The 561,348-nt window shown below is 58.1% G+C and overlaps 8 protein-coding genes across 14 annotated transcripts; 4 read left to right on the top strand and 4 right to left on the bottom strand.

Annotated features, from left to right (window-relative positions):
• Positions 1-1,199: 1,199 nt before the first annotated feature.
• ADAMTSL2 (ADAMTS like 2) lies at positions 1,200-35,989 on the top strand. Its single transcript, XM_082620941.1, has 19 exons — positions 1,200-1,374; positions 3,093-3,183; positions 3,743-3,885; positions 4,706-4,781; positions 5,920-6,022; positions 6,538-6,683; positions 6,817-6,940; positions 9,979-10,059; positions 12,422-12,597; positions 17,596-17,944; positions 19,367-19,739; positions 24,840-24,937; positions 28,817-28,943; positions 30,202-30,415; positions 30,573-30,728; positions 31,147-31,317; positions 32,024-32,200; positions 34,449-34,593; positions 35,368-35,989. Exons 2-19 carry the CDS (start codon positions 3,094-3,096, stop codon positions 35,484-35,486), a joined length of 2,868 nt encoding a protein of 955 aa, XP_082477067.1. The 5' UTR covers positions 1,200-1,374; position 3,093; the 3' UTR covers positions 35,487-35,989.
• A 3,122-nt stretch (positions 35,990-39,111) lies between these two features.
• On the bottom strand, positions 39,112-40,414 carry FAM163B (family with sequence similarity 163 member B; the record flags this gene model as incomplete). The annotated part of the gene is made up of 2 exons (XM_082627457.1): positions 39,112-39,617; positions 40,322-40,414. The coding sequence occupies 2 exons, from the start codon at positions 40,412-40,414 to the stop codon at positions 39,219-39,221; spliced, it is 492 nt and encodes a 163-aa protein (XP_082483583.1). The 3' UTR covers positions 39,112-39,218.
• Positions 40,415-90,060: 49,646 nt separating this feature from the next.
• Positions 90,061-111,333, top strand: DBH (dopamine beta-hydroxylase; the record flags this gene model as incomplete). Its single annotated transcript, XM_082627551.1, has 12 exons — positions 90,061-90,378; positions 92,672-92,818; positions 94,113-94,370; positions 95,340-95,516; positions 96,147-96,249; positions 100,130-100,296; positions 103,475-103,618; positions 104,071-104,109; positions 104,650-104,709; positions 108,620-108,747; positions 109,218-109,377; positions 110,343-111,333. The coding sequence occupies 12 exons, from the start codon at positions 90,061-90,063 to the stop codon at positions 110,472-110,474; spliced, it is 1,833 nt and encodes a 610-aa protein (XP_082483677.1). The 3' UTR covers positions 110,475-111,333.
• Positions 111,334-116,195: 4,862 nt separating this feature from the next.
• On the bottom strand, positions 116,196-179,491 carry SARDH (sarcosine dehydrogenase). Of its 2 annotated transcripts, XM_082612216.1 has the most exons (22): positions 179,407-179,490; positions 178,697-178,868; positions 177,750-178,108; positions 176,425-176,603; positions 174,788-174,967; positions 173,963-174,086; positions 173,671-173,771; positions 165,480-165,584; positions 164,176-164,305; positions 160,290-160,376; positions 159,881-159,971; positions 155,658-155,799; positions 153,112-153,195; positions 150,834-150,947; positions 145,453-145,591; positions 143,822-143,935; positions 139,266-139,413; positions 135,546-135,639; positions 123,519-123,681; positions 122,778-122,946; positions 119,989-120,124; positions 116,196-117,557 (listed from the first exon to the last, which is right to left on the bottom strand). In XM_082612216.1, exons 3-22 carry the CDS (start codon positions 178,078-178,080, stop codon positions 117,432-117,434), a joined length of 2,757 nt encoding a protein of 918 aa, XP_082468342.1. In that variant the 5' UTR covers positions 178,081-178,108; positions 178,697-178,868; positions 179,407-179,490; the 3' UTR covers positions 116,196-117,431. The 2 variants fall into 2 exon arrangements, with proteins under 2 accessions (XP_082468342.1, XP_082468343.1); XM_082612217.1 differs by lacking the exon at positions 123,519-123,681 and having other exon boundaries at positions 179,407-179,491.
• Positions 179,492-191,673: 12,182 nt separating this feature from the next.
• VAV2 (vav guanine nucleotide exchange factor 2) lies at positions 191,674-367,857 on the bottom strand. 5 transcript variants are annotated; one of them, XM_082614302.1, is made up of 28 exons: positions 367,123-367,857; positions 327,916-328,032; positions 272,248-272,306; positions 249,926-249,994; positions 232,343-232,445; positions 229,473-229,571; positions 227,106-227,174; positions 225,991-226,091; positions 221,473-221,572; positions 220,519-220,614; positions 219,744-219,812; positions 218,134-218,220; positions 215,517-215,602; positions 214,691-214,823; positions 212,634-212,743; positions 211,414-211,515; positions 210,939-211,027; positions 208,373-208,389; positions 207,483-207,504; positions 206,136-206,263; positions 204,750-204,824; positions 203,218-203,270; positions 201,799-201,915; positions 199,165-199,252; positions 197,945-198,068; positions 197,055-197,141; positions 195,859-196,013; positions 191,674-191,867 (listed from the first exon to the last, which is right to left on the bottom strand). In XM_082614302.1, the coding sequence occupies exons 1-28, from the start codon at positions 367,324-367,326 to the stop codon at positions 191,820-191,822; spliced, it is 2,607 nt and encodes an 868-aa protein (XP_082470428.1). In that variant the 5' UTR covers positions 367,327-367,857; the 3' UTR covers positions 191,674-191,819. The 5 variants fall into 5 exon arrangements, with proteins under 5 accessions (XP_082470428.1, XP_082470425.1, XP_082470424.1 ...); XM_082614299.1 differs by lacking the exon at positions 197,055-197,141; XM_082614298.1 differs by lacking the exon at positions 197,055-197,141 and having other exon boundaries at positions 195,859-196,016.
• Positions 367,858-383,917: 16,060 nt separating this feature from the next.
• Positions 383,918-388,009, top strand: BRD3OS (BRD3 opposite strand). Of its 2 annotated transcripts, none has more exons than XM_082628911.1 (3): positions 383,918-384,005; positions 384,307-384,351; positions 384,690-388,009. In XM_082628911.1, the coding sequence occupies exon 3, from the start codon at positions 385,298-385,300 to the stop codon at positions 385,550-385,552; it is 255 nt and encodes an 84-aa protein (XP_082485037.1). In that variant the 5' UTR covers positions 383,918-384,005; positions 384,307-384,351; positions 384,690-385,297; the 3' UTR covers positions 385,553-388,009. The 2 variants fall into 2 exon arrangements, with proteins under 2 accessions (XP_082485037.1, XP_082485038.1); XM_082628912.1 differs by having other exon boundaries at positions 383,925-384,010.
• Positions 388,010-388,136: 127 nt separating this feature from the next.
• Positions 388,137-423,657, bottom strand: BRD3 (bromodomain containing 3). The gene is made up of 12 exons (XM_082628784.1): positions 423,557-423,657; positions 408,663-408,988; positions 407,675-407,812; positions 406,949-407,096; positions 405,991-406,205; positions 403,823-404,194; positions 401,403-401,531; positions 399,135-399,326; positions 397,748-397,977; positions 394,510-394,802; positions 393,264-393,392; positions 388,137-391,497 (listed from the first exon to the last, which is right to left on the bottom strand). The coding sequence occupies exons 2-12, from the start codon at positions 408,873-408,875 to the stop codon at positions 391,382-391,384; spliced, it is 2,175 nt and encodes a 724-aa protein (XP_082484910.1). The 5' UTR covers positions 408,876-408,988; positions 423,557-423,657; the 3' UTR covers positions 388,137-391,381.
• Positions 423,658-453,176: 29,519 nt separating this feature from the next.
• WDR5 (WD repeat domain 5) lies at positions 453,177-471,111 on the top strand. Its single transcript, XM_082622681.1, has 15 exons — positions 453,177-453,346; positions 454,026-454,079; positions 455,849-456,024; positions 456,700-456,808; positions 457,016-457,089; positions 457,740-457,829; positions 458,035-458,124; positions 458,258-458,341; positions 461,943-461,998; positions 465,982-466,028; positions 468,161-468,236; positions 468,860-468,893; positions 469,157-469,231; positions 469,681-469,768; positions 470,724-471,111. Exons 3-15 carry the CDS (start codon positions 455,944-455,946, stop codon positions 470,822-470,824), a joined length of 1,005 nt encoding a protein of 334 aa, XP_082478807.1. The 5' UTR covers positions 453,177-453,346; positions 454,026-454,079; positions 455,849-455,943; the 3' UTR covers positions 470,825-471,111.
• The last annotated feature ends 90,237 nt before the right edge of the window (positions 471,112-561,348 follow it).

Here is a 561,348-nt window from a genome sequence, read left to right on the forward strand (position 1 = left end):
CCTAGCTCTCAGCACAGAGGGAGAGCCCGGTGCAGGGCAGCAGGCGTTGCTGGTTTCAGGATCATCTCTGGTTGCTCTCCTCCCCGACCGCTCCTGTTGGTGGCAGAATCTTCCCAGGGGTGGAATGATTCTCAGTCGCCCAGGGAGGCCACTGGCGGAGCTTGCCACAGTTCCTTCCGGCAGGGAGGGTGCAGGGAGGGGGCGGGCTTTCCAGGCGCCGCTGGGAGCCAGCTGCAGCGCAGAGGCAGGGGGATGGATGAAATGGCTCAGGGCCACCCCACTTCCACCCCCCCACCGCGTGGACGTGCTGGGAGGGTGGGCTCCAGGGAGCCTGGTGTGCGGGGCGGGTGGCTGGCGTTGTTTCCGGGGCACCTTGCAACGTCTGGGGTCCTCCCCGGGCGCCCCGGGCCGGAGTGCGTGCCGCCGGCTCCACGCTCTGACTCAGCAGGAACACAGGCTGGAGCCCCACGCCGGCCTGCCAGGGGCTGCCCGGCTGGCCCGCGCCCAGCCAGGCTGGTGCTGAACATCTGTGGAGCTCCGCGCACCTCCCCCCACTGGCTCTGGCCGTCCTCGCCGTCTGGCCCGCAGGCCGCGGGCACTTCTGTCTCTTCCCCGGAACCCTCGGCTGAGCCTCGCTGAGTCTCCCTCAGTCCCTCCGCCTGCTCAGGCCTCCGTTTCTCAGGAGAATCTCTCCAAGGCTGGCTGGGTGACCTCAGAGCATGCTGTCCCCTCTCGACCTCAGTCTTTCCGTCCGTAAAACGGAGCTATCGGATTGGATGCCTCAAACATCCCAGACTCCATTCTGGGGAGTGGCAGAGACTGGGCCCCCCTCTGGAAGCAGAAATCCGACGGACCAAGCCTGCAGCTCGGCTTTGCCGCCGCCAACCTCCCCTGTGACCCCGGGCCAGTGGGCACTCCGTCTGGACACCCGGACTCGCAGTCCCACGTTCTGGACCTGGGAAGGCGGCCTCCCTGCTCGTGGCCGCGGCAGCAGTCAGCAGGCAGCTGGGCCGGCCTGGCCGGGCTCCAGAGGCGCGGAGCGGGTTAAAGTGTGCGCCAGGCCGGCCGGCGGGCGGCGGGAGGGGGGAGCAGCCTGGTGGGAAGTGTGAGTTCCTCCCTGTCTGCCTGACAGCTATAAAGGCCGCCGCGCCGCGGAGCTGCCACTGGGCTGCGCGCCTCCCGGGAACCCCCTCTCGTGGGTGCTCTTTGAAGTGGAGGAGGGAGGCGGCGAGGGGGAGGAGGAGGAAGGGAGAGAGGCCCAGCCCGCAGCCCCCTGCGCCCCGAGGCTCCCCCGCACCGCGCACCTGGCGCCGCCTGCCCGCAGCGGAGGCTCGGCCCCTTTCTTCCGAGGACAACCTGCTGACCCCCGGCCAGGTAGGCCTCCTCCCCACCGTCTCGCTTCCCACCGCAGCCCTGCCAGGGCACGAGATGCAGCCCCAAGTGCATGCATGGCATCCCGGGCCCCTCGGGGGAGCCGTTATGTAACAGGAGCAGGGCTGGTGGGGAGGGGTCCAGACCCTCCGAGCGCGGGCGCGGGGGGCCCCTCAGCTCCTAGCCTACCGCGCCTGAAGCCCTTGTTTGCACGGCAAGTCTCTCCCGCCGGCCGGTGGCTGTTTTTGGACCCCAGGGAGGGATGGATCCCGCGTGAGCCGGGCCTGGCCTGCAGCCAGCGGCGTCTGGGAGCCTTAATGAAAACCAAGTGTGCAGCCGCTCAGCACCTGTCTTCAGCCTGCAGGCAGGAGCCGGGGCACAGACTAGCCAATGGGACGCCGAGGGGCCTCTGTGCCTGCAGGAGGCTGGGGGTGCGGATGGAGGCCGGCGGGGGAGGGGCGGCAGCCGGCTGGAGCGGTGGCGGGCCGGCGGCCGGGAGGTGCGGATCTCACGGGCTCTGGCTCCAGGCTCTGGGGTGTACTCTGTGGCCTCGCCTGGGGCAGAGAGAGGGCAGAGACATTCTTGGGGTGTGAGGGTGTCATTGGCCCGACTCTTGAAAATGTGCAGGTGCTGGAGCTGCGCGGAGAAGGGGGCAGATGTGGACTTGGTTTCAGGGCCGGCAGGCGTGGGGGAGGGGGGCTTTCCTGCCTTCTTTCCCTGGAATGAGTCCCTGAGTTTGCTCTGGGGGCTGGGGGCTGGTCGGCCACCTGGCTGTGTTGCTTTGGGCAAGTTGGCTCCCCTCTCTGGTTCCAGGCTCTAGGGGGATGGGCTTGATGGCTTCGGAAACTCCTCCAACCCTCTGGCCAGTGACACTCAGGACCTGAGACAAACCCTGGACAGAGGCCACTGTAGGCCCCACTCCTCCCTCTCAGGGACAGACAGGGGAGGCTGAGGGCCCAGGAGGCTGCAGACTCCCCTCGATTTGACCCCTGGCACGGAGGTCCAGTAGTGTTTGGGGCTGAGGGTGCCGACTTCTTGGGAGACAGCCCTGTGGTCGTAGGCCACCCTCACCCGAACACTCCAGAGGCACAAGCTGTGTGTCTTCTCTTGGGAAGGAGGGGGCACAGATGCCTGGGCTCTGCCCAGCGTGGGGTCCCTCAGGGCGGGGGGAAGCTGTGTCCAGGGAGGGAGAGGGCCTGGCAGAGTCTGTGGCATCCATGGCCCCCTCCAGCAGCTCCATGTAGCCGATGGGAAGGATCGTTCTCCCACGTGGCCAGCAAGTGCTGAACAGATAAAAATCCCAAGGTGCTCTTGCTTGGGTGGGGTCTACCTGCCAAGGTAACGGATCGACCCTCAGCTCCTTCATCCAATGGAGGCAGCCTGGGCCTATAGGTGTCCCTGGGTTTCTCTCCAGGCGTTCTCCAGACAGCTCAGTTATTCAGAGGCAAAGCGTGGCCCATGTCCCCAAATGCCCTCAGATCAGGTGGTACAGGCTTAGCGTGCACACCACCACCCTAGTGTCTCAAGCCCGTGCAGGCATCTCTATAATCATTCATCGAGCCCTCCCAACAGGGCCACCAGGCCGCCACTACCAACCAATCCCAGATAACCTCAGGCCTCAGCACTGGGTGGGCTCCGGGAGCTTTTCCCCAAAGCAGACTCCAGTCAGCTGCAAGAGGAGCTGGACCTGGCCTGGCAGTGACTGTGCCCTTACTTCCTAGGATGGATGGCAGATGGCAGCCTTCACGCTGGGCCTGGTCCCTACTGGCTCTGGCACTTGTGGCTGGGGGTGCATCGTCCACAGGGGCCATGGTGAGTGGGGAGCACGATGCTTCGCCCAGGTGGGCTGACGCTGAGGTCTGGGTGGCAGACATGAGGCGGGGGTCCGGGGGTCCTGGAGTGCCTTCCCAGAGCCCCTCCCACTCCCAAGAACGTGCCTGACAAGCCAGTCAGACCAGCCCCTGAGTGCAGGGCTCCGGCCACTCCAGAGTCCTCGCCGATTCGGCAGGACAGGGGCTGAGTGCTCACCTTCTGAGAGAAGCCCTGGAGTGTGGCGTGTAGACGGGCAGGTTTGGGTCCTGCAGAACCCAGGCCAGGCCCCAGCCTGCTCGGGGGAAAGAAAGGATGGTTCAGTTCAGCCTCAGGGTCCCGCCAAGCTCCCAGGATATTCCAGATCCCCAGATCGAGTAGGACCTGAGGCCCACAGCTCCCTGGGAGGTCCCCCAGAGACCGCCCGCCCTGGAGATCTGAGCCCAGGCTTCGAGCAACCCACCCAGGGGGCTGTGTCCTCCTGTCCAGGGCATGGGGACGGCAGGCCCGTCCGGCCAGGTGCTCCAGCCTCCTTCTAACTGTCGTGGGGCCTCTCACCCAGGACAATAGCCCAACATCCAACAGCCTGGAGGCGGGCACCGATGCCACCGCCTACTGGTGGGGAGAGTGGACCAAGTGGACGGCGTGTTCCCGCAGCTGCGGGGCTGGGGTGACGTCCCAGGAGCGGCACTGCCTGCAGCAGAGGTGCGGGGCTTGAGCACGTGGCCCTGAGGGGCTGACGTGAAAGTGGGGCCGCCTGCACGGGAAAGGGAGGCCTGGGAGGTGGGGGCTGGGTCTCGGGCTGGGAGGGGTCTTCAGTTTGAGGCTGCACAGGCCAGGTGAGCAAGTTAGTCTTTTCATTGGCCTCCTTTGGGGACGTGGCTTCTGTTGGGTTCTAGGCAACAGTGTCCTGGGGTTCATCCTGCTCCATTTCTAGGGCTCTTTCAATGAGGGGTCAGGCCCAGCCTGGGCTTCTCTTCTGAAGACCTGAGTTGAATAAACATGGGGAAAGCATAAGGTGCAGTGGTTACTGTTGGCCAGACCTGGGTTCAAATCTTGCCTCGGTTACTTCCTCGCTGTGTGACCTTGGGCAAGTCACTTAACCTCTCTGAGCATCGGTTTCCTCACCTGTGGAGTGGAGATAATGCTCAAGCCCACCTGACATTTCTGAGAATACAAGAGACAGTGTGTGTATGCACGGCAGCACAGGGCCCATACATGGTAAATGTTGTTACTTTATTACTAACTCTGTGTCCTAAGACCCTCTGCTGCGTGCTGGGGATAGAGAGGTGAATTGGATCTCACCCCTCCCCCTAAGAAGGGGCTAAGAATCACCCTCAAACTACCTGAATACCTGTGACATGAGAGGGCTCTGGTGCAGCAGCGGGGCTTGAGTGAGGAGGAAGGAGGCCTCGCTCAGAGGCATCAGAGCAGGCTCGGGGGCGGGCAGGGTGGTAGACGGCAGCCCAGAGGCCGCCCAGGGGCAGGAGCAGGGTCAGGGCTGCAGCCCGTGTCCTCCCGCCAGGAGGACGTCTGTCATGGGCGCTGGGAACCGGACCTGCACGGGTACGTCCAGGAGGTACCAGCTCTGCCGAGTGCAGGTGAGGCTCCGCCAGCCGGGACCCCCTCCCCCTCCCCCTTCTCTGGCAGGTCTCAGGGCAGCTTGCTGGTGGCCTCGGGCCCTCTGGACACTCTGTCCTGGGCCTGCCACTTACACCCTGTTGAAGAGAAGGGTGGTGAGGGCCCCCGGGCTCAGAACTCCCCCTTCCTGCATCAAGTCAAATCTGTGGTGCCCACCGCGGGCTGCGGGCACCTGAGGGGAAAAGGACCCACTTCTGCTGGTGGAGCTCCAGCACGACCCCAACACAGGCACACGCGGCCCCTGCGCTCAGCGTCACCCTGCTCGCGGTTCTCCCCGGGGGACTGAAGTCACCGGCCGCCGCCCCTGTGTGCCCGCCTCTGCTCTCTGCACCCTCAGCACCCAACCTTCTGTGTCAGTCGCGTGCCGCACCAAGGTGGCCGGGTCTGGGCAGGAGGTGCCGACTCTGGCTCAGCCTCCGGTCACCTCTCGATGGGGCCAAAGCCAGTCTGCACCGGACCCCCGGGACGGGGAGCAGGGCAGAGAGATGATGCTGGGCGTCCCCATGTCCCTGCGTCCAAGTGTCTGTGTGCCTGTGTGGGCACGCGTGGGGAGCTAGGGGCTGGAGGGAGGCGAGTGGCCACGGCCTCTGTGCTGGCCTCACCGGTCAGCTGCCCTCCTGACGCGAGCTCGGGAGGGAGCCCTGGCCCAGTTCGGCTTTTGGCTGCGGCGTGAGCAGCTGGGCCCCGCACAGGCCCCTCCCCTCTGCCCCATGGGCTCCTCTTCTACGAAGTCAAGCCCATGCAGTCAGTGCCCGTGTCCCAGGCACCGTGGCTACGGCTGCGGACACGCAGATGGGCCTCTGCCCGAGGACACGGGGAGAGTGGGGACCCCGCGCGAGCACAGCCGAGGCTGGTGTCCCTGCTGCTCCATGTGCAGCCGGGGAGAAGGCCAGGGCGGTGGGGCTGAAAGGATCCAGCCCAGAGCACGGGGAGGGCCAGCACACGTGGGTGCCGGAGGCCTGGTCCTCCCTCCCTCCTTCCAGAGAGCCCGGGAGACCGAGAGCAAGGAGGAGAGCCACTTCCTGCTCTGCCTGGACAAAAATGCTTTTGTCGGGCGGTCCCTCCCAGAGCCTCCCGCCCTGTCTTCCCGCTTCCCAGGAGTGTCCGCCGGACGGGAGGAGCTTCCGCGAGGAGCAGTGCATCTCCTTCAACTCCCGTGTGTACAACGGGCGGACGCACCAGTGGAAGCCGCTCTATCCCGGTACTGTGGCCCGGGGCCACCCAGCAGGGAATTCTCTGGCAGGATCTATGCCTGATGGTCACCTCCTCGGGACTGTGGGAGGGAAGGTGCTCATCCAGTGGGCAGGCAGGAGGGGAAACAGGCCCAGAGAGGGGGGGATCTTGTCGAAGGTCCTAAGTAGTTCGGGCGGCAGCGTAAATGACTTGGCCTCTCCCGCTCACCGGTAAGTGCAGGGTCCCCACAACCAGCAGCCCAGGGCCATCAAGTCGGCTCAGACCTCCTGCAGAGGGGACACTGCCCCCCCACTCACAGGGCGGCAGAGGCTGGACTTCCAGAGCCTGGGCTGGGCCAGATCACCTGCATCTTGGTCCGTTTCTGCCACTGAGACCCCAGGCAAGTTCATTCCACTCTCCAGTCCTCCGTTTCCCCGTCTGTGCCATGAGAGAAGTGCTGCCCCAGTGCGGGGGAGGGGAAGTCCCTGACTCTGGCCGCCCCCCCCCCAACCGGCCGCCCTGAGACCCTGTGTCCCCCATCAGATGACTACGTGCACATCTCCAGCAAGCCGTGCGACCTGCACTGCACCACCGTGGACGGCCAGCGGCAGCTCATGGTCCCCGCCCGCGACGGCACGTCCTGCAAGCTGGCCGACCTGCGAGGGGTCTGCGTGTCTGGAAAATGTGAGGTTGTTCAACATTGTAGCAGAAGTACAGCCGGTCTCCTAGCGCCGGCCGCCCACCTGTCCGCCCAGGCAGTGGCGGCCCCGGGGCCCGGGCCTCAGCGCCCTCCCAGCAGCCTCTCCGCCTCCCTCCCTGCAGCCCATCGGCTGTGACGGCGTGCTCTTCTCTACCCACACGCCGGACAAGTGCGGCGTCTGCCAGGGGGACGGAAGCAGCTGCACCCACGTGACAGGCAACTACCGCAAGGGCAACGCCCACCTGGGTAAGGGCCCCTGCTGCTCTGGGTCCAGGGCCTGGGGGATCCTGCCGCCGGCTGCTAAGTGACCGTGCAGGGTCCTTCCCCTCCTGGGCCCCCCGATCCCCCACCCAGGCCCAGCAGGGCTGGCCAGTGGCTCTGTAAGGCCCCCATTGGCTATAGGAAGAGGAGCAGCTCTGTGTTGAGTGCCTGCTGGATACCAGGTGCCGCAGTGCTCACAGAGCTTGGAGACCACATTTGACCTAAGCGCAGCCTTCGGGGAGATGTTAATACCATTTTTAAAAGGGGGAAACTGAGGCACGCGTTCCATCCTCACCGCTGATATGAGATGGAGGTCTGGGCACACAGATTCTGGGGCCTAAGCTCTCAAACCCGAGTTTCAAGGACTGAAGGGGTGCCCAGGCTCCCGCCAGCTCCGGGCCGACCGCAGCGCAGAGCCAGCCCCTTTCTCCCCCAGGCAGCGGCTTGTCAGTTTTCGCGGCTGTGCCCATTTGGCTTCATGGTTTTTTTTTTTTTTTTGCGGTATGTGGCATGGGCCTCTCACTGCTGTGGCCTCTCCCATGGTGGAGCACAGGCTCCGGATGCGCAGGCTCAGTGGCCATGGCTCACGGGCCCAGCAGCTCCGAAGCACGTGGGATCTTCCCAGACCGGGGCACGAACCAGTGTCCCCTGCATCGGCAGGCGGACTTTGAACCACTGCACCACCAGGGAAGCCCCTTGGCTTCCTGTTTGCATGCAGCTCTGGTCCAGCCCTCCTGGGGGTTGGGGGAGGGGTGGGCAGGGGTCTGTGCCTGTGATAGGACTTTGCACTTCTAGAAGGATGTTGCTTATAATATTCAGTCTTGAACTGAATACATTTCTGGGTCTCAGTTAATGCTTGTGGGATTAAACTGGGTTATCACAGCCTCCAGACTGGGAAAGGTAGGGCAGCTTGAAACCCATTTAACAGATGGGCAAATTGAGGCCCAGGGTGGGAATTGCCGGCTCGAGGTCCCCCAGTGAGGCCAGGCGCGTCTGGACTAGAGCCAACCCCTTGAGAGCCCCCAAGGACCTGGCTGTCGGGACCCCACGTGTCTTGGAGGTGGAGGGGATGGACAATTTCGTAGTTAGAGTTATAGGGCTTGGACTAGGGACCCAGGGATGGACATGCCGACTGAGCAGAGGCAGGGTAAGGAAGGGAGGGGTGTCCTTAGCGGAAGCCCAGCAGGACAGGGGTCTGAAGAAGGCATGGCGAGCACAGTGGGCAGAGGCCGCTTTCTTCAGAGGCCTCGCTATGGGAGGGGCACGGGAAAGAGACATCGCGCCTTTCCTCCCTTCCTTTCACAGACCTGCTTTTGGGGCCTTCTGCCAGATCCTGGGGCGTGGAGCTGGCAGAGGCAGGTTTCAGAGGGTGCGTCTCTATCTGAGCACCTCCTGGGTGCCAGGCGCTGCAGTAAGGTTCATGCCCGCCTGGAGCTGTCAGCTTGGGGGCCCGGGGCTGACCCTTAACCAAGCCCACCTATAATTCTACCAAGTGCACTGCACGGGGCCAAGTGCAGCACGGTTAACTGGCTCCCAGCTCTTGACTCCGGGCAGGGACTACGACTGTTGTCATTTTACAGATGTGGAAACAGAGAGGTTAAGAAACTAGGTTAAAGTCACATAACCAGAAGAGGCAGAGGTGGGTGTGAACCCAGACAGCCTGCTCCCGGGTCTGTGGTCCTAAGCACTGACCCACATGCTCCCCTGGTAGATGTGTGCGAGGTAGCTATGGTGAAGAATCTCGGAGCTGGGCACTAATATAAAAATTAACACATATAAACCTTCATTTAAGTAAATGATATTTAAGCAAAGTCATCATTTCCTAATCGTTTTACCTCTATAACTCTTGTGTCTGTCAGCTGGAAATACTAGGGCAGCAGGTAAACAACTGTGTCCCTTTTCCCGACTCTGCACCCAGCGACACAAGCTGGCAGCTTGACATCGGCCACAGTGGGTGGAAGCGTTTGTACTCCGGAAATCGGCCAATACAGCAGGTCACAGCTGCTCCTGCCCTCTTGCGAAGAGAGCCAATGGTTAAGCATTTAGGGGCACCCCGCTGGCCGGAAGGACCAGCTCAGGGTCTTCAGGGGGCCGTAAAGGGGGGCGGCCGGCAGGAGCGGCTCACCTGGCAGGCAGGCCCACGTGCCCCTCGGGTGACTTGAGCATCGGCCCCAGCAAACCTGATTCGAGAACCCCCTTGCCATCTTCTCCCGGAAGGCTTTTCATTCTGAGGGCTTTAAAAAATCTCCCTCCTTCTCCCAGCAAACCCTCTACCACCTGCTGGCAGCACGGTCCCTTCTTCAGACCTCCGCCCCCCAAGACCCTTGGTCCCTTTGTTGGGGGCTCTGTGAGGGTCTCCGTGGCTGCCGCCCCACCTGACTGGGGCCTTCGATGACAGGCCCTGAGCTGGGGCCTCGTACTTTCTCGTTTACACCTTTGAAAGTAGCAAGCCTTTAAAGTCAACATGGTATGACAACGTGAGTTTCTAAAATAACACCAGTGATGGCGCCCTCAGGGCCAGGCTCTGTGCTACCCAGAGTCTCCTCCGTCATCTAGAGTGGGGGCTGTCATCCCTGTACAGGCGAGAAAACTGAGGCCCGAGTGCTCCAGCAGCCTGCTCAGGGTCACCTTGGCGATAGTGGCAGAACAGGACCCAAGTATGTTGACTCCAGCAGACTTACGGTCCCTGTGGCCTGTGGTGTGCCTCAGGAGGAACAGGGCAGGTACCAGGGAGTATCACCCTCAAGCCTTGGTAGGAAAGTGTCTCGGAAGCGGGGAATGCTGGGGCCGTGCCGGAGCGGCGGGTCAGCTGTCCCGTGGCAGGGCGTGTTCCGCCAGGTCTTGGACTTGCCTCTGGAGCCCCAGGTGCACAGCTCTGGCAGGGGGGAGGGGCTGCCCTTAGACACTGCCCCTCACACACCAGGAGTGCAGGAGGGTGGTGACTGCCGTCCAGCGTTGCCTTTGCAATCGAGAGGCAGTGGCCACAGCCGGCCTGCCGCTCACCGTTGTTCTGTGTCCCCCAGGTTACTCTCTGGTGACCCACATCCCGGCCGGCGCCCGAGACATCCAGATTGTAGAGCGGAAGAAGTCTGCGGACGTCCTAGGTGTGTATGTGGGGCCTGGGTGGCTTCACAAGGGCTTATGGTTTTGCATGGGGTGAAATGTGTGGGTTATGTGTCGACAGGGGACACTTGACCTTGGGTCCCTTCTTGCAGGAGAGGGATGGCCCCAGAAGCCAGAGCTTGACCTGGGTGGGTGCATATGTGTAGCATGTGGCGGCCGGGGGGGGCGGTCGTAGGGAAGCTGACCTCACCCCCATGTGTGCAGTGGTCTTGCACTCAGAGTTGCTTAATAATGGAGGGGGTCATGACTCAAGTAGTGAGTTCCCTGTCCCTGGAGGGCCAGGCACCGGCAAAAGCTGGAGGTGCTGGCGGCGGCCTCTCTGCTCCCCCCGCTGCCCCCCAGGTCCGAGGAGTGAGACTCGGGGGCTGAGAAGGTTGAGGCACAGCGAGAAGGAGCAGGTGGCCAGTCTGAGGCCAAGGGTGGCGAGAAGCAGGGCTGCGAGTCAAACTCCCGTCTGGGGCCCTCGAGGTGATGTTTTGGCCACTGGACTGTGTCTGGTGGGAAGCTGGATTCAGTAGGGGTCCTTGACTTGAGGATTCTGGAGTCATGTGCATGGTGGCTGAGGTGGTGAGGCCCCATGTTGGTGACAATTTCTGGAAAGGCTCCCTGTGTAGTGGGAAGTTGGCGGGGCAACGCACCTTGTCTGCACCCCCGGGGGAGCCCCTTCTGGCCGAGGAGGGCAGGTACTGACATCTGTGAGCCGATCTGCGCAGGGCAGGTGGGGGACCCGGGCAGGGCTCACCTCCCTCCCTCTCAGGGCAGCTTCTCGGGGACCAGGGCTGGTGGGGCGCGATCACCCTTCTAAGGGGACGCTGGGGTGGAGGGTGGGTCTTTGCTAAAGGTCCTCAAGGTTGAACCCAGCACGGGCTCTCAGCCCTTCAGGCCCCGGGGGCCCCAGTGCCTGGGGCCCTGAGCTCCAGCCCCCAGCCGGCGGGTCTGCACGCTCCAGGCCCCAGCCCCTGCGGCCCGAGCACGGGGGCCAGGCCTCTGCCAGGCCGGTTGCTCTGTGGCCCGCTGGGAGGGTGGTGAGGCCAGGAAACACCGTGTTCCCAGAGCTGGCTGCAAAGCCATGGTTCTTGAAACAGACGCGTGGAAATACCAAGGGCGGCCTCGGAGCACTGGGAAAGCCGCAGGAAGGAAGGTCATTACTGTCAGGAAACAGGTTTTGGACTCGGGCCGGGGATTTAACCCTGTGCACAGACCCAGCCCGTCTGCGTCCCCCTCGCCCAGCTCCCGCTCTTATCCCCGTTAGTTTTCGACATCGCCACACGGAGGGTGTTTTTCCAGCAGACGCGTCCTGCTTGCTGTGTCTGCCTGATAATAAATTAACCGCCCGTCTCCTCTGCTTGGAGTTGCATCAGGAGTTTTGGAAGCTGAACTCTTCCCCACCTTCGGGCCAGTTCCTGGAACGGGCTCTAAAGAAACCCTCTGGAAGACACACTGTCCCTGAGGTGGAGCCCCGCCCCCCGGCCCCGGGGCCCGCAGGGAGGGCCAGCCATCCCGCCTCTGGACAGATGTCCCAGCCCATTGCGGGGGGTTGCATGTGCGTTCCCGCTGTCTGGGTGTCATTGTGCTCCAGTTCTGGGACTGGATTTCCTTCTGAAGTCCTTGGTTCCAAGTGTCCACCGGCACCCTGCCTCAGAGAGAGGCTGACTGGCAGCCACACCGGGGAGAGTGGGCCGATCCGGCAAACGGTCAGCCGGGTCCCCCGGTCTGGGCGGCAGAATGTCATGCTCCCAGCAAGAGCACGGAACTGGTCAGCTTGGGGTCAGGTAGGGCCTGCTGGGGCCGCTGGGACAGGGCTGCCGTGTTGCTCTGCGTGGGCCCTGGCGGGGCACTACGGTCCCCTCCCCATGTCGGGGGAGGGGAAGCTGGAGGTGCCAAGTCACCCCGGCTCACACGGGGAAGTCTGTAGCAGAGCCAGGCAGGGCGGCCCGGCCCCAACCTGGCGGACACCAGCTGTCCAGCGTGTGTCTCGACCTGGCCGCTTGGTCCCGCTCTTCATCACCTCTCAGCCCCAACCCCTTCGGAGGCGGCCGGAATGGCAGGACCAAGTGGGCCCCGGGCCAGCCATCCTCAGTCATCCAGACAAGCCCTTCCTTGTTTATTTTAGGCTGATAGGAAGGAGGACCCACATCTCCCTGGCCAGGGCCACACGCCGTGTGCAAACAGAGCGTCCCACTCCCACGACGTGGAGTTTCCTGTCTTTGGGTGTTTGGAGGGGGTCACAGGGATCCACAGGCTGGCCAGAGGCCCCGAGTGCGAGGTCCTGCTCCCCGCCTGCCCCTCCATCCCCGCTCCGGCCGCTCCGGCTCAGGTGACCAGGCAGCTGTGCCCTTTCAGCCCTTGCAGATGAAGCCGGCTACTACTTCTTCAACGGCAACTTCAAGGTGGACAGCCCCAAGAACTTCAACATCGCCGGCACCGTGGTCAAGTACCGGCGGCCCATGGACGTGTACGAGACGGGAATCGAGTACATCGTGGCGCAGGGGCCCACCAACCAGGGCCTGAACGTCATGGTGCGTGGGCCGCGGCTCCGGGGCTTCCCCAGAAGCCGGCAGCAGGCGGGGGCTTCCGGGCCAGCGCCCCCGCGCATCTCGGGGTGGGGGCCTCATCCCTTCAGTCCCTCGTTCACTCACTGAGTCTCTCCCTCAACCCAGCCCTCACTCAGATTTTCATTCCTTCACTAGTCTCCCATTTACTCATTAATTCGTATACCTGTTCACTTGCTCACCCAAGCAGCTGCCTGCTCACACTCTCATTTGTGTGACCCTCTCCCTCCCTCCCTCCCTCCCTCCTTCCTTCCTGCCTTCCTTCCCCCTGTTAGCACCCCTGGAGGATGTGCACAGCAGGAGGTCCTGTGCAGGGCATCGGGAACTGTGTGGGGAGGTGAGGACAGAAGGCTGGCTGGGGTCCAGGGATGCAGGACCCACTCCCCACTCCACAGGTGGGGGTTCAAGCCCCCCACGGAGTTCCCTACCCTCGGCCCCATGGACACTGTGGCATTCCTGCCAGGTCCTCGATGCTGAGGGACCATGGCAGTGCTCGTCACGGCTGTCCCCCTGATGCTGCACCCAGGATGCTCATGGCTTCTGGGGGGAGTGCATGGGGCGTGAGCAGAGGGCAAGAGAGTTTGGCTTGTTATGGCCAGCTTGCCGGGACTTTTCCCATGGCTACTGTCTAGAAATGAATGGCATTGCCGCTTGGTGCCCCAGATCTGAAAATGCAGAGGAATTATCACTGAAATCAGGTGATGTCAAGAGGCTCTTGGAGGCCTGTCGGCTTTCATGGGAGCTGAGGGACACGGTGGGGACAGAGCCCACCCACCTGACCAATGCCAGAGGCTGGCCCATGGCAGGCGGCAAAGACGTTCTATCTCACCCGGTTGTTTCGTGCCCCTCCCAGGGTGGGCGTCCCGTAGTGTGCATTAACAGGTGATCCAGAGACCTTCACATGTTATGTCTCCTCCACTGATCCGACCACGCGTGTCTTCTCCAGACCTCCTCATCCCCGATCTTAAAGTCTTTTCTATCCAGGCTCATGGCCAACCGGCCAGGCCAAGTGCACTGCCCATGAGTCAGTATTTATTCTCACTTAGGGCCACTCTGCCTTCCAAACGCATTGGGTGACCACCTTACATGTACTGCCTGAAGCCCTCTGGGAGGATTTTCCTTCACAGCCACTTTTCAGGGCTACGCTGAATCAGATCCCGTTTTCAGCTCGCGCCCCGGACCAAGCTGACCCAGCTCAGGGTCAAGTTGTGCCATTGTGCTCCGCTCCGTCCTCATCCTAAGGGTACTCCGTGGAGCCGCAGCTGTGAGCTAAGACAGGGATGCTGGCACAAGAGTCTTGGATGCTGGGAGATTGGGTCACCTGCTGATGAGCTTTCTGTCTCTCTAGCCCGGGATTGCTGCTGGGCCCTCCTGACCCCGAAACTTAACGGAGTTGAGAGGCCTCATGTTATAATGTTTGGCTCTGCTGTGTGGGTCACTTGATGTCCTGTGGTCAAAGGGTCATCTCTAGTAGGGCCTGATAGCACACCAGGAGCTTTTATCAAATAACGTCTATTTATTTTAGGCGATATGGCCTTCCTCTAGGATACTAGGGGTCTACGTTATCATTTTCTTAGCAAAGTTTGCCAGAAACTCCACAGTCCATCTTTCCCCACCACAGACACCTTTATTACTGCAGGGGCTGCTGGGTATTACAGCCCAGGTGGTGGGCTGCTTACACCACAGCCTGGACCTCCTGCAGAGCCCTTTCTCCTCAGGACCCCACTCAAGGCAAATCCAGTATATGGACTGGACCAATATTCCCTGATGTGGAATATGTTGTGTCCAAAGTTCATCATGACTGGGGGTATGAGATACGATAAGTTTGCCTTTATTTTCAAGGAGATGTCTTGTCCTGCCCTAGACTACTGGACCCTGAGATTTTCACTGACGTGGGGCCAGTCTTCACAGGGGTTAATCTCCGATCCTCTGGAATACGTATATTTTACCAAGGCCTCCAGTGCCCCTTCCTGCTTATCAGGTCTGATAAACATGATGTTGTCAGTGTAGAGGACCAATGTCACGTTCTGTAGGATGGTCCAGCCCCGTTTGTACTGTGTTATGATGGGAAGTGGGAGAGTCACCATACCCCTGGGTCAGAGCTGCTTCTGCTTCTTCTTCCTGATGGAGGTAGAAAAGAATTTGCCAGATGGATGGCCACATATGGTTAATGTGAGGGCAGGTTAATCTGCTCTAGAAAAGATGCCACATCAGTCCCAAAGCTGCAACTGGGGCTACTGCTCGGTTGAGCTTGCAGGAAGTCACTGTCCCCCTCCTGGATCTGTCTTGCTTTTTTGTTTGTTTGTTTTTTGCGGTACGTGGGCCTCTCACTGTTGTGGCCTCTCCCGTCGTGGAGCACAGGCTCCGGACGCGCAGGCTCAGTGGCCATGGCTCACGGGCCCAGCCGCTCCGCGGCATGTGGGATCTTCCCGCACTGGGGCACGAACCCGTGTCCCCTGCGTCGGCAGGCGGACTCTCAACCACTGCGCCACCAGGGAAGCCCCTGTCTTGCTTTTGTAGGGGCCAAACTGTTGAATTAAATGGGGGCTATGATGGGATCAGCACCCCTGCATCCTTTAGGTCTTTGAGCGGCACTAACCTCTGTGTTTTCCCCCCAGGATGCAATATGGTTTCTGATTTACTCCCCGCCCAGGTCAAGGAGCCAACAGGAGAGTTCTGCTGACTCCCAGTTATGTGTTTGGGGGCTGGGTGAGCCTTGGATCAGGCAGATAGACTGTCAACCAGACCTGGGCCTTGTTTGGGTCATTACTTGTCATCACGTGCTCTCACCGTAATGGGGACCGTAATGATGCTTTGGGTCCCTGGTTAACAATGACAGCTTGAACCCTGGTCCCACAATGTCTACCCGTTTCTCCACTGAGCAGCTCGCCAAGTAAATAGCTGTGGGCTCTTCTGTGGGGGAATCATGACCATATTGACTAGTTCGGGAATCCTTCTTCCCGGGGACCTGGCTGTTCCATCCTTCAGCAGATTCTGGGTCTAAAAAGTGGTCCAGGAAACTGGGCAGGGACTGTGACTTGCATGTGGCAGCTGCCCTCTGCTTTGTGACCATCCACTCCGATTTCTTCTGATCAGACCGATTGAGAAGAACCCTTTCTGGGCCCGTGCATTTGTCCCCTAGGAGCCCCGTGTTCTGTTAGCCGCGTCCAAAGGTGGCTCAAGCTCCCTGGCTACCGTGTCACCCGTGTTGCTTGTTACAGTACCCAGCCCCCGTGCTCTGATTGCCATGGACAGCTCAGCTCTGTACTAGCACCTTCTGCCACCGGCCCTGGCCTATGAGGACACCCAGCCCCATCCCTCTAGGGGCCCCTCTGAGTGATGCTGCTGACTCTTCACCGTCACGCTTCCTTTCACTGTGGCGGCCGGAACGTCCTCCAGGTGATTCTGCAGAAAATAGTCACCTGGCGGCTTTTCCAGCCTTTTCCTCCCTCTTCCGTCGTCTGCTGTGGTGGTGCCAGCACGGGTCCTCCCCTTACTGTGTCGGCCTCACCTTCTCCGGGGCACTCGCGAGCGTGGTCCCTCCTCCATCCTGAGCCAGGGCTCCCATAGGAGAGACTCCCCCACATCCAGGCTCGGCTTCTGCTGTCTGCCGTGGCTGGTTCTGCAGGGTCATTGCCGATGGCCCCTTCTCCCCCGAGCAGCCCCGGGGCCCCCCTGAGTAGGTGAAGAGGGCACTTAACGTGAGCCATCAGCCAGGTGGCCCGGGGAGGAGGTGGGCAAGGCCCTCAGGGAGGTAGAGGTCTCCGTACCGTCTTCAGGCGAGGGCCAGGTGCTGGCCTTAACAGCGAGGAATGGCCACTTTTTAGGCTCAAAGATTCAGGGGAATCTGAGATTTCACAGGTTTTAAGCAGATTGACTCAGACCCCCACGCCCCAAGTCTCCTCCCGGTTGGGCTCTTGGTGAGGTGAAGCCAACATGCCCCGGCTCTCTGACTTTCTTCTACCTTTTCTGGCCCTGCTGGAGGACATGCGAGTCTCTGTGTGACACCTAGGAGGCCCTCTGGCTTGGCCTTAGGTTGGAGGTTTGGTGGTGATGTCACCCTAGCCTTTCACTGTCTATCTCCAAAGCGCCACATTCCGAAGACCTTTCTCCTTTCTCAAGGTGCACCCCAAAGGTGCACCCCAAGCCCAGCCAACTTCCAACACTTGAGACATGGCACCCAAAGCGCATTTTCTTCCTCTGATGTCTCATTCCAGCCTGACCCCTGGGGGGGGGTCTCAGGGGTCCACGTACCACCAGGGAGGGCTCGCGTCACCCCTGCTGGTGGGGGATCCCGCTCCAAACTCCCATTTAAGAGCTGCTTCCTGGGGCTTCTGACACCAGCTGACTTAGGCGGCGTCCCTCAAAAAACCCACGAGCACTCAGTCGGGGGAGCAGGACAGGCAGGGGGAAAAGCTGGGGGGCGACGCAGTCTCGACAGAAACCTCAGCCCATCCCCCAGTCAGCTCGGATGCTGGGATGGTCCTCAGGGGCCTGGGCCCTGGTACTTCCGCTTGGCTGGCAGTGGGGGCCTCCGGGGGGAAGGTGGTGGGGACAGTGCACTCTTACTACTTGGGATTTCTGGCACGTGGTGATAGTAAAATGCAGGTTGGGTTTTAATTGGTTTGATTACCTTTAAGACGTTCTCTGCACCCCGCGCACCCTTCGCTCCCTGTGCCTGGGGTGGACGGCTCCCTCCCGGGCCGTGTTCGCCCGTCTTTGGACATGGACTGCCCTGGGGGCCACGCATAGCCTTGCGTGGCTGTTGCAGCGTTCTTCGGTCAAGGGTGAGTCCCTGGGAAGGACTCGGCTGCAGGCCGCAGCAGGAAACCCTTCTGCAGCTCAGGGACAAGAGTCTTCTGTCCTCAGGGGGCTTGTGGGCAGTGGCCTCAGCAGCCACTCAGGCTGGTGGGGAAGGGGCTGGGGTGAGGGAGGGCCGGGATCCCACCTCTTCTCCCCCCCCAGGTGTGGAACCAGAACGGCAAAAGCCCCTCCATCACCTTTGAGTACACGCTGCTGGAGCCGCCGCATGCCCACCGCATCCAGCCCATCTACTACAGCTTCTCGGAGCCCACCTCAGACAGCACGGAGAGCCAGGAGCTGGACGGGGCTGGGCTGGTGGGCTTCCTTCAGCACAACGGCTCCCTCTACGGCCAGGCCTCCTCGGAGCAGCTGGGCCTGGACAACCGACTGTTCGGCCACCGGGGCCCGGGGATCGAGCTGGGTCTGAGCAAAGGCCAGGAGACCAACGAGGTGTGCGCGCAGGCCAGCGGCAGGGCCTGCGAGGGGCCCCCCAGGGGCAAGGGCTTCCGAGGTAACCAGGAGGAGGGGCGGGGTGGGGCGGGGCTTCCTAGGGAGAGGGGCCTCGGGTGAAGGGTCTTCAGAACCCGGCACCTGCAGAAGAGGGTGACAGAGGTGCCGGTTCCGTGCAGGCTGACCGGGCAGGCCTAGGGCCAGCCCTTAGCAGACACCCTCTGCACATACCTTCTTCCAGGTGGGTATGGTTATCCCCACTTGACAGGTGGGGAGACTGAGGCTTAGAGAGAGAGGTCTTGCCCACGTCACACAGTCCACCACAGAGGAGCTCGGGGCAAATCCAGGATGGTCTGACCCCATAGCCCGTTCTCTCGCTCATTCGGTGGAGACAGACAGACAGCATAGCGTACGAGGTGTGACCAGAGCCCTGGAAGGGAATGATGGGCAGCTGAGGGGCACAGGGAGGACCTCGAGGTCTTGGAGAGGGTGACCCCTGACCTGAGGGCTCCAGAGCAAGTAAGGGTTAGCCAGGGGAGGGTATAGGAAAGGGGCGGGGGTGAGGGGACCAGCAAGGGCCAGCCTGGCGGGACAGGCTCCAGGGGAAGCCGCAGGAGGTGCAGCTGAAGATGCAGCGGTGGGTCACAGTCCCTGACCCCATGCTGGCAGCTTGGCTGTGCTCCTGAGTGCTGTGGAGTGACTCGTCGGGGCTGGGGTGGACCATTGGCCCTGCTGAGGGGTGGAGGGTAGAGCAGACTTGAGAAGAATCCCCTCACTGACTTGGGGGGCAAGTTTCCAAGACCCTCAGAGTCTTCAAGTAGGAAACACTTTAGAGGCGGTATTCGTTCCCTGGGGCTGCTGCAGCAAACTACCACCAACTGGGCGGCTTAAAACCTCAGAAACATATTCTCTCCCCGTTCTGGAGGCCAGAAGTCTATGGAATAAAATCAAGGTGTCAGCAGGGCTGTGCTCCCTCTGGAGGCTCCAGGGGAGGGTCTTTCCCGCCGCTTCCAGCTCCTGGTGGCTCAGGCATCCCTTGGCTTGTAGCCGCATCGCTGCAGACTCTGCTCTGTCTTCACACGGCTTCTCCTCTGCGTCCGTGTGTGTCTGCGTGTTCTCTTCTTAAAAGGACAGCAGGCGTTGCAGTTAGGGTCCGTGACGATCTCATCTAGAGATCTGTGTGTCTGTGAAGGTCTTATTTCCACATAAGCTCACATTCTGAGGTTTGGGGCAGATGTGAATTTTGGGGAAACCCTATTCAACCCGCGGCAGAGGTCAAGCAGGCTCCCCAACAAGAGGTTGTCCAGGCCGGCTCGCGAGCCTCTGCTGGATGATCTGTGCCCGCTCATCGGGCGGAAACCTGCCTCTGGACGCTTCCCGGTTCAGGTCTTTGCTGCAGCCCCCCTGCTCCGCCCCTGCCTAGGGCAGCCCTTGCCCCTCCAGGAGGGGGCACCGGAGGTTGAGCCCCCCATCTCCCCCATAGACGGCAACGCCACCGGGACGGCTCTCGCGGGAGACCAGGATGACCAAGAGGCCGACGCCCGTTTTACCTCCCAGGAGCTCCTCTCAGCCAACGCCATCTCCGACCAGCTCCTGGACACGGGCTCCGACTCCAAGGAGGTCCCCCTCAATGAGACCAGCAACAGCATCTTTGCACAGGGCGCCCCGAGGGGCTCCCTGGCCGACAGCCTCTACGTCGAGTACGAGGAGAACGAGGGAGCCGGTGCTTACCTGCTCAACGGGTCCTACCTGGAGCTCAGCACTGACAGAGTGGCCAACACCTCCTCCGAGGCCCCATTCCCCAACGCCAGTGCCAGCCTCCCCGCCTTGGCTGGGAACAGGACGCAGAAGGCCAGGTAGGAGGCGACTCCCCAGTCCTCTCTGGGGGCTGCCGGGTGAGGGCCGGGACGGAGGTAGGTGGGAGAGAGCCGCCCCTGCCCAGGGCCCCCCCGCCTCACCCCACGGATCTGAGCAGGGGGTCAGAGGCCTGGGTTTTAGCATCTTTTCCACAAGTTAGGTCCACGGGCTAAAGCTGGTGCCGAGTGCCCATGTGTGATGTGATTCCGGGAACCGGGGGGCAGAGGGGGAGGAGGTGAACAGTTCTGAGCACTTGGGGCTAAGTGTTCCGTGTGCACAGAGACATGTTCTCATCACAGCCAGCCTTAGCGTTAGGGAGGGGTATTGGGCTCAGAGAGGTAGGTAAGCGATGTCCTTGGGGCTCAGAGACTGGAGGCTTGGGGTCCTTAGGTTCTCAGTCTGGAGACTCACTGCACACATGGTCGTTGTGCATAAGGTGGGACAGCTCTCGCGGGAGACCATAACGTTCCCCGAAGGTGGGGTGGCTCAGGACAACCTTCCCTGCTGGCCAGGGAGGAGACTGGGGGACGGCTCAGTGGGGTCCCCAGCCAGGGGCCAGGCCCCGAGTCAGGCACTAGCAACAAGGCCTTCTGCTGTGGGGCTGGAGCTGCCCTGGGACGGGCCGTGGGAGAGAGTCCAGAGCGAAGGACATGCTGGGGTGGCCTGGACAGTCACACCTGGGGACACTTGAGTCGTGGCTGGCCCTGGAGGAGTCTGAGGCCAGGAGCCTCCCTGGGTTGGGGTCAGCTGGGAGCAGGGTGGCTCCAGGCCTCCACTATCCCTACTAGAGGACAAGTCCCTGGGCCGATGATGACTCCCCTGTTCTCCAGGCTAACAGGGCAGCAAGGCTGGTTTAAACAGACCGAGTCAGGCTCAGCACCCCTGCTGGCGAGCGGGTACTGGAGGCAGGAACAAGCCCATTGTTTTTTTGTTTTGTTTTTTGCGGTACGCGGGCCTCTCACCTCTGTGGCCTCTCCCGTTGCCGAGCACAGGCTCCGGACGCGCAGGCTCAGCGGCCATGGCTCACAGGCCCAGCCGCTCTGCGGCATGTGGGATCCTCCTGGACTGGGGCATGGACCCGTGTCCCCTGCGTCGGCAGGCGGACTCTCAACCACAGCGCCACCAGGGAAGCCCGTTTTTTTTTTTGTTTGTTTTTTTAAAATTAATTAATTTTTAAATGTTGGGCTGCGTTGGGTCTTCGTTGCTGTGCATGGACTTTCTCTAGCTGCGGCGAGCGGGGGCTACTCTTCGTTGCGGTGCACGGACTTCTCATTGCGGTGGCTTCTCTTGTTGCGGAGCACAGGCTCTAAGCGCACGGGCTTCAGTAGTTGTGGCTCACGGGCTCTAGAGCGCGGGCTCAGTAGTTGTGGCTCGCGGGCTCTAGAGCGCGGGCTCAATAGTTGTGGCGCACGGGCTTAGTTGCCCTGTGGCATGTGGGATTTTCCTGGACCAGGGATCGAACCCGTGTCCCCTGAATTGGCAGGCGGATTCTTAACCACTGTGTCACCAGGGAAGTCCAAGTGCACTGGGTTTTATTTTATCTTGTTTTCTGAGGACCCACCCAAACCCCTTGGCTTTAGACACCAAGCCAGTGGAACCCTAGCCAGGGCTGAGGATGCAGAGGTGGGCATCCTTGGGGAATTGAGTTTGATGGAAGATTTGGAGTTCACTCTTGAGGTGAGGCGAGTGGAGGCGACTCTCTCACCCTTCCCCGGGGACGAGAGCAGGGAAGCTGGGCCCCTGAGCCCACAGGAGGTGCCCCCCTCTTTCTCAAGCTGTTTTCCGAGGTCCCCATGAGATACCCGGGGCACATCCGGGGCAAGTCTGAGGCTCTGGGTGGAATTCTTTGCAAAGGTGGACAGAGTGGGAGGTCTGGAGCCTTCTGTGGTGGCCCTTCTTCCCACAGGGTCCATCTAGGCCATCTGCTTGCCTGACCCGGGTTCAGGATGCAGGGAGAGGGCCTCGGGGGTGTGTGGCATCCAGCGGCTGGAAGGGCGAGACAGGCTCTGAGCCTGAGAGGGGCGTTCAGAATCAGCCGGCACTTGCTTGGGTGATCCGGGGCCAGTTACTTAGGGCTCTTCTCACCCCCAGGGCTGTCCAGAGGATTGAATTCTATCTGGTGCTGAAGCGCTGAAGGCACCTAGTGAGGACCCAGTAAATGGGAAAGATCATTAATACACGGAGCCTCCGGGGTGGGGAAGGGGCCCTCCTGGGACCATGACGCAGTGTGAAGAAGGCTGGCTACCTGATGGTCAGCACCCCTCTATGAATGGGTTTATCAGGGTGGCACACAGGCTGCTGTTTAATTTGGCTTAAGGCATGGAAAGTGCCACTGGGTCCCCATGCCCTCCCCGCCCCGTCCCCATGGGACCTGGACCCATCGGTGACCCTCTCTGGTCCTCAGTTCCCCGTTCCTGAGCGAGAGGCTTGTCAGACGATGCTTCAGGGCCCGCGGCTCGGGCACTCAAGGATTCTTAGGCCAGGTCATGGCACAAGCTTTTGGGTCCTTAGGTCACATTTTAAAGAATGTCTCCTGTCCCATCCCAGTTGACTCCCACCCCACCCCTGGGCCCGAAGGGGAATGATTGGGTTTCCGGTGCCATGGGGGATGCTGGAACCAGTACAATGATGGTCAGCACTCAGAAAGTCCTGCCGTGGTGAGATGGGCGGCTCCCCCACCGGCTGCTTCAAAGGATACCTCAGACCAGAGACCAAAGATGGTCTTTGGAGATAAAGGGCTGAGGGAGGTGGTGGGGTGGGGGGGTGGGTGGGGAAACCGCCAGGCCAAAATAGCCCTGTCGCAGCGAGTTGTCCAAACACAGGAAGTCGCGTCTGCTCAGAGAGGGTGAAATCAAAGGGGCAGCCCAGAAAGGAAAGGTTATTTTCACCTTCTCAGAACAGCCCAGAACAATCAAGGGACGCCCCGACACCAGACGCTGGCGTTGGGAAAAATCGTCTGAGACACAGAGACACAGGGTCCCTCTCTCAGCCCGGATCGGGGGTGGCGGGGAAGCAAAGCACTTTATGAGCCTTTTATAAACAAACGTGGCGGTCCTGGGGAAACGGTCGAGACGCGGGGTCTGAAGCATCCCAGGGCTGAGACGGTCCGAGCCTTTCAGATCAGAGGGCACTATCTTCCATCCAGATGGAGGCGGGTGGAGGGTTGGTGGTTTCAGCGATTTCCTGGGTGTTTTTCTCCCCAGGGCCCCACTTCCGAGAACAGAGTCTTTTAGGCGTTGCATTGTTGTGCAAATACACGTTTCGAGAGGCAGGAGGGGCGTCTATGCGGTGCTCCCCGAGCAATGCCATGTGGGCAGTCCCCCCAGAAATACCTTTGGTGCTTAAAACCCAAAGGGTTATTTTGAACTGCTTGCTGTCTCTCCAGAATGAGTCACGCTGCCTGCTGGCCCAGGAGGGTGTAATTAGATAAAGATGGCACGGCTTCTCCATGGGTGGGGTGGCCGGGCAGGGGCTGGATCTTTTCATCCCCTTTTGTTCTTGGGGAGAATTTAAAGCTGTTGAAAGGAGGGTGGGGACCCAATCAGCACATTTCAGAATCAGGCTCTTCCTCCCCAGGGAGGTTCCACGGGTCCCGTGTTCTGAGATGCTTGGGTCTTGGGTGGGTGGAGCGCCCCATCTTAAAGTTCCCGCTCACTTTTAAGGAGGAGAGAGGGAGGACCTTCCCCTTACCCCGTATGCGTGGAAAGGCTGGGGCAGGCTCCTGGTGGTGAAGCCACCAGGTGAGGGGTCCCAGCCGCCCGCCTGTGGCTGGCTGCCCTCGGCTTTCCCCTCCCTGTCCTCATCTCTCTCCTTCCTTCCTGGGTTAATGTAGCCACATCAGTAAATTCGTTACTTAAGGTCCGTGGGTAGACTATTTCCTGGTTCTCAGAGCATGATGTGTCTTCAGGGCAACATTTATGCAAAAGTAAAATGTAAGAGCCATTCTCATCCACTTGTGAAATTCCAGAAGTTGGAAGACAAACAGTAAACTCCCAGTTGAATCCAAACCAATGTCTCTATCACAGAATTGACTGGAAATCCTTTTAGAATGGATGCCCTGCACCCCTCGTCTTAGCCTGGCCTCCGGGGTGACAGAAAGCCCCACGGAAAGGACCTGCGAGTGTGCTCTGTGAAAGGGTCTTAGCTTAGGGTGGTCTTCAGCCAGCCCCTCTGGGCAGGAAGGGAAGTGGTGCTGGGCGGTGGGGTCTCAGGGGTGTGCCGTCCCCCCGGGCCATGGCACCACGTCCCCTTTGCCGGCTCTGGGGGTGGCAGGGTTCCATGGGCCGCATTCAAACTCAGCCGTCTGCATCTCAGAGCAGATGCCCGGGCTCTGGGAGCTGCCGCCACCTCCCTCTGCCCCTGACGAGTCCAAAACGAGCCTGCACGTTGGATACGGAGGTTGGGCCCCAGCACACCGACTGGTTCAAAGAAGCAAACAGTCCTAACAATAGTTGGCTGGGACGTCTGAGTTCTGGCCAAGAATCCTAGCCCGTCTCTGGCGGGGACCCAGCCCGGCGTTCCCTTGCACAGCAGCCCTTGCAGACCTGGGCAGAGGCGTCTGGAGGGGACGCGGCCACTCCCCCGTCTGCAGCTGAGCTTTTCTATTTTGATCATCGGAGGCCCAATGGCTAGTGTGCCCCATTCAGTCAGAATCCCAGCTGAGGGAGGCCGTGGGAGAGAATTCTGGCACCTTCTCAGCACGCCAGGTGCTTCTGCGGTCCCTTCCCGGGGAGAGGGCAGGAGGAATCTGCATGACCCTGCTAGAGGGTGACAGCGAGAAGGCTGTGTGTGTGGAAGGAGAAACTGCGACGCTGGGGAGCCCCAGCTCCTTCACCCCCAGCCCCCGAAGGTGCTCTGACAGCTGCAGGGCAGTGAGCTCAGGCAGTCATCGAGAGGGAAAATGCCACCATCCGTTCCGTCCTACGACCCGCCGCCCCGTGGGTGCTGCTTCCCTTTTCTCTGTTCTAGACGGTGGGCACTGGGACCCCGACAGGTGGCGATTCTGCCTGGAGCTCAGGACAGGTACACAACCACGCCCCATGGACGAGACCACACCCTCCCATGAAACTCACCCCCTTCTCTGCTTCACCTGCTTCCAGGACCAGGCCCAAGACGCGCAAGCAAGGCGTGAGTCCCGCGGACATGTACCGGTGGAAGCTCTCGTCCCACGAGCCCTGCAGTTCCACCTGTACCACAGGTACCCGTGACGGGTGCCGACGGGCGGCACCCGCTGCGCCCACCTGCCCGGTGCGTGCGCGGCCGGGCTTAGGGGGCCACGCACTGGCTTGTAGCCCCACGTTGCCCACAGGGAGCTTACCTAGCAGTTTCCCGACCCACGAGGCAGCGCGATGAGGTGGCAGTTTGGATGTCCCTGTGCTTACGAGGTGCTGGACCACGGTAAGGTCCAGCCGCTTGGGGGCCATGCAGCCCCCCAAAGGCTCCTTCGTCATTCTCCATATCATACCTTGTTAGAACAAACATCCTTCTGGTTAAAAAGTAAGAAATCTCAGGTGGTGAGGAGGACTTTACTCTTGCTTACAGCAAATGTAGGAGGGGGAAATAGACCCACGTGGTCTATGGCAGAGGGAACTGTTGGGATTGTAGGACCTCATCCAGGGAGGAAGCAGGAGAGGAATGGAGACCCCCGGGGTTGCCTGGACAGAGAGACACATGGGGTTAGTAAGTGTCAAGCTGGAGTTTGAACCTATGTCTGCTCACATGGCTGGATGCCACCACAGCAAGCTTCTGGCTTGCAGCCCAGGGCCTGGGGCTCCATCTGCTGCCAGCTCTGGTCCCCTCCCCTGGGGACTGCTGCAAGGTCAGATGCCAGACCCAGGCCCAGGACCTGTGGCAAATGTAGGGAGACCCTGGGTGCCACCTTATCTATACCTGCAACTGCGTGTTTGGGTTTGGGCAAGACTGGAGTTGCTGCCACTCAAAATGTATGATGCCCCCGACCCTGCCCTTGCACTCCCACCCCAGCTGGCCAGAGCTTTGGATGTCCCCTGCATGCTCTGGCCAGTGCGGAAGGATTAGCAAGCCAGTGACTGGACCCTGGGCAACCGGTGGTCTGGGCGTGGTCACACCTCCTGCAGCCCTGGTTGGCATCTCAGGAGAAGGGCCCGAGGGAGGAGCTGGGGAGGTGGCCCTGCAGGGCTCTGAGTGGACCACAGGCCTCCGTCTTGGGCTGGAATCTGGGGCCCCCTCCTTTTACATGCCCCTCCCCCAGCAGGGCATGGGACAGGCTGAGTTTGGCCCCCTGATATCCTGGAGGGCGAGAGGCGGGCTCTGTGGGGTATGTGGTGAACGCTTGGGATGTGCTATTTGGCCCACCACACCCCATGCCCTTGGCAAATTGCTTAATCTCTCCACGACTCCACTTTCTACCTGTAAAATGGGATGTCCGCCTTTCCAAACGTGGTTCCAGGGCTAGACACGAAGCGACAAGTAAGTTGTCATGGCCAAAGCTCAACAAGCGGGCGCCACGGCCAGCACCGCTGCTGCTGGTTTCGGGAGAGAACAGGGATGAGCGCTGGGATGGGTGTTGGAGGAGCCTGCTTTGAGGGCCTGCTCCCCAGGCGCAGGGTCCTGTTCTGAACTGGGAGCCCCGATGTCATCCCTGGGACCCCACGCATGCCAGGACTGTCATAGAACGCGTGACTGGGGGCGTCTCCTGTTCCTCCCGGACACATCGCTGCCCGGGGAGGTGACATGGCTTGAGTTCCCTCCAGGATGAAGCAGCCTCTGTGGCGAGGGGTCTGAGCCTGGCCCTGGGTGACAGATGGTCCCCAGGGAGGTCACGGCACCATTTCTCAATACCCACAGAGTGGCCGGGCAGTGTATGGGCAGACCTGCCCTGGCTGGCCCGAGGAGCAAAGCAGGACGAAAGAAGAAAGGACGCGAGAAAGACAGGTTTGGGCTCTGCTGAAAGGACGTGCTCTCCTCTGGACGAGCCTGTCCGGGACTGGCGTGAGCGGCCCCGACGCGGAGTGAGCTCCCCGTCACCGCAGAGGCACCAAGCTGGGCACAGGGGGCGCTCGGCAGAAGTGGTGGTGGAGTCGGGTCCCTGCTGAACGGGACCTCCGCACGCTCTGTGGCCGGCTCTTCTCCAAATCCCACTGTACCGGGTGCTGAGGCTGGGCCGGTGTTGGGGTGGTTTACAGACCGTCCGTGGCCCACGGTGTCTGTGCAAACATCCACAGTGTCGCCGGCACACAGCAGCTCTCCTGTGTCCGTGGCAGCAAGCAATCTTTCCTTTCCTTAAAGACACTCCTGGGAGCGGTAGAAATGTAGGTGAATTGGTTTGGACTCTTAGCTTGAGCCTCAGGTGATGATTTCCAGCTGTTCTTGGCACCTCCTGGGCGCAGGCTGAGGGGAGTGGGGCGGGCGGGCCCCGAGCTCACGCACCTCAGGCAGAGCAGGCCCCCCTAGTGCACTGTCGGGCTTCTCTGCGCCTTTGATTTAGAGGAAGGGCTCGGTTTGAAAGGGCTCAGTAAGAAGGTTTGAAAAGCACAGCATTCGAGACTGATGTAGGGAGGTGGGTGTCCAGACGACTGGTGCTCTGACTCCCCTGCATCCCTGGGGGGTTCCCACTGTGGGGATGAACAGCAAGCCGAGGCCCAGAGAGTCTGACAGCACTCACGTCACCCCCACCCCACCAGCGAGAGACTGGGCTGGGACCAGAATTCCCGTCTCTCTTGATCAGGACCTGCTGTGTTTCCACTCGTTGACGAGGAGGGAATGAATAATCAGGCACTTGCTGAGGGGCTGCGAGTCCCTAAACTTGGACCTCCCTGGGCCCCAGAGCTGGTGTCTCTGAGGCCTGGAACATTCTGAGCAGACCTGGCCAGGAAGCCAGTCTCCCCCTCAGCGACGGCTAAAGACGACACAGCCCAGCACTGGCAGAGAGGCACCAGTGATTGCAACCTGGCTCGTCCCTTACGGAAAAAAGAAAAAATCCCCATGTGGGCTGCTTCCCAGGCTGTTTCAATCCGTCCAGGGCTGGGGCTTGGAGAGGCAGGAGCCGCCGGCTCTCAGACACGCGCCGCTGGGAAGGGAGCGCAAGGTGGCTGGGGCCCTTGGTTTACGGGGAAATCGATTTCCCTCTGGGGGAAGGGTGACCCCAGTGAGGAGGGTTCCGTTCCCTCCATCATTCAGGAAGGGTGGGTCCCTCTCTCTCTCTCTCTCTCTCCCCCTCCCTTTCTCTCTCTCTCTCTCTCTCTCTCTCTCTCACACACACACACACACACACACACACCCCAGTAATAACAACCACCACAAACCCTAACCTCACCTGGGGACTTCACCAACGTCAACCCAATGCTAACACTCTCCCTGAGTCATCCTGGCTCTTTGGCAGGGACCCACCCACTGCGTAGCGACTTTGGCCCATGTGCCAGCTCGGTACTGAGCACGGGGTGCAGGGGAGGAAGACCAGAGAAGCAGAAGGTGGAGCTGGGGGTCAAGGAATTAATCATTTTAGTTGAGGGCTGGCCCTTTACATACTGTCCCCCGATGGGATTTATAGAGTACCAGGTATTTAATCACAATGATGATTAAAGAAAGTTTAAGGACTAGGGCATGCCATGGGAGGGCAGGGAGGATCTGAAGATCCAATATAACATCTGAGGAGTCTGGAAAGGGCTGGAGTGGTTAGATTATCCATCCATCCACCAATCCATCCATCCATCCATGGATGGGTAGTTGTTGAATGAATGGAAATGAGCGACACTTGGCTGGCTTTGCCTCTGTGCCTCTGTGAGGGCCAATCTGAGTTTATTCAAAACCCAGGGTTTGTGACACATAAACTGGGTGCCCAGCCTGGGCTGGATGGGGTGAGGGTGTAAAAAGAAGAGGTCAGGCCACGGGACGTGGAGGGGGAGAGAGTTCAGATCCACAAAGCCGTCCTCGCTGGGCTCCACCTGCAGACCTGTCAGCTGGTAACTGTCACTATCCCCGATTTAAACCGGGAAGCGCTGAGCGGTCGGCTGACTCGCCCATGGTCACATGGCCTGTCTGCCGGTCTCCAAGGTGCTCACAATTGGCTCACCTGGCCCTTCCCTTGTCCTGAACCCAGGGGTCATGTCGACGTACGCCATGTGCGTCCGCTATGATGGCATCGAGGTGGACGACAGCTACTGCGACGCCCTGACCCGGCCTGAGCCCGTCCAGGAGTTCTGTGCAGGGAGGGAGTGCCAGCCCAGGTACCTGCCACCCAGGCCCCGAGCCGGGTGTGTGTGGGGGGCGGGAGGCGGGGGCCTGGGGCTCTGCTTTGCCCCTGCCTGCGGGAGGGGCGGGAGTCTGCACCTTGCTCCGTCACCCAGGCGGGCCGCAGGTCTGCGAGGGGGACTGCACCGGCCTCCTGTCGGTCCCTGCGTCATTTCCCACGTTTTGCGGTAAAATCTGTCACTAGGCCTTGTACACAGTTGGCGCTCAATCAGTGACTCCCACCGCAGCTTGAGAACCATTCTGAACATGACTCTTTGCTCCCGCCGCCCCCAGGTCTACTCGGTGCATCTAGAATTTTAAGAAGCCCAAAGGGATTATTCCCGAAAGTTCAGGCTGATGGGTGTCCGGGCTGCGGGGGAGGCCCCGTCTTCCCAGCCCCCCAGGCCTCCTGTGCTGCCTCACAGGTGGTCCGAGGCTGAGCCCCAAGCACGTCCTCTTTCGGGTCATGATCATGATGGTCCCAAGATGAGCCCAAGGGTGGCCGGCCTTGGAGGCCAAGTGGATGCTGCTCTGACGCAGCTTCACACCCTCTTGTCTTCTGGCCTCTGCTCCGTCCCGGGGCCTCTGCTCCACCCTGGGGCCTCTGCTCCACCCTGGGGCCTCTGCTCCGTCCCGGGGCCTCTGCTCCGTCCCGAGGCCTCTGCTCCGTCCCGGGGCCTCTGCTCCACCCTGGGGCCTCTGCTCCGTCCCGAGGCCTCTGCTCCGTCCTGGGGCCGCTGCTCCCTGTGCGTTTGCTCCTTTGTGAGAAGCTGGGCGTGCGGCCATGGGGGGTCTGCTCTTCCCCTCAGAGAGAGCCCCCATGGTGGGGCTCGGGGCTCCAGGACACTGAGGCAGGATCCCCAGTTGGAGGAAGAAGGGTGCAGTGGCAGGAGGGGAAGGCACTCGGGGAGGGGGGAACAGCGCCCGCAAAGGAACAAGGCCGGGCCTTTGTTTCCCTCAAGTGGCTGGAGGTGGTCTGGAGGTGAGAGCAGGTGGAGGCTACGAGGGCTCCTGGGCAGGCCGGCCGGCCAAGCGCAGGCTCGGGTGCCCACTCACCACCCTACCCGGGTGTTTTCTACAGCAGGGGAGGTGGGGGTCGTCACGGCAACAGCTTCCCTATGGGGCCTGGCCCGCTTCCTGTCCGACAGCCCGTGGTGGATCTGGACCCCACGAGGGAAGGAGGAGCTGGGCCGTGGGGTCCCGGCCAGCGGGAGGAGGGCGGGGTCGCTGAAGGCCGTGCCCGTCCCGAGGCAGGTGGGAGACTAGCAGCTGGAGCGAGTGCTCGCGCACCTGCGGCGAGGGCTACCAGTTCCGCATCGTGCGCTGCTGGAAGATGCTCTCGCCCGGCTTCGACAGCTCCGTGTACAGTGACCTGTGCGAGGCGGCCGAAGCCGTGCGGCCCGAGGAGCGCAAGACGTGCCGGAACCCGGCCTGCGGGCCGCAGTGGGAGATGTCTGAGTGGTCAGAGGTGCGCATGCGCACCGGGCCGGGCTGGGAGGTGGGGGGGTCGGGGGGTTGGGGCGTTGGGTGGGGTCGGGGGCTTGGGGCACTGGGGGCCGGGCGCAGGGCCCTTGCGCCGCTGCTCGGGCAGCCGCGGCCCCGCCCTCACCCCGGCTTCCCCGCAGTGCACGGCCAAGTGTGGGGAACGCAGCGTGGTGACCAGGGACATCCGCTGCTCGGAGGATGAGACACTGTGTGACCCCAGCACCAGGCCTGTGGGGGAGAAGGACTGCACGGGGCCCCCTTGCGACCGCCAGTGGACAGTCTCCGACTGGGGGCCGGTGAGGGCGGGCGGGCAGGGGGGGCGGTGCTCGGAGGGTGTCCCCGCGCGGTTATGAGGAATCAAAACCTTTATCCCAAAACAAGTGGTCACATCCCGATGCCCTTTTGTAAGCCCCCTGTCTGTCTGTGTGTCTCTCTCTCTTGCCTCTTGCCTGGATGAGACATTCAGATGCTCACTGGGGTCCCCTCTGTGTGCTGGGTGTACGGATGAGCTTTTCAGGTGTCTCAGGCGTGCTTTTCTCTGTGTGTTTTTCATTGAGCGTGCAATCCTTCTGTAATTAGAACAGAAAATGTTATTTAAAGCATGGTTACCATGGCAACTCCTCCCCCTCCCCCCAGCTGTTCTTCTCTCTTGGGAATGATGTTTGGGGGACCTGGGAGGGGGCTCAGCCTCTAACCCCGGGTGTCCCCTTGCAGTGCAGTGGAAGCTGCGGGCAGGGCCGCATGATCAGACACGTGTACTGCAAGACCAGCGACGGACGGGTGGTGCCCGAGTCTCAGTGCCAGATGGAGACCAAGCCTCTGGCCATCCACCCCTGCGGGGACAAGAACTGCCCCGCCCACTGGCTGGCCCAGGACTGGGAGCGGGTGAGTGCCCCGAGCCCGAGCCGGGTGGCAGGGCCCCCTCCGTCTGGGAGAGCATTTGGCCGAGAGCCAGGCGGCCAGAATGACGGACTGGTCAAACGAGGAACTAATTGGAAATTAGGACGACACAATTCACTAAACATTAATTTGAAACAGAAAAAAACAAAAAAGTAAGAAAACAGCTTAAAACTTCCCAAATCTAAATAGCAAATGTTCAACGAGGCATGCAGGGCTGGTATAGTTCCCACGACCCCATGTTCCTGAAAGATGGAAACCCAGGGTTGGGGGTCCTTCGGCTGTACTTGCTCTTGGCTGGTGGGCCCTGTACATCCCTTTGTTCTCACGACCCCTAGACCTGTCAAGGTCACCAACTTAACCATTTCAGACAAATTGTTCTCAACCACATTGCTTTCAACTGCTTGTTTCCGGCAGATCACTATTAGCTAAATCATCTGAAGTCAAATTGTCATTAACCATTTTGTTTCACAACATATGGTTTTATGCTAAATTGCTTGTCATCAAATCTGTTTGGGGCCACGTGGTTACCGACCGGAGAGTTCTCAGCCAACTTGCTATTGATCTAAGCGTTTTCACCCACTTGCTATTGACCGAGACGTTATCACTGGCCTGGCTCTGGGCTCTGTGCTCTGGTCCTCCTGGCCTCTGGCCCTTGACCCCTGACCCGGCCCCGTCTGTCCCCCTGCCTCAGTGCAACACCACCTGTGGCCGAGGTGTGAAAAAGAGGCTGGTACTGTGCATGGAGCTGGCCAACGGGAAGCCGCAGACGCGCAGTGGCCCCGAGTGTGGCCTGGCCAAGAAGCCCCCAGAGGAGAGCACATGCTTCGAGAGGCCCTGCTTCAAGTGGTACACCAGCCCCTGGTCTGAGGTAAGCGCCTGGCTGGCCCCCGCTGAGGCCACCTGAGGCCAGGCCTGAGTTCTGGTCCTGCCAAAGTGCCTCCTCTCCCACCCCAGGTGCCCCTCACGTCCCCGCTCTCGGCCTCCGTCAGGGCTTTTCACCCCTGGAAAGATTGTCAGTGCTACCAAGTCAGCTGGTGCAAAAGCCACCTCCTCCAGGAAGTCCTCTCAGGTCTCACCTCTGGGATCCCTGCCATGTTCGTCCTGGGCCTTTTTTGGGCCCAGGTCACTTCCGGCCTTGCACTGTAGCCTTTCAGTCGTGCATTTGACAGCACGTGTGCCTGACACCCAACACGGGGCAGACAGATCCCAGGTGGGTACTGGGACCGTGTGGGGCTGACTCAGATATGGCCTCAGTCCCGGGAGCCAGAGTCAAGGCAGGAGGGACACAGGGTTAGAGAGGCAGAGGGGATGGCAGGACATGTGCACTGTGGGCAGAGGGAAGCCAGAGGAATGGCCGCCGCCGCCCTGACACAGGCCTGGCCCCTCCACGGCCCTGCGGGCTCCTCGGCCTCAGGCTGGCGGGTGGCTTGGAGCCGAGATCTCTCTGTTCTCTACAGCCGGCAGAACCCTCACCTCCCAGGCCCCGAGGCCCCTGTGGGTGGGCCGGTCCCAGCACTTTGCCAGACGGGCTCCTTTCCTCCGCCCAGCAGCACCACAGGAGGGGGCTCCTCTTCCCATCCCACGGGGGAAGAAACTCAAGTTCAGAGAGAGAGCTGACCCCCAGCTCCTGGGGCGTGAGCAGACATTGGACGCTGCTCCGGGCTGGCTGAGAGATCTGCAGAGTGAAGGGAGGCCCTGAACCAGCCCACATCCCAACGAGAGCAGGGCAGGGCGGGCCTTGAGGCGCGGGGGGCCGGCCTGAGGAGGGGGAGCAGCCCTGGTCCGCAGACCCCACCCCGCCCCAGTTCCCTGGCCGAGCAAAGGGGGTCCATTAACTTCTGCTTTTTCTCTTCCGGCCCCTTTCCTGTGGGGGCCTCCTGGCGGGATCCCAGGGCGCCCGTGGGCTTGTTAGCATCCTTCAAGCCTTTCTTACAGCACAGGGGCGGCCATGCCTAGACTTGGGTTTTTACTGATTCGTACCGTCTCCCCGATGTCTCCTTAGCACCGTCAGTCCTGCGCCCCAAGTCCCCTCTGCCCTTAAGTGTTGCTGTAGCTCCCAGGAGGGAGCAAGTGGGGAGGCCCACAGTGGTCTTTGCACAGGAGCCTGGGAGCATTGGGGGAGGGGCACCCCTGTGTGGCCCCGATGATGGTGGGTGGGCAAGGGGTGACCGGCCCGTGGGAATGTGGACCTCTGTCATTTTGTCCCTCGTTGGGGTGGTGTCTGCTTCCCCTGTGGCTGCTCCTTCCCGGGATAGGGGCTTAGTAAGGGTGCATCCTCCCAGCTGTCCCATCTACTCAGGTGCAGAGGTGTGTTCTCTCTGGGGCCGAGGGACAGCCAGAGGTTCCTCAGGGCACCCATCCAAGGCTGACTGTTATCTGTGCTTGGTGCCTCCAGACTGGGCCAGCCCCCCAAGCCGGGAGCGGGCATCGGGCAGGCAGCCCTCCCTGTGCCTCTGCGAACAGAACCAGAGGGTGGGCCCAGGGCCAGGGCCTCCCACCCCAGACCCCACTCAGGAAACCGAGGGCTCGGGTCCCAGACGTGCCTGGGTGACGTGGGGTCACCCACATCAGGGGCAGCCAGAGAGAGCCACCGCCTGTAGGATCTTGGCAGGAGGACGGCAGGGTAACTGGAGTCAGCAGATGGCCCTGGTGTTTTGGGTAGCTCAGCGGGGTTTTCCAAGGGGAACATCTGGACCGGGAGCCGAGGGTGAGGCGGTGGCTTTGGAAGATACATTTAATTTGTCCACTACAAACACAGCTTTTTATTGGAGTGGGAAACCGGCGCTCTCCCTGGGCCGTGGCCCCATGTGTCCTGAGCATTCTGTAGCACAGGACCCAGGAAAGCTAGAACCAAAGGACCCACCCAGTGGGGGGTGGGGGAGGATAGTTGAAAGAGGAGAGGGCCACACCCTCACGGTGCAGATGGGGAAACTGAGCAGCACCGGGGGAGGGGGGGACGAGCATCAGCATCTCCTGGCTGCCAGCCAGTGCCCTTCCGTGTGTCGCGTGTCGGTTGAGACTCAGCAACCAGGTGAGGGGATGGGGTCCCCCCACCTCTGGCCAGAACCCTCGCCCCGCCGGTGGGGGCTTTGGCCATGCCATCTCTCCCCGATCAGTGCACCAAGACCTGCGGGGTGGGAGTGCGGATGCGAGACGTGAAGTGCTACCAAGGGACCGACATTGTCCGAGGCTGCGACCCGCTGGTGAAGCCCGTCGGCAGACAGGCCTGTGACCTGCAGCCTTGCCCCACAGAGCCCCCAGGTGAGGGGGGAGAGGCTGAGGGCGGAGCAGGGGCTTTCCAGGGAGAGCAGAGCAGGGAGAGTTGAGCCAGGGCCTGCGGGATGAGCAGGCATCGGTCAGGGTGACCGGGAGGGTCTAGTGGCTACAGAGACCAATGCATGTCGGGGAGTGAAGGTTCCCTCCTGGAGTGGCTGAGTGCAGGCTGGGAGGTGAGGGTGGGAAGGACGCCAGGTGAGAGCTGACTGGAGCTTGGGGTCCCCAGGAGCCATTGCCAAGACCTGCACTTTGGAAAGAGCATCCGGCTTCAGAAGATGGGAGGGCAGCTGTGGGGCAGGGGACCAGGGATCCAGGAAGACTCAGCCAGAGCACCCTAGAGCTGGGCACGCAGGAGCAGGGAGACGAGGGCCGAAGCAGGGTCTCTGGCTCGGGCACCTAGAAGATGCATGAGGGTGCTAGGCTCCGAGGGGGCACCAGGGCCAGGTGATGAGCTCTGCTTTGGACCTACTGAGTCGAGGGGGCACCTGTGGGCCTCCCGGGGATGTTCAGGCCTCCGGGGGTGATATCAGTGGCTCTTCCAAATCCTGGGCCCCGGGCATTACCCTTCCCTGCGCACCGTTCCCATCACTTGGTGGGGCCCGTGACATCCCTGCAGTGGGGCGGAGGCAGGGAAGGAGTGGCAGAGACGTAGAGCTCAAGGAGAGGAGGTGGTGGGGTGGGGCGGGCGGGGGTCCTGTCGAGTCGTCACCCCTGACCGCCTCCTGATGCCCTACGCCCCCCGCCGTGTCCCTTCCCCAGACGACAGCTGCCAGGACCAGCCGGGCACCAACTGCGCCCTGGCCATCAAGGTGAACCTCTGCGGCCACTGGTACTACAGCAAGGCATGCTGTCGCTCCTGCCGGCCCCCCCACTCCTAGGCCCGGCAGCCGCCCCTCAGAGACCGAGCACCCCATCCCTGGGGCCGCAGCAGCCCCTCCACGGACACCCTCCCTGCAGGGCGCCCCGGCTGTGAAGACGTGACACTGAGCCCCTGCTCTCTCCCCGGGCAGGAGAGCCCCTCCCCTGCCCCCCACCCCCGAGAGCGCCCGTCGGCCCTCCCAGGACAGAGCCCGGAGGACTGGCGCGTTTGTGGTTCCCACCCAGGGGCCTGGGAACGTCCTCTATCCCTCCAGGACTGTGGGGGTGAGGAGAGGGGGGTGGGCAGCCAGGGAGACGGGGCGCCTGGGATCCTGATGCTGTTTAGGTGACTCTTTCCGGAGGAATTTTAATCTCACGACGTAGCATCGCTCGCCTCCCTGATACGAAGCTCTTGGCACGGAGGGACCCACCGCACTTTACACCTGGGAAGAGGCATCTTTCTCATGGCACCATGGCTGTGTTGTCGTCCGTCAGTACTCTCTGTATGTTAATAAAGTGGTCCTATTTATGGCGGCATCGTGGGGTCTCCGGGGCTCTGCCAGGCAGGGTGGGGTGGCCGTGAGGCTTCGGGAGCCGGGGTCGCTGTCCAGCTCGCCCATTCGGAAGGATCTGCTGCGGCCTCAGGTCTGGGACCGGGTGGGGCTGGGGGCCGGGCTGCAGCGTCTCCCTGAGGAGATGACGGGAGAGCAGACAGAAGGTGACAAAAAGAGTGGGTGGCCTTCGGGGAGGGGTCTCAGGGGCATCAGGACTCGGGCGCTGGAGTCAGAACCGAGCCAATCTCACACCTCCCAACTGCTGTGGGGCTTGGGGGACAGCAGAGCCCAAGGGAGCTCCCTCACCCGAACCACGGGAGGAAGAGGTGAGGCAGGCAGGGTGGGAGGTGTGGTGTGGGCCCACATGGAGTGCTCAGGAAATAGCCATCACTACTGTTTCTGGGCCTCTTAGAAGGGCTACTTAATCTGGACTCGTGGGTGCCGGGACACAGGAGGGCTTCCCAGGGGAGGCGATGTTTAGGCTGGTCCAGCCGCAGGAGTTCTTCCAGATGAAAGCGGGGGGGGGTGGGGTGGAGTGTAGAAACGGAAAGCTTCCAGGGAGAGGGTGGGTGCGGAGGATGCTGAAAGCACCTTGGTGTGGCTGCAGCGGAGGAGGGACGATGGGGGTGTCCACCCGCCAAGGGACAGCGAGCTGGCACAGGGCCGAGGATGCCGCAGGGAGGGTCTTTGGGGACAGGGAGCAGGGAGGCGAGGGGCTACCTGACTGCTTCCCCGGGATGCAGGGCCAGCCTGTCCCCAAACTGGGACCAGAGCAGGGTCCACCACAGTGTTTAGGACAGCATCCAGGGGGCTGCAGGTGGGTGAGTGGCGCTCCAGGTTGGCTGGGGCCTGTGGGGTGAGGTCCCCCAAGGTCAGCGGCTCAGTTCCCGTAGAGGTGGGTCGCCGCACTGCAGAGGTCGGGGGCTCCCTGACGCACCGCACCGCTGTGCCCTGTCATTTCCCCCCACCCCCATCTTTTCTCTCCTTACGACCTTCCTCCCCCATCCGCCTTTCCACCAGCACTTTTTGTGTGCATCCTGTACGCCAGGGTCTGTGCCCAGTGCGTTATCAGCGCTGCCTCTTTAACCCTAAGAGCCCTGTGGAGTCGGTGTCATTGTCACCCATTGTGTTGATGCTAAGACCCAGGCCCAGAGAGGTCAGTCACTTGCCCCAGGTGGCTCAGCCTGTCACCCCCCACCCACCCTCCAGGAGCTCAGGGTTTAGGCCAGTGGTTTCCAATCGTGGAAGACTGACACATCCACCCTGGGAAAATCAAAACCAAACACGGCTGCGGCCGGGAACCTTTGGGCAGTGCCTTGACCCCTGGGGCTGGACGGGAGAGGAAGGCCGACTCTGCCCAGTGCTGGGCTGGACACGGCCCCACCCAGGAAGTGCCGGAGAGGGGTCTGGGCTCGCCTGGAATATCAGGCAGACCAAAGACAGCGCATATGGTGTCAGGAGTTTTATTGGCTCTGGATTCTGAGAGCAGGCAGCTCCCCGCAGGTCCCCACGGTGGAGCCGGGGGAGTTCGGATGGATGGGTGCGTGTTGATGTCAGATGGATCTAGGAATCTACACAGAGGCCAGAGACCAGAAAAGGAAATAGGAAACCGAACAGAACAGCCGCAGGAAGTGCCACCTCCTGACCCTCACCACCCCGCCACCCCCGCCCACCCCGCCAAGCTAATGCACCAGAAACAAACTCACGGGCTTTGACAAAGGAAGGGGAAGCTTGGGGAAGAATTCCATTAGCGAGTCCAAACTGAGGCAGGAGGAGAAAGGAAGAAGGTGGGGGGCGAAAATCGACGATGCCAAAAATAGTAAGCCTTCCTAACTCTGCTCACGTCCGGAGTCACAGCTCAACAGCACTTTGGAGAAAGAGCAAGAAGTGTGGTGTTCAGGCCGCCCACAGTTCTGGGAGAGGCACGTGCCCCAAAGGTTTGTCTTTTAGGAAAAGGTGGCTTAGCTGGGGAGCCTGGTCCGTCTCCCTGGGCAGACGGGGCTGCCCTACCAGGGTGGGGGCTGGCTCTATGGCTGGGCCCAGAGGCAGAGAGAGGCCCGGAGAGGGCAGGGGACTCTGGGGGCCATGCTGCCGAGAGGAAACGGTGCCTCTGCGTGGACGGGGCTGCGTTCCCCGCGGGCAGTGCCCCTGGGTTTGGGGCATTTCTCTAGCTGGACAGCGGGGGAGCCCCTAGCCCTGCTGCGAGCGTGCGCACGGGGCCGGAGCAGGGAAGGGGCAGCCTGAGGCCTTGCTCCCAGGTCCTTCTGAGACACTGGGCAGGTGGCAGAGCTCGGGGTCTACGCCCCGGGGCACGAAAGCAGGAGGGCTCCGCGGGGGGGCTGAGGCCCAGGAGTGGGAGGGCCCGTCCCAGGTCTCACGGGGAGTCAGTGGGTCATTTAGCCCCTGGTCCATGGCTCTGTCCGCCCTACCGCATCAGGGCTGAGGACCGGACTGGGTATTTTAGTGTGGACACTGCCGAAGCGGGGGGAGCAGCACACGGCCTCCTCCCCACTCCATTTTCACCAAAAAGCCAGTCGGGGCTGTGCATCCCAAGGGAGCTCCCCCTTCTAGGGAGATCTGCCCAGCTGGGGGCCCAGCTCAATCAACCAGTGTCTCAGCCGCGGGCCGCTTAAAGCCAGGGTGTGTGTGGGGGGGGAGGGGGAGGCCCTGTTCTGGGACGGGGTACTTGGTCCCCAGTCGCCAGGCGAGGCTTGTGCTGCAGGGCCCCTAGCATCGCGGCTACCACCCCTTCCTTGAACAAGTAGGTAGGCTGAGGCCCAGGGAGGGAGGGACATGGCCGGGTGGTGAAGCCGGAGATGGCCGACTTGCTGGGGCTGAGACGGAGGCCACCTTCCACTGCCCCCTCCCTAACGGCAGCATTGGTATCAGCGGCCTGGCGTCTGCTCCAGAGCCCTACCTCACCCTGCAGCCTGCCACCCGGATGCTACCGCTCACCGGTGCCCGCCTCTTGCCCACCTCCCTTCCAGACCCAGGCCCCGGGGGCCACCAGCCGGGGCGGCCACACTCCTTTCACTGGGTCTGATCCCCGCAGTGAGCCCCGGAGCTCCCCAACGGGCCCCCGTGGGGACGCGGACGTGAGGAAAGCTGGGCCGAACCCGGGTCCGGGCCCAGGGCCAGGCTGGGACGCCGTGGGGACCCCACCATGGTCTCAGGAGCTGTCGGCGGCCGGGGGCGCCCTCAGACGTCGGTGCTGATGCTGCGGCTCCGAGCGAAGGCCTCCCGCATGGCCGAGAGGCGGTTGGGGTTGAGGGCCTGCAGGGCCCCGAAGCTCCCGGGCGGCAGCTCCGCGTCCTCCCCGCTGGCGCTCTTGTAGGAGACGCGCTCCCCGCCGTTGCGCACGTCCTCGTCCTCCTGCAGGAAGAAGGTGGGCGGCTCGTAGTGGGAGCAGCTGCGGCAGAGGGTGCGGGCCTGCGGGGACTTCTGGCTGAAGGCGGCGGCGGTGGCGGCCGGGTAGAGCGCCGGCCCGTCGGTCAGCACGAGGCTGCGGCGCGAGTGCAGCGGGGGCAGCTGCGAGTGCACGGCGAAGTCGGGCTCCTCCTCGTCCTCCTCGGACTCCTCCTTCTTGCAGCAGTAGTACTGCGGGCAGAGGGCCACTGTGACCGCCAGCTCCCCGGCGCCCCTCGCTGCACGCGTGCGGCGCCCTGCTCAGACACCCGCGTCCCCGTCACCACCACTTACGGGAGCTCGTAATCCAGGCACCCCGGACTCCTGGGATCCCTAAGCGAGGGATCTGCTCGTTTCAGCCCCCAGCAACCAGGGGCAGGTGCAATGGCCAACTCCATTTTGCAGGTGGGGAAACTGAGGCACAGGGGGTGCAGGCAGCCTGAAAGCGGCAGGGCTGGGATTCGAGCCCAGGCAGTCTGGTCCCAATCTAGTTCCAGGGCACCAAGCCGTGCCGCCTTGCCCTATGCACGTGGCTTCCTCTCCTCTCTCAGGAAGAAAGATGCGGGGGACCTAGGACAGCCCTAGAGTGTGGGTGGGGCGGGGAGTGCACAGGGGGTGGAGTAGCACCGCCCAAGGGCTCACCCCTGCTCCCCGCTTGGCAGCTGTGTGACATCAGCCAAGGCCCTTACCCTCTCTGAGCCTCAGCGGGCTCGCCTCGCAGGGAGTCTGGGGAGCCGTCATCACTGAGCCCTCACAGGTGGCGTCCGGGGGTGCTGTCTGCCTTGCACCTTCTTGGAGACCTGACTCTTCCGCCTTCCTGGGCCCTGGCTCCCTCCCTCTGCAGGGCCCCCTCCGGGCTTCCCTCCCCCACCCCCCACCCCCAGCTCCCGGACTACCTGGAGCCGGCAGTAGCACAGAACCGCGATGATGCAGAGCAGAATCACAGTCGCCAAGATGCCCCCGGTGATGACCACAGTCCCGGCTGTCATCCGCCCCCTTCTCCATCAACAGCCTGCAACACACACCACCAGCTTCACCACATTGTCCACTCGTTGCAAAAGGAAGCTGTTCTAGGTTAGGAGGTTGAGGAAGCGCTCCGAAAGGGAAAACAAGAAATCCTACTGCGTGCAGGAGGCAGGGGCTGGGCCTGGGGGTCGGGCGGGACATCCCCCTCTGCCTCTGCCTCTGCCAGCAGTTTCCACATCTGTAGGAGATGATGCTAACAGCACACCCCCTCACCCTCGGGGCTCCGTGAAGGTTTCCTGAGCACGTATGCGAGCGCTCAGCCTAGCACACTTTCAGCCTGGGCGACAAGCTCACTCATTTAAAAATTTACCGAAATGCAGTCAGGCTGAACGTATGGTTTTGAAACCTGCTTTGTCGCTTCCCCAGCTCATCCTTATTTTTCCTTATCACTCAATTTTCTTCTGTAACGTAATTTCGAACCATATTCCGTTTTATAACATAACCGATCCCTTTTCTTTAAAATTTCAAATCGCCAGTAAAATACACGACATCAAATTTACCATCTTAACCATTTTTAAGTGTACAAGTCAGTCGTGTTAAGTATATTCACTTTGTTTGCAACCGACTTCCAGAACTTTCTCATCTTTCAAAACTGAAAACCAAACTCCTTTTTGGTGTTTAGGCTGTTGACATTAAAAAATAAATCTTAAGCCAATGTTTCCATAAATGTTTGCGTAGCTAAAAACTGAAGCCACTTGAATTACAGGACCGACTTCAATGACCTGTCCAGGATAAATTCTTAGAAGTGGGATTTCTAGGCCTAAGGATGTGCCCCTCGTAAACTACTGTGGAAAATTTCAAACACACACGAAGTAGAGAGAATGGACAATGCTGTCACCCGTGGTGCTCTTGTGAGCGCTGTCTGGCCGGGTGCTGATAAACTAGTTCTTGGAGTGAAAGCACCCTGACCTGTAGCATTTGCTGATGCTTGTGCTGTACACATTCTCACTGTGGCCCATTTCAAGTGACCAAGCTTTAATAACTGCCTTGCCATATCCCTGGACGGTTAACAATCATCTCTCAGGCACCAGTTGTTGCTGAGCACACCCTGCCTCAATTTCCATCCCCTACCTTTTTTTTTTTTTTTTTTCTGCCAGGGGAATAGCATGGCACGGGCGATTGAGTTCACTAAAGGAAATCCCAGGGTGTATTAGTTTACTCATAAATCAGTGCAGAATCTGACAGGTGAGGACCTTTAAAACACCTCCAGTCATCTCCACGATGTCTTTTTACAGTTGGTTTGCTCAAATCAGGATCCACTTTGGCTCGTTTGACGGTAGAATAGTTCCCATCCACTCTCGCCCCTCCCCGCCCCATGGTGTTTATAGAAGAAACTGGGTCATTTATCTTACAGAATTTTCCATGTACTAGAACTGGCTGCATTTCTCCCAGCACCATTTCACATGTTCCTCTATCATGGTTTTGCCCTCTAAACGGGCTTCCCATCACTTCACTTTCAGGGCCCCAGGCTGTCCTTCTTGTCGTGATGTTGAGATTGGCCAGTGGGTTCAGCTGCTGTCAGCCCAGTCTTCCCACCGTAAAATTCCCCATCAGCCTTCCACCTCGTCCTTTCGGCAGCCGCTGGAAACCATAGCCTACGTCTGTTATCTCATTAGGAATTGCAAATAGCGACTTTTCAAATGCTATCATTTCTTCTGCATGTATCAGCTCTGGTTCTTCTCTAAAGAACCTTCCCCATTACCTATCCGGTACTATTAAAAGACAGTCTGCAGAGGAAAGGCGTAGACGCTCAGTTTGTAACTTTTTCAATTTTCAAAAGAAGTTGGCGCCCCATGAGGTTTGTGGTTGTTTTACAGTTATCATTGTGATCTCACTGACTTATATACATCTGATGTGTTTTAAGCCACTGCAGTCATTATTCTTTTTGATGTTCAAATGATCCCACTGGGACTGTGGGTTTGGAAGCACCTCCAAGTTGACTCCGGTGTCATTTTCGTGGGACCCCACTAACCCTTCACAGCATGTTGCTTTTAGGCGTAAGATGTCCCAGCTTATCTCCTGGGACACCCTGGTCCTCTTGCTGGGACGCGGTTCTAGAGAACACAGTCTGGGCACCAGGGGTGCTGGCTGCTCCTGGGTTTCCAGGCTTTTCCGGTGGCCAGAGCTCAGAAAGACTTTTTTTTTTTTTTAAGGAACAGAAAAATGAACATGAGTTTATACTGATATTTCCCTTTAAAATGAGAGATGAGGGCTTCCCTGGTGGCACGGTGGTTGAGAGTCCGCCTGCCGATGCAGGGGACACGGGTTCGTGCCCCGGTCCGGGAGGATCCCACATGCCGTGGAGCGGCTGGGCCCGTGAGCCATGGCCGCTGAGCCTGCGCGTCCGGAGCCTGTGCTCCGCAACGGGAGAGGCCACAACACTGAGAGGCCCGCGTACCGCAAAAAAAAAAATTTTAAATAATAATAATAAAAATTAAAAAATAAAATAAAATTAGAGATGAAAGGGTATTTACATGTTAAAAGGTGATGTCTATGTGACTTTTACAGTGCAAATTTTATTTCCTAATAACATGCACTTCATTATTTGCTTTTTCCCATCATATATAATAATTTAAAAGTAGTGTTACCAATGTTTTTACTAACAAGTCTACTGAATGGAATTTTTTTGTGTGTGCGGTACACGGGCCTCTCACTGCTGTGGCCTCTCCCATTGCGGAGCACAGGCTCCGGTCGCGCAGGCTCAGCGGCCATGGCTCACGGGCCCAGCCGCTCCACGGCATGTGGGATCCTCCCGGACCAGGGCACGAACCCGTGTCCCCTGCATCGGCAGGCGGACCCTCAAGCACTGCACCACCAGGGAAGCCCTTTATCTGTTATTTCTTTTGTTCTTGTCCACTTAGGGATGTGTAGTAGAAAGATTGTTTCAAAGTCACTTGAAATTCTTAGTATGGTTTTCTTTCCACCACCTTGATATTCAGGTTCATTTATTCTACTTAGTTTGTACTTTCTTTAAAAAAAAAAAAATGATTTAGCTTTGCTCTTTAATTGTATAAAACATTTGGTTCCAAAGTCAAAAGCATAAAACCAGGTGCATTCAGAGGTCTTGCTTCCTCCCTGCCCACCCCCCGCAGCCACCGCCCACCCTACTCTGCCCAGAAGTAACCATTTCACTTTGTTCTGGGCTTATCCTTCCATTGCTTCTTTCTACAAATATAAGCAAATATAGATTTCCTTCTCCTCCTAAGCGAAAGTGGCATCCTATCCACACCCTCCATACCGTCCCTTTTCACCCAGTGGTCTCTCCCCAGATACATCACGTTTCCCAAGGGGCGGGATTATCCCCAGGGGCCCCTAGAGCTCGCCCCGCTGCGTAGAGGGGCCCCACTCAGTCAGGCCCTGCGGGCCGGGATTTGCGTTACTTCCCACGTCTTGCAATTACAGGAACGTGCCGTGAAGAGCTTTGTGGTGTGCACGTTTCTAAAGCTGTTGATAAGCCTTGCCAAAGACTTGCTGGAATTTGGGCCGATTTTTTCTCTTCCAGGAATGTGTGAGAAGAACTGACAGACGGGGTTTTCGTTGGGAGACTCGGGGGGGTCTGAGCGGTTGGTGGGTCAGGAGTGAGGGAGGCTGAGCCCCGCCTGGTGAGGTTGGCTGCTCAGTGGTTCCCCGCAGGCTCGTCTGCAGGGTCAAGTGGCCTGGCAGGGAGTGGCTGGGCAGGGACGCCGGAGACGCTGGTCTATAGGTGGAGGAGGACGTGGACGTGTGCTCACAAGGAGGGGGGTGGGGGCGTCTTGCGTCAGAGGCACAGCTGGGATGGGAACCCAGACCCTGAGCAGACAGACAGATGGACTGAAAGGTAGATCCAGACAGGCCCAAAGCGACGAGACAACGAGACCCAGACTCACAGACAGCTCCAAATTCAGAGAGACAGAGGTGCAGACAGGCAGATCCAGACAGCTGGACCAATAGGGCCCGGTCAGGAAGACACAGTGCAGGCCACACAGACAGAGCAGGAGCCCCAGGGACCCCTGCATTTCTGGGCGCCCTGCCGGGCAGCTCCAACCTTCCTCGGCCCCCAGGGTGGCTGAGGCCAGCTGGCCCACCAGCCCTGCCAAAGGTGCAGGCCGACCGGGGCCGGATCCAGGGAGCTGGGTGTGCAGAGGAAGCAACCAGCGGGGGACGCTGGGCAGGGCCAGGCCTGCTGTCCAGATGCGTTTCACACTCTTCACAGAGGTGAGGCAAAGCAAAGCACGCAGCTGCTGCCGGAGCGCTGCGCCTCACGCCCTCAAACCCTTCCCTCCTGGGGGCTCACAGGGACACCCCGGCTTGTCTCAGCCTGACCCTGGAGTGGCCAGAAAGCGGGCGGCGGAATGGACCCCTGACAGATCTCCCTGGTCTTCGTGGCAGCCGGGGGAGGGCAGAGCAGGCACTGGGACCCCAAATTTGCAGATGAAGAGACCAAGGTTCAGAGAAGGCCAGGGTCACTCCTGGTGATCCAGCCAAAGCCCAGCCCCCGATTCAGGGCCACTGATCCATGTGTGTCATTCTGGCTAATGGGCCCGTCGCAGCTGAAAGCCACATGTGACCCACCGCCTGCCACGGGAAATCCAGGGCCTCTCAGGCCCAGAGGGCTTCAGCAGCCTCCGTACCCCCTGCTGCTACTCCTCTGGCCGCAGCTTGCTGGGGCTGGGATGGAAAGGCACCAGCCCCCCACCCCCCCAAGCTGGGCCAGCCCTCTTCTCTCTCCCAGGAAGTGGAACTAGGACCTGGAGACTGGCCGGTCCCTGCTGGTCCCTTGACCTTGGGTAGAGACATGGGTGCTCAGGCTGCAGCCAGGGCGGCATGTGTGTGGAGGCAGGGGAGTTGGTCCAGGGGGAAGAGAGGAAGGACACAGGTGCCCAGCGAGGGGTGGTCCCAATTCATGGGATTCCATTTCCCTCCCTGAGATCCGCAGAGTGACTCTTGCTGTGAATACATCAACCTTGAGTGTGTTTCTGCCATCTGTACCCCCCAAAAGATCATTATGGCCCTACTTCATGGATGAGGGAACTCACTGGGCTTGGGAAAGGTCAAGCAGGAGGTCAAAGTGCAGGAGTTAAACTCAGTGGCCCCAACACCCCAGCCGGACGGACCCCTGGGGGCCAGCCTGGCTCTGCCCCCAGTTAGATGCAAGCGGGGGGCTTCGAATACCTCCATTTCTCTGTGCCTCAGTTTCCTCCTCTGTAAAACGGGAGAACATGGAGGATTCCACCACGCGGCAGGTGGGCTGTGCTCAGTTTGCTATTGTTAGTCTCCCTCTCTGCATCTCAACCCTCTATCAGGTCCCTGAGGGCGTGGCCGCGGAGCCTCTCCCCGGGTCTGAGACACAGATGGCCCCTTCCTCTGCCCGGCTCTGGGTGGGGGGCCTCCAGCCACAGGCAGCCTGGCGGCGCGATGGGAAGGGCGCCGGCACCGGCCAGGCGCCCAGGACTGTCAGCAGTCACAGCTCCAACACTCTTGCCCCGTCCAGCTGGAGCGTCTCAGCCTCACTCTGCAGATACACGCACGCCGACGGGCAGCAACGCCCGAGCCGGGCGCCGCTCCCGGGACCAGGCCCGGGCAGCAGACGTGCACGCACACCGCTGGCAGCTTCGCTTAGGCCCCAGCCTGACATCAGTCCACGGTCAACTCCGAACAGCCCCCGAGAGTGACATGGCCTCCCTCACCCCACCCTCCAGCCACCCCTATGCCCTTACTGTGCCCCACCCCAGGGATGCTCTTCCCTCTGCCTCTCCAGGCCTTCCCCTGCCATCAGTGCTCAGAACATGCCTTCTCCTCCGAGAAGCCTTCCTGGACTTCTTTAATGCAACTCACAGAACCTTGAAGTGCCTTTGCTGGGAGGGACTACGTCCCACCCCTCTGTTTAATGGGTGGTGTAGGGGGAAGCTGAGGCCAGTGCAGGGGTGGTGACCGTTGCGGGGGAGACATTCGTGACCTCACACAGCAAGTTAGTGGAAGAACGGCGGCCAGAGGACCCTTTCCCCAAGTCCCATACCTTGCTGCCCTGGCTGAGCTGTTGCCTCTCAGACCTCCTTCCTGTGCCTGGGGACACTGCCCAGCTGGACACTGAGGTAACCAGGCCTGAGGGGCCCTTGTCCTGCCCTCGAGGGTGGACAGGAGGGGGAGTGTCCTGCCATACACTTGCTGGTAACCCTGGGTCTCAGGCCACTCTCTGGGCCTCAGTTTCCTTCTCTGTAATATGGGTATGGGAGGATTTAGAAAACCAAGCCCTGCCAGCTCTGGACTTGAAGGATCTAGGTCTGTATCTTTAACCAGCCCTGCCTGTGAGGAGGGGTCCGGATAACTGAGATGCATGACGAAGTTTCAGAATCACGAATGTGAAAAAAATGCCAGCTGCTGGTCCAAGCAATAAATCAGGATGGCATCCCGCAAGGGGAGCAGAGAAGGGGAAGGACTACAAACATTTCGATAAACTTGCCTGGGAGCTTAGAGGGAAACCGGGCTGATCCAGTGTCCCCCTGGACACTTGTGTCCCGGGAATGGCTATGCCGAGTGCCCAGAGACCAACGGAGGGCTTTGGGGCTCAGGGGGCAGTGTTGCTTTAGGGGAACCGTGGAGGGCTTCCTGGAGGAGAAGGCTTCTGAGCCCGTCCTGGAAGGATGGCCATCTGGTGGGCCGGGCCGGGTCGGGCCGGGAGAGGAAGGAGAGGGACAGCGAGGTGCCGGCAGGTCCAGTGACAGCCTGGTGGAGGCTGCCGCCGCCGTTCCTCCTCCAGCTCCCTGGCCCCAGCCCCCGCCCCAAGTCTCCGCGCACCACCAGCCAAGACGAGCTGGCGAGGATGAGCTGAATTGTTAATCTGCCCCCCGGGACCATAAACGGTTTTAAAGCTTTATAAACGGCTTTGCTTCCCTGTCCCCGCCCCCGATTTTTACAGGGACAGGCTGTGAGATGGGGCCTCCCTGGGCACCCCCAGCCCCAGAGTCTGTGGAGGGGGGCTGGGCGGGCCACCGCCCCTTCCGAGAGTCCTGCGTCTCGTGGGGAGCCGCCGCTTTTCGAGCTCCGGTCGCCTCCTGTGGCGTGAAGATCCAGTGGGGTGGGGGGCAGGAAACACCTGGCAGCGGGGCAGACGCCGGCCCACCTGCCTCCCCCTTGCCCTCACGGAGCCCCTCCCCTGGCAGAGGGTCTGTCCTACGCCCCTCCAGCCATCCCGCCCCTTCGCCTGTTCACCTGAGATGCCTGGCGCCCCTTCTAGGAGCCAAGGAGAAGCCGAGCCGCGCAGCCTCCACACTGTCCGGGCCTCAGGCTCAACCGGTCCAGCGACTCCTAAACCCTCCAGGGACGGGAACCCGGGAAATATGCAGAGGCCCAGGCCTCAGGGGGTCTGAGTGGGGCCCCGGAACCTGCTTGCTTCACAAGCAGCCCTTCCAACCGAGCCTGGGGCAGCAGAGGTCAGAGCGGGGCTGGGGACCCAGGTTTGCTGCCTCTCGCTGCCAGGCCTTTCCGCATCCCGGTGCCTCGTCGAGGCTTATGGACAGCCAGCACGCTTTTCCTCCACAAGCATCTGTCTGGTTACCAGAGCGCTCCTGCTACCTGGGAGCCCAAGGGCCCCGTCGTCCTCAAGCGGGAGTGGCCCGGAGTTCCTGTCTAGACCTCCTCCACATTTGGTCCTAATTTCACGCTCCGCGGGCTCCCAGATTCCTGCGTTTGGTAATAAATAGACGGCGAAGTGCTCAGCATCGCTGGGGCTGGCCTCGGAGATATTATCCAGAGCCTGGCTGGGGGTGGGGTGGCGGGAGTCGGGCCCTGGGGCCCAGAGAGGCAGTTCCCAACAACACCTGGAGTGTCCTCCCTCCAAGCTCCATCTTCAGCCCAGATCAGCTCGGCCCTGAGAGCACTCGGGCCAGCCAGGTGCGGGGGACCCAGTAAGCCCGGCCTGTGCCCACCTAGGGTTCCAAGGCCGGAGGATGCCTGCAGCAGGGGGCTTGGCGCTGGCGGGTGGGCTGGATTGCTGATGTTCAGGAAAGGCTGTGGATGCCTCTGGCTGGCTTTGTGGTCTGGACCCCTCAAGGAACCCCAGAAAGAGCACAGGGGCTGTGCCATTTTGCCAGCCGTTTCTGGGGTTCACAGAATTCCAGAAGCTCCCCCCATAGCCCTGCTGAAGAGCCCCTCAGGGTGAGCAGCGAGAGAGCAGGGCCCTACCTGGGGTCCACTGCTCTGTTCCTGAATCCCAGCCCAGAGCACGGGAGGGACTCAGCGCCGACTGCGAATGAATGACCTGCCAGGGTCCTCGAGCTCTTGAAGGGTGAACCGGAATTTCCTAGTGGGGCCCTGGCAGAGCTCTCAGGGGGGCGGGGAGGGAGGCTGGGGGTGCGATGGGGGAACAGCAGGCCCCTCCTTTCTCTGGGCCTCAGCTCAGCAACATCAGGGTTAATGAGAACAACAGCATCAGTGCATGGATCTCATTTCTCCCTGTGACCGCCCCAGGGTGGAGGGTGGGACACACCCACTCTCCCAGGCCTCGTGGGAAGCAGGGCTCAGACACATCTCTTTGCTCGATTACCCCACTCACGTTTTCTAGGGGTACACTGAGGCTGGAGGAGTGAGTCAACCCACCGAGTAAGCGGAAAACCCGATTGGATGACGGTCACCCCATCTTTGTGGCCCTGCACGGCCCACCGTGGATATGGCTGGAGCCAAGCAAAGGAGCTCGCAGCTCTGTGGTCCAGGAGGGGAGGATCCAGGGCAGACCCCAGGGCCTGGTGGCTGGGGCGTGGCCAGGAAACTGGAGGGAGCAGGGCTCTGCCCCACCTGGGTGGGCCAGGGGGCTCAGCTTCCCCACTGCCAGGGGAAAGAGGGCACCTCCAGCTGGGTGGCCTTCCTGCCCCCTCTGGCATGGTCCCCAGGGAGTAGCAGGAGAAGCCCCTCCTGGCCTCCATCAGGAGCTGTGCCAAGGCTGCCCGGGGCCTCCCTGGTCCTCTGGGGCAGGGGGTGGCACCTGGGAGGGCCCTGGTCACCCTGGGGGGAGGCCTGGCCCAGAGGGGCCTTTCGGGAGGCAGGCCCTCGGAACCGGCTCCAAAATTAAATCCTCGGTTGCTGTCTGGCCCGGAGCCCCTGCCCTGCTCATCCAGAGGGGCAGAAACTCGGGGTGCACTGAGGTGTGTGGTCACACGAAGTTGGATCCCCCAGCTCCGTGGGGGCCTGGCCGGTGGTGCGGAAGTCCACAAACACGTCTCCACCCCTTCGCTGTGCAGACGGGCAGCTGTGCCCCAGAGAGGGAGCCTTGCCCAGGGTCACCCCGACCTCTGCCACAGAGCGAGAGCTGGGCACAGGCTAGCGACCTGGACCGCTTCCCTGGGTCCCAAGGTGGTGGCGGGAGGAGGGGAGGGGTGGGAGGAGGGCGAGGCCCCCCGTTGCCGGACGTTGAGCTCAGCAGCTCCCAGACCTCTCCTGTCCGCCCTCCTCGTGGTCTGAAGTAGTATGCACGGCTGTGGAGCAGCTCACGGTTCACGCCCATCTCTCCGGCCGGCCCTCCGGCTGTTGACCCCAGCACGGCACAGAGGCTGCCGGCGAATCCCAGGACCTGGGGTTCCTGCCCCGCCCTCCTGCCCATGCTGCGCCACGGGGGTTCCTGAACCGAAGTCTGGACTGGTCACCGCCTCCCTCTAACACCTTGCGTGGCTCCCCAGTGCCTCACAACAGCAACAAGCGCATCGTCCGGTCCTGAGCACCTCCTCTGTGCCAGGCGGGGCACAGCACCCTTGACCAACATCTTTAATCCCTAGGAGAGCCTGGGCAGGGTCACCATGACCGCATTTTACTGACAAGGAAACGGGGGCAGAGAGCTGCACGTGGCTCACACGATTAGGCGTGGAGCAGGGGGTGCAGCTGGGTGCGCCTCCCGAAGTCAGCGTCTTGTCTTCTCCCTCCTTCTCCCACCCCGCCCCAGCTGGCCTACGGGTGTCAGGGGCAGGGGTACACGTGCCTCCTTGCCCCCTGCCCGACTGGAAGCCCCGTGAAGGCAGGAACCTGGCTGGCGCCAGTTCTGCGGTCCTCCTGCCACCAGGGGGCAATAGAGCGCAAGGACACAGTAGTGGCTGCAAAATGCGGGCAGAGGTGAACTGAGTCGGGGTCTGTTGGGCAAGCCTGCGCTGAACAGGCCCCTTGGACGTGGGAAGGGGAGGCACGGGGCCTTGCGCCTGTGGCCCCCACCTCCCGCACTGCCTTCCCGCAGTGCGTCCTGGGCAGGTAGTGGGTGCTGCAAGCCAGGCCCGCTTTGGGGTACCCGTCAGAAGGAAGGCAGCTGGCATGCGCCATTCCGGAACTTTCTGGGCTGTGGTGGGAACTTTACGGGAGGGCGGGTTTGAGACCCCGAGGGAGCCCCAGCTCAGCTGCAGATGCTGCGGGCTTTTTCTCTCCCTTAAAATAACCACGTGCAGAAGCTGGGTGTGCAAAACCCTTTCTGATCCTTGACGTAACATTTTTCGCCGTTTTTTTCTTTTCTAACTTCCTCTTCCAAGAACTGGGCACGGCCCCTGGTACCAGCTCGGAGGTTGGAGGGCGCACAGGAGGGGGCTCCAGGCCAGGGCTTCCTGGGACCATCGGAGCTCTGTTCATTAAGCACAGACCATGTCCGGGCGCTGGGCAAGGGCTCTCCCCTGGGTGTTTCACTGCGCCCTCACGGTCACTCTCAGCACCGGCGAAGAAACAGGCGTTGGGGGTTGGGGGGCTCCGCGTCTGGAGGGGCAGGAGGGAGGAAGCACAGGCAGGACCCCATTTGGTCTCTGCCCATCCCTGCGGCTCAGCCTTGACGTCCATGAAACCCTCACGACTCAACCAGACCCAGGGGAGCAAACAGAGGCTCAGAGACTCAGCAGGGATGCCCAGGTACCAGGTGATTCAAGGACCACATGCCAGCGCAGGCTGGGCTCTTGACCCCTCGGCCACGCGGCTGCCCCGAGCATGGGAGAGTGGGCTTTTGGGGCCAGGCGTGACCATGGCTCCACCGTAAGAGGGCCTGCCTGCCGAGGGGCTTTCTTGTGTCCACAGAGCGCTGGCCACTGCCCAGGCCTGAGGGAATGACGGTAACGTGCCCCCCACCCCGCCAGACCACTAAGGCATCCAAGTGAATCGGCCATCCCACTTACACGGGGGCTTCCCACCCACTGCCACTGCCTGTCCTGGCCACTTCCCTGCCCATTCCTTTGACAAAGCTGGTGTCTGTTATGTGCCGGTGCTGACCTCAACTTCCGAGAACTCCTCTCTCTGCCAGCGGCCCCTGGGTGCCGAAGGGCCAACAGAGCAGTACCATTCTGGGTTAGGGAGACCCCCAGGCCTAACCTCAGGGCGCTGTCCCTCTGGCTGTGTGTCGCGGTCAGTAACCGTGGCTGAGACAACACCATGGCCTCAGTGCTTCATCCTGTCCTGTTCCCGCCTGCCTCCCTGCCAGAGCCTGGGCCAGGCCGGCTCCCCAGCCAGGGCCAGCCCCCTCCAGGGCCCCCATCAAATTGGAGATTCTCACCTGGGCTGCACCAGCTTCCCCGGGGCGGGGGGGGGGGCTCTGGACTGTGGGGATTCCCCTGGAAGTTTCTGCTCAGAGGTCCAGGTGGGCTGAGAATGCTCATCTCGACAGTTCCCAGGGGATGTTGAGGCTGCCGGACCAGGGACCACGCTTGGAGAACTACTGTCCCAAAGGATGGGCCCCCCAAAGCAAGTCTGGACCAGCAGTGGCTTCCAGTTGTCCCTGAATAAAGCCCACGCCCACCAGGACCAGCCCAGATGCCCCACCTCTGCTTGAGGATGGGCCGGAGGTGCGGAGGTGCACGCTGGCCTCAGGCCTGTGCTTGCCCCACGGTCCCTCGGCTTGGGATGCCCCTGGGACCATGCCCACTTCCTTCCAGGTGGCCGATTCCTTCTGATCCTAACGGCCGTGCTCAGGCCTCCCCTTCTGCAGGAAGCCTGCTCTCTCCTCTGTGCACCGGGCTGTCCCCTCCATCCCTTGCGGTTTCATCCTCAGCCGCTTTCCCGCTAGTCCCCACAATGCACCGGAAGCCCCACAAGGGCTACACCATCAGCCTCACCTTGCTGCACAGACCGTGGTAAAGAGCAGGAGCTCTATATACCCCTGTGGATTGAGTCACTGGCCAAAGCAGAGCCCCTGGGAGCTAAGCACTGGGGGAGGGGGAGGGGGCCTTTGGAGCCATTGATGAATTTACAGGAAGAAGATCAAGTTGGCTGTGAAGGGCTCATGCAAGAAGGGTGAGGGGAGGAGGGATGCTGAGCCTGTGAGCCCAGGAGACCGCAACCAAATCTGTGCCCGCTCCATGCCTGCAGTGTGACACGGGAAAGACCCCACTCGGGGTCCCATCCGTGAGAGCTGGGTGGGGACAGTGCCTGCACAGCCGGTGCTCTGCAGAGAGCGCGCACTTCGCTCCCTGTAAGCCTCGCCATCGTCCCATTTTACAGATAAGGAGACTGAGGCTCAAGGAGATACTGTCACCTGGGGCCAGGCTGGGGGCCAGGAGGTGTTTTCAGAAACGCCGGCTGCCTCTGGCATCTCACAGCGCTTGGACAAGCGCCCAGTCAATCACCAACAGCCAGTCCCACTCTAGGACCTGGACGGGCTGGGGAGACTCGGCAGCAGCCCTGTGCTCCAGGGAACAGAGGCACGTGGTGGTGAGTGTAAGGCAGCTCGGGGCAGAGGTCACGGTCAGCGCAGACTTCAGCGCTAGGGAGCAGCTGGCAGTGCCGGGTGTGTGGGGCGTGATTTCCCTATTAGAGCATAAATGCCTCCCTCTCCGGCCTCAGGACCTGCCTCTGCCCACTCTTGGCCTCTCTCTTCACCCTGCAGCCTCGCCCACAATCACTGGCCTGAGCTGCTCCAGGCCTATGACTTCTTTGCTCAGAGCAACCCCAGTGACACCCAGGGACTTGATGAAATGCAGAGTCCGGTCCCGCCCAGACCCACCGAGTCAGAAACCCTGGGAGTGGCCCAGCGAGCTGTGCTTTAGCCTCAGGCAGCCCATCAGGATCGTCCCCCAACCATGCCCCCCAGCCCACCCCAGGCGAAGGACATGAGACTCTAGGGGGTCCAGTTGTCTCCGATGTGCAGCTCAGGCTGAGCTGGGAACACAGACATCTATGGATGCAGTGCTGGCAGGCGGATCTGCCCCGAGAATCCTTACAGGGGCTGAGGGACCTGACTCGGGCTTCACCCCATAGCCCGCACGAGTCCTCAGAGCCCTGTGTGGTTGTACCCGGTGGCAGGTGAGGCAACAGCGGGATGCACCTTGCCGCAGTGCAGCTCGCAGGGGGGCAGACGCCCCCATCTCTGGCTCGCCCTGCTCAGCGGTCCAGGCAGGATGCTGCAGCCAAGTTCCCACCAATCCTGCCGGGGAGTTTCCGGGCGAGCTCTGGAGCCCAGAATTGGCCACTTCAGTCACACCCTCTGCCATCCCCGGGCTCAGGCCACCCTCAACCGTCTCATCGGAGCAGCCGTGGTTTGTTATATACGTTCCCTTGCAGAACCTTCAATGCAGCCCCTGAGGGATTCCTGCCACCCAGAGGCTTGGCTCCGATGCAGCCCGGGCTCATGCCTGGCGGTGCTGGCTCTCTCTCCCAGCCCTGGTCTATCTGCAAGTCAGAAAGATTTGGGTGTGAATCCAGGCTGTGCCAGGGTGACCATGGGCATCAGAGTCCTCATCTTCAGAGCGGGATGTTAATGCCAGTCTCCCGCCCTCCTCCTCCCCCTCCTCCCTTTTTTCCACAAGCATTTATGGAGTGCGGGATGTGCCGTGTGGAGGTCACAGCAATGAATGGGGCCGGGGTCCCTGCCTCCTCCTGGTCCTCAGGGAACAGGACTTCCGGGCAGCCTGGATGCACACCCCAGCCCAGAGCCTGGTCTGGAGATGCTGGTAGCCTCAACGGAGCCCCCGCTGACCTCCTCGCCTTTGTATTTTGATTTTTTTTCTTTTTTAAACAAAATGAGCCCATTCCATATAGACTGTGCTGAGGTTTGTCTTCCTTCAGGTCAGCACATTCGGGCCACGGCTCTCCCTGCAGACCACCCCAGCAGTGCAGCCAGCATCCCTCTGGAACGAAGCTCTGAGCGTGACTCTCCTGGTCCAGGCCCCAAACATCTGGTGTTCCGGGCCCGCTGCACTTGTCCCTGATTTGCCTTTCCAGCCTGGTTTGCTCTCCCTGCAACGCTCCCTTAAACGGGTCTGGCTAAGGTGTTTGTTCCCGGGGCCTTAAGACCACACACTTTGCATTGTCTTGCCTCTGGGCCTTTGCTGGTGCCATTCCATGGCACCTTGAACTCCCTTCCACCTCTGCTTATGAAATCCCCAGCCATCAGTCTGCACGCTCCTTGAGAAAGCCTTTCCTGACCCCCAGCCCCTGGATACGACTCCTTCTTTGGGATTTAATAGCACTCACTGTCAAAACTAGGCACCTGGCATTTATAATTTATCAACAATTCAACGCAAAAATTCACTGAGCTCCTGCTGCGTCCTGGACTCTGTTCTGGGTCCCTGCCTTTGTGGAGTTTTCAGTCTTGTTGGGGGACACAGATGGGGCGTACGGAGGGAGCATTCCGGGTGCTCGTTGGTGGGGGGTGGGGGCAGCTGGGAGAGGTGGCTCCTAGAGAGTGACCCCGGTGCTGGGACCTGAAGGATGAGAAGAGAATGACGGGAAAGAGCATCGACAGAGGAAACAGCACGTGCAAAGGCCTGGGGGCAGGCAGCGCGAGGTGGACACAGGAGTCAGAGCGTACGAGCAGGAGGAAGCACGAGGACGGGGTGCGGGGGGAGGTCAGCAGGGACCTGGCTGCGCAGCAGGCTCCGTCTGCCCCTGGCTCGGCCTTCAAGGAGCCCTGGTCCTCACGTGCCCGCCTGCTGCAGCTCGGGGGCCCTTCCTCCCTGAAACGACTCCTACATCGGCCGTCCTCACGTTTGGATGTGCATCCAGTCGCCCGGGAAGCTGGTGAAGCAGCTCTGACCAGGGGTGTGGGGCTGCTGAGACGCAACACGGTTGTGGTTGTTGTTGTTTTTTGCGGTACGCGGGCCTCTCACTGCCGTGGCCTCTCCCGTTGCGGAGCACAGGCTCCGGACGCGCAGGCTCAGCGGCCACGGCCCACGGGCCCAGCCGCTCCGCGGCACGTGGGATCTTCCCGGACCGGGGCACGAACCCGTGTCCCCTGCGTCGGCAGGCGGACTCTCAACCACTGCGCCGCCAGGGAGGCCCCGGGACACGATTTAACAAGCGCTGGGTGGTGCTGGTGCTGCCGTCCCGCGGGGCACACCTAGGGGGCAGGGCGCCAGAGCCCTTAGCTGATGCTGATGCTGCCGGACAGCTCCTGCCTTCCCGGCTTCCTGTGCGGCCTCCTCCCGTCTCCTGACCTCTAAGTGTCCAGGGCCGGGGGTCCAGGCTTCACACTCCCTCTCCGGTGCACAACCGCCCACGAGGTGACCTTCCCAGCTCTCCACACCGCTGGACAACATCCAGTTGGTAGCTCGGCCCAGACCTCGCCCTGCTCCACGACTGCCGGCCGGCCTCGGCCCCTGCACGTGCGGCGCAGGAAACCCGTCTCCTGGTGCGCCTCCTGCAGCGCCCCCATCCCAGGGAATGGCATTTACACCCTTCCAGCTGCTCAGACCCCAAACCCCCTAGTCCCCCGGGTCCCCTCTGTGGTTCTCACTTCACACCCGATCTGTCAGCAGATCCTCAGACTCCACCCGGAGTATTACCACTTCCCATGCCTCCCATGCCTCCTCCTTTTCCAGGCCCCTCCCCTCAAGCCTGGGCTGCTGCCTGAGTCCCCACCCCCACTCCCACCCCGGCCGCCTGCTCTCCACACACAGGCTTCAGGCTGGAGCTCTCCATCCTCTTCTCAAAACATCCCCGTGGGCCTGTGTCACTAAAAATAAAACACGACATCATTGCATTGCTGCATCCGCAAGGCCCACCAGCCCCGCCCAGCCCCTCTTGGACCACGTTTCCTGCCTCTCTCCCCTGCTCACACCAGGCCCACTGCAGCCTCAGGGCCTTTGCACTGCCTGTTCTCTCTGCCTGGGATGCACTTGTCTCATGGGCTCTTGTCCTCGTTCCATGCAGGTCTCTGCTCAAATGTCTCCTCCTCAGAGACCTTCTCTGACCATCTATCCAAAACAACCCCCTCCGTAACCATGGCTGCCCTTTACCCGCTGAGGCTCATCCTTCCAGGAATGTGAGTCACCGATGACAGGGGCTCCATGTGTTTTGCTCCTTGCTGTATCCTGGCGCCCAGAACAGTGGCTCATAGTAGGCACTTGGTAACTGTCAGTTGAGTGATGAATGAATAAATGAAGCCAGGGGGAAGGCATGGAAGGGTGCTGACAAGGACGGTACCTGGGACAGTTCTGCTTTTTTTTTTTTTGCGGTACACGGGCCTCCCACCGCCGCGGCCTCTCCCGTTGCGGAGCACAGGCTCCGGACGCGCAGGCCCAGCGGCGACGGCGCACGGGCCCAGCCGCTCCGCGGCATGTGGGATCCTCCCGGACTGGGGCATGAACCTGTGTCCCCTGCATCGGCAGGCGGACCCCCAACCACTGCACCACCAGAGAAGCCCATTTCTGCTTTTTAAAAACACCTCTGTGGCTGCGGGGTGGGTGAGAGGGGCCGTTCAGAGGCTGTTGTAGGCATCAGTGACAGGAGAGGGTGGGGCTGGAGAGAAGGGGAGGGGAGGGGGTGACTGGGAGGGAGCACTAACAGGACTGTGGAGGTAGCATGGGGAGGTGGAGACAGGGAGGAGTCCTGGGGACCCCGAAGCTTCTGGCCTGGGCAGCTGTGTGAGAGTTGGTGCGGTGTAACACAGGGCTGGTCTCCAGCTGCATCACCCTGGCTAAGTCACTTAACTCCTCTGTGTCCTGGTTTGCTCAGTGACAAAATGGGGGGGACACTGGGATTCCCCTCATAATTGGGAGCACTAACCCACATCATGAGGAGCAGCATTAGCTAATCAGAGTCCTGGTCAAGATGGAGGAGCAGGGCCCAGATTTATCCCACAGCCTGAAACAACTAAGCATCCAGGACAAAAATCTATGAAATAATGGCTTCCAAGGCACTGACATCAGATGATGAAGGACCATCCTCAAGAGATGGGCAAGGAATGAGGTGAGCCCAGGACTGTCCAGGCTCCCCACCTGGTGAGAGTCTCCAGGCTCCCCGCCTGGTGAGAGTCTCCAGGTTGCAGAGCAGGGGAACCCAGGTGGGGCCTGCCGGTACCCCCTGAGTTGAGGAGAGAGAGCTGAGAGTCCAAGGATGCTGAGTGGCCAGAGTGCACAGGGCAGGGTCCTGGGCAGGAGGAGCTGCACAGAGAGAAGTACAAATCTCTGCAGAGGGTCCCCTTGAGTAGTCAGCTGAGTACTGATCAGCACACGTGTGTGAAACTCCCAGAGAAAGAACTTTTTTTTTTTTTTTTTAAGAGAAAAAAACATTTGAAAGGGTTCTAGGGAACAATACTGGAAGCTCACACAGATCCGGGAATAGTTCCTGCTCCTATCAGAGAGGAAAACTTCATAATTCCTGGAGCATTGGGTAGAGAACTCAGAAGGGCTTTGGCTAAATGTGCTCTGGTCTTGCCTCCCAAAGCACAACAGCTGGGGCTGAAACAAACTGTTTCCAAGTAACAACCACACCCCAGAACAAAGCTCACAAATATATACAGGGGTCTAGCACCCAACAAGGTAAAATTCACAATGGCATCCAGTAAGAAATTACTTGGCATGCAAAGATGCAAACAAATACAATCCACAATCAAGAGAAAAATCAACTGAAACTAACCCAGAAATGGCACAGATGATAGAATTAGGAGACAAGAACATTAAAATAGTTATTATAACTGTCGCCCACATGTTGAAACACTAGAGAAGAAATTGGACACATTAAGTAGAAACATAGATGATGTTAAAAGGAACAAAACCAAATTTCTTGAGATAAAAAAGCTACAATGGCTAAGATGAAAAATACACTGGATGGGGTTAACATCAAATTAGATATTGCAGAAGAAAAGATAGGTGAACTTAAAGACAGCGATAGAAACTGTCCAAAATGAACACAGAGAGATAAAAGACAAAACACAAATAAGTAAGCAGAGCTTCAGTGAGATGTGGGAAACTTCAAGTGACCTCATATATGTGTAACTGGGACCCCCAAAGGAAGGTGGATGCAGAAAAATGAGTAGAAGTACTGGATGAAAAATTTCCAAATTGAGTGAAAACCTATGGACCTACAGATCCAAACAGTCAATGAAACACAAACACAAGAAGCACGAAGGAAACGACACCAAGGAACATTATAATCAAATTCCTTAATACCAGCGAGAAAGACAAAATCTTAGAGAAAAAGTTACATGCCATGTAGAGGAACAAAGATAAGAAGGGTGGCTGACTTTGCACTGGAAACGATGAAAGCCAGGAGACTGAAAGAAGGCACACGAAACTAGAATGTTCTATCCAGCAAAAAATCTTTGTGAAATTAAGATGAAATAAAAGACAGTATTAGTATTGTTCCCCCTTCTTGACTATGATGCCCCGGAGGGCAGGGCCCATGGCTCAGCTCCTTGCCAGGGTATGTACGTTATCTGGACCTATTACTGGAGGAGTCTTATTTTCTCACTGGGTTTGGGTCCCCAGTGGCCTTACCTGAGCAGTGGGTTGGGGAGCCATGTGGGAAGTTCTCTGCTCATGGGGGACTGGGTGGAGTCTGGCTTGTCTTGGGGGAGACCCATGTGGAGGGGACAGTGGCCCTTCAGGGGCTCTCCCTACTGAGGACCCCAATTTCTTGGACCCAGGCCCTGCCAAGTGAGCACAGGGGGAGGGGGCGTGAGGCATGTTTTGCACGACAACCTTGTGCTTTGTATTCCCCTCACTTATCCCTACAGGAGTGTAAAAGTACAAAAGAAATCTGTATGTTTTTAAAAACAACCAACCAAAAAGTATATAAATTTTAGCTGTTCACAAGGTTACAGGAAGTTTCCATGGCTACCGCTGCAAGCTGCGTGCACTGAGATGAGGAGGTGGGGCTCCACTTAACCCAGCGATTTAGGGCACTTGCCCAATTTCTGCCCAGGAACCAGGTGCCTGGCTGCTGGACTGGAGGGAAGGAGGCAAGCAGGGGGAGAGTGAGAATGTCACTGCCTCTCCCCACTCTCGACCGGCACTGATTTCAGCGGCTAATTAGAATAACACCTGGGTCTTAAGCTGAGTTTTCAGGTACAGCATCTCCCGAGCGCAAGCAGCCCTGTGGGTTAGGAAGACAGGATTGTCCCCTTATCCACATGGGGGCACAGAAGACCAGGGGCTGGATCACCCAGGCATCTACAGTCAGTGAAATGAAGGCCTGGGCTGCTGGTTAACTTGTAAACTCCCAGGACGCCTTTCTGTGTCACCACTCAGCACACCCTGGGCGGCCCTGAATTCCCGCCCCTGGAGACAGCCCAGAGCGGCTGGAGGGGCCAGGGCCAGCTCTTCCTGCTGAGTCCAGGCAGTGCCACCTCACCCCAGGGCTGTGTGTGCGGCAGGGGGCGGTGGTATATGTGTATGTGTTTGTATATGTGTACATCTGTGTGCACGTGTCTGTGTGTACACGTGTGTATCTGTGGATGCACGTATGTGTATGTGTTCTGTGTGCGTGTGCATATGTGTTGTGTCTGTGTATATGTATGTGCATGTATGTATATGGGGGTATATGTGTGTGTACATGTATATCTGTATTAATGTGTCTGTGTGTACGTGTGTATCTGTGCGCATGTGTATGTTATGTATATACATATGTGTACGCATGTGTTCGTGTGTATATGTGTCTGTGTCTGTGTGTGTGTGTGTGTGTGTGTGTGTTTGTGTGTGTGTGTTCATGGTGCTAATTGTGAATGAAGAGCAGATGAACAGGGGCAAAGGTGAATCAAGCCACCTGGTTGTTCCAAAGACAATGACTGGACCGTCCAGCGGTGGGGGAGGGGTGTGCTACCACCGCCCTCTCCGGACACACCCTTTAAGTTCCAGGGACCCGCCTGACCCTACCCTTGTGTGAGACCAGTGCAGCTCAGTTAAATCAGGCCCAGCTTCTGCCCTGCGGCTTTAGGGAGGGCCTGCAGCGGGGGTGGGGCTGGAGGAAGGTGGGGGGCAGGGGTGAAAGGGTGGGCGGACGGCCAGGGAACCCGTGGAGCGGGTGGGGCAGAGGTGGATCTAAGGTGGTGGAATCAGGGAGTCCCAGAATCTAAGCACCCACGTCCCGGAGTCCTAGAAAATCAGAACATCCGAGCAATAGATGCTTAGAATCTGAATCCTCCGAATTTTTTCTCCTCCATTCAGAAGGGACTTTGGACGTTACCTGGCCTAATCACCTGCTGGGTGAACAATAAGGGAACTTTTTTCTTCTTGAAATCACAATTCACCCAAGATGGTCAACCCGAGCAGTGGGACCTCCAACTCTCCCTAGGGAGGGAGGAGGGCAGTGCGGCCTCTGACTCCCCAACTTCCAAGCTTTCTGCTCCTCCCTGGAGCCGCCCCAGGTTCTGTCCCAAGGACAAGCCTACCTGCCTGTGCACCTTCATTCTGGGGGCAGAGGCCTCCAAGGGCAGCGGTCAGCCCCTGGTCCGTTCCCCACCCCTCACCCTCTCACTCACCTCTTCATTCATCATTCATTCATTTACGGAGCTCGACTGCCTGCTGGGTCTGCAGGCACCAAGGCTGCAGACTTGCTACGAGCCCTCTTCCCCACCTCGGCCATTGCAGCTGACTCAGAGGCTCCCTTCCAAGCTTCTGGGGGCAACTGAGCTGCCCTGGGCCGTCCTCCGTGGCCCAGGCTCCAGCAAAGCCCCTGCCCGGAGCAATCTGTTTACATCTATTTTCCTTTTTAAAAAAAATTGGGCTCAGCCATGTTTAAGTGAGTGTAGGCGTGTTGTTGAAAGGGCCCGTCTTGAAGATTAAATGATTTTTTCAAACCCGGGAGTCGCTGTCAATGAACAGTGGCAGCATTAACCCCCCGGGCCTGGCCAGGAGCCGAGGTCCGACCAAGTGAGGCCGCCAGGTCCAGAACCACCAACCAACACTTCATGTGATGATGACATTCCCACACTGCATGGAACGGAGGACGGTGGGCACTGCCTAGGACAGACCCTGCTGATGCCCGGACCCACGGGCACTGGCCACGCTCCTGCTCCGCTGGCTGATTTCCCATCTCTGGGACACTCTGAGCCCCTCCTTTCCTGAACAGGTTTGGATTGTCTGGAAGAGAGACCCGGATGGGAATATAGACGCCGTTTCTGGCTCGAAACGCGGGGTGTCTCAGGCCAGGGAGAGCCGGGCAGAGGTCACCGGCCCCCCAGCAGATGAGGTTGGCCCTCAGAACGGCACAGAAATATCCAGCCGTCCGACAAAAATCTACAAGTACCCCTACCCGGTGCCGGCCCCGAGCCAGCCCTGGGCTCCTGAGGAGCCAGAAGGACAGGTACCATTCTCGACAGGCTCCCAGGCCGTGTCCGGAGGGAGGCCGGTGGGAACGAGCCACAGAGCTGGGTGTGGACGGGCTGAGAGCGTGGGCACCTCGCGAGGTGGTGTGAGGTCAGGGATGCTTCCCTGAAGGGCAGACCTGTGCTAGCCTGGAGGGATCTTTCAGGCGGGGAGGTGAGGAGGTGGGAGGACCCCCAGGGATGAAGGGTCTCGAGTGTTCCAGAATTGGAAGGAAGCAGGGCAGGGGAGAGAGGCGAGTGATAAGGCTGGGGGTGGGGGCTGGCAGGGTCTGTTCCCTGCAGGGCCCCCTGGACCATACCAGGGGTCTGGGATCTAGCCTCAGTGGGGATGGCTTTTAAGCAGGGTCCCCAGCCACCCGTGACAACAGAAAACCCGAGTTCCAGTGCGACGACCATTCCACAGCCTCCAGCCACCAGGCCCAGAGACCCCAGAATCTAGCACCAGGTTGCATTTGTCATGCTCCGCTGGGTGTGCAGGGTCTTAGCTGGGTGATGATGAATCCTCACGACGAGAGGGGTACAACCATCCCCGTTTGTGAGGACCAGGAAACTAGGACACAGAGAGGTTTAATCACGCGCCTAAGGTCACAGGCTGGGAGGAGCCCTTGCCGGGGGCTGGGCTGAGCTGGGTCCTAACCCTTGTGCCTGTTCCGCGCACCCCGCTGGATCTGCAGCCCTGCTGGCCCCCTGTCCACCTCCCCCTACGCCCTCCTCCTCGCCCTCCCCTCCCCTCATCCTCACGTCTCATTGTACAGATGTGGACGATCCCAGGAAAAAAAGGGCAGGCAGCAAAAATCAAAACACAGCCCAGTGGTGATAAAAACCACCACAAAAGTGATCATTCAAGAACCATGTCGTAAAACAAAATATGTTTTGGAAATAGAAATCTGTTTAGTAATTAGAGGGACTGCTCGTGTGGGAAGTTCCATGAAGGTACAATTGAAGTTGAGTATATTTTTAATTTTGTAAATGGGTTTGCACTGAGCCAGGAGCCTTCTGCACCATGAGCGTTTTAACCAAACAAACCCTGAACAAGGGTAAATGCCAGAAGCTCACAAGTCGACAAAAGAGAGGCTGCTATTCTCTTCTGGTGAAATATAAGACTTGTTTTCACTGTCCTCCTTCAAACCAGAATTGGATCATCACATCTTGGGATTGGCCCTCTCAAAGCCGTGACTGGTGTTGCAGTGTTTCGAGGGGAGACCATGGCAGGAAAAGACACGTGGTTTCTCCCTCTAAATGTGGGTCCTTCTCTAAGCCAGCGGCTCTGCTGGGCTCCGGGAGCAGTGGCCGGTGGGGCGGGAGGGCCCCCTGCAAAGAAAGGCTGGGGTGATGGATTGTGTGCTCGCCTTGAACTGGAAAAGGGAGCATTTTTATTTTGTCTTAGGAGAGAGTCCCTGAATGTATGTATGGAGTGAGGGTCATTTGCCAACGCCAAGCGGAAGAATTTGGAAGACAGGATGTAAAACATGGCTCTTCAAACTGCAAGGTGAGGCCCTCGACAGTGTTCCGGATAAACTACTGATGCTTCCCTGGCTGCCTCCTTCCTCTGCTGGTTCAGACACATTCCCCGTGGTCCCCGCTGCAGCCCCAGGCTTTCCTGCCTCCTACCACGCTTGGCAAAATAATACCAGCTGACACTAGGGGACGCGTTGGCAGCAGCTGCAAACCCGTCTGGCAAGGCTGGGCCCCGGGGCGGGGGCGGGGGCTCTGCAGTGGGTCCTTCCTTTGACTGCAGCAAAATCCCCTCAGCACAGGGGGCGGAGGTGAGCCTTTTTAAGCCTGGCAGAGAGACCAGAGGATGACAGAGGGGGCCACGAGTGGGGAAACCGACTTCAATCACAGAACAGATCTGAGTGCTCAGAGCCAGTGAGACCACCAGGAAGTAGCCCAGCTGGTTCTCACAGGCAGGAGAGAGATGGGGAAAGCCGGGGCATCTTCAGTGGGTCACCGATTACCAGCCAAAGTCAACAGACGGTGCCCCTGCATCCCCGTGACAACAGAAACGCCCCATCTCTCCAACACGCCTGTTCCTCCCCACTCCATATGTGTCCCTCAGGGCTTAGCTCAAATTCCACCTCCAGGAAGCCTTCCCTGACTGCTCTGGCCCACGGGGCACCTCCCTCTGAATCTGGGACACCTGCCGCCTCGCACCCAGGTTACAATCCACCGAGAACTGCCCTTGCCTTGCCACCTCGTTCTGTTCATGACTGCGTGTCCCCCCGCCCCACCCCCCATCCCCGGCCATGAGAGCCTTCCCTGTAGGGATCACGTCACTGAACAAATCTGTAAAAACTACACAACGCAGAAAACCCGGATGACCTACATACCTGTTTACGGGTCCAGGTAAATAAATGAGAGAATGGGGCGCTGGTATGGAAAGATGCTCCAGATCAGCTGATTTTAAAAGGACAAGGGAGGAAGACAGGCAGAAGAGCCCTTGGTGATGCCCAGTGTGGCCACAGCAAATGGCTGACAGCTAACACAGGCGTGCGGGCTGCAGCTGGAAACGGGGGCTTTTACTTTGTGACAAACAAACAAAGCTGGATGTCTTGGTTTTTCTTTTACATCAGGCTTGCACTTATTTTATTTAAAAACCCTTGAATGTAGATTAAAATGAATATATATTCATTAATAATGTAAGTAGCATAGAGGAGACAGTCACCTACAATAGCTTTGCGCGGGTAGAGCCCTTTTTCTGTTTTGGTGTAGGGTACATTTTCTAGAACAGTGTGATTCAAACTTCATTGAGCAGGAGAATCACCCAGGGAGCTTTTAAAGCAGGTCTGGAGGGGGCCTGAGAATATCTGCATTCCCAGCAAGCTCCCAGGGATGTCAAGGCTGCTGGTCTGTGGAGGCCCGCTGCTCCGCATTTATGCTGTACAGGACGTGCAACTAAATACGGCCAATAACCATAAAGATAATAATAATACAGAGAAGACTATTTTCCAGGCCCAGCTGCTAGACAGGACCAGCCCGGGAGTGCCCCGAAGGGCCACCTTTGCCACTGCCATGGCGTGCATAAACCGTGGACCTGGTCGGGAAGAATCAAGATGCAGGTGGCGGTCAGGGAGCCAGAGTGGTCCCAGTGTAGGGTCTGCCTGCTTGTCAGGGGCAGCCCCCAGGCCAGCCTGTGGCCAAGCCAGGAAGTGAGCACCAGTGGGGGCTGCCCTGGGGTAGACCTGGCCCAGAAGAGAGGTTTTTGCTAGGGCTCATCACTGCATGGACTCCCCTGCCCGATCGGCTGGAACATCCTATGAGGCGGATGTTAGTCATTTTATTGTTGTTGGATGTAATATTGTTGTTTATTTTATTGTTATTGGATGTTATTGTCATTTTATTAATGAAGAACCTGGGGTCCATAGAGACCAAGTAACTTCACTAAGGACACACAGCTTGGACACAAACACAGCTCCGGTCAGCCCCAAAGGCTGTGCTCTTATCCACTTGGCCACACTGCCAACCTGTCCTCAGTAGTCAGGGGATGTGGCAGGCCAGGCTGCAGCTCCGGGAGCCTGACTTGTTCTGGGTCCACTGCCCAGGTCCCTGATCAGCCTCCACCTGGGTCTCCCAGCTGGTCCAGCCCTCTCCCACCTCTGCAACCTGGGAAAGCTGAGCTTGACATCTGCCCACTTCTCACTCTCCTGGTCCAGGCCTCCCTTGTATCCCTTCTGTCTGGATGCAGCGGTCTCCCCCAAATCCTTCCCTGCTTCCAGCCTCACCTCCTCCAAGGTCCCTCCATGTTGCACTCTGGGAGCATTCTCCAGAGGCCATATCTGGCCGAGGTCCTCCCAGGCTCTCCCTGCCTGTGGTTCCTGGGGACCTCGGAGAAAGCCCACCCACAGAGCTGGGCTTACAAGCCTTGCCTGATCTGACCCCCACCTGCTCCCCACTTCCAAGGTCCCAGGGCTCTCACCAGGATTGTTTATTTAATCCTCCAAGGCCCCCAGGGAAGAAGGGGCCACAGTCTCCACGTCACAGCCCAAGAGCCAAAGGCCCAGGGTCCCAGGGCCAGGAAGCAGCAACACTGGGCTTGGAACCCAGGCCTCCGTCTGAGTTTGGGGCTCTTGCTCACCCTCCACCCAGGACAAGCTGGCCCATCCACCTGAGAGTTTCCCCTTGCAGCACCCTCCATCCCTGGGGAGACACCAGCAAGGGGGCGGGGCCAAGGCCTGGAGGAGGGTTCACCAGCTTGAGCCTGTTCAGGGAGGGGACCTGATTCCAAAGGGAACAAAGAGCTTTGCAAAGAGAAACCAGCGCGCACTCCGTACCCAGGAGCCTCTCTGCTCAGTAGTGGAAGGAGAGGAGCTGGCAAACGCCGAAGATTCTTGGCTTCTCAGATCCCCTCTGGAGCAAAGAAGAGGGACCGACACACCGCCAGGAAAGCCAGTGCCGAGGAAAGCAGCAGAGCCAGGCTGAGAAGCCCAGCCGCCGTGGCCTCGGTGGAGCAGACCCCGGGACAGACTCCGGGTGCCAATGCCGCCGCCGGCCAGGACTCTCAAGTTTTCCCCCATATGCCAGCGGGGAAGGCAGAAGCACCCCCTTTTTTGCACATGAGGAGGCTGAGTGATTTGCCCAGGGTAGCCCGGAACCCTCTCTCTCTGCCACACAAATTGCCTTTTTACTGATGCACAGGACGTGGACTTGCTACTTTGGAGAGAGCGGCGGGGCTGGGAGCTGTGTGGAGGACAGGACGAGGGCCAGCTGCCACTCTGCCTCGCCTCCTGCCCGGTTACTGAGCCGTAATAAATCTCCCCCGCAGCTCCGCCTGCCCCCTCGCCCCTCCTGAGGGCTGTAATTATTCCTCGTGGATCCCGCTGCCATGACTCCACAGCGCAGGCCCACGTGGCAGGAGCCCAGAGCCGCTCTGCAGGAGTGGGTCCCGGGGCTGCGCCCACCCAGAACCAGCACCGGGGGTCAGCAATTTACAACCAGCCCCCAGACATGCAAGGCCGGGGTCCTCCCCGGAGTGGGAAGTGGGGCTGGTGGGACTGGGGGCTTGGGCTCACGTCAGCCCTGAGATTTCAAAACCCCGGCAAACTGTCCCAACACTGCAGCTCTTGCCAGCCTTACCCACTCCATTCGGGGCTTAGGTGAACAGAGCGGCAGTGGCCCATGGGGGACATTACATGATTCACCCCCTTGTGTCACAGATGGAAACTGAGGTCTAGAGAGGGGGAGTGACTTGTCCAAGGTCACACAGAAAGGTGGACAGAACTGGGCAGATAAGTCTCGGCTCCCCCAGCCGTGCCTACCTTTCCCCGAGCGCCCTTATTCATGTTGGACCATCGTGCTGGCATAAGCAACGCGTGTCTGGGGCTCAAAGCCTTGGAGCCTGGGGTGGGGGCTCTGGGATGGGCGCTCTCCCCTCTCCATGCTGGAGAGGCAAAGATGGAGAAGCTGCAACCCTTCCGTGTGCCAGAGCCCAGAGCAGAGCATCGGCTCCCTCCAGAAAGGCCAGCAAGGCTCCCCAGAGTCCCCCACCCTGACTCCTGTGCATCCCTGGGGCGCCAAGGCTGGGAGAGCCTGGGGATCCTTTGCAGACCCCAACCCCTTCGGGAAGCCACTTCCAAGCTTCCCAAGTGAATCCGGACCAGTCAGCCCCACTGGAAACGCAGTCAATGGGAAGACCAGAACTCAGCAGGAGTATCACCCCGTCTTTTTCATCCTGTTCTGCAGGTGCTTAACAAGCCACTACCAAATGAAAGAATGAATGGAGAAAACCCCACATTGCCTTGAGCCCCCGGGTCAGGAGCACGACAGATTTTTCACAAGTTCCCAGCACGCAAGCTTCTTTAGAAAGCTTGTGGTCAGTGCACATAGGGTTAAACAACCTCTTCCCCAGCACAGGAGGTGCTTGCACCCACCTGCTTAGGTAAGAAGAGCTCTGGTCACCTAGACTCCACCCTCAGTGCTGCCAGAAAAGGGGGAAGGTGGGAAGATGGGCATATGTGCTTGCCTGGCAAGCCTGAACTTTTGGGGGTTGGAAGTTCTCATTGCTCCTGGAAGCCCCCCAGAAGCCTGGCCTGGCCTGAGTGGAGGGGATCACTGGAGGAAGGCTGGCAAGGTGTCCCTGTTGGCATTCCTGAGCCAGCTTCCTGGGGAACGTGCAAGGGGGCACGCTGGGGCTGTGGCCTCCAGGACGCCCCCTTATCTTCGAGAAGGGTCAGTGAACTCGACCCTCAAGATTCTAGTCTCAGAGCTGCGGGGGGCTGCACGCTGGCAGGACTGCTCATGCCACGTGGTCCCTGGCCTTGGGAGTGCAAGACATGGAGTGGGGTGAAATGGCAGAGCTGGGGTGGGGGGCGTGGACAGGACGCCTCTCCTAGATTTTTGGTGTTTGGAGAGTCTTTCCGTCCCCGACTGGAAAAACCCAAATGCCAGTCTGGTGCTTCCCTCCCCCACTTAAGCTGAGATTTCAAATACACAAAGATGGGTGTGAGGCGGGTGGCAATGACAGAGGCTGGCATGTCTGAGGCCAGCTCGACCACTTACTGGCTGTGTGACCTTGGGCAAGTGACTAAACTTCCCTGAGCCTCAGTTTCCTCATCTGTCAAATAGGGCCAATGTCCCCCTCCTCACGGGCGTTGGGTGCATTGAATGGATGATACCACAGGTCCAGCACCCAGCATGGTGTCTTGCAGAAGGCAAATCTCGGTAAAGAAAGGTCTCAGCCCCCGGCAGTAGAGAGAATGGGGGCCCGGCACCCCTTGGAAACTTTCCCTCTCCAACATCCCTCCTCCCTGGCAGGGAGAGAGACGAGGCATCCCTCGGCACAGTGGGTGCCCCTGCCTTTCCCTCAGGCCCTCACCGCCCACTTCGGTCTCTGTCCACAGCCTCCTCCACAGGGGCGTACTTTGAGGGCGGCCGGAGATGGGACGGGCTTCCCGGGCTCCGGCAGCTGCCTGGGACAGGGACCTGGCGCAAGGCAGCCCAGGCAGGCTGCGGTGGACGCTCCAGACGAGGTGGGCACTGAGCCGGGGCTTCCCCGCTTGCGTCCTCTGCCGCCCACGCCCCGTGACCCGCGCGCCTGCTCGGCCCTTACCTTGAACCATGGGAACGGCGCTGCCCCGGCCGGCCGAGGACTTGGGCGCACGTGACGGGGCGGTCCGGCGTCCGTCCCAGGCCGGGCGCAGCTAGTAGCGGCCGCTCACGCCCAGGCCACGGCTGCGGCGCCTCCTGGGGCCCGGCGGGCGAGGCGGGCGCTGGAGAGGCCCCGGAGGTCCGCGGCAGGCGGCTGCGTGCCCAGGCGGGAGCCCCCTGCCAGCGCCGGCTGCGCCGCGGCTCCAGACGCCCAGGCTGGCTCCCGGCGAGCGGCACGCGCGCGACTCCAGCCCAGTCCCGGGCGCGGGGCGCGCGCGCAGGCGGGGAGGGCGCGCGCCCGAGCAGGGCGGGAAGCGCGCCGCCGGCCCCGCGCGCGCCGCCGTCGGGGGCTGCGGGGAGCGGCCCGGGAGCTGTCCCTGGTGCTGACGGCTCGTCCGCTCAGGGCCTAGGCTCGCGACCTCCCGCCGGCCTGGGGGCGACCCCACTCCCGCCCCGCGCCTCGCGGGGCTCCCGTTGCTCTTAGCCTGCTTTCCTGGCGCTCGCCGTCTCCACAGCGTTGGGATTTGGAGTCAGGCCGAAGCTGCTGTTTACCAACAGTGCAACCTTGGGGCAAATCCTTACTCAGGAAGTCTCTGGTTCTCATCTTCAAAATGAGCCTAAGAGCAGTGCCCGTAAGGTTGGTCTGAGGATGAAATTCAACGACGTCTAGGGGTTTGGCACACAATGAGTGCTTAGTAAATGCTTGCCTTTATCATGATCCCCACCCACCCACCACCACCACCATTTTCTTGTTTAGCAACCACGGAGCAAGTGAGAGAAGCGGGCAGTGCTGCTTCTGGGCTGGCCTGGCCAGTGCTGGGGGCTTGGTAGCTGCCTTTGGACCTCTTAGGGCATCCATAAGGAAAGGGAGTAGACTTCATCCTAGGGACTTCAAAGCACAGACTTAGGACCAATGGACAGAAGTGAAAGCGAGGCGGATTTGGGCTGGGTACTTTCTGATGGAAGGTCCTTCCACCTGAAATGAGCGCTCCGTGACCTCTGTCCTCACAGGCCTTCAAGAGGAGGCTGCAACCACAGGGACCCTGAACTGAGAAAGTTCTGGAATTAAAAGGGCTTTGAATCAAAACATGTTAAGCAATAAAAACCATGCCAGCACACTGAAAGCACAGTTTGAATGTTTGCTTTATTGACCCTGAAGTTCTCTATAAGAAGCTATACCCTGGCAGGAAGAACGTGTAACTTCACCCCCATACTAGAGACGAGAATACTGACAACAGACAGGGGAAAAAGTGACCTCCTGGGAGTCCCTTCCCACCTTACAGATGGGCTGAGGACAGAAGGGTAAGCAACTTGCCCAGAGCCACACCTCAGGGCCAAGGGACCAAACGGACAGACTCCAAATGTCCAGCCTGCTGTCCAGCCTGCCAGGTCCCCTGGCAAGGGTCACAGTCTACTTTTCCAGAAGTATTCAAGCTATTTTGAGTCTGGAGAGCTTCCTTATAACAAACCAGGCAAGTACCTTATTCCTCTTAACTAATGGGAAGAGCTGGTGCCTGCCCCTTGTGTCTCCGTCCCTTCCAAGCAGGATAATTAAACGTCACCTGCCTCATTTCCCAGGGGACCAGTGGTTGCGTTTGATTCATTAATTAACTGTGAGCTGTACCTGCTTCCACCAGGCACTTATCTCATGATAAACATCACTCATTGTGTGCTTAATATGTTCTAGACACAAGGCTGAACACTCGTCCTGCGTTGTTTTGTCTAGTCTTCTCAACAGTCCAGTGAGATAGATACTGTTGATACCCTGAGTTTGCAGCTGAAGACTTTAGGCTTAAGAGCAGTAGGCTGGAGATGAGCTGGACCAGTTCTCAGGCGTGTGGTCCGAACACTCTTCTTCCAGATTTTCCACGTTTTCCCCAAACTAGGAAAAAAGATGGAAACATTAATAGAAATTCCATATAAGGAGTCAGAGAAAGAGAGGGGGAGGGGGAGGGGGGGGAGAGAGAGAGAGAGGAAGAGGAAGACATGAGAGAGGTGCAAACTAGCCAGCCAATCAATGCTCTAGGAGTCGGCATAGGAATCCTTTAAATCATCATTTCCAGTCAAAATCCCCGTTATGACAACTGAGCAACTTTTTTTTTTTTTCAAGATTTCTTGGATCCTAGCAAATGTGTGCCAGGAATTTTAAAAGGAGCATCACTGCCAAACCCTCTTTACCAACCAGCTCCCAGGCCCTTCCCTGTCTTCCCATCCCTACTTTTCATTCACACTCTGCAGAATTTCACAGCTGCGGGTCTGGACACCTGCAGACCTCTGAAACTGGCTCAGGCTCTGGAGCTCTTGACCTCGTGAAGCACTGGTTTCTTTCCTGTGCTGTGGAAAGAGGTGGACTCCTGGCGCTTGTGATGACGTAATCGAGCCCATTTTATTGAATCCAGACTGAATACTTCCTCCCAACAGGTAAGGTAGATGCCTTTCTTATCTTCACTTTACAGATGGTAACAGAGGGGTGAATTGGCTCACCCATGGTCACACGACCAGCAGGAGGTGGCTGAATGGATTTCGTTTAAACGGATAACGATGTCCCATAGTCACCACCAAACTTGTTCTTTGTGTGACCAAAGTGTGGCTTGATTTTAAGCAAAAACCTCATTTCCAAAAATAAAAATGGGGTGGGGGAAATGAAGAGACACTGGTCTGACTTTATAGAAACAATTCACCATCAGATTTCCTTAAATAGCACTTTCTCCTGTGCATGAAAAAAAGGATTTGAGCTACACACAGTTCTTTCAGGTTGGCCAAAAACAAGCCTGGAGGTGGGAGGAACGTCATGGCACCACCCCACTGGTGTTCCTTCCACTACAATCTGCTTTTCAGTTGCATGGCAACTGCAGACTACAGCAGCTACTATGTCCCCGGCACCAGCATCTTTCCGCAACGCAGAGCTTCATGGGTATAACTCAAATCCAACAGATGGCCAAGTTGGGTGCAAAAATCCCAACACGTTGGATCATGCGTGGCAATGTACAAAGGTTCATTTTCCACTGATAGCAAATGGAGCTTTTGTACGTTGAGCCTGGCACAATAAAGACGGGACCTTTATGGCCACATGTTTCTTGGGGGCAAGTGTGGCTAGCCTGTAGGGGAGGGACCGTGGCTTGACCGTGGGGACTCAGCCTTCTAATCACAGCCACACAATACACACAGCCACATATAAGTTCAGGTGGAGTGCATTAAGTTCTTGAGAGCAAAGGATATTTACCCAGCTGCTATTTCTGATCCGAGTCTGGTCCTGCAGAGAGACAGAGAAGCAGAGTGCTTGGGGGGTAAAGTTTCTGCCGGGATGTGATAATAACAGCCAAGAGCCTTTCCAACTCTCTTTCTGGGAACCTTCAGGAGGGGGTGAGTTTGCCATCTCCAGACGTGTCCAAGCAGCAGCTGGTCATCACTTAAAGCAGAGACGAGAGCTTCCCTGGTGGCGCAGTGGTTGAGAGTCCGCCTGCCGATGCAGGGAACAGGGGTTCGTGCCCCGGTCCGGGAAGATCCCACATGCCACGGAGCGGCTGGGCCCGTGAGCCATGGCCGCTGAGCCTGCGCGTCCAGAGCCTGTGCTCCGCAATGGGAGAGGCCACAACAGTGAGAGGCCTGCGTACCACAAAAAAAAAAAAAAAAAGCAGAGACGAACTGGCCAAGCTGACCCCAGGAACCCTTCCAACCTTGGAAGTCCGTGAGATTTCAGAAGGGGCAGCCGATGGCTGCTCAGAGGGGGTGCCCCCTTTCCCCAGCCTCTGTTTCAGCTGCCCAGTGGATCTTGGGGCACCAAAAGGGGCACCCGGTTGAGTTTTCCAAGTTTATGGGCGCTGGGCCAAATGACAGAAGTGGCCGCTGTTTCCACCAGTGAGTACTTATGGAAATAGCCTGTACCTTTGGGCAGTTGCTAAATTAACCTTTGTTTGGTCATTGAATTGTTTTGTTCTCCCCATCTGCACTCCTAAGGGGTTCTGCCTGATTGAATGGGCTGGTGGCAGATCCACTGATGTCACTAAATCTATGTCTCCAAGCCAAGCCCATTTAGAAAACAGATTAACTAAAAAAAAAAATTGTGTGATGGGCAACACCATGACACTGTGATTATTTTGTGATGTGGGCTAGCAGAGTGTACTCACATCCTAGACTAAGGACTTTGGATTAGGTGTCATTGGGACGTGACCAGGAGAATAACAAGGCATCAAAGTGTGTGTGAGAGAGAGGGTCAGACAACCAGGCGTGCAAGGGGCCGGGAATGGGCGGGTGCGCGGTGTGTGTGCCCATGGTCAGGCACACGTAGTGGGTGGGATGATTCCAACTGCCCTGGTCGGAACAGACAGCCTGGTCTGTTTGAACAGAAATCACTGATGGTTTTTAATGACTGCAACGTTTTAAATCGTTGTGACAGCAAGCTTGATATGTCTGTTCTTTAGGAATCTTCAAGGTTGCTGGACAAGGAAACCATGGCGATGACTGAGGTGCTTGGCACAGCCAAGGGTCCCTCAGGGCTCCTTATGTGAATCTCAGGACAAGTCCTGCCAAGGGTGGGGGAGTGAGATGGGGCCCCAGGGGATTCTTATTTCCTCCATTTCAGAGATTTGTTCCTTGCTGAGAAGCTTTAGCAAGAGCTCTTGGGATCTGGTCTTCAGTTTCCCAGCCAAACCTTCCCACAAGAAGAGCAAACCCAGGCAGTGCATTCATTCATTCATCCATCCATTGACGTGCCGCACCCTGGGGAGGGGTGCAGAGACAAGGGCAGAAGCCCCTGTTATCTGGGAGCTCAGAGGTGGGGGAGGTTTCCAATGAGACAAGGTTCCCTGCATCAGGTGGAGCTGGACCCGGGACTGTACTGTGATTAGCTAACACTGAGCCCCCCTGACAGCCCTGAGAGATGAGAACTCTTCTTTTATTTGACGCATTTGACAGTAAAGATCCTGAGACTTGGAGAAGGGAATGCCTGCCTGGGCTGTGCCATGGCCAGGATCCCACTGGCCCTAAGTCCACACTGAGCATGTCCCATGCTGCTGGGGGCCCCCCGCTAATCCTGCTAAAAAATAGGAGATAGGGCTTCCCTGGTGGCGCAGTGGTTGAGAGTCTGCCTGCCGATGCAGGGGACACGGGTTCATGCCCCGGTCCGGGAAGATCCCACATGCCGCGGAGCGGCTGGGCCTGTGAGCCATGGCCGCTGAGCCTGCGCGTCCAGAGCCTGTGCTCCGCAACGGGAGAGGCCACAACAGTGAGAGGCCCGCGTACCGCAAGAAAAAAAAAAGGAGATAAAAATAAGAGATTGCCTATTTGGACTATGTGAACCTATTGTGAACGTTTCCTAAAAGGAAAGCGATCTCCTGTCACCTGCCTGCTTCTATTAGCACAGGCTGCAGAGAATGCTGAAAACTGTTCATTTTAATAAGAGATGAAGACGGAGGCCCCTGTGTGACTGACACTTACAAATGGTATGACACGACAATAAAGTCTACGTGAGGTTGGAGGCCTTTCATCCCAATAGCTAGGGAGCCGTTCCTTCCCTCAGGAGGGTCTCCGAGGTGCCATGTGAGCTTTAGCCACCCAAGCCCTACAGCAGATGACCTTCGCTGGGGCACAAAGACCGGAGACATGGACTTGGCCGTGGCTCTCCTGTCAGAATCCATTGCTGCCGCCAGCTCCCCATGGCAAGTTTGGTGGGGGATGAGGAAGGGGGAGGGTTTGGGGGAGGAGGAGGGAACAGCGAGGTTAAATGCGGGGAAGAAGAGCTGAGCACGTGTTCCGGGGTAGCGGGGCACAGGGGTGAGGGGTGGGCTGTGCCGAGCTGAGGCTCCCTCCTGCCCTGGCCTGGCCGCTGCCCCCACCACCCCCCACCTGGGGGGGCCTGGAGCGACCTAAAGAGCATCAGCTACGGTTCTGTGCTCAAGCACACTGCTGCCCAAGCCAGTCCCCACACGGTAAAATGGGGAGATATGGGTGGTGGTTTGAATTCCACTAAAGACGCTGGGAGGACACATTTCATCCTCAGCCTCCCTCGCCAGGTCCTTCTCTATCGGGCGTCTGCTCCCTTTCTTCGTGGCCCTGGTTCTCGGGCACTGTCTCATCTATGGTTCCTTCATCCTCTGCCTCTCTGTACCGGGAAGGAAGGTCCATGAGGGCTGAGCTTTGTCTCTCTAGGTCTCCGGCTCCCAACCCCAGCCATAGCGACTGTTTGTTGAATGAATGAAAGACGTTTGCACGAGAAAGCATTTGTCTGAGGCTCTGTGCTGGTCCCAGATTCTCAGCCTTCCAGACTAGGAGCAGCCAGAAGCCGAGCCTCCCTCTGCTCCTGACGCCCCACTGAGACCACTGGCCGTGATGATCCTTCTTGTTGGATGGATGAGGAAACCGAGGCAGTGAGGGGCAAGTGACTGCCGGATACGGAGCTGATGCACAGCTCAGGGGTGTGCCCAGAGCCCCCTCGTCACCAGGCTCCCCAGAGAGAAAAGGCAGAGCCCATCTCAGCCCATCTGCCCTGGGGACACTTGGACCACTGCAAGACCCCTAAGTGGAGCCTCCCACCCCACTCCCCCTGACCCCCATCCATCCCACGCACGTCTGGGCCCCTCCCCAGCAGGAATTCCCTAGCTGTTCCTCTTGGCCTCCCAGATGGAGTGCAACCTCTGCAGGGCAGGCCAGTCCCACCACCCTCCTCAGACCTTTGGCCTAGGACCACCCCCTGATTGGCTGATCCCAGGTGCCTCACTGCCATTGCCCATGCCAGTGCCTCTGCCACAGATGCTCTTTCTACCCGTCACCCTTGGACGAACTCCTACACACCCTACAAGGCCCAGCTTGAGTGATGCAGCCTCCGGGATACCAGGAGGATCACGTAACACTTTTTTTTTTTTTTTTTTTTTTTTTCTTTTTGCGGTATGCGGGCCTCTCACTGTTGTGGCCTCTCCCGTTGCGGAGCACAGGCTCCGGATGCGCAGGCCCAGCGGCCATGGCTCACGGGCCCAGCCGCTCCGCGGCATATGGGATCCTCCCAGACCGGGGCACGAACCCGTATCCCCTGCATCGGCAGGCGGACTCTCAACCACTGCGCCACCAGGGAGGCCCTCACGTAACACTTTGATCAAAATTCTAATGTCCCCTTTTCTGCAATTGTTTACCTCTCTTTGAGCAGGAGCGCCTATGCCAAGTCAGACTGACTCGTTTATTGAGTACCTACTGTGTGCAGCACAGGGACGGGTGCTGTGATGCAGGGGTGGACAGGACAGGCCCAGTCTTGTCCTCTCAGAATCTACCCCTGGGTCAGGCTCGTGGTCTGGGCTGGTCCAGAGTTTGGGTCTGGACCTGTAGATCTGGTCACACTGCCCTGGGGCAGCCCAGGGGGAAGACAAGGGCTTGGAGGTGGACAGAGCGGGCTCGACCCTGGTCCCCGGCTTCCTAAGTGGGTGAACTTGGGCCCTCCGCTCAGCCTCAGTTTCCCCATGTGCGGCTCTGAGCCACATGAGTCTGCTTACCTCCCAGGTGAGGGTGAGGCCACACCCCCCCCAGCCTGGATGCTCTGTGAGGAGAAGACTGTGGCCTTCCCAGCAGCAAGGGCTGCGCTGGGCATGAAATCCCACCTGTTCCTCCTGGTGGTCCGGCCTGGCGCCTGGGTGCTGGTCTCTGGAGCCCCAGTCCTGCCGGCTTTACCCATCCTAGTGGGGGGGTGGGACTTGGCCAGACAACTTCCTTGCCTCTGATGGAGCCTGGAGGGGACTGGCATTCCACCCTCGGCCCCGCCCAGGGCACCGCCCGCGGGCCGCCCCCTGAGCTGGGAGTGCTTCCCTCCACAGCCCTGCCTGCGGTCCTCCCTCCTCTGCCGGCTATGGAAAGGCCTTTGCACGCTTGGTCTGTCCCTTGGCAATGATGGTACCAGGAGGCTGGGGACAGGGGTCAGCATGTGCCAGGCCGTGGGAGAACATCTGGGTGCAGTAGCATGCAGTGCTGAAAACCAGGCCTTGTCTCCAAACCAGGGCCAGTGGTGCGCTGGCAGCAGGAGACATGGCAGGGAGGGAAGGGCCCGCCTCGGGCATCTACCACCGTCCTTGGTCTTCCCACCGACCCATTGTCGCTCCCAGATGGGTCAGTCTGGGGGCACGAGTTCTCTCTGTTGGTGGCTCCTGTCCCCACCGCACCCTCCTTGCCCCCTTTCTCAAAGCCTGGGGTGCAGTGTGGCTCCCAGGTGGGGGAGGGACCCTGGGGCCGCTGTCCTGGTTATGAAGCTAGAATCACCCACGAGGACGCTGCTGCCCTTGCCGACGCCTGCCGGCCTCTCCCGCTGCACAGTTTTCACCAGCCTTGCCGTTTGTGTTCTGATGAGAAGTTTGGGGTCGTCGGGCGACCTTGTGCGCTCTGAGACCCTGCCGCGTTTGTGAGACGTGCATCGCCCCTTGGAGGAGCCTGGGACGGCCGCACTCTGATGCCACCAAGCCTGCCCCTCCCTTGGGGGCTCTCACCCCGAGCATCGGGGGCTCGGCCCAGAGTGGGCCTTGCTTGGCCTGAATGTCGGTTCCCTCCCTTTTACGGGGGCGCGGCACACGGCTCACGAGGGTGGGTGAGAAAGCCGTGTGTGAGAAGTGAACACAGCTGCTGCCTGTGTGGACGCCGGCGACAGGCACCTTCCGGTCTCCCCCCAGGCGTGGTCAAGGAGGGGACATGGCAGGTGAGCAAAGGCCGAAGCCGGGGGGGGCTCTACACCCCGGGCCCTGTCTCTGTTGGGTTGCATCTCTCCATGTCATGCTGGCTCCTGGGACCCAGCGCTCTCCTTCTGGGGCCTGTTCCCTTCATCCCAGCAGTAAGAACAACAGCTCCTTCCTGCCCTCCACCTGGGGCCTCTCGCTGGGCCCCCACCTCCTCCCAAAACCCCTGTTAGTAAACCCTCCTGAGCACCCTCATCTGAGTGACCTGTCATGTCCCCTCCGGGACCCTGCCCGATGCTCCCTTCTCCCAGACACACCGGGACCCATACTGGATGTGATTAAATTGCACGATTTCTCGGCGTTAAATGACATCTCTTTGGTTGACTGTGCCTTTGCCTGCCTGCTGCCGTGGCTGAGAATCCTTTCTTACATCTGCTCATTTCGTTGGCCCATTTCTTCCATTCCTGAGTCTTTCTGTCTTCATACTGATCTGTGGGTGCTTGCTACATATTCAGGATATCAATCCTGAATCTCTCTTATGGGTGGCAAATATTTCCTCCCCACTGGTGTCCGTCTTCATCTCTCTTTATGGTCCATCATCATGCTGAAGCTGAAAGTTTTCAAGCGTAGATCTGTCGGGCTTTTTCTTTAGGGCTTCTGGGAGGCTGATAAAAGCACATGATATTTTCCCTACTATTGGCGCAATTTTGACTTTGATGCTTAGTTTTTAGCCCATTTAGGAATTTTGCAAATGTGAGCCAGAGGTTTGCTTATTTTTATTTTCATTTTGTTTTGACACATGAATAGCCAGGTGTCACCTGTTCACTATTGAAGTGAAAATCACATCCATCGTAAATCTCATTCCATACACGCAAGGGTCTGTTTCTGGACCCTTTGCTCTCCTGCTTGCCTCTCTCTTCCCCAGCATGTGACAGATACAACTTTTATGGCTCTGTGGAACCACGGTTCTCGAGAAGGGCAAAATGCCTGTCAGTGGGGCTTCCCTGGTGGCGCAGTGGTTGGGGGTCCGCCTGCCGATGCAGGGGACACAGATTCGTGCCCCGGTCCGGGAAGATCCCACATGCCGCGGAGCGGCTGGGCCCGTGAGCCATGACCGCTGAGCCTGTGCGTCTGGAGCCTGTGCTCCACAATGGGAGAGGCCACAACAGTGAGAGGCCCGCGTACCGCAAAAAAAAAAAAAAAAAAGCCTGTCAATGTTCTTTTATCTTGCTGTCAAATTTTTCTTAAGTTTTTTCCTCTTCTGAATTATGTGTATTATCAGCTTGTGAGGTTGGGAGTCCTTGGGGGACTTTAATTAAGATAGAACTGAATTACAGATTAAGTTGAAGAAACTCAACCTCTGGAGAGTGGAGCAGAATGGTAGAACCCCAGGACCAGACAGCCCGGGCTCAGTCCCAGTTCTGTCACTCCCCAGCTCTGTTCCCTTGGATAAGTTGCTTGACTTCTCTGTGCCTCAGCTTCTTCTTGTGTAAAATGAGGTAATAATCACACCAATATTGCTGGAAGCATTAGTGTAAAAAATAAAAGAGCTAAGATATGTAAAGCACATATGAAATCAGACATCATCTGTTTTAAGATAAATCATTATTGAATTTATTACTAGGAAGGAAAAAGCTGCCAGTTAAGCTGTGATATGCCCTTAATTGTAAAGTATATGTCAGTTTCAGAGAGGTTCGAATGTGGAGAATATACTTATTACAATCAATACAGGAGAATATTGTCTGTACAATGTTACAGTGTCTTCCCATCAAGGAGCCTGGTTCTTATCGTTAAATATTTACTGAGATTTTCATTTTCTATCCTTCAGTAAAAAAAAAAAAATTAAGTGCTTTTATTTTTATTTATTTATTTATTTTTAAATTAATTAATTTATTTTTTGGCTGCGTTGGGTCTTCGTTGCTGCACGCGGGCTTTCTCTAGTCGCGGCGAGTGGGGGCTACTCTTCGTTGCGGTGCGCGGGCTTCTCACTGCGGTGGCTTCCCTTGTTGCGGAGCACGGGCTCTAGGCACGCGGGCTTCAGTAGTTGCAGCACGCGGGCTCAGTAGTCGTGGCTCACGGGCTCTAGAACACAGGCTCAATAGTTGTGGCGCACGGGCTTCATTGCTCCTCAGTATGTAAGATCTTCCCGGACCAGAGCTCGAACTCGTGTCCCCTGCCTTGGCAGGTGGATTCTTAACCACTGTGCCACCAGCGAAGTCCCTCCTTCAGCTAAATTTTATAGCATTCTTCATATGAGTTCTTTAGGGTCTTCAACAATTTTTAAGAGGGTGAAGGGGTCCAGAAGCCCCAAAGTTTGAGAACCGTGGCTCTGCATTAACAGAAAGGCAGGGAGACCTTAGGATCATCTTAACAGATGTGGACAGGGCAGCTAATCACAGTCAGCATCTATTGCTGTTTGAAAAGAGAAACTTGCTCACCTAGGAAAGGGTATCTGACGACAATTGATGGCAGGCATCCTGCACTTGGGGAAATACGGAAAGTGCTCGCGGGAGCAAGCTGAGCTGTGCACCCTCGCGCGCCAGAGTCTCCGCCGCCAGGGAGGCCTGCATGACAGAAACGGAAATAAAAGACACAAATATTGAACCGCCGGAAGCTGAACTGTGACTACTCACCAACACTGGAAAATTCCACTTGACAAATCCAAGTGAACCCAATGAAGATTTATTAGGACAATTACAAGTTTAGCAAGTCGGCCAGCTACAAAATAAACGCATTTAAAAATCAATGTTTTTGTACCCATTACCATAATCCAAGTAGAGATGTGATGAAAAACTGATTCAATTTGAGGAGAGGGACAAAGGGAGCTTAATTGAACATGTGTTACTTATTTATTTTGTAAAACTAAAGCAAACATGGCATGATAAGCATACAGAAGATGTGAGTGGTGAGCCCGTGAATATCTGTGACAACATTCTCTCTATTTTTCTTATACTGGAAATACTTTAGAGTACAAAGATGACAATGGATCCCATTCCTGATGACAACAAAATTACCCGGACTTCACCGTATGCTGACTTTTATCTTCCCAACATTTCTTCTGTCCCCTGTCCTCCTTTTTCTTGGGTTAAGATTTTTATTTCGTCAGAATACACCCTTGAGTAATTCTGTCAGAAAGGAGGGTGGTGGCCAAATTTATGAGTCCTTGCATGCCTTGAATGTTTCAGTTTTGCCCCGAAAGCAGAATGCTGGATTTGGAATGGTGGACTTAATAACATCTCTCAGAATTTTGGAGGAGAGATCTGGGTCCCCTGTCATTTTGTGTTGCTTGTAGGAAAACTGGCAGTGCTCTAGCATGCTCCTCCACAGGGAAGCTTTCTCTCCCTCTCTTACACTTTTTTTTTTTTTTTTTTTTTTTTGCGTACACGGGCCTCACTGCTGTGGCCTCTCCCGTTGCGGAGCACAGGCCCCGGACGCGCAGTCTCAGAGGCCATGGCTCATAGGCCCAGCCGCTCCGCGGCATGTGAGATCCTCCCAGACCGGGGCATGAACCTGTGTCCCCTGCATCAGCAGGCGGACTCTCAACCACTGCACTACCAGGGAAGCCCCTGTAGCCACTTTTGGCGGGGGGGTCTTAGAACAATAGAAATTTATTCTCCTATGGTTTGGGGGCTAGAAGTCCGAGATCAAGATACTGGCAGGGCCGTGCTTTCTCTGAAGCTTCTGGGGGAGAACCTGTTCCATACCTTTCTTTCGGCTTCTGGAGCAGCCAGCAGTCTTTGGCATTCCTTGGTTGTATGTAGATACATCACTCCAGTCTCTGCCTGCATGGGCCCGGGGCTATCTTCCCTCTGTGTATGTGTATCTTCAAAGGATTCTCCTCTCTCTGTGTCTGTTTGTGTCTCTCTCCTCTTCTGTTTTTTTATTATATATATTATTTTATTGAAGTATAGTTTATATAAAATATTATGTAAGTTACAGGTGTACAATATAGTGATTCACAGTTTTTAAAGGTTTTACTTCATTTATAGTTATTATAAAATATTGGCTATAGTCTCCATGTTGTACAATATATCCTTGTGGCTTATTTTTTATTTTTGCGGTACGCGGGCCTCTCACCGTTGTAGCCTCTCCCGTTGCAGAGCACAGGCTTCAGACGCACAGGCTCAACGGCCATGGCTCATGGGCCCAGCCGCTCCGCGGCATGTGGGATCTTCCTGGACCGGGGCACGAACCCTTGTCCCCTGCATCGGCAGGCGGACTCTCAACCACTGCGCCACCAGGGAAGCCCCCTCTCTTACTCTTTTTCTCAATTTTTCTCTCAAGTGGAAGTGCTCACTCTCTCTCTCTCTCTCTGGGAGCCTCTTCACTCTGTTCCTGGTGCTCTTTCTGGCCGCCCCAGGTCAGCCGGCCTGTGTTCATTGGCTCCGAGTCTGAAGATGGATGTGTTTCCGTAGCTCTGGGTCATTTGGCTGTTTTCTTCCTTCCGTCCTTGCTGCTCCACTTTGGGATGTCCCTTAGGTGGCTGTGGGGCATCTGGAGCTGTCCCCCAAGTCCCCATGTTTCCCTCCTGTTTTCCATCCCTTTGCCCTTTAAGATGAATTCCTCCAGCGGTGCCTGGCCTGGTCTTCCAGCTCACCAATCTGCTCCTCATGTCTCCTTTCTGCTTTCAGCCCGTCTATGTTAAATTTCCAAGATCTCTAATTAGTTCTTTTATATCCAGGCCCATTCTTGCTTCATGACTACAATAACCCCTCTTATCTCTCTAAAGATAGTAATTATACTTATTTTAAAATCTCTCTGCTTACTCAATCAATGCCGCTTCCCAGGGAGTTGGGGTTTCTGTTTCTGAGATGAAGCCTCTGTGATGGGGTAGCTTTTCCTCACTCGCTTGGTCTGGTGGGCAGTATGCCTATTTTTACATTCGATCTGTCTGCCGCTGCTGCGTCGGTTTCTGAGCCTCTGACGGAAGATGGGGTGGTACGAGCATCCGGGCAAGGTGGGTGGGGAATTGCTCCCTTGGACTGGGGGGGGGGTCCCTGTGTTTCATCAGGAACAGTAGTTCCCTGGTCAATGTCCTGCAGTGGTGACCACTCTCTGCTTTAATCTGGGGACTCAGGGGCTCTCTGCTGCTTATCACGTGGGGGAGGAGAGGCTGGTCACGGGGCTGGTCCGCGGGCAGCAGCTCGAGGAAGCACGCTGACCATCCTCCCACCCCACCACGCGCCTTGTCTCCGTGGCTCTGAATCTGGGGCTCAAGCCTCTCAGAGCCGTCCTCTCAGAGCACCTGTTGGTGGTTTCCTCTAATTTTGTTTCTTTGCATCTTTCTGTGATTCCTACAGAATTCTGATCCCCTGAAAAGACTCAATTTTTTAAAAAAACAATTCTGTTATGAATTTTTTTCTTGTAAAAACATCTTTCTGACACTTGGTAGGATTTGGGGGTCGGGGAGTATGCATCACTTCCCATTTGACTGAAGCCTCGGAATGTTATTCAACACACCTGAAGAGCATGTTTTGCCCTGGGTACCCCGCGGCCCCCCTCCAGGGCGGGTGAGGCACCAACAGATCCTGGGTACCAAGTACCGGCTCCCAAGCTGCAGCAGCATCCCTTCGTTTTGGATGATGCTTTTGGATTGAGACTAAAGTCTGGGTCTGCTTGACATTGTGAGACCACACAACAGAAAATAATCCAACTGCTGAAACCACAGAAGTTATTGATAACTTCCAGGGCCTTCCTCTGAGCTGGGGACGATGACATCTACATCCCAAAGGAGACACCAGCTTACGTGGAGTTCCCCTTTGTCCCTCAAAGTGCTGTCCTGAAGCTTCTGTTTGTTCAAATGTAAGAAAGGTGGTTGATGTTTTGGTTTTAAAGGACACCCCTCTGTGCTGAGATGGCGTCAGTGGCAACAGAGGATCTCAGCTGGGGGTGGGGGGGTGGTAACATCAACCAGACTAGCCAAGGAGATGCCATGCGATGGGTCCCTCGACAGGCCCCTGGAACGTACATGGGACCCTCCGTGCTCCCACCATGCAGGGGGCTGTCAAATGCAGACCTGTTGTCCAGGGGTGGTAACACCCAGCCCAGCCCCAGCCCTACTGAGACATCTTGTCACTCTAGATATTGACCAAGCATCCCCCGGAAAGATGTTCCCGTCCGCACCTGCACCGGGTCACGCCACCTCCTCACCTACGTGTAGCATCATCTCTGTTCCGACGTTTAATTCGCCTGACCCCCGCCTGTTATTGGGCAAGTCTCTGCATAACTTGATCAGTGGAGAGACAATTGGATCAGGGTGTGCAGATCGCTGCCCCCCTCTTACCTCGTGAATGTCAGAGGCCCCCGGGCACCGGGACCTGCTCCTTCCAAAGTCTCATCTTTGAAAAGCAGATGGCGAGCCTCAGGCTTTATTGAATTTGCGTTTATGTATGTGATGCATTTGACTGTAGCCGGAGGGCGGCTGCCCGGCCCAATAGCGAATTTGGCCCGTCAACAAGGTTAAAACCTACTTACCTGTAAGAAACTATTTGTTCCAGGGAGGGGGTTTTGCCTTTGGTGGTTGGCTCCTGACCAGTGGCTGACAGTCTTCCTTGAGGAAAGCCTTTTGGACCTTGGGAGTGACTTCCGTGAGGAAGCCCAGCTGCCTGCCTTTAGCCCCACCATTGCAGTTCTGGGGGCTGATGCTAAGGAATCACAAGCACGAGAGCCTGAGGATGGATGTGTGTGACCCTCCATTGCACTGCTGCTCCTATCGGTTTAAATGAGAAAGCAAACAGCCCACATATTGACCAGCAGGGGGTGGGTTCAATAAGTCAGCACATAATCACACAAGGGAATATTGACAAAGGAGAGAGCCTGCGTGCCCAGCATCCTCGGAAACAGATGCTTCTGCTCTGTGCAGTCTGTGCCCCAAGCGGGACCTCAGACGTCGCTCGGCGCTCAGGCCAGGTGGAAGCTCCACTGAGCCGGGCAGGCGCCGCCCTGCAGCATCTCTCAGATCTGACCTCCAGATCTGCCCTGCCCCAAGGTGGGCGGGACCCTCTGACCTTCAGGCCGGAGTCCCCTTACTTGGCTTCAGCTTAAGGGGGGGGGCAAGTCAGAGGGTCCTGGACTGGGTGGCACCAGCTGACCCACGGTGCTGGGCGGCAGCTGGCAGAGACTGTTGGTGTCACGGGAGGTATAGCAGCCCCGAGCTTCAGGACCACGGGACGGTGTGGCCCTTGACCTCTGAACGGGGTATAGAGGGGCTGGTCATCCGAGGAGCGCCGTGGCCGGGCAGCTGAGTTGACCGCTGCCTGCTGGCTCCCTTGTCAAGGCCATCGTGCGGGCGGGCAGGGCCTGCGTGGAGCTGCCTGGAGGATCAGGAAGGCCCGCCCTCTCCTCCAGCCTCTGTGAACGCCTCCAGCCTGACCACCACTGCCTGTGGCCTTGCCTGTATCTGCCTGTCTCTAGTCTGGGGTCCTCACCTGTGACGTGGTGGTGGTCAGGGTTCTGAATGCTCGAGAATGCCCCGCACATGCAGCCTCACATCAGAGCCGGGCCGGGGCTGGGCTCAAGCACGGAGCATCTCGAAGCATCAGGACCCAGATCCCAGCAGCGTGACAGCTGTCACCTACCTGGATTGGCCAACTCTGGGCCAACAGCAGGTGGACTGACTTCCGGGTGACGTGGTGGCTGTCCTCAGAGGTGACTGGGCTTGTGGACGTGAACTAGAGGTAGGCATAGGCCTATGGAGGCGAGAGGGGCAGCCTCGGGAAGAGGTAGAATCAGCAGCCCCCCCGCCAAGGTCACAGCCAAGTGTCAGCACCGGTCCCTGGGCGCTCACCCCGCTGGGCACTGTTCCCATTCTACAGATGAGGAAAGTGAGCTTCAGAGCACACAGCTCCGTCCTGACCACACAGCAGTCAGGCTCAGGGCTCAGGCCCCTCTGGGGTGGGGAGTGGTCTGGGTGCCGCCTGAGGACCGGCCACCTTTCTGGCAGTGGCCCCTTCGGAAAAGCTAAAGACACAAAAATTGTGCACCCGCACCTGCCCCCAGGGTCCCCAAACTCAGGAAAGAGGACTGTGTCCTCATCCTTTCGGAGGATGCAGAGAGCAGAACCTGAGGATGTTCTCCTGGTAAGATTCCTCAGGGCCCCGCAGGCCTCACCCCAGGTGTGTGTCGTCACCTCCAGACACACTGGTTAGGGGTGTGTGTGTGTGAATGTATGAGTGGCTGGGGTGCAGACCTCGGATCCGAGGACAGGCAGACTGAGGCCCCAAGAGGAGTCAGGAGACCTCACTGCTGTGGCCCAGGGAGCTCTGGGACCAGTGGGGGCTCTGGCCCAGCAGCCAGGGAGGGAGTGGGCGGAGGTTGGAGCTGAGATGGCCCGGGGTGTTCTGGGCTCCTGCATGCCCCCAGCCCTTAGGCTGTGGCCACCCCACTTGATGCCCTCGGCCCTGGGCATCTCAGGTCTTGGATGTGCCATCGTAACCTCGGGGCCACCAGCTCTAATGGGCAGACACGGGAGAACATACTGGGGCGGCGGATGGATTAGCTGGGAGGGCGTGCTTCTTATACCTTCACATCACAACCAACCATGCTCAAGACAAGGGACGGAGACGTGCCCCCCGGGCATGGGGGTGGGGGCGGTCTCCATCTCCGGCAGCCCCCAGCAGCCCTTCTCAGCCCAACTTTTGCCCAGCTGTCAGCTAGAGTGCTGGATCTTTTGGGGGGTGGGTGCTGCCTGCAGCCACCCTGGGGTCACTGGGGAGCGGCCTGGCCTGGCCTGTCTGAGTCAGGTCCCCAACTGGCTTCAGTCTGGTTGCTGTGGAGCCCGCCGGAGCGGCCTCACGTGGCAGAGGCGATGGGGGCTTACAGCGTGAAGAATGACAGTGTCAGAGAGATGCGGGAAAGCGAAGGGCTTATTAAAACGCTGAAATTGCTTCCAAATAAGGTCAGCCGTCGAAGCGCCTTGGAGGAGAGCCAGGCACTGAGCAGTGAACAGTGTTTATTTCCTGACAGGGTGGCAGCGGCGCCCTGGGTGCCACCCCCCCACCCCCGCTTCTGGAGGGCACAATGCGCCCAAACACCAGAGCAGAGCCAGGCCGGGAGGGCGGGTGGGAGCAGGGGGGCAGCCCGCCCACCCCCATCCTGAGAGCGCCTGGGGCGGGGCAGCACTGGCAGTTTCCAAAGGGCGCCTGGGGTGGGCAGGTGTCTCACTGACATGGGCGGGGGCAGGACTGCTGAGTACTGCTTCCTTATTCCAGGTCGGATTGCTTGTTTTTTAAAATCCATTAATGCAAGGAACGGCACATCGTGGCAGAGGCCACCTGATTGGACCAGCTCCCTCCCACCCCTGGCTGAGCCCAGAGCCTCCACAGTTTTTCTCCCTGCTTGAATTTCTCCTCCGAGCATCCCTTCCTTCTGACTCCAGTGGAACTTCCCTGACCTTGGCTGTCTCCGGGTACAGCCCCCCTGGCTAAGAGTGCCCTCTGGGGTCCTTGATCTGGGCGCCAGGCCGGCCCTGTCCCCGACGGCACAATGCTGCCCGTCTCTGAATCTTCATCTCGTGTCTGAGGACAGTCACAGATCGGGCACCCAAGGCCGGTGGGGCTGAAATGAAACAAGTAGGTGAAGGAATGGCCGTGGACACGATTTCTATCTCCTGTTAATTACTAGCATTTGGTAATTTTCATATCTGAAGTCAGCTGAATCTGTTTTGTCAAAAGCAGGAGGAAGGCCCGCGTTCCAGCCCAGTTCTGAGCTGGAGAAAGAGAATGTCTTTTGAATCCTGTTAAAAATAAACATGTGTCCATAGCGCGCTGCTAAGAGCCACGCAGACCTTTTCTCCTCAGCTCTCGGAGCAACTGTTGATCTCACCTGCATCCAGAGGGGAACGGGCCCGAGGTCCGCCGCAGGGCTGCTGACTCCAATCCTTTGCCCTTGCTCCCAGGCCTCACACCTCTCAATCCCCAGCTCCCTGGGGGTGAAGGGAGGAGGAGGGATAAACTATTGTGTCCTCCAGCTCCTCTGTCTCCAGATGGGCTGGGGATCTGGTGGGAAAACGCTTCTGTGGGGAGGCCCAGCCGGGACTCGGCAGGGGTGGAGCGGGGTTCAGACCCAGAGCTCCGACCCTTCGGTGGTGCAGGATGAGTCCTTGGGGTCCCACTACCCCGGGAGAGATCTGGTGCTCGTTCTGTCTGTCTTCTAGCCAGAGCCACGTGGATGGCCAGGCGGCCCACCCAGAACCAGGGCTGCCATGGAGCCCAGTCACCCTCGCTATGCACCTGCTGGCTTTGTTCCCGTGCCTACCGGGAACACGGTGCCCGCCTGAGCCGCCTGTCTCACCCCCTCCCCATGGCTGCTCCCTGATTGTGGCGGGGGGTGGTGAAGGTCCATAGCACCATGGGATCTCAAATGCTACACGCCTGCTTAGGCACCACAGACGAGGAAGTTTGGGCAACATTTTAAAGAATGAGGCGGTGCCCTGTGGGGTGAGGCCTTCGGAGCCTGGTCTGGGGTCTCCCCTGGCCCATGCCCGCCTGTCTTCTGTGCAAGACAGCATTACCTAAAGGCCTTTGGGATTGATCCTGTAGCCTGACACCCCTGGTGCCCCCCCAACCATGGGAACACCGTCCTGCCAGGCTCTACCTGAGTCCCTGCCCGGGCTCCAGGAAGCGCACCTGCCACCCCAGGCTGAGGGACATCCCTGGCCTCTGTGTTGTCACTTGTGCCAAGGGTCTGAAGCTTCCGCAGCCCCAGAGGGCCTGCTCTGGTGGCCCATTATCCTTCCATATCTTTCCCCAAGCTCAGGACGGGGGGGGCCTCTGGTGGCATCCTGCGCTCATTCATGTATTCATCCGCTCATTGGCTGATTCACTCACTCAGCCCTTTATTTTGCTCCAGCTCTGTGCTGCCCTGGGGAACGGGCCCCAGTGGTGGGTGGGCAGGCAGTCCCTGCCCCGTGGAGAACAGCTATTGTGGTGTCAGCTCCATGAGTGACGTGCCCTGTAACACCTCCACCCTGTGTGCAGTCAAGGGGGCGGGTATCCCACAGCCTTCTGTAGCATCTTTCCTTCTTTGGCCCTGTTTGCAGGGCAGCCCGGCCCCTGGGAAGCAGAGACCAGCACCCACCAGGCCCAGGGGAGGGGAACGTACTCCAGATTTCATACTCATGCAGAGACACAGTCGTTCCTTCCTAAGGAACAGAGTTCAGAGCAAAAACAGAGCCTGCTGCTGCAAGCTCTGGGCTAGCCTTTGTCACTATTGGAGGATTTGTGGGTATTTGAAGACGATATTGGGAAACCAAGTTCTTGGTTTCTCCAGAGAGAAGAGGAATTGGCGGAGGAAGAAGGAAGGAAGGGAGTCAGACTCCTGGAAGGAGGAGGCCAAGTTCAGAGCAGAAGGCAATCAGGGACAACTTCCTGGAGGTGACAGCACAAGTCAAGTGCACTCTGCACAGAGAAGGACAGGAGTGAGCGGGATGCAGAGAGACGGCCACATGAGGCTCGCGGAGCTGTGAGGCCCAACGGGCCTGTGCAAAGGCTCTGTGCTGTCTGCGGGAGAAACCATGCAATTGGCTGGCTGCCCTGGGAGGGTTCAAATTCAGTCGGGGTCCACTCCAGGCTAAAGGACATTGTGGGTTTTGGAGCTTTGGAGACGGGGAAGCAGGCCTGTCCCTCACACCCCTTTCTGCAAAGTCCGTTTGCCCCAAGAATTGTGCCCTGCCATCTACCCCTCGGCAAGGCATTCATCAAGAAGTCTGCTCCCCAGCAATGTGCCCTGCTGTCTGGGGCCCCCAGAAATCCACCTGCAATCTGCCCCCACCCCCAGCAGTACACCCACTCCTTCTGGAGCAGCTGTGGCACCAGCTGGAGCCTGTGGGGAAATCGAGAGAAGACAAAAGTGGGAACAGCAGGCCACGGAGAGAATGTTTAAACACAGGGACTATTTGGGGCTCGTCTTTTATTTTTAGTTTGAAATCGGTCCACCCTCCAGTATTATATCATAGAAGCAGCTCCCTGGGCCTGCAGCAGGGAGGTCTCACTACTCACTGGTCACCCTGGAAATAACCCCTCGGCGCCTCAGTCTGCCCATCCACGGGTGGAGCAGCATGGGCCCAATCCATCAGCTCTGCGGGGACGGGCCCAGGCAGCCAGCCTGGTGGTCAGCCCAGTGCCTGGCTGGAGGCCGTCTGCAGGGAGGAGCCCCTTCCGGACACCTCTCAGAGACTATTCAGGGGGAAGGAAACCAGCCTGTCTGCTTCAATTCCCGCTGATGATGTCCATGTGTCATTAGTGCCAATTAGGAGAAGCAAGGGCAGCAAAGCGTTTGGCCTGGGGCCCGGCCTGGTGGGAGGGTCACTGGGACAATTGAATTCCCCACCAGACAAATGTGATTACCGGTGGAGCCCGGGCCCACCCCCTGTGGGGCCGAGACATAAATGGCCAGGTGGGGCGGCCAAGCTCACCCAGCCATGCAGGTCCCCAGCCCCAGCGTGCGCGAGGCGGCCTCCATGTACGGCACAGCGGTGGCCGTCTTCCTGGTCATCCTGGTGGCCGCACTGCAGGGCTCGGCACCCCCCGAGAGCCCCTTCCCCTACCGCATCCCCCTGGACCCTGAGGGGACTCTGGAGCTGTCGTGGAATGTCAGCTACGTGCAGGAGACCGTCCACTTCCAGCTCCTGGTGCGGGAGCTCAAGGCCGGCGTCCTGTTTGGGATGTCGGACCGTGGCGAGCTGGAGGACGCTGACCTGGTCGTGCTCTGGACCGACGGGGACAGTGCCTACTTTGGGGTGAGTCTTCCCTCCGCGGTGCTCCTGAACTTGCCTTTTCCTCTACACTCACCGTCCTTAACCTGGCAAAGGAAGTCTCCCTTCTGCCTCTCTGGTCACATTTATTCTGAGCATCCCTTGTGTCCCAAGCTTGGGCATCTCGGGGATGCTGATGTAAGGACAAAATGGGAAATAGATGACTTCCATGGTCCTTGACTGCACACCCCAAATGACAGAGCTCCACGTGCCCAAGGAGCACAGCCGCACACACACGAAGGACACACTCGCCACATAAACACACGTTCCCCACCGCACCTGCCCTCGGGAGGGCGGCCCCCACGTACCCACCCGCACAAACAACGCCCAGAGGTCACTTGCGGCCAAGCACGGTGGCTGGCCTGCCTGCCCACTGCCAAGGACGCGGTGCTTGTACACGTGGGTGACCTGAGCAGGTGCAGACTCCCCGGCCCCCAACCCAGGCGTGGAATGAACCGTCCGTGGAGCTAAGCCAGGACGCTGAGGGCGTGCGCCTCACTCCACGCCTCACATTCACACCCATTCTTGCCAGAAAGGGCGAAGGAGGCGGGGAGGCTTTCCTTCAAAGGAGAGAGGTTTTGGGGGCCCTCGACAAGCTGAAGGGAGGCCCTCGGGGTTGGGGGAGCCTAGCCATCTTGCCCTGAGCTGCCACCCTACAATTCTTCCACCCTGACCTCTCTGGGGACCGAACCCAACTCTCTCATGGAAACAGACGCAGGAGGGTTAAAATAGTTTTTAAGTCAGGAGGCACTTTATCTGTGAGCAGAGAGGCTCTTACTTCAATTAAGTGTGGGAATCCAGCAGGAGCACCGAGCCAGGGTCAGGATAGGGCCTCGCGTAGCTCATCTGCAGACTGGGTACAGTAATCATTCCCCACCTTCTTGGCATGTGTGGGTTCACACAAGCTGGTCTTTCTGGAACCCGGTGGCGCTCTGTCCGACCCCTGCCACAACTCTGCAGGCAGGAAGCGGCTCTGCCCACTTCCCAGGGGAGGGTGGGTGAGCCCGACCACCAGCCGGGCGGGGTGGGGCCTCCTGGGCCCCCGGGCTGTCCCACCTCTCCTACACCAGGATGCTCAGTGGCTACGGGTCACGGCCAAGAAAGACCTGGGCAGTGCGGTTCTGAGCCGGTCCCAGAGGAGCCACCAAGCCCGGGAGCAGCTTCCCCGGCTGCCAAGAGAGCAGGGGTGACTTGGTCCTCAGCACAGGCAGGATTAATTTGCACAACAAATTCCTGTGCAAACAAATGTCAGACGTGTTTTCCTCCTTTGGCAATATGTTCAACAATTACACTCTAGATTTCCAGCCGAAGGATCACAAGCTGACGTTCTGCTTCCGTTTAAAATGTGTCCTTCTGTAGTTCAGCAGTGTACCCCAGCACGAGCTTCACTGTGGTGCTTTTCTCTAGGGAAAATTTGGCCAAATCTTTTGCAGGTTTCTTTTTTGCTCAGGGAAATGAGGAAAACATGCTTTAGCCCTGAATGCAGGGTTTAAGACAATCCTAAGGCCAAGGACTGGTGGTCCCGTGTTGTTCCTGAACTGGAATAGCGGCCTGCTTGTCGGGGGCAGGGTTTCCCTCACAGCCTCCTTGCCAGGTGGACGGCTTTCCGGGCCCTGGTCTGGAGCCCCAGGGTGGCCGAGCCTTAGAGCCGGGTGCCAGGGAAACAGCTAGGGGGAGGGGAGGGCAGGGTCTGGCCAGGACCACCACCCTCGGACATCCTGGGGAAATGCAGCGGGTCCGTTTCCTCCTGGGCCTCGGTTTAACCTCTCCGGGCAAGGCTAAGACTAGGGCGAGGTGGGCAAGATGCTGTGGGGGGGGGGGCAGCGTTTCAGGCGGGCTCACTCTCAGGGGTGTGCAAGTGCGGGGTGGGACCCCCACACCCTCTCCGAGGCTCCGTGGGCTGTTAGGGTCCCTCCCTCCACAGACCAAAGGCGGTGCTTTGTCTAAGCCTCCACATTCCCAATCATGGCACCTTCTTCGTGATACAGGCTCCTGGGTCCCATGCAGAGGTCTGGGAACCTGCATGGCTAACCAGCCCCAGTGAGTCCTGGCTGGCGTTTGAGGCCGTGTGTCAAGGGCACAGAGGAAGAGAGTGGGGTGGGAGGTCAACTCCACTGTCTCAGGCAGACACCGAGCGTGGCCATGACGCCCACCCCGGGCAGAACCCCAGGAGCCCCAGGGCGAGGTGTGTCCAGGGGCTGCACCGCGGGCGGCCAACCCTGAACTCTGGCCCCACGGCTCGGCCCCTTGTGCTCCGAGCCCGCCCTTGCCTCTACAGGATGCCTGGAGTGACCAGAACGGGCAGATCCATCTGGACGCCCAGCAGGATTACCAGCTGCTGCAGGCACAGAGCACCCGGGAAGGCCTGTCCCTGCTGTTCAAGAGGCCCTTTGGCACCTGTGACCCCAAGGATTACCTCATCGAGGTGGGTGGCAGCCCGCTTGCCCAGGAGACCGTGGGCTGCACGGAGCCCTCTCGCATCCCAGGGCAGTATCCCTGGGCCAGCCGTGCACAGAGAGCGTGGATTCCAGAGGCGGCCGGGTGGGGACAAGGCAGGTTGGCAGAAACCAGCTCTGCCATCGGCGTCTGACCTGGCAAGCAAGCAGCTCTCGGTTGACACGTAGCTGACATGTTTCTAGATGTTGGTCTCGCCCCGAAGCTTTCAGACAGGGACCTGAGTGGTCTTCCTCCTGACTAGTTCTCTCTTCCTGGTCCAGCATCTTCAGTAGAATTCTGGAAAGAGCCCAGGAGGCTTGGTTTCCCAGACTGGCTCTGTGGCCAACGGGCTGTGAGGCTCAGGGCAGGTCCCCTCCTCCTCTGGGCCTCAGTTTACCTGTCTGTAAAAGGAGAAAAGGGAATTAGACGATCTGTAAGGCTCAACCTGCTCTGTCTAGGAATTCACAGCGGCAACAGATCTAAAAATCCTTAGGCTTCTCACGCTGCTCCAAGACCCTTAGGGAAAAACAAACCAGTTATCTCCTGAAGACAAAATCCTTTCCACTTTCCAATGCACCTTGACACCCAAAGTCTGTGTTATCTTTATGGCGTGTCAGTGACATGGGCTGGCCCAGTGCTACACGAGGAAACTGAGGCCAGACAGGGCAGGACTTGCCCAGGGACACGGCAGAGAGAGGACAGAGCTGGAGCCAGAAGAAGTGTCCTTCCAGAAGGAGGTCTGAGTCCTCACCCTCCTGGCTCACCTTCCCCATGGACAAGGGCAAGGGCAGGCAGAGGACCCTCTCCCAGAACTTTGCATGGCGTCTGGTGCCAACGTGTGCTCAGCTCAGAGCCTCCAGCGTGGGTGTGGGGAAGCCTCCTGCCTGGAGCTCTGAGACACCTGTGCAGAGAACAGCCCTGTCCCCAGTGACCCTGGGGGTGGTGGAGGGAACACATGTCCCAGGTGAGCCAGCCGGCCTGGTTCACAGCGACCCAGCAATGGTTAGTTGAATGGATGCTAAGCAAATGTAGATAGAAAGCATTTAGGAAGACAACATGTATTAATGGCTGGTGCAAACCGTGGGCTCTGGGGGTGGTCGGCCTTGGATTTAATCCCAGCCAGGTCCGCACAGAGCCTCAAAGCTCCCCTCCTTCAGGGAGGTGAGAAACGGGCATGTCACCAGCCAGGCGAGGGTGGGTAGGGACCTGGCGTCTCCCCGGTTACCAGAAGCCCAACTCTGGGGGTGTGAGTGGACGAGTGCCGGGCCCTGTCTCGCCTGCAGGACGGCACCGTCCACTTGGTGTATGGGATCCTGGAGGAGCCGTTCCAGTCGCTGGAGGCCATCAATGTCTCCAGCCTGCAGACGGGGCTGCAGAGGGTGCAGCTGCTGAAGCCCAACATCTCCATCCCGGCCCTGCCCTCGGACATGCGCACCATGGAGATCCGCGCCCCAGACGTCCTGGTCCCCGGCCAGGAAACCACGTACTGGTGCTACATCGCCGAGCTCCCGGACGGCTTCCCTCGGCACCACGTCGTCATGGTTTGTGGGCCCGGTCCTCATCCCAGCTCTACCTCCCACCTGGGGCCTCAGAGGTGGCCTGTCCTGGGGCGCTGTCCATGGTCCTGCTTGGACCAGTGACCTCTGTGGTGTGGACCCCAGGCAGGGTCTGAGCTTTCTGCAGCCACAGGTGTGCTCTGACCCCCCGTCACGCTGCTCACTCCCCGCCCTCCCGGGGCTGCTGCGCCCCAGCTTCCCAGCCTGGACCAAAGGCAACTGATGTCTTGATTTTTGCATCTTCCCCTGGGACTGGAGCGGCTGTCTAGCTATTTATCTGTCCATCAGGACACCCTCCTCCTTCATGAAATAACGGCTCAACTCAGAGCTCAATTGCTCTGAACACCTTCCTGCAGATATAACAGTAACGACGGTAGCTGTCGACTGTCCCCTCTTTGCCCGGCCTGGGGAAAGGGGAGGTGGTTTGCCCCCTCCATCACCGCCACACCACACACACAGTGCTGATATCATCACTCCTATTTCCATTCGAGGACGTGCAGCCCAGAGAGGTAGTGTGAGCTCCCAAAGTCACACAGCAGGAAGCGGTGGGCCTGACTCACAGCTGCACCTGCCCCCTAGGCTCAGCCTTGCCTTGGGCAGTCTCCGTGAGTCTGTGCAGCCACTGCCACGTTCACACGAGGGCTGCTGCCTTCCTGTCCCCCAACCCCCTTATCGGGAAATGACTCGCCTGGGTCCCCTTCCCTTTGCTCCTGAGCTCACCGTGAGCTTCTGGCAGATTCTGCCTGGTTCCAGGGTGGTGGCTCCACCCCCAAAACCCTGAGCCCCAGAAGCGCCCCTGGAAATCTCCTGGCTCAACCCTCCCATTTTACAGAGGGGCAAGCAGAGGCCCACGGAAGGGAGCTGCTGGGCGAGAGCCCCACCGGTGGGGGTGGGCAGGTGGGTGGGCGGGGTCTGCTGTCCCGGGTTCAGTGGATGCTCCACTCACTCCCGCAGTACGAGCCCATCGTCACCGAGGGCAATGAGGCCCTGGTGCACCACATGGAGGTCTTCCAGTGCGCAGCCGAGTTCGAGAGCGTCCCCCACTTCAGCGGGCCCTGCGACTCCAAGATGAAGCCGGAGCGGCTCAACTACTGCCGCCACGTGCTGGCTGCCTGGGCCCTGGGCGCCAAGGTGCGTGCCCTTCCCGGCATCTCCCCAGGGGGCCCCCACTTATGCATGAGAGCCTCCAAGAAGGGAGCGCTGGAGGGAGGCTGTGAGGCCCCCAGGGCAACCCAGGCCCCGAATAACCCCGTCTCCCCACCACCTGTACGTTGTTGGAATCCCATGGCTCTTTTGAGCCACGAACGCCTTCTCCAGCCTCCGTTACTTTCCTGTAAAAATGCAAGAGCCCCACGACCTAACAGTCCTCGTGGGCATCGCTCTCATTTCCCCGGTCAAGTTCCGCTGGACTTGGAGGGGTCTGTGCACAGGGTGGTCCCGGGGCTGGCCTCCCTGGGCTGTGTCCAGGGTCTTCCAGCAGCTTCCTCCACCAGCTCAGAGGAGGGGCTTGGGCGGTGGGCTCGCCTGGGGGCATGAGCGCTCCCCACTCCCTGACCCCGAGTCTAATAGGAACATTGCACGGGCTGGTAATGAGCTGCCCGTCAGGGGGAGAGTCCTAATCTGGCTGCCCCACCAATACCACTCACTGCAGCTCAGGCCCCAGCACGTGGGTGGGTACGCCCTGACCGCCCCGGGACCCCTCTCTTGACACCCCAGTCTCTCTGCCTGGCCTGACCCCACCACCCTCCCTGCTCCCTGCAGGCCTTTTACTACCCAGAGGAAGCCGGCCTTGCTTTCGGGGGCCCTGGGTCCTCCAGATTTCTCCGCCTGGAAGTTCACTACCACAACCCGCTGATGATAAAAGGTAGGGAGCTCCGAGGCGTGCTTCCAGCATTACCGTCCTCCCCTGGGGAACCCTGGGCGCGGCCATACCCAGTTAGGAAGATAGCCGGGCTGGCGGGGCTTGGCACCGCATCCCTCTCCCCGCAGGTCTAGCCTCCTTGTCACGTGGCCCACCGCGGCCTGCGTCCCTCTTGTGTCTCTTGTTCACTGCCCGTCTCCTGGGCCTGCGGTGGGCTCCCCAGGCAGAGTCTCACCGGCTGGCTCAGCCGCACAGTGGGGGCCCAGCGTCTTCACCCCTCCCCCTTCATAAACACCAGCTGCCATCAACACGACGCTGTCCCAGGTACCACCTGGGAAAGGCAGGTAGAGGTTTCTTGTGTGCCTATCTTGCAGAAGAGCAAATAAAGGCCAGTGGTAAAGGGACGCCTCCAGGGCCACGAAGCGAGTAGGAATTTAGAGCCAGGAGGTCTGGTCTGACCCGTCTCCGTGGCCTTGGTGGTGCAGCCGTGCTATGGCCGAGCCCACATCTGAACATGGCAAGCTTGGTCTGATTCTGAAGCTGTAAGGAATCACTTAGGTGTCGGGTCCTTCTGAATAAACACAGCTCACCCCTCCTCCCACACCCTTTCCTCATTGGCACCCGACAGAGCAGAAGGCTAGCATCAGGGTGTGCCAACCAACGGGGTCACAGGCAATGGAGGGAGGTCACAGGCTGGAGTGGTCCCATGTGCCGTCTCCCCTGAAAATCTAACTTCTGTGAGGCTGCTCAGACCAGGAGATGCACCCCCATCCCTGACGTCCCCTCCCCAAAGGGATGACTCTCCAGCACCCATGAGAGGTGGCTCTGCCATCCCCAGAACAGGCTGGGCCAGGACAGGGCACCTGGCAGGATGGCAGGATGCCAGCCACTCCAGAGCCAACAGGATCCCTGCCTAGAACCCAGCCTCCAATGGTTTGACCATTGGGAGGCACGGCCCCAGGACTGTCCTCAGGACAAGGGGAGTGCCTGGCTCACTGGGGGGCGTTTCTGGCTATGAACATCCCCCCTGCTTCTCAAAACCTGTCACAACAGAGCAAATGCATGCCTGGAGTGTGAATGTGTCGATGGGATTTTATTTCCATGTGTTCTGGTCAGGGTGGCAAACAGGTTCTGCTCACCGGGCTCCTCTGACTGACCCTCAGCTGCAGCCCCAGATCCCTGCTGGAAAGGTAGCTGAAGGCTGTACTGGGATTGATTAGCGATGTCTGCCCTGGGCGCTGGAGGGGTGGCTCTCGTTTGTTTTGTGCTGTTGAATTTATACTAGGCAAGCAGAAATCCACAAGAGCCCCTCCCGTGAGATGCAGGATCATGTCTCATTCCCCAATTTACCACACCAGACCTTACACCCAGAAAGGTGCAAAGGCTTTTTAGGAGGGAGACACGAGCAAAGTGCCAGAAAGTATGAAAGGAAGAGTCCACACAGCCTGGGTGGCATCATGGCAGCTGGTGACCTGGGCCTCGGGGGACCAGGAGCATTTTCACAGGGGAAGCTGACAGGTGCTTCATTCCAGATGGAGGGAGAGACTGTGCTGTTCACAGACACAGAGGTGGGAAAGGGAGACAGGCGGTCCAGCCCGGCTGCAATGTAGGGGCTGGGAAAGCGAGGTGGGGGCAGATAGCAGGGACTGCTGGATCATCCCGTGCCTGAAGGTGGAACAACCAGGGTCAGTCTTTAGGGTGATGATGCCAGTTGATACTGTATCAGAAACTGAAAACCTTTTCCTCTGTTTCACCAGCATCTTCTGCCATATATTGCCACATAGCCCTCTTCCTCTCACTCACTCTCTCTTTTTTTAAATGACATTTTTCGTTTGTGTAAGTGAGGGGCAGAAATAGTCTGAGAGATTAGACATCAGCTCCAGGCCAGGTCCCAGCCTGTGTCTCCCTAGCTGCGTGACCCTGGGTGGGTGACCCCTACCCATGCCCGTGCTTCCTGACCTCCCTCAGCTGTCCTGAGGCTGGGAAAGCTCGTGCATGTAACGCTCCCAACTGGATGTGGGCACCAGGGTGTGCTCAACTAATAGCTGCTAGCAACTTCTTCCTGGCTGCATAACTAATACTTTCTGCCACCGCTGGAATTATCTACAGCGCACCCAGAGAGGAGCATAAGTCAGCTTGGGCCTTAGCATGATACGGGATTTATTGCTCATTTAAAACCTGAAAGCAAATGGATTTTTGAAAACTCCTTAAGCATCAGGGAAGTCTGTCTCTTCCTGATTATCTGCTTGTATTTATGGATCTTTTGCCAAATATAAGGACGCTCCTGTCACTTTGCAAATCTGGAGAAGGGTCTCTTTTCTATAAATATCAAAATTCAACAATTATTTCACTATTTAATCCCCATCTGAATTTTAACCAATTGCATCTCCCTTTTTATTATGATCCTCTGATGTAATCAGCCCAGAGATACAGAGGCGGAGTTTGGACATTGCGGGAGGAGACTGGGGCAGGGAGCGGGGGAGGCAACGGCGAGACGGTGTGTCCTCAGCTCCACCTCAGGGCAGCGGAGCAGGCAGACAGCCTGGGGTCCCAGCTCGGCCACGTCCCAGCCCTGCGATCTTGAGCAGGGTCTTCAGCTCAGGTTCCGGGCCTCAGTTTCCCCGTCCATAATTGCGGGAGGATGATTCTTCAGTTACACGGGCTCCCCCGCCCAGCTCCCAGCTCTCCTGCCCATTCCGAGGGGATGGGCCACGTCCAGCCCCTACTCCTCCCCCAGGGGACCAGCCCCGAAATGCTCAGGGCCTCGCTGACCGACTCCTGGCAGGGAAAGGGATACTCGAGACCTGTGGGTGCCGGCATCCCCAGACCTCCGTCCGTCAGCTTCGTATGACCACTGGGAGGCTGCCCAGGGAGCCGTGTACTCTCCAGTTTGTCGACTACAAGAAGACCTGGCAGGTGTGGCTGGAACATGATGGGCAGAAGCACCAAATTCTTCTTTGGAAGAGGTCCTTGACTTCGAGCCCAGAGAGGGACAGCAACTTGCCTGAGAGCACACAGCACACTGTTGAGCTGATGGGACCCAGGACGGTGTGTGAGCCGGGGGGCTGTACCCTTAGTGCTGACCCTGCTCCAGGGGTCCACGCTCCTGCTTAGGTTTCTCCTGCGACGTCCTCCCAGCCTACGCAGCCCCTGGGTCAACGCTGCAGGACAGGAATCAAAGGAGGAAGGAGGATGGTCGCTGGGCCTGTGCGTCCAGAGCCTGTGCTCCGCAGCGGGAGAGGCCACAACAGTGAGAGACCCGCGTACGGCCAAAAAAAAAAAAAAAAAAAAAAGAAAGAGAAGAAAAAAAAGGAGGAAGGAGGGAGAGAGGCCACAAGAAGGATGTGCCTTAAACGCTTCTTGCTGGCTTCACCACACAGACTCACGCTCACCTGCCCGACGGGGCCAAGGCTCCTCTGTGAGGGTGGCCATGCCCTGCTCTCCGCCCAAACCTCACCGACAGGTCGTCCTGCTGGTCAGTTCCAGCTCAGAGCCCTTTGAACCAGCAGGAAGAACATCAGAGCCCTTCCCAAGCCCTCTGAGGTGTTGGCGAGCTTCCTAAACCCACTGCAGGCATCTCACCTGACCCGGTTCAACAGCACGGTTTTTGGTTTTCTTTCGTTGCCTTAATCAAGTCTTTCCAAAGCATTCACCTCGTTTTCACAGAAACAATGGCTCTTGCTTTGCACGTGGGAATGGCACAGGTGAATTGGTCCTTGTGGTAACCATGGCGTCCGCCTGGGGTAAACAGATGTGGGAACAAATGCAGGTGGGAGCAGGTGTGTGACTGGCGCCTCCTGGTTGAGGGTGGCTAGGGGCGTCCGTGTGCCAGGCGTGGGTCGGGGCGAGGGGCTCCGCTCACCTCCGTCCCTCCTCCTCCCAGGCCGGCGCGACTCCTCGGGCATCCGCCTGTACTACACAGCCACGCTGCGGCGCTTCGATGCGGGCATCATGGAGCTGGGCCTGGTGTACACGCCCGTGATGGCCATCCCCCCGCAGGAGACGGCCTTCGTCCTCACCGGCTACTGCACGGACAAGTGCACCCAGCTGGTGAGTGGGCCGGACATGGGGCTGGGCCTGGCACCGCCCTGCTTCCCCGGCTGAGGCCCCGAGGGTGGGGGCCGAGGTCGGTGGCTTGTGGCTTTGCTTTCCCCACCCGCGCCACCCCCCCCCACCTCCTCTGGATGCCGAGGGGCCTTCCCGCCGGCCGGTCTGCGTCTGCACCGTCCTCTCAGTAATAACTGGCTCCCATTTAGTCCAAACCTGAGCCAGTGTTTAAAATACGTGTTCATCCTGTGAATGAGATAGACACGCGTTCACCATGAGAAATGCAGGCAGTGCAGCTAACACCCCTTGGTCCCAGCAGCCTCTCCTCCTCCCCGAGATAGCCAGCTGCTGGATCTCTTGTGCCCCTCCGGACTTTTCCCCTACCTGTTTCTACAAGCCCTTACACGCGGCATGTTTAAAAACACACTGAATAGCGAACATCTGTCCGTGACTTGCCCTTTAACCGACGCACAGCACGGATTCAGTGGGGACTTCACTGGCGCTGGACCAGGTGAGGCCAGCAAAGTGCCTGGGGCGCAGGACACAGGGGAGCACTGGTCCCCAGGGCCACCGTGCGAGGGCAGGTGTGGCACAGGTAATGCTTAGACTCGGGAGCAGATGGAGGGACCGAGCTTCGGGAGGAACGGAAGTGACTCCCCCAGTTCTGGGCCCTCGGTTCTCCCCGGCCTCCCCCAGTCCCGGCCTGTGCTGAACTGTGCCCCCGTCACCAGTATCCAGGCTGCTGTCAACTTTCCACTGACAGGAAGAAGCCCTCAGGGAAATTCTGTGCCCACGGGAAATGTCTGTCAGGTGTATTCTAGAGGTGGAATTGCCACGCACAGGGATGTGAGCTTTAATTTGAATAAATCTGGCAAAACGCCCCCCAGAAAGCCCATTCTGGGGCTTCTTCCCCCCACAGTACCAGAGGGTGCCTGGTGCCCCAGACTTACTGACCCACCATATTATCAATGCTTAAAATATTTTCTCAATCACTTGGGAGAAAAGCATCACTGTTGTTCAATTTGAATTTCCCCATTTGTAGAAGTTGAGGATGTTTGCACCTGTTTCTTGGCCATTTGCCCTTCCTTTCTGCGAATACCTGTTCATAACGTTGTCCAGTGTTTCTAGTGGGTTGTCTGTCTTACTATTGGTAGAAACCAATAGTAAAAAGAACCAAAAGTTCTTTTTATGTGGTGGGTGTTACGGCAGGGTCTGTTGGGAATGCTGCAAACACTCTCTCCCATGTGGTACCTTTGCTTTTCACGATGACCTGCAAGGTGAGTGTTAGCATCCCCACTTCACAGATGAGGAGACTGAGGCTTGCCGGGGCCACAGTGCCTCCAGTTGCAGAGTGAGAAGTCAAACATGGGTCTCTGACGTCACACAGCAGCCTGCTCTGTGATGCGGTTTAGATGCGGATTTGTCTTCCCAGTGAATTGATTCCCTGGGATTTGTTCTTCCCGGGAGCCCCCTGAGCATCCAAGTCTTAGGCGAGCAAAGGGCCCTCGAGCTGAACAGACAGAGCTGTCAGACTGCCCTGGCCTCATCTGCATCCACGGTGGGTCAGCTCTTACCTGAGACCCGGGGTGACAAACCGTAACCACACCAGCATCTGACACTTCCCCGTGTCCCCAGAACGTGGTGACACCTTGCCGTGTGAAAGTCTCTGTGGCCTGAGCCTGGAGCTGGGGCTGCAGACTTACCGGCAAAGAGGGGCCCCAGGCCAAGTGACTGACCTTTGCCAGGGGTAGACGGGTCGTGTTGACCCGCTGACCTTGAGAATGCCTCTCACCAGCCTGGGAACGCAGACCTGCCTTCTCTCACCAGAGTCTCTAAATACTTTACAGCACAAAATAAAAATAACTCCGTTTTCTTGTCCCCCTTTAAATGGTACATTCTTTGTGAAAATCGCATTTCTGTGGACTCTCATGGAAGGGCCTCCGGCAGAGTGGGGGTCTCATCTCCATTAGCAGACCTCCGAGGGGCGTAATTTCTGCAGTCGGAAGTCCGGCCTGGTCTAGGTATCCTCACCGAAGACAAGCCAAGAAGAAGTACAGTGTTTTGGACCATAGGCCCCAGGACAGCAATCCCCCTGCACCTGTTTGTTACACAGCCACGACTCTGGGCCAGTGGTCGGCCTCTGGGGACCAGACGAGAGAAACCCAGGGCCCCATTGGTCAGCAGGTGCTCCCAGGCCTGGCCCCAATTGTCACAAATGTGGCCACAAGGTTTCCCAGTCCTCAGATCATTGCGAGGGGGCCAGAAGGTATCCATAATGACGAGGGCAGGGGACGGTAGCTGGAGGAGAACAAGATAGAAGCACAAACGTGAAATCGGGTGACCTGCAGAAGTGCAGCAGCAGCCTGGGGTCACTCAGTGACGGGGAGCGAGGGCACCAGGACCTCCCTGAGCAGCCGATGGGGTGGACGGACACGGCGGTGTGTGGTCAGGGAGATGGCCACGTCAAGGAGAAAAAGCTTGATGTGTGTAATTCATTTTAGGAAAGGTTCTATCTAAATCAAGTGAATGTTAACGCAGGGGAAACATCTGGAAAATTGCCGTCTGCCCTGGTGGTGATGTGAGGGCTGGCCTGTTTCCTCCGTGCTGCCCGCCTGCACCATGGCTGTAGTACCAGGTGACGGTGACAGCAGGGAACAGCTGCCTGGCTGTCATGCGGATGAAGAGAGGTCATGCCGAGGGCAGCTGGGGACCTGCCAGTGCTGGAGGCTGGCAGAGGCTGGACAGGACGGCCTGGCACTGCTGTCCCACGTCATCCGCCGGATGTGAGGACCCTAGAGTCTGTGGAATAAAGGCAGAATGAACCGACCAGCCTTCGGGGGCTCAAGAGAGGACCCAAAGGGAAGCCATCGGCAGCCGGACGAGCCTCGGGCTTCTCTCCAGTTGCAGCGCGCGGGCTTAGTTGCTCCACGGCATGTGGGATCTTAGTCCCCCAACCAGAGATCGAACCTGCGTCCCCTGCCTTGGAAGGCGGATTCTGAACCACTGGACCACCAGGGACGTCCCTCTACTGAGTTTTCTGAAGGGGGTTTCACCGATCCGGGAGAAGGAAGGGTCTGGGTGATGCAAACGGTCCCGGGAAGTAAACTCACATGGCCGTTCCGCGGCCCTGGGGGTGCAGACAGCCACGTGGCCAGGCCCTGACCCCCCCCCAACCCCGCAGGCTCTACCTCCTTCCGGAATCCACATCTTCGCCTCTCAACTCCACACGCACCTGACGGGCAGGAAGGTGGTCACGGTGCTGGCCCGGGACGGCCGCGAGAAGGAGGTTGTGAACAGGGACGACCACTACAGCCCGCACTTCCAGGTAGGGACCGCCACCCCGCAGCCCTTCCCCGCCCGGCCCCTCCCTGCTGGCCCGCACAAGGCATGGCTGTGGGCTGTCAGACCCTCCCTCTCCCAACGGCCATAGAAACGTCCCCATTCCGGGGCTCCCTCTCCTGGACCAGGCCCAGACACCCGAGGAGCACACACAGCCAGCCGGTTCCTCTTGCGGATTTCATCTGGGGGAGGGACTCCGGTGGGGGATTCTGGTGTGTGGCCGACTGCGGGATCTGGGGGACCCTGGCAGCTTGATGGTAACATCCATCTTAGATGACCACCTTCTTGTCATCCGTTCCTGGCCAGAGGCCAAACTTAGCCAGTCCTGGCTTCCCACAGAGGGGTCGGGGGGCTGTGTCTGCAGTACTCTGAAGTCCCCCCTCCCCCCTCTCTTCCCCTCCCCTTCCCCTCCCCTCCCCCCCACTCTGCCCACCCCAGGAGATCCGCATGTTGAAGAAAGTCGTGTCTGTCCACCCGGTGAGTGCCCGGTTAGGGACGGGGGGCCAGGAGGGCCAGGAGTGCCGTCCCCAGAGGGGAGGGACAGGAAGCAATGGGGGAGGGCAGAGGCCATGGAAGGCCCTCCAGAGCCAGGTCCATGCAGGGCAGGGGCTGGGGCTGCCCCACCGTGAGACTCACCGGGGCTGCACGGAGGGGCCGCTGAGGGGCCGGGACCAGACGGCACTTGGGGTGACAAGCATCCTCCCGCCTGATCAGCTGACCGCAGACCCGAGAGCTTTAGGGACAGATGAGGGCATGGGGGTCACGGTGGGTCCACCCAGCCCCAGGCAACCACCGGCCGGCTCTGGCCCATGTAGGAAGGGGCCACAGAGGCCGACGAGTAATCACCCCCTGGGGACACTCAGAGAGTGACCCTCACGTGTGGGGACCCAGGGCCCACTGCTGGGTTCCTCAGTAGTGGATTGACTACCGCAGTCAGACACCAGGTGGGACGGGCCCAGTGCACCTGGTACCCGATGCGGGCAGGTGCTGATGGGCCTCTGTCGGCTTGGTTCTCAGGGAGACGTGCTCATCACTTCCTGCACATACAACACGGGAGACAGGAAGCTGGCCACGGTGGTAAGTCACCTGACTTCTTGCCACCTGCTGCAGAGCACGTGGACAAGTCTTATCTCCTCTAGACCAGAGGGCAGGGCTGCCCCTCCTTCATTCGTTCAATCAACCAGTGGCTCTCAGGGTGTGGTCCCTGGACCAGCAACATCAGCACCCCCTGGGACCCTGGTAAAAAAAACCGATGGTAAACCCATTGGTCCCTCCCCAGACCTATCGAGCTGGAGCTGGAATTTGGGTGGTGACACCGGCGACCCGTGGTTTGACAAGCTCTCTGGGTTAGTTTGATGGCTGCACTAGGTAGGGCGCCACGGCAATAAATATCAGCACTAGAGCTGGTTCTGGGGAGCGGCCACAGGCGTGAGGTTGCTCCCTGCCCCCAAGGAGACAGGCCTGCCCCCAGCGACAAGCAGAGTTGGGATAAAACTAAAGACGCGGTGGAAGTGCTGGGAGCAGGGCCAAGAGAGGCGATTGTCAGACAGAGACCAAGGAGGGGGAGAGGCGGGGGCAGGGCCAGGCAGAGGGGAGGTGGGCAGGCAGGCAGAGGACAAAGGTCATTCCCACACCTTTGGTAACAAACCTGCAGCTGCTTTTCTAACAAGCTGTTAATCAGCAAAAATAAAGGGGCTACAGAAACATTCATTGTTACGCTGTCCCCTTTTGGGCTTCATGCTAAGACAACCCTGTGTAAATGTACAGTTGACTCTGCTCTGGAGGGATACGACGGGGGTTCACCTGGGCTGGACTGTGGGCAGCCCAGGAGGAGGATCTGTCCAGGGGGAGACTGTCCTCGAGGGTAGGTGTGCAGGCAGTGCCAACAGATAGGTGGTCACATGACGAATCGAACAGCTGGGGCACCTCTGAGAACAAAGGGCGACCCTGTTAACAATTACGCCGGGTCAACAGGCACAGACCAAGACCGCCCGAGCGCGCTGACCACTTGCTGACACAGTCACTGACTGTCTCGATAGCCAGCGTAGGTCCCAGGAATCATCCTGGGAATCACGAGGTTCCGAGTGGACCAGACCTGGTGTTGCATCCCAGCCTGCGCTGTCCCCTCGCCTACCCAGGAACTCTGGTCTGCACCCGGTGCTGCTCTGTCTTTTCATTCAGCTGACATTTATGGAATGTCTACTCTCTGTCCCATTTAGTTTCCTTTAAAATAGCTTTATTGAGATATAATTCACACACTGTACAATTCACCCACTTCAAGTGTGCAATTCAATGACATTTAGAATATTCGCTACGTGCAACCGTCACCGCAGTCAATTTTAGAACATTTCCTGCCCCCAAAAGAAACCCCAAATCCTTCAGCCCCATACCCTCAGCCCCAAGCAATAACGGATCTACTTTCTGTCTCTGTGGATTTACCAATTCTGGACTTTCAGATCAACGGAATGATATAACCTGTGCCCTTTTGTGACGGGCTTTTTTCACTCAGCGTCATCTTTTCAAGGCTCATCCAAGCTGTAGTGTGAATCGGTGCCTCATTCCTCTTTCTGGCTGAATAAGACTCCATCGTGTGGATGGACCACAGTTGTTTGCCATTCACGCGTGGATGGACACTGGGGTGTTTCCACCTCTTATTTAGGGTTCACACCAGTTTCCAAGGTAGGAATCCTTGTCTCTGTTTTCATGGGTGAGAAACTGAGGCTCAGAGAGGGAAGATACTTGCTGAAAGTCACACACCTGACAACTAGGGCTGAACAGGCATTTAGCCCCGGGCTGTGTGCCTGCAAATTTCCTGCCACGTGACCCCTCCCTCCATCTGGACTTAAGGTGACAACTGCTCTGGGTCGGGGGGGCCAGGAGAGCTTTGCAGGCACGCAGCTCTGCCCTAAACCCCAGCACCTTCTTCTTTTTTTTTTTTTTTTTTTTTTTTTGCGGAACGCGGGCCTCTCACTGCTGTGGCCTCTCCCGTTGCGGAGCACAGGCTCCGGACGCGCAGGCTCAGCGGCCACGGCTCACGGGCCCAGCCGCTCTGCGGCACGTGGGATCTTCCCGGACCGGGGCATGAACCCGCGTCCCCCCCATCGGCAGGCGGACTCTCAACCACTGCGCCACCAGGGAAGCCCTCCAGCACCTTCCTTATGAAACTGCAAGGGGGGGCTCAGCACATAACAACAGCCGCTAACGTGGAGCGCCTCCTAACCCTAACCCTTCTCCACGCGGAGGACTTGCTATAATGACTCAGCCTGTCTGTGCGTAGGAACGCTTGAAGCTTGGCCAGGACCCTCTGAGGCAGCTGTCCCAGGAAACAGTGAGATGGAGCAACTGGGGGCACCCAGCTGGCAGGGAGCAGGGCTGGTCCAGGCGCCAACAGTGCACGTGCTGCCTCTCGGTAGGGAGTTTATGAGCTGAACAACGCCCCAGGCAGGACTGCAGCATCTCCTACTCTGTGGGCGAGGCCACTGGGGCTGAGGGTGGCAGATGTCAGGCACCTGCTTGGCATCCAGCCAGTGAACGGTGAAGGGGAGCCCCCCAGGCCAAGCCCGGCTCCCTGCCCCACCCGACCTCATCCAGGAGAAATGGTGTCATGTCGGGGGATGTTCTGGCCACATGAGTGCTCCTGACAGCCTCAGGCCACCGCCCCACGCCCTCCTCCGGGAGGTGGCCACGTCACCAGGCGGGATGACAGCGGAAGGCAGCAGGGCCTTCCCACACTCTGACAGCCCCGGGCCTGAAATATGCCTTCCATCCCAGGGTGGAGACAAAGGGAGGGCTTCCTGAGCGGAGCCTGCAGAGGGTCGGGACTCTCTCTTTTGATGTCTGAGACAAGCAGTAGGAGGCACAGGAATCTGTGGAATTCCAGGAGGGAGGTTATCTCCGTGATCTGAGGCCAGGACAGGACAGGTGAGGAAAGGAAATGGGGGGTCAGAACCAGGGAACAATACAGGTGAAAACCCTCCCCAGAGGTGCCGCTCAGGAGCGGGGCAGCGGCTCCTGGGGAATTTCCTTTTTAAACAGTCATCCTTGAGCAGAGCTGCCCCGGCTCCTTGTCCATTGCTTGGCGTGAGCCCTCAGCTGGGCTTTTCACAGCGCTTTTGTTCTGCCATAAAGAAGCAGATGCCTTTCTTCCCTCAAACTTTCCCACCAGCCAAATAAAACCCCCCAGGCCCACTCCATGGTTCACAAAGTGCTGGGAGCCCGGGCAAAAGGCGAAGGTGGGCGGGGCCATGCACCCAAACCTGCCCCTGCCCTGCCGGGGTCTGAGCCGCTGCCAGGCGGACCTCTGCTCCCTGCAGCCTGGCCCTTCTGCTGCCGGGTTCCTCCTCTTCCTCGGTCTGGGCTCCATGTCCAGCGGCTCTGAGACCAGGGACCTGGCCAGGGGCTTAAAGCTGGTGGCACTCTGCTCCCTCCCAGGATGACAAAGCCACAGGTTTCCCTGGGTGGCTTGTGACAGCCTCTAGTCACCGGCTCCTCTTCTGGAGCCCCTGCTCCTCCCAGAGCTGAGTTCTGGAAATGACGGGTGGCCACGTGGTGTCTTCTGTGAGGGGAGGCCTCCCCTGCTGTCCCCAGTCCCCAGGCTCACACCGCAGACTGAGGGGACAGCTCCCCAGCCAAGGTTGGGAGCCTGCATCCACTCAGGCCTTGCCCTTTACCCTCCCTGGGACTCAGTTTCTGCATCCATAAAATGGGTACACTAATACCCCTCTCGGGTGCCTCTGTTGTAGTTTGATTCCTAACAACACTTACCACCAACTGAGACGAACGTACTGGCTGACGTGTTTGCTATTGGTCTCTCCTGCAAAGGCTGGGAATTCCAAGAGGGCAGGGACTTTGCTTGCTCAGAACATGGTCTGGCACCGCGTGATGAGGGAACGAATGAATGCACGAATGCAGTGAATATATGAGATGTTGAGCGGCAGCGTCCAGGAGTAAAGCGCCAGTGCTGACGGGCGTCATCTCCGTCCCGCAGGGGGGCTTTGGGATCCTGGAGGAGATGTGTGTCAACTATGTGCACTACTACCCCCTGACACAGCTGGAGCTCTGCAAGAGTGCCGTGGACCCTGGCTTCCTGCAGAAGTATTTCCACCTTGTGAACAGGTGATGGCTCCAGGGGAGCACGTCTGCTGTGTCTTCCATCCCTGGTCATGGCAGGGGAACCCCAACCCAGAAACCCCCAGGCCCTGTTAGGCAGCTGGGCGAAAGTGAGGAATCCAGGAGCAGGGGGAGCCCAAATGTGGCAACCATGTCTCCACTCTCCGTTGAGGTGTCTGTGGCAGGCATCACTAATCGATCCCCGCACTTGTTTCCTATTGAGTCTGGACTTGGCCTGAGAAGCCCCCTCCACCCAGCCCTGGAGCAGCCATTCCCAACTGATCCAAGCTGGCAGAAGAGATGAACCTATTAGCCATCGCCAGCAGGGAGTCAGGGCCAAGGCAGTATGTTAGGAGGCTGGTGGCCTGACGGCTACTCTGGGGACCCCACCCATCTACAGGGAGGCGTCACTTGCCCTGCTGGGCTCCCCTCCCCTCTGCCATACCCCACTCTGGGCTGTTTCTTCCCCCAACAAGGTTCAACAGCGAGGAAGTCTGCACCTGCCCTCAAGCCTCTGTCCCTGAGCAGTTTGCCTCTGTGCCCTGGAACTCCTTCAACCGCCAAGTGCTCAAGGCTCTGTACAGCTTTGCCCCCATCTCCATGCACTGCAACAAGTCCTCGGCTGTCCGCTTCCAGGTATGCCTGCCCTGTGTGTGTGTGTGTGTGTGTCAGGGGCACGCCAGCCACCGCCCTTGGAAACACCGTCGCCCCTTCCCAACCCCCAGCGGCAAGTTCTGCGGCTGCCCACCCCTTTGTGCCCCAGGCCCCTCAGAGGACCCCGGCATGGGTGACAGGGCTCCACCCCAAGGAGCTGGCAAGACGCACTCACACAAAACAGTTGAGTAATCTGGTGGTGACAGACGGGCCCAGACAAACAGCTGACGGTCTGCAGAGGGAGAAACTGACAGCCACCCCAGAAGGGCGCTACCCGCTCTCTGATGCCGTCACATCACGGGACTCATCTTGGTGGTATGAGCAGGCCGCCAGCAAACTCCCCCAGAGCCTAAAAATAAAGTGCTTAGGGAGGGGCAGGTGAGAAACCAAACAGTCTGAAACTGCAGGCTGGTTTCTCTCCTTATCGGAGACCCACTGGGATTCAAAGGCATCTCATTTATTCCCCGGGCCAGCCGCCTGTCTGAGGCCAGGGCTGGTGCTGAGTTAGGCGTGGAAGGCTCTGCAGCCTGCAAATCTGGAAGGCAGGTTTTCTGGAGGCATTTGGGAGCTGGATTAATCGCTAAATCAAACATTCCAAGCACCAAGGGCGGGGCTCATAATGGCGCGTCAGAGAGTCGTTTGGGGCAGACGTCTGATGCGGTTAAAATGTGCCCTTTGATGCAGCCTTGTCATGGGGCGGGGGGATCGCTAAAAAATCAGCCTGTGCCCAGGGCTTCTGATTGCTTCTCTGAATGAAGTGAGGGGTGGCCGAGGAGGCAGATGGGGGGCTAGGATGGCTTCCAGGTGAGGACCCCCAAGTAACAATGGGGGGTTGGTTTGGGACAAGGTGAGTTTAAGGGCAAGAGGTCATTGGGAAAAGTGCCTGGGGAGGTGGCCTCCGCTTCACCCCTCCAGCCTCAGTTTACCTCCTGGTCCCTTCCTTGCAGGGTGAGTGGAATCTGCAACCCCTTCCCGAGATCATCTCCAAGCTGGAAGAGCCCACCCGCCACTGCCCAGCCAGCCGGGGTCAGAGCCCCGCCGGCCCCACCATGGTCAACATCGGCGGGGGCAAAGGTTGAGCGGGTGTGGTCTCCTTGCTCCCCCCTCCACGCCATCCCTGTGGGCTCACGCCAGCTCTGCGCACCCCCCTACTCTACGAAGACCCCCATGGAGCAGCTCTGTGTGCCCAGGATGAGGGGCTGGACCAAGCCACTGCCTGAGACTAGGGTCCATTCCAGCATTCTCCCCCGGGGGAGCCCCTGCATGGCTGAGAGGGTCCCGTGACAGCTCCCTGTTGACCCACCGAGGACTGGGTGGACCGAGACCCTTGCGCACCCTTTTGACGCAGCGTAAGGATAACCTCCCTCGGAGGTCTAGAGTCCAGTGCCCCGAAAGTCCTGCCATCTCGCTGGGAGGGGCCAGCCTCCTGGGACACGAGCCATGCCTGGCCACATCACCCAAGCTGGCCCCGCGTCCCCAGCCCCGGCTGATGGCGATCTGCGTGGGCACGTGACGGGTGAGAGCGCTGCTTCAACGTGTCCCTGCAGACTGGCTCACGTGTCGCAGTGGGCGTCTTCCCAGCTGACAGAGACAGGACAAGCCATTTAGCTAGTTAGAGACTTGCCTGGGGATACTGCTCCATTGCAGGGTAAATAGATATTTTTGCCCACCTAAAGGGAAACCCTAACAGAACCTCTCACCACCACCAAAAGATGCAACAGCAAAGATCCAGGCAAGGATCTGGGCGCCGGCTCCTTGGGAAACGGAATTAATAGCCCAGGTCGCTTCTCTCTGAGGTGGGACAGGCAGCTGATGGAGCAAGCGGGCCCTGGAATCAGACCTGTGTTAGAAGTCCAGCCCCACCTCCCTGACCCTCGGTCTCCTCATCTGTAAAACGGGGCCAGTGCCATGCGGGTTACTGAGACAATAAAACTCATGCACAGGGCGGCACCCAGCGACGGCTAATACAGGGTGGTGCTGCCTGGCCAGGCACCCTGTCCTGGGCGGAGCAGAACATGCCTCATGCCTCCTGGGTCAGTCTTCACGTTCCTCCCTCTTAGCTGCCTCTGTTGAAGGCCAAGTTCAGTTCTTGGGTGGTTTCTGCCAGGAGTGACAGATTCAACTCTGTCCAGCCAGTTCAGCAAAACGCTGTACAGCCTCTAGGGGAGAGAGAGGGTGATGGATGGGCCTCCGAGTCCCCCGCCAGCCCCGCCTTACACCCCAACAGCCGTCCGCTAAGTGCTGCCTCTCCTGCCAGCCACTTCATTACAGACGGGACGAACGGGCCCAGGCACCCTGCACTGCATCATATAAATCATGGCTTCCTGCGCCGTAAGTCACAGGCCTTGATGGCTATGAAACACCAGGCCTGACAGGCTGCAGGGCGGCCAGCCCTCTGTCATCCTTAGAGCCCCGGACGACAGCGGGGAGAGAGGCCCCTCCCCTCAGGACGCAGCCCTTGGGAGGGCAGCTGGAGCTCGCCCAGCCTCTGGCCCTGGTCTTCTGGCCCAAAAAGACCCCTTCCCTCTGATCATGCCCACCTGCCAGCCCAGACAGGGGTCCCAGTCAGCCCAGAGCTGTGGGACAGGGTTCGAGGTTGACCCCCAGGCCTCACACCCACCAAGCCCCTCCTGGCCGCCATTGCTTTGTTCCCCAAACACACGGGACACACTTGTGGCACCCCAGCCTCCCCAAGGAGGGAGCTGAGGTTCACAGAGAAGCCCCTCCTCACCCGGGGCCCCTGGAGGATTAGTGGAGATCAGGAGTCACACCCAGTTCCAGAACCTTCCGCCACCCTCACTGACACCCTCTCCCCTTCACTCACTGTCGCTCTCAGGCTGCTCACTCTTTCCTCCTGGGCAGCCTGCGGTTCTCCCCCTATCCCGCCCAGATTATCGCACCTGTGTCACTGATAAGTGTACGTACCCTGGTTCTGTGCTAACCCTCCCACGAACCCACGACGGACTGTTTCTGCTCCCACGGACAGATGGGGAAGCTCAGAGATCTAAAGCTAGGTGCTGAGGTCACCCAGAGTGAGCACAGGGCCAGGAAGTGACCCCGGGCCTGTGTGACTACAAAGCCTGGGCTCGCAACCTCCATTTCCTTGCTTAAGACCCAGGCACTGTCCCTGGGCCTCGTGGGGACTAAGCAAAGACAGCTGGGGCAAATGTTTACTACCTGAAAAGAGCTGGTCAGGGCAAGGCGCTACCTTGGCCAGGTCCCTCTGAGCGCTGTCCAGGATCGCCCATCTTCTGAAGGATTGGGGCCGTGGAATGAGGGCGGTGAGGGTCCAGCAGCCTGGGTTCCCATCCCTCCCTCTGCTGTGTGGCCCTGGCCAAGTTACTTTCCTTCTCTGGGCCTCCATCTTCCCATCTGCCCATGGAGAAGGTTCCCCAGCCTCCTGGGGGCAAGAGCTGCTCAGGTGACATGCCCAGAGTCCCAGGCTGAGGTGTGCCCACGCATGCTCAGTGTTGAGAAGGCCTGGGGATGGGTGGTGGGGGCCATTCCCAGGCTGCAGGCTCCAATGGGAGCAGGTGTGCCTGCCTGAGCCGGTCCCAGGATGCTCCAGGGCTATATTGCCCGGTGGCCATTAGGCTCATGTGGCTGTTTAAGCTTAATTTTAAATGAATTAAAATGATATGAGATAAAACATTTGGGTTCTCAGTCACACTGGCCACATTTCAAACACTCAGTAGCCACGTGTGGCCATGGCTACTGTATGCGCAGCCCAGGTATAGAGCATTTCCACCAAAGTGGAAAGTTCCACTGGGCTGCGCTGCACCACGGCCAGGTCCCAGACAGCACCAGCTTAGCTGAGCTGCCTGGGGTGGGAGCCATGTGCATCCTCACATCCCAGCCTCCTTCTTGACGGGCCCAGTGGCCCGGCTCTGGACAGAGCAGCTGGACCACCGCAGGGGTGCAGCAATTGTCCACAGAGGCATTTTGGGCAGGACCAGTCTCCCAGGCTAAGGATGGTCCCTCCTGCTTCGGAAGGTCCAGCCCCTTAGCCCCAGTGCAAAGCATCAGCAGCTTCCTCCATTATGACCATCGCAGGCCTCCAAAAGCCCAGTGGGGACAGGCTCAGGACGGAGATGCTTCGATTCCCCCAACCGTCAAAGGCTCTCTCAGTCCCCGGCCCCCGGCCACCCATCCCGTGGTGCAGATGGAGAAACAGAGCCCAGGGGCGCCTGGGGGCTCCTACTCTTCTCTGCTCCATTGCAGCGAAAAACAAAGCTTCTCATTATTGCAAAGAACCCCCGTTTCGTCCCCCTCCGACCCTTCCAAAATGCCCTGAAAACCACGCAGGGTCTCCCGGGGACACGCACGACTCTATTTTCTCCCGTCTGTCTAGTCCCCCCACCCTCACCCACCCTCAAGCATACACTCCACATTTCCCTGCATTTTCAAGAGGTTCTTGGATGGAAGGCAGCCCACTGTGTCCCATGAATCCCAGGCCAGAAACTTCTGTGTTTGTGGCAGATTCCTAATAAGGACTTGGGGAGCCTTCAGCGGAAGATTCTAGACTAGATCCCAGGAAGCCCTCTCCCTGTGCTGACATCAGGGCCCAGGAGGTCTTTGCCTCTGTGTGGGGACCCTCATCCTCTGTGCCCTCCCCGGTCAGAAACCGAAGCTTTGCCCTGGGCTTCCATCCTGTCCCCTCCTCCTCTGGAGGCGAGAGGAGGGGTGGGGGGGAGGGCAGGAGGGGGGAGGCGAGAGGAGACTGTTATTTAGGGTCCACAGAGGCAGTTGCTAGGAGATGCCTGGAGAGCTCACGGGAGAGGGGAGGGGCGGCCCAGGCGGAGCCCCGTGTGGGCGGCCGAGGGGCAGTCACCCCGAGGCCCGGCCTGGCCCACAGACCCCTAGGTCCAGCGTTTCGGGGGTTAGCGTGTTTGCAGCGGGGGCCTTGGGCGATGAGCCTTTAAACTGGGGAGACCGAAGAATAAAGCTGAGAGGGAACAAAGGCAGAACCAGACCCGGCTCATGCTGGGGGTGTTCTGAGGCCTTCCAGCACTGCCACGGGCCCCTGAGCCCCTGGAGTGGCTGTCAGGTGAGGAAAACTGGCAGGTCGCCTGAAAGGCCGCCTGGCACCCCTGGCGACTGCACCCAGCCCCGTGGCCATGCTCGGCGAGGCCCCTCCCGGCCACGGCGTCCATGCCTCCCCACGGCCCACTGGATGCCCCATTGTCTCCTGCTCGTGTAGTGGGGCAAGGACCCTGGGAGGAGTGAGGGTCTTGCCAGGGTCCCAGGGGTTCCGCCTGGTGGACCCTCTTCAAGCTCACTCTGCGCAACCCTGGGCCACATGGCTCAGTGCCTTCCTCTCCAGCAGTGACCTGGGCAGGTCGTTCTGGCCACCCAAGGGAAGCGCTTTGTTCCACAGGGTGCGGATGAGCTGAGCGCTCGGCCCATCCAGGCCAGATGGTGCTTCTGTCGGGCAGGGAGGGTCCCCGGCAGGCAGAAGCTCCACTAGGGTGCCCTCAAGCGGAGGCAGGGCGAGGGAGCCCAGGGGCTGTGCCCCCACTGCCCCCTTGCAGATGGGGTGGCTGAAGCCCAGATGGGTAAACACGGCCCAGGCCACGTGGCAGGCCAGGCTCACCCCAGGACCTCAGCACGTGACGGGCTCGTCGTCCACAATCACTCAAGTGTATCCCTACCTCCTCTCCTTTGCCGAAGGCTTTTGTGGCCCCTCTTACCAGCTCTTCTGGAGGGAGGTGGGCCCCATGCCAGCTCCGTGTATATGAGGTGTCTGGGAATTGAGCAGGCTGCGAGTTGCCTGGGGATTCCACTGCCAGGGCCCTTGGTCCTCACTGAGGAAAGGGGCACCTTGTACCCGCCAGCCACACAAAGACCAGAGGCGGGGTGCCAGCGGCTCTGATGCAAATGCCCTTGCTGGGTGCAGGGGTCTGGGCCCCCTGTGGTCCCTAACAACTTGGCAGGCTGACAGACAGGAGCTAGTGAGAGAGTCGGGGCCTTCACCATCCTGGGCTCCTGCGGGAGGCTCAGAGCTCCCAGGACGGCTGGAGCCACGTGCAGGTTGAGTCTGAGGGCACGGGGGCGTGGGGGGGGCACCCTTCTCCTGTGTCTTAATATCCAGCCAAGCTCAGTACTCAGAGCCACGATGGGGGCCACAGTGCTCATTCTGTCTAGAAAAGCCTTCCAAAATAGATGCAACAGGGTGTGTCCGGAATGGGATTAGGAAGGACGGGCTGAGGTCACTGGCTCCGAGGGGAGGGTGATGTGTTCTGGCCCTGAGCGACTGGGCAGCCTGCGGAGGGCCAGGCCATGGCCTAGACCTTCCCGAGCTGCAGGATCAAGCAGGTGAGCTGGGGGGCGGCCCGTGACAGCCCCTCTCGTGTCGGTGACCCAGTGCCCTTTCCAGAGGGGCCGGAGCCATTTCTCCCCAGCAGAGGAACAAACACAAACAGGGAAGGCGAGAGTGAACGTTTGTGTTTCCAGGTTCAAGCCCTGGGGCAGGAGTCGGGCTGGAACCTGGGCCTGACCTCCCTCATCCCAGGCCTCCCCCCAAGGATGGCTGTGGAATGAACACATGCACAGGCCCCGTCCAGAGGTCCATGGCCAAACCACAGGGCCTGGGGAAGCAGCCCAGGCCATCTGGGAAGCCAGCTACCCTCCTCTCCTCCGCTGGCCCTACGGGGTCCACTCGGGTTTCCCCAGGCCCGTCTGTGAGCAGGCGGGGGCCTGCAGACGTTCCTTTGCCTGAGGCTTGGGAAAGACAGAGGTCCCCGCCCCCCAGCTTGCAGTCTGGTGAGGGGGCCAAATTATCTCTACAAAGGTCATCCGAAACCCAAACGTCTTCCCATGGTCTTGACTTTATTAGCCTGACCTGGTCCGACCCCGTCCGCAGTGGGGCTGAGTGGTGTGTGCGCCTCTGAAAGCAGCCTGGGCCCTCCAGGGACTGCCTGCACCTCAGTCACCGCGTGGCTTCCTGCCTGTGTCTGCGGGAGCCTCATCCTCCCTGTCCCCTGGGCATCTGCCACCCCTGCTCCCCACGGGGCCGGGCTCGCTGGGGCACAGCCGCGTGGTGCAGCTTTGTGGCAGCTGCCTGGGCCCTGGGCTGGCCCCCATCCTGGCAGGGAGGCAGGGTGGCAGGGTTCCTCCTGATGCACGGAGGACAGTTCTGGAAGCCCCACGAAGGGAGCAGGGCACTCACCCCCTTTCAGGGGCCTGTGCGAGGCCCATCCCCAGGGGGCCGGAAGAGTGGGAGACCAGGACCAGAGCTCAGTCCTAATCAAAGAGTAAGGACAGGAGGCACCCACCCAGCAGGAGGATTCTGCCAGGTTCTCATCCAGCAGTATGCCTTCCTCTCCAGACCTAGACAGCGAGGGGCTCTCGGGGAAACCAAGCCAGGAGAGGGAGCTTCTGCACAGATGAGGGTGGGTGCTGATCTGAGACCCCTCCCAGCCCCTGCTTCTGGCACCGCTTTCAGGGCTGGGAACTCTCAGAAGGCTTTCCCGTGTGAAGAACTGAGAGCTCAAGGCAGGAAGAGCTTGCTTTCTGGACCCACCCCCCACCCTTCCTGGGATCTGGGAACCAGACCATTCTGCTAACCTTGGCCTCAGGGACCGTGCCAGTCTGGCACGCACGCTCTATGCCTTCCCTACTGTGCCTGAGGCAGACAGTACTAATCAATCCCCACACTGTCCCCAGTTCCAGACACACCTTACAACTCTCCAAGGCTGCCTCAGGGATAGGAACCCAGGGTAAAGCTCCCTGCCTCCCTACTTTGACACGGGCCTTATCGAGTGTTTCCTAAGCGCTTTCGCAGAAGCTCTCAAGGGCTACAGGCGTGGTCCCTGAGCCTAAGGGGTTACGGGTGGCTTTTTTAGGGTGTGGGTGGACTCGAGACCACCCTTTGGTCAGTGACCACAAAACGGGCCTTCTGGGTCCTCTTTCCACCCTCTCAGTTTGCATCTGTTTGGGGGGGATGGTTCGCAGGCCTCGGCTGAGGGCAGGGGGAGCCCAAGCTCTGGCCAGGGTCCGCTGGCCTCCAGACCGGCTGAGGCCCTGCCCCTGGCCCCTCAGTAGATTCCCTTCATCCTCTTGTTGTCGGGATCGAAGGGAGACTTGAGGTGAGCCTGGGCCGGGTAGGTCACCCCCATCCTCTCCAGGGCGTACTCTCCACTCTTCACGAAGTCCAGTGAGACCTAGTAGCCGAAGAGGAGGGGCCTCGGTCACTCGTCACCCAGTGGGTGCTGGGCTCACGCTACCTGCCTCTTGGGACGGGGCCAGCTGCCTCGGCCTCACGTCCCTCCTGCGGGCAAACCCATCGCCGTGCTGAGGGTCTTCCCTGAGCCGAGGAGCTGCCCTGAGCAGGTAGATTCCGTGTCCCTGCGCACCCGAGTTGGATTTGACCACCTGGGGTCCAGCAGAGCTGAGGTCTGGTAGTCAGTGAGATTTCTCCCACAGGGCAGCACCCCTCCACCCTGGAACTGCAGGTCCCTGGGAACCGGAGCAGGACATGGACACGCAGGGCAGTGGCGGGCAGAGGCGGAGTGGGCTGGCCCAGCGCGGGATCCTGTTCTACTGGTGCAGAGAATACACCCAGGGCCGGGCCTCGTGGAGGGGTTCTGCTCGGGTTGTTAAATGACCTCTCTCTCGGCAGCACAGGGTTGGACGGAAAAAATACCCCAAACAGACGAGGCTTTTTACGTGACTGCAGTGTTGGAATGAAGCGGCTTCTAGACCAGGCTTCTGAGCCGTGGTGGGCACTGGCCGGGCTCAAAGCTCCACGCTGCCCCCACTGGGCCTAGAGGCAGGTGGCAGAGACCACTGGTGCCTTCAGACGTCTGAAGGACTGGCTTGCCCAGAGCTGGGGCGTAGTCCTTATTAATAAACACCCCGGAGGCCACCAATTCTGCCCCCACGTCCAGAGCCTTTCCTTTCAAGAGCAGTTTTCCTATTTTACGAAGGAGTCTTGGTTACCCCGCTGCTGTGCTGGTAAATGTTTAACAACCAGCTCTCAAGGGAGGGGAAAGGGTTGGGGGATGGGGGATGCCTGATTGTGGCATTTGCCCATTTCCATGGTATAAACATACTGGACATCCCTGATGGCGGGGTTGGGAAGAGGTGGACACAGTCGGCTCTTACAAGCCAGCCTGAGCCGGCCCTGGCCCTGCACTGGTCAAACCCGGGTACCCTGGGCCACCTGTCTGGGTAGGTATAAGTGTTCCTTCCTTGGTCACATTAATTAGAAAGCCAACCTGACCAAGCAGAAAAAGCAAGAATTATTGTTCTTTGAAAGAAGAGGTGGCCTGCACCCACCCCTACCCTTGCATGGGGCAAATGGACACAGAGCTTCAGCTGGGACCCGGGGCTCCATATCTGGGGTGTCAGAGAGTCCTTTGTCACCACAAAACGTCATCACCAGCCATGGCAAGCCCTTCATCACAACTGTGCTTATTAAGGCTCCACTCAGAGCAGAGAGCTGTAGACAGCCCTGTGAGGCAGGTGGGAATAATGTCCCCATTTTACAGATGAGGAAACCGAGGCTCAGAGAGACACCTTTGTCCAAGGTCGCCAGTCCAGTCCAGGGCAGAGCGCCAAAGCTACTGAGGCCGAGCCTGTGTCCTGAGCCTCCCAGCCCACTGCGGATGCAGCCTGCTCAGACAGCACCGCAGCCTGGCCCCTTCCCCCTTGGGTCTGCCAGCAGGCCTGGCCCGCCCCTGCACATCTGCCAGGGCTGGTCTGACTCTCTTCTCCTGCCCCCTCCATACTGCTGCTTCCAGGTGCCTCCCCCAACCTGGAGCCTCAGTGGGGGGAGGTGGGGGGCTGCAGCCCAGAGACTGTCGGGGCAGGGGAGGCCGGAAGGCCCAGCTGGATGGGCATCCCTGCCCCGACGTCAGAGCCTCTTGGGGCCTCTTTCTCCGCTGTCAGGGGGCTGGTGCACGACTCCAGGGAAGCAAGCAGGTGAAGCCATAAAGGTGCCACCGATGACAATGAGCTCGTCCCACCACTCGCGTCACACCACCCAGCCAGCCCGGCATGAGCTTCGCACCCCTCCCGGGGCTCAGACCCCTGGAGGCCCTCTATGGGCCCTGGCTCTGCCGTCACTCCCCTGCCAGTATGCACGGCGGCATCCGTGCTCGGTGGGGGATTATTTGGGTTTACAAATGATTGTTTCGGCAAAATGTTTAGATTTTCTCCACCCAGAACAAGCTGCCCCTTCTGTCTCATTGCCAAGTTTCCCAAATGTGACTGCGCGCATGTGTGTCTGTGTGCACGTGTGCCAGTACGTGTGCGCACATGCGGGTATATGCGTGTGTACACTGATGTGTGTGCACACAACCGTTTACACGCACACGGGCTCTCCAGCTCCAGGGAGCAGCGGGCGTTAGCCCGGCCCAGAGCCTCTTCCTGACCAGGAGAAGCTTGGAGCTTCCAAAATCAGATTCTTTCGGAGAGAAAATATGTAAAGAGCTCCGACTCTGCCCAGGAACACAGCCCCACTGGTCAGTCACCCTCACTGTGCTCTGGTCCCCGCACGCCCAGCACGCTCAAGGTGGGGGGCAGGGGTGCTGGTGCGGAGCCTGAGAGGACCTGGGGCTCCCGGTGGCAGTGCTGGGGAGTGGGACTCACCGGCCCGCCGCTGGGGTCCCGGATGTAGCCGTAGGCCAGGGTCTTGTCGATGGTGAACCCAAAGTCGGCCCTCCGGACGTGGCCCACCACCTGGCCGTTTCTCCAGATGGCCTCCAGGCCGAACATGGGCACTTTCCTGGAAGAAGCAATAGACGGCTGGGACCCCAGAGCCCCCGGAGGGGAAACTCTCATGCTTTGCCTGGTCGAGGAGAGAGGGGCCGCGCCCGCCAGACCACGGGCTCCACGCCGCAGGACTGGTCTGCTATGAGGCCCTGTGCCCAGCGCCTGGCCCCCGGGGATGCCATGGCACAGGATCCGAGCAAGTAAATGAATGAACAGAAAATACCAAAAACAGGATCTGACTTTCGTGTCTCTAGGGACAGGCCCCACAGATTTGGAAGAGGCCCATCTTGAGATTTCTTTTCCATTTGACTTCTGATCAGTTTAAAACTGTCATATGGGGCTTCCCTGGTGGCGCAGTGGTTGGAGTCCGCCTGCCGATGCAGGAGACACAGGTTCGTGCCCCGGTCCGGGAAGATCCTACATGCCGCGTAGCGGCTGGGCCCGTGAGCCATGGCTGCTGAGCCTGCGTGTCCGGAGCCTGTGCTCCGCAACGGGAGAGGCCACAACAGTGAGAGGCCTGCGTACCGCAAAAAAAAAAAATTAATAATAATTTAAAAAAAAACTGTCCCATGACTTGTTTTACTCTGATGGGTCTCCTTTTACTACAGTGCGCTGCATCATCTATTAAAAGTGCTTTTCTGTATTATACATAAGATACAATGCTCGCTGTAAAAGTTTTGAAAATTCAAAATAGAAAACCAAGAGAAGATTAAACTACAGTCACAGAAACGCCAGCACCAGATCATCTGGTGCAGATCTTGGCAGACGTGCCCCTCTTGTGAATTGCACCTGCGAGGACTGTGCTGGGCCCTGGGGAGGCAGCAAGTGCCGCGTGGCCCTGTGGGTCCCCAGGGCGGGTGCTGAGGACCATGCCCAGCGGCGAGTGGGGCACAGCTGGGCCTAGTTATGGTAACTGGAACTGGGTGAACCCTACACTGAGGAAAAGAGCCTGCACAGGGTCTGGGGTGCTGCCCAGTTCAGAGACCAGGAGGAAAAGGTCTGGGCCCCACGGGTCCAGTGGATGAAGGTGGGATGGAAGGAGGCTTTGTAAGCACGTTCTTATCTCCTTTGGTCTCACCCAGTCCTACTGGGGCGCCACGTCCATGGGAAGGGACAGCCTCAGAGAGGCCACCTGCCTCGCCCAGGGCCCCAGAGCAAAAGCAGCGGGAGTTCTCTGTGACTCCCCAGCTGGCACCCGGGCCGGGTCTCTCCTCAGGCCTGGGACCGGCCAGGCCACGGCATTGGGTGGATTCTGCAGCCCGGCAGGGAACCCACAAGTGGGGAGAGCCAGGCTGTGGCCGGTGCTGTCTGAAGTTGCGGGCGCTTCCTGGAGGGCCAGGCGTCAGAAGGCCTTGGCGGACCCCTGCTCTATCTGCACCCCAAACCAGAGCTGAGCTGCTCCCCGGGAGATGCACGAGGAATCAGGCGGAGAGGCGGCCTGATGGGAACCCAGGGAGAAGCCGCAGGACGATGACAACCCCCAGCTCTGCTCTCCCTCCGCCCCCCTCCCCTGGGCACTCTCAACACTTGCTCTGAAGGTTCCAAATCTGGGAGAAGTGGCACCCTTGACGGCTGGCTGTCAGCTCCAAATCAACGAAGCCCAGAGACGCCCGCCGCCCTGGAGACGGTTGCTATTCAGACTCCGTGTCACACCATCTATGTCTTCCAGTGCCAGCACCCGGGACCCAAGGACAATGTGGGCTCAGCTCCGAGTACGTAAGGGCGACACGCTCAAAAGCTGCCCCAGGGGAGGTGGGGGAGAGGGATCAGGCCCCTCCACAGGGCTCTCCTTCCGCCTCTGCCACGTGCCCGGGCGAGAGCTACTCTGTCCCTTGGCCCCCACGGTCTCCATCTGCAAGTGGGGCTGGTGGCCCCAGCCTGGCCCTTCCCTCCACGGTCCCCCCTCCCGGGCTGTGGGGAGGCCCTAATGAGGACACAGTGGGACGTGGCAGCACCGTGATGGGCAGCCAGCTTGAGGCCCTCGGTCTGGAGCCTCTCACAGAGCCGGCTTGGGTTGGCAGGGCCTTTCACTTTTTTTTTTTTTTTTTTGCGGTACACGGACCTCTCACTGCTGTGGCCTCTCCCGTTGTGGAGCACAGGCTCCGGACGCGCAGGCTCAGCGGCCATGGCTCACGGGCCCAGCCGCTCCGCGGCATGTGGGATCTTCCCGGACCGGGGCACGAACCCGCGTCCCCTGCATCGGCAGGCGGACTCTCAACCACTGCGCCACCAGGGAAGCCCAGGGCCTTTCACTTTTAAAAATCTGTGTTTGAGGGAATTCCCTGGTGGTCCAGTGGTTAGGACTCTGCGAACTCACTGCCGAGGGCGTGGGTTCAATCCCTGGTTGGGGAACTAAGACTGCTAGCGCATGGCGTGGCCAAAATAAAATAAAATAAAATCTGCGTCTGATGAGCGCCGCCCTCTTTACTCCCTGCTGACCAGCACCGGCCCCGGCCCTGGTGGGATCTGAGTTTGCAGCGTTGGCTCCGGAGTCAGGCCCGGCATGGATCCAGCCTCCTCACCTGTAATGGGGCTGCGGTGGGAGTTCTGGGAGAGGGTGCCTGGCCCGTGGGGAGCGTCACACCAGGCAGCTCGAGGGGAGGAACCCAGAAGCCTGCTTGTCTGCGGCAGTCACTTCTGGCAGCCCTGGCCCCAGGGGTACTCACTCGTCCACGGTGAAGCCCACCAGGCGCCGGCAGAGGCCCTTGGCCCGCTGCTTCTCCAGGGCCTCGCGCCCCAGGAAGGGGATGGTGGACTTGAGCTTGCAGGTGAAGGCCAAACCTGCTTCCAGGGGGCTGTCGTCGGGCCGCAGGTCGGCGTGCCAGTGCCGGTAGCCTGGGTGGGGAGACGACGGGGTCAGCGCCAGCAGAGGCAGACACACGCTCTTCGCGAGACACACGTGGGCACCTGCCCCAGCCCACGTGCCCACCCTAGAAACTCCGTGACCTGGGCCTCCTGGGGCGGGGGGCATCCTCGATCGTAGTAGGTCCCCTGGACGATGCCCCATCAGCACTGTGGCACCTGTGCCGTCAGGCTGGGGGCCCTGGGGAGGGGGCTGTGAGGGGCAGCACTGAGGGCCCCTTCCTGCTCCGAAGTTCTCCAGCCCTTTCTGGGAAACTTGGTGCTACATCCAAATCCAGCTCTGGCCCCCGCCCGCCCCTACCTGGGAGAGCACCCCTGCCCTCAAGAGTGCTGGTGTCAAGAGATGCCAGCACCATCCCCGGGCCTGCGTGGAGGACCTGGTTCGTGGGCAGCAAAGGGGATTTGGGGAGACGGCAACGGTTGGGGGAAGGGGGAGCACAGTGGGGCTGGAAGGATCACGGGGCCAGAGGTGGGGGTAACAGCCTCTCTGCCTCCAGTGAACGTGGCTCAGGCAGCCCACCGTGGTGTCCAGACCCTGCACACACCTTTCTCGATGCTCAGGGAGTCGATGGCCCGGTACCCGGCATTGACGAGGCCGTGCTTGGCCCCTGCTGCCACCACAGCCTGGTACACGGGCAGGCAGGACGACCTCGGGATGTGCAGCTCCCAGCCCAGCTCCCCAACGAAGGACAGCCTCATGGCCCGGACCTGGGGGACAAGTCACAGCTCAGACGTGGGCCAGGGTCAGACGACTGAGTCAAGGTCCAGCCACCACTTACTGGTGGACACTTCCTACCGTCATCATTATTAGCCGGCCCTGGGCCCAGGCCACTGGCCTCTGGCCCCAAGAAATGGGGGGTCCTGGACCTCAGGAGCACTCTGGAAATGTTTTGGTTTTTTTAATAAGTTGATTGATTGATTGATTTTTGGCTGCGTTGGGTCTTTGTTGCTGCGCACGGGCTTTCTCTAGTTGCGGCGAGCGGGGGCTACTCTTCGTTGCGGTGCACGGGCTTCTCATTGCTGTGGCTTCTCTTTGCTGTGGCTTCTCTTGTTGCAGAGCACGGGCTCTAGGCGCGCGGGCTTCAGTAGTTGTGGCACGCAGGCTCAGTAGCTGTGGCTCGCAGGCTCTACAGCACAGGCTCAGTAGCTGAGGCGCATGGGCTTAGCTGTTCCGTGGCACGTGGGATCTGCCCGGACCAGGGCTCGAACCCATGTCCTCTGCATCGGCAGGAGGATTCTTAACCACTGCGCCACCGGGGAAGTCCCTGGAAATCTTTAAAAGGAAGGGGTGTCGTTGTTGGGGGTGGGAGAAAGTGGACATGTGGTTCCCAGGCCACAGCTCTTCTCCTAAGTGACTGCAGGAATGCCCTTGGGCCTCTGTAACCAATGACTACAAACCCGGGGACTTAAAACCACAGAAATGTGCTCTCTCCCCGTTCTGGAGGCCCGAAGTCCAAAAGCAAGGTGTGGGCAGGGCCACACTCCCTCTGCAGGCCCCGGGCGCTCCTGGCTGCGGCATCCCGACCTCGGGCTCACTGTCCTCTGTGTCTGTGTCTCCTCGTCTCCATCAGGACACGCCGTTGGGATGAGCCCCACCCTAAGCCAGGATGGTCTCATCCTGAGATCCTTTGCCTTAATCACAACTGCAGAGACCCTATTTCCAAGGTCCCATTCCCAGGTCCGGGGTGGGGACTGGATGTCTCTTTTGGGGGCCACCATTCAATCACCGCAGTGACTTGGGCAAGCCTCTTGGCCTCCCTTTGGCCTCGATTTCCCTGTCTATAAGTGGGGTCAGGGGCCTGGCTTTGTCTGTCTTAGGAAGCTCTGGTGTGGGTCCACGAAGAAGAATGGTGAGTCAGCCGCACGGCTCGTGAGCTGCGGTGGATGCAATTGGCGGGTTGAGAGGCGTCGAGGGGGAACAGCCGGGCATTGGGCGAGTATCCTGATCGCCCCCTGGTCTCGTGGGCCTCGGTCAAGTGCTGGGATCTGAAGACAGACACAGGCTCTGCCCCCCCAAGGCCTCGAATCTTAGAAGGACTTAGCCAGAAGCCCAAGACAGCTTTACGGCTACCAGGCCCTGGGTGGGCACATGCTGGGGAGCAAGGACTCTGCTGGGAGGGATGGACCAGGCTGGAATCTTGAGCAGAGTTTGCTGTCTCGGATGGGCTTGCCAGGCAAGTGGAAGCTGGAGCAGATTTGGGAGGGCGGGAACAGGAGAGAAAGGCCAGCTGGTGGGGCTGGAAGGGCCTTGTCATCCGGCTGCGGACATTTGACTGTGAAAGCCACTGTCGAGGGTTGGGTCCCACAGGCCAGGAAAGGGACCATGGGCCCCCAGACTCCACGGAGGTGACAGTGCTGTTTATGGAGTGTCCACGGGCAAAGCACTTCATCGGACGCTTCTCACCCCACACGGTGATGGGGACCGCTGTGAAAAACATCCTGGGGGTGATACAGAAACAGGGTCTCCCCGCTTGGCCTGAGCACACACAGCACTGACGTGGGGACAGCTGGTCTCTGGGCATGTGTGTCCCTCACCACTGTGTACTGGCCCAGCAGCCACATGGAGGCCACAACCAGGATGGGGGGATGCCTGGCCCGGTAGCCTGACTTTTCCTGCACGGCTGGTTTGGTGGCACGTCACTCACACATCCAGCACCTGGCGGCTGCTTCCAGCCTTCGGGCAAATACTTGAACCCTCAGCGTCCCCATGTGCAAGGCCCAAGCATGGGACTGTCCAGCTCACAAAAGGGACAGGGAGGGTGCAGCAAGTCACAGAGCTCATGGAGACGGAGGGCCCCCATTATTGCTGTGAGCCCAAAGGGCTGCCCAGTGCAGCTCCTGCCAGGATAATATCTGAGCAGAAGGAGAGTGGGGGCCACTCTGCCGACCACGGAACCAGCGCCTTATAAATCTGACACTTCAATCACACTGCCACCGAGGGGCTGGATTCGGGAAGTTTTGAAAGAGCACAAATTTGCTCTGAGTTGCCATTTGCCCGGGCCTCTCAAAAAACTCAAAATTGACACAGAAAATGTACTGTTGACATTTCCCTGCTCCCCTGCCTTGTCAACGGGCTTCTAATTTTAGACAGCCCACGGAGGAGCTCAGGGCTCAAAGCCAATCTCATTTTGAACAGGAAAAAAATCATTTTTAAAGCTCACCCATTCATGGCCCCAGGATCGCCGGTCTTATCAGACATACAGCCCCCCAGTTAAGTCAGGCTCTTGAATGAATTCACGGGTGGGATGGAGCTACCCCCAGCCCCTTCCCCAGCTCCCAGGAGCCCGGCGAGGCCAGGAGGCTGGCTGGTCTCCATCACACCCCAGCACACAGACGGGCTGAATTAATACTTCCTGAGTGAAGGGGGAAAACAGGCACAGATGGACAGGCCTGTACTTTCTGGCAAAGTGAGGGGAAGGGTTTGGGGATTCCTAGGTGACTTTCTAAGTTGCCAGCATCATTGGTTCTTGAGACATCTTGTGTTTTTCTCTCCACTGAACCAGTGGAGTTGGGGGAGGTCGCATTTCTTCTGAGAGAGGACATGTACTGAAGGGAAGGGTCGAAAATAAGGACGTCTGCAACATGGGCTCAGGGTCAGCCAGACCCACGGGCTGGCCTCTCCCAGCCTCAATGACCCCATCTGATAAATGGGGTGAGCATCAAGTTCATGGGAAGCTGGTTCCTGGTACACAGTCATCTGACAGTCAACGTGGGCTTGGATGGACTTTAGGAAGCAAGCCCCAAACTGAGGCAAACTCCCCTTCAAAACAGCCCCACACTGCTCTGGGAACCATGGGCAGTGGACGGGGCCACAGAATTGTGGAAGGTCATCAGGAAGGGCCTTAAACCAGGTTTTGTTTAAACCTTTTCAGACCCCAAAGACTCCCCCGATACTGTTAGAACCAACAAACCAAGTCAGCAAGGTTGCAGGATATAAAATCAACATGCAAAACTGGCTGCCTTTCTATACCCTAACAGTGGACAATCTGAACAGGGAATTAGAAAAATATCTGTTTACAATCACATCAAAAAAAAATAAAATCCCTAGGAAGAAACCTGACTAAGGTGGTGAAAGACTTGCACGCTGAGAACTATAAAACATTGCCTAAAGAAATGAAAGTTCTTTCATTACACAAATAAATGGAAAGACATCTCATGTCCTCAAGATATCAATGCTACCCAAACGATCTACAGATTCAATACAATCTCTATCAAAATCCCAATGGCATTTTTTTGCAGAAATAGAAAAATTCACCTTAACAGTCATATGGGTGACCTCGAATAGCCAAACAATCCTGGAAAAGAACAAGGCTGAAAGACTCACTTCCTGATTTCAAAAGTTATTACAAAGCTACCACATCAAAACAGCGTGGTACAGCATAAAATCAGACAAACAAATCAACGGAATAGAAAAGAGAGCCCAGAAATAAACCCTCATGTAAATGCCCAGTGACCCTTAACAAGGGATCCAAGACTGTTCCGTGGGGAAAGGACAGTCTCTTCAACAAATAGTGATGGAAAAACTGAACTTTATCTTACACCATATATAAACATTAACTCAAACTGGATTAAAGACCTAAATTTGAGACCTCAGACTGTAAAACCCCTAGAAGAAAACATAGAGGAAATCTTCGTGACACTGGACTTGGCAGTGATTTCTCGAATATGATACAAAAAGCACAGGCAACAAAAAGCAAAAATAATTAAATGGGACTCCAGCAAACGTAAAAATTTCTGTGCATCAAAGGACACAGCCAACAGTGAGAAGGCAACCTACAGAATGGGAGAAAACATTTACAAATCATGTATCCGATAAAGGGTTAATATCCAGACTATATAAAGAACTCCTACAGCTCAGCAAAAACAAAACAACCTGATTAAGAAATGAATTAAGAACGTGAATAGACGTTTCACCAAAGATGATATACAAATGGCCAACAAGCATATGAAAAGATGGGCAATATCACTAAACATTAGGGAAATGTAAATGAAAACCACAATGAAATATGATTTCAAACCCATTAGCATGGCTCCTATTTGAAAGAAAACACAGAAAATAATCAGTGTTGGTGAGAATGTGAAGGAATTGGAACCCTTAGGGCACAGTTGGGGGGGTTGTAAAATAGTGTAACTGTTAGGAAAAACAGTATGGTGATTCCTCAAAAAATTAAAAATAGAACTACCATATGTCCAGCAATCCCACTTCTGGGTACATATGCAAAAGAACTGAAGGGTAGAGAAGGAGCTGGTCTGGTCATGTGCGTCCCGGGCAACAAGCATCCTGTTATCAGCAGACAAACTTAGCTCTGCAAATAAATGCTGGAACAGGACCTTGTGTGAGGCCCTGCCGGGAGCAATGCCCTTTTCTGCTTGGCCCAGCTGGGGTGACCACTCAGGAATCAACAGGGCTTGGCCAGTGCCCATCTTTGCAGTGGCCACTGTGCTTCTGGCCAGCTGGCCCACAAAGGAAGAAATTGCTTCTAAAGCCAGAAAGAGCCACCTGCCAGCTGGGCCCCCTGGGAGGCTCAGACTCCTGGGCTGTGGAACGGAGACCCTAGAGGACCCCTGAGTGAGAAGAGATCTTGCTGGGGTGGGGAGGCAGACCCGCCAAGCCCCAAACACCTGGGTGAACGTCCTTACTTCTATGCAGTGCTTCTCCATTCCAAATTGGCTCAAGGACCCTCTCCTTTTGGAAGGTTCTGGGTTTCAGACCCCTCCACCAGGACATGTGGGGCCCTGTAGAAAGTTCTGCGGGATGCTACGGGTCCCCAAGGGTGAGAGGATTCTCCCCTCTGCCCATCGCCTGTTTCATTCAGGCCACTAGGGTGGCAATGAGATGGTCAGCAGGGTGTGGTGTGGGGGAGTTTTCCCATCTTGAGGCTGAGCAGCGTCCCCATCAACCTGGGCTGCATCAGGCTTAAGGCTTATTTTCCCCAGAAGGACAAGGTTGGAATCCGGAACACGAGTCACGAGATGCCCCGAGCCCCAACCCGGGGCTCTGCACACAGTGCGTGGTCAGTAATGTCTGTGGTCCCACACGGGGTCACCTGCCCCAGACACAGATGGCAAGCCCAGCAAGATGAAGCTTCTAGCTACCCATTCCACAAACACCTGTGCTCAAACATCCCATGGGACCCTGGCATGCCCCCAGGCTCTGGACCCTCCATAGCACTCAGGATGCTGCCTGGTCCTCCCGGCACTCACACCTGACACAGGGCAGGTGAGGGCCAGCCACCCACCAGAGCAGGCACCACAGTGGCTGAGAGCGTGGGCTGGGGTGCCACATACCTACTGGGTTTAAATGAGTCACAAACGTTGCATCCCTGGCGACTGACATCCCTCTGAGTCTGCTTCTGCAAATCCTGGCTGACAATAGAGCTCATGACTGCCCATGGGAGCAGTCAACAGAACTGTCACTATAGAGCCCCAGGCAGGAGGCTAGCTACTCAGAGAGGTGGGTGCCCCTGGCACGCCCATTTTACAGATAAGGAAAGTGGGGCTCAGGGAGGTCGAGCCACTTGCCCAAGGCCCAGTGATGTCCTAGAAAATGTTCAACAATCAAATCTTGGGGGGCACGGGGTTGTTCTGTAGCATTTACCACTTTCTATGGCATAAATACTCCTACTACAGCTGATTGCAAGCTACCAATGGTTTAAGCACCCCTTGCTAATTTTCCTACAGATTTAACCCTCAGCTCTCACGAGCCAGTATGAGCTCTTCCCAAGACGCTCGGAGGACTCACAGTAGTAAGTCAGAGCTAGGAGTCAACACCATAAGATCCTCCCTCCCTGCCCTACACTGACTCACTGGAATATTTTTGTGGGGAGGGAATCTGTTCAGGTTTCAGTAAACTGGATTTGGGGGCTGGGTGCCATGTTGGTGCGTCAGTGAACTTCCTGCCAGCCCTCCGTGGGGAGGACTAAAATCAGGGTAGTGCTGGGTGCCCACCCCAGCTTGGATCCAAGGCCACACGAGTGCCCCAGGCAGGAGCGCCCATGTCACTCCTGTGGGATGTTTGGCCACGGGCAACATCAGAACAAGCCTGGAGTAGCCTCCCTGGGCAGACACCACAGGAAGGCTTGAGCAGATGTGCCCACAGACATGGGCCCAAGCTCTCTCAAATCACATTAGCTCGTGGTGATTTTACCTGTTTCCGGAGAGTCTGGGTGTGTATCAGCACCCCTGGCTCACTGGGCACATCGTCCAAACTCAGTCACCCCTTAAATAAGTGAGGATCTCAGGGGCTCCCGAGGCAGGGTATAGGCAGGGATCAGAGTATGTGCAGCCCCCTGCAGGGGCCTAGAGCCCTGAATCCACAGGAGAGGGAAGAAGCCAGTTGGCAGTAGGTTTAAAAGATCTTCATTTTTCAAATCCTCTGGACATCCCAAGACACCCTTGATTCCAAAAACATCCTGCAGTGGGCGTGTGCAATCTCTCCTAGGAGTCTGGTCCAGTGGGCTAGTTTAGGGTGGTGTTGGTAGTTCTGGTGAAGGTGGTCTGGTGATGGTGGTGGTGATGATAATGATGGTGATGGTGATGGGGGGGATGGTGATTGGAAACCAATTTTCAAAGATTCAGAATAAATAAAAGGTGTGATGCTCAAACCACACTTCACAAACTTGGCCGTCTCAGAGGATCAAAAAAAGAGCCACAGATTCCAAGCAGGTGGTAAATACTATGGACCACCCCCAGAAAAAGGCCCCGTCTGCACCTACAGACAACGGCAGAGGCTGCACGACCAGAACATCCTTGCAGAAAAAGGATGGGGTTCTGCCCTGGAGGAGCTTCCAGAATCTCTGAAGCACACCCCCGGGAGTCCCTCTAAGCCACCCAACCTCATTCCAGCCACACTTTGTCCTTATACTTTCATGGCAAGAAGCTGTCACTGCCCCCCACGGGACACCCCTGAATAGTGGCCTCGGCCACCATGTCTCTCAGCTACACACCACCCCCGGCTCTTTAGGACAGAGGTGAATTTGCATAAGTTGTGCAAAGCGACTTTTTAGGCGACGGCTAAAACCCAGTTGGCAAACACAGGCTCCGTGAAGGTATGGGCATCCCGCCTCTGTCTGTACAACGCGTGGGGGTGGGAGAATGTTCCATCCCAGACTAATTGAATCTGAATGGTGCCACAGCAAGGACACACACAGTCAGGAAAAGAAATTCAATTTCCTTTTGACCTGCAATTAATTTTCAGAAAAAAATCGCTTTATCACCTTGCCTAAAGATGAGCTTCTAGCCCAGCACCTTATGCTTTCAGAAGGGGTCCCCGTCCTTGGTTGAGTCAGGAAGACACCGCGTCTCCCCTGGGAACCAGGCCAGGAGCAGGCTTTCACTGGGAACCTCGCTGGCCTTGAGGACATCCGCTCAGCTGGCTGCCAAGGGGACAACTCCCGCCCCCTGCTCTTCCTCTAGGAATGCAAGGATCTTGCAAGCCTGGGGCTGGTCCAAGCATCGCAGAATTATTGCAAAACAACGGCACTGCTCCGCTGAGGATACTGCTTGGCTGGTGGCACTGCTCAGCCATGATCGCCCGCCCGTGCATTTGCCGTGAGTGCGGGTAACTGTGGGCAGCGGCGGGGTCCTGCTCACCCACCCTCGGTCAGGACCTGTGGTTCTGGGCTCTGACCCTCAGCATTCCGCGTGTCCCTCGTGACCCGGAGGCCTTCCCAATGACTCAGACACACATATTCCTCTCCTGCATCTGGTTGGCTGGCATCCAATTATCTCCCATAAAGACTTGGCCCCGAGCTCCGGGCCCAGCATCGCAACATTGATGGAAGTGGTGTCAACACATGCTGATATTATTTAGGAGAATATGAAATTCCCCCTGGATCCAGAGAGCATGCAGGATATCTGGACAGACTTACAGGATGGGCCAGAAAAGATTTTGGTCATTGTCTAAACTTTGTGCTACAGATGGGGAAACTGAGACCCAGAGAGGTGGTCCCACAGAGGCCGGGGCAGGACGAGAAGCCAGACCTGCTGGCCCCCAGCTCTGCTGGGCACTGAGGTGATGGTGCTCCCAGACCCCCGGATCCTGGGCTGACCCGGTTCCCACCCGCCCCACCTGCCTGTGAGGCCACCTCGGGTGGGGGCCAGGGCAGTGGCCAGCCCCAGGTCCCATGGCCCAAGTCCTGCTGGCAGCTGACTTCCCCATCCCTCTTGCTGGCCAGTGGATGGGAAGGCCTTTGTGCCCCTGGCTTGGACCATCTGGGAACTTGTGGCTTGGGTCACTGTGAGGTCAGCAAAAACCGTAACGTTGGCACAAAGGAGCCAGAGCCTGGCCTGTGGGGCCCTCAGGAGAAGGCACAGTTGCCAAGGCAGGACGGGATTCCTCCTGCGAACGTCTTCCTGGGACCCTCTTCACCCCCATGTCAGCTGCTGAGCAGGGGCGGCTCCTCTCACCTCCCAGGTCCTCTCTCTAACGCAGGCTGGGCTAGGGCTGCAGCGTCCTTCCCGTCCCCCAACCTCAACTAGGCTGTGAGCCTGCAGAGGGCCAGGCCCGTGTCTTCCATCCCAGAGCCCTGATCGGGCAGGCTCCTAGCCAACATGTCCAGAATTATTTCTAGGGAGAGTGCTGGGGAGCTCAGCATTGGGATAGAACCTTCAGTTTAGGAGGGATGCTGGGCTAGAACTCAGCTGGGTGTCCAAATTGGCCGCATATGAGCCGATGGGCCAAATCCCTTAGGTAGCGACTGGCCTTGGAAAGCTCTGTGCTTCTCCCTGACCCTGCCCCAAAGGCCTAGGGGACAGAAAATACCAAATGACTGCTGAACGGGCAGGAAGGCTGGGACCACGTCCCTGGGACGCCTCTGTCTCTGGGTTCTGGTTCTGAGGAACGTGTCACAGGTCAATAATCAGAGTCATAAAAGGCCCACCATCGAGGGAAGCCCGTCACAGGGCTATTCCCAGGAGAAAAAACAGCCCAACCAAATGTCCTGCTTACGGAGAGGATGACACGACGTTCAAAGTGGTTCTCAGACAGTATTTCAAGGAACAGGAAAGCTATCACAACAACTTAGTAAGAGAATAAAGCCGAATGTGCAAACTATGTATATGGGATGATCTTGCTTCTGTTTTAAAATTTACAGGCAGAGATTAGGGAAAGAAGATGGAAGGAAATACACTGTCAACCTTGGCTTTCTCTCTGGTGGAATTAGAGGGGGTTTTGTTTGTTCTTATTTTACTAATATTCCCTATTTATAGTGAAACAGCCCATCAACTCTTCAGGCAGACTCTGTGGCAGGTGAGAAAGGGAAGACTCAGAGAGGTCAAGGGTCACGCCCAAAGGGGTCATGTCAGTGGTGAGGTCTGCACCCAGGCCCTGCACACTGTGTACTGTGGTTGGAAACAGAGAAACGAGCAATAAGGTGCTTTTGACTAAACCAGTAAGCCAATTCCAGAGGAGGCGGTGCAGAGAAGCAGCCTGTGTGTATCCTGCACCCCATGTCTCCCACCCTGTGGCCCCCGACCTGTGCCTGTTACCCCAAGCAGGAGTTCATCCTGGAGTCTGGCCTCTGCTTCCACCGGCCAGAGCCCTGGCCCAGCCCGGCTCCTGGAGGCCAAGGTGCAGCCAGACGGCCGTGGGCCAGGCCTGGGGCGGCAGCCAGGCCCGGAAAGGGCCAGCCCCCATTGCAGCCCACTGTCCAAGACTAAGGCCCAGGTGCCTCGCTGGAGCGACCCTTGGCTGGCAGGGGAAGCGCTCCCCCCTGGTCTTCTCCCACACAAACCCCGGAACCGCACACGGGCTGAGCCAACGCCAAGCTCCCAGCTCCCCCTCCCACTTCACAAGTCAGAACGCTGCCCCAGACGGGGCTGGGCGCTGCACGGACCCCACGGGGGCCGAGAGGGCCAGAGCTGCAGTCGGCGCAGGCCAGATGCCACTGTGGCCTGGCGTGGAGCTGTGCCATTCTCTCAAAACGCACGCCCTCTCTGGTCCCGGCAGGCAGCTTTGTACCAAGCAGGCAGGAAGCAAGCTAGACAGAGACATCCCCAGTTTCCTGCCCCCCAGCACAGCCCCCAGAGAGGGAAGGCAGACCAGAGCCGGGCCAGCGCTCCTCAGCTCTGCAGAGCTGCTTTTATCTGGTTTCTCCTGGCAGCCTCCTTTCTGATGTCATTGAAACATTGTTTACTTACTAACGGGACCCAGATTCCTCCGACCTCCAGCCCCTCTGCAGGCCAGGATCACAAACATCCCTTAGCACTTTCCCCCCAAAACCCCCCAGAGGAACATGAAGGAAGCAGAAGGGGGGAAAGTGCCCCCAACTCCGGCTGTCTGTCCACCCACCCCCTCCTTAAGGCCACCTCCGTGTTACTGACACATATTCATGCACTTTTTATGTTTCATTAGCTGGTGGGTGGGGGCACCTGGGCAGTCCATCCAACTTCTGTGAGCTCAATTCAGGGAAACATCCGTCCTGGGGGTAACATTTCCTACATCGGGAGCTGCTGTAAGACCTCGTTCAATGCACCTGGCCGTGACTGCACCCCTGCTAACAGGGCAATCACAGAGCAGCACCTCCTCCCCCGCCATGGCAGTTCTGCCTCTGGGGACGCGTGGTCACGTCTGGACACATTTTTGGTTGTCACATCCGGGGGTGCTCCTGGCATCAAGTGGGTGAAGGCCAGGGACGCTGCTCCACACACTGCGATGCCCGGGATGCGCCCCCTACCCCGCCAGAATATCTGTTCCAAAATGTCATCGATAGTGCTGAGGCTGAGAAGCCCATGCTAGGACCTTCCACGCTGCCATGAGTGTTAAGTGGGACAGTACTCATGAGTCACATGCTTTGAACAGTGCCTGGTGCCTTGCGAGCCCTCGGCTGACAGCGGCTGAGGTTACTCTGACCGCCTGTTCCTCACCCTGCCCTCGGGAAGTCAGGGTGGAGATCATGATGCTCATTTTCCAAAAAGGACACCACGGCCCAGGAGTAGGGCCTGACCAGAGCTGGAACCGGGACCCCGGCCCCAGGGTCTCTGAGGACATTGAGCCCGCTGCAGCCCTGATACTGTCCATGGTCTCAGAAGCTTCCGGTCCTGACACCCGACCTTCTGGAGCTGGGGGATGGGCAGGGGGTGCTCCCCGGGGCCTGGCGGTGCACCCCGAGCAGCCCCTCCCCCCTCCCGCAATGCAGGGGGCTGGGAAGGGGGAACACTCCAGAGGACCAGCCGCCTCCTCAGGACATGCAGACCTCTGGAGCAGCGTAATTGCTTGGCTGGCCCCAGCGCTGTCATCTCCAAGGAGGTGCAGGAAATGCCCTGATCTGGGAGGGCATGCCCTTGCCTCTGAGGAGGGGACCCTGGGGGCAGCAGAAGCTTGGGACTGCGCCCCTCAGCGTGCACCAGACACTGGGTGGGGCACGGGTGATACCCGACTTTGACCCCCGTTCCTCGTCTGAGGCCCTAACAGCCTGTGGGCAGGACATGTGGCCCCCACTTCACAGTAGGGAACCAGGGTCCAGGGAGGTCCACAGACGTGCCCAAGGGCACACGACTCCCAAGCCCCGGGTTTGTCCCCTTGCAGCTGCTGCCCCCTACAGCCCAGGGGACAGCGGCCGGGTGGTACCTACCAGGTGCCCGGCGGCTCTCACCAGCTTGTGAGTGAAGAGCGGGAAGGCCTCATTGCTCAGGTCTGCATCGAGCACGTCCTGGAGAATGGCCCGGCTGTGAGCGAGAACAAGGGTGGTCAGTCAGTCGGTCAACAAACACCTGCCCAGCCCCGCTGGGTGCGTGGCCCGGGCTGGAGAGGCACTGGGGACACAGCAGTGAGGGGGACGAGGCCCTGTCCTCACAGAGCAGACCGCCAACAAACATGCTATTAATAAAACACACCCCAAATCCAGTCAGATGAGAAAGGCACCTTCCTCAGGAACAGTGACAGGAACAGCCAAGCCCTGGGCAGAGACAGGACTCAGAGATGAGTGCTCACAAGCTCTCCTTTCTCAGATGGGGGAACCAAGGCCTGGGGCAGTTATCTAACCAGCTAACGCCCCTCATGCCACAGGCCCCCGAGGGCAGGGCCCGCCCTCCTCACCTCTCCTGCCCTGCCGGCCCGGCAGTCTGGCTCTCAGGCTGGATGGGTTACCTGAGACCTCTCGGTGTCCATGGAAACCTTCAGTTCCTGGGCGCCGTGCCCCTTGCCTCCCTCCAGGACTTAGTTGACTCTTGCTCCCCTGCATGTTTCCACCGGGTGCCCTGGCCCCAGTTTAAACTTTTGTTATCCTTCAGGTCTGGGTGCATCTGTCACCTCCTACAAGAAGCCCTCCCTGATTCCCTGAGTCTGGGTCAGGTTCCTGCCCCCCCCACCCCACACTGCCCCCGGTCTGAGCTCACAGCCCTGATATGTCTCCTGCCAGGGTACCTCTCACACTGGTTGTATTGATACTTGCCCCCACTGAACCAGGAGCTCCGTGCCAATAGGGCCCCTATGCCTGGCACAGAGAGGGCAACTGGTAAATAGGGCTGATTGGAAATGGGCTGGCTTTGCACTGCAGGGCCAGCTCGCCATTGGCAGGAGACAGCCCCACCATTCCTGCCTCGCAGGGGTCCCAGCCAGCGCCCAGAAACGCTTCTGACGCCAATCCCCAGCCCCATGGTGCCGGGAGCTGCCCGCCCACGCCTGCCCAAGGTGCCCAGCGTGCTGCAGTGTGTCAAGATCCTTATGTAACAGCCCGGCGCCCACGTGCTGCCAGCCCCGGAGAAGCCACACCCAGTCCTTAAGAAGCCCGTCCTCTCTGCGGCCCTGGGTGGACGGGGCCAGGGCTGCTCCCTGGTCTTCCCAGCAGGGGAAGGAGGAAGGAGGCTGGAGCTGCCACCCGGGGCCAGCGTGGCCTTAGCAGTGCCAGGGGTACCCCAGCTTGGGCAGCAAGCTGGGCAGGCAGGTCTGCCAAGCACGGGCCGGGGTGCAGGAGGCTGTCCCTCTGCCAAGGGGCAGCAGGTAGCACTGGAGGGCACCGGCTCCAGTCAGAGACCAGGTTCAGGTCCTGCTTCCTTCACTCACTCCCACCCCAACCTCGCCTCGGTCCCCTCGTCCACTCCATGAAGACAGCGATGCCACCTCACGGGGCCCTTGTGAGGGGGGCAGCCGCCAGAAAGCACAAGCCAAGCACCGTGGCATTAACAACTACAATGGCGATCACTGTCCCCCGCCGGGTCTCCCCTAGTCACGTGTGGCCTCTTGAGCTTAAGTTAATTAAGGTAAAAAATTCTGTCTCACTGCCACATTTCAAGGCCTCAATGGCCACATACAGCTTAGTGGCTACTGTACTGGACCACCAATTACGGAATGTTTCCAGAAAGTTCTATCGGTCGGCAGGTCATACAGCATCTCCCATGGTCCAGGTGCCGCGCCGAATGCTTTCCACATAACAACTCAGAAAGTTTAGCCCTTATCAGTGGTGCTGGTAACATTATTATTCAAGCAAGAAACTTTGGGTTATTTTTGAAAGGGCGAGGACAATCTGGGGGAGAAAGTTAAGAAGTTACCAGCAGGAGGAGAGCTTGTCTTCCTGCCCTGGCAGCCGTCACTTGCCACCCTCCTTGAGCAGCTTCTAATGAGGCTGGAAGAGGCTGGCCTGTCTTCCCGGGGCCACACCTTGATCTGTCTGTCTGGTACACCCTCCCTCCCCTGCCCACTCACCCCCACCACCAAACCAAAAATAGCCCACTCCCTGTCCAAGGTCGCAGCGGCAATGAAGCTGTGAGGCTTCCGAGGATGGCCTTGAGCTCAGAAGGCCAGGACGCCCACCCCCATTCAGCCCAGAGATGCGGAGGTCAGGCTCACCTGGGGAGAGGAACCCCCAACACTGGACCCGTTGACCACCTGGACATGGCTCATCACTCCCTGCTCAGAATCCCTGCTTCACCTGGCCCCTGAGGCTCCTCACATCTGCCGGCCTCCTACTCCCTGGCCCAGAATCAGAGACCCCGTTAAAGCCTTTCTTCTGCTCAGTTCCCTCTCCTGGAGGAGCAGCCTCTGCACCTGTAGGCTCTTGCCTCCACTGCCCTCTGAGCACGTCTCCTGTGGCCCTGGCCTCACTGCTTTTCCTCCTGCCACAGGGCCTTTGCACCTGCTGCCTCCTCTGCCTGAAACACTGTCCCTTCAGAGAGCTCCAAGCCTTGACCCCTCATTTCCCGCAGTGTCCCCTCCAAGGGCCCCCTAATAAATATTGGTTTTCATGAGAAGCCTGAAGTCCAACACTTGATGGTTAAGGTACACAACCAGCCGTGATTCAGAGAGCACGTACCATGTGTCTGCCGTGTGTCTCTGTGCGAGATGGTGCACACGCAAGGGCCAGCTACAACTCCGCCCGGGAGGGGAGGTCTGCCAGTCCAGGACCCAGCTGGGGTGCTGCAGGCTTGGTCAGCTCCAAAGAACCAGGGAAAATGGACCCTGTGGCGGGGTCTGAGTGCACTGGCTGGGGATTCTGGCATGACCCTGGGCTGACAGGGATGTCCCGTGGACACGGCCGTGCTTCATCTAAGCATCAGCTTTGGGATAACCTGGCTGGAGGTGCACCGTCCTCTCTTCTTCACCAATAAGAATAAAAATACTTCTAACCACCTCAAAGGGCTACGATCAGGATTGGAGGAGATGTTGGCACATCCCAGGCACCTGATTGGTCGATGTTAACACTCTGTGCTTCCCCTCTTATCCCCCATCCCCCAGTCCCCTCTCCGAAGCGCAGCCAGAGGGACCTTTCCAACGTGCACAGCTGCTCAGGTGCCCCTTTGCCTAAGACCGTCCCGTGGCTCCAAGCACAAGCTAGAATCCGAGGGCTTTCCAGGAGCTGATTCCTCACGGGTGGGAACACAGCTCAGTAAACGCTCATAGAATGAATTAAGGAGTGAATGATCGTCTGTAGACCTAGGCATTGGAGGTGTGTAGGGAGAAGCAGGCGACCTCTTGGTGTAGAGCATTATATTCTGAGCCCAGGTAGCACGTGGAACCCCAGTCTGGCTCTGCCCACTTAGAGATGGCGTACAGGATTCTTAGTCTGTATCAGCTGTCCAGAGACACCCTCGTTGGCCCTTCCGTGACCACTGAATCCTCACATCCTGATTCACAGTAAGGTTCAGTCTGAGTCTTTTATTAAGGACTTTTCTGTATTCTAGTGCTTCGAAAAGCATCTTTCTGGTGTGGCCTCTCTGAGGTCGCTGGCACGCTGAGCTTACTGACCACAATGTCCCATTCTGAAGCAGTAAGTGGCTCTGCCCCGGGCCCCAGATAGAGGGCCGAGGGCCCAGGTCCCAGGTGCACCCAGGTGCCTGGCTCCCCGTCCTCTCCTCACCTGGCTGGGCCCTGAACGCTGAGCAGGCCCAGGTCCTCGGAGCTGTCGACAAGCTGGCACCGGAACCTCCCATCCTGCAGCACCGTGGTGATGTGGGACCAGTTGTGCTGGGCCACGGCCCCGCCCACGGCCAGGTAGTAGCCGTCCCCTGGAGGAGAAGCACAGGACTCAGCGCAGGACTGCGGGATGGAGGAGGCGGGGCAGAGGGCGTGGCCCAAGGCCTCCGTGGAGAAAACAAACGCTCTTTCCTTGAAAGGGAACGACAAAGGCCCAAGCGATGGGGACACTCCCGAGGGACCCTGGGTTCTCATCACCCGTAGGACGGAATGTGGGGAGGAGGGGCTGGGTGCGGGACCCCCTGAGGGCTGCACGTGCCAAGGGAGCATTTTCTGGGAGAATCTGAGGCTTTCTCCCACTTCTCAAAGGGTTTGTGATCCAAGAAAGCGTAAGAGCTCCCAACGCCCTCACGCCGTGGGGAGACTGTGAGTCCCACCTCAGCCACCAGTGCTGGGTGAGCTTGGACAAGTCTCTTTCCTTCTCTGAGCCTCAACGTCCTCACCAGCTCCCGTCTCTCTTCATATTCCCATGGCCCCCCGGTCTCTAGGATCCCTGCTGTGGCCTTATGGGGGCTGGTGCTGAGCCGGGGCTTTACAGGCAATACACCGTTGATCCTTCGAGGAGACTGACACTCGTCACCACCCTCGGGTTTCAGAAAAGGAGACTGAGGTTCAGAGTGGTCACACGGTGTGAGAAGATTGGCCTCTGTCCAGCTCTGAGTCCACGGCCTGTGGAGCATCCACTGGGCCACACTGCCACCTGGGTACTGCTGAGTGGAGGGGAGCTCACCTTGGCCCAGTGCCCCGGGAGAGCCACTGCCCCGGGGGGCTGTGACCTCAGGCAGCCGTGTGGCCCTGGACCCCTCACGCAGCCTGCCTGGGCCTCCGAAATGTCATCTGCAATTTGGGGTGAACGCACCTCATCCACTGGGATGCTGTGAGATTCAGCCACTGTGTGTGCCCTGGGCGGGCAGGCTCTCACTGACGACTCCCGCTATGACCTGGTGGAGATGGCAGGCCTGGAAGGGGCTTCGTTCCTCTCCATTTTCTATGCGCCTTTCTCCCCATCCCGTTCCCTCCCTTCCTTCCTTCCTTCCAGCAGGGCTCCCCCCATCTCAGACTGAGGGTACCCAGTCAATCCCTGACTTCCAGCCTCAGTTTCTGCATCTCTACAATGGGAATGAGGCCAGAACCCCCCTCACAAGGCTGCTGGGGGAATTGAAGGAGCTATGGCGACACCAGGAGCCCAGTTTGGGGCTCAGGAACCAGGAACCGGGATGGTTACGCCCTGGGACACTCGTCTCCCTCCCCGGGGCTCCGGTCCTGCCCAAGGGCTGCTTCTCTCAGCTTTCAGCGCCATTCACTCTGGGCCCCGCTGGGGGCCGGCCTGGCACCAGCCCCCAGCCCACTCTGGGCAGAGCTGGCGTTGTCCGTGGGAGGCGGGCAGCAGCTCTCGGGGAGGCTCCGGAGTCTGGAGAATCCTGCCTGGACGCCCTTCCGCACACTGGCCCCCGCTCCCCGAGGCTTCCACAGCAGTGGAACAGCATGTCGTGATCATAGGTGCGGGCACCTACTATAATTGAAAAAGAGACACGCCCCACTTTGCTTCTCCGGCAGGGGAGCGTGAAGCTCGTAGCAGAGCCCGGACGGGGACAGGGGACGGGGTGGGGGGGCCTGGGGCCCTGCTCCCTCCCCAGAAGCACTCGCTGGCTAGGCTCTGATGGAAGGTCCTGGAGCTGGGACCGGCCAGGCCACCACACCTGGAGGCGTGAAGCGGGGAACCCTTCGCCCCTTCCAAGCCGGGGTTCCACCAGCAGCAGCCGGGGGAAGAGCAGAAGAACCCCTGGCTTTGCCATCAGCCCCCCAAGTGGAGACCCCAGCCAGAGCCCTGGTCGTCCTCCCGCCCCGTCCAGGTGACCTCTGGAACGTCCCTGACCTCGTCCCCCCACGTTCTGTGTGCCCGTCTGCGCCCTCAGTCCTGGCTGTCCATCCAGACCCAACTCAAAGGCCAGACAAACAAGCTGATCCCCAAAGGATCCCCTGCTACCTGGGCTGGGGGCTCTTGGGACGCTGGATTGAGAACACCTCTGAGGATCGAGTCTCTAGCAGCATCCTCTGCCCCAGCGCCCGGAGCATGCTACAGCCCTGCCGAGGCCCCTCCCTGGGGGACAAGAGCGTTAACTGAAGCCACCTGGTTCCAGACAGACGGCAGCTGCTGGGCCTGGCCTCCTCTGGGCGGCTGTCTCTCATGAAAAACATCCCGAAGTGCCAGGTCCTGAGGCCAGCGGTCAGCCCAGGTCCAGGTCCAGCCCACAAGGCGGACATGGCAGGGAGGGCGGTCAGAGGGCAGGCTCCATCCAGGGCTCTGGCTCGGGCCGGGAGCTGTGCACTTTATTTTGTACTTTTCAGAATTGTCCAAATGTTTCCTACAGGTATGTACTCCTTTTGTGATATAAAATACTGTTGAAAATCACATTTAAGGTGGACAGCTGCCTTATACACAACCTTGATCACATGTGAAACGCACATCCTCTTGTCTTAATGGTGATCTGACCTAACAGGTATAAACATGCGTGCTGAATGGACATGCATGTTCATAGCAGGAACAGTACCGCTTTTTTAAGGCTGAAAATACAAAGTCCGTATGATGGTTTTCTGTGCTTAGAGGTGAAGCCGGGACCTTTAGCATGCTCCACAGACCACTGTGACTTCCTTGTCATCTGCGCACGCCCTGGCAGGTCAAGAACCCACCAAATGCAAACCTCCCCACCAGGCGGCTGTTTAACTTGAGGCAGACGCCCCCAGAGTCCAGGAGAAACATCTCTGGGGTCCATTAGCACCTCCCCTTCCCCTCCTCTCAGAGCCTGCTCTTCCCTCCCCGGCAGGCGAGTGCTCCTCCAGGGCCAGGAATCCACCAGAATCATCGGGAAGGGCACAAGAAGCTGCCCCTTGGGCCTTGGCTCAGCTTACAGAGCCCTGGTGACAACTCCCCCTCGTGATGGGGACTAGTTTCCAGGTGGGGAAACAAGCTCAGGGAGGCTGCTCCCCAGCCCTCCTGGCACCTCCAGACTCTCGCTCTCAACTCCCTGCAGCAGCTCAAGGAGGTGGGTCATTTGTCTCCACTTCACAGATGGGGAGACTGAGGCTCAGAGAGCTGGGCCCCGAGCCAGGCAGTGGCAGAGCCAGGATTTCAGGGACCTGCACACTCACTGGGGTCCCTCTGTTTTGTCTCCCCAGCTAGACTTGCTGTCTAAGGATGGCAGCTGTGGCTGGACCGGGCCTCCCCTCTCCTGGGGGGTGAAGGCCAAACAAAGTTCCCAGCGGCCCTTGTCAAAACGCCCCTCTCCGCCCAGCTCCTCACAGGCACCTCCTGCATTCTCTCCTCCACACCTTTCTAGCAGGTGGCTCCTACCCATCCTTCGAGGCTCAGGCCAGACATCACCTCCTCCAGGAAACCTTCCTCATCCTGGCTCACCTGCTTCCCATGGCCTCCCATAATCCTCGCTCTTTCCCACCCCCTCGCAATCCCACCCAGGGTTCTATCGGGCTTTTCCTGAACCTCCCTCTCCCAGTGCCCAGGCCGGACCTCGCCCCCCTCCCCCGTGACTGAGTCCCACGCAACTGAATGACCAGCAGCACTGAGCCAGGCCCGGAGCTGGGGCCACCAGGTTTCCTGAACGGGCTGACAGTGACCCTTCCCCTGACGGTACAGTGCAGCCGCATGGAGAGCACCACACTTGAATCCTTTCTCCCCTGCAAATCCAGTGTCCCAGAGGTGGCGAGGGGGCCCCTTCTTGGAGAAAGGGGATGCTTCCCACACTCTGTGAAGCTTAGCCATTGCTATTCTTCCCTGACAGAGACAGGCTGCAGCACTAGAGATTCGACTGCTCCCATGTGAACCAAGGGGTGGGTCGGGGAGTTGAACTGATGGGGGCAGATCTGGCTCAGCATAGTCAGACCTGTGCAAACAAGGAATACGAGTAATGAGCTCCCCGTCACAAGAGGCATGCAAGCAGAAGCAGAGGGCCTGCAGAGGGCAGTGTGGGTGTCAGCTTGGGCACAGAGCTGGATATTTTCTAAGGACCTGCCCCAGTCTGAGACTGAGAGTTACATGGGAACCGAGAAAGCCAATTCAGCATAGATGCTGGTGTCAGAAAGGAGCTACCTTCTCCATGAGGGAGGCATGGCCTTATCCTCAGCTCACTCTCTTCCGGGCAGGTGAGCTGAGCATGCGCACGCTGTGGCCACTCCGAAACCCCGCGGGACGGGCAGGTTCAAAGGCATAATCACTGAGCACTGGAAGCCCAGAACCGCTGCCTGAACAAAGGCTGCATTCAGCCTGAAGCGAGACCTCTGATCTCCCAGGCCCTGACCGCGGCGGGCACATGTGTGATTCCAGAGCAGCCTCGGCAGCCCTTCCCAGTGCATCCTGCGTCGGCAGCCACCTCACCGAGCGGGGCTGCGTTCAGGGCACTGCTGGATCCTCGAGGCATCTCTTACCTTCAAAGGCAGGGGCCAGTGGGGAGGTCTGGGGACTGGGAGCAAGGCGGCTGATGGTCAGGTCGCTCTCGGTGCCCCCGCGGTGGTTCAGCATGCAGGTGTACACCGTGGAGCCTGCGGACAGGACGAAGACCCCAGAATGTGGGAGCCACTTAGCAGGGTGGCCCCTCAGCTCAGGGTAACCCTTGGCCGGATGCCCTAGGGGGGCAACCTTGAAAGGCCCCTCATCTCAGTGATGCCACCACGACTGAATGACCCAGAGAGGGATGGGCAGGTCATCCAGCACTGCCATGCCCAGAGGAGGAAGGGTCAGGAGGGAGGCTTCTTTCTTCTAGAAATGCCTCGAATCCATCCCTCCCACCCACCCCACCCCCATGCTGGGACGTCTTTAAGGGCAGGATTTATATCTCATTCATTGGGTGCTCCTAGCACCATGCCTGGCATAGCAGAAGCTCCTTGAATGTCTGATGAATAAATGAATATGCAAAAGGAAGTTGATGGATGGATGGATGAGAGAATGCGGAGGTGGGGAGAGGGTGGGGGGAAAGGATGGATGGAAGGAGGGGATGGGTGGGTGGGTAGAAGCGTGTTGGCACGATGAATGGGACGCGGGGAATTAAGGGGAGGTGAGTAGCAGGTACATGTGAGGGGGTGGGCAGGTGGGCTGGCCGGATAAGTGGTGGAATGGGTTGAACTGTGTCCCCCAGAATGGTACGTTGAAGTCCTAACCCCCCAGTCCCTGTAAATGGACCTTATTTGGAAATAGGGTCTTTGCAGATGGGATCATGCTAGGATGATCAGAGGTCATCAGAGTGGGCCCTAATCCAACATGACTGGTGTCCTTAAAAGAAGAAGAAAACGCAGGGAGAAGGCTGCCGTGTGACTCAGAGGCAGAGATTGGAGCAACGTGGTTGAAAGCCATGGATGGTGGCCACGGCCAGAAGCCAGGAGGGGCAAGGGGGGATTCTACGTTCTTGGGATCACGGCCCTGAGTTTGAACTTCCAGCCCCAGACTTGTAAGACAGCACACTTAGGTTGTTTAAAGCCACCTAGTTTGTGGTACTTTGTTACAGCAGCTCTAGGAAACTAATACCGATGGGGCCGGGTGAGTTTGGGGTTGGGTGGATGGGTGGGCAAGATGGTAGAGGATTGCGTGATAAAAAAGGAGGGGAATATCCCAAATATTGCATGGGACATACTTATACTAAGAAATTATTCATTCTTTATTTAGAATTCAAATGTAACCGAACACCCTGTGTTTTTGTTTAATTCTAGAAACCCTGTTTGGGGAGAGCATTCCTAGGGGGGAAGTGGACAGGTTCCCCAGCCCCAGGAGACTGTTCTGAGGACTTGCTGCCTGGACTCCTGTCTGGAACAAAGTAAAAGTGGGGGTGGGGGCGGGGGCGGGGAGGAGGAGACAGAGGGTAGAGGGAGGGAGGAAGGTGGAGGGGGCCTGGGGCCGGGGTTCGGCCAGGAGGGCAGAGGGGTCTGGACACGGGGACCCAGGGCCAGGCCCAGGGGCGGAGCCATGAGCCAGATGAGCCCAGAGAGGACAGGGTCAGCTCGCTGTCTCGTCTCAGTGCCCGGGGCTGCACTGAAGTGGGAAAGCGTGGCCCACCTGGGCTCCGTACCTGGGGGCCGGCTGACATCGGCCGAGAAGAGCCAGTCGGCGGCCTTCCTCGCGTCCAGGCCCACCAGGTAGAACTTCCCGAAGTAGGACATGTCAAACACAGCAGCCGCCCCTCTGCAGGCCAGACACTCCTTCTTGATCTGAAAAGTTCCAGAGGTGGGGTGCTGTGTGGGCTCTGGGACCTGCCTCTTCCCCAAGACCCAGGGGCATTGGGCCCTTGGCTGCCCTCCTGCTCCGAGAGCCCCTCCTGCCTTCCTCCCCTCCATCTAGGAACACACGGTGACCATGCTTTTCAAGCACAGGGGACACTCTCCAGGGTAGACCAGAAGCCATAAAACAAGACAATAAATTCAAACGGGTTAAAATCATACAAAACATGTTCTTTGACCACAGTGGAATCAAATTAGAAATCAGTAGTGGAAGAAAAATTGGGAAATTCACAGATAAGTGAAATTAGACAACACAGTCCTAGATAACCAACGGATCAAAGAAAAAGGGAATTAGAAAACACTTGGAGATGAATGAACATGAAAACACAACATATGCAGACTGATGGGATGAAGCTAGTGCTGTGCTCACGGAAGTTCTACACCTGCTAATGCCCTCCAATCAGTAACCTAACTTCTCCACTTTGAGAAACTAGAAAAGGAGAGCAAATTAAACCCAAAGCAGGCAGAAGGCAAGGCAGGCAGAAGGAAAGACATACTAAAGATTAGAAAGGAAATAAATGAAATCTTGAAAAATAGAGAAGATCAGCAAAATTGAAAATTGTTTCTTTGAAAAGATAACAAAATTGGCAAATCACTAACTAGACTGACCAAGAAAAAACAGAGAAGACTCAAAGTACTGAAATCAGGATTGAAAGAGGGGTATCACTAACCAATTTATGGCAAATAATTATAAGGAATACTATGAGCAGCTGTCCACCAACAAATTAGACATGAAATGGAAATTCCTAGAAAGACACAAATTACTGAAGCCGACTGAAGGGGAAATAGTCTGAATCCATCTATAATAAAAAAGAGACTTAATTAGTCATTTAAAACTCCCCACAAAGAAAAGCCCAGGTCCAGATGGCTTCACTAGTGTATGTTACCAAACATTCAAAAAAGAATTAATACCAGTTCTTCACAAACTCTTTCCAAGAGGCCAGCATTACCCCTGATGCCAAAACCAAAGACCTCATAAGAAAACTACAGACCAATATCCTTCATGAATACAGATACAAAAACCTCAACAAAATACTAGCAAGCTAAATCCAACAACATATGAAAAGGATTACACACCACGATCAAGTGAGATTATCCCAGGAATGGGAGGCTGGTTTACCACCCCAAAATCAATCGACGTAATGTACCATATTAACGGGATAAAGAACAAAAACCAAATGATCATCGCAATAGATGCAGAAAAAGTATTTGACAAAATCCAACACTTGTTCATGATAAAAACTCCAAGTAAACTAGGGCTAAAAGGGAAATTCCTCAACCTGATAAAGGGCATGAACAAAATCCCACAGCTGACATACTTAATGGTGAGAGACTAAATGTCCCACGCTAAGATCAGGAACAAGACAGGGCTGTCCACCCTGCTACTTCTACTCAACACTGTACTGGAGGTCCAGGCCAGAGCAATTAGGCAAGAAAAAATAAAAGGCATCCAGACTGGAAAAGGGGAAGTAAAACTATCTCTATTTGCAGATGACGTGATCTTACATACAGAAAATCCTAAGGAACCCACTGAAAAACTATTACAACTAATAAAATAGTTCAAGAAGGTTGCAGGATATAGGGTCAATATACAACAAACAAAAAATTTTTGTATTTCTATATGCTAGCCATGAACAATTGATGAAATTAAGAAAATAATTCTATTTACATCATCAAAAAGAATTTTTAAATGCTTACACATAAATTTAACAAAAGAAGTGCAAACTTGTACTTAAAAACTAGAAAATATCTTTGAAAGAAATTAAAGACCTAAATAAATGGAAAGACCTCGCACGTTTACGAAATGAAGACTCACTATTGCTAAGATGACTGTACCCCCCAAATCGATCTACCGATTAGACAAGAGTCTACCAAAATCTCGGCTGGCTTCTTGGCAGAAGTTGACAAACTGATTCTAAAATTCATACAGAAATGCACGGCATCCAGACTATTCAAAACAATCTTGAAAAAGAAGAACAAAGCTAGAGGATTCACACTTCCTGATTTCAAAACTTACTACAAAGCTAATGTACTCAAGACAGCGTGGTGTAGCATAAGGATAGAAATACAGATCAATGGAACAGAACTGAGAGTCCAGAAATGAACCCTGACGTTTATGGTCAGTTGATTTTTCACAAGGATGCCAAGGCAACTCGATCGGGAAAAGAATAATCTTCAACAAATGGTGCCGGAACACCTGAATAGCCGCCTGCAAAAGCACAAAGTTGGACCCCTTCCTCACGCCACACACAAAGCTTCATCGGAATGAACCACAGACCTAAGTACAAGACCTAAAACTATACCATTCTGAGAAGAAAACAGAAGAGTAACTTGTTGTGACCTGGGTTAGGAAACGCCTTCTTAAATATGACACTAAAAACGCAAGGGACAAAAGAAAAACTACGTAAGCTGTACTTCATCAAAATTAAGAACTTTTGTGCTGCCGACGATATCATTAAAAAAGTGAAAAGACAACCCACAGAAGGGGAGAAAATGTTTACAAATCATAAATCTGATAAGGGACTTGTATCCAGAATGTACAGAGAATTCTTATAACTCAATAAAAAGACAAATAGCTCAATTTAAAAATGAGCAAAATATCTGGATAAACATTTCTCCAAAGAAGATATACAAATGGCTAAATATGCACATGAAAAGAGGCTCAGAGCCATTAGTCATTAGGGAAATGCAACTCAGATCTTTGAGATACCACTTCACACCCACCCGGATGGCTAGAGTCAAAAAGAGAACTGCACGTGCTCACGAGGATGGAGAAACGAGAACCTCGTCTGCCGCGGGCGGAGGTGTGAAATGGTGCAGCCACTTTGGAAAAGCCTTCGCAGATCTTCGAAACATGAAACGTGGAGCTACCACGTGGCCCGGCAATCCCACTCCTAGATATTTACCCATGAGAAATGAAAACATCTGTCTAAAAACTTGCACACACATTTTCAGAGCAGCGTTATTCATAATAGCCCAAAAGTCTAACAATGCAAATGTCCATCAACAGATGAATGGATAAATAAAAAGGGGTGTATCCATGTAATGGAATATTGTTCAGAATAAGAAGTAATGAAGTACTGACGACTTCCTAAAACATGGATGGTCCTTGAAAACATTATGCTGAGTGAAAGAAGCCAGTCACAAAAGACCACCATTGTACGAGTCCATTATGTGAAATGTCCAGATGAGGTAAAGCTACACAGACAGCAAGTAGATTAGTGGCTGCTGGAAGGTGGGGATGTAATGGGTATAGGGTTTCCTTGGGGGGAGATAAAAAGGTTCTACAATTAGATTGCAGTGATGGTTGTAGAACCCTCTGAATATACTAAAGGCATTGTATACTTAAAGTGGTTGGGTGGTATGGTATGTGAATATATCTCAATAAAGCTGCTTTTTTTAAAACAAAAAAAAAACCCCAAAAAACAAGGCAACATCTCTCATTATTTCCCTCCATACGGTACACAAACGCTTGGCTCCACTCTCAAGGTTTTCTGCCATCCAACTGTTTTTTCTGCCTGGTCTTCCCTTGCAATGTCACTCCACCGTTGCCCTAAACCCCTCACCCCATCGCTGAGCAGATGTGCCAATCCCATTGCTCTTACTGGAAAAAAAAAAATCATAACAGCAAAGCTGCCACTTAGGGAGCATTCACGGTGTGTGGGGGGCCCACACCACCTCCTCCCCACCGTGTGGTACAGACACCACTGCCCAGGAGCAGCTGTGATTAGCAACCTCATACCCGGGTGCCCTCTGAGGCCCAGGGGCAGTACGTGGGCCACTCAAGCTTACGCAGGTGGAAATGATGAGCTGTTCATCACCTGGGTCTGTCTAGTAGTGCCCCGCCCCCGAGAAGCCACTGTGCGCATCTTTGCCGGCTCTGAGTTCAGTGATGCCCCGTGGGTGGGTGGGACGGAGCGGACAGTGAGGGTATTTATACAGGGGAAACTGCAGGCTTCCCCCCGGGACAGCTGGTCATTACACGGCACCCCATGGGGTCTGCGCAGCTCCTGAGCCCCAGAGGCTGCCGTTCACCCCTCTCCAGACACCACTACTCTTTATGGAGCTCCCTTCACCCATCAGCCATGTGGTACCTTCGCTTATACTGCTGGGGCTGCAGATCAAACCCCAGAACAGCTTCCTGGGCTGACTCTCGTCTAGCCAGGCTGGGGAAGTTGCCAAGGCTGAGAACAAGTGCATGTTTCATGCTTTGGGACTGTCGAGGTGCCTTTGCGTGGGTGGGATGCAGCCACGAAGCCAAGCTGGCATCCCCGCCCAGCACCCACATCCTCAAGGGCCTGAACATCCCGCAAGCCTTGGAAGCCGCGGTGCGGAGGTGCCAGACGGGCCCCCGTTTGCTCCCCGGAGAGGCAGCCCCCAGGGACTCCTGGGCTTTCAGACGCACATGCCTCCCCTTCCATTTCAGAAGCAAACTTTGGAGGAAAGCGTGCTTCCTCGCCTTCAGGACCGGGCGCAGAACCAGTGCGCAGTAAAAATGCGGGCCTGTTCAAAATGTATTGAGAGTTTCCAGGCAGCAACAGCAGAGCTTTGCTTCTAAGCAGGGGGCCCACGTGACTGCAGGGGGCCCACGCCCAGGGAGCTTCCAAGGCCACCCGTCCCTGGGGACCCCCAGGCTGAGGCCTTGGCGCCCCCCCCAACACAGATACTGAAGGGACTTCGCTCCCTTCCCAGTCGGCCACATACACGGGGACACAGCACGTTCTGCTGGGTAACAAAACAGCTGGGCAGCTCAGAGGGGAAGCTGGCAGAGTCTTTTCTGCAGAAGCTGCCTGCGAGAACTTCCCTGTGTGATGCAGACTCAGATGGACTCACCGGAACCCCAACAGAAATGAGGAGTCGGGAATGGAAGGAGGGGCCAGGAGCCGCCAGGAGCGCCCTGAGAATCGGAGCCGCTCCAAGAGGCTCAGAGAGGTGAGGCTCCGGCCCGAGGCCACACAGCCAGACCCAGGCCTGGCTCCAGCCCCGCTCCTTGAGCAGGCCTCACTGCTGGCAAAGTCTTGGTACAGTCGGGGTGAGGGGAGGGCGGAGGAGAACATCACCGATTCCTCCACGAAACTGAGTCGGCCAAAAACGGGGGTGGGGATGGCCGGCAGAGAGGGCCAGCCCGTGGGGACACCCGCCTTTCCATCCCATCAGGGATGGGGCGTCCTACCACGTCGTGGTGGGGCGGGAAGTCGAAGGTGTACTCGTGATGCAGCAGCCTGCGGTAGACGTAGTCCTCGTGCGCCCGCTGGCTGTAGGCCCCGTAGTAGTCGTAAGGGAGCACCTGGGGCAGAAGAGGGCTCGTCACCGGTCCCGCCCCCTCCTCCCCCCACTACGCACAGCGTGGCCCGGTGCCCGCGGCCTGGCCAGCCCTGAGCCGGGTCCTGCGGACACAAAGGTCCACAGGGCAGAGCTGGTCCTGCCCTCTCCGAGCCCCGCTCTCGAGGGGCAGCGCACTGTGGACCGGGCCGGGGTGGAGGCGGGGCTCGGGCATGCCCTCCACATTGAACAGGTGACACCACACTGTCCATGGCGGTGGGGAGCGCTGGGGCCCCGGAGGGTGGAGAAGGAGTGGGGTGTGCTCGGGTAGGGAGGGACGGCGAGGGACGGGGCTGAGCGGGAAACAGAGGCGGGTTGACTGGGACCTTGGGGAACACGCCAGGGCTTCCGACTGGACACCAAGGCGCTGGGATAAGGCCCAGGGATCAGCTTGCAGAAGGAGAGGGAGGGGGAGTCGGGGCTGGGGTGGCTGCAGCAGTGACTCCAGATGCTGTTGCCATGGTGATCTGGGACTAGGTCCTGCTCGGGGCCAAGCCCTGCGCAAAGGGCCTCGCGCTTCCGGGAAGGGAGATCCTCTCTACAGATGAGGAAACCGAGGCGCCGAAAGACTGAAACTTGCCTCAGGTCACAGGAGAGTCCTGAGCGCCTGGCGTGAGCCCAGGTGGTGGGCCCCAGAGGCTGGCCCCTCAGCTACCACTTGCCTTGGCTTCTCCTGCACTCGGTCAGCCGCTCTCAGAGAGGCCCAGGACCCAACACCCCGCGCCTGGTCCTGTTCCTGCGGATGGAGCCCCTCCTCCTCCCCCACCCCTCCGTCCTAACTCTGTGGCCACTCCTGGAAAGGTGTGAACAAGCCCGCCAATTCCCGCCTACCAGCACGGCCAGCCCTGCCCAGTCTCTTGTCACTGGTGAGAGCAGAGTGTGAGATTCTGACTGAGTCAGGCCTCTTTGCTCCCCCAAGCACACCCCCTACGCCACCCAACTCCAGCTCAACCTCTGGCGTCCAGGGAGGGGCCTTTACAGGAATCTCTGTAGGAAGTCATCTCCCTGGCCCGCCAAGTGGCTCCCCTTGGCCCGAGTCCCCTGCAGGAACATCCCAGCCCACCGTAGCCTGGCCAGGGGTCAGGGACTTGGGGACGTCTCGTCACCCAGTGCCCTGGACTCCCAGGATGGCTCCCGGGTGGGGATGGCACAGCCTGCCCATCTCGGGACCAGGGGTATGTCGCCGATTCCTGCTCTGGTCTCATCGCCTTGCCCACGGATTCTGGGGGAGAGGGGCTTCCAGGGCAGACCAGGCAGGCTGCAGTGGGCTCTGCAGAGACCTGCTCAAGGAGGGGTCTACCTAGGCCCCTCCTCTCTGCTGACCCCAGAGAAGCAGAGGCAGAAGCCATCAGGAGCCCTGGCCTCCACCCACCTCACCTGACACACCCTGGACCTTGCCTTGGCACATAGCTGCTATGGAGATGGGAGATGGGTGGCACTGGAAGGGGACTGGTGAAACATAGCAACGGGAAAAGGGTTTTAGTTTGTACAAATCTGGATCAAATACTATCCCCCCTGGTTGTATTAAAGCATCCCCTCAGCATCACATCACCTGCTCCAGAGACCGCAGGCCGAGGGTCTCACAAGCAGGACGGTTTTGACTCTTTTCTCTGAGGACCCGGGTCCCTGAGAGGCACTGGGTGGGGGCTGGGCAGCCCCCAGGAGGGCACCCAGAGGCCAGGATGCCGTGAAATACCAACTTACAAGCTCACACACAGAATGCATAATTTTGTGCTAAATCCTCCTACTAGCATTCACAGATGCAGGTGCCAAAAATATATGAACAAAATGACGAGAAGATACTCTAATTTCTCCCGTAAACCTGGGGAGTCTTGTGTGCAGCCTCCCCTCTGTGGAACACCAGCTCTCCTGGCCCCTGGCCCATGTGGGCCGTGGAAGGCCGGGCACCGTGGGTGGTGAGGGATGCCTGTGGGGACATCCCACGACCTCAGGCGGACCGGCCGGGGCTCGGCTTCTCCGAAGGCCAGGTGACTCACCCGCCCCACAGCACTAAGGACAGGGAGACACACAGCCACCTCCGCTGGGGAGGACGTGGTGGGGACGGTGGGCAGGGGCCACGCGCAGGCCAGGCCGGGGGCATGGCTGCTGGGAGCCGGGGGGCCACTCACCGGAGCCGCGCCGTGGGGACTGAACCATCCCGGCCTCTCCCAGCCGTGCCGCTCCTGGAACACGCAGCCTTGTGCGAGGAGTTCCTGGTTGTGGAGGGAGAAGAGGCTCAGGCCTGGCCGGACGCACAAAGCAGGGCAGGGAGAGGAGAATCCGCCACCCAGTACCGCAGCGGGCGGCGGGCAAAGAGGTCCCGGCACTCGGAACCAGGACCCAAGCCCAGGCTCTGACTCCAACTCTGCGGCCCTCCCAGCACCCACACTGCCTGCCTCAAGAATCCCCCGTCTGTAGAATTACCTTCCCTTAGGGACCGAATTGCACCCCCAAATTCCTGTGCTGAAGCCCTAACCCCCAGTGTGGCTGTGTTTGGAGACGGGGCCTGTGAGCAAGGAATGAGGGTGAAAGGAGGCCCTCAGGGTGGGGTCCGAAGCCTTATTAGGAGGAGGAGCCCCCAGGGCTGTCCCTCTGCCAGGAGCAGACACAGCGGGATGGTGGCCGCCCGAAGCCAGGAACGAAGAGGGCCCTCACCAGGAACCGGTCAGTGGGCACCTTGACCCTGACCGCCCCGCCTCCAGAACTGTGAGAGACGAATTTGAGCCCCCCAGCCTGTGGTGTCTGTTATGGCAGCCAGAGCAGTCTGGGACACCCAAGGACCCAGCGATGCCACAGCTAAGTGTACACCCAGGAGAAATGACACCAGGGACGCAAACAAGCCTGTGCACACATGCGTTCACAACCACCCAGAGGTGGGGACAGCCCAGATGCCCATCAACTGACGAATGGATGACCAGTGGGGTCCATCCACACGATGGGATGTTATTCAGCCTTAAAAAGGAAGAACAGGGCTTCCCTGGTGGCGCAGTGGTTGAGAGTCAACCTGCCGATGCAGGGGACACGGGTTCGTGTCCTGGTCCGGGAAGATCCCACGTGCTGCGGAGCGGCTGGGCCCGTGAGCCATGGCCGCTGAGCCTGCGCGTCCGGAGCCTGTGCTCCGCAACGGGAGAGGCCGCAGCAGTGAGAGGCCCGAGTACCACAAACACACAAAAAAAAATTAGAGCAGACACAATAAAGTAATATGGTGGCAGATTTCTTTGAAAATAAATTTAGCCTGGGGGAAAAAATAATCTCCGCTCTAAGGTTTGGAAGGGGCCTGTGCCTGGGGCCAACCCAGACCAGCGCCCAGGAGGAGTGGGCTTCGGAAGCTGAGTCTGGCCGGGCATTCAAGTGCCAGGACCGATGGGCACCAGAGGCCAAGACGGCCTGCGTCTCCCTGTCCCCGTGGGCCACCACCTCGAGGGGGTGGGCGCTCCTGGTCACCTGCCAACTGGTGACCCCAGATGCGTCTTCCCGGGACGTCCAAGGGGGTGGCAACCAAGGACACAAAGCCCCTCCCCTCCAATGAGCGTGGAGACACCTCCAGCAGAGACGCTTCACCCTTCCCGGGAGGGAAAATGGAGAGCAGGCTCTTCTATTTAACAAAACACACGTCAGCCGTCAATGGCTGGGAAGTGTCACCAGGAGGGTGCTGATGAGGAAGTGGAGGCGTGGGTGAATGCAGATTCCTCCCCGGGGGCAGGGCTGCTGCACCCGCCAAGCCCCCTCCGGGCAGAGCTGTGCACATGTGAGCAACGTGTCTGAGCCCATCTTCCACCCGAGAGTCATCGAGCGAGCCCTGCGCTCCTTGGGAGGCTGCTGAGCTGCGGGGACGGTGCAGGCCCCGGGGACAGGCTGGGGGAACCCAAGCCCACGTGGGGCCCCAGATTCCCAGCTGGCCCTCTAGGCCAGGCTGGAGGACAGGGCAGCCCGGGATCCAAGGATGTCTCTGTCCTGGGGAGGTGCCGTGGGCACCAGCTCCCTCTAGGGCCCGGGCGCTGGAGCCCCAGACGAAGGAGGCTCCTTCTTCTGCTTAAATACTACCTGCTCACTGCGCCCTGCCCACCTGCCTCCCGCCCCAGCCATCCAGTCAACAAACATTCCCTGAGCACCTACCCAGAGTCAGGCTCTGCGCTCAGAGTGACTGGGGCCCAGCCCCCGTTGCCAGGGTCCTCGTAGACAGGTAAGTGAAGCATGCAGCCCAAGATGGGAGCAAGGAAGGGGGGATGGAGATGGACTTGGGGTTGGGGGGGTGGTAATGGGAGCACAGGGAAGGCACCTGGGTTGTCAGCGACCTGGGAGAGTGCCCAGGGGCAGGCCCCAGGAAAGGGCACCTGACGGTGGGTTTCATCATGTAAGTAGAAGCTTGCCAGGGAGGAAAGACATCCCAAGCAGGCCCCACAGGCAGGAGCACGTCTTCTTAGCACGCCACTGCCTGGCCCCGCCCTCCTGATGGGCGACTGCACACACCTGCCGGTGCAGCTGGCCCTCACGACCCCCCACTGTGCTCCAAGCACATTCCCTAGGTAAGTGCCCGGGAGCGAAGGGGCCAACACCTGCCCTGCAGCTGGGGGACACTGCATGCACTCTGTCACCGCACATCTGGGCCTCCCTGAGAGCGCCGGCAGCTGGCACAGATCAGGCGCTGTGGGGGGGGGCGGGCGGGGTGTGGCACCTCGTGCAGGGGGTCTGTCCTCATGTTGCGTCCAGCCAGGGGCTCGTCGTGGGGGAAGACGACTGCGTAGTTCCTGGAGTAGGACTCGTGGCTGCGCTCTCGAATCCAGCGGCCGTGGTCCGTGAGTGAGTGGTGGAAGCGCCTGTCGTGGGTGGAGGGGCCTGTCACTGCCTCGGGGACCTCGTCCCCTCCACGGGGGTCCTCCCTGTGGCTCAGGCATCAGGGGGGCTCCTGGCTCTCCATTCTCCCACCGAGGGGCCTCGGGCAGCCCGCAAATCTTGGGGAGCTCAGCCTCCTCGTCTGCAACCCCCCATAGCTGTCGGGCGCAGGGAGTGGACACCACAGGCTCAGGGCCTCAGGCTGGGGACGTGCGTGGGGTGAGCCGGGCTCCTTGCCCCCGGCCTGGGCCCCGGGCCGGACAGGCCCCGATGATCTCGTGGAAGCTAACGTGAGGGATCTTCGGAGGTCAGGGTCAGCAGATGTGATGGAGCGCCCCTTTCCCCTTGGTGCCCCTCAGTGGAGTCAAGGGGTGAAGGTGACGGCCTCTCAGGTCAGACCCCCAAGAGGCGTGGAGGAGCGGGAGAAGTCCCAGCTGTGTTGGGGGTCCCGCTCCCAGGGATGGTGTGGTCGCGATCCCTGCACGTTTGTCCCCTGGCAGCTGGGGGGACATCAGGTGCAGCCACCCCACCCATGGTGGTGTCCAACTCCGCCCGTGGGTCCCACACGATTTCCTGCTGAGCTGAGAGGCCCCTCCCCCAGCCTTCGCGAAGGGAGAACAGCCAGGGCCAACCAGCAGCCCTTCCGTCTGGTCCCCAGACTGGCCAGAGGTGCTGGGCTGCGTTACACGCTGCGCCCTGCAGCGCCCCCCCAGGAACAGCCCCCCCCAGGCGCCCAGCTCAGTGCGGCCCCCGCCCGCCCACGCCTTCACTCTCCACCTGTTGGCACCTCACGTGTCCTCTGGGGCCCACCTCCCCCCGGCTGTGTCCCCATCAGTGCTGCTGTCCTCAGGGGCCTGGCCTGAGCCTCGTCAGGGCTAGTCGGCGTGGTGCTCTGATCTGGGCAGGGGCTGGTGCTGCAGATGTGGGAATTATCATGACAGATATTATCTGTAGTGATTGCTGTCGTGTAAGGAGCCCTTTTCCAGGGCAGGCCCAGGGCTGAGGGCCACCCGCAAGAACCCCTCGTGCAGTCCTCAGAGCGGCCTCAGGTGTGGGGCTCCTGGTTTGGCTCATTCCACGTGACAGGAACCTGCTGCACTGAGCCAGGAGCTTCCAGAAAGAAGGGGGGCCATGGAGGGGTCCCAGCGGCAGCACGTGGGGCTGCGGGAGCAGGCTGGCGAGGGGCTGAGCTGGGGCGGGAGGAGGCCAGGAGACTCACCCCACTTGGCACCAGGGGCCCAGTGGCTCCTGGGATGGGACGTGGTCACCCACCCAGCCTCGCTGAGAGTGGGGCTCCTGGGGGGCTCTCAAGGGGGGGAGGTGGAGCCTCAGTTGTCCTCTCAGGCCCCCTGGGTGGCAGGGACCAGGGAGGGGGATGGGCCTGAGGCAGGGCTGGGTGACCCCTGCACAGACACACCCCGCCCCTCTAGACAGGCCCCCACCAGCCCCTCTGCTCGCCCCTATGCACACCTGTGGGTGTCAGGGGCGGGCGCACTCAGCGCAGCCCAAGCACGACAGGGGTGAGCAGCGGAAGGACCACTCCCCGTGGCCCACAAGGACCCAGCTGCCGTTTTCCACCTGCATACAAGCGGGCAGAGGGGCCTGCAGCCGGGGTCCGGCATCCAGCCACCCTCCTGACATAACAAAGAGCGACTTCTTCCCTGGTTGCCAGGACCCCAAGAGCTTTCTTTAAAAACAACGGCCCGTGCTCTGGGCCCCACCTATGCCAGGCCCTGGGGGAGGTGACGCATCCCTACCATGAGCCTCAAATGCACTCCACTGAGAGGGTGGATCATTGTTCCTATTTCACAGATGGGGAAACCAAGGTCAGAGAGGAGGAAGAACTGGCTAATTGGTGGGGGGCCGGGACAGCTGAGAACCTGTTTGGGTGTCCAAAGGGGGTGCCACCGCCACCATCCGTGAGGCAGCTGCTGTGGCCTGGAGGGCACCTGGTGCCAGGCCAGCCCCGGGAGCCTCACATGCAGGCCAGGGTCCAGACACGCCCTGGACCCGGCCCTGGGCCCCGATCACCTCCTCAGGCACCTCTCTCCCCGAGCCCGTCCTCCGCGTGTAAGACAAGGAGGTGACATGGGTCAGAGTTCTGCTCCGACCTTCCGAGTGTCTAAGCAGGGGGACAAGGCTGGCGCTCCCTCGTCCGGGTTTTTTGGCGACTCCCTGACGCAGTGCGCTCATTTCCTGGCTCCACCTCTCTTGTGGGGTCTGGGTCTCCATGCCCCGCTCAGGCCAGGGAAGCAGAACATCCCATCAGTGCTGAGAGGCCCCGGGTGCCGGTGCCACAGCTAGTCCGGTGGTGGCAGCCATCCAGTATGTGAGTGGGGATGGGGAGGGGGGCGGGTGTTGGGTGAACACGGACGCCCCACGTCAGTGACCGCTCAGGCCCGATGCCATGAGCCAGTCATCTCCTGGGTGCATTGCCCGGGCCAGAAAGGCGGGTGGCCCAGATCACAGCCCCGACCCCTACCCACTAGGCCCCAGACTCAGGGGCTCCCTCCCTGGGCCCTCTGCCTTCCAACCTGTGACGCAAGACCCCAGCCAGCCCAGGGCAGAGGCAGGAGCTCTGCCTTCCACCCACAAACCCGCCCACAAGACGCTCCCTCTAATGTCACAGCTTGTGAGAAGAGGGGGCTGAGGAGCGAGGCTCAGACCCATGCCAGGGGCCTCCACCAGCCCCGGAGGTAAGAGGCCACTCGGCGAGGCCGGTGATGCGCCCTGGTCCGTCCGATTCCAGTGCTGAGGCCTCACCCCCCGAGGGAAGCCGGATGGCAGACAGCCCTGCAGGGCTGGAGCTGGGTCCCTGCCCACTCTGGCTCGCACATGGGGTGACTTCAGACAAGATGCCTCTTGCGACGGCGCCTCTGTTTTGCTGTTTGTAGCAGGAGGGGCTTGGACTGGCCCATCCCTGAGGCCCCGTGCAGCTTTATCATTTCTGGAACATTCCTCTCTTGGGAGAGCACGTGGGCACAGACCCAGACAGACTCCAAGGTGGCGCCAGAGCGGACCACGCTGTGCCAGGCGCCATGGAGGGGGCGGCAGTGGGGGGGGATCTCAGGGTATGTCTGTCTGTCTCTGTGGGGGCCAGGCATCCCCCCCAGTGGATACAAGGTCCCCAGCGTGCCAGGCAGGCACGAGGTGAGCAAAGGAGCTGGGGTGCGCTGAGCTGAACCCGCACCACCTCCAGCCCTGCCGGGCAGCTGGGATCTCCCCAGTCACAGCGGAGCGGGCCGAACACCCACAGAGGCCCCTCCAAGCCGCTGCCTTGACTGCCACCTGCAGAGCTCGGGGTGCAGAACTGCCACCTGGGGGCCAGACCCCAGCCCCACCGATTGCCACCCTCCAGACCCTGCCTGGGGGCACCTGCATCCCTGTCCCGACTCATAGAGGTCAGTGGGCAACCAGGACGCCTCCCAACTCTGACATCAGTGCCCCCTGGGCTCTGCTCAGCTTTGTTTAGTGTTTCCGTGTGCAGACCTGATGCCGAGCGTTTTACCTACACAAACACGCTCACTGCTCCCAGCGACATTTACAGCATATACATCACACCCCAGCTTACAGAGAGGAAAGTGCTCGGCACAGGGTCTGACTGATTCCAGACACCCTGTGAGTGAAGGATGGATGCAGCTGACATCTCGCTCAGGGCTGCCTGTCTCCCAGATACGCACATGTCCTAACAATAACCACCAATTCAGCCCCATTTCCTGGGCAGCCTGTGCAGTCCCTCCTGCTCCCCGGGCCTCAGTCTCCCCATCTGCAAAGTGGGATGATATGATCCCACTGCTGATCCCAGAGCTGTCAGGCGGATCAGGCAGGACACTGGGACGAGAGGTCCTGGCAACTGTAGAGGGCCGTGGATCTGCCAAACCCAGGCACCCTGCAGCACCGCCCCCGCTGGCAGGCTTCTTCCCTTTCTTCCCTTACTGGCACCTCTTCCAAGAAGCCCTCTGGATTTCAGGGAAGGCTCCTTTCTAAATAGCCCTGGATATTTACCCCACCCCACCCCATCCTAGGGCAGCCACCTCCTGCCCACGGGTCCCAGCGGGCACTTGCCTGATGTCATAGCTATACATGTCCTTCTCCGGGCGCCCGTGGATGATCCAATGGGCCAGCTCCTGCCCACAGCCACCTCCCAGCATCATTCCTGGCAGGAGCACAGCCGCAGGTCTGCAATCCACCCCCAGGGCCCTGCACCTCAGTTCCGTGCCCCTCCCACCTCTATGGGCAGCATCAGCCCCTAAGCCCTGGATCTCACACCTGGGGTGCCACACACCTCCTAACGGGACCTCACCCTCTCCCGGCAGGCTTGTCCCATCTCCACCCCTGTCAGGGCTGCAGTGCTCCCAGGCCCAGCGCCCCAATCCAGGGGGTGGGGCTCTGAGAACTGAAGGAGAGGCCCAGTTGGCTGTCTTCACTCACAGGGATGCCAGGGAGTCGGGGACGCACTGCTGCCCACGCTTACCTGCACTGTTGAAGCCGCAGCCCAGGAAGAACCCACGGAGCTCGGGTGCCTCCCCCATCAGGGGCTTGTGGTCCGGTGTGAATGACTCTGAAAGGGAGGGGTAGGCCTGAAGCTCCCTCCCGGCCACATGCTCCTGGGTGGTGTCTCCCAAGAGGGCAGTAATTGAGGCAGGGGTGTGTAGGTGCCTGCTTCATCCAGACCCTCCCTATCAAGACCCAGCTCAATGCTGCTTCCTCCAGGAAGCCTCCCTGATTGCTCCTGCCACATTCCCCTGAGTTCCTCAGCATTTACGACCTGAACTGGGTTCTGCCTTTGGTGGGGGGCGGTCCTGGTGTGTCTCGTGACTATCACCATTCTCCTGCTGGTGAGGGGCCGCTCCCTGAGCCCCCATCACTGCACGTGGCTCCCGGTCACCGTACCATCTTCCTGCTGTGTCACTGCAGGGCACTCTTGCCCACTGGACCACGAGTACCTTGAGGGCAGGGGCTGGGCTTTGCTCACTGTGTGCGGTGTCTTGAGGCCTAGCACAGGGCCCAGCAAACAGTAGGTGCTGGATAAATGTTCACTGAGTGAATGAAGGATCATAAGTTATTTGGGAGAGGAGACCGAGTCTCTTGCTTCTGTCTGCTGCCCACGTGCCAAGAGCAGAGGCCAAGATTGGAGGGAGAGGGACCCTCGGGCATAATGATAAAGAGCTGGACTTTGCAGCCACAGTCCTGGGTTCAAACCCTGCTTTACCCCTTCCCAGCTGTGTGACCTTGGCTCAGAGGAACCTTGATTTCCTCATCTGTAAAATCAGGATCAGGTATTTACTTCACAGGGCTGTGAGTTAGTCGGCCTGCAAATAGTTGCAGCCTACCTGTTTGTGCCCAGAACTCGGCCATGGGAGGTGGCTCCGAACAAGACAAGCCCCACCCCTCGGGGAGCCGACTGGGAGAGTGCAAACGGGTAAATAAAGGGAAAAGAGAAAGCCTGGGAAGAAAACACAGTGGGATACTGGGTCTGCAGTGACCGGAGGGCTGGCTGCTCCTAACCACCCCCCTGGCGCCATCGTAACCCCGGGTCACAGAGGAGGATGCGCAGCAAGGAACTGGGGCCGCCGGTCAGGGCTGCCTGGCTCCCAGCCGGGCTCTCAGCCGCTGTGTGCCCTGGTCACAAGCGTCGTCTTTCTCCCTGCTGGTGACCGCCGACCCCGGTCTCCGATCTTCAGCAGCTGAGCTGAAGGAGGCCACCAGCCCTGGGAAGCTGGGGAGCCTTCCGAACAGCCACAGAGGAGGGTGGAAGCAGCAGAGCGGAGAGGAGGGCAGGGCCTAGGGTGAGTCCTCGGAGGCCACGGTGACACTGGTGAGCCTCCGGGGGAGGCGTCAGGAGGGGCGAGAGCCCTGTGAGGAGGCGTCAGGGGCTTCCCTGGGGACTGTGTGGAGGTCGGGCTGCAAGGGGCAAGCGGGGGGGCGGCGGGCGGCTCCCAGGACGGTGATGGGGAGGCTGCAGTTATGCTCGGGGGTGACCCGGTGAGCACTTCGGGAGTGTCGTAAATGTTTGCACAACGTTCTGAACAGCCTTACAGCAAGCCAGCAGGAGGGAAGTTTGGGGGTCAAGGTCGCCTGGATGTTAAACAAATGACTTGAGAGGATGCAGGATGCACGGGACAGGGGCCCCCACCTTGGCTCTGACCTCCCGACCTTGGAGCGAGAGGTCTCCCCGCCCCCAGCTTCCCCGGAGTCAAGGGGGCCTGGGACTTCCCTGCTCTGCTCTGGAGGCCGAGGGCCATTGACCGGCCTGTCCTCCCTGGTGAGGAAAAGTGCTGATGTCCCCACGGAGCCTCCCTCGCGGCCGGGAAACCAGACTCCACATGCATCTCCCTCCCAGTAGGGCTTCCTGGGGGCCATGACCCCCAGTCCAATTAAAGAGAGAATGCTCCCTGTGCCCCTGGGATTGCTTCGGGCCTGGGTTTCTCACTGCCAGCCCCACGCAGCCCCGGGAAGCTGCCGGGGCAGTGAGCCCTCGGCCCTCACCCCGCATCCTGTGCCCCAAGACCCTGTGGTTGGCCGGGGGACCCCAGCTGCCTCTCCCCAGAAAGCTGTCGTCTCACCAAAGGCCCTTTCATGAGCTGAACAGATTAAAGCAGTCGGGGTTGGCGGCTGTGTAGACACCGTGAGTGCCGGAACCAAGAGGGCTGGACTCCCCAGCAGTCCGCAGGCTGAGTGTCGGGACCTCCCCCCTCCCCTGGCCTGGCCTGCCCCTCACTCCCTGCTCGGCCTGTAGGAATGGCTTTGCCGGCCGGCCAGTGGCATCCTTTTGCTGGCCTGAGCCTTGTGTGGCTTCCTCACCTCACTCCGCCTGTCACCCATTTCACAGATGCGGACACCGAGGCTCAAGGAACTCAGAGCCTCAGACACAAAGTTTCCTCTTTGGGCAACTGTGTCTTTCGGAACCTCTCTCCACCCCTAGGTAGGCGCATCCTACTCGTTTCTTGCCTTTCTTGAGGATTAAAGAGATCCCGTCCGTGCAGGAGGGAGGGGGGATGCCCACGTGATTCTGCTGGAACCAGCATGGGGCGGCGTGTCTCGCCCGCCCGGAACTCTGGCCCCGCAGCCCCCCACGGCACCCTCTGGGTGGTCCACCCTGCTCCCCCCACCCCTGTACCTCCTGCCCTCAGCCCCACAGCTGAAACATCTGGGCCCCAGGGCCAGCTTGGGCCCCTCTACGCCCAGAGGCCACCGTCTGCCAGGACCCCAGGCCAGCAGCCTCACCCCTGCACCCCAGTGCCGTCACACGGGAACCTGCTGCCCCCCTGCCCCGAGCCCTCCCCGTTGGGCTCCCGCTTTAGGAGCTCCGCCCAGCCTCCCACACAGGCTCCCCCGCTGCGCTCCCCACGTGCCCGGGCACGAGGCAGGCGCTCAGCCAGCAGAAGGGGCTGGGCGGATGCTGTGTGAGCTCCTTCACACCACGTCCCCTCTGACGTTGCCCCAGGCTTGAATCCTATTCTAGAACTTTCTCCATCTGCACACAGCCTTTTAGACACTCACTCAGTGTGTTTGGGTCTCCCCCACCCTGGGGTCCCTGAGCTCCCTGGGCAACCCCAGGATGGCCCTCTCTCAGGCTCCATCGTCGAGCGGTCACCTCTCCGTGTTGAGCTGTGAGTGACCCGTGCTGGGACAAGTCACATCAGTTTGAATGTCCAAAGTCTAGCCTGGCCGGCAGGCCCTGAACAATAAACTAGTGGCCTTGGCCAAACGCGTCAGTGCTGGGGGTCCGAGTCCGCCCCGCCTGGTGTTCGATCCCCGTGAGCACCGGCCGGCCGGGCAGGGTCAGGGGCTGCACCATGCATACCCAAGGGGGGCATTGGAAGCCGAGCCACTCTGTTCTCCCCCTTTCCCTCCAGCTTCCTGCAGCTCAGCTTTCCCAGGGGCCAGAGGGGAGGCACCGGCTTGGGCCTTTCCATGCTGTGTGGGCATGCGGCCCTGCTGGCCTGGCTGCCGAGGGCAGAGGGCAAAGGGGGTGAGGCTGACCTGGAACGGGGGTCTGCAGGCCTGTGAGAACGGCATCAGGAAGGAGCTTGGCCCTCCTCTCCTTGCTCAGCCTCACCAGGCGCTGGGAGGGGGCTCATCCCATCTTACGGATGAAAACACCAAGTTCCAGGGACAAGTCAAGCAGGGACTGAGCCCGGCGGGACCTCGGGAGGGGCTCGCGCCGGGGTGGGCGGGAGGACGCCTGGCTGTGTGCCTGTGGGCGAACGTCTGCCCTCACCGAGCTCACGTCTTTTGCCCGCAGAGAAGAGCAAGCGCAGCACCCGAGGCCCAGGGCGGAGGGGTGGCCGGCGCGCGCCCGGCGCAGGCCAGCCTCAGGGGGCAGCCCACCCCCAGCTCCAGGCCCCCCCACTCACCTGGGCCGCAGACTGTGGACTTAATCCCCGTTTTCTCCAGCACGGGGACCCGGTTGATGGCGCCTTCAATGTGCTGGGTGAACACATCCCAGTCCAGGTCGAAGAGGCCAAAGGCAAACTTGTCCGACACCTGGGGAGGCGGGCAGGGAACCTGCCCTGTGACAGCGCCCCACGGGAGTGAGAGCCAGGCAGGGCCTGGCCAGCCTCTTGATCAGGTGGTGACAGCGCTGGGCTGGTCCCCTCAGTGTGTCTCCCCTCCCCCGACCCCCCAGCGGCCCGCCTGCTCCCCCTTCCCGCCCCGACCCAGGCCCACCTGCTCTGCCCTTGATTGTTGCCCTGGCCTCTGCCCAGTTGACCTGCTTCCCGCCCTCCTTCACCCCATTCACCTAAGTCAGATTGGCCCTGTGTGAGCAGACCCTGCCCACGTCTACCACCAACCCACAGCCACGCTGACCTTCCTTCGGGTCTTCGGGAAAAGAAAGCCTGATCTGACCTCAGGGCCTTCACCGCCACCTGGGGCAGCCCCTCCCCTGCCTTCTGTCTGCAGGGCTCTCTGCTCCATGTCAGTTCCTCAGGGAGCCCTGCCCGACCACAGTCCGAAGGACATCCTTCCACGCCAGTCTCGCTAGGTTTATCCTTAACCTGCTAACTTCACTCAGGGCACAGACCACCATCCCAAATTGCATTACTTCTTTGCTTATTTACTGTGCGTCTCCCCACCAGAATAGAGGCCTCTGGGGACAGGGGCTCTTATCTTGGTCTCCCTCTTTCTCCCCAAAGTTAAACAGTATCTGGCTGAAAGGACTCATTTTGCTGTTCAATGTGTAGACTAAATGCATGAGTACGGGAGCTGGGGTGGTCCGTACATGCTCGAGGGGGCTGGGGGTGCTGAGGGGGCCGCTGGCCCTGCATGAACCCCTGGAGCTGCCAGGAGAGCAGCCCAGGCCGGAGGGAGATAGATACAGCTGCAACCACGGGGGGCGGGGGAGGGCATGGGATTGTTTGTTGATGGACAGAGGGCTTCGATGCTTTCATAATCTTCTAAACTCATTATTTCACACTTTGCAGCCTCTGACGATTGATGTTTTGAGGCAAGCCCTCCACCTGCCCCGAGTCTGGATCTGCCTGTGTGCCAGGTTCTTCAGGGGTTGGAAAAAATGGGCTTGACCTTGTGGGATGGGGGACCTGCCATTTCCCAGCTAAGCACCCAGGGTCGGGGGAGCTCTGGGGGGACAGTCTCCGGAAGAAGGCTCCTCCACGCTGAGACTCAGCCCCGACCCCTCCCTCGAGCCCTGGTGTCTCACCTCCTCCCAGAAGATGGGGTTGGCCTCGTAGCCGCCCACGGACAAGGCGTCCCCTTGGAGGCGGAGGTAGATGGAGGCATCGTGGTCGCGGACATTGGGCATGTTCTGCAAGGTGGAGCACAGGGGCCTCGGGGTCAGGGTCACAGACCCAAGCTGGGCCCACGGTGCCACCTCCCCGTTGTAGGACCCTGAGGACAGGGTGGACCTGGGGCCTCGGGTCACTCAGTGGACAAACCACCCCATTGAAACCCCATAAAATAGCAGCAAAGATGGAAGGAGGGAGGGAGGGAAGAAAAAAGGCTAACCCACAGAACACAGCAGACGGGGGATCTCAACCAACACTGGAGGGTGCAGAGTGGATGGCGGAGGGCCGGTGCCTTAGCTCAGGGCTGGGGGAGGGGAGACCGTTTGCCAGCCTCTGTCCAGTCCCCTCCAAGCTGCAAAGACCTAGCCTAGGGCAACCCCAGGTCCCTCTGCAGGGGGCGGTGGGCCGAGCGTGTATGTGTGCACGCACGCATGTGTGTGAGTGTGCACGTGTGTGTGAGTGTGAGAGAGAGTATGTGCGTGTACGTGAACAGGAAGTTGGACTAGGGTCTCTTCAAAGCAATTGGACCCAGATCCGTTCCATCCCCGCCGCGCGCAGCCCAGGGCCTGGCCCTACCCTGCAGGGGCCCTGAGGTCTGTCTCTGGAGAAATGGGTCCCCAGGGGCTCCAGGCTCCAGGGAGGTGAGGAGGGGGCTGCCATCCCCCTTCAACAACAGATTGGAGAGTCTTCTGTGGAGACACTGAGTGGTCTGGGGAAGACTCCGGACGCTGACATGGAGGACCCTCACCAAAGAGAAGGGCATTCGACAGAAGGACTGGATAAGGCCAAGGACATCTTCCAGATATTAGGCTAAAACAGATTAAGGCATGGAAATCAGGAAAGGGAAAAAATAAGAAAATTAGAAGGTCAATCCTGAAGGTCTGACGTCCACCTTACAGGGGTTCCAGGAAGAGAAAATGGAGTAGAAGGAAAGTCAAAGCAAAACTCCAAGATGATTTCTCTGACTGAAAATCGTGAATCTCAGTATTGAAGGGCCCACAAGTGCCCACCAAGCCCTGGGACTGGACCAGGCCTGCACCAAGGCCACATCAGGATGGAACATCAGGTGAACAGGTGAGTCCTAAACAAAGAAACAGCATTCCTGGAGGCTGAAGACCTGGAGCAAAGTCCTCAAACTTCTGAAAGACGATTTTAAATACAGAATTCTTGACCCAGTCAATTCATCAACCGACTGTAAGAAAGAATAAAGATTTTCTTCAGACATTCACGTCCACAAAAACGTTTCCTTTCCAGTTACCCTTCTCAGTAAGTGGCCAGAGACCATGCCATGGATCCAGAGAGCAGCAGATCCAAACAGAAGATGGGTGAGGAAGGTCCCAGGGTAACAGCTGATCAGAGGCTGATGGAGAAGATCAGAAGGCAGCGGGAGGACTCCTTCAGGGGAGGGGAATGGGACTTACAGACTTTATGTGATTTCTCTGCCATGTATGAGTATGCAGAAAATATTCCTGATAGGTGTTTGACAGATCTGTTGAGATGTTTGGGGGAAAATTGTGACAGTTATGAATATAGATGCAAATAGCCTTGACAAAATACTAGGAAACTGAATCCAGCAACATAGAAAAAGGATTATATACCATGACCAAATGGGATTTATCCCGGGAATGCAAGGTTGGTTTAACATCTGAAAATCTGTGTAATATACCATTATCGATAAAGGACAAAAACCACTAATTATTTCAATAGATGCAAAAAAAAGCGTTTGACAGATAAAACACTTCCATGATAAAAACACCCAATGTCTAGGAATAGACGGGAACTTCCTGATAAAGAGGATCTGAGAAACACCCACAGCAAATGCATACTTATTTGCAGTTTTTCCTCTAAGACCAGGCCAAGAGAAGGAGGTCCACTGTCACCACTGCGATTCAACATTGTACAGGAGGTCCTGGCCAGGGCAGGAATCAGGCGAGAAAGAGTAATTAAAGGCATCCAGAGGGAAAAAAGTAAAAGTATCTCTATGTGCAGATGACATGACCTTACATAGAGAAAATCCTAACAACCCCACTAAAAACTATTATAACTTATAAAATAGTTCAACAAGGTTGCAGGATACGAGGTCAATATACAACAAACAGACAAAAACCACTGTATTTCTATATACCAGCAGTGAACAATCAAAAATGAAATTAGGAAAATAATTCGGTTTACGATATCAAAAATAATAAAATGCTTACAAATAAACTTAACAAAAGAAGTGCGAAACTTGTACTCTAAAAACTAGAAAATGTCTTCGAAAGACATTAAAGAAGATGTAAATCATGGAAAGACCTCTCAAGTTTACAAAATGAAGACTTACTATTGCTAGGATGACAGTACCCCCAAAACTGATCTACAGATTCAACACAGCTCCCACCAAAATCTCAGCTGGCTTCTTGGCAGAAGTTGACAAGCTGATCCTAAAATTCATATGGAAGTGCAAGGGACCCAGAATATTCAAAGCAATCTTAAAAGAGAAGAACAAACACGGAGGACTTACACTTCTGATTTCAAAACTTACTACAAGGTTAATATAATCAAGACAGAGTGGTACAAACATAAGGATAGACATATATAGATCAACAGAATAGAATTGAGAGTCCAGAAATAAACTCTCACACTTATGGTCAATTGATTTTCCACAAGGATGCCAAGGCAATTCAATGGGGAAAAGGATAATCTTCAGCAAATGGTGCCGGAACACATGAATAGCCGCCTGCAAAAGCATGAAGTTGGAGCTTCCCTGGTGGCGCAGTGGTTGAGAGTCTGCCTGCCGATGCAGGAGACACGGGTTCGTGCCCCGGTCCGGGAGGATCCCATGTGCCGCGAAGCGGCTGGGCCCGTGAGCCATGGTTGCTGAGCCTGCGTGTCTGGAGCCTGTGCTCCGCAACGGGAGAGGCCACAACAGTGAGAGGCCCCCGTACCGCAAAAAAAAAAAAAAAAAAGCACGAAGTTGGACCCCTTCCTCATGCCACACACAAAATTTAATTCCAAATGTATTATAAGAGCTAAGACTATAAAATTCTTAGAAGAAAATACGGGAATAAATCTCTGTGGCCTGGTTTAGGAAATGCCTTCTTAAATATGGTACCACAAGCACAAGGGACAAAAGAAAAAATTACATAGGTTGAAATTACTTCATCAAAATTAAGAACTTTTGCGCTGCCAACAATACCAACAAGAGAGTGAAAAGATAACCCACAAAATGGGTGAAAATATTTGCAATTCATAAATCTGATGAGGAATTTGTATCCAGAATATATGAACTCTTATAGTTCAATAGAATGACAATCCAATTAAAAATGAGCAAAGTATCTGAACAGAGGTTTCCCCAAAGAAGATATACATATGGCCAACAGGCACATGAAAAGACACTCAGCATCATCACCCATTAGGGAAATGCAACTCAAGCCACAAGATACCACTTCACACCCACTACGATGGCTAGAATCAAAAAGAGAGACAATAACAAATACTGCTGAGAATGTGGAGAAGTCAGAACCTTCATACGCTGTTCATGAGAATGTAAAACAGCCCACTTCCTTGGAAAACAGTCTGACAGTTCCTCCAAAAGTTAAACATAGAGTTACTCTATGACTCAGCAATTCCACTTCCACCCAAGAGAAAGGAAAACATATGTCCACACAAAACCTTGTACATGAGTGTTCACTGCAGCATTATTCACAATAGCCAAAAAGTGAAAACAACCCATATGTCCATCAACAGATGAATGTATAAATAAATTGTGGTTTACAAGAGTAAATTATTCAGCCATAAAAAGGAATGAAATTCTGCTACATGTACCCCATGGATGAACCTTGACAATGTCATGCAGAGTGAAAGAAGCCAGACATAAAGGCCACAAATGGTATGATTCCATTTCATTCAAAGTCCAAAATAGGAAAATCCATAGAGACAGAAAATAGACTAGTGACTACCTGAGTTGAGGGTGGGGTGGGAAATGGGGACTGATAATGTGTATGGGGTTTTAAGGACTAAGATAATGTTAGATAGATAGATAAACGACAGCTAGATGATAGAGATAGATAGATAGATAGATAGATATAGATAGATGATAGAGATAGATAGATGATAGAGATAGATGGATAGATGATAGAGATAGATGATAGATGATAGAGATAGATAGATGATAGATAGATAGACAGATGGATAGATAGATAGGAATAAAGAATTAGTCACAGCTACATAGGAAACTGAACAACCAGAAAAAAGCTATTAATAACTCCAGGAAACACGAAAAGTTGGACACTATTTGCTCAGGAGTTAACAATGTTCTCATTGTTATACTGACTACTGATTTAACCAATACGTGAACGGATAAACAAAACCAAAGCATTTTAGAAAGTGAGCGGAGTGGGAAGAGGCCCTCCCCCACGGGGGCCCTCAGCACTGGGGGAACTGCTTCCTCTCAACCCTGCTCTCCGGTGCCCCTGCCCTGGAGATGGACACATCTGATGCGACCCCTCCGCCCCGCCTTCGAGGACACACCGGCAGACGCCCCTCCTGCTCCTCCAGAGTCTCCCAGTCGCCTGGCTCCTCTGCAGAGCTGGGCTAAGGACATCTGCGCTGGTTGCCAGAGGTGCACGGGAAGTTCTCAGTAGCCCAGCACTTCAGGAATAACAATGGAGATATCATCGCCTCTGCTGTCACTACTGCTCTAAAAACAAAACCAACAGAATGCCAGCGCTCCACAGAGCAGGACAGCGGGGACACCTGGTGGCCAGGGGAGCCCCTGGCTTTGGTCCAGCAGGATCAGTGTCCCCATCTCCCTGCCGTGCAAGGCCCCAGCTGCCCCAGAGTGGCCAGCACAGGCTCAGCTCAGCCACAAGGCTCAGCCCCAAGGGTACCCTCACTGCTTCCTCCCTCCGGAAGCCCACCCTATAGGTGTAACGCCAATTCCACTGGTGTCTCTGCCTCCTAATCTCAGCCCGTTCCTTCCATCTGCTTCTCCTGGCCCCATCCCCATCCAAATCTTGTCAGCTGCTTCCTCCAGGAAGCCCGCCCGATGGCTCCAGCCTTCCCTGCTCTCTCCCTCTGAAGCACCAGCTGGCTGGGCCATCCCATGCCCTTAGTTATGGTCATCGTGGTCCTCACCTAATGAGCACCTGCTATGTGCCAGGCACTGTGCTCAGCCCTTCAGCCCATCACTCGGTTCCTCCCTCAGCACAGCCCTAAGAGGTAGCTACCATTTTTACCCGTTTTGCAGAGAAGGAAACTGAGGCTCAGGTGGCACCTTGACTCACCTGGCTGGGTAATGGGGGAGTTGGGATGCAGACCCTGAGCATGGGCCCTCTCCCATTGCTCTGTGCCCCAACAGAGCAGTTTCTGCAAAAGTGGGTCGAAGACAGTGGGGATGCCAGACCATGAGGGAGCATCTGGGCCACCACGTTTGACAGACGCAGAGGCCAGGCCCAGAGAGGAAAAGGACAAGGTCTCAGAGGAGCTGGGGGCAGCATTCGGCTAGGACCCAGGACTGGGATGGCTTCTCAGAACTGGGGTCCCTAGGGCAGCACAGCCCTCTGGCCACCCATAAAGAAAGATAAAGGGCATGTGGTCCAGGTGGCAAAGCCCTGAGCCCTCAGTGGCCAGCCTGGGGCCAACACCATGAGGCCCAGATCTGGGCAGTCGGTGTCCTGCTGCAAGACTGTCAACCCAGGGAGCCTCCTGAGCAGCCGAAGACAGGCCCAAGTGTCCGGGGCCTCCCAGCATGAGCCCCAGAGTCCTGACTACAGGAGCTGCCTTGGCCTAAAGGAGCTTCTTTTCTGACCCACCATGGCATCAGACCACGTGGGAGGTCAGGGTCAGAGGCCTGCTCTTCTCCCAGGTTCAGGCTGCCCAGGTGTGGCCTCAGGAGGGGCTGGCCTCCCAGACCCCCCATGTGGAGGGGAGCATGGGGAAGTTGGCCCCCAGCCCCAGATCTCCTCTTTTCTCCTACCAAAGTCTCAGAGTTTCTGGGGCTGGTGGCCCTTTCCTGGAGCGCAGCCTGGGGTTCCCAGAACACACAGGCTGCTGGGTGGGGGCACTCTTTGTGAGTAACATAAATAACCCCAACTTGGCTCTGACCTTAAAATTCAGGGTGCGGGTCCCTGGGGCCACTCTGCCCTGCTTCTCCCGGAAAGCTGCCTCAAAGCTGGGCATCATGTGCATCAGGACACAGAGAGACTGAGACCCCAGTCTTGGGCTCTGTGGATGGACACAGCCCAGCTCTGCCCCCAGCGTGTCCCCAGCTTTAGCCCAGCCCCCGAGAGCCCACTGCGGCCTGAGGGCGACCCCTGGCGGCCACGGGGGATATTTCCCACAGAGCCAGGGCCAGGGACTCTTCACACCAACAGCTGCAGTGATGCCTCTTTCCCCAGAGCCCCACCCGGAGTGCACACAGCAGCCCTCGGGAGGAATGAGCTGGATTGTATTAAACTCTCCCACGAACGGCGGAACCTTGTGTGTGTGTGTCGGGGGGCAAGAGCAGTGGAGACCCCGGCCCCGTGCCAGTTCCCCTCACCCCTCCACCACTGGGTCCACCCAGCGGCCAGCCTGGTGACCAGAGGGAAGCCAGGCTTGTGCAGGGCAGCGACGAGGCTCCCAGGACCCTCTTTGCTGGAGCCTGACCCTAAACGAGGTCAGCCTGGTCTCTCACACTCTCCCCACACCCACACCCTCAGGCCTGCGTCTCTGAACGGCCTGCAGTTCCCCGGCTGCCATGCTCTGCGTCCTCCCCTTCTCCCCCTCGTTCTTTCTCTGCCACCCTTCAGATGCCTCAGAAGACCCTTCAGACGCGGCCTCCGCCAGGGCACCTCCCTGGTCCATAGGCTGGGAGTCCCTATAGCCCCTGTGCTCGCCCCCTGGGAGCCCCTGTCAGCCTGCTTTAAAATAAATAATATCTTTACTTGTTTGTAGCCTTCCCCCAGCTCACCTGGGCAAGAACTAGGTTCTTACGCCTGTTATAGTCCCAGTTTCTAGATGAGGGCTTGGAGCACAGAGCTTATCCAGTCGATGTTTGATGCAGAGAGGGGTGGGGAGGGAGGGTTAGATGGATGAATAAACGGATGGATGACGGAGGAATGGGTGAAGGGAGAGATGGATGGGTAGAGGGGGTGATGGCTGGATGGACACATGAGAGGAAGGACGGACAGATGGATGGATGGATAAATAGATGAACCAATGGATGGATGAAGGGCTGGAGGGAGGGAGGGATCGGAGGAGGGGTGAACGGATGGAGGGACGGCAAGAGGAACAGAGGGAAGGAAAGGAGTGGAGGGATAATGGATGGAGGGAGGGAGGGAGAGAGACAAGGCTGGAGGGCAAGAGGAGTGGTCAGTGACAAGGGGACGGGAAGCCACCAGCCACCAGCACAGGAGAGGGGAGACAGAAAGGGAGGAGAGGGCTTCCCTGGTGGCGCAGTGGTTGAGAGTCCGCCTGCCGATGCAGGGGACACGGGTTTGAGCCCCAGTCTGGGAAGATCCCACATGCCACGGAGCGGCTGGGCCCGTGAGCCATGGCCGCTGAGCCTGCGCGTCCGGAGCCTGTGCTCCGCAACGGGAGAGGCCACAGCAGTGAGAGGCCCGCGTACCGCAAAAAAAAAAAAAGAAAGAAAGAAAAAAAGAAAGGGAGGAGAGGGGAGACAGAAAGGGAGGAGAGGGGAGAGGGCAGGGGGCGCACAGCTCCCCTCCCCCCTGCCGCCTCCTCTGTCAGAGGTGTCTCCAGGGCTCCCTGGGAGGTTCTGAGGGCCGGGGATCAATGTTCTCTGAGACTGGCACCCAGAGCACATCTGGGAGCATGCGAACATTCAGAGGTTCCCAGAAACACCTGGGGCACAGAACATGGCAAAAGCCAGACTGGCAGCACCACGCAGGACGGGCTTGGGCATCAATGAGAAGCCATGCTCCGAAGGCAAAGGGGGTCAGGACCCTCGGGTTATGCCTGTGCTACTTCATTTCATTCTCAGGCCTCCCAAAACCTCCAGTCCTGAGGAGTCCCATTTCACAGATGAGGCCACTGACGCTCAGGGTGATGAAGGAAGCTACAAGTGTTGGGCTTCACAGCCAGGTCCCTGCACCACCCACTTGGTGCCTGGGGCCATCTACTCACCTGGATCCCTTCAATGCGCTCGGTGACGACGTAGGCATGGTGCATGGCCACCAGCGGGACCTTGACGCCAGCCATCCGGCCCACGGCGCCTGCCCACACTCCTGCAGGCAGAGCATAGACAGCTCAGCTCTGCTGGCACCTGGCGGGGGCCAGCCAGCTGGGCGGCTCTGCAGGCCTGTCTGCCATGCCAGTGACTCCCCAGGTCACGCCTGGGCCCCCACCCCTAAGAAAGGCCAGGTTTAGGGAGCAGCCAGGGTGGCCACTCGGGAGCCCCGAAGAAACGTGTTCCCACCTGCACAGTTGACCACGCAGGGCGTCTGGATGGAGCCGTGTTCTGTCTCCACAGCCTCGACCCGCCGCACCCCAAAATCATCCGTCCGCACACTGATGCCGGTCACCGGGCAGTTCTCGATGACCTGGGAGCGAGAAGAGCTGCTTCCAAAGCCATGTGGGCGCTCTGAGCACTGACCACCTACCCTCTCCTACCGCCAGCCCAGGCGGTACCCGGGACACCTGCTTCTGCTCAGGCAGGCTTCATGTGACCCCACTTGGGAAATGGGGTGACCACAGGGTGGAAACTAACTCCACGTGTTCCTTGACTTGGAAAACTTGTCCCCCCAGACAGAGGCTTTTTTTGAAAAAAAAGAAAAGGAGGGCTCATTTGACTGATAGATGCTTGCGGTAAAAAGGTCACATACAGTGCAGTTTGGCTCCATTTGATTTACATATACATCTTTATAGAAAATTACTTGCAGTAAAACTACAATGTCAACATTGGTTACCTTGGGGTGATCTTCATTTCTTCTTTCTTGCTTATTTGTCTTTTCTAATCTTTCCTACAACTACGTGTGTATTCGAGACAAAAGAAGATAAAAATTACAAGAAGAGATTTGGGGCGGGTTCACTCTTCCAGCAGGGCCAGACCTCGGGGAAGGGAGGAGAGCTGACATGGGGGACAAACCTGAGGCCGGCCGGCCTCTGCAGGATCGGATTAGAGGCTCAGGTCCTATGTGGAGCAGAGAGAACGGCACGTGTTCTCTTGCCTTCTGGTCTTGGGGTTCTTAGGCAGGAGGGGTGGGCTGGAAGCAGGGGACCCAGGGCCGGAAGGCCATTGTACCTGCGCTCCCCGGGCAGCGGCGGCCCTGGTGAGGGCGGTACAGGTGCCGGCGGGGTCCATGGTGCCGTCATGCGGCACGTACAGGGTCCCGTAGAGGTCATCCACGTTCATCAGCGGATACAGTGCCTTGGTCTCTGCCGGGCTCAGCACGTGGGACTCCACGCCATAGGCCTTGCCCAACTGGGGGACCCAGAGGAAAGTAACTGAGCCCTCGGGGAGCAGACCCCCGTGGCCACTCTCCTCCCCGTCTGGGCCTCCAAGGGTCAGTTCGGACCCTGTGTCCCCCAGGAACCCTTAGCCGGCCACCGTGCCCCAGCGGCCCCCATCCCTCGGGCCAGCTCCGAGGAAGAGTAAGGAGCCCGGGTAGTGCTCGGAAGCAGGCTCTGGGGCCCTCCCGCCTCCCCCATCCAGCTCTAACATGAGCCATGTGACCTGGGGCAAGTTGCTAACGTCACCTGGGGGAATGGGGGTGATCATGGTTTATGTGGTTGACACCTTTAAAGAGCTTAGACCAGTCCCTGGCACATAAGGATTTACTATATAACATAAATAAAAATAATCCCCATAGGTCTGATATTTTGAGCTTCCACCAGGTTTGATGGTCAGACCAGCTCCCCAGACGAGAGACACCGCTGCAGTCCTCTGTCCCAGGCCCCGGGCTGTGACAGACCACACCCCCGACGCATTTGATTGGCCCAAGGGCAGCCAATCAACTGCCCCCAGACATACATCCATCAGGACAGGCTCCGCCCAACTAGAGATGAGCTGAGCCAATCAGATTCTCTCTCCGAGCAGTGGGATTGAAAAGCTGCAGAGACCTCAGCACCTGAGCTGAAAGGTTGCCTGGGCACCTTTGGAGCCTCCATCCCAGCTGATGAGTGAGCAAGGCGGGGGGAAGAGGTGAGGGAAGTAGGCAGAATGATGCCACCTCCTAACCCCAGAGACCCGGCCCGTTCTAATGAAGCCAGGTGCCGCTGCTTCCGCCTGGGCACCCAGAGGAACTCGGCATCCCTGTGACAAGGTACCTCTGCTACCCACACAGGCCGCTCTGCTCGCTGGGCCCTGAGCCGCTCTTCAGTTGGTGCTCAATAAGGAATGAACTGCTGGAGGAGCCAGTCTCAGCCACGCCCTGGAATTTGGGGTCCGGGCCTGGCTGCTCTGGGTGAGGAATCAACCCTCCACCCCAGCAGAGGGCCTTCCACAGCGGAAGGCTTTCTCTGCCGTCCCGCCCACAGTGGCGTTCCCTCAGCCCCGTCGGCGGTGCCGGGAGAAGGGTGCTCCTTCCTCCTGGGTAGCGCAGTTTCTCATCATTCATCCCGACTCCTGTGAGCACCGTGCCTGCTGATAACTCCCTTTTATCGGGCCTCTCCTGCCTTGAGGCTCGGCAAACGGTGCTGCGCAACACGGTCCCATTTTAAAGGTGAGTTTGCCAAGGCTCAGAGGCAACGCCGCTTGGCCCAGGTGGCCCGGCCAGCAAGGGCAGCACCAGGGCTTGAACCCAGATCTGTCGGGGCTCCTTCCCTGTGCTACGCTGCCCCACCCACCACCGGCAGGGGGGCACACACCAACACGACTGGCTCGCCCGGGCGGCAGTGCACCCAGGACATGAGTTCCCGCCCTGGCAGGGGTGCACCCACCGACATGAGCCTCTTGTACTCATCCAGACGCTGCCGGTTGGACGCGATGAACAGGCCCCCGTTCTGGATCCAGCCCGTGTGCAGCCCCGTCTCCTCCTCCAGGTCGCGGCTCACCACGCGCCTCGTGTGGGCCAGAAGCTCCACCTCCACGTCGCTGGGCCGCAGCTGCCACAGCAGGCCTGGCAGGGGGAAGGGCGGGGCGCCATCAGCCCCAGCACTGCGGTGCTGCACCCCGGCTCCTCCCAGCAGGTCAGGGCTCCTGAGGACCAGGCAGTGGGCGGGGAGCGTCTCTGCAGGCCATGGAGAGCCCCGAGAGGCTGACAAGCGGGAAGTGACAGGGTCAAACTGAGTTCCGGGACATCGCCCGTGGGCAGCTCGGAGCGTGACAATCCCCAAGGCTCCCATTTATGGAGCACCTGCTGTGTACTGAGCCCATCACCGGGGGACAGAGCAGTCCTGGGAGGCAGGCATGACCATTTTATAGTGAAATTAAGGTGGCACCAAACGGTTCTGTGCCCAGGATCACAGGACGGGTGATGATGGGGCCGGGACCCCAGCCCAGGACTGACTGAAGTCCAAAGGCAGCCTCTTCACCAGCAAAGCTGCTCCCTTCCGAGCAGAGTTTGGGGAGTGGGAGGCCAGGGGAGAGGGAGCCGTGGGGGAGAGGCTGTGTGGGCACAGCCGAGACAGGACGGTGGGTAGGCAGGGGCAGTGGCGTGCAGGGCCGGCTGTGTCAGCCCTCAAGACACGGGATGCCTGAACCTCTTCCCAGCTCCACATCCAGCGACATCACGCTCACATTGGCCAAAGTGGGAGTGTTTTCCCCACAGAGCCTGGCAAACTTAACGCAGGGTTAAGGCAGAAGGTTGGCTGCCCTGGGGACATGCACACAGTAGGTGCTTTTACTATAGGCCCGCTGGTTAGTTGGCTGAGAATCATGGTGCCCATGGAGGACCCCGCTCTGCATCACCCCTGATGGTCCCTTCCCCGTCCATCCTCTACACCCCGTGGACGGCCCTCCTCCCGGGTGGCTCCGTCCAGGGGAAGGGCTTCTGCTCTTTGAATGGACAGCTGCCTGGGCTCCCAGCTCTGGTCTCAGCTCTGCCCTCCAGGACCCCACAGTCAGCGTCTGCTCCCTCCTCCCCTCCGCAGCTCTTCAGAGACTCAGGGGGCACGCAGGCTCACCCTCAGAAGGACCCCGCATCTTTTCCCCGTGTCCTCCCCCTCCAGCTCAGCTGCCTCTAACAGGCCTCCGGGTGCCAACCCAGAGCTGGCCCCTGGCTGAGTCCAGTCCCTCCCGCCCCCGCTTGTGCCCAAGCCCCTACCCGCCGTGTGCCAGGTGGTCCCGGAGGTCAGCCGCTCCCGCTCCAGTAGCACTGCCCCACTCATGCCCAGCTTGGCCAGGTGGTAGAGGGTCTGGCAGCCCAAGCTGCCCCCACCGATGATCACTACATTGGCTGTGCTGGGCAGGGGCCGGCTTGGGCCCTGGGCACCTGCCCAGGGGTCCCGTGCCTCTTTCAGGGTCTGCTGGTAGGGCACGCTCTTCTCAGGGGTGGGCCGGGCCCCGCTGGTCAGGAGTCGCAGCCCCAGGCCCTGGGCAGGGCTCCGGCGAGGACAGGTGGCGGCCACACGCAGGGCTCGGCTCAGCAAGGCCATGGGGACTCGGCTTGAGCACCACAGGGAGCTGGGGAGAGAGTCGGGGCTGCCTGGGGCACAGAGGGCTCTGTGCAAGTGAGACCCAGGGCTCCTGCGCTGTCACCTTCTGGCCGTCCTCCTGCCACCCACCCACGTCATGTGTGCACCGTGCATTTGTCCACGTGTACTGAGGGCCTCATACGCTTCAGGCTCTGGCTGGGTCCAGGGGAGACCACGGTGGGGGCAAAAGGGGGGCAGTGTGCGTGGCGGGGAAGGGCTGCAGGGCTGCAGGGCCACAGGGTGGGTGGCGGGGAGCCTGGGGCAGGGACACCCAACCCTCCAGCCTGTACCCAACACGCCCTCTGGGGCAACTCCCGTCTCAACCCCAGACAGAAGTTATTTCTGCCACGTTGGCTCCACAGCCCTTTGGGACCCGAGGCAGAAGGTGAGCAAGGCAGTGGGGTCCAGGCCCCCTGCTCCCTTGGGTCATCTCGAATCCAGGTAGGGACTCGGAGGATGGGTGACCAGCCTCCCTCCTCCTCGGTGGCCTCCCAGTAGCCTGCAGGGCTCACCTGGCATCCCTCCCCAGTTAGAAGAGCCTCATAATTATAAGAAGAAAACTGTGACGGGGACCCACCTTCTAAGGAGACAGGACGCAGAAGAGCTGTCTCCCCAGAGGGGAGGAACACAGAGAGGAAAGGACACCTCAGAGAGGCTCCTGGGCCCACGTGTGGGATCAGCAGGAAAGGTAAGAGGGTTTTGGCTGTGGTTGAGGTACTGAGGTGGGTCCCGCACCTGCGTTAATAGCCCTGATTGACATCAATTAGCCAGTTAATTAAGACCACTTCCATTTCCAAGCATGTGCCACATGGCAAGCCGGGAACACGCGTTCTCTCTGCTCGGAAGTCAAGATGACTGTTGTCCCCATTTCACGGAGGGGGTCAGACTGAGACCCAAGGAGGCCCGCCAAGGTGACCAAGGTCACAGGGCCGCCGTGCGGCCAAGCCTGCTGGCTGTCCCGCCCCCTCCCAAACCCCCAGTCCGCAGACACCTCGGGGCCTGGTCTGGGGGAGGAGAGGCTGGGGGGCACCCGCCCTCACAGGTGGGCACTGCCCACCACACCACGTCCGCTCCTCCGCAGGCACCCGGGCTCTCAGGTCGGTCAGGGCTGCCCTGCCCTCACCACAGAGACCCCCCCCAGGGGGTAGGGGCGGAGGAGGGAGCAGGCAGCGGTGATCTGAGGGGCTTCGGGGTGGGGGGTTGGAGGCTGGGGCCGGGCACCCCAGTCCCTCTGTCAGCTCTGCCCCGCTCCAGCGGAGGTGCAGCCCGGCTCGTGTCTGCACTTACCTTTCGTCCTTGGATTTCCTGAACCTTCCAGGAGTCGCCCACAGTGAGGACCTACTGTCAGAAACTCGGCGTCACGTGGGTGCCCGGGAAGCCTTTCCAAGGCCGGGCGTCTGCCCCCCCCTCCCCCGCCCCCGGCCTCCGACCCAGACTCCTTCCTCCCTCCCCCTGCGCCAACGCGGGGGCTGCCGCGTGCCCCTTCCCGGCCCATGGCTAGTCCCGTTCTCCCACCCAGGCCGGGGGTGGAGGGGGCACGGCCCCTGCACGGGCAGCCCAGTGCCCTCCCTCCCGGGCAGCTGCTTCCACACTGATCTGCTCTTCTGCCCTCTCCAACTCTCTCCCACCCGAGTCCGCAGCCTGGCCATTCATTGCCAGGGTTCGGGGTCAGACAGACGGGCTTGGCCTCGTGCTGTTAAGCGGGGCGGCCCAGAGAAGCCCTCCCCGCAGGCGGTAGGATGACGGGGCCGGGGGTGGGGGGTATGGAGGGAAGGTCCAGGCACAGGCCTCAGCGGGAGGAGGGCTGGGAGGGTGCCCAGGCCCCCTGGCCGCCCACAAAGTGTCCCACGGTCGTGCCCAGCCAGCTCTGGGCCTGTCCCCACCCCGCCGGCCCAGGGAAGGGCCTGGGCCCTGCCCTCCCGAGGGCTGTGCCTCCGGCCGGCCACTGCCCCTTGGCCCCGAGTGGCCTGCCAGTGCCGGGCCCAGTGGCTGCAGCACTGCCGTCTCCTTCCTCCCAGCAACAGCCAAGCAGGAACCCGGGGCCAACCCTGCCCTCCCCCTGCTGGCCCCGCCCCTGGAGGCGCTGCCAGCCCCCACCCCACCCCCACCCTTGGCTGGGGCAGGATGCACCGCCCACCGCCAGGCTTCTAGGAGGCGGGCCTGGCACAGCCAAGCGGGCAGTTCTGAGGGCAGCAGCGCCGGGGCAAGTGACCTCTCCCCCTCCTCCCTAAAACAGGGGTCACAGGGTTCTGCAGGTGAACCCGTGCACCCCTGCCTGCCTGTGCCCGCCATGCTCGCCGTGCCAGAAGGGAGCTTAGCACGGCCAGGTGGGCAGAAGGTGCTGGGTCAGCAGCAGCGTCGCGCCGGGGCTGGGGCTCCTTGGTGGGTGATCCAGGGCCTTAGCACAGAGCTTCCTGTCCAGCCTCAGCTGCTCACCCCCAGGGAAGGGGCGCTCACTGCCCTCAGAGGCAGGTCAGGAAGTCTGGGTTGCCCGCGCCACCAGCCCTGGACAGCGCTCCTGACCTGTCTGCCCTCCAGAGCTCCCAAATCCTTCTGTTTCTGGGCGAGACATCCGTGAGCCTCTGGCTTTTCCACTTCACAGCGACCAGCTTCCCAGGGCAGGGATGCCTGCCTCCGTTTGACTGTTGGGGGCACCAGGGCCCAGAGAGGGGAGCCAGCTTGCCTCGGGTCACACAGCAAGCTAGTGGGGGAGCCAGACCAAGCCTGCAGTCAGACAGACGGAGTGGGGCCTCAAGCTAGGTCTAGGGCGTCTGGTTTGTGCTCAGGCAGAAGATGCCCAGAGGAGGTCTGGAACGAGTAAGTACATCCACTTCTGAAGGTGCAAAGAATCAGAACAGGTGCTGCTATAAAAGAGGACCTCCTCCTCCCACGGGGTCAAAGAAAGTATTTAAATTTCTGTCAGTGAACAAAATGGTAATGCCAGCTGCTAATACAGGGAGTGATATAGGCACGATACTGCTGTGATTAATACAAACAAATACGTGTGTTCTTATTCCCACTGAGCTGTCCAACTGTCTTGCTGCCAATTTGTCTGCCCTGTACATTTACTGAGCACCTACTGTATGCAAAGAACTGCAGGGAGACCCAGAGGCAACTAGGACCCATTCCCTGCCCTTGAGGGCCTCAGGGTCCAGGAAGAAGATGGAGGCAGGGAGGGGCGAGGCGGCCACGAGGCCGGCTGTGTTGGGGGTTGTCCTGAACAAGCTGTCCGTCTTTCCAGCAGAAACCCAGGAGGCCATCTCGGAGGAGGTGGCGGGGGGCTCTGGCCTATGTGCTGTCGCCATTGTCAGTCCCCATCATGGGGACAGAGACTGTCACTCCCCGCCCCCCGGCCCCTCTGGAGGAAGGCTGGCTCCACCAGCACAAGGCTTCCTGGGGCAGTGCTGGGGTCCAGGGCAGAGAGGACAGCAGCCTGGTCACTCAGCAGATGGCAGGCTTGGCCTTGCAGCCTGAGGCAGGGCTGCCCTCCCTGGGTGGGGTGAAGGACAGGTCAGAGGGGGCTAGGAAGGAGCATGACCTCCTCAGACCCGTAGACACGGGGTGCCCAGGCGAGGGACACAGTAGCCACTGCAGCCCCAGGACCGCAGCCAAGGCAGCCCAGACCTCCCTTTGCCCTCTGCTCAAAGACAAGCAGCTGTTGCAAAATTGTCCCAAGCAAGCGGGCAGCACAGTCCCCCTGGACTTTGGACGAGGGGTGGTGGCTGGAGGGCTGGGCTTGCCTGTGGGTCAGCGTTGTAGGATTTGTCATCGATTGGGTGCTGCTTGGGTCTGGAAGAGGGCCACAGGTCAGGAGGTGGGCAGGCTCCATCTAGGGACCCTGGACCAGGGTCCTGCTGCCAGGCTGCTGTGCCATCTGGGCTTGTCTCCCCTCTAGAAGCCTCTTTCCCCATCTGGGAAGCAGGAACTATAACCCCTGCACTGTCAGTTTCAGGGAATTTTTGTGAGTTTCTCTGCATGTTATTACGGGCCTTGAGACACCTCCTCTGGCCCAGGCTGGCCCTCTCCATAGCCCCGGCCAGCCCTCCACACCCACCTGCTGGCCAGGCTCCCAGGGCAGAGGGAGGCGTCTGCAGGCCGCCCTCTGACTGGGCAGACGTCCAGGGTGGAGTGGAGGACTGGTCAGGGGAGGAGGTTCCACCTCGGAGCTCTGCGTGTGGCCCTGCAGAGGAGGGACATTAAGTAACCAGCCAACAATACCTGGCCACATCTGACCCAGCCACACCTGGTACTGGCCCCATTTGCCCCTGAGCCTTGCCAGCAGGGCACACCTATGGGGGGGGCGGCGCAGGGGGGGCAGCAGTGTGCTGAGTGCTTCATGTGTGTCATCTCAGGGGAGGGAGGAACACTGTTGCCCATTGTAGAGATGAGAAAACCAAGACAGAACACAGCTAATGGGCACCAGACCCGGGCAATTCATGGACCAGGGAAGTTTCCAGAACAACTGTTGAGGGCTGCATTTGCACTGCCAAGATTTTATTTTTCCAATATGAGCCTTAAAAAAAAAAATGACATCAATTCCCTGCCCATGCCTTCATGAAGACAATGTTTTATTATCTGGGGCTAAGTGGTGGTCCTTCCAGAGAGGCAGGTGGGTGCCCCTCCCCCTAGACGCACATGCCGAGGGCAGGTGAGGACGACTGGGGGCTGCAGCTGCCCTGTCTCCACACACACACAGCGGGCGTGGGCAGCTGCGTGCCAGGGCATTGAAGCTCCCACTTCACTCCGTCATTTCTTTCCAACGTTATTTGTGATGGAAACAAATGTAGGAATGGAACTGGTCACTCTGGCCGCTGAGCCCGTGTGGGCGGGGCCAGCACCAAGATCCAGACAGCAGAGGAGAACGCGCCTTCCCAGGAAACACCGTCCCCTGGTGGCCACATGTGAGTATGACACCCCCGGGAACGCTGGACCCAGAGACTGGGAATGCAGCCCCCTGGACAGGGACTGTCCCCAAAAAGGGGACCTGCAGACGGGCAGGGAGGTGGACCCCCACTGGGAGTGACAGCCTGGGCTCTGTCTGGCTGTCCCGCAGTCCTCCACACGGAACACTCCCCTGGCAGGGAGCTTCCTTACTGAATACTGCCGGCTATCTCTGAGTGCTGGGTGAGTGTCCCCCTCTGCGACTGGGATGTGTCCACTTCTCCCCATAATTCTGTGTGTTTTTACTTAATGTATTTTGAGGCTATGCTGTGAAGTGTATTAACCTCCAGAACTATCACAGCTAATCGGTGTTAGTGAGCCTCCTTATCCAGTGGGGTGCCGCTGAACGTTGAACATTTGGCTCTCCAGGTGGGGAGCGCTGGCTGACTGCTGCCGTGTACATGCCCCCACCAGGGCCAATTTCAACCTGCCGATGAGAAGGACGCCGCCGATGAGAAGGACGCCACCGAATAGAGACTTGGGAAGAGGCTACACCCTCAGCTCCCATGAGCTGGCACCAGCCGGTTCCAGTGCACCCACATAGGTTTTAGGTGCATGTGTGGGTTTTCTTTTTCTAGGGAAAGGAAAAGATCAAAACTAAATTGTTAAGGAAAATAAATTCATCAACTTGTGACTAAGGAACAGGAGTCTGAGTTAACCCACAAGAGTTGTAAAACCTTCTCAGTAAAGCTCCCCACTGCCACCCCCCCTAGAGCAGGGGGAACCAGCTGCCCTAAGACAGCCATCTGAGCCAGGGCTGTAATTTTAAAACCCTGTAATCTGTGTACATTTAATACATTTGTAATTTTCTTGGAAAATTTGGAAAAATTATTTTCCAACTTGGAAAAACTTGGAAAAATTACTTTTTTAAAAAACAAATGGAGGCCACACACTTTATGTCTGAATATTTTATTTAATTTTGGCTGTGCCGTGCAGCATGAGGGATCTTAGTTCCCCAACCAGGGATCAAACTCGTGCCCCCTGCAGCAGAAGCACAGAGTCCTAACCACTGGACCACCAGGGAATTCCAAAATTACATTTTAAATAGATAATTTGAAAATGCTTAACGGAGACATAAAACTTTTTTTTTTTTTCTTTTTTTTTTTTTTTTTTTGCGTATGCGGGCCTCTCACTGCTGTGGCCTCTCCCGTTGCGGAGCACAGGCTCCGGACGCGCAGGCTCCGGATGCGCAGGCTCAGCGGCCATGGCTCACGGGCCCAGCCGCTCCGCGGCATATGGGATCCTCCCAGACCGGGGCACGAACCCGTATCCCCTGCATCGGCAGGCGGACTCTCAACCACTGCGCCACCAGGGAGGCCCGGAGACATAAAACTTTTGTTCAAGGAATCAATGTTTTGTTCCAGCCTGAAAGAAGGACTATGTGTGAAAAGAACACCTACTTCCAGCCCTCTGCTCTTGCAATGCAAGCTATCAAGGTCACAAATTTTGGTTCAAGTTCAGCTTTAGTATTAGTCGACAACTTTTGTTACGGAGTATTTTTTTTTAATTTAATTTTATTTTTGGCTGCGTTGGGTCTTCGTTGCTGCACGTGGGCTTTCTCTAGTTGCGGCGAGCGGGGGCTACTCTGCTGAGGTGCGTGAGCTTCTCATTGCGGTGGCTTCTCTTGTCGCGGAGCACGGGCTCTAGGCGTGCAGGCTTCAGTAGTTGTGGCTCAGATTAGACAGAGTCAGAGAAAGAGTAGCCCCTCCCGCACCCCAGGATCTGCAAGGCAGGGCAGTAGGCATTCCCAGACAACTCCCATAAGCACTGGAACCCAAGGAGTTTGCTTGTACTTCTCCCTCTGACCAGGCCATTTTCTCCTGGTCCTACTGTAAGAAGGTAGTCTTAGGGTAGGGGTGACGGTGTCATCCTCTGGAATGCAAACACACTGTGTGTCCGCCAGCAGCACTGGCTTCTAGGCTTGCCTTGCAAATGTCTCCCAACAGTGCTTCCTTGACCCACACCATGTCATGCTGTGGTGCCGTCTGAGCCCAGCTGCCCGATGGTCCCAAAGTTTGATTACAGGTCTAGAAGTTTCGTTTGATCGTCTGACTGGCTTGGTTATTCTTCATGGTTCCTTGGTCACTACACCCAGTTCCGATCCCTTTTAGACTGTTTTTAAGCATAATTATTTTGTAGTCTGTTTGTGGATCCGATTCAGTGGCCTGTGGTTTTTGCTACCCATTTCCCTGTGTTACCTGTGCTTTTGGACAGTGAGTGTTATGTTTCTTGGAACTTTCCCTCAGGGACTATTTGAGGCTGAAATTGAAAGCGGATTCTTCCAGAGGTGATGTGCATTTCCTTTTTCCGGGCACTCAGGAGTATCAACAACCTGTGATCCTACTTTACACTCTCAGCTCCCGGTTTTTCAGACCCGCAGGAAGTGCAAATTCAGGCGGCAACCTTCTTCGGTGCCAAATTAGAGTTACACATGGTATGTGTTTCCTAGGGCTGATGTTAACAAAGTACCACAAACAACAGCGATTTATTCTCACAGTTCTGGAGGCCAGCAGTCCAAGATCAAGGTGTCAGCAGGGCTGGCTGCTTCTAAGGGCTCTAAAGGAGGACCTGCTTCCATTTCACAGCCTGTTCTCCCTGCGTGCATGTCTGTCTCTGTGTCCAAATTTCCCGTTTATAAGGATACCAGTCATATTGGATCAGGACCCAAGCTCATTATTTCATCTCAACGTGCCTACACCTGCAAAGACCCTATTTCCAAATCCGGTCACATTCACAGGTACGGGGACTTCATCGTATCTCTTTGGGAGGGATACAGGTGGATCCATAACACGTCCTCAGGGAAGTTTTTGCTTTTCCCTCCACCCATCGTCAAGGTCCAAGAAACAGAATTTTCTCTGCCGTCCCACAATGGCTGTGGTGGCTGCAGCAGTGGCGAACTCCTAGGCATCTTGACATTTAGAGTGAGGTCCACTGGGGTCCCAGCTTTAAGAAAGAGCTCACCTATTAGATTTGGTACTTTGGTGGGGGGCTGGGCTTTGTCCCCTCTCCTCCACACCCATCCAGGCTCTATGAACTGGTACTCAAGCTCACTAGGCTGGGTCAATGCCCATAAGGAGGGAGCCAGCTGACCTCTCTGGACTCCTGCCTACACTACACTCACTTTTGGCTTCTGCGTGTTTCTTCTTCATTACCGGCTCAGTGATGAAATCAGAAACACTTTCCCACCGCTTTCGTTGTGCTTACCAGGGAGGCTGGGCAGAGTATCCAATGTACCGTTGCAGGCAGAATAATGGCCCCCCAGAGACGTCCACCTCCTAATGTCCGGCACCTGTGACCACGTTACCTCTCATGGCAAAAGAGACTTAGCAGATGTGATGACAGCGAAGGACCTTGAGATGGATTTTGTGGGCAGGACCCATCTGATCACGTGTCCTTAAAAGTGGAGAACATTTCCTAGCTGTGGTCAGAGGGAGACAGAGAGACGTGACCACAGAAGGGTCGGATATACAACCTGCTGGCTTTGAAGATGGAAGAAGGTCATGGTCCCGGGAATGCAGACGGCTTCTAGAAGCTGGAAAGGCCAGGGACAGATTCTCCCCTAAAGCCTCCAGAAAGGAACACCCCCGTGCAGCACCTTGATTTCAGCCCAGGGGGACCTGTGCGGGGCTTCTATAACCCATGGAACCCTAAGACAACGGTGTGTGCTGGTAATTTGTCATGGCAGCAACAGAAAGCCAATCCCCCTACACACCGCCGGAAACAGACACCAAGCCTTTTCTTTTCAGGCAGCATCCATCACCTCTACGTGAGCCGTGATGAAATTGGACTATTTTCTCTTCCCTACCCTCTCTCATCTCCATCCAACTTTAGTTCATTATCTGTTCTTTCTTAGTGTTTATCTTTATGCTGTTAAGTATACTGACACCTCTATTAGTTTTCAGGTTTCAACCAGGTCTTGACTTCTACCTGGAAAAGATGAGAAAACCAGTGCACCTATGCTGCCTCTCACCTCCTGTCTCTTCCTCTTCCCAGCGCTTTCCTGAAATCATTTTGACATTTGTTCTAAGGGACAGGGTTTAGAATCGTTATATTAGGTTCTGAAACCAAATCTTCACCTCGTCTGAGACATGTTCCTGCAGATAGAGGTTCAACATCCCCCCGATCCTGTGGTGCAGCTTCCCCCCTCCTCCGGCTCCACGTTGGACCCCGGTCATTTCTGTAAGCAGCGCTCCCATGCAGAACAGTCCCTGAGATGCTGAGGGTTGGAAATGGCCTACTTGCTGCCTTACATTTAGACTTTGTGAGCACGACGCCTTGGGCACACGGACAGGCTGAAGTCTAGGGCAAACCCAAGCTGTTCTCCCGGTTAAGGCACTTGATCTTTTGCTTGCCGCCCAATGGATTTTATTTTCTCTTTGAAGCCCAGGGTTAACCATTCTGTTAATTCATTCTTTTATTTCTGGAAAGCTTAAAAAACACATTGAAATATTTGTCCTGGTCCGTGATCTTGTTTTGATCCACGTGTGTTAGAGTTCCCTGGCCTGTGAGGACCTGTGGCTGACGCCACGTGTGTTAGAATCCCAGGTCCCAACCCCAGGTGGCCTGAGAGCCTAGAAGCTGCCCTGGCGTTGGCCCCCCGTAGCTGCTGTGCTCCAGGTCTCTCCTCTCTAGGATGGGCCCCCCCTCTCAAGCTCAGCCTTGCATTCTGTGTCTTCTAGGGCGTTCCCGTCAGTAGTGGTGGAGTGGCGGGCAGAGGGGTCCACGTCACCTCAGGAAATGGGTTGTTTCCTTCTTTCACCCAGGGAGTGTTTCTCAAACTCTGGACCCAAGAGGCCTCCACGGTGGCCCTGCCCAAGGGGAGTCTGCAGTTGTCAGAATCAAGGGGGCTTCCCTGGTGGCACAGTGGTTGGGGGTCTGCCTGCTAGCGCGGGGGACGCGGGTTCGGGCCCTGGTCTGGGGGGATCCCGCATGCCGCGGAGCAGCTGGGCCCGTGGGCCACAGCTACTGAGCCTGCACGTCTGGAGCTTGTGCTCCGCAACGGGAGAGGCCGCGACGGTAGGGGGCCCGCGCACCGCGATGAGGGGTGGCCCCCGCTCCCCGCAGCTGGAGAGGGCCCTCACACAGGGACGGGGACACAACACAGCCAAAAATAAAATAAATAAATTTATGAAAAAAAAAAAGAGAATCAAGGGGCAGGGCACTCAGTGCCCCTCAGAGCCCGCAGGCAGCCACCCTCAGAGACCAGGAGCGCACGGCTCCCATCTGCTTCCCAGCGTCTGGGGTAACCTTGGGCAGGCAGGCCTGTCCCTGCTGGGCCTCCACCCCGTCCACACGCAGGCCGGGGGCTTCCCACCCTTTTCCGGTCTGGACCCCTCAGCGGGTGCTGCTGGTGCCCTCCCCAAGGGCCCCCAGCCCCCATGTTCACCCGCAGCTGCCCCTCGGGCCGCCACAGCTGCCTGCTCCCCGGCCTGGAGCTTTCTCCGGGGCCGTCCAAGCTCAGGGCAGCTGAGTGCCGGCCCAGGGGCTGGTCAGCGAGGGGCTGGACCTTTCCATCCCCTATGTGTGGACACGAGAACTCGGAACTAGAGGCTGGTTCTCGGGGAGGCGGTGTGGGGACACCTGGCCTCTCGGGGGACTCAGGCCTGAGAGATTCTCAGAGAGGGGGCGGTCCCCCCATCTGGTTCTCGGGGCACCAGCTTAAGCCAGGCTCTGAGGCTCTGGGTCCTGGAGACCAGGGCTGCGGGCAACCTCCAACACTCTCCAGCTGTGTCACCTCAAACACCTGCGGTCGCCTCCTCGGTCTGTGACAAAAACTGACATCTGCTGAGCACCAGGTGTGTGCCAGGCCCTCACCACCCCAAGGTGGGTCCCGTCTGGTCCCATCTCTGCAGTAACAAGACCCAACATTCTCCAGGCTGTGCACCCAGCCCAGGTCCTGCATCCGCAGCCCCCAGTGTGGCCAGGAGTGGCCACATGCCCAAGCCCTGGGTAAGGAGAGTAAGGGGAAGTGTGTGTCAGCTTCTGCATCTGCCCACAGCCTCAGTGGCAGCAGCTCTAGCAGACACCTTGGACCACGAGGTAACTAGGAGGAAGGAAGTGCACGTGGAAGGTGAGGGGAGCCTGGCGGGGGGCGCCCAAGCCACCCTGGGCCACCACCTCTGCACTGCTTCCCCGTAAGGGAGAAATAAGTCTCTACCGTACTATTCTGATTTTCTCTACCACAGGCCACAGAGTCACCCTCCGGAGAGATTATTTTTATCTCCAACACGTATATATAAAGAAACATGCTCAGGAGGTGAAGGACATGCCCAAGTGGCAGGGCTGGGGTTTGAATCGCATCCAAACAGAAGACAGTGACACCCGCCTCTGAGAGCTGCTGGAGGGGTCACAGAGCGCTGCACAGGAAGCCCGTGACCTGGGCCAGTCTGGAGGTGCCTGGTCGGTGGCCTGGCATCATTGTCGCTCCAGACCCCCAGCGGGTGCCTGAGGCCGAGCCACCCCAAGGCCCATGTCTGACCCAGGCCACCGCCCCTTGGGCCAACAGTATCCGGACGGGGCAGACCCTTCTGGACACAGAGGAATCCAGCCAGTCCCTCCTCCCCAGCATGAAAGCCCAGCCACTCCTGCAGAAAAGAACTCAGGTTTATTTGTGGTAGAAACCGTGGTCTGAAAAAACCCTATTGGCAAATGTACAGTTTGCGTTCTGTTTGGGGTCACCACCAGCTGCGGGACCCCCAGATCCCTGACCCGCATGCGTCGGGCTCCTAAGTTTTCACAGCTAATCTCAGGCCCCAGGTCCGAAGCCCCGCCAGAGGGCGTCCCACCTCCTGCTGCAACCACCCGCATCCCAGCCTGTGCCCGGCCCTCCTCGCCTCCTGCTTCCTGCAGTGCAAAAACTAACCCACCCAAGACAAGCTTCCTAACACACAAAAACAAAGCAAAACAGTCACAAGAACCAGGTTCTAAATTAGGTTTTCTCAGTGTCCTTCGTTATCACGCCACCTTGTTTCATGATGACCTCAAATATACATTATTTTCTTGCTATTATAAAATCTCTTCCTTATTATCCACAGATATATAATGGGAGTTTTGGAGGAAATAACTACCAACTTTTTTTTCCCTTAAAAAGCAAACAAGCCAAACCAAAACCAAAACGAAACAAAACAAAACCCTAACAACATCAATAACAGAAACCAAAACTTTTCCGACAACCGTAAACAAGAAAGGCGCTGGCCGGCTGGTTTTCTCCCCTCCCATCCCGGGCTCACAGCTGGGCCAGCTGCGCCGAGGTCACGTGCAAAGTGCTGGGTGCACCCTGGCAAGGATTTGGGTCTGCTCTCTCCGTGGAAAATCCTTCCTTCCCCCGCTTTGCCCACCGCCCCCAAATACAATCCTGTGACCCTCATTTCCCAAGCCTTTGCTGGCTGCCTTGTCTCTCCTGCCTGCACACGCCCTCTCAGACCCCCTCCCCATCTCCTCCCCACGCCAGGATGCTGCTGTGTCGAGCTGAGGCTGGAGATCACAAGGCTGACCTCAGAGGAACCCCAGGGTGCAGTGTGGCCACCAGAGCCCACCCAGCAGGGGCCAGCCTTGGCAACACCCGACCACGTGCAGCTGACCGAAGGGAAAGGGGGACCCACGAAGCCCACGCTGCACCCGTAGCTTTGGCACGGATCTCAGAGGGGACAGCGTCACTGGGTCTCATGCGACATCCGGGCAGAGAGAAGAGGGTCCGGCCAAGCCAGCCAGAGGTCAAGGGCCAGGAGGCGTGAGGAGGGCGAGCTCGGGGGTGGAGCTTCCCCAAGAGCACTTACTTTGGGCTGTGGCCGCAGGCCCTGTTTCATGGGCTGCAAGAGCCCTTGGAAGGAGGACTTGCCAAGGGCTAGAACCGACATCTGTGCAAAGGCTGGGAAGACCCTCAGGGACCCCCTTGCAGGACACGGGACACCCAGAGGGCCCGCCTGCTTGGGAGCGGTGGCGGGGGGCCTTCTTCTGGAGAGGAAAGTGAGCAGCAGAGACCAAGCAAGCGGAAAACCCGTCTGCTTCCCGCCCACGTCAGGGCTGACAAACGATGTATCCACCTGGCAGCAGGACAGGACAGACACACACCAAGGACTCAGGGCAAAGGACAGTACCGACTGGGGATCAGGGTCGGCAGCTTCAAGGTTCCTAAGGCTCCCTCCCGAGAGAGCGGCCACCCTGGGGTCTCTGCACACCCCTGGTGCAGAGGGACAGGAGGAGGCCGAGGGGCTGCACAGGCCCTGGCGATGCTCTCTCCCTCTGTCCCCAAGCACAGCAGCCTGGCTCTGGTCCCTTCCACCTCCCCCTGGGAGCAGCAGGAATGCAGCAGGGCTGAGGGTCCAGAGGCTGAGCAGAAGGGACCAAGGGGAAGGTCCCCAGCCCTCCCTGGGACAGCATATGCCATTCAAACCTAAGCTCCTGCAGGCCATCTCGACAGGACAAGGGAAAGGTGAGCTCTGGCCTCAGCTGTCACCCAGAGCCTGGCTCGCGATACCACAGGCGCTCCCTCTCCTCAGCACTCTGGTGGTGGCAGCCAAGCAGGGCTGGCCCAGATTTCCTGTATGTACAAGTGGCGTACCCAGGACAGGCCACCAAGGGCAGGCTGATGGTGGGACGGGTCACATGTAGGCTTCTGAACACCCTCCCCATCCCCATGGGCTGTTGAAGACTGGAAGGTTGGCGGGCATTTCCCCTCCGAGTCTCAGAGCTGGAGACAGACTTCAGCACTGGAGCGACTCTTCCAAGAAAATCCGCGAGTCCTGTCCGCATTCTTGCTGTCACTGGATGCCCTCTTCTTCTACGTACGTTGAAGGAAACCAGCCAATCTGAGAAAGATGGCAGACTCACGTTAAGTGTGTGTGAAGGGTGAGGGCAAGTGGAGGTCTGTGGAGGTGGGTGATTCTTTAAAAGGCTGGCGTTCTAAGGCACGCCCACCCCCAAGAGAGGCCGTGGAGAAGAGGCAGAGAGCCTAGCGGAGCCGAGGCCCAGGAGTAGGGGTGACTCTGAAATGCACCAGCCCAGAGCAGTTCAAGACGACCTGCCCACCAGCTAACTGCCAGCCAGAAAAAAATTAAATCCTCTCTGGAGAAAAATAACATCATCTAGAGCCTCTACGGTGTTTTATACGCAAGCTCAGCATTTAATCAGGAACAAGTGACAGAAACTAAGAGAAAATGCAGACAGCAGAAACCAATCTACAGGTCATCCAGATACTGGGGTCATCTGTCAGGAAACGTAAGTAACTCTAACCTGTCTGTTTCAGAAAACTGATGAAAAAGCAGAAAATTTTCCCAGAGAACTGAAATCAGAAATCAAATAGAAGTCCTAGAACTGAAAAATATAATGACTGAAGTTAAGAGCAGATTAGACAAAGCAGAAAAGAAGACTAATAAACTGGAAGATAAGTCAATAAAAAGTAATGAGATGGAAAACCAGAGAAAATGGATGAAACACACATAAAACAGTAAAAATAATATGTGGGCTATGGTGAACAAGATCTACCATCCATGTGAACAGATCCCCAGGAGAAAAGAGAGAAAATAGAGCAGATACACTATCTGAAGAAATTTCCAAAACTGATGTAGGACATCAAACCACACATTCAAAAAAATCTCTGCAAATCTCAAACAGAATGAATACAGAGAAAACCATACATAGGCACAGTATAGTAAAACTGATGAAAAGCAAAGACCTTTTTCACATGGAGCCCAGTGGAGAGTAGTGCAGACACTTCCTCCAAAGGAATCACCATAAGATTGCTGATGGACTTTTCTACGGAAATGATGGAAGCCTGGTGACAATGGAATGACATCCTCGAAGGGCTGAAATAAAAGATCTGCCAGCCTAGACTTCTAAACTCAGTAAAAAATACCCTTCAGAAATGAACTCAAGGGGCTTCCCCAGTGGCGCAGTGGTTGAGAGTCCGCCTGCCGATGCAGGGGACACGGGTTCGTGCCCCGGTCCGGGAAGATCCCACTTGCCGCGGAGCAGCTGGGCCCGTGAGCCATGGCCGCTGAGCCTGCGCGTCTGGAGCCTGTGCTCCGCAATGGGAGAGGCCACAACAGTGAGAGGCCCGCGTACCGCACACACACACACACACACAAAATGAACTCAATAAAATGGCTCACAAAAAGGAAGCAGGTCTCATTGGAGAGATGACTGATTGCTGGGGTGAATGACCAAGCTGAGCAGAAAAAGCTTTTCCTTACAGTAGAATGCCCACTAATAAGTGTATAAAAAAAGATAGAAAATCATTATTCTCCACCATGATAGAAATAACTGAATAGGTAAAATTCATCAATGAATGATAAAACTAGTAGGTGAAAGTTTGATGAGGAACAGCCTGTTTATCTGATTTCAAAGTATTACCCTGCACATTACTTATTAATTACAGTAAATTCAGAGTGGAGAACCTTGGCAGACACCACCTTAACCAAGTGATCAAAGTTAATGTCACAATAATGGGGCAAACTGACATCATAAACTTCTTGAAAGGACCCTACATCACTGAAAAAGAGAAAACACCCCCATTGTGGTGTTCCCACCAAAAAAATACCACCTCAGTCTAATCATGAAGAAATATCAAAGAAACCTAAATTGAGGGATAGTCTACAAAAATAACTGGCCCATACTCTCCACATTGTCAAAGTCATGTAAGACAGAGAAAAGCTGAAGAACTGTCCCAGATTAAAGAGAGTTGAGGGTCATGGCAAGTAAATGCAATTCATGATCTAGGACCAGGGGAAAATAACTAGAGAAGACACTATTGGGACAGTTGTGAAATCTGCATATGGACTGGGGAGTAGATCATTATAGCAAAAGGAAATGTCCTTGATCTTAAGAAATACACACTACAGTTCTTTAAGGGTAAAGTGCTATGATTTCTGCAACTGATTTCCAAATGGTTTAGAGAAAAATAAGTGTACACACACACACACACTTACGAGAGAGAGAGAGAACGCAAATGAGAAACCAAATGAACAAACCATTCTTAATTGGTAAATTCGGGCATATGGGAGTTTTTGTAGGACTGCAACTTTTCTTTAAATTTGAAATTATATCAAAATAAATTACAAATATTTTATAATGAAAACATTTAAAAAAGAAAGTGAAAGAAAGATGTGTTCAGATCCAACAAAAACTGAGAATCTATAAGTAGCAGACTTGCACTAAAAATCACACTAAGAGGGACCTTCAAGCACCAGGAATGTGGTTTTGATTGTATGTGTAACAATGCAGAAAGAAATGAGGAACGCTGGGAAAGGTAAAGAGGTAAGTCTAAATGAAAATTAACTGCTTAAAACAAAAATAATGTCTTACGGGGTTAAAAAATGTCAAATTAAGAAACATGACAACACCTGCCCAAAAGTTGGAAGGAAAATGAATACAGTCAAAGGGTATCAGGTCCTTGCATTGTCTGGTAAGTAGTGCAAGTACTAATTTAAGGTGGTCTGTCAGAAGTCAAAGTGTACATTGAACCTCTAAGGTAACCACTTAAGTAACAGGAAAAGAATGTGTAACTAACAAACTAAGCAAGGGGGGTGAGAAGTGGAATAGAAAAATTGATTAATCCAAAAGTCAGAAAGAGAGGACAACAAAGAAGGAATAGATGTGAAATGCATTTAAATCTAAACAGCACAGTAATTACGTTAAATGTAAATGGACTACCTATACTAATCAAAAGGTCAAGACTGTCAGATCAGACTGGCTTGTAAAAGTCCATTTATAATAAGATTTTATCATCTAACTATCTTAAATATAAGAATACAGCAAAGCTGAAAGTAATACAAGAAAGAAGAAAGTATGCCATGCAAAACACTAATCCCCTCAAAAAGCTGGTGTCTCCCAAACAGCAGGTAAAGCAGACTTCACAACAAGAAGAACTGCGACATTTCATAACAGGGTTAAAGTATCAACAACAGGAATATCTAGCAACACTCTAAGCCAGTGGTTCTAAAACTGAACTCTGCATTGAAATCACCTGGGAAACTGGCTGACTTCATGACTGGGGTGAGGGCCCAGCTCCAGGCGCCTCTTGGCACTTTTGAGAACTAGCAGTCCCAGCCCTCTAGGTCGACTGCCTAGGACTCAGCGGCCTCACACTTCTGAAGGGCTGTCAGATGGAAAAAGGATCAGACCCAAGGGCCTCCAAGGTGGAGGCAGACCAGTTCCTTCCACCTGGCAATGGAATGGTAAGTGACGGGAGCCAAGTCTGTGGGCAGCTGCAGCCCCTGCAAAAACTGGACGTTTCCTAATCGGTGCTTTGTGGAGCCCAGGCACCCTGTCGGGTGACTGCCAATGGAACTGGTCAAAGCCAGGGGGTCCAGACAGGGTACCAGGATAAGGGGCTGTGGGGTTTCAGAATCGCAGGCTGGCTGGGGACACTGTGTGTCCCTTCCCATCTCACCAAGGTGTAAATGGGGTCTTATGGAATGGCAGGAGCCCAGTGAGGACATCCCGGCCCTACTCTCAGTTCTGCAGCCTCCCGGCCTGCAAAGAGGGTTGGACACGTGCAAGGGACTTAAAGACTGCACCCGACATCTGTCCCCTGCGTTTCCACAACGGACCGTAGAATAGGACCAAGCACAGATACGGCGTCAGACAGGCCGGGGTCCAGATCTGAGCCAGGAAGTCGCTTCCTCACTGTGACCTTGGCTCACGGAACCTGGGGACACCCAACCTCCTGGGCGCAGTCAGAGGGCACAGGGTCGGGCAAGGTGGTGCTGCGGTGCCAGCCTGCCGGAGCCCCACCTTCCCGAGCACTGCAGGGAGGCGGAGCCCCTGTGGGGCCCAGGACCCGGGGCCGGTCCCACTCACCCGGCCATTGGTCTCGCCCTTCCACCAGCCCTGGTCCCCACCAATGCGGCTGTAGATCTTCACCACATCGCCTTCTCGCAGCGAGAGCTCCCGCAGGTCCCGGGCAGCGAAGTTGTACCTGGCGACGGCCGTGCCGATGACGCGGGGCGTAAACACTGCTGGGGAAAGACGGGCGGCGTCACACAGCTGCCAGGTGGGGCCGCCAGGGCGGAGGGTCCTTCAGGCCGAGCTGGGTCTCTCCCCCGGGGCCCAGCCCTGCGCCCACAGAGGAGCCCATCGAGTGGAAAGGCTCTGGCGGGACAGACCAGGCTCCTTGGTCCCAGGGTCCCTCGCTCCTCTGTGGGCGCCCCAACCTGTGGGCACGTGGCCCATCCGAGCTCCACCGTGATGAAGTCGGAGCTTCACCGCCCCACTGGGGGCCGTCACGGGTGGCAAGCGTGCTCGTGGGGATACGAGCAGGTGTCGGTGCTCTGTCACAGCTCCCTCGGGGCCTTCCCCCATGTGCCCAGGGCCTGGGCATCACATGGCCAGTGGACAGCTGAGTGACCACTGCCCAGCTCCCAGCCTTCACTCTGACAAAGTGCCTGGAATTGGACCCCAGGGCACTGGTGCCTGACTTCCCTCATGTCCCCAACTCTAGAGCCCAAGCCAAACTGGAAAGCCGGTTGGACCAGCTTGGCCCGGGACCCAGGAGTCCCGATGGACAGATGACAATGGCCCGTGATGGGAGGGACAGCACATGCAGCTGCTGGGGAGGGCTCTGAATCTGGCAGTAGAGGGCCGTGCGGTCAAGGCCAGTCGAGACCTGTCCCCCTGCACCCAAGCCCCACAAGTCCTCCTTACTGTCGCCCAGTGGGGCCCGCCCCGGGGCTGCTCCCACCTTCACCCCGAGGGGGTCGCCCGGCTGTTTGCTGCTGCCAGACGCAAAGCTCCCGGGGAGCAACGGGGGACAGTGGCTGATGAGCTGGAGAGGGGTCATGGGGGTGAGCACGGCAGGGGTGAGGGCAGCACCAGGCCGGACTGTGTCTGCAGGAGCCGCAGCAGCCCCCCACCCCCACCCCGCTGCTCCACTCTGCACACGCCCGACCCGCCCCGCCCAGGCTGCGGGCAGCTGCGGACACTTTCAGGCCGGGGCCGGGGCCCGCCAGGCAGCTGGCGGCAGGCCAGGCCCCCCACGCCCCGAGCAGCAGCGGTACCTGGCCAGAAGGGCACGGAGGAGCCCTGAGAAGCAAGGCTGAAGCCCTGAGGACTGAGAAAAGAAAAGTTGTAGGAAGCGCAGGAAGCTGCAAAGAGGCGAGAGAGACTGTGAAAGGGGCGCCGGGGGAGCATCCACACGCTGTCCCAGGCGCGGTCACAGGCGGCGGGGATGGGGGCCCAGGCCCCGCCCAGGGCACCAGGAGGGCAGCGGGACGGCGCGGGCCTCGGGACCCACCCGGGCACGGGTGCAGCTGCCCCCGCTCCACCTCCTGCACCAGTTTCCTGGGCCACCTCCTCCCAGTGGGCGGGCTCGTGCGAGGACACAGGAAACTATTCGTGCGGATGGATCTCAGCCCCTTGCCCGGCACACAGTAGGTGCTCACTAAAGGCCCGTCGTTCCTCTCCTGGCCTGCTCTGCCCTGGTGGGACCCGAGGTCCTGGGGGCCCCTACAGCTGGAGGAAGTGGGCTGGCTGGCTCCGAGACACAGCCCTGGGCCGGATGCGAAACACTCTGGGCCCAGCCTGCCCCTCCCCCCAGCCGGCCCCCATCTGCAAACAGAGGTACTGGCTCTGGCTCCCTCGTAGCTGGGGTCCCTGGGCAGGGGCGGGGTGGGGGATGCTGGGGCACAGGGACGGACCTGAGGACAGAAGCGACCTGCCCGGTTCCCTCCCCACTCTGACCTCCAGGCAGAGGTATCAAAACTCGGAGCAGCAATTCATAGCTGGCACTCCCCACCCGTCACATGGGGCCGCCCTGGCACCCTGGCTCAGGAGGGTGCTGGGAAGGGCTGGGGGGCCTGGGCCACTGCTCCCCGGGGTGGGAATAGGGAAGGGGCTCCTGGCCGAGGTCAGTGCAGCGCACCAGAAGCCTTCCGCGCACGGGCGTTACCTGGGGACCGGCTGGAGGCCCTGGAGGCCGCGCGTTCCCGCGACTTGTAGGGGTACTTGAGCGTGGTGTCCAGCTGCTTGAAGCTCTCCTTCAGCGAGTGGTACTGGTAGTACTCTACCAACTCCTGCAAGACGCACACACTCACTGCTGCCTCCGCCTCCAGGCAGTCCTCCCAGACGCCCGGCCCTCCCTCTCCCACCTCCCCAGGTTCTCACAGGGGGCTCATCTCCTTGACCCCCGAAAACTACCCCTCCTCCTCGCTGCCCCTCCTAGCACCCAAACTGGGGGCAGGGCGGTCAGTATCGCAAACTTTTGATCCTGCGATTTCTCTCCCAAAAGTTTCTAAGGGAAGAGTCAGGGAAGAAGGCCGGGACTGATGGACACAAGTGCTCCCGGCAACACTCTTCATAATAGAGAAAAACTCGAAACGCCCACACGTCCCACACCAACACCAGGGAAGTGCCTCGAGAAACCCCAGCATATATCCACGTGACCGAATGCCACGCAGCTACAGTGGGGCAGGAAGAGGGTGGTCCCCCTGGTGAGCATTCCTTGTGTTGAGAGGTAAACTAAGAGTTGGGTCCAGTGTGGCCAGGGGCTTTGTTTGAAAAAGGAACCTATAACCCACACCTAGGCTCTACTTAGAGGTGGTGGGGACTCACCCTGAGATAAGAACATCAGGTTTGGGGGCAGACTGTGGATACTCTGTTTTACTGGGTGCATTTCTGCGGCCGCAGTGGGCAGTCTAAGAGCTCAAATGCTCCAGTTAGATGTTCTCCATGCACGGAACATGCGTAATTTAGCAAAGAAACACCAGGTCCAACTTTAAAATCATTTTAAGAAGGACTATGCCTCTCGCGGCTTTCTGGCTGGGCTGGGACAGCTGGGGGTAGGGGCGTTGGAGGCGAATGGGCTGCGTGATGCTGGCGGCCCTACTGTCCACCACGGGGTTTGGGGGACAGAAGCCTGACTCGGGGGGCCTGCGACGAGGCCTTACCTGTCCCAAGGTGCCCTACAATCCAGTTTCCCTGGATCCTTCCCACGCTGGGAAGACTCTCCTCCCCGGGGACAGGGGGACCCCTGCTGGGTTCTGCCGCTCTGCAAGCCCGGCCCGCAGGAGTGGGTGCAGGGGGCCGCTCCTCCTCGGTGTGGCCACAGTGGAGACCTGGGCCCTCCTCCCGCCTCGGGGATGGGCCGGTGGGAGCTGCGGGATCACGTACCGAGAGGCTTTCAAATTTCTTGGCTTCGGTGATGTGCACCCAGCTGTCCTTCTCCACCACCTTGATGTGTTTCACCTCGTCATTGAATCTGGGCAGAGCACACGGGAGCGCCGGTCACTACACGAGCCACACAGCCCCTGGCCCCCCAGGGGTCCAGACTTATTCTATGTCTGCTGAGCGAAGACCCCGGCCCTCGGCCCACACCTCCTGCTCCTATGGCTGCAGCCTCTCTCCCTGCCCCAGCCGGGGCCTGTCCCCCACTGCTTGTCCATCCATCCATCAGACCACCCGTCTGAAGCCCAAACTCCCAGGTCAGCCAAGGCCTCAGGCCCCGCAGCTCCACTCCTCTCCCCCATCCAGCGCCACTGTGATGTCCTGTCCCAGATTCCTCTTGTTCTCTGCACTGGGGACGTCCCCCTCCCCATTTCCCCATCACCTGGTGAGGCTTTCACAGTATGGTTTGTAAGTCAGAGGTCTGACCTTGGCCTGTGAGGCCCGAAGGGAGCAGCCTCACCCCAGCTGGCCGGAGGAGCTCTTCCTCAGACACGCCAAGCACAAGCCTGCCATGCCCTGGCACTGGCTGTCCCCTCAGCCCAGAATGCTCACCCTCCTGCCCCCCTCACGACCCTGCCTTGTGTCCAGGTCTCAGTTCAAATGTGGCCTCATTGGAGAGCGCATACCCCTTGCCTCCAAATCACAAAGACATCACAAGTAAAGAAAACGACACGTCAGTATCCCCTATGACAACAGAGGCACAAATCCTCAACACACTCTCCATGTGCACATCTATACACACCAATATATAAAGAGGACTTTACACCACGATCAAATGGGAAATTCTGGGAATGCAAGGTCGGTTTAACATCCGGAAACCAGTTAATGGAATAAACAGTTGTTAAATAAGCAAACGCCCAGCTGGCCAGCCTCCTCTCCCGTGGGGCCTTGGAGAACACCCACCACTCTGTTTCTCCTGGATTCGAAGTGAGCTGAGCGTGCTCAGCCCCACCCCAGCTCCTTGGACAAGACCCGTCTGAGCCCCACTCCAGAATCCTGCAGGCCAGGCACCCAGAAGGTGCTCCACGAATTCCTATCAGGCGAGAGACATCTCTGCCACTTCACTGCTTGGTGCTGCTCCAGTCTCTGCCACAGGCCTGCCAGCACGCCTCATGCGCCACTGATCTCCCAGGGCCCTACCGAGACTCTCACTGCGGGAGGCCCCACCTACACTGGGTCACACACCTTACGATGCTCCCACCACCCACGGCGGGTACAGCTGACCTCTGCTGGAGAGCAAGTCCTGTGTACCAGGTGGCCCAGGTTGTGTCCAGCTGACATTCACTAGACATCTGTCACTTTCAAGGCTGCAGGTGTTCTTTGGTTTTTGTATTTTAGAAAAGCCAGCGCATTTGTTTCAGGCCCAAACATTAGTGGGGCCTCTTGGAAAGCCCGTGGGGACCGTGGCAGTTTGTCCACCTAGGTGGGGGTCTCGTCCTCAGTTCTGGCTCCTCCTAGCTGCCCAGATCCCGACCCCTCCATCTCTTCCACCCCAGGGGTCCTCCAACAGCCATTCTGTACAGTGGGACCCTGCCCTGGATGACCAGGGGATGACCACCCGCAGGCCTTCTCCCAGTAATGCCAGAAGGGGATGGGGGGTACGTTCACGCACGTGCACACGTGCAGGCATGCTGGCCGGCGGCACGTGCTCAGGCCAGGACCGGCACCCTGCTGCTGGGGCACTCATGCCCTCGGCCCCCACTGGGCACAGGTGCAGAGGAAGCTGATGTAGGGGGCGGGAGAACAAAAGCTGAGATGGAAAGGTGGGAGTGGGCTGTGTGCTCAGGACCTGGGGGCGGCCCACTGAGCCCGGCTCCCGTCTGCCCCTAGCGGCCAGAGGCGCTCCTGCATCCTCTACCAAGGGGGCCTCTCTGCTCCCTCGCGTTGCTTCTGTGACTCGATACCAGAAGCACCCAGGCGGTGAGTCTGTGGCCGTCCGGTGGCCCGGTCACTGGGCCTTCCCCACCCCCCGCAGACCCGAGGGGGCCTTTCCTGGATACAGGTCACCCTGCTGGAGGCTCTTGACCCCATCAAGGTCACGGCAAACCAGAACCCTCTATTCACCGGCCTGAGACTCCTGTCCAGTGTGTGTCCTATGCCGATGGTGACCAACGACCAATCAGATTCTGTCTGTTGAAGAGGAGATAGACCCACAAGGGGGCAGAGTCTGAGCGGGAGGACCCCAGCCCAAAGGCCACGGGCTGAAGCCCTGAGCTGGCAGCAGCGTGACTGCCCGTGTTCTCCAAGGCCACCCGTGGGGCCGCTGGAAGTCCCTGACCTCTCACCATAGGCCTGTCCCCATCCCTGAGCTCCTCTCGTCCCCACCACCTGGAAAACGCCAGACCAAGCCCACGGGGCGGCTTCGGGCAAGGCTGGCGGCAGGCCGGGATCACTCACGATTGTTCTGGGCCGGGTGCATCGTGCAGACCCGCTGACGCCCTTTCATCTCAAAAGTGCCCTGGCGTGGGCAACGCATCCCAAGGCCACACCCAACAAGCCCAGAATCCGGAGGGGATGTGGGCTCCTTGGTTCAGAACGGCATGGGGGGAGGGGTCTCTCTGAGCCCCAGCCTCCACGTACTTGATGCTTATGGCAAAGCGCTCGGCCTCGGCCGGCCGCTCCCTGATTAGGTAGGTCCCGCTGGCGTGGGATTTGAGCAGGTTGTCGGTCTGCTGCCTTTCCATGTTGCCGGCAAACCTGGAGCAGAGGGGGAAACGGGGGCTGTTCACTGACACGGCTCTAATCTGCCGAAGAGCCTATTGGGACGCGAGGCCACGCCCCTGGGAGGAGGGGCGAGCAGTGGGCGGGGTCTGGAGGAGACGCGCGGGGCGGAGCATCCACGTGCCTGGCTCACAGCCCGCACAGGGAAGGTGGCTGGGGGAGAGATGAGGACCCCAAAGAGGCCCCAGCCACTCCACCGCGGCCTCCACCCTCCAGAACCTTGGGCCTGCAAGAGGCGTTCAGGGTACCAGACATTAGATCAAATTTCCTTTCCAAGTTGTCACTGTTTAATAAGCAGTGATAAACACAAACTGCTCATGTGGGGTTTTGTTTTGTGTCCTAACGTACTGGAGACCATCGGCATCTCCGTGGGTGGGTTTCCGACACACTGACTGAAAGCTTTTCTTGCCAGCTCTATGGAAATGAAGCCCACCCCGACCCCCAACCTCAAGAACAAAGCCTGACCCCATTTGCACCTCCCTGTCGGGCTGAATTGGGACTTTTGTAAACAGATTCATTAGAAAATTAAAGTTCTGTGCGTTACTCCATCAAGTGAAAATCAGAGCTTAAGTCCTCCACCCTCCACATTAGACCCAACTGCAGGGTGAACAGCGTACTGGAACAGACCCAGAGGTCTCAGAGACCCAGATGGGGCGGTGCTGGGGAGGCCAGGGACACCGAGGGTGCAGGCACATCACACCACTGGGCACAGGGGTCCCGGGGTGGCTTCAGGGATCAACCCCAAACCGAAAACCACAAGGGCAGACCCTCCCGGGGTCGAGCGGCCCACTGCTCTGGGGCTGCCACAGGGCGAGCTTCTGCAGGGCCATGGTCACTGAAGGGTAGCCATTCTTCCGGGCAGCCGGTGAGCCGGCCGGCAGAGTGATAAGAGCTGGACCCGAGGCTGACCTGCACCTGAGACTCGTACCTACCATGTCACCTCCACGTTTTACTCATCAAACAGCCCCACTGCTCTCATCAAGCCCGTATGAGCAAATACAATTATAATTTTGGCCTTAAATATACCTCCTTCTATATACTGATATTTTAGACAAGGCTCAAGTAAGATCACATTTTAAAAAGGGCTTCGTTCTCCCAAATGTTAGAACCTGATGATCTGTTTATAGACGGGGAAACAGCGGCCTCGGGGTAGAGAAGACTCCCCCGGGCTCCCAGCGATTCAGAGCTGAGGAGGGGAGAAGGGGGCCACGTGCAGCCGGGCTCAGCCGCCCTGGAGACATGAGAGAGGCAGCCTGGGGCCCCCGCTGATCCACTCACCAGGGGTATGCGGTGTAGTCCATATCCCGGGATGGCGGCCGGCTGATGGGCGGCTGGCAGGAGAGAACATTCGGGTTGGTGTATCCCCAGGACTGTCCACAGAGCGGGGCCCAGCGACGTCCTATCATCAATGACCCCGGGAGCCCAGCACTGGCTACCAGGACGTCTGTGGACTTAGGCCCAGAGCCACTGGCCTGGGAGGTCCCTGAGGGGAGCAGCCAAGACTCACCATCTCTGAGTAGAAGCTCAGTGGGTCTGACCGAATGAATGAATATATAGCATCCAACTACCAGTGCAGTGTGAGGAGGGACACAGCAACCTGAAGGCGGCTACGACTGCTCAGCAGTGGACAGGAGCACACCCTATACCTCGCGTCCTCTGCAGCAGACGGGCCGCAGCCCCAAGGACAGGCGTTGGGCCGGCAGCAGCGCGGCCTGCGGGTGGAGAGCTGCGTCTGCAGCAAAGCTTGCGGCTCTCCAGACCCCACGCTGCGCCCTCGCTGGCCTGGCCTCCCCTCACTGGGCCACAGGCTGGGTAGAGCCTCCCAGACTACCTGTCCCCTCCCCACCCCATTCACCATGCAGATGGGGAAACTGAGGGCCAGGGTTGGGAAGGGACACTCCCCCGCCTCCCCCCCCGCCGCAGGCCACCCAGTGAGTTAGTGACATTTTCTTCCTCTGCTGTCGGGTCCCTTTGACCTGCCAGCAAAGCCTGTCCTAAAATGCTTTCTCCTTCAACTGGGCAATGGCCTGTACAGAAGCAGCAGGCTGGGCAGTGGGGCCAGAGGCCGGGCAGGGCCCGGTAGGTGGACCGGGGCTCCCAGGGGGACGGGCATCTGCCTGCTGCTCCTTCGGGAGAAGTTTCACTCCCTTTTAGCTTTTTCTGGAGTGTGTGTGGGTGATGCAATTGATGGCTGACAGCTCGATGCCTTTTTTTTTTTTTTTTTTTTTTTTTTTGCGGTACGCGAGCCTCTCCCTGTTGTGGCCTCTCCCGTGCGGAGCACAGGCTCCGGACGCGCAGGCTCAGCAGCCATGGCTCATGGGCCCAGCCACTCCGCGGCATGTGGGATCTTCCCAGACCGGGGCACGAACCCGTGTCCCCTGCATCGGCAGGCGGACTCTCAACCACTGCGCCACCAGGGAAGTCCTCGATGCCTTTTGTAACAGAGCAGAACTTGCTCCACAGTGCTCAGAGGAAAGAAATGCCATATTGCCTCTTTTCTAAACATTGTAACATCTAGCTCTGAGTCCTTATGTTGGAGGGAGAAGACTTATAAAGTCCCTCCAGTTTGGAGAAAGGCAGCTGGTCTTTGGTCCATTGCACCTGCTGCAGAGATGCCCATTTTAGTGTTTTTAAAACAGCCGAGCCCTCCCAAGAGGAGGGATCCCCTGCCCCTTGGCCCTCCATCCCAGCTCCGGGGCCAGCTCACAACGGCCTGAACAAGTCCAGGGCGTCCTGAGGGAGGAGACGGCTCTCAGCACCCATGGCACCCTGGCCACCATGTTCCAGAAGCTTCCATGGGAAGTACTCACCCTTCCATCCACTGGACAGGGCTTCACAGACGAGCTAGGGAAGTAACCTGACTTCCTGGTTTGCACCAACCGACCCTGGGAGAGGACAGATGGTCAGGGCCGACGGGGCCTGGCCTGGCCAGTGGTGGGGGGAGGGGGGATCGTAGTGTGTACTCAGCTTGTCCTCAGGAGGACGAGAGTCCCTGAGAAGTCCATCACAGCATCACCTTCCTGCTGTAACCTCGGCTGACCTCATCACCGTTTGGGGCAGGAAAGGTGGGGGGCGCCCTCACTTCACAGATGAGGACACTGAGGCCCAGAGAAGTTACCCGGCTTGCTCGGTGCTGGGACTAGAGCCCCCTGTCCTGGCTGCGGTCTCCTTCTATCCACACCGGCCCTTCGCAAACCGTGAGGGGCATGTGGACCTGGGGGTCCTGATAAAACACAGCACGGCGTGGGAGGGCCTGGGGGCGACTGTTCACTCTCTCCGTTCCCTCTGCCTGGAAGACCCTCCCGGCAGCTGCTCCTCGGCCCCCACTTTCACATCAGCAAAGTGTCTCTGCAAGGCCACCCAAACCTGATGGCCCTGGTGACAGCTAGGGAGGGGAACTGGGTGGCTGGGGTCAGCGCGGGGCAGACCCTGTCCTGCAGACACCTCCTCAGCTCCTGCATCTCCAGTTACATGAGGCCGAGTCTAGTGCGGTAAGTTCATAAGTAAGTAGGTACTGACAAGGACCAGCACACAACGACGACGGCAGTAACAGTACGTGGACACTGGCGAACACACGCACCGGCATCAGCTGTAAGCAGGTCGCCCGGGTCACCCAGCCTGGGCAAGTGCCCCGGTTCCCTGTGGTACCATGTAGACCCCGTGGGCCGGGGCTTGGGAGATCTCGGGGCAGCACCGACAGCTCCCGTCTCAGGCCGTATAACCAGAACAGCAGGTTTCATGGCTCAGAACCGTAAACCATCACATGGACCTGTGTCCGCGTTTGGGCCTCCTGGGTCAGGGCGGTGGGCGGGTCTCGGTCATGCTGTCCCCGCCAGTGCTGAGCAAGGTGGTGCTGGCCTGAACTGGGGCAGGTGGGGAGCAGGGTGGGCGCGGCATGGCCTGGGCGGGGCCTGGGGGATGTGTGTGTGCAGGACACAACCCAGGCAGGAGGCAGACAGGGAAAGGGCTCGGACGCCAGGAGGAGGATCTCTTCCGTGAGGGGATGCTGCACTCCCTACCACCTCAAGGCAAACACCCCAAGACCCGGGCCCTGCTAACAGCCCACTTCTGTCGACCCCGATGGTCTCACACCCCAAACCCACCCCTGCCTGGAAATGCAGGACCCTCTGCCTCTACCCTGGGGAGTGGGGAGGGGGTAGCCGGGGGCCCGAGACCCTCCCAGGTCCAGGACCCACCTCCCACCACTGAGACTCAGGGTCGCCTCTCAGTAGCTCAATCACATCACCCGTCTGGAAGGTCAGCACCGGCTTCCCGGGGGGAGCAGGGTTGCCATGGTAATTCTGCACAGCCACCATCTTGGGACCTGCGAAGGACAGGGCAGGAGAGGGCGTGGCTCGGGGACTTGGTCCTGGTGGCAGCCCACCCCAAGCTGACCTTGACCTCCCCGGCCTTCTCAGACCTCTCAGGGCTCTTGGAAGTGGGCCACGGGCCTGTATCGCCCCTCCCTAAATTCTTCCCGTAAGGCTCCCACGTCCCTTTGTTAAATATCATAAATAAACTATTTATGAGATTAACAGATTCAGGGTATCCCTGCAGTAATAGCAACTTTTTTGTTGTTTTTTTTGCGGTACGTGGGTCTCTCACTGCTGTGGCCTCTCCCGTTGCGGAGCACAGGCTCCGGACACACAGGCTCAGCGGCCATGGCTCACGGGCCCAGCCGCTCCGCGGCATGTGGGATCTTCCCGGACCGGGGCACGAACCCGTGTCCCCTGCATCGGCAGGCGGACTCTCAACCACTGCGCCACCAGGGAAGCCCACAGCAACCTATTTTTAAAGAGCGCTTTCTGTGCCGTCATCCAAACACCTTTCGAATCTGTGACTGAGAGTCAGCAGCGTGGAGCAGAAGACGGGGCATCCATCCTGTTAGAGGTGGGGGCCGGGTCAGCGACCTGCCAAGGCCACACGGCCACTCCGGGGCAGCCCTGGGCCGCCTGAGCCCCCCCCCCCAAACTTGTAGGCCTCTCCTAGACCGTGCCCTGCGCTGACCGGCCCAGCCCTGCATGGGCCACGTCTGCCAGGCCTGGTTCCTGAAGCTGGTGCCCCAGAAGCAGCAGCATGGTCTCTGTTTTCTGTTTTCACGATTAGGTTGGACTCTGTCCACAGCTTGGGCTGCCTCACACCTGATGCTTTCAGTTCTCCTGCTACCCAACGCAGAGCAAGGGGGACATGGGGGGACGGAGGAAATGGTAAACTGACAGCAGCAGTGTCCCAAAGTCTGCTCTGCTCGGGGTCTCCGGGCTGCAGCTCAGGGCTTCTATTGGGCTGAAGGGACCCTGACTCTCTGCAGGTTGGGCCCTGTCCCCATGCCTGGCGCTGCGTCATCAAAAACTAAGGAAGCTCCCAGGGGAAGTGGCCGTGGAGGTGGGAGGGAGATGGGGCCGGAAGGCAGCACACACCCTGGGAGCCTGGAGCCAAGAACGCTAGGCAAAGGTGGCAGTCACCGTGGCCAGGCCCAGGCTCGGCTCCCAGGGTGACCGCTGACAAGGACGATACCAGAGAAGACCCAAGTCCCACAGACTCACCTGGCCCCGCTCCAGAGGTGTCCTGTGAGAGCAAGGACAGAGGATAGTGAGGAGGGAAGGCTGCCCAAGCATCCCACACCCCCTGCCCCCTACACCCAGAGAGAAGGGTCAAGGCAGGAAGTGGGGAGGAGGCCAGGGACATGTCCTGAACGCCCACAGACATTTGTGATGGTGACAACCTATTTCCCTGTGTGACACGATTCTTACTTACACCCTCCACCTCTGTACCCCTCTGCAGCCCTGGGACATCCGTCCTCTTCCCCTCCCATCCCTTACCATTAACTCCCACCTCCTCCAGGAAGCCTGCCCTGACCACCCCAGCCCAGAGCCTCCCTGCTCAAAGCTTGGGGTTTGTCGTCTCTGTCCAGGACGTGTCCTGCTGCATACACTAAATGTTCTGTCTTCCCTCCTCTTTGAGGGCATCTCTGTAGCCCAGGCAGGGCCCAGTAAGAGCCCGTTACATGCTGGTTAATTTGACTGGACCCCACGGCTGGGGAGAGACACGATGTCCACACCCCATAAGTGAATTCAGTGACTCCGCCCCCACGTCAGCTAAAGAGAGGGCTCTACGTCCATCAGGATGGGTGGCAGGTGGGCAGACGCCTGTCACAGAGCTGGGCACCCACAGCCGCCAGCAAGCCACTGGGCAGGTGGAATGGGTGGGCAGCCGGGCAGGGGGACAGCTATCAGGGCCCAGGAGGCCATGCACAGGGACCCATTTCTACTGACGACCACAAAGGAAAACAAAGGCCCCTCGTAACCAACAGGGGCTCTGCAAGCCGGCCTGGCCCCGGAAGCGTGAGGGCTGGAACGGTTGGGTCTTTCGGGCTCCAGGCACAGGGCGGCGTAGGGTGCAGGGCAGTGGGAAGGGAATGGTTTGGTGGACTCACCAGGTCTGCAGGAGAACCTGAAAAGGAAGCACATCGGGGTCAGAGCCGCTGGGCGCGCCTGAGTGTGTGAGCGAGGTGAGCTTCAAGGCCCTTCCTTTCAGACATGGATTATGGACATGTGTGCTTGGTGACCGCAAAAATCTCTCAATTACTTCTGAGCTCTGGTTTTAGGGGGCCCACGGGAGAACACACACTGGGTATCAGACCCAACGGCAAACTGGTTTTCCTGCATGAGCCAACTCTGCTTCAACGGCAGCAGCTGCCTGATCACTGGACAGAACCTGGGCTCAAAGGGAAGATTTCCACCGTTGATTAGTGGTGCCTGCCGTGGGCAAATGACAGAAGACGTGGTAGTCGTGCTACTCTATCTGTCAGCACCTCGGACATGGGACACCTCAGCTCATCAGATGGAAGGCAAACATTCCGAAGATTCTTTCCGCCTGCCCTGGGGTGACCCAAGGGGAGGACACAGCTCCAGGCTGGGCCCCAGCCATCTGACAAGCTGAGCTGCCACTCCACCACCAGCCAAAACAAGCACCGCAAGGGCTAACGTGTGGCCGATGTGACTTCAACACCGTCTAACACGCACAGTCGCAGCCTGCTTTGGGCAGACATAGGATCCGACAGACCCTGCAGGACAGAGGTTACAGGCGTCAGGCATGAGGCACGTGCCCTTGGGGGAACCACAGGCCCCTTAAAGTAAAATCAGGTGCCCACCATGGGCTCTCAGTGACACAGGGGACGCTGATGACTTCAGCTTTCGAAAGATATGCAATTGCCTAACTGGTAAAGCCTCAACTATACCTATCGTGAAAAACACAAAAACCTAAAAAGAGATGGGGGACGGGGGGCGGGGGCACTGCAAAAGAGGGAGAAGGCAGCTGATGGCTAACGGCAGCTGCTTTTGTCTGGTGTGACAAAAATCAGGATTGCTTTCATCTCCCTTACTTTTCTCTATATCTTCTATGGGAAATGGGTATTTAATAATCAGAGGGAAAAGGAAACAGAAAGATTATTTAAAAATAAGAAAACTTGGACTTCCCTGGTGGCGCAGTGGTTGAGAGTCTGCCTGCCGATGCAGGGGACACAGGTTCGTGCCCCGGTCCGGGAAGATCCCACATGCCGCGCAGCGGCTGGGCCCGTGAGCCATGGCCGCTGGGCCTGTGCGTCCGGAGCCTGTGCTCCGCAACGGGAGAGGCCACAACAGTGAGAGGCCCGCGTACCGCAAAAAAAAAAAAAAAGAAAGAAAAAAAAAGAAAACTTGACAGGAAATACACCAGAATATCACCTTTGGTTATTTCTTAATATGTTCATAATTGATCATTATTTTCTTCTTTGTTTCATTTCTCCTCTTTTTTTTCCTTTAAGTTTTTGATAAAGAAGTATGTTACTTTTAAGATCAGGAAAAAAATGTCAAAAGAAATGAACTGACCAGTCGCTTGACGCAAAGGACACATGGCCACAAGAGGGCGGTAGCCATGGTCAAAGCTGAAAAGCTGCGCTGGGGCCAGTCGGGGCCGGCAGCATCCTCTAGCCCGGAGGAGACTGGCAGGGTTGCTGAACTTCCGCCGGGCCTTGGTGGGGACGAGGGGGTCTGGGCTGACCTGTCGGACCCTCCTCCCAGATCAGGGCACTGGGCCAGTAGTCACAGTAAATGAGTAATTAACAAATTCTCCTACTCTGGGTGGTGTTGTCTCAGGTGACAAGCAGGCCTGGCATGTTTCCCTGTCTACCTGGAGCGTGGTTAACCCCCTCTGAGCACAGCTCCCCTGAGTGTGGATGTCAGCATAACAGTCCCATTTCACGGGAATGTGGGAGCATCTGGGCCCCATGAAGCAGGGCAAGCAGTGTGGTGCTTGGCGGGTGCCCCACGCCCGGATCCAGTGCTCAGCCAGCCCCTGACCGTGGCGGCTTTGAAACCCTTCAGAACCATCTCAGGCTTTCCGGCTGCCCGTCCAGCTGCTCTAGGCTGGGCCCTCCCCCAACTCATCCCCCAAACCAAGACGATTGACAGGAGCCTCAGGCTTTCCCCATCTGAGGCAAAGGGGAGCGTAGTAGGTGCCGTGCACGCACGTGAACCATCTACAAACAAGGCTGTAGCTAAAGAGGGCCAGGCCTCTCCAGGGCGGGGGAACCCAGGGGTGAGGTGTTCCTCTGTGATCGGAAACCTCCATGCAACTGCCAGGAATGTTCTGTGCCCTCTGCGGGGTGGAGACTCTAGAGGCTTACAACTGCAACGCGGCAGGGGGTGCCCAAGAGGCCGAGAGAAGCCAGCCAGTATGCAGTTAGGAGGAGGGCTTTGCCACGGAATCCCCGCTCCCGCTCCGGCTGGGCCTTTTGACACAGTGTGACCCGGGGCCGGCGTCCTCCCCTCTCTGAGCCTCTGTTTCCTCATCTGGTCCCTGCCCCATGGGGTCACCATGGCAGGAAAGGAGAATGTGGGAACACCACCAGAGCCGGCAGCTGCGAGGGACGACGGGACCCTCGGCTCGGGGTGTGTCGTGGGGCCCTGAGGACCAGCCCCCAGGGCCCGTGCCCCACGGGGAGGGCGGGGACGGGTACTCACTGATCTTGCAGGGAGGGGTCACCTCCAGGCACTCCTTGTGTGCCCCGACGCCACACTTGGTGCACAGGTAACCCTGGTAGAAGGTGCCTCTGTGCCGGGGTGGGAGGGGGGAGGGGCAGGAGGTGAGGTGGACCACCAGACCCACCTTGCCTCCTGCCCCCCGAGCATCACCCCTCAAAGCCCTGGGGCCCAGGACCCCCGCCCTGATGCGCAGTCTGGTGCTGGCCCTCCCCTTGGACGGTCCCCGGCCTGGCTTTGCCATCCCTACAGGGGGCCCTGGGCACCCACGGGGACAGTCACCTCCCCTCCCGGCTAGATCCCAAACGTCCGAGGGCCGGCTGCCTCCCACACGATGGGGTGTCTCCCCGGGTCCCTGGGGCCCAGCACGGCGTTGGCCTAGGGGTGCTTGGCGGCGATGGGGGCACAGCAGAGGGGCAGCAACAGGCTCCCTCGGGGGCCGGGAGAGGGCCCTCACCTGAGGAACATCCTACAGGCTTTGCAGTTGGTGGTCTTATCAAACGTGTACATCTGGAAGCTGTGGTGGTTGGCGTTGGCTTTGTCTGGCTTGATGTTTGACCTGATGGGAGGGAAAGCGGGCTGCGAGGGAAAGCGGGCTCCAGGTTCCCTGAGCCCCCCCAAAACGGGAGCCGCCAAACCAGCCGGGCTCCGGAACGCGGCCAGGAGTCAGGAGGCCAGGACTCAGAGCCAGGATCTGCCCCGACACCCGGGCAGACCCGAGGGGCCCTGACACCCCGGGGAGGATGAAGGGTCCGAGTGGGAGCTTTCGAGAACCTTCTGGGGTGATGGTTAAGGGCTGTATCTGGACAGGGCTTGGGTGTGGGCCGCTGCAAGCGTTTGTCGTGACTCAGCAAACCGCACCCAGGATGTCACTGTGTGCGAGCCTGAGATATAAAAATCTAAACAAATCGTGACGTCATGATGGGCACCCTCACTTGCACTGATGTCTGCAATTCACTACAAAACGTCCACTAGCAGACGGCACCAGGGCTGGGGGGACGGCACGTGACAGAGAACAGCACAAGACGTGAACGGAGGAGGCCGGGCATTTACCATGACGTTCTTTCAACTTGGATTAATACTTGAAAATTTTCATGAGAATGGTGGGGAGAAAATTACAACCCTAGAAAGCCTTGGGGCCCACCGCCTGGCTGCCATCTATTCTGATGTGTCCCACGTGGGACCCCGCTGGATCCTCCCAATAATCCCAGAACCTGGGCCCTCCCTTCATGTGCATCTCACCAGGAGGAAGAGGCCAGGGAGGTGAGTGCACCTGCCCAGAGGCCCCCCAGGACCTGCCACCCTGGCCTGAAGGTCTGATGTGGCCAGGGACCCCCATGATCACCTTTCTCTGTTGGGCTAACTGGGGCTCCTCCTAGATTTCAAGGAAAAACAGCTCTGGGGCTTTTCCCCAAAGGTGACAATCCACCGGCCTGTAAGGGCCCAGGGATCTGGGTCACCGTGAGTCCATCTGGCACCATGGCCATTCCTGGCCACTCGCTGCTCTGCCGGTCAGGTGTGGGAGGCTCGGCCCCAGGGGGAGGGCCCTCTGGCCACTGTAGATTAAAGAGCGAGGCTGCCACCCGGGGGGCAGGGGCTGGCATCCCAGGGGGGCGGGTTCCCTGGGAAAAATCCACGTAGCATACCACCCCCATGCCGCTGCCATGGCGGACTCACATGGCCATCTCAAACTGTTCCATCCACTTCCTCTTCATGTCTTCCGTCTTGCAGAAAAACTGGAAGCCTTGCTTGCCTTGAAGGTGAATTAGATAGAAGCCATAGGACCACTGTGGGAGGAGACAGGGGACACGCTTGCAACGGGCATGGCTAGGTGCACACAGGTGCACGGGCACATGTACAGGCACACTCATGCCTGGGCCTGTATGTGCACACGTGTGTATGTGTATGCAGCCTCTAACGAGATGTCTTGGGACCCATCTCCAACCCCCTCCAAGGTGCACCCTCAACTGAGGTCTCTGCTGGTTTAGCCCAGGCCACCTCTAATGACCCGCGTTGAGGTGCTTACCTGGGGCCCCTCCAGGACGCCAGCCCACCCACTTTCACTTCCTAAATGTGATGCCAAAAAAGCTCACTGGTCTGAATTAGAACAACAAAAAAAAACAAAAAAGGCAGAGGAGGCCATGGGCCTGGGGAGCTGCAGCAAAGTCGGCCCAGCCTTCCCACCCCTCAGCCACCACCAGGCCCGGCTATCGCTCGGGGCTTCTAAAGGGGCCCAGGAAGAAGAGCCTGGGAAGTCTGAGCCCATCTGTGTTAGGAAAGACGGAGGGGAAAAAGGAAAAGAGGGAAGGAGGGAGGGAAAGAAGAAAGAGAGAACAAAGGGCGGCAGAGAGAGAACAGGCAAAACGCCAGTGGCTCTGAAACCACCCAGGTCCTTAACCTCCAGGGACCGGGAGTGGGTGGGGCAGGCAGGAGGGGGGGTTTCACTTGACACCCTGTGCAGCCGGCAAATCTGTTATCATAAATACATGTCTCCTCTTAATCCAGACACTGAGGGGAGGAAGGAGGAGGACGCCAGGAACCCAGCCGGCTCAGGCCCACCCGGCTCCCCAGACCCCACTCCCAGCTCAAGGAGGAAGTGCCAGCATCGGGCCGGAGGTGAGGAAGGCAGCGAGCTCGTGAGCGTCAGGGGCTTACCATTTTCCCGTGAGACTAGGAAGCGCGGAGAGGAAAGGAAAAGGGGAGACGAGGTCATCAAGAGGCCTGGCCCAGCCCCGCGGGGGTGCCGCGACCCAGGACGCTGCCCACTGCCAAGTGCCCCAGGACGGGACCACCATGGCAGGGGCCTTCCTCCCACAGGGGCAGGTGCCGGGGTGGAACTTGGGGGGCTTCGTCTTCAGCCCTGAGCCTGGGAGGTGGCCTCAGGTCACTGCCTCTGGGGCCCCAGTGGCCTGTTTTGGACATCAGGGCTAGGCAGGTCACCCCCAATAGCTCTTCCAGGTGGTACCTGCATTCTACCTGTAAGCTCAGGAGTCCAGGCTCTTTTAGCACTTTGGTTCCTGGCACCCACACCCAGCCCAGGGCTGCACACAATAGGTACTCAAGCACTGGGTGCAGAAGCAGGACTGAACCAGAGAGCACAGCAGCCCCATCTCAGCATCCACGGCCCCACCAGCAGCATCCACGGCCCCACCCCCAGCAGCCATGGCCCCACCCCCAACAGCCATGGCCCCACCCCTAGCAGCCATGGCCCCACCCCAGGAGCCATGGCCCCACCCCAGCAGCCATGGCCCCACCCCCAGCAGCCATGGCCCCTCCCTCACCAGCCACGGCCCCACCCCCAGCAGCCACAGCCCACCGGCTGGACATCAGAGTCCCACAAGCCACAGCAAGGCCCACCCAGTGCCCTCCTCCAAAGCGGGAGGGCTGGGGAGGGGCAGGAGGGTCTGCTTGCTGCAGGGGGCCACATGGGCCAGGCGGCCAAGGTCTAAGGCTGGGCTCTCACCAGCGGCCTCAGGCCAGGCCCCTCTGCTCAGTGTCCTCACTGGGGAACTGCAGTCTGGATCGTGCCCCCCCGACCCCCGCTGGGAAAGACTCAGACAAAAGGCCAGGGGGGGTGCCGGGCCCAGCACAGAGCAGGTGGAGGCCAGCCCACCTGACCACGCTTTCTCTGGCCACCCCACAACTCCTCCCTCAGGGGGGGTCAGTGCCTGCCCCGCACCGGGCGGCCCAGCCTTAGGAGCCCCTCTGTCACCACCAGGAAGCCGGGGGCTCACCTTCTTGACATCCTTGTTGTTCATGGGGTCGTCGGTCATCTTGTGGAAAAGCAGCTCGATGATCTCCTTCAGCTCGTAGCTGTAGCCCCTCCTCTTGCACACAATGACCACCTTGTCAAACAGGAACAGGTACCTGGCCCGACAGCGTGGCCAGGGGCCCGTCAGCACAGCAAGCGCACTGGGGTCCGAGGCCGTGGGACAGCTGCGGGCACCTGGGTGGGCAGTGCGAGGGCTGCTCCCTCCCCGAGCCTGAGCCCCTCCCCCTGCCTGGTCCACTCGCTAACTCTGACCCCTCGGCCCGGTCTTGGATCCTCCACACCCCTGCCCCCGCTGGCCTTCCTCACAGCACTGGCCTCTGCCGGTCGCTGCCCATTTACACGTCCATCCTCCACTGGATTGGGAGCCGCGTGGGGCAGGGCTCATGTCTCCTGTGACCCTGGGCACGGCCCCAGGCCTTGGACGCAGCAGGTGTGTGTAGAGGACTTGCCAGCCCCCCGGGAGCTTTCGCGTCGCGGCTCGCACTCCTGCCCAGTCCTTTGGCAAACAGCTCACACGGCCGCTCCCAGGAGCCCGTGCGCTCGCAGGCCGGGCCTCTGGCTGTCCCCCAGCCCGGCCTGTCCAGTGCCGGCCACAGGCAGGGCAGCCCCACGGGCGTGGCAGCCACTGGCCGTCGCTCTCACCAGGAAGGAAGGAAGCAAGGAAAAGGGAGCAACCCAGAGCCAAGTCCACATGAGAAGCTGTTTCCAGACCCGCTGGGGAGCAGGGTGCCCTGGAGCGGCGTGTCTGACTCAGGGGTGCCACCCAGCCCGGCACCCACTCCGCTCACCTGTCTTGCTTGGTGTGGTTGACTATGGACCGGACCTTCAGTTCCCCGTCGATCTTTGGTCTCCCAAATTCCTCCAGTTTCACTTGCTGGGAAAGAAAGGGCAAGACCGTTAGCCCCGGTGCCAGAGCAAGTTCCCTACGTGGAGAGCAAGGCAGGTGGGCACGCGTCCGGGGCGGCCGTTTTCCGCAGAAACCGAAGGCGGGAGCGATGTGAGACGAGCCCCCCTGGTTCCCGGCTGGTGCTGAGGACAGAAGCGGACAGGGAGGAAGTGGGCCTGCAGACGCCGCGCCCCACAGACCCAGCCCTGCTGAGGACTCCCTCCAGCTCTGCAGCAACAAAGGGTGATTGATGGTGTGGGTCAGTTAGCAGGCCACCGTTGTTATGGAGCCAGAGCGGGGACCTGGTGGGAAACGCCAGACGCCCGACCCCGAGAAACCAAGTTAAAAAGAGAACAAACAGCGCTTATCAGATAGAGGGCGGGCAGGGCGCGGGGGTCCTGCCGGTGGTTCATCGACCACAGGAAGAGCCTTCGAGTTGAACCCCCTCTCTGGTTTGCAAGGATTTCATTTTCGTTTTCTGCCTGGTTTGCATCTCTGCTCTGCTCTGATTCAGAGAGACGTCTCTGGGCACGTTCCCTGTGCGGTCTGGGCACGTTCCCTGTGCGGTCTACGCGGACGGAACAGGAAGGAGAGGATGCCGCAAAACGCTATCAGGCCAGCCCGCCTGGCGCTACAACGGGGGCTCTCAGCAACTTCTTTCAGAGTTTTCTGCATTTTCCAGGATCTGCCTGAGCAAAACGAAGAACGCAGCGTGGGTGTCACCCAGGGTGGGACCGGCACCCTGCTTAGTGACTCAGGGCCTCTGTGTGTCATCTCCAAAGTGTGGGAAGAAAGGCACCAGCTCCACCTGCTGGGATGGGGTCCGGAAAAAACCACATGGCTGGGCAGAGCAGGGTGCCTAGCCCACAGGAACACTCCACACCTGCTCACCTGCTGTTTAACTTTTGTCATTTGATGAGCAAGAATTAGTCGTATGTAAAAACTTAAAAAAAAAAAGTCTTCGTGTCACAAAAGTAGTGCCCATCCATCCATCGTATAGCATGTTGAAAACATCCAACGCTCAACGAGGGGAAAACCAACAGCCCCAGGCCCCACCAGGCATTAACACCACTGCTAACGGGCACAGCCATCCTTAACCTCCTCTGCCCTCTGAAAGGAAAGAAAAATGGCGTCGGGTCGTAATGCTGTTCGGCGACTTCTTTTTTCTTTGCTGGACGACACATCACGATTGTTTTCACGCCACGTGCCTGTACCACAGTCCTATTTCGGCTCTTCTGACCCTGGTCGGCGAGGACCAGACAAATGGGCACCAGGTGTCAGCCTGGGCATGTGGGGCTTCCTTTGCAAAAGCTTCTGTGCTGATTTGCTTTTGACAGACACTCACCCGGACTCTAAAAGTTCAGGGACCAGAGAGTGAAAATGCATGTAAACCAGTGGGTTCTCAGCCAGGGGTGATTCTGTACCCAGGGGACATCTCGTGATGTCGGGAGTTGTATTTGGTGGCCATGACTTGGGCCCCTGAAGGGTGGGGATGCTACCAGCATCTAGTGGACAGAGTCCAGGGGTGCAGCTCAACATCCCACAATGCACGGGACAGGCCCCACAACAGAGAATGGTCCAGCCCCAAATGTCAACAGTGCCGAGGCGGAGAAACCCTGTTTAGACATTCAGCAGATCAGCGTGAGGCTGGTACTGGTTGGCACAGGCAGGGAAGTGCCCGCTTCCTGGGATGGCCCAGCCCCTCGCCCCGCAGGACACAGTGGTTCACCCAACGCCCTGAGGCTGAGCCTCTGATGGACCAGGATGAGGATAAGTTCCCATGAGGTGTCAGCCCTGCCTGCTAGAGGTCAAGGGGCAGGGGAGAACTCAAGGGCAACTCCTGGGCAGGGTGACCAAACCCTCTCTATTGTCCCTCATGGGGGCAGGAGATGTGGGTGAGCCAGGGGTCCCAGAGCGTCAGGAGCCTCACGCTCCCCCGGGCGTCGCACTGTCCTCTTGGACCCAAGAGAGTCCAGGTCCAGGCCGGGGAGGGAGGGCAGAGCAGCCAATACCGTTCCTCTCCTCGGGCCCTCAGCCAGTGGCCACCTTTGTGCACAGGGCCCCTGGGCTGGTCTCGGTGCACAGCCTGGCAGTGCAAGGTCAGCCTCCGCTCCAGAAGCTGCTCCACACTCTCGGCGGAGAGCGCTCAGCACGGCTGCACGTGCCTCCACGACCCAGACGGACGGAGCGTGTGGTTACCCTTCCGCTTATTCAATGCTGAGATTGTGAAAGTCATTTTTTTTTTTTTTTTTTTGTGGTACGCGGGCCTCTCACTGCTGTGGCCTCTCCCATTGCAGAGCACAGGCTCCGGACGCGCAGGCTCAGCGGCCATGGCTCACGGGCCCAGTCGCTCTGCAGCATGTGGGATCTTCCCGGACCGGGACACGAACCCGTGTCCCCTGCATCGGCAGGCGGACCCTCAACCACTGTGCCACCAGGGAAGCCCGTGAAAGTCATTTTTTAAAACATGCATATATGGCCGTGATTGTCTTCGCCGTCTGGGGAGCCAGCGCACTTACCAGGTTCTCTATGGAACTCTGAAACTCGCCAATTTTCTTCAGGGTCTCTTTGTCTCGTTTCACTTCGTTGATGTACATCGCCAGGTCCTGGGACACAACAGAGGTGGGGAGCGGGTCAGCAGGCCCACGCTGGGCAGGGCGTGAGGGGGCTCAGCCACGAACCCCACGGCACCGTCCAAGGGCTGGGCATCTCCAAAGCACCGTCCACTGTCCCCAGAGGTGGCTGGCCCTCGAAATGACCGCAGGGGTGAGAAGCGTCACCCCACTTGACAAACGAGGCAGAAAAGCTGCGCCCCATTGGTGGGCCAGGAAATCCCTCCTCCTAGAACAGCTTCGTTCCACCCTGTCACTCGGCCACCTTCTAGGTCGGAATAGAAGGAAAACAACCATGTCGACCTGGACCAGCCAGTTCTTGGCCCTACAGAGCCTGGGTGGAAGAAGGGCAACCCCACCGCGCAGCCCGGCTACCCACAGGCTGCAGTCTCCTGCTGGCCACCAGGGGGCACTGCCCGCCACGATCCAGAGGGCCCAGCAGGACAGGCACCCAGAGCCCAGGGTGGAGCCCCTGAGCCAGGCGGTGGGTAGGGGGTGAGAGCTGGTTCCAGCCTCCCCTCCAGTGCCTCCTGCCCGTCCACACAGGGAGCCCACTGGCCAGGCAGAATCTGAGACCCCTAGGCAGGAACATAACAAGATGGGCCTGGTGAGCCGTGCAACCACTGGGGCCTCCATGGCACAGGCCACAGAGTTCGCACAGGACTTGGACTAAGGCTCTCCAGGAGGACAGGCTGCTCAGAGAAGCTCCAGACACAGACGGCCGAGCAGTGGGGGGACAGAAGCCAGAGAGGGGGCGATCTCCCTGGGAAGGTCACTTGGCAAAGATGGAGGATGCACAGGTCGTTGCCAGGTGACAAGGACAGGTTCAGCCGGAGTCGACACACAGGTGGGAAAGAACGGAGCACCTTCAGGGGCCTGAGCGTGGCCAAGCCTGCCTGGAAGGTGGGGCGTTAGGGGTAAACATGACTGCAAAGCCAGCGCGGCTCTGGAGGCCTGCGTGCCGGGGTGAGGGTCTGGGCCTGACTCAGCAGGCAGTGGGGAGCCACAGAAGGGTTCTAAGAGGGGGAGGGACGTGAGCTGGGCTCTCCTTCTGGGTGCTGAGCTGTAAAGTGGGCTTCGATGGACAGAGGGAGGAGAGGAGAGGCGCTGTGCCTGGGTGGAGTGGGCATTTCAGAAGCAGATGCCACACACTGGGCAGCAGGCCGGGGAGGGCCAGATGGCCCAGCACTGAGTCAGGTGCCTGGATTCCGGCGACAGTCTGGCAGACAGTCAGGGAAGCAGCGAGAGGAAGGGAGGCCTGGGGGGTTGGGGTCGCTGTGGGCCAGGGGAGGCTAGAGAAGAGAAGCCTTACGGAAGCCCCTCCACCCGCCCCCTCTGCCCCTGGTGGGTCCCATCCACCGCCCTGCCCCTGCTCTGACTCTTGCCGTCCCAGGAAGATCTACGTCTCCGATCGCCAAGGTAAGGGTGTTAGCGAACCCAGGTCCAGTCAAAGAGGGCGGGCACGGCCCATGAAGCCCCAGGCTGGCCCGGCCTCTCCCCTGCCTCGGTTCACCCACCTGCATGGCCTCCAGCGCTTCTTTGAGCTGCAGCCTCTCGGGCCGGTCGGTGGAATGGCTCAGAAGTTCCTGGGGGCGGGTGAGGCGTGGGTGACCACTCAGGGGTCCCAGCCTGGGCCCGCTCCCCCCCAGGCCCCGGGTGTGCAGACAGAGCCAGGCCCTTGGGACAAAGCCCTCCGCCCCGCCCCCAGGCTCTGGTCCAGTCGCCCAACTCCGGCAGACAGACAGTGAGCCCTCCCCCAGGGGACACACGGCTTCGAGGCGAGGTGTCTCCAACTCTTGTGGATAACGGGGGGGGGGGGGGGGCGGGGCGGGGGGACATTAAGACAGCACAAAGCCAGGGGCTGAGCTAACAGGTGACCTGCTGATTCATTAAAGGGCTTTGCCTGGCACCTCACAGAAACCACTGTCCCCCGTGCAGGTCTGTCTGTCCCGAAGGACTTCCTGTTTCTGTGGCTACCAGGAAGCTCAGCGACTGGGTTAAGAGATGAGCCCCAGGAGCTCTTATTTCTGGCCTGAGGATGCTTTTCCGTCTCTCTCGGTTTTTCTTTTCTCTTACTGATTTAAATAATAATTTTCCTTGTATACTAACTGACAAATACTCATAATACATACAAATACTGCGTAGCGCCTGATACTTATTTTGCAGTTTTTAGGCGCTAAGCACAGGCTGCCTTACTCTACGTGCTTGTTCATTTGTCACCCTGACCTGTCTGTGGGCTCCACCCCACGCCCCGGGGGCTGCTGGGCCCTGACCCACTCCAGCCAGTCTCACCTTGAGGAGCAGGTGGTATTTGAGCACCCTCTGCATGGGGACCACCAGCAGGTCCTGCAGCTTAAACTTCCCGTCTTGGACCTTCAGGGTACATTCCTGGGTGTCGGGGGAGCAGCAGGTGGATTTAGAGCATCCTTGCCCGGGGACACCGGACCCCAACACTCCCATCCCCCAGCCTCGGGACGGGGGCAGACCCAAGCCCTGAACTGGGGCCCAGGTGTCTGGTCTTCCCCTGGTCCGGCTCCCAGAGACCCTCCCCAAACCAGGCGTGTGCAGAGGGGTGGGCTTCACAGCAGGCGGGCAGGAGGCTTGCTGCCCCTCACAGCCTCAGGGGTCTGCAGTGGCCACATGGGGGGTGTTCTGAGTGACGCCTGGCCTGGGGTCTACCAGAGACACTGGGGGAGGCCAGCTCACACTAAGGGGGCACCGCCCTCAGGAACCAGGCGCTCCCCACTGGTTGCCTGGACACACGAGGGCATCGGGCCTCTCCGAGGGGCGAGTCACCCCCAGCACTGCCGGAGCAAAGGGACGTGGCACCAGGAATCACCCTGGGAACCGTCTGACCGGCCAGATACAACATGGGAAGCCCAGCCTCTGGGGGGACGACAGGGCAGGGGTGGGGGGCTCCCAGCAGACGTCCGTCACCTGGGGCCCCCGTGGGGTCCCGATAGGCCAGGGTCAGGGCTCAGTCACAGCCCCCCACTCAGCCGGATCTAGTCCGGGGGTTCTGCCACAGCTGCACCCAGGCTGGGCCCTGGCCTGGGATGGTGACCTCCCCCTGCCCACTCTCAACCCCAACAAAATGCAAAGGAAAAAAAATCGTCTGCCAAAAACACCTACAAAAAACGTCCCATCACTGCCCCGTCCCCAGCTTCCCATGAAACGGGTAAGAGGCCAGGGAACTGGAAGCTCGGAAATGGCAAGGGCCAGGCCAGGCCGGGAAGCCCCAGGTACCTCGACTTTCTGTCTGAAGTCCTCCCTGCTGGCGAGAAGCTGGCTCAGCGTGCTCTGGGCATGCTCCATGCGGCTGCAGTACTCCCCGTAGATCAGGAGCCTGGACGGTGGGCACGCACACACACGCACACACACACACACACACACACGGGGTGTGAGCCCGAGCCGCCTTCATGTCAGGCTGTAAGCGCAGCAAGCAGCTCTCTCCCCGTGACAGCTCCTCACGCGTGAGCACATTTCACAGTTTTGTTCTTTCTGTGAGGCTGCTTTCCCTGCCTGCCCTGCCCAGGAGGAGGGCTGCCAGCCGTGTGGAGGGAGGGGCACCCTGCCTTCCCCGAACCCAAGGAGGCCCTCTTCTGTGGTTCTGTTTCAGGTCAGGACCGGCGATAAATACAAACAATGTGACTTCAATGCAAACCCTGCCCGAGAGCCAGCTCCCTCCGTGTGGGAGACGTCTCTTTAAGCCCACACAGCAAGGTTAACAGGAGCCTCTGCCTTGTCTGAGGATCGAGGCTGCATTACTGGGAGAATAAGCTCCAAAAACAGGGAGGTGATTGTCCTCTGCCATTCCGCATTGCTCATACCACACCTGGACACTACCCCATCCTTCATCAGTCATGAGCTGCCGGCATCTTGCCCCTTGAATTCCTCAATGGCTTCTGCTGCCCTCATCAAAAAAATTATGGGGCTTCCCTGGTGGCGCAGTGGTTGAGAGTCCGCCTGCCGATGCAGGGGACGCGGGTTTGTGCCCCGGTCCGGAAGGATCCCACATGCCGTGGAGCGGCTGGGCCCGTGAGCCGTGGCCGCTGAGCCTGTGCGTCCGGAGCCTGTGCTCCGCAACGGGAGAGGCCATGACAGTGAGAGGGCCCGCGTACCGCAAAAAAAAAAAAATTATGAATCCCTGTCTTGGCCACCAGATCCTGCAGAACCTGTAACTGCTCCTTGGAGAACCTCCGCTTCGCCCCCTCGGGCCCGCTGCTCCGGCCTCTGCCGGTTCCCCAAACAGTCAGAGCTCCTGGCTCTCCCGCGGCTTCTACTCCCCACGTGGCTCCCCCAGGTCCTCAGGCAGCCCCAGCCTGTGCTACAAGTCCCTGCCCCACATCCCCCTCCCCTTCCCTGGGCTCTCAGGCACTATCACAGCCCACGGTAAGGCTCTTGTCTGTGGACTCATTTCCTAGGGAGAGCTGAGCCTGCTTCGCTCACCATGATGTCCTTGGCCCAGAGCTCTGGAGCTGCACACAGCAGGCACTCCATAAATGCATGCAGAATCGGTAAGCCAGCGAACATCAAGGCCTTGGGGGCTGACTCAGAAATAAGAAGGGACGTGCCAGAAAAGGCGGACGCTGGGGTGGACAGTGATTTGGCAAATGAGGTCTGGTGAAATGCAGCCAGCCCCTCCCCCAAAGGGACCCCAAGAAAAGTGCCTGGACCCCCAATGCCTCGCTGGGCGGGTGACCGTCTGCAGAGCTCTCGGTGCCAGGACGCATTCTGCTTACTGCAGTTCTCCGAGGCGGAGACATCCGTCATTCCCAGAGGAAAGGAGCCCTGGGGGGAGGCCAGCCCGAGGCTGGGTGTAGAGGGTGGAGCGAGGTCTTGTTCACAGGCAAACTGGACCGTGGGGACAAGCCAGGCAGCAGAGCCCTTGCACTGGGGACGTGCAAGGTCCCAGGAGAGGGCAGGTCATCCATCTGTACCTTGGCCACGCGGCCTTGAGCTGCGTTACTGGGCCTCAGTGCCCATCCGACCCCCAGCCAAGGCACAGCACTGACGAGGTGCTGGCAAGTGTCTGCTGTGCCCGTCACCTGGGCGAGGGTCAGGTCTGACAGTCAGCTCAAGTCCACCAGCGGGGCGCCATGGGCTCACCGAGCATGGTGGCTTGCAGCCAAGTGAGAGGAAAACCTTGCTGGGGGTAGAGGGCGGGTTAGGGAGCCGGCCTGACCCCCAGACCTGATCCCCGTCCCCTTGCCCAGGCCGGCCAGCATGCCCACACCTGTGGTGCCTGGAGAAAGCTTGTCTGCTCTCCTCTGGCTGCATCTGCCACCTGCACATGGGCACTGCCTGCTCCCTCATGGCTCCCGGGAGCCCCCCAACTCGTGGCCCCTCAGAAAGCAGGCTTGAGGATCCTTGCCCGTTCAGGAGGCCACAGCTCCTTGCCTGGAGCTACAGGGCGCCTGGGGGAGGCACGTTCAGGTGATCCCAGGTGAAGGCACCTGGGAATGCAGCTGCCTGTGCAGAGTGCTGTGAGCAGAGCTGAGAATTACCTGACGGGCGATGCAGGGGACCCTCCTGCAGATGAGGGGGACACGGACCCAGGGTCCTCACCGGCCCCTGTGGTGCCTTCTACAGCTCCCAGGACCCCTCATCAGACCCCAGGAATCGGTATATATATATATTTTTTGGCTGTGTTGGGTCTTCATTGCTGCGCATGGGCTTTCTCTAGCTGCGGCAAGCGGGGGCTACTCTTCGTGCAGTGCACAGGCTTCTCATTGTGGTGGCTTCCCTTGTTGCGGAGCACGGGCTCTAGGCACGCGGGCTTCAGTAGTTGTGGCACGTAGGCTCAGTAGTTGTGGCACACAGGCTCCAGAGCGCAGGCTCAGTAGTTGTGGCTCACGGGCTTAGTTGCTCTGCGGCATGTGGGATCTAGTTCCCAGACCAGGGCTTGAACCCGTGCCCCCTGCATTGGCAGGCGGATTCTTAACCACTGCGCCACCAGGGAAGCCCCAGGAATCGTTTTTTTTTTTTGCTGTACGCGGGCCTCTCACTGTTGTGGCCTCTCCCGTTGCGGAGCACAGGCTCCGGACGCGCAGGCTCAGCGGCCATGGCTCACGGGCCCAGCCGCTCCGCGCCATCTGGGATCTTCCCGGACCGGGGCACGAACCCGCGTCCCCTGCATCAGCAGGCGGACTCTCAACCACTGCGCCACCAGGGAGGCCCAGGAATTGGTATTTTTAACAGGCTCCCAGGCGGCTTCAACAAGCAGCCAGGCAGAGGCACCAGGAAGACAGAACCTTCAGGCTCCTTCTCCAAAGATTCTACGAGGGACAGAAAACCAGGCACCATCTGCTGATGCATCCCTTGAGATTTCAGTGGCTAAAACCCACCATCTCCCAGGACCCTGCAGTGCTGGCACCTGCGAGCCCGTTACGTCATCTGGCTTTGTCCTCGTCAGCATCCCATCTTGAAGCGCCAGCTGCCGAGGCGCAAAGGGAAGAAGCAGGGCCCGGGCTCTGCGCTGGGATGGCAGAGCCATCCTGACACCTGCCCCCTCACACCTAGTTGGAAGCTTCCAGAATCCCAATCCCCCTGCCAGGCTCCAGCAGGACATTCTAGAGAACAGAAGGCTGCCTCCGTACCCCCTCCGTCAACTGGGGTGACAAACAGAGGCGCTTAAAGCAAACAATCAAATAGATGCACAGGGGCCACGTAATGTATAATTTTTTTAAAAAAAGGTCCCAGTGTTGATTCCTAATGAGTTGTCACTCTCTCCCATTGACAGTCTTGATTCTGGACCAGGGACCCCACTAACGGGCATGATCATCACAGGTGACTTTCTGGCGGGGTGGAGGCCGGCGCCCTCTCTGTGTCTAGACTCAGCCTAACCACCTGGGAGGCGCCTGGAGAAGACGGGCCGCCTCGGATTCTGATGAGAGCATCTACAACCCCTCGGGCTCCACGGACACTTGCCCCGAAGCTGCGGAGACTCGCACAGGACCAGGGCACCACTGGAAGATCCAGGGCTCTGCGCTTCTCGGTCCCAGAGCTACATCTCCCCACGTTCAGGGCTGAAGCCAGTTTATGCCAAGACGGCCACGCATCTGTGTCCAGGGCTGCCGTCCGCACCCCCGCCCGGCTGCCCAGATCCGGCCCCTACACCTGCCCGGTCACAGGAGCCTTTGCTGGGTGTGGACCAGCGTGTCGGCAGCACAGGGCTGGCCTCTGCTCACCCTCAGGGCACCAAGTGGCGCAGACGCCATCGTGGCCCCTGACCGACAGATAAAGAAGTCGGGCTGTGGTGTCGTGTGGAAGCAGCGTCATGGCCTCAGCCCTGGGGACCCAGAGCCTGGGCTCTCAGCCATGGCTCCCTGCGGCCCCTGAAGCCCCTCACTCAGGCTGGCACAGGCGGGGTGGGTGCGGTTGTAGGAGCAGGTGTTACAGGTCACCTCCCCCAGGCACAGAACTCAGGGGCAGACTCTCCCGGTGCCCGATTCCCGTGGGGTCTGCAGCACGGCAGGGGCATCGTGATTGCACGAGTGTCCTTCAGCCACCAGGACCCCCAAGAATAGAGGCAGAGGGGGCGGCTGGAGCCCCCGAGAGGCCCCTCCCATGCAGGCTGTGGCGGCAGGGAGGGCAGGCAGTTTTCTCAGTTTACAAGTGAGGACAGAGCGAGTGTGGGAGCACCGACCCCCACCTCGGGCACCACGCAGCGGTAACCTGGGTAAACTCACCCACCAGCTCTGCCCCGCCCCCACAATGGAACCGGAGAGGTGCCCGGACGCCCCAGAGGCCGCGGCCACTCACCTTTCCTTGAAGTCCAGGAAGACCTTGGCCAGCGTGCTGCCCCCCGCCATCATGGACACGTCGATGGCCCTCAGGAAGCTGTGATGCACCTTAATTAGGTCCTGGGACAAAAAGCAACCACGCGTGAGCAGGCGCAGCAGCCTGGGGGGCACGCGGGCTCTGCGATCACGCTCCTTCTGGGCTGCCGTTTCGATGGAAGGACGTCCACGTGAGCGGCCGGGCGCTGGGTGTACTTCCTCACGTACACACCGGCTGCCGTTCACTAGAAGGTGCTACCGCCATCCAGAGTCTGCACCAGGCTGTCCAGACGCACGGTGCCCGACGCCAGCCAGCATCCTCGGGACCCGCCCACTGTGTGAGGGAGTGCAGGGGCTCAGGGGCCCTGAGGGGTGAAGTCTCTCCACTGTGGAAGGGGGGCCTTGGCCCTGGGGAAGTGTGTCCACACTTCAGAGCAGAGGGGTGGCTAGCAGGCAGCACCATCCCCCGTCCAGGTTCCCAGTCCTTCCGTGGCCACGTGGGCCACTGCTCACAGCAGGATGAACTCTGGGTCGGGGGGCGCAGGGGCCGCGAAGCTCCGGGGTCTGCGTCAGCCTCACCCAGGAGGTGACCAGCGCCCACCCCTCAAGCCGTTGGCATCCCGAGGAAGAGCAGGGCCAGCGCTCCCTGACGAAGCCCACCCACACGCAGCTTCTGGCCCCGGCTCTGCTGACCACATCGAGGTGAGCCGCCCCACGCGGGATGGCCCCCCGGTGTCCGTGTTCAGACACCGCAGAGCAGTGAGAGCGCTCTGTCTGCTCAGAGATGGGGAGGGGACACACTTCCCTCCACTGATGACAAAGCCTAATGCTTCCTCCAGGGCGTGTGCGTCCCAGGCACACCGGCCAGCACAGTATTGGGCAGGGAAGCTCCCAGAAACTGTGTCCTCCGTCTCCTGAAACCAAAGTCCCCGAGCAAAGGGGGGCTGCTCACCGCCCCCCATCTGTCAGCCATGAAAACACCCTTTATCCAGGATCAACCATGCAAGCCCTGGGGACGGTCAAGTGGGAGCCCGTCTGACGTCCAAGCAGGTCAGGACCTCCAGCCCACACACGGTGAGCCAGGGATGGGACCCTTACCTCCAGGTTGATGAAGATGGCCGCCATGTCTGCTGGGCTCAGCACCAGCCTCAGAGGGGTCATGTAGTTCTGGAAGAGAGAAGCCCATCCCTGCCATCACCGCCTGAAGGATGCCAGTCACCTTTGAGGCCACAGTCGCCGGTCGGAGGGGCTCTAACAGCCTCAGAGAAAACAGGCGACTGCAGGCAGCATCCCCGTTCCCCCATCAAGGGTCCTGCGGGGCGGCCACTCAGCCCAGCACACGTGGGTGCTCCACGCTTACCGGAGAAGGGGAGACCTGCACGGGAAGTGTGGGACCGGCTGGGGGTCAGGCCTGAGGACCAGTGCGAGCACCCGCCCCGCCCGGTGGGCAAAGCTCCACAGAGGGCCCCTTGCATGTGGTGCTGGACTTCCACCCTAAGGCCAGCCAGGGTGGGCTCTGCTTTTTGAGATATTTGAGAAAGTGGGGTCCTCCCGTGAGGTGAGAGACATCACCCAAGGGAGAGCCTGAGGACCGAGAAAGCGCTGTGATTCCCACCCGACACCCATGCCTGAGCCTACGCCCATGAGTGTACCCCCAAATCTGTCATCAAGAGGCCCGCTCCAGCCCCGCAAGCGCCACAGCGGCAGTGGTGCCTCTGCCCCTGGCCTCCTGGAGGCCCCTACAGGGAACGACCAGCCACCCTCCCCTCTCCCTGCCCCTTGTCCCACAGGGTCCTGGTCCCCTGGCCCTCTCCTTGGCCGCTGTGTGCAGCAAGAGAGACCTGTCCAAACGAACAAGCACTAGTGGCTGCTGGATGCGCCCAAGCACTTCTCCCTGTGCCGTGCCGGCACGGGCCACCGTGTGACTCGGTTTCCTCACCTGACAACACGGTTAGGGGAGGATTACAAACACAGTCACCCCCAAGAGCACTCAGCACATGCACACCCCGGCTGGGCACGCCCCCAGCTCAACTCCCGACATGAACTGCGCCCGTAGACGGGCAGCACTCGCCCTCAAAGCCCACATTCCAGGGGTGGAGACGGGCCACAGTGGCCCGCTGGTTTTCTGCGACGTAACTCAGGCTACGTGAAGCCTGCAGGGCCCTGGAAGGAGCTGACCCGGGAGCTGGGACTCAAAGGAGTGGGACTGCTGGGGGCGGGGTGGGCAGCTGGGACCGTGTGTCTGCAGGAAAGCTGGTGGTCGGGGCAGGGGAGGAGCTGAAGGGTGGACACACAAGGGTTGAGTGGGGCGGGAGGAGGGGAAAGGTCAGAAGCCTGGGCCAGACCTGGGGCCAAGGGGCATCTCACGACTCCTGGCTGGAGGCTCCACCGTGCCCTAAACAGTGGGGACCTACTTAGGCAACCCCATTACGGCTACACTCGGCCCTACTCTGCAATGAAAGACTAGCCAGGAAGGGTCTATCTCAAAAACCGTGTTGGGGGCTTCCCTGGTGGCGCAGTGGTTGAGTCCACCTGCCGATGCAGGGGACACGGGTTCGTGCCCCGGTCCGGGAAGATCCCACATGCCGCGGAGCGGCTGGGCCCGTGAGCCATGGCCGCTGAGCCTGCGCGTCCGGAGCCTGTGCTCCGCAACGGGAGAGGCCACAGCAGTGAGAGGCCTGCGTACCGCAAAAAATAAAAACAAAAAACCCCCAAAAAAACCGTGTTGGTTCTTTCACGCCAGCGAGCACTGGCAGCTGGCAATGAGGATGTCCAAGTGACAGGGAAATGGCACCGAGCCAGCGACCACAGGAGGCCACGGCGCATGGCAGGAGAAGGCCCATCCGTGGTTCTCTAGGAGCTGGGCAGGCCGGCAGCGAGACAGCACTGACCAGCCATTCAGGGGAGCACACAGTCCGCCCCAGGAGCTCCAGAGACTCACGTCACTGGGCCCAACTGCGTCCCAGGTGCAGGATGCCCACAGTGGGTGGTACTGCTGTTAGCACCCCAGGGAGCAGGTATACATCAAGAGCTCCCTCAGCGCCCGGCCTGGGTGAGAGTGTATACAGAAAGCGTCTAGCTCTGGGCGAGGATGCAAACATGAAGAGCCTAGCTCAGCGCATTCAGGAGCAGAAGCCACGATGATGCCCAGTTTAGGCTGGAAGGAGCCTCCGAAACAAGCTCAGGAACAGTCCAGGGTCCGAGCTGAGGCCAAAGGGTGGGAGGTGGGACCAGGGCCAAGGGTGGCAGCTGACGAGGAAACTGGCCTGAGTGGAGCCCACAGCTTCTGTGGGGTCAGAGGGCAGAGGGCAGAAGAGAGGTGAGGGCGACCTCCTTTTCGGTGGAGGGTGCAAAACCGAGAGGGCCCCTGAGCCCCGCCTCTGTCACCACTGCCCTGAGTCCCTGCCTGGTGACAGCGTCTCCCAGGAGGCAGGGGTCCTGGGTGGACCCGGCGGCCATGCCCACCTTCTCGATGTCCTCCAGGGTCCGGTAGTACTTGGCTTCCGTCTCCTGGATCTCCAGCAGGCAGCAGTTTCTCTTGTCGTCCTCCGTCATGCCCATTTTCTAGAGGGGGCACAGGAGGTCAGCCAGGACCCCGCCGTGCCCTCCACCTGCCGCCCGCCCGGGCTCGACCGCGGGGTCACTGAGCGTGAAGGGGGCGGCGTGGGAGACAAAAGGCCCTTCCCCTCCTTTCTGCAGACGGGCAGGCTGAGGCACGGGGGAGGGGACGTGGTGTGACCCTGAGAACTGACGACAGCGCAGAGATGGGACAGAGGCTGCTGAATCTGTCTCCACCGGACTGGTCACCCCCTCCAGCACACACGGCAGGCGTCACATGCTTAAAGCGCCGACCATGTGCACAGAGACAGGGTCTGACCAGCTCCCTGAGGACCCGTGTCCACCAACTGGTCCACCCTCCCAGCTTCAGCCTCGGAGAAAGAAGCCAGTTCCCCACAGGGCTGGACTTTCCAAATGTCCACTGCCTCTGAGCAGGTTCTGAGCTAACAGCCCGTCGGCAGGGGTCACGGAGGACACGCCTCTGAGGCAGGGCCTGCCCCACCTCTGGGGCGGGACTGACCAAGAGACTGTGGCCACAGGGGCCGGGGAAGAGGCAGCAGGTGGGCTGCCTGCCGGAGGTTCTGTGGACGGTCCAGACGCTCTCCTTAAGTCCTTCAGGCTGACCGAGCAAGCAAGGCTCCGGGGAAACAGCGCTGGGACGTGGGATGTGCCATTTGGACTCCTACCTGCCCTGACGTCATCCTCCTCCTCCTCCTCCTCCAAGAAATGCCCCAGGGCCCCACGTGGGTTTGCCGGGGCCACAGTTCTCCAAAGTAACCTGCCAGGCGGGCACATCTCCCAGGCCCCCCAGGCTCCTTCCCAAAGCCCGAAGCCCCGCTCAGCCTGGGAATTCAGTGTTGAGGGCCCACAATTCCCCTACAACTGCGTGTAAGAATGTGGTGCCCAAAAGCGTCTCCCTGGGGACAGGGTCCCAAGTTCCTCCCGGAAGGCAGAGGAAGACGGTGCTGGTGGAACTGACCCCGGGCCTCCCCTCCACCCACCACTTACCTGCATGTATCTAATCTGAAAGCATGGAGAAATGAATAGGGCAAAGAACCAGTTAGCAGTGCTTATGCTTATTCAAGCAGAGCTCGGGGAAGTCAGGGAGCTCACCCACATTAGCCAACAGCCCCAGAGGTCACAGCACACCCTCTGCCCACCCGCATGTCAGCCTGGCTGGGCGGCGGGGACAGCACCGGGACCGAGCACAGGGCAGCTTCCCCACGGCCGGGCTCTGAGAGTGGCACCTGCCATCTCCTGGCTGTATCTTCCTTTAGAAACACCACTATTCCCAGTACTTTCCACTTAGACCGTTCAGATAGCTCCAGACATGACAGGGGAGGAAATAAAACCAGCTGTTTTATCTCAGAGGACCTGGCGGGTGGCAGGAGGCCCACCCTGCCTGGATGGACAGGACAGCTCGTGAGCCCAGCGCCGAGACTTGGGACACTACGCATCGCTGGGCAGGTGGGACGCTGGTTTGTCCCGAGGACACAGGCGGGCATCTCCCCCAGCCCCACAGGTCCTGCAGACGCCCCGGGTCCTGTCATGTGCCTTCAGCACCAGGGACAGCAGCGGCCTCTGGGGAGCACCCACTCGAGGGCTTCTGCAAACCAGGTGCAGACGGGGTCTCATGGGAGCTTGTACAGCCAGGGGGCAGGGGGTCCCCCCGGACAAACACACAGGCCACTACCCCCATATGCCCTCGCCTGACCCGAGGACACCCAGCTTCCAAAGGGCTTGGGGAGTCAGGCGGCGCCCATCTCACTCAGCCTGCTGGCGATGCGGGAGGCCAGCCAGCCTCTCAGGCCGGGGCAGCTAAGCAGAGCCCTCCGGCCCCCTGAGCCCACTTCCCTGGAAGGTCAGGGGCAGAGCTGCCTACTGTAAGGCTGCCTGGGGCGGGGGCGGACCTGAGCTCACAGACCCACAGCTGACTCTCCAGAGTGAGATTCCTGGTAACTGTGGGGACCGAAACCCACCTTCAGACCCTTGAGGGGCAAAATGAGAAACCCGTTCTTAGAAGCAGCATCTGGGGCTGTGAGCCACTGCCCGGCATCTCGGCATGTCTCCCGGCAGAGAGCGGGAAGGGCCTCTTTGAGAGGCCTCGTGGGGAGCTGTGTCCTACCCTTTTGTTTCTCCACCACCAGCTGGTGGCTCCCACACTGAGGGAAAAGACCGAAACCTGCTTTCAGAGAAATTTCCCCCATTTCTTTGGTGAAGGCAAATGGCATCAAAGGCCTCTATAGTGGGCAACTGGCATCGTGACCGCCCCCAGGAGTCCGGGGGTGCGAAAGGGCTGTGGTCCACGCCACCAGGTCCCCATCTCCCATCCCGGCCTGGCAAGAACCCTCCCTCCCCAGTACAGCAGCTGTGGGCAGCACACGGAGCTGCAGCCGACGCCCGTCGGAAATAAACATCCTCGCGCAGGAGAGACGCACGACTGGCTAAGGGCAGAGGGAGGCAGGCTGCCCGAGACCAGCACCGCGTCACTATCTAAGGCTCCCTGGGCAGGAAGGACTCGGGGTCCTGCACGCCCTCCGGAGGAGACTTCCAGGGCAACACGTTCGGGGAGGTGGGGTGGCAGCGGTGTCCCATCCCGATCTCCCTAGAACACTTCACAGGAAAGAAGGGACCTGGCCGACTGGCGCAGGGGATGAACCCCACGGTGGCCAGGAAGGACCGGGTGCAGCTCCCCCACCCCGCCGGTGGCTCAGACGGTGGGGTCTGCGCAGAGGCTTTAAAGGGGGGGCGGGGCAGGGAGGGCCGCGGGGGCTCACCATGGGCTGCTGCACCTCCACCTTGATGATGTCCTCATAAATGTCGTCCCCTTCATCCTCGCACGGGACGCAGTCGTAGATGTCCTCCCCCACGTCATGCTCACTGCACGGGAGGGAAGCGGGGGAGAGGGGTGGGAGGCTGAAGCCACGTCCACGAGGGGGCCCCCCGGAGGGGAGAGGCCGTTGGGGCCACCGAGAGGCCCTCCCTCTCGGCCTCAGTGTCCTGGCCCAAGGACAGGGCACCTGCTTCCCGTGGTTTCTGGTAGTTTAACCCAGGCAGCCTGGGAGTGCCTTGTGCTCTGCCTGCCGCTCTTCTGGAAGGTCCCACCATGACAAAGTCCACCTACCCCAGCCCTTTAGTAAAAGCAGGGGCACACGCTGGGGCCCGGGGGCGAGATACTGCCTTCACGGGAATCTCTGCATAGCTGATGGACAGGCATGCCCAGCTCTGGGGACCAAAGGCCCTCTCCCCGGGCCCACGCCTGGGACCTGGAGCCCCGAGTGCTCTTGGCTCAGCCCAAGGTCTCCCCAGTCCCAGCAGTCGAAGTGTGAAGGTCAAAGTGCAGAGCTCACAGGCACGTGGACATTCCCCCACCCGTCAGCAAGGAAGCAGAACAGAGCAAGACGAGGAGTTAGTGATGCGCCTTCCCGAAGGAGCAAGGAAGTTACCGCTTAACTGAACGATTCGATAAACCTTTGTTTTCAGCTCATGATCTTCCCAGCAAGTTATACCCTCTGATCTGCAAGCCTCCAGTCAAGGGACACCTCCTCCAAGAGGCCCTCTGGAATCCCCCGCCCAGTCTGTCATCCGGGACTCTCCATCTGGAGCTCTTGTACCAAGGGCATCCCTCTCACTGCATCTCCAATTATTTTATAAGTGCCTGTGGATAAGCCTGTCTCTTCCCCAAACAAAACCCAACTGCTTCCTCCCTTCTGATCCCCACTCCTGATACAAAGTAGGTGCTCAGCAAATATTTCACTGAAAGAGCCGACAGCAAGTGAGCCAACCCGACTTCTCCCTCACTTCCCACAGGCCCCGGCCCCCAGGGGTCACTCTGGCCTGGGGATCGGGGACAGGAGTCACCCTGGGCCCAGGGCAGCCAGCTCTTCAGCCTGCTGTGGGGTCCGTCCTTGGGGCAGGCTGTGCTCAGAGGCCAGCTCTCCCGGGAGGCCCACGCCAGCCCCGAGTGCCTCTCTGTGTGAGGACACATCTCATAGCCTGGCTCAAAGGAGGCCTGGCAAAGTTCTCTTCTGAAAGGCGTCAGCATGAGGTGGACCACTTCCCCTCCCCACCGCACAGAGTCCTGGAGGGGGGAGGGGAGGGAGGAGAGAGCAGAAACGATACCCAGCGGCTCTCACGAGTGGGTTTCTGGCCCCGTCCCAAACCTAGCTTTTGAATATTAGCTGTCATTCTAGAGGCTGGGGCGGGGGAGACGGATCGCCACAAACCTACTGGAGAGAATGTGTCGTATTCAAGGAAGGTCGTGGCAGCCAGTCTCCCCAGAGCCCTGGACACCTCCCCCGTGGGGCTGAGCTGCAATGGGACAGTGGGTAGATGCATCAGACCTCCCTCTGTGGGGGATGATTCCAGGGATGGGGTGAGCCAGTGTCCACCTTGATGAGACCCCCACAGGTAGCTGATGAGCAAGGGAGGGAGAGGAAGCTGCTGCTTTGGGAGTGTGTCACTTGCTGCTTTACCACCACCACTCCAGGTGTGAGGAAGCAAAAGTTGGCCTGAGGACAAAGCCGGATCACACGGGGCTCGGCCAGCTAACGGACCCCTGTAACTGTGACGTGAACACTCACTCACCCACCGACGAGCCCGTCCACAGGGATGCCAATGCACGTGTGGGCACTTGAAAAACATGTACGCTTTTCAACTTAACACACCCTTGGAGATGGAGAGCACTGAGGCCCTTTCACAGATTAGAAAACCACACACTGAGGCTCCACAGCGGCTACAGGGAGCTGTGGGGTGGTCTCGGCCCCAGCTCGTCCTTTCTCCCCTCTCCCGCCCGCCCTCCACTGCGAGACGAGTGTCTGGACGTCGGCAGTGCCGAGAACTGGGGTGCAAATCAGCACCCAGATGGTGACAGGGCTCCCAGCTCCTGTCAGAACCAATGAGAAGGCAGAGAGGGGGTTCTGTCCCCTAAGATGGGCCTTGGGAACGGTCACTCATGTTGACACAGATCACCCCCGCCTCTCCAGAGGCTGCCCCCAAAGGAAACAGTTCCCGTAGCCCTGACCACCAGATTACTGGGGGTCCAGGCAAGTACCTGCAGGGGTTCCTTCTGAAGGATGCCAGACACCCTGGATTTTTGTCGTGCAGCCAAGCGAGGCTGGTGACAAAGGCACTGTCGAGAATTCTGACAGCGTGGAACAGAAGGGAAGCCCCCGGGCTGCTCAGCGAGACACCTCGAAGGCAGATCAGCCCGCTCGTACCGTCTGAAGACAGTCATCAGCTTTGCTCTGATGGGCCGGTGGAAGGAAGTGGGGTGGGTGGGGGACCTTGACAGTTAAATATTCTACGAGCCGATGAAATGAATAAAGTGACTGAACGTGAGCCTGGAAAGGGTCCTCGAGGCCATCAGGTGCAGGGACAGCAATCTGCCGTCCCAGGAGCCCCCTTCCTCATCCCACATTTAGGGGGACATCCTAACTGACCCCAGGACTCTATCCCATCCAGCTCAGAATCTTTTCCAGCAAAGACCCCCATGCAGCCCCCACCATCATCAACTGGAATCAGGGCTCGAGATACAACTGAGCCCAAAGCTCTCTGTCGTGTGGATGGGGAAGCCGGGGTGCACGGGCGGGGAACTGGCCACATGGTCTTTCAGAAGCCACGTTCCTGCTCTGCTAGCTCCTGGCAGGTGGACCGGTCAGAATGCTTTCATTGGCTGAGGACCTGATGGCGTGGGCACTGAGGGCTCTTCAGAGAAATAGAACCGGCGATCTGTCGATCTTAGGGTGATGCAGGCACCCACCTCATTAGGACCCCAAGCAAGAGCTGTGCTTGACAGAGAGGACAGTGAAGGCTGGAGAGGTCAGAAGCTTCCCAGATAGGTGGGACTTGAAAGACACTTGGACACCAGTGTGGACTGTGGGGTCCTACGGAAGGTGCCGAGGGGCAGAGTCCCTTCTCTGCCACCCTCTTCGCTGGCACCATCCGCATTATCTAGGCATGCACCGACGTCTACATGCACCTATTGTGTCTACAGAGCACCTACTGCGTTTTGAGCGTGGGGCGGAATGCCTTAACACAGGCTTCTCATTTGGGGGATAGGATTTATGTAGATCGAGATGTACCCTTAGCTCTACCATTTTGACAAGGGGACGCCCCTGTGTAATTCACACCCCGTGACATCACAGAGCATCCTCATCTCCCCTGAAAGTCCCTCTCCTCCCTGATCGACCCCTCCCCCTCCCCTAGTAACCCGCCTCTGACTGTTCTTCACCAGAGATTCCCTTCGTCTGTTCTAGAACGTCGCATCAGCTGCATCGTCTGTTACATTCACGTCTGTGTCTGGCTTCCCCTCCTCAACATCATGCCCCTGAGATCCAGGCTGTTGCCTTCATCAGCAATTCATTCCTTTTTATTGCTGAGTCCTAATCCCACAATTTGACATCCATTCTCCTTTTGATGAACATTTGGGTTGTTTCCAAGTTCTGGTTATTGTAAATAAAAGCTGCTATGAGCACTTGCCTTTTTTTTTTTTTTGTGGACATGTGCTCTCATTTCCTTTGGAAATGAAATTCCATGAGGAGTGGACTTATTGGATCAAAGGGGAGGTGTGTGTGTTTATCTTCATCAATAACTACCAAGCATTTTTCCTAAGTGGCTGCAGCGTTTACTCCACCACCAGCAGTGTACACGAGTTACAGCTGCAGTTCTCTCCAGCTCTGGCGGGTTCCAGCCTTTTTAATCTTAGCCACTAGAGCGGGTATGTAGTGAGATAGAATTGCGGTTTTATTTTGCATTCCTGCAAAGATTAATGATGTTCACATTTTTTCTGTGTACTTATGAACATTTGTGTATCTTCCTATGAGAAAGGCTTGCTCAAGACTTTTGTCCATTTCTAAAAATTGGCTGCCTTATTCTTACTGAATTCTAGGAGTTCTTTATATATGATGGATACAAGTCTTTTGTCAGATATGTTTTTTGAACTTTTTTCCCCCAGTCTCTGGCAAGGCTACTCGTTTTCTTAATGGTGTCTTTTGATAAACATTCATTTTTCATTTTAATGAAGCTTAATTTATTGACTTTTTCTTCTATGGTGTCCTGACTCTATCCTGTGTTGCACCTACAAAATCTTTGTGCCTTGTGTAAGAAATCTCTGCTTTCCTCCAGGTTGCAAAGGACTTTCTCCTGTATCTTCTTCTAAGACCTGTATGGTTTCAGTGTTTTTGTTTAGGTCTCTAATCCATCTCAAATGGATTTTTGTGTATGGTGTGAGGTAGGGATCGAAGTTCATTTACTCATCCCCACGTGGATATCCAGATGTTTCAGAACAATTTGTTGAAAACTTTCTTTTCTCCATTGGATTGCTTGGATCTCTTTGACAAAAACCAACTGACTATATATGTGTGGGTCTGTTCTAGAATGCTCTATTCTAGCCCATCAATACATTCAGCTATCTTTATGCCAATACCACTCTGTCTCGATTAATTTAGTTTTATAGAAAGTATAAAACTAAATAGAAAGTTTTATAGAAATCAGGCAGTGTAAATCCTCTAGCTTTGTTCTTTTATAGGACTGTTTAGACTATCCGAAAGTCCATTGTATTTCCATATCAACTTTACAATCACCTTGTCAATTAAAAAAAAAAAGTCTGTTGGAATTATAATAGGAACTGTAGTGACTCTACAGTTTAATCTGGGGGAAAACTGACATCTTAACAATATCATCTTCCAACCCACAAACATAGTATACACTTTCATTTATTTAGGTCTTTAATTTCTCTCAGCAACACTTTGTAGTTTTATCAGAGGTTTTAGAATTTAGGAGGCTTGGGACTACTGTTTTTTCAATGTTTGTTTTTTTTTTTCCTGCCTTATTCTCTCTTTCTTCTCCTTCTGAGATTCCAATTATACCTGTTAGACCACTTGATATTGTCCCACACGTCTGAGGCTCTGTTCATATTTTTCAATCTCCTTTTCTCTCTGTAATTACGAGTGTATAACTTCCATCGAACTATTGAATATTTTCAAGGTCAATGACTCTTTCTTCTGCCATCTGCAGTCTTCTATTAAACTGATCCAGTGACTGTTCATTTGTTATCATGCTTTTTGGTTCTAAAATTTCCATTTGGTCCTTTTTAATAGTTTCTATTTCTCTGCTGAGGCTCCTCATCTGTTCATTGATTTGGTGCATATTTTCCTCGAAACCCATATTTATTATAAAAGCTGCTAATTGTGACTTCTAAGTCATCTCAAGGTTGGTTCCCCTCGACACTGTTTTTTTCTTGAGTATGATTCACTTGTTCCTGTTTCTTTGTAAATTTGATGATTTTTTTCATTGGACGCTGGACGTTATGAATGATTCATTACAGAGATTCAGCTCCTACTATTTCTTCTGAAAAGTAATACTTGTTCTGACAGTTAACTCGGTTGGTTGTACTTAAACTTCAAACTCTATCTTCCCTGCAGTGGGCAGCAGCTGCAATGGCTGCTAAATCCAGTTTCCAGCTGCGACATTTTTTGCTGGAGACCTTAGGGACTCTGCTGTGTGTATGAGGTTTAATGGTCAACCCAGGATTTAGGTGGATTCTATAAGCAGATTTGAGCCTGTGGGTCCCTCCCTTCCAGCATTCCCTGCCTAACTTTCTGGCTGTTCTACCACCCCCAATTTCTTTCCTCGGGCACCTCAAGCCAGTGGATTGGGGATGCGCTTGTACAAAAGACTACAAGCACTCCATCCCATCCACAGTGAGCAGCTCTTGAAGAAACAGTGGGTTCCTCCGGGCAACAGAAAGATGATACAGTCCCCCTCCCCCTCCCCCCATACTCACAGATGGAACAGGACCACAAGATGGAGACACTGGGAATACATCCCTGGTGGTTCCCCCAACACATGTCCACCACCATAATCTCAGCTGCTCTTCTTTCTCAAAATCAATAAAGACAAGGAACAGTCATTCATGCAGGATCCATTTTCACCACATTCATCTCTTCTAATGGACACAGGGCACTGAGGTTAAAAATAGGCAGGCAGAAACACCAGAGAGAGAGAGCTGTGCTCTGGCATCTGAACTTGGGACAGAAAAATCTCAAAAATGCAGACCCAATCACTTCTCTCCATTCTGCAAAATGTCTGTTATCCAGAGCCTGTTGAAAACTTGTGGGGGAGGGAGGGATAAATTGGGAGTTTGGGATTAACAGATACACACGACTATATATAAAATAAATATACACGACTATATATAAAATAGATAACCAACTAGGACCTACTGTACGGCACAGGGAACTATACTCAATATTGTAATAACCTATAAGAGGAAAGAATCTGAAAAATAGATACAGATGTATGTATAACTGAATCACTCTGCTATACACCTGAAACTAACACAACATTGTCAATCAACTATACTTAAATTAAAAAAAAAACAAAAAACAAAAAACCTTGAGTAGTGAATGGTCAGCTTCCTGCCTGTAATGTCCTAACTTTACCGCTGTCTGCAGGGCCTCCTTATAGAGCCATGAGGGCACTCATAATCCTATTCTCTAGATTTACGATTCTTTTTAATTGTGAAAATACTCCCCAACAATTATTTAATTCAGGTCAATGAACACTAAGAAATACAGGTTAATGTATATTACACAAAATTATAAAACAGTAGCATTAAAATTTCATCTTGTGCATGTTCCACATTATGGGAGAAGGGAAAATAAAAGAAAAAGCAAAGAAGTGGGGTTTTTAAAAAAATGAAAACAAAGTCATAAAAGTAAAGTTACACATATTTGTTCCACTCGGCAATTAAGATGAAAAGACTATCAGATTTGATTGGTTTAATCGATACTTATCCTAAGACCAATTCTGTGCCAGTAGGTAACTTGTGGAATCTGGGGGGACACAGAGATGACAGAGGCACCAACAGACTCTGTCCCGTGGACCTCACAGTCCAGGTGGGGAGACAGACAGGGCAGCAGTTATGGCTGAGATGCAGACCCTTCTAAACTGGAGGAGTGTCATCTGTGTGGGGTGACAAGCTCTGGTTCCCAGTAGCTCTGTCCCTTTGGCGAACATCACATGGAACTTCCACTGCTTCCCAAACTCTTAGCTAAGGCATCGCCTCCAAGTGTGAGTCTCCTGAACAGGGCAGGGGGTAGATTCCAGGTCTTAGGCATCTGCTAAAGCAAATGAGTTAATGCTGTGACCAGCTGTGCCCAGTGCATCTGACGGCCGTGGCTGTTGAATGGAGGAAAAGGAAATGACAGGTGTGGGCTCGGGAGTGGGGGAGGGGCGCAAGATGAGGTCCCCCGAGTGTCTGAAGTGCCCTGGAGTGCAGGGCGGTGACCTGGAGGTGGATCCCGTGGGGTACGGATCCTGGTCTGTTTCCTCCCTGCAACACGAGCTCGATGACCACCCAGCTCTGCCCTGGCCCTCAGAACCGGAGCCAGCCCCCAGCAACCCCTGCACACTGTCCCACGGCAGAGAGGCAAGGAGTCTGTACCCCCATCTGGGCCTGGTGCACTCACCCCAACCCCCAGCCCAACCTCCCACAGTCCTTGAAAAGGACTCCAAGGCCCTGAAAAAACCCGCAAGAGCCTCTGAGTCACCCCAGCGGGAGTCCGTCGTGGCAGGTTGTCTCGGCTGCACCCTGGTTCTTTTCCCATTATCACTCGGACCAACAGAGCCCTGTCTTGGGGTTTCAAGTTATCAGAGGCTGGGTTTCTTGGAGAAACTGCCTGTCCCCGCCGTGCTGGAGCCACCTGTGTACGTGAACCTGCTCGGTCAATGCTGGACCGCAGGGCTGGTGGGCCCCCTTCTCCTTCAGCTCAGGCCGGGGGCTCTCGTGGTGGGAACTTGACTCTCCCGAAGGTGACCCCCGTGGGGGGAAGCAGCCAGGCGAGTCCGAGATGGATTCTCAGCCCTGCCAGTGTCTGGCTCTGCAACTCTGGGCAGGAGAATCTAAGCCTCAGTCTCCGCATCTGCAAACTGAGAATAAGGCCAACCCCCCAGTAGGGTCATTGGAAGGACCAGCCTCAATGGAGACGACCAGCAGAGGCCCAGCATACAGTAGGTGTTCAATAAGTGACCGTGGCCCACCACCCCGTGGGTGAGAGGGGAGGGTCCATGAGACGATACTTAGCTCAGGGGTCCATGCTCGATAAACAGACACCGGCAGCATTAAATACCTCGGATGTTCTGAAACGCATCAGACTAGACAGGTGGGAGCCGGGTGTCAGCACTGATGTGTCCTTGGTAGGTTTCAGAGATCGCCCTTCTTTGTCCAGTTGTCCAGGAGAGACCAGAGGACGATGTGAGTGGGGGAGTCTGGGACCACGGTGGGGACGTGGATGCCTGCTCACGGATGAGTCTCCCGGCCAAGCCCATGCCACCACGAGACCTTGGCTCTCCCTTCAGCTGGACGCCACGTGGATGCCACGGCTTCCCCAGCCCCAAGCCCACGTTCCGCGACAGAGACCTCCCTGCCGGCCTGCTCTCCCCTCACCCTTTCACTCCTGCTGCTTTCCGGCAGCAGCTGCGCCGACAGATGCTAAATCCCGAAAATTATTCTGGTCCTCACAGTGGCCTGAGATCCTCCAGGAGGGCCCGAGAGCGTCCTGCTGCCCTCCAGAGACGGAGGAAAGCTCCCCTCCCGCCGAGACCCCACGGCCCGCCCCCCGCCCCAGAAGCCTCGCCTGCCCGTCCCAATTTTGGTACAGAAAGTCAGCTGCTCAGAAGAGCCCCCCGCCGCCTACGGAAAATCAAAGAAAAGCCAACAAACTCTCCACTTTCTGCCTCTGGCGAGCCTGTATGTTTATGATGGACATAAAATATCGCTGATGGATGCGATATGCATTCTGGCCCCAGGCTGTCTGATGCTGGGAGGCAGGATCCCAAATCACCGTTAAACTGTTACTAGGAAACCAAACCTGACACCTCCCAACCTCCGTCCACACCATGCAGTGCGGGCGGCAGGGAGAGGGGGCTTCAGAGGGCCCGGAGAAGCCAGCTGTCGGCTGGATGGGCTGCACGTGGGGACAGACAGACAGACAGACAGATAAGGCGCTGCTAACACTAGGGAGGTCGGCCTCACGTGCCCTCAGAGGACCCTCCCCCCAACAGTCGAGAGAGGGTCTGCGCTCCCTACAGATGGGGAAAGCAGGGCCCAGAGAGGGCAAGGTGGTCCCCCAAGGTTGTATAGCCATTTAGGGGCACACCTGGACAAAGATGTGGCTACCAGGTTCCCAGAGGGGGCCCGGCTCGCCCGGCAGTGTGCTTCCTGCCATAACTCACTCTTTTCCAGGGACTCTTTCTAAGCAGTAGAAGAGTCTTCCCACAGTGAGCCAGACTCAATCACAATGACGAGGCCCAGGGGACTGTCCTAGCCAAGCAGCAGCTGGCTCGGGGTTTCAATCCCTCCTTTGTCATGGAGAGTGTGCTGTGCGACCCGCAGGCAAATCACTTACCCACGCTGAGCCTTAATTTCCCCAACTACAAAATGGGGGCAGGGCCACCCACCTTGCAGGGTCCAGAAGGCGGAGATAACAGGGCAAAACTCAAGCACCGGGCCTGGCACTCAGGTGGACCCACTGAACGGTACCTGGAACCATGCTTGGATCCTTAATATAAGAATAGCAGATGTCCAGGGCCTTGCCATGGTGTGCAGGGCCCAGCTCAAGTTACCTGCCTTTTCTGTGCTTTGTTCCCTGCAGGATGACCCTCCTGGGGAGCTTTCCTCTGGGGCATGGGGGACAAATGCAGGAAGACAATGACAACACAGTGACAAAGATAATCCTGGTGGACGTTTTAATCTTCTGGGGAAGGGGCACCCCATTCAGCTTCTTGGAGGAGGTGACCTCTGGGCTGGGTTATGTAAGAGGAATAAGGGTCTGGCAACCAATACAGCAGCTATTATGTACATGACAGAGTTTTTTATAGTTAAATCCAAAGTGTTATGCTTATTCATTTTTTAAAGGAATATTTTTTAAGTGCCACTGTGTGTCAAATCTGCATTGAGCACATGGGAAATAATGTAAAAAGGGCCTAGTCTTTATCCTCATGGGGTCCTGGAAGTTAGTATCAGGAGAGTGATTTGGAGAGGCCTTTATTAGACAGACTTTTGGCCACAGCCCAGCTGGTCCCTGCTTTCTTCTTGAAAACAGTAAAATGAATGTGTACATCCTTCCACACTGGCCTCCCCACCCTACAGAGACTGTGTTAAATCAGACCCCAGAATCGCTGTGACAGCCTTGTCCTGAAAGGACCCGGGGTTAACTAGGTATTAAAAATTCATGTTAAGTCTGTGTCGTATCTGCGGGCCTGCATAATTTAAATATTTAGCCAGGGCACAGTGGCAACCGGGCATCTGCTCTGTGTTCATTCCAAAGGGCCCCTGTGCTCTCTCCAGCACAGAGAATGAACAAGTTTCCTTTCTGAAGTGCTGCAGGTCAGGGTTTCAAGGTCAATGAAGCCCTGGGCCCCCATAGCAGCCAGGACCTTGCAAAACTGCACAGGCCCAGGTACCAAGGGGTCGAGATGTCCCTGGAGGGCAGGGAGCCTCAGAGCCACAGGGCGTAGAGCCCGGGGCTGTCAGTTGCACCAGCTGCCTCGGTAAGCAGAAGAGGAGGAGCTACGAGCCTGTTTACGGCACAAGGTGAGGATGGGCTGCCCTCTGGCCAACCGACAGTCCTGCAGCCAGCTCTGGGACGGCGGGGGAGCATCGGGCACCTTGTCTAGGCCACAGGGGCAGGAGAGCCACTGGGCTTCACACACACGGTGACTCTGGGGCCGGCACGGCTCGCCCTCAGGTCCTGAGTAACAGACACAGCTGAGACCCAGACTCTCCCAGGACCCCAGCCCAAAATAAGGCAGTGGCCGGCCTGGTGGGGACGGGGACAGGTTTTCCTAAGTCACATTTTGGCAAGTCCTATGAACCTTCCATCCCCTTCCAGCAACACCTCCTCCAGGAAGCCCTCCAGGTGTCCTGGCCTGTCGAGGTCTGATCCCAGTGGACACTGCCTGGATAGCTCCTGTGGGGCTTAGAAGAGCTGTAAGAATGAGAACTGCAGGGCCCAGGTCACTGCAGGGCCCTACCAGACAGCCCTGGGGCAGAGAGGGCAGCCAGGCAGGTGGCCTTCTGAGTCAGACCTGCTTCAAATCCCCTCTGCCCCTCAGCCACAGGGCTCAGTGTGGGGACAGACCCCCGTGTGCTCCGTGGACGCTGGATTCATTCCCTCCACCCTGCCGGTCCCAAAGCCAGGCCAGGCCTCCCAGACTTCACATGAGGATGGAGAACCCCTCGACAGGGAGGCACACAGCTGGCGCTCGCTAAGTGCATACTGTACAAATGAAGGCCTGAACGGCCAGAGGGGAGGCAGCTGGGCCGGCAGACTGGGTGGACCTGTCCAGCAAGGACCATGGGAGAGCCGAGGCCTGCCTGTGCCTGGCTGTCACCACCTCAGCAGCCCAGAGCCAGGGTGCCCGGTCTGGGGAAGCAGGCTGCAGAGCAGGGGGGAGACCTCTGCAGCGCCCAGGGCTCAGGGGACCCTGCCCGTCCCTGTCCAGCCAGGCCCTCTACCAGCCTGAGGAGGGCGGCCACCGACACCGCCACTTTGGGGGGCTTTAGTGTCAACCCCCTTTGGGCCATGGTGGGGTCTGTGTTCTACACGAAGAGGGCTTTGTGGTTTGTTTTTAATGGGGCTGTTTCTGTGTAGTCTGCTTTCAAACTTGTCCCCTTGGAGAAGCAATCCTTTGGGAGAAACACGAGACACCCCCAAACCCAGCGACCTGTCCAGGCCTCGCACTTGGGTGTCCCCCACACGTGCAGGTCTCCTGCTCGACACTGAACTTTCATGTGAGGTGGCGTGAACGTAAGGGAACCTTCTTTGCGGCTGGGAGTGGCGGGCGGGCAGGGTCACCGGTTGGGGTGGGCATAGGCTCTCCCTCAGCTGAAGGTCACAGTCAGGCAGAGCGACAGTTGCTCGTCCTCTGCAGTAGGGGGCCGGCAGGAGGGGCCTGGCCTCTGCCCTCCCAGCAAGCAGCCCCCCACCCAACCTGTGCACTCCTACCTCACTCCCCAGGGACCAGGAAGACCAGCTCCAAGAAGATGCCCAAAGCCCCTTGAAAGCAGCTTCGACTCGGGGAAACTCCTACATTTTATGCATCTTAAAAAATTACCCCAACGATGCTAACACGGCGCCTTTAAAGCTGCGAAGTCATCTTATGATGTAATAAAGCACGCAGCTATATATTTACGGATTAATTGTATTCCCTGCCGTGTCACGATCACATTTGTTTATGCCTGAAAATCACTTCAATTCCGAGGAAAGCGAAACCGGTGTCAAGGAACGGCCTCCTCAATCGTGAATCCGTGGCTCCGTCAAGCTCGAGGCCCCCGACGTAGCATCTGGGCTGGTGCTTTCACTCCAGAGACGGGGGGAGGTGAGCCCCGAGAAGGATTGAACGGGCCCAGAGAAAGACAGAAAGCCACCATGAGAGCCACGTGCGGCCGAGACGGATGCGCCCCTGCTGTTCCTCAGCCTGCGTGATGCTCTCTCTCCAGCCGGCAAGGATAACCTTGAGGCACCCCCCCAACGCCGGGCGCCCCCCAGCACTGAAGCACACCCAGTTGGGGGGTCTCTGCAGGCCTTCTGATGCAGGCCGTGCCTTCCTTCGTATGAGGAGGGTGGTCCTCCCAGCGCGTCCCAGGGTGCTTCGTCGATTCTGATTTCTTGCAAACACCTTGCGGTGTCTCAAACCTGCCGCGCCTCTGCGGGGACAGGCCCCGGCAAGGCTGCTCCTTCCACTGGGACGCCACCCCTGCCCTTCAGCCGCTTCCCACTTGGGCTCCAAGACTCAGGGGTCACCTCTTCTGAGAAGCCTTCCCTGATTTCTGAGCTGGCATTCACCCGGCCCCACTCTGGACTCCTGTGGTGAACTGTCTCATGAGTGTCGTTTTTCTGTGTGCAAATCTGACTCCCAGCCCTGTGTGTGGGGGGGCTCCCCCAGTGCAGATGCCTAAACCCTGGCCCACCCAGGAGTCGGGCAGGTATCAGAAGGTAGGGGGGCAGCTCCAGGTTCCTGGGAGCACCTGGAAGGAAGCAAGGGGTAGCGGGAGGGACGAGCCATTAGGCAAATGCAAGGTACTAATGGTCAGGGCAGTTTAAAAACAGGCCTCTCATGTGGGGCTCAGTTTGCTTGATGAAGCATTTTTTAAGTGGCACTATTTTCTGTTAATTTTTTCAACCAGCTGCTCTATTATCTGATTATACATTATTCAAGGATCTCAAAAGTGAGCTTAGAGCTCTAGAGAACATAATCTTAGCGCAGCATCATCCATTCAAACGCAGGGGGCTCTGCGCCGGCCCCCGGAATGCTGTTCTGGATCCGAGACCCGGGCTGCCCACATGGGGCCACTAAGCCACATGTGGCTGCAAGCTCACAAACGTGGCCAGTGGACTGACCCGACTCACATTCTGCAAAAGAATGTCAGCTACTTCATTAATGATCTGTTATGTTAACGATTACATGTTGAACTAGATGATACACTGGGTTCAGTAAAAATACATTCATAAAATTCATTTCACCTGTTTCTTTTTCTCTTTCTGGTGCAGCTACTAGAAAATTAACAATCGCACAGGCGGCTCATGTTTGATTTCTCCTGGACGGCGCTGCCATGGCCATTTGGAAACTGGAGACAAAGGCCACATCCTTGGTAGACCGGGAGGATGGGAACCGCTTCCCCTGCCTGGGTGCTCAGGGTGTGCCCGCTGGGCGCTGTGCTACCGCAGTGTAGCTGAGGACCGACACTGTGTGTTACACACAGGGGAGCCGGGGTGCAGAGACTGGGTAACCCGCCAAGGCCCACGTGGTAGGACACGCCAGAGCCGAGGCTCCAGGTCTGCCCAGAGACGCCCCTGGCTGCTTTGGGAACAAGGCAGCGGCTCCTGCACGGCCCGGTCGGTGCTCCTGCTTTAGGTGGGTGGAAGGGGGCTCTCAGTGTGCGGCGGCATCTCGTGGGCTGAGGCTGCAGAGCCCTCAATGACCCGCCGGGGGGACACTGGGGGGCTGTGAAGACACGCCCGGTAGGAAGGGCACCTCTAGCGAGGATTCTGAGGGGCCCGCGCGGGAGCCACATCTCTCCTCCAGCGACGCCCACGCTCACCCCTCGCAACCCAGCACGCTCCCCGCTCCCCACTCCCGCTGCCCTGACCACGCTTTAAATTTCCAGAAAGTGCACAGCAACCAGCTGGTGGCTGAACAAATACATGACTGATGGACTGACGGAACGGAGGCGTCCTTGGGGCCATGCACAGCTGGCGGTGCCCCACTGGTGCCCAGACCCCCCACTAGGCTCGCCTTTCCCCAAACAGCTGCAGAGCGTCCGAGGTCTAGGAGGTCAGGAGGGGCCCCTGAGAAACACGAGGTGATCATCCTTTCCGACACCTGGCCAGAGCCCAAAGGAAAGAATTAGCCAGTTCTGCTGGAAATGTCACTCCCTGGCTCCCTGGCGCTGCCTGGCATCAGCTCCAGGCCAGTGCCCCGTTCCCTGCCCCAGGGAGGCCAGGGAAGAAATGACATTTCTGTTTGTGTCTTGTAAATTGCCATAATGGATAAATATGAATCCCAAGTCCGCAGAGACAGGATGTTAAGAAATCTTGATTTTCAGTAAAAGGAGAAGGGGGGAAAAAAGCATGAAAAATTTATTAACCTGGAGCCTCTGGGACCAAACCGCAACTTCAAGACTCAAATTCATTCCCCTCCCCTATTAACGTATGATTTACGTTTGCTATAACTGCAGTCAAAAGGAACTCACTGGATTAAGGAGGCTCACTCGTAATGTCGTGGAATAACATTATTGAACTGTGTGCAAAGCCACACATCCCCAGACTGGCTTCTCCATGCGAGAGGAAGTCCATCCTGTGAGAGGTCAGACACAGGCAGAATAGACCGAGGAAGGGGAAAATGGGCACCCGGGGTCGCTGGCCAACTCACCGCCCAGGACTCCTCCAAACTGAACGTGAAAGAGCCACTGGGACAGGCTAAGCGGGGGGCCTGGCTGGTGCAGAGGAAGCTGCGCAAGGGCGGCGTGGGCCCCACCCTCCTGGAACCCTCAGCCTCTGCTGACCCCTCATGCATGTCTCGGGAGGGCAGAGACCCCCAGCCTCAGCTTGGGGGTGACTCGGGAGAAATGGCAGATCAGGGCCCGACACTCAGCACTGGGCAAGGGGCTCCCCGAACCCTGGGGGGGGCGCTGACTTTGCATGGTGGGGAGGCGAGGGTACAGGCTCGGGGTAAAAGGGCAGCTCTGCCGCTCCCTCGCTGAGTGACATGAGCCAGTAGCTTCCCTCCCGAGGCCTCAGTTTCCTTATCTGTAAAGCGGGGGCCCCCCAGAGTACCCCTCCCAAGGAGACTGTGGGGCGGAGTGGGGGATAGAAGGAGATGAAGCACCAGCAGCGTCCCCCCACCACCCCCAACGTTATCGCCTGGGATGCGCTGTGAGGCCGCGGGCACGGGGTGCCAGCTGCTGGGGGCTGGGGGGGCGGTGGCATGGACATGCAGGGACTGACCTCGGGAACCTTCCAGTCTATCACAGTGCACCCCACAAACACCCCAAAGGCCAGACAGGGGTGTGGGTGCTCTGTGATGCGTGGGGTGTGAGTGAGGATGCTGTCTGGGCGGGCGGATGGACGGAGGGTGAGAGGCTTCCCAAAGTGGGGGGCACTTAGGCCCGGGCTCGGCAGACAGGGAGAGGCTCTCCAAGGCGAAAAATGCCGGGAAGGGCGGGCGGGAAGCAGTACCAGCGCGGAGCTCAGCCAGCAAGGGGGCTGCAGACGGGTGGGGACTCCTGGGGGCCTCCCTCCGGCTGTGCCTCTCTGAGCCTCGGTTTCCTCACCCCTTACGGGGGGTGGGGGAAGGTGGGCAGCCCCTCATTCAGCCCCGCACCTCGGGAGGCCCCGTGGGTTGGAGTGCACCTTTCTTGAAATGTTCCAAGTCCTCCTCTGATTCCTGGGACCGGGCAATGGCATCCAGGTAGGGAGCCCCAGGCCCCGGTTGTGACTCGTGTGGACCCTGGGCCCCATTTGCCCCCTCAGGGCGCTCTCCACCCTCGGACCCACATTGGGTTGACCAGGTGTCCTGAGGATCGCCACCATTCACACTGGGGTCAGCCCAGTTTCCGGAAGATGGGCTGGTGGCAGCTATGCCCACGGGCCAGTGAGTGTTTCACTCACAGATCACATAATGTTGGGCCGCCAGCTTGCTGCCCACATGCTGATTTTTCAATGACTCAAGTTATTTAAATGGATAGAGATCCTGCAAAGAATATCTGCCCAGGCCCCATATCCTAGAGGCAGCCTGGATGTGGGCGTGGAACAAGCTGGGGGCTTTGACACAGCAAGTGCACAGCAAATCCCGGTTCTAACTCTGATTATGATTCTTATTCTCTGTAAGATGCTGTAAGATGAAGGAGAGAGAGGCCACGAGTCTTCCCAGAAGGAACAGCCGTTTATCCGGGAACAAAGACAGGAAAGAGGTCCCCAGGGGCAGGAATCCGGGGAAGAGGGTCGTCCACCTGGCCTGAGGGCAGTGGGCCGGCCAGGTCAGGAGCCACGTGGGACCACCCTACGGCCTGGGCAAGCCCGTCATCTCCCGGGCCTCGGTCCCCCTCCTGCAGGATGGGGTGGCCCTGCCAGCTCCACCCCGCCCCCCCTTCTCCGAGCAGCAGGCCACATGACCCCACCCTCGGCCACAGCTGACCGCACAGAACCCAACCATCTCTTCTGGAAGAGCCGCCACCCAGGGATTCCTGCCAGTCCCTGGGGGGCTCCAGGACCATAAGGTGAAATGTCCGGGGAGGGGCAGCTGGACCCAGGTTGCATGAGATGGTGCAAGAAATCCTCGGAGAGAGGAATCGGGGGGACCCGGGGCAGGCAAAGACGGAGCCTTGGGAGAAGGGGAGATGCCCCAGTGGCTTCAGGTGGCCTGGCCTCGGCCCAGCCCCAGCCCGCATCAGGCCATGAGACAACCCGGAATCACCAACTGCCTTTGCCTGTAACCTGTGCTCCAGGGGCCCCAGCTTCTGGAAACTCCAGCTCTCTCCCATCCGCAGCACAGCCTCCAAGGGCCGAGCTAGGACACCTGCCCAGCCCCACTGCAGCTTCGATAGAGAAGCCCGGCAAAAGCCAGCCCTCCTCACGCCTGAGCCTGGGGAGGAGGGCCGCAGCCACGTCACCAGCAGACACGCTGGGAGCCTCCTGGAATGTGGGGTGAAGAACGGCGCATCCTTCCGGCAGGGGAGCCACACCACCACCCCCGTGGGGACGGCCCGGGCGGCCCGGGCAGACGGCCGAGACCAGCGCCCGTCGAGGGGGCCCGCGTGAAGCCCCGCTCCCCACCTCCCCCCACCACCTCCTTACTCTGCCAGTTCCTCCAGGCTGCGGTAGACGTCATCGTCATTCTCCGCGGTCTCCTCCGAGGGGAAGGGCCTGTGGGAGAGGAGACGTCAGGGGAGTGAGCAGGTCTCGGTGGCACCGCCGCCCTGGCCAGGCCCCCAGCCTGTGGTCCACCACGGGCCCCCTGGAGCGAGCGCAGGAGCAGGCGGGCTTCTATCCGTTCCCTCGTGGAAGGAAACGGGGCACACGTTACGCGGCTGTGTGATGCAGGACCGCCCAGATGGACGTGCCTAGAGTGAGGACCCCACGCCCAGCTCGGCCCCGGACACCGGAAGTCGGTCCCTCTGTCCAGGTCCCGGCATCCCTGTGGGCAAACAAGGGAACCGGGTCAGGGACAGCAGGAAGCTTCCGTCCACGTGACTATCCTGCTTCCACGCGCCAGGGGGACCCCAGACATGGGGATATGGGCTCCCCTGGGCATCCTCGGCGGGGAGCACGGGAACCTGTCTTTAGGAGACAGAGAGGGTGGGCCATGAGCCCCAAACTTATCTGGACTTGAGACCCTTATTTTCCATGAAAATCTCCCAGTTCTGTATTGGGGGGATGCCCAGGGTCCCCGCAAACTCTGTCACCCCGAAGACGCATCTGGGAGGAGTAAGAGAAGGGCCCAGGTGTCAGAAAACTTCCCGGCTGGTGTGAGGAGGGCGGCACGGCAGGGTCGTCACCTGCAGACGGGCATCTACCTGGGCAGCTCAGAATCCGTGGGAGGGGAACTCACGGGGAGGAAAAGGGGCTCCCTGGGAACGCGGGGTCTCAGGTCGCACCTGTCACTACTGCAAAGTAAACCTGGGCCTGACTGCTGGGAAAAGGGGTGGAGCCAGCCCGCGCTGCCCAGGTGCTGGGGGCCGGCCAGTACAGGTGAGGAGTGTTAGGGCGTGAGATGCAGGTGACACAGCCCTGGGCGCAGCCGGGCTCACGGGAAGGAATGCAGGCGCGGCACCAGCCCCAGCACCGCCTGCACGTGGCACGTGCTTGCGGGGAGGGTGGGTGAGCCCACCGGCTCTGTCACCCCGAACTGGGATCTCATGTGGAGACTGATATGAGATCCCAGTTCACAAACTGGAGGAAAGGGGCAGGTCCGCAAACGGAACAGCGCATTCTGGGTAAAGAAGCAATTGGGCGCTTCGCTGGTGGCGCAGTGGTTGAGAGTCCGCCTGCCGATTCAGGGGACATGGGTTCGTGCCCCGGTCCGGGAGGATCCCACATGCCGCGGAGCGGCTGGGCCCATAAGCCACAGCCGCTGAGCCTGCGTGTCCGGGCCTGTGTTCCGCAATGGGAGAGGCCACAGGGGTGAGAGGCCCGAGTACCACAAAAAAAAAAAAAAAAGAAAAAAAAAAGAAAAGAAGCGATTGGGGTGGAAATGGGAAGGGCACGTTGTCGGTGCCATACCCACACCTGCCCCCCCACGCCCACCACCAGCAGGGGGAGCCCATGCAGCAGCCCTTCAAGGAAATGGGCTTCCAACACACTCTCCGGGGCTCCCCGGGGTGCCCTGCACACCCACGTGCGAGCGTCCACTCCTGCCTCTCCCGCAGGGACCTGCAGACGAGGTGCATGGTCCCGACTAAGTTGAACCAGCCCACGCCGGGCACAGAGGCCAGCCTCCAGGAGGATGGGGCCGGAGGGGGGTGAATGCTGCCAGGAGGAGGGGGCTGCCAGCTCATTCAAAAGCAATGGGCCCAAATTAACCACCTCCATGGAGACGAAAACGCCCCTTTGGTTGAAACGAGCATCTCCCCAACTCCCAGGGCACGTGTTCTGGTAGGAAGTCTGTTACTAACGATCTCACAGGAGACCCGGCTGGCAGCCTCCTTGCTGGGGGTCAGGCTGACGTGCTCAGCAGGGCAGTCCAGTGGGGATGGACGCCTGGACCCTGCAGCTTCCACTACCAAGGCTCGGAGCCTGTGCTCCATGGGGTGGGGGCCTGGGGAGCCCACTGAACCAGCAGCTGGAGCCCTGGGTCCTGCCCAGCTCTGTCACAGAGTTGCATGGCCCTGAGTCTGAGGTCCCAAGGCAGACCCACCAGACCAGGGGTCCCCATCACCTGCGGCTTCATGGCAGTAGCTCGTGGCATGACCCAGCTTGACCTCTCCGTGGTGGGCTCCCCCTCCTCCCTGTGGCTCTCCCCCCGCTTCCTTGCATCACCATGACAATGTCATCCCCCACTGGGCATCATGTGGCAAGAAGGAAGGAGGACAGTCACAGGCAGAGCTGCAGGCCATCAGGACGCCCTGGCCCTCGGCAGACGAGGGACCCTCACCGACCCAGCCATACTTCCAGCCAGGAAATCACTCGCACGATACAGGAATCGCGCTTCCTGGGTTCCGAAGCTGACCCAGATCCCACGTGGTTGACGGGGTGCTGGAACCGAGCTCTGGTTTCTTAAAAGTCAGTCGAATGTCAGTCACCCCGACTGCCGAAAGTTCTGGCCCCCACCCTACTTATCACAGGAAATCTCAGGCCAGGCTGAGATGTGACTGCAGGACCCAGAAGTGGAGCGTTCCCCCAAAACCACTCCCTGACCAGCTTTCCACCAGTTTGACCATCTCTCAGCCTGGGTCCACTTCTGCTTAGCTCGGTGCCTGACATTAGAGAGGCATGGATGGATGGACGGACGGATGGATAGATGGATGGATGGATGGATGGATAGATGGATGGATGGATGGATTCATAGATGGATGGATGGATGGATGGATGGATGGATGGATGGATGGACGGATGGATAGATGGATGGATGGATGGATGGATGGATGGATGGATAGACAGACAGATGGGTGGGATGGAAGGATGGATGATGGATGAATGGTTGGATGGATGGACGGATGGATTGATGGATGGACAGATGGATAGATGGATGAATGGTTGGATGGATAGATGGATGGATGGATGGATAGACAGATGGGTGGGTGGGTGGATGGATGGATGGAAGGATGGATGATGGATGAATGGTTGGATGGATGGACGGATGGATTGATGGATGGACAGATGGATAGATGGATGGATGGATGGACGGATGGATAGATGGATGGATGGATGGATGGATGGACGGATGGATAGATGGATGGATGGATGGATAGACAGACAGATGGGTGGGTGGGTGTATGGATGGAAGGATGGATGATGAATGGTTGGATGGATGGACGGATGGATGGATGGACAGATGTGTGGGTGGATGGATGAATGGTTGGATAGATGGATGGATGGGTGGGTAGATGGATGGGCAAATGGACAGACGGATGGATAGATGGATGGATGGGTGGGTGGGAGAACAGGTGGGTGGGAGAGGGGTGGGAGAAGGATGGGATTTGTGGGTTGATAGACAGATGAATGAGTGAGTGGGTGGGGGCATGGGGGTGGGAGGATGGATGGGTGGCCAGGACAGGTTGGGGGGTGGATTCATTGGGGAATGGATGGGTGCACAGATACATGGATGTCAGATATTCTCAAGCTGTCCCTTCCCCCCAAAACAACAAGTGGCAGCCCCAAGTTAGATACAAGGAAGCATTTTCAAGAAGCGCTTATGAGAATCCACGCAGAGGTACCCAAGTCGGCCCTGAGCTGTGACTTTACAACACTGACCCTGACTTAACCCCGAAGAGACACATTTGCACAGAGGGCGTTTCTGGGGCCACATTCCAGCTATAACTTCAAGCCCGAGAGGGGCTGGAGCAGGTGTGACTCTGGGGTCACTTGCAACAAGGCCTGGCTCCACCCTTCTGTCTCAGGCACCGGCTGATCATCCAGACCCCACTGTGCAGCATCTACCACCCCCGCCATTAATTTCCCCCTCCCCAGCTGGACCAGACATCCAGACATTCATGGTGGACTTCATTTGTTCTTGAAGAGGAGGGGATGAGAATCAAGTATGGCAGAAAGGCACAGAAATGACCGTGGGCCAGACACCAGAGTGTGGTCATCCGGGCCCTCAGGGCGGGGGGGCCGGGGGTCAGGGCGGGGCTGGGTTCCTCTTATCCCATCAGACCCTTCCTGAGGACGCATTTCCTTGTGCTCCGCTTCTGGGAAGCCAAGTTTCCCACTCGCACCACTGAGGGAATTAAGGGGATGCCCAAGCTGGAAGCAGAAAAGCTGCCACGTGCCAAGAAATCCCCAACAGAGCCCATGCGTCAGGCTGCGTCAAATCCACCCCAGCACCCCGTCCTCCCGGGGCGGGGGGATGCGGGGCAGGGATGAGAGGCTCAAGCCACTGCTTCAAGGTCCCACCAAATTACGCCTCCCACCCCGAGGTCAATGTTAGCATCCGGCTGCTTGGCCGGCATGGCCGTGTTTGGGCAGGACAATGACAGCCCCAGTGCCAGAGGCTAGGGGGGTCCCCCGCTAGAGGAAGACGGCCCCAAAACACGGCACCCTAAGGGAGTGGCTGAGTCCAAACCCCCGAACAAAGAGCAGAGGGGGGCACAATTCTTACTCCAAACCACATCTTCCTCTCCTTCCCCCATCCATTGGGTAGTTCCTGGACACCTGATCTGAGCTGGGCTTGGGGGCTGCCATGTCACTGCTTCAGGGAGAAGGTGCAGCATGGACGCAGCTCTGGGATCAATAAATCAGGCTCTGGTCCTTGTCCACAGGACTTCTTTGAGAATCTGCTGTAAAACCATGGCCTCTGAAAAGTGCCCGCGTGCGTAGCTGTGTGTACGGCTGTGTGGGGACAGGACACGTGGTCGGGAAGGGGGCGGACCCGATGCTCCGGGGTCACGGCATGAAGGTGGCGAACACAGGTGCACGCCAGCTGGGACCCAGGAGCAGTCGATGGGGACACTGGAAGACCCTGCACGGCGGGCAGCAGGCCCGATTTATAGGACAACAACCCAGGAGCCAACGAGAGGACCCCTTGGGAGGAGGTGCCAGGTCTCCGGGTTCTGGGGGGAACTCGTCCAGCTTCACCTCTTCCCATGCTGTGCTGAGGGACTCGGGGCCTGGACACAGGGTTCCAGGGCAATGCTACCCACTTGTCGGCACTGATTTACTATTTTTCCAGGCAGCAGCTGATGAACCCCCCAGCCTGATTTTCATGTACTTCAAGCCCAGCTCCGGTGCAGCACTCAGTATGCTGACCCCTCCTGCTATCTGGGAGTGGCCCCCCTGCATTATCCAATCCAGCCCAGGGCTCCACCAGGCAGGGCTATGTGGTGGCTCCCGGGCCTGCTTCCCTGGGGGTCCCCCCACCCCAGACCAGGGAGCCCCTGGCACACAGCAGGTGCACATCTCACGACGGTGCTGTCTGCAGATGGCCTGCCAGGACAGAGGACGTTGCTTCCTAGAGCCATCTCTCTACACCCTGGCAAGGAGCCAAAACAGAGACCCCACTGCCACTGTTACCTTCATTTTCGGGGAGAACTTGTGGGGGGAACTAAGAGCCAGGCCTCTGCAGGTAATAGATCTGGGTTCAAATCCTGGCTCTGCTGCGGACTCGCTGTGTGACCCTGAGCAGGAAACTCTCCCTCTCTGAACCTCAGTTTCCCCAACTGTAGAATGGGGGCAGTAGTCATTGTTAAGATTAATGAGGGCTTCCCTGGTGGCGCAGTGGTTGAGAGTCCGCCTGCCGATGCAGGGGACGCCGGTTCATGCCGCGGAGCAGCTGGGCCCATGAGCCATGGCCGCTGGGCCTGCGTGTCCGGAGCCTGTGCTCCGCAGTGGGAGAGGCCACGGCAGTCAGAGGCCCGCGTACCACAAAAAAAAAAAAAAAAAAAAAAAAAGATTAAATGAGATAACACACACGTAAGCCTCACAGCCCAGGTCCTTGCTCCCAGCAAGTGTCCCGCATATGACAGCTTGAGTCACCTTCCCTCCCCTTCTCGGGGGCTCCCTGAGTCCACTTCCAAGTCCAGGGCCTCAGACTCAGGCAGTCCCCATGGCCTCCTGAGCAGCAGCCCCAGTGGGCCCACCCCGGGTTTCCATGACAATTAGGAAATGCCCCTCACCCGGGTGCCTCCAGCCCTGCCCCAGGCCCATGGAGTCAGCACCATGGGGTCCTCCAGCCCACCCTGCTGAGCTCTTTCTCCCCGGGGGCCTGGAAGAAGAACGGTATCCAAACAAACACTCATTCGAGAAGTAAAAAAGCTTCGGGGGCTTCCCTGGTGGCGCAGTGGTTGAGAATCCGCCTGCCGATGCAGGGGACACGGGTTCGTGTCCCGGTCTGGGAAGGTCCCACATGCCGCGGAGCGGCTGGGCCCGTGAGCCATGGCCGCTGAGCCTGTGCGTCCGGAGCCTGTGCTCCGCAACGGGAGAGGCCACGACACTGAGAGGCCCACGTACCGCAAAAAAAAAAAAAAAAAAAAAAAAAAGCTTCGGGTCCGACCACCTAGCGCCACTCAGAGAATCTAGGACACGGGGTTTATTTTTCACACTTCAGGTGAAAGCGACCGGGGCCCAAGATGGCCTTTCACTTCTCCACCCTTCACTTGGCGTGTGCAGGGAGGAAAGTGGAAATTCCACTCGCGGAGAAGCGCTCCCTGCAAAGTGACCTCCAAGGTCCGTGTTCGCCAGCAGCATCACGGAGCAGCCCCGTTGGCAGATGCCCCTGGTCCTCCTTGGCCGGCCCGGGGCGTCCGAGAGAAGGGGCAGGGCCTTGGGTTCCCACCCTGGAGGGCGAGACCAGCTCCCAGCCCCCAGAGAGCAGACTCGGCCTCAGAGTCCTGGGGGCTCCCAGCTCCCGGCACCTGTCCTGTGGGGGTGACCACCACCCAGCTTGCCCCGGACGAGGCAGTTACCAAGGATGCGGGAATCCCAGGGCTAAACCTGGGACGAGCCAGCCGCCCCAGTCGGGCGTGTGGCGGACAATGGTGCCTCATTTATGGCGCTAGCACTACGTGGGAGCCCTCAGAGGTCACTCCCCCAGTCGGGCAGGACACAGTTTCTGAAAACGGCCTGAGAATTAGGTGCAGTGGGCCTGCGGAAGGCCTGGCACGGGGCCCGGCCCCGGGACACCACTGGGTTCAGCCTCACCTCACCAGGGGTGATGGGGGCCCAGGCAGGTGCTAGGTGAGCAGGAAGAGGGCAGGGTGGGCGGGAGGGACCAGGAATACCCGGGCCACAGGGCACTGGGCCACACCCCGCGTCGTACCAGTTTGCCAGGGAAACGGCAGCCAGGCAGACTTCAAAGGCACATCAAACCGCAGCCTGAAGGCCCTGGCAGGCCCATTTAATAATTCAAAGAGTCACCTGGGTGCCGCCTGCTAATTGGCAGGGAGGCCTTGAAGCACCACATTTTGCTTATTAAAAACGGCTCTCCGGCTCAACAGCCCAACCATCCAAACAAGCAAGGGATCATGTCCCTCTCTCCAGCCTACCACACTCCCATGCAGACAGGCCACCGTATCAGGGGCTGCAACGGGCCCCTCCACCCACTCCCACCACGAGGGCCACACAGGGCTAAAGGGCATGGGGACGGCCACAAAGATATAGACAGCAGGAGGAGGAAAGGGAAGTCGGGAGGGCTTCCCATAGGAGGTGCCGGGGAGCTGACTTGAAGAGCAAAGTCTAACTTGAGTTCAGAGTTCCAGCCCTGCGTCAGACAGACGGGGGGCTGGAATCGGCCACACAGCTTCCTGGCCCCTGAGCTGGCCAAGGGACCTGAGTTAACTCACCTGTAAAATGGGGATAAACCACCTGCTTCACACACAGGCCGTGTGTGAAGCTTCATGACGTGCGGTGTGGCTGTGCCCTCCCACAGGGCCCGGCCCGTAAGGAGGTGAGGTGATGGTCAAGATTTAGGGGCTGGAGGAAGCGGCCTGGGCAGAGGTGATCATACCCTGCACACTCGGGGGTGTGCGGTCTCAGAGAGGCTGGGCCAGAGCAGGAGCAGGCGGAAGGGCCAGGTGGGGCAGGAGTCCGATGGGGACCAGGGCGGAGGGAGGCAGCGATGGATGGGCTGGCCCAGGTGCCACCACCAGGACCTTAAACCCAAGTCAGCACAGAGGTAGGAGGTCTCGAGGTCCCCCTGTGACGTCTGCAGAGGCAGGTCCGGCAGAAGTGCAGGCGGGGGAAGAGGTGCGGCCGGCTCCAGGCGACTGGGGGAGACCCAAGTGAACCCCCAGATGCCAGCCAGGCTGTTTCAACCCTTGCTTCCAGAACCCTAGTGAGGCAGAGGGGGACACTGACCTTGGGTCAGGAAAGAATGGTTTGGTTCCCGCCATCCCATTGTCTGGGGGAGGGAGGGGCCTGGAGCTGCTGCTGAGACAGAGGAACGCGGTTTCTCAGCAGCTGCGAGGCTCAACAGAGCTTTGACTTTCCGGCCCGCTTCTCGGAACAGCAGCAGTTTGGAGCGGAAAGGCCAGCGGATCAGCGGGGCCATCTCCCCCTCCAAGCGGGGCCCAGTCCCCTGCAGCCACTCGGCTGGTTTCCTTTCATGCCACCTTGACCTCTTCCCAGGGGACACCGGCCCGGCCTAGGCGGGAAATCCCGGCAGCCTGCCAGGGCTCCGCCCAGATGGAACACTCTAGAAATGTCCATCGAGAAACGAGAGGCATCACAGAGTGGCCACACAGCCAGCACGGGGGCTTCCCAGAGCCACAGCCCGCACGGCCCGCCCCCCAATAGCCTCTCTTCCCAGCGCAAGGCCCAAGGCTTCTTGCAGCCCCATTTTCACCAGTAGACTCTGCACAAAAAGTTTCCACACTGCTCACTCATGGGCCAGAGTCCCTTGGCCGGGGGGGACCGCGCCCAAGCGCTGTCGCGCTGGGCAGGGAGAGGCAGCCGGGGCCCCAGGGGATGGACCGGGGCAGGCTCGGCTCCAAGGAGGAAGCAGGCAGGGCAGGCGGGTGGCTCTGCCCAAGGCTCCAGAGCCCATCGGCTGCGGGGCAGGGATGGGGCCCCCCACCAGGGCAGCTCCGAGCATGCATGGAAAACCACACCCTGGAACACCCCGGCGGCTACTGGAAACGCTCTTCCCTTTTCTCCTTCTCCATGTCCAAAGCTGTCTGCTCCCTGAAATGTCCCTTCTGGCCCTGTGAGGCCTGTAACAGCAGAGCAGGGCCCTAGCTGCCCACTGACCCTCGCCCCCTGCTCCCCGGTCACGGCCCGGCCGAACTGGACACGGTGACAGTGGCCCATCTGGGTCACATCCGGGCACAGCAGTGAGAGTGAGAAAGAGAAGAACCAGTAGTTGGCTGTGCCAGGTGGGTGTCCAATCCACACTGCTGGCTCTGGACGGTAAACCCACCGTGACGTGTCAGAAAAGCAGATCTTCCGGGCTTCCCTGGTGGTGCAGTGGTTGAGAATCCGCCTGCCAATGCAGGGGACGCGGGTTCGAGCCCTGGTCCGGGAAGATCCCACATGCCGCGGAGCAACTAAGCTCGTGCGCCGCAACTACTGAGCCTGCGCTCTAGAGCCCTCCAGCCACGACTACTGAGCCCGCATGCCACAACTACTGAGCCCATGTGCCACAACTCCTGAAGCCTGCGTGCCTAGAGCCCGTGTTCCGCAACAAGAGAAGCCACCGCAATGAGAAGCCTGTGCACCACAACGAAGAGTAGCCCCTGCTCGCCACAACTAGAGAAAGCCCATGTCCAGTAACGAAGACCCAGCACAGCCAAAAATAAATAAATAAATCTATTTTTTAAAAAAGCAGATCTTCCTCGTAAACACATGGAAGCTAGGAGACTAGCTGGGGACCCTCCTCAGGTATCTGGAGGGACCCGGTGGGGGGTTCTGAGAGACCACCAAGCAAGCCGCTGTGTGACCTCAGGCAAGACCCCTCCCCTCTCTGAGCCACCTCCGAGAACAGATGGTGGCTGAGGGGCTGGGGTGTCAGAGCTGGAGGCACTCCTCTCCCCTCCCCCCACTTCCTTCTGGTCTGCTGGGAAGTGAAGGGTCAGCCCCTGGCCCTTCCACCAAGTCCTAAGAAGGCCTCTGTAAGCCCGCAGGGAGGGTCCCTCCCCTTGGTGGGTCCATCAGGACAGAGGGCAAACCTGGGCCTGCCTGCAATCACCCCCTACCTTCCCATCCCCTCTGGCTAGGGCAGGCATCACTAGTTGATCTTGGTGTTTTCTGTGGCAGAGCTGGGATGGATGACGCTCCAGGTGGAAGACTGGTCTGTGGACTCCGGTTAGAGAAGCAGGTCCTCTTCCTGGGGGAGTTCTGGCCAGCCCTCCACCTACGGCCCAGAGGAGGGGACCGTCCCAGGGCAATCGGGCCAAGCCCCTACCGCCGGGCTGAGGGTCTGGGGTGGAGGTAGGAGCACACACACCCTGCTGAAAGGACACAAGTGAAACCCAAGCCCTCCCCCCAGTTCACAAACGAGGGGTCCAGGGAAGGCCTCTGGATGGGGGTGTCCTCAGGTTCCTCCGTCAGTCATGACAGCCCCCCACAAGATGGGGGCTACCGTCTCATCACAAAGGAGGACACCAAGGCTCAGAGAGGTAGAGAAAGTTGCCCGAAGAGACCAGCCAGGACGTGACAGAGCCGGGCTTGGAGCCAGGACTATCCCCAAGAGGGGTCAGAGCAGGGAAGAGACCCAGGCGGGAGCAAGCCTGCGTTCCTCACCCCTGCCCAGGCGTCCGGCAGCATCTGGGCTGCAGCTCTTGGTCATCCCGAGGGACTGACCTGCCAAGCGGGGGGGTGGGGGGCCACTCCCTGTGCCACCAGCACCTCCTGTGGCCTATCGGGCTCTCGCTCCCCTCCCCCCAGGACCCCTCCCCCGAGCCACCACCCCTCCGGCCTGGACACCCACGGCAGCCCCTCACTGGTCCTGGCCTCCACCCTGGAGCCCCTGCAGTTCACACGGGGCCAGCAGTTTCTAGACAAAATCTCAGAGGCCACTGCCTGCTGAAACCCCCCAGGGCTTCCCCTCACACTCAGAGAGACCAGAGACCCCCCACCCTGCCCACCTCTCACAACACGACCTTCCTCCCACCCCCTGCCCCTCTCCATCCCACAGGAACACCAAGCACATCCCCTCCCCGCCCCCCCCCCCCAGCGCCTCTGCCTGGGCCTCTGATGCCCAGACCTGTCCACACTGGCTCTGCTCACTCCTCGGGGGTCAGCCAGATCGAGGCCACCTCCTCGGAGAGGGGCACCGACCACTGCACCTGAGGGCCTCCGTCCCTCCCTCTGCTGCCCTAGCCTCAGACTCAACCCCCTGGAGCAGGTGCACACGACTGGTGACGGTGCAGGACAAGGTGCGTGCCAGCGTTTGGGCACCAGGCTGCTCTGGGCTCGTGTGAGGACAAGGACAGGGCTGCTGCCCCCCACTGTGTCCTGGGGGTCCGGCTTGGCTACTTCAGAGCAGAGAACTGGACTGCAGCTCTTATGGAGGGCGCCAGCCCTGGGTCTGGAGGTGGCCCTGGGCAGGGAGGGCTGGGCTCGGGCCAGCTGTCCAGCCTGCGATGCTCACCTTGGAGTCTGTAGGGCCAAGGGTCCAGCCAAGCCTCAGGGCCGGACTCCAGGTCTCGGCTTTAATCAGAACCACTGGTGCCTCACTGCTGCCCTCCTGGGAGGGGCCAGAGCCGGATGCCCATCCCATCCAAACCCCCCTCCCGGACTGCCAGTCAGATACCCAAGCTGGAGAGACGTGCAGGGCCCGTGGGTGCTCAATGACAGGGCACCCAGCCTCCTGCAGTCACCAAGCCCACCGGGGGCGGGGAGGGGGCCAGGAACACGCCTTGGCTGTTGAGCAGCCCCACATCACATCGCATGGTGGAGGGCTGGACCTTCCAGTGCCGAGCAGGGTAGAGGCCTGCCTTAGTCTCCCTACCAGTGACCCCAAAGGGAAAAGGGAGGCTCAGCTGGCCCCCGGGGTCAGCAGGTGAGACCCGAGGCTGGTTTCCCAGCCCCCAGAGGCCAGCTCCACCAGGACCTGAGGCTGGAAGGACCCGGAGATGCCCCGGGCAGCGGATCTGTGCCTGGGTCAGTGTTGGGCCCATGCACCAGGACCCCTGACCCCCAGATGACTCCCATGAGAGTATGGGAGGATGAGGTCCCAGTTCCACCCCAACCGTCTGGGCAACCCTGAGCGAGAGGTGCCCTCTCGGGGCCTCAGCCTCCCCTGCAAAATGGGGTTGAATCCTGGTTCCCGGGGTCCAGGTGCGCGTTCAGCGAGCTGACGCGTGGGGAGGGCTCCGCCCCACGTGTGTCGCTGCTGCTACGATGGGGGGGACGGGAAACGGGGGACAGGAGGAGGGGCAGCTCTGGAAAGGCCAACGTGCCTCATAGGACAGAAGTGCACACCACGACCTGACCGATCACGTGACGGCCGTGAAAACAGCAATCCCAGGAATCAGCTTACACCTGGTGACTCTGTATTAAAGGTCCGAAACAACGGGGACTAAACAAAACTATGCATGAAATATAATAAGACTAATTTTACAAGAGCAAGGAGGTGGAAGACCCGAAGTTAAGGATGGTGGTTACTTCCTGCTGGAGCCGCCGGGACCAGGACCCAGGAGAGCAGTGCGTGATCATACGTTTCCTTCTGCCCTGTGAGCTAGAAGGTTCTAGTTTGGGGGTTGAATGTTGGGCTCATGAGACTTAAAAATAATTAAAAACTAAATAAATGAGTCCATAAAAATAAAAGAAGGAAAACTGATAACCAAGAGGGAATAAGCAGGGAACGTTAAGGGAAGGCAGACAGACGGTCAATCCCAAAAGTCCCTTCTCTCCTGTCAAAATATCACCACAAGTTGCCTAAAAATGAGGCGTATGGTGGTGGGGACCAGCGGCTGGGACCCTGTACCTGAGCGTGAAGCCAGAGGTGAGGGAGACACGGCGGGCGGCGGGCAGGCTCAGGTCGCACGGGCTCACCCATGGGCTGGACGGTGCAGGGGCCCCTCCAAGGCAGCCTGGCGGGGCCGTATCTGAGTTCACTCCACCAGTCCCTAAATGCCCGACCTCAGGCCAGCCCCCCAGGCTCTTGGCCTCAGTCTCCTCATCTCTAGAATGGGACACCACAGTCCCTCCTCACAGGGACGGGCAGCATCCCACAGCGGGGCAGGTTGAATTCCGATCGCTAGACATCCTGGCTTCACCAACGGGGCAGAGGCTGTAGGAGCCAGTGGGTGACTTGCTGGGTCTCCTTCTCCTGCCGCGGTGGCCACTCTGTTCCAGCAGGAGGCCGTCTGTCAGCCTGGCTCTGGGGGCAAGTGGCGTGGAGGGGAACACGGCCGACACACACGTGTCGCTGCAGCAAGTCACTGAGACTCGGGGCTGTCTGCTGGCACTGAGGAGCCTGGTCCATCCTGACCGCAGCAGCAGCCGGCACAGAGGAGGGACGCGACAGAGGAGACGCACAGTGAGAAGGATGACCCAGGTGACACCGGGGGGACTGCCCCTTTATTACCAAAGCCCCTCTCCCGACAATGAGATGAGCAGGACTCAGGCTTATCCGAGCGCTGCCTTCACACTGTGTAACTGGATGTACCCAAAGCACCAGAACACCTTTTGCAGAGGATGCTGCATCCCAAGGCGGCATGTCTGATTCACTGGCTCGGCCGGCCTCCTGCCACGGCGGAGACTTGGGCCGGTCCCTTCCCACCGGCCGCGGCTGGGAGCAGGGCTCAGGGCTACACAGAGAGCACCGCCGACCTGGCCCCAGAGCGGGGCTTGGGGGGCGGGGGCTGGTTGCTAGCAGGGCCACATCCCCCCATACCGCCGGCCACACTACGATGTCACATTCTGTCCCAGAGCATTTTTAAGGACCTCACATCCCTTCTGCATATGGATAAATCCCACTGCAAAACAGGACAAGATTTCCTTCTCCGTCTCTGAAAATGAGCCGATAATGTTACACAGTTGCCCAATAAATGTTTAATGGTGGTATTTGCTGAGAAGGCAGCCTCTGATTGTTTTGCCTGTTACAGAGTGAAGCAGTCTTCGCTCCCTAGAGGGAAGGACAGGCCTGGGGAGGGGGGCGGAGCTGGGGCTATGGTGCCCGAGGACATTCTTACAGCCCCCAACACTGAATGTCGTTGGGGACAGGGCACCTGCCCGTGAGGACACCCCTGTCCTTGGAGGTCCACCTCCCATCCCTGATAACTGGAGGGGGTCTCTGAACCCCAAACCTCCCTGCCAGCCGCTGGCCTCCTCCTCGGCATCCAGGTCTCAGGCTGGCAAGGGCTGTGCGAAGACCAGGTCAGGGCTCCTGGGGCTCTTGCTCAGCCTTCAGGAGTTGCAGCTCTGTGCCCCCATGCACCGGGGATGCCAGAGGCTGAGGGACCCCTGCCTGGGCCCCGTCCCAGAGCTCGCTGCCCAGCAAAACCCACATCCCCGGGCTTGAAACAATAGAACTTCATTCTCTTGGTGCTGGAGGCCCAAAATCCTGAAATCAAGGGGCAGGCAGGGCCACACGAGGCTCTGTGGGGAGCCCTCCGGCCTCTCTCGGCTCCCGGGGGCCCCAGAGGTCCTGGACTTCGCAGCGTCACTCCAGTCTCTGCCTCCGTCTCCACGTCTCTCCTCTGTCCCTGGTTCCCTGCTCCGTGTGCCTCTTATAAGGACACCTGCCTTTGGATTTAAGGCCCACGGGGTAGTCAGGATGATCTCATCTCAAGATCTCTAATTTAATTACATCTGCAAAGACTCTTCCCCAAAGCTCACATTCACAGGTTCCGCAGCCACCACTCAGCCCACGACACCTGCCCTCCCGCAGGCGGGCTCCCCGGGGGCCCCATGGGAAGCCAGGGCTGGGAGGCAGGGTCCTCAGGCCTCGCCTGGAGAACTGTGCTCGGGCCACTCCACACTGGCCCTCGCCCCGGGCTCTGACCATCAGCCAAGTGAGCCTCCTTTTCAGAGACCAGGAAACAGTCTCAGGGCTAAGAAACCTGCTAAAAATCACACCGGCAGCCCAGACCCGGGTCTCTTAGGCCCTTAACCCTGTGCCTGTGGCCTGGGGTCACGCTCCGGCTTCTCCCTGCACCCTGCCCTGCACACGGCTGCAGTGCTTTTGCCTGCCTGTGACCGGGGTCCAGTGTCCATCTCCCCACCGGACAGTGACTGGTCCCCCATGTGTCCCAGCACCTGTCCAGGGCTGCTGGCACCCCCAAGCACTGACAGAATGAATGAATGGTCAAAGGAATGAATGAATGAGCAGACGACTCCCTGGGCCCCGTCACTGCCTGCTCGGGAAGCTCTCTGAGCCTCAGTTTCCCCGTGTGTAAAAGTGGGGGACGAAGGGCCAGCTGTGGGAGCCAAGGAATCGGAATGGGGAAATTCACACTCGACCTGCCTCAAGCCTCAGAGCCTCACAGACAGGTGCGGGCAGGTCCCCATGCAGAGAGGCTCCTTTTCCTCCTCCTGTCCCTCAGCGCTGGACCTACTACGTGCCAGGCACTGTGCTGAGACTGTCACGGCCACCTTGTGACTCCTCACAACAACCCAGGGAGGGGGCTACAACTCTGACCCCACTTTACCCAGGAGGCCATGGAGGCTGGGGACATGCAGAAACTGACCCAGCACCCCAGCACCGCCCCCAGTCGGCCGGGTCCCTTCCTCATCTGCCGTCCACTGCAACACACTGTCCAGGGCCTGCTCTGTGCTGGGGATCACTGCCAGGCCACGGAAGCTGTGACCTTGACCACCTCAGAGCACCACGTGGAGACCAACCCACTGACGTGTACGTGAAAGAGGACAGATGGAGGAAGGGTGGCAGGACGGGGTGTGGACGGAGAAGTGGAAGGACAGATGGGTGCACGGATGAGGGCACAGGTGACGGGCGACTGGAAGAAAGGATGGACAGACAGATGGGTGGATGTGTAAGTGGATTGATGATGGGTGCAAGGAAGGATGGACGAATGGACAGACAGATGGTGGGTTGGATGGACACAAGGACAGGCAGGCAGGTGGGTAGGTGAATGGGAGGGAGCGAGGGAGGGTGGGGGAGGGGAGGCAACAACAATGAAAATCCATTAGCTCAGCCAGATGCACATTTTCTGTGGGCAAACTGACAGCACAGGCACGTCTAGCTGACGACGACTAACGATCTGGGAGTGGGGCAGAGAGAGACACTCAGCTGCACTGGGTGTTTTTAAAGACCCCCGCCCGCCGCGGAGCTCCAGCTGGCTGCGTCCCTCTTCTCCTGACTGCTTCCAGCACGGATTACCTCCCCGCTGCCCCGCGGGAAATGGCCGGTTAACATATTTTTGAACAGACGTGTCACTTTCCAGCTCTCGTGCCCACAGTGGTAGCGGCAGAGAGAAGCGGACACAGCGCTCCTTCAAAATTCTGCGCAGGGGTGAGTGACGGGGGAAAGGAAGCGGCCCTCCCGGTGTCTGCGGTGGCGACGGACTCAGGAGGAGTTAGCCGGCCACCGTTTGCCACCGTCTGTCAAGCACGCAGCCCACCTCCTCCACGGCGTCCTCCCGACAACCCCATTCACAGATGGGGCCCAGGCTCAGCTGCCGGTGGCAAGCACTCAGGTGTCCAGGGAAGGACGCTGCAGGCCCTGGATGGTGGGGAAGGTTCAAAGGCTCCGTGGTGCCTTCCGGGAGCTCCGTCCCCGTGGCCAGCATGGACAGGACACGGCCTTGGTGTCACCAAGGCCAGCGTTGGGTTCTCCCCGCTGCCCCAGGGCTGTCCCCTCCTCCCCGAGTGTGGGTCACTGTCACCAAGTGGGGGGAGAGGGTTCTCGGCAGGAGGTTTAATGAAACAGTAGATTCCTTCCCGGGAGGGGCCCTGCAGGGAAGCAGGTGTCACTTTGTTAGGAGAATGCAAAAGGAATCCACACGCTGCAACCACTCTCTTCGGCAGGCAGGGGTCCCGCCCTGGCCTCAGCTGGCCCCTCCTTATTCTGAGGTGGGCTCTGTGTGATGACACCTGAGAGGCCAGAGTGGGGGGACAGGCCAGGCGGAGCCCCATCCGCACCTGCTCCCTCGAGCGAGGGCCTGGCCCACACAACATGCACCCCTTTGAGGCATGAAGCACCCCACCCCACCCAGTGACAGCCGGTCACCAGCCTTGGCTGCCACATCACAGGACCAGCTCCAGGGTCCCTGAAACAAAGGAAACCAAACTGATCAGGCCTGACTGCCCCCCTCTCCCCTGCCCGCACGCCCTCCTCCAACACCTCCCAGACAGGAGCTCCCTCCCCGCCAGCCTTGCCTCTGCCATGAGGAGCACCCTCTCCTTCTAGAACCTTCTACGGAGCCCCAGGCAGGATCAGGAACACCGCAGGCGCCACTGCCCCAGCTCGTGGGATCCCTCCGTTCAGGTGAGAAATGCTTGGGAGCAAGACAGGGGTGATGGTGGCACAACACTGTGAATGTGCGAGCTGCCACTGAGCCGTACGCTTCAAAGGGATGAAGCTTATGTGAAGTTTAATGCAACTCAATACAAAGCCAGAGAGCACAGGACAGGGTGGTGGGGCCGGGCTAGGACCAGGGAATCAAAGACGGAGGCTGGGGCTTCCCTGGTGGCACAGTGGTTGAGAGTCTGCCTGCCCATGCAGGGGACACGGGTTCGAGCCCTGGTCTGGGAGGATCCCACATGCCGCGGAGCAACTAGGCCCGTGAGCCACACCTACTGAGCCTGCGCATCTGGAGCCTGTGCTCCACAACAAGAGAGACCACGATAGTGAGAGGCCCGCGCACCGCGATGAAGAGTGGCCCCCGCTCGCCGCAACTAGAGAAAGCCCTCGCACAGAAACGAAGACCCAACACAGCCAAAATAAATAAATAAAAAAGTTTAAAAAAATCTTTGCTAATCTAATGGCAAAAATAATGTTTAAAAAAAAAAAAAAAAAGACGGAGGCTGGTCCCTGCTCCCAGGAGCGCTCAGCCCAGTGAGGACCCAGCACGGCGTGTGTGCAGAGGTCCACGCGCCTAGGGCGCCCCGACGGCCCCCACCCGCTCCCAAGGCTCCTGTCCCACGTCACCTGCGTTCACTCCCACTGCTGCCTCCACAAAGCACCCCAAACAGTGGCCCCAAGCGACACGGGTTTACTATCTTGCAGTTCCGGAAGGTTAGAAGTCTGCAGTGGGTCTTAGGGACTAAAATCAAGGTGTCAGCAAGGCTGGCTCCTTCCGGAGGCTCCAGGGGAGGATCCGTTCCTCTTCCAGCTTCTGAGACGACCCGCGTTCTTTGGCTCGTGGCCTCCTCTGTCATCACATCTCCTTCCTCCGACTCTGATCCTCCCGCCGCCCTCTTACAACGACAGATGTAAGTACATCTATAAAAACGTAACCTGCAGAGAACCGTTTCCCTGTCACACAGGGTCCAGGAGTTAGGAGGTGGATGTATCTTTTGGGGGGCCACCTGTCAGCCCACCATCCAGCCAGCAGCCCGTGGGCGTTCACAGAGTGTCAGGGGCTGCACTAAATCACGCTGCACAGTGTACGGGCTCACGGCAACCTTGCGTGGCAGGGGGAGCTTTCCCCGCCTACAGAAGGAGAGACAGAGGGTTCAAGAGCTTCCCTGCCTACGGTCACGCAACAAGCAGGCGGCTGACAGATGAGACCTCCGCCGGCGGGCGGCGCCTTGGCTTCACCTTTCAGTTTCAGCCGCAGAGAGGGTCTCACCGTCTCCTCCTTCCCAGGCATTCCCAGCCGCGATGATCCCTCAGTCTGCAGGGCTTCGACAAGGACCCACATCCCCACACGCTGAGCTGGTTGGCTCCCCAGGGACCACCCCCACCGCACACACACACATCACTCCTGATCCCCCAGCCAGCACCAGGGTGCGGCTCGTAGATTAAGTCTCCTATTCATCAGCCTCTGAGAAGCATGATTGGGGCTTTTGTGGAAAATCAGCTCATTATGCACAGAGCAAGCGTTGTGAAAATGATCATTTTTCTAAAGGAGCATGTTGGGCTCCTATCCAGCCATGAAAGAAATGAGGAAGAGATTCTTCAGGGCTGCAGGCTTGGTCTGTGCGTTTTCAAAACACAGAAGGGTTTGGCTAAAGGAACACCTTCTGCTAATGAACGACACCGTGAAATGCTCTTAAGGGAAAAGAGCTTAGTGAGCGTATTGTGTCAGCGCCGGTGGTTCCCAGGACGGTAAACTGCCCGCGAAAACTCAGCCTGTACGGTGCACGGGGAGAGATTATTCAAAACGCGTCGTGCTACAGGGGCGGTCAGAGCCCGCCTCCCAGGCTCAGGGTGGGTGAGCCGTGTGAAGTGATGGAGGTCCTGTCCCCGGGGGGCTGCGGAGGGAAGGGACCCTGGGAAAGTTCTGGATTGGGGCTCAGACAAGGAGGGAGAAACACAGGGTGAGGATAGGGCACAGGGGAAACCGAGCGATGCAGGTGAGCCGGGCAGTTCTTCCTGCAAAGGTGCTGCTCCTGCCGGGAGGCCCTGCCTCTTCCTTTTGTCTGCAAACACCTCCCCCATCCCCTTCATTTCCCCCTCCCCCGTGTACAGTAAAGGGTTAACTCAGCAGACCTGGGCTGCCCACACCCTGCACATTCAAGAAAGATCAGGCCCTGGCCCGGTGGCTCCCGGCAGGGACCTCTGTGCCCTTGGGATGTCCTGCTGATAAGAACATCTTTGTCTACCTGGGGGGCCCTGGGCCCAGCCACAGAGTCTGGGAAATGATGGGGTTTATGGGGGGCCTAGGGCCCCACCGTACCAGCTCGACCTCTGCAGGGGCTGGAGGCTAAGGTCACCCATGTGGTCAGTCAGCCATGTCTACATGACCCACCCCAAACAAGAACCTGGGCACCAAAGCTCAGGGGGACTTCCCTGGCTGGCAACCCTCACCCATGACATCACACATCGTTCTGGGAGAATGAAGCACTGTCCACGCAACTCCTCGGAGAGAGGAGACCTGAAGACTCGTGCATCGTCTCTTCTGGACGCCAATCTATGTGCCTTTTCCATTTGCTAATTTGCATCTGGCTCCTTTTGCTGTAATAAACCAGAATCTTGAGTATAGCGGCTTTGCTGAGTTCTCTGAGTCCTAGCGAATCGTCAGACCCAAGGGTGGTCTTGGGGGCCCCCAACGCACCCTGTTATGTCATTGCAACAAACTATAGTATGTACTGAGCCCTTCTGTGGGCCAACACTGACCTCGGGATTTACGTGCCTCATCTGAATGAACCCTGATGAGCCCCCTGGGTGAATCCCCATCCACCAACTCAGAGAGGAGCTTCCCACACAAGGCACACAGCCAACAGGATGCAGGGTTTACAGCCGGGTCTCACCAACTCCGCAGCCCAGATCGCAACCCTCTCTGCTCACCATCGCCCTAGGGGCGGCCACCTTCAGGGCTGGGGTCTTCATTCCCCATCCAGGGGGCCACTGTGCCCACACACTGCCCGGGCGGCTCCCGGAATAGGGAGGAGAGAGGGCAGTTTTCTAAGCTCACCTGCCAGCCTCGGAGAGCACCACGGGAGCAGCCTGGGAGGCACCTGGGTCGTGGGGCGGGGGCCCTGGGGCCATGGGGGCAGAGAGGTCAGGGGAGATGGGGGGATGGGGGCGAGAAGGCCAGGAGGGAGGGCACCACCCCGTCCTCCAGGGGCCTCCACACTGATCAGAGGTCACACGCCCGCCCTCAGGCCCCTCACCACCTTCTAAGCCACCAGCAGACCCTATGGCTGGCTGTCAACCCTCAGGGAAACTGAGGCTCTAGGAGCCTGTAGACAGGGCGGTCACAGCCTCAGTCACGGGCCTCGGGCCCGGCAGGGCACGGCGTGGGGAGCCTGGCACGGTGCTCAGGCCACCGCAGGACCGAGTCCCAGCACAGCCAGCTGGCTCGTCCGCCCCAGGAGCACCGCTGGGCTCCCTGGCAGCAGGTCTCTGTTTGGGAGGATGGTTAATGGACTGAAAGAAAAGCTCACATTCTCACGTCACATGACAAAGCAGATAAAATGCCTAACTCTGTGGCAGGACTTCACTGCTGCTACGTGTACATGTAGGCACGCACACAGGTGCAGAACGTGCTGTAACGGGTAAGAGGCAACCCAGAACACCGCCTGTCATCCCGGGCTAGCGAGGGAAAGAACGGATGACCGTTTCTGGGAAAAACACACACAAAAAATCCACGTACTGTCTTTGTATCCAGAAACAACTCACTTTTCTCAATTAAACATTTTTAACATGTCCCTATTACAGACAAAAGCTACAGTGAAAACCAGCCCATGCAACTGGGGGCCTCACAGCTGAAGTTCTAGAATGTAGGCTGGGTGGTGGGTACAGGGGTTTCGTCTTCATGTTATTCCTTATACCCTAAACATGTTATAAATATTCTCGAATATGTGTTTAATGGCAGCTTTAAAACATTTTTAAACAGCCGATCCTTCAGCTGACATTAAAAAAAAATCCTCAATTCAATGAAATTTCTGAGTCCTTGGAGAACCCAACAGAGAAAGAGGTTCTGGGTGGGTTCCCTAATATTTGAGTCTGTTCCGGTGACCCTCTGGACCTGGGCAAACAGCCCCACCAAGGGTCCCACTGCAGTAGGCACCCTGGTCCTGGGACCCCCAGCCCACGCATGTGCAGCGCCCCCCTCCACGACAACACCAGGGTGAAGCCCCTCCGTAGTTCCACCACCTCACAAAGTCACCTGCACCCAGCCAGGTGCGACCCCATCCACTCCACCCTCAGGTGGAGCTATTTCTGCCCTCCCAAGCTTCTCATCCCCTCCCTGATAGCCCACAGTCCCCAGGGACATCGAGGAAGGCAGGCCCTGTGCTTGTCCTCACCGGATATGGAACCTGGTCTCCCTGACCCCAATCCATGGGTCAGAATCCACAATGACCAGTCCTCACCTGGGGGGGGGGCATCTGGTCATCCACAATGACCAGTCCCCCCCCCTCCCCCGTGGCCGGCATGCCCCCATCCCCCCATCTCCCCTGACCCCTCCACCCTCACAGTTCCAGGGCCCCTCGCCCCACGATGTCCACGTGTCAGGGACGAGAGATCAGACCACGGGGGCCATGGGATTCCCTGCAATCCAAGCAGAATTAAAGCTGAGGGTGGAGAGATTCCTGCCGGGAGGCCGGCAGCCCCAAGCAGGCAGGCCCCCTGGTTCAGCCCCATCACAGCAAACAAACACTGCTACTTCATGCGAGGCAAAACCCACTTCTGATGTGTGGAGAGTGCACTTAGGTAGGCAATGATCTGTGAAAGGATTAATTTGCTGATCTTATTACCTAAATCGAGAGAGATTTTGCAGCCATCAGTAACGTGCTGCAAGATTTCCCCCGTGTGAGCTGAAGCCTCTCCCCTCCTCCCCGCCCCTTCCAGCCGCTGCCAACAGGCAACCCGACAACACGTTGAAAATTCATGAGAAAGACACAGGGCAGAGGGTTTCTGCTCCAAGCTCCAACATCTGTGACAGGGCACGCGGGGGGCGGATGAAGATGAAAGGGCAGGCACTCAGCAGTGCGCGCTCTGCGAAGCTCACCTGATCCCTTTGGTCTGAGCCAAGTTGTGCAGGGAGAGTCTCGAAACGGCCGAGATGACCTGGGGGGAGACGAAAAGATGCTTCTGTAATTTCACCAGAAAGCCTCAAGTCATCGTAAAACTGTAATGAAGTGTTTTGTGCCGAGAACAGTTCATCGAGCCTGTTTCATCTTGGTAAACAATAACAAAAAAACACAGCATAAGATTTTTTAGGCAAGACACCTATTTTGTATCTGTCGTGCAAAATATGTCATTTTGGTGCACTAGTATTTGCTGAGGGCTGCTGCACGCCCGGCGCAGTGCCCTGGAGAGGAGCAGGGCTGGGCTCACAGCGCCCCCTCTGCCGACTCCTGGGGCTCCGACATCAACCACTCCCTGAGTCTCGTTCTCCCCCAGGAGAGGGTCTGCCTCATCGGGGCCACTGAGGGTCTGCTCAGACATCATGCCTTCAAAGTGCTCACCCCAGGCTCCTGTTCTGGAAGTTACCATATGATTAATAACAGCTCCTGTTCCCGATAGGTGCTGATCCATTTCAGAGATGGGGAAACAGTGGCCCAGAGAGGTCAAGAGATTTCCCCAAGGTGACACAGCAGCCCGGGGCACAGCGTAGACGCAAACATCCCAGCATAGTGCTCCCTTCCCTTCCAGCCCCTTCTCTCTCCAGTGTGACCATTTAAACAGATGCCCGGCATCCCGGGGGGTCAGGGTGTAGCGGGAAAACGAAGAAGCCCACGTTCAGATTTCATGAGGGGATCCCAGCAGGCTCTCCCCAGACCCAGACCCACAAGACTTGTCAAACACAGATTCCTGAAGTGCTCGGCCATCTGCCGCCCCAGCCCCCTCCAGATACACAGGACCCACCCAGCTCTCAGCCTCAGAGGCCTCAACGCGGCCATTCCACAGATCTCCAAAATGACCAGTGGCAAGCAGGGATGAGGCTCCACAGATGGTCGTGGGGCAATGGAGGCCAGGAGAGGGTGGTGACTGACCCCAAACACAGAGCATAAGGCACTCGAGAATGACTCACAACTCACACAAGCTGCTCACGATTCCTGGCAGGACTGATGGGGCACCTGCCGTGCCAGACACTGAGCACTGAGGAGGCAGGGGCGAGCCTCAACTCTGGGAGCCGGCTGTGTGCGCACGGGTGTGGGTGTGGGGGTGGTGTGGGTGTGCGTCTGAGGACGGGGAACATGAACACGGGCCGTGAGGACCACTTGCTAAAGTCACAGACACCCTCTGCTGAGCACTGGCTGTCTCAGAAACTGAGTCTGATGGGCCTTGCACGGGCATCATCCCAGCGAATCCTCACACCCCTAAAGGCCAGGCCTGCCGTGCACACTTGGGAGACGGGAAAACTGAGGCTAGGTCACCTTCCCGAAGTCCCCCATCTGGGACACATGCCTCAGACTTCCTTGTGGGCAGCTCTCCTTCTAGCAGCAATTTCTTTTTAAAAAAGAGGGGGAGAGAACCCCGAACCATACAGAAGGGCCCTTTCTCAGCTGGCGAGACGGCAGATTCAGCCAACAAGCTGAGTGCTGTGCGCTGTCTTCCGGTAGGGGTTCTATTTCAGGGGCCGGGACGCACGGAAGTTATGAATGCAGAGAATGACAGGGTTCTTCTGTGTTTTCTCAGACAAGACTCAATGGGCTTATTGTGCAGCTGGCCCAGCCAGGGCTCCCACACTCGTGTGCTCCAAGAGGCCTTTCACAAATAATGAGCAACTTGGCTTCTGCTGTTATTCTTGGCTTTTAAGGGCTGTAAATATTTAGGAAGAACAAGAATTAAAGCAATATTGCTTGATGTCCTTATAGTTACTAGATAGAATGCTGGAAGTGTTAGGGCGAAAGGGCTTAGCAACTAGAGGGCACACATGCCACCCCTCTCCTACGCCTACCGTGGCAGACAATGCTAATCAACTGCCGCACTCCTCCGCATGGAGCCAGACACAGGCTTAGAGTCCTTCCTGCGGAGTCCACACAAGGCACCAGTGGCCGGTCAGCATCGGCACAGGAGACGAAACCTGTCTGCCAACCTGCAGTCAGGGCCGAGGCCGAGTCTCATACAGGTGGAGCCCAGGACAGGGAGGAACTGCCACAGCTGAGTGAGCTGAGGCCAGGAGACGGGTCCCAGTGTCCACGTGTCCACAGTCCCAGCGCAGAATAGCCTCTCCTGCTGCTATGACCACAGCAAAGCTCAGCCCTGAGCTCTCAGTCGCTTTGCTCCAGGCTGGAACCTGTCACTAGCAGTTTGTACAGGGCTCCGCTCTGGATGTGTGTCACCAGACAGGAGCAGCTCCTTACACGGGGTTAACAGGATTAACTGTCCCCACTCTGCCGGAGGTGCCCTGCCCCTCGCTCTGCGTGGGCTGCGCATTTCTTGGCTGGTGTCTGCGCAAGAAGGGAAATCTCAGGTCTCACCAGGGGGGACCTCACTCCAGTGACCAGAGGCCCAGAGCAGGGGCTGCTGGGAACAGACGTGGGACCCCTCAGAGCCATGGGGTCAGATGAGGGGCACTGGCCACGCGTGAAAGGTTAGGGGTGCGGGGGGCGTGAAGCACCTTAGTGGCTTCCCGAAGGGCCTTTGGCTGGTGCCTGCCCCACTCCCGGGATGGAGGAGCTGGGCTTCCCCAGAGGCATCACTCTCCCGTGATGATCAAAAACCTCCTGGCCCACGGTCCCTGCCAACTCCTCTGAAAACGTAAATGTCAAAGGATGACATTTCCCCAACTTTTATCTCCATTTCTCATCTGCATCGCTGATAATGAATGAAAAGACACAGCACCTGCTCTCCCTCCTCCCTCACTCTTCTCCTTCCCTCCACGTACAAGCGGCTCAAACCTTTGGGCTCAGCGATCTACCAACTGTTCCCGCCTGGGCCCACGGAGCCTCAGCTCCAGGCAAACAAAGAAACGTGTGTGCAGGGGCCGGGCAGGGGATTGACAGGAGAAGGGTGTGCGCCCACGGGGACCAGTCCTGCTGGGAGGAGAAACGTGCAAGGCCAACTCCCCAAAGCCACGGCTGTCTGTGCTGTTCACTTGCATCTACCTCCTGCCTTGACTGTGACCTTTAATGTTTCAGCTCCTTTAAGACTCGGTGAAGGAACAAGAATGGGTGTGACAGCCTAGAGGCTGGGAGGCCGGGGTCCGGGGTCTGGACCCTGGATGGCAGTCTTGGCCCCGTCCCCACCAGGCATGGCCTGCTCTGACCCTGCAGCTCTCCACCCGGACTCTATCCGGGCAGACAGATTCCCAGACACCGGTGGCCAATCAGCTTCCACACGTGCATGGGAGGAGCTTTAGAATGCAGACCCCCAGGCCCAGCCCAAAGGCTCGGACAGAGGTGGCGGCTCCTCCTCAGAAGGTGGCCCAAGCAGAGCATGTGTGGGGTTCGGTTGGGGGCCACCGGAGTGGGTCTGGGCTGCAGACAGATGGTCTGCTGGGGAGGAAGAGCCCAGACAGCCCTGGGTTCAAATCCGGCCCCCCTGCCTCAGTCTGCCTGTCTGTGAAATGGGGGAGAAAAGCGTGTCTCAGGCGGCTGGCCTGCAGCAGGTGCTCACAAACGGCTCACAGAAGGGGGTTTTGCACAACCCGGGGAGCGAGGAGATCCACGCGGTGATTACGGGTTGCCTCACCCACCCCCTATTCGGATGAAAACACAGGAAGAGGGCAAAGCTCCTGGCTTCAGGCTCGAGCCTTTGTTATGACTTAAAAAGAGGAGTTCAGGACGAGGGCTGAAGAGGCAGACAGAGACCAGAGGCCGAGGGAGAGACGGAGAGATGAAGAGACAGAGAGAGGGGGGATCTCGGACTTCAAAAAGCAGCATCATTCAGGGGTCTCCAGGGGGAGACAGGGAGGACATCCCGAGACCTCCGGGCAGCTCTGGACCCGTTACCCCTTTGCTGAAGCCTCTGCTGAAACCTGCACGGGGAAGCAGCCAGACAGCGGCCTCGAGGGCCTGGCCCTGAGTGGGCGGAGACAGCTCTGGGCTGCCAGGCTTGCCAACCCTCCTCTGCTCGGGTCGTCCCTGGGCTGCAGGAGGCCCAGCCATAATCAGTCAGCCTCCTGCCCAGCAAGGGCTCTAACTCAGGTGAGGACTCACCTTCTACTGCTCCAGGGCAGAGTTTGCAAACTGCAGGTGTTGACACACTGGTGAGGCGTAAACTTGGACGGTCCTAAGGGCATTTTTTCAGTGAAGTAGGATAGGATGGGACGGAAAAGGACGGGAGGGGACGGGACGGGAAGGTAAGGGGTTGGGGGGCGATGGGGTGATATAGGATGGTAAGGGGGGGGGATGGGATGGGATAGTACAGGACAGACAATATCAGAAAAGAGAAGTAAATTAAGTATTATCTCATGAAACTTTTGTTTCAGTCTAGAGGACATGAATGATTTTAGCTTCCCTGACTTAGTCACTCATCAAATGTTTAATGCGCCCTGCTAAGTGCAGGCACCGTGCCTCGTGGTCGGGACGTCATAGAGGGTGGATCAGATTCAGGGCCACTTTGCTCCCCAACAGGCACCATCTCAGAGCTCCAAGAGCCCCAGGAGGCTCCCTCCCATAAGATAGGCTGGACTGAAATTGTGGCCCCATTTTACAGACAGGAATTCAAGGCCCAGTGACCCACGGACTCGTTCAAGCTTACACAGTCAGCTGCGGCTCTGAGAGGAGACCCTTCTGTTATTCACCCCACTGTACCTTCAGTGGGATGGGGGAGGGGTCCGTGACATGTCTCTCAGCCTCCATGCTTTCCCCTTTCCCTACAGGGCGAGCAGAGGCCATGGTTCCAGGGGCTCCATGCAGACAGCTTCAGGCACCCCAGACAACTGACACCTTTCATGTCCCATGGTCAGCTTTGCCAAGCTCTTCTGGGGCTGGCATCACATCTGACCTTCAAAACCAGGCTCTGAGCTGCCTCTTCACATTTCACAGGTGAGAAAAACTGCAGCTCACCGAGTTTATATGATGGCCTAAATCACAGAGTGACTTTAAGAATGCTCAAAGAATATCTGGGGATTTGGGTGGGTGGGTGGATGAGCAGACAGGTAGATGGGGGGTGAATGGGGGATGGATGGATGATCCATTGATTGGATGGGTGAACAGATGGACAGACAGACAGATGGGTAGGTGGATGATGAACGGTTGAATGCACGGATGGATCGACAGATGGGTGGATGGGTGGACGGACAGATAGACAGACAGGATCAACAGCAAAGGTTCCATGGGTAGGTGGATGGTGAATGGTTGGATGGATGGACGGATAGACAGATGGGTGGATGGATGGATGGATGGGTGGACAGACAGATGGACAGATAGGATCAACAGCAAAGGTTCCAATGAGAACCTGCCTCCCAATCCCCACTTCTTAATTATGAGAACCTGAGCTACCGTTTATTGAGCCCTTACTAAGTGTCATGCACTGGGATTAGCATGACACAAACATGGTTCCTGTATGGATGGTTCTCTCCCCCAACTCTCCACTTACTAGATGCAGACGCTGGGGGCTAGAGAGAACAAGAACCCTGCCCCAGGTCACCCAGCAATAAGTGGCTGCCTTAGGAACTGGACCCAGTCTGTGTCAGCCAATCCCGTGCTCCCATCAGCTGCACCATACTCCACACAGGAGCCCGCAGTGGGCAAAAAACCCCCAACTGCTCTTCCAGGCCCAACCAGACCACATCTTCCAGCCTCGCCTGCAGTGACTGGGAACAGACATCAAGCAGGCTGCTTTGCAGACCTAGCTCACGAAACCGCCCTGCTCCTGGGGTGACCTTGAAAGCCCCACTTAAAGGTGGCAGAGCCGCCATCAGCCTGGACCCCAGAAGGTCTGCACGGAGCAGAGGCCACACATGCCCGCACGCCCGTGCACACGCTCCCTGCCCACCGGCACACTCTCGGAACGGTTCCGCCACCTCCCGTGTAAGCCAGCCCAGCCCAGGCCTATCCGTCACGGCAGCTCTGCTGTCATCACACAAAACGTCACTGCCCTGCAACTCGAAATGTGAACCTAAGAATGGGCAGAGACGATCCAGAGCAAGAACAGAGATGGCTACAAGTCGGCCTTTAAAAGGGCCCGGCTGTCCAGTCGCTGGTCGGCTGACAAGTGGGCGGGTCCGTCGGCCCCGCTTGGTCAGGAGGGCTTCCTGCCCCAGCTCCCCTCGGTCATTAGAAATCATTAAGCAGGAAACGCACAGACCAGGAAGACTTTCTTATCAGCCAGGACCACTCATCTGCAAATACACCAGCAGCCCCGAGGAGACAAAACGGGCCAGATGATCAAGCTCGTTTAAATACGTTGCCCGGAAACTCACCTATGGGCGGGGAGATCTACAGCGAACTCGGCTGCATGTTTAGAAGCAAATCATTATACATTGCTTTCTCCAGCTCAGCGTGCATTGCCCTTCCTTTTTCCCTTCCGCATCAAGAGCGAGGTCAGAAACACTTGTGCCGTTGCCTTCGGAATGACAAGCGGCCGGCAAGCAGTGATTCATTACGAAGCACAGGCCACCACAGCTCCGTGTTCGAGCTCCGCCGCCAGAAGGCCGGGAAACAAAAGCGAGCGGGGAGCACGGTCACCTCTCAGCCACCGCCTTCTGCACAGCAGGGCCACGGTACCTAACGGATGGGGTTTTCCTTCAAGGGAGCCAGAAGGGTGCGGGGAGATGGGAGGGAGCCAGACCCCCTGCCCCAAGACAGCGAAACGGCAGAATGAAAAAAAAAAAAAAATGCCACTCACGGGCTTCCCTGGTGGCGCAGTGGTTGAGAGTCCGCCTGCCGATGCAGGGGACGCGGGTTCGTGCCCCGGTCCGGGAGGATCCCATATGCCGCGGAGCGGCTGGGCCCGTGAGCCATGGCCGCTGGGCCTGCGCGTCCAGAGCCTGTGCTCCGCAGCGGGATAGGCCACAGCAGTGAGAGGCCTGCGTACCGCAAAAAAAAAAAAAAAAAAAAAAAAATGCCACTCATAGAGCCAAGTCAGTGACCTGCAGCAACCTGGGAAGCGGAGTGCTCGGAGGGACGGTCTGGTAGCCTTCAGAGGGTTGGGGCTTGAAAGTGATTTAGGAGGAAAGAAAAAGTTAGGCTAAGAAAGAAAAGACTATGGATATCTCAGAAGTGGCCCACTGCTCTTTCGTGCCCTCGAACTGAGTTTTCAGTGAGAGTTGAAACAATTCCCCAAATCTAGCTGCACTTCCTCACTCGGTGGGTCCAGATCAAGACCCTCAAACGCAGGGAGAAGAGACCATCCCGAGCCTCAGGGACCAGCAGCCCAAATCTTCACACCTCGGACTCTGTAGCTGCTGACGTCTGTGACCCAACCCAGAGGGATCCCTGAGCCCCGGGCCCTCTCGGACCTGCGATGGTGGCCTCACACTGCTCTGCGTGCAGTGCACCTCCAGTGGAGCCAGCCCCTGGCGTGCCCTCAGCTCCCTCTGTGCATGGACACTCCTCCGTCTCCACGGCCACCCACCACGGGGGCTGCCCTGCTCTTCCTTACCAGTTGAGAAAACTGAAGCCCAGAGAGGTACGGTGACAGGACCAAGGTCTCACCGCTGGAGGTGGGGACCGCACTGGAGCCCGGCTCCTCAAACCCATGGGAGGCCCCACAAAAGCAAGGACGCTGAGCATCCGTCCCAGCCACCCCCCACCCCGGGCCAGGAGACAGCCCTGGCCCCCACCTTACCCAAGGTGGGTGATGAAGGAGGACAGGCTGGGCCCTGGCTCTGCTCTCTGCTCAGCCCTTTCTCTGAGCGTCCACCCCACCCCTCGGGCCTCAATTTCCTACTGGGAATGAAAGGCTGGGACTTAGTTTGGCATTCCCCTGCCTCTGATCACATCTGAAAGTCCCGGCCCACGGCGCACAGGACAGACCCAAAGGGCCTGGGGAGGCCCCTGGTGAGGGGGCCAAGCAGAAGCCCCCAGGGACGTCACAGCTGTAAACGGCCCAGGGCCAGGAGCCTGGAGAAGAGGATGGCACGTGGCCCGGGGCCTCTGAGACCAGCTGACCGCTACACTGAGCCCAAGAGGGGAGATGGGAAGGGGGCAGGGGCCACCCCTGTTCCTCCCCATGTTCTCTGCCGCCAGCATCCCTGCCCTCTCTGTGTCTCTGAGGCTACGCTTGGCGGGGGGTTGAGATTTAATATCCCCTCCTTCCTGACACCCTCGGGAGAGCTGGAAGAGGAGGGCTGAGTGGCAGCCCCCGTCCCCCGGCACCATCCCCTCCCCACTGCAACCAGCCAAGGTGGCCAGCTGCCCCGGCCAGTGTGTAAGGGTGACGGCCCAGCCCCCATACCTCCAGAGGAGAAGGAAGCCCAGGACCCAGCCGGAGCAGGAAACGCCGGGGGGCAGCACTCCATAACCCTGGGAACCAGGAAAGAGGCTGGAAGGGAAGCTGGATCCAGGTGCCCTCATGGAACACAGTGAGGGGTCAGGTGTGAATGGAGCGTCCAGAGCCACCCAGCCATGAGGCTCAGGGGCGCCTGCAACAGACAGTGTCCATCCAAGAGTCCCTGATCCATAACGTCGGGGCAAACGCTCCATGATCACAGGACTGGGAGAGGACCAGGGGAGGATCTGAACTGGAGCTGTTCCCAACTAGGAGGGTTTGCAGGAATCGGTCAGGGAAACGTAAAATCCTTAGTGGAAGGAGCTTAGCGACCATCTGGTCCAAATTCTTCAATCTGTAGATGGAAAACCTAAAACCCAGCTAGGGAGGTGTAAGTGATTTGCAAAGGCCACCCAGTAACTTCCAGGCAGACCCAGCCAGGAAGGCAGGGATGCCATTTGGAGCTCCAGGTCCCTGCTCTGACGGTCTTCACTGACAACCTCAGCTAACATGCATCCAGGCCTCCCCCCGGCCAAGTCTTTACCAGGCTTCTTTCTGTTTATTCCCGCAAACGCTCCCTCCACCAGGAGACACTCCTGCCAACCTTCCCATTTCACGGAGGAGCAACTGAGGCTCGGGGATTCACAGCTGACCAGTGGTGAGCAGAGGTGGACCCAGGTCATCCATCTAGCTGTGGGGCCCCAGATCTTCACCCCGGCCCTGGCCCAGCAAGCCTGGCTCATCCACCCCATCTGAGGCCAACAGGCAGCAGCGCAGGATCATAAACCCCAGAAGAGCAGGGTTGCTAAGTGAGGCCCTGAGGCCAGGAAGCCCGTCCACCACAATGGTGGCTTTGGGAGCCTGTGGGGTGGGTCGCCCCAGGCCACCACTCACCGTCTGAGAATGCGGCTCACCATCCCCCTCGACACTCCCTCCCACCTCCCTGTTAGCACAGCTGCGATGGAGCCGTGCCTCCCCTCCCCCATCTGGCAGGTAAGAGGTGGAATGAAGGTGTGTCAAAACGTAGGAGGCATCTCAAACCCAGCTGCAGACAGGCAGCGACACAGCTCCCTGCTGATCCGGGGCGAGGCCACGAGCCGAGACACAGGTCTGCGGCCCAGCGTCAGGAGTCACTGCCCCGAAGGTACGAGCATCCCAAGGGCAGCCCAGGGCTGGAATGCCCACACACTTTACAGAACAGCACTGGGCAGGGTGGAAGGAGCCCCCATCACAGGAGGAGGCCTTGCCCTCCCGAGAGGCCCCCGCTACACTTTTCCCTTCCCTCTTCGGTGAACCAAGGGGCCAGACAGCAGGTGTTGACACAGCCAGCTCCCTGAGCAGGTCCCCGGGGCCCACCCCAGACACACCTGCCTCTGCCGTTGCATCCACTCCCGCCTCGGCACGTATGGTTTGGCTCCAGCACAATCCCGTGGGGTCAGGACCATCTTCCCCAATTTCCAGATGAGGGTACTGCGCGACCTCACTTGCTAGGGACACCCAACTGTAAGAGGCGGCTCCAGGCTGTCTGACCCCAAGCCCTTTCTAAGAGGCTCTTCTGCATTTTCACACCCTCCTCAGACTTTACACAGCTGCTGAGAAACAGGGAGTGGATTCTGTTTTTCTCCATCCCGTCCTAGAACTGCACTGGGGGACACTGGGTACTGAGGTGGTAGCGGTCTTCCAGCCCACAGCTCTGAGGGATGCCAAGCCACAGCCCCTGGAGGCGGGGGATCCACACCCCCCGGGCAACCTGGCAATGTGCTGAGTCTCAGCCCGTGAGCAGCGCTCAGAGCATCACACCAACCAGGGGCCTCGCTGAAGAAGCCTACACTCAAGTGAGCCTGAGCCCTGACCATGAACCTGAGCTCTGACCCCCAGCCTGGCACTGGGCTGCGAAGTACCCCACTGCCGCACTGAATCCTCCACCACAGGAGGAGGGGATACTGTGTCCCTTGTCAGATAACGAAACTGAGGGTCAGAGTGGTCACCTACACACAGCAGTAGAGATGGCTAAGAACGTGGATGGTCTGATTAGCACCTCAGCCTCCGGTCTGAGCCTCACCCAGGAATCCCCACCCCCACCCCGCCCCAGCAGTTCTGGCTCATTGGCTCCCTGGGCCTTCCCCATCTGTCAAACTCCCAGCTTGCTAACGGGGGCGAGGTGACACCAGCCATTACCTGGCGAGGGCCGATGACTTTCAGAGCTGCTTTACTGCCCTCGCTGATGAATGGCCATTTTAATGGGAAGGGGAACACAAGTTGTATCTTTTACACCACGGCAATAACTTTTCAATACACACACTTATCTCTGAAGTGATGACTTAGTAACTCAGTTATTAACTGCAAGCACAACCCCAGTGCCCTGGGCAGCAGGAGCAGCATGAACCTCTCCTCTGCTGGATCAGCCCTCGCCCGCTCCTTGCTCCTGACGCCAGCGCCTGGAGAGCCTTTGAAGCTCTGGCTACCCTGCGGCCCTGCAGTGTTTTCTCTACTTTCTCCCTCGGCTTTCTGACGGCAAAGGAGGGTGTGGCTCTGCCCCTCCCAGGTCCGGGGAGCGGCTCTCTGACCTGTGTTCCCAGTGCCAGGGGGAGCTCAGCTTGTGCTGTGTTCACGCCCTCCGGGCTCTGCTGACATCCCGCAGGAGAGGGATCAGGGACGTCAGGGATGACCGTTGGCACCACGGCAGCCACGTAGCTGCGTGAGGATGGCCTCGAGCAGTTACACAAATTACAAGACAAGCTGCAAACCCAAGCACGTTCATGGCTGGGTGGGTGTTTCCGGAAAGATCTGACAGCACTGAGCATTAAGAAAGGTTGTTCTGGGGCTTCCCTGGTGGCGCCGTGGTTAAGAGTCCGCCTGCCAATGGAGGGGACACAGGTTAGAGCCCTGGTCCGGGAAGATCCCACATGCCGCAGAGAAACTAAGCCCGTGCGTCACAACTACTGAGCCTGCCTGCCAAAACTACTGAAGCCCGCGTGCCTAGAGCCCATTCTCCGCAACAAGCGAAGCCACCACAATGAGAAGCCCGCGCACCGCAATGAAGAGAAGCCCCCGCTCACCGCAACTAGAGAAAGCCCGTGCACAGAAACAAAGACCCAACGTAGCCAAAAATAAATAAATTAATTTTTTTTGAAAAAAAGAAAGGTTGTTCTGTCTGACAGACAAGGGTCCCCATCCACCCCCAACCGAGGAGGCAATGCTGAGTGCAGCTGAGTCCCAGAGTCTCCTTGCCCGAGAAATGGGGGCAATACACACCCTGGTGGTTGAGGAGGTCCATCCAGCCTGTGGGTTCACTGTCACAGTCATAATCATCATTTCTGCCCTTCCTGGGGGAGCAGCACCCCCACTTCCACCACCTCCAAGTCTTCTGTGGTTGTCTGTCACTGGACACTGGTTAGCGTTCGCTGTGGACTGAATGTGTCCCCCCCGAATTCTTGTATTGAAGCCCTAACCCCCGATGCAATTGTATTTGGAGGCAATTAGGTCATGAGGGTGGAGCCTCATAAAGGGGGTTGGTGCCCTGAGAAGAGGAGACTGGAGGATGTTCTCTGTTTCTCTCCAACACATGAGGACACAGCGAGAACGTGACCGTCTGCCAACCAGGAAGGGAGCCCCTACCAGAACCCGACCGCTTGGGGGCCTGATCTCAGACTTCCAGCCTCCAGAGATGTGAGCAATAAATGTGTGTTGTTTCAGCCAGCCAGTCGATGGCATTTTTGTCATAGCATCGCTGACAGGACAGCCTTGAAGAGGTAATTCTGCAGACTCTGCAGAATTACCACCAGTCGTGGTACAATTCCCGGGAAGCCACACCTGGGAGCTGGGGGGAGACCCCCAAGCAGCAGCCACAACACACTACCCTCAGCAGGAGTCCCCATCCCTGCTGGGGATGGCGGGGAGGTTCCAAATGGGTCAGCAGAGTGGGAGGGTGGGGAGAAGCTGAGGGCAGCAGCTGACCACGGGCTATGGGGCGCCTGCCTACCTTGTTCATGCATCCTGGGAATTCCTCCTTTGACTCCCTGCACGAGGGAGCAAGGATGGGGGACCCTGCTGAGGGGTGTCCCCACTGCCTTGGCCAGGCACGTGCCCGCCCCCATCTGAGGGGCCTGTGGCACAGCCTTCCACAGGGGACAGAGTGCCAGGCTTGGTGTCACGAAACCCGGCTTTATATCCAGCTGCAGACTGTCCCCGCCCTCTCGGCCATGCCCTGAGGTCTCGGGGTCTCAGGCCCTCATCTGTAGCGTGGGGATGATAACGAGGCTGGGGGTTCTCCCCTCCTCACCTACGTGCTCAGCGAGCAACGGGACATGCCAAGCACTGTGCCGGGGACGAGAGGCCAGAAGTGACTCCTGCAGCTCACAGGACCCAGTGCATGCTCAGTGTTACGAGGACAGGAGCACTAGCAGGGGACCTAACCAAATGGGGCGGCATCAGGGGAGGCCTCCTGGATGGGGTGGGGGGCGCATCAGGGAAGGCCTCCTGGGTGAGGTGCCAGCCACTCAACCTCAGACCTGAGGGAGGAACTGGACTTGCTGGGGGACCTGCTGGCATGTGTCATAATGCTGGCACATGTGCACTAGGCTCTCTATAAACGAGGGCACCCTGTCCACAGGACGCGGCCTCAGGAAGTGGCCTCCCCTGGCACCTGACACTGCAGAGAGTGGCCGGCTCACACGGACCATGAAGGACCTCTCTCCTTTCCGAAGCAGTTATCAGCCCAAGAATCCCTGCTGCCCGGCAACTGCAAGCCCCATTTGTGCAAAGGAAACCCTCGGCAGGAAAAAAGTCTAAAGTGATTTTTCCTCCCCTGCACGTTGTGATGAAGGAAACAGATGGAAAACAGCCACAGACAAAGCTCCGGATCGCTCCCCGAAAAGCAGTTTCATCGCAATTCCTGCTTAATCCTGGCGCATCAGGGGCCTTCCCGCCCCAGCCACTTCATGGATTTTCTTCCTCCTTGAGGGTAGGTTTCAAAGATGCATTTTTCCCAGAATAGATTCTCCGTGACCACAAGGGAGAGGCCGGCCCGAAGTGGAGGAGAAAGAGCCGCTGCCTGGGGGGGCAGCAGAGGAAGGACCCACCCACGCCCCACTGCCGGGGCTTGGCTTCCCCACCTGGCCCGCGGGAACAATCTCCCACGCTCCATCCCTGGGCCCCCGCCCCCTCCCCCTCTCTGTTCCTTCCCTCCTGAGTCGCAGGGAGGGACGTCCCCAAGGCCGCACGAGGCTTCATTCCTCACTCACCACTCCTCAAGCAGGTGGACCCTGCTTTGTTGCTCCCCCAATGATTCAGAGAGGGTCCTGGTAAATGACAATGACACTCTGCAAGAAGTCCAGACAGGGGCTGGCGACATGGCCCCGAGGGCAACGCAGCAAGAAGTTGGGGGCGGGGGGATAGCAGAGCCAGCTGGTGACCTGCTGGGATAGCTCAGGAATGTGAAGATTAACAGGAAAATATCGAAACAACCCACTTTGCTGACCCCACGCGGTCCCCACCACGGCAGGCGGGTGCCAGGGAGGCAGGCCTGGGTGCCGTGGGAACAGCCCCCAGGGAGGTGGGCTGCCACCGGGGGGTAGTGAGCACTCCGTCACGAGAGGCATACAAGAAGCTGGTGCTGGCATTGCACAGGCGATCAGACCAGAAGACTTCCCAGATCCGGGGCCACTCTGGAGGTCAAGGGCACCGCAAAACCCTCACCTGGGGCCCGCAGCCGACTGACGACTTTGCTTACGTGGATTCCAGCGGCCCTCACGGCCGAGGAGTGGGCACTCGAAATGAATGGTGAGCAGTCAGGACACCAGCACCAAAAGAGAAAAAAGCCAGCACACGCACACAGGCATGCACACACTTGACAGGCCACCAGGGTGAGGCCCCAGAGGCACACGGTGAGCAAAAGCATCGATTATGTGCCACCTCCCTGTGTCGTGACTTAACGGCCCACGGCGCCTGAGCTGCTCCCTCGGCCAGGAGCGCCCTCACCTGCCTCCTGCCCGACCTCAGCCTCCTCCAAAGTGCCCCCAAAGGTCACTCATCCAAGGCGTACTTCCTTCTGTTCCTGGGCCCTCACTGGAGTCAGCCCACTGCCCTCGCTGGGTCCCGCCATACTCTAAGGACCGATTAGGGCAGCCGCTCCCACCCCACGGGGTGTGGTAGGAACTCCCCAGGCGCCCAGTAGGTGCTGGCTCCGTCCTGTCTCTCAATCCTGGTTACCCGGTGGCTTTACCCTGTGAAAATTCATCCAGCTGGGGCCTCCCTGGTGGCGCAGTGGTTGAGAGTCCGCCTGCCGATGCAGGGGATACGGGTTCGTGCCCCGGTCTGGGAGGATCCCATATGCCGCGGAGCGGCTGGGCCCGTGAGCCATGGCCGCTGGGCCTGCGCGTCCGGAGCCTGTGCTCCGCAACGGGAGAGGCCACAGCGGTGAGAGGCCCGCATACCGCAAAAAAAAAAAAAAAAAAAATTCATCCAGCTGTCCGCTTACGACAGACACTTTTTCTGTATGTGCAGGATACTTTGAGAAGTTATGTTTAGGAAAAAAAAAAGCCTCTAGCTTTAAATCTAGAGATTTCAAAGACATTTAATCAGCTTCATTCATTCAAAAACACATAGCTCGGGCTTCCCTGGTGGCGCAGTGGTTGGGGGTCCGCCTGCCGATGCAGGGGACATGGGTTCATGCCCCGGTCCGGGAAGATCCCACATGCTGCGGAGCGGCTGGGCCCGTGAGCCATGGCTGCTTGAGCCTGTGCATCCAGAACCTGTGCTCCGCAACGGGAGAGGCCACAACAGTGAGAGGCCCGCGTACCGCACAAAAAAAAAAAAAAAAAAAAAAAAGCTCATGGGCATAAATAATTAGTGCCCGTCTCACTGGGTCACTGTGGAAACTAAACATGCAGGCTGGGCACACAGAGGGCCCACTAGCTGTACGAGGAGGTATTTGCCATTGTCAGCAGGGCGCTGTCATGAATTTCTAGTCACCCCACGTGCAGCTAAAGAGGCCCTTATGAATGATGGAGAGAGAACCCTAAGCAAAGGAAGGACTTCTCAGAGCCCACGTCTGCTCAGGGGTGGCCCCGAGGGCCACTGGGCTCACCCCGCCCATACACTGCAGCATTTGGTCCCCATCACCCACCTGCCCGCGGGCCTCCACAGCCCTCGAGGACTCGCTGACCCTCCGAGCCACCCACCTCCTCAGCAGGCATGACGGTGACCTCCCGAGACAGACAGCAAACTGAGCCAGAGAACGGCCAGGCCACGGCCCTCGGGTGCTGCGTAGAAAGGCCAAGTGGGTCTGGGACTCTGGCCTGCAGAGGCCTCCCCTGTGATCTGCACCCTGGTCTCCCGCTGCCCCGTGCAGAGGGCTCCCCTTCCCAAGGCAGGCCCTCGGACCCTGGGAGGCACGGAGTCCCCGAGGCCGACACCTGCACCAGGTCAGCTGGACATACAGGTGAGCAGGCCTTGTGCTCTGCGTCCTAACAGGTCGGGACCCGTCTGCAGAGGCCCCTGGGTGACTGCAGTCGCACATCAGTGCCCTCTCAACCACAGCCAGCGGCTGGGCCGCCGCCCATCTCAGGCCGAGACCCGCACGGGGCTGCCCCGTGTCCCAGCACATCTTGGCCAAAAGCAGGAATCTGGGGACAGCACAGGACAGGGCACCCTGCTCACGGCCCAGCCTCCCAAGGAGAGGGTGGTGGTAACCTCACGTAGCGTGGTGGGGCCAGATTCAGAGAGGCTCAGTCACCCGCCTGCGGTGGCCCAGCTAGAAAGTGGCGTGTCCGGGACTCACACCAGCTCAGGCCTGACCAGACAAGGAGCAGCCCCAGACTTAAGGCACCATAAGCATCCTCTCTTCCCTCTGGGTTGGGGTCTGTGAGGCCCAAGTGTCGGGTGGGTGCAAACCCCTTCCCCTACGGGAGACAAGGAGAGAAGACAGGATGTGGAAGCGAGCGGAGCCCACTCCTCTCCTGGGGCACGCGGGCGCTGTACTCACCCCTCGAGAGGCTAAGTCCCCATGGCAGGCCATGTCTCTACGACCTGGCAGTTCCACCAACAGGGGGTCAGGCTTTCAGCTACCCAAAGAGACATGAATTCAGAAAGCGCAAAAGCCTGCTTTCGTGCAAACACCCCCGGAAACCTACCAGGACGACTAGCCACTTGGGCAGGGGACAAAGTCGGGGTGTGGACAAGTTTTCCAAAATGCAGGGAGAGGCTCAGGGGCTGACGCTGCCCTGCAGCGGGGTCTGTCCCCGCCCAGAGGGTAGGAGTTCCTTTCCAGGTCACACAGAGGGTCGCTCTTGGCGGGACCAAGGCAGGACTGAGGAGCCAGAGGCTGGTCTTTCTCCCCTGCAGCAGCGGGGGGCTTCCTGGTGGAGGCTGGTCTTTCTCCCCTGCGGCAGCGGGGGTGGCTTCTCGGTGGAGGGTATTAATCCCAGGGTGGGTCCCTGGGCTCAGGCCCACTTGGAGGAGGGCACCAGCAGGCAGCCGCCTGGCATGATCCGTCACAAGCCATGCCGTCTTCTGGGGTGGGGCAGGCTGGGCAGGAGGCCATCTGCTGGGCCCATTCAGGGGGAAGTGACCGCTTCACCCCGACAGAGCCCTCAGGGATTCCCTGCAGAAACTAACTGCCTGGAAGCATAAATAACGCCGCCCAGGGATGGGGTGGGGCGGGGCTGCTGAATGGGGAACAAAGCAGGCCTCAGCTGCTCTGAGCCCACCCACCACTCCCAGGGAGGGCGTGCCCGGGAAGCAGCCCAGCTTTCAGAGGTGTGGACAGCTGGGCCCAGGGAACACTCTGGGTCCTGTGAACCCACCTCTCTAAAATCATCGATCACCAGCCAGCAGCACCCCTGCCCTGGTGGACCCCCCCCCAGCCCCCAAACACACACACAGGGCCCACATTCATCCCAGGAGGTGCCAGGAGAGTCCACTCTCCTATCTGACCAGCACTCTCCCTGACGCCAGCGCCCACGGATGGAAGGAGGGAGCCATGGGACTCGGGGGACTAGCCACAGCCACGGGAGACACAACGGTGCTCATCACAGCCGCCCGCCAGCCCATCTCCACTTTCCCACAGTGGACCCATAAGCCCCAGGGGAGGTGGGGCAAGCCTGCCACCCCACAGAAAGATGAGGGATGGAGGCCCGGAGGGGAGGCCACTACCCAGGTCACGCTGGTGACAGAGCATCCCAGCCACCTGGGGACCCCCAGCTCCCTGCCCAGGACGGCACTGGATGCAGGTGTAAGGGAAAGCCAGGGTGCTGGATCAGCCTCCTGCCACCTGCTCCCAAGGGAAAAGAGAGAGAGAGAAACCCTCGGAAGCAGAACAACAAACAACGCCCTGGAGAGAAAGCAGCTGCTCCTGGGGCCTCCACTTCAGAGGTCGGGCTGAAGGGGGCACCCACTCACCCCGCCACGCCTGGCTCGGATGAGGAAGGTGCTGGGAGTTCAGGCCCGCGGGGAGCAAGGTCAGACCTGGGCTCAGGTCCCGGCTGTGTCACTATGGGCTGCTCTCCCCTCTGCTTATGAGGGACCCATCCACGATGGGGTGCAGCCGTCGGGGGTCCCCGGGGAGACATCTCGATGTCTGATGGGGCTCCCCGTGCCCACCCACCCCCAGGGGATGTCTGGGCCCCCTGGCCTGCCTTCTGCAAGCATCTTGCTAGGTCAGCTTAGCCCCCAACCTCTTCTTAGCAACTTTCCTCCTCCGCAGCTGAGATCCACACCCGCACAGGCTGTGTCCGGAGCTGAACCCGGCCTCTTTCCCCTTCTGCAACAGCTCCGACCACAAGCTGCTTTTGCCACCATAACTACTGCCCAGGTCTGGTTTGCTTCACCAGGAAGTGGTGAAGGCTGCACGACAAGGTGACTGTACTTAATGCCACAGAACTTACGCTTCGAAGCTGTTGGGAGGTAAACTTTGTGTGTTTTCTACCACAATTTTAAAAAGCCGCTGTGAGTACAGACAACCGCACCTTCAGCACATGGGCTCTGGAACAAGGTCCCGGACGCGCCCTCCCGCTTCCTCACAGGCCGGGTGGGCCCACACGACCGTCTGGGTCACCCTGAGCACCTTCTGCACAAACCACTGCATCCGTCCTCCAGCCTCGCTGCGTCCAGGCGACACCGACGTCCTCCAAAGCGTCAAAGCAAAACAATCCGGATGTTATCCCAATTAGTATCATAAGCCTCGGCTAATTGATTTGTTCCAGAGGGTGTCATCTGATCAGCTGGCTTCAATATACTTAACATCTAATTTCCAGATCCAGAGAGGCTGCCATTAGCGAGATTAATTGTAAGCACACACAATTTCATTTTCCCCCTCTCTGCAGAAACAGAAGTGACACTTCTCCCAACTAAAGGACGGGGCCCTGGCGAGATGGCCAGTCATTCAGGGAGACGATACATCACCACCACGTAAATGAAGTGACCATCAAGTACATCCCTGCCGGGCACCACGCAGGCCTCAGATCTGAGAGCCCCTGGAGTGCGGGATTTGGGGATGCAGGGACTTGATCTCCAGAAACCTCACCTCTGACCTTCTCCACGGTGAGCTGGGGGAGGCCTGAGACAGGACGAGGGGAGAGAAGGGACTTGGATTCTGAGCCGGAAGGGGTGTCCGCCATCGACCTCTGCTCTGCCCTTGACTTGGGAAGTCGAGGCCCAGGGAGGCCAGGCCTTGCCCAAGGTCATACCCAAGGTCATAAAACCATGGACGAGAGGCCAGAAACGCGGGGACAAATGCTGTGTGACCCTGGACAAGTCGCTCCTATCTCTTGGCCTGGGTTCCTTGTCCAGGAAATTAGGATAATCACGGTCCCCACCCTAGCACGAGTGCTGAGGACCAAAGGGGCTCAGGGATGTGACACCTAGAAGAGCCCCTGAGGCCTTAAAGCACAGCTCTCTGTTCATAAGGCATTACATTTGGAAACACGTATTTTCTGGTTTCTTCCCTGTCCCCCAGTTCAACCGAATCAGGCTTTCTAAACGTGACGGTGCTTTACGAACGCTTCGAATGTTAATACTGATACAAGAGGGGGACCCCGCAGCCTCCGCCGAGGAGGACTCAGGCTGGATTATTAGTGTCTTCCATGAATAATACATGAGCCGGAGGGGCCACTCCTGGGATGACCCCACGAGTTATTATCTCCGCAGTGGGAGGGGCGGCAGACCCGGCAGGGGACCAGCAAAGGCTAATTAACAGCATCCGGGCACACATGGGTGTGGAGGACAGGCAGGCCCAGAGCCCTGCCCATGGGCTGCGGTTTTAGGGGGTGAAACCAGAGTGTGAGTCAAAGACAGGGCCTGGCGGACAGCTCCTCCCATGCAGTCGAGCAGCTCTGGCCTTGAACCCAGCCCTGCATGACCACACAGGGCAGTCTGTGCCTCGGTCTCCCTGTCTGATGGCGTCCACCTCACAATGGCCGTTGGGACTCAAGGAGGAATATTTGCAATGAGCCCAGCAATGTAAACGCACTGTGGTTCCCAGCTCCTGATCAGGTCTCTCCCCCACAAGAAAAGCCGAGGAAAAAACCCCAAGAGAGGGAGGGAACGGGAGCTTAGCTGTCCCCACCTGTGGCAAAGACTCCTAGCCACCCCGCCCCCAGATCCCTCTCCCTCTTCGGTGGGAGATGAGTTCCAGATGAACACAGGGCTGCCGGGCTACAGACCCCACTTCCCATCCACCCTTGCAGCCAGACGTGACCTTGTAACTGTGTTCTAACTATCAGGTAAGAAAGAAAAAGCTGTGAGGAAGACTCCCCGCTCTTGAAAGAAAAGTGCTGCCTCCCCCTTTTTCTTCCCTGATGCATGGAATAGAGCGTGGGTGTGATGGCAGAAGCCAAGCAGCCACCCTGCACCACGAGGAGGCCACATGCTAGGGATGGAGATGGCAGAGCGAGGGATGTTGGGAGCCTGAGCCGCGGGGGCTGTGGTGCTGCCTAGACTTCTGCCCTAGAGAGAGAAAGCCTCTGGCGTCTTCAGCTGCTTTTACAAGATCTCCTGTTTCAGCAGCCGCACCCATCTCACCACCGGCCAACAAGGACCACCCATCTTTTAGAATTGACGTACAAAAACATTCAGACCTCCTAATATCCATTTGGGCATTTTCTGGTCTGAAAAAAAAAGTGAAAAAGAAACGAGCCTTTTCTCACCAAGAAAAGGCTTGTGGGTGAGAACCAGAATCGTGCCCAAGGTGGTGGCACCAAATACGGGCTCACAGGGAACAGAGGAATCTCGGCGACTCACGGGCAGGAGTGGCCTGGGTGCAGGGAGACTGTCAGGACCACCCTGGGCGACCCTGTCTCCAAACTCAGCTTCTCCAAGCAGCCAGCTCCTCTCCTCCCTCACGCCAGCTCCCGGCTGCGCTCACCCGCTCTCTCCTCCTGACCACCTCCCCTGTCTACCAGCAGTCCAGCAGGACCACCAGCCAGCCTCCCTGCTCCCGGAATCGGGCTCCAGCCAGCACCCCTGACCAGCTCCAGATCCAACTGCCCAGGAGAGGGGTCAGCCAGGCCCTGCTTGTTGTGCCGAGCCAGGACACAGGACATGGGACACAGGACACGGGGCAAGAACACAGGACGTGGGACACAGGGCAAGGACTCAGGGCACAGGAGAGAGGGGACAGGGCACAGGACATCAGGCATAAGACACAGGGCAAAAAACACAGGGGACAGGACCCAGGTCAGAGGACCGGAACACAAGATAAAAACACAGGGCACAAGTCACAGGGCAAGGACTCAGGACACAGGGCACAGACCACTGGACCCCGGCCAGCCTGAGGCATAGGACGTCCTAAGTCAAGTGCCCGCCCCCAGCCCAGGCAGCTACGGCCGCGCCAGGGGCGAGGCTAAGTGGGCAAGAGCGGAGAACAGAACATCCGACCCCAGGCCCAAGCCCTCCCCAAGCAGCAATCGCGCTGGGACGTGAAGCCACACCTGCCCCCACGCGCCTCAGTTTCCCCTCCACAAATGGAGGAGCACCCTAGGATTCCTAGCAGCCTCTTCCGTGCCGGCACCGCCAATTCTCAGCAGAGAAAGGAAGGAAAGCAGAGTTCTGGAGACCGTCCCCCCAGCCCCCTGCACACCAGGCTGCAGGGCCGAGGCTGGTCTGGGTGTTGGACCAGAGGCAGGACCCTGGCAGGACCAGAGGCGATTCTTCCAAGGGGGCACCTGAGCCCGCCAGCCGCCCTCCTGGGGTCTGGAGCGAGACTCACCCAACCCCGCTCCCCCAGGCTTCCCCAGTGGTCACTGTGCCCATGGTCTCAGTCTAAGGGGCCCAGGGGGCCAAAGAAGGCAGCTTGTCCTCCCACCAACAGAGAACATTCCAGGCGTGGGCCTGATACCTCACAGGAGGACCAGCCCTCTCGGGGACAAGGAGACGAAGCAGAAGCAAGAGAAAGAGGCAGGAGGAGGCAGGTGAGGCAGCCCTACCCCATCACCCTGTGCCCCCGACACGCGACCGCTGCTCCCCAGCTTCAGTGTCCTCACCCACAGAGGGTGGCAACGGGGTAAGGAGGGGAGACTAGCATGAGGCAGAGCGTGGGGGCAAGGGTGGTGGAGTGGAGGATGGAGAGAGGATGCAGGGATGGAGGCCAGGGGAGGGATGCGGGCATGGGGTGGAGGGAAAGGATGGAGAGAGGATGGAGGGAGGGAGGGGAGGATGGGATGGGTGGAGGGGAGGGAGGGAGGGGTGCAGGGATGGAGGCCAGGGGAGGGATGCGGGCACGGGGTGGAGGGAAAGGATGGAGAGTAGGGATGGAGGGGAGGAGGGAGGGGAGGGAAGGATGCAGGGACAGGGTCCAGGGGAGGGATGAAGGGACAGGATGGTGAGGGGAAAGGATGGAGGGGAGGGAGGAAGAGAGGGAGGGAGGGAAATTGTAAGACCTTGTGTGAGGGTCCCCTAGGGGCCCCTCGGGTAGCGGCTGACTCCCAGGGTGAGCGTGTGGGGCTGTGCAGATTGGATTCAAGGCCATCTCACGCGGAGGCGGGCGCTTTGTGAGCTGGGGAGCGTCCTCTGAGCACAAACAGGCCTCTGTTTATTTTGGAAACGTGGGCCGGAGGCTGAGGGGGCAGGGAAAGTGGACACCCTGTAGAGAAGGCTCAGACCACAGTCTATCAACACACACTCATGCTGAGACAGAATTAAGTCACCTGCCCAAGGTCGCCTGGCGAGTCAGCCCTGGGGTCCCCAAAAGCCAGCCTGCGAGGATTCCCGATGATTCCAGCTGCCTGAGGTGGGATCTGGCCAAAGGGCAGCCAGGCGGTTGTCCGGAGTGGACACCATCCGGGGTTGAGGCCTGAATCAGACATCAGCACAGATGGAGCTGCAAGGGAGACAGGCAGAGCACCCAGGGCCCCCGGAGTCCACAGCGGGGGGAAGCGGGGGAGGGCCACGGGCCTGGCCACAGGAGGAGGAGGGCCAGCCCTTTCCACTGACTCCAGGCAGATTCTTAATCCCAGGCCCTCGGAAGCCCCTGAGAATCTAAGGAAGGCCGTGAGCCTCTCCCAGAACACAGTTTACCAAGGGGGGCCTTGGACCCTGGCACCTTGACCCCAGTGTCCAGGACAAGAAACAGTCAGTGCCCCGGGGCCCCAGAGGAGAAATGGCACCTGCCGCCCACCTGGGCCTCTAGTGACACTCCCGGCACTGAGCGCAGCCCCATGCTCTCGGCTTCCGCACCGGCCCCCAAGGCCAAGGACAGAAGACACGGTGGTCAGGGCAGAAAGCAACGCCATCAGTCTTAAAGCAGTCGGACGGGGGCGGGCAGGAAGTAGGGGGCCAGGGAACAAAGGGCAGGTGGCCAGCGTTCTGGAGACATCGAGAGAGAAGAGGGAAACACATAGTGTGAAGATTACAAGGGCGACCGTGGATGAAGGGAAAATACTAGCGTAATGATCTGGGGAAGGGAGGCTATTCAGTGACTCACTACTGAGAGGCTCCACCTGCGTTATAAACTGTCCTCCTGTTAAAAAAAAAAAAAAAATCAGGGTAAGGGAGGGAGGCAGAGGCTGATCTTCTATAGCAAGGAATACAGAGACATTTAAAGCCAATAAATCAAGAGCCAGAGCTATGAGTGTATCACGCAGAGCCGCAAAGGTGACCAAAGGAGAGTTAAAGACAGTTTTTAAAAGTGCGGCCCTGGGGGGGGGCTGGGTGGAAGGGGATGGGGCAGGAGCTGCCGCTTTCTGTTCCAAGCCCGTTGGCCTAGCTTGATTGCTTTTTTGCCGTGTGCATATATAATTACTCGAACAGAAATAAATAAGAATTAAAATGATCAACCCAAACACCCATCAACGCATAAATGGATAAACAAAATGTGGCACATCCAACGGAACGTTATTCAGCCATTAAAAAGAACGAAGCTCTGGGCTTCCCTGGTGGCGCAGTGGTTGAGAGTCCACCTGCCAATGCAGGGGACAAGGGTTCGTGCCCCGGTCTGGGAAGATCCCACATGCCGTGGAGCGGCTGGGCCCGTGAGCCATGGCTGCTAAGCCTGCGCGTCCGGAGCCTGTGCTCCGCAACGGGAGAGGCCACAACAGTGAGAGGCCTGCGGACTGCAAAAAAAAAAAAAGAACGAAGTTCTGATGAAAGATGGATAAACCTCCAAAGCATCACGCTCGGCGAAAGAAGCCAGACACAGAAGGCCACCTATTACATGATCCCATTTATACGAAATGTCCAGAGTAGGTAAATCCATGGAGGCAGAAAGTGGATCAGTGGTTGCCTGGGGCCAGGAGCAGGGGATGGGGAGTGACAGTTAACAGGCACAGGGTTTCTTTTTAGGGTGACTGCAACGTTCTGGAATTGGACAGTGGTGGTGGCTGCACAGCTCTGAATATATGCACTAAAAATCACTGAACTGTACACTTTAAAAGGGTGAACTCTGTGCTATGTGAATTATATCTCAATAAAGCTGTTATTTTTTTTTTTTTAAGTGAGAACGTTGGCTTCTACACGTTGGCAAAAAAGGTGCCTTGAAAAGGCCAGGGATGTCGTCTGAGTTCATGCCTCCTTCCTCAGAAGCTGCACTAAAGTCTTTATAAAACTCAGAGAGGGGCTTCCCTGGTGGCGCGGTGGTTGAGAGTCCACCTGCCAATGCAGGGGACAAGGGTTCGTGCCCCGGTCTGGGAAGATCCCACATGCCGTGGAGCGGCTGGGCCCGTGAGCCATGGCCGTTGAGCCTGCGCGTCCGGAGCCTGTGCTCCGCAACGGGAGAGGCCACAACAGTGAGAGGCCCGCGTACCGCAAAAAAAAATAATAATAATTCAGAGAGATCCTCAGTGTGGAAATGCGATCGTGGTCACCACTGTGTCAGTTACAGCTACGCACACCTCCCTCACTGCTCACAACCATGTGAGTTTCCGTTGGCTGCTCGTAGGGTAGCTCAGAGGCTGGTTGCTAATTTAATCGTATTTGCACACCACTGTGTTCATGTAAATGACATTTAATTTCCACTTAACACTTTAATTCCATTTTGGTTTTATTCCAAAACTTTCTATAAGCCGTTTCTTCCTTCCAGATTTGTATTTGAGAGGTCTGGCAGCTCACAGAGGTCACGCCATAGATTGGTTTTGAAAAGAAAGGCAAAGAAATTCAGCACAGAGCCACTCAGGGTCTGACCTCAAAGTGTGGGCGTCGCTGAAAACCAGCCTTTGAAGAAGGCTCTTGAAGGAGGTGTCCTGGCGAGGGACAGGGCACCGGTGCGGGGGCAGCCCGCGATCACCCACACAACCACCAAGCCCAAGGTGGGGTGTTCCCAGGCGGTGCAGGAAGCTTAAAGACAACGGGATGAGTCTAAAGAAATACATTTCATGAATTGTGAACAGAAAAGTACAATTTTAGAGTAACGTTATTTTTATCACGTTTTCTAAAATGTAAGTATATTAAGAAATTAAACATTTAAGTAAACGTTTGACACTTTCATCGGTCTCTGAATGCTTATCAAATCATGGTGACCAAGAGATGTAAAATCCTCTCACTGGGAAAAAGGCGGGAGCAGCTTGCATTTGGGGTTTCTTCCTCTCGGGGCATATTCTGCGCCCCAGATCACAAGGAGTGCCCAGGGTACCCTCTGCCACACACAGCTTCGTTCTTCTGGGCCGACCCCTCCATAGAACTGAATACCAAATGCTTTTTCTAGATGCTCAAAGAGCTTGAAAAGGCAGACAATATAATCGAAATCCTCCCTTTCAAAACCTCAACCCATCTGATACACCCATAAAAGCAACTACGGCTGCCTCATTATCTGAGTTCCTGTCCTCCAGGGTCCCATGAAATCCAAACCGGGAAGTACCTCGAGCCGCTCTTGACTATCAGCCACGTGGAACTGGATTAGCACCCACCCCGAGGGCAGCAGATGCCCTCGCAAGAACCAGGCCTTGAAATGCACCGGGGCGCAGGGCGCCGACCCATCCCAGCCTCCCACAGCCACAGAAGACGCGCTCCCGGTGGGGTCGGGCCAGGAACCCACTCGCTCAGGGTTCTAACTCCCAGGAGAGGCCCGTCATCTCTCCTGCCCATCACCACACACCCCCTCGAGTTCCGACAGTGGCTGTGGCATCCATGGGCACAGACTGCGTGCCGGGCACCGGTTCCAACCAGCTCCATCCCTGCCTTGCTCACCCAGCTCTCACGGTGCCCCATGGAGGGCACAGTCGTCCCGTCCCGCTGCTGGCGAGGACACTAGGGCGGTTCCCTCACCTGCTTCTGGGCTTGCAGCTGCAATTCAAGGCCAGGGAGGCCCAGGCTCCTCCTCCCATGCCAGGCCCTGCCTCCCGAGGGGCCATCAGTTGCCACGTCTGCAGCCAGGACCCTTCTGGAGAGAGGGTCCTTCTCCCACACATGTGTCCCTTACTGTCCCTGGGTCTTGGGGCCACAGATTTCGTCCAAGCCACCGAGTCGGCCCTTTGGAAGGCCTCGTGAAGCTCACCTCCCCGAGAAGCGCCCCCCAAGCACTGAGGGGTGGAAAGAGGCCCTCTCTGAGCCTCAGGGTGTTAAAAATCTATACATTAAAGGACTTAAAAACACTGTCTGAGCTAAAAATAAATGACATTTCCACCTGCGTAAATGAAGGCGTTCTCGGCCAGCATCCAGGGCCGACACGCCAGCGCCCCTGTGCTGAACGGTCAGGCGAGGGGGCTGGACACAGCACGTGCTCACGAAATGGGAGAATGAGGGGGAGGGGGGAGGACAGCACAGACCGGAAGCCTCTCCTGGCAGGGGGGCCAAGTGCACAGTCACCCCAGCTCCCAGGGTCTCAGTCCATGCTCTGCACAACATCAGGGGCTGCTCTGGGGAATGGGGAGTGGCCTCCTGAGGACCAGGCCCCCGTGTCTGTCCCCCTCCGCCCGGGTATGGCCACCTGGGCCTGCCCGCCTGCCATTGCCCCTCCCGCCAGCCCAGTCATCCGTCCAGCCCCTGGCTCTCCCTCAAACAGACCACGTTCTTATTACTCCCAAGGGTGGACCAGGTACATGAAAATGCTGGTGCGACCACGGCTGGGGGCTGCAAGGTGCCCCCCCTGAGACCAAGACACTGACCCCACGGCCCAGGGCTCTACACACAAATCCAAACCTCCCCAAATCACCGATGATCTCGTGTCACAGAATCCCGGGACAGCTCCAAGGTCAAACCACCGACCTCAAATCCACCAGGGCCTGGGAGCTGGGGGCAGTGGGTCCCTCCAGAGCCCAGGCCTGAAGTCCCCCAGCCTTCTGTCCTGACATGTGGAGCCCCAGCTCTCCCACGGCACACCTGGAACCCACCCGGGTCACGGTGGCTGGGACACATCAAGGACCACGCCCTCATGCCTTCACCGCAGACAGACACAGCGACCTGCAGGAGGACCCCGGGCCTGCCCATGGGATCAAGTGAGCCCGGGTCCACCCTCCCCCAACAAGGCTGGCTGATCAGCGTCCAAGAGGAGAGCGGGGCTTAGCTCTTGGGCTCCCATACCGTCACCCACACCTCCTTCAACCAAGGCACAAAATGTGCTTCCAAGGACACTGGGGAGAGAGGACACCTGCCCAGGACCCACGCCCAGCTGGGACATGGAGCCATGGCACTGCACCTATATCCTCATTCAATTACAGGAGAGCAAACCTCACAAGCCCTCCGATCATTAGGGCTGGTGAACCCAGCCAACAGGATTCCGAGCCCGAGCAGCATCATTCCTTCCCCGGGGCAGCTGAAGACCTACTGTGTGAGGCTAGTTACCCATCCCCAATCACTGCTCTGAATTCAGGCTGATTTTGGCCGTTCACTTGTCCCCCGTACAAAGGACTGAAGGAGCCCCCAGCCTCGCCCATCTGACCTTGGTGACCAGGAGGCAGAGTGGGGAGAAGCCTCTTTAATCCAACGGGTCCAACAAAGCCAGGAGACTAACTAGGTCACCAGGTGACTGACTCCAAGCTCGGCAAGTTGCAGACCCCCTCAGAGCAGATTTACGGGACAGGAGAAAGCCTTGCCGGAATCAAAACTGATTTATAGACTCTGGAGAGAGACGCTGACACTTCCTAGACGGCGCCGCCATCCTCGTAAATCAATTCCTGTTCTCTGCTGGGCTCAGGCTGCGACCAGCCTTTGTAAATAATGCCAAGCCTAAAGAGTTTCCAAACAACCAGGCGGAAAGTAACAAAGAGAATGACAGTGGCAGGGCAGTCCCCAGCTCACTTCGGATGATCACAGATGTACAAACGGTGCGGGAGGGAGGGGGCAGGATGCATCCCTCCCACCACCACCCCCTCCCTTGGCTGCCCACCCCGGAGAGCAGAGGAGGGCAGAGGCCAAAGACAGAGAGGGCAGAGGCTGAGCACACTGGCTCTCCGGGTCCTGCCGGCACCATCATCCTTATGGTCCCTCAGGGCAAGAGCCCCAGGGCTGAGGAGACGGGCGGAGAGGATGGGGAGCCCGGCCCGACAGAGAGAAAAGGCAAAGGCAAAAAGCCACCTGGAAACGGGAGGTGCAGCCCCTTGGCTCGCCCCACCCTCATCTCCAGCTCCCCGGGCTAAGCTGGTGGGCACCACATCCTCCCCCGAGACGCTCTGTCGGGACGCCCTGACTCCCACACCTCTCAGACCCGCCCCCTCCGACGCCCCTAGCAGACGAGGACCTGCAGGGTCCACCGCAGCCAGCCCCGTCCCTCACGGCACACTGTTGCTCTGTGGCCACGGCAGCCCTGCAGCTCCTATTCAGAGCTACCGGAGGGCAGGACACACCCACTGTGAACCCAAACTGAGACCCGAGGAGGGGAAACGGTGGAGGCTCATCCCTGGCCCCTCCCCTCCTTGTCCCCGGGTCCTGTGGCCGCTGGGAGTGGGGAGCTGTACGGATCCACCTGGAAGACCGGTGGCAGAGGCTGAGGGTATGGCTGCAGGTTCCACTCCAGAGAACACGGACAGCCCCTTGAGGGAACGGCGCGCCCCAGAGTTGTGTGACAAGGAGCCCCGAGGGCAGGAAAGGTGCCAGGAGGGCCCAGGGTGGAACCCGGGGCGTGGGAAAGCCCTGCTCCCCGGGCAGTGGGGACATGCCCCCCCCCACCCCCTCGGAAGGAATCGGACCAAGAACGCGTCTTTCTCATTTCACATCAGCCTCCGGAGGCTCAGAACCCAACTGTGGACACTTAGGGTCCCCAAGAGGGCCTTCAGGGGCTGTGCTATCTGTTCCTGTGTGGTCTGCACTGTCCCTCCCTGTTTATCATAGTCCTGGCCACGGTTTTTTCATTTTATAATGTATGTATTTCTTGGCAGCCGCCCGAACCCTGTGTGTGGTGAAGGAGGCTACTTAGTGAATTACTGGGTCCCACTTTTTTCCAGAAGCCATGTCTGACTTGGTACGTGGGCACCATTTACTTGGTATCACAAAGAAGCATTTGCTGGCGCTTCCCCAAAGCAGAAACCAGGCCGGATGGAAGAAGGGATTGCTGGCCCCTGCCCCCCAGAGACAGGCAATCATCACCTCCCCAGAGGGAAAGCCAGCCCCCCAACTCTGTCCCCCACAGAGAACCACGACAGAAACGGCAAATACCTTGAGGTCGTGAGAGCTGGGCACCTAGACCACAGCCTCTGTGGAAAAGTCTGGAACCTTTGAACCTAATGGCCCAGGAAGACTCAGGGATGGGGCGGCAGCTTCAAGTCAATTCTGACGCCCTGAAGGGGACCAACCGGAGAGGCCTTTTCTGTCCTGGGTCTCCGAGGCAGACACATCTACAAACCGCGGGGCAGGAGCACACCCCTCGCCCGGGTGGGTTTTGCAGCCGGGGCAGCTCTGAGAACTCCGTGCGGGGCCCAGTCACCAGTGACGTGATGGAGGCAAGTGCATCTCGGTCCAGCAGAGCCAGACACAGAACTCGGCTCCTAGGGTCCCAAGACAAACCTGTACACCTTCCAGTAGGAACAGGGGCACACAAGGAGTAAAGGAGAACCACGTGATCTTTAAGTTACAAAACTGCAATGTATGGCCCAAACCCAGGCCCCTAGAGCAACCCGTGATGAACCACGAGTCAGCCCAGCCCCATCCTTGCAGAGAAAGCACACTAAGAAAATTGTTATGGAATCATTCCAACAAACCCTCTCCCGGTGGACACGGTCTGGACACTCGGACACTGGGCTGGGCTTTCTTGTCTCCTTTGCCTTCCCCAGGACGGGGTGGACACGTGCCGCCTCTTCAAAGTCCCTGGCCTGAAAGTCACTCCTGGGGCTGAGTTTGAGCCCCAGGGCCCACCAGGGGGGTCAAAACCCATTTCCTCCACTGTTGAGCTGCACAATCATATACAACCGGCAACTTCTGTGAGCCTCGGTTTCCTCACCTGCAAAATGGGTCAGGGCAGACCAACTGCCGTAGCCAACAAGACTCCGGTGCCCAGGCACAGTCCAGTTTACTTCTCGCCCTTGACATGGTCGAGGGTGGCAGAGCCACCCAGCTCGCATTCCGCTGGCCAGTCCACGGCCACGCATATCTGCAAAAGGTCTAGATCAGCTGCTCGCTGTGGGTTCCTTGCTAACACAGGAAGCACTCAGAACAGTGCTTGGCACAAATCGGCACTCACCAAACGGTAGCAAGGGATGGTGGGAGGATGTCCGCAAACACAGCCAGTGGCCGGGCTATCTCCTCCGTCCCTGCCAATGTCTGGCCAGAGCTGTGCGAACCAGACGCCCGGACTGGGCCAAGAGGAAGAGAAAGCCTCTTGTAGAAGGTGAAGGACCCAGGTGCACGGGGCCAGAGGAGACACCCAGACCCGACCCTCCTCTCCTCAACTCTGAAACCTCACCTGAAGACTGTATTTCTATTTATTAATGTGTCCCCTTAAATCCCGAAATGTGCGTTAACTTCAAATTCTTTGTGCACGCCCACAGGGATGAGCTTACGGACTCGCTCTCCTAAACTCGGCTGCAGGACAGCTGGTGGCCTCCCATCCTCCATCCTGCCCTTCAGCCTCACCAGGTGCACGACCTCTTTATCAGGGACAGCCCAATACCAAAGACCACATTTCCAAGGCTGCCCTGTAACCGTATGAGGCCACGTGACTGCCATCTGGCCAGTAACGAGGAACCAGAACGGTGGGTGGAGCTTCCACAAAGTCTGCTTAAACGAGTCTGCTTCCCCTTCACCAGCCTCCCTACTGCCTAGAAGAGAGAAGTAATGGCTGGAGCGCTTGAAGCCATTTTGGACCAGGACCTTGAGACGGGAAGCCAGTGATGAGGGGACAGATAGAAAGACGGGAGGTGCCTGGGTCCCTGATGATTCCGTGGCAGCGTCACACCTGCCCTGCATTGCCTACTTCCAAATTTCCTTCACAAGGGAGTAAAAACGCTGGTGAGTTTAGGCTACTATTGTGTTGGGTTTTCTGCTATAAGCAGCCAAGTCTATTCTAACCGGTGCGGGCTCGGGTCTTGCATGTGAAGACACAGCACCAGAGCAACACCGTGCCGAGAGCTCCCTGATGCACCCAGAACTGACCCCACTTTACAGATGAAGGACCAGTGAGTCACTTGCCCAAAGTTGCAAGAAAATGGGGGAAGGAAGTGGAGCCCAGAGCTGTCTGACAGGAGCATCCGTGAATGCTTGGGGAAGACGAGGTGGAGAAGTCTAACGAATGCCTGTAAAGGGCACGGCCATCCTGAGGCAGCCGGGTGTTTATTTCCACGTGGGTCAGAGCCAGAAATGCAGCTGCACCTGGGAGGTCATGGTCTCCTGGCTGTCAAAATCCCTGGCAAACTAAACAGGCCGTGGAGTGTCGGGCTGGGCATGGCCACGTCTCAGGAGCACAGGTTTGATCTCTACTACCTCGACATTTAATGAACAGAATATATTCACGCATTCACGGTGTACCTAGAACTGTGGGGGTTTTTTGTTTGTTTGTTTTTTGCAGTACGCGGGCCTCTCACTGCTGTGGCCTCTCCCGTTGCGGAGCACAGGCTCCGGACGCGCGGGCTCAGCGGCCACGGCTCACGGGCCCAGCCGCTCAGCGGCATGTGGGATATTCCCGGACCGGGGCACGAACCCGCGTCCCCTGCATCGGCAGGCAGACCCTCAACCACTGCGCCACCAGGGAAGCCCAGAACTGTGTTTTTAAATAAAGAAAAACAAAACAAAAAGAGCACGCCTCACTCCAGGGCAGGTCCCAGAGCAGCGCTATCCCACACAGCTTCCCGCGGGGACAGAAATGCTCCATGTCCCCAGACACACGTGGCCACTAAGTACTTGAAATGTGCCTGGTGCAACTGAGGAACTAAATGTAGTTACCTGTTAACAGCTCTATTCAAGTATGATCCACATACAATAAACTGCATATATATAAAGTGTGTAACCCGATCAGTTTTGACATGTGTACATACCCAGGAAACACAGCCATCACCCCACAGGTGTCCCCCCCTGCCCTCCTTGGTGACCCCACCCCACTGTATAGACAGTGTCACTCCTGAGGGTCCCTAGCCCCAGCACAGGGCCAGCAGGCACTTAGCTGACTCTTCGCCCCCGGCCAGCTTCCTGGTAGAGATAAAAACCTGAAGCCCAAGTCTCGTGTCTGGGTTGCCCAGGGCGTGATTCGCAGGCCCGGCCTGTGGCACCACCTGGGCCCTGGTGAAACGTTCAGAACCTTGGGCCACCGTCCAGACCTGCTGAATCACAGTCCCCTGCAAGTAGGACTCAGGACTCTGCATCTGTAAACACACTCCCTCTGCTTTAATGCTCTAATGCCAACTGAAGCTTGAGAGCCATGGTTTGCATCACTGCCCAGAGGCAATGCATTCAGGCGGCTCCAGACAAGTTTGCAGGGACTTATTTTCTCCCAGGAGACACTGTAACTGATAGATCTTCGCAGTAAAGCCGGGTGACAGAGTACACACCTGTGGGAAAAACTGTGTACACTGGAGGGTGTGCGGTCCCCGCCGTGACCTTCGTCCCTGTGCCATCAGAAAAATATAAATATTTGATCTCTGCTCCCGGTTCCTGACACAGAGCTAGTAAGACCCTTGGGATTTCCGGGGTCGTAGGAGGCGTCTTTTATTCTAATGAGGTGCCTCTGGGTGGGCTTGTGGGTAGTTCAGGACGGGGGCTGGTCACCAGAAAGACCAAGCCAGGATTAGAACCTTGGGACTTTCAGCCTTGTCTCCCATCCTCCAGGGAAGGGAGAGTGGCTGGAGACTGAGTTGATTCTCAATCATGCCAGCGTGATGAAGCCTCCATAAAAGTCCCTAAACTGTGGGGTCCGGAGGGCTTCCGGGTTGGTGAGCACATAGAGGTGCTGGGAGGGAGATGCTCCCGGGGAGGGCATGGAGGGTATCGCCCCCTTCCCCATTCCTGGCCCTAGTTACCTTTCATCTGACTGTCCCTGACCTGCACCCTTTATAACAACGGGTAATAGGAGGCAAAGCGCTTTCCTGAGTTCTGTGGGCTGTTCTAGCAAATTACTGAACCCGAGGAGGGGTTGGTGGGAAGCCCCAATTTATAGCCGGTCGGTCAGAAGCACAGGTGACAACCTGGCCCTGTGATGGGCATGGGGCTGAGCCCTCCACCTGTGGGGTCTGTGTTAACTGCAGAGTCAGAATGGCTTGGTGGGGAAAACCCACACGCTTGCTATCACAAGTGTTCTGAGAATTAAGTAAAAGAAAGGGTTTTCTTCTTTTTTTTTGCGGTACGCGGGCCTCTCACTGCTGTGGCCTCTCCCGTTGCGGGGCACAGGCTCCGGACACGCAGGCTCAGCGGCCATGGCTCACGGGCCCAGCCGCTCCGTGGCATGTGGGATCTTCCCAGACCGGGGCACGAACCCGCGTCCCCTGAATTGGCAGGCGGACTCTCAACCACTGCGCCACCAGGGAAGCCCAAGGGTTTTCTTTTAGTCCCCAATTCACACCTTTCTGCTGATCAATGCACACACCTGTGGGAACAGCTGTGCACACTGGAGGGCATGCTGTCCCCTCTCGGTGACATTCTGTCCCCATCACACTTTTCTATTGAAAAGTATCTCCTCAAAGTGCTGGCACATTCGTGATGTACTTTGGCCCCATAACAAAACCCCAAGAGGAGATGCTGCCCAGGTGCCCCGGGCCGCTCAGCCGGGTTGGGTCAATGTTCTGGATCCGTGCAGAGGGCCGTGTCCACCCGGAAGGGCTGCTCGGAGAGCCCCCACCAAGACCTGCAGAGTCGCTGACTGCGGCAGGGACACAGTCCAGGCAGGCGTCCTCTGAGAACGCAGGCTCTGAACACTCTGCCCTCGGATGCTGGGCACCCTGACCAGGTCCTGCCCCTGCGAAGCTGCTTTACGCTCTCTAGCAAACGGAGAGCACGATCCAGGCAATTCTGGGAGGTCCTGGGTGGCTCCCGAGTGGGGCGTCCACACAGCACTCAACACGGCATTAAGGGCTCCAGCTGGCTACTCCCCAGAGTCTGACTCCAGGGCAAGAAGCAGAAGTCAGTAAAAGGGTTTGCTTGCGCTTCCTGCTTCCAGAGAGCGCACAGGAGCCGCCCCAGGGGCCCAGCCCCACCTCCCTCAGCGAACGCATCACCATGGGGAAAACTGTTCTGCCTGCAGCTCTCAGAACCGTGGGTCTGTTCAAGGAGCACAGGGGATGAACGGTAAAAACCGGCTGTACTCCAGAAAGACGCAGGCCCCCAGACAGACGTCCGCGTGTATGTGGGGAAGAAAGAAAGGATGCCTGCGGCCATCTCCAGAAACTCCTGCCAGGCAGGGCTGAATCATTCGTCCAGTCTGCAAACGTTTATGGGGCCGGAACTGTGTGCCAGGCCCTGCTCTGGTTTCTGAGATCCGGAGGTGAACAAGACAGATCCCTCTTCTCACGGGACCAGCCTTCTCTAGGGCGAGTGACAGGAGCGTTATTAATAAGACGCTTATCAGCATGCTGGAGGACACAGGGCAGGGATGGGTGGGGCGTGGGGGGAGGGAGGGGTCAGAGCTGCCAGAGGACCTGAAGGCCGTGAGGGAGGGGCCAGGCAGCCCTCTGGGGAAGGTGGTCCAGGCAGGGGGACCAGCCAGCGTCGGGTCGGAGCGGAGAGAAGCCTGGCTTGATGGAGCAGCTGCAAAGAGGCCAGCAGAGCCGGGCAGGGGGAGCCACGGCAGGGCCGGGTGCCGTGGGCCTGGCCAATCCTTGGGGGGACGCTGGCTGTTCCCCTGAGGGAGCGCGGACCCAAGGGAGGGTTTGAGCAGAGGAAGTGCACAAGCAGACCTGCATCTGAAAGGTTATTTTGGCTGCTGTGTCGAGAACAGCCTGCAGGGGGTGGGCGCGGGAGCCGGGGCTACAGCAGAGAGAGCAGATGGGAAAAGTGATCCGGCGACTCAGCTGACAGCAGGGGAAGTGGCACACAGAGGTCGATTCTAGGGAATTCAGGGTTCCTTGCTTCAGCCGATGGACCTTTGGGGCTGGATGCTCTATGTGGGGGGGCTGTACCCCCCTACCCACCAGACGCCAGTAGCATCCCCTGTCCCCTAGCTGTGGCCATCAAAAACATCTCAAGCGGGGCTTCCCTGGTGGCGCAGTGGTTGAGAATCTGCCTGCCAATGCAGGGGACATGGGTTCGAGCCCTGGTCTGGGAAGATCCCACATGCCGTGGAGCAACTGGGCCCGTGAGCCACAATTACTGAGCCTGCGCGTCTGGAGCCTGTGCTCCGCAACAAGAGGGGCCAAAATAGTGAGAGGCCCGCGCACCGCAATGAAGAGTGGCCCCCGCTTGCCACAACTAGAGAAAGCCCTCGCACAGAAACAAAGACCCAACACAGCCATAAATAAATTAATTAAATAAATTAAAAAAAAAACACATATAAAAAAAAAAAAACATCTCGAGGGGCTTCCCTGGTGTCCCAGTGGTTAAGAATCCGTCTGCCGGGCCTCCCTGGTGGCGCAGTGGTTGAGAGTCCGCCTGCCGATGCAGGGGATACGGGTTCGTGCCCGGGTCTGGGAGGATCCCATATGCCGCGGAGCGGCTGGGCCCGTGAGCCATGGCCGCTGGGCCTGCGCATCCGGAGCCTGTGCTCCGCAACGGGAGAGGCCACAACAGTGAGAGGCCCGCATACCGCAAAAAGAAAAAAAAAAAAAAAAAAAAAAAAAAAAGAATCCGTCTGCCAATGCAGGGGACACGGGTTTGAGCCCTGGCCCGGGAAGATCCCACATGCCGCGGAGCAACTAAGCCCGTGCACCACAACTACTGAAGCCCGTGCACCTAGAGCCTGTGCTCCAAAACAAGAGAAGCTACAGCAATGAGAAGCCCACGCACCGCAACGAATAGTAGCCCCCGCTCGCTGCAACTAGAAGCCCACGCGCAGCAATGAAGACCCAACACAGCCATAAATAAATAAATTCATTAAAAAAAAAAACAAACCACGTGTTTCCTGGGGGCAGAAATGGCCCCACTGAGAGCTGCTGGGATAGATCATGGGGGCAATGATGGATGTGGGGCAGGGAGCCATGGGGAGGCCAGCTGGACAGTCACAGAGATGCAGCAGCAGACTGCCCTTTGGAGATGACCATGGAGAGATTATGGGGGAGCAGGAGGTGGGCCCCCCACAGAGAAGAGCATGCAGCGATGCCAGCAGGTTCCCCCAGTCAGTCCCAGGGGAGAAGGTGGGCGCCCTTGGGAAAGCCCTGCCCCACGGGAGGTTTCTGTCCAGAGCCCCGTAACGCCATAAGCATCCCGGCTCCACTGGCAGGAATGTCAGCCCTGTTATAGGTCAACATTAATCCTGAAACACAAACACCACCCAACCAAAAATGACAACTCAGCCTAAATATCTCAGGCCCTAAACCCCGAGAGGTGCCCTGGGCTGTCCCGTCAAGTCAGAAAGTCAGTGGCCCCGGTAAGTTAGACCCAGGATCACCATGTAACCTGGCAATTCCGCTCCTAGGCGTGTACCCAGAGCACCAAAGCAGGCGGTCAAACTAACACCTGTACACAAGTGTTCACACAGCTCTGTTCACGGTAACCAACAAGCCCGTGGCCATCAACAGATGAACATGCAGATGCCACAGTGCGAACCTCAGCCATAAAAAGGATAAAGTCCTGGGCTTCCCTGGTGGTGCAGTGGTTGAGAGTCCGCCTGCTGATGCAGGGGACGCGGGTTCGTGCCCCGGCCCGGGAAGATCCCAGCCGTGGAGCGGCTGGGCCCGTGAGCCATGGCCACTGAGCCTGCGCGTCCGGAGCCTGTGCTCCGCAACGGGAGAGACCACAACAGTGAGAGGCCTGCATACTGCAAAAAAAAAAAGAGGATAAAGTCCTGACGTACAATGTGGATGAACCTTGGAAACGCCATGCTGAGTGAAAGAAGCCAGACACAGAAACGACACGTAGTAGGAGTCCACGTACATGAAAGGTCCGGAAGAAGCAAATCCACAGAGCCCAAAAGCAGACTGGTGGCTGCCAGGGGCTGGGGGAGGGAGGAGTGGGGAGTGGCTGCTGACAGGTGCGGGTGATGGAATGTTCTGGAACTAGACAGTGGTGGTGACTGCTCTGCACTATGAATTTATTTAATGCCGCAGAATTGCACACTTTCAAGTTGTTGAAATGGTTAATTTTATGCTATGTGTGTTCAGTCCCCTTCCCTTCCTGGCACACACGTGCTGACAAGGGCCCCCGGATCCGGTCCTCACGGGCCCTGGTGACATGAGGAGATTCTCCCCAGGTGGACACAGGGGGCTCCTCGCCGGCCGGCCGCCGCACCCTGTCCCCCCACTTCCTTCCCTGCAGACACACCCCCAGGAACCAAGAGCAGAGCTGTCACAACAAGGAAGCTTCTTTGGAAGAAAATGCCAGATGAGGGGCCCTGGTTGTTTTGCGAAGCACCCCAAGAACACGAGCCTTCAGTGAGTCCCTTGTCTCCGGGGAAGAGCCCGGTGGAAGCCCTGAGGGTGCAGAACTCATGTGCACAACAGGGCACACAAAACACATGCACGTAGACACACACCACACAGGCACATGTACACACCACACACACGCACACACGTACACACATCACACACACTCAGTCACAGCACCCACACAAGTGCACCCACATCTTGCCTTCCCAGGGCCTGGCAGGAAACGGGCACAGGCCACGGCCACAGGGAGCAGCAGGAGGAAGGAGGGTCTTTTCCCAGACGCGGCTGTGCTGCTCATGGGTTATCACCTGCTCCCTGGAGGAGGCTTGGTCTCGCGCAGATAAGGCGGACTAAAGGAGCACGATGAATGGGTGAACTGCGCTGAAAGCTAACTGACAGTGATTCATGGGGGAAGTTTCCCTCCTCGGGATAAAGCCCTCTTTGTAGAGAGGGAAGGGGGTGGGCGCAGACAAAGGCAGTGCAAGCCCAGACACACAGGCATATGCGCCCGCCACTCTGGAGCTGGCATCTGGGCCCGAAGGGGTCGTTCTGGGAATCCATGTGACTTTTAGTGGGGAGTCTGGTGCTCGAAGAACACGGGTGGGTGAGTGGGGTGGGGGGAGGGAGAGCAGGGGGTGGGGAGAAGCAGCTCTGTGGATTCCAGAATCGGAGCAGAAGGAAAGCCGGCCCACTTTGCCTGACAGACAGAGCAAGCTCCATCTCTCCACTCCCACTGGGTTTCCTGGACTGGCCGCAGCTTTGTCTGTCCTGGGCTTCCCTCCTTGCCTACTGCAAAAAGTCTCTGTCCATCAAAGCCAAGCAGGCTCCGGACCATCCCTCCCCACCCAAGGGCCAGTGACGGGCCGGCCGGAGAGCTCATTCCATTATCTGGACTCTGCACCTCTCTTCCCCCGGGGCCCCGGCGCTGTCCTCCCCTGTGCTGGGCCCAAGTTCTCTCTCCGTTCCTGATCAGAACCCACCCTCAAGAGAGGATCTGCAAACTCCTCGGCACTGAGAAGTGAGAGACAAAGCCTACCGGGTTACCTATGTCAATAAGAACTTAAGTCAAAGGAATGATTCTCTAATGGTGGAACGTCAAGTTGAATATTCTTTATGACTTATCAGAGATCTGGGAACCTACCACAAAAGAAGCAGAAAACTCATATTTTTGCTAGAAGGGTTTTTTTATGTTCAAAAAAGATAGAGCTGTCATTTTCAGTGAGTTGCAAAGACATAATCCCCTAAGTGCCATTAGCGACTCAAAAACAAAATACTGGTCCCACTGAAAAGGTAAACACCGCACAGAGGGGCCACTATTCCAATCAAGTCAACTCAGACCTGACGGGGACCGGCCCCATGGGGTTTCACTTGCTCCCTAAGTTCCCCCAGAGGCAGGTGTCACCCTCCCTTTTATGGGTGAGGAAACTGAAGCTGGGGGGACAACCTGCCAGGTGAGCATCCTTAAAGGGCTGAGCTGGTTCTGTCTCCCCACCCCCCAGATCAGAGCCCAAAAGACCCCAGAGAGAGAGCCCTGGAGACAGAAAAGGCTGGGTGGACCCTGTCTCAGTCCATCCAGGCTATCACCGAATGCCACAGACAGGGTGGCTTGAACCCCAAACATCTATTTCTCATAGTTCTGGAGGCCGGAAGTCCAAGATCAAGGTGCAGGCAAATTCAGTGTCTGGCGAGGACCCGCCTCCTGGTTCACAGGCTGTCTCCTCACCCTGTGCCCTCACGTGGCAGAAGGTACAAGGGAGCTCCCTGGGGCCTATCTGATAAGGGCACGAATCCCTTTCATAAGGCTCCGCCCTCATGACCTCACACACCCAAAGGCCACACCTCCTAACACCAACACCCTGGGGATTAGGTTTCAACATATGAATTTGGAGGAAGGGTGGACACAAACCCTCAGGCTACAGCGGCCCCACACCCTGCTTGCAGAGACTGGGACCATGAAGGAGAGAATTTACACGACATTGTGGAAAACAATGTGGGCTGGATCCCGCCCACCCTGCAGCCCTCACCCAGCTGAGACCCCCACCCAGACCCACCACCCGCCACTGTCAGACACTCCTGAGACTCTCCTCTTCCCCGACCTCCTCTTCCCCGACCTCCTCCAAAGGGCATCAGCGATTTCTCACTTCCCCGCCTCACCAACCCCATTTTCCAAAGTGACTGAGATTCTAACACCATTAAACATGAGTTAATTTGCTTTTCCTAATGATCTGCCCACAGTGGTAGGACGTCTCTCCTTTTCCAGTTGAAAGACATCTTGCGGTGATTTCTCCATTTACATTAATAGGGAAACCATTAGAAACGCTGTAGAAGCTAGTTTTCAACACTGAGGATCAAGGTCTTAGCCGTGGCAGAAAGACAACAGGGCAGAAAGCCTGCCACTGTTAAGGGTCTTCTTTCTGAGTCGTCCAGTGCTTCTGTCACTCCAACCCATGCCCAGTGCTTACCCCGTTACCACACCACTAGAAACATCTAGGAATCCAGGCCAGAGACGAGAGCCCCTGGGGGTGGGGTGTCTGAGCCCTCACTGGTGCCAGGACAATGCTGGTGCTCCACACGCCCTCCTCCCAACTCCACAGGACGGATGTAAAGTGATATCATTTTGCTTCCCATTTTGTAGATGAGGCCAGCGAGGCTGTGCAGATGACCAAGGTCACACATTTAATGAACACAGAAGCAGAACTGAAATCGGGCGGGCCTGACTCCCTTCCCACCTTCTCAGCCCCGGGGACCCACAGCCCCCGAAAGACCACCACAGTCCTTTCACAGCATCCCCACCACGTTGTATCCCCACCTCTCCTCTCATCCAGGCCTGGCTCGGCCCTTGGGGTTTACCGCTCGACTCTCCGCACCTCCTCTCGGGCCCCCCTTGCTGCCGTGTCTGCATTTCTGACACACACCCCGCTACCCACTGAAGGGTAAAACTACCACCACATGCTGCTCCAGAACCTTCTATGCATGGGGCACCATCCTTCCCAGGTGCCCACAGCCCACCTATGAAGCAGGTACCCATGGGAAACAGAGGCAACATCCCAGGCCTCGCCACCAAAGAGGGCCCAGCTGGGCTCTGAAATCAGGCTCCAAGGCTCCAGGCCTCCGCGTTCCTTGCTCGGCCATGGAGCTGCATCCCGAGACCCGTCCTGAAGCGGCGCAACCCCAGTTGAGGGGTTCCTGGAACCCAGGTGCCCAGACTCCCAGCCCAGGGCCTCACGGACCCCAGTGGCCGGGACAGCTGGCTGATCTCCATGCCATTCTAACCCACGGGTCATAGGCTGCCTGCTCAGCCAGGGAGGGCGCCAGGGCAACGGAATTTTCTTGAACATTCCTCTCGTCTTGGGAGGGAGAAAGGGCACTGGGCCATTTTTGCCACCCACTAAAATATTTCAGTATCAAAAAGGAATGCAAGCCGGAAACGGCACAGAAGCCGGAGCCAGATGGATGGGGTCTGTTTCAGGGAAGCAAAACAAAGAGTGTGCCCTCGACATCCCTGGGCCGAGAGGTGGAAGGCTCGACCCATCCTGCCCTGCCATCCTTCAGCAGAGCCCAGAGTCAGCTTCTGCTGGCCCCAGACCCCGGGGCAGCTTTCTGTGTGCTCAACCCTGCCCGGCCTGGGCGCTGCCATCTCTGTGCCAGGTGCTATGGGGAGGTTAAGGAGGCCCGGGTGTGGACCTGCCACGGGCCGGACCCTACTACCTGCCAGGAGCCAGGCCTCCCAGCTGGGAAAGCGGCAGCTCGAACAGGTAAAGGGATCTGCTATAGATGATAAGCTGAGAGCCTCATCCTGGTCAGCCCCTAGAGGCCATGCCCGGCCCTCCCATCACCCGGGACCTGGGCTCCAGGGGCCAGAAGAGAGAGCCTGGGCTCTCCTCAGACCCACAGAGGGCCTCCGTGTCCCCACTGGCACAACAAGGGCTCTGGCTGGAAGACTGCCAAGGCCAGCCATTCTAGTATGTGCTGGAGCAACCCAGGGCGGCTTCACAGAGGAAGAGATGCCGGACTGTCTCGGAACCATGTCACTGGGTCAAAGAGGAGAGTCCGGGTGGTTGGGCAGAGAGGTGTGCAGTGGCCCCTCCGCCTGCCCACTCGCGTGGGCATGGGGGCCCACAGCCCCGTGGAGACCAGGCTGACACTGGCGGGGAGCCATTCCTCCCTAGATACTCGCCCTCCGCCATCCCGGCTGACGACACAGGGGAGCCTTGGGTTGGCCCGGGACTGGGGTGCTGCCTGTCCCCCTCCAAGCTTCCTCTGCTCTCCCCACAGCAAATGGACACCCTCCAGCCACCACGGCTGCCTGCTGATGACCCGCTGTGTCCTCCATAGTGAAAGGCACCCAACTGGGGTCCTTGAAGGTCACAGCAGTCCCGGGGTGAAGGTCACAGTCCCAGAGCTCTCCAAGTACCCTGAACACACCCAGACTGAATGTCCCAACTCATAACTTCCCACCCGCACCCTTTCTGGCCATTGCGCCCTCCGTGTGGGGCACGGCTATCATGGTGGATCAGGTGTAACGCATAATTAGTGTCTAATTAAAAATGGGAAAACTGGGCTTCCCTGGTGGCACAGTGGTTGAGAGTCTGCCTGCCAATGCAGGGGACACGGGTTCGTGCCCCGGTCCGGGAAGATCCCACATGCCGCGGAGCAGCTAGGCCCATGAGCCATGGCTGCTGAGCCTGCGCGTCCGGAGGCTGTGCTCCGCAATGGGAGAGGCCACGACAGTGAGAGGCCCACGTACCGCAAAAAAAAAAAAAAAAAAAAAGGGGGAAAACTAATGACTTGTCATTGGTTTCATATGTGTACTCTTTGAAAACTCAAAGTCCTAAGAGGAAACATGGGGACACTCAAAGTGTCCCTGGTGGACCCAAGCTGGGTATGCAGACCCAGGGTTCTCCCGAAGACCCCAGCCCTCGGCCTCCAGGCTCAGGCATGGGGGAGATCCGCCCCCGCCTCGCCAGCTGGAGAGCGGGGACAGTGGGAGCTGGCCACTCACCACCCTGACCCCTGCACCTGGCCAGTGGGCACGCCACAGTGTTTGCTGAATGAATGAAAGAACACTGAATGTCCAGAAGGAAAGCTGTGTCTCGCTCTAAGGAATCCGGACCCCGAGTCTTGAGACCAAGTACACCAGGACCCACTTCCCTGACCCCAATCCCTGCAGCCCCACAGACTGACCCGGGGCTGCGGCCAGGGACCCTCCTCTCAGCCCATCCCTTCCTGCCCCGTGACACTGACCTGTTTCCTCCCGGTCTAAAAGCTCTTCACTCTAAGAGCTTCAACAGAGTGAAGTCATATCGGCCACACCAAATTTATTTATCGTATTTTTTAATTATTTTTTTAAAGTAAATCTGTAGTTACTATTGCGAAAGGATGATTGTTGACATTTAAGATTTTGGCCTAAATTCAGTTTAATGATTTTGTTTTCCGCAGCACACAATGATGAATACAACTCCAACTAGTTATGTATATTTCAGATGCGTGCCAGTTATTTGTCTTTGATATGCCAGATTTTTTCAAACTAAAAAGTAGAATTCCCTAGCGATCCAGTGGTTAGGACTCGGCCGGCGCTTTCACTGCTGTGGCCCCGGGTTCAATTCCTGGTCAAGGCACTAAGATCCCACAAGCCGCGCGGCACGGCCAAAAAAAAAAAAAAAAAAAAAAAAAAGTAGAATTCAGAATTTAAAAAATAAAATAAAAAATAAATAGAAGGGATCCAAGAACACTCACCTAGCCTGTGCCCACCTGCAGCGAAGAGATCCGAGCGGGTTCGGGACGTCTGCAGAGAATGAGGCCACACACCGGCCGAAGCCGGGGGCCATCAAGGAGGTGTCACCGGGGCCGAGGTCACAGCCGCCTCATTCCCAGGGGGGGACCTCATGACGGCCACCGTGGTGACACAGCTGCACCGAGCCCGGTACAGCCACAGCCCAGGCCAAGGGCCTGGTCTTCCCAGGACGGCTAGGAATGGTCCAGTCCTCCCTGGACCAGTGTGCCGGGGACTGGCCACCGCTGCCCCCATTAGGCTCTCTCGTCTGGAATCAGCCCAGTGTCAGCCCATGTTCACTTTCTCCGTGAATGTCACGCCCAATCCTCCTCGTTGTCGCCGACTCCTAGCCCTCCTTGAAGGAGCATCTTCACTTTCAGACACCCGGCGACCCCTGCTGCATCTGAGAGGAGCCCCCCAGCATCCCCGGAGGCCGCCCTGGGGACCGGCTCTGACTTCAAAGCTGCCTCCCCACGTTCCCACCCGGCTCCCCAGCCCACGAGGAAGCCCGGGGCCTGAGCGAGTACGAGAAATCAACCGCTGATTAATACAAATCTCCACGGAGCCCATCTGCCCAGACGTTCATTCTTCATGGAAATTAAGCCACGAGGACTGGACGTGAGGGTTGTTCTAATGACGTTTGCAGGTAGCAGTTAGCCTGGGCGCGTCCCCGCGCTGGCAGGTTTAGTGGGCCAGGTAACGGCATGCAGGTGTGCTGACTGATACCTGCAAGACAGGACGGAACCATCGAGAGCTGCTGAGGGGCCCGGGCGCTGTCTGGTTTCAGTTGGCAGGCCCTGGAGGCTTCTCTCTACCCCGTTCCTGGGAGGCGGTGGGACAGCCCCAGCCTGCCCTACCTGGCTGAGCTGGGGGAAAAAGAACATCCACCCTTGGCTCTGTCACAGCTGTGACCCCAGAAGTGTCTACCTGCCTGGGTTTCCCACCCAGGGAAGGGGCCTGATACTCAGTGATGGGGAAGCAGACATGCCTAGTGACCTGGTGGCCTGGTAGGGAGAGCTCTGGAGTGGGAAGCTTTGGAAGGTGGGGTTCTGGGAACAGGGGAGAGTTGGGCTGGACCGGGCAGACCCTGGGCATTCTGTGAACATTTCACCAACTGCCCGTCAGCAAAGGGCATCTGGCTGCCCCTCCCACAGAGGCCCTGCCCTAAAAGCTGAACACCTGTCCTCACTCAAATATACGGTCAAATGAAAAGGGAAAAAACAAGCCAAAAATATGATTAAAAGATGAACAAAGACTTGAATGAACATTTCTCCAGAGGAGATACACAGATGGCCAATAAGCACATGAAAGGATGCCTGACATCACTAATCACCAGGGAATGCAAATCAAAGCCACAATGAGAGACCACGTCACACCCATTGGGGTGGCTATTATCAAACACACACACACACAGAAGATAACAAGTGTCGGTGAGAAGGTGGAGAAACTGGGACCTTGTGCACTGTCGGTGGGACGCAAAATGGTGCAGAAGCTGCGGAAACCATTATGCTTGGTGCCTCGAAAAATGTGACACAAAACCACCATATGACCTGGTAAGTCCACTGCTGGGTATATAATCAAATGAAATGAAAGCAGGAACTCAAAAGATATTTGCACACCTGTGTTCATAGCAGCATGACTGACAATAGCCCCCAGCCTCACCTCACCCACAGAGCTCATTTGTAAACAAACCCCACATTCCACAAGGCCTGCCCGAGAGCCTGGATCCATACATGTGAGGCTGGAGACCAATCTTCTCCCACGCTTCCCCTCAAGAGCGAGAGCCACCAGGCTGGGGGTGGGGCATCTCCTCTTTGGACGGAGCATGGGCTTCACTCCATAGTGCGGGTGCCCAGCCTTCTGGGGCCCAGAGCCTTGGAAGGTGAGAGGGCTGCAGGTTTAGGAATTCAAGAATAAAACTGGTGGGGCTTCCCTGGTGGCGCAGTGGCTGAGAGTCCGCCTGCCGATGCAGGGGATGCGGGTTCATGCCCTGGTCCGGGAGGATCCCACATGCCGCAGAGCGGCTGGGCCCGTGAGCCATGGCCGCTGAGCCTGCGCGTCCGGAGCCTGTGCTCCGCAACGGGAGAGGCCACAACAGTGAGAGGCCCGCGTACCGCAAAAAAAAAAAAAAAAAAAAAAAAAAAAAAAAGGAAGGGAATTCTGACACACGCCACAGCGTTGATGAATCGAACACATTATGCTGAGTGAAAGAGGCCAGAACAGAAACTAAAGGCCACATCCCGTATGATTGTGTTTATGTGAAATGTCCAGAACAGGCAAATCTGTAGAGATAGAATACAGATTAGTGGTTGCCAGGGGCTGGGGGATGGGAGAGGAGGAACTGGGGTTTCCTTTGGAACTTTAATCAAAAAGTTCCGGAACAAGACAGTGGTGATGGCTACACGGCACTGCAAATATATGGAATGCCACTGAAATGTATACTTTAAACTGGTTAAAAAGGTAAATTTTACATTAGGTCCATTTTATCACAATAATTCTTCTTAAAGAACAACAGTCAAAAAGGACGAGGCAGGATGAATACTCCAGGGCTCCAGCCGAAACTCCCGAACCTGCGTGTCAGGCGGGCAGGGCAGGGAATCTGCGCGCTGAACCAGCACCCTTGCTTCTGACGACCTGGGGTAAATGGGCAAAGGTCTGAACCACAGCGGGGTCTCTCCCCCAACAAGGTCACAGCCACACACCCTGTGATTCAGAGGCACTGCCCAGAAACCCCAAAGGCCTGACCGGCCGCAGACCCCCACCTGCCATGTGCCATTCGAAGAGGCAGTATTCCTTGGGAAAGGCCTTCCAGGATGCCAAGAAAGAACACTTTGTTACAATTAATTATTTACATTTTGATTTTTTTTCTTCTTTCCTCCTTGGTCTCATTCAGCTTTTTTGCTGCAAACATCAAGTTGTCAGGCTTCAATAGAAACAATGTCTTGGGGCGCTAGGGAGAAACAATTAGCCAATTAAAATTTAATTAACTGTGGACACAGACCAAAAAAAAAAAAAACAAATAGCATGCACGAGTGACGCCAGGACTAGCTGAGAAAATTCGCGCTCCCAGCCCCCTTGGGTGGGGCCCTCAGGGTACGAGTCACGGATGAGAGATAACCACGAGGTGTGCACCTTACCCGACACCCACAGGGACCAGAAAGGCACCCCCAACAACCACCGCCAAGAGGTCAGCCAGCCAGTCCAACCCTCTGTTCATAGATGGGGAAACTGAGGCCAGAGAGGAGCACAGGGGCCTGCCCATGTGCCAGGAGGTGCAGCAGCCGACGCAGGGCTTGGACGCAACGCTCCTAACCCCCCACCCCGACTTCTCCATTGCACATGTCTGCTGCCACCATAGGCACCCGAGTTCCCTCTCCCCAGGAATGATCCTACGTGAGAAAGGAGTCGATGGGTAGGACTCGCCCACCAAGGATCACGGAGAAACCACCCTGGCCATCAGCTCCTCCCTGAACCCCTTCCAGGGGCAGAGGGGCCAAAACAAAGGCCCAGAGGCTCCCGGGCCTCACACACAAGACCTGCCCATCTCCCACAGGGCGGTGGACCCAGATCACTCACAGCTCATCAGACCTGCAGGGACTCAACCACCAAAACGGAAACTTCCGGGGCTCCCCTGGTGGCGCAGTGGTTAAGAATCCCCCTGCCAATGCAGGGGACATGGGTTCAAGCCCTGGTCTGGGAACTAGATCCCACATGCCGCGGAGCAACTAAGCCCGTGGGTCACAACTACTGAGCCTGAGCTCTAGAGCCCGTGAGCCACAACTACTGAGCCCATGTGCCACAACTACTGAAGCCTGGGCGCCTAGAGCCCATGCTCCGCAACAAGAGAAGCCACCGCAATGAGAAGCCCACGCACCACAACGAAGAGTAGCCCACTCGCCACAACTAGAGAAAGCTCGCGCGCAGCAACGAAGACCCAACGCAGCCAAAAATAAATAAATAAAATAAATAAATTTATGAAACAAAAAACGAGACTTCCCCAACCCTTGTCCACTATGCAGGCGATGACGGCCAGTGGCTGCCGCCCGGAAACGGAAGCGGAGAGAAAACCATTCCCAGCACCATTGAGAAAACGTGGGATCAGCATCTGAATGGCTTATTTGACTCTGCATGTGCCTCACGCGTGTGTACACGTGTGTGCCCGGTGGTGAGTTCCTCTGGAAGCGGACGGGCTAAAAACATCCTGAAATGACAACCCGCAGTTAAAAGGAGGAAATGTTTTCAAGCAGAAGCTCGGAAAGCCTCAGCCAAAAGGTCTGCAGGCAGCGGCTCTGCGGGGCCTGGAGGCTGCGCCTGCTCCTCGGCAGCTGCATTTTAATATTTTCATCAGTAATTAGCGCTGAGTGGACGCTGAGGAGGTCAGCCTGGATCGCCTCCTGACAACATCGGGGCAGGGGTGCTGATGAACTCGCTGCAGCCTGGGCATCAGCAGCAGACAGGCCGCAGGTGAGCGCAGAGCAGCCGCGCTCAGCAAACGCATGAACTAACGTTAGTGAAATGAGCGAACACGGGGAGGCCTGGGTGAGGAGATCGGGCTGTCGGATGGATGCCCCAAGGCTGCCTGCTCCTTCCCTGAGCAGAGCCCGGGAGCTGCGTGCATTCATCGAGGAGGAATTGACATCTCGATCCCGAACGCAGGGCAGTGGGAGGAGGGTGGCGGGTGAGGCTGGCACTCCAGGCAGAGGGACGGGCTGTAGGCCACACCCCTGCCCCGCTGCCAAGGCCGCCGCCACCGGCTCTGCGCAGGCTTGTACAAGGAGGGCACCACCCCCGGGACTCACGCACGCAGACACGCAGCCGCACCGTCTCCAATCTTCCTCCAGCAGCTAAGACGGGGCCCTTCTGCAGACCCATTTTACAGATGGGAGAACTACAGCACCCAGGGGTGAGGCGACCTGTGGGTGAAGCCCACTCCCCAGCATCACACTCTGTCCCAAGCCCCCGAAGGTGCCTCAGTGGGTCCACTTTTACCTGGCTTCCAGAAGCATCAGCACTCTCAAGAAGTCCGGAGGGCAGTGGGCTGGGGTGGTGAGTGCTTGCCGGAGGGGCCGGGGCAAGAGAAGGGGTCATGGCAATAGCGGGACAGATGGGAGGTCTGGCGAAGCAAACTGGTTTCCTCCCATGTGCCAAATCCAGTAGACTGTCGGGGTCCTGGGGTGCGTGCAGAGGGGCTCGGTGGGAAGGTGCTGGGATCGATAAGTGATGCCTGCCCAGGGCTCTGCAGGGGGTGGCAGCATGTGCCAGGCGCTGCCATGCCAGGGGGACGGAGGAGGGCAAGGACAGGCTGATGATAAAAGAGGGTCCCAGGCAGAGAGGAAGAGTGGGACAAAGGGCAAGGAGGGAGGGCACCTCTACCGCAGAGACAACCGCCGAGGGGCCCTGGGGCTGGGGCAGCAGATCCAGGCTCTGGACACAGCCAGAGCAGGTGGTGGCTGACCCGCGGGCAGTCAGAGGGACTGGGATGCTGGCGGACAGCGCCTGCTTCCCACATCCAGGACAGCTGTGACCAGCCTGCCCACCACCAGGGCCCTCAGGCAGCCCGTGAGGCCCCAGCCCTAGCCACCCCCCACCGCCTCCTAGAGCCCTGATCCCAGGGAGGTGGCTTTCCTCAGCTGTTACGGACCCCTCGTTTCAAACTATGCTTTTAACCTCTTCAGAACACTTCCTATAAGCAACATGTCAGGCAAAATACGAAAGAGAAAGCAGATAAAAGTGGACTCACTCCGATTCAGCAGGGCCCTGCCTTCCGCCTCCTCCTGGCCTCCAGAGACAGGCCCAGATGGTTTAAAATCCACTGCGGGAGGGAATGCCCAGCCTTGTGCCCTTTAAAAAGCTGATGGTCAGTCCTTGCCTCCTGAGTCAGGCCTCCTGTGGCCTCTCCCCAGACAGCCCTGCCAGCCTCCACGCTGCCTCCTGGCCCCCATATCGCCCTCCTGGCCTCCACACTGGCCCCAGATTAGCTTCCCAAGCCCCTGCAGATGGCAGAATTCCACAGAGCTGACCACTCCTTGCCCCCGCAAACAGCTGCCTCGCTTGGCAGAGGGAAGGGGCACGGCAGAACGCAGAACTCGGCCTCCGCCGTCCGCAGGACCCGACTCGACCCCCCAGTTCCACCACTGCCGTGGGACACAAGCGAGACGCATCCTCTCTCTGGGCCTCGGTTTCCTTCCTTACTTCCTGAGGCCCCTGAAGAGGGCAGGAGCTCACGGATGCAAAGATCCGGGCACACAGCGCACGGGGCTCCGCAGGAGGAGGGAAGCACAGGAGGGGTGCTGGCAGGAGGGCTCCTGGCAGGGCAGGAGGGGTGCCGGCGGGAGGGCTCCTGGAAGGGCCGGCACTTGGGGGAAACACTGCACGCCCCGCCTCGGACACTGACTTAAGGAGAGGCCTGTCGTCCACCCCCGGCCGTGCTGAGGGCCAGGTTTAACCGCTTCGGAAGTTTCTGAGCCCAGCAAACTGTTTCCATGGATAATAACTAGGAGAATTCAACCCGTTACTAGAGGGTGGGCTCCGCTCTTCAACTCAAATGAGAGAAACAGCCTCGCAGACCTTCCTCCCGGGTTGTTAATTCCACTCAAAACGGGGGGCTAAAGTGAGCCGAGCTGACCAGGTAGGGCTGCAGGTCCAGGGCAGCCCAGGCTGGGGACATGCAGGGAATCGGGCCCCCGACGTGGGCGATGGAGCCCCACCCGGGGAAAGATCCTGGAGGGGCCCCCTGGGCCTGCCTGGGCCTCCTGACCCACCAAGGGCACCAGGGCCTTCTGCGACATTCCGCACCCTCACCCCGTCGCCACCAACAGCTTCCCAGCTCCTCCAGTAAGATCCACAGACTCACGCAAAGACAGACTGGTGCACGGCCCCCATCCCAGGTTGGTTTCTAGGCACCAGAAGAGAGCATGAACATCCCTACAGCCAGGCAGCCCGTGGTCCGGTCAGGGCACTGTGACCCGCAGCCCTGGTAAGGAAGGCAACTGCTTAGACGGTGGACAGCACTGGGCCCAGGGGGCGTCCCCGCCGTTTTAAACAGCACGATTTGAGCCAAGGCCCCTGGGAGGTGAGGGGTGGTGGCCCTGTGGTGTGGTGAGAGCCTTACAGGCCAAGGGGCAGCCTGCAGGAAAGCCCGCGATGAGAATGAGTGAACTGGCAGGAAGCCGGGAGCGGGTCCCAGGAAAGACGGCCCAGGACCACCCAGAGCCAGAGGCCGGCCATGGCCTCCTGGAGGCTGGGGTCCACCCCCCGGGCCCCCGTTCCCTCCACTCTCCCTGCCTGATGCCCACCCAGAGGACAGACTCGTCTCCTACAAAGCTTTCTCAGTTCCACCCCAGGCTTCACGGTGCAAGTAAACACGCCCAGTAGGTGGCTGGTCTACAAAGGATTATAATGAAGATGATGATGAAAACTGACTGTTCACTGACCACCGGGTCCCAGCCCACACGAAGAGCTGTGCGTAACACAGCGACCGTGGGGCTCCGAGCAACAGGGGAAAGCTGGTACGACTGTTCGCATCTTCCAGATGAGGAAATGAAGTTCCGGGAAAGTCGCCAGCCCAGGGTCACTGCCCGGACCGACCCCAGCAGCAATGCCAGGCAGGACCAGACGTGTTGGCAAAGCCATCACTTCACCGCCCTACTTAGGGGGCTCTCACAACGAGGAGATGAGGCCGTCCTTCCACGGTGATTTTTATCCACAATCTCTGGGACCAAGACACCAGAAGAGAGCCACAAAAACCCTGCAGCCTTATCAGGATCCTCCGTCCAGAACTGCCAACCAGATTCCACGCTAAGGCATCCCGGGAAGACCCAGCCCATCCCGGCCGCCCACTCAGCCTTCCCATGCTCCTTTCCTTCCTGGGCCCTGTGCATCTGACGGACGCCCAGAACAAGGGAACGCGAGAAGGATTCACACGCCATCAGGGAGGGAGCAGGGCCCTGGTCACGCTCTCCACACCAGGCGGCTTGGCCTTTAGCTCCCATCTCAGGCCCTTCGCTCAAACCTTCCCTGACGGGACTGGTTTGAGCAGAAACCTAATACCTTTAATGCGACCATTCGGGAAAATACCAGGGACAGGGGCCAAAAAAAAAAAAAAAAAAAAAGACTTCCGGAACCAACTTTGATGCCTCAGCTCCTGCTGGAGCTTGCTGCATGGGTGAGCAAGAAGAGGGACAAGTTACTAGTAAAAGTGATAGGACCCGTATGTTTGCTTCCTGGCTGAGGCCGCCTAACACCACCGCGCCCTGGGCCGTCATGTCCTCGTTCTATCCCTGCTCAGAGTCCAAGTACCCGCAGAGTGCAATCCACACTGGGTCTAACCCACAGGAACCCCTCTCCCCGCCACCCACCCCCTCCATCGCTGTGCTCTGAATGGATGAGAGAAGGCTGGCTGCACCCGGGGTCCCGCAGCCCTCCAGCATCTCCGGGGCTCCACCTGCCTGCCACGGGCCGGGAAGCAGAGGGAGCCCAGTCAGCATGAGCTGCCCCTCCCGGCGCTCCTCCCAGGGTCAGGAAACACCTTCTGGAATTTCATGCACCCCAAAACATCAGCTCCTCTCCACACCCGCCCCGAAGGGAAAAGGGGAAGCCCAGGGGTCAGGGGGCGGGTGGAGGACCCTGCTGGTTCTGGAAACAGGAAGAACGCCTGCGCATCATCAGCATCAGCCCAACTCCGCACAGTGGTTTCCTGGGGAGAGAGGTGATCACTCCCCTACGACGGGGGGCTTTTGCTGCAGCCAAGCTCACACTGCACGTGACCCACTCCGCACCCACACGGCAGAGGAAGGGCTCCGGGGTCACGGCCACACGGTGGGCCAGCACGGCCAGCTCCAGGGGCAGAGTTCAGAGCCTTCACTTTCCCACCCCTTTTTACTACCGTGACCTGCACAACGGCTCATCTGGGTGACCCTCAGAAGGCAAAGGTCATGCAAGTCTCTCCGTTTGATCTCTGCCATAGTAAGTGTTTAATAAATTCTTGGTAAATTGAATGCTTAACAGGCGGATGAGTGGAAGGACCAAGGAATGAATGCCTTTTCACTTCCCAAGGAATGACTCCAATTTGAGAGACTTGGGAAGCTGAGAGGCAGCTGTTTAGAAAAAGAACACCACCACCCAGAACCCAGACAGGATCTGAATGCTATAAGCCTCCTTCAATAATAGCAAAGAAAAAAAAAAAGACCTGGAAATTTCTAAACCAGCCTAAGACTAACTAGCCAGCTATCCCATAAGGATCCTTTCTGCTCCTGAATCCTATGTAAGTGGAGGACACCCAGGCAAAAAGTGCGAAAGAAACCTTGCCCCTCAAATCCCTGCCCCCACCCACCCCCATGAGAGGCCACAGCCACCCCCAAGTCCTTTCCCAACCACCCAAGAATCGGCCTCAGTGTCACTCAACACGGGCTCCAGGCAATTCCGGTCGGCAGAGACTGGACTCGCCCCTACTGATCGATCCCTCTGCCTGCACTGGGCCGGTGGTGGCAGTCAGGGGGGAGCAGAACAAGCATCACATCTTCATGCTCTGACATCACTGAGCACCGCCAGGCACATCTGGACTAGCCTGGGCGTCCCCACTGGATGGGGCTCCTGGAGGGCAAAAGGCGAGTCTGGCCCGTGGGAACCTTGGCGAGTGTCTGCTGTCTCTGTGCCCAGAGCCAACTCTCACGTGGTGACGGCCTTCCCAAGCCCATCCCGGGAAGTCACACCCGAGTGAGGAGCCCGACCTCCCCAGACCTGCTCCCTGTCCCGCAGTCTGGAGCCCCAGCTCTGCCTGCCCATCCACAGCTGCCCTGGGGCGGGGACAGTCCCAAAACAGGACCAGGGCAGGCAGCAGTGCAGCGGGGAGGAGCCGGGGTCTTGCTTACGTGTGTGCTTTCCCGGGGATCCTGTCCCCGGACGTCGGGGGCACGAGCCGAGCAAAGCAGGCTCTGGTCAGTGGCTCCCACATGGGGAGAAGCTCCTCTCGGCGCCCCGGCCTCTGCTGGCCCCACGTCCAACTCAGCTCAGGGTGCTGACCACGGGTTTACTGCGCTCAGAAAACTAGGAAGGGGGAGGGCAGTGCACGGATGCTCAGCTGGATGGACACAGGGAGGACGGCGGGAGGGCCAGGCTGGGCTCCGGAAGTCTGCACGAATACAACGATGGAGAAAAACAAAGAGAGGGGAGGCTGCCACCAACCTGTGCGGGTCTAGTAGCGCATTTCCACCAAACCTGGGGGCGGGGAGGGACCAGGAGCAGCGAGCGGCACCACTGTTTAATGAGCACCTACTATGGTCCGGGCACCACAGAGGGCTCCCCGGCCCACGCGGTCCTTGGCAAACCGAGGTGGGTCAGAGTCACTGTGTCATCTGCCAAAGTCGTCGGCCAGTAAGTGGCCCCAGGTCTGTCGGAGTCGACGTGAACAGCAGGAGTGGAACCAGGGCAGCCCTGACCTTCTCAGAGCCTCGGGTCTCCCTGCAGGACGTGAGGCTGTGCCCAGGCCCCTCGGCTCCTGCACTGCTTTCCCGGCCCCCACACCGTGACTCACAGTCCAGGTCCACTGCCCTCTCCTGGCTTGCCCTGAGTGGCCCCTCTGCAGGCAGCCAGCATGCCCCGCCGGGGTCAAACCACCCCACTGGAACCCCTGACGACCATAAGGGGCGCCCCCTTTCACAGGGTTCGGCCATGGTTGGCAGGTCACGTGACGAGAGTTGAATCCAAATGTATGTACGTCTTACATCACTGCACTCGGCTCAAGCAGAGTAATGAGCACCTACTACAGGCTGGGCACTCTGCGTGTCACAGCCGGCCAAGAAATGGGTTTGGCCAGGGTTTATCCTGTCTTTTTCTCTATGCAATTATTTTAAATACCAGTTGTGTGTATGAGTGTTTGTGCGTGTGTCCGTGTGTGTGTGTGTGTGTGTGTGTGTGTGTGTGTTCCGAAGGCCGTTCCCCAAAGTCCAGAGCCACTGGCTTCTCCCATGCCCAGGGCACTGCTGGTCACAAGGAGAAATACGAACAGGAGAGAGGTTCTAAGCCATCTAGAAGCAAGACTGTGAAAACTGAGAAGCCCGTTTATGGGAAAGGACACCAGCACAGCTCCATGCAAGCTCCCGAGGCTCCTGTCCCAGCAGACACGCCCCCGGGCAGAGGGGAAGAAGGCGGCCTCAGAGTCCTGGGCAAGTGCCCTACAGCCAGAGGGACTTGGGTGAGTCATTTAAGAGAGGAAGACAAACCTCTAAGAGCTGGGCGCTGACACTAAGAGACAGGCTCCTGAACAGGTCCCCGAATCTCGTTTCTAGAGAATTTCAGAACTAAAGAAGAGGACCGTCAGGCCCAGGTGGCTTATGGGAAAGTCCTAGTCATTGATGCTAAGTTGACACTTTACGGCACTTCAAGTAAGGGCTCCTCTTGGAACTGACTTCTCAGCATTTGCAAGTGCAAATACAAAACTCCCCTTGCGTTTCATAAATCATGTATTCACACAACTCTTCTGCAAACACCAGGTCCCTTATGATAATGGTCCTCAGATAAAGCAGGCAGTAAATATCCTCTGATATTTCCCATCAGCAGGTGGAAATGGCCCCGGGTAGTCCTGTGCCGGCAGCAGAGGGAAGGACCCTCCAAGAGCACGCAGGAACTCAGGAACGGCTGGGCCACAAGGCGGCAAAGAGCCAGGCCTGATTCAAGCCCTCGGCCCCCGATCCATCAACAAGGTATCACGTCCTGACCCCATCTTTTAAAATGAGGGACCTTGGAACTGTTGGTTTCCAGATGGAACGTGACACGCTGCTTTGACACTCTGAACATAGGCTCACCCGGAAGCCACAATGAGCCATACCCTCACCTGGCCTTTGCACCTGCCCGGCCTCAGGTTCCCCTCACCTGTGCCAGCAGGACTCCCAGACAGCTGCCAGGGACACTTTCTGAGAACACGGGGAGACTTCCCAGGTTATTTGCCACGGACCTAGGGGATCACCTCCAGGGACCAGGGAGTTCAGATAATCACCACCCCCTTGCCCGACACCTGCTCAGAGCCAGACGGCCCTGCTTGTTTCAGTATAATCTTGACGGCTCCCTTCTCGGAGCACCACAGTAAAAGCGGTACCTGCATCACCTCAGCCGACCCACGGAGCTGGTGCCCTTTCTCCCACAAAGAATGGGAGACTCGGGGCAGGAAGTAAATGCTTAGGGTCGCTCAGCTAGAAAGGCAGGGCCAGGGCTGCATCCCCGGTACTGGCCTCATCCAGGCCCGGCTTTTCCCCCCATCCTCCTGACATTCCAGAAAGAGGCCACTCACCTTCCCAAAGTCTCGGACATCAAAGAGGTCGAAGGGGTCAAACAGCTCGCTGTTCCTGAGTCCAAATTTGTCATGGCAGACTTTAAGGAAGGTGCGGATGTTCTTCAAACACAGGAACTAGAGGAGAGAAGGGAAAATTACTCAACCTGCACGGTCTGTACGGGCAGTAATGCTAACAGCTGCAAACTCTGCCTCCGTGCGCCGACCTGGACCAGCGCTTCCCTGCTCGGAGAAGACACCACGGCCATCCCACTGGCCCTGGCCATTCCTGGCCATCTGTCTCGTGCCCCTGCCCAGGGATCCGCACGTTTCAACTCCGACAATCACGGCTGGAACAAAATATGCCGGTTTTCAGTCAGCAGGCACAGAGTGGGCGCACACACAAGTGCACACTGCCTTCCCCACACAGACACAGCCCCCGTTACTTTACACGTGACAAAGCCCTACAGCAGCCATGGGGACCACTGGAGCAGCACGTGCCAGACACAGCAGGGGGCCACTGGGAGCACAAAGGCCAGCATCAAAATCCCAGATCAGGGGCTTCCCTGGTGGCACAGTGGTTGAGAGTCCGCCTGCCGATGCAGGGGACGTGGGTTCGAGACCCGGTCCGGGAAGATCCCACATGCCGCGGAGCGGCTGGGCCCGTGAGCCATGGCCGCTGAGCCTGCGCGTCCGGAGCCTGTGCTCGGCAACGGGAGAGGCCACAACAGTGAGAGGCCCTCGTACCGCAAAACAAAACAAAACAAACAAACAAACAAAAACAGACCCATAGGGAGGAGGCCACGTGACGACGGAGATGGAGACTAAGGTCATGCTCCCAGGAGCCCAAGAAGCCACCAGGAGCTGGGAGGGGGCCTGGGACACATTCTTCCACCAAGACCCCAAGAGACAGTCCACCCTGCGGTCACCTGGATCTCAGATGCCCAGAACCGCGACTTCAGCTGTTTCAACCCCCCCACCCCCCCACCCGGAGGAGGGGCCTGAACCAGAGCTGCCCCGGCCCCCTCAACCCTGCAGCTCCAGACCCTCCTCCCACCCGCCCTACAGGCCCGGCTGCGGCGTCCAGCCGGCTCCAGCCCTTTCTGCACCGCTCGCCTCTGATTTCCACTAAGCCTCTATTTTAATTCCTCCTCAGCCGCCCATTTTTAGAGTTAATTACCCAGCTCCTAACCATAATTGCAGCCGGCAAGGCCAGGCTTCCCTTGGGGGCTCAGGCGGGGCAGGCGACCCGTGGGCACAGTGTCTGCCCGGCCTGGCCCCACCCCCACTGTGGCCACTCGGGCCCCTCACCTTCCAGAACCGCTCCCCGTGGTGATCTGGGCCCAGCCCAGGCTGGCGGCGGACAACAGCCGCACACACAGACTCGGACCGCAGGGGAAAAGGGGCACGGCAGGACTGGGAGAAAGCACCCGGGCCGGCAGCGGTTCACGGGTGCCCGTGCGCCTGGCACTGCGCTGCAGCCTCTGCCCTCCCTCCAGGAATTCACCCCATTTCACAGGTAAGGTAACTGACGCCCAGGCAGTGGAGAACTTTGGCTCCAGATTAGAAGGTGGCCAAGCCGAGATCTGAAACCACGTGTGCTTCCAGAGTGGTGAAGGCCCTTTGAGAGGATGGGGCCTACCTCCAGGATGCCCTGAGTGTCCTGGGTCCCCCTTGTCCGGTGTGCTTACCAACAGCATCCCTTCCACTCCCATAAGTGGCCCCGTTTGAATAAGTGATACGGTCACCGTCTCCCTCATTGTACAATTAGGGAAACTGAGGCACAGAGACTCACCTTCCTCCAGTTCCCTCCTTCCCCACCACCCCTGGGCCCGGGAGGGTGCGTGGCCGGAACCTGGCCAATCAGAGCCTCGTGGTCCCTCACTCCCAGCAGAATCAGCTTCTGATTCTGGGACAGAGACTCCTGAGGGGCAAGGGTGAGGGGACCAGGGCTGAAGCGGCTGCAGGCACGTCTCAGCCACAGGCTGGGTGACACTGGGCAGGGGCGGCGGCCAGTGTGAAGCCAGAAGCTGCCCATCCTTGTCTTGTGGCCAGAGAAGGCCTGACAGCCGGCCGTGTCCCTGTGGCTTCAGGGGCAAGTGGCATTCTTCTATCTCCTCGGCCGGCGGGGCCCGCGATGAAGGGCAGCCACAATAAGGGTCTGTCCCAGGAAAACTGGCCCCTTCACAAGCGGCCCAGACCGGAGGTAGCGCCGTTGTACTGGTTGAGGGCATCCCGTGGGGCGTGGGCTCCCCCAGCCCCAGACATGGAGGGGGTCCCAAGCAATCCCTCGTTGAGGCCTGGCCACTGTGCCGAGAGGTGGGACCGCCTATGTCCTCTAGTCCTAGGCCCTTTTCAGCCTCCTCAGACCTGATCAGGCTGAAATCAGATTAGCATGAGGACACAGGCTCCACGGGCCGCCGCCCACCTCCCCAGGCACAGCCAGACCGGACAGCCCAGGCCTGCTGTTCACTGTCACCTGTCACTTAGCTGTCCCCAGGCCCCAGCGTGGGGATCCTGGACGTGATAGGCAGAGCAGGGTCCTGAGAGCCAGGGGCCGTGTCTGAGCCTCGTGGCCCCCATGCACCCTCGGGGGGGGATGGGGGGGCACTTCCTGGCCAGGTTCAAGTGGCTCCACTACGGCTTCCTAGTGGTCAACCCACTGATCATGGAGACACCGCCAGGGACAGCCCCACCCCGTGGAGGAGACACAGAGGCCTGCCCCACTGGGCGGGCAGCCTTCAGGCCACAAGGGCCCCTCCTGTTACCCACCCCCCAGGCTTGCTGTCCCCCAGGCAGTACTGGGACGGGGCCCCCGGAGCTCATGTCCACTGCTCACGCACCTCAGCACTGAAAGGCTGGTGCAAAAGGGGGAACTGAGGCACAGGGTGCTGAAGCCACTTGTGTGAGGTCACATGGCAGCAGGGGGCCCAGGATTTGTGGTTTGAATGCAGGTGGCCGGGGAACCGCCCACAGGTCGAGGGAGGGAGGTAACCACAACCACGGCTGCTTGCGGTCCTGCTCCAGTGACAAACCTACTACCGCCTGCGACGGCCCCCTGAGCTGTGCACCCCATTCCACAGATGGACAAAGTGAGGCTCAGGGCAGCTAGACCATGGGTGGGTTCAAGTTCCTGCCAGAAACAGTGCAGCTGGGATGATGACCATAGGCCCCTGCCTGAAGGGGGGAGGGGAAGCCCTGTCAAAGCCCAGGATAAGGGAAAGGGGCGGGGTCTGTGTGTTCAAGGCCTGGCTGGCTGCCCTGCCCCTTGGAGCCCCCAGGGAGCTGTGTTGGGCCATGAGGGAGGTGCCCAGCCCCCCGGGTGCTGGGCTCTGTGGGATGTGACTCACCCCTGTGTGCATACCTGGCTTCCTGGTTCCAACACCCCTCCCCCACCATGTGTGCTTGGCAAGTCTCACTGCTACAGTGAGGGGCTAGACTAGGGTCCGGGGATCCCAGGCATCTCACACTGGCTCATAAGAATCTCCAAAGCTCCCATTTAGGAAGGGTTTCCATGGCACCAGGCTCTGGGCTAAGGGATGGGCTGCTCACAGCATCCCAGAGTCATTACAGCGATTCCTAATTCACCTACGAAGAGACTGAGGTCCCAAGAGGTTACCTAGCCTGCCCAAGGTCAGTAGCAAGGATGTGACAGAGTTGGGAACAGATCTGGGTCCGTTTAACCTATAAGGCCAGACTTTTGATAGTTTGTAGGTTTCTGAGCAGGGAATCAATAAGATTTTTTTTCAAAAAGAAAATAATACTTGCAGGAAAATTAAGTCCGGTCGGGGTGATGGGGAGACACTGAAGGTAGGAGCCCAGCCTTTGGGCTTGACAGGCAGGCTCCACACACAGAAATCATGGCTCACGAATCGGCCAGTGGGTGGGGGAATTTGGAAGGGCTGCTGCGCACACAGGAACCGACCAGCACGCCCCACTTCATTGTTTACTGAGACCTTCTGCTTTTAGGTCTGCATTCGATCCATCCCTATGATGGACTTTCATTTTGAGCCCTAGTTTGCAGGTGTGGAAACCAAGGTTCAGAGATTTGGCAAGGAGAGGTGACCTCTCGCCTCTTACAGGGCTTGTCCCAGGGGAAGAAGTCCCTTTGGCTGCCCCCAGGCTAAGTCAGGAGGCCAGCAGCCTTCAGCTCCCAGAAGTGACTGGGGCCCACATCCCTGCCAACATTCCTCCCCTCCCCCCGCCCCCGCACGTGGTCCCCGACACGCAAAGCTCCTCTGGGCACTCTGGCTGGTATCCCCGGCCCACCCACTGCACCACACAGTCCCACCACCCCCGGGGTCTCCAGGGCAGGGCAGGAAGGCACAGACGCACATTCCAGCCCAGACCCTGGCCTGGCCGCTGGGCTGTGCCTGCTCCAACTCAACGGCCCCATCTTTTCCCACCTCAGTTTTCCCATCTGTAAAATGGGGAAGTCTTGCCCACTGACTCCTACAATGCTGGGCCCCTCACTCAAGAAAACTGCTTTACGAAGGGACAGTTGACACTGGGACCTCCCAAAGTCCCTGTGCCCAGAGCTTCCCTGGGCCACCATGCCCTGCAAGGGGGGAGGTGGGGTCTGGCCCCAATGGCCCCTCCAGAGCCCTGTGATCTGCACTTCCTCCAGGGCATAGTCAGCCAGAACTGAGGAGTGGCCGCACCGCAGACGGAGCTGGCCCTTCGTCCACACCTCTGCCGGCCTCTAATCTTACCAGCCTAACTCCTCAAAGCTGATGCTCACGGGCCAGGGGAGGAAGCAAGACCTCCAGGACATGACGTGTCTGAGGCTCTCTGCTCACGGCCACAGCAGCGGGACAACAGCGAGTTGAAGAGCATCCTCCCAGCACCCCCCAGCCGTAAGACAGACCCCTGGACCCCCGGAGAGGGACCCGGGCATGCCAGCTGCCCAGGTATCTCGAGAACAGGAGCTTTGTTTTAAAACCCCTGCATCTTTCTGCAAGGCGGGGGTCTCCACATCTGAAGTTCACGCTCTACAACACAGGCTCCAAAAAGTGCCCACGGACAGCACTGAGTTTCTTGAAATATTTCAACAAGCGGCATTAAAACTGCATTTCACGATGACACGTCGCTTTGCTGCAGCTAGAGCGATGCTAACCCCCCGCCCCCAACCCGCCACCCGGGGCCAAGCTGCTGAGCCTGCCCATCAGATGCTCTGACGGGCAGCTGACGACGAGGTCTTTGATCAATAAAAAATGGGAAAAGGAATGAATTTCTTGTTTTATTTATGCCACACGCTCATTCCAAAAAACATCTTAAATGACTTCATTACTATTTAATAGAAGCAGCTCACTGGAATGGATCTTTGAAATTTGGGGCCCTTCAGGTAAATAAACAGGGGGCCTGGAGGTGACAAGCTGGCCAGATATTCCATGGGGGTAGGGGCCAAGACCCTCTTCTCCCCCTGGGTCCCAAATGCCCTGGGCAATGACCCACAGCCAGGGTTCAATGTCCAGTGAATGAATGAGTGCACAGGTGACCATCTACAGAGCATTAACTGGCATCTCTGAAATGGCCCAGCTTTTCCCCCAAGCAGCAGGGATTCCATGATGGCTTTACAGGCATCTGGGGCCCCTGGACGGCTGCAGCTGCGCAGTGGGAACCCTCCCTTCCAGAAGCAACTCTTCCAAAAATAAAGGGGCAGGTGGAATTTGGGGTTGGCCATGACCACTCACTCCCGCACCCATCAGTACCATCCTCGGGCCTCCGTGCACCAGCCAGGTAGGATCCACCAATTGTTAAGCCCAATGACACCTCCGGCAGGGAGGGATCACTTATCACCCATCTTACAGAGAAGGAACCAGGCTCGGGAGGTCGGGATCTGGGATTGGAATCAGTCCTTCCAACTCCACAGCCCTGGCTTCCCACGCCATCAGGGGCCGAGCCGCCGTGACTGCCCCCAGCACTGAATGCGGGGGCTCCCAGGGGGAGAGGCCGGTGCACCTCCAGCTCACCCGCTGCTCCAGGCAGGGAACGCACAGGCCCAGCCGGGCATTTACTGAGGAGCGTCGGGGACTCGATTATGTCTGGACAATTTAACAGGAGCACTTCCTCCACTCAGGCCGTTTTCTCAGCTGCACACGCACCAGGAGACGGGAGCGCACGTGGGCGCCAGCAGGCTGACGGATGAACCCCAGCGGCCTCTGTGCAGGGCCCGCTGCAGGGAGCGGAGGGGGTTTTCTTTGTGCACCGAGGTCCTCCAGAGGCTGGCCTCGCCCCAGATCACAGGCAGGCCACGTGCGATGGCGGCATCAGGCCCATCGCTGTGCCCACCCCTCGCTGTCGCATCGAGTGGCTTACCCCACAGCCGTTAGATGTTTGTCCAGAAAGGACTGGGTCACCTGCCTGGCTTGAAGTCTAACACTCATTGGTGCTGAAACATCATCGGATGGAATTCCACTTTCTCCGGTAAAAAATCATCCATCAGCTGCTGGGCCTGCGCCGGGTGCTCCACGGAGCTCTTTTTTTTTTTGCGGTACGCGGGCCTCTCACTGCTGTGGCCTCTCCTGTTGCGGAGCACAGGCTCCGGACGCGCAGGCTCAGCGGCCATGGCTCACGGGCCCAGCCGCTCTGCAGTACGTGGGATCTTCCCGGACCGGGGCACGAACCCGTGTCCCCTGCATCGGCAGGCGGACTCTCAACCACTGCGCCACCAGGGAAGCCCAACACGGAGCTCTTTACGTCCACGGTCTGCACATTCCTCTACCCCACTCACGAGCTATCACGCGTGCCCATTTCATGGCTTGGGGTCCAACCAGTTCAACCCCCAGCGAGGGGAGGGCCAGCTCTGACCCATGTGGTCTGGTCCAGCCTGGGCCACGAAGCAAGACACCTCCCACGAGGAATCCCCCCACCCAGCAAAAAGCCATGGGCGGGGGAAGCCCCTCCAGGAACGACATCGGAGGAGGCCGGGGACAACCCGCTGGGGTGACAACAGCTGCACTGATCTCCGTGAGCTGGTGCCTCTCTGCCTGATCCCAGCTCTCCTGGGAGGAAGGGGCTCCCCAGTGATGCGGGCCCCTCCCCTTCCCCGGGACATCACCCTCACGCCATGACCACCGAAATGTGATTCAAAACGCACTCTGCGGGCTTCCCTGGTGGCGCAGTGGTTGAGAGTCCGCCTGCCGATGCAGGGGACGTGGGTTCGTGCCCCTGTCCGGGAAGATCCCACGTGCCGCGGAGCAGCTGGGCCCGTGAGCCATGGCCGCTGAGCCTGCGCGTCCGGAGCCTGTGCTCCGCAACTGGAGAGGCCACAGCAGTGAGAGGCCCGCGTACCGCAAAAAAAAAAAAAAAAAAAAAACGCACTCTGCCTCCTAGGTGCTGGAAGAGGGGGTGCCTCTAAGGCAGACCCCAAGTCTGGCCTCAGCAAGCTTCCTGACCCCTGAGCCCGGACCCTTCTCCCACAAGAATGCCCTGACCCATTTCCAGTGCCCTCTGGCCACTTCCGGGAGCACTGGGCGTGGGCCTTGGCCTCCCACCCGGCCACTCCCTTCCCCCTTTGGCCCATGAGAAGGTGGATGCTGCACACACAAGGCTGACACCTGGTACCTCTGGGGCGCCCGGCCCTGCTGTGCTCAGTCAGCTCACTCCCTCCACACAGCCCTCCACCGTGGGTCACAGCTGCGTGGGGCCTCCTGCTCGCCACACTCCGGAGGGGGCTTCCCAGGGAAATGGGGAGGGGGCTCAGCTGAGCCACGGGAAGCAGGTTCTGAAAGGTTAGGAGGTCGAGCTCCAGGCGGAGGGAGACGCGCTGGCAGTCAGGCTGTACCGAGCTGGTGACAGATGGAAAGCCATCGCTCCCCACCCTGATCTCCAGCACTTCCGCATCGACACTTGAGGGGAAACGCACCAGGAAAACCCATCCTGGAAAAACACTAGGTTGGACGTCTGAGCAGAAGAGGAGGGGCGGGGGTAGCTGGGGAGCTCATCCTCAACTCTGTCCATAGTCAGCAGACACTTAATAGGCGCCTACTGTGCGCCAGGCCCTGCCGCGAGCCCCAGGCTCAGGGAACACAGACAGGAGCACAGCAAGAACCCCTCTGAGCCCTCGGCTGCCCAAGGAAAGAATCATCTGCGATCTCCTCCCGATACCTGCATGGAAACTGTTCCCAGCAGTCCTCAAAAGATCTGCTGCTCCAGCTAATGGCCTGTTTGAGCCGGGCGGGGTGGGGGGGATAAAAAGTAGCCCGCCTTATTAAGACTTCAAGGTCAGGGTCAAACCAAAGGTTTTCTACAAAGCGGCAGGAAATTGCTTTTCTAGTGTTTCTCTGTGCGACCACCTTCGCTTGAGCCAGAGGGTTCAATCCCGCTCTCTTGCTGCTCCAGTCCTCCAGGCGGGCACGGCTAGGAGAGATTAGCTCGGCCGCTGCCTGGCACAGTGCCCCCTACCACCAAGCCAGCACCCTCCTGCGGCCCCGAACCAGGCCGTGAACGCTGGCCCCCGAGCCCCGTGAAATCGCCCCCTGACTCTGCCACTTCAGTGTCTCCATCTCTACTGCCTGCCTGCAAGTGGCCTCAAGGTCAACATCAGAGCATCCTCCTCCACACGCCTCCAAGCTCCTCTTCCCCAATCCGACTCCAGAGGCAGGTCAGCTCTGCAGACGTTAACAGGATGGTCCAAGCACTGACGCTGTCCCACCTTTTACAAATAAGGAGGCTGAGGCTTGAGAAAGCTGTTTGCCAAGCGTACTGGCTTGAAAGGTAGTCCCCCAAAAAACACGTCCGTGCCCTGGAAAAAGGGTCTTAACAGATGTAATTAAGGATCTTGAGACCATCCTGAATCAGGGTGGGCCCTACGTCCAATGACAAGTGTCCTTAGAAGAGACAGACACAGGAGAGACGTGGGGAGGAGAGGAGAGGCCAGGTGAGGCCAGAGCAGGGACAGGAGTGAGGCGGCCACAGCCAGGGACGCCTGGACCACCAGGAGCTGAGGGCGGTGGGAAGGACCCTCCCGCAGAGCCTCCGGTGGGGGTAGGGGGTGGGGAGCATGGCCCTGCAACACCTGATTTCAGACATCTGGCCTCCAGAGCTGGGAGAGAAGGAATCTCTGCTGATGCCAGCACCCAGTCTGTGATGGTACAGCAGCCTGAGGCTCCAGCTGGTGGGAGGCGCCTTTCATGAACCACCTGCTGCCTGGCCTCAACACAATGGACAATGCCACACCCACAGGCCCTCAGCAAAGGTTTGTGGGATAGATGGATGGATGGATGGATGGATGGATGAGTGAAGAGGGTTTCGATGAGAAACAGAAGCAAAAATCCTGGTTTCTTCCACCCGTCGTCCCAGCTCGCGACCATTCCTGCCCCTTACAGGTTCCCCGACGACCCCCCCTGGCTGGGAGTCCCTGGACCCTGGACCTGGCACCCTGGGGCCCTCAGTAAATGTGGTTTGGACCCCCCAGGGTCAACCCAGGGCTCTTTGGGGGTCAAGGGCCCCAGAGAGACTCCCAGCCAGATGGGGAAGTCAGAAGTGGCTGTGCTGGGCCCCAGACCCACCTCCTTGCTGCTTCTCTGAATATCGTGAGGCTTAGCTCCAGCTTCGGACCCCCTAAATTGGGGCGGGGGGGAGAGGGGCCTTGGCAGGTCCGGCCAGCTTTCAGGCAGAGAGATCTAGGTTCAAATCCTGAACCCTCCCACTGCCACACCCTCCCTGGGAACTCCACCCCGCCATGACCCCAGCTCTAGGCTCACCACGCGCCTCAGGCCCCCACCCTTGCCTCCAAGTCTCTTTGGGAAGGTGCCCAGCTCGGGTACCCCAAAATAGAGCACCCCAAAACAGGCCTGTGGTTCTCTAGCCCCAGTGGGGACCCCTGCTCAGTGAAAGCCACCTGCCTGCTCAAGCAGGGGCTGGAGAGAGCACCAGCAGGCAGCGGAGACCCCCTCGCACGCCGCACTTCCAACCCAACGGGCAAGTGGCCTCCACGTGTGGGAAACCAATACATTACGTGCGGCGTTTTTAAGCTCCCGTCACCACAAACACCAGGGACATACACCCTTCTCCAAAGTGCCACAAACGCCGTAGAAACTGTCACTCAAGGCAGCACGCCGGGCGCTCAGGGGCCTCGCGCCTGGGTCAGCTCACATCACTGTGAGAAGAGTGGATAAAACGTCATGTTTGGTTATCATCCCGACGGCTCCCAGCGGCTCTGAGAAGCGGCGTGACAGACACACACCGCAGCTAACATCCCTCTGTCTGTGGGCCACCTGCTGAGGGCCCGTCGTCCCCACCCGCGTGGCAAGGCCGCTGAATCAGCTCTGTCGCCCTGTGGGGATGGGGGTGGTGGGGTTACTGCAGAGCCGGCCGGGAAGGCCCACCGGGGAGCAGTGTCCACATGATGTCCTTCTGCTGCCTGGCTCTCCGCAGACACCGCAGGGAGCTTCAAGAAGCATCTTTCCTGAGATGTTGGAAAGGACCCCAAATGCCCAGGGCAGGAGCGGCCATAGGAGGCACTCAGTAAAACCTGAGCCAACACACATGTGCCTCCTAGGAAGGCTTCAGTGGAGATGGGGACCGTTCCCCGTCCAGGAATGGAAGGCGCCTGCAGGGCAGCTGGGGGCTTCCTGGGCCCCCCAGGCTCATCTCCTCCCACACCAGCCTTGGGGGGCGCACAGCCCCGTGCAAACGGGGCAGGGGTGCAGGCGTGCAGGACATTATGTGTGAGGGGGTGCCAGTGGGCGTGCGTGTGATGGTGTATGCGTCCGCGCTGTTAATTAACGAGGCCAAGCACGAAGACGTCTTCAGGTGGACATGCGCTGAGAGAAATGGTTTTCGAAGTCCAGGTAGGGGGACTTTTAATGGGACTTTATTTTCATTGCACTACGGTCTGTGAGCCATAAAGGTGAGTTTTTAGCTAGATGGGGCAAGAAGGCACTTCCCCGCCCCTGCTGCCCCAGCAGACACCCACACGATGAGAAGCGGACGCTCGGCCAGGCCCGAGTGCAGAGGCCAGGCCGCCCCCCAGGCTCCATCTGCAGGGAAGAAGTGGCCTCCACGGTCCCCGGGGAGCGATGCCGAGGCCCTGCCTCTCCCAGTACCTGTCCCAGGGGTCTCCAACCTGCCGAGAGCCCCTGACCTTCATTCAGTCTGATATTCACTACTCATGCCCCAACGAGGCACGCATCATATGCAACCCAGGTCCTAGGGGCCCCACAGGGGGCCTCGCCCTCCATGAAGAAGCCCTGAGGTGAGGGTACAGCTCCCGATGCCACCGCCAGGCGCCCCCCCTCCTCCCCACTCCCCGGGCCTCCCCGCACAAGGGACGCCCTTGAAACAGTAAATCTCAGGCTTGGCTTCCGAAGTCTCTTCTCCCTCACGTGGCAAAGAAACTGTCGTTCCCAAGTCAATCCAACTGCTGCCAACCACGGGCTCAGCGGGGCAGCCCTGGCCTCCAGCGGCGAGAGCGGCCTCTGCTCTCCATCCAGCTACAGGGCATCACGGAACTCTCCGGAATCGGGGCCTCGTCTCAGTCACTACTGTCAGCCCAGGTGGGCAGAGGCACAAGGGGGATACATCGACAGTGGGCACGCAGCTCGCCGGGTGACCCGGGATAGGACTGCCCGTCTCAGAACCTCGGTCCCCCCAGTTCAGTGAACCTGAATGTACTCCTGGAGCTCCGAGGAGGCAGACCTCCTCACAAGGTCACGGGGGAGAGTGGGGAGGGAGGGGGTCCCGCAGCATCAGCACTGGCTTGAACGAGGTACCACCTGACACCCATTAGGATGGCAACTATCAACAAATCAGAAAATAACGTGTCAGCAAGGATGTGGACAAACGGGAACCTTGTGCACGGTTGGCAGGAAAGTAAAATGGTGCAGCCACAGTGGAAAACAGTAGAGCAGTTCCTCAAAACGTTAAAAATAAAATGATCCTATGATCCAGGGATTCTACTTCTGGGTACACACCCCAAAGAGTTGAAAGCAGGGTCTCAAAGAGATACTTGTACACCCGTGTTCACAACAGCCAAAAATCATGGAAGCAACCCATCCATCAACAGATAAATGGATAAACAACACAGGGTCTATCCATACAATGGAATATTATTCAGCCTGAAAAAGGAAGCAACTCCTGACATACGTTACAGAATGAACCTGGAGGACATTACACTCCGTGAAATAAGCCAGACACCAAAAGACAAATACTGTATGATTTCATTTATATGGGGTCCCTAGAGTAGCCCAAATCAGAAAGACAGAAGGTAGCATGGTGGCTGCCCAGGGTAGGGTAGGGGAACAGGAAGTTGTTTAATAGGTAGAGTTTCAGTTTTACAAGGTGAAGAGAGTTGCGGGGTGGACGGTGTTGATGGTGGCACAACAGTGTGAATGTCCTTAAAAATGGCTAAGATGGGGCTTCCCTGGTGGCGCAGTGGTTGAGAGTCCGCCTGCTGATGCAGGGGACACGGGTTCATGCCCCGGTCCGGGAGGATCCCACATGCCGCAGAGCGGCTGGGCCCGTGAGCCATGGCCGCTGAGCCTGCGCGTCCGGAGCCTGTGCTCCACAACAGGAGAGGCCACAGCAGTGAGAGGCCCGCGTACCAAAAAAAAAAAAAAAAAAAGGCTAAGATGGTAAACTTGGTTACGTGTATTTTACCACAATTAAAAAAAAAAAAAAACTCGTTTGAAAACTTCAAAAACTGTATGGTTTTCAAGGTCCCCCCAGCATGAGACCCCCACTGAGGACCATGTGATTCCTCGTGGGCTTCCCCTACGGTCCACCCCCCGCCCCCAGCCCCATGCCCTCCACCCAAAGCCTCTGGCCTCGTGGGAGGGTCTCTGGCTTTCCCAGGAGGAGAAGCAAATACAGCATGGGTGATGGACACAGGGGGTCTGAGGGCCTCAAAGCATCGGTGACACAGCCCCTGCGGGGAGCGGGAGTCCAGGGAACTTTGCCTTTCTAAGGTGCTTCTTTTTACTTTTCCCATTAGGCATTACTTTTCCCATTAGGCATTACGTTCAAGACTCCTTAAAGAGATTCCTCCACTTTGGATGGGGCCTGGGAGGAGTGGTTCCCACGAAAGGACTAAAAACACAGCCGGGCAGCCAGCACAGCAAGCTTCCGAGGACGTCACCTTCTGACAGTCAGAAAATGTGAAGATCAACTCAGACGCTGCACTTTCTGGAAATTCCAGCCGCACCAGCGCCAGGCCCTGAGCTCAGGGTGGGGCACGGGGAGTGGGGGCGGGGAGCCTCCATTGTTTGCCAGGCGAGCAGCTGGGCTCTCTCCCCTGAACTGTGGGTCAGGAATGTTCGCAGCTGCAGACTCCCCCCACCCCACCCCAACCTGGGTAGGAGCCAAGCGGGGGAGGGAGGCTGCCCGGGCCTGAGGACAGAGCCCATCCAGGGAGGACTGGGAGATCTGTGCACAGAGAAGCTGAGCCAGCACGCAGCCGGGCCCCACCTGCCCAGGATGCACAGCTCACCTGCCCACAGGTGCCCAGGGCCTGGAGTCGGCCGGGGCTCAAGCTGCAGCCCGTCCCTCTGGCCTTTTACTCTCCCGAAGGCCTTGCCGCTTCCGCTGCTTCCGGGCTGGAATAACCCTCCCCACTTGGCCAGGTGGAGAAACTGAGGCCCAGACTGGCACTGAGGGGCCTCCCCCCTCACCACCTGCCAACAGGTCCTGTGCAATTTTTTTTTTTTTTTTGGCTGCGTTGGGTCTTGGTTGCTGCGCGCAGGCTTTCTCCAGTTGCCGCGAGCGGGGGCTACTCTTTGTTGTGGTGCACGGGCTTCTCATTGCGGTGGCTTCTCTTGTTGCGGAGCACGGGCTCTAGGCACGCAGACTTCAGTAGTTGTGCCTCGCGGGCTCAGTAGTTGTGGCTCGCAGGCTCAGTAGTTGTGGCTCACAGGCTTAGTTGCTCTGCGGCATGTGGGATCTTCCCGGACCAGGGCTTGAACCCGTGTCCCCTGCACTGGCAGGTGGATTCTTAACCACTGCGCCACCAGGGAAGTCCCACCTCCTGTGCAATTTTAACAGAGAAGGAAACATGCCTGGGGGGCACCACTCCATGCTGGGCGGGGTGGCGGGGTACTGAAATAAAGCGAAAACCTACAGGATCTCCCACCCTAAAGCCTAAAGCACCACTGACCACTTAGGGTCCTTTTCTGTCCAGCTCCTTGACTTTGCATTTTTTTTTCCTTCTTTGGATTTTTTTAATCGAAATATACAATATTATAATAGTTTCAAGTGTACAACATAGTGATTCAATATTTTTATAGATTATCCTCTTTTTCTTTTTTTTCTGGCCGCCCCGCACAGCTTGTGGGATCCTAGCCCCCCGACCAGGGATCAAACCTGTGCCCCCTGCGGTGGAAGCACGGAGCCCTAACCACCGGACTCCAGGGAAGTCCCTATCCACCATTTAAAATTATTATAAAATATTGCCTGCATTTTTTTTTTTAACAAAATCGACTGCTGGGAATAACTGGCAATTCTGAGTCCTGGCATTTCCTCACTCACAGCATAAGCGCCCGGCTCACAGCACTCGGGGTCTGGAATCTCCCCCTGGCCTGGCCGCTCTTCCACATTCCATGCCCTCCCATCCCCTCCAGTGGGGCATTCCGGTTGTTTCCACAGTTTCACTATTATATTTGCAGGACAGTGAGAGGCTCTGTTCCTCAGAAGCAATTCTCTCTTGGGGCCAAAGGCTCCACCTCCACTAGAGGTGTGTCAGGGCGGGACCACCAACAGAGGATGGTCACAACCCACGGCCTTCGATCCAGACGGGCTCCACCAAGTGGAAATGGTGGAGCTGAGGAAGACCTCAGACAGCTCCAGGCAACCCTCACCCACTTCCATCCATCCATCCGTCCATCCATCATTCAAATGCCAGTCAGGCCCACCTTTGTGCAGGCACAGGGGCCCCAAGCGAGGCTGTGAATGCCTTTGCCCACCCCCCATGGAAGAGACCTTTAGTTAAACATTAAACTGAGGATCTCAGGCCAGGTCAGCAAGGTACCCGACCACCTGCTGGCCCACCCCCACCCAGCCACCAACCCCGGTGTTATTTTCGGGAGGAGGGGGCGGGGGCAACGGAGGGAAGTGAGAAGGCAGCAGAGCAGCTCCAGGGGTTGAGAAATGAGTGCAGGCCGACCAGCTGCGACCACAGGGGCCCCGCCAGCCCACAATCTCCCACGTCCACCTCCTCCTCGACCTGCTGCCTGCCATCTCCACCTGGCCAAAATGTACCTACTCCCAACACCTGCCAGCCCCTGCCCTCCTGGGGGCACCACACCTCCGTGTGCACCTCTCCTATAGCCTCAGCCACACTCCATCCCCTAGCCCAACCATTCAGCAAGGCCTGAACCCCATACCCCCTCCCCACCAGGGGCCCAGGGCCTGAGCCCAAATCCCCTCCCCACCAGGGGCCCAGGGCCTGAACCTCAATCCCCTCCCCACCAGGAGTCCAAGTTCCCAGCTAACATCTGGACAGAAGAAAGAGGAAGCAGGGTGGGTGCAGTGGGTCAAATTGTGCTCCCCCCCAAAAAAACCAAAGAGATGTCCATGTCCTCACCCCCAGAACTTTACAATGTGACCTTATTTGGTACAAGGTAAAGGTCTCAAGAGGAAATCATCCTGGATTAGGATGGGCCCCACATCCAATGGGGGCCAGGAGAAGAGAGACACACAGAAGAGAAGCCACGTGAAGCCAAAGGCAAAGACAAGCCAGGGACCACTGAGGTCACCAAAAGCTGGGAGAGGCAAGAGAGACGCTCCCCTGGAGCCTCCGGAAGGAGCACGGCCCTGCCCACACCTTGATTTCGGACCTGTGCCCTCCAGAACTGGGAGAGCATATATTGTGTGGTGTAAGCCCCCCAGTCTGTGGCGCTTTGTCACCCCAGGACAGGAACGCACAGGGAGCGCTGGGGAGCCCGGCGCCCACCTCTAGGCCCTCACTTGGAGGCCCCTCCTTTGCCCGGGTCCTGCCACGGGGCTGTGGCTCTTTGCCCCACTGTCACTGGGAAGAATCGGACGGTTAAACCTGGTTGGGTGCCCTGCGCTCCTGAGGCCTGCCATCCAGCGCTCTGTGACACCACCCACTCCGGGATCACACTGCCTACGTCGCGGTGCACGGGGGTCAGGGCCGCCCTCCCAGGCCAGAGCAGAGCTGATCTGTGAGGACTTCCACCATCTCACAGTTTAAATTGTAAATCACGAGACTAAAAACTTACTTCCCTGCCTCCCCCGAGAGTCCTCCATCACTGGACAAAGGCCGAGGCGGCCAGGGGGCCGCTTACCCTGAGGCTCGCCCTGAGTGATGCCTAAAGGGACCTGCAACCAGAGAATCGCTGCACAAGGCTTCGCCCAGCCCGCCCTCCCCGAACAGCTCAGCCAATTACTCCTTCAGCCAGGACACCGAGCACCCACCTGCCAGAGGGCAGGGGGAGCTAAGGGCATTGTGCCTCCTCTTCCCCAGGAGGCACAGAAAAGGGAGGCTCCCGAAACAAGGGCAAGGCCGCTTCCTCTCTCCAGACAGTTTACGTGGGACGTTCCGCCAGCCCAGGCCTGTGAAGCTTCCACAACACTCTCTGTTCAGCACAGGGGTGTCAGACTCAGAGAAAAGAGGCCCCAGACCCTGGGAGAAGGGGCCTCAGATCTGCAGAGAAGGGGTCCCAGACTCAGAGAAAAGAGGCCCCAGAACCTGGGAGAAGGCGTCCCAGACTCAGCGAAAAGAGGCCCTAGACCCTAGGAGAAGGCATCCCAGACTCAGAGAAAAGAGGCCCCAGAACCTGGGAGAAGGTGTCCCAGACTCAGAGAAAAGAGGCCCCAGAACCTGGGAGAAGGGGTCCTAGATCCAGGGAGAAGGGGTCCTAGACTCAGAGAAGACAGTCCCCACATCCTGGGAGAAGGGGTCCCAGACTCAGAGAAAGGAGGCCCCAGACCCTGGGAGAAGGGGGCCCCAGATCCTGGGAGAAGGGGTCCTAGACTCAGAGAAGACAGTCCCCACATCCTGGGAGAAGGGGTCCCAGACTCAGAGAAAAGAGGCCGCAGACCCTGGGAGAAGAGGTTCCAAATCCAAGCAGATCAGAGGGTAGCGACAACTCCCTTAGAAAGACAGGCTCTTCACATGCCCCCACTGTGCCAGGCCAGGGAATGAAAGCCCCCAGGGCTGACATTAGCAGGCTAGGAGTGGAGCCAGGCACATGGAACAGGGGAAGTGATCTGAGGGGGCTGCTTGGGTTGGCCTTGGAGGGACCCGAGGAGGGGAAAGTGCACGCGGAGGAGGGGGCTGTCACACGGCTGGGTACCCCAGGGCAGGCTCCAATGGTGACGGCATTCCCTTGCACCAGAGAAGGCAGATAAGCAGAGTGTGTCACCTTCCATCCCCCATGCAGACGTCACTAATCCATCTGCACCCCCCAGCAGCCACGCCTAAGTGCCCCTCCCCACCCTGCTCAGCACAGGCAGGCTGGGCGCAGGACTGACTGTGGCACCCACTAGCGAGGCTGAGGGTCAGCCTGTGACCACGGAGCCAAGGGCAGCTTAGGGAAAATGCGGTCCTTTAACGGGGAGTCTGGCTCTCCATCACATGGCTCGGCATCCAGAGGTGGTCCAGGCTCCTCTGATGAGAACCAAGGTTGGGAAGAGCTGGTTATCTGAAGCTGCAGACCCCACAAAAGGTCTGGAATCCCCTCTCTGCTCCAGCCAAGGCTCAGGAGACCTGGAATCAGGGGCACCAAGGGGGTGTGTGCCCGGCCCCTTCCCCGAGCCCCACACTCAGGCTGGCGCAGCAAGGCTCCTTTTACTGCTCAAGGGTCTGCAACAGCTACCCACCCCGCTTCCTGACCCGGAGTCGGGGCTGCCTGGGAGAAAACTGGCCGGGAGGGCATGGCGAGGCCCGGCTGGCTGACCTCTGGTCCCCACAGGACGCACAGCTGCGGTCGGTTTTGTCTCCCATGGCCAATCCCCACACCGGCCAGCTCGGAGGACCGCTCAGCCAGCAGTACCTTGCTCTTTAAGAAATGAGGACAGGGCTTCCCTGGTGGCGTAGTGGTTGAGAGTCCGCCTGCCGATGCAGGGGACACGGGTTTGTGCCCCGGTCTGGGAAGATCCCACATGCCGCAGAGCGACTAAGCCCGTGCACCACAACTACTGAGCCCACGAGCCACAATTACTGAAGCCTGTGCGCCTAGAGCCCATGCTCCACAACAAGAGAAGCCACCGCAGTGAGAGGCCCGCACACCACAACGAAGAGTAGCCCCCGCTCGCTGCAACTAGAGAAAGCCCACGCGCAGCAACAAAGACCCAATGCAGCCAAAAATAAATAAAATTTTAAAAAAAAAAAAAAAAAAAAGAAACGAGAACAAATCACACCCGAGCGGCTTGGGGACGGGCCACTGAGAGCCATGCAGAATCAGCACGCCACGAATCAATGGGTGTGAAGGAGCGTGGAAGGGGTACCCTCAGACGACCCCCACCTCGACTCCTTGTGCAGAGCCCCCGCATCGTCCCCCATCTCCTCCCCCATCTCCTGACAGCTCGGTCCTGGGGCACCCCCTCCTAATAGCCCTCAGTCACCATCACCCCCACGCGGGGGTCCTCATGGAAACCAAAGTTTGGGCAAAGACGCAGCAAAACGAGCCGGCCCAGGGCTGGAGGGTAGGGGACGCCGCCAACCCCAATTCTACCTACCCGGCTCCCCCACCCCTACCCCCGTGTGTGCTTCCCCCCTCCTCGGGCGACCTCTCCTCCGCAGGAAGGTCACGCGGCCCGGTGGCACCCACCCAGCCCCGCCTCCTGAGCACAGCCTGGGAGACCACGCCCACCCGCAAGGCTCCGCCCACGCGCGCCGCGAACAGCCGCATCTCAGGGGCTTTACCCACGAGGAGGAAACTGGAAACACCATTAGGGGTGAGCTCTGCTGCCTCGGTTAATTCCTTGACCGGTTTCTAGAGATGGTTGTTTGATTTGGGGTTTTTGTTTCAACTTCCAGTTTTCTTTCGCTAAAGGTATCTTCCCTGCTTCCCTGTGACCCTGGAGGCTGGACTCTCGCGACGGGTTTTCCCTGCACTTCTGGCACCTTCCTGTCATCCTGAGGTCCTTTCCATCAGCTCTTATTCCTCCAGATCTCAGTTTCACCCGCTTCAGTCAATAATGAGTGTTAACGTGTGCAGCTTTAATGACGGTCACTTTTATTTTGGAGACTGATCATTCCCACCCATAAGAATCCCATGAATTATTTAAAGGTGAGACTACCCATTTCTTGGAGCAATGGCCCTTCGAGGCATTCGAGGGCGACGGGAACACGGCAGGGCCGGGGTGTACCCAGCAGGCTGGCACCCTCCCAAAGCGCACGCAGACCCCCCCTGCACAAACCCCAGGGGGGACACGGGCGAGCGGGGGTCCCTTCTCTCCAGACAAGCACCATCAGGTCCCAGCACCCAGAGGCTCGGTGAAAAGAGCATTTCTTTGCTGAGTATTAATCAACGATCCATCAGTCAGAGACTCGACCCCACAGAAGAGTCAGCAGCTCGGGCTCACCGGCACGGCCAGGACGACCCAGGAGATGCCCCTGGCTGGATCCAAGGACCCATGTGCGGGGAGGGTCGAGGCGCCTGGGTGGGTCAGGACAGCACACCCCCCGCCTTGTGAGGACAGGCTCTTCAAGGGAGGGGCTTTGTCTCAGACATGGCCTCGGAGACACACCCCCGACTCAAGGATACCAGCTGGACAGAGCCTTTGCTCAGGGAGCTCTCAGAGTGGCCGTCCCCGTGGCAGGGGTAAACAGGACAGGCTTTCTAAAAAGGAGGGTGGTGAGCATCCAATCACGGGGGGGCTGGTGTCACCTCTGGAACTTCCATACACCAGGCAGCCCTGAAACACCAGGGTGTACAAATGCCACATCTAGTCACGTGGAAGGCATGGTCAGATGGAAGCCCGGCAGATTTCACATCTCACTGGGAACACTCTGCCCAGGAAACTCCTACACACCCTGATTATAAGGCTCCCAGACCACGCTGACGTCAGAAAAGAAAAAACATGAGAAAATCCCCATCTTGGAGCAGGTGAAAGAAGGTGCGTGGAAAGATACTTGGGGCAGGTGTGGGAATGGGAAAAGCAGATTCGCCCAGCCCAGCCCAGTTCCATCACTAAAACGGGGTGCACACAGTTGAATATAAGGAGAGTTCCTCTGGGTGTAAGCAGACCAGTCAGCCTGAAATATACACGCGTATGAATATACCTGGCACCGCCCACACCGGGCCTGCAGAGGGGAAGAAGCGTGCTTCTGGGGGCACCCCAGGATGCTCCAAGGTCCCTACCCACAGGGTCATCCCCAGGGCCCTGGATAAAGCTGCATCTGTCCACACATTACAGAACCTGGTGACCCCAAGAAACAGAGGAGGGGTGTCCAGGAGAGGACCTCCTCCTCGATCTCTGATTCCCTTGTAGTCAGACAGAGGCTCCCCATCCTCTGACACCCCTGGGCTCCCTGCTGGGTCGGCCCCCACCCAAGCTCTGGCCTTGAGGATGAGACCCCAGACAGCTGGCTCATGTGCGGCAAACGCCACCCGATAAGAAGTCAATGAGGCTGTCACGTTACCCTCCACAGAACCCGCTGTGCGGTCGTTTCCTGATTAAAGCTTTACCGCATCAATGGCAATAAAGCAGTCCTAAAGAAATCCATCCGAGGCAATGCCCTTTTTAAGAAAAACCACTCTTTCGACGGGCAAAAACCACTTAAAAATAACACACAACTATTGCGGGTTTTGAGGCAGTTTCGCTGGGTCTCTGCAAAGGCCATCATGTTACCTGGAGATGAACCATGTGCTGGGGATCCTGCCTGTCCCCAGAGAGCTGGGAAGTTGCACGCCGGCCCCACGCGTCTGGGTGAGAATGTCAGCACTTGTTTGTAACCTTTTGCATAAACTGTGTGCTTCGGAAGGCAAAGCTGGTAGCATGGTGAGAATGGAGTTTGGTACACGGAGGCCAGACCAGCAGGATGATCCCCCCCACACCCCAAGTCCAGCCGGGACATTGATGTGGTCAGTCACACAGACACCGGAAAGGAGGCAGGAAGCTCAAAGCCAAACAGAGAGCACAATGGGGGTGGGGCTGAAACATCCCCCAACTCCGGTCAGGGCAGATCCTGGACCGACCGCTGGGAGAGCCCGGCCTTCCCTGGGCCCTCGGCCAAAGCCGACCCCGAGCCCCGAGGGCCGAATCCGGACAGGCCCCACCACCTACCCACCAGCCCAAGCCCCACATCAGGGCGCCCTCTTCATCATCCCACGTCTGATGGATGGCCAGCCCTGCCCACCCTCCTCCTAGGCCCTGAAGCCCTTGTTTCCCTCCCTGCCCCCAACACTGCATACCCCCCCAGTGCAGGCCCGGTCAGTTTTCCTGCAGGGATGACCACATCCGCCTCCTCCCCAGCCTCCAAGACTTTAGGCCTGCCCTCCGATCCACTCCCAGCACTGCAGCCACAGCAGAACTTTCTGGAGCCAAATCCAGGCACATCGTGTTCTCTCCAACCCCTTCCGGGATTCCTTGGCACCCAAGATGAAGCCACCCACACACCCCGCCTCCTGCAAGGCAGTGGCTCTAAGTCCCTGTCACTTCCCCTAGAGATGACCACTGCTCCCATGGTCCCTCCCTGACCCCGCTCTCCCCCCAGACTTTGGACTCCTCAACGGAGGCACAGAATGTCACCCACCTTTCCCTCACCCTGAGGGCCGATCGCTCACAGGCTCAAAAAATGTCCCCTAAGAGCTAGAAGGCCCAGATGACCTGTGCCAGTTGCAGGAAGAATTGGTGAAATCCAGGTGGTCTCCCTGGAGGAGGTGAGAGGTCTAGCAGACCTTAAAGGAAGAGGGAGCTCCAACAGGTGGTCAGGAAGGAAGACTCTCTAGAAAAGAGGCAGCTGCCCCCCACAAGAATCCAACTACAAGTGACGTGACCACCATTCGACTGATGGGCACAGAAAGGCCCAGGGCCAGGTGTCCTCCACCAAGAGCCCACCTGTGCCCCGGCACGGTCCCGTCACACCACGCAGTGACTCAGATAGAAGCCAGTGCCTGCCGGGTCCCAAAAGTGCACTTCACAGAGATGGCAGTTTCCAAAGTGGATGAGGGGAACCGGCTCACGATCCAGTGCCCACTGGGAGCCACAGCCACACAGCAGCCCATTTTACAGACAAGCCAAGTGAGACTGGGTGCAGGGAGGGTGATGAAGAAGCTCATCCAGGGCACACACGGCCACGTCAGCGGTGGGGCAGGTCTGAGTTCTGGCCCCGCCGGGCTCCTGACCACGACAGGGCGCCCACCCTTCTTCCCCTGAAGGAGGGAACACGGCCAGGACGGTCTGGGTTTAAAAGCCCACGGGCGGGCTGCAGACACGGGGCAGCCTCTCCCTGAGTCCTGGCAACCGCCAAGCCCGCACATCAGCGGGGAAGCCCAGCACCTCCCAGTCTTCAAGGCCCACCGCCAGCCCCTGGCCCGGCCACGACCAAGGATGTTCCTGCTGTCCTCAGGGACCCAAGGGGGCCGGGTACAAAGGCTCCAGCCCCGTGGCCTTGGGTGCCAGATGTGCCTGCACGCGGGCGGCTCTGGCCGGCGAGTCCCTGCTCCTGCAGTAAATTACCTCCCAGGCGCTCTGGTGCAAATCCACAGCTCTGCTCGGCCTGAGCCTGGCTGGCTAACAGATGTTTCATTTAAGCCGCTAAATTACCACAAATACACCCAAAGAGATGACACACCAATTTCTCCCAAGGTTTATTTGCATGAGGAGGGAGTGGTGTGTGAAAATTCTATCTTCCCTTTTTCTTTTTTGAGGAAAAAAAAATTTATTACACACACGAGTTAAGAAAAGAGAGGGGGTGCCAGCACGTGAATTAACGCGGGGAGTGTTCAGACGGATATAAATCCCACATGTCAGGAGCCCGCTGGCGCCCTGCGGGAGAGGATGCTGAGGCCAGGGGAGCGCGGAGGCCACGGGAATGCTGTCTCCATCTCCTACAGGTAAAGGCAGACAAGGCCCTGCTTTCTGAGCCTTGGTTTCCAATGCTGTCAAATGGGTGACAGTGACTCCCACTCCACAGGGCTGCCCTCTGCCTCCAGTCTCGTGACTAATTATGACCATCTCAGCATCGCCAGGTGGCCCTGGGAGCAGCCCAGAGCAGGCACAGCAGGACAGGTGACTCCATCATGCCCAAGGAACATCAGAGAGGGCTGAGCACTCCCGCGCGAGCCACTGTCCCCGCCGGGTCCACCGCCCCCAAGAGGCAGCCCAGGTGCTGGCCTACTCCTCCCCAAGTCACCAGATGGCAACGCGGGAGAAAGGCTGAGGGCCAGAGCCGCTCCACTGGGCAGGGTGAGACACGTCTGGGACACTCTGGTCTCCTGCCCGGGCTGACCATTTCCCACCACCAGCAGGAGGCCCAGACAGGAGGGAGGGGGCAGGATGGGGGCCCCAGAGCTGGTCCAGGGTGTGGCCAAGCCACAGCCACAGGTCTCCTGCATCAACAGAACCCACAGTTCAGCGGCCACCTGCACCACCTGTTTCCTGCCCCATGGCCGGGAGGTGGTGAGGGCTCCCCCCCCCAAGCGGCTAGGGTGGACAGAGCTCTGTGGGCCAAACCCCAGAGCCCTCAGCCGCTTCGAGGAGAGTGGCTTCGGGCCCCAAAACTACCCAGAGGAGGTGGATGGCATCACCCAGACGTATCAGGGATGCAGACAGGCGGAGAGAGGGCACAGCACCGCTGGAAGGCCAAGCCTGGCCTCCCGACTGCAAACTCAGCTCGAGTTTGCTCACACCGCACCTGGCCCCGAACTGAGCCCTCGTGCTCCCGGGAAGCACAGCTGTACGGTCCACTGCAGAGATAAGCCTGACGGTAAACACATACACACACGAGGGCCGTGGAGGTGGGGTTCACAGCCTGGATTTACTGACTCGGTTATTCGCTCCAGACAAGGCACGCGTCCTCCACGGTCCACCCCTCAGCTCCGGCCACGGGAACAACCAGGAAGCGCACTGCCCCCATGTGACCCTTCAACGGGTCATCCCCAAGTGCTCCAGCCTCCCTGCAGTGCTGGGGGCGGCGGGCGGGGACGCTCCAGGAACCTTGCGTCCATCAGCCAACTCAGGGAAACCGAGATGCTCCCAGACACCACAGAAAACCCATGTCGCTCCAGGAAGCAGACGCTGCATCCACACGCTGGTCCCTGGAGATGGTCGCAGCTCCCGGGACGCCCCTCCTTAAGAATTGTTGGAAGAGGGAGCTTGTCAACCAGAACACAGAGACTCATGCAGCCAGGGGCTCGGTGGCTCCCGCCAGGAGGATTCCACAGGCACAGATCCTGCGCCTCCCCTCCAGACACCCAGAGGCGGGCGGCCCTTCAGGGACCTCAGACGCCCCAGAGCCCTCCTCCCTTCCACCCTTGGAGGCACCTGGGGCAGAAATGATGGCCCCATTTTACAGGTGAGCCAACTGAGACCCAGGCACAAAGCAAGTGGCCCAAGATCTCCCGTGCTCCCTGGGCCCATCTTCCCTCATCACCTCCAGGAAGGCACGTGGAAGGCACATGGGTCACAGGAGGTTAGGACAAGTCCCTTCTACATACGGAGCTACAGAGGCCACCACCTGTCGGGTGTCGGGCCCTGCCTGGTCTGGAGCTAGCAGGCCCCGGGCATCATCTCCCTTCAGCCTCACAACCCATCTGTGGAGGAGGAAGCGGTGTCACCCCAAGAAACTCAGAGACAGCAAGAAACTTGCCAAAGTCATACATACATCATCAGGTAATAACGGCCCTCAGGTGCCTGCGAACACCTGGCTCCCTCCCACGCCCCCGGCTGGGGACTGTCACCCGAGCATCCCGGCCTACGACCCAACTCTCCAGGTGCACCAGCCCCCGAGGCCATCAGCAGTGAGCAGCAGTGCAGAAAATCCCCCAGTTCCATTTTACAGGTAGGAAAGAGACCCAGAGAAGCTGACTGGCCTCAGCCCACCGGAGCAGGAAGATGTGCCCAAAGAAACACAATCCAACCATCAGGTAAGGGCCCCAGGCGTCCCATCAAGAGCGGGCCCCTCATCCCCTGGGACCCCAGGGATGGTCCCAGCCCATGGCTGGTGAGACTCACCCAACCCATCAGCGCCCACATCAGTGTGCCCCCTGCAGAGCAAAGCCAATGCAGGACGTCCCCAGTCATTGGGGTGAGCATCAAGTTCCCACTTGGCTTCTGCAGAGAAACGGCAGCCAGGCCAAGAGGACAGGCAATCCAGGAGGAAAATAAGAAAGCAGGAAACGGGTTCAGAGCCAGTGGCTGACCCAGGCCTGGCCTGGCCTGAGATTGGTAAGCCAGGAACGGGGGCTGGGAAGTTGTCAACCTGTTCTAGACCGTCTCCCCTCCCCTCCCCCACCTGCCTGACTCCTACTCCTTGTTCAAGGCTCATCTAAAAGGTTACTTCCTGCAGAAAAGTTCCCTGACTCCGCCTAGCCTGGGGAGCGCCCCACACCACCATAGCGCTGGCTCTCCAACCCACCTGACGTGGAGCCCCGAGCAGTGATGGAGCGCCACGCTCTCCCCACGCCTCCTCCTCCAAAGCCTGTTAAGTCATTCATAACTGTTATCAGAAACCAGCCCTTCACAGTGGTTAAGAATCTGCCTGCCAATGCAGGGGACACGGGTTCGAGCCCTGGTCTGGGAAGATCCCACATGCCGCGGAGCAACTAAGCCCATGTGCCACAACTACTGAGCCTGTGCTCTAGAGCCCGCGAGCCACAGCTGCTGAGCCCGTGTGCCACAAGTACTGAAGCCCGCACGCCTAGAGCCCGTGCTCCAAAACAAGAGAAGCCACCACAATAAGAAGCCCGCGCAGCGCAACCAAGAGTAGCCCCAGCTCGCCGCAACTAGAGAAAGCCTGCACGCAGCAACGAAGACCCAACGCAGCCAAAAATAAATAAATACACAAATCTATTTTTAAAAAAAGAAAAAAAGAAAGAAACCAGCCCCTCCTACTGCCCATACACACAGGGGCCCGGTCCATCTCCAGGCCCCCGGCCAACAGCGACTCAGATGAAAGCTCCCTGGGCTGTTTCCTAGAGCCGAGAGAGGAAAGGTCTCATGTCATCATCTCCCACCCAGGATGAAGAGCCACTCCCCTTTAGCAGCTGCAGGCACCCCGCCGACGTCCCCCAGGGCTCGCCACTCCGGGGCCTGACCCAGCACTGCCCTCTGTGCCCGAGGCTGCTGCCCGGCCCGGGACCCAGGAGCGGTGACAGAAGCCCCGGGTTCCCCTCCCTCGGGCCGTGCCCCTCGAGGACCGTCTTGCCCCCAGTGCTCAGCGTCCACGGCAGGAAGCTGCTGGAGGAGGAGGGCCTCGGCCTCCGTCCCTCCCTCCCTGGCCTCACTGGCTCACCTCCCATCTCAGGGTCTGCTCCCCGGGGCCCAGCCTGAGACCCTTACACTGGGGGGTGGCAGGGGAGTGGGGGGGTAAAATGGGCCGGACGTCGGGCAGAGCCTGCCACTCACACAAGCCTGTTCAACTTTCAGAACAGTGTGGTGAGGACCCTGACTGTCAGCGTCAGCACCTCCAGTTTACAGAGGAAGGAAAGTAAGTTACCCAGCATCACACAACAGATCAATGACAGGCACCAAAGTCCAGGCTCTCACCTCCCTGTCCTGCCTGGAGTGGCCAGAGAAGACCACGCGGGCCTGACTCACCTGCCGGGCGCTGCGGGCCAGCACTTCTAAGAGCCCATGAAAGTGTCTTAGATCGAAGACAATCTTTAAATATTTCGATATTTAAATACACTATTCGTATATTTGCCTTTACACCAATGCAGGCATGAAATGTGACTTGACATTCCTTATGGAGGACGAACACAGGGGCGGGTGTCCCGGCCACTGCGGTCCCAGGCCACAGAACCGCTCGAATTCCTCATGCAATTCTCCCAGTCCCACAAGGGCAGTGCTACTTTTTTACTCCAGTAAAGTGCACATAACGGAGGGACTTCCCTGGCGGTCCAGTGGCTAGGACTCAGTGCTTTCACTGCCATGGCCCGGGTTCAATCCCTGGTCGGGGAAATAAAAATCCCATAAGCTGGGCTTCCCTGGTGGCGCGGTGGTTGAGAATCTGCCTGCTAATGCAGGGGACACGGGTTCGAGCCCTGGTCTGGGAGGATCCCACATGCCGCGGAGCAACTAGGCCCGTGAGCCACAGCTACTGAGCCTGCGCTCTGGAGCCTGTGCTCCGCAACAAGAGAGGCCGCGATAGTGAAAGGCCCGCGCACCGCGATGAAGAGTGGCCCCCGCTTGCCACAACTAGAGAAAGCCCTCGCACAGAAACGAAGACCCAACACAGCAAAAATAAATAAATAAATTACTAAAAACTCCTACCCCCAACATCTTCAAAAAAAAAAAAAAATTTGTTTAAAAAAAAAAAATCCCATAAGCTGCGCGGTGCGGCCCCAAAAAAAGTACACATAACATGAAATTAAGCACATTCCCCATGTTGTGCAACCACCTCCACTATCTAGTTCCAGAACTTTCCATCACCCCTAAGAGACCCCGTACCCGTTAGCAGTTGCTCCCCCCTTTTCCCCCCAACCCCCCGACAGCCACCGACCTGCTTTCTGCCTCTGTGGATTTGCCTGTCCTGGTCACTTCATATAAATGGAATCACGTAACACTTGTCCCTTTGGGTCTGGCTTCTTTCACTCAGCATAACGTTCTCGAGGTTCATCCATGTTGCAGGATGTCAGTGCCGCGTTCCTTTTTATGGCTGATAATATCCCATTGTCTGGATAGACCACATGTTGTTTATCCATCACCCGCTGAGGAAGATACTATTTTTATCCCAGTCCTACAGAGAAGGAAACTGAGGCTCCACGAAGGTCAAGGTCAAGCTCAAGGGCCCACAGTGGTCAGTGGCAAAGCCAGGGCTCCAGCCCTTGGCCCTAACCACACAGACTGCGCCCGGACATCACAAGAGATGGGGGCGTCTGGTCCCTCTGAGCTAGGAACCTCGAGGCCCAGAGGGGAGGGAGGATGCGGCAGGTGGGAGGAGGCCGAGGGAAGCCAGGGAGTCCGTCCATCTGCAGGCCCGGGTCACACCCTGCTGCCTTGCCTCCCGCCTGAAAAAAACAAAACCACTTCAGGCGGAGAGAGACCTCTAGCATCCAGATGGGTGCTCAGAATCCGTATGTGTGAGTAACCCATCGTGTATAGAGGAAAACAGCTCGGATCTGAAAGGTACCTTGTCTCTCACCAAAATGACTATTGGATGTTTCTCTCTCCTGTCCCGGCAGCCAGATACGCTGGGCGAGGCGGGGAGGAAAACACAGATGCCCAGTCTCTGGGGTGGAGGGTAGATTAAGGATGGGAGGAGCTTAAGGGCAAGGGAGGGAGGGTCTCAGGATGTGACTGTCATGAGTGTAAGGGACCAGAACCTTCCACCACCCCAGGGGTACCTGGAGGCAAGGCATGAACAGACTAAACCTCTCCAGCTGCCCCGTGCGCCAGGGACCGGGACCCAGACACCCCTCATGCAGCTGAAAGGTGGGACAGTCCATGCTGCACCCATGACCACTGTCCCAGGGGGCACCTCCCCATTCCTGGAGGGACACGGAGGCGAGGTGCGGAGCCCCGTCTCCCCTACCAGGCCAAACCTGGCAGAAACACTGCCGCCAACCAGAGCCAACCCCGAGGGGAGGAAAGCAAAACGTGGGCCTTGGACTCTGGCGTCAGGAAGGCTGGGGCGAGCCCAGGCCCAGCCTCTCGCAGCTGCGTGGCCCCGGCAGGTGGCTTAGCAACTCCGGGCCTCAGCCGCCAACAGGGCCGTGCTGGCCCCTCGCTGCGGGGCTGGGGTCATCCACGCGCTCAGCACGGTGCCTGCACCCCCCCTCCCCTGACGGCATCCTACGTTTGTGAGACAAATACGACCATCAAGCGAATGTGGATGAAAGCTGCAAATATGTGGACGGTACACTTAGGAGAGAGGCCGGGCAGAGGCAGGGCTGGGGCCGGGGGTGGGGGGGCGGTGAGGCACGTGGAGAAGAGAAACATCCGGAACCCGAGGCCGCCCACCTGCCAGGTGACTCCGGTCCTGGCGACGGCCCCCCAGCACCCCACCCCGCCGCCCTCCACACCCCGGAAGACACCTCTCCTGCCGCAGCCGTGAAGCCCCCAGCAGGGCGGATGCACTTGGCAGGCGGCAGTGGGGCAGCACCTCAGAAAGTTCTCTGACAGCACAAGACAGACAAGTGCCCCCCACTCCGCACACATGACAACCGGGCCTCGGGGGGGACCTGGGAGTGGGCCCCATCCCTGGAAAGGCCTGGAGGCTACCGAGCCCACGGAGGGATGGGAGGCCAGGCGGCCGGCAGCCGGGCCCCCTGCCCGCCTGGACCAGCTCTCACCGGACACCATGTGCGCACGCTGCCTTTGAAACCAAAAGCACAAAACAAAACAAACCGACAGGAGCATTCACGGCCTGAAGTTTAAGTTGGCTTAGGGGGATGAGGAGTAGGTGTGTTAAAAATAAGTGTTTCACGGCTTCCCTGGTGGCTCAGTGGTTGAGAGCCCGCCTGCCAATGCAGGGGACGTGGGTTTGTGCCCCGGTCCGGGAGGATCCCACATGCCACGGAGCAGCTGGGCCTGTGAGCCATGGCCGCTGAGCCTGCACGTCCGGAGCCTGTGCTCCGCAACGGGAGAGGTCACAACAGTGAAAGGCCCGCGTACCGCCAAAAAAATAAATAAATAAAAAATAAGTGTTTTAATCCTTATATAAACTCTGCAGAGACGACAAACAATCCCCACAAAACAGAAATGTCGTGCGTTTCTAGCAACACTTAAGCTTCCAAAGGCAGGGAGCCTCGCTTGGGGGCCACCCCCGTTCCCCCATCCCGGCCAGCAGGCACCCACGGCACGGCCCTGCCCCCTCCGCAGCCGTACATTATTATTCCTGTTTACCATTTGGGTCCAGAAACCAAAACAGTCACAGCAGCCACAGGATGCTGACCGGAGTGCCCCCAGAAAGCGTGGAGCCTCAGAGGACCAAGAATGCGGCCTGAGCAGAGGGTCAGGGGGCCCCTCCTTGGCCCTCCTGGCCAAGCTTGAAGGTTCCCCGGCTGTGTGGGGCAAGGGGCTCATCCCACACACGCGCGGTGCCGGCTCCTGATCCGGCGTTGAAGCAGGTCTGCAGGGCCTGCCACATCTGCGCCCCTGCCCTAACCTCTCTCCGGGGTCAAGCTCAGGGGCAGGTGCTAGGGGAGGGGCATCTACAGGGAAAAGCAGAGCCCCAGGCTTCAAAGGGCCGGGCCGCCCAGGGTGAGGGTGTGGAGGGGTAGGTAACACCCACTGAGCACACATCACCTCCAGATGCTGGGCTGAGAGCTTTGGGTCCCCTCCGTCCGCTCTGTCTTCAGCCAACCCCCAGGAGGTGGCTGTCAGAACCCCTCTTTCACAGCAGAGGAAACAGGGGCCGGGGCAGGGGTGGGGCACAGCACACAGCCGAGAAGTGGCGACCAGGATTTGAACCCGGGTCCGAGAGGGTACAGCGCTGCACCCGTCTCCACCCCAGGGACGAGTCAGCGGCAGCCCCACTGCCCAGCAGCACACGAGGCCAGGCGCAAGGTGGGAAATGGGTCCGGGGCGGGGCGGGGCAGTGCTGCCCCCAGACGGCTCAGCCAGGATGAGCAGCCCAGGACCCCCGGGAGGTGGAGGAGCGGACGCAACGCAGCCATCGGGAACTGGACGGAGGATGTGGACGGGGCGGGAGGAGACAAGGCTGCCACACTCTTCGGCCGAGACTTGAAGCGGGAGCCATAGCTGCTCACAGCCGGACGGCGTGGAGCTGGTCTGGCCCCGTGGCTGGGCCTCGGGCACACAAGGAACCCCCAGAGACTGTGGCCTCGGGCAGCCGCCCCCCACTGGGGGGCTGAACTTCACTTACAGGCCACGCTCTCCGTTCCAGCTCAGAGCTGGGACAGCACCCGAGGGGAGCAGGTGCAGGACGCAGGCTGCAGAGGGGCCCCTCCGGCACCTCCTCGGGGAGCCTGCCTGGGCTTCCTGAGTCCAGCCACCAGCCTTCTGCCCGCTGTCTTTCTCTGCATCTTTCTCTCCATCTTAATTCTTCACGAATCCCTTATTCTGTCTCCCCTCCAGAAGGTCAGACACAGGTCAGGGGTCTCTGCCCAAAGCCCGTAGGCAGATGGGACTTGGAGTAAATGATGGAGTGACCCTCCCCCAGCCGCCTGGGAGCAGGTGAGGGAAAGGCTGAGCCCCCCAGCCTGCTCACCCACGGAGGACCGTGCCAAGGCTGTTCTGCTGGCGAAGGGAGGAGCGAAGCGAAGGGCACTCCAGGCTCCAAGAGACCTGGGCGGCTTGGCGAGAGGCCTCGGCCCCCACACAGCTGTGCGTCCCCAGGCCAGCCTGTCACCTCTCCACTGACGGGGGGCACGGCCACCCAACCCAGTGCCTCACAGGGTCTCCCGAGGCCCAGGGGAGGCGCCCTGGCTGGGCTGCCAGGGAACAAAGTTTCTCAGGACAGGGCATGGCCAGGCAGCAGCGCTCTGCCTTGGGGACACAGTGGGAACCCCCCCACCCCAGCTTCTGCCCCCACAGAGCCCCATCCCTGCAGCAACCACCCATCTCCAACCTTTAGTTACCTAAAGGCGTCCAGTTTTCACCACCAGCTCAAGAGCCACCTCCTCCACGAAGCCCTCTGAGGTCCTCTGCCCCCAGGGATCCAAACATCTGCACCTGCTAAGGACCAGCACCGCCCTGAAGAACGGGACAGCAAGTCCTGCCCCATCCAGCCCAGGAGCTCTTCGGAAGGAAGAGGCAGAGAGAGCGTGTGAGAGCCCTTCGGGCAGGAGTCCCCGGTCACCCTCAGAGGAAGGGTCAGGGCTGCGGTCCACCAACCCTGGGCCCTCCACTCCTGGGCCAAGGATCCTCCATCCTTCCCCTCCCCCCACCCCCCACCTGGGGCCGAGTGGGAGGGGCTTAGGGGCTAGGGAAGGAGGGAGAGGCAAGCCCCGGGCCCTGGCATCCCACGAGGCTCTGCAGCAGCTGGGCCGCCAGAGGCAAGGTGAGGCCAGGTGGACTGGGAAAGGCAGCTGGCCCAAGAGGCAGGAGGCGAGCCGGGGCCAGGGTCCGGCCAGCAGGAGCAAGCCGGCCAGCCTGGCGTGGGGTAGAGGTGCAGTGTTCTGAGACTTAGCGGGCCTGGTGGGAGGCCCAAGCAGGTGGCCACCGTCACCCCCTTTCCAGGCAGGGAGAGTGAGGCTCAGCCAGGCCAGTGACACGTCAGCGCCAGGATTCTCACGGCAGCCGCGTGTGGCCCCCTCCACTGCCATTTCAGGCAGCTCATCGGGCTGAGAGCACAGCCTCAGCCACACGCGCTCCGGGGATGAGAGGAGGTCATCCCCACGGGGCTCAGCACGTTTTCTGGCTCCAGGGAAGCGGTGAGGAAGCTTTGTTCCATGGATCACTTCCTGTCTGAGGAGCCCATGCCAAGGGCTCTGGATACAAACTGAGACGTGACTGCCAAGCGCTATGGGAACGGGGAGGGGGGAGCCCCGGGGACCAGGACGCCTTCGCAGGCCCCGGGAAGGGCTCTGAGCAGACAAGCAGCAGCGAACCAGCCCGCTGCCTGGTTTTACCCAGCCTACAGGCTAAGAAAGGTGTTTACATTTTTAAATGGCTGGGGAGAAAAAGAACAGTATTTCGTGACATGTGGAAAGTATATGCAATTCACGTGTCATTCTCCATGAATACATGTTGGTGCACAGCCCCTCGTTCGCTCACAGATCATCAGCGCTGCCTCGGCATGGTGAGGGCAGAGGTGAGGACCTGCCACAGGACCGTCTGCCCACGGGGCCTGAAATATTTACTGCCTGGCCCTCGACAGAAAACGTCTGCCCACCCCTGCTCTGGGAGGGGGTGGCGGCTGCCGGCTGGGCGCCAGGGGAGAAGCAGTTGGATTCAAGGGGCAGTCGGGAGGGAGGTCCACCTGGCGGGGTCTCAGCGGTAGGGCTGCAGGGCGTCTTCCCAGCAGCGCTGCCCTGTCCTGGGAAGATGTAGCCACAGACGTGGCCTGGACACGGGGACAGGAGGCAGGGGCCGGAGGGCACCGCCCTGCCAGGGAGGCGACATCCTCGGTCATGTGGACCTCATGGCAGCAATGGGCTGAGATGAGGGACCGGGGGGGGGTCACCTTGTACCTACTCACCCTTGTCAGGCCCTGGGACCACGCACAGCGGGGCCCTTATTCCCGGCACGGAGATGCCCCATTTCCAGGGCCCAGACCCCAGACAGATGAGGGTCGCCCCTCACAACAGACTCCCCCCCCAACACAGCATTCTTCGCCGTTTCACCCCGGCAGCCAGGTTTCTGTCATCAGCACACGTGGCACAAACAAACCACGTTCCACCAACGCCAGCCTGCGCCCACCCGTGACCTGGGCAGGTGATGCCCGACCGCCTTCCCTGCCAACTCCAGAGCCAAGCTTCAGACCCTGCCCCACACAGCCCTGCAAGTGACCCTCCGGTCAGCAGGTCAGCGCTAAAGACGAGACCCCTGGTCCACCGGCCTCTGCTCTCCCCTCCCCCATCGCCACCCGCTGCTGCACAAACTGGGTGCCAAACCCTGCCGCCCGGAAATGCTAATATTCGGGCAATCAGCATCTCTCAACCTCTTGTCAGTATCACCCCCCACCTAAGGAGCCTTTCCAGGCATTGTCCTAATCGCCCTCCCCGCATGAAATTTTAATACCACAGATGTACTGTATATCTGTACTGTACTGTCCTTTTCTCTGGGTACATCTGTGCTTGATGCATAAAAAGAATATGATTTCTTCACCCCCACAGATCTGATTTCTGCCCCCTTGGGCATGGATTACATAACATGTATTATTAGAATTAACGTTACATGGTTCTTTTCACTTTTTTAATATGACCACCAGGAATTTTAAGAGACAGATGCAGCTCACACATTTCCTACTTGACAGCACTGATACAGACAGAAGTACAAATGTGAACAGGTGCAGCACACGGACAGGGACACACACGCCTGTGTTAACTCAGAGGTGCACACTGCCCAGGCCTCAGCGCTGACACACCCCAGCACAGGTGCGCCCGCACCCAGATCCTGGTTTCTACATATGCCTCTGCACTGCGGACCCAGAGCTCCTTCCACAAACGGCTGATTCCGGAGCCAGACAAAACAAAATACAAGATGAGCTCAGATATCTTGTGCCAGGAAGGAGATAGAGCTCACCAAATGATGGGAACGTGTCAAAAAGACACGCGTAAGCAGCTTGAAGCAGTTGCCGCTGGTCAAACCAGAGACCATCTGAGTGTCAAAATAAAGAGTGACGGTAACAGGTGAGAATCCGTGGGACAGAACAGGAAACCACAATCCACAGGGGTAGACAGAGAGAGGAAGGAAAGGAAAAGAGGAAGAGAAGAAAGAGGGAGGGAGGGAGGGAGGACTGATCCTGTCGCTGTCTCAAAGCACCTTCTCAAGAATATCCGTGACCTACAAGGGGGATCGGAGGACCTTGGCGGCGGAGCCGTCGGCCAACAGCGCCGGCGTCAAGTGATGAAAGCCAACACCCCCAGCAAGGGGACACTTGGAAACCACGTGCCACCTGCTAGACAGGATGCCAGGAGAAGGCAACAGCGTGGTCACTCCACCCGCTCCAGGTGCAAAGCCTGAATCCAGCGCGAGGAAACGGCAGATGAACCCAAAGGGAGGGACATTCTGCAACAAAAGGGGCCTGTCACCTTCAAAAGCATCCAGGTCGGCAAAATCAAGGTGAGGCGGAGGGGCCGTCCCAGCCCCCAGGTGGACCATTTGCTGAAATGGGCATTTGTGGAGACACGCGCTGAAGCTCGAGTGGATTCCAAGGCCATCCCCGCTGTTTTCCGGGTTTAGGTGGCTGCTCTGTGGCTGCAGAGGGGACCTTCTTCTGTAGGAAACATGTGAGGGTGCAGGGCACCAACGTACTCTCAAGTGTCAAGATATGTTCACACTTAAAACGAAACCTGGGGCTTCCCTGGTGGCGCAGTGGTTAAGAATCCACCTGCCAGTGCAGGGGACACGGGTTTGAGCCCTGGTCCGGGAAGATCCCACATGCCACGGAGCAACTAAGCCCGTGTGCCACAACTACTGAGCCTGCACTCTAGAGCCCGTGAGCCACAACTATTGAGCCCGTGTGCCACAACTACTGAAGCCCGCGTGCCTGGAGGCTGTGCTCCGTAACAAGAGAAGCCACCGCAATGAGCAGCCCTCGACAACTACAGAAAGCCCGCTCACAGCCACGGAAGACTCAAAGCAGCCAATAAATAAATAAATAAAATCTAAAAAACAAAACAAAACCTGACTTGAAAAGAAAAGGCGCCCTAGTTTCTGCTGGAATCGGCCTCCGTGTCCCTGCTCCCCGGCAGCCCGGGTATCACACCACTTGGCCTCGGGAACCACATCCCCCTGCCTGCACTTGGGAGCTCTCAGGACACTTAAAGGCCACTTCCTCATCCACAGGCACCTCAACAACCTGCTGTGTGTCCTGCTCACCTGAAAGCATCTCGGAGCAGGGACTGGGCCCTTGCCTGGCAGCGCAGGGGCTTGGCAATTATTCCTCAAAGGAAGGACCGGAATAACACAGCAGAAAGGGAGGCCCAGCGCGGCAGGACCCGGAGACCCCTTGGGAGGGCTCACACCAGTCCGGAAGGGGAGGGATTCACTGTCCTGAGTTCAGGACAGTGAGCAACGAGTGTGGCTCCGAGGGATGCTTGTTTACTAAAGCAAAGTGTGGAAAACGCAGGGTTAGAGGTCATACCCGGTACACGGCGGGGTGGGTCAAGGACCAGGCTTGCAACGCTTCAGGATGGGAGAAGAGTGAAATCAGAGGAGGCTTCCTAGAGGAGGCAGCCACTAGACTAGCTCCTATAGGAAGAACCAGGACAAAAGGAGGGGTAGTCTTCCAGCATGGGCCCGCACACGATGGACGCTGATGGAAAAGGCTTAGGGGAGGGGGGCGCAGGCTGGAACGTCGGCACGAGGCAGGGACGGGAAAGACTTGAAGCTGGAGGTGTGGGCATGGGGGAGCTCTCTCTGCCGTGTCCCTGCAGACGGGCTTCCCAGCCTTGTTCTACGGAGAGGAGGCCTGCCAGGGTGGAGGGCAAGAGGCTGGGCGGGTGGTGCCCTAAAGAGTCAGACTTTAGACCAAACGCAAGGGCCGTCTGCTGGCATCAGCAACCTCAGGAGCTCATAACTGAAGCTGTTCCAGACACACGCGGTCTCTTATTAGGATCAGCATATTTGGTCATAGCTAATTACTTTAATTAAACCCAACGTGGCTGCCAGGCATTTTGGATAAAAAAAATAAAGCACACCCGACCAGATCCAGAAGGGCTGGACAAGGGGCAACTTGGATCTGCCCGTGAACACTTCCTAGTACCTGGCTCTGTACACAGCAGATGCTCAGTAAGTGCACGTGGCTATTATGCGCCTTTGGGGCCAATAACCCAGCTGAGATCCACGCAAACGAGAGGGGCACTCGAAGTGCGATACTTGGAAAACAGGATGTCACCTGTCACAGGAGAAGCCAGAGCAGCATTCTGGAACGAGGGGACGTCAGGCAGCCCTCTGAGCTGGACGGTTCCACGTAAGGGCACACGTACGGGCACACGGTGACAGCAGGAAGATGGAAGGGCCCTGCCCACTTGCCGGCAAAGGATCCAGATCCCCCAGGAAATAGGCACGCACTCCCCACCCCATCCATCCCATGGAAACAGACACACACCGTGAACAACCTGAGAAGCGGGCCAGGAGCATCCATCAGAAAATCAGCAAGACAGCAGAGGGAAAGCTTCTGAAGTCAGGATTTGTTTAAACAGTCCTGGAAGGGAGACCTAAGTCCAGGTTTTAGTTTGACCACTTACTACCTGTGTAATGTGGGGTAAGTCACTTGACCTCTCTGAGCTGTAGCTGTCTCATTCATGAAGCAGGAGTGACATATGCCTCCGAGGATCATGACTAGCTCAGGGCAGGGTGGGTAAGAAAAGGCAGCTGTGATTTTTCTTGTGATGCCCCCACCATGGACCAAGAGGACCACGTCCTCTTCCCTCCTCCATTGGAGGGAAGTTCCCTAGACAGCAAAGAACAGCCACGCAGACAGACCACCATGTTCCTCTCCCAAACCCTGCACAGCTATACATGGTCAAGGGAATTGTTTCTTTAATCGTGAGTACACAGATGGGGCCGTCCGCCTTAACCCAGCCATCCCTGTGCCAGCAAGAGACATACAAAGATGGGTGTGACCAGCCCCACCCTCCGTGAGAGGACAGGCAGGGGAGACCAGCCCTCAGCCACAAGGGGCCACACCTGCCCAGATAAGATCTCTAACGTTCATTCAGCGTGGCAACCTGGCTATGAGGCAGCCACTAGTACTGTCCTCATTACATAGACTGGGAAACTGAGGCCCCCAAAGCGGTCACTACAGGGAGGTGACAGTGCCAGGTTTCAATAAGAGCACATGGCCATGAAGACACAGACACTCGCCCATCAGGGTCTCCCTACCGTCCAGCCCCTCGACACCCCTTCACCCGGGCTGGAGCAGGGGGGCTCAAGGAGACTGTGCCGTGTCAGCGTTGCTGGCCCAAGGATGGCTCCAGGGACCCCAGGAAGCGCAGGGGCTGAGCCAGGCCACCTACCACAGCCAGCGCGCCCTCTCCTCCATCCTGGCCAAACACGGCTGGGAGGGGCAGCTCCAGGACCCAGCCAACACCCTCCAGCCACCCCCGGACGTGCCCTGGGCCCCAGCCTCTCTGCCAGTCAGCCAGGAGCCAGCAAGCCTGGGCAGCCAAAGGCAGACAGACACTCCCGCTCAAGGCCTAGCTCTGCCCTCAGCAGCTCCAATACCCTCAGTTCCCCCAGCTGTAAAATGGGGTAAGTACGTCCCAGCCCCCAGGGGGGTGAGGGCAGAGGAGAGGACTGGATCTGAGGGCACCCGGCGCCGGGACCTTGGGCTTCTTAGCACTGAGAGGGCCCCGGATGGTTCTGGCTTCAGAGGGGCCTGGGGACCAGATGGCAGGCCAGGGCTCCCTCCCTGGGCCGTCCGCCTCCGTGGAGTGGGAGGGTGGCCCCCTGCCCCCGTCCCCTCAAGACTCTTCTTGGTCAGCGGCCACCCCCATCCTCCCTGAAGGGGGGGATGCCTCCATCTCCTTGGAAATGCGGTCACAGCCAAAGGGCAGAGGCCACGCAGTCCAGCCTGGAAAAGCAGTGACTCACTCCGTCCCCCCTCCCCCCAGCCCGTTTCAGCTGTCACACTGGCTTGGGAAGGCCAGAGGGTCACAGAAGAAGGGGCTGTGGGGTAAGCAGGAAGGTTGCTCCCGGGCAGTGCTGGCCAGACCTGGGGTGGCCCTTGGCCCCGCTGGGCACCCAGGGCCCCTTCAAAGGTGCTGGGGTGGGGGTCGTGGAACCCGGGTGGGGGGGGGCAGGACAGCAGCCTCCACTCTGCTTAAGTCTTAGCCAAGTTCCCTCTAAGGGGCTAAGAAAGGCAGCGCCTGCCAGCCAAGCAGACATTTTCCTGCCTGCCCGGCAGCCACATGCGCCTCGGCCGCGACAAAGGCCACACTTGAGGGTACAGGGGAAGCATGTTCCCACCAAGTCGCGCGACCCTGGGGGCCTGGCGCTGCTTGCCCCCCGCCAAAGGGTTCGGGAGGAGGCTGAGGCCGGCGAGGGGGCGGTGCCCCCAGCCCAGCCGCTCCCTTGCCGACCAGGGATCCCGGCTCCCCGCCCCGCCGGGCCCCTCCCGCCGCGCCCCGAGCCCCTGTCTTCCAGGGCGTCCAGCCACCAGGCGCGAAGCCAGGGACCCTACGCCTGACGAGGTCACCGGCGCGGCGGGATCCTGGGGTCGGCGGCGGGGCGGGGGGCGGGGGGGGGCACTCGCTGCTTTCCGGGGCCCAGGCCCGGGAGAGGGGGCGGCAGTGGTGAGCGCCCCGCCGGTGTTCGAGCTCCCCTCACCCCGGGAGGCGCAGGCCCAGCAGCGGGTGCTCCCAGGCAGTGCCCGGAGGCGGCGGAGGCGCACCCCAGGCTTGGGGGACTTTGCCAACTTCGTGCCTCCCGGGGTCGCCCCTCGGAGGAGCCGGTTCCGAGGGCCGGGGCGCGCCGCCTCTCCGCTCACCGTCCCGCCGCCTGCCGACGTCCACGAGCCCGTCGCTCCGACCGGGGTCCCGGGACCGCAAACCAGGGCCCCTCCCGGCGCGCCCGGACCCTCACCTGGGACATCTGCGGCCGGAAGTTGACGTCCTTGAGGTCGATGGAGCCGGGGGAGAGGTTGTGCAGCAGCTGGCACAGGAGGACGCCGTCGCGCAGCGCCTGGGCCAGGTCGAAGACCACGGCCGAGGGCCACACGACCCGGTGGTTGGGCGGCAGGACCTTGCAGTCGATGAGCCAGCGGCCGCACTGCCGCCACTGCTCCATGGCGCCCGCGGCGCCCACCCGCCCGCCGATCGCTGGGCCGGCCGTCTCAGGGCAGCGCTCCGGCCGAAGTGCAGCGGCCGCGGGGCATCCCGCCCGCCCGCGCGGGGCTCGGCGGCCGGGGCGGGGCTTCGCGCGGGCGGCCCCGGGTCTCCGCTGCGCCGCCGCGCGTCCCCTCCTCTTCCTCCTCCGGCTCCTAGCGCGCCGCAGCTCCCGCCCACGTGCGCTCGTGGGGCAGCCGCCGGGCAGCGCGCCGGACCCCCGTTTCACACACACAAGTCCCCCCGGGCCCCGGGCCGGGCTCCTCGCAGCCCGCCGCCGCAGCGCCCCGCGATCCGCCCCGCCGGGCGCCGCATTCTGCGCTCGGGGCGCCCCGCGGCCGCCGAAGCTTCTGCCCCGCCCGAGACAAAGGCCCGGCGGGTCGCCTGCTCCGCGCGTCCGGGGCCTGGGCCGCCCTCGCCGCCGCCGCCGCTTTGTTCGCCCCGCCTTCGCGCTCAGCGCTCCACGCCCGGGGCTCCGACTCCGCAGCTCCGCCGCTCCAGGGCGCGGGGGGCGCGGGGGCGCGGCCACTGGAGGGGTGGGGGCGGGGCCGGCGCGCTCGCCTGGCACCGCCCCCGCCCGCCCGCCCCCCCACTTCCTGCCCGGCTGCCGCTCACGAAAGTTGCAGAGGGCGGGGGTTGCGGCGCGGCCAGAGCCTGGGGTCCGCCGACTTCTGCGAGGGGCACCAAGATTTTGAGGAAGCTCTGCGCCCGGGGCGCGCGACCTCGCCTGTGGAGTGATGGCCGGTCGTTGTCTCTGCGTCTCTCCTGCGTTTCAGGAGGAGCTCAGGAGGTGGCCCCTGTCGCGCTGGGGCCCTCTGCTCGGTCCTTCGGGCAGGACAGACCCTGGAGGGGGCACCGACTGCGCGGAGTCGTCCCGCGCCCTCTCGGTCCACCAAGCGGTCCCCACGGGAGAACTCGAGGCGGGAGGCACACGGGCCGGGGACTCGCCCAGATCCCCTTCCTATCCTGTGCGCTGGCTAGGGACCCGCAGGAAGCCCCCCGACCTCGCACAAAGGCCGGGATTCGCCTGTTTTGAAACCCAGAGGCCTGCCACTCGCAGCTGCCCAGAGGGCAAATCCTGGCGTCCGAGATGGAAGATGTGACATAAGTTAAGTGGGAGAGAGGGAAAGAGATGCGGCCAGACCCGGCCCTGGGTAGCGGCCCGCCTCCATGCTGGCTGCGGGGTCCACTGACCGTGCCTTGAACTCCTTCCTGGGCCACGCCCTCTGGGAGGGGTGGGCAGTGTTCTCTGGCCTCCTGTGGCAGTGGGAGGGCTTCTAGAACATAAAGAGCCCATCTGGCGACGAAATGATGTGGGTCCTGGCTCAGCTGTTGGGAGCCCTGAGCTCTCAGCCGGGTGACCCTGGGCAAGGCTGTTCCCCCCCTCTAAGCCTGGCTCAGTCATGGGGTGAGCCTGGGGGTGACCAGTCTCTGAGCATCCCCACACACTTGGGTTGAACCCTGGGGCAGCACCCGGCAGCTGCCCCTATGGCCCAGTTCCCCTCTTCCTTTGGCATTCCTGGGGCAGGAGCCAGAGCAGGGTAACACCCCCACCTCATTGCGAGCCCAGTGAGGGTCCCCTGAGCCCTCTGTTCTGGGCAGTGGCCTCTGCAGAGAGTCAGGCTGGCCCCTTCCCAAACTGAGGAGGAAGCATGGGGACCCAGGCCAGGTTCTGGCCCATGGAGAGGAGTGGAGGAGGGGCTGGGCTCCCAGGGCACAGCCCAGACTCTGGCAGGAGTAAAACCAGGCCAAGTGACTGGTGAGCTCTAAGTTCCTGTCCAGGCATCCTTCCCCCGAGGAAACGGGTGTGGCACGGGTGTGGCACCTTCGTGAACACCGACAGGAAGGAGCCTGCCTCAGAAGGGGGAGATCGAGCCTGCCTTGCCTGAGACAAGGTGTGACAAAGCGAGAGAGTGGCATGGACATATATACACTACCAAACGTAAGGTAGATAGCTGGTGGGAAGCAGCCGCATAGCACAGGGAGATCAGCTCGGTGCTTTGTGACCACCTAGAGGGGTGGGATAGGGAGGGTGGGAGGGAGGGAGACGCAAGAGGGAGGAGATATGGGGATATATGTATATGTATAACTGATCCACTTTGTTATAAAGCAGAAACTAATACACCATTGTGAAGCAATTATACTCCTATAAAGTCGTAAAAAAAAAAAAAAAAAAAAAAGGAGATGACCCCGCGGCAGCAGGCGGCTTCTAGCATCACCCCGAGAAACCACAAAGTGGGGGACAGAGCCTGACTCCCGGCGCCTCCAGCCACCCCCGCCCCCAGAGCCTGCACAGGCACCTTCCCCTGGCAGGAACCCCCGGCCCTCTCTGTAGAATGGGGAGCGCCCCATCCCGTCAGAATCGCTGGCGAGGACTGAACAGAAGTAATTATCCAGGTGGTTTGCACAGTGCTTGGGGCAGCGTGGGGCACCCTATTCGTGTCCTCGCTGTTCCTGGCCTTCTTGCCTGGACAAGGAACCAACCTAGAGGATGAGCCCGGGCTGGGATGCAGGCAGCCACCCTCCAGCCATCAGCACTGATGATCGTCTGCTGCCCCCTGGTGGGTGCAGAGGGCACTGTCGCCACCTGGCTGCCCCTTGGCGGGACGCTGCCCAGCGGCCGGAAGATGAGGTTTGGCCTGGAGAATAGCCAAGTCAGGAGACGCAGGCCTCACTGCTGTGTGTTAGCCAATCACAACACCTTCCTGATCCCCAGTGTCCTACTGGGGACGCTGACCCACCTGTGTACCTCACAGGGTTTGGGGGAGGCTCCGCAGGGTGGCTGGGTGAGAGTAAATGAATGACTACATGAACGGAACCTGGTAGGAGCTGTTCTCCTCCAGACACTCGGCGTGGGTGTCAGGAGCAGGTGCGGACTGTATCAGCTCAGCGTACATGTCAGGAAGAGGGGACACCGCTGCAGAACATCCTACCGCCGTCCACATCTCAGACTCAGAGCTGTTTGCCGGGACCGCCCATGGCACACCTCCAGGGGGCGCAATTCCCATCACATTCTATAGAGAGGAGCCCACAGGCTACAAGTGAACGGTACCCTCGGGGCGTTGCCTCTCAGCTTGGCCCACCTTTACCACCGTGCGTGATGGCTGTTTTCCTTAGTGGGAGAGGCCCACACGAAGCCCCGGGACAGTCCACAGGAGAGGCGGGAAGCTGGGCGTCCCAGTTCAGTGGCATAGATGAAACCCATGGGGCAGGAAGTCACATACCCCAAAGTAAGGGAGGAGGGTCACAGGCCCCCACTTACTGGGCCCCTCAGCCTCCCCCTGCGCCACCCTTGCCCCCTTCAGTCTGTCCTCGGCAGCCAGCAAGGACCCAGTGAAACCTTGGTGAGGCCCTGTCCCTCTCCTGCCCAGACGGCGGGCCCTTCGTGGCTTCCCCCTCACCAGAGATAAAATCAAATCTCATCGCTTGCAGGTCCCATGTGGCGCATCCCCTCCCCGGATGACCTCATTCCCACAGCCCTCCAGCCACGCCCAGCGGTGCCCCCCACCTCAGGGCCTTTTGCACCTGCCACCCCTCTGCCTGGGATTCTTGCCCAGATGGCCACATGGCTCACACCCTCACTTCCTCTGCTGACCCTCTCCCGCTATGAGACTCATTCTTCTCTGCAGTTTCCGCCACGGTGTCTGTTGCTCGGTCTCATCCCTCTAGATTGTCAGCTCTGTGGCAGCAGGGGCCATCTCTGTCCTGTGCCCAGTTCACTCCCAGCACCGCAAACTGGGCTCAGCCCCTGGTAGGTAGTCGAAAAAGAGTCATTAAATGAAACAGCAAATAAGGACCTCCCTGGCAGTCCAGTGGTTAGGACTCCGAGCTCTCACTGTGGGGGACACGGGTTCAATCCCTGGTCCAGGAACTAAGATCCCACAAGCCGCGTGGCGCCACCAAAATAAAAAAAATTGAAATGCTAAATAAATAAACAGGTCAGCAAAGCACTGCAGCTATGACTTTAAAATCCAGTATCTTCTTTCGTAGAAGTCACAGAAATGGGTAAAACTGATACAAAGGTTTAAAAAATAGGCTATGTAATCTGTTGATTTGTAGCACATCTCACCATTGTTATGTGAATCTATAACATTACACCCTGTGAGATTTGCACTGACGTAGCATATTATTCTAACTGTTCATGACTAGTAGCCGCTCCCATTTCTTAAGTGCTGCGTGGCTGGCCTGGGGGCTTGTATGTGTCACCTGGCCTCCGTTAAGCCTCACAGTGAGAGTAAGAGTCATTGTCCTGGGTGGTTAAACACAGAAACCGAGCACGCTGGGAACTGCCCAGCATCACCAAGCAAGGTGCAAAGGAGCCGGGCCCAAACGCCGGGCCTCCCCGGCACCTGCTCCTGCACCCAAATCTTGCTGCTGCAGAGGGTTTCCATGCCTGGAACCGAAAGCTGTCGGTCGACACGCTGGTTTGGGTGGACAGGAGACCAAGGAGACGGGAAAATGCTGTGGTGTCTAAAACACGGAGATGCTGACCCAGCACGTAGATCCTGAATGCAACAGCTTTAAACGGCCAGCACGCACACACCCACTGCAGAAATGGGTGCAAGCGCAGGCAGCAGCAGCAGAGCTGGCCGGGAAGGGGCTGCTGGGGACACGGCCTGTGTCTGAGCTGAAGGAGGACAGGGTGTGGAAGTGCTGCCACCGGCCTCGAGCTCCTGGAAGCCTGGTGGCTTCAGGGTCCAGGCGGGCCCCAAAGGAGGCCTTTGGAGGGAGGTCGGCCAACAGGCTGCGGCCGCTTCCTGGGAGCCTCCCCACTTCTGCCTCGCGGGGAATGACCGTCCAGCTCCAGGCCATGCGCGTTGGGATTCTGTTGTTAGGGGATGGTCACGGAGCTTGAGGACCAGCCCCAGGTTAGGCGTTGGGCAGAGGCAGGGTTGGAGCCCTGGTCTGAATCCAAAGTCTGTCTCCTGCGATGCCTCCCGCTGGGGACTTTGCTTCTGCTTCTGGCTGATGGTACAATGGTTCCAGGGCAGTAGCATGGTGGGGCGGGGCGGGGGGGGGGTGCGGAATCTGAGTCCACAGCTGCCCCACGAGGCCTCCTGGGTTCCTGCAGAGTCTCCTCATCTGTAGGAGTCCTCATTGCTGGGGCAGCGCTGGGAGTTTGCTCTGAACGAGAACACATGTGCTTCTTCATGTGTCGGGCGTGGTGCAGGCCACAGTGGACGGGCTGGAGAGCTTTCTCTGCCCATCCAAACATCCCAGACCGTTCCTTTCCACACAGTCCTCCTCTGACAACCAGGGGGTTGCTCAGCCCAGGTTTCCCCAGAATGCCAGGGGCTGCTGCGAGGGCTCAGTGCTTCTTCACAACAGGGCCCTTATTCCATAGCCAGGGACTCAGGGACGTGCTGGGAGCTTCTCTTGCAAAGCCCCCCCCCCCCAGAAGCTGCAGTCCACCCATCCCTCCATCCCTCCACCCATCCAACCCACCCATCCCTCCTACATCCTCCACCCAGAAGGCATTTACTAAGCACTGGCCTTGTTCTTGGGGTAGGGGAAGTGAAAGTCTTGACTCTTCCCAACATGACTGGGTGAAGGAAATATTCTCATGTCCAAACCACATGAACACACACATTTTGCAAATTCCATTTGTAGCTACATCATGCGAATTCAGCTGTCACAATTTCCTGGGAAACCATAGGTGTAGAAAAAGACCATCTGGCCCGCCGTGGAGTCAGATTACACCCCACTGAATTTCTGGGTGTGGGCCTTTTACGTTTTGTTTGAAAAGGCAAAATACAGACTTTTCACTTCTTGTGCTTCGACTTTCAAAATTAAGTCAAATGCCATGGTCCATGGATCCTACCCCTGACTGTGACCTCTGACATCTCACCTCCAGTGGGGCTTGTCGTGGCACTTCCTACCCCTTGTTCCGGGCAGCTTCCTCGGAGCCCTGTTCGGGGCTTGGGTCTCTTCGAGAGGAGCCTGTGAGGTCAGGGTGCAGGGTTACTTAGGCTCTAAGGAGGGGGGAGGGTCTCCAGGACTTAATTCATTTGTAGGCGTGAGGCTGAGAAGCCGGTATTTGGGGCAGATCCCAGATTTCTGCAGGAGCCCCATCACTGTGACCCCAGCAGGCCACCTCAATGGAGGACAGAGGGGGAAGTCCAGTCTGGCCAAGGGAAGCCCCAAGCCTCATGCGGCTGGTTGTGCATTACGGGACCCGAGGGGTGGCCCAGGTGCCGCTGCCATCGAACGTGGTCCTGGGCCGGCTCAGCCTTGACACTGGCTGCCAGGAGCTCGGGCTGTCATTGAAAGGAGGAAGCACACCGTGGTATTCAGAACACAGAGCTGGGGAGAGCCCTGGTCAGGGCAGGGCTGCCCCTGCCCTTCCTGGGCATCCATCCATTCATCCACCCATCCATCCATCCACCTATCCACCCATTCATCCAACCATCCATCCATCCATCGATCCACCCATCCACCCATCCACCAATCCATCCACCCATCCACCCAACCACCGATCCATCCATCCATCCATTCATCCATCCACCCATCCATCCATCTGTCCATCCGTCCATCCACCCCATCCATCCATCCACCCCATCCACCCATCCATCCACCCATCCATCTACCCATCCACCCACCCATCCACCCATCTATCCATCCATCCATCCACCCATCCACCCATCCATCCACCTATCCATCTACCCATCCATCCATCCATCCATCCACCCATCCATCTACCCATCCACCCATCCATCCCCCATCCACTCACCCAACTCCCCCCCATCCAACCAGAAAACACTTCTGAGCGCCCACCCTGCACAAAGCTTGCCCCTTGGTGGGGAAATGAAGCTGGCCCAGGATGATCCCAGTCAAGACGGAGGTCTCAGGTGGGGGCTACAGAGGCTGCACCAAGGCCTCCTGCCTCCCAGGGATGTCCCAGAGGTCAAGGTGTCGTGTGTCCGAGAGAACTCATCCCCCCGCTGACATGGTGAGCCCCCATCCACCCCCGACACACACTCCCACGCTTCATCCTGATGTAGTGTGGTGATGCTGCTGTCCCAGTAGAGGTCTCTGTGACGGAGTGATCCTGCAGGTCCCCCAAGTGGGCTCAGCACTTGGGGGACCTGCAGGATCAGGAGGGGCTTCCCTACAAGGGGCCTTTGCAGGTTTCTTGGCTCCAACTAGCGGGAGAAGATGGTGGCCCAACCCTGCAGCCAGGAGGCCAAGCTCAGTAGGACGTGCCCCTCACAGACCCCACCCTGGGCACATGGCAGAGCTGGGGTGGGAGAGGGCCATAGGGGGACCCCCTGAGACTTGAAGCCCCTAGGGAGAACCCCGAGACCTCACCTCTCTAGCCTTTCTCGTGTGCTTGAGCTGACCCTAGGAGGGCTGGGGGCTCCCTCAGAGAGAACGGCCACGAGTGAGGCCTCCCGAGTTCCATGCAGCCACTCTGTGCCCTTTGGCAAGCAATATATGTGTCTGAGACTCAGTCTCTTCATCTGTGAAGTGGGTACAACGCTGAACCCAGGGCAGAGGCTGCACCGCGTGAGTCAATGAGATCGATGGACACACAGCACTCAGGACAGGCCTGACCCTCCACCGGCTCACGGTCAAAGGCAGTCCCAGCTCGTGTGTTTTCCCAGCCAGTAGCTTCATGCCTCACTTGCTTTGACTCAGGAAGTCAGGGCTTCCCTCCAGTGACAGGGCTCCACTTCCCTGAATTGTCCCAATGCCCAGAACGCAGCCCACCTGGGGATCCCAGTGCCTCTGCCACACGGGGCAGGGTGTGCTACGGGGTGCCCCTCCCCACCCCACCCCACCAGGTACCAGCCCCTGTAGGCCACAGGCCATTTTACCACCTGGACCTTGGCTCAGAGCGTGGCCCAGCTGGCCTCGTCCTCCCAGGTCCCTCTGTCCCCAATGTTGCCCTGCTCGCACCCTGGCCCACTGCCGCCTGAACAAGGGTCTGTCCCTGGGTACCGGTATGTCCACCAGGACAGAGCGCTGCCATCTCACACTTTAACTTGAGCCTCACCAGGCACCTGGTTATGGTATTCTGGTCACCCACCTTCTCTCCTGCCTTTGGCCCTAGGTCTCCTCTCCACCATCCCTCCAGGGTCCAGATGCAGGTCAAAGTTCTCAAGGTCCACCCTGCCTCGGCAGCCTGTGACGTCATGAACCCCACACACCTTGGCTTCCAGGGGCCACACCTTGATTTTCTTTGCAGTTGTCGGCGTGACAGGTCTTTGCCAATAGATGCCAGCACCAACCATGCCCGGCCTGGCTGTGCTCCACTCCTTCTGCCGCCCTGGCCAGAGAGGGGCCAGTAGGACCCCCAAGCCGGGGTCCAGGAATGGCCCGATGACTTCCTAGCCACCCCACCTGCCTTTCCTTCCAGGCAAAACAGACCCTGCTGTTTCCCTGAAGCCCAGATCCTTCCTGCTCCCCAATCCCCACTCCCAACCCTGGGTGTGTGGAGGGGTCCCAGGAAGCAGCCCCGAGCAGCTATTATGGACTGGCTGGCCTCGGCCAGCGAGCAGCAAGAGCCCCACTGCCAATGGAAAGCAGAGTACAGAGAGTGCCTGGTACAGGGCAGTGACTGTTAGAACCTTCCTCAGTGGTGAACTGGGGCGGGATGCCTACACAACAGAAGGTACTGGAGTGCAGTATCTCAGACTTCTGAATGGTGAGGGAAGAGTAATTAGTGGAACCACGGAAACATCGGCTGTCACAGGCAGCTGTGAATGCATCGGAGAAAGCCAGCAAACGGCTGAGTGATTAATCGCCCACTGGAGGCAAAGTGTGTAAGCTGGAGCAGCACATAAAAGGACATGGTGGGCTTCCCTGGTGGCGCAGTGGTTGAGAGTCCGCCTGCCGATGCAGGGGACGTGGGTTCGTGCCCTGGTCCGGGAAGATCCCACATGCCGTGGAGCGGCTGGGCCCGTGAGCCATGGCCACTGAGCCTGCGCGCCCAGAGCCTGAGCTCCACAACGGGAGAGGCCACAACAGTGAGAGGCCCGCGTACCGCAAAAAAAAAAAAAAAAAAAGAGGACATGGTATAAGGGGACATCATCCCCTGGAGCTGCAAGGCAGGAAAAGCGGTGAAGCTCCCTGGAAGGCTCCAGCCAGCAAGTGTCCTGGGTCAAGATCAGGGCCCTGATTGAGAAGCAGTGGAGCCATGAGATGGAGGGATGGGGACACCTATGTCAACTCACTGGGAGCTCGTCCACCCATGCTCCCTCTGGAGCCTCTGGGCAACGCTTCACCAAGTATGAGAACCACCATTCTAGGGGAACATGCTCTGTAAAACTTCTGTGACAGAGACGTCAAAAGAAAATACTGCCTTTAGGGAGAGATTAATCATCCAGTCCTGAATCGGTTAGAATCCTGGTTGTTGCAGAATCAGCCTGCTACCGGAAAACCTTCAGGTTTCTGAGGCTGGCCCAGAGGTGGCTTGTAGGGGATCTTGGCATTGCAGTATTCATTCTGAATGATCATGCGGTCCTCTTGTGCCCATGCAGACTGGCCATTCCTCCCTTAAAGGCTAGCCGTCGCCCAGCCTGAAAACCACCCGGAGGCCTCTGCCTTCTGAGATATCACACCTCTGCTTCGGGCCGACAGCATCCTTGGCTATCAGTCTGCATCTGGGACTAAAATGGAGGAATCTTAGCTTTTCATTCTCTTTTTTGATGAGCCATTTAAAAAGTATCCCACACCGTAGCCATTCACTTCTTTTTTGGGCACCATTCCATGGTCCTCCAGAGCCTTCCCCTGGGCCTGTCACTTCAGGGTACCACAGGAAACGGTTTACTCAGCCGTGTGGCCCCTTTTGTCCCATCTCCTAAGAAAGCTGTATTTTCACCGCTTTTAGCCACAGCCTGGCCAAACAACCAATCCTAGATTCCCTCCATCTTCCCTGCACCCGTTTCCAGGTTAGGGTTTTAGTGGGTTGAATCGTGGGCCCCAGAAAGGGCTGTCACATCGAACCCCTGAAATCTGTGAATTGTGACCTTATTTGGAAAACGGATTTTTGCAGCTGTGATTAGCTATCGTGAGATGAGATCATCCTGGATTAGCTAAATCCAATGACAAGTGTCCTTATTAGAGGCACCCAGCGGAGAGACACAGGACGAAGCGGAGATGCCAGGCAGAGACGGGGGGACGCAGTCACAAACCACGCAAGCCAGCATGCCGGCGGCCACCAGAAGCTCGCAGAGAGGCCTGGGACGCACTCTCTCCCCGGAGCTTCTAGACCGAAGGGGCCCACCGACAACTTGATTTCCTGCTGGCCAGGCATGGAAAATCCTGAGACTCAAATACACAATCAGGCCATTCATTGAAAGACATCAAATACATTCAAATTCATGATGTCATATTGATAATATTTTTTTTTCCTTTATTTATTTATTTTTTTAATTTTATTTTTTTTTATTGGTTTAGGCTTTATAACAAAGTGAATCAGTCATACATATACATCTGTTCCCACATCCCTTCCCTCATGCATCTCCCTCCCTCCCACCCTCCCCATCCCACCCCTCCAGGCGGTCACAAAGCACCGAGCTGATCTCCCTGTGCTATGCGGCTGCTTCCCACTATCTATCTACCTTACGTTTGGTAGTGTATATATGTCCATGCCTCTCTTTCGCTTTGTCACAGCTTACCCTTCCCCCTCCCCATATCCACAAGTCCATTCTCAAGTAGGTCTGTGTCTTTATTCCCGTTTTACCCCTAGGTCCTTCGTGACATTTTTTTTTTTTAATTCCGTATATATGTGTTAGCATACGGTATTTGTCTTTCTCTTTCTTACTTCACTCTGTATGACAGACTCTAGGTCTATCCACCTCATTACAAATAGCTCAGTTTCGTTTCTTTTTATGGCTGAGTAATATTCCATTGTATATATGTGCCACATCTTCTTTATCCATTCATCCGATGATGGACACTTAGGTTGTTTCCAGCTCCGGGCTATTGTGAATAGAGCTGCAATGAACATTTTGGTACATGTCTCTTTTTGAATTATGGTTTTCTCAGGGTATATGCCTAGTAGTGGGATTGCTGGGTCATATGGTAGTTCTATTTTTAGTTTTTTAAGGAACCTCCATACTGTTCTCCATAGTGGCTGTACCAATTCACATTCCCACCAGCGATAATATTTTTTTAAATCCCTGACTTTAAAAAATCCTTTTGGTAAGACTTCCCTGGTGGCGCAGTAGTTAAGAATCTGCCTGCCAATGCAGGCACAGGTTCAAGCCCTGGTCCAGGAAGATCCCACATGTCACGGAGCAACTAAGCCCATGCGCCACAACTACTGAGCCTGCGCTCTAGAGCCCGTGCACCACAACTACTGAGTCCGTGAGCCTAGAGTCCGTGCTCTACAACAAGAGAAGCCACCGCATTGAGAAGCCCACGCGCCGCGATGCAGACCCAACGCAGCCAAAAATAAAAATTGAAATTGAAAAAAAAAAGTTAAAAAAAAAAAAGCAACCCCATACCTAGCAGCGGTTACCCTCCATTCTCTCCCAATCCCTACCCCAACCGTAGGCAACCACTAATCTACTTTCTGTCTCTACAGGTTTCCCTGTCCTGGACATTTTATATCAGTGGAGTCATACAATGGTCTTTGGTAACTGGCTCCTTTCACCTTGCATAATGTTTGCAAGATTCATCCATATTGAAACATGTATCAGTACTCCATTTGCTTTAAAACTACTGAATAGTCTTCCATTGCATAGATCTACAGTGATTCTCAAGCAGTTGTTACTGGTTTGGCTGGATGGTTAAGGGCTTGGAAAGAAAAGGATTGGGAGCTGGATGTCAGGGAGCTCTGGGGAAGAGGCACTGGATGGACTTCTTAGAAAGGACGCAGACTGGGACAGTATCTGTATCCCAGGTGGATAGATGTCTCCAAGGCCCATCCAGTGCAGAGGAGACTCTCCATATCAGCTGGAAACAAGGACCGTTCTGTGGAGGTCTTCAGCCTCTTCATCGAGCCGGTGCATTGCTTATTTGATGGGCCCGTGTGCAAAGGGATCTTGGAGGGACGGATGGAGGCTCCACGTGGAAGACAATGCAAGCTCCACCACCGAAGCCGCCCTGCCCACCACCACTGCAAGCCAACGCTGAGCCCCCGATATGGCATCATAACCCGGGGATCCAGCCAGCCAAGTGGTGGTACATTTATTACACGGACTCATCCATCATGGAGGGGACAGAGATGCAGTCTTGCTGGAATAGACACGGATTCTGGACTTGCTTTTCCTGCCAGCACCCCCACCCACAGACTCAGGGAGGGACTCGCTGACCGTCACACTATTCCCACAGCAGGATTCTGAGCAGGGACCTCGTTGCTGAGAAAAAGAAGGGAAACGAGGCTCCTGCTCATGGAAGCCACTGGCTTTATATACGCCCCTTCACCCAGAGTGCGCACCTAACAGAGAGCAGAGTGGCCTCCTGAGGACATGGGTGAAGCACCCATTGGGAACTTCACCGTGAATGTTTGAAGGCCTGGTTTACAGAGTTACAGAGTCAAGTGTATGCTCTGAACCAGAGAAAAATATACGGTGCTGTCTTCCCCAAAGCCAGACCACAGGCGCCTGGGAACCAAAGGGTGGAGGTGGGAGAGGCCCTCCGATGATGCCTCACGTCAGTTTTAATTCTGCCCCACGTCTTTGAGCTTCTGATGACTCGGAAGGCTTGGTTCTAGAGAGAGGAATGGGCTCACCAGGGGGCACATCAATGGCTTCTTTGATGTGGAAGATGCGACTGCCACTTGGAAATCAGGGGCTCCTGCTACCACTGAATCAAAACACTGAGAAGTGGGTTACCTTACCAACTGGGGTGATGGAGAAAGTGAGTTGTTGCTTCACGTTGAGGCTGAGGGCAGGAAGAACTATGTTTAGAACCCAGGGGATTCTCCCTGGTACATTTTAGTATTTCTACCGCCAAGAGCACAGTTCATGGAAAGCTGCAGCCACCAAAGACGATGGATGGATGGATGGATAGACAGGCAGACAGATATATGGATGTATGGTTAGATAGACAGACGGATGGATGGATGGATAGATAGATAGATGGATGGATAGATAGATGGATAGATGGTTAGATGGTTAGATGGATGGACAGATGGATTGGATAGACAGACAGACAGACGGATGGATGGATAGATAGATAGATAGATAGATGGCAGGATAATTGAGGGTTTGTGCCACCCCACTAGCTAAAGAAACCTCGACCAGCTGAGATCTTGCTGAGGGCAAAGGAAACCCCATCTGACCGTTACAGAAACAAGGACAGTAACAACTCTCCATGTTTCCCCCTGCCTGTTAAGTACGTATGTATTTGTATCTAGCTCTTCTTTTATTTCCTCACTTCCCTTATGACTTTCAGTACAGTTTTGTTGGAAGTTAACTTTGCAATTTAGTTTCGGTTAAAAGAATATTCAGACAGAAGGAGACTGATAGGAAAAGTCATTAACCTAACCCAGAAAAGGAGCCCTCGACTGGTGGGACTTTGTATTTCCTCTCTTTGGGGAGAAGGTGAGACCGTCTCACTCTTTCTGTTTCTTATGTTTTTAATTGAAGTCGAGTTGATTTACAATGTTTCAGGTGTACAGCAAAGTGATTCAGTTATGCATATATACATGTGTGTATATATATATGTATGTATGTATATATTCTTTTTCATATTCTCTTCCATTATAGTTTATTACAAGATATTGAATATAGGTCCCTGTGCTACACAGTAGGTCCTTGTTGTTTATCAATATTATATACAGTAGTGTGTATCTGTTAATCCCAAACTCCTAATTTATCCCTCCCCACCCTTTCCCCTTTGGTAACCATAAGTTAGTTTTCTATGTCTGTGAGCCTATTTCTGTTTTGTAAATAATTTAATTTGCATTACTTTTTAGATTCCACACATAAGCGATATCATATGATATTTGTCCTTTTCTGTCTGGCTTACTTCACTTAATACGATAATCTCTAGGTCCATCCATGTTGCTGCAAATGGCATTATTTCATTCTTTTTTATGGCTTAGTAATATTCCAGTGTGTGTGTGTGTGTGTGTGTGTGTGTGTGTGTGTGTGTGTGTGTGTGTGTGTGTGTATATATATATATATATATATATATACCACATCTTCTTTATCCATTCCTCTGTCAATGGTGAGACTGTTCCACTCTTGTATGAAAGATAGTTGCATCTTATTAGGCAGAAATGGAGAGTTGGGTTTTTGTTTGTTTGCTTTGCTTTTGTTATATGAAAGCTCAAGTGTGTGTAGAAATGTACGGATGGAGGCTGAATAAACAGATGCCAGCGAGGACAGTTTTCCCTGCCGTCTGTAAACCTTTTACATGAACCGTAGATCTAAACATCCTTTACCCTCTGCTTTGTGATGCGGGGACCAGTGGGCTCCATCAGGCGAGGGTGCTGGAGGTGGACCGAAAGCTGGAGGAGAAAGAAGGAACCTGCTCCTTCCTCTCGGCTTCCCGCCAGCCTCCCATCAGCTTGCAGCTCCCCCGGCAACAATTCTTCACGTTTTTCCTGAAGTGGCAGCTGAATCCAGTCTGCAGTTTCTCCAATGAGCACAAAATCCACTTCATCACGTTGCTGCCACTCAGGGGCAGCAGCTGCTGGCATCCCGTCCTCGGGGTCTGGGTCCCTGCCCTACTGGGACCCTATTCTTGGTGCAGAGACACCAGCTCCAGCTGCCAGCACCCCCTCCTCAAAAGTCTGAGTTTCAGCTCTTCGGTGTCCCTCCTCTGAGTTTCTAAATGTTCACAATTCCACCCTCTTCTCTTTGGTCCTTTTGCTTCCTGCAGTTACCACCTTTGAGATACTTTAGAGGTCTTTATTTTAACCTGAAAGTTACCTAGTTAACAACTTTGTACCTAATGAACAATCCCTTCTATTAATCTCTCTCTGGTCAAATCATTGGTGTGATTTCTGTCTTCCAGCTGGACCCTGACTAAGTCCCTCATCAACTATACATATTGCCAATTTCTTCTCACTCTGTGACTTTCCTTTTCACTCATTTTAAAAATAAGCTTTTTGGGCTTCCCTGGTGGCGCAGTGGTTGAGAGTCCGCCTGCCGATGCAGGGGACACGGGTTCGTGCCCCGGTCCGGGAAGATCCCACATGCCGCGGAGCGGCTGGGCCCGTGAGCCATGGCCACTGAGCCTGCACGTCCGGAGCCTGTGCTCCGCAACGGGAGAGGCCACAACAGTGAGAGGCCCGCATACCGCAAAAATAAAATAAAATAAAAAATAAAAAAATAAGCTTTTATGTTTTAATTTAGGACAGTTTTAGATTTACAGAAAAATTGCAAAGACAATACTGAGAGTTTCCATATACCCCACAAACACACCATACATGTGTATATTTTCTTGTATATGCATTTAAGACGATAAACTTCCCTCCAGGCATGATTTTAACTGCATCTTACAAGTTTTGATATATTGTATTTTTATCATCAATTAAAATAGTTTAAAATTTGTACTGTGAATTTCTCTTTGACCCATGAGAAATTCAGAATTTTTTTTTTTTGGTATCCCTGGGTGGGCTCGAGAATATATATATATATATATATATATATATATATATATATATATATATATATATATTTTTTTTTTTTGCGGTACGCGGGCCTCTCACTGTTGTGGCCTCTCCCGCTGTGGAGCACAGGCTCCGGACGCTCAGGCTCAGCGGCCATGGCTCACGGGCCCAGCCGCTCCACGGCATGTGGGATCCTCCCAGACCGGGGCACGAACCCGTTTCCCCTGCATCGGCAGGCGGACTCTCAACCACTGCGCCACCAGGGAAGCCCTCGAGAATATATTTTAAAGTAATCATATATAGGGGTTTTCTTCTAGTATCTTTTTATTGTTGTTTTATAGACTATGTTTCTTGTGACCCTTTTCGCCTAGGATTTAAGTGCTTTGAAATGTATCGAAACTGATTCACGGACTGGCATGTAGTCAATTTTTGGAGATGTTCTGTGTCCTTGTAAAGAATGTGCATTCTACAGTGGTGGGTTCAGTGTTCTTGAATGTCCCTTAGGTCGACTTCCTGAATTAGCATTAGGGGAAACCGTAAAAATGAAAGTTCAGTAAGGAAAGGGACAGATACCAAACGAGAGTATTATTGCAGAAGGATTTGGAGGTGGGTGCGGAAGTAAACAGACCTAATTTTCATGGCAGAATGGGGACCTGGCCCGGCTGGGTGACATGGGTTAGTGGGACACCTGGTTTTGAGAGAGTACGTACGCCCGGGACAACATGAAATTATTAAAAACAACGCTATAGATTATTAGGGGTGAGAATGCTAATAGCAGTAGCAACAACAGTGGCAGAAGTGGCAACAGCAGACGCAAACAGCAACACAAAGCTACGACCTACACCATGCTACGACCTACAATAACGGTCACACGGCTCCCGCAGCTGCCCCACCCCCAGCGGGAGACCCCGCCCCCTGCCCCGCCCCGCGGAGCCATCGATGGCTCCGGCTCGTGGCGCCCGCCTGCCGGCCTCTGCGCTCGGCTCGGCATGCCTGCGGCGCTGCCATAGCGACGCGGACCCGCAGCCAACAGGCGTCGCCCCGCCCGAGGCGCCCGGCCCCGCGACCCGTTAGCCGCCGAGGCCCCACGGCGCGGGCGGCCGGGGCGGCGACCACGGGGGGCGCGGGTCAGGTGACGGGGGCGGGCGGTGGGGGGACGCGGGGCGCGGGCCGGGCCAGGGGGTACCCGGGATGCCGGGGAAGCAATGGGGACGCGCCCTGGGGGCGTCCTGGGTGCGGGCCGGGCCGGGCGTTGGGGGATCAGCGGTAGCCGGCAGTGAGGACAGGGCAGGGCGATGGGAGCGCGGGCCACACAGAAGGAAAAGTGAACTTGCATGGCTGGGAAAGCATGAGCAAGGGTGGCGTGGGGCGGGGAAGGCAGATTTCCCGTTTGGTTTTCACCTGACGTCATTTTTCTTTCTGGTCCAGGGGCCTCCCTGATGCTTGGAGCAGAAAGAAGGCGCTGGTGGCTGGGTGAGTACCAGCGTCCCCAGCATGGGCAGGTCACCTCTGTGCCCCATCAAGTTCTTAGGACTTATTTCGCAGATCTAGACACTAACGCTCCAACAAGTGGCTTCCCCAGGATCGTCCCCTTAGTTAATAAAAGAACTAGGATAAGGCACAGGTCTACCTCTTAAACCCAGGCTCACTGCGTCACCGGAGAGCAACTGAAATACTGGAATGTGTCGGTCGGTAGCTTGGTTTAACGCTCTGATGCCAAGAGTTAAGGAGGATTCTGTGCCATATAACCTGCCATTTCTGCTGGGGCCCTTTCCTCCCCACCACCTGACAGCACGTTCATTTCTTTGTAGCATCACCTTGGAGAGGAGCTGAAGACTAGCCAGATAAAAAGCACTGAACAAATGCTGGTTCCAAATCCCTGGCAGGGATCTGAACGCCTCTGCTGTGCTGAAAGCCGACCCAAGCACAGATCGGGAGTGGGCAGTTATAGGAGCTGCTGTCAGTTTCTGTCTAGTTGTACAATGACCTTTCATTCGGGACACCAGATATACCTTTTCCAATTTAGTGGTCCAAGTCGTGGTGTCAGAATCGCTGTAGACACAAGTCCCCCCTGAGGTGGGCACCTCGTCCCTCGTCAGCTGCACGCCTGATACAGTGCACACAACCGTCACCAGGAAACGCTGCGGCCAGGGCACTGCTGACCTGCTTGCTGACCCACGTGTGGTTCTTAAGTGTCTTTTCAGAATGCTCGGAGGCTCCTCTCAAGTTTCCTTGCAAAGAACCCTCACAAGGGTGTTGCCTGTGAATGGCCTGAATTTCTCATTTGTACCAGTAGGTTAAAGAAGGAATCCTCAAAACCCAGCAGCTGAAATACTGGTTCCTTAGTGCATTTAGCACAAAGCACGGGCTCAGAGGCCTCCTGCGCAGGAGCCCAGGAGAGGGGAGGTTCCTGCCAGTGATGAGTGGCCGCGTCCCGCTGGCAGAGAAAGCCCTGTCCGAAGGCTACGCCCGGCTCCGGTACCGGGACACCTCCCTGCTCATCTGGCAACAGCAGCAGCAGAAGTTGGCATCTGTGCCGCCCGGGACATACCTGAGCAGGAGCCGAAGCACGTGGTACTCACAGTATGGAAATGAGGCCATCCTCGTCCGGGACAAAAACAAGCTGGACGTCTCCCGGGACACGGGGCAATCCAAGTTTTGCTCTGTTATGTAGTTCTGGTGTGAAAGCCTGAGCCCAGGCACCCAGCCGCCTTGCTGATCCCTAGTCCTTACTGGGAGATCCTGAACAGTGAACGTGAAGGTTGAGCTGTGGTAGAAGAACCCCCAAATCCCAGAGGTGGCGCCCCGGCCCATTCGCAGTCGGGCTGATGGGTGGACTTGGCTCCTGGACTCCATTCTGACCTTGCAGGCGCTGTAGGCACAGGCCAGCTCTGGGGCCTGGCTGGATGCTGTTTTGATTATGCTTCCGAATAAGTCAAGCGGGAGGGACACCCCAGTTACAGACCACCTCTTCACATTCTTACAGGCTGTTCTTTAGGATTCCCTTCTGCCTGGTAAAGAGTGGGTCAGATCTAGAAAAAGGTGAAGGAATTGGCATCATGTCGGGTCGCAAATCCAACTGCGGGACCAAGATGTGCAGGACCAAGATGGATTCACCCTAAATGGTCATCAGCAGCAGCATTTCAGCAGGGACTTTGTGGCACTTGAGTTTTGAGTCTAGTAACCAAAATGATCACTGCGTGTGATGCACTGTGATGGCTCCTACACTAGCTTCCTGATGCTGGAGGTCTGTGGGGCAAAGGCATCCCCAAAACATTAAGGAAACCCCCAAATTATTAAGTTACACGAAAGTTGCTAACAGTGATTTCAAATTTAATCACAGGGCTGAAATAGGCAGGTTCTCAGCCGACAGTAGTTCAGCGTCTACTCCGAGGCTGCACCTCCCGGCCACCTGCAGTGTTTGATGTGTGTGGGCCGTGACCACACGCAAGCAGCCTCGGCCCACCTGTGTGGGCAGCTTTATGAGTCATTTTTAAAGGATTTGCTGTCTGCTGTAATTAAGGTCTGTGTGGCGAGGCAAACGTGGAAGTGTCTTTTGTCAAAGCTGAGTTTTCTTTTCTAAATAAATCTCCTTTAGGAGCCGCCTTCCTTCCTCACTCCTTATTTTGATCTGTTTGCTCCTAGTATCCTAACTTGGCTTTCAGGGTTTTTTTTTTTTTTTTACAACAGTAACATCTAACTATTGCTAAAAACCCCAGTGCAGAAACGCACGAAGCGCCCTCCCCAGAGGCAGCGGCCGTCAGCAGCTCGGCGCATGCGCGTGCCGAGGTTCCAGAGGCGGCGTCCCGCACCACGCGGCATCTGGTTCTGTGACTTCTTGCTCAGCTGTACAGATGGGGTGATTACGTCACGCTTCCAACGGCCTGTTGGCAGCGCTCCTGTGAGCCCACAGGTGGGCAGAGACGTTCCCGCTGTGCATGCACACGGCACGTCCTGGGCTTCCCTTTGCGTGGCTCCTCATGCAGGCATGCAAGCTGGTTAGCAGACAGCATCCAGAAGGGAACTGCTGGGTCAGACTGCTTTCCCCCGACGTCACGTGTCCAGCCAGAGGCCGGGTCCTTGCGCAGGGAGCCTTGGCGTGCTTACTGCCTCAGGTGGGGAGGCTGGAAGGCAGATTTCCTTAAGCACCTCCCCAAGGTGAAGAGGGAAGCCTGTCTCGTCGACACAGTCAGGAAGGACTCTGCAGTAAAGGCTCGCCCGTCCAGGCGCCCTGACACTGGAATTCCCCAGTAGACAGGCCTTGTCAGCATCTCTGCGCTCCTTCGACTTCAGTTCAGTTTGGGAAGGCGGCAAACTTCTGACTTAGCTGGAATGCCTCTGCGCTGCATGCCCACTGCCCCTCAGACTAACCTAGAAACGGGCCGTGGTTGGCTCAGCCGCAAGCACAGAGGCGGTGGCCGGGAAAGCAAGCACAGGCCACGGCCGCCGTCTGCACTGGTCGGGTGTGCAGGTGACCGACGTGCCCTGGGCCGCTCGCACACAGCTGGCACTGAGCTGCTTAGCGAGCGGGGAGGCCACGTCTGCCCTGGGGACGCCTGGGCGGCTGGCCTTCCCGGCTGGCCTTCCCAGCTGGGGCTGGGGATGCCACGGTGGACGTGCCCAGTCCCCGTCCTCGGGGAGCTCAGCCTGGGTGACGGGGGGGCAAGCGAATACAGGGGAGGGGGGCCTCGGGCCTGGACTCGGGCAGAGCCTTCTCCCGGGACGTCACTGCAGGCTTGGCTCCAACGGCTGTGACTGTTTTGAAAACGGCGTCAGAGCTCGGCATTGGTCTCGATTCCTCCTTCATTCCTTGCTGCCGTCTCCACTGTGTGCCAGGTCCCCGGCCGCATGGACGAAACCTCAGCGCGCACAACGTCGCGACGTGGTTTCCTGGAAACGTCCGTTGGGCCAGCCGGACAAGCGTTTGATGCCTCTGGTCCCGGAAGGCACCTCAGTGCAGACTGAGGGCACAGCGGGGACAGAGGATGGATGACCGGGCAGGCGGGAACCGAGGCGACCGAACCTGTGGGTCATGGAGGGGGGCGGCCCATCCACAGAGCTGCTGACCTGAAAAGGTGACAAAGACGCTCCCTAAATCCCGGGGCCTCCCCACCCAGGCTTTGGACCAGAGCCACTGAGCTCTTTAAGACCCTCTTAGATGCTTCAGGTATTCCTGCCAGGAATATGAGCGGCTTCCCCCATCGTCACACGCCAGCAAGGGGAGAGCTGGGAGCCCAGAAAGCACAGGAAAAGGCACCTCTTTTTTTTTTCTTTTATTATGAAAACAAAACAAATGCCCCAGGAGAAGGGTCCATGATTACCAGAAACATCGAAGAGTACTTTCTACCATTTTTATTCTGTTGTGTTGAGGCCAGCGTTGCAATAAACAAGCTAAAACTACTTACATTGGACTCATTTTCAGTAACTGACATTTACAGGAATATACTAGAAACGGCACTAAAAAGTTTAAGAAAAGTTACGGTAAGCTTGCATGCACATCATACAGAAAAGTAACATTTTAAATATAAAAAAGAAAAACCTCCTGCAAGTGTTATGCCAGTATTAGGGGACAGCGCTACACCAGGTGTAACAAATCTTTTATCGTGGGCGGTGTTCCCCCCACCCCCCCTCCAAACTGTAAAAGATGTGAATGTTGCAAAAGAACAAAACCCAAAAAACAAACAGGAAAGAAAAACGTATCTTAACAGTTTGTAAGCAAGATGAGTGAGCAAGCGTCTCTGGAATTCAGTTAACAGCCCAAGCCGCCCCCTCGACCCCCAGGGATCACGAGGACTGTTTCAAAGCCATTTCCGTGCCCCGCACGAGGCCAACCCACTGAACACAGGCCCTAAGCCTGGACAGGCTGCCCTCCGGTCCTCGTTACTGGAACTCCACTTGCCCAACGCAGAGAAATGGAAATGGCGAACACCCACAGGCTGACCTCGGGGGGGTGGAGGAGGTCCCCCCAAAACTCTGAAATCAGTTTTGAAGTCTGGACAGAAAGCCTTAAAAAACCCAATGAACTACAACCGCTCAGCACGGACTAAGCCCTCCGGCAGTGTCAAAGCCAGCAGATCTTTCAGAGGAAAGGAGCACAGGTGGCTGAGACTCCACATCTCTCCCAGCACAGAACCAGCAGGTAAGGAAATGCTCCCGCTGTGCTCAGCTCTAGGGCCCGATGTCCCCCGCTGAGTGGCTGGCACAGGTGACCCTCCCCGCTCGTGACTGGAGGGGCGCCCCACGGGAGCCCCCAGCACCTCCAGGCCCCCCGGCTGGGGTCTGTTTGTTACTCAGACGCGTGCGTGCTGCATACTGCCCATGAGATCCTGCTTCAGGACCTTGCATCCTGTCGTAATTCCTTAAATTCATAGGTTATTTACTCCATTAAAGATCTGCTTAGAAAACACCTTTGAAAAACAGGGCAGCTTTAAAAAATGGCAAATCTAAAATCCATTTATATTTTTATTACAAACAAAACTTAATGAAAAAAGTTGAACAGACTGGCTCAAAACTCACCCAAAGGTCAGAATCACCAGCAGTCAGAAAAATGGTAATCCACCATCCATCGCCTCATCAGAGTTCTATACCCATCAGAGGTATCCTCTAGCCGTAAGTGTTAGTGGAATCCAAGTCGACTTTAGGATCTTTAGAAACCACCGCCTGTTAGGATACCAACGACTAGTCCCCCGATCCATCCAGAAGTGCTGGCAGAGAACTTGCCACCAGACAAGAGGCCAGGCCACCCCTGGCTCCACCCCCAGCATCCCCCTCAGTAAAGTCTCACGGGGAGAGAGACTATTGCGGTCACTTCTGTGCTAACTGGAAAATGCATGAGCAGGGAGCCCCGTGCCGCCACTGCTGGCGGCTGGAAGACCGCGTGGGGCAGCGGGGGCCGCGCCCCTCTCCTGGAGGTGGGGGGTGAGGGGTGCCCCATCCGGGGGCCCTTGAATTCCTGGCCAAAGCCACAATGGTCAGAGCGTAGGCAGGCAGTGTGGATGGGGCATCCCTGCACTCAAAGGCCGTATGGCAGCCTCTGGAGAAAACAAAACCAAAACATAACCTTCTGTTAAACTCTGTATATTATTATTATTATTTTTTTTTACAATAGAAAGTTAAAAATCAAGACTTAGATTTACTATACATTTTTCTTCTCTCAGATTACAAAGTTTATATTATATAACTGGGGTTCCCTAAATTGAAGTCTTTTAAAACAGTCCTAAGAGAGACCAGAAGTGAATACAAAAGAACTAAACAAACGAAATAAAAAAATCAGAATGTGCTGCAGCTGGAAGTTGTCTACACCTGTAAGTCTCCAAATTTCATACACACACGAAAAAGAACAAGAACAAAAACCCCAGCAGCCCCGAGAGGAGAGCAAGCGCACACAGACGTGATTGAGCACCGGCACGGGGACAGCAGGCTGTAGCACCTGGAGGTGAGAGGCCCGCTGGCCAGCAGGGTCTGGGGCTCCCCTTCAAACCATTTAAAAGGCCTGCGTCTCTGCCACTTTTTTTTTTTAATGTGTTTCTTTTGCGGTTTTGTTTTTCTTTCCTTTTTTTTAAAAAAAAAAATGACCAATGATCTTAATAAATAAAGTATTCATATATACATGAAACTGGGACAATGGTTCCGGAGTGCGTGGCAGCGGCTGGGCTGGGGACACACGTGGGGGCTGGCCTTTTGTAGAAAACTGCTGAATCTTACAAAAAAGTCTCCTTCTGTATTTTTTTTTTTTATCTTTTCTTCTTTTTTTTTTCTTTTTTTTTTTTAAGTTGAGGTAAAAGTTTCAGTGTTTGGGAACCCGCGCGTCGCACACGCAGCCACCGTGTTCCCTCCCGGGAGCTCCCGACGTCACAGAGATCAGAAAAACTCGGCTCCCTTCCACGCCCACCCTCGCCGGTCCCCCACCCGCGGGAGCTCTGGCTGCAGTGACGATGACCCCTCCCCGCTTGGGCCCAGCCCTGGCCCTCACGGCAGGGGCGGGCACGGCTGTCCTCAGCCCCTGCAGCAAGAGGTGACCCCTCGGACGTGAGCGTCAGAGCCCAGGCCCCCAAAGACAAAGACAAACGCCTGTTCGCAAAGCTAACAGCTTTCACATACGGTACCATTTCCGAGACATCTCCTTTGGAGAAATTCTCGCTGGAGCTACAGACCAGGTCAGGCGTAAGAAAAGGGATTTTGCAAGAACCTCCGGATCACACCTTACGTGTTTTTCTACGGTCATCAGGTTAGCGTTTGAAGTTGTCATCTCCAAGGGACTGAATTCAGTTACGAAGGAAAGGCGTTATGCAGATTCACAGCTTCTCATAAAGTCTAATGGACACACACGGAAAGATCTTTGACCTATTAAAGCCCAAACTGGAAGATACCATAACACTGAATTAAAAAGAGAACCTGCACACCATGGAACGAAAATAGTATATTAACCATAGAAGGGAACACTGCAGAGTTTCGGCGTGGGCGACGTCCACTGGTTTTGTTCCGTCCCGTGAGAGCCCAGAGTTTATTCCGAGTCGCTGCTGTCGGAGCTGGATCCGCTGGAGCTGCTGCTCCCGGACTCAGACGAGCTGCTGCTGCTGAGCCGGGAGGGCCCTCCCGAGGGCGCGGAGCCTGACTTCTCTGGGGGAGACGCGCGGGTGAGGGGTGCGCCCCCCACGCGCCCCCCACGCGCCGGCCGCCCCTCCCTCCTCGTGAGCCCGTCCGTGACCCCCCGGCCCCCCCCCACTCACATGCCCCGACCCACCCGATCCTGACCCGGTCACGTGATAAACGTTAAGAGATTTTGTTGAAATGCAGCAACGCGTCAACGCGGTCGTGATGGTGTTAAGAAGTGCGTCTGGTGCTCGTACCCTGTTCCCGGCACAGAGCCCCGAAATCCCCTGCAATCTCCCGAGTGGCAACAACGTCCTTTACTGCTAAGGAGCCCCTTTAGCTCACACCTGAGTTTACGCTCACGAGTGACTCGGGGCGGGGGGACCCCCCCCAGGGCCACAGCCCAGGGCTGCTCTCCAGGAAGACCATGTGACCCGGGGCGGGGACTTTCAGCTCCCCCCTGCCCCCATGGCCGAGGAGGGGCGGGGACTGGAGACTGTGCTCCAGAGAGAACTCCCGGTTCAGGGGGCCTCCAGCTGCTGGGAGGGTGGTGGCTGGAGAGGCCTGGAGGCTCCACGCCCCCACACCCTGCCCTGTGCCACTCGTCCACCTGGCTGTCCCTGAGCTGTGTCCTTTATAACAAACCACAAGGGGTTTCACTCAGAATTCCTGAGTTCTGTGAGCCGTTCTAGCCAATTGTCAAACCTGAGGAGGGGGTTGTGGGAATCCCCGATTTACAGCCCCTCAGTCAAAGGCACGGGAGGCTTGGGACGTGCACCTGGCGTGTTACGGGCGGGGCTGAGCCCTTAACCGAGCAGACAGCGTCAGCACGGAACTCAACTGCTGGACACCCTGCTCGTGTGGGAGCTGGAGAACTGGCGTGAGAAAAACTCGCATGTTTGGTGTCGGAAGTGTGAGCAGAAACAGCTCAGAGGTCAACACATCCAAGTACACTTAGAGGCCGGGAAAAAGTCAAGGTGATCTACTGCGAGAAACTGATGGGACGTGCGGGGACGTGGCCGGTCATATGAAGAATCCACAGTCACACGCGCTGAGCAGTAATGGTGCCCTCCCCGGGGCTAACGCAAGGGGGGGCCTCTCAGCCATCAGTGGGAGCGGGCAGGGCTCCGAGCCCCAGCTTGGCACTGGGCAAGTGGGGCCAGGCAAGGCTGTGGCACCTGGCCGCTGCATGACCAAGACTGGACCTAGAATCCGACCGCCACCTGGGCCCCACTGTCCCTGGGACCAGGACAAAGGTATTTGCCTTTTCTTACAGGCCCCGGGGAAAGGAGGCAAGGAATCAAATCACCTGCTCACCTAAAATGAGACCCCGAGTCCACAGAGCAGAGGGCCTGGGGCTGGAAGTCAGACCCTCCCTCCGCCTGTGACACTGGCTAACTGGCTGGGAACTAGTGTTCCTGTCTGAGGGCAGCCAGAAAGCCCACTGCTGGGGGCCAGGACCCACTGAAGCTGCGGGGTAGGACCCCAGTCCCTCCCAAATCATGGGGTCCAGCCCCCCAAGACCACAGCTGGGCCCTTCCAAAGAGCCGTCTCCCAGGGGCTCTGCAAAGGGGCGCTTTCACACACGCCTGTCATCTGCTCAGCCTCCCTGCAGGGCTGGGCTTGGGTCCCAGTTTGCAGATAAGGAAATCAGGGTTTCGGGGGGTCAACAGCCTCCTCTAGGGAAACACAGCTCGTTACGAGGTGGAGCCACAGGCGCAAACCCAGGTCAGCAGCCCCTCCCTCCCACTGCCCTCTCCCCCCCGACAGAGCAGCACGAGGGCCACGGGTACCTCTCTTGGCGGGCTTCTTGCTGTTGCTCAGCTGCCCGCTGACATCCTGCAGCCGCCTCTCGAGCTCCTTCTTCTTTTCCTGAGCCAACTCCTCCTTCGACTTGGCTGCCTGCTTCTTCCCACTCGTGGCTGTGGAAGAGCACGGGAGCTGAGGCCACAGGCGGGGAAGGGCAGGCGGCCCCAGGGGCAGCCCACACGTACGGAGGCCCCGCCACACGCGAGGCTCTGCAACCGTCACAACACTCCTGAGCTGGGACAGACCACCCCCACTGCAGACGGCTGCACAGACGGCGGCACCCCCGGGTGAAAGGCAGAGCTGCGACTTGAGGCCCTGACCCCCCAACTCATGGTTTTCCTTTGCCACGGCCGAGGCTCTCCCTCGGCCTCAGTGAGGCCCAGACTCCGCCCTGGAGCCCAGTCCACCACCTGGCGCGCCTGTGCCAGTACCTCTGAGTCCACAGGCGACTTACCGAGGGGCAAACGTGCCGTGACTGCAGGGGGTCACGCCATGCTCCATCCAGGAGAAGGCAGCCTCCCCCCACAGAGCGAGTGAGGACCAAGCAGCCCGAGGGGGCCACACACAGCATCAAGTGCACCCTGGGTGTTGTTCCTCAGGGCCGGGCGGGTGTCCTGTTCTCCTGCCACCGTGGGGCTGCCTGGGGCCTCCTGCCCTTCCTCTCACTCCCCAGGACCCACTGACCCAGGCAACGACTCGTTCCCGTCCAGTGAAGTCATCGACTTCCAGGGTGAGCCTGAGCCAGTGCAATCATCCGTCCTGGGAGGCCTCTGGACCTCCACCCCAGGCAAAGGGAACTGGTCTGCCCAGGCAGGGAACCATCGACAGGTCGCCTGCGGCTCAGGCCCCAAACGGAGCCTCAAGAAGGCTTGTGGTGAGGGCCTTAGCTAGCATTTGAACGAATGGGGCTGGGGACCGACCCAGGGGTCCTGCCTGCTCTGGGGAAGGATGAGGCACACAAGTGCTGCCCACCTGCCCGGGAGCAGGGCGGGAAGAAGTGCTCTGGCTGGGGTGGGGCCGCAGCTGGTCTCAGCTAAGCCCCCGCCCCCAGCTGAGCAGACAGCAGCTGTGTCCCTGCATCCTCAGGGCACAAGGCAGAGGAGGGGCGAGGAGCCTGGCGGCATGCGACCCACTCCCACTCCCACTCCCGGGGCTGCCTGGCTGTCTGCTCCGGGACTGAAGGGGTGATGGGGAGGGGCGCCAGCAAGGCACCCCGTCCCGACGACTTACAGAATGGCTTCCTTTGCTTTTTCTGTAAACAAGACTTGACATATCTCTCTAGTTCCCGCAAAGTGGTGGGTTTTAGAGTCTCAAAGTCAATCTCGATCTCGTCGGGGTTGGAGTCCCTGAGCGAGGGTTCCCGCGACTGGATGATGTGCACTACCCGGCCCAGCTTCTCCCCCGGTAGCCGGTTGATGTCCAGGCTGAGCTGGCGCTTCTCATCGTAGCTCATGGGCAGCCCCTCTTCCTCCTCTTCCGAGTCATAGGAGGCCGACGCTTGCTTGCCGCCTTTCTTCGGCTGTCTGAGGCAGAAGGCAAGGAGCATCATGGCGTGGAGCCCCCCGTCCCCATCCCTGGAGCCCCCCGACCCCACCCAGCCCCTGCCCCCCAACCCCGAGTTCCCCCCCCCGCCCCCCCAGACCCTGACCCCTTGCCCGCCGGCCCTCTTCCTCTCCAGGAGCAGGCTCTCTTACCAAGGAGCAGCCCAAAGTGGTACCCCAGACAGAGAAGCCGGGCTACTGCCTGGAGACGCACATACATCTCCAGGGACACGGAAGACCCTGCTCCAGAGGTCAGAGCAGAGGCTGCTACCGGCCTAGGGAGGCCTCGGCCAGGAAACAACCGTGGTGGTCAGCTCCCCTCAATGCCCCACAGGCATCTCAAGCACGGCAGGTCAAACTCATCTCCGTATTCAAATATCCCAGAAGAAGGCAGGAAGGGGGACAGAGGAATAAACAGCAGGGACAGAAAATAACGGAACGGTAGGTGGAAATCAAACAGTGTCCACAATTACATTAAATATAAACGGTCTAAACACACCAGTTAAAAGAGAGGGGTGGTCAGACTGGGTAAGAACCAAGACCCAATTTACATGCTATCTAATCTACACAACCCCCCTTGAAATATAATGACAGAGGTAGGTTACAAGTAAAAAGGTGGGGGGAAAATATTCCGTGTAAATACTAATCAAAAGAAAACCACAATGGCTGTGACAATTTCAGACAAAGTAGACTTCAGGAAAAGGAATGCTACCAGGAAAAAGAGGGACACTGTATAATGATAAAAGAGTCAACTGACCATCACAGTCCTACAGGTGTGTGCATCTAAAACCAAGCTTCAAAATATATAAACAAAAGCTGATGGAACTGAAGGGAAATAGGAAAATCTGCAACTTTACTTGCAGGATTCAACGATTCTCTCTTGGTAATTAATAGAACAAATCAGCAGAACAGAGATGATCCCAACACCACCATCAACCAAATCAACTTGTTAACTGACATGTTTTTGTCTGTTTGGGGTTTAAAGGGTTTTTTTTGTTTTTTATATACATGTATCTATTCTTTTTCAAATTCTTTTCCTATTTAGGTTATTACAGAATATTGAGCAGAGTTCCCCGTGCTCTACTGGAGATCCTTGTTGGTTATCTGTTTTAAATGTAGCAGTGTGTCCGTGTCAACCCCAAACTCCCAGTCTATCCCTCCCCCCCACCCCCACCCCGACCCCCATCCCCCTTGGTAACCATAACTTTGTTCTCTAAGTCTGTGAGTCTGTTTCTGTTTTGTAAATAAGTCCATTTGTGTCTTCTTTTTAGATTTTTTTTTTAATCTTCTAACTGACGTTTATACAACACTCCACCCAACAGCAGGAGGATACACGTTCTTTTCAAGCATACATGGCACGTTCACCAAGACAGACCGTATCCTGGGCCATAAAATCTTAACAAACTTTAAAATGTTGAAAACATACAAAGTGTGTTCTCTGACCCTAGAAATCAATAACTGAAAAATATCTGGAAAAATCTCCAAATATCTGTAAACCAAACAACACACTTCTAAATAATCCATGGTCAAAAAGGACGCCTGAAGGGAATTAAAAAATATTTCGAACTTAAATGAAATCACAATATATCAAATTTGTGGGGAACGTTCAAAGGGACTGAATTCATGGTTAACGACCTTCCAACAGTGAAACTCTGGGCCCAGGTGGTTTCACTGGTGAATTCTATCACACATTTAAGAATTAATATACCAAGGCTATAAATCTACCCCAGAAAACAGAAGACAAGAGAACACTTCCCAACTCAGTTTTGAGGCCAGCATTGTACAGACGCCAAAACCAGAGACAGAGACAGAACAGGAAACCTGATTTCTGCCTCCCCCTGCAAAAGGGAGAGAGGGAGGAGAAAACCCCTGACCATTCTCACTGCCCCTCTCGATGGTGCCACTGCCCGCCCAGCTATCAAAGCCCAAGTCCCCAGCTCTGCATGCCCCTCCTCCTACGTCCAGGGACCAAGGCCTGTCCATTCTGCCTCACAGACAGCTCTCAAAGCAACACCCCTCCAGCCCCATGGCCACACTGGCCTCTCCTGCCTGCGTGACCACGACAACTCCAGAGGGAGGGCATCTTTCCTCCCATTCTTGCCTCTCGCTAATCCATCCTCCACACTGGCCAGGATCTGACCACTTTCACTGGAGAACAAACTGCAAACACCTCGACCGAGCCGGCCAGCCTCGGCAGCCTAAACCCTCCCCTCTTCCCAACCTGGCCTCTGTTCTTCAGCAGTGCCCACCCTTGTCCTCATTCCCACGAGGAACACATTCCACTGGCCTCTACAGCTTTGTGCCTGCTGTTCCTGATTCTTGGAACCCCATCCGGACCCACTGTGCAGCTGTCGCCCCTCCTCCAGGACGCCCTCCTTCCACCCCGCCGGGAGAGGCGCCCGGCCCGGTGTGCCTTCCCACCACCCTCACCTCCCCATGTCGTCCCTGCTCGTCTGCAGCAGGCGTTCCTCGGGGCAGCACGTGGCCACGGCGGGGGCTGAGTGAAGGCCGTGGGGACCAGGGAGCTCTGTGCCAAGGCGCACCTCCACCCCCGACCCTCCACCGACTAGGCCAGCCGGGGATGGGGTGCTAAGGGCCCAGGACACGGCGCCAAGACCCCCCCCAAAGCAAACTCTTGGGCCCAGACCAGGAAAATGTCCCTGAAGCCTCTAGATGCTGAGGTCTCCAATGCCTGTGACTGAGGCTGGCCCCACGGGGAGCTGAGCGCCGCCCTCCGCAGCCCATACTGTCGAGGCAGAGATCTCGTTTGATCCTCTCAGTCTTCCCACGAGGTGGGCAAGGCGAGGGTCACCAACCCCCCACCCCATGTCCCCGTAACAGCCCAGGGTCCAGGTCACCAGGACAAAGCCCCGAATCCAGCATCCTCCCGCCACGTGGGTGTCCAGGACACAGGCGCCGGAGCCCACCTGCTAGCCACAGTCGTGCTGTTGGCCTTCTTGGCGGGAGCCTTCTTCTGCTGGGCCTGCTTGGCGGGCGGGGCCGCCTTGGCCTTCTTCTCCTCCTCGGACTTGGCCTTGTGCCTCTCCTTGTCCTTGTCCTTGTCCTTCTTTTTCTTTTCCTTCTTCTCCTTCTTCCTCTTTGGCTTGTTCACTGGGGCCTGAGACAGGGCGGCCAGCTGCTCGTGCACAGCCTTCAGCTGGAAGAGACAGGCAGCTGAGCAGGGCTCCCCGGGGCTGGCCCAAGGGGGTCGCAGGCGGGGGCGGGGGGCTGGGGTGCCCGGGAGCTGCCGCCACTGTGCGGGGAGGGGAGCCGGGGAGCCAGACAGGTCCCGGAGGGCGGCAGAGCCCGTCTGGCCCTCCCCACCCCTGCGACGGCGGGTGAGCCGCTGGGTCTTGGTCTCCCTACCCGAAGTGCAGGGCAGGTGGCACCCGAAGGGCTCGAAAAATGGCGCCTCCTGGTTTTCCTGCTAGTTTCTATTTTCCAGATGAGGGAGACTCTCTAGGGAGAGGTTTAAACGCCTGCGTAAAGGAGACTTTCCACTCGTGGGCAGCTGCTGGGATGTTGCACAGCAGTTCTGCAGGGTCAAAACGGTCCAGTGCCAGCAGGGGACACTCAGCTTGTCCAGCAAGTGGCTGCCGGTGTGCTACGTGCTTTACACGCTTCTCACCTCAGCAGACCCCAAGGGGAGTCTCGTGCCGAACAGGCAAGGAAACGGTGCCTCCAGCCTCTAGCAGGTGGACGGGCCAAGACGGCACCGGGCTCGCACACGCCAGTCACGTCACATGGCGTGGGAGGGACCCCGGCCCGACAGCTACACCTCAGGGCCATGCTCCCTGCACCATCATCCCTGACAAGGTTCAGCTCAGACGCCCAGCCCCACCGGGGTGCCGGCAGGGTCACTGTTACCCCACTGTCTCCTCCCTGCTAGAGGCCCCCCACCCCCTAGGAATCCAGCACCTCTCGGTCCCACTTTGCACGTGAGGTGCGCAAAGGGGCGGGGAGGGCCGACTCACAGGCAGTCAGAGGCCGAGGCAGGACAACCTCGCTCTGGCAGAGCTGTGGAGCCCGCCCCCGCCCCCAACTGGACAGGCTCGTGGAGCCCCACGGCTGCGGCTTCTGCAGGTGCCTCCCAAACCTTTCTGGAGCGGAAGGAGGCTTCAGGGCTCCAGGGACGTCCCGACCCGGTCGGGCTCACAGGGCCCCGGGCCTGCAGGCACTGCCAAGGGGGCCCTCGGAGCCGACACCTTCACCGGGTGCCCTGCCAGCGACACCGCCGCGGAGGATGGCTGTGGCCTGGGGTGGGGGGGGCGACCAGGGCAAACGTCGGGTCAAGGCCCGGCTGTGGCCACTCACCTGCTCCTGCAGCTCCGCCAGCCGCGTGGCCCGTTCCTCCTCCGAGTCCGAGCTGCCTGAGTCCGTGGAGCTCTCCTCGCTGCTGCGGCTGCTCTCCACGCCCTTGCTGACCACAGGGGCCGCGGGCACGGGCAGCGTGGGCGCCTCCACCGGCTCGTCCGGCATCTTGGCAAACCGCATCTCAAACACGTCCTGCGGGACAGCAGGGGCCGCCTGGGTCCTGGACGCCCGTGGGCAGCCCCCGGGGAGTCGGGGAGACTGGACCCAGTCTGCCCAGGGTGCTGGGCTGCCCCCACGCCGCCCACCCCGGCTTGCTCTCTGTCCCTCCCTCCCCAGGCCCTAAGCGCGGGTCCAGGGCCAGAGGGCGCAGAGTGAACGGCCACAGACACAGCCTTTTAGGAGCTGGCACACAAGCTCCTTTATTAGACACCCCACCTCCTGTCCACAGCTTGCAAGTCTTTCAGCATCCAGGTCCAAGGCTGCCACCTACTGACAGACAGTGAGAAGGCCTTCCTTTGGGCTCTGACCCTTTTCTGGGGCCCCCCAGCCACTGGATCTGGGAGCTCGTTTCGCTTTCCCATTTCTTTCCCCTGTGATGTTACTGTAGTATCACGTCTCGTTCTGAGTTGGGTCCAAAAGTTGGCTCAAAAGGCAAAAGTCTTGTCCTATCCAACTGCCAGCTCCTACACAGCCTTGGGAGCACGCTCAACAAAGGTCCCCTCCCCCCCGGTGGCCCAGGTTCATCTCAGACAGGATGAGCGGCCACGAAAGGAGACTTCTCCCTGCTAGCTCAGACACCTGAAGCCACATACACCTGGTTTACATGCAAAAGGTGCAGCCCCACCGACCAGGCGTCCGGCTCCCGTAAGAGCCTACTCTGGGCCCTGGTCCCCCAGAATCTCCTCCTGGGGTAAAGACATCTCAGAGGTACGCTGCTATGCAAGGCCATGACCTGGCCCACTCTGGGCAAACGGCCCCCCGGTGGGGTCAGCGGGGGGAGATCTACATCAGGCTGCTGCAGCGTCAGGCTCTAACCCCACCCAGCTTGACTAGACACAATCAATAGCTAATTACTAAATAGTCGTCAGTAATTAAGATTCCCAACCTCTGTGGCCACACCGCGGAGACCACCTTTTGCCGGAAGAGAATCAGAGCCACTGCCGTCGGCCCGTCTGCTGCCAGCGCCGCCTGGCTTCCTCGTGGAGCTACTCGCAAAGGTTTAGGGGCATCAACAGAGCAACGGCAGCACGGGGCTTTGCAGAGCCTTTTGGCTTCACGGTCTTGGTATGAAACCGTGGGTCCCGGTGGCTTCCTCTGGGTGTCCTGGGACCACCAGGACCGCTCTACCAAATTCCCCATGGGAGCCAGTGCACAGAGGGGGCAGCCCGCAGCAGCCAGGGCCCACAGAGGCAGGAGGAAAGTAAGGAAGATCAGCAGGGCCCAGAGGCCTGGAAGGAGGCTCCCCGAGGCCCCGTCCGGGGCCTGGGTGATCAACGATGCTCCCGAGTTACCGTACCGGGTTCTCAAAAGGGTTCTGGGCAAGGGCCTGGGAACCTCTTATAGGACAACATCCTGGGTCCTGTTTTTATAAAAGCCAACAGGCTACGTGATGGCAAAGAGAAGTAAGAACAGGCTCGGGGTCCTGGCCCGTACAGAAACCTGCGGCAGCCCCCAGGCTCTGACAGATAATCGCGCACACTCGCGCACACTCAGCCTGTATGTGAGATCCGTGTGCGTGTACGCAAAGTCCCACCACCGAAGGCCAGACTGCACTTCCCTGCAGGCCCGTTTCTCCCACGTGCCATCTGCCTTGTGGTCGGGAAAGCAACAGGCTGCACAAACAGCCGTCCCCCACTACGACGCCCACGGGCCTCACAGGCAGGCTCCTGACAAAGGGCCCCCGGCCCGCGGTGAAGTGCAGGGCAGAGGGCGTCTGCCTTCTCTCCGCCTCCGCCCTGGCTAGAATGCCTGCTGGCCCCCAGCTGCTTGCCGCTGCCCACCTGAGCCTGCAGCTCCCAGGAGGCAGAAACTGGCCTCTTGGCCACCGCGTCCCTGGGGAGCAGGGTCGGGGCCTGGCCGCCACTTGGCCGCCGCTCAGGGGAAACGTGCCCGTGGATGAGGTCCCCAGACACCCCACCCCTCGACCCCACACCTCCCCTGGGAGACATGCCCTCCCCGACACCCATGTCCTTCCTGGGCACCTGCCCTGAGCTGCTGATCCCACCTGTGCCCAGGGGGTCCCTCCCCACACAGATCACATGGGGTTACCTGCAGCTTCCTGGCCATGGCCACCACCTCGTGGTCTGGGGGGTTGTACTTGTAACAGTTGGAGAACATCAACCGGATGTCGGCTGCAAAGCCCTGTGCGTCTGGGTACTCACGGCTGTCCATCTTCTTCTGTAACACACAAGCCACGGGGCGTGAGGGCACCGCTGTGCCTCGGGACCCTCCGCATGTCCACCGCCAGCCCGAGACCTCGTCTGGGAGCCCAGGGAGAAGGTGGAAGGGTGGCCCCGAGGGCTTGGAGGGGAGGGTCCAGGACCCCACAGAGAGGCTGACACTCTGGGAGAAAGAAAAAGGTGCTCCCAAAAGTCCCAGCTCCCGCAACCAAAGTCCCCAGCTCTACGTTTCGGCTAACTTTTCACACGCCGACATCCCCACTGGCAGGAGCTCCGGTGGGGAGCAAGCAACTTGTGGTTGAAAGTCACTCTCTACCAGTTTAGGGGGCTACTCAGTTCTCAGAATGAGACATTTAATTTTCTCCCCTGAGAATCCAGGTGCTGTTAGCTAGCCTGCTTCACAGAGCACCAGGTCATCCCACTGCCCCGCCGGGAGCACGGGATGACTGGCTCTGCATGTGGGGACAGAAGTGCAGCCAGCCAGGGACCACAATGTGGCAGCTAAGATCGGGGCAGACGGGGCAACGGCTCTCGAGGGAGAGAGCTCCCCACGCCTGGACGGGTTCACACAGATATGAGCTCATCTGTCAGGGACCTCGTGTCGGGGGTATGAGGCGCCCGCTCATGCTGGGGGCCATGCTCTGCTGCAGCAGGACACTGTGGGCTGGAGCCTAACCACCTACCTCGCCGGCACCTAGACTAACAAAGTCCTGGCCTCGATGGAGGGGTTGGCGGTGGTCAGACTCTACAGCCTAGGACACACCGTCCTCCTCTGCCCCGCCTGGAGAGCTTCCAACAGCACTGGGGCTGCCTAGCTCCAGCCCTCTGCACAGCCTCCCCAGTCTGGGGTAGCTCAGCCAGGAAGGAGAAATGGGCACCCGAGACCCTCTCAACTTCTGTAAGATTCTCAGATTCTGGCCCTAATCTGACAGCCGGCCACTTTCCTGGTGCATGTGGGAGCCCAAGTACCACTGCCCCACAGTCAAAACCTGCTGGAAAGAGCCAGCCTGAGCCAGGAGCTAATCCAGAAAGATGGAACCAAACCATTAGCTAGAAACATCTCTGGAAAGGGTGGCAACGATACTAGAGGTTAGGTCTTCTCTCCACCCACCTCTGCTTTGCTTGGATTCTTGACCCTCTGTTCCTATCTTACTCACACAAATTAAAAGAAAAAATCAGTCAAAGAAAAGTAGCTGACACCCCTGGGCTCCCAGTAGGACCAGGGCCACTGCAGCACTGAGCGAGTCCAAGAAAGCCGGAGCCCTGCCCTCGCAGTCAGGAGGAGGATCAGAGAAGGTGACGAAGCTGCTCAGTCACCCAGCCCAGCCAGGCCCTCCTGACTCAGCCAGTTCCCCGGGAACCACTGCCCTAGATGGCCAGGTCTGTCCTGTCCCTTGGCGGGGAGGAAGACTTCCATTAAGGAGAGTCCGCCCCAGACGGGTACACGAGGCAGAATGACTGAACCCAGCGGCTCAGGGCCCAGACCCCATGGGTGCAAAGAAACCACCTGCCCCTTTTGTGGGGTTACCGTTCCAGGTAACGGTCCAATGGCCAGGGACGTTCCTCAGACCGTCACAGACCGATCCAGACCGAGGAAGGGCAGCCGTGCTGGGGCCCAAGCCCGACGGGGGCTCAGGAAGCCCTCCTGCACGCACTCAGGGAAGACCCCGGGTCCCCTGCCCTCGAGGCTGCCGCTGCCAGCCGGGGAATTTTCTCCATCTCTGCCTGGCCCAGACCTGCTCTTCGCTGCTTCTACACAACTGAGCTGACCTGGAGGAAACCCCACAAAAGCCAAGGGGGAAGCCCCCAGTGCAGGAAGACCCTGCTGCGGGAATCGGGAGGCCGGGGCTCCTGGTCTCAGCTCCGCCACCACCCCCTCCAGCGCCCACTTCTGTCCAGGGAGGGGCTGGGCCACGGGAAAGGGCCACCTTGCCTAACATTATGACAAAGACCTGCAAACGCACCGGGATGAAAGTGAACGAGATGACGAGACCGGCTCAAGAGGAACAGGTGACGAGGAAGCTGCCGGTCCCGTGAGCGTAGGGCAGAGCACACCTTCCTCCCCGACCCTGCCAGACCCACGCCAGGGCCCCGGGCCGGCCCTGAGGCCCCGTGTGCTGCTGGAGGGCAGGCCAAGGGAGCCGGGCGATGCCCCAAGCCTGCCGAGCTGCCCCCAGGCCGGCATAAGACACCCGCACCGCGACAGCCGCTCGGGACGCCAGGCCGCCCTGCAGATGCCAGGGGCCGCCCAGACGGGGAGGGGGCCCGGCCGGCTCGCCGCCCGCGTACCTTGACGGTGCTCAGGTCCATCGGGTGCTTGACGATGTCGTGGTAGTCGTGCAGCTCCAGGGCCGCGGCGTCCACCGGCTTGTAGAAGGGCCAGGCGTAGGCCGCGTGCTTCTTGGACAGCATCTCCCTGAGGATACTGTCGCAGTGCCGTAAGTGCTCCGAGAGCCGGCCCTTCTTGCCCGCGTGCTGGGGCACCTCGCCGTCCTCCAGGTCCTTCTTGGGCGGCTTGATGGGGCGGCCCCCGCTCTCCCGCCGCGCCACCACCTTGGCCTGCTTGGGGTCCGACAGCGGCGGGGGCGACTCGCTGCGGCTGGCGGTGATGGCGGACGTCGTGGGCGTGGTCGTGTCTGCTTTCCGCTTCACGCCCTTCTTCTGCGACAGCAAAACAACAGTGAGCCCCGGGATCCGGGATCAGAACCGCTGCGGTGGCGCCCCCGGAGCGCGGACCAGCTGCCGGGCACCGAGCGAAGCGAGGACATGCGTGGCCGTGGCCATCCTCCCGGGGCCCCGCGCCACGCAGGACGCCGAGGCTCAGAGGGGCCACGTTGCCGGCCCGAGGTCACACAGCTGGCGGTGGTGAGGCTGGACTCCGAACCTACCCCCGGGCCGTCCCTGGGCCCCGCCCACCCGCCAAGACCCCAGGCCCCGCGCGGTCACGGCGGGCGCTCACCACCCCAGCAGTGTGAGATGCAGCACGCGGCCCGCCCGTGCCCAGGTTGGGCCGCGGCTCAGGGACTCGCACAACCGAGGTGGCACCGTGACTGGGACCATCGCCAAGTGGGGCTGGGGCTTGGGGACAGCAGGGACGAGAGGACCCCCGCTGGTCAGAGGCCAGAGGGGCGTCCCAGACGCGGGCCTCAAAGCTGGCGCTCCCGGGACAGTGGCAGCCACGGGACGAGGCGGGCAGGAGCAGCATGCGGGGGGCGGGGCAGGGGCAGCGGCCCAGCCGGGAAACACAAGCTGCAGCACGAGGTTGGGGACCGAGGACTCCGGGGGGCTAAGTGCCTGGGCAGAGCTGGACTTGACCCTGAGGGCAGCAGACGTCACAGAGCTGCTTCCCACCGGGGAGGAAACACTGAAATGACCAACGAGCACTTGGTGGGCGTGTCCAGTGCGTGAAAGCGTGTTTCGTGCCTGGGTGGCCAGGGTCGCTGTGACCCCGAGGCCAGCCCGGGGGGCTCCCCTCCCCTCAGCTCGGGCGGACGGAGCAGCCCCTGGGAGCCAGGCGCGCCTGGGCCGCCGGCCTCACGGGGGTCTGCCGTCTGAGCGCCACCAAAGTCGCCGCCCCAGCCAAGCCGCTGCCCCCAGGCTGGCGGGCACGAGCCAGCCACCCACACACACTTCACGGGCGCCCACGGAGGCCAAGCAAGTGCCACGGGGCCCGGGGGCTCATTGGGCCATGGCAGACGGGACATGCTCCAAGACAGCCGGGCGCTGAGTGAGGCGGCCGGGCCAGGCGCCGCCCGAGTACAGGCAGTGAAGGCCACGGGGGAGAGGAAAGCGATGGAGATGGCATTTTACCTTGGGGGAGCCATTTAACCCCTCTGAGCGCCTGCTTCCTCATCTGTAAGATGGGGGAAATACTGCCTGCCCCAGAGGGTCGCTCGCTGTGAGGGTCAAATCGGAGAAGACGATACACATCAGTGGCCGGCGCGGGGGCCTGCTCAGAGCAGGAGACTCAGCCGCCCTCGCTGGCCCCGGATCTCGCGGGGAGCGCCCGCTCGGAGCCCCGGCCCGGCCGTGGAAAGCCCCCGGGGAGCCGGGGGAGGGACGTGCGCGCACACTCATGGGGGCCGCGAGGAGCGGGCGGAGGCCGCCACCGCCCTCCCCACGCCCAGGCAATCCGAGCGCAAGCGCGGGCGGCGAGGGCCGGGACGCCCCTCCTTTCTGCACCCCCCGCCTCGGCCCACGCCCTGCAAAGGCCGGCGAAGCTGGGGCTCAAGCGCAGCCGCCCTCACCAGCTGTGTGACCTGCCGCTCCGAGCCTCGGGCTCCTTGTCGGTGTCAGGAACCGCGGCCCACCTCGCGGGCGTGGCGGGGGAGGGGACCCGTCCAAAGTCACACACGCCCAACGCCCGACGAGCGGTCGGTGCCAGGGGAAAGCGGCGGAGCGCCCTCCTGCCCGCCCCGCACCCGCCTGCGTCCAGGACGCCCCCGGGGGAAGCTCACCTTGACGACGGGCGGCGTGGGAGGGACCACGGGGATGATGGGCGTCGCGGGCGGGGGCGGGGCGGCAGCCGGGGGGACAGGGGCCGACGTGACGTTTGCAGTGATGGTTGGCACAGGGGTGGCAGCAATGACGGGCGTCTGGGAGACCGTGGCGGGGACGCTCTGGAAGGGGGTGGCCGGGGAGACAGAGGACACGGCCGCCACTTGCTGCGTACCTTGAGGACAAAGGAAAGGAGGCTGAACTGACCCGGCTCCACCAGCGATGCTTCTGGACGCTGCCGGGACCATCCCCTCCAGCCAGGGCCCGCCGGGTGCCAGCGGAGCCCCTCCTGCCAAGACCCTGGCTCTCATCGTGGCTGCCTCCGTGGTCCAAATGAGTGAGCCAGGACAAAGTGCACAGCCCGGAAGGAAGAGCCAGGGGGTTGACTCGGGTTCCACAGGTAACCAGCCTCAGCCCCGTCTGTGAGTGTGAAACACCCTGGCCTCTCTGGAGGGCTGGGCCGCCCAGGAAGCTCACCATCGGGGTGCACCTTTGCTCCAGGTTCCCGGACCAGGTAAGGTCACCCCCCGTGCTGACCCTAATCCCCACCGCTCCCTGACAGGCCACAGAGAACACAAAGCATGCTGAAGAGGCAAATTCCTCAGAGGGGACAAAGGGACAGTGTGGCTTCCAGAAGAGGTGTCCTCAGAGCTGGGGGGTGAGGGGGATGGGAGAAGGGCAGCGCAGGGACACAGCAGGAGCACGATCCCTGCCCGGAGCAAAGGTCACCAGGCCTGCAGGCCACACACAGCAGAGGCCCGGTGGCCGGAGCTCTGGTCATCACTGACCCAACCTTGCAGAGTGGGTCAGGAAAACGGAGCCCAGAGGGGCGGAGGGACCCTCAGAAGATACGCTGTCATCGGCACCCTGCCCATCTGCCAGAGGTGGAGAGAAGGACTGCACGATCCACCCCTTTACCTGCACTCTGGGTTCCCGAAGCTGGTTTCCGGCCTTTGCCCTTTGGAGCAGGGGGTAATAACTCAACTTCCTCCTGGGGCATCTGGGCCACTTTCTGCAGAAAAATTTTCTCTAAGGCTTGGGCCATGAGCACTATGTCATCTGTGGGCTGAAGACACAGGAGAGGCAAGGTTACCTGCTGGAAAGGAGCCGAGTGTCTGCAGCAGACAAACACATGGTGGTTGCTCAAGAAAAATATTTATTTAGAAAGCTGTGAAGGGATGTGGCGGGGCAGGAGGGAGGCAAAAAGAATATATTTTAACGTGGAAACTCTTGGAAGAATTCAAAAAACACAAAGGATAAAAACCACCCTTCATCCCGTCCCACGGAGGAACAAAGGTCCAAGCGTGTGGACTTTTTAAAGCGTCTGGTATATATCAACACCCTCCAAAAAAAGGCTGTTCTAATGTTCCCTCCTTGGAGCAGGGGCCGGGGCCGGGGGGGAGGGCGGTGCACACACAAGGCGACCGCTCAAACGCGTGGCCTGTGGGGCCCGCACAAGGGGACCGCGGCCAGACAAGGGCTGAGTGCGAGGCTGGGATGCACCCTGGGCCTGTCTGAGAGCTGTGCAAAGTGCCCAGCCCGGCGGGCACCGGCCAACCCCAGGCTGGTCCTCCACCCCAGGCCTCCCCGGGCCGGGGGCAGCTCACAGGGGCGTGCAGGGCCCACGCCACACCGTCTTCTTACCTTGTTATAAATATAACAATTTGTAAACATGGTGTTGAAGTCCTGCATACATTCACTCGCGCTCCAGTAATAATTATTCTCCAGTCTCTTCTTAATAGTCCCCATATCCATTGGGTTTTTAATTATCTTATGATAATCCTAAGAAAGAGATTTTCAGGGGTGTTACTGTTGGATTCAAATTCATGATGACTTTTGCGATTCCCAAGTACAGAGATTGTGCAGGAGACAGTCTCCCCAGGGATCTGGGTACTGGGGCTGGACCCAAGTTTCTTTTCACCTGAGGGCAGGTGGGCGTGAGGTCTGGGGCGAGCGCTCGGCCAGCATAATCCCTGCCAAGCCCCTGGCCTAAGCAGGGTCCTGTGTGGACGCACAGACCCACAGAGCTGGGGCAGAGCCCAGAGCTGTTCTAGGCTCCGGAGGTGGGGCTGAGACCCCTCCCCAGATTCCAAACTTCACTTGGGGGCCCACAGGGCCCGGGGGCCAAGCTGGCCCAGGACCCAGGCCGCCAAGCGCTGGCCCAGGGCTTCCCCTCACAGGACTCAGGGGCTCTCTACTTGGGTCCAAAAGAGAAAGCCATCAGATGGTCAGGTCGGCACCGGGCATGCAGCTGAGTCGCTAACCCTGGGAAAGTGGGCCGCACCCCTCTCAAGCACAGGGTTTCAGGTGTGGACGCGTCATTCTGCAGGACAGTGCCGGGCACAGGATGAAGACACAGGTGAGCCTCTAGGCCTCAGCCCCATCGCCGGCTCCCCCTTCATCCCCCCACAGGCCACGGGTTCTCCCCGCTTCCTGCACCTGGGCAGCCGCCCTCCATTGCCCCACTCGCCTACGTATCCTCTCTGCTACTTGGTCATTGTGGGTCCTGAGCTGTGCCTGGCTTATCAGGACCAGCCGCCTCCAGGCACCATCTCTGCCAAGACCAGGGGGGCCGTCCTCCCAGGAGTCGGGCCCGCGGAGGGGCAGGGGCGGCGGGTAGGGGGCCACTCACGGGCAGGTTCAGCTTGATGGCGTCCACGGGCTGGTAGAAGGGCCAAGCGAACTGGTGTTTCCAGAGCGTCTTCACCACCACGTTCTGCATGTACTGCAGCTGGTTGGTCTTGCGGCCGGGCTTGGCGGGGTTGGAGACCTCCGGCGGGGGCGGGTTCACGGGGCCCGGGACCGCCGGGATCCCCGCAGGGGCGACCGTCGTCGTGGTGGACATCCTCCGGCTGCTCGCTCACTGGCCGTCACGGCAGCAGCTCGGCGAGGCCCTGGCTTCCTCTGTGCTCCCCGCCGAGGTGCGACATCCCATGTCTGGGCCCAGCCAGGCAGCACCTGCGGGGGAGGAGGGACAGCAGAGAACGGCCAGTCACCCCAGGCCCCGCCGTCTCGCCTGGGTCCCCGAGCACAGCCGCGCGGTCGTGTGAGGCCACGTCGGCGCGCTGCCCCCGGTCAGGCCAACCCTCACCTGTCAGAGAACCACTCACCCACTGCTGCCCTCAGGCTGGGGCAGGGAGAGACACAGGTGACGGGACAGAATGCCAGCAGGTGCCACCTGGGCAGGCGGGGCGGCGGCCGTGCAGGTGGGGGCCACTGTTGGCTCACTGCCCACCAGCTGCCTGCTGCTCTTGACCGTGGCAACTTTTTAGGGAATGATCCACACGTAGAGGGCTACGACGTGGACGGGCACACGGGGACCGGCACACGGGGACCACACAGGGCAAGGGCCCTCTGAGTGAGGCCACCGATGAAGGTTCTAATGTAACCATGAGCACGGGCTCTGGTTTGTGATGGTGGCTGGGCCCTCGGCCAATCGGGGTGAGGGGGGTGGGAGAAGGCGATGGGAGCCGGCAGCCTCAGCGAGTGAGGGGCGGCAGGGCCACACCCCGACTCCCGGAATGTTCTCTGAGCGTGGAGCTGGGAAGGAAGCGGCCGCCGCTGCCCCACGTGTGTCACCAGGAGACCGGCTAGCACCAAGAAAAATGTTGTGCCGTAAAGGATGAAGGGGCCGCCCCCAATATCAAAACCCCACCACGTCTTGGGAGGAAGTCGGTGGCCCCAATGTCACTTGAGGCCACAGAACGCCCTGGGGGCTGCATACGAAATCTGGACCCGGGCGGCATCTGTGCACGCTGCGACCCCGTAGGTATTTATGTGCACCTGTCACGGGACTGAGCCGGGTTGGGCTGGGTGGCAGGGCCCGCCTGGGGGCCAGCCTTTGGGAGGACACAGCAGCGCGTGTCGGCCGCTGGAAGCACGCCCTCTACGACTTGCAAAAGCAGATCCTTAAAACTTGGGAGAGTTTTCGAGGTGGCTGACGGACGTCCTGCCGGCAGCCTGCTGTGCCACGTGGGCATGTTTACACCACGGTCATCAGCACGAGGTACAGACCAGGGCCCCCCATGCCGGCTTGTTAAACCCCAGCCAGCGCCTCCTCAGCGCCCCCCGACCAAGAGGGACGAGGACTCAAAGCAGACGTCGCGCACATCTCGCCACCGAGCAAACCTGCCCCACTTGCCCGCCCTCCTCGGAGGAATGCTCTGGAGCACCCCTAGGGGCCCACCCGCCCGCCGTCCTGGGGGCCTGCAGCCCCTCTCCTCCACGCGCTCCCCGGGCGAGCGGGCGCCTCTCATGCGCCCCCGTCTTGCCAACCCGGGGCAGCGCCCTGGCCCCCAGGGCAGCTCCGTACAGAGGGCGGCTGTGCCCACCGGGCCCCCAGACGGAAAGGCGCCGGAGCGCTCACCCTCGAGCCCCACCCCCAGCAGGTCTGACCTCTTCTGGCCCAGCACCACCGCCTCCTGCTGGGGTCTCTGCGAACCTCCCCCGGGCCTGCCCTCCCCTCGACGGCCTTGCCCCACACGGGGCTCCTGTCCAGACCAGCACTGCCTGTCCGGCTCTGGCCAGTGGCTCGTCTCACTGTCCTGGCTGCTGTGGCTGCGCAGGCCCGCGCCCTCCCTCCCTCTCCTCCTCTGGCGCCTCTGCCCCAACGCCACCGGCCGCCAGGGCCTCCCGGACCCTCCTGGAGCCCGGGCAGCTCAGGGGTGCACAGCAGATGCCAGGGCCAGGCTCCTGTTCGCAAACCCAGCTCTGCCCTTCGCCAGCCGTGGGATCTGGTCCCCCTGTGTCCACACGGGGCTCTGTGAGACTAAAGGGATCCAACGCAGAGCGCTCGGGTCAGTGCTGGACACGTACCAATCGCCGCACGGTCCTGCCGGGATGGCTGCGGCGGCTCCCTACGTGGGGGGACCCGGGATCCGTGAGGGAAGGATGCACCCTGTCCCCGTCACACACCCCCACCCTAGATGCCGGCCCGGTGCACTGCGGGCCGCCCGATGTGGGGCGGGTGGGCAGGTGCCCAGTACCCAGCGCTCTGCTGCTGCACGGTCCAGGGAGCGGGGGACGGGCGGGACACAGCACACCGGCCTCCTCCGAGCACAAGGACAGATGGACACAGCTCTCTGCAGGGACGCGCCGGGGCTGCCATCAGGACCCTCGGCCTGGCCTCCGCCCTGCCTCCCTCTTCTGACCAATGACCAACTACCCCACCCCCGCGGCTGAGCAGGAAGCCGGCCCCCGCAGCAAACACAGGACACGTCCCCATCGTGGGGTGAGCACCCAGCGGCTGCGAGGCGGAGCCGGGGGCTCCCAGGCTGCGTGGCTAAGCTCTGAGCCCAGGGCCTGGCCCGGCACACGCTCACCGAATGCCAGCGTTCACCCCAGGCCACAGGGAGTCCCGAGGTGTGGAAACACTTGGGACCCCAGCAGGGTCTGTGAGGTCTAGAGGCGACACATGCAAAAGGTGCTGGATGCCCCACGGCCTGGAGGACGGCACGTGGCAATGGGACCTCCCCCTCTCTGCAAACAGGAATGTTGCCCCCAGCACCGCCACTGGGACGAGGCGGGGGTCCCCCCATGCACTCAGAAGCCTGCAGGAACGTCATCCGCATGACCGCGGGGGTCGTGGTGTCCCCTGTCAGGTGGTGCCACATAGCACCCCCCACGGCGGAGGCAGGCGCCTGGCTCGTCCTCTGTCCCCAGTAGCCTGGGCACCAGCTCAACAGGGAGGAAGGAAAGGCAGCTAGAGCGTGAGAGGTTGGGGGGGCACCCCCCTCCCCAAGCCCCTTCCATCCCAGGAGCCAGGACCCATCTCCTGGGAAGGGCTGCGTGGCCGGGGAGGAGACGGGCAAGGGACAGCCGGGGCACTTGGGCATGACCCTCTCCGGTGGGACATATGGTCACACAGGTCACCCCGCGCTGTCCCCTCTGGGGTGGTGGGTGGAGTAAAGGGGCCACGCAGCTCCCTGCTGGGGCACAGCCTTCACACGGAGCCCAGACCTCAGGGCCGGCACGTCCAGGGCAAGCGGAGCCACAGCGAGAGCCTGGCCTTGCCTGTCCCGCAAGCCCGCAGACCCGACAGCGACCCCGAGGAAACCAGACCCTGGCTGAGCACGGATGGGAATGCAGAAGGCCACACGCCGCCTCGGGACGTTCCCACGAGGGGCAGGAAGATGATGGAGGCCCCCAGCACTCAGGACCTCACACCCACAGCATACGGGCCCCAAGGCTGCTTTCTCCCTTTCTGCTGGCCGTTCTGAACCGGTGGATTTTTTTTTTCTTTTTAAGAACGTGTTACTTTTACAAAAAGAAAAAAGTGTAAAGGGATTTCTCTTTTGGGAAAGTGTACAAACATGGCCAAGCATCTCAGAGCTCGTTTCCCTCCTCTGGGGCCTGGGGACACTGCCCCAGAGTCTGGGGACAGGCCAGGCAGCCCCGTGTGCTCCGTCCAGGGGAAATCCGGGGGCCGCAACGCCCCCGAAGTCTTGGCTCGCCCTCGGCAGGGCCACCAGTGGGAGGCGCGGTCGGCCACTCCTGTGTCGCCCGGAAGGCCGAGAAATCCCCCCAGCGCCCACCTGTCGGGGCAGCAGAGGGACGAGGATGGATGCCAAGGGTGCCGCCCACGCTCCCCGCCGCCAGCAGCTGTGCTGTCCGTCAGCCTCCCGGTCTGGGCGGGGGTCAGGGCCACATTCTGAGACCGGAAGGCACAGGCAGCTTCCAGAGAGAAGCTGGAACTTAAACCGTCTACCAGCTGACCCTCTCACAGGGCTCAGCCCTGAACCAACACCACTAACGGACAAGAGGTGTGGAGGGACATGGGGGTCTGAAACAACAGGAAGGGGAGACTGCGGGGGGGTCCCCCACTACCCACACCCAGGGTCCCCCGGCCGCACAGGAACAGACTCTCACCGTGCTTCTTGGAGAAGCACCAAGAAATACACTGGGTGGCCGGCCACGGCCAAGAGCCCTTCAAACCTCCGCTGAGGGTGAGACACCATGTGATCCTATGAGGTCAGTGACCAGGCCCATCGCACAGATGACAAAGCTGAGGCTCCTCCATCCCTGGGCTCTTTCCTGAGCGTACCCACACGGAGATTCGGGGACATAAGCCCAGGACCCCGTGCCTCCCCGAACTGGCTCCTGGCATCACGGGTGACACAGGGTGATAGGAGAAGCCGGGCAGCTAAGGAACCAGGTGACCCCACTGCAATCAATGGCAAGGCCACCTGGCGAGCCCTGGGGGCAGGCACAGGCCAGCAGTGCCCCTCCAAGTCCCTGGTCTGATCCTAACTTCCGGCCAGAGATGCAAAGAGGGCCCCAGACACGAGGACCATGCAGGAGGTCAGCAGGGAGTGCCCACTTGGGCCTGCCACACCGGGGTTCAAATCCCAGCTCCCCTCCTGGCTGAGCCCCGGCAGCATGGCCATCAGCTGTCTAGTGCCCCCAACGCAGCCCCACGGATGGAGGCATGGCTCCCCACCCACGAGGATGTGGGAGGCCAGGGACATCACGGAGAGCGGTTAGAGAGCTGGGTGACACTGGCCCCTCGGGCAGAAAAAAGGAGGTGCCCGTGGTTCCCAAGCCACGCGGGGAGGGGCCACAGCAAAGGGACAGAGCCCGAGGGTCCCTGGATACCCACCTCTGTGTGCCATGAAGACACAATGAGGTCACACTTGGGACGGACCCAGCCTGTGCAATGGGATGGACCCGTTTAAAACACAGACGCAGCTTCCCACTTCTCCCAGCCGCCACGTCCCAGAGCACCAGGAGCAGCCCGTCACCCTCTTCCCGACTCCACATGGTCCTGGCAGGGAACCACAGGCCACCCAGCTGAGCCGCCCTGGCCGGAGCCGGGGAGCCGGGCAGGAGACGACAAAGGTGCAGACAGAGGCGGCCTGTCCATCGGAGAACGAGGAAGCGTCCTGCTCCTCCCCACGGCTCCCCCCGGGCCTGTCCCCTCCCGGCGGGCGCTGGCCCCTCACGTGGTCTCCTCGGCCCAGCAGGCCTAGGCTCCACGTGGGAACACAGGCCGTGCCAGGCCCCACCCAGGAGAGAGGCCTGGTCACCCTGCCCACCAGGCCTTACCAGCTGGGGACCCAAAGTTGCCATGGGGGCCGCCAGACCTCCTCCTCGAGGGGATCCCAGTGGGGGTGCCCACAGGCCCCCAAATCAAGGGAAACAAGGCAAATTCAGAGCAGGGGGTGGGTACCAGAAGGGTCCGGCCCGTTCCCATGTTCCAAGCCCCTGAGGCTGGGCGGAGACACCACGAGGAGCCACAGAAGGAGCAGACGGAAGGTCCGGCTGGGACCCCACCCCGGGTCCCCCAGTCAGCCCGTGGCACCCAGAGCTCACAGGTGGCGTGCCAGCTCAGGCTCTCACCACACTGTCGAGCTGCCCCCTGGGGGCAGGAGCAAAGCCCCCACAGACGCCCACCCTCCTGGGACAGCCCGTGAGCCCCGGGAACACCTGACATCCCCTCTCCAGCACTCGGACACGAGAAGGAATCGCCCGCTGGGAACAGGGGGAGCAAACACCGCCCCCCGGCCTCATGGGACAGGCCAGAGCCTGACAGCCACTCTCCCCGAGCCAGGCGTGTCCTGAGTGAACCTTTCGGGTCTCAGAACCTAGCGAGTGCACCATTCCGTGGGGCGGGGGGAGGGGGTCTCCCAGAGACACCCCCAGCCCCCTGGGTCTGAGATAACATACCAAATCAGACACGACATTCTGCAGGGAAACACACAAATGTTCAGTCTAAGAGTAAAAAAGGACCACAGACAGCCTTGTATCAGCTGTCAAGGGTCAGCTTTCATCGCAAAAGAATCAGGAGAAAAGCTCACCCCCCAGAGTAGTGTTCTGGGGTCACAGCTGGAACGGAGGAAGGCAGCCCATCACCGGGGTCGGATTCTCCGCCCAGCCCGGGACCCCTCCCGGCCCCCACGTGGCCCGGGGGGAGGACGGCCGGGGCAGACGAGGTGGTGGCGCCCGACCCCAGCGCCTGCCCTGGGCCAGTTTGTGAGAAACACCTGCAGGGCAGTGAGGCAAGAGGCATTTACTTCAACACTGTCTCTCTGACCATCTTTGGGATCCAACGTCAACGCTCTGGGGTTGACGGTGGTGCTGTGGCTTTTTATAACTCTTAAAAAGCCCTTGTCTTTTAGACGCGGGCACCAAACGTCTTACGAAGGAAATGTGCCTGGAGCTTGCTTTGTGATAACGGGGAGGTGGGAAGGGGGCTGAAATGAGCGGGGGTCTGGAGGGGACAGGACGGAGCAGGGGTGCTCGTGGCAGAAGATGAGCACCCTGGGGGCCTCTGCTGTCTCTCGACTGGCCACACTGGAAAGCCCCTGCCCCACCACAAGAAGAGGGTGATGCCCCCTTTCCCTGGGTGCTCAGGACCCTGCGCTGCCCACCACCACAGCAACAGCGATATTTGGGGGACATGACCCTACTCCTCGTCCCCCCCACCCCGCCTGGCAGGGAAAAGGACTACAGGTGGGGGGGTGGGGGGAGATGGACTCAGGCAGGATAACCCGGGACCGGGTGGGGCAGTGCAGGTGACACAGCCCAGCGCCCTAAACCCAGATGTATAAAACCCGCAGGCTACCAAGTCTCACCTGCACCACCCCCCAGCCCCCAGCGGGACGGGGGTGTCTCATCTCCTGCGGGCAAAGACGTGCAGCCCGATCTCACCGGCGTCACAGCCCACCGGGCCCACTCCACACTGGCCGGGCTGGAAACCAGCCTTCTAGGAGGTGGGGTTTGGAAAGGAGCCTTGAGGATCCGCTGGCCCGGCTGGTGGTGCGCACCGCGCGGGGACACCCAGGCCGAGGGCAGGGACGGGGCGCCACTCCTCAGACGGGAAAGCGAGGCTCGGAGAATCCCCCCCACCCCCACCTCCCGGGGCTGCCCGACGGGGCGGGAGGCGGCACCACAAACGGGGTGAAGGTCAGAGTGAAGACAACCTTCCCTCGAAGCGAGAGGATCTGAAACCGCCCAGAGAGGAAATGCTCAGACAAACCACAAAAGCCCTTGAACAGCAAGAGAAAACCCAGAGACGGGGGTTCTGGCGGGATCCTGAAGAAGCGTCCAGAAAGCCAAATGGCCGGCCAGCGGCAGGCGGGGGACACGGGCCAGTCACCCCACCCTCCGGAGTCACACACTCGCCACTCCGTGAGGGACTCTGAGCTGGACACACCTGGCTGCAGAGAGGGGGAGGGGGACCCAAGAGTCCCCGGCTCTGGGGCAGGCGGACCCGGAGGTCATGGCCATCTCCCCGCCCTTGAACTCATCCTCTGGGGCCCACCTCATTCCTCCCTGGGGAACTGGAATCCGAAAGAAAATGCAGAGAACCGGCCCCTGTAGGCTCGCTCAGCCCAGAGGGACACATCAGAGGAGCCTGGACACCAGGGCTATTCAGCGTCCTGGACAAACAAGGAGAGAGTGGGGACCTCTGTCCAGGTGCCACTGTGGGAAACACCCTGAAAATGCGGCAGCAGCAGCTCCAGCCCTCCTGCCACAGACAGGACCACAGCAGGCAGAGGAGGGCACGCCGGGGCCGCCTGGACCCCGATAGGTGTTGGGGGGATGCTAGATGGAGGATGCCGGACGGAAGGGCAGAAGGAGCCTCACTCACCAGCATCAGGGGAAGGACCTCCAGCCACAGGGGCGGGGATGAGGCTGGGGGTCAGAGGAGGAGGCAGGTGGAGGGGGTCCTCAGGAGGCTCCTAGGTTGGAGGGCGTTGGGCCTGAAGAGGGAAGTCCTGAGCCAGGTTCAGGAAGGAGGGGAGGTTTGTAGGGGGTGCTGACGTTCAGAGGGGTGGTCAGAGGTAGGAAAAAAGCCAGGGACTGACTCCTCCATCCTGGGGCGGGGGGCAGGGAGGGGCAGGGCCTGCGCTCCCTCCGCCTCCACTCTTGCCCTGCTCAGACCCACCAGCCCTGCCGGCAACGAGAACGGCCTTCCTGAGTCGCGTGACTCAGGGGTCAGGTGAGTCAGGTACCCCTGGGGGGCCCCACGCTACACGGCCCCAACTCCCTGGGCCCCATCCTGGCGTCAGTGGGGGTCACGTGGGCTGCACTTTCCAGGTGGGGGGGCAGAGGCTCAGAGATCAAGGGGCACGAGGCCATCCAGTCAGAAGCAGAGCCAGGCTGTGAGCAAGGCCGTCCACCCAACCCCAAAGACTCCTCCACCTGACCTCCCTGGTGGCACGGTGGTTAAGAATCCGCCCGCCAGGCTTCCCTGGTGGTGCAGTGGTTAAGAGTCCACCTGCCAATGCAGAGGACACGGGTTCGAGCCCTGGTCCGGGAAGATCCCACATGCCGCGGAGCAACTAAGCCCATGTGCCACAACTACTGAAGCCCGCGCTCTAGAGCCCATGAGCCACAACTACTGAAGCCCGTGTGCCTAGAGCCCAAGCTCCGCAACAAGAGAAGCCACCTCAATGAGAAGCCCACGCACCGCAACGAAGAGTAGCCCCCGCTCGCTGCAGCTAGAGAAAGCCCGTGCGCAGCAACGAAGACCCAACGCAGCCAAAATTAAAATAAATAAATAAATAAAAAAAAAAAAAAAAAAAAGAATCCACCTGCCAATGCAGGGGACACGGGTTCGAGCCCCGGTCCAGGAAGGTCTCACGTGCCGCAGAGCAACTAAGCCCGTGCACCTCAGCTACTGAGCCTGTGCTCTAGAGCCCACGTGCCACAACTACTGAGCCCACGTGCCACAACTACAGAGCCCGCGTGCCAGAACTACTGAAGCCCGTGCACCTAGAGACCGTGCTCCGCAACAAGAGAAGCCACCACGATGAGAAGCCCGTGTGCGGCAACGAAGACCCAACGCAGCCAAAAATAAATAAAACAAATAAATTTATTTTTAAAAAAACCACTCCCCCACCGCCTCTCGGAGCTCCTGCGATAATCCCGCAGAGACAGGGGGCGGCGAGCTGCGGGAAGGGGCCAGGCCCGCCGCCCCAGCTCCTGTGCCCCCGGGCAGCCGGGCCTCAGGAAACAGGATCCGTGCAGGCAGGGTCGGCTTCAGTGACAGACGGAGCCCACTGCCTCCTCCCGTGGGGCCGGGGACGTTAGGTGGGCGAACGGGGGCCCTCCGCACACTGGGCCCTGCTGGCCACCACCCCCTGCCCGGGCAGGAAGCAGTGCCACCACAGCTGCCCCCGAAGGGGCTCTGCCCGGAGCACCTTGGCCCCGACCAGGCCCCTAAGCCCACCGCCGGTCTGGATCACTTCTGCTCCCCACCGGCAAGGGACCCCATCGGTCCCACGGAACGTCTGCAGCACCCCGAGGCCTGCGGGGTCGGCGGCCGTGGTCCCCATTCCTGACGCCACCGTGTCCTCTCAGCTCTGCACCCCCGGCACCCAAGCACCTAAGCCTCCTTCTCCATCCGGTTTTCCCTGACGCCCCATGTTTCTCCCCAGCCTGCCAGCCCCCCTCGGGGAAGTCAGCCTCTTAAGGTTTCCTTTCTGGCCAGAACATCGGCCTCACCGTGGACCCGAGATACCAGGTCTGGTGGGCGTCGCCAGCCCTGCTGAGTGGGGCTCACTGTTCACGGCAGGGGTCAGGCCAGCCGCCCCCCCCCCCGTCACCTCTGTGAGGCTCTGTCACCTCCCACCTTTCAACCAAGCTACCCAAAAGAAAAACCAACTGAAAAACCACAAGAAGCTGCTGTACCAGCGATGTGTGATGTGTGTGTGTGTGTCGGGGGCGGGGGGGGCATGTAAAGCTCCATGGGGCTCCTGGGAGGGGGGTGAGGGACCCACCACTCGAAGGGGAAGGTCCTCAGGGGACACAGTGAGTGAGGACAGCGTGACCGGCGCCACACTTTGTCTTGGAGAGGGAAAGGGGGGACCATCCTCTCTGGGTCAGTCGGTCCCACAAAGGATGCTAGGGGTCAGGCGGTCACATGCACTTACAGGGGGACCCGGCCCTGCGAGCACCAAGGCTCGGCGTGCTGTCATCACCCACGGGGGGTGTTCTGTGCCTGTCCCAACAGAACACCCCCCATTCAACGCCCAACGCCTGTGCATTAGCAACCCTGAAAACCCCCAGCCAGGCACTGTATCCCAGACCAGACCACGGAAATGGCTGTCCCCCCAGGTCCCTCTCAACCTGAGACCCCAAGGAGAAGCCCTCGGAAGGAAGCTCTGACCCCATCACCCCACCTAACAGATGGGACATGAGGCGGAGAGGGCCTGGGAGGCCACGGAGCCCAGAGGCACAGCGGCAGGCAAGCAGGCTGGGAGCCCCCGACCACTGCCGGATCCTGATGTCGAGGGGCAGCCAGCCCTCCCCACCCCTCCCCCTAGCTGCCCCTCGGGGTCAGCGGCAGGAGGGGTAGCCCACCGGCGCCATCCCAGAGCGGGGCCGAGGATGGGATGGTCCAGCCTCCGTAAACCAGGGTCTGAGTTAGGCTCTCACCTCCCCCACCCTGCCCAACACAAACACATTCCCACGCCTTTCCAGAACAGCAGGTGCTCCCATGGGAGGGCTGTCCGGAGCCTGGAAGCCCTGGAGAGGGACCGGCACGCATTCCGGAGCACAGGGAGGCGGCCCTGACCCGGCAACCAGCACCAGGCTTAGCTCAGGCTCCCAAGGGCTGGGCACCCTGGCCCGCCGTCCTGGGACGTTTCCCACAGCCCGAGTGCTCGCATGCCTACCAAGGGCATCCTGCGGCCTCTCCCAGCCTGCGGGGCGTTGGGGGGGGGGTGTCTGTCTTCCCAGGGGACAGTCACACGGTCACTGGTGTCTCCCCACCCCAGACCTAGGACAGCCTGGCGGCAGCTAAGACAACAGAGCACAGGGTGGGTGTGCGCCTTATCTGGGGTGCACAGCCAGCAGGGCCCCAGCTCTTAAGAAGCAGCCTCCAGCACCGGGCTGGCACCTCCACGGCTCTGCCCGACGGCGCAAGCGGGCTTGGAGCTGGGCAGCGCCCCGTTCCTGCCTTTCCTTTCCCTTTGCCCCTGAGTTTCATCCCTGAGACATCGTCAGGCCAGGCTGCCCCCAAGCTCCGCCTCCTCCTGATAATGCATCACGAGGGTCCAGCCACGCGACGCGCATTCGGCCTCACAGGAGGCGAGGACATTCCTGCCCCCACGTACCGGGGACCTCGGCGGGGACCCTGGAGCCCCAGCTCCTCACGACGGTTTGGCACCTGTGACACAGGTACCCCCAGCTCCCCGAACACCCTCCTGACCACACTCCTGAACACCACTGTGGAAACGCTGCCACACGGGTCACCAAGCCCAGCTTCCAGCACTGGCAGAAAAATCCCACTGGGGCACCTGAAGCCCCCCCAACCCCGCACCCCAAGTGGCAGTTCCCAAGCAGCGGCGAAAGGACTCTCCCAGGCACCTCGTTCCCTTCTGGTGCAGGAGGCAGGTGGAGGGGGTCCTCCCAGTACTGCAGCGGGGAGGGAGGGGGGCTTCCCCCCAAATGCACCTGCCGGTTCTAACTTGAGGTTATAAAGGCCCTAAAAAAGGAGTTAGGTTGAGAACTGATTCTCCTGTGGGATAGTTAAAACCTGGCAAAAGAAATAAACACTCACCCACAGCACTGACACAGCAGAGCCTCCGGGCTCTGGACAGACACCCCCACACAGGTAACCGTCATCTCCACTCCAGATCCAGAAAGTGACGCTTTGCCTTTAAGAGGCCCGTGCTTCTCAGAGGCAGGACCACAGGAGCAGGGGTGCGGGTGCCAAAGGGATTCACAGTGGGCGGGGCGGGGCGGCTGAGGAGGTGCAACAAGCCACTCACCACCTGGGCACCTACCAGCAGCCCCGAGCCAAGCACACCGGGCCGCTGCGCGCTGCTCTGACACCTGCTGCAACCAGGGGGCAGAGCCTCCGGTGGGACGGCGGGCGGGCTCCCAAGCAGGGGCTCCCCTGACAAGTTCCCAGCAGGTAGGTATACAGCAAGCAGGATGCTGCTTTCTGCCACAATTCACTAAAGTCTCCTTCGGAAGCAAGGAATGCTGACTAGATACTGACCTGCTAATGCAGGGTCTGTGGGCCCTGCCTGGGGGTTCCGTCGCTTTACAGCTGGACCATCACGTGGGGAGACGGGAAAGGCGGACCAGGCTACTCACCCACCCACACGACCGCCCCGAAAATCCAGCGACCTGCACAGAGGCTTGAAGCAAGCGGCCAGGTGCAGCCGCTCGCTGGGGGGCGGTGGGCCCCCCCGACTCCCGACCCGGCCCAGCTCCCCCTGGACCCACTGGATGAGACCTGCTCTCCCGAGGAGAACAGGGCCCACCAGCGGCGGACGGAGAGCCAGGCAGACGCTGGGGCCGGCCCGCGGAGGTGGCCTGCTGGTCCCGAACCAAGCACTCCACTCGGGGCCGCGGCCAGCACTCCCCAGGGAAAGCTCTGCCGCCGAGAACCAGGAAATGGCCGTGCGCCTCGCCGCTTGCCCGGCGCAGGGCTCGGGCAGCTGGCAACTCGCCAGCCTGGAGGAAGAGGGCGCAGGAGCAGCCGCCGGCTGCGGCGGGCGGTAGGCGGTTCACTTTTTACCCCGCCACCACCCTCCACTTTCACTTTCTGCCCGTGACCGCTCTGCTGGGCCAGGCAGGCAGGAGCAGAATAATTACAAATCCTCTCCCTTTATTCAGAGCTCACTTCCCAAGCACGCGCGGGCTGGGGTGGAGAGAAAGCAATTACTCCACTTTCTAAAAACAAAACAAAAATTGACCTGGTGCTGCCCGTCCCTCCTCCCCGGACGTCCCCGTGGCAGGGCTGGGACTGGATCGAAGCTTCTGAGAAGCTGCTTGGGGCGGGATTCCAGAGTCCTGGGGCCCCCGAGGTTACCAGAAAGGTCAAAGCGAAATGGCCCACACCGCCCGCCCCAGATGCCGTGTGCCCTATCTCTCCCGATCTGTAACCACCAGCACACATCAAGGCCTCAAGACAGAAAAGGGCAAACACAGAGCTTTATTTGCAAATGAGAGGCCGCACTCAGGGCTGCCAGAGGACGGAGGGAGAGGGGGAGGGGGGGAGGGAGGGGGGGAGGGAGGGAGGGAAGGAGGTCCCTAACTCCTGAAGACAGCCTTGCACGGGTTCAGGCCTTTTCTTGATACCCTTGAAAGCCAACTACTCCCCCAGGAGACATGCCGCCCAGGCAACTTTGCGTAGATTTCAGGATCTCCCCAGGGCCACTCCATGGACCCAGGAAAAGAACCCCTATTTAAAGAAAGAGTCAGGAGGAAAGCCTACAAAAGCAGGATTAAAAAAGAAAAACAAACAAACAAACAAAAACTTTCTTCTTCGTCTTCACTTGTGGGGGGGGCACGAGGAGGAGGGGCCAGAGCGACTCCTTCATTTACTTGCCTTCCGCCCTCCAGCCAGTTTGCCCACTGATACCCAATACCACCTCCCCATTAACTCTGCAGCCACAACCCAGGGAACACACGGGGGCAGCCCCAGTCATGCACTTCTGGGTAGAAAGCTTTCAGCCAAAATGAAGGATCGCAGAATGGTCAGGGACTGGGCCCAATTGCGGGAACCCTCAGGATGGACCACGGGACCGCCCCACGTGGGTCTCCAGGCGGACCGGTTCCGTGCCCCCACTTTCATCTTTCCAAAACTGCCCCCTAGCCCCGAGGGAAAGGAGGCGGCCCAAGACCCCCACCCCGGCCTGCCCCCGGATGAGCAACCAGTGGAGGAAGAGGACTCCCCCGAGCCCCAGCTTTATTCACGGGGAGTCCACGAGGGCCGGGGGGCCGTGTGAGGTTTGGGGTGGGCACTTCTCCCCGATGGGCTTGTGCCGTGCTGTCAGGCCGCGGCCCACCCTGAATGGGAAGGAGGGCACGCACCCCCGCTCCTCCCGCAACTCAGCCTTGCCCGGATTAAGCGCTTTTCGGGCTGATTTCAAAACGGGAACTGGGTCTCCTCTTGGCCGCGCTGCAACGACCCAGCAACTCCAAAGGGCTCAAAGTCAGCTCGGGCCCCTAACTCTGGAGAAAGCGGCCTCCACGCCACGCCGCCCGCTCCCTGGCCCGGCCTCGCCCCCCGCCCCGGCCGCGGCGACGGCCCCCGCGCGAGCCCCGCGGCCAGGAGCCAGGACGGGCGGGACGGGCGCGGGGAACGGGGCGCGGGGAAAGTGGCGCCGAAGCGCACCTTCCCCTCCACGTCCGCCCCGATCCCCCCTTCGAAAGATGGCGGGCGGAGGAAAGGGGGAAAAAAATCCTTTCCGTGAGGGAGGGCGCGCGGGAGATCGCTGGCGCGGGGCGCGCAGGCCGTGCCAACTCTGGGCTGCGCGCCCCGGCCGCGGCGACGCCCCCGAGCCCGGGACGCGGGCGGCCGGGAGGGCGCGGGCAGAGGGGAGGGGGCCCGCGCCGCCGCCGCCGCCGCCGCCGTCGCGACCCCGGGCCGCCGCCGCGCTTTGTTGCATCGTGGCCGCGCACAAAGGCGGAGGCGGCGACGGCGTCCCGGGCGCCCGGCTCCCCGGACGCGCCGGAGGCCTGCGCGGGGCGTACGGGGCCGCGCTCCCCGCCCCGCCCGGCCCGCCGCCACCCGCGCCGCCCGCCGCTCCGCGCGCGCAAGGAAGCAAGAGAAAGGCGTACTTGGCCTCGGCGGCTCCGGCGGCCGTCCCCTCCCGGCCCGCGCGGCCGGCTCCTCTTTGGCTCGCCGGCCCCGGCAGCATAATAGACGCGCCGGAGCCGAGCAGGGCTCATGCGCTGCGCCGCGGCGCCTGGCGGGAGTCGTAGTCCGCGGCCGGGCCCGCGCCGGGGCCGCCCAGGAGAGGCCGTGGCGCGCGGACTACATGTCCCGGCCCTGCCGGCGCCGCGCCCCGCCCCGCCCCGCGCGCCCCCGCCCGCCGCCCGCCGCCCGCCCCGCCGACCCGGCCGCGAGCGGGCCCGGGCCGGGGGGCGCGCGGGGGCGGGGCGCGGCGCCGGCGGCGACTCGGGGACCCGGCGCGGCCCTCCCGCGCGCCCTGCCGCGCAAGGGACGTGCGCCTCTGGGAGTATTTCCTGATGCTCGGGGAGGCGCGCAAAAGGCGGGAGTGCGGCCAGCACTCGCTCGCCGCTGCCGCCCGCACCGGAGGACCCCGGAGTCCGGGGGGCCGCCCTCGAACCTCGGGCGCGCACGGTCTGGGCGGCGCGTACCTGCCGGGCGCCCATGTTTGTAAACAAACCGCGTGCCTAATTAGCCTGGCGGGGGCGCGCGCAGGAGGGCAGGGGCGGGGCGTCGGCGCGCGCGCAGGGGCGGCCCCGCCCGGGGAGGAGTCTCGCTCGGTCGCGCCCCTATCTACCTACCTCCCCCAACCCCCCACCTCCCGTTCCCACATCAGGTCAGGGCCTGGGCCCCCCGAGTTCGCTGTCGTGGGAGAGGGCGCCAAGTGCCAGGAGCTGGCGAGGAGCAGGGGATGTTCCCGGCTCTCCCCGGAGACCTGGCCCCCGAGCCTCTTTTCCCATGTGCCCAGTGAGGGGCAGGAATGAGATCAAAGGTCCCTAGCCTGAGGTTCCAGCAGTGGGCCACAAAGGTAAAACCTGGGGACTCTGGCCCTTTTTCTGTATTTTTGAAAGGTTCAGCTCGTGGACACGTTTCAGATCTTATTTTCAGTGGCAGTTCCTCCTGTGTATACATTAAGTTTTTATCCAGCTGTAACTTAAGGTGGACGCACGTTGTGTATATTAAACCCCCATAAAAAGTCAAAAACAAAACAAGTTTTCCTTGGTACCCACTGAACCTGCCAACTACAAGGTCGAGTTGCCTCGTGTGGGCTGAACCCCTCCCAAGCCCCTGGGGTCACTGGGTTTATTTTAGGTTGAGCAAGAGCGCTACTACTGAAAACACATACGTCTTTATAACATTAAAGTGAATGACGACTCGGCTGAGCCCATGCAGCCCCACACCCACCCAGGACAGGCCTTCTGTGCCCGGCTTACAGGTGAGGCAACTCTGGGAGGTGACATGGCCCTGGGTCACAGAGAGCTGAGATGCCAAAGCCTTGGGTCCTGGGAAACATAGCTTGCAGGAGACGCCAAAACCTCCCCCCACCCTCCCCACTGTCCCTTTCCTGGGAGCCCAGGACTTCCTACACCCCCGGATGCCAGACTCTGGCTGGGGAAGACCTTTGCCTTTTTAGTTTACAAAGTGGGAGAAAGTCGAAAGAGGGAAGCGTGGACGGTGAGGACCTGCAGGTTGACCCCTTTGGAACCATCATCCTGGTTGCATCCCTCCCGAAGCCCGAGTTTGGTACTCCAGTTTGCAGACTTCTGTTTTAGTCACCTCCAAGGCTACATCCCCTTCCTTCCACCTGGGTCTCATTCTCTTGGACATTCTGGGGTCTCTGGCCATCAGCAGGGTGCACCGCACTGCTAGAAACGATCCCACCTCTCTCCTCATGAGGCCGAAACAGAGAGTCTCTCCACCTGGTCTTAATGTTGCAGGGCTTGGATGGAGCGCACACAGAGGCCACCCGAACCAGCCAGGCTGGCAAGGCTGCCAGCCGAATGCCCAGGACCCTGATGAGCCTCCTCTGCCCTGCCACTGGCCTGAGGAGTCCCTCCCAGGAGTAGAGAAGGACCCTGGGCCACCCTGGGAGCCTGGCTCTGATGGAAGGACCTAGGTCCCTGCCTCTCCCTTCCCCAGGCCCACTCACCCATAGCCCAGGGAGCTTGGTGGAGTGATCTTCCCTGAGGCTAAAGAAATCTCTGGAGGCAGAATCTGTAGGAGAAATGTGACCGATACTCACATTTGAGCATCTCAGCCCCTGGGCTAACGACCCCTCAAGCCTAGTGCAGGAGCCCCTCCCGGGGGCTTCTTGGGAAGCCCCAGGCTTCCCCAGGCCTTGGGAAGGGATTTGGGTGGCCCTGACTGTCCCCACCACCACCACCAGACACCGTCTTCTCCCTTCCCAGGCTCTTGTAGCTTCAACGCCAGAGGCTGGGCCTCCGTGGACTGCTGTGTGCCTGGGGTACAGCCACTTAATCTCCCCAACCGGGGTTTCCTCATCTGTCAAAGGAGGACTAAAAATAGGACGTCATCCTGCAGCTGTGGGAGAGGAAAGACGGTGCAGGCTGGGCCTCTAGCCCCTCTTGGTCGTGGCTCACCTCTCTGCCTTGGTCTCTTATTACTGGGCTGTTTATTGGCTGTCTCCACCCTCCAGTGGGGCAGCTCCCTGAGAGCAGGGCTCTAGACCCCCAGGGCCTACAATAGGTCTGGCACGGCGTGGGTGCCCCATACATATTTGCTTAGTGAATAAACTTTCTCTTCTGTACATCTGTCCCACTCTCCAGCTTCCATCTGCAAAACTTGGTGTAGCCAGACCCCTACCAGCTAAGGTAGCTGCCCCGATCTCCCCCACTGGAGCCCTGCAGACCTTAAAGCCATGGCCTTAAAGCTTGCAGTTGGCCTTAAACCCTTGCTCAGGCCAGCCCAGGGCTGGGGCCTCGGCTCCCTCCTGCTGCCTCCTGCAGTCTTCACCCACGATGCCCCAGGAGGCACAGAGCAGTTATGGTATTGCTTTATAGTTAATACCTGAGTCTCTTAAAAGTTTAGTTCTCGGGCTTCCTGGTGGTGCAGTAGTTAGGAGTCCACCTGCCAATGTAGGGGACACAGGTTTGAGCCCTGGTCTGGGAAGACCCCACATGCCGCAGAGCAGCTAAGCCGGTGCGCCACAACTACCGAGCCTGCGCTCTAGAGCCTGCGAGCCACAACTACTGAAGCCCGCGCGCCACAACTACTGAGTCTGCGAGCCACAACTACTGAAGCCCGCACGCCTAGAGCCCGTGCTCCGCAAGAGAAGCCACTGCAGTGAGAAGCCCGCGCACTGCAACGAAGAGTAGCCCCCACTCACCACAACTAGAGAAAGCCCGCGCACAGAAACGAAGACCCAACACAGCCAAAAATAGTAAATAAATGAAATAATTTTAAAAAAAAGTTTAGTGTGCATGAGTCCTTCCCCCAGAGGCTGATCAGCACTCGCCAACAGCTAAAAAGGAATTTCTGTCTCCACCAAGCAAAGGCTGCACCATGGCTGATGGGGAGCAAAGGTTTCTACTTATACCAGTACAATCACGTATTGACCATTTACTGTGAGCCACGCACTGTGTCAAGAGTTTTATATACATAATTTCCCTGAATCACCAATTTTGTGAAGCAGGAATAATTCTGCCCACTTTTTATAGATGAGAATGAAGGCGCTGTGAGGTTAAATTACTAGCCTGAGCTGTGGTTTGAACCCAGGGGGGTGGGGTTCACATTTCACCTGCAAAATACATTCCAGGAGCTGCGTTGTGGTGGGAGAGATGAGGTGAGTGTTTGAGGCCGCAAACACCCAAGTATGTTAGTTGGTTCTCTTATAAAAGCATGGGGAGCCCCTGGGATGGGATGGAACTTGGAGTGAGCCATCTCACTTCCCTGTTTTTCCTGCTCCTAACGTGGAAGATCATTATTAGAAAAGTAATAATAAAGTCCTTAGAAACACAGTGTGGAAATGTCTTGGACATGACTTGGGGCTCAGGTGAACAGAGAGAGAGAGTGGGCTATGCTGCAGCTGCATAAATATGGCCGCAGAAAGACGGTCAGCAGGAGGCAGGGCGAGAAGACAGGTGGTGGCCCCCAGGGTTTCAGTCTACCCGTCTCTGAAATAGGATAGTAAACACCTGCCTTGTAGGATTGTTGTGAGGGTAAATGCGGTAGACGTTTTCATTCATAAGACGGCACGTGCATTTGTTCGTTCACTCCAAAGGTGCTGATGGAGGGAATGGTGCCCCACACTCCCGCTTCCCAGCTCTGCAGGTACAAGAGGGAGCAAGACAAAGTGCCAGCTGCCGCAGAGCTGACATGCTCCCGGGGATGCACAGACTATCAGAAATAAGTAAAATGTGCAGTGTGCCTGACTGTGCTCAGTGCTGTGGAGAAAAATCAAGTCCGGAAGGGAGCTGGGGAGCTGGGCTAGTTGGCTCATGGCAGCTAAATATGGAAACTAGGATTCTGGGTGATTTTAGTTTATTTTTCTTCTTGATCACTGTTTTCCCAAGGCAAACGGATTGCTATGTAATGAAAAATGAGTTTTGTTTGAAGAGGCGATCATTGTGATACGATGGAGAGAGGGTTGGCCTCTCAAGTGCTTCAGTCCCTGGGTCTCCTGGAACCCTTGCTCAAAGTTTAGGTGCCCCTGGAATCCCTGTGGCTCTGATGGCTTAAGAGATGATGTAACCAGCCCTTCTTGGCTTTGCATCCACAGGAAAGCTTTCTGCATTGATGTCCTGCGACACCATGGCCCTGTGTCCCCTCCCTATGTCCTCTGCCTCTGAGAAGGAACCCCAAGGCTATGAAATAAGTGTGTTTAAAATGATTGAAGAAGTGATTAGGACTGAGCACTTCCACCACAGGGGGCATGGGTTCGATCCCTGGTTGGGGGACTAAGATCCCACAAGCCATGGCACAGCCCCCCCCCTAAAAAAGTTGAAAAGCAACTAATGTAATACACTATATTAAAAGAAAGAAAGGAAAAAAACACACACGATCATGTTATGGGCTGAATTGTGTGCCCCCAAAATTTATATATTTAAGTCATAATCCCCAGTACCTCAGAATGTGCCTGTATTTGAAGATAGGGTCTTTAAAGAGGTAATTAAGTTAAAATGAGGTCATTAGGGTATGCCCTAATCCAATATGACAGATGTCCTTATAAGAATAAAAAATGTGGACACTGACAAGTATAGAAAAAATAATTTTTTCAACAAATAGTGCTGGGATAACTAGATATCCATATACAAAAGAATAAAATTGGACCCCTACCTCACACCATATACAACAATTAACTCAAAATGGATCAAAGACCTAAAGATAAAAGCTAAAACTATAAACCCGGGACTTCCCTGGTGGCACAGTGTTTAAGACTCTGCGCCGCAAAGGCAGGGGGCCCGGGTTTGAACCCTGGTCAGGGTACTAGATCCCACATGCATGCTGCAACTAAGAGTTCGCATGCCACAACTAAAGAGCCTGCCTACCGCAACTAAGGAGCCCACCTGCCACAACAAAGGAGCCCACATGCCACAACTAAGGAGCCCACCTGCCACAACTAAGACCCAGTGCAACCAAATAAATAACTAAATAATAAAACTATAAAAACCTTGGAAGAAAGTATAGGGTCCTGGTCAGGGAAGTAAGATCCCTCATGCCATGCGGTGTGGCCAAAAAAATTTTTAATAAAAGGAAGATAACCAGTATTGGCAAGGAGGTGGAAAAATTGGAACCCTCATACATTGCTACCCTGGGAATGGAAAATGGAGCAGACCCTTCAGAAACTAGTTTGTTAGTTTCTGAAGAAGTTAAACATAGCTTTACCATAGGACCTAGCAATTCTACTCCTAGATATGTACCCAAAAGAACTGAAAACAGATGTTCAAAATTGTACACAAATGTTTACAGGAGTACTATTCATAATAGTCCCAAAGTGAAAACAAACAAAATGTCCATCAACTGATGAACGATAGGTGAAACATGGTATGTCCACACAATGGACAATTATTTAGCCATGAAAAGGAATGAAGCACTGATACATGCTACAACATGGATAAACTTTGAAGCCATTGTGCTAAGTGAAAGAAGCCAGAAGCAAAAGATCACATATTGTATGATTTCATTTACATGAAATATCCATAATAGGCGAAGCCATAGAGACAGAAAGCGGGTCAGTGGTTGTTGTGGGCTGGTGGGTGGGGGGAATGGGGAGTGACTGCCTGACGGGTGAGGGGATTTTGGGGTGATGAACACGTGCTGGAACTAGGTAGTGATGCTGGTTGCACAACATTGTGAACATACTAGAAGTCATTCACTTTAAAGTGGTTAAAGTGGTGAATTTTACCTCGATAATAAGAATACTTAAAAGCTACTGGCTGACCCTCATTTTTAAAAATTATTTATTTATTAGGGGCTGCGTCGGGTCTTAGTTAGGGCAGGTGGGATCTTCGTTGTGACATGCGGGCTTCTCTCCAGCGTGGCGCGCTGGCTCCAGAGCTCACGGGCTCAGTAGTTGCAGTGCACGGGCTCTCTACTTGTGGCTTCTGGGCTCTAGAGTCGGGGGGCTTAGTTTCCCCGCAGCACGTGGGGATCTTAGTTCCCCAACCAGGGATTGAACCTGCGTCCCCTGCATTGGGAGGCAGATTCTTAATCACCAGACCACCGGGGAAGTCCTTTTTTTTTTTTTTTTTGCTGACCCTCATTTTGATGGCTGGTTGACAGGGAGAATGCAGGAAGGGAAGGGGATGGCTCCACCCTTGGAAAATGCCTCTGGTCTGGAGCATGGCTCTTCAGAAGCCATGGGGTCCTGGGTAGGTTGGTTTTGGTGAGGGGGAGAAGGGCATGGGGCTGGAGGTCAGTTAAATAAGAGAGAAAACAACCAGCGGAAAGGAACGTGTTACCTACGAAGGAGCGGCAATAGAACAGAGCAGGGCTCCCAGCAGCGGTGATGGAAACGCTGGGTAACAGCGGCGTACGGAGAGAGCACAGCTGTCAGCCCCAGTTCTCTGTCGCTTACGGGCTAGGGCAAAGGAAAGCCTTGTGCAGATTAATGTTAGAGCCCTCGGCACAAAGAGACCTCGACCTCGTTCAGAAGACCACTGAAATTTACACTCCAATGAGAGGACATTGCACCCAGAAGGACCGACGGCTGCTACAAGGGATGGTGAGCCAGGAAGTCGACAACATGTGGGTAACCACTGCTGAGCGTGGACTGACCGTAGGGCGGATGGCGGGGTGACCTCAAGTGTCCATGCTCCCCCTTCCTGGGGCCACACGTTGCCTTTGCTCTGCCATCTGCAGGATCCCCCATCCCGCCAGCCCTGGCCATTCCCCCCGGACTCTGTTTCCACGGGAGAGAAAGAAAGTCCAGTTCTGTTGAGGGTGTGCTGCTTTGGGCTTCTCTCTCCGGAAGCTGATGTTAACCCAACTCATCTAAAGAGAGAGATTTGGGGGCGGCCGGGGGATGAGAGCAGCGCGTTCTGAGTTCTCTCCACACTCGGGAGGATGACAGAGAGCCACTTTCGTCTCCAAGGAAGGAGGTCTTTAAAATGCCAAGGGTAACCACTAACATAATAGCAATAGGATGGGTAGCTCCCAAGCCATCACAGGACACAAGAAAATAAGTGATCCTCCATTGCTTGCAGTGCATCGCCCGCACTGCCTGGGCAGGAGGTCACGGGGATTCAGAACAGCGCTCCCTGGACATCTGCTGTTGAGAGGTGGCACGTGCGACCCTGGAGGGCACCCAGAGTTTTGGCGTCTCTCATACCTGGGTTGAATCTTAACAGCCCCCTCTCCTGTGACCCACAGCAGCTAAACCCCTCTGAGTCTTGGTTTCCTCACATGGGAAGCAGGGACGAAAACAGAACCAACATCATAGGGGTTCTGGGGGACAAATAATAAGAGGGGCCTGTGTGTGGAGGTGGAGCGGCCCCGGCCACGGCCCTGAGAGGCGAGCTTAGGACTGAGCAGCGGGCCTCAGGCCTGGCAGCTGAGACCTGGGAGGTGGCGGGCAAAGGGCAGACCCGTGGGACACCCCGTCCCCCAAACGCCCCAATAGAAACTGGCATTACCCTTGACTCCCGCCCCACCCCCCCACCCACATCCAGTCGGCCACCAAGTCCTGTGGATTCTACCTCCTAACTACCACTCCAGGATGTCTGGTCCCTCTTTTGCTGTACAACCGCAGCAGCCTCTGGCTTCCACAGAACAGCTGGAGGAACACCTCATTGCTGCTGCCAGCTCGTCAGAGCTGTGCCATGTCCCCAGCCCAGCCTGCAGGTCCCATGCGCTCCAGCCCACCACGTCCTGGGCACACTGGCCACCTCCCAGACCCTTGGGCTCGCCAAGCTCCTTCCTGCCACAGGGCCTTTGCATAAGCTGTTCACTCTGCTTATAACACTCCTCCTGTCCCTTGCCTCGCTGCTCCTGGCTCCTGCTGCTGACCTTCAGGCTCTCAGGGGCCCGCTCCTCAGGAGGCCTGCCCGACCTGCCTCACACTTTGTAGCCCACACGCACGGCTGCACCCACCCATCGCAGGACTCGCCCCCACTGAGGGGCACAACCCTTGGGCCGTGTGTCGCTCCCAAGGGCCGCGGTGCTGAGGCTGTTTCCGTCCACCTGCACCTCCCTGGTGCTTAGCACAGGCGAGCTCTCAGCCCTCGGGGGTGAGTGCTGGGCAGGGCTTGGTGCACGACCCTTGCCGGACAGCCAAGGGGAGACACCAGGAGCAAATGAAGTCACCGAGGCAGTCCTTGGTGTGTGGCTGCTTTAATTGTAATAGCTGCTCATTTGAGAAAGAAGACTTTTATCTTGTTTATTTATTTAGTCTTAGTCGTGGCACGAGGGCTCCTTAGTTGCGGCATGCATGTGGGATCTAGTTCCCTGATCAGGGATCAAACCTGAGCCCCCTGCATTGGGAGTGCGGAGTCTTATCTACTGCACCACCAGGAAAGTCCCAGAAAGACTTTTAAAGCTTTTCAAATTGATGCTGTTTCTTTTCTTTTCTTTTTTAAAATTTATTTTATTGAAGTATAGTTGATGTACAAGGTCGTGTTAATTTCTGCTGTAGAGCAAGTGATTCAGTTTTACGTATATACATTCTTTTTATATTCTTTTCCATTATGGTTTATCACAGGATACAGAATATAGTTCTCTGTGTTATACAGTAGGACCTTGTTGTTTATCTATTCTATTGAATATATATAATAGTTTGCATCTGCTAATCCCAAACTCCCAGTCCGTCCCTTCCCACCCCCCTCCCCCTTGTCAACCACGAGTCTGTTTTCTAGGTCTGTGAGTCTCTGTTTTGTAAACAAGTTCATTTGGGTCGTATTTTAGATTCTAGATGTAAGTGATATCATATAGTATGTGTCTTTCCCTTTCTGACTTACTTAACTTAGTATGGTAATCTCTGGGTCCATCCATGTTGCTGCAAATGACATTACTTCATTCTTTTTTACGGCTGAGTAATTTTCCATTGTATATATGTACCACATCTTTTTTTTTTTTTCTGCTGCACTGTGCAGTTTGTGGGATCTCAGTTCCCCAACCAGGGATTGAACCCGGGCCATGGCAGTGAAAGCCTGGAACCCTAACCACTAGGCCACCAGAGGACCCCCTACTACATCTTCTTTATCCATTCACCTGTCAATGGACATTTAGGTTATTTCCATGTCTTGGCTATTGTGAATAATGCTGCTGTGAACATAGGGGTGCGTGTATCCTTTCGAATTATAGCTGCTTGTGCCTTTTCTTAAGTAGGGAAATGAATGGCTATTCAAGTCCGTCTATGCTCTCCCCTCCTCCCCCCCAACATGTCTCTGCATTGGGGGGGATGGGCAGAGTGATGCCCCGTGAGACCTTCTCTAAGCAGGGAGAAGAGTCGTCTTCCTAAAAGCCTTGAGACACAGTAGAAAGTACGTGTGGGGGGCAGAAGGTGAGGGGGCCCTCACACCTGCCTCTCCCTCCCGGGGGCCTCCGTTCCTCCGCCTGGGTGCTCCCTCTGAACCACTTTCCACGCAGGACCAGGCCGCCCCACCACAACGGCAGCACTGCCCTGCTCCAGCCCTGCACCGACCCTGGAGCCTCCACGCCTGCACCTGCACTGGGTGCTGCTACTGACCCACCTTACAGAAGAGAAACCGAGGCTAAGGGGATGTAGGCATCAGTAGGTGTCAGTAGGTATCAGAGCCGGGATCAGCCAACACCCAAAAGGGCTCCCCCACTGGGCTCCCCTGCATGGACTGTGCCCATATTGGCAAAGTTCTGCACACAACACCAGGAGGTCCACAGAGGCCAAGGGGGTGCAGGGACCCCAAATAGGCGGGTCATAGAGCGGAGCAGGGAGCGAGGGCGGGGCACAGTCGCGGTAACCCCTAGAGCTTGGCCGGGCTGGGACAACACCGCAGAGGGAGCTGCATGCAGCCCTGCCGGTCTTCCCGGTGCCCGAGGCCATCCAGGGCAGCCACACCACCAGGGGCAGAGAAAGAGCCGGAGAAGGATGGACGCCTGCCTCTAGTTTACAGTGTCTGTGCGCTGCAGTGAGCCCAGGCGCCTACACACCCACAAGCCTGTGACCCTTGCCTGGCCCCTCCAGTCTCTCTCTCTCTTTTTTTTTTTTTTTTTTTGTGTGGTACGCGGGCCTCTCACTGCTGTGGCCTCTCCTGTTGTGGAGCACAGGCTCCGGACGTGCAGGCTCAGAGGCCATGGCTCACAGGCCCAGCCGCTCTGCGGCATGTGGGATCTTCCCGGACCAGGGCACGAACCCGTGTCCCTTGCATTGGCAGGCGGACTCTCAACCACTGCGCCACCAGGGAAGCCCCCTCCAGTTTCTTTAAAAGTAAGCTTTTAATTTTGGAATGGTTTTAGATTTACAGAAAAGTTGCAAATGGCGCACAGAGTCCCGTAGACCTTTCTCACAGTTTCCCCATCCTTCCCATCTTACATAGCGCAGAACGTCCGACACAACTAAGAAGCCGCCTTTGGCACAGACTGCATCTGGGGTTTGCCAGCGTGTCCGTTAGCCTCGTCCTCTGTTCAGAATCCCCAGATACCGCTTGGACTCCAGCTGTCTGCCTCCTCCCCACTGTGGCAGTTTCCCAGATTCTACTTGTTTGGAGAAGCACTGGTGAGGTGTTTCGCAGAATGTCCCCCAACCTCGTGTTGTCTGAGGTTTTCTCATGATGAGTCTGGGATTATGGGGTCTGGAAAGAGACCACAGAGGTGGAGAGCCCGTCTCATCCCATCCCATCCTGTTGGGGTCCACGCTGTGCATCGCTGCCTGAGGCCGTGCCTTTTGAAGTGAGTCACAGGCACTTTCCACCCCAACTGGGCAGAGGGCTAAGCGCCCCCTCCTGGAGGGGGCAGTTACTACATGTACGATTTGGGCTGCTTTGTCTCTCCTCCTCCCTCATTTTTTAAAAATAAATTTATTTATTTGTTTATTTTTGGCTGCATTGCGCCTTCGTTGCTGCACGCAGGCTTTCTCTTGTTGCAGCAAGCGGGGGGCTACTCTTTGTTGTGGTGCGCGGGCCTCTCATTGCGGTGGCTTCTCTTGTTGTGGAGCACGGACGCTAGGCACGCGGGCTTCAGTAGTTGTGGCAGGTGGGCTCAGAAGTTGTGGCACGTGGGCTCTAGAGCACAGGCTCAATAGTTGTGGTGCACAGGCTAAGTTGCTCTGCAGCATGTAGGAATCTTCCCGGACCGGGGCTTGAACCTGTGTCCCCTGTGTTGGCAGGTGGATTCTTAACCATTGCACCACCAGGGAAGTCCCTCTCCTCCCCCATTTATTCAGTCATTTCCTTTTATCAGTGTGGACCCATGTACATCTATTTTATACTTTGGGTCATAATCCAATGCTGTGTCATTTATTTACTTATTTGCTCAAGTCACTCCAGCTCTGGCCTGCAGCATCTCCTTCGGGTCCCCCCTCCCCACCATGTCCCTGTGACTCACCGCCATCCTTTTGTCTTCCAAGCAACTTCCAAACTTTCTGGCACCACAAGGTGCTCCAGGCTTGTACCAAACGCTGTCACACCCACTCTCCGGCTGATTGACTAAATCCTTGGTAAGTTTCTTAAGCACCTGCTACCTCCTGCTGCTGTAATGGCACTGGGAATAAAGTTGGGGTTCCTAAAGTGTCCTCCCATCCTTCTGCTCAGCAAAGAGCAGCTCGTGAAGCCGCTGCTTCATCTCCAGGGTTGCACCCAGCTCGGGGAGCTCTGGAGAGCATGATGAATGTAGCAATAACTCTGTAATTAGGAGCGTGATGAGGTCGAGGCAGGAGGAAGTCATGGGAAAGTTTGGAACCTCTCAAGTAGATGGAGACTGTAAATCTCTGACTCTTTGGAGCCAGCCACCATCTCCATCCTCTTGGCAACCACGTGGCAGATGACAGTGTGCACAGCACCTCTCCAGAACCCTCTCTCGTTCTACGGGTGTCTCCTTGGACACGGAGGTGGAGGGAACCTGAACACAGGTCTGTCTGAATGGCCTGGGCACGGGATGGCAAAGCTGGCAGGTATCACCATGGCAACCAGCCTCCCATCCCTGGCAGCCCTCAGCTGAGGGCACTCTGGTTTCCCACACCTGGGTGGGGAGCAGGGGCTGGTTAGCTGAGCCACATGCAGGGCAGGTGCTATCTCAGGCGCTATTGTGTTATGACCATAGCTGATGCTGTGATGTTTCACCTGCACTGTGTACTGGCCTCCTGATGGCCTTTCCTGTATTCTGTTCATCCATCCATCCAACATTGATTGACTACAACATGCAGGCATTGGGACGTTGGTATGTCCTAAGCCCGTTTCTACATTTATCTTTCTAAAGCAGCCTCAGGGTATGTTATTTCCTAGTTCAAGATGAACCAGCAGCATTTTTGGAGAGCTGCTTGTTGGTATTTATCAAATTTAAATGATTTCTGCTTCTGGGAAGATGGAATGCTATGGTGGTGAGTTCCTTGGGTTTTCCTTTTGCCTCTTGAATTATAGTTGAAAAGCCAGCAACCTGGAAATGAATGAACAATGGTCACAGACACAAAAGCCCAACAAAAGCCTGCTCTACTGAGACAAAGGACCACAAAAGAGGCAGCCTAGCAAGACAGAAAACTTTTAGATAATAACAACTCTTCTGTAGCCCAACGACACAGAAAGCAGTGTGGCACCAACCCCACCCAGGCCAGCAAAAACCGAGTGGGGAGGTGACTTCTACCCTCTCCAGGCTGTACTGGGGCACCTAACCCTCCCCCCCCACCCCCCTACACTGCTGGGGCGGGGTCAGAGAAGGACAATTAGGAAGCTAGGAGTTTCAGCCCTGCTGGGGGGAAACACCCCCTCCCCAACGGCCACAGTGCCCCTGGAGGCCACATTGGTGGCACTAATGAGGTATTCCTACCCCTTCCAGCTGGGAAGGTATCAGTGGAGGCCCACAGGAGAGCTGGAAGCCCTCGCCTCACATGACTTTCCCATGACTTCCTCCTGCCTCGACCTCATCACGCTCCTAATTACAGAGTTATTGCTACATTCATCATGCTCTCCAGAGCTCCCCGAGCTGGGTGCAACCCTGGAGATGAAGCAGCGGCTTCACGAGCTGCTCTTTGCTGAGCAGAAGGATGGGAGGACACTTTAGGAACCCCAACTTTATTCCCGGTGCCATTACAGCAGCAGGAGGCAGCAGGTGCTTAATAAACTTACCAAGGATTTAGTCAATCAGCCGGAGAGTGGGTGTGACAGCGTTTGGTACAAGCCTGGAGCACCTTGCGGTGCCAGAAAGTTTGGAAGTTGCTTGGAAAAGGATGGAGGTATGTCACAGGGACACAGTGGGGTGGGGGGACCTGAAGGAAATGCCAACATTGAAATGACAGAGATCTTAGAATTATTTGAAAAATATTTTAAATCAGTTAACGTAAAAAGGCTTTACTGAGCAATTGTGAACACACCCAAAACAAGCAACAACAACAAAAAAGTCTCAGTAAAGAAAGAGAATATACAAAGAAGAACCAAATGGGAATTTCAGAATTGAAAAATAGAATAACTGAAATTTAAAAACTCAGTCGATGGGCTTCCCTGGTGGCGCAGTGGTTGGGAGTCCGCCTGCCGATGCAGGGGACACGGGTTCGTGCCCCGGTCTGGGAGGCTCGCACATGTTGCAGAGCGGCTGGGCCCGTGAGCCATGGCAGCTGAGCCTGCGTGTCCGGAGCCTGTGCTCCGCAACGGGAGAGGCCACAACGGTGAGAGGCCCGCGTACCGCAAAAAACAAAAAAACAAAAAAACTCAGTCGATGGGCTCAACTTCAGAATGGAGAGGAAGAAGACTTCCCTGGTGGCACAGTGGTTGAGAGTCTGCCTGCCAATGTGGGGGACGCGGGTTCGAGCCCTGGTCCGGGAAGATCCCACAAGCCGCGGAGAAACTAGGCCCGTGAGACACAACCACTGAGCCTGCATGTCTGGAGCCTGTGCTCCCAACGAGAGAGGCCGCGATAGTGAGAGGCCCGCACACCGTGATGAAAAGTGGCCCCCGCTTGCCGCAACTAGGGAAAGCCCTCGCACAGAAATGAAGACCCAACACAGCCATAAATAAATAAATAAATAAATAAGAATCTGCCTGCCAATGCAGGAGACACAGGTTCGTGCCCTGGTCCAGGAAGATCCCATGTGCCACGGAGCAACTAAGCCCATGCTCCACAACAACTGAGCCTGCGCTCTAGAGCCCGCGAGCTACAACTATTGAGCCCATGTGCCACAACTACTGAAGCCTGTGCACCTAGAGCCCGAGCTTCACAACAAAAGAAGCCACTGCAATGTGAGGCCCGCACACCACAATGAAGAGTAGTCCCTGCTCGCCACAACTAGAGAAAGCCCGCATGCAGCAACGGAGACCCAACGCAGCCAAAAATAAAATAAATAAAATAAAAAAAAAGAATGGAGAGGAAGAGAGAACAATAGAAATTATCCATTCTGAACAACAGAGAGGAAATAGACTGAAAAAAAAAATAACAGAGCCTCAGGGACCGGTGAGATTCTAACAAAAGATCTAACATTCATGACACTGGAGTCTTGGGGGGAAAGTAGAGAGAGGGCAGACATAAGAAAGCACCCAGAGGAAAAAGAATGGCTGATAACTGCCCAAATCTAGAAAAAGACACAAGCCTACCTAGAGATTCAAGAAGCTGAGTGAACCACAAATAGTTAAACTTAAGGAAATCCACACCAAGACACATCATAGTCAAGCTACCAAATATTAAAGACAAAGAAAAAATCTTAAGAGCAGCAGGAAAGAAACAACACTTATTAAAAAATATTGAAAGGGGGCTTCCCTGGTGGCACAGCGATTGAGAGTCTGCCTGCCGATGCAGGGGACACGGGTTTGTGCCCCGGTCCGGGAAGATCCCACATGCCTCGGAGCAGCTGGGCCCGTGAGCCATGGCTGCTGAGCCTGCATGTCTGGAGATTGTGCTCCGCAAGGGAGAGGCCACAAAAGTGAGAGGCCCGTGTACCGCAAAAAAAAAAAAAAAAAAAAAAAAAAAAACCTATATATATATATATATATATATATATATATATATATACGGAAAGGAAATTGAATGACAGAAGATTTCTCATTTGAAAGTATGGTGGTCAGAAGGGAGTGGAACAACATTTTTAAAGTGAAAGAAAAGAACTGTCAATCCAGCGAAAAAGATCCTTCGAGAAGGATGAAGACATCTCATGTGAACAGTAACTAAAAGAATTTATGGCCAGCAGGTGTGCTTTGTGAGAAGTTCTCAGGTAGGAGGGAAATGAAGCAAGAAGGAAATTTGGAATGTCAAAAATGAAAAGAGAGCAATGGGAATTGTAAATATCTAGGAAAATAGACTATTTTTCGGTTGAAGGGAAAACCATCACATTGTCTAGTGGGATTTTTCAAGTATTTAGATCTAATACATATGGCAACTGCAACACAATGGCAAGCGAGTAGAGGGATCAACATGCTGGTGAGGTTTCCACATTCTACTTGAAATGCCTACCATTCTACTTGAAATGGTAAAGTAGGAATATGATGTAGACTGTGAAATAAACTTAGAAACATACTTATTTTAACCCCTACAGAATCCACTAAAAACTATACACACAAAACATATAGGCAGAAAATCCAGTTGATAATTTAAAATGGAACACTAAAAAGTATTCAAATAATTTTTTAAAAAGCATGGAAAGAGAAAACAGAGGAAGAAAAAAGAAGACAAATAGATAATAAATAATGAAGTGGTGCCAATTCACAAAGAAGACATAACAATCCTAAAGGTCTATACACCTAACAACAAAGCTTTAAAGTGTTTGTTGCAAAAAAGTAATAAAACTGAAAGGAAAAATGGACAAAAGTATGATTATAGTTGTAGACTTCAACATTCCTCTCTCAGTAATTGATAGAAAAAATTGATGAGAAATAAAGGAAATAAAAAACTGAAAAATACCTCAAATTGACCTGACCCAGTTGGCATTTATAGAACACTTCACTCAACAACAGTTGAATGCACATTTTTCTAAAGTGTCTTTTGAACATTTTCAGTATATATTATAACCTAGGTCTTTAAACCAAACCCTGAAACAGTTTTAAACTGTTTTAAACTGTTAACTTGAAATTATACAAAGTATGTTCTCTGACTATAGCTGAATTAAATTAGAAATATCTAACTCACATATATAAGAAAATCCCCAAATAGGAAATTAAACATCATACTTCTAAATAACCTATGAGTCAAAGAGGAAGTCTCAAGGGAATTCAGAACATAGTTTAGATGTAATGAAGATGAATATATATCAAAATTTGTGGAATGCAGCTAAAGCATAGCTTGGAGGCAGGAACTTTAGAGCATCAAGTGCTTATATTAGAACAGAAGAATGGTCTCAGATAAATAATATAAGCTCCCTCCTTAAACTAGGAAAGGAAAAGTAAGATAAAGCCAAAGTAAGCAGAAGGAAGGAAATAAAAAAAACAAGAGCAGAAATCAATAAGATTGAAAACAAAAGCAATAGAGAAAATCAATGAAACTAAGAGCTGGCTCTTTGAAAAGTTCAATAAAATTAGTAAAACTACAGCTAGACTGACAAAAAAGAGAGAAAACACAATTTACCAATATCAGGAATTAAAGAGAAGATATCATTACAGACACCCACACACACACACATTACGGGGATGATAAAAGAATACCACAAACAACACTCCGCACATAAAGTCATCAACTTCAACAAAATGAATGAATTCCTTGAAAAGCACAATCTTACCCAAACTCACCCAAGAAGAAATAGATAACATGAACAGTCTCATATCTAGTAAATAAATAGAATTTTCAGTTTAAAATTTTATGAAAAAGAAAATAATCTAGGCCCAGACAGTTTCACTAGAAATTCCACTCAAATTTAAAGACGAAATAACACCAGTTCTACATAATCCGTCCCAGAAAATAGAAGAGGAGGAACGTCTAGCCCCTATTATGAGGTCAGCATTAATCTGATACAAAACCTGACAAAGGCAATTCAAGAAAAGAAAACAACAGACATATATCCCTCATGAACATATGTGCAAAATCCCTAATATAATATTAGCAAGTCGACTCCAGAAATAAATAAAAAGAGTAACACTTCACTACCAAGTGAGGCTTATCCTAGGAATGCAAGGCTGGTTTAACATTTGAAAGTCAATGAATGTAATCCAGCATGTTAACAGACTAAAGAAGAAAAATCACATGATGATACCAATTGATGCAGAAAACGCTTTTGACACAAATTTAATATCAATCCATGACAAAACACTCGAAAACTAGGAATAGAAAGAAATTTTCTTAACCTTAAGGGCATCTACAAAAACCTATAGTCAATTTCATACTGAATGGTCAGAGACTGGATGTTATCCACTAAGATCACGAATCAGGCAAGGTAGTCCACTCTCAGTTTCCAGCACTGAGAAGTTTCTTGCAATAAGGCAAAAAAAGCAGGGGGGCGGCATCTTTTCAAAGAACAAACTTTTGATTTCATTGATTTTCCTTATTGTTTTTTCTATTTTATTTATCTCTGTTCTAGTCTTTATCACTTTCTTTCTTCTGCTAGCTTTGCGTTTAGTTTGCTCTTCTTTTCCTAGTTCTTTAAGGTGTAAATTTAGATTGTTGATTTGAAGTCTTTCTTTGTTTAAATGTAAGTCTTTATGGAGATAAGTTTTTTTCTTCGTGCTGCATTCACTGCATCCATTAAGTTTGGCACGCTGTGTTTTTGTTTCCATTTGTCTCAAGATATGTTCCAACTTTCCTTGCGATTTCTCCTTTGATCGACTGGTTGTTAAACAGAGTGTTATTTAAATTCCACACGCTTAAAACTCTTCCTTCCTTCTGCTATTGATGTTTAGTTTCATTCCATTGTGTTGGGAAAAGACACCATATCTTTCAATCTTTAGAATCTTTTAAAGCTTGTTTTGTAGCCTTACATATGGTCTATCTTGGAGAATATTCCATAAGCACTTGAGAAAATGTGTATTCTGCAGTTGTTGTATATGTCTCTTAGGTTCAATTGGTTTCTACTTTGCTTTATATATTGTAGACCACTGATGTTTGGGGCACATACGTTTATAATTGTTACATATTCTTGGTGAATTAATTCTTCTATCAGTGTGTAATGTCATTCTTTGTCTCTTTTAATAGGTTTTAAAAGGTTTTAAAGTCTGTTTTGTCTGATACTACTGTAGCCACCCTTGGTCTCTTTTGGTTGCTATTTACATAGATCATCTTTTTCCATCCTTTCCTTTTTTTTTTTTTTTTGGCTGTACCACAGGCATGCGGGATCTTAGTTCCCCAACCAGGGATTGAACCCGGGCCCCCTGAGTGGAAGCACAGAGTCCTAACAACTGGACCACCAGGGAATTCCCCATCCTTTCACTTTCAACCTATTTGTGTACTTAGATCTAAAGTAAATTTCCTTTGCTTGATTTTTGGCAAAAGTCCAGAGACATTTCACTAGGGAAAGGGTAGTCTTTTCAACAAATGGTGTTGGAAGAATTGTACATTTATTGCATTAAAATATACCTATACCTCACACCTAATACAAAATTTAACTCAATCTGGATCATAGATCTACATGTAAAATGTAAAATTATAACTCTTTTAGAAGAAAGACCATGGACTAGGCAGAGTTATTAGATATGACATGACAAAAACAATTCATAAAAGAAAAAAATTGGTGAATTGCACTTCATCAAAATATTTTTAAAAACCCTTTATTTTGTGAAAGACACTGCTAAGAGAATGACAATAAGTACAGACTGGGAGAAAATGTTTGTTAATTACATACCCTGCAAAGGAATGTATCTACAATATAGAAATAACTCTCATTACTCAAAAATAAGAAAACAAACAACCCAAATTTAAAAATTAGCAAAATAGGGAATTCCCCAGCAGTCCAGTGGTTAGGACTCTGCGCTTCCACTGCAGGGGGCACAGGTCCGATCCCTGTTTGGGGAACTAAGATCCCGCAAGCCCATGGTGTGGCCAATAAAAATTAAAAAAAAATTTTCAATTAGCAAAATATTTAAAAAGAATAATTTAAATACTTCACCAAAGAAGATATGGAGGTGAAAGATAAGCACAACAATAGCCAGAAGGTAGAAACAAACCAACTGTCTGTCAATAGATGAATGGATTAAAAAATATGGTATAGACATATGATGGAATTTATTCATCCATAAAAAGGAATGGAGTACTGACACATGCTACTATGGATGAACATTGAAGACATTATGCTCATAATCCAGACTCAAAAGGAAAAAGAATTCATGATTCCACTGGTATGAAGTACCTAAAATGGGCAAATTCAGAGAGACAAAAAGTAGAATAGAGATTCTCAGGGGCTGGGGCTGGGTTGGGGGAGGTGGGAATAGGAGGTTTATGTTTAGTGGGTACAGAGTTTATGTATAGGGTGTTTAGGATGATGAAAAAGTTCTGGAAATGGATGGTGGTGACAGTTGCAACAATGCATTGAAGGTACTTAATGCCACTGAATTATAGTTGACCCTTGAACAACATGGGTTTGAACCACATGGCTCCACTTCTATGTGGATTTTTTCCAACAGTAAATACTACTGGTTCCACAGTAAGCTGAATCCACAGATGCAGAACTACAGGTACAAAGGAACTGTGTATACGGAGGAACCATGTACAAGGAGGGCTGATTAAAAGTTCCAGGTGGATTTTCAGCTCCATGGATGGTTGGCACCCCTAACCCCCGAGCTGTTCAAGGGTCAACTGTATACTTAAAAATGGTTAAAATGGTAAATTTTATGTTCTGTGTATTTTACCGCAATAAAAAACTGTTGGCAAAAAGCCCACAGTGAGAATTCACTACACATCTATTAGAATGGGGAAAAACCTGATCATACCAAGTTCTGGTGAGGCTGCTGAACAATGCGAGCTCTTACACACTGCTGGTGGGAATGCAAAGTGGTCCAGTTACTCTGGAAAACAGCTTTGCAGCTTCTTAAAAGTTAAACACATACTTACCCAAAAGATCCAGCAATGCCACTCCTGTGTATTGACACAAAAGAAATGAAAATTTGTGTTCACGCTAAAACCTCTTCATGGGGCTTCCCTGGTGGCTCAGTGGTTAAGAATCTGCCTGCCAATGCAGGGGACCCGGGTTCAAGCCCTGGTCTGGGAAGATCCCACATGCCGCAGAGCAACGAAGCCCGTGCTCTAGAGCCCTCGAGCCACGACTGCTGAGCCCTCGAGCCATGACTACTGAGCCCTCGAGCCACGACTGCTGAGCCCTCGAGCCATGACTACTGAGCCCGCGTGCCACAACTACTGAAGCCCGCGCGCCTAGAGCCCATGCTCCGCAACAGGAGAAGCCCCCACTCACGCAACTAGAGAAAGCTGTGCACAGCAGCAAAGAACCAAAGCAGCCAAAAATAACTAAATAAAACAAAACCCAAAACACCTCTGCATGAATGCTTATAGCAGCTCTATTCATGACCACCCCAAACTGGAAACAACCCAATCCTTCAGTGAGTAAATGGTTAAACAAACAGCCGTCCTTCCATGCAATGGAATATTACTCAGCAATGAAAAAGAACAGACTTGAAACAGCAACAGCATGGATGACTCCCAGAGGCAGTATGCTGGGTGAAAGAAGCCAGTCTCAAAGGTTACCTACTGTCTAATTCCGTTTGTATGTCATCCTGGAAAAGACAGGACTGTAGGATGTAGGACACATCTGTGATGGCCAGGGGTTAGGGATGGGGGGGATTTGACTGCAAAGGGCAGCAGGAGGAATCTGAGGGTTTGGTGTTCGACAGTCCTGATTATGGTGGTGGTGGCACAAATGTACATGTGTGTAGAACTCATAGAACTGGAGAGCACCCCTCCCACTTCAACTTTACAATATACCAGTTTAAAAAGAAGTAAAAGACTTGTAAACATCTGAACCTTCTGAGTGCTCACTGGGGTCTAGAGCCTGCACCGCATTCCACGTTATTACATAAGAATCCTTCACACACCCCACCAGTTGGGCCTACTATTCCCATTTTACAGATGAGGAAACTGAGGTGTAGGGAGGGGCCTGGGTGTGTCTGACTGCAGAACTCACGCTGGTAGCGACTACGCAGTTGAGAGCCTTGTAAAAGTCAAGTCTGTGTTCAGGCCGTGGGGGCAGCAGGACTGCTTCACGGGCCTTCGGGGAGACTGAGAAGATGCCCATGGCTCCCTCGGGGATAAACCTGGACTCTGGCACTGGACAGACCACCCAGTGGGAGGGGGACAGAGGCCGAGAGCCAAAGCGGATCACCCGGGCCGCCTGGCTAGGCGAGCACCGCAGGATGGCTGTAGCTGTCTGGACACCGTGCCAGGCAGGCCGAGGCAGCTGGTCACACCACGGCCGCTTCGAAGCTCCCGTCGGCCAGCACAGGCCCTGTCAAAGGAGCAGCCCTGGGCCAGGACACTCCCCACCCCTGAAAGCATAGCTGAAGAGGGAGTACTGGCCAAAAGTGGCCTCCCCCAGGCTTGCCACTGGGAACGGGATCAGGAGAGACTGAGGCCCTTAGAAGGACGAGCTGAGGCTGAATGGGGTAGGGGTTGGGGGAGAGGGCCATGGGGGGGCGGGGGGCAGCGTCAGAGGGAGCAGAGGCTGGGAAAGCAGGGAGGATGGCAGGCCTGACCGAGGTCTCAGCCACAGGGACAGATGGCGGGGGTGGACTTGCCCGAGGGACGGGTACGTCGGGGCCGGCCCCAGAACAGTGTTCCTCCGAGCGTGGCCAGGATGCTGCAGGGGGCCAGCTGGAGCTGCAGTCACCTGGGCTCCCGCCAGGCACACGGGGGGCCCCAAGTCTGAGAGGCTCTACGCCCAGTGAGGCGCCCAGAAGCCAAGGTCCCCTGCAGCCTCGCTACCTGCGGCAGCTCTCAGAGGGGCTTCCCCTGCTGCCCTTGCACCCACCAGAGGTAGCCTGGGGCACTGGGGGTGGGGATCTGCACTCAGGGCCCCGAGCGCCGCAGACAGCAACCGTGGCCCCTCTAAGACTGAAACCCAGCCACGCGGGTCTCCTTGCCTCGGACTCACTGCAGGCTGCGCCATTCAGGCCCAGGCCCACCTCCTTCTCCCAGCATTTCCTAACGAGGGTCGGGCTTCCTGAGCAGCTGAGAGCTGGGCCGAACGAACGCCTCAGGCTCACAATGGCTTTGCTCTGGCAGCAGCCCTACAAGGCAATTCCGCCCTCACATCACCCGCATTTCCAGGGGAGGAAGCAGAACCCATGGAATGAGTGTCCAGGCCACTCTGGGTGACCCAGCCAGTCTCTGGGTGCCGCGGTCTGGGCCCAGAGCCCTGCTCTCAACCCTGTTCCTACTGCTGTCCCAGGAGGGTTGGTTTCTTCCATCCTTGTGTCTTCTGGACCCTCTGCAAGCCTGGGGCAATCCCCGGGTGTGGGGAGCTGCAGGCTCATCTCTCTGCCAGGCCTCATCCTCGAGCTGAGCTTTTCCCATCCCACTGTCTACATCCTGAAGCCCCGCTGTCCGCAGCTTGCTGGCTGGGCCCTGCCTGCTCCAGCCTCACGCCTTCGCTCCTCCACCCCGCTGGCCTTTGTTTATGTGGCCCATTCTCCCCTCCCTGACCGCCCTCTCCCACCGGCCTGCACCCTGATTGTGGGCCAGCCCCTGCACTTCGGGTGCCTCTGGTCAAACACCATCTGGGAAGGCCTCCTTGACTTTCCACCAGCCCGCTAGAAGCGTATTCTAGAACCTGGCACCACGTTCTGGGACCACTGGCTTGTGGGTCTGGCTCCCTTTAGACAGAGAGCTCCCCCGGGCAGGGGCCCTGCGGGGCCAGCTTCACATCCACGGCCCCTGGCAGCACGGGGTACGTGGGCCCATTCCGGGGGTGCTGGTGCGTGAGAGGGGGGCGGGGAATGGGCTGGATGGAGGGAGAAATGTTCGTAATGGCCTACCTAAATCGTATGTCATTCTCCTATTGTGGAAATGAAGGAAAACCGAGACCCATTATTACTCCCTTTAATCACAAAGAACATCCGATTGGAAGAATCTCGGGTGGGGGGGGTGTAAAAGGAAAACTGAAGAGTGCCCCCTCCCATCCTTCCTAGTCCCCTCCCCTGGGCGCCTGTGACAGGGATGAATCCTCCAGAGACTGTGCCCGCAGATTCTCACTTTCTCCCTACACACAGCTTCATTTTACAACAATAGTATTGTCCGCTGCACACTCTCCTTCTCCACGTGCCATGGCGGCCGTCCCTCCACTCACGATGCCCCCAGCTACCTCATTCTTCTGGAGGCTGCAGAATGTTCCAGTATCCAGTGTACCATGACGGATTCACCGCTTCCCCTAGGGATGGACATTTACGTTGTCTCTAATGATTTCGTCCTTATAAGTAATGTTGCTGTGGGACTTCCCTGGAGGTCCAGTGGTTAAGGACTCCGTGCTTGCATTGCCGGGGCCCGGGTTTGCTCCCTGGTCGGGGAACTAAGATACCACAGGCCTTGTGGAGCGCCCCCCCTCAAAAAAAAAAATGGTTGCCGTGAACTTCCTTGGGCAGCCTGCAGCCTTCTGCAGCTGTTTCCGAGGGAAAGATTCCCCGAAGGGAACCGCGGCAGGGTCTGTGTGTTCTAAATGACACTGAGGTCCATCTTTCATTTGGGTTTTAGGAACCACTGTTTCTATTATTTAAATGGCATTCCTACCCTTGCAGTCCTTCCTCTTTGGTCCCCGGACAGCTTTACCATGAACTGATGTCTGGGATTAGAACTAGCCAGAACATCCACGCCCCACTTCCTCTGCCCCAGACTGCGCCAGTCGGCCCCAATTTCGAATTTGCTCCAACTTCCCAAAGCGGGCCCACAGTGGGGAACGCCTGCCCCATTTGCTGGGAGCTGGAAGCTCTGGCAACGGGTGTGGGTGGAGTGGGGTGCCCCTCCCTGCCGCCAGTTCCATCCCCCAAGGTCAGGCTCACACAGGAAGACAGCTGCGAGGAAGCCCTGGCTGCTGGCCAGCCTTGGAGAAGCCTTGTCCACGGTGCCTGCAAATGCGAGGCCCTGAGCTGTTCGCAGGGGGATTTAAAGGCCCCGAGGATGGAGGCAAGTGGGGACGCAGATGCAGGGGGCACCGAGGCTCCTCGGGGGGGAGCCAGGGCTGGAGGGAGCGTGCCGGCAGCTGCAGCCGGAGCGCCTGGGCACAGACTTCGGCCCCTGGCGTTTCCCCTGTGTCAGCTTTTCTATTTTAGGCTGGTTGCTCCTCGTCAGGGAATTCTCAGGGAGCCGTGGGAAACCCAGAAAGGCGGACGTTGGGTCTGCGCGGCTCCCGCGCGCCCTTCCGCGGCCCTGGGGTGCTCTCCAGCACCCGGGCGAGGGGCGCGCCCGGGTTGGCATGCTCGCTCGCCCACACGAAGGTCACCCTTTCCCTGGGTTACGCGTCCCGTCGAGAATGTTCCCAACTTGTGATCCAGTCAGGCTCCTGGATCTTATCCCACAGAAACAATTTGCAGACGTGAAACCCTGGCACCGGCCCAAGCGTGCAGCCCGGGGCTCACCGCGGCCGTGGGAAGGGGATGGACAGCGCTGCGCGGGGTGACGTGGGAAAAGCCCGCGACAGGCGCTGAGCAGGAAGGGTGACTGCAGGACGGCTGTGATTACAGTTACGTGGAAACCGTATCTGCGCACGGAAAACGGCGGGCGGGCGGCTGGTGGCGCGCGCAGGAGACTCAAGGCCGAGGGCGGGGTCAAGCCCCAGCTCTGCCGTTCGCTTTGCCCTTGGGACCCTCTGCGCCTCCATTTTCCCTATCTGTGAACCTCAGAACAGCTTTACCACCACGTTTGGGCTTTAAGGGGACCGTGTTTATAATCCTCAGGCCAGGAGGACTCAGAAAGGCACACATTAGGGGCTCAGGAAGGGCATCTGCAGTGGGTTTTATAACAGGGACAAATGGAAATAGTTTGACAGGACCGGGAAACACCTGTGGGAGACCAGCAGCCAAATTCACATCCCTTAAAAAGGGCCCCATAAGCCGCTGCTGCACAATCCACACCGGCTCCCCCTCCCCCCACCCCCGCCAACCCGGGAAAAAAAACTCTAAAGCCTTGGAAAAATATCCCCTGGCTTTTTGGGCCTCTGATTTCCATCTTGCCTGTCACAGGAGCTGTTTCTTTTCTCGCTGCTGGGACCCTCACTAACCAGGGGGAGTTCACCCAGGCGAACCTCTAGCGGGCCGGTGGAAAGTCAAGGAGGCCTTCCCAGATGGTGTCTGACCAGAGGTACCCGAAGTGCAGGGGCGAGGCGGGGAGGGGCATTTGCAGACCATTTGCAGACCGGAACAGGTGGGGCCTGGCTTTGGAAGTGGGAGCCGCGTTCCGCGGATTCCTGCCGGGCGCTCCGCCCAGCCTGGCTCCGGGCCAGACCGGTGCCCGCAGCACCCAGCTCCACCTGGAGAGGGCCCACCCAGAGGCACCCAGGCCTGGACCCAGGCGGAGGCTCGAGGCAGAGGGGTTTCGTGGTGGGGATTTTCCAACAAGTGAGGGTAGGATTAAATCCAACTGGAAGTGAAATCTAACATTCCAGGATTCATTCATCTGGAGGGTCTAGCCCCTACTGTGTCCCCTCCCAGCAGGCATCTCAGCCCAGACGGGCCACCCCTGCTCCTATGAGCCCACAGGAGTGATGGAAGTGGAGGTGGCTTCAGGTGACTGTCCCCGCTTCCCTGAGACGGAGGGGCTGCCGGGGATGAGAGCTTTCAGTTCTGAAACAGGACAGTGCCAGGCAAACGGGATGGTCAGTCTCCCTGGGGAGAGCAACCTACAGGGTTGACCTCAGGGAGGGTGGCCCCAGGAGGGGAAGCCATGCAGGGGTGCTTCCTCGCCAGTGGGAGGGGGAAGGGAGACAAGGAAGGATACGTGGGGCTGGGGGCTACACTGGGCAAAGGCCACGGAAGGAGGGAGGCTGACATCAGGAGAGACCTTGTCAATGTCAAAAGCTGGTATGCTTGCTGTCTAAGCTGCTCTTTCTGTACCCAGGAAAGTGAGGCCAGGGGAGGAAGAGAAGGAGGGTGGCACAGTTAGGACTAGAAGTGGCTTTCTGGGCACCAGGGTTGAGAGCTGCGGGCCGCTGGGCCCCAAGGGTCAAGGGGCAACTGCCTGTCCTGATGGACTGTGGGGAGGTGCGGGGAAAGGGCGAGCAGAGATCAGGGAGGGAAAAGGGGAACAGAGTCTCCCAAACCAGCCGCCCTGGCATAGTTACCAGGGGAAGAGGAGTTTTAACACAAAACCCCACTGACCTTGGCTGGCAGGAGCCTTGGGGTCTCCGGGCAGCGTCAGCAGCTCCCTGGATATGTGGCCCAGCAGAGGTGGCCCCTCCAGTCAGGAAATCTTGGTGAGCAGTGCCTGGAGGCCCTGGGTCCTGAGCGTCTTCCACGACCCTCCCCCATCAACTGCCATGGAATCCAGAGCTCTGGGCCTGGCCATTAAAGGGCCAGCGTTGCCCACCCAGCGTCCTGCCCGCTGTGGGGAGCATCACAGCCTTCCTGCCACATCTGCCGCATCATCTGTTCCTGTCACCTCCTGGCAAGCCCCGATCGAGTGCTGTCCCTGATGAAATATTTATCACTAGGTGACAAAATATGGTTTTTCAAAAGCTTCAAGTCCTATAAGAAGGTGATGTTCTCCATTTCAGCTCTGCCACTTCCATAGACCCCTGCTGACTGCTCCCGTTGACACAGGTTGCTCCTTTGCTGTTCATCCATCCATCCATCCATCCACCCACCCACCCACCATCCACCCTACCATCCACCATGCAGGCATCTATCCATCTGTCCATGTATCCATCCACCCACCATCCATCCATCCACCCGTCCATCCGAAAAGCACCACTGAGTGTGTATTGTGTAGTATGGTGGTTGCGAGTGCAGCCTCTGCCTTGCCAGCCCTGAATTCCATGGTTGCGCCTACTGCCTATGGGTCCTTGGGAAGCTTCTCAGCCTCTCTTATTCTCAACCTCAGTTTCCTCACTGTGAAAAGGAATAAAGGCACTTACTTCACAGGCTTGCTGTGAAGGTGAAGGTGCAGGCAGGTAACATATGTAACAAATTTTTACTAAAGAATAAAGCACGCAGGTGCTTCTCCTCTCATCCTGGGCCACCTGCCCAGAGTGCTGTGACGAGGACCCGGACGCGGCTCAGCCAGGAGACACTGAACAAGGAATTACGATGAAAGAAGAAAGTGTTTCTGCTGAGGACGAGCTGGGAGCCGTGAAAATGTAGCCAGGAAGACTCGCCAGGTTTGGGGCTCAGGGGAGGAAGCCCAAGTGGATGGACGTTGGCTGTCGGTGGGAAGGGTGCCCTGACAGCAGGAGAGCCTGGTGGAGGGACCTGGGTGAGTCCAGAGGGTGCCCAGACATGCTCGGGTTGTCTGGTTGATGGGACAGCCTGGAGATATGTTGTATTTATAGAAATCGTTCACGGAAACAGGTTCATTTGCCAATTAGCTCCCGCTGGCCAAAGCACAGTTATAAATGTTCTAAAAAACAAACCTCCAAAATGTTTTCTCCTTCTCTAGTTTGTACTCTCCCTTCCATTTCCACTTGTGATTTTTCTGAGCCTGACCGCATTTGGGGAGGGTTATAAAAGGATTTAAAACTTAAGACAATAAACACATCACCTGCTTTTGTCAAATTGCTTTACTTGCTGTGTTATTTGGTTTCAGGATTTTAGCTATGACCGCAAAAACACTCAACAGATTTAGAAGATTTTCTCATTTTAACTGGAAGGCTCTATCTCCTGGGGGGTGGGGGGGAGGAAGGCAAGACCAATTTACCTGGGAGCCTGGTTTGAGTTGAGTTCCAGGGTCAGGAAGTACTTCCGATTTGGGGCTGGGATCCGGGGTGCACAGTTTGGGGGTGGCATTAGGCTACAGGGGGAGGCCAGTCTGGTAAACCCCGCCAGCAGAGACTGGGTTTGGACCCCAGGGCAATGGGAAGCCGGCTCTGAGTCGTAAACTGGGGAGTGACAGATTAGACCTGGGGTTTTATAAGTTCTTCTGACAGTGCTTCGGGGAGGTTTGGAAGAGGCCAGCTGGGAGGTGGGACTGGGGTAGGGATGGAGGGAGGGAAGAGGATGGCTATAAGAGCTGTCTGAGAGGTGAGGGAGGGGTCTACGTAATGGGCTCTGTTTCCGGCCCAGGCAGCCAGGTGGATGCAGATGCCCTTCTTCATCCGGAGCTGATTTTGTCACCTTTGGTAGTCAAGGCCTCATGCTCCAGGGCACCTGGCCCCAGATGACTAGGGCTGCCGGGCACAGAGATCCATATCCGGCCAGGCGGGGCCAGACTGGGACTTGGCTTCCCCCGCATCCTTCTTGGGAGGGGCATCCAGCCGGCTTGTCAATCGTGGCTCCTGTATCTATGACAACCACACAACTCATTTTCCCTGGGCATTTCCATTTAAAATGCTCTGTCCTTTTGTTTGCACGGGTTCCCGTGTCATATCTGGTGTTCCCATTTTTAGTTGGGAAATAAGAGACTGCATGTTATTCTACCCACGGGCCTGAATGGGGCTGCGGAGAACATCCACGACTCTAAGACCTATGTGGGTAGCAGAAGTAGGGCAGTGGGGTGAGAATGCGCAGGCTTTGGGGCCAGAACGCCGGCTGCGGGTTCTCGTGCCCCTGAGCCCTCCTCTCCGGGCCTCCCCTTCCCCACTTGTAACTGGAGGTGGTGACGCAGCTCCCAGAGCCCGGGTTCTGAACCATCTGGAGCTCAGGTTCTTCGCTTCAAACTTGGAAGGTAAGGGCCTCTGTACGGGGGTGTCCCGAGATTAATGGAGACGCCACGCGGAGACACCGCCGGGGCCGGTCGGACGCTCTGGACGCGGTAGCCGCCGCTCCCCAGCGTGCGCGACGACGGAGGAACGCGACCGCACAGGTGCCCCAGCCCAGGAGAAACGTTAGGGCCCCGCCGTCCCCGCGAATCTCGGGGGCGGGGTGCTCTCTCCTCCCTGGGCGCTGCTGCAGGGCGAGCTCAGGATGTGAACAATCGAGGGGCACATGAGCATTTCCTGTATGTATCGTCTTCCTACTTCAGTTTTCAGAAAGTGCAGGAGAAGGGCTGGAACCGGCCACCTTTGGGGTTAACGCCCGTAAGCCGGAGGCACGGGCAGCACACTGTCCCTTTAAGGCGTTGAGCCAGGCCGAAGCGTTCTGCTCCTCTCCGCTCCCCGTAGCTGCCTTCCGAGAGGCCGGCTTTGTGCGTTTGCCCCGCCCCGCGCGCGCGCATGCGCACTGTTGTTCCCCGCACCGCCTAGTTGAGCTCGGCCCGGCTCCCGCCCAGGCGGCGGACGACGCGAAGCCTTGAGCGCCCGCCCCCGTCCCCCAGCCGCCCGGCAGGTAAGTGGGGACCGCCCGGCCGGCAGGCACGCCCCGGGGGCGCGGGACCGGGGCCGACGCTGGCTCCCCCCGCGCCGCCCGCCGCCGCACGTGTTCCGGCGGGCCCGGCCCGGCGCCGGTTCAGCCCCGCCGGGCCTCCCGGCGCAGAAGCCCCGCGCCCGCTGCCTCGCCTCCGGGCGCCCGCTCTAAGCCCCTCCTCCCCACCGAGCGACCGGGCCCCGGCGGCCCCCTCCCCTGACCCGAACCAGCCCCAAACGGACCCGCACGGACCGCCGAGTCCCGGGGACCCCCGGCTTCTCCCGCCCCCAGCGGTCAGGTGACAAGCCCCCGGCCCCGGGACTGCGACTTCCTCCTGCAGCCGCCGTGCGTCCCCCCTTTGCCTCCAGAGAAAGACCCCTGAGCCGCCGAGCTTGGATGTGGCGCGCTGTCTGCTCGTCTCTGCTGCAGAGGCGCCCTCAACCTAACCTGCTGCTCACCCCCAGCCGGGGGCAGCCAGGCCGCATCTCCCCCCGCGCGAGCCCGGGGCCCAAGGGGTGCGGGGCTGCCGGCATGAAGGGAGAGACCACCACGCTCTTGCTGTGGAGTCTCAGAGCCCTTCCAGTCTGGCCTGCGAGAGCCATTTTGGGGGATGTGGAAGATGCTCCCCGGTAGCCTCCTCATCCTGTTTCTACCCGCCCAGGTCCGCTGTCGACACTGCCTCTGAGGTTGGCCGGGCCCCGTAGGAGGCGGAGAGGTAAGCCAGAACGCCCGCGTGTCTGAGAACCCAGGTGGGGTACGGAGAGCCGGGTTCCCTCGCTCTCAGTGGGCCTCGTTACCGCCCGTCTTCCCACACCCAGGGGCCCAGTCTCTGGGGTGGAGCCTAGTAATTTGCATTTTACCGTCAGCCCGGGAGAGCTTCTCTCCGAAGAAGTTCGGAAGCTTAGCCTTGGGTGGTGTGGCTCACCTAGGTGCCGAGAGGGAGTAGGTAGCAAGTGATCTGGAGGCGGCTCCGAACGTTGAGTCGAGAAGTTGTATTTCTAAAAGTTTGCTGAATTTTTGTGTTGATGTTTTTTGTGTTAATGTTTTGCTGGCCGAAGTGTTGGGTAGGGGTTGAGCTGGGAGGGGTTGGGCACCTTTCCTGTAAGACCACCGTTTGCGGGAGTCACACCACACCTCCTGGTGGGTCTTGATTTTTACTCTAGAAGGAGCTGCTCAGGCCTCGGCTGCCCTTTCCACGCCAGATGGAGCCTCTTCAGTTCCCACTGGTGTTTAGGTTGGACGGGCCCCGGGCTTCCCTCCTCTCAGCCCTAGTTGTGGTCTGCTTTTCTCAGATGCTAGGTTCTGTGAAACAGACCATCCAGCTCTCGTCCTTGGCTCCTTTCCCCCCACTTGTCCAGCCCCCCCAGGGGAGGGCAGCACTTGGGTTAATTGGCACGGCCTGCCTGCGCTAAAGATAATCACCAGGTAGGCAGCGTTTCCTGAGCACCAGCTTTGTGCTAGCACTTTGCCCCACCGGCAGCTTTCTTGACCTGCCCCTCCCCCCCCCCCCCCACTGCTTGGGCTTTGAGTGCTGCCGGGTCCACTCCTGGGCCGGGATCCTCGCTGCAGGTAACCAGCTGTGGCCTCATGGGGTTGTCTGCACAGCTGTGTTGCATTGTGATTTCGCTCCCCTGCTCTTGGATGAAGACTTTAGGATGTGCTCTTTTTGATGGCTTCTGTTCGGCCTTGGTGCGACAAGGAGCCCGTGCAAGCTTCCAGTTTTAAGCGCCGAGCTAGAATTTACCAGGTGTGACCGCATTGGGTTAACGGTGGTGCCCAGCTTCCGGGGGGTGGCTGGCCGGTGATGCTTGCCGGCTGCCTTGGCTTCTCTGGAAAGGCGCCGTCCCTTGTTTCAGAGTCACCTGGCGACTCAGCTCCCGTCTGTGCTTTCCGGCTGCGTCTTGTCGTTGCTTCACCAGGGACGGAGAGCCTCCCGGCTGTTAGCGTTTTGGAAGCAGCCTTGTGTCTGCAGCCTACACGCGGCGACCTTGGAGTCCCGGGAGGTGTGGACCACTGGTGCCTGCTCTTGCGTGTTCAAACGTGGCTGTTAGCGCTTTTGCATCACTTGGGATGCATTTAAGGATTTGGATGAGTTCCCAAACTTCTGCACCCTGTAGCTCGGTCTCCTGTAATTTGGCGTGTTTGTTTCCTGACAAGAAGTCTTTGATTTGTTTTTTTATAAAAAAATGTATCAAGGGCTCCTTGAAGAGAATTACGTTTTGTCTGCCTGGACTGTGCTGCATTTCAGACATGCGGGTAACAAAATAGGAAGCACCCCTGAAGGTGGGTCTTGGACTCTGATCACAGAAGGGACGAGAGCAGCACAGTACCTGCAAAGGACTAGCGAGGAGTTACGTGCAGAGGACGCTTAGTTTGGAACGGCACCTGCTGCAGAGCTCAGTGAGGTGGTCAGATTTTTAAAACTCTTTTTCCTGGAAATTAATTTTTGAAGTGTGGTTTATTGGCCTCGGTCCCCCACTGTAGGTTTGGATTAGCAGACAGCCCTTGCCACTGTGCGTCCTCCACTCGGAGCTGTGAACGCTCTACCCGCGTCGCCCTGCCTGGTGGGCTGCAGAGCCATGGCAACCGAGGAGAAGAAGCCCGAGGCCGAGGCCGCCCGAGCACAGCCCACCCCGTCGTCATCGGCCACGCAGAGCAAGGCACGTCCCTGAGGGCTCCTGGGCACGAAGGCTGGGAGACCCTCGGAAATATTTCAAGCCCGGAACTCTGTTCCCTCCACACACACACTTAAATATTGCCAGTTTTTACTCCAAACTACATTCCCAGCCAGTCCAGTGCTGATTGTGGGCCGTGTCGGGGATTCCCAACCTGTCACCTGGGGAGGGGGCTTCACCAGCAGTACACATCCTTGGTCTTGATCGTAAGAGTCTGTGTGGGACCCGGGAAACGCCTCTTGTTCAGCACCTCGCCCCTGGCCCGCACAGTTTCCTGCGGAGGGCGGTGTGCAGACCCCTCCTGTAGACCGCAGGTGGGCCTCTCACCAAGGGCACAGGCCTTCAGGTGTGCGTTGGGGAGCCTGACCTCGGGTGGATGGGCTGCCGAAGCAGGGCTGGGGCTGCCGGAGGTTCCAGCTGCACTGCCGGGACTGCCTGGAGGGCGGCCTGGGTGACGGGGCTTCAGGAGAGGCAGGGCTTGTGAGGGGCACGCGGAGCCCGGGTTTAGGCAGGTGCACCCCGGTGGACGAGGGCTCTGGGAAGCGCCGTCACAGGGTAGGTGTGAGCGTGACATTCGGCCTGGGCGCCAGCTCCACGCCGGCGATCGGTGGGTTTGGACAGTGGTGGTTACTTTTCGCTGACGTGTCCTCTCTTTAACAGCCCACACCTGTGAAACCGAACTACGCTCTGAAGTTCACCCTGGCCGGGCACACGAAAGCCGTGTCCTCTGTGAAGTTCAGCCCGAACGGGGAGTGGCTGGCGAGTTCGTGTAAGTGCCCCTGGGGCTTCCCTGCCTGTCCCCTCGACGTGCCCGTGCCGGTTGTGACTCTGAAGGGACGGGCCCGGGCCAGGGGGGAGGCCTGGGGGTGGGTGCCGAGGACCGCGGCTCCCTAGGGGAGGCCTGTGTTGTGGGCAGCCCAGATTTTGGCCCCTGGATGACTGGAGACCTCGGTTGCTTTTCATTCCTTTCTTTCAGCTGCAGATAAACTCATTAAGATTTGGGGAGCATACGACGGGAAATTTGAGAAAACCATCTCGGGTCACAAGCTGGTAGGTCTCAACCCTGGGCCGAAGTTGCTGCTGGACGTGGGTTGGGGCCCATCTCCCGGGCTTATCAGGTTACGATTGAACCTCCCTGCCTCCAATTTTTGGGATAGTTACTTGCCTCTTGGTTTTTTTTTAAATTAGTTAATTAATTTTTGGCTGCATTGGGTTTTCACTGCTGTGAAGGGGCTTTCTCTAGTTGCGGCAAGCGGGAGCTGCTCTTCGTTGCGGTGCACAGGCTTATTGCAGTGGCTTCTCTTGTTGCGGAGCCCGGGCTCTAGGCACTCGGGTTTCAGTAGTTGTGGCGCGCAGGCTCAGCTGCTCCGCGTCATGTGGGATCTTCCCGGACCAGGGCTCGAGCCCGTGTCGCCTGCATTGGCAGGCGGATTCTCAGCCACTGCACCACCAGGGAAGCCCGCCTCTTGTTTTTCAAGCAGATCGTTTTGACCTCCCCAGATGAGTTTCTGCCCAACTGTGAGGCCTGGCAGAGCCACGGAGTACAGCCTTCTGGGCCCGGCCTGCGGGTTCAGTCTATATGGTCAGCACGAACTAGAGGGAGTGACTTGCTTAGTTATGTTCAGTTGGACGTTGAGGATTTGACTTTTGCTGGCTAATCCCATTTTGCTGAGATAGTGACTGTGTGTTTCCTCCCCCAGGGAATATCTGATGTGGCCTGGTCCTCAGATTCTAACCTCCTTGTTTCTGCCTCAGATGACAAAACCCTGAAGATATGGGACGTGAGCTCGGTAAGCCGCACGGGCCCCTCCTTGGGAAGCGTGTGCGTTTGGGGAAGGGGCTTGGGGGTGGGACTGCGTCTGGGGAGCAGCCGTGCTTGTCGTCAGAGGGGCTTTACAGCTGTGGCGGGTCAGGTGCTGATGGGTTTAGCCTGACGGCCGATATTTGAAGAAATAACCACTGGGAATGACTTAGTCTCACAATACTTCCTCTCAGGGAAAGTGTCTGAAAACCCTGAAGGGACACAGCAATTACGTCTTTTGCTGTAACTTCAACCCCCAGTCCAACCTCATCGTCTCGGGCTCTGTGAGTTTGGGGCCTCCCCAGGGGCGGGGGTGAGCGGGGGACCGTCCTGGGCTGCTCTGGGGGCTCGGGGGACAGCGAGTCTGTCGCCTCCGTCCCCCCGGAGAACTACTGCCACCTGCCCCTCTGTCTCCAGTTTGACGAAAGCGTGAGGATATGGGACGTGAAGACGGGGAAGTGCCTCAAGACCTTGCCCGCGCACTCGGACCCCGTCTCAGCTGTGAGTCCCCCCCGCCCAGCCAGTTCGCGTCGCTCGCCCGACAGCAGGGCCATGAGCGGAGACTGGGCTCGGTCCCGTGCCCGTGGGAGGCGGGGCGGGGAGGCGTCCCTGCACGGAGGCTTACAGAACAGGCGGGGGCAGCGTGGGTGTTGCGTGGAGCCACCTTTGGGTGGGTGGGCAGAGGGTCCCGGGGTCTGGGTGGCCCAGTCGTGGGTGAGGCGGTGGGAAGGTGGGACCCCGCGAGCGTGCTGCACGCGTGGTCCAAGGCTGCCGCCAGTGCGCAGGATGAACAGGCAGGGGTTAAACTACATGCGTGTCATAAACGGCTCCATTTACAAACGGCCAAAGTATTTCTTTGTCAGCAAAGAGCCCGAAGTGAGTGGTTCCTTAGCCAAGTTTGCCTTTTGAAAAGTGGAAGGGGTCACGTATAAACAGCTTGTTCGCTGTTACCGAGCAGATGGTCCTCCTCAGGTTCTAGAATTGTGGAGGTGAGTGACTTTAAGTGGCTTCAGCCTTGGAAGGCCTTTGTCCAGCGGAGGCCGTGGGCAGAGCCCTGACCCCTTGGGGGACACGTAACGTGTGCTGGTCGAAGCTGCCTGGCGCAGTGCTGGCCCTGTGTCACGGCCGGTGCCTGCGGCTGCGGGGAAGGCACCCCTGCCGTCTGGGCTCCGGGCCCTCCTGAGCCTGTGCCGTCGCCCCTCTGTCCTCCACGCTGGGGGCCCGGTCTGAGCCGAGCTGGCTTCCAGACAGGCCGCAAATGGGCACGTGTGAAGTAACCAGGAGACAGTCGGAGTGAGGGCCGTGAGTTGAAAGAGTTCTGTCTGTGTTGCAGTGGTCAGGGATGGGGCTCTGATCGCAAACGATGGTAGGATTTTTAAAGTCTTTGCTTCTTACAAAAGTGACGTGTGCTTATTTTAAAAAAGGCAAGAGGCAACGTAGCGCGTAGCAAATCAGAGTCTCCTGAGCTCCCATCCTCAGAGGCAACTGCGCGCAGCTGGCAGCTACCGTCTGGGTGTTTTGGTTTTTTAAGTGCGTGTTTCCCAGCCCACCCCCTCTCGTTGGATGGCGGTGGTGCTACAGGACAGCGGCATCCTGTTCCAGCTTGTGCACTGCGGAAAGGTCTCGGGCACCTTACGGCTCTGCCTGCAGGTGCTTGACACTCTCTGTCACCCCCCCGTGGATGCTGGCTTGTGACTTGCACTTTATGGAGAGAAGTGCAGTGCACGTCTGTTGAACAGCCTTGCACGCTTGTGCCACAGCGTTTGCGGGCAGGTGTTGGGGGAGCACCGGGTCTGCGAGTGGTCAGCCTTCGCGAGGCCAGTCCTGGATCAGAGCCCTCGGGGTGTGTGGGCTTCCTGCGGTCTTCCGCCCCCTTGAGTCCAGCTGCTGTCCCCCTGCCTGCACTCCCCCATGTCAGTGCTTTCCTGAAGTCCCTGCTGTGCCCTTCATCCATCCCGCCCCCTCTCCGCAGCTGCTGGCCTCTGCATTTGCCTCACTTGCCCCCTCTCTCCCTCCTCGGTGCGCCTGCAGGTGTCACCTCCAGAGAGCTCAGCGGCTGTCCGTCTGAGTCGAGACTTGGCGTCCCCACTGGGGTCTGTCTCGCCCCCGCTTCCTTCTGGGTGGCACTGACTTCCTGGCCATCTTGCCCCTCACACCCGCGCGCTGGTCTGCCGGCGTGTGCCGGCGGTGCTGTCTGGACGTGGCTGGAACCGAGCAGAGCGTGGCCCTGGTGGGGCAGGCTTCGGGGCCCCATGTCAGCTCGTCATCACCCAGCGAAGGGGCTTCGATCAGATCATAGTTTGCAGGTTCAGAGGGATGAGCGTGATGAGATCCGCTGCTGTGAGTTTTAGGGAAAACGGCTTTGGGAGGTTGACGAGCACGTGGCTCAGGTTGGGGGGGCGCCGTGAGCACCGCCGGGGGCGTAGGACGAGGACGGTGACGGCGGCTCTTCACGGGCCACGCCAGCCACACAGGTAGCACCGCAGGCTGAGACACGCAGGAGTGGGCAGCATGCGAGCCTCCAGCTCCCGAAGGTCCAGTGCAAGGGAAAGAACGTACCGTGTCTCGTTTATAACTTCAGCGCCGGTTACGTGTTGAAGTAGCATTTCAGGTATATTGGGTTAAGTAGAAACCTGTCAGGTTTGTTTCACCTGTTAACTTCCCTGCTGCAGTGGCTAAGAAGTTTAGATGGCACACGTGGCTCCATCACGGGCCCCTCGACAGTCTGGACAGTGGTTCTCCAAGCGTGGTCCCCAGACCAGCCTCTGTTGGGACTGTGCAAGACATGTAGATTCTCGGGGCCCAGCGCTGGGCTTTGACAAGCCCTCCAGGTGCTTCTGCTACACGTGGGTTTGTCCCCTGGGGACACCTGGCACCGTCTGGAGACGTTTATGTTGTCAACAACCAGATGCTACTGGCATCTCGTGAGTCAAGGGCGGGGGAGCTGCTACACAGGACAGCCCATAGCAAAGGAGCGTGTGACCCGTGTGTCAGTGGTGTGAGGACCAGACGCTGGTCTGAACTGTGGCGGCAGGCGGGCGGCCCCAGCCCCGTCCCCGAGAGGTTGACCTGGGGGGCGACCCCCCATGGGACAGGCATCACACGTAGCAGGAAAGAGGGCATTCCAGCAGGGGGCGGGGGTGTCGTAAAAAGGCTTTTCCTGCCCAGGACTCGAATGAAAACGACGGGAATTTATGATGAACTGTCACTTCCGTCGTTGCGACTCCTTCTGTATACACTGAGATTCAGCTGGAAAAAAGAAAGAGGACAAACCCAATGGCAAACCACTTAGGAGGAAGGGACGGCTCACGTTGCCATTTCTTTATCAGAAGGTGTATCCTGCCTGTCTCTGTGGTGGGCAGTTAGGCATTCAGATAAGATAACTGGTGTGGACATATCACAGGTCGGCTTCTGGGCCCGGCACCTGATCTGGACATCGCACCTCTTCCCAGGCACAGAGTTTGGAGCAGCCTGGATCTGTTCCTGCCCCGTCTGCAGAGCTCGAGTGTCCCAGGGGTTGGTGTCCGGGCCCTCGGAGCAGTAACCTGGCCGTCTTGTGGTTCTGGGGATGCTCAGCTGGCAGGGTCATGCGGGTGGGAAGGCTCCGGAGTTTCTGAATAAGTGGGCATCCTTCTCCTGACTTTTCTGCCTTGTTCGATGGAAGTCGGGGAAGCCCTGGTCCTCCTGCCCCCACGGCCGTGTGGGTCCACAGACACGCTGTGGGCAGTGGGACCTCTCCACGGAGCCAGCAGGTCTGGGTTGGTCGAGTTTGTTACTCTTCAGTGGTGCGTTTTGTAGTAAGTGATTTAAATACTCAAAACGTGTTTCAGGGTTGGTTTGCTTTCTGTGGTTCAGTCTTCCGTCGTGAAACAGACTGACAGTTACTTGAGACACCAGGTAAAAAGGACCGTTTTATCCACGTTGCTTGTGGTCTACGTTAGAATCCTTGGGAAATCAGAACTTAAAGCTCGCTCAGAATGCAGCAGGGTGTGTGTCCCTTTGTCGGGGGCCGGTGAACGGAAGGCCGTCCAGGTGAGGCGCAGTCTCTGTTGATGCTCTGAAAGTAAGTTTCTTTTCCCCCCTCCCGCTCCTTCATCCTCAGGTTCATTTTAATCGTGATGGATCCTTGATAGTTTCAAGTAGCTACGATGGTCTCTGGTAAGTGAAAGAGCTTTACTTCGTTGAGTCAGCAAGCGTTTAACGGCCTCCCCTTGCACCGTTGTGCCTCTGGGCGTCCAGCGGAAGCCTCTGCCTCGAGGGGCTTGGGCAGGCGGGGTGGCGGTGAGCGTGGCCGGGAGAGCGGGCTCCTGTCAGCAGCGAGGCCCCAGCCAGAGACGCGGGGAGGCACTGCCGTCCTGGACGTGGCTCCCCGTGGACCCCGAAGGGTGCGCCTCCCAAGCTCGTGGCGCTGGTGGGGAGGTGGAAGGAAGGTGTGCTGACGTGAACGTCCGCGAGTGTCCCGTCGGGGCCGTCAGGGTCCTGAACAGGCGGATGAAAACGGGTCCCGTCACGGAGGGTGAGGAGGAAGGGTGGAGGGGGCACCGTCTCCTGCAGAACATCCAGTCTAAGCGGATCACGCTCGTGGCCTTGGCGCTGCTAGTCTAAGTGCCTCCTGGATTCTTTAAGAGACACGAGGGAAGATGCGGGAATAAACGTTGTAAATTTAACTGGGCACACGTGGGTATAAAGCATGAGGTACCTGGGCTTGGAAGGTTGCATGTCACAGCTCACCTGGTTACCGGGGGGGGGGGGACCCTGGGGAGGGGATGGGGCGGCAGCAGCCACCGGCCAGACCGATGGCCCGAGAAGGACTTCCCAGCTACGCGGGAGAAAGACAGTGTGGCTAGAAATTTGTCTACATCTAGTGAAAATAAAATAGAGAAACTCGAGTAACATAAGTGATAACGTGTAAAAATACCGTGGAAGAAACGGAGCTCAGGGTACTTGCTGGGTGCTACCGTGGCGGGGCTGGCTGAACACCCTCAAGAAAGGCTGTCAGGTTTGGGTTAAAAGCCCTTCTGACTCTTGTTGTTTTCAAGAAGCACACCTAAGACGAAGTGATGAGTCAAGGCTCGGAAAAGAAGGGTGGGCAAGTGGGGTTGGGCAGATGGGAAGCAGAGACGAGTATCAGCCAGGGAGACGGTGACGGAAATGAACCACCGGGTAGAGTTGACGGGAAGGCTGAGAAAGCTCAGGCACCAGGCCCCATGGCAGCCCAAAGCTGCCTTGGAGAAACTGGAAATACAGGGAGCTGAAACGTTGGTGAGTGAGTTCAACGTGCCGCTTTGACTTTGACAGCAGGGGGCTTGGGACTCAGCAGGGCTGCCCGATGCCACAGGCTGTGTATTTCCTACCTGAGAGGAGTAAAGTGTGTCCTGTAAACAGAAGTGCTAGTTTTCCTAAGCGTGTGGCACATTCTCAGAATTCCTTGTGGACGGCCTCTAAAAGCTTTCTAAAGAAATCAGGGGAAAGAAAAGCATGCCAAAAAAAGTAAGAGGAGAGGAAGGTTGTAAAGTTAAAAGGTGGAGAAAGGGGAAAATGACAGGAGAATTTACATAAGCTGTATTCTTAATAAGGCTAATGAAGTGGTCAGCCTTTATAAACCTAAGTAAGGAAAAAGAGCAGAAAAGTGCGAGACTAAATTAGAGGGGATGGGGATTCCCTGGCGGTCCATTGGTTAGGACTCCGCGCTTCCACTGCCGTGGCCCGGGTTCAATCCCTGGTTGGGAAGCTGATAACCAAGGCGCGAGGCGTGGCCAAAAAATAAAAAATAAAAAGGGGGTGGAAAAGAGCAGTTTCGGGGGATGAGGGACGAGCAGGAGGATGCCTGGCCCACCTCTGAGCAGGATGTTTAGACGGGGATTAATTCATACTTCCTAAATTGAGGAAGGGAGTCACCATGGCAGAGATTGGAAAAAGTGATTAAAGGTCTGAAAACTATATGGGTCCTATGATTTTACACTGGAATTGAGTTAAATAACAGAAACTTCTAAGGCTGTTGGAACTGGACCACAGGACAGGATGGGGAGCCCCCTGGTTCATTTCTGGGTCCAGCATGACCTAACTCCCCAGCTTGCTTGCTAGTCCAAAAATGACAGCCACGGAGGACACCTCACTAGTGAATCTTGAGGCCACACAACCCCCAGGACAATATTACAGATTGAGTCCACAGTGTGTGGAAAAATAGTATTTCGTGACCAGGTGGGGTTTTTGAGTCATGAGACGATTGTAGTAATGTACCAACCGATAGGAGATTGAAAATCTAATAACTATACCAAGAAATTGGAGGCAAAGATCCATATAATTTTCTTACTGGTATAAGTCAGGTAGGCACCTGATAAAATCCAGCAGCCATTCCTAATAAAAACTCTAGCAAAATACGCCAGTATCACAGACTGTTTAACAGAAACTTAATAATCACGTTTACAGTAAGTGGTAAATCCATTTCTGCTGAAATCGGGCAGAAGTCATGCCCATCTCCTTTAGCATTTGGTGCTATTTGGAATTGCTAGCTAACGTGATAAGATAAAGTCATTGTGTGAAAACTGGATAGAGACTTATCTCTTTGTAGGTGGTACATTTGTATGTTTTTTTTGTTTGGTTTTTTTTTTTGCGGTAGTGGGCCTCTCACTGCCGAGACCTCTCCCGTTGCGGAGCACAGGCTCCGGATGCGCAGGCTCAGCGGCCGTGGCTCACGGGCCCAGCCGCTCCACGACATGTGGGATCTTCCCGGACCAGGGCACGAACCCGTGTCCCCTGCATCGGCAGGCGGACTCTCAACCACTGCGCCACCAGGGAAGCCCTGGATGTTTTTTAAAACTTAAAAGTCACGTGTTAGTACTTTTACAAATAGGGACTCATTTAAGCCTCATAACTGTCCTGTGACTCGGGTACTGGATGGTCGCCATCCCCGATCCTCGGTTGGGAAGCTGAGGCAGGGATAAGCCCCTGCCCGCCATCCCCCAGCTGGTCAGCGACAGAGCCAGGGTCCGGAGCACACCTCGGGCTCTGGAACCCAGGCTCTGAGCCACCAAGCCTGCTAGTTACAAAACGGACAAGCATTTAGTGAGGTCACTGTTTGCAATTGACAGTTTTCGCTATCCTGGGAGCTGCCAGTTAGTGGATGAGAACAAGTTCCCCCCGTAAGAGTCACAAAAGCATTGGGGTACTTAGAATGTGATTAACAAGAGAGCAAAGCCTGTATGCAGGAAATGGTGAAATGTAACTAGAGGGACACAAAGCAAAGAGGGAGGGACGGGACCAGGCACGTCCTCATCCTGGCGGTGGGGAACACCCGTCTCCTGGGCTGATACGTTGTAAGTGGTTCGATTGAGAACCCCTCCAACTAGATAAAATGAATTTAAAATTCTTAGAGAAGCATAAACTGAGTTCTCTGCCAGTAGAATTAAGAAAACAAACAGTGAGTGGGGGAGTGCTGTTTCTGGGTGTTAAAACCCGAGACACCGTTACTGCGTCCCCCAGGGCGGGATTGGCTCCGAAGGGCCGCAGGTGGGACAGTGAACGCTTGGGTGATAACCCCTGCGTTCCCGTTACCTGTAAAACCCGCGTGCCCTCGACCCAACGCCCGCCCCCATCGCTGGGCATCTGTGCTCCAGAAGTGTCCGCGTGAATACACCGCCACGGTTCCCAAAACAGGGCGTTGTGTTGGCAGAAATCACAGAAACACTGAGATTGCAGCGACGGGATGCCTGGCGCATCCCGTTGGGGAATGGTGGCTCTTTGAGTGGGTTCTCTTGCTCCTGAATAGAGGACGTCCAGAAAAGTGCCTCCGATATCCCGTTTTTATAAAAAACACTCTGCCCCAGGGGCCGTGTGCTTGGCGCGTTTGCACGTGGAGAGCCCTGCAGGGACGCAGGTCGGGCTGTTGGCCTCGCGGCCGCGGGTGTACAGGGAGGGCCCGGCGTTCCCTTTTGGGCCATCCCACCTGTCGCCGAGCACGCTCTCCGGCAAGAGCACACGCGTGCACTCTGCACGTGCCGCGCCCATTCTGGTCCCCAGGACTCAAGGGAGTGGTTGTGAACGATGACTGGAAAAACGAGATAGGACTGCCTGTGGATTGGTCCTGAAACGTCTGCATTGAGAGCCGCCTGTAGTCACCTGCTGTGCCCGTTGCTTTGCAGCCGGATCTGGGACACCGCCTCGGGCCAGTGCCTGAAGACACTGATCGGTGAGTACTGCCGCCGCCTGCCTGCAGGGGGGCCGTGTCCCCAGGGACAGTCTGCCGCGTCGGCTGTGGCAGCTTCTCCCATGCTTCCTACCCTCTGTCTGTGGTTCTCCGGAAGCCTCCCTTTCTCCCCGCTGGACCTGCTCCCTCTGGGAGGGCTCCTTCTCTCCTGACCGGTTCCATCTCCTATCCGCTCCTTCCTGATTGGCTCTGCCTTCTGGCCTTGCGTGGCGCTGCCCAGCGGCGTCCTCTGAAGGACCCGCGAGACCCTCGGACTCCCCCCGTGCTCAGCAGACCCTTGTCTTCTTGTCTTCCTCCCCGGCCTGGGGACCCTCCGCTTGGGTCATTCCTTGAGCAGATGGGGTCGAGCCCCTGCTCTCCGTGAGCCCTGTCTGCTGGGGGTGCAGAGGTGTGGGGGGAAGTGGGCAAGGGGCCCCGAGGTCTCTGCACATGGGGCTGGGCTGTGCCTTGGGGAGGAGGGGAGGGCGGCAGGGAGTGGAGGGACAGCGTGGTCTGGGCGGCAGCTGGTGCTGCTGGGCGTGTGGCCAGAGGATGGCCTCGGGCCTGGGAAGGTGATGGGAGAGATGGAGCCCTGGAGGGGTCCGGTCACTGACTGGGGGGAAGGTCTTTGCAGTGTTGAGTTGAGCAGGCAGGGCCGCCGGGGCAGGGTGCTTACCTGAGCCTCCTATCCCCGGCTGTCCTGGGAACAAGCGTGGCTGTGAGAGTGCACCGGGGCCACCGTGACAGGACACTGCGGCTGCACGGCTTCAATAGCACAGACCCGTCCCCACCTCCTGCTCTGACAGGGATGCCAGTCAGACTGGCTTGGGCACTCCCCCGCCCCCCGCCTTATTTTAACTTAGCCCACCTCCAGGGCGCTGTCTCCGAGGTGCCGGGCTAGGGCTTCAGCAGGAGAACTGGGGAGGGACATAGTGGCCTCTGTGGGTCTCTTGCTCTGCGAGGGGGGCCACCCTTCTGATGTGCGTCCTTCCCCCCGACCGCGGCATCTCCCCGTGTCTGTCGCGCTGTCTTCCCCCCCGAGGCCTGGGCGGCCACCTCCGCCCGGCAGGAAGTGTCCTCGTGCCCAGGCAGCCGAGCGCGGGCAGTCCCTGCAGCCGCCCCACAGCTGGGCGGGAAGCCGAGGCCAGAGAGGTTGACAGCCGGCAGCAGCGAGCGGTCTGGGGCCGGGCCGGGAGGGGTGGTGGGGAGCGGAGTCCCGTCCCGTTTCTAACCTCGGGTCTAGGGCGTTAGAACCTCGGGCGTTGACGGGCCAGCCCCGCGGTGCTTCACTGTCGGAGCCTGATTAGACCTCTGGGCACTGCCTCCCGTCGTCCGAGCTGGGGGGGTGCGGCCTTCCGTGTGGCCCCGCGGCCGGGTGGCCCTCGCCGGCCTCTCGTGGGCGTTTTCAGTGGCTGGGACCAGCCGGAGGGAGCAGAGGCCGCCGGTAAGCGGGGGGCAGGCCTGGGCCTCCTGGGGTGGTGACGCGCGTGCCGCTCCCCGCCTGGTGCTCGGGACACGTGGCCACGCCGGCCCCCCACCAGGGCGCGCGCCCAGGGCTCTCCTCGCTCAGGCTGGGACACACGCCTCCCGAGGAGGCGTGGGACCGTCACGGAGCCCCAGCGCCTCCTGGGTGCGTGCTCCCGTGCCAGCAGCTGAGAGGGTGGCAGGGCCTCTGACCCGCCTTCCCAGGGCCACCCCAGGGCGTGCGCTCTGACCCCAAGTGTCAGGAGCAAGGGTGCGCTGTGACATCACCAGGGTGCTTTCCAGGGAGAAATTACGCGCCTTCCACTATAACCATGCAACCGGAGAGTGCCCGCCCGAGCCCCTGTGTTCTCAGGGGGATAGTTTCTCCGTTTAGCTGGGTGTTTGCAAGCTCCCTCCTGTGAGGAAGGCGATCCTGAGGCCGACTGGCCGCAGGGCCTTCGCTCCTGAAGTCCTAGTGTCACGGGGTCACTGGGAGAACCGGCTCTCACACTGGCACGAGCAGCGGGTGAGGGAGGTGGCTGGCCCTGGGGGACGCCCGCGAGGGGCGGTGTCGGCACAGGTGGCGGTGGCCTCTCCGGGTGGCGGTGAGGGAGCCCCCCTTCCCGGCAGAGCCAGTGCCCCGCTGGCAGCCGTCTCTGTGCTCCGTGCAGACGATGACAACCCTCCCGTGTCGTTTGTGAAGTTTTCTCCGAACGGCAAGTACATCCTGGCCGCGACCTTGGACAAGTAAGTGCTTCCGTTCCCGGCGCAGCGTGAGCGGCCCGGCCGCCGCCCCCCAGGGCCAGATGCCAGCGTGGAAGGCGATTCATCCCGCTGGGGCTGGGCTCCGGACTTGGGTGCCACGCTGCGAGGGCCCGTCTGTGCGGGGGCTGGATCTCAGATTGTTGGCTCCGTGGTCACCGTGGCCCGTCCTGTCTGAGGCGGTGGCGGGCACGGTGGCCTCGAGGTGCTCCCCGGTCTGCCCGGGCACCCTGCTTCTCCCCTGACAAGCTTCCGGGCAGATGTCCCCGGCCGCCGGGCGCCCTCCTGGGAGGTGGTTGGCGCTCTGCCTCCTGTGCCCCGCGGGCTGCCCTCAGGTGGGCTTGCAGGGTCGGCCCCCACGGGAGGAGGAAGGACTGCCCTAGCGGGGGCTTCTCCTGTCCCTTTCTGGCGGCAGCGAGGACCCCTTACCAGCTTAGGGACACTGAGTAGCTTCCTTTAGAAAAGTGTCTTTGACCCACAAATGCCTGGAGGTTCCACACTCTGCTCGGGTGTCCTCACGGTCCCTGGACGCTGTGCGGGGCACCTGCACCCGGAGGGGGTGGGGCGGCCGCGGGGGAGCGCACTGACCCGCCCCCTCTGCCTTGCAGCACGCTGAAGCTCTGGGACTACAGCAAAGGCAAGGTGAGCGGCGGGCGTGGGCTCGCGGAGGGGTCGTGTGGGGTCCTGGGCTGTGGCCAGAGGGGCCCAGAAAGCAACTCTGTCGCTATGGTTTGGTGCACGTTGCCTGACGACTCAGGTTAAAGCCTGACCTGGGCGGGTTGTGCGGTGGGGGTCACGGTGCTCTTCAGAGCCGTCCAGTCGGCTGTAAGATGCCTGGACGGGGGTAGCACCTGGGACGCACGCAGGGCGGTCGTGACTGAGCAGACGTCCCCTGGCCGTTGCAGTGCCTGAAGACGTACACGGGCCACAAGAATGAGAAGTACTGCATATTTGCTAATTTCTCTGTCACTGGAGGGAAGGTGAGTGGTCTCCCAACTCAGGAGCTGCTCCGCCCCCGTCGTGAGATGGGCCTTGTGCTCTCACCCCCAAAACAAATAGGAATTTCCTGTTTTTTAACCAAAACGAAGTCACGCCCACAAGGTGCTGGTGACTCTCACTTGTGTTGGGGTGTCCTGTCCCGGCTGCTGGGGGCCCACAGGCTCCGTTGTCACACTGAGGCCTCCTGGGAGTCGGTCCCCGGTGGGTTCTTGTCCCTCGTGGGTGGCCCTCGCCCAACCCTCAGGCTCAGACTGAGGAGCTGCCGGGGACGAGCAGCCGAGCCGCGGGTGACGGCAAACGTCCAACATGGCGATGGGGGGAGGGCGGGGGCTCTGGGCCCGCACGGGGGCGGGTGTGCCGGGGGGTTCAGGGCACTGTCCATCCACGTGTGCGCCCTGACCCCGCGTTCTCCCCCCTCGTCTGCGACCAGTGGATTGTGTCGGGCTCAGAGGACAACCTGGTCTACATCTGGAACCTGCAGACCAAGGAGATTGTACAGAAGCTTCAGGGCCACACAGGTGAGCTCAGCATGTGTGCCGCCGCCCTCCTGCGCCTGGTGCCCCGGGAAACCCGACCCAGCGCGTGTGGGCACCTTGGGCTGCCTGCTCCGCCTCCTCTCCTCGCCTGCGGGTGACTGGGGGACGCTGCCCGTTTTGGGGCTGCTTTCGGGGGGCTGGTCTGGTCCTGGCTCCTGCAGGCTGAGGCCACATCCCAAGGCCACAGCCTTTAACCTCTTCTTCCTATCGGCCGGGCTGCCCGGCCCCACAGCCCACGTGGGCGCTGTGGCCTGTCCCGCGTGGAGGTGAGGCGTGGAAGTGGGGCGGGGAGCCCGGGACACCTGCTGTCCCCCTGGCTGCTCCGGCTCCTCCGGGGCTCTTCCCCCGTGCTCAGTGGAGAGTGGTGTTGAGCCCTTTGAGAATCAGATCAGAGTGACATCCTCTTCCCTAAGAAGGCAGCTCCGCCTGGGAGCAGGGCCTGACCCTGGAGGCTGGCACCGGCCTTCGGCCTCCATCGTTGTTACTTCTGCTCCTCTGCTGTGCGGGCAGGACGCTCAGAGGCTCATTTGAAGCCACTCAGGCCAGAGGGAAAATTCTGGGCTTCCTTTTATTTAAAAGCTACAAACACATTAACCTGACGGACCCCAAGTGGCAGCTCGTGGGATCTGCCATCCCCGCCCTGGTGGACTCGCAGAGTTGGCCCCTCGGGGCGTCCTGTGGCCCAGCGCTGTGGAGGGGGGGCAGCCCCGGGCTCTGGTCCAGGTGCAGAGGGTGCAGTGTTGACACCGTGAGACCAACAGCGGCCCCCCAGCTGTGCCCCCGGCCCGTGTGGCGCCCCAGCCTCCGGGCTGGGTTCTGGGCTGGGTGCCCCGCTGTCTTCCTGCTCGGGCCCTGGGCTCTCAGTGCACCACGGGTGGGGCCCTGTGGGGAGGGGCCGGGTCCAAGGAATGAACTGGTTGTCGCCGTCCGTTTCCAGATGTTGTCATCTCGACGGCCTGTCACCCAACCGAGAACATCATCGCTTCGGCCGCCCTGGAGAACGACAAGACGATCAAGCTCTGGAAGAGTGACTGCTAGGCCCGCCGTGCGGAGGGACTGTCGGGAAGCCCACCCGGGTTGGCGAGAGTGCAGCTCTCGGAGGGGCTCCCGTGGTCCAGGCCCAGGGACCGGAGGGGCCTGGGCCTGAGCCGCCTCTGAAGACGACTTGGCTGGGGCGTGTCTCCCACTGGAGGGTTCTAGAAGTTGCTGGTGAAGTTTCTCGCCAATTCCTCTCTCACCGTTGGGGAAGAGTTCCTAGTCTGTTTTGTGTTCAAAGAGAGTCAACAGAAATTTTTAATTTTTTATTACAAAAAGGTGAAGTTCAATTTACCACGAGTTGTGTGTTCTTCCAGTAACTGTTCTGTACTGTTTATGCGATTGTGTGACCCAGTGCCAGCGCTGTGACCGTGGCTGTGTTGCTGCCACGGCTTCTGGCCGCCAGCCTGGCCCGCCCGAACTCGGGGGTTGCCCCTGTCAGTGCTCAGCAGATGCTCTGGAGACACTGTCCCGCCTGTAGCAGTAGCCACGTGTCTTGAGTCTTTCTGGGAAGCGCAGAGCGGTGTGATGTGCACTGATGACCGGGTAAAAGCCTTCTGTGTTTTGGGGTTGTTGCCCCTGTGCTGTTGGCGTGGCGCCCACACTCAGGGCTTCCGTTTGTCCCACAGGTGGTCACACTACAGGCAGCGCCTCGGGCTGTAATGCAGGGAGGGTCGTGTGTGCGTGTGGCAGCCGAGTTCTCACGCAAAGCTTTCCTCCATGTGGCTCTTTGAGGAAAAGTCTCACAGTTGGCAGGAGGTTGAAAGGATTTTTCTCACGAGACAGGTCCCCCGAGTGATGTGCCCACTCTTCCCTTGTCCACGCGGGGTCCGGGGCCGCAGAGGGCGAGTCAGCCGGCCCCGCGGGCTAATGGCATGTAGATGGGGGGCCTAGTTGGGATGCCGCCGGGGACCCTGCGATGTCGTCCTGTGGACCGTGGCAGACGCGAGGGCGGGGGTGTGGGCGGCCCGGGTCTGGGGCGCACAGGCTGGTGCCCGCCCCCGCCGCCAACCGCGGGACCCACGGGCTTGGGAGCCGGCCCCTCGCGGGGAGCTGGGTGTCATCCGCCCTCCTCGCCCACCCAGTGGCTCTGCTTGCTGGGTCAGGGGCCTCTTCCTGCCGGCGGGAGTGGGGTGTGGGGCGCACCGGACTGCAGGGCAGTGTTGTCGCAGTACCGCGGTCGTCCACAGGGACCCCTCCCTGCAGCCAGGCCACCCTGGGGTTCCAATCCCGCCTGCGGCCCCGAGACCTTTGCTGGGGAGGCGCGTCCCCTGCCTGATGCCGGGCGGCGGGGCCAGTCCTTGGGCTCCGGGGGTCCCTGAAGATGGGGGAGCGCCCAGCGGCCGCTGTGGCCCACAGAGGACAGTCGCACCGGCGTCTGGAAACGAGCCTCCCGCCATTCCCCCCCCACCACGTGGGAAGAAGCCGTGCGGACGCTGGCTGTCGTAGGAGCGAGTTGCTCTGGTGAAAGGACCCCCGTGTCGGCAGCGTCCGCACGGGGGACGCTGAGGCCCCGCGTCGGTGGCGGAGGCCTGGCCTCGGGATTTCCGAGGCCTTGAGGTTCTTTGGGTTTTGTTGGTTCCGGTGTCGGACTTGCCCCAGGGGGAGGGGCGTGCGTGCAGAGTGCCGTGTCCTTGAATATAGTTTATTTTTTCTACATTTGAATTCTCTGTTGTAGATTTATGTAAAAATACATTCTCTTTTTGAAAATAAAGAATTTCCTGTCTTGTAACTGTGTCCCCGCGAGAACTGTTTACCTTTCTTTCCGTGTAGCGGCTTCCGGAGTGGGAGGCGGGCCCCGAGGCGGTGCTTCTTGCTGCGCAGGCTCTGCAGTGGCACGTGCGCTAGCGGAAGGTTCTTGGTCTTTAAAAAATGCCATTTTCTTACTATGGCGATTATATATTTGTGCTAATTATAACAGTAGGAAAAAAAAAGGCAAAGATAATAAATCACCCAGATGCCTCTTACCACTAACATTTTGGGGAGTATCTTCTATTATATTAAAAACAAAAACTTCGTTGTGGAACATTTCGAACATACACAAAAGTGGAGAAAATCCCTGTGTTCTATCATCCGGTTTCAAAAACTTGTAACATCTTGTTTCAGGCATCCCTCCCTGGTTATTTTAGTATAAATCCCCAATGTTTTATAATTTAAGCAGTGAATTCATGGTATCTCTAAAAGATAATTCTCCAAAAGCATTACCCCAGTACTGTTTTCACACCTAAAATACGAATTCTTTAATCTAGTGTCCAGGTTTCCCTAGTCATCTTAATATCTTAAAGTGTATGTGCCTACGTATGTACACACAGGTACATGTACACATATGTACGTATACACCCGCGCACATGTACACAAGCTTGGTGTGAACCGGGCCCCAGCAAAGCCCCCGCCTGTGTTTCCTTCTTGAACCTCCAGGTTCCCGCGTTTCTCCCTCGGCATCTCTGTGGAGAATGGGTCCTCGTCGCCTAAGTGTCCAGGTCCGGGTTTGCTGCCTGCACCTCCGAGGGGCTGCCGACCACCTTCCCGTCTCCCCGTTTCCTGAGAGCCGGAGTGGACTGACCGCCACCCCTCTCTGTTTAAATCGTTGGTCAGGTTGCTTCTATTTACTTTGACCATCATTTTAACTGGGTCCTTAAATGAGCCCTGCATTTGAAACTCACAGCAGTTTGTGCTCTGGACATAAAGGGGGAACCTGGTTTAGGGCATCTTTGGCCTCGCCTTCCCTGACCACTCGTGCCTGCTGCTCACCCCACAGAGGTCGTCTGCTTTGGATTTGTCCACTAAGGCTCTGGAATGGTCCAGGATGTGAGCTCCTGGGGCTGGGGTCCTCTCCCACCTGGATCAGTGTCCCACGGAGGATGGCTGCTCAATTACTATTTGTCCCCCGAATGTCTGTGATGCTGAAGAAACGCACATGGAAACTTTGAAGCCACCAAGGCCTCAGACGTCGGCCACCTGCGGGACCTGGTCTGACCACCAGGTCACCTGCCTAACCTCCCCCACCCCATTCCTGCTCCCACGCTGAGACACACTGACAGGAAGTGGAAGCCACCTGGGTGTCCTGATGTCCGCTCCCCGGCCCTGCCCCCCACCCTGTGGCTGGGGACGAGGAGGTGAAGGCACACCTGCCCCAGGTGCAATGATACCCATACAAGAAAGCTGTGATCCACTTTGTATTATGAAAAATACCAAGCATCTCATTAAAGACCTAAATATAAGGCCAGACACTATAAAACTCTCAGAGGAAAACACAGGCAGAACACTCCATGACATAAATCACAGCAATATCCTTTTTGATCCACTTCCTAGAGAAATGGAAATAAAAATAAACAAATGGGACCTAATGAAACTTAAAAGCTTTTGCACAGCAAAGGAAACCATAAACAAGATGAAAAGAAAACCCTCAGAATGGGAGAAAATATTTGCAAATGAAGCAACTGACAAAGGATTAATCTCCAAAATATACAAGCAGCTCATGCAGCTCAATAACAAAAAAACAAACAACCCAATCCAAAAATGGGCAGAAGACCTAAATAGACATTTCTCCAAAGAAGACATACAGATGGCCAACAAACACATGAAAGGATGCTCAACATCACTAATCATTAGAGAAATGCAAATCAAAACTACAATGAGATATCATCTCACACCGGTCAGAATGGCCATCATCAAAAAATCTACAAACAATAAATACTGGAGAAGGTGTGGAGAAAAGGGAACCCTCTTGCACTGTTGGTGGGAATGTAAATTGATACAGCCACTATGGAGAACAGTATGGAGGTTCCTTAAAAAATGAAAAATAGACCTCACGACCCAGCAATCCCACTACTGGGCATATACCCTGAGAAAACCACAATTCAAAAAGAGTCATGTACCACGATGTTCATTGCAGCTCTATTTACAATAGCCAGGACATGGAAGCAACCTAAGTGTCCATCGACAGATGAATGGATAAAGAAGATGTGGCACATATATACAATGGAATATTACTCAGCCATAAAACGAAATGAAATTGAGTTATTTGTAGTGAGGTGGATGGACCTAGAGTCTGTCATACAGAGTAAAGTGAGTCAGAAAGAGAAAAACAAATACCATATGCCAACATATATATATTGAATTTTTAAAAAAAGGTTCTGAAGAAACTAGGGACAGGACAGGAATATAGACGCAGACGTAGAGAATGGACTTGAGGACACGGGGAGGGGGAAGGGTAAGCTGGGACGAAGTGAGAGAGTGGCACTGACATCTATACACTACCAAATGTCAAATAGATAGCTAGTGGGAAGCAGCCACATAGCACAGGGAGATCAGCTCAGTGCTTTGTGAGCAGCTGGAGGGGTGGGATAGGGAGGGAGGAGATATGGGGATATATGTATATGTATAGCTGATTCACTTTGTTATACAGCAGAAACTAACACACCATTGAAAAGCAATTATACTCCAATAAAGATGTAAAAAAAAAAAAAGGCCAAGCATCTCAAAGAGCCGAGAAAGTAGAGTCGCATAAGTGTTTGTCCACGCGGCACACACATGTATCACACAACCGTGTATCACACACCCCTCTGTCGCACACCCCGCCTCTACACCCGCGAGCGTCACGCCCACGTGTCAGTGTGGAACGTGCAGCACACATCGTGTAGCGATGCACCCCCGTGCACCACACGCCCTTGTGTCCGCACAGCAAAAAACAGTGGTTAGATGCCACGAAGTAAGTGGCAATGCCTTAACCGTATGCGTGTTGTTAGGCCCGAAAGCCTCTTCCATCCTTGTCAAGGGGAGTGCTAACCTTCTCTCCTTTCATACAACACGCTTCCTTCTTTTGCGCGCTCCCTATTTGAGGGCCCAGGGGCGTACCGCCTTTCGCTTACGGCGACTTCGGGTTCGCGCCTCAGACACGCTGGTGAAAGCGGTCGCGTCCAACGGAGAGCCGCAAATAAGTCCTTTCTAAGTCTCTATATTATTTTAGAGCGATGAAAAAACTTCTTTTTCGTGTTCTAATATATTCGTAAAACCAGCCAATCAGAGGCTGAGAGGAATACCCGGAACTCCGAGCGTCGCTCAGGAAAATAGATTCCCCCGGAAACAAAACAGGGTTGGCGCGCACTTCCTACAGCGACACGCCTCGCGGAAATGGCTCGGAACTTTCTGCGGAAATGGAAGTGGTTGGTAGCGAATCAGAGGACGAGGAAGGAAGAGTCGCTCCACGGACATCCGGACGCGGCCCTGCGCTTGGAACTGTGGGTGCGGCGGGAGCCGGGGCGCGGTCTGCGCATGCTCCCAGCCTACGCCACTCGTCTTCCGCGCATGCTCTTTACACGCTCCGCGCCATATTTGAGCCGACGGTTCGAACCCCGGGGTTGGACAGAGTCTGCGCGGAGCCGGCTTCTGCTCTTCCCGTCCGTCCTTTCCCTAGAGCTTTGAGATTTAAATCCGATGCTTCGGGTGCTGGCCGTCCCCGCAGTGTAGACGGTGGGGCCATGCGGCCTCGGGCCGATGCGGTGACGCGGTGCCTCCCCATGGCTGCGGGCGCGTGGTTCCCCGGCCGGACGCGCGTGTGCCCTGGGCTCTGTGCGGCCGGGGGCGACCCTCCGATGAACTGCGCGGGCTGAGAAAGGCGTGTGTGCGTGTGCATGTGTGCATAAGCATATGTGCATAAGCATATGTGCATATGTGTGCAGACACGCCTGCGTATCCACAGTGTTCGTGCACGCCCAGGCGTCCATGAGCGCGCCCGTCCACACCGTGTATGCGCGCACAGACAGCACAGAAGGGCAGTGGACAGAAGGGGTGGCCGGTGGGTCCAGCCAAGGGACGCTGAGCCGGCGGGGGTGGACACGGCCTGCAGGAGGCTAGCAGTGTCCCCCATCCAGTTCTCCTTTGAGAAGTTTCCGATCAGCCGGTTAGTTACAGGTGAAGAGCTAACCAAGTGCGCACGGGAGAGCTCTGCCCAGTTTGCAGAGCATCGTGGGAGAGAAGGGAGAGAAGAGCCGAGGGCGTGACCAAGGGACAGGCAGGCAGCCACCGGGGACTGGGTCAGCTGGGAGTGGGTGTGCGTGTGCTCTGGGCAAGGCCCTGTCCTGCCCTGTGTCGGCGCTCCCAGGTTCAGCGCGGGGCCTGGGTGTCACCCTGGAGCCGGTCAGTACAGTGGGCAGCTGCAAGGGGCATCAGTCCTGTCTCAGTCACTGCTCTTTCCAGCTGCCCACACCGTCCTAGCGGCCGGGCTTCCTTAGTCCCAAACCTGCGGGGCTGTAACTCGTCACTAAGGACAAGCCGCTACAGGCCGTGCTCAGCACCCACTGTGTGCCAAGACCCCAGTGGCCCTGCGCTAACATCTTCCCGTTTCACGCCCCTCCCCCCCGAGGTTGGTGCCATGAGCACCCACACTTGATAGCTGAGGACACAAGCCAGAGTGGTTGGGTGACGTGGACATCACACCTCCAGTGGGGCAGCAGAGGGGTTAGAGCCGGGCTGCGGGGTGAGGGTCGGGGAGTCTGCTCGTGCCAAACTGTCCTGCTCCACGGCCGGGACTTCTGTGCACAGCACCTCTGCCTTGAGCCTCCTGGGACCCTCTGGTCTGGGCACATGGGAGAGTCCATCCAAAGTGGCCCGGGGCCCCAGTGATGTCACCTCCTGCCCATCGACAGGCCACATGGGGCCTTGCCCTTCCCTTGAGTCTGTAAGCTCCTGGTCCCCATTGGCTTGGAACAAAGGGGCAGCTGGCTCCTGAGGAACCCCAGACCAGGCCTCTCAAGCTTTAGGCTGACTCCAAACCACCTGGTGTTAAAATGAAGATTCTTGGGCAGAGTCTGAACCTGGGGGTCTAGGGGCAGGCCCGGGAATCTGCGAATTCACGAAGCCTTTTGGGCCCCCACCTACCACCCCCCTCTTGACGGCCTGTCTTTGCTCTGGGTGGAGAGTGGGTGACTTCACTTCTTCCAGGCGACTTCAAGATGATGACACAGACTGGGGAAGAACTTCCAGAATAAGGTGGAGGCTGCCTGTGCGGGAAGGTGGCCAGAGGGTCTTCGCAGTGTTGAGAGGACCAGCCGGGAAGGACCCGGGAGGAGCAGCTCCCTGCCGGGACTGGCGCAGACGTGGGTTCCTGGGCTGCATTTATTGAGGCTGCTTTTCCAGGCGCCTGCTGGTGCCTCCAGGACTCCCGATCATCATCGGACCCGAGTTCACCGGGAACACAACTCACTAGACCATCCCCAGGGGTTGTTCCTAAAGGCCCCCACGTGGGATCAGGGGCTACACCCAGAAAAGTCCCAGAAGTAAGAGAAGGCGAGATCACCCACCTGACCTGCCTGTTCTGCAGAAGCTGAGGGAGAGGAGGGGCTTGCTGAGCGCCCCCACGCCCGTTGCTTCCTGAGTGGTTGTGTGGGGGGACCCAGACCCAGATGGTGGAAGTGTGGGGTCCCCTCCAGCCCTGGCGAAGCCCCAGGCCTGTGTGAGCCTTTTCCCTACAAGTGTCCTGGTGGAGATGCTAGATTAAATACCGATGCCTGGTTAGATTGGAATCTCAGGTAAACAATGAGCACTAAAAGTGTGAGTATGCCTCAAATATTTTATGGGGCGTGCTTATACTAAAACGTATTCATTGTTGCTCTGAAATTGTCCTGGATTTTCATGTGCTAAATTTGGCAACCCCAGGAACAGGGGAGGGGGCGCTCTTGTCATCTGCCTGGGAAGCAGCCCCTCCCAAATTGTGCTCCAGGGACCACTATGCAAAAAAGGGAAGGGCTTCCCTGGTGGCGCAGTGGTTGAGAGTCCTCCTGCCGATGCAGGGGACACGGGTTCGTGCCCCGGTCCGGGATGATCCCACATGCCGCGGAGCGGCTGGGCCCGTGAGCCACGGCCGCTGAGCCTGCGCATCCGAAGCCTGTGCTCCGCAACGGGAGAGGCCACAGCAGTGAGAGGCCCTCGTACTGAAAAAAAAAAAAAGGGAAGGTGCCCTATGGAAAAAAAGGGAAGGAGCTTGTTTGGGGAATTCTGTGTTGAACCAAGTTGCAGAGTCTTTCTCCACCACCACCCCTTTTTTAAAAATTTATTTTATTTATTTATTTTTGGCTGTGTTGGGTCTTCATTGCTGTGCGCGGGCTTTCTCTAGTTGCTGCGAGCCGGGGCTGCTCTTCATTGCAGTGCAGGGGCTTCTCATTGCGGTGGCTTCTCTTGTTGCGGAGCACGGGCTCTAGGCACGCGGGCTCAGTAGTTGTGGCTCGCAGGCTCTAGAGCACAGGCTCAATAGTTGTGGCGCACGGGCTTAGTTGCTCCGCAGCATGTGGGATCTTCCCAGACCAGGGCTCGAACCTGAGTCTACTGCATTGGCAGGCAGATTCCCAACCACTGCGCCACCAGGGAAGCCTCCCCCACCCCCTTTATAAAGGAAAGCCTGCTGGGGGACCATGGATGTTGTGAAAATGAGGGCTGGAGGGGGCGTGGTCATTTAGTCATCCATCTTGGCTCATGGGCTGGTGGCATGCAGGTCTGTGCAGGAGGGAGAAGAGAGGGCCCAGGGGAGGGAAGAAAGCAGAGGAGGAGGGGGAGGAGGAAGGCCAAAGACAGAGGGGAGGAGGCTGAAGGGCCTCAGCAGTTCTTGGGTCCATCCAGACCATCCAGGGTCCATGCCAGGGCACCCCCTGGTGGCGGCCACCGGATTTGCCAGCACAGAGCTTGGATGGTTGGCTCTGCAGAGCCAGCCCCATTCCAGTCCCTCAGTCCACTTCTAGCTCTGGGGAAGCACTCCGCAGTGGGCACTGGGTCGACGACTTCAGGCAGTGATCCGGGTTATTCGGAGCCAGATAATCCTGCTTCCGCTCTGATTATAATACTCTTATTTCCAGGTACAGGTGATTCTGGAGAGCTTGAGTTTTCCAGCTCTCCAGTGAAGTCTGCACCCGATCTGGAGAAATGTCAGGGTCAGGAGTCAGGCAGCTGAAGGAAGTCTGAAGCCAGTTTGGGCCCCCAAATGTGGCCAGTTCCCTTTCCCAGAAACCCACCTGTGGGACGGCCCAGCTGTGCCGGCTTTCACACCTCAGGCTTCGTGGCACCTGCAAGGAAGGGCAGAGCCATGGATGGAAACGCTCTTCACACCCCCAGCACCATCCTGTGGAACTAGGGATTTGGTGGGATGAGAGCTAACTCTTGATTCAAGGATTTGTCTTGACTCATCTTACTGTCAGCATCAGTGGGCTGCGTGGGGTGAGGGTGGGCGACTATGGGGGAGCCTGGCCCCTGCCCCGCTCACCTCCAGCTCACAGACCTCTCTGCCTGCTGACCAGGCGGCCCCTAAGCCCTTTCCAGCTCCCTGGGAGGTCCTCGGCTGGGCGGGGGAGAGCAGTGACATTCCCAGGAACCGCGACAGGCCCTGAGGACGTGTCGCCTTTTGGAACGGGAGACCTTGGTGACCCAGGAACCTTCTGGGGCCGTCACGAGCCTTTCAGAGTGACTGCTGGGGCTCAGAGCATCAGCTTCAAGGCCATTGCTAGCGGCCACCACCTAGACTTGGGGCCTTTGGAATCAGGGAGGCCCCAGCCTGGGGGTGCCCCTGTCCACTGGCTCCTGTCTTGCTGGCCTTGGAGTGGCTGGTGGGTTGCCCCCTGGGTGGTGGGTTTCTGCCCCTTGCCTGTTCTTTGCTCTCTGTAGGAAGGGACACCCCAAGGCTGGGCATCCACCCCAGGAGGTCGCTCCCGTGGGAGCAGCGCTGGGTGGGTGGGGAGCTCGGGCTTTCTCCTCCACCAGGGGGCGGGGTTGCACCTCTCAGGGTCTATGCCGCCGTGATGGAGCTGGAGCACCAGGCCCTGGGGGAAGGGCCTACATCTCACCTTCTCTAAACCTCAGCTCAGCCCCTGGAGCAGAACCTACTTTCTTGTTCAGAGTCCGGCTCTCTGTGGCCCAGGCCAGGTCACCTCACGGCCGAGCCTCAGTTTCCTCCCCTATGGGACTGGAGCTCAGGGCCTGGCTCACGGGAGGGTTCGGGAGAGGGTGGCTGTTACTGTCCTATTTTCCAGGTAGAGAAACCGAGGCTCAGGGCATTTCCAGGATGCCTGAAGGTGGTACCCCCAGGTACGGCAGGCAGTGGGGTCTGGAGCCCAGGCTCTTGGGCCCCCAGAGGTACTGGGAGGTGCTGGGAGGTGCTGGGAGGTACTGGGAGGTGCTGGGAGGTGCTGGGAGGTGCTGCGGGCGGGTGGCCGTGCGGGGAGACGTCAGATTTGTGCGGTTCCTGACATGCGCCCGACACACAAAATCTCTATCCACGTGTAGCCTGGACACTTTTCCTGGAGTTAATTCTTTCAAAAGTCCATTTTTTTCTCATTATACATGGTATACCTACTCACTGCACGTGCATTTAAAACCACACAGGAGCAAAATAACCCTACATCTTACCAACCAACCATTTCGATCAGCACACTTTTTGCATTTTTACTGGTTTCCTGTTTCCTATAAATTACTGTGTTTTAAAATAGGTTTGCAATGACTTGAGGGGTACCCTAGGCAGGACCAGCAGTAATATATATATATATATATATATTTTTCCAATTTCAAAGCCTCACAATTTTTCCTGGCGGTAGAGGACTCATCTAGAGGTCTGCTGTGCAGAGGAGGGAGGGAAGGTCCGGGTAAGGGGACTAATTCCCAGATTTTTCTGTGTGTTAATGGGCCCAGATGGCTTAAGGCAGGATATTCTTTGCAGTGCTGAGACTCCGCCCCTCTCGGCCTAGTGTTCCTGAGGATGAGGTGTATAGTTAGTGCTGTTTCTTTTTTTTTTTTTTTTTTTTTGCGGTACGCGGGCCTCTCACTGCTGTGGCCTCTCTCGCTGCGGAGCACAGGCTCCGGACACGCAGGCTCAGCGGCCACGGCTCACGGGCCCAGCGGCTCTGCGGCCCGTGGGATCTTCCCGGACCGGGGCACGAACCCGTGTCCCCTGCATCGGCAGGCGGACTCTCAACCACTGCGCCACCAGGGAGGCCCAGTGCTATTTCTTTTTGTCCACAAGAGCTGTTATGAAATGGATGCAGTGTCTTGCAGTTGATGGCGGGAGGGAGAAAACGTGATCTTTGAAACCTGTTTTTTCCCTCTGCGGTGTCTGGAGCCTCCGGGCAGGCAGGGTGGCGATGTCCCCCAACCGTCTCTCCAAGGGATGCCCCCAGGTCGCTCGGCCAAGCCCACAGGGAGGGTGATGACGGTCCAGGGGGTGAGGCCTCTCCTCGGGGGCTGCTATTAATAAAGTGACCGCTGACCCCGGATGTGTGGAAGGAGGAGAGGACCGAGCGTTCCCAAGGCTGGCGTTCAGCCGGAGGCCTTTCTCGCGTGACCGGCCGGCCCCCCGGGCGCTCCGGCTCTGCCCTGGCCCCCACGGCCCCGATGGACAGGAAGCTCCTCGGGGACCAAGCACGGGGACTGCCCTTCCTCCAGGATATAAATGTCCCAGGACCAGCTCCCTGCAAGCGTCCTGAGGCCCCGAGGGAGGGAGCCTCAGGCCCGGGGGGCCAGGCAGGACCCAGACACAGGTCACCCGCCCTCCAGGAGCTGGCTCACAGCGGCTCCAGAACTTTCTCAGGCTGCCCCACTGCCCGGCTCCACTTACAGGCCCCAGAGGCAGCCTGGCAGAGGGTCCTGGTTTATTTCTCTTCTCCTTCGGTCATTTGTGGGACAGAAGAGGGGACGGTGTCCACGTGCCAGGAGTCCTTCCCCTCGCTGGGGAGACAGGGAAGACGTGATGCGGCAGTACATGGCGTTGGTGGGTCTCGTGTCCCCTGCATCCGTGTGCCCTCCTCCTGGGCCTGCGCCCCGGCCCTCGGGTTTCAGGAAGCAGAGACAAATGTTTAAACGAGCCATTGCCGGAACCACCTGGCCGACGAGAGACTGTGCGGGCACACGTCCTGCACCTCGTCTGGGCCCAGCTACTCCGGCGGCTCTGTCTTGGTTTCCTCACTGGTCCTTGCACAGCTCTGCCGCCCCCGCCCCATGGGTGAGATGCTCACTCCGCGCCCCACAGCCGGGAGGAGTGGCGCTGGCAGCCTTCCCACTATGGCCCCCTGGCTGGGCATCTGGGCTCTTCCCAAAAGGCTGCAGGGATGTAGCCGCTGGGGCCTGGGTTCTGTTCCCTCCGGTTGGAAACTGGAAAAACTCTTGCTGGAGGGAGAAGCAAGCGCCCCCAGGACTGTTAAAAGGACCCAAATAGCCTGGTGTGGATAATCACCAGTGATTCTCATCACCCTGCCCCCCAGCAGGCCCCGTGCTGCTCCCTGGACAGCGTGTTGGGGTCACGGAGCCCTGGAGGCCTGGGATGGAGCACAGACCTCTTAGTTCTTGGCCCTGGTGGGTCAAGTTTGGCAAGGGTGCTGGAGGACTCAAAATGATGAAACATTTACACACCCTTCGCTTGGGGCACCAAAACTCACCCTTAAGAGTGAGACTGGAACGAATTTAGCTTAAAAAAGGCTGCCAGACAGAGCATGGCTGACCCAGGAGGAAGTGGCAGGCGCTGGCTGCCTTCCCCTCTCCCCCTCAGGCCGATCAAAGCCGCCCCACCCTCTGAGTGCAAGCTGCAACCAGGTGCTACCCGGAGGATTTCCACCCCTGGGACCTGGGCATTGCTTTCTCCAGGTGACAGGGGAGAAAGCTGAGGCTCAGAGAGGACCCCCAGCCAGAAGAGAACAGAGAGGGATTTGAAGGCAGCTTCGGGTAACTGCAAAGCCCGGGCTAGCCCCTGCTGTCTACCAGGGGACCGAGACTTCTGCCACGAGCCGAGCCCCCAGCCCCACACGGGGGTCTGGTCCCACCCCCTGGCCAAATACCGTGGGATGTCTGCTAGAGTTCTCCCCCAGGGCCGGTGTGCACAGCGCCTAAAGGCTCCAAGAAGTCCTGTGGGAAAGACTGCTGCTCCCCGTTGCCCGCCCAGCACTTCCCAAAGCCCCGTCCCCAGGGAGCGGCACCAATGGCACCCCGTCGTGGATCTAGGGCTCCACAGACGTGCATTGGGAAGAGTGCCGCCCTGCAGGGAAGGAGGAGGCTGTGAGCTCCGGGAAGCGTGGGGGTGGACCGGTCTCTCCTGCCTGCATGGTCCTTCCCCGGGCAGGGCGGGGGCAGGCCGGTGAGGATGAGGCCACCCAACCGGTTGCCCCTGGAACGCCCGGCACCTCTCTGTAGGAGCCTCAGGGCCCTGGGGCGAGACCTTCCCCTCTCTGCACCCCTCTTCTCAATGGTGAATGGAGATGGAAACGGTGCCCACCTTTCAGGGGAGACACAGGGGAAGACTTCGCCCAGCCGTGGTTGTAGATGCTCTTCATTCAGGAGACCATTGCTTGTGGAAGATCAGCCCCGGCAAGAAGACATCCCCCAAAGGCACACGACCCTACCTTCTTGGAGCTTCAGGCCTGGCAGGGAGCCGGCAGTGAACAAATGACTCCTGGATTAGTTTCGTGAGGGTTCCAGGGGCTGAGGGAACGAGTCTGGGGGGCGGGCAGGGAAGGAAGAGATCTGGAGTCGGAGTCAGGATTTACCCAGGAAAGGAGGAGAGGGCTTTGGGGTGAAGACACCGCCCGTGTAAAGGCCCTGGGGCAGGAAGGAGCAGCGCCCTCCAGGACCGAGAGGAAGGAGAGACGCACAGGAACACCCGCGGAGGAGTCTGGGAGGCTGCAGAGGCAGCAGGGGGTGGGGCCAGGCAACAGGATCGGATTCCCCAGGGCAAAGGCGGGCAGCATGGAGGAGGTGGCCCAGTGGGTCACTGCGGTCGTCCGGGTGGGACGTGGGGCTGGTCTGCCCTGGGAGCGGTGGCCTCTGCCTCAGTGCTCCTCCCAGCGTCCGACAGCCGCTGCCCTGCCCGTCCCTCTTGTCCAGGGCCCCAGGGTGCTGCACTTAGGGAGGCTTGCGCGTGCTCTGCCCATGTGTCCCCTCGGGGAGATGGTCAGCGCAGGGCCCTCTCCCAGCAGCCTGCCCCTCCCAGCCAACCCCACTGGCCCCAGATGCAGGAGATGCTACTCTGGAGAGGGCTGAGAAGTGTATGTCGGAAATTTGGGGATGCGGTTCTGGGAACGCACTCTGGATGGCGGGGGCCCAGGCCTGGACCATCACTGTGCCGGGCTTGGAGGGGGTGCCCTGGGGGTGACGAGGGAGGTGGGGAGTCACTGCTGCAGCCTCTGCCCTACTTCCGGCGTCTCCTTGTACCGCGATGGTGGGGGGGACAGCAGTGTCCACTCCCGGGCCCGGCTCCGTGCCAGCTCGGGCCTCCCCAGGACCACGAGGTAGGCGGTGGTCTCCCATTTACGGATGAAGGAAGCAAGCACAGGATGGGATCACGGCAGAGTGGGGTGGGTGTCATCTTTTGGGTCACGTGCCCTAACCTGGACTTTCTATGGGCAGCGAGGGCTCAGCCCCAGAGGCAGGCGTGACTGAGAAGCTCCCACAGAGGGCGGGGCCGGAGGGGTAGAGGTCGGGGGGAGGCCTGGACACTGCTGGCCCAGCCCAGCTCATTGAAGCATCCTGCCCTGACGTGATGACCCTGCTGTTGCCCCGGCAGCCTCTGCTATTTCTGGCCCCTCTGAGCCTTGGCCCGATCACGTCCCCAGCTCCCTGCAGGCTCCACACTCGGCCCGCTGCCCACAGAGGGGACAAGAGCCGCGTTGGACCCCTGAGCTCGCTGCAAAGACAGGGAGGTGGTTATTGTGTACCTCCCACTCACCAGGCCAGATGTCGGGGTGTGGCCAGAGCCTAAAGGAAAGGCGGGAAGGCCCGGTTCTGCTCTCTGGGGCTCTCTGCGAGGATGGAGCAGGGTGGTCTGGTCGTCTTCGGCTTGGATTCTGGGGTCCCACCCACCGGGCTGCATCCCTGCTGTGTCCTCGGTAGGGTGGAGAGGGGCAAATGAAGCTGTCTGCCTGAGGCTCCTGCAGCTGCTGTAACAAAGCACCACAGACTGGGGGGATGAAAACCACAGAAACACATGCTCTCCCAGTGCTGGAGGCCTGAAGTCTGAAATCCAGGTGTGGCAGGGCCGCACTCCCTCCAGAGGCTCCAGGGGAGGGTCCTTCCCGCCTCTTCCAGCTGCTGGGGGCCCAGGCGTCCTTGGCTCGCATTCACAGGTTCCAGGGGACATATCTCTGTGGGGCCAGCATTCACCCCAGTATACTCTCCAAGCCTCAGTCTCCACATCTGGAAATGGGCCCCTCGTGAAGACCAGATGGGCTGAGCAGAGCGAGCTGCTGCTGTTTCTGTGCCCAGCCTGGACCTCCTCCTTCACCCACAGAGGGCTCAGTCCCCTCCAGTGAAGCAGCCCCTCCTCGGGGATCAGGACCTGGGTTTTGGCCCTGCTTTGTCACCAGTCCCTTAGAGACCTTGGGGAAGTTGCTCCTGCATCTTTGAAATGGGAAGATTCCTGCTGGGGGTAGGGGGATGGAGTCATAGGCCTTTTAGACTCTGAGAGAAGCCTGTTCCCGCTCCATAAAAATGCTACTATGTTCATGATTCCAGGGGCTCAAAGCCTTCCAGAACCTGGGTTCATTTCGGGCTATCCATTCAGCCCAGAATGAAACATGGAGGCTGGCGAAGCTGCGTAGGCAGCTGGGAGGCAGACCGGTGCACTGGCCCCGGCCTGAGGGCAGGAAAGGAGGGCTGGGGCCAGGTTGCAGCTCTGCCCAGGGCCCCTTGGCCCTGAAGGTGTGGCCGTGGGCCTTTTCCTCACCAAACAGGCTGGCCGCTCCCCCAGCCCGCAGCCCCCTTAGCCAGCAGTGAGCCCCACGGTACTGCCCCAGGCTCCCCACAGCCCTGGCTCACGGACCGGCTGGCTGGCTAGCAGACGTGCCGTGTCCACTCATCCCTCCCTGCCCAATTCCCTTGTTTATTTAGCCTGGAGTAACCCCTGCGTTGCCTCTGCTCAACTGGGAGCCAGCATCCTCCACACTTGGCCCGTGACCTTGGGATTCTGGGCCCAGGGCTCCTCTTCCCTTCCGGGCTGGTGTCCAGGGTGGGGCTGGGGGACTGGAACATGCGGCCCTGTGCTGACCACAGCAGGCAGCAAAGTGTGGACTGAGCGTGGCTGGGGCCTCCTCCCCCGCGTCGCCTCCTCTGTAAAAGGGGGTGACCCCGCCTGCCGCCAGGGGCCCCGAAGTGTGCACAGTAGGTGTGACCCTGAGTGCGGCAGGCATTTCTGTGGGAGCGAGGGCACATCTCGGGGCTCGGGGACGTGAGCAAGCCCTCAGCTGGGGGTTCTCGGGAAGGTTTCACAGAAGGAGAGGTGAGTGGACGTCTGGCTCTGGTGGGCGTCACCTTCCAGAAGGAGGAGACTGATCAAAACACAGGGAAAATGAGGAAGGTACACAGGACAGGAGGTGGACGGGGCTGAATTCGGCTGGGAGGTCAGGGAAGGCTTCTCCCGATCCAGCTTCCATCGGAAGGCGAGGACAGAGCCAGCCACACGGTGATCTGGAGAAAGGGAATCCTGGGCTGGCACATGCAAAGGCCCTGAGGGGGATGAGCAGGGGTGGAGCTCAGGAGGGCCTCAGGGCCTCCTTTGCTGCCGTCTTTGGGCTCAGCCCCCTCTGATCCCGACCCCAAGCTCTGAACGTCCTGGCCCCCATACTGGGCTCCTGACGTCTGCCGTGTGGCCCTGAATCCATCAACCCCTGGGCGCTCATCATTCCTCACACCTCACCTCACGTCCCCCGGCTCAGCTGCAGCGTCTAAGGGTGAAGCTTAGACACACCCGCGTGCCTGCCTTCCCTGCTGCCACACCGCCACCCTCCCCTGGGCTCCCTGGTCACTCCTGTGGCATCGCCTCTTTGATTGCCGCCCCCGTCATGCCGCCTCCCTCCCAGGCTGTCCTTCTGCTGCTGCGGCTGCCGTCACACCCAGAACCCCGTCCCCACCCCCCCTGTTGTCACCCCATTCCTCCGCTCCCCTTACCCAGAGACCCCTTAAGAGGCGTGTTCCCCTTGCAGCCCCGTCCCCTTTTGCCCAGGAAACCCTCCCCCACAGCGTGGCTCCCCCTCCTCCAAGGGTCACCTGTGCAGAGCCCCATCCTCTCTAACTGGACCGTCTTTACCCTTCCTTCTTCCACGTGGCTGCGGAGCCCTCCCTGCCGGGACCCCTGCGGGCTGCCCGTGTGCTTGGCCTCAGGTGTGGTGGGTCCCAGTCTCCCCCCTCGGCTGTCTGCACTCCTTAGAGGCGTCGTCCAGGCCTTGGCTTCTAGTCCCTTCCATGGGCCGATGGCCCCACACCCCTCCCCCTTCAGCTCCTGCACAGGGGTGTCCAACCAGGAGTCCTGGCCACCCCGTTGCCGGCCGCCCCCAGACCAGTTCCCCGCACCGTCCTGTCTCGGACAGTGGCCCCTCGTTCACTGACGGGAGAAAACGGAGGAGGGAGAAAGCTGGTCTCCACGCTGGCTCTGGACTGAGCGAGCGAGGGGTGGGCTCCCGGCAGGTGGGGGGACTTGGCTTTGACCTCAGAAGCACCTGTCCGCCAAGGTGTCTCTCCTGGACGCATGCTGCCCAGGGGTCACAGGAGTCTCACGAGCAGCCCGGGCGGCGTGGGGGGCTGGTGGGGATGCTGCTGGAGGGGTGGGGCTCCAGCAGGGTCCCCCCCTGCCTTTCCAGCTGCGACGTGGGAGCAGCGGACAGATCGGCCGCCTGCCCACCAGGTCCGGCTCACGTGCCAGGGGTGATGTGCTAGATTCCAGTGCCAGGTCCTGAAGGCGGGCCATCAGTTCCCGCGCTGAGAAGGCGACCGGTCACCTGGCGGTTTCAAAGGCCACTGCTGCTGACGTGGCCACAGCTCCCTCCAGTTACACCCTCAGAGACCCTGGGGTGGGGGGAGTCAGGTGTCACCCCCTTCCCAGGTGAGCTCCGAGGCCCTGTGACCTGCTGAAGATCACGTGGTCGGTTCCAGGCCAGGGGCCTTTCTGTGGCCTGTTTCTAGGCTCTGAGGAGAGCTTTGGAAAAGAGGGATGTTTTAGCATTTAGCTGTGGAAAAAACCCCTCAGATATTCAGTATACAAAAAATGAAACAGAAAGAATAGAAAAGTGAAAAAGAGAGAATCAGTTCTACCACCCAGAGACCACAGCATTTTGGTGTAGGTCTTTGTGCCTTTTGTGTGTGTGTGTGTCTGTGTGTCTGTGTGTGTGCGTGTGACAATTGCCCTGTTTCCTTCCAGGACAATAAATGGGGAAACTGAGTACCTTTTCCCTCCATCTCATTAATTTTAGGTATTAACAGAACAATCACTGCCAATTCATGAGGGGTAAAGAGATGTCTTCTTTCTTTTAACTTTTGAATTTTGTGGAGTGAAACACTTTGAAGTGCTTGTTGACTGTAAGTGAATTGGTGTTCCTGTCCTTTGTCTGTTTTTCACCTGATGGGATAACCATCTTCGTTACGTGCTTGTAGGACTCTTTTCTATACTAATAATAGAAAATCTTTTCCAGCCGTATATGCAGCAAGTACTTCTCCAAGTTTGTCCTTTTTGTCCTTTGGCTCTGTCTGCGATTTGTCCTTGGAGTTTGAACATTGACGCTTTTCTGGATCCGTTCAAGTTGCTCTTTCCTTGATGGTGGTCACGCTGGCGTGCGTGGGTGGGGGGGCCTTGGGGAGGGGGCAGCCCCTGGCCGGGCGCCGTCACTGTGAAGCTATGGCTGGAGGAGAGGACTGTTCTCTGAGCCTGGAGCCCGCGCTACTGGGGGCTTTCTGCCGGGGCGGGGTGAGGACGTGCCCGTGCCATCGAACTGTTCCTGGAAATGCATTTCGTGGTGGGACAGTTTGGGGTCATCCCTTTTGGCTCCTGTCAACCTAAACAGGACATTCTGTGCAGTAACAGAGATTATGCTTTGTTTGTTTGTTGGAAAATCAAAGATATGTGAACGGGTGTGGATGTGTGTGCAAGCGTGTGTAGGGAAGCGTAGCAAGACTCACCCAATTAGCAGTTAAAAAAACGCCTTTTGACCATCCTTAAAAAGCCACTTCCTTTTCAGTGCAGACCGCCGACGATGGGCCGGGCCCCTCCCTGAGCCCTCAGCCCTCCCAGCATGGGAGAGCCCTGCCAGGGGGGGCGGGGGGAGGGTGGGAGGCAGCAAGCAAAGGGAGGGTTGGCCGAGGGCAGCACATGGGTGTCCAAGGCACCCAGGCTTCCCCTCAGCATCCGGCGGCTCCCCCAATGTGGGCGAAGACAGGAGTCCTTGAGCCGTGTCCAGCACATTCTGTCGTGTCAGGTAGAGGTCACGTTTGCTCCGGACAAAGGCTGTTTGGCCAACAGGCTTCCCAGCACCATGCCCTGGATGGGGGCCACTGCCTGTGTCTCTCTTCAGACCCACTTTAGAGATGGAGAAGCTGAGGCCTGGCGATGGGGTCAAGATGCCCAAAGTCACAGAGCCAGTGGGAGCCTTGATAAGCCTGGATCCCTGTCGCCCGGCCCCACACTCCGCCAGGGCTGTCTCTGCCTCATCACTTGACTGTGTTGGAAACAGACACTGTCTTGCCACTCAGGTGTGGTCAGGCTCACAGCTCCAGGTTTTGCCCCCGTGAGATGGGGAAGACACCTCCAGCCTAGGGTCGTGATGGCAAGGGTCCCATCCGATGGTGAGAATACAGTCACTGGCAGACAGTTGGTGCCCAGTCAATGCTGGTGATGACAGAAGAGAACAGTGTAGAATTGGTTTCACGTTGTGATTGTTTTTACATTAATGATTCCCATGAGGCTCCCAGCCTGGGGAGGAAGGGATGATTTCACGCTCTCATGATGCGCCTGTTGGGGCAAGTACCCTGCCTCCCAAATAAACCTTCAGCCAATCGAGAAGTGGTCAGATGGCCAACCTCCCAAGGATGCCCTAGAGTGGGCCCACCTCACACGTCCCTGTGACCTCCCTGGGTGATGAGATTGGGGTCCTGGCACCAGGTCCCTGGACTCCTGGGGCGAGGGACCTCAGAATAGAGCACTGGCCCTGGGGTCCTGAGGCCAGTTTTCCAGCCCTGGCTGTCCTTCTCCAGCTCAGCCTCGGTGTTCTCCTCTGTAAGATGGGTCTACGTCCCTCGCCATCAGTGAGAAGCAGGCAGACTCGGTTTCTGTGTCAGCCCTACGGGCATCCTACCAACACAGAGCACCTCGACACTTCCCTGCACGTCTCACCTGCCACTTCCTGGTTCTCTCAGGCCCTGGGAAAGAGGCCAACTGATGCTCCTGGAACCGTCGCAGAGTGTCTGGGCTTTGGATCACTGAACCCAGGAGGAGTGCCCTCTGGATTGACGGCCGGCCTGTCTCGGACGGGTGTGGGCTGGTTCTAATACCTGAGCGTCTGCCTCATTTCCACCAGCCCAGACAGCAGACGGGCAGCTCCGGGCCAGCCCAGAGGCTTTCCATCAGGAGGTGCTGGGCGGAGGCCACAGAAAGCCCAGTGTGGGGGCTCAGGTCCCCCTCACTGCCACACAAAGCCACACTTGTCCAGAGCCCAGGCCCTGTCTGCACCGGCCAAGGGGCCACATGGGGACCACTCAGCATGGAGGCCCTGGAGCCTCTGGAGGGGTTAGAGCCAGCCAGGTGGGGAGTGAGAGGGTGGCATGTGAGGCAGTGATGTCCCCTGGCCCAGCATTCTCAGACAGGAAAGAGGTCACCCCAAAGACCTACAGGGGGTCGGGCAGAGCTGGCCCTGGAGCCAGGAGTCCTGGCCCCCAGCTGGTGCTGGATGCCGAGCCAGGAGGAAGTTAGAAGGTCCCAGAGCCCAGGGCCCCCCAGACACACCTCAGGATGGGCAGGGGCGGGCAGACAGAGCCCCACCAGTCTCCAAAGCTTTAAGGCGCTCAGAGTGTTTGATTTTCTCCCCATTCCTCCCCCCTCGGAGTCCAATTAATCAATAGAAGAATTCTCTGGTGCCGTACTTCTCCAAGCCCCACAGGCTGCTACAAGATTGATTAACACAAACATCAATTTCTCAGGCTGCACGCCTCCGAAAACATACTGAATTGCTACTGTGCGCCCGGTGTCAATAAAGGAGAGGGGGTAACGCAGACGATTTGTTACTGTGCACGGGCTGCTGTTCCCTCTCCACCAGCGCTATTGGCGGGAGGGGGTTGGCAGGGAGAAGGAGAGAGAGAGAGAGAGAGAGAGAGGGAGAGGGAGAGGGAGAGAGGAGCTCAGGGGAGGGGAAAACCCAGGAGGTGCGATGGGGTCGAGGGATCGGGGAGGCAAGTGTCCTTGGTTGGTTTCTGGTGGTCTGTGGAGGGGTGGAAGCGGAGGGGGGCACTGCTGGCCTTGCAGCGGCAGCCGGTGGGGTGGCCTGGACCCTGGCACTTGGGTCCTCGCTCCCTCCTTCTTTCCTGCATCCCTGCAGAGCAGGCCTTCTGAACAGGCTCAGCAGGCTCAGGCTGGGCCCCAGGGGGTGCAGGACCCAAAGGCCTTGCCAGGCTCGGCCTGACCATCGGAGGCCAGCAGGGTGAGAGCCCGAAGCAAGGAGACTGGAAACCAGGGACCAGGCACAGGGACACTGGTCCTGCGGACAGTGGGGTTGAAGGCCCAGAGGCCAGGAAGCTGCTTCACGCAGTCACCCCTTTGCTGTGACCAGGACCTGTTTGGTGCCCTCCCAGCCGTCTCCCTAGCGCCGGTCCTCTCCCTCGGCCTGGTCCTCAGCCGGCACCCACTCAGCTCCCAGGGTGCCTCCAACCTCTGCGCTCCTTGTCTCTTCAGCGGAGGCACCACGGGACCCAGAATGCAAGTTGCAAACGTGGTAGCGTGATTTTAAATTTTAAATTTCCAGCAGCTGCAAGAAAAAAAGTAAACTGGTGAAATTAGCTTCAGTAATGTTTTGTGTAACATAACGTACCCCACAGACGGTCATGTCAACACGTAATGACTAGGAAATAGCGATCGGTGCATCTGCTGTTCGGGCTGAGTCTCTGCAGGCAGGGCCGCGCTTCACATCGCAGCATCTTTCTTCGGGCCGGCCTGTTGCAGGTGCTCAGTGGCCGGCGTGGCCAGTGGGCCGTGGTGGACGGTGCAGCTCTGGACCGCAGTGGCCTTGGCCTGCCAAGTGTGGGTGCCCCGTTTAGTCCTGGCGACAAGTCAGGGAGCTAGTGGGTCCTCCCTCCACAGATGAGGGGCCGGCCCAGTGCCCAGCACGGGGTTGGGGGGGTTGGGGGGGTGGCGACTCCGTTGTTGAGGGCAGGAAGGAGAACCCAAGTTCCAGGCCAGATTGCAGCTTCGGTCAGCTCCAGGCAGGCCTCCTGCACCCTGACCGTGGGGGCTCTGGGGCCTTTGAGGGACCGAGAGCAGGGCCAGCGGCCGGGTGTTGGGGATTACTATTATCTTCGTTGTTATTGTTATTATTATTCCCATTGGAATCCAGCTGGAATCCCTGACATGCATCCCCTACCAGTGCCCTCAAGTAGAGCTCAAGCCCCTCCCCTTCGCCCTCCAGACCCCCAAAGCCGGCCCGCCCTCCGTCTCTCTCCTGTTCCTTCCCCCTTCACAAGGCCGACTGCAGCTTTGCCCTGAGGACCTGGCTTCTTAACAATCTGGTGACGTCTCTGAGTGCTTGCCAGGCGCTGGGCGCTGGAGGAGCCCCGGCAGCTTGAGATCTGGGGTCCTGCCTTGCTCCTGGAGGCCCTTTTCTGCTGACAGAGAGGGGCCCCTGCCCCCCGGCTTCCCCCAGGCCCTGCCCCCTTGGCCCCCGCGTGTTGGGAGCTGCAGGGCCCTGGGCCCAGCAGGAATCCACGAAGCTGGAAATCTCAACTCGAGTCAAAAAGTGTGAGAGGCAGTGTGGAGGTTGGGGGGGGGCGCTTGCCACTGGGGGCTCCCCGCCCTCCCCGCCCTCAGCCTCTCACTCACCAGATGTTTCCTGAGCACCGACCTGTGTCCAGGGGACACACGTGTCGGCCGTGCCCGAGGTGGCTGTCGGGACAGACGAGAGAGCACGTGGTGACCGGGCTGAGGGAGGGCTGAGGTCGCACAAGTTCCGGGTCTGTGGAGCAGCCTCGCAGGCTTCCAGGAGGAGGCGGCTCCTGAAGCTTGAGTGTGAGTTACGTGGGGGAAGGAACCGGGCCAGGGTGAGGGGCAAGGGGCCTGAGGCTGCAGGCGGGGGCTTGAGGCTGTGGGGCCGGGTACCGAGGGTGGCGTGGCCTGGCCTGGCCCAGGTGGGCCAGGGAAGCAGGAGGAGGGGGCGTTGGAGGGAGGCTCAGAGTCAGATGGATGGCCCGTGATGGGCAAGGTCGACTGAGGCTAGTGCTTCTTCTACCCCCTGCAGTGCCCTTCGTCATTTGGTGTGTGTGGCATTGCCCCAGAAGCTTCCGCGGAAGCATGCCAGCGGCGCCAGTGCACCCCAGCCATCTCCCCCGTGGCTGTGTTCCCTCCTCCTGTGTCACCTTGAAGCCCCCCTTCTCCCCACTCCGCTCTTCATTGAAGAGAAGGGCCAGGGACCAAGAGGATTCGAGCCCTTGGCTATCACAGCTGAGGGCCCAAGGCGGCTTCTGCTGTCCTGTTTTCCATTACAGTCTGAAGTCCACGGGTTCTTGAGGGTCCCCGGTGGGTGGAGAGCCCAGAACCAGGGGTAATGCACCTTTTCTCTCTGCAGGGGGGCTTCTGGGGCCTTCCTGGAATCGGGGGCCGTGGCCCAAGAACCTGAGGGTTCCCATTACCACCCCCACCCCTCGGCCCCGAGGAGCTGCCTGGCAGAAGTCTTCCTCTCGACTTGAACTTAACGTACAAGGAACGCACACACAGCGGTAGAGGCTGCCTGCACGGGGAAGGAAGGCTCCCAGGACCGCTGTCAGGCTCAGACACTCCGGCCTCTCCTTTCCGAGCTCAGCGGGCCTCCGCCTCCTCCACCTGCCTGCACTCATTTTCGGGATTTTCTGGGTCCTGGAGGCCTGAGCAGCGCCTGCAGGTCCCTAACGTCCCACAGTGAGAACAATGCAAGGTGACCCCGTGTGTACCTGCCCCCAGCCCCACAAGAGCCCCCAGTTCTAAGCCTGCCTCCCTGATGTCCTCTGACACTGGTTACCCCTGGGGAATGGAAATTGGATGGGGTGCAATGTTTATTTATTACTGTACTGATGGATTTTTTTCCAGTGAGCTGTATTACTGTTTTTATTTAAAAACTATTGAAAACATTGAGGTTTAGCTCGTATACAGTCAAGGGCACAACTGGTAAGTCTCCAGCTCTCTGAGATTTTACATACTTTTCCTGTTCAATTTTTGAAAGGTAACAAAACATAGATTTTATTTATTTATTAATTTTTGGCTGCGTTGGGTCTTTGTTGCTGCGCGTGGGCTTTCTCTAGTTGCGGCGAGCAGGGGCTACTCTTGGTTGTGGTGCGCCTGCTTCTCATTGCGGTGGCTTCTCTTGTTGCAGAGCACGGGCTCTAGGCGCATGGGCTTCCATAGTTGTGGCTCAAGGGCTTCCATATTTGTGGCTCGAGGGCTTCCGTAGTTGTGGCTCCCGGGCTCTAGAGCACAGGCTCAGTAGTTGTAGCGCGTGGGCTTAGTTGCTCTGTGAATTGTGGGATCTTCCTGGACCAGGGCTTGAACCCGCATCCTCTGCATTGGCAGGCGGATTCTTTCTTTTTTTTTTTTTTGCGGTACTCGGGCCTCTCATTGTTGTGGCCTCTCCCGTTGCGGAGCACAGGCTCCGGACGCGCAGGCTCAGCAGCCATGGCTCACGGGCCCAGCCGCTCCGCGGCATGTGGGATCTTCCTGGACCGGGGCACGAACCCGTGTCCCCTGCATTGGCAGGCGGACTCTCAACCACTGCACGACCAGGGAAGCCCCGGCAGGCGGATTCTTAACCACCGTGCCACCAGGGAGGTCTGAAACGTAGATTTTAGAAGAGCCTCTCTGAATCATCTCTGCTGTGCCGGGTAGGAAGGAGATAACATCCCCGACTAGCCTCCCTTTGCTGAGAACTTGACTCCCCCACCCCTCCAAGCTGTCCTCACCAGGAGTGAGTGTCTGGGGTAAACAGGTGCAGAAACAGGCTCAGAGAAGGCGGGAGTCATGGGTGGGAGGAGACCAGACTCAGGCTCTGGACTCTCAATCCAGTGCTCTCCGTGCAGCCACACCCTGGGTCTCGGGTCCCTTCCCCAGGAGGTGCCCCAGGGACCGAGGCCATCAGCCCCGTTGCACAGAGTGTGCGGAGCACGGTCAGCCAGCACACAGGCACGCACACATTCATTCTTTCATTGAACAAACACCCGGAACCTGCGATGGTGCCAGGCACTGTGCCACCTCCTTTAGACGCCGTGGCTCTTTAATACCCAGCGATGTGGGGATTATTGTCCCCATGTTGTAAGAAGAGGAAACCAAAACTCAGAGAGGGTAAGAGACTTGCTCAAGGTCACACAGCCAGAGAGTGATGGGGAGGGAACTGAGCTTGGGCAGGTCTCCTCCCCAAAGCCCCAAATCCATTGCCTTCATCTGCCACCCTCTCCATGGCTTGGCCCCAACCAGCAAGACTTCTGCCACTCCCTCAGTGCCATCGGGGGATCTCCGGGGTGGGGACAGTCCCTCTGTAGGAGAAGGAGCTGCTGGCAGGGTCTCGCTGTGAGGTGGGCTGTGGGGAGGACAGGCAGAGGGGCTCCGGGCTGCTGCGTCTCTGCTGTTGGGTCACGTCTGTGCTCAGAGGTCTGGCTTATCCCAAACCTCTGCTCCATGGAGGGGAAGCAGGCCCAGAGAGGGGGCGCACACTGCCCCAAGTCACACAGCAGCTAAGCTGAGCCTGGTCTGGCGCCCAGTAATCATGGGCTGGTAATCACAAGGGTGTGTGTGGGGGGGTGAGTGCCACCCACTGCTCGTGAACTTCGAGTGGCACCAGGCGAGTGAGTCAGGCCCGCCGCGGGCTTGGCGCGTGGGTGGGCAGGCAGGCGAGCGGCAGACGGGCAGCAAGTGGGCGGGCAGCGGGCACTTGAGTTAAGTGTGGCTAATTTGGTACAAGAACACGGATGCCACTTGCAATTGCTGCATCTTGGAGGAACAGGGAACATTATGAGGACTGTTCCAGGCACAGCAAGAAGGGGGGCCCAAAGGGGCTGCTGTGCATGAGGTCTACAGAGTGTGCGGGGTGGGCAAAGGCACCCAGGCCCCTGCAGCCACTTCCCCTGCCAGGGCGCTGGGGTGCGCACCTGCAGCCTGTTGGAAAGGCAAACTTGGCTCCAGCGTGCTGACAGGTCGGGGTGAAGGCAGAGGCCGAGGACTCTGTCCGCCTGTGGCCACGCTGGGCTCACTTTGCACCCTAAGGCAGGTCCCCATGTGCTTGCTCTCTCTGTGTCTCTGAGTTTCCCTCTCTTCCCTTTGAGACAGGCTGGGACCTGGGACCCTTTGCTGCAGTGCTTGCACCTGGACACACCTGTCCTCGAGCCTCAAAATACAAAGAAACTATAAGGGACTTAAAAATAACTGCGTGCGTGCACAGTTGGGGCAAATTCTGGACAAAAGATACAAAGAGACCAAAAAGCCCAACTGCCACTTCTGAAGAGCCGGGAGCAAAAGCAGGGGGTTGGGAGCAAAAGCAGGGCACTGAGCATGCCCCCTGCACACACCACCACCAAGGGGGTGGGCAGACCCCCTAAGCCACCTCTCCGGCCCAACCCCTGGATACGCCCCTACCCTCACCCCATATAAGAAGCCAGACTACCCCCCCCCCCACCGCCAGCTCAGCGAGTAAGGGAACCTGTTACTTGTTCACGCTCCCCGCTGCTGCAGCAGGGGCCCCAGTAAAGTCTTGCCTGAATTTCTTGTCTGGCCTCTGATCAGTTTCTATTGATTAAGGAGGCCAAGAACCCTGGTCGGTAACACCTGCCTTGCATGGGGAGAAAGAGGAGGGTCCTGGAGGTGAGCATGGTATGGTGTGAGACACTCGGCAGGGACACCACGGAACATCCTGGCCTGGGAGGGGCTCGGCTGGAGGGACAGAGCCGGCCCCCAAGTTGGGTGTCTGTGTCCGTGCCTATGCCTGCGTCCCAGCTGGCTGCAGGGTGAAGCTGTCAGTTCAAGACTTGGCAGTTCTCCTTAAAAACATCCATGCCCTCGATTCCAAAATACAAACACCCACCTAGGTTCTAGATGGGAAGGAAAGAAATACGGAGCCAGTGGGCAGGCTACGCCTGAGCTATCCTGGGGAACTACATGGTCTCAGGAGATCTCCACGAATCAAACAGTCAAGACCTGCAGCTTCTGCTCTGACACAGGCCCCTGCTGGCCAGGTGACCATAAAGAATATGCAAAAAGAATAATAATTCTCCCTACTTTGAGAGGAATATTGCAAACTCGAGAGATAATGTTTAGGGACTGCTAGCCTACCGTCCCTGGTGTATAGTGAGGGCTTCTTGACTGCTAGCATCGTATTTGTTTGGGCTTGTGGATAAGAAGCCACAGAGGTGAGAAGTCCCTCATCCTAGAGCATGAGTTAGTGGCCCTTGGGTGCCAACTGCTGCCAGAGCATCAGAAAGGCTGAGGCCCAGATGCTGCACCAGGTGTGATGCCAGAGAAGGGCTGAGCTGGAACAGGGTATCCAAGAAGGCCTGATGAATCCTCACTCATTTTCTCTCCTTTGAACAGCACTTTTGGGATTGGCCCAGGGCAATGTGGAGTCTTAGCCAGGATACTGGATGTGGAGTTCCAGAGTCCCAGACGGTAATCCTCTGCTTAGGTGTTACCCAACTCCTGATGACCCCATTCACCCAGGGACACACAGCTAGTCTAGGGGAGTGGTTACGGGCAAGGGAAATGACCACATATTTTGGATTGAATGAAAATTAAAACACCACAGATCAACTTTGTGCGATGCAGCTAAAACAATGTTTACAGGAAAATTTATAGCTTACATTTATTTAAGGAAAATTTAAATATTTATTTAGAAAATTTTCTTAAAGGAACACTTAGAGTTAAATGCTTATATTAAAAAAGAAAACCAGTGATCTAAGCTTCCACCGTAAGAAACTAGAAAAAGAAGCAAATTCAAAGCAAACAGAAAGAAGGAAACAGTAATCAATGAGACAGAAAACGGAAAGGCAACAGGAAAAAATATTGAATGAAACCAAAGTTGCCTCTACAAAAAGATTATACATAATTGACAAATCTCTAGTTAGACGGACCAAGAAAAAAGACAGAAGGCACAAATTACCAATACCAAGAATGGAAAAGGGGACATCACTACAGATGCTATAGATATTAAAGAGGATAATGAAGAATATTACAAGCAATTTTATGCCCACAGAGTCTACAACTTGGATGAAGTAGACAAATTCCTTGAAAGACGTAAGCTGTCAAAGCTCACACCAGAAAAAACAGGCTCACATATGTGCTAAAGTCCCATTAATACTAAAGAGTTTGATGTTAAAAACCTTCCAACAGGGACTTCCCTGGTGGTCCAGAAGGTAAGACTCCATGTTCCCAGTGCAGGGGGCCTGGGTTTGATCCCTGGTTGGGGAACTAGATCCCGCCTGCATGCTGCAACTAAGAGTCCACATGCTGCAACTAAGAAGCCTGCATGCCACAACGAATAACCTGCATGCTGAAGATCCCGCATGCCTCAACTAAGACCCGGCACAGCCAAAATAAATAAATAAATAAATATTAAAAACAAAACAAACCTTCCAACAACGACGACAAACTCCAGACCTAGAGGAGTTTTCTGGCAAATTCTACCAAACACTTAAAAAAGAAATAATACCAATCATACACAATCTCTTCCAGAAAATAGAAGAGGAGGGAACAACTATCAACTCTTTTTATAAAGTCAGCATTACCCTGATACCAAAACCTGACAAAGACATTACAAGAAAAGAAAACTATAGACTAATATCCTTCATGAAATTGGACATAAAAATTCTTAATAAAATATTATCAAATCAAATCCAGCAATATCCCAAAAGGATAATCCATCATGACCAATGGGATTTATCCTAGGAATGCAAGTCTGGTTCAACATTCAATAATTAATCAATATTATTCACCATATCAACAGATTAAAGAAGAAAAACCATATTTCAACAGACGTAAAAAGAAACATTGATAAGCTCAACCTCTACTCATGAAAAAAAACTTTTAGCAAATCAGAAAGAGAAGGGAATTTCTTCAATCTCACAAAAGGTGTCTACAAAAACCCTATACCTAACATCATAATTAATGGTGAAATACTGAATGGTTTTCCTCTAAGATCAGGACCAAAGCGAGGGTATGCAGTGTCATTACTCCTATTCAATACTGTACTGGAATAAGTATTGCCAGTAGAATAAGGCAAGGAAAAAATATATACACAGATTGGAAAGGAAGATATAAAACTTCTTCTGTTTGCATTCAACATGACTGGAGGCTCCCTATTTAGGAAGGTGGGGTTTTTTGTTTAAAAAAAAATTTTTTTTTAATATATATTTTTAAATTTTATTTTATTTATTTATTTATTTTGGGCTATGTTGGGTCTTTGCTGCTGTGTGCAGGCTTTCTCTAGTTGTGGCGAGGGGGCGGCTACTCTTTGTAGCGGTGTGTGGGCTTCTCATTGTGGTGGTTTCTCTTATTGCAGAGCAAGGGCTCTAGGTGCGTGGGCTTCAGTAGTTGTGGCTCAGGGGCTCAGCAGTTGTGGCTCGTGGGCTCTAGAGCACAGTTTCCGTAGTTGTGGCACACGGGCTTAGTTGCTCCACGGCGTGTGGGATCTTCCTGGACCAGGGCTTAAACCCGTGTCCCCTGCATTGGCAGGCGGATTCTTAACCACTGAGCCACCAGGGAAGCCCTGTTTTTTTTTTTTAGCTGACTAAATTCATGTAATAGTCATAGGACCACTCAGTTTTTCTATTTCTATTATTTTCTATTTCTTCTTGAGTTTTTTTGTTTTGATGAATTATTTTATTAATTAATTTTAAGAAATTTGCCCATTTCATCTAACTTCATGTATTTTTCAAATGTATAGGTATCTTGTTCATTCTAAATAGATGTTAGGCATCTGTTTGTGTCTTTATCTTAGAGTCTTTGTCAGACTGCTATACAAACTTGATTTCTTCTTTCTCCCATTTCTTCCTGTGTTTTTCAAACATTAGTTTGGAGGCTCATTTTGAGTTGGAGGACTTGGGGTTTTGCTTTCACACTCTCTTCCTCCCTGACCAGCCCTGACCAGCTTTGTGTTTGTCTACCAGCCCCTCGCCCCTAGTCCAGAACCAGGTCTTGAGGTGGTGTTTATGGAGGGTTGTGACACAGGGGTCAAGCGGATCCAGTCCTGGAGGCAGAAGGCAGCTTGGCTGGGCTTATCCCCTTGAGCTCTGGCATCAGCCTTCCTCACTCCCATCTCCACGGCATGCAGCCCCTCTACAGGACCACCTGGTGTGGGAGCTGCCCTGCTCTGTTCTTGTCCCCTTCTACAGACCTGTGTCGGCCCCCACCTGGACCGAGGTACCTGCTCCCTGCAGGGACTGCCAAGAGTCTGGACGCCCCACCCTGACTTTGTGTCCCTCATTTCTGGAGAGGTTACCGCGGTCTTAGCCCACCATGTGTGTTGGGTCACCTCCTTTGCGTGGCTTTTATCACTGGAGCAGTAGGATGGGAGAAGGGTGCACCCATGAGCTATTTTGGTGCACCCTTTGCTTTGGAGTACGATTTGCTCCCTTTGTCTGTCTTGGCTTCTCCAAACCAGAGTAGATAGGGTGGTCTGGCCCTGGAAACCAAAGCCTTTTAGAATGTTTCGTGAGAAACACAGCCACTTTCCCCTGTGGTGAATCTGCCCCCCCTGACCCCGAGAGGCAGACATGACCATGGGTTTTGAAGTCACGTCTTTCTTCCCTCTACATGTGTCTCTACCTTTACAAATTTTGGCATGGGTGGCATGTCAAGACAGTGATAAGATCAGTGGCCTTCTTTCAGTTGCCCTCAGACTGAGGGCCTCCTGGTCAGTCTCCCTGACCGCAGCTTAAATATCACTCCTGAGAGAAGACCCCCCAGCCAGGTTTCCCCCTTCAAGCTCCCCCCTGCACCCCATCTTTGCCTTTGTGGCATTTGATGGCCTTGCAGGGCAGTGGCATTTGATGGCCTTGCAGGGCAATGGCCATCGTCCAGAAGGCTGGCCCTTGGTGCCAGAACTGCTGGAGAGACCAATCCACCTCCATCAAATGGGGTTCTGGGTGTTTTGAGCCCAGACTCCCCCGGCCTGCTCACCATTGTCTGGTTCTGCCTCTCTCGGTGGGTAATGCCTGGAATAAGACTGAGTTGGTTCCCTTTTATCCACCGCTGGGCATCTGGCTGCACAAGTCTCATTCTCTGAGGACCACTTGCGGGCGCTCCCTGCTTCTCCAAAAGGAAGGCGAGGCATCTCCAACTCGGAGTGTGCGTGCCCCGGAGGTCCCTTTCAGGGGTCCAGGGTGACTTCCTGTTTGAAGATTTGCTAAGTTTATGGAATTTGAGAAACGCTCTGTTAATAAAGGCAGAAGTAACCTTTGACCCACCCTCCCCCCTTACATCCTGTAACAGGAAGCCAGCGATTCTGCCCCACCTACCAGAGGGGCAAGAAAACATCCCTGGGAGGAAGGCCGTTGCCTTTTCACCCCATCCTCTATCTGGAAAGTTCTGTGCCCTCTTCCCTCGGGGGATGAGTAAGACAGCTGTGTGAGGCCTCAGGATTTTTAAAATAAGGGCCGGAGCACTGCAGAGACAGGGGGCCGGGGGTCCCCCTCTCTCAGGGGTGCCCATTAGGAGATGGGGAAGCTGGTGGATCGGCAGGGGGCGCCCAGGAATACCTGTCTGGAAGGAAGCCCAGTTCTCTGCCAGGGCGAGGTGGGGGAGAGGCCATCAGTTTGAGAGTTTTATTTACCTTGAACTACTCAGGCAAGCAGACACATTATTTAGGGACTAGAATAAAAAGCCATTCACTTTACTTCAATTGACCGTTTAGTTCAATTTGTGTGTTACTGCAGGTAATCACCCCAGTAATGACGTGCTATAACCCCCACTGATTGGGAGCTGGCCCCGGCTCTGTATTAACACCGTGCGCTGCCTATACTAATTACCCATGTGTTACCATGGTTATCTGCGTGGACGCCATGTTAACACGACACCCTGGAAACATAAAGCAATAGCGGATTTTGAATTAAATCTTTGTGTTCTCTTAGAGCTAAAAGTGCACTTCACATCAAATAATCATGAATAAAATGAGATCATCTTGGCGGAGTTGCCAGGAAGCTGATGAACTGAATGCAGAAATGTGACTTTGCCCTGCTCGAGAATTAGCGCCTCCCAAACGTTGTTGGGTTGCTAGGCGACCCCGCAAGATGACATCACTCACACAACCGTGCTGCCCTCAACGGCCTCTCTCCATGTTTATAGCGCCTCCGTGGAGAGGGTGCGCATGATAGAAACGACATTATTTTTCTCCCGGATGATGGGTATGACCGGTGGGCAGGATTCCGAGGGCTGTGCAAAAAGAGAATTTGGGAACACCCGTGTGACTCTGTCTCTGGGAGGAAGATGCTTTATTTCCAGCAGGTTACAATAATGGGTCCGAATGAAAAGGTGTGTGTCACTGTACATGTCTGAGAGCTGGGTCAGCGGTGGGTCCATCTTCCGTCTGTGAACAGGCAACGAGACGTGTGTACAGGTGTCGTGGAGGCAAAGAAGTGGCGGGGCCCCCGAGCTGCAGAGTGTGCCCCACCCCTGGCCCTGTTGGCCCCGGTTCCCTGCTCTAGCCTAGAACCAACACCAGGAGGGAATAACCAGAGCGGGGACACGGCAGCCTTGCATGGTGCTGAGCACCCCATCATGGGGGGCATCCAAGGGGAAGCTGGACAATGAGAGCAGAGAGGAAAAGGAGAGGTGGGAGGTCGAAGGGCATGTGGCTGGCCCGGCTGACCCCAGCAGTCTCCCCCAGTTGTCATGGGCTCTGGCTCTGCGGCCGTGTCTCGGTGCTCACTCCCAGCCGGGCTGGACACACGGTGGAGGCCTCTGGGAGCTCGAGGTCTGGGGTGGGCAGAGGTGAGCGGACCCCAGTGAGGAGTGAGCCTGACCTGCCCCCTCCCAGGGGAGGGGGGCGGGCATCCTGGAGGGGCTTTAGAAGGTCAAGGCCGGAGCGCAGGCCTCCTGGGGAAGGATGGGGGCTGGACTTCCCCTGAGGGCACTGCGGAGCCATGGGGGCTTCAGCAGAGGGAAGCACACAGCTCAGGGCGAACGGCTGGGTGAGTCCAGGCACCAAAACGCACCTGGTCTCAGGTTTGGGGCAGGACAGGTCCAAAGCCACCCTCACTCTTGCCTGGTCATCAGCTTCCCTGCATGTGGGCTCAGTCCTAGCAACCTGCAACCGAGCTCACTCCCCTCCCCGCATCTCTTTTCAAACTCCTCCTCCTCACTTCCGGCTTCAATCAAGAGTCCGTCCTCAGAAAGGCTCTCATGCTCAGCCTTCCGGTCCGAAGCACTGGCCCCACCTGGCCTTCTCCTCCCTCTGGGCAGGGCCTTCTCCGTCTCCTGGGCTGGTCCTTCTGGCTCTTTCCCCCCTGGGAGCACCGGGACTCAGCCCCATCTGTGCCCCTCCCCCAGGACCTCTCCCAGCCCTTTAAATGCCATCCATGTGGGGATGGATCCTGGGCACCAGTCCCCCCTGTGATCCAGAATTGTGTTCATCCAGCCACCCACTCAACTCCTCAACGTGGCAACCTCTTACAACCTTTTTTTTCTTTTTAAAAATTAAAAAAATTGTCTTTAATGTTTTGGCCACACCACACAGCATGTGGGATTCTATTTCCCCAGCCAGGGATCAAACCCATAGCTCCCTGCATTTGAAGCGTGGAGTCTTAACCACTGGACCACCAGGGAAGTCCCGTATCTCTTACAACCTTGATTGTGAGATTACCTAGCAGCTCATAATTGGCGTGTCCAAACCAGAAACCCGCTCTTCCCCGTGTCCACCCGCCCCTTAAATGACGGCATCATTGTCCATCAGGCCCCGCTGGCCCTGCCGCACCCTGGTGGACACCCTGAGACACTGCCCTCTGTGCACCCTCTGCCCAGCCATGCCCCTCCATCCCACCCCAGGGCCTTTGCACCTGCTGTTCCCCCACAGGAGCTGCTCCCTCCCTCCCTCAGTTCAAGGGGCCCACCCGTCCCTGCCATTCTCAGTCCTTGCCCCTGCTTGTTTGCTGTGTGACATCCATCACACTCACCAGAAACCATATTCTTTATTTACTTGGGAGACATCCATCTCCCTCCTTAGGGTGGAAATTCTGCCCTGCTCATGTCAAAATAGGAGCTGTTATGGTGGTGGCAGGTGAAATACCCAGGATGGCCCAGAACAGGCTGCTTTCTAGGGCTTGAATCCCTCAGCACCCAGAACAAAGTGCAGACAGCCATCTGGGATCGAACAGCGGCTCACTTCTTCCTTTACTGAGTCAAGACCCTCAAACAAACAAAACAAACACCCAACTTCCGTCCGCTGTCACCACGAGTTCATAAAACAAAGGACATCTAAACCCCCAGGGAGTGAAAGTCACATGAGGTCAGAAGAGAGTACGGCCCGTCACACGTCCTGTTCTTGTTGGTCACTGATGGTAAAAGACGTTGGCACCACCAGACCCCGGTCTGGGGACCCGGGCTTGCGAGACTTTGGATCTAACTCAGCCTCCCAGAGGTCCTGGGAGTTGGTGTGACACCTGGGCCCCGGGCTGGCTGCTGTGGTCATGGTCCTGACGCTGAGTGAGCCCACGGTCCTCGAGATGCCACACTGCTGTGCACACGGTCCCAAGGCCTTCGGCAGCTAGAATGGGCATCCCTTGTGGATTTGGAAATGAAGCCCTGACACTGTCCCCTGTTTCATCACCGTGTTGCCCATGAGCACATCGAGGTCGACATTCATGGGCCTGAAATGCTTTCCAGGGGTGAAGGCAAACCCAGAAGTGCTGACTCTCCACTTCCTTTGTCCTATTTATATGCAGCTTGAACACTCTCGGGCCAACTCCTAAAAACCTGTGTGGCTAATTATTTAGCAAGGAAGAACTTGGCACGCGTGGGCTTATAAGCAGCGCCAAGATCCCCGGGACCCTTACTGTGAGAAGGATGTTCCTACTGGATGTTCCTCGGGCCCGGGCCTCTGACACACAGAGCAGGGCCACCCGCGTGGGGGCCCCACCCTCCGGGACTTCCTGGATCTCTCCTCCCTGCGTCTTAGGCAAGCTTTCCTGCTTACGGGCGATGTCCGTCCCTCCCCGGGCTCTGGCCCCTTGTCCTTCCTGACACAAGCCAACTCAACCACATGGACAAACAGAGGCCTCCCTCGCTGGGAGCTGCCTCGGTTGGGCCGGGCAAGGTCTTTGGGTCCATGGCAACCACAGAAGCCTCGGAGGCAGAGTAGGAGCTGAGACTGGCTTGGTGGACAGGAAGTCTTGGAAGTTTTGGAGCAGAGGTGTGGGTGAGAGCTGTCCTGCTTCAGGAAGAGAACCGGGGTGGGTTTGTGCTGGGCGGGCTGGGGACCAGGGCCCATGGATGGCTGGAGGAGGGTGGGAATGAGGGGTGAGGCCCCAGCTACATCATTAATGATCGTGGCTCCTTGCCATAGGGCATTTTTCCAGCCAGACTCTGTACCCACTGCTTTACTGGCCTCGCCTCACAGAAAACGTACCTTGGGGCACAGGCACCCATTTTACAGATGAGGAAACTGAGGATCAGAGAGGGGACTCCAATCAGGAGCTGGTCATTAGCAGAATCTGGGCTCCAGGGTCTAACTCAGGAGGTGGACCAGAGAATGACCCCTGAGAGAAGATGCCAGAGGTGACCATGGAGGTGCCCGAAGGGGACGGGGCATTCTCAGAGGGGTGCAGGTGACCCGGGCTGGGGCGTGGTTGCCATTCATAGTGCCCTGGATTGGTAAGAAGGCTCTGAAAACAGGAGGAGAAGAAACACTCCCCATTCCTCCCTGCTTCCCTCCAGCACAGGGGCTCACTCCTTCCTCTCCTCTGAGAGGTTCAGCCCCATCCCAGCCTCCTGCCTTCACTGGCTTCACACCCAGAGACCACCTGGCCAGGAGATGGAGGAGGATCAATGTCACTGTCAGAGTGCACGGCAGCAGCATCCCCCAGCTACCCCTGCCCTCTGGGTCCTGAGACGGCCCCAGTTGGCCAGGTGAGGGTATGTCTCCTGGCAAAGGGGTGACTCGACTCTGTTAGTTGCTGTGGGCACCCGGCAGAAATTGTCAAAGGTGGGTCGTTCTGGACCAAACATACAGCCCACATACAGTGGACGCTGCCAAAACCCTGCGTTCATCTACTGAACGGAGGCAGGGGTGTCCAAGGCCCACTTTATAAATTGCATCTGCCCTCCGCGTGGAAGACGATTAACAACCCTACAAGGCTCTGAACCTGCACACATGAGTCTGGGGAGGCTGATGCCCTTGCAGCCTGGCCTTGGACTTGCCCTCTGGGACTGCCCACAGGCTGCCAGCTGTGTTTGCAGTGAGGCTTTCTGTCCTCTGATGCTTGTTGACACCTGCCGCATGCCAGGTATCCTGGGCCTGGCGCAGTGTGGTGTCAAGAGCCTGTTTCAAACTTCGCCTCTTGCAGGCTGCGGGCTCTTCCCAAGTAATTTCACCTATTGGAGTCTGGTTTTGCTCACCTCTAAGTGGGGAGGCCATCTGACTCAAAGCTGCCATGAGGCTCTTGAAGGTTACAGGGGAGATGTAGGCAGAGCAGCTGGCTCAGCCAGGCTGTGGGAGCCCTCAGTGAGTGCTGGCTCTCTCCCCTCCCCTCCTCCACCCTTGCCTTCCCTTCCCCCTTGTTCCCCAGGGAACACGTGGGTGCCTGGTCTCCAGCTCCACTGTCGGGTGCAGTCTCACTGCGATCCCAAAGTTATCTAGTAGATCAGCATTTTTTTTTTTTTTTTTTTTGCGGTACGCGGGCCTCTCACTGTTGTGGCCTCTCCCGTTGCGGAGCACAGGCTCCGGACGCGCAGGCTCAGCGGCCATGGCTCACGGGCCCAGCCGCTCCGCGGCATGTGGGATCCTCCCGGACCGGGGCACGAACCCGTGTCCCCTGCATCGGCAGGCGGACTCTCAACCATTGCGCCACCAGGGAAGACCTGGTGCTTGGATTCTATGTAGGCCTGGAGGTGGGAGCAGACAGACCAGGGTTGGGGGGCTCTGCTGGGTTAGGCGCCCCCTGCCTGGGGGAGCTGTCCACCCAGAGGGGCCGGCGTGGTTCAGAGCGGGAGGTGACGGAGCGAGGTCTGGCGCTGAGCCCGATCTCCTGGAAAAGAGCCCACAGACACAGCTCAGGGTGTGGTGGGCCCACCCCCAGCCCAGGTGGAGGGTCTACACCCCGGCGGTGTGCGCTCCTTTCGCTGCATGGTCTTGGGGTGGGGGGGCGTCACTTCAGCCTCCTCCTCTGAAAATGGGGCGAATGGCAGCCCAGGGTCACGAGGTGCTCTGGGGACAGGGAGGACACACAGTAGGTGCTTCAGTGAAGCCGTCGGTTCTTACTGGGGGAGCCAGAGGGGGGCCGAGCTATTCGAGACGGGGAAACCGGGGCCGGGCCGTGGGTGTCGGAGTGGGCACCTTGGCCCAGGCTGGATGGAACGTCCCTTTGTCCCAGTGCGGTGAGGAGAAACCCCTGCGGGCTCCTCCCCACCCCGCCCTCCCCTGAAGGCCTGCAGCTCCTCCTCACAGCCAGGACCGAAGGTCCCTGGCGCTGGGGATCTTTGTCTCTTCGGGTGTCCCCGGGCCCCACCATGAGGGCGCCAGCGTGGCCGGGTGGCCTGCAGTCGGCGTGGACAGATGGACAGAGGGCAGCTGCACAGAGCCCACCCCCTCTCTCCCCGCTCCAAGCCACAGCCGTTCCCCAACTCCTGATTTTTCATTAAAACGGCAATGGGCTCCGAGCCGCCAAGGTCATAAACTCCTGGGGCTGCCAGGGGAGCTGAACGCGGGCCATTACGCTGGCCGCTAATGTCCCTGCGGCCACGGCGGGCGCGATCAAGCACCAGGGACACTCCAATTTCCGCCTGTCCCGCAGTGATCGTATCAGGGCCTGAGTGATCTCTTCTCTGGAGGGCGGCGGAGAGGCACCCAGTGGCCGTCCAGCCCCACCGTCCCTCCCTCGGGAACAAAGGGATGCACGGCTGGCCGGAGGGGCTGAGGAACGGCTGCAGGGGCCTCTCCCCGCATCCCTCCCTCACCTGAGTCGAGTTCGTGCTCAGTTCATTGGCTGCCGGGAAACGTCATTCATTCCGTCCTCTTCCAGTTGGCGGGGCTGGGTGAGGGCGGGCACAGCCCCCGTGTGCCGCCCCCACGTGCCGCTCACGCGAGGAGGTGGTGGAGGTGGGAGGGGTGCAGAGGGCGAAGCAGCCCACCCTCAGGACCCCAGGTCCCATTTGTAGAAGGCCTGAGACTCCAGGTGGCCTCGTAGCAACGCTGACTTGCCAAGTGCAGGGGCGTGCAGGGGCGGGGGTCTGATGGCCCCGGGTGAGTACCAGCCGGAGACTCGGGGTCCCCGAGCCTCACCACCCCCCAGGGATTCTCATGATTGCCCGGATGTCAGCACACAGTGGCCCCAGGGCTCTGTTCCAGAGCTGGTGGCCGTGAAGCCTGCTCTGGGCTGAGAAGCAACTTTTTAGAACTTGGTTAAGCAAAAACTAGAAACAGCCGAAGGTCCTTCGTCTGGGGAACAGATCACCGGAGGCCATGCCTGCGCGGAGCGCTACCGAGCAGCGAAGAGGCTGCAGCGCCAGGGCGAGCCTCGGGCGCGCGGCGTGGCTCCGAAGGCCACGTGCCTTCCGGTTCCACTCACATGGCCGCGCGACAGGCGCAGAAAGCAGTAGACCGCTGCCAGCAGCTGGCGCGGGCGTGGGCTGACAGCAAAGGGGCACCGGGGGGTCGGCGGGGGATGGCACGAGCTAGATTTCGATGCTTATGTGACCGCACACGTTAGTCAGGACTCTCAGAAGTGTGCACGAAGAAGCGTGAGTTTTACTGTATGTGAATTATCCCCGAACAAAACGATGAAAAGGATTCTTCCCCCTTGTACCGGACACAGTCGGCATCTGGGGTGGGTCCAGGCTGCTCCGAAACCAGCGACAACCGAAAAGGGCCCATGCATTCGTCCTTTGGTCCCTTTGCCCCTTTCTGGGCCTGGAGCCCCGCTGCTCCTTGTGAGGCTGGGAAGGGCTTCTGGGGCAAGGGCGGCCTGGCTGCCATGGGGGGCAGGAATGGGGCCCCGGGCCCCACGACCCCCTACCTCCTGGTCCTCCCCGGCCTGGGAGAGAGGTGCCCCCTGCGAGACAGAAGGCAGGGCTCTTCTGGGGGCGTGCAAAAACAGCACCCTGGGGAGTTTCACCAAACAGGCAAACAAACTGAACCAGCAGAAGATGCAGGTGCCGGGGAGGGGTGAAGGATGCAGTGGAGATCTCAAAGCCACTCAGCTCCTGGGCTTTCTTTCCAGTCAGATGGTTGGGAAGGTAACAGGCTAATGAAGCATCCGGGGCTCTCTTGGGGAGGCGGGCTCCTGTTTGCCCCTGCATAACGAAAACTGACATTATAGACGCTCCCGGGAGGGGTCGATCCCTTATTTCCCCCAAAGGAAGGCCGGCCCTCTCCCTGCCTCGGCCTCCCCCAGAGCCCTGGGCGGGTGGGCCGTGGCCCCTTCATCTCTCCCCCTCGCCCTGACAGCCCCACTGTGGGAATTCTGTGCTGGAGAAAATAGTTCCTGGGAGTGGGGCTCCCTCCCTCCCTCCCTGGAGTCATGAAGCTTCACCGGGGCCCAGATAACACACAGCTACTTACATGGGGGTCCTACGTCTTCCATATTGTATTATGCCATCGGCCAGGTTAGCCTGGCCACCTGTAACTGAGTTACTTCCCCCTGAAAGGGGATGGGGAGCACCCACTAGCCTCTCCTGAGGAAAGGGAGACTCTCACTTCCTCATGGCTCATTTCGTGGCAACACACATTTGATGAGCACCCTCTGTGTGCTGGCTCCGTGTGGAGGGGGCACAGGCTGGGGAGCGGTGAGGTGGACACACAGACACTCTCACGCTGTCAGGGGAACATGAGGCCGAAGGGGGTAGCCTCTTTCCCGTGTCTGTGTGCTTGGGTCTGGGTGCATCTGGGATATTCCCATTTCACAGATGAGAAAACTGAGGCCTGGAGAGTGCAGGGAATTCACCCAAGCTGGGACTGGACGCAGTCTGTGCTGCTCAGGTTCTCCATCCACCCCCTGCCCAGGTCACTTCCCAGACCAGGTGTGTCAGCATCCCGGGCCAGGCCCTGGGGACCAGCGTGTTGTGATGCTCCCAGGCAGTTTGGTGGGCAGCCTGGACACTGGGTTGACCTGTTCTCCCTCGTCAAACCCGTCCCTTTACTGTTTGATGTAAAAATCAGAGGAGATATAACTCATCTCAAGACCTGTCCCTTTACTATTTGATATAAAAATCACAGGAGATATAACTCATCTCACACATAATTAAAAAAAAAATCAATATAATGTCCTGACTGTGACATAAAGGAGGAATAGCAGGGAAATCATTGATAATAAGATAATCTGTGTTTCAGTATGTAGACACCAGCCTGTCTCCTATAGGAGCTGCAGGAAGTCCCCACACCAGCCACAGCTGAGGATGCAGTAGACACAGGTGAGGTGTGTGGGCCTCCAGCACCTGCAGGTGTGTCTGTCTGTGATGTGATTTTCCCAGATGGTAAATTCCAAACAGAACAAGGCACACGGCCTTCAACTTACAGGTGGACACTTTCCTGAAAAGTGCGGCAATTGCTAAATACACACAAAGGAGGCTCAGGGCTCCCTTTGTATGCTTCTAGCTCGGGTCATGTACCTGAATATCTGGTGAGACCTTTAGAAGTTGTGTGTAGTTACCTAAGGGGAAAAGGTGTGTGTGCTGGGGATACATTAGGAGTCTGGGATTAACATATACACACTACTATATATAAAATTGATAATCAACAAGGACCTACTGTACAGCACAGGGAACTCTACTCAATATTCTGTAATAACCTATATGGGAAAAGAAACTGAAAAAGAATGGGCATATGTATATGTATAACTGAATCACTTTGCTGTACACCTAAAACTCACACAACATTGTAAGTCAACTCTACTCCAATATAAAATAAAAATTAAATTAAAAAGAAAGAAAGAAAAAAGAAGTTGTGTGTGACTCGGAACAGGGTGGTCAGTGGAGCTGGTCTGTGCGATGGTGGGCCCTTGTTTACTGAATGTCAAGGGCGCCTCTCCCTCGCCATGGTCATTGAGACACCCCCAAAACAGCCTTTCCTGAATTTCCAAAATGCCCCTTGGAGGTGGAGCCACTTAGCTTTTAACCATCACGATGGACCCCTGTGACAATAAATGCTCTGGAGACTAAACAGAGGACGTCTTCACTTGCTGGGGGGGCTTGGCGGGTCAACAGAATGACCAGCAGAGTATCCACAGGTCCAGAGAGCAGGCATCAGCATGGTGGATCACAGAGAGGCCAGGGCTGGGACCAGGGTAAGGGGAGCAAGGCACTCATCCCAGGCTCTAGGAAGCTCTGTCATCGAGAGAAATACTTCTTTAATGCAATACTCTTAAAAATCAAAATTAACACAAAAAGGCCACAGTGAATCAAATACCCAGTTCTTAAATACAGAGGGTCAGTGTCACTGCCTTTTCCTGTCACCTCCGGCTCCGATGTGGCCCGGCAGGCTGCTGTTGGGGGCGCTTAGCTCTGAAGGGATCACCCCTGGGCAGGGGGCTCACGTGCTTGGTGCGGGCCCACTGAGCCCCGCTGCGGGTGCTCGAGCCTTCCACATCCTTCACGGCCATGCTGCCAGGGGCCGGTCAAGGCCAGGGGCCTCACTTTGTCTGACAGACCCAGAACCCAGCGGCCTTGCCTGGGAGGAGGGAGTCTTCTTTTCCTGGTTGATGGAAACTTACTGGAAGGTGCGGGGCTTCGGCCCTCGAGAGCGTCCGGGTGCTCAGTGACCCCACGCATGAGGCGGCACATCTCTGATGCTGTTACTGAGACAGCTGTGCTGGGCTGGGTGTTGCAGGCCCATTTTGGGGAGCTTTGCAGCCTCCTGGCCCCTCAGGAGGGCACCGAGGAGGGAGGCCCACTTGCTGGGTGGGGTGCCCCACGGAGCATAAGTGTGCTTGGCCAGCTGGTCACACCCAGGCCAGTGAAATCCAGGTCTGGGCGTGGGGTGAGGCATGAATGTTTTTAAACCTCCCCGGGGGCTTCCCTGGTGGTCCAGTGGCTAAAGCTGTGCGCTCCCAATGTAGGGGGCCCGTGTTCGATCCCTGGTCAGGGAACTAGATCCCGCGTGCCGTGACGAAGATCCTACATGCTGCAACTAAAGAGCCCGCGTGCAGCCACGAAGATCCTGCGTGCCACAACTAAGACCCGACACAGCGAAATAAATAAATAAGTAAATATTTAAAAAAAGTAAGACGTCCCCAGGACTGAAAGCCAGTCAGGACCTTACCTGGCCTGTTTACCTCTGAGTCTGCAGTAACATATTGTCTTAGTGTAGGTGTCATCACGGCTCTCCATCCCCTTCCCGGGAGAGCATAAACAGTGTGGTCAGCAGAGCGGCTTGTTATATTTTACATCTATTCCTTTCAAAAAACCAGACAGAGAAAGACAAATACCATATGATATCACTTATATGTGGAATCTAAAAAAATGATACAAATGAACTTATTTATGAAACAGAAACAGACTCACGGATTTAGAAAACAAATTTGTAGTTACCAAAGGGGAAAGGGGGTAGGGGAGGGATAAATTAGGAGTTTGGGATAAACATATACACACTACTATACATAAACTAGATAACCAACAAGGACCTACCGTATAACACAGAGAACTAAACTCAGTGTCTTGTAGTAACCTATAAGGGAAAAGAATCTGAAAAAGAATACGTCCGGGTGTGTATGTGTAACTGAATCACTTTGCTATGCACCTGAAACTAACGCAACATTGTAAACCAACTATACTTCGATTTAAAAAAAAGTAAAAAAAGAACAGAACCTCCAGCCCCAAATGCCTTCACCACCTGTGTGCTATCCTCTGTTGGAAAGTTGTCGTTCAAGATTAGCAGCATTATGCCCATTTCACACACCGGGCGGGCACTAACGTTCTTGGAGTCTTCACCTGTGCCGGAACTTTCCAGGTGTGTGTGTGTTCAGCGTCCAAACCTGGGAGCCAAGGGGCAGAGGGGCAAAGCCCCGGGCCCGGGCCCCTCGCCGGGAAGGGTGAGTCACAGCCGGAGCCTGGGTCCCCTCCCCCACCCCGCCCTGGCTGGGACCCCCCTCTGTTCTTCAGGGTGAGACCTCTCCGTGCCCTTTCGACGTCACCGAGAGCCCGAGAGGACAGCTTCTCGCCGCGACGCCTGCTTAATCTGTCTGGCTGGACTCGCCGCCCGGTCCTCACCACGGTTATTGCATTTCGCGCCGAGTGGCTTGGGTTTACTGGGTTATTGGCTCATTTTTCATTTTGCATCTGTGGTAACCAGACTTGGAAATGAAGAGCAGTGCAGCACCTAAGCCTGACGACGGAGGACTGAGCCTGGACGCCTGGACATCTGGAAAAAGGGCTTTTCAGGGGAAGAGGCGCGGGGGAGGGAGGGCGGCTTCCGACTAGGCTGACCTGGGGTCCAGCCCAGCGTGGCCTCGTGGTCCGGGGCGGCGTGGCCGCGGCCGTGGCTTTCCCGGCTGCAAAGTGGGAGAGTAAGACCCGCCTTGAGAGTTTCACGGCGCATAGTAGGTATTCAATAAGTTCAGTTACAATGACTGCTGTTAAGATGTTATAACGTTATTTTCTAAGTCATAAGATAATGGAACTGTTTTATTTGGGGGCTCTCTTAGAAAACATAAATACGAGAATGAACCATGACACAGCTGACCTGAGAATAGCTTCCTCTGCGATATTCAATTATCCTTCCCTCGCTCCCTCTCTCTCCTCCTGCAATTGGATTATTTCAGTGCCCTCGCGATGCGCTTGTGCCAACATGTCGGAGGAGTTAACTGCAGCTCTTCTTGGTGGTGAGGGTGGCCTCAAGACCTCCTAAAAAATCCTTTCATCCTTGAGATTCACAGGCAGCAGAGTGATGGGGAAAGAGTGCTAGTCTGTGGATGTGCGTCATGCTGTCCATTTTATGGACAAGAAGGAATAAATAACGAGGCCAAGGTCACAATTCAGCGGCCGGGCTTGATTCAGACTCAGGTGTCTGATCACAGAGTGTTTTCCGTTTCGGTATCCAGTCCTCAGTCAACAAATATTTACCTCCCTCGGGGCTCTAGCGCTTGGGAGATGCAGCGGGGAAGCTGTCAGGCCCCACGGAGGCTGAGGCAGGAAACAAACACAGATCAAATCACAGAACAGAATGACTGAAAAGCTGCTGAGGGCTTTGCGGACGGGCCTCAAGGGGATGCCTCAGTGGCCAGGGTTGGGGGGGGGTCTTCTGCCGGTGGGTGGTCTCAAGGAGGTGACCTAGAGATGGGATGGAGCCTGCAGGCTCTGGACAGAGGGGGCAGCGAAGGGCAGGGGGCTGGGGGTGGCAAGCAGCGTCCTGCTGCTGTAAGGTGTCACCGCAGGCCTGTGAAGTGGATTTTGCCCTGGGCTTGAGCTGCCCACGGGGACTGGGTGCAGGGCCAGACAGTGTGTGGCTCCCGAGACGGGCCGTCCAGCCCCGTCCTTCCGTGGCCAGGCCCCGGGGTCTTGGGCATCCGGATCTGATAAAACCCACTCCTTGGAGACAATGGCAAGCCCACCTCAAGAAAAGCCAGGCGCTCTGCAAATTAGTCTCCTTCCATCCGTGTGGGGTTATTATGAGAAGGAAGGGATCGCGGGCATTTTTCCGTAACACCTGCCTGCGTTTCAAGGGGTCACTAACCCGTTAGGGCATTTATGGATCTGAAGATTTGCAGATTCCTTGGCAGGCATGTTTCTTGCCAGTCAAGCGACACTATAAACATTGGGCGGCTCCCAGCCTGGTCTGGGCAGACCTGGGCACCCGTGGCAGCGTGGTCTCCCTGAGCCCTGGAATCCCACCAGGCAGTGCCATTGGGCTTGCTGAGCCTTGCCTGGCTGAGTGCCCCCTGCAGTCCTTGGGCACCGGAGTTCCACGTGTCAGTGTTGCACCACCCTCTGGGCGTGGCTGCTTCCACGTGGCAGGAGGCACATGGCCTCTCTTTATCCTTTCCCCTGGTGGCCAAAAGCCCAGGGGGCTGTCCAGGGAGTGGGGCCCAGTGGGGAAAGCCCAGGACCCACCGTCGTGGCAGCCACATGTGGCTGGCGCTTCTTCCATGGCTGCTGGGCCAGGCAGCCTTCTCTCCGGGCAGGGAGACTCACACTGTGGGCCTGGCTGCCTGCGGGGTGGGCACAGCACAGAGAGCCAGAGCCCCGGGCTCCCTCTCCCCGGCCCCGGGTGGAATAAGGATGGGAAGCCTGGGAGGAATCCAGAGAAGCCAGGAGAGCGAGCATGGCTGGGGAGGTGGAGCAGAAGGCCCCCAAAGTCGGGAGCAGGTGGGGCTCTGCCTTGACCCCTGTGGGCTTCCCACTGCGCAGGTCCCTGTGGCTCCCAGGGCAGGCGCTCCCCGGCAGGTGCAGCCAGTGTGCCTGAGAGCTCGCCCTTCTCTCTTCCCAACGCACCCCCCATAAATTACCTTGCGTTCAGCATAGCCCTCCCAGCAGCCCCGGGACGCGGGCCTCTCCACCGCACCTCGTGGGGCAGCCAACCTGAGCCCTGCCTGCCTGCCGTGTCTGGCCTCCGCTGGGCGCCGCCGGCCGGGCTCCCAGCTCCCAAGGCTGGACAGGGCGTGGCGGGGGTGGGGGGCACCCAGCAGCTCACTCCTCACAGGCTGAAGGGTGACAGGAGGCCCTGTGTCTGGGGTCTGGCCCCAGCGAGCATTCCATGTGTCATGTTTGTCAATATAAATTTAAGAAATTTCTTTTTTATCGAGGTGAAATTCACATACCATAAAATTAACCATTTCCAAGGGGACAATCCAGTGACATTTAGCCCATTCACACTGTTGTGCAACCACCGCCTCTCTGTCTAGTTCCAAAGCATTGTCGTTACCCCAAAAGGAAAGCCCTCCCCCTCCCCCAGCCCTTGGCAACCACCAATCTGCTTTCAGTCTCTGAGGATTTACTTACGCTGACACTTCATATAAAAGGAATTGTACCATATGTGACCTTTCATGTCTGCCTTCTTTCACTTAGGATGATGTTTTTGAGGTTGATCCACATTGTTTTCCCGAATTTCCTTCTTTTTGATAATGTGTCTGAAGCACCAGCTTCTGGCTGGCATTCCACGTACTTTATTTCCTTTTATCTTCACACTGACCCTAAGAGGTAGGTGCCATGTGATTCCCATTTGAAAGACAAGGAAACTGAGGCTCCCGGAGGTCAGGTGACATGCTGCCCAGTGGTGCAGCTGGGACTTTGGGCTCTCCTGTCCCTTGGACCCAGCCTCTGAATCCTGCACATCCCTGGAGCCCCAGTCCCACCTCCGCCTCTTCCCAGAAGCCTTCGGAAAGGCTGCCTGGGTGCAGAGCCCGGTTACAGTTTAATCTGCCGAGGGCCAGTGCTCCTTGCGGTCAGTGAACTTGTGTCCTTGGCCTTTGTGGGCCCCTCTGGACCATGCACACAGTAGGCGCTTTATAAATTACCAGGTAGTGATTCTTAGCGGGTTCCCCAGGTTTGGACTGATCCTGGGACGTGGCCGTGGCCTGGATAGACTTCAATTCCTCAGTAGTTGCCGAGGGGTCCTGACGCCTGCTGGGGTGTTCCTTCCGTGAACTGTGGGCCAGTCACTTTCTCAAACCTCTTTTTGACTTAAAGAAAACCACGTGTCTGGAAAATAGGATGCTGCCAGGAGAGTCCAAATCTCTTACCTCTCTTCTAGAAAAATAGATCATTATTTTCCATCCCTTTTCTTTCCACCCATAGCGGAGCAGATGTTAACTTTCCAATAAACGGGGCAAAAAATAGATGAGAGACATTTAGCAAACTATCGCTGTGCAGGCCAGAGTTATCACTCTGATTTCAACTGGGACTATAAAATTTTATGAGCTATTAAATTGTCCTAAAGCTCCTTTAACACACAAACTCGAGTGTCTGAGATTACCCATTAAGAAAAAGTGGGTTACATCAGGAGAACTTTTACTACTAACACTCAATTGTGTTCAATCAATAAAACTTTTAACTAGCCACGTTGCTTTGGGCAGATTACACGGGTCCTGCTGGGGACGGGCCAGCCAGTGGTCCTGGACACGTCCTTGAGCGTGGCCTTGGCTGGACAGCAGGGTTCTCAGCCAGGGCCTGTCACCTCTGAGCTTTCCTGAAGGTTCTGCTTGCTGCCTGGGCTTCTGTGATCACAAGGTGGATTGAGCTGGGAGGTGGGGCTCAGAGGCCAGCATGTCACGGGGGTGCCCACCGAGAACTCCGCAGGGAGCCCAACAGCCAGGCTGGGTGGGAGGCTGTGCCTCTGGGCGTCTCACCTGGGAGAACTGGGGGCCCCTCGGGAGTGGAGCTGCCTCCTCTGGGGTCGACCCCCCCAGCCAGAGGACTGTGGGAAAGCAGCCATCGCTACTCAGATGGTGTTCCTGAATCCCAGCAGGACCCTAAACTCCAAAGGGGGCACGGAGGCCGAGGGAGGCACCGGTCACCGTCGGTCTATCTGACCTTCAATCCTCCCGCAGGGCTGTTTGCCTGTGTCTGTTCTGCGTCCAGACCAGACGCAGCGGGGGGCTGAGCGGCCCTGGGCTGGGCCGGTCAGAGGGGGTCTGAGGCCTGAGGGGCTGCCCGGCTGGACAGAGAGGGAGATGGGCAGGGCGAAGCTCGGGCAGAGGAAGATGGATGCTGAAGGGAGTAAAACTGAGGCTCTGGGCTGTTGTTCTGACTGTGGCCCTTCACCCCCTTGGTCTTCCCACCTGTAGAATGGGGTGAGAGCACCTGCTTCACGGTGGGTCCAGCGGACGAGATGGCCTCATACCTACTGTACTTTAAAGTGCTCAGTACATGGTGGCTTGACCGAAAAAGAAATTAGATTCTGCAGAAAAAAGGGAGAGATTTGGTGAGTGACAGTGGAAAGGACTGGGTTGCTTAGCCTCCTGCTGGGAGAGCAGGGGCAGGGGCTGCTCGATGGTCGCCTGGGCACCTGTGCACGACAGGGACGGTGAGGCCAGGGCGCGTGGCCTTCAGGAGTCCTGGCGAGCTGGGGCAGGGACGGCATGTCCCGTGGCCGGAGGGCATGTGTTGGGGCAGGTTTAAGACCCATCCTGCTGCGGGCGGCATCTGCTCCCCCAGGCCCGTGTGATGGGAGGGCGGTGGGTGGGGAGTGGGGGCAGAGGAGGGTATGGCCAGGCCCCATGGCCTTGTCGGACAGGTGTCGGCTTGGGTCTTCCCTGCTTCCTGGGGGCAAAGGGGGACACCTCGGGACGGTCCTGGGATGAGAATGGTCGTCCCTGAGCCACTGCAGCCCCCGAGGCCTCGTTCCTGTCCCCCACCTCCTGACCACAGACCACGGGGTGTGGGGGCCCGGGGACACCCGCCTTCCCTCCCTGCTCGGCAACCACTGTCCCCAAACCCCAGGCGCTCAGGGCCACCGGGAGGGCCTGCCTGGCGGCTGTCTGCAGGGCCAACCCTGGAATCCTAACCCATTGCAACAGTCCAGTTGGGCAATTCCCGCGGGGCGAGCTCTGCCCGGAGCTTTGTTTCCTATCCAGCATCTGGATCCGTGCAGGCGCGTCTCCCTATCACTGTTTATGTGGCCGCCTCTAATCTCCCCTGGATGCCTCTGGAGCCCGCGTCTGTCTCCGGCTGGGTTCCCTGCGATGCTCTGGCCCCGAGGTCAGGGAGCCCTTCCTCCCAGGCCTGCAGCCCAGCCACCGTGGTGCCTCCCGGCTAGGAGAGGGCCTGGGTCAGAGGCTTCCCGGGGCGGCCCAGGCAGATGGGGCTGTGTCAGTTTGGGTCTTAGGGGGTGCCCCGGGGGTGGGGTCAGCGTGCAGACCTGGGCAGGAAGGCAGGCCTGCTGTGGGGGAGAGTGTGCTCTGCCAGACGCCAATTAGCCTGGAATTCAGAGGCCTGTGGCCTCCCCGCCTGCCTGGTGATAGGGCCTCAGATCCACTACCCACTACACCCCTTCCGTGGGACCCCTTTCTGATTCTTGAAGTCCCACGACTTCAAGATGCTTCCGGGGGTCAGAGGGCTCTCAGCCTCCCACTCTCATCTGGGTTGGGAAAGAGAGGGGGTCTGGATTGCAGGCCAGACCCCTGGGATCCTGACCTAACCCCGCCACCGACTTGAGAAGGAGGCGGTCAAGCCACTGCCCCACTGTGGGCCTTGAGAAGGGAGGGGACAAGGGGAGCACCCCCCCAAGTTGAAATCCCAGGCCTTTCTCTGATCTAAACCTCCAGGCCTTTGGCTAAAGTTTGGACTTGTAGGAGCACCAGGTAAATAGTGATGTGTTTCCAGGACAAATAGTCTCCTTTTCAGCTCTTTCCACTCTAGTATGAATCAGCTTTCCAGACCTGCTTGGATGAAGAGCTGGGAGGGACCGGCACCAGGCAGCGGCCGCTGTGATGAGGGGAGTGGGGCAGATTGGGAGGTGCCTCCTGGTGAAATTGGACATTCTGGGGGTCCCTGGGAGGAAGGTCCAGGAGGAAGAGGAGGTGGGAACCTCAGTCTGGGGAGCGAAGTTGGGAAAGAGAGGCCGGCACTTGGAGCGGAAGCCTGTGAATGATGAGCCCTTTCATTCTGGGGAAATGGGGAGCCAAGAGGGGTTGTTTAGGGAGGGAGTGGTAGGCTAGCACTCACATTTCGGGAAGCTGACCCTGGCAGGGAGTGTGTGATGGCCGCAGGTAGGAGAGACGGAGGTGGGGCCCTGAGCTTTTCAGCGTCCACTGAACCCGGTGAGAAATGCCCAGCAGTGTGAGCGAGGGTAGGGGACTTGGCCTCTCGCTGCCCTTTAGCGGAGGTGGCTGTTTGACTGGGTAGCTTTGCCACATACAGCCACCCCCAAACCCTCTGTGTTCTCTTGGGGGCGGAGAAGACATCTGGCTGCCGCAGGGCTTCCGGAAGCTGCTCTGGGAACACCAGCTCTGTGAGATGTTGATGGGGTCCCTGGGGAAAGGGCTCCAGGCTGAGGAGGTCTCAGGAGCCCAGGTTCAGGTCAACTCCGCCTTCACTCAGCACCTCCTATAGGGCCCACAGCCCCTGTGCTGGGCAGGCCTTTTTCCTCAAACGTGCAGGACCCTGGGACCCCATGTATCAGGGCCCTGCCAGGAGCCCCTGGGCAACGCTGATGATGCCCTTCTTGAACTCCTGGGGGTGGAGGCGGTGGGCACACCGGGCATCAGCAGGAAGGGAAGGCCTGGACCTGCTGGGGTGGTGGGCGCTCACGTCCCTCCCCTGGCAGGAGGGGACACCAGAAAGAGAACTAGAGCTCACTGAGGTTACTGGGGGTGCCGGGAGCCCTGTATGCACTTACGTCTGCTCGTCCTCGCAGCGCCCCTGGCAGGTCAGGGCAGCGAGCACGCCCACCTTACAGAGCGCAACACTGAGGCTGGGAGAGGCGTGCATGGTCCCTTGTCCAAGGCATCAGTCAGTCTCCTGACCCTCCCCCCTGCCCCAACTCCATCTCCAGACAGACGGCCCCCTCCTCAAAGTGCTGCCCGGTGTCTGGGGCGGGTAGGAGGGATGGGCACCAGATTTCTGCCCATCCCCACGCCCCCCCCCCACTTCCCACCGGGGACTGTCATCTCTTCTTGGGCTTCCGTGGCCTGGGTGCTGCTCCATCTCTGGGGTGCCACTGGGTCCCCAGAGTGCCATCCTGTGCCCCTCTCTCCTCCCCTTCCATGCTCAGCTCCCCGTTTCCCTCTCTTCCCTCAGCAGCCCCCCAGGGTCTTTTATTACAGCAGTTTCCTTAGGGGTCCCTGCGCCCTGCAGCGTTCGTTTAAATAGGCCCCGGCTGGAGGCCGCCATGTATCCACCACAGCAAGCTCTCTGTGCCTGGCGAGGCAAGGGCTTCGCTGGGCATTTCAAGGGGTGCAGGATTGGGAGTCCTGTGTTCTGGGTGCCAGTCCTACGGGGCCCCTCAGTGCTCTGCCGACCTGTCTGAGCCTGGGGCGCCCTTTCCCTGCCCTCCAGAGGGAGGTGAGGACACTGGGGGCAGGAGAAGGGTCTCTAGGTCCAGTGTGACTCCGGGGGCGCAGCCATCCAGAGGGAGCCTTCTGAGGCAGGAGTGGGGTTCCACCGACATCCGAGCCCAGCACAGAGCCTGGGGCTCCCTCCCCGTTGGCAGAGTGACTGACCGCGCTGGGGTGTCCCTGCTGCTGTGACGTCCCCTGCCCTGGACCCCAAGGAGGAGGACCCTGTTCCATCTGGACTCCTTCTCCTTTCACGGATATGGGAAGGGAGGCCTGAGAGGAACGGAGGGGACCCCATGCACCCTCCCCCCTGCAACCCCCTCTACACCATTCCCCTGTACCCTCCCCCCTGCCCCCTCTCACTCCTGCACACGTCCCCTGCACACGGGCAGGGTGGGGAGGCTTTGCCCTTCTTCCCAGCCACCACCTCTGTGGGTGCCCCTCTCCCACCCCAGGACAGGATGCACATTGCATGCTCCCAAGAGCACCCACTTTCTTTCCGGCCTCACAACCCCCCCGCCTCTCGGAGCTTGGGGGCCCCTGTTCCCGCCTTCCTTCCTTCCCAAGCTGGAGGGTAAGAGACCAGCCCGTGACGCAGCCATTCAGTCCTTGGGAACAGGAGCAGACCCTCGGCTCAGGGGCCCCATTCCTCTGTCCATCTACTGACTGCGTGGCTTGGACGTGTTAGGTGCCGAGCTCCCGGGTTATGGGGACGAGAGGCAGTGCACGCTGGCCCCGTGCAGGGGCGGCCCCCTGCCCAGCGTCTGTGGCCTTCAGGGCAGTGACAGTACGAGCTGTGCGGACTCTGCCGGGAGACCCAGCCTGGCCCCCGGGGGAGCGCACAGCCTGGGGGCAAGGCCGAGGCCCAGGGATTGGTCCCCATGAGGCTGTCTTGGCAGTGCGGCCCTGTCACCGCTCCCACCCTGTGCTTCACCCCTTCCCTCTCTGGCTGGGACAATACTTTGTGCCTTTGTCACTTTCCTGACATGGGGGAGGGCACACCAGGAGTTAGCAGACCTCTCGGGGCCGGGACCAACGCTGGACCTACAGGAGGGAGTTCCGAACGTGTGGCCCGAGGGGCGCTGAGGACTGGGGGCAGCTCGGGGCGTGTTACCCACGCCCCCTGTCCCCCGTGCCCTTTGCTGCCTTAGCTTTCCTGGGCGGGGCGGCTGGAACAGAAACTGCGGTGTCTCCCTCTCTCCTGGGCACGTTAGAAAGTGGCTTCATTTGGCCTGTGGTTTCTGAGTGGTTTGGCTCACAGGTACCGGAGGCTCAGCCTGCCAGGGAGTCCCCCACCAGCAGAGGGTGGACGGGCTGGCAGCGCTGGCATTGGCTGGCCCTGCGCCCCTGCGGCCCCTCCCGGCTGCCCATTTCCCAAATGGGCCTCCTGGCTGGGATGCGTCCTGCTGCAGCCAGGCTGGATGATGCTCCTTGGCCTCCCGGGGCCACCCCACGGGTTCGGGTAGGAATGCAGGATTCTGGCTGTTCCTGGCAACGCCGCTGAGATCGGAGAGGCAGCCAGTGATGAGCCCTGAGCCTCGGGAGGTGCTCGAAACCCTCGGAGAGGATCAGGCGGTGGGGGGAGGCCCTCTCTGGGCGCCAGCCCGGCCTGGGGGCACCAGCCTCTCAGGCAGGGAGGGGCGTAACTGTGGGGGCCAGGCAAACAGGACATCGTGACCTTAGAGGAACATTCCCTCTGTGGGTTTCAGTTTTCTCCTGCCTCACAGGGTTTATTCGTTCACTAAACAGGCATTAATTGAGCACCTACTGTGTGCGGGTGCTCTTCTAGCTGGCCCTCCTGGTCTGTCCCCCCCAAGCCCCGTCCTCTGGCCTCACGCGTTAACTGCTCCAGAAGGCTTCGCTCTCCTCCCCGAGGCCCCGCCACGGTCCCAAGGCCACTGTGTGTCTCTCCCGCAGTGCAGTGTGGCGCCTCCGGTGGCCCAGGCCCTGGTTTGTGCCTGTCCCAGGGCTACCCGGGCCTGACTGGTGTGTTGACCCTCCGGGGCCCAGCCCTAAGTCGGGCTGACTGCCAGGTCTCGAGGCTCCTGAGTGATGGGAAGGGAGGGTGGGCTCCGTGGTGGGGTGTGGGGAGGTGATTCCTCCCCAGGGTGAGGCTGAGGGCCCCAAGGCAGTCAGAGAATGGGGTCCCACCTGGCTGCGATCCTCCCGCCCACGGTGCAGAGGTGGGACTGGGGGTGGGGGTGCCGTGTTTCTCTGCCGAAGGCACCTTACCCCCAGCACGGGCTCTCATCCGATCTGCACAACCGTCCTGGGAGGGAGGTGGTGTTCTGCCCATTTTACTGAGGAGGAAACTGAGCCCCAGGTCGACAGAGCCGGGAGTGGCTCAGCTGGGCTAGATCCTGGCCTTTGCCAGGAAGGTCGGGCACCTCCCCCAGCACCCGAGGGAGGCCCCATGGGAGCTCCTATACCCTCGGCACCATCATTACTGCGTAAAACCCTCCTGGATGAGCCGAGAGACCAGCGTGTGAGCGGGTCCAGGCCCCAGAGCGGGCTTTCCCGCCAGGCCCGCCTCTCGCCCACATCTCACTTTCAGACGCCCGGTCTCCCTTAATTAACTCCCTGGGGAGCGGGGTTCTGTGCTTCCTTCCAAGGGTGGCGTTAACCTGGGTCTCCTCCAGCTGGGTTCCTAGGGAAGGGGTGGGGCGAGCCGGGGAGCTGCCGTGTACCGCAGGCAAGCCACATGCACAGACACGGGGACACGCCCACGGGCACGAAAACACCCACGGGCGTTTGTGTTCACTCCCAGAGGTGTGTATCGACACGCACCCTCCCGGCTACGCATACGTGCGGCCCCCATATCTGCACACGCAGGCCGTGGCCAGGAGCACAGGCACACACGGTGACCCGTCACCACACAGGCGCTCCCGGGGCCGGGCGGTGGGCCGCCCAGATGCCCTCCTCCCGCCCACGCTCCCCAACCCCCAGCAGCTGGCCCTTCTTTTGCAATTCTTGCATTTATTTCACAGTCCTTTATATCGGCAGAGGCTTTCAAAACACTCTAGGCTTGTTTACTGAGCTGTGCAGGAACACTTTGTCCCCTTTCCAACTCAGCCTTCCAGAAAGATCAGGAACGTGCCCGTCTCTGGCGGGGCCAGCTGTGTGCTCTGCCAGGAGTGGCCCCCCTCTTCTTAAAGGGCCAGCTCATCTTCCCCGCCGGGTGGGATGGTGTGCGCTTGGACCTGGGCCCGCTGACAGCCCCTCGTCCCCCAGGGGCTGCTGGCCCCCGACACTGGGTCCCTGGTGAAACGGAGCGTTGAAACGTTGAGATTGGGAGCCAGCACGGGGGCGACTTGAAGGCTCCCCCAACCCCGCTGACTTTGCAGACCATTGATCGTACTGCTGAAGGAACAGACCCCAATCTTATGATTACCTTGTAACCGAGACTTGGGAGGGACCCCTGCCTGGGTACCCCGACTCAGCTGTTCCCTGAAACAGGGCTGGAGTAATAGGGACAGAGAGACTTTCTTTCCTGGTCCCCTCTGGAGGCTGATGTCTGCCTCCTCCCCCAGTGACTGCCAGCCCCCACTGGCAGGGGCCAGGCACCCTCACTGTCCCCAGGAGCCACTCTACAGACAGCTGCAGAGGAGGTGCTGGAACCCAAGGGGGCAGCTGCTTAAACCTGGGTGCTGGGGGTCCTAGTCTGAAAGAGCAGCAGAGCTGTCCTGTGGAGGGTGGGTGGGCCCCCTGGGGACAAGTTCCCCGTTGCCCATCCTCCCCCACTTGGCTGTTGGTAATTTAAAGACTGACCTTTCTCTTGGTTCTTTCACATGGCCTCTCCCTGGAGACCCTTCCCCTGCCCACTGCCCCCTCCAGCACCTCCAGGTTCTAGCCTTGACAATGACCACCCTTTTATACCCAGCATCCCAGACCTGCTTCCGCAGGACCCACGGCCTCCCGAGCTCGTGCATGGCCCATTTGGACATCAGCCTTGCCGGTGGATACGGCTCCATGCGGCTTGAGACAAATGAAGTTTGAGTCCACCTCATTCCTCTAAGGTCTGAGGAGGTTCGCCAGGGACACACACACATCAAGGAAGAGAGACGGGAGAGGGGAAAGCAAAGCCAACCCTGGAGGGCAGGGTAGGGTGGGGAAGCAAAAGCAGAGTGACCGTGTGGTTGGCCCTGAATGCAAAAAGGGCAAAAAGGGAGCTATGACGGAAGAGACGGTGTTTGTGATCAACAAGAGAGAAGTTTTTTATGACGTTGTTTATTGAAGGGTCCTTCCGTCCAGGCCAGGACTGGCAGGTGCTCTGGGGAAGATGCAGCCCACATTCCTTCGGAGGCTGTTGCCAAAAGCAGCCATGAGAGGTGCCTGCCCAGGGTTCAATTTGAGTATTTGCATTTCAGCAAGGGAGGAGCCTGGGAGCCCAGCCTCAACCCAGGGAATGAGAGCAGTGGTGGAGCTCCAGGCTGAGTGAGGGTTGGGAGGGGATGCTTTTGAGGCAGAGGCTCTTGGGGGCCCTGAATCCGCAGAGCCTGGGTGTGAGGGGCCCTGGACAGGCAGAAGGTCACAGCGGTCATGTAGTTCTGGTCCACCTGGGGGCTACTGCAGGGACCGCTGGACCACCTACAAGATGTCAGTTCTCCGCGGCCACAGGCAGGCCGGCTTCCAGCCTGGAAGCTAGTTTACTGTGAGGCCTCAGACAACTCCTGCCCCGTCTTGGCCCCTGGGTCCCTCAGACCAGGTCCACTCTAAATCGTGCCCGGTGAAACGGCACTGCCTGCCCAGATGGCCTCCCTCCACCCCTCGCTCACCACTTCCTCCTTTCCGTGGGCCTCACACCCCACGCAGGTGGGAGGGGACGAGGTTCTTCCAGGGTTGCTTAGGCGAGGGGGGACCAGGCCCGGTGCGGCGTGTCCTTGCCTCCTTAGCCCACACTGTGACGCCAGGGACGCAAGGCCCAGACACTGGTCAGGGCCTCCGCCCCCTGGGCCTCCACTCCCGACCCAGGCTCGAGGGTCCTACATGCTCCACTTGCCTGCCTGCATCCTCACTGTGCTTTCCTCTTGTCTCTCGAGCCCATTCGCTCTGTAAAAATTGCCCTGTGGCTTCACATTTGGAAAGGAAACAGCCGCGGCGTGTGCCGGGCTGGTGTGGGATGGTCCCCAGACACTCCCACCCCCTCCCTTTCCCCGAAGGTCTGGGAGAGACTCTGGGCTGGGCGGAGCCCCTAGTTCCCCAGCTGTAGCTGGGCCTGATCCGTGGGCACCAAAGACCCTGGGACAGAGGCAAAGGGTCTGCTCTGTTTTCTCACTGACGGGCCCCCGCTGTCCAGGTGCCCCACCCCCCAGAGTGCCTGGTGTGCCTCCGGCCCGTCCTGGGAGCAGGGGGCTGCCCTGCCCAGCTCCAGGGGCCCTGATCAGTGTCGGTACTTGAGGGCAGGACATCTGTGCAAGGAGCTGAGGAAACAAAAGCTTCCTGTGTCTGTGGGGAGCTGCCACCTGAACCCTCTGGCCGCTCGTCAGGCTGGCGTGGGCAGGGGGTGTGGCACCAGAGTAGCATCAACACAGGGGGGCCCCGGGGCCTCGGGTCAGACAGGCCTGTGCGGGCCAAGAGGCTGCCCCCCTGGGCCTTGGTTTCCTCGCTGGACGGAGCAGTGCCTTGCCCAGCGGCGTCCAGGGTGGCGGCAGTCACTCAGAGGAGGGCGCGCGGGAAGACAGCAGCAGCGCCCTTGTTGGCGAAGTAGAGGACACGGGAAAGCACCGCCGACCCCAGAGGGCAAGTCCCATCCTCCTGCCTGGGTGCCCGTGTTTGGGGCTCCAGGGCCGGCCTCGGGGGAACAGAGGTGTTGCAACAGGCCTTCGTGGCCAGAGGCAGGCCCTAAGGGGCAGTGCTGTGCGCCGTCCAGGCCACTGCACTCGGGGCTCCCTCCTGATGCTGCTCGGCGTCCCCTCTCCCAGCCAGGTGGCGCGGGCCTTTCGCCCCCTGAGCCGGCTGGGCGCTTTTCCCCGACACGTTTCCAGGGCGGGGCACCAGCAGGGATGTCCAGCTTCGGACCAGGCAAATGGATTCCTTTGGGGCCTGAAGAAAAATGGAAAAGCAGGGCCCCTCCTGACCCTTCGCCGCCCCACAGGCTTCTCAAGGAGGGGTCGGTCTCTGCACCAGGGGACCCCGTTATGGGACCCTGGTTATGGGAGAGGAACTCTGTCCCCTCTGGCCCGGAGACCCCGATGACCCCAAAAGTAAGCATCAAGGAGGAGGGATCCTCGGAAGCACTGACCCCTAGGCCTCCTCGTCTCTGCCTGGAAGGATGCGTCAGCTCCTAGCGGTCACTTGCCTCTGGCTGTCCCTTCCTGTCCTTCCCACTCTGCAGCCGGACGGATCTTTCTAGAATGCAGATCTGACTGTGTCCCTCAGGGCCTCCACATCTTCCCCTCGCCCTCTGGAGGAGGTGCGGGGGCCCCGGGGACCCCACCTGGGCTGCCTCCCCCTCCCCCTCCCCCCAGGCCTGCCGCCCACACCTCTGCACTCGGTGTAACCCCTGTCGGCAGCATCCCTGCCTTTGTCTGCTCAGCGCACTGTGCGCTCCCCTCCACCTCCGCGTCCAGCTCAGCTGTCACCTCCCCGGAGCTCCTGTCCCCGACAGAGGCCCTGGCCCCGTGCCCGCAGCCACTTCTCGCCCTGGAGGGCGCCCAGGCCACGCTTTCACTCTCCTCTCCCCTTTTACTCCAGTTGCTGTGGCTCCCGGGGCCCAGGTCTCCGGGTGCCAGGCCGGCCGTCTGGTGCTTAGGCTTCCCCACTGCAGCCTCGTCCCCGCAGAGGGCAGAGGCAGCGGTCAGGGGGCGTCAGGCCCGAGGTCCCGGGGGACTTGGGGCTCAACGCGGCCTGGAGAACCCCTGCAGCGTGGACACGTCCGCCTGCCTGTACCTCTTCGGGCAAAGGCCACCCCACGCCATGCCCAGACCTGCCCCAGGCCAGGCGCCCGGCTCACCGGGACTGGCGAAGCCCCTCCCACTTTCCACCTGAACGTGTTCTGGTTTCTGCTTGTCATGTAACAGAGGGGGCCCCCCACTCGCCGGGAGGGCTGCGAGGTTTGGGGCCCCGCTTCGGTTTGAATCCCACCTTCCCACTCTGCACGGTGGGACCTGGTGCAGGCACCTCACCACTCTGAACCTCAGTTTTCCTCTCTGCAGCGTGGGGGCAGTCACTGGGGGAGGGGTGCCACCCCATGGGGTCTGTGCAGGTTGGGCTGGGGCTCACCGCAGGCTCCCAGGTTGCTTGTGGCTTTGATGGACCTCTGCTGCAGGCGGAGCAGTGGGGACAGCCACAGTCACAGCCACAGCCCCTCGCTTGCCCATGTGCTGTCGTGGACCTTTCTGTGCTGGTGTGCTCTTTTTTTTTTTTTTTTTGCAGTACGCGGGCCTCTCACTGTAGTGGCCTCTCCCGTTGCGGAGCACAGGCTCCGGACGCGCAGGCTCAGCGGCCATGGCTCACGGGCCCAGCCGCTCCGCGGCTTGTGGGATCCTCCCGGACCGGGACACGAACCCGCGTCCCCTGCATCGGCAGGTGGACACTCAACCACCTGGTGTGCTTTTGAAGTCTATGTGGGGTTAAACACAGGGTATTTGTGGGTGAGCCGGATGCCCCTCCAGCTGGGGGTGCACTTCTCCTGGGTGGGCAGAGGCTGGGAGTGGGGGGCCTTGGGAGCTCCCCAAGTCGTGGGTGAGCCGACCCAAAAAGCCAGGCTCCGAGGGAGCAGCCGTGCTTAATTAGACCACAAACGGTGAGGAAGTCCAGTCAGGGATCAAGGGAAACTTCATCCCTAATGAGGCTGACAGCGTGGGTTTGATTTCCCTGCCCCATTCAGTTCAGACACGGTTAAGTAGGCACCTACTGTGTGCCAGGCTTGAACGGGCTCTGCATTGCCAAAGCGCACGGTTCCATAGGGACGGCCCCAAGACGGGGGCCCAGGAGGCCAGCGAGTGCAGCAGGAAGGGAAAAGGGACTCTGCAGGGAAGCCACAACTGCCCCCCGGGGGACCAAGGTCAGCGAGTCCTGGTGACAGCACGCGCCCCTGGTAGGACAGGGTGAGAAGGGCACCTCACCTCTGGGGTCTTCCTCCCAATCCCGACCCCCACCCCAGTCTCACCATGAGGATCTCATCAGACAAAGCCCAACTAAGGGACATTCTACGAAAACCGGACAGGCCCTCCTCAAAACCGCTAAATTCACCAAAAACAAGGAAAGTCTGAGAAGCTGTCCCAGCCCAGAGGAGCCCAAGGGGATGTGATGACTGAGTGCCATGTGGGGTCCTGGATGGGGTCCTGGGACAGAAAAGGACATTAGGGGGAAAACTAAGGAAATCTGAATAAAGAGTGTACTTCAGTTATTCATATCGGTTGATTACTTGTAGCCAACGCCCCACACGGAGGTAAGATGTTAATAATTAGGAAAACGGGGTGGGGGGAGATGGGAACTCTGCACAACGGTCTCCATTTTGCTGCAAATCTTAAACTGTCCTAAAAAAAATAAAGTTTACTAACAAAAAGGAGGATCCAGAGCCAGGAACACAGAGGAGGGGGCGAGATACTGCAGCCCCATCATAAAACAGCTCGAGGCCCCGAGAGATTCTGCGGTGAAGGCCCAGTTTCACTTCGCCTGACCCATGAGTCCCACCCGCCTTTGCCTGTGGAATGCCTTCCTCTTGAGGAACCCCCCCCCAGCACTCTGACGGCCGGTTCTCTGAGCCGAGTTCCCTGAGGAGCCCTGGACAGGGCACTGGAGCGTCGTGATCAGCGGGCCCCCTCCCCAGTCCCAGCCCTTCCGGGTGAGCAGAAGGATGAGAGGCCACCGCAGGGGTCAACCCTGCCCTGCCACACCCTCTCTTCGGTACTCCTGGGCTCAACGGGGGAGGGCGGGGTCTGGAGGGAGCGGATTGGACTTGAATTGGAATCTCGGGGGAGACCTTGGCAAGTGCCTGGCTCACTGTTTAGCATTTTACCTGCATTCACACATTGAATTCTCATGCCCTAGTCACGCCAGTGTGACTGTCCCCACCTTACGGGTATGCAAATGCGTGGCAGTGGTGGCAGGGCTGGGAGTCCCGTCCAGGTCTCTCCAACTCAGAAGCCCAGGCTCTTACCCAGCTCTCCACGCCTCTCTTGGCACAGACCGATGGCTGCAGAAACAGCATCTTTCCAGGTGCAGTGAAAAACCCGGTGGCCACATGCCCGTGTGTTAACTGGGTCTCCTCCAAATCCTGGGGCTGGTGGAGCAGTGACACTGTGTAATTCACACACCATGACCTGATCAAACTTAGTTATTTATGTTTTTACAGTGAGCGTGTCTTTCTTTTATCATCAGAAAAAGTAGTTCCGCTGGTGGAAGGTTGCTTGAGTCAGCCCAGGGCAGTGGGGAGGGAGAGAGCCCATTTTCCATTCCCTCCCTGCAAGAGGGCTTCAGAAGTCCGCCCCCTGGAATTTCTGTTCTTTACAGGAAGATTGAAACCCAACAAGAGCATCTTTGTCCCTCCAGGCTGGCTGCCTGAGCAGGCTCTCTGGGGCACGGGGCAGGAGGGGGTGTGATTCCCACACACCCATCCAAGAGGGATAAAGAGGGATAAAGCAACCTTGCCTGAAGGCATCAGCTCCCCTCCATCTGCACGCTGCCCTTAACTGTCCTGAGTGCTTTCACATTTCATGTCTCCAGGCCATTTGATGCCCCAGTGGCCCTCGGAGGTCAGCATTAGTGACCTGCCCTGCCTTAGGGGCCGAGGAAGCCAGGACAAGGCAAGAGAGCACCCAGGCTGGGGGGGGCGGGCAGCGGGGCGGGAAGCCTGGGTTCTAATCTCTGTCCTGCCGTAAACTTGCTGGGTGATGCTGGGTGATGCTGGGTGAGAATATTCAATGTTGAAGGGAACTTAGCAGTGGACTTAGCAGTGAGTGACCTAGTTATCAGCTGCCAGGGACCAGGCAGGACGCCAGGGCCCATGTCAGATGGCTCAACAGACAGAGTTTAGCATGGGGAACTAGTCCCAAAGGTGCAGGAAGGGGAAAACCCAGACAGGAGGGTGGGGCAACTCAGAGATTAGCACCCATAGGGGCTGAGGGTGTTCCTGGGGTCCCCTATGACCCCCTGTGGAAGAAGGGGCCGCCTGGCAGGAGCTGAACCACAGAAGTGGGTGCTGTGATGCACGCCCAAATCCCCACGTCAGACAGGGGTACCCGTTCTCCAAGCTGCTGGCCATGTTGCCTGCTGATGTTTTGCAGCTAAGCGCTTCTCCAGAATTGCCTCGCCCAAAGGGGGCTGCTTCACCCAAGTTTAAGTCTGCATCTGAGCCTGGTGGGCATGGGAGCTCAAAGTCCCAGCCCCTTGCCTTGACGGGGGAGAACTCTAAAGGGCTGTCCCAGCTCCAGAGCTTCCCATGAGGTCAACTGAGGCCTTTGTTGCAGCCTTCCCTCTGCCCAGTCCCATATCCCTCACTCTCTCACAGGTTCTCTCCCCAGGAAGCCACCTGCCTGCAAATTTCCACCTTGGAGTCAGTTTCCTGGAGAAACTCACTGAAGGCCATTGGTACAGGGAGAGGCACTAGGGAGAAAATTTTAAACTGGGATTTTGGAGCTGGGCAGTGGGTGATGGGTGAAGTAGGGACAGACCCTGGCATGTGATAGTGGTGCGACCGTTAAAACTTCATCCAGTGGGGGGACTGGGTTGGGACACTGCACTGGTGGGTGGAATATCTCAAGTGTTTGAGATCTGGGGGAGAAGTAGTAATTATAAGGACTATGGGATTGGGTGGTATCACTGGCTGTTGTCAGTGGATGGGAGAAACACTGTGAGAGCCTGAGGGTGATTATTCATCAATTTAAGATTAAGTGTGGGGTGACGTCAGCAAAAGTTGTGGAGTAAGGAACTTTAAATTCTGCCCCTCTATAAAACAATTTAAAAAGGGGCAAAAACTGGGGCTTCCCTGGTGGCGCAGTGGTTGAGAGTCCGCCTGCCGATGCAGGGGACACGGGTTTGTGCCCCGGTCCGGGAAGATCCCACATGCCGCTGAGCGGCTGGGCCCGTGAGCCATGGCCGCTGAGCCTGCACGTCCGGAGCCTGTGCTCCGCAGCAGGAGAGGCCACAACAGTGAGAGGCCCGCATACCACAAAAAAAAAAAAAAAAAAAAAAAAAAAAAAAAAAAATGGGCAAAAACTATTAGCATCTACTGCACCCATCCCACCCCCGCCCCGAACTCTGGAAATTAACCAAAGGCTTGCAGTAACCTCGGGAAGATTTATTTAAGAGAAATGGCTGATTCTCAGTAAGATCAGTTAATTCGATAGTCCCCCTCTCCCTGCTCTTTAGCTCAGCAGTAGCTGTGAAAATCTCAGTCCATGTTCCCAATACTGGTAAATGCAGAACAGACCTCATTCACAAAGAATCATGATTAAATATTTGTTCTGATTGGTCTTGTGTTCTCTGGAAGACCAGCTCAAAGGTTTGTTTGTATTTCACCTAACTCAGAATTGGCCTGGAGCTCAAGATGTGTACAGGGGCATTTGTTGAAAACATTAACTGACTGTTGCTGGAGGTGATAGAAAACAATTGGGGGAAACAATAACTAATCACAAAGTTTGGGAGGAAAGGCTGGGAATGAGATGTCAGGGTTTTGGAAAGCTTGGACATATTCCTAGGAGTCTAAAGGGCTAAGTGCACATCCTCCGAAAAGACTCAGAAGGTCCTCGGCTCTCACCTCCTGCTGACACTGCCTAGGCAGAGGCAGGAAGTGAAGGCTAAGGCAGAGTTACAAACTGCCTAGCTTGGCATTGAAGGCTTGGGTCCAAACACACACAGAGCCCCTTGGCACTGGAGGATTTTTTTGTTGTTCCAGGCCTTTAAGGAAATTTCTGTCCAATCAGTACCTGACCATAAGCTAACAAAACAGAGATTTTAGGGTCCACATAAGACAAATAATACAGACTTTACAGAATTAGTTCAGAAAAGTTACTTTAAAAAAATCCCAACAACTACAATAAGTAACAGCAACAACAAATCTTGGGAAGGGGAGAGAATCTTGTTTCCAGAGTTGCCACATTATAATATTCAAAGTGGCCAGTTTTCAATAAAAAATTACAAGGCGTGCAAAGAAACAAGAAAGTATGGCTCATACACAGGACAAAAAGGAAATCAGTATAATCTGTCCCTGAGGAAGTCCAGACATTGGACTTTTTAGACAAAGACTCTATATCGGCAACTTAAATATGTTTGATGAGGTAAAGGAAACTGTGTCTAAAGAACTAAAGGACAATGTCTCATCAAACTGAGAATATCAATAAAGAGATATAAAATACAACAAAGAAACAAAGAGAAAACTTGGAATTGAAAAGCTCAATAACAAATGAAAAAATCACTAGAGTAGATTAGAGGCAGCGGAAAGAATCAGCCTACTTGAAGATAAGTCAACTGAGATTTTCCAGTCTGAGAAACAGAAAGAAAAAGGAGTGAAGACAAATGAACAGAACCTCAGATACCTGTGGGACACCATCCAGCATACCAAACTGTGCATCATGGGAGTTCCAGAAGGAGAGAAGAGAAAGAAAGAGGAAAGCGTCCTAAATTTGGTAAGAAACATTATGTTTTTCACATCCAAGAAGCTCAAAGAACTCAAAGAGTTTCATACCCAGATACATCATATTCCAACTGTCAAGAGCTAAAGACAAAGAGAGAACCTTGAAAGCAGCAAGAGAGAAGTGACACATCATGTACAAGCAATTCTCGATAAGATTAACAGATGATGTATTTTTAGTGTGTAACTCCTTTTAAAAATATCTGACTTAAAAGATAACGGCATGAAGTAATAATTATAAGTCTAGGCTGATGGGCACACAATGTATAAAGATGTAGTTTGGATGACCATAGTAGCATAAAGGTAGGGGATGGAGTTAAGAAGAGCAAAGTTTTTGTATACTGTTGACAATAAATGGTTATTCATCTGAACTAGCTTGTTATAAACTAAGATGTTAATTGTAATCCCTAGGGCAATGACAAGAAAATAACTCAAAAAACATAGTAAAAGAAATTACAGTGGAATTAAAATAGTACACTAGAAAATATCTATTGAACACAAAAGTAGGCAGAGATGGAGGAACTGAGGAACAGAAAAGAGGTATAGAAACCAAATCACACAATGACAGAAGTAATTTCTTTCTTATAAGTAATTATATTAAATGTAAATAGATTTAAACTCTTCAGTTAAAAGGCAGAGATTAGCAAGTCAGATAAAATGACATGATCCAGTGATGTGCTATCTATGACGGGCTCACTTTAGAACCAGACACGAATAGGTTGAAAGCAAAAGGATGGAGAAATATATTCCATGCAAACGGTATTCAAAAGAGAGGTGGAGTGGCTACACTAGTATGAGACAAAATAGACATTAGTACAAAAACTGCTTTTAGAGGCAAAAAAGGAGATACAATGGTAAAAGGGTCAGTCCATGAAGAAGAGTTGACAATTGTGGATATATATGCACCTGACAACAGAGCTCCAAATACATGGAGCAAAAAAAAAAAAAAAAAAATGACAGAATTGAGAGAAGTAGAGAATTCAACTATAATAGTTGGAAACGTCAGTACTCCACTTTCAATAATGGATCTAACAATTAGAAACTCAGCAAGGAACTTAAAAACCTCAACAAGACTATCTACCAAGGGAGCTTAACAGATATCTATAGAACACTCCATCCAGAAACAGCAAAATATACATTCTTCTCAAGTGCACATGGAACATTCTCCAGGACAGACCATATATTATGGTATACATAAGTCTCAGTACATTTAAAAAGATTGAAATCCTACAAAATATGTGCTCTGACTGCAATGGAATGAAATTAGAAATTAATAACAGAAGGAAATTTGGGAAGTCTAATATGGGGGCATTAAACAACACATTCTTAAATAACCCATGGATCAAAGAAGAACAAGGAAATTAGAAAATGCTTTGAAGAGAATGAAAACCAAAACACAACAAAGCAAAACAGTAAGAGATATAATTAAAGCGGTGCTCAGAGGGAAATCTACAGCAGTAAATGTCTACCTTAAAAAGGATCTCAAATCAATAACCTCACCTTCCACCTGAAGAAACTAGAAAAAGGAGAACAAACTTTACAACAAAGGTCTGGCAGTGGATGGTCTGGTCGTGATTGTACCACATGTTGTACCCCAGCAGCCGCGGACTGGTAGAGGGATGGAGCAGCCTTACGAAGACACAGCTGACTCTGGCTTGGAGATGTTACCTGTGAAGATGAGGTGCATCTTCTAGGATGTAGGATGCTGTGCCCCCAGTGGGCAGAGTCCTGGGTCTGGGAGCCGAAGATTTCAGTAGGAGGGGTCCCACACACCATCACTCCCAGTAACCTACTCGAGAAATTTGTATTCTCCATCCCCACAATCCCAGGCTCTGTGGTCCACAAGTGCTACCTCCCAGAAGGGAACACTTCCACCGGGTGACACCATAAGAATCTCATTAAACATGAGCTCATGCCTGCCACCCTGTCACTTCAGGCTCCTTTCTGCTAAGAGACCATCCTGGCAGGGGTAATTGACCGGGAGCATCAAGAGGAAATGGGGCTGCTTTTATACTCTAGGGCAGGGACAATACATTTAGCACCTGGGTGGTCCACTGGAGGCATCTCTTGGCATTTCTCTGCCTAATTCTGAGAGTCAGTAGATAAACCTGCAGCCACAGCCTGAGGAAGGCGTAGCAACCAGGGCCTCAGGACACTTGGGGATGTTCTGAGAGGCTGGACCAGCAGGGGAGCTAGCCTGGGGTGTAAGAATCTAGAGGATGAAGAGGTGACCTCACCATCCAGCCTTGAGACCAGACTTAAGGACAGGGGCCTAAAGGGAAAAAAATGATAGACTATATTCCTTTAAAAGGAAGCATTCTGTTCATCGAAAGACACAATCGGGAGATGAAAAGGCAAGCCCCAAAGCTGGAGAGTGTGTTTGCCATATATTCATCCAACAGAAGACCCACATCCAGGACCCAGAAAGAACTCCTACAAATCAGTAAGAAAAAGACAATCAGTAGAAAAATGGGCAGAATTCTTAAACAGGCCCCGTCTAAACTAGGATTTCCAAGTAGCCACTAGGCACATGAAAAGTTCCCCAAGCTCATGATTCATGCGGGAATTGCACATAAAACTCAAGTCAGGCACCACTACACACCTCCCAGCATGTCTAACACTCAAGACTCTGACAATCGCTCTTGCTGGCGAGGTTGTGGTGTGTGTGGCGTGATTCAGCCACCCTGGAAAACCATTCGGTATCATCCACAAGCTGGGTACACCTGTAGCCTAGACCCCAGCCATTCCCCCACTGAGTGTGTGAACTGGCCGGAAGAGATGTACAAGAGGAGTCCTGTTTGTCTGTTTGAACAAGAAGCTGGCAACTGCCCGAACGTCCACTGTCAGTGGCATGGATAAACTAACCGGGGGGGTCCACGTCACACATACAGCCCTGGCGGTAACAAACCGCACACTACAAGCCACAGCGTGGGTGCCTCCCGGACGGCGTGCTGAGCCCAAGGACGCAGATGGAAAAGATCACATTCTGCCTGATTCCCCTTATGTGGATTTCAAAACAAGCAAACCTAACCTGTGACTTTGGAAGTCGGGACCGTGGTTACTGGACGTGGGGGCTTGGGGGCTGGTGGTGCCACGTTGATCTGCTTTGTGAGGACCCGCGGAGGTGTGCACTTTGGGGGTGCACTGCTCTGTGCGGTAAGGGGTGGTCAGGATAACCCAGGTGCGCTTGTACGCTCAGACACCCAGCTCTCTCTGGCCCCTGGATTGCCCGCCGCTCTGTAATCACTCCAAGCGGTCCTGGACCTGGCCGGTCTGGCTGGGCCTAGTGCGTGCTTTCTGGCTTCTGGTCGGGGGTTTCCTGGCCTCAGAGTCTCGTGATGAGCGACCCTGGGGGTCGCAGCTGCTCACCCCCTGTTCTGGGTAAGAGCATCTTCCCCGCTGTAATGGACTGAGCTGTGTCTCCCTAATTCCATGTGCTGAAGCCTTGAGCAACGCCCTACGTGACTGTATTTGGAGATACAGCCTTTACGGAGGTAATTAAAGTTAGATGAGTTTGTAAGGGTGAGGCCCTGATATGATGGAACTAGCGTCCCTAAAAGAAGAGGAAGAGACACCCAAGCTCTCTCTCTGTCCCCACAGACAAGAGGCCACGTGAGGAAGTGGACGGAAGGCAGCCACCTGCGAGCCAACAAGCGCGCTCTCCCCAGAACCCAGCCCCAACGGACCACACCTTGATCCTGGAGCTCTAGCCTCCCAAACTGAGAAAATATATTTCTGTTGTTTTAGCCGCCCCGTCCGCGGTAGCTTGTTATGGCTGCCAGAGCAGACTAAGACACCACCACCCGGGGGTTTCCCTGCCTGGGGGCGCTGGGTGGACACCCTCTGCTCCCACTTTGGCGTGGTGTAGGCACCCCCACTCCACAGAGCAGAGGGCAGCGGGTACAAGACTGGCCTCTGAGACCAAAGGTGCTGGATTTGAAGCTCAGCTCCTCCACTTGCTGGCCTCACTATTCAGCTTCCTGGAGCCTCAGTCTTCCCTGCTGCCAAATGGGTCAACAGCACCCCAGCCCCCCGGCGCGTTCTGGGGAGCGCCGAACGCATGGGAAACACTCAGTAAGGGCCGGAGGCCATCTGCCTCCTGTGGACGCAGCAGTCCAAGCCCTCTGGAGAGGCCCGGAGGAAGGGCAGGCGTTGGTCTGGGAGATCATCCCTCATCACAAGGTCTAAGCTGCGATCAACTTCTGCACTGGAATGGGGGGAAGGCAGTCATGAAATTTGCCCATTTTGGGGGAGAGAGCAAAAACTGTCCCGAGGAGAGCTACCAAGGAGCAGGGCAGACCCTTCCTGTCTCTCCATGTTTCTGAAAGAGGGCGTTTACGGCATTGTTGCTTTTAAACTAGGGTGAGCAATTAAAGCATGATGAAGACTCCATCTCCCTGGGGCAAGGGTGGGGCTCTCCACCCTGGCAGGACCCCGGGCTCCCAGCTCAGTGGGCACCATCTGCACCCCTTCCTGATCTGGAGTCCTGCCTGCCCCCGGGACTCCCGTGGGCCCCCCACACTGGCATCCAGCCCACCGGGGCTTCCTACCTCTCCTGCGTGTAGACCCCGGGCTGGTCCTCACCCCAGAGGGCCTGTGCCCCCACCCTTGCCTCCTGACCCTGGGCCCACAAAAGCTCACCGTGCTTCTCTCTTCCCTGCAGGTTGCTGGGTAGGTTCTGGATTTTTAGGTTTAATAACCACAAATCTGGGCTTGGTGGAGTTGCTGCAAAGATCCTGTTCTGGATCGTTTCTGCCTCTGTATTTGAAACCCAGACTGTGATCGGTTACCGCCTTGGTATCTTCCAACAGCAAATAAATTGATTAGAATCGCACCTCTCGGGGAGGTTGACAGAGATTATATTTGTGCACTGGGTGGAAGAGATTTCTCAAAATTTAATTATAACTTAAGTGTAAAATATGCCTCTTCTGCGGGAGTTTCTTGTCTCGCGCATAATTACTTCACTGCTCTATCCCAATCGCCCCCTTAGGACGCCTCTGTGTGCTGTGAGCGATTAATTTATAGGATGGTAATAGGCTAAAACAGTATTTAAAGTCATTTTGCCCAATGTAGCTTTTAAGGAGGGCTTGAGATACTAATTAGTTAAAGACCCATTGTTATCACTCTGGAGTCGTTACCGCATTGTCCCTCCCCGGCCCTGGCAGCCTTGCTCCTCCCAACCACTGGACCCCTTGTCCCTTAGCAGGTGCTCTGGGCTCCTGTGATGGCCCTCATTTCGCAGCGGTGACAGTAGACAACGCATGGGTCCCGGTCGGGAGTGGGGCGCCCTCGGAAGATGGAAGCCCAGCTCTGCTGGCTCCTCATTAGCTAAGTTGGGGCAGAATTTATCAGCCACTCGGGAGGCAAGGACTCTGCGACCCAGTTGCAGGAGAAGATGCTTTGCTGCCCGCCCTAAGCCTGGGGGAGGGATGGTGCATCAGGCAGAAGGCGGAGGGCTGGGCTTGGGGGTGAGCCTGCTGCTGCGGAGGTTACTCTATTTTTATGGCTCAGCCACGGAGGGAAGAGAACCGTCACCGGCTTCTCAGGAAATCCACGCAAAGTTGCAGAAAACCGTTCCACTGCGGGTGGGCTGGCACCCGCCGCCAGGCCTCTTTCTTCCCTGGGGTACGATTCTGAAGCGCAGAGGTAGCTCAAGGAAGGGGCTTGGCAACCAGGATGAAGGAGCAGGGGTGGGGGAGGGTGGCTCTGACGGAGGGGGTGCCACGCGGACGTTGCCAGCACGAAGGGAGCTGCTTTATCCAGAGAACACCTGCACTGCATCCTAGGTACCCCTTAGATGTCCAGGCCCCCAGCCCAGGGCCGTCTTAGGTTGCCTGGCGAGGGGCACGCGGGCAGCCTCCCAGGGTCAGGACCTGGGCTTTGGGATCGGTTGGAGCTGCGGCTGGATTCCAGCTTTGCCTCTCCCCGGGGTGACCTTGGGAATCTCAGGAGAGCCCTGGGCGCTGTACCTGGGTGGTACAAGCAGGGCTCTACCCGCTGCCAGGGAAGCCTGGAGGGTGTTTGGGTGGGCTGCAGGGTGCACTGCCCCTGACACCACCCATGCCGCTGAGGAGGACTCATGGGCTCCGCCAGGTTCTCAAAGGCGCCCCCTGCATCAAAGAAATGAGGACGCCCCTAGTGCAGAGGGCTGGGTCGGGGTGTACGAGGAGCCCGCAGCCCCCAGGAACTCAGATGAGGGGCCTCGCCCCCTGGAGGGCTCCCTGGACGTGTGCTCTTCCCCGGATCCACCGCTACCTCTATGGAGCATAAAGGCTCTTGCCTGCTTTGCACTTCTTCAGGGTCGTAGTTTTCATGCCTTTGAAGTCATTATAAAATGCCTGGATTTGTCGTGTTTAATGTTCTGGCCCTTGTCTGACATTCCTGGTGCCATGTCTTGGTGAATCCTTCAAAGAGTCAACGAACAGTTAAGGGAAGGAATGAATGAGTCCTGGCATCACGTCGTTGGCAAGAAATTGTCCTTTGCAGACAACCAGAAATCTGATTTCTTGTCTTTTCTGGAATCTGAAGCGGTGGGTGCTGGAGGGGAAGAGAGGGACCCTGCCCCGCTGACCCCCCTACACCCCCATCAGGAAGCCAGCCGGAGGGGAGAGTGGGCTCATGGGTGGGGGTGGGACAGCGCTTTTTCCTGTAGGTGAGAAAATTCCATGGGAACCTGTGACGGGACTCTGTCCTGCTCCTGCCCTGCCCTGGCAGGACTGTGTGGTCTGCCCAGAGAGCACCAGAGGGGGAACAAGTGACTCTGGGAAAGTCCCTTCCCTTCCCTGGGCCTCAGTTTCCCCATCTGCACAGGGAGTGGATGAGATCGTCTCTAACTGTCTCTAAATTGTCAGATTGTCCTCCAACTCTGACATTCTAGGAGCCTAGGACCGGGCACATAGTAGGTGTTCAAAAACGCCGTGGTCATTCATTCATTCAACAAACCTGTGTGTGCGCGGAAGCCAGGCTTGGAGTACGTCTCTGCAGGTAACTTGGAGTGAGACCCAGGCTTCTGCACCTGCTCCATCAGTGGGCACACGGCAGGGCTGTGGTGGGTAGGAGCCCAGAGCAGGGTCTCAACTGATCCTGGGTATTCAGAAGAAATGGGGGTGGGGGAGTAGGGGCTCTGGGTGGGCAGGGGAAGGGGATGGGGTCGGGGAGAACTCAGCAGGAGGCAGGCTCATCAGGCAGGGCCCTGGAGGTGGAGCTGGAGTGGGGAGGTGGGTGAACGGGGGGCACAGAGAAAAAGCAGGCCCATGACGTGGCCTTTTAAGATCTATGCTCCCTGGATGAATGAGGGTCCACCCAGCCCCTGGTGTCAGCTCCTTGTGGAGCACAGAGTGTGGAAGTGTTTCCACCCCGGGGCCGTCCATCCTCACCCACCTCTCCTCACTTCCTCACTCCCCCTCTTCCCCGCTGTCCCTGCGGTGATTTTTGCAGGCCCGGCCTGGTGAGGGGGCCGGTCCACAAATAGTGGTGGGCCGCATCCATGGGTCTTCTGCAAAGAGCCTCATAAAAGGGGCCCAGACTGGAAATCAATTCTTTCAAGCTGAAATCAATAACAATAACTAATATTAATACTGATTATCCTTCCTTTATTGCACATTGCAGTTAGGTTGGGGATGAATTGTGTTAGGGACCGGCAGAGGCAGCTCTGCGGTGTGCAGGGGGCAGGGTGTCCTGGGGAACCTGCGGCAGCCTCTTGCAGAGCTCAGGGTGGGCGGGGTATGGGGGCCCTGTGCCTTGGACACCTCCAGCTCCTGCCTCTTCAGTTGAACTTGTCCCAGACCTGGTTTCCCCATCACGGTCCTCACGTGGCTGGACTCATCAGGTACATAGATCTGGGGAGGGCAGTCTGCAACCTCAGCAACCCTGGACCGGGGCAGGGGTGCTAGGGAGAGGAGCGGCTGGGGCATTTCCGTAGGGCTGGGGGGAGGAGGGCTCCTAGTGTTGGGTTCCGCCGGCCTGTGGGGTGAAGGTCAGGCCCCTGCCCTGGGGGAGCCCCGAGTCTGGAGGGGAGAAGGAGGGACAGCATCGCACAGGGAGTGGCCAGCGAGGCTCCTGGCAGCGCCCAGAACCTGGCGGCGCTGGCTCGGGCTGGCTTTTCATGGGGTTCTCTCTGGGGGTCAGCCCAGGGCTTTGGTCAGAGTCTACAGAGTGGGAGCCCACGGTCGGGGAGGGGGTGGCTTCCTGGAAGAGGGTCAGACGTGGCAATTGGGGCAGTGAATCCTCCCTCCCTTCCGAGAGGAACCATCACTAACTCCTGTGTTCCAGGTGTATAACTGGGGGCCAGGAGGGGCCCCCCAAGTGTTCACTTTCATGGGGGCAAAGCAGGATCCAGGTCCAGGGACTCTGCCTGCCAAACTCCCTCCCCACCCCCTACGCCCCAGCAGGGACGAGGTGTAGGCTGAAAGCAGGGTGGTAGCAGGGGGATGAGTATGACACTCATACCTCTAGAGATACAATGCATCCAGGAAAGTGGGCTAAGGGGAGAACTCAAGATTGTGTGTATGCGCACGCACGTGTGTGTGCACCAGTGTTTTGAGGACACAACTGGAAATTATTTATTTTGCAATGTTAAGTGGCTGGGTATATACACAATTAAACATTTTCTGTGTATTCACTGGGAATCTTCTGCAAAAAAAATACATACTGAAACACAGAACTTAATTATGGAAATCGAAGGAAAAGTTCAGGAATACTGTAGAGGGAAGAGGAAAGAGAAGAGTGTCTCAGGGACCGGAGAGAGGGCCATTGGTCACATGATGTGAGCCTGAGCTTCCTGGCAGCCACAGCAAGGAAAGAAAGAAGATGGGCTTGCCCTTCCGGCCAATGGGAGGAAGCATTCACCTGGAGGACTAGTTTTCCTGGGGCTAGGGTCCAGCAGTGATTTATCAGATGTTTCCTTATGAGAGAGGAAGAGGGTGGTCCATGCCTTCAAAAGGCTTTTTTTCTAAGGCCCCTCAACAGAGGCCGAGGGATTTCCGTGAGGCATGGAGTCAGCTGAGCAGACACCTTGACTTTCTGGATCTGGAATCCCACGTGGACTTGGACAGAGATAGCCCCTGGGACAGGACCCCTCTAACACTTGCTCACTAGCTCGGTGACCACGCTCATTGGGTGCCGGGGTAACAACTGTCAGGTGAAGGAATGGGTGCTCCCTTAGTCCCGCAGAGGGAGGTGGGATCCGGGGGGTAAGGGGCTGAGGGTGAACCAAGAGCTGGGTGTCCAGGCGGGCCTGTAGCTGGCTGGGCTGGGTTTCTGTTGGTCTGCGACCCTGGGAGATGGGACCAGCCCTGGAGGTGGGGGTGGGCTCTTTCCTGCAGCCGGCTCTGTTCCCCAGACTCCTGGGTCTGGTCCCCACACCGTCCCCAGCCTCTCCTGGCTGTCCTCCACTGCCCCCGTTGCCCCGCTGCCCCTCAGCGGGCCAGCCTGCTGGGGCCATGTTTACCCACTGTCCATCACCTTGACGTGGGCAAACAGGACAGGCGGGAGGGACAGGAGATAAAGTAGGGCCTCTGGACCAAAGGTGAAGGTGCTCACCTCACTCAGCCTGTGAGTTTATTTACTGTCCCCGAACTTTCACCTGACCTCCCCACAGGACACAGAGGCCGAACCACAGGGCGCTCCAGAAGGCCCCGATCTTGGCTCCGGGAATCCTGTGGGCTCAACGGGGCAGCTGGAGGGTTACACAGTGAAAACTGTAAACGTGAAGATGGTACCCAGACTTGGTCGATTTGCCCGCTCACTGTGCGCCCGCCTGCCCTCGGGTGGGTCTCACAGCAAACTTGGACTGCTGTCGTGTCCCATGTACAGATGAAAAAACTGAGGCTCAGAGAGGCTAAGCCACCCATCCTGGGGCGCCCTCTTAGTCAGGATTGGGGTTTTAATTCACGGTGTTCTGATTCCGTGGGGGAGCACGGTGCTGTCTCTGGGTCTAGAAGGAGTCAAGGGCCGCAGTTGGCCGGCAGGGGTGAGGTGAGGGGAGAGCCCTGGGCCAGACCCACACCCGGCAGGTGCAAGTGAGCAGGCAGGACTCATCCACGCCCTCAGCAAAGCACCCACCGTGTGCTGGCCTGTCAAGGGCGCAGACGCAGAGTGGAAAGAGAAGCCCTGCCCCGTGGACCTCCTTCCAGTATGGGAAGTAAACCTTGGAGACAGAAGGAGCTGAGACACCACTTGCTGGTGGCCTGCTCTGGGCTCTGAGACCTGCCCTTGGTCCAGTTTCTTCCCTGCACTTCACGTACATTCTGTTTAATCCCACTATCGTGGTCCCCACCCACGAGGCAGAATGTGGGCTGGGCATGGGGCTCCACTTTGGGGTACCATCTCCAGACCCCTCTTCCTTCCAGGCTTGCAGCAGGGAGGAGGTGGACTCAGGAAACGGGTTTCAGACCCTTCCCTGAGCATCAGCTTCCAGGAGACCGACACCTGGAAGAAGATTCCGGAAGGCTGACAGGGCCAGGAGGGAGGGTCTACCCCGTGCTGTTCCTGACTTCCCAGAGGATAAAGAAACCCCAAACTGCCTTCTGTGCTGCAGAGGATTTGGGACTGACTTCATCACCAGCTCTGCGTGAAACCCTCCTATCCCAGGAGCAAGGATGGAGCTCGGCCCTAGACCACGCTCCAGCTTCTTGTCACACCCCCGCCGTAAAGGGGCCGCCATCAGTGGACTAAGAGGCCCTCACGTGGCCCTGCCCAGGCTGACCCAGCCCACTCCTGAAACACCTCTGCAGCTGACCCTGCTGGAAGGCCTCTCCTGAATCGCTTCTCTCCAGCTAAATTTGGTCCTGGTTTAGGTACTGCCTCCTCCAGGCAGTCTTCCCTGATTTCCCAGGCCATTTAGATGTCCTTTCTGCATATGCCAGCAACATCTGGATTGTCTACTCTTTTGATACCCCCCAACACACACATATTTTGCGTCTTCCCCATTGTGGTCCCCTGGGCGCTCAGGGCTTCCTGCAGGAGGTTGAGGGTTAATCTGGGAGAGTCCTGTTGGAATCAGGGTGAGGTCTGTGCCTCAGCTGTCCCCTCCCGGACCACGAGCGCTTGGTGTCTTCCGCTCTGCGGGCATCCTCTGGTCTGGTTGACGCTGTAGGTGCTCAGTAAAGCTTGATGAGCTGATGTCAAGATTCCTGTGTGAAATGCACCCGCCCCCAGAAGCCCAGTGGATCAAGACTCTGAATTTAAGGTCCAGGGTCTACACCTCTGCACCCACGCTTCCCTCAGCTGCTGGTGACCTATTCCTGGGGACTTTTAGAAGTGCAGGGCCAGGCGACACGGGGGGTTTTGGAGACGGGGAGATGGGCATCACTCCAGAAATGACTCCTAGGGCCGTGGACCAGGCCGGGGCCGGGAGAGGGAGCAAAGGGCTTGTCTTCACCCTTTGCACACTCGGCCCCCAGGGCAGTGCACCAAAGGGGCCAACAACGGGAACGGCTTTTGGGGGTGTTTTTTTTCCAGGGCTCCCCTGGCCAAGCCTGGCGGGAAGGGTTGGGGAGGGAGAGAGAAGGGAGCCTGGGTCTGGGCAGAGTCCTGGGCGGAGGCCCACTGTCAGTCATTTTGAGTATCTTCCATTGATCACCAGTGGAGTTTTCCATGAGCAAAGGAACTGAACTTTCTATCTAATTAAGGCTCTCTAGAGAATCTGGTCGGCCTGGCTGGTCTCAGGAATGTTCTCTGAGTTTCCATATGGGTGTGTGATTGCGTTTGTCACCCCATGCCCTCTCCCTGCATTTGCCATGGAAAAAGGGAGGATTTCCACGCTGGCCGAGGGCCCGCCTCAGCAGGAGGCAGCGCTGGCCGTACCACGTCTCCCGTGACCTCCTTGGACACAGCTGGGGAGAAGGCGGCCTCCTCCCTTGCTGCCCGACTCTGAGCTCCAGGGCCTTCGTATAGCTGAGCTTGTGTGGCTGGAGATTCAGGAAGTGTGCCTACAAGTTCAGAGCGTATTGAGCAGCCGGTGGTCAGAGCACATCCAGCTCTGGCACCCACTGGCTGTTCCACTTGGCAAGGCCACATGCCCAGTCTGGCCTTAGTCTCCTCATCTCTAAAATGGGGATGGTCACCTTTCCTAGCAGGGCCATCCCACAGTAGCAGGGCTAACCCAGGAGCCGAGGGGGGCGAGAGCCTGCGGACACAGCGCCTGGCTCACATGGGTCCACCGTGAATGGCGGCGGTGGGGGGCCGTCCCATGTCCCTGACTGACGTTCTGCACTTCCTTGGCTGCAGGCGAGCCCTGCGGGAAGTGCTGGGGACTTAAGGTCCCACTCATGAGCTTCAAGCAGGATGTTGGTGGGTAGGTGCCCCCCCACGCCCCCGCAGAAGGGAACAATGCTGGGGTGTGCTCCATAGTCTCGTAGAGGCTCCCAGGGGACTGAGCCCCCGTTGCCTGCAGCAGAAACCCATTTGAAAAAGCAGCTTCCTTGTTTTCCCATCTTCCCCAGTTTCTCCTCCTGGCTCCCTGCTGTGTTCCCAGGAATCGCTGCCTGAACCTACATTGTTGTCTCCAGTCTGCTTTAAGCGGGGACCTGGCTAAGAAAGAGGGTTGCTAGTTTATCACCCTGACCTGCAGGAGAGTGGAGGAGACCAGCTCGGTGAGTGTGATGCTGGTGGGAGCAGAGAGAGTGGTGGGCTTGCTGTGGAGGGGGGCACCCTGTGAGCAGAATCTAGAAACAACTGAGATGGGAGAAGTGGGAACAGAGCTCTGTGGTCCTGAGGTCCCTCCATCACACTCCCCAGCCCCCAGTGGCCCCTGACCCCCAGCCCCTGGACTGCCAGGCCAAGACCCTCGTGGCCAGAGGGGGCGCGGTGGCCTGGCCAGCACTCGCTGGGTTCCAGTTCGGCTCCTCTGAACCTTCTTATTTGTGCAAAGTTAATGTCGTGTCATTAGCGGTTGGAAAGCTCGCGGGGTGTTAAACATTAAGTGGTGTGTGTGCTGGGAAACGTGGTCTCTTGCACCCGGGCTGATGGTCAAGGCCGTGGCCCTTGGTTTTGGCTTTAGAGTTCTCTGACAGACAGGCTTTCCGAGTGACCATTGTCAAAAGATGCTAACCCAGGAGTCCTATCTCCCAGGGTCTTGATGGGCCCAGAAATGGGCTGGTTCCTCCAAGAAACTCCCAAATGCCCCGCTGGGTTGGGAGCCTCTGGGGAGGGGAGCTGCTTGGGTGGGGTTGGGCCGGGGCTGGGATGGCGAGGGGGCATCTTTCCCAGGGCCTAGGAGAGCAGTCCCCAAGGCCGGTGCTAGGTGCCACGCGAGGGTCCACGGAGGGGTGGGAAGGCAGCCCCCAGGCCCTGGAAGGACAAGCAGCCTGAGGACTCCGGGGGGTGGATCACAAAGGGGGCTCTGTCCATCCCTCCCTCCTCCCCCCGCCACCTCCCTCCCTCCCTCCCTCCCTCCCTCCCTTCCCTCCTTTCTTCCACAAACTCTTCTCAGAAGCATCAGCACTTGCATCATCTCTGTGCCGGATGCAGCCTGAACAGAACCAGGTCTCTGCCCATCCAGGGAGCCCCAGTCTTGGTGGGGGGCACACAAAGCAGGCTGTTTGGACGTGACGTGGTAAGTGCTTGGACAGGAACACACAGGAGGCCGTGCCTTTGAGCTGTGCCTCGACCACAGGTAGGATCTGGGTATTCAGACAAAATGGAGGGTAGGTTCTAGATCCCACATGCCGCGGAGCAACTAAGCCCGTGCGCCACAACTACTGAGCCTGAGAGCCACAACTACTGAAGCCGGCGCACCTAGGGCCCATGCTCCGCAACAGGAGAAGCCACCGCAATTAGAAGCCTGCTCGCCGCAGCTAGAGAAGGCCCGCGTGCAGCAGCGAAGACCCAACGCAGCCAAAAATAAATAAATTTATTTTTTAAAAAAGAAAAAAGCTCACGTTGCTTCTTGCAAAGTTTAAACATCACAGATTTCAATTCCGTGCCGCTGTCGGTCAGCTCCAGCTTTCCTGGGGTTGCTTGCTATAAGTTAACGGTAGCAGTGCCCCCCAAGAAAGCTCGGGGCGTCTTGGCCGTGGGGCCCAACCATGGGAGTGGAAAGAGGCCACGGGACTCAGTGAGCCTCACCGGGTGGCGCTGGGACGCTAAGGCAGGTGGCCCCGCTGCTGTCAGAAAGCTCAGGTCCGTAGCACACCCGGGCATGGGTGGTCCCCTCACGGGCCCCTCAGGCCTGGGGTGTCTCCGCAGCTGTCCACTGCAGCGTTGAGGGCTCAGTGACCCCAAGCGACACATGGGCCCAGCAGCTCAGCCTTGGCCTGAGGGCTCCACAGGTGACACGGGTAAATCAGCCCGGTGTGTGCTGGTCTGGGACCTGGAGGGGCGGGCAGAGGAGAAAGCCGGTGAGACCCCTCCCCTCTGAACGGAACACGTGGCCTGGTAGCTCAGTTCCAAGACAGATTTACAATTCAATTGTGAAATGGGAGAAAATTAGGCATCCCCCTTTGGGCATCTCAATTTTCTTTTTTAAAGGTTCTGTTCCTCTTAGTAAATTTATTTACTTCTAGATTAGCTTTTATGTTGTGTTGACAGACGGGAGGGCAGGGCGGGGGGAGGTCTGCGAAGTGTTTTCCTTCTGGGCTCTGGGAGAAGCTCCAGCAAGGACCCAGTGAGCACAGGAGCCGTGCTGGCTCATGGCGGGGGCTGTGGAGCCCAGGGGTGAGGAAGCGGTTCTGGTTGACCCCCAGCTTCGCCATTGACTAGCTGTGTGGCCCTCGGCGGGTTCTCAACATCTCTGAGCCTGTCCCCCTCCAGTTGAAGTGGGAATCCATAATGCAGGTTGCCAGGCCGGGGAAGGAGAGGTGCCAGAACAGACCGAGACCAGGGTTCAAGGCCGTGTGCATGCACATGCGCGCAAGCACGTGTGTTCCTGTGTCCCGGTGTGCACGTGTGCGCGTGGGTACACATGCGTGTGTGTGTGTAGGGGGATCCGGGACACACGGGTGGGGAGTGTGGACGTGTATCCAGGCAGGGAAGGAAGTACATAGAGAGTCATCCGTGCTGTAGGGGAGACAGGAGACAAGCAAGGGGACAAACAGGGACGGGCTAGAGGGCATGGGTGGGGGAGGGAGAGGCCTGGCGGCTGAGTCACAAGCAAGCTTGGCCATGTTGGGGGAGGAGGGGGCAGAGAAACTGCAAAGCCTCCGTGCTTTTGAGGGAAAAAGACGCCGCATGACCAGAGCAGAGGAGAGGGCACGGGAGACGCAGGCAGGGGCAGGCAGAGCCCAGTGGGCTGGGCCCCCCAGATGAGCTCCGGAAGGCTTTCTGGAGGAGGAGGGTGCTTTTGATGGTTCTGGATGGGTCAGCAGATTATCTCCACGCACATCACTGGCTGCCCCAGATACCACTGGAGAAGGAGGAGGGTCGATGGCCAAGGAAGCCCCTCTGTCCGGGACCACGCTCCGGGGCAGGAGGAGAGGGACAGCCACCTGCCCCACGTCCCCTGCCCCTTGGATCTGCTGCGCCTGTTCCTACTTCCAGGCCTCCAGCTGGCTTTGGGCTCCAGGGCAGCGCTGCCTTTGCCCGGGGAGGCGGGGGAGGGTGTCCCAATTTCCTTCTAACACAGTTCCCTCCAGATGGATATTCCATAAGCCCCATCCCACCTCTGTGGGGTCAGAGTGCCTGGTGAAATGCTTTCCACTGGGTTTGGTTTGGGTCCAGTGGAAGGGGAGATGGCGGGCGTGGGGGGCAGGTGAAGACCCTTTGGCACCGGTTCCCTGCCTTGGGCTGCAGGCACCCAGGACATCTCGGCTTTGGTGTGTTCCAGCCTTGTCCCGGGGCAGGAGCATCCTGGCCCTGACTCAATGAGAGTCAGCACAGCCTGGCTGGTGGTGCCTGCGGGGCCCGAAAGCCTCAGTGCCCATGGCTGCAGACAGGTCGGCACAGTGTCCAGACGCCGGACATCTCTGCCAGTGCTCATCGGCGCCCTGCTCTCCTGGGGGTCTGGAGCGAGTCCCGCCCTGACGCTGGCTTGCATTTCATTCACTCATTTGTTGCCACAGCTCCCTGCCCCCGTTCACCGGCTCATTCTCTCTCTCTGGGCCACACAGTGCTGGACTCAGACCCCCGCTCACTGGGGACTGCGGGGGGCAGCTGACATCTCATGAGCCCAGCCCCAGGCTTGGCATGGAGAGACACTGCTGGCCCTTAGGACAGAGTCCAAACTCCTTGCCTAAGACACTCCTTGACCACTTTATGCTCTGGCCACGTCGGCTGCCATCGGCTCTTAGATGGGACCCACCCTTTCTGCCTGTGCCCAGTATTCCCCGCCCCCCACTTGTCCTCCTCCCCATCTGGACAGTTCCTCCCTTCTTTGCAGTCTCAGCTCGGAAGGGACTTCTTCCAGGTAGCCTTCCCTGACTTCCCCAGTCTGGATTGGGCCTCTAAACAAATACACTCTGAGTTTGGCCTGGCCAAGACCCTGCCACACAGAATTGAGCCACCTGCTGAGGACCAGAGGACCAGAGTCCCCAGGGCCAGGAACCAGTCACGCTCCCTGAGGCCCCACGGAGCCCAGTGAGGCCTGTGTCAAATGCTCAAGGAATATATGAAGGAATGAGGGAACTGAGAGGGCTGAACAGTGTCCACGGGGCTTCCTTTCAGATGCTGCTGACCTGCCCTGGCTGGAGGGGATGCCCTGAGTGCCTGTGGGGCCCGTGAGCTGGGGAGGGAGAGGGGCTACTTGGAGTGGCCCTGGCGCCCTGGGAAGAGACCCACGAAGGAGGCTGGGGTGCTCACGCCCTTCCAAGGGGAGCTGAGGGGTCTCCCACTTGCCTCTGGGGGCCCTGGTTCTCACTGCAGGCTGGCACAAGGTCGGTGGATGGCACTGGTGCCATCATGAGGGTCAGGCCATCTGCACCCCGCTGGTGTCCAAACAGGCACTTCTGGGACAGAGAAGGGGGTTCCCCAAGACCAGGCAGCCTTCAACCGTCTTCGGCAGAGACCCCCTGACATGTGCCCCAGGCAGGGCTCTCAGTTTGGCCCACGAGGCTGGGTCTAGCTCTGGACTGGAGTCTAGAAACCCAGGTGCAAGCCCCAGCATGCCCCAGCTCACGGTGTGGCCTTGGGTAAGTCCCCTCTCTGGCCTCAGCCTCCCCAAGTGTGAAGGGTCCCCAAGCCTCCCTCTACTTCCTTAAAGGAAGGTTGTCTCAAGTGGAGCCATGAATTCAGGCTCAGGACCCAGGCAGACCTGGGTTCAAATCCTGCCTCGGCTGCATATCACTGTGTGACCCTGCGTGGGTGGCTGAGCCTGTCTGAGCCTCTGTTTGCTCTGTGCCTGACGTGAGGGTTGTTGAGGGGGAGGGATGATTGGTGAGGGGCCCTGAGCCATGCGGCTTCCAGCCCTGCAGGCCTTTCATGACCACACCCCAAGACCCCTCGATGGGGCGAGAGGGTCCCCTGAAGCAGAGGAGAGGGAGGACTGGCTTCTCTCTGCAGAGCCCACAGGCTGGAGTGGACGCACAGCCCCATGCAACTGGCTCCAGCCTCTCCGGATGCAGGCTCGCTTGTCTTGAAAATAAGACAAACCCATGCAGGGTGAGATCAGGCGTGGAAACGTGGCAGATGCGGGGCCAAGGGGCGTCCTGGGCCACCTTGGAGGGGACACAGTGTTTGCGTGTCCGGGAGCCTGCTGTGGAGGCTGTAACTGACCCCAGGCCCCCGGCCCGTGACTGTCCCCAAGCCTCCTCACCGGATCTGCACAGTAACCCCCGTTTTATAGAGGGGTCTTCTGACGTGGAAACAGGGGAACTGAGAACCCCCCACAGGCTCAGCGTCTGCTTTCAAGGAGCTCCCCATCTGGCAGAGGGAAAAAGGCAAGCCCATGAGGCCATGACCTCCCCACCCCTTGCTAGAGGGGAACCCAGCCTTGGAGGTGTAGCCCCACCTCCAGCTCAGGGCGGGGTGGGGGGTGCGGTATGGGCAGGCAGTGCCTTTGGTAACCTCAGTCTCCCACTCTGTGGAATGGGGACAGGGTAAAGTGCCCTCCCCTCCCCCACCTCAGTTATTGTGAACCGTCAGTGAGGTCTGCAGCAGGGCTGACCGCTCCAGAACTTTCTCCAAACCCTTTCAACGTCTGAGGATAAAGCTCGCCCAGCATAAAACCACATAGACACAATGTGAGTATTTCCCCTTCCCTCCCCACCCCAAGGGCAAGGGGCCCCCCTCGATCTCTCAGTGGGTCCTAGCTTCCACGGTCACATGCAGGCTCCCAACCCCACTGCAGGGGACTCTGTGCACCCTGCGGACACAGCCAGGACCCGTGGGGGCGGTGCCAGAGGCAGATGTGAAGCAGCATCGGAAGCATCTCCTTTCTGCAGAGACATCCCCATATGGACCAGCTGTGAGAGGTAGTGAGCACCCTGCCAGTAGCGGTAACTAAGCAGAAACTAGATGGCCCTCTCTCAGAGGTGTCATGCCAGATTCAAGGAGGCCGCAAAATGGTCTGGGAACCCACAGCCTCGGCATGGAGCTCTCTCACCCCATGGAAGGCGGGCAGGCGCACTGTGGACATGCAGCCACCTCCCTGCCTTCGTCCACTCTAGGGAAACCTGACCCTTTGGTTGCTTGAAAGACGAGAGGAACTTGGGTTTGATGTTTTGAAGAAGTGGCTTTTTATCAGAAAGCCCTCTGGGAGTCTGGGCCGCAACCAGTGAAATTATATCTGTTGTTTCAAGGAGGGGAGAAAACTTGGGCTGATGGTTATTGAGATTTATGGCTTCCCCTGAGCCTAATTGCCCCGGAATCTTTTTAACAGTTGCGCTAAGTGGTGCTGAGGCGGACAACAAAGCCGAGGCGGCAGCTCACTCTCCCTCCCCTTCCCTGCCTCTCTCTCAACCTCCCATCCCTCCTCCCTCCCTCCTTCCCTCCGTGCTCTCCCTCCTCCCTGCCCTCTCTTTCCCTCTCCCTCTCTCCTTCTCTCTCCCCCTCTCGCTCCCCCTGGACGCGCCACCAGGCAGGTGGTCAGGGCCTCATAGCTCATCTCAGGGAGAGAGGAGGTGTGAAAAGCCGTGGGTGCTCAGGCCTCTGAATGAGGTTTGCTCCTACTGCTGTTGGCCGGGGGCCCCAGAGGGGACGGGTTGCCGGGGAGGTGGCTATCCTGGCAGACAGCTGGGTGGCCCGCAGTGTCTGAGCCCCTCAGAGCCTCCCAGGCTGGGCGATGGCGCGCGTGCTGAAGATCTGGAGGTGGGAGGGGGACCCCAGAGCATGGCTCGGGTCAAATGAGGAAGAGCTTCCTCGTTGTTGCCTCAGCGGGAGTGAGGCTCCTGTCTCTGGAGGTGTGTACGGGAAGCTGCCTCCAGAGCCTCTGACTGGGGGCCGGGCCCCCTCCTCCCACGAGGCTGCCTCGCCCCTGCCTTCCTCCCTGTTCATCCGGCGGGCAGGTTGAAGGGTCAGCACCTCTCTTTCCATGGCTGCCTCTCAGGCTGTTTTCCCAGGCGCCCAGCTGGGCTGGGGCACAGCGGGTCTAGAGCATTTAGGTGACGGGGTGCCCATGGCTGAGGTTGCTGGGCAGCCCCCAGGGGTGGTGAGGCAAGAGCACCCTCCTCCCTGAGGCTGGCTTGAGCTCAAGACCATGACTCCACAGGTGAAGGTGGGCAGGGCTGGGGGGCCACACAGACCCCTGGATGGTAGAGCTGCCATCATGACGGGCCCGGCTGGGCTGCCTGTGCATCGAGGGCACTCCTGCCGGGAGGGTGGAGTCTCAGGATCTCTGCACAAGGAGCTGGGGTGGGGGAAAACTCAAAGGGCATCAGACCCCCTTCCCAGCCCCTACAGGCATGTAGAAGAGCCGGCCAAGTCCTTCTGGGTGGGGTGGGGTGGGGTCTGCTCCTGGGCCAATCCGCAGAGACCCTGTGTCTGGAACACAGTGCGGGCGCTGCACAGCTAGCCTCTCTGTTCCTCCCAATGCCCAGGGATGCAGGTGGGGCCTGGACAGGGCGTCCAGTTCCTCACGCCCTTCAGTGGGATTAGGGCTCCTCCCGGACCTCCCTGGAGGTGGAGGAACTTCCCTGCCCGCCATGGCTGGACTGGGCGTGGGCCTGGCTTGGGCTAATGGCGTGGGTGGAGGTGAGCAGGGCACCTTCTACATGCTTGGCTTGCCTGCTCTCTTGTGCGCTGGGGATCTGCCCACCAGAGCCACCCCGACCCACAGAGCCACAGGCAAGGAAACCACTTTTGGTTGTGGTAACCGAATTCTGAGCGGTTTGTTACAATCTTCCAACGCCAGCCATGAGGAAGCTGTGGCTCAGAGAGGTCGGGCCACTTGCCCGAGGCTGCCCAGCTTGGGGAGGCAGATGGAGAGTCAGGCCCAACCACAGCGGGAAGTGCTCTGCCGTTTAGGCCTGGTGGGCAGCACCGGGCAAGTGAGGGGCTTGGCCGCTCTCAGGGTGCTGGGCCGCTCTCAGGGTGCTGGGCTCAGGCCCTGGGTCTGGGGGGATACTTGGGCTGGGGGCCTGTAGCCATCTTTCCTGTTCTGTCTCTGGACCCGCAGGTTTTGTGGCCAGGCACCAAGACCCAGCACATTTATCTGCCGGGCAACTGTCAGATGGACCCTAGTGCCTCAGCCCTGGCCAGTACTGCCCCCTCTATCCTGCAACACTGTAGTGGCCTCCAGCTGGTACCTCAGCCACTTCCGGCCTCCGCCCAGCAGCTGGAAGGATGAGCCTCAATCATCAATCTGACCCTACCACCCTCTGTGTCTCCCCAGTACCCCAAGGATCGAGTCCTGGCTCCTTATTACGTTATTTCAGCCTGCAAGGCCCTGGTGACCTGCCACGTGCACACCAGACCTAACACACACACCACACACCACACACATTCACAATATCCTTACACACTCACCAATCGACTCATCCACATGCTCTCACCCTCACTCGCCCACACTCAGATCCACACACATTCCCGCACAGCCATATTCACACTCACACACACCCCAGCGCTAGTCCCAGCACCCTGCCTCCCTCCTTCCTCCTGGCCTCTGTGCCTGCTCTTCCTCTGCCAGGAACGCCCCTTCCTGGCCCCCCTCACCAGCTTGGCTACATGGTCTCCTCCAGGAAGCCTTCCCTCCCTGTGCCCGGCCAGCCCCAGGGGCTTTCTGTATCCCGGCACATGTCACATGCATTTCTGTCACTGGTGACAGATCCCATGCCTGGCACACAGCAGGCGCTCACTCAACGTTTACTGGGTCACTGTTTACCGTAGGGGGTTGCTGGGAGGGTGGCCGGGGCCCTCTCAACCCCAGGAATGAGGTGTGGTCTTTCCAGGGGGACCACCCTAGGCCTGGCCTCCCCCGGAACCTCTGGGCTCCCTGGCCCAAGGAGTCAGCTGTGGCCAGGCCCCGGGGGCTGTGACCATGTGGGGTCTGACCTCAGGGTCTCTGGTCCCCATCAGCCCCCACTTGTCCCCCCCGCCGCTATGCACCCACCTCCTCCTCCCGAGGACCAGAGGTGATCTAGAAGATCCCTTCCCCTAAGATCCAGAAACAGGAGAGTAGATGAAGCCAGGAGACCCCGACCACGCTGCACTGTGGCCAGTTATTAACCCAATAACCTGACGGTCAGCTTGGCCACCGGGAGCCTTGGTCTCCGTGGTGGGGGCACGGCAGCAGTGCCCACAGAGGCCGCAGGAACACGAGATGCTCTCCTGGGAGTCTAACCTGTCCCAGGGGTAGTTACCCCGTCCGTGCAGGGATCTGACCCCCTCCTCCCCAGGGATGTTGTCCAGGCCTGGTCCCCCAGCACTGAGCAGCTCCCAGGGGCCCCACAGACCCCAAACCCCTGCCCCCCTCCCCCGACAGAGGTGTTGAGTCACCCGTGCTCCCACCCGCCCGCCCGCAACAAGGTGCTGTGGCCCCGGTGTGGGTGAGGCTGGCAGACAGAGGGCCATCTTCAGGGAGAGGGCGCAGGGGAGGGCAAGGAGAGCCTGAGGGATGGGCAGGCTGAGTTTCCTCAAAGCCTGAGTCACCGGTCTCGGAATCCTGGCCTGACCTTGGATTCTGGTGTCAAGGCTCCTTGTTTGGGGCCCTCACCTTCCCAGCTAGAGAATCTGCGGGGACCCCGGGAGCCGTCTCTGAGAGGATGCCAGCTGGCCGGAGTGGGCCGCAGAGTAACTCTGGACAGGATGGCAGCCAAGCCGGGTGCAGGGTAGCCAAGCCCCCTGGGGACTCAGGGATGTCACGTGTTGTGTGGGCCCTGTGAATCCAAGCCTCCCCCAAGTGCTGAGCACGACTTTGTCTCCCTGACCTGGAGTTCATGGGAAAAGCGAGCAGGACCCTGTGGGGCTCCTGGGCACAGAAGCCTTTCTGAGTCCCCCATTTCTTGTTTGTAAGGAATAGACTGCGGCCTCCATGACCTTCCCTGAGTTCCAAAGGGAAGATTCAAACAGTTGCTGATCAGGGAAGGGAGGGGGTGCAGAGACAAGGGAGGGCACCACCTGAGGCCAGATTAGAGGCGTGCAGGGCCTGCGCGTACCCCATCCTCACCCCAAGGGCAACTCCGCCCTTGAACCACTGCTGTAAAACTCCTCACAAATCCTTCCCGGTTGGGACTCACAGTTTTTCAGGGCATGAGCCCGCTGTGTCCCCCTTTGCCTGGCAAAGCAACTAAGCTATTCTCTTCTACTTCACCCCAAACTCTGTCTCCAAGATTAGATTTGGCACCGGAGCACAGAGGCCGAGTTTTCGGCATCAGTGGTAGGGGCTGGGAGACGAGACCTTATACCGACCGTCTAAGTACCTGTTCCGAGACCAGGGCGCCTCACTCTGAGCAATGGTCCCAAGGAGGGCAAGGCTGCCGGGGTGAGAGAGGGTGTCAGGGCAGGGCTGCAGGGCCGGGGACGGGGCGGGGCTGCATCCTCAAGATGCAGAGTGCCCCCAGCACACTGTGTGGACTGGGCGTTACTGCACCCCCTCCCAGGTGTTTACTGGGCCCCTGCTCCGTGCCCAGCCCTGCGCTGCGTGCAGGGGTGATGGGGGAACGGGCAGTGAGAGGGGCCGGGCCAGTGACAGGTCCAGCTTTGCCTTCTAGAAAGCACAGCTCTGATGTCATCCGGGAGAACGGATTGCAGGAGAGGACCCAGGCGTCCTTGTGCACGGCGTCACGGGATGGGCGAGCTACGCCTGCCCGCAGGTGGCAGGTCTCACCCAGGAGCTAGTGACAACAGCAGGACACAAACTAATAGATGAGCCCGTCATCAAAAGTTCAAACAGGCAAGAGAGATCTGAGGCATCAGTAGTCAGGACGGTGTTTCCTTCAGGGGCCCGGGGCCTGGGGGTGGTGAGTGGGAGGATGCTGGGGGCTTGGGGCCGTTTCCCGGCGGTGAAGTGCTGGTCCTTCCTGAGTTGGTGGCTACGCAGAGTGGCACCCTGTGGTGGGTCATCATCATATGTGCACTTTCTGTAAATTTGTTGCACTTTTTTGTTTCTGGCCCCGTAGCACCGCTTGCGGGACTTGGTTCTCCGACCAGGGATTGAACCTAGGCCAGCGGCAGTGAAAGTGCCCTAACCACTGGACCACCAGGGAATTCCCATGTTTGGTACACTTTGATTAAAAACATCAAGCAGTTACATTTTGAAAGGAGACTGATGCCCCCAGGGGAGCCCCTAGTCACCCCAAGGCCCAGGACCCCTCCAGGGTTTTGGAAGGCTGAGATTTCCCTGTCAGTCATGGAGCCACGGGCCTGTAACCCTGAAGACTGGGGTCAGGTCTCACAAGGCTGGTCGGGGCCTCCACCGTCTCCAGGCTGGGTCCAGAAGCCTCTGGGTGGGCTCAGGTGAAGGGGAGATGGGTGCTTGAAGGAGATGACGTCCTCTGTGAGAGCGGCCAGCCAGGGGAAGGGGCTCCGATACCGCAGGTGGCATCTCATGAGGGTCGCTGCTCAGGCTCCCCCCTGGACCCCTCCAGCACGGGCGCCAGGCAGCTGCAGGAGGAAAGAACATTCTAAGGCTATTTGTGTCCTAGTTACCATGGCAAACACTGGGAAACAGACAAAATGCAACCAAACAGTCCTGGCGCTGGACACGAAAGCACACCGTTCAGGTGAGGCTAGGTGTCTGCACCCACATGTGAGTGTGGGTACATGTGTGTGCACGTGTGGGCACGTGTGTGCATCCATGCGCCATTTACACAATGCACACAATTGGCTCTAAAGAAATAGACAGCTTCTTTAGAGAGAGGATGCTTTTTTGAATTTCAATTGGCTGTCTCCACAATGTCCGTTTAATTAGTGTGTTTTGAAGAGGAAATGAAGGAAAATTATAATTCATCCGAGAAAATGGTCGTACGTGCTCAGCTCTTCTCGTGAGCTCTGGAGCAGCCTTTCCAGGTCCACAGAGCCCGAGCCCAGAGCGGCCCAGGCCAGTGGAGAGAGGGAAGAGCCCATGTGGCCGGGGTGTGGGGCGCTGAGAGCAGGCCAGGCAGAGCGCTGGTCACGGGCACATGGAAGGGGGAGCAGGCTGAGGATCCCTCCCCTTGTGGGCTTCGCCATCCAGGAGCTATGGGCGCGGAGACCCGCGTTTAAATGCTAACTTTCCCAGAACTCACCCAGCCTGGGCTTCCCTACTCGTGAAATTTGTAAAAACGTGACGACTGTGTACCAGATAAAATGATGACCGAAAAAGGGCTTTATCAAGTGTCTGGTCCTAGAGGAACATGGCCACGACACTTCTTGAAGGATCCCGGGGCAGCTGTCTGTCCCACCCGAGGGCCGAGTCCTGGTCAGGCATCTCTCCAAGCATGAACAGCCTTCCAGCGGCCCGGGCTCGATGGCACAGGGGACCGCGGCCTGGCACTCGGCCGATGCTCCCGAGCACCTCTGGATTGCTCAAGGTTGCGGTGCACAGAGGCCTCCCTGCCCCTCCAAGGCCCCTGCTCCCCACAAGGGCACACGCCCTGAGGCGGAGCCACCCCCAGCCAGTGGGGGAGGGCTGGGGGGAAAGGTATGGGGGCCCCATTTCCAGGAGAGCAGGGCACCTTTCACAGGAGGGTGCCTGGCAGTCCACATTTCCGGGGTCCACAAGGGGTCCCCTCTGCCTTCCTGAATGCCCAGCAGCCAGGCGAGGGCCAGGCCCCATCCTCGGGTTTAACAGAACCGCTGCTACCCCATCGAGAGGTGAGGAAGGCGGAGGTGCTGCCCTGCGCTGACCCCACCGGTAACGACCGGCTGCTTTTAATCCCCATGTGTGACTCCAAAGCCCCTTCCCTGCTCTGATGGGGGCGGCAGCGGAGCCAGGGCCCTGGGGCGCAGGAGACCCCCGGCCACTCTCCCCGCTGTGGGCTCCCTCTGCCTGTGCCCTCGGCCCACCAGGCTCGGGCAGCGTGACGTGGTGGCCGGCATGCCCACCCACCCTCTCCTGCCCGGTCCCAGCCTCCGCTGCCCGCTCCGCGCGCTGTGGGCCACAGGGCTGCGCAGCTGCATCCCGGCCGCCGGCCTCCCCGCTCCCCTTGTTGGCACCTGGAGGCGCCAGCTCTCCGCCTGCTGTGTGAATAGCGTTGCTAGGACCGTCTTGGTACCAGCTGCTTCTTTCCCCTCCCGATCACATTATTTCCCTCTCCCTGACACGTTCTCTTATGCACCAGGAGCTGGCGGGACGCCTCCCGGGAGAAGCTGGCAGGCGCCCAAGCTGCCAAGCTGCGGCCTCTTGCCATGGATGAGCCCGTCCTGGGAGCGAGGGCTGCCACCAGCATGTGCAGCGTGCGTGGCCGGCACTTTAAATGCCCATGACCTCACTGAGGCAAGGACCAGCATCCCCATTTCAGAGATGCAGAAACTGAGGCTGAGAGTTTCAACAACCACGTGGAGGTGGTAGGATGGAGTCGAATTTGACCCAAGTTGGTCTGACTGGAGGCCAGCGCTCCATACCAGGACCCCTTCTGCACATACAGTGTCCTCGTGTCCCCCCGTGTTGTCCACTCCATTTCCCTTGTCTGTTCGCACCTCCTCGTTCCCACCTGCTGTACTGTCCCCCAGGAAGTGCAGCGGCCGCGCCAGCCCGTGCCTCCCCCAGGCCCGCCTCACAGACTCTTTCACGGGGTCCACGGGCCCTTGCAGAGCAGAGCTCTGGGTGGTCCTCAAGGGCAGGGACCTGACCCCCTGGTGCGTGTGTGCTACCCAGAGGCAGGCCACATCTGGAAGGCCACCCCTCCCCCTCCAATGCCTTTGCCTCCACAGGCCTCAGCTGGAGCTAGATGGACAGGTGGACGGATGGACAGATGGATAGATGGCTGGTAGATGTGTAGGACCTGTCACAGAAGCCTTGGGCAGCACGAAGAATGTATGCAAGGCAGCGTCCGAGGGAGGGAGAGACCTGCGTCCCATTCCCGGGCTGCATATCAGCAGGAGAGAGGGCCGCTCTGTGATAGAATCTCATCTCTGGGAAGGACGTCGCGAACCCAGGCGCCTAGTTGCCAGGTCCTTATCCTGTACCCGTGGCAGACATGACTAATCGAGCAGGGCTCCTTCTCCCAGTGAGCCTGGCTCCCAGCCCGCCCCGTGCAGCCAAGATCAGCTGATTGCAGTTGGCACAGGAGACCGGCCTGGCCATCTCAGCAGTTATTATTAAAACAGTGACTGAAGCCCAAATCTGCCAGCATCCCAGCCTGTGGGTACCAACAGAGCACCTGGAGGAGAGCAGCTCAGACTCATTCTCTGCTGGCCCTTCCCCACCACCTGGCCCGCATCACTCACAGGGCACTCGGAGCCGGCTGGCCCCAGGGAGCTCTGTGCTCCACCCCAAAGGCTCCAGGCCCTGAGTGGGGGCCCAGCGCTACCCAGTCACTGCTCTCCGGGCACTAGGTAGAGGTGCTCAAACCCCTGGGCCTCGGCAATCCCAGGTTCCAGGGACCCATGTCCAGTGATTTGTTGCCAGTGGGTCTTGGTTGGGGGTGGGAAACCTGCATTTTTC

Source organism: Mesoplodon mirus (genome assembly GCF_964341445.2).
Source record: "Mesoplodon mirus genome assembly, chromosome: 1".
NCBI lineage: Eukaryota > Metazoa > Chordata > Mammalia > Artiodactyla > Ziphiidae > Mesoplodon > Mesoplodon mirus.

Coding starts and splice junctions, on each gene's coding strand:
- ADAMTSL2 (XM_082620941.1), top strand. CDS start 3,094: ATGGATGGCAGATGGCAGCCTTCACGCTGGGCCTGGTCCCTACTGGCT. Junction 10,060..12,421: donor GAAGTCTGCGGACGTCCTAG/GTGTGTATGTGG, acceptor GTGCCCTTTCAG/CCCTTGCAGATGAAGCCGGC. Junction 12,598..17,595: donor ACCAGGGCCTGAACGTCATG/GTGCGTGGGCCG, acceptor CTCCCCCCCCAG/GTGTGGAACCAGAACGGCAA.
- SARDH (XM_082612216.1), bottom strand. CDS start 178,080: ATGGCCTTGCTGAGCCGAGCCCTGCGTGTGGCCGCCACCTGTCCTCGC. Junction 159,972..160,289: donor CTGCGGCTTCAACAGTGCAG/GTAAGCGTGGGC, acceptor TGCTCCTGCCAG/GAATGATGCTGGGAGGTGGC. Junction 145,592..150,833: donor TCCCGCCCCACCACGACGTG/GTAGGACGCCCC, acceptor GGAACTTTTCAG/ATCAAGAAGGAGTGTCTGGC.
- VAV2 (XM_082614302.1), bottom strand. CDS start 367,326: ATGGAGCAGTGGCGGCAGTGCGGCCGCTGGCTCATCGACTGCAAGGTC. Junction 229,572..232,342: donor TGGAGGTGCAGCAGCCCATG/GTGAGCCCCCGC, acceptor TGCCCCCTCTAG/AAAATGGGCATGACGGAGGA. Junction 220,615..221,472: donor ACTTCAGACAGAAAGTCGAG/GTACCTGGGGCT, acceptor CCCGACACCCAG/GAATGTACCCTGAAGGTCCA.
- BRD3OS (XM_082628911.1), top strand. CDS start 385,298: ATGAGTGGCCGCGTCCCGCTGGCAGAGAAAGCCCTGTCCGAAGGCTAC.
- BRD3 (XM_082628784.1), bottom strand. CDS start 408,875: ATGTCCACCACGACGACGGTCGCCCCTGCGGGGATCCCGGCGGTCCCG. Junction 407,097..407,674: donor ATTGTTATATTTATAACAAG/GTAAGAAGACGG, acceptor CTGTGTCTTCAG/CCCACAGATGACATAGTGCT. Junction 406,206..406,948: donor TTCGGGAACCCAGAGTGCAG/GTAAAGGGGTGG, acceptor TTTGTCCTCAAG/GTACGCAGCAAGTGGCGGCC.
- WDR5 (XM_082622681.1), top strand. CDS start 455,944: ATGGCAACCGAGGAGAAGAAGCCCGAGGCCGAGGCCGCCCGAGCACAG. Junction 468,894..469,156: donor GGGACTACAGCAAAGGCAAG/GTGAGCGGCGGG, acceptor TGGCCGTTGCAG/TGCCTGAAGACGTACACGGG. Junction 469,232..469,680: donor TCTCTGTCACTGGAGGGAAG/GTGAGTGGTCTC, acceptor GTCTGCGACCAG/TGGATTGTGTCGGGCTCAGA.